The sequence below is a fragment of the Pongo pygmaeus genome, chromosome 16, assembly GCF_028885625.2.
Source record: "Pongo pygmaeus isolate AG05252 chromosome 16, NHGRI_mPonPyg2-v2.0_pri, whole genome shotgun sequence".
NCBI lineage: Eukaryota > Metazoa > Chordata > Mammalia > Primates > Hominidae > Pongo > Pongo pygmaeus.
This window is the reverse complement of record NC_072389.2, coordinates 106158166-106649852: the sequence shown is the minus strand read 5'-3', so window position 1 is coordinate 106649852 and position 491687 is coordinate 106158166. Positions and strand designations below refer to the sequence as shown.

Genomic DNA, 491687 nt, shown 5'->3' with positions numbered 1-491687 from the left:
CGCTAGCAGGACAGACGCCCGCTGCGCCCCACCCTGCCCGAGCGGGGACAGCGGCGGGCGCACCCCGGCCCGGCTGGCCTGGAATTTCCCCGCGGCCCTGGGGCTTCACGCGCAGGGGGGCAGAAGGCGAAAGCAAAGCGCCGGACCGTTCCAGCTCTACGCTGTGGAGCCCTGGCGCCGCTGGGCCTCTGACCTTCACAGGCGCACACCGCCTTCCATCCCAGAGCCCGGAGTGCAACTGATTTGATGTTTTAAATGCATAAATTATACTTCGATTAAAAAATGATAATTAAAAAAAAGCACATGAGATCTTTGCTGCTAATCGTTTTAAGAGTTGAAATTCTTGTCGCGCGTAACTTCCCAGGAGGGGGAGGTAAAACTAGCTCCTCTCCTTTTGCGATTTGGGAAATGTTCCATCAACTCCCAGGACTTGACCCAGGCCCCATCTGAGACACGGAAGCGGCTTCTGATGCGTGCCATTCCTCAGGTCGCTGGAACAAAGACGGGAGGCACGAACTCCTGACAAAAGCTGTGCTTTAATCCTCAGATAGGCTCAGCCCCTTCAGTCCCTCTCTTTCTGTAGGTAACCCCAAGTAATCAACAATGGGGAGGGGTCTGCTTATGTTCCTGAGGCTCCTCCTGTTTTGAGGCCTCCGTGTCCAACTCTGTCCCCTGGTGTCCTTCTGGATAGAGCTGGATAGAGGGGTAAGTTTTGAAGCTTTTGGAAACCCCACATCTGACCCTTACCCTGTGGTGGTGGAAAGGTCTTGTGCTGTTATGGCCTGGAGTGCACAGCTGAGGCCGGGGAAAGGGGATAATGGACCCTCGAGCGGGGCAGACTTGACCAATATCAGCTAGCTAACACTGGTGAGTCTGAGCAATGCCAGCTCTTTCCTCAGCTGCTTCTGCCAAATCCTGGGCTCCCTGCCCTCTTGGCTGGCCCCATCGCTCGCACTTGGGTCTCCTGAAAACATCTGGGCAGATGTGCTATGCCAGGGCCCCCGGCTGGGTGCTGAGCCCTAGCATTTGGGTGCCTGAGCCCAAGAGGACCGTCAGGGTGTATCGACAAACCCTTCCTGCATGGATAGAGGCCAGGGGCCCAAGGCCAGTGGGTGCAGCAGGCCCCAGGAAGCTGCAACTAGGGATGCTTTACAAACTGAACTCCCATTCTGAGACTTTATCTGGGATCCTTGATGGTTGACATTATGTCACTGCCAGGATTTAAAAAAAAAAAAAACTGAAGTAAAATTTATAGAGGAAACTGTGTTAATTAAATAATTGCTGGATTGATGGGGGAGGCAAATGGGGTTGAGCTTAGAACTCTGCTCCTTTAGGGAAGATAGTCCAGCCTGTTTGGTCAAAGATAGACAGCCACCACTTTATTGGCTATAAAGTCAGGAATGAAAGCCACCTCACCTCACACTCAGTCATCCTTGTGACCCGAGGCGTCTGGTCTCAGGAGCCAGTTGCACTGATGCCGACTGGCTCACCTGCAGCTCCTCCGTTTTGATACCCACGTGATCCTCGGAGCCTGAGATCAGACTGGAGCACTCAGCCATAGACTTTGTCACAGTAGGTGGCTCCCAGAGAGCAGGTCAGGAGGATGGGCCTAGCTCTGAGCTTGTCCAGACAAGCAGGCTCTACCTCTGCTCCCATCAGCGGGAGGGGTGGAGGCAAATGTGCTTCTCCCCATTTTACGGGTGAGTAAACAGGCGTGCAGATACTTGTCCCAGACATCACCATCGGTCGAGAAATTAAGGCCAGACTGTGTGAGAGTGGGTGGTGCAGCGCAGGGAGGAGGGGCTTCTCTGACATTCCTCTGTCCTATTCTTTCAGGCAGGTGAACACCTATGACCCAGGGTGGTCCCATGTCACTGGGGTTGCACAGGGCATAGTGAAGACACCAAGAGCTTTGAAGGTCAAAAATGGTGGGAGTATCCCTCTTCGTTGTGCCTTTCCTAGGAACCATATCTCCTAGCTGTGGCCTCAGAGGCAGGGACCACAGGGGCTGGAAAGGAGGAAGACTTGTTTTTGCTCACAGTGGGTTGCTGGGTGTTTGGTTCAGTGATGAGTTGCCTGAGCATTGGAGATGGCAGAGGCCCAGCCCCTTCTGATCACATCCCTGACCTGAGTTCCAGCTATGCACCCTTGGGTTGGATATTGATCTCTCTGAACTTCAGTTTTCTTTTCCATAATCTCCTTCCTACTTTACAGTGTTTGGGGAGGCTTAAGCAAGATAAGGCTCTCAAGAAGTGCTATCTACATACCAGCTCTTCATTTTCATATTCTTCCTGGAGACTGGTTCCTCTTTGCTGGCTTTTCTCCTTGGAAGTCAGCAAGTTCCCCCCACTGTCTCTGGCTTGCGGGAGTCCCCCAAGTCAACAGTCCCTCTGCTCATTTCATTGTGAAAAAGTATTTATTCATTTTGTTTTCAGCTCTGTGGTGCTGCCGTTGTCTGCTGTTTGTCTTGTTGGTGCATCAAATGAGCTGAGTCCAAGACATGTCATGTTGCAGGCTTGTTTGCAGATGAACACTCAGTAAAAAGAAGCATGAATAAAAGACTAAGATAAAACAGAAGTCAGGTGGTCACCCCCTAAGTTCAACCTCATTCCATTTTTAAACCCATAATCATTTGTGGGTGATGTTGAGGTCTGAAGCAATGTAGTGAATAGTGATGATGACGTTGATGAACCCCCTACTGTGTTTCATGTTATTTCCGATCTGGTACCTGAGCCTTGTGGAGAGACGCCCAGGTCTACTGAGCACCCCTTGTGTCCCCACAGCCTCTGGCCAGCTGCAGAGCTGCCTCTCCCACCCAGTCTACTCACCTCCCTCAGTGTTGTGGAGTTGAGGCAGGGGCCTGGGACTTGAGTGTGCATTCTGAACCCCTTCCTAGAGAGCCAGGCCCCTGGGCTGAGGGTAGTTCTTTGATGTAGGGAAGCCTGGTCACCCCACTGTGCAGCTCTCAGGCCAGCTCTTGGGTGACTCAGGGAGGCGACCTAATTTCAGGTTTTTTGACTATAAAATGGGGGTGGCGTGTGCCCCTGTGGTGAGGGAAGGCTGACTTCACTGTGAGCACCTCCCTGCTGGTATCAATGAAGTCAATTCCATGTTTCATGTGAGTCATTCGGTGTCGCCTCAACCTGACTAGAATAGGCAACTACTTACCTTTCAAGTTTACTATAAATTAAGACCCATCAAATATTACAATATTGTTCTGTCCTCAAGGAACACACAAACAAATCTTTTTCCCTGCGAGTTTCCATCAGTGATTGATTATATCGAGGCAGGAGTACCCCAGGTTGGAGAAAGAAGAGCTGATGACACCCAAACAAGGTGAAGAGAAAGGAGCTGCCAGCCCACCACACAGCTCCGCCAGCTGCTTTCTCTCCAGCCCTGCCAGTCCTTTCTGGCCCTGGGAAAGGCCTTCCCCACACAATGTTAGGCTGAAGCAAATCAGTCTTGGACCAGGCAGAAGCAATCGGAGAACTCATTACATAAAAGCAAGGAGACATCATGGTATTTGCAAGTCAGGCCTCAGTGAAGCCACACACACATGCACACACACATACACACATACACATGCATGCACACATGCACACACACATGCACACACACACAGCCTGCCAGTTCACAGCTGCCAGAGCTTTCCCCTTGGTCTGTCTTCCAGTGGAGGAGAGTTGTGGCCCAGCCAGGAGACAGCATGGAGAGTAAGGTCGAGAGAGTTGGTTGAGTACCCAATAGTTCTCTCCGTTCTTGCCAGTGGAATCCCATGTTGAGGGTGGCAATGGGCTTTGATAAACGTATTTCCAAGCTTCTCTTGCAGATGGGTGGTTAAAGAAGTATAAGCTGAAGTTTTTGGTTTGGGCTTCCAAAGAAGCTCTTAGGCATGGTGGCTCATGCCTGTAATCCTAGCACTTTGGGAGGTCAAAGTGGGAGGATCACTTGAGGCCAGGAGTTCAGGACCAAAGAAGCTCTTTATATGGGACTGAGTCAGCTTCTTCCTGTCTGCTGCCTGGAACACAGACGTGAAAGCTGGGTCTCCAGCAGCCCTCATGTAACCACAATGCAATTCTGAAATGCAAGTTCCATGGTAAGGAAATTGGAAGAGACACTTATGAAGAACCTGGGTCCCTGATGGCCATGGAACCAGTCTTTCATCCCTGGATATTTTTTCTTGGATTTTTTTTTCATGTGAGAAAAAGGAAAATCCCTGTATTATTAAAGCCTGCCATTTGGGTTTTCTGTTATATGTGGCCAACTTAATCCTAAGCAGCATAGCTGGCTGTTGGCCATCGCTATGACAAGAAAAGCAAACTTTTAAACTCAAGTGGAATAATGATCTCATTTTTGTATAAACGGAGCAGCACAGATATAAAAATCTGATCACTGTCTCTGTTATTTTTGACCTTAATCAAATAACTTTGATGTGCTGTGCTCAGGTTTATAGTATGTTAAAAAACAAAAACAAAAACTAGCTCTGGGATGGAATAAATGGAGCTAGCTCATTGATTCATTCACAGCTTTAAATGCCTAAATTGGATGATGAGGTCCTACTAGGGAAGAGAATCTCTTTGGTACAAAAGCCCCGTGGAGCTGCCATCCTCTGGTGCTCACAGTTATTAGTTGTGTCCTCACATCTACTGAGGAAGGCACCAACACTCAGAGAGATTGAGTGACTGTAAAAGTCCCTGGGCCACCCAGACCTGGAAGATACTTGGTCAGGCCAGCACTCAACTCAGGCAGCAAGAAGTCAGACTTTGTTTTAAAGTAAACAAAATGTCACTCCATATTATCACTGAATTTTGCTCATAATACTTCACACCCCTGAATACTACCACCGGCCATTCTCAGTGATGTAAGAAGTTGTTTGCAGACTTTCCAATCTCCTTCAAAATCCAAGAATTCTGAATTTTGAACCACACTTTTTGGGGTTTCAGTTCAATTTACTCCAGACAAAACATACTCCCTGGTTAAAAGGAAAATTGTTTAAGGGGTCTTACAAAAGAAAGGGTTCAGGAAGATTCTTGGACACGAAGTGATTCTTGCTAAATAATTGTGCTGAGATAAGCCTAAGAGAATCAGAAACATACATGTTGAATTTCCCTTGAAGTTCACGTGGGTATAACACTGTCGGGAAAGGGGGCTTAGCAACATGCATTTTGCCAAACCCAAAATGTTTGAAAAATAATTTGAGTATGTGCACATTTGGCAAATCACTCCTGGGTTCATCTATCCTAGCCCCACAGTGACAAGATTTTCCCCTGCCCTTCATCCGGGACCCCTTGTAAAAGAGCATTAGTTACCCAAGAATCTGCCCTTGGATTTTTGCCATGATGTGAGTCCTGGGGTGGAGACCAAAGTGGGGATGCAGGGGTTGTCAGAATCTGTGTTCTCATGGGAATGCCTGGGGATCCTCTTGCAGTTGTGTCTTTGTGTAATGAGAGTTGCTCAGGCAGCACTCTTGAGGTTCCCCTGTAATCAGAAAGCGTCTATAAAGCACATCATGTCTTATAACATGTTTAGGCAGACAGGAAGCCTGTTATGTATGTAGCAGGCAGGAAACCTATTTATGTATATTTTCATCTAGTTTCATATGGCATTATGGTGATTCTAAAACACTCCACTCCCAGGGGAATAGATTAATTAGTGACCTATAGTATTTTCATATTTATAATGTCTTTTATTATTGACCATGTCTGCAAGCATTGAGTTTGCATTACATTACACTGTATTATACATTACATTGTATTATATATTATATTATTTGCAAAGATAGTTCTTCAATTAAGAGACAATGAATTGGATATGGTGTATTTTCCACCAGTGATAGTAAATAAACTTGAATATTAGGAACAAAACATGGGATTATAGACTTTATAAGGTGCATGTAAATGTGCATTTTCGAAATTCCATGGATACTTCAGCTGTTATGAATTTCAGCGCATTTTTTTAAATCCCAGGAAGTACTAAGCTTTTGCACCTGCTTACAATGTCCAGCGATTTCACTGCACTTCTCCTGTTGGCCACTAGATGTCACAGGACCAAGTTGAGTAGGAAGTTGCCACTGAAGTTTGTTCTATGAGAGAAGCAGCTATTTCCCAACTTAGCAATAAATGGCACTGCAAGAGCTTGTTCACAGTACAGTGCCCAAAACTTCAATTGCACCACAGACATGATGCTAGAACTGGTGATTAGTGCCTAGGCTAGCCCACAAAAGCCTCCTCGCTTCTCCATAAGCCTAAAATGGGTTCCTAGCTTTGAGATCAAACAGATGTGGGTGCTGTTCTCAGCTCAGGGAGAACTTGGGCCTAATCTTTTTGAACCACTACTTCCTTTTCTGAAGATGGGAGTAATAATTCCTGCTCAGCAAGGGAGTCATGCGGGTAGGTGAGAGTGGAGGTGCGACAAGTACATTTGCAGGAAGATAGACAAGACCTCACTGCTGCCTGACCCTTGATGAAGCTCACAGAAAGCACTACCCAGAACCTTGTCCTACTGGCTGTGAGGCATCACCCCTGACCTGGCTGCTCTGTTGGGCCCTGGGTGCCCACCTCATCCCCATCCCTTCCTGTCCCTCTCACAGACAAGACAACCCAGACCCTCCAATAGAAATTTGCAAAGGAATTGCAAAAGGATAAATAACGGCAAAGGATAAGTGTGTATGAGCCTAGGAGTTTAGCCTTGCAGGCGGGTAGACTGGGAAGGATTCCCGCGGGGCATTTGCCAGCCTCATTGTTTAATCTCCCTTGGTCACAGATTCCTCGTCTGTAGAAGATGATGGTACCTCCTTCATGGGATGAGAAATGCAACTGAGATCACTGATGTGACAGGGCCAGCCCCTGCCTGGCGTACGGTGGGTGCTCGGTTTATGTCACTTGAGAGACTTTCTTGCTAGGGAGATGGACTTCAGTCTCTTCCTTCAGCTCTGGCCAAGAAACCTCCAGCTGGGTGGGCAGCTTCTCAACCCTTCTAGAATCTTCTTCCCGCTCTTCTCTCTGATCTATGCTACAGGCGGCTTTCAGCAGCTCCCGACTCTTCTCTGGCTCATGCCAGGCTCCATTCCCCCAACACCCATCCCTTCACTTGTATTCATGCTTCACCACAACACAGCAGACACTTTTGGGGCTTCTTCTAGGAATCTATCTGGCTTTGGGTTTCTGAACACCCAACTCTGCCCCGACTTGCTTCTCTCTCTCCGGTTTCATTAGCCATGAATCAGGGCTGATTCTTCTCAGTCTTTTTAGTTTCTTCCCCATGCTGCCTCTCAGACACTGGTGGGGCACTGGCAGCATTTACCGGGAGCTTGATAGAAATGCAGACTCCCAGGCCCTGCCCTAGACTTATTGAGCCAGAATCTGCAGGTCGACAAAAGCCCCACTCAGGAGCTTCAAATGCACATCACGGTATGAGAAGGGCCACCAGGCTCTGGTCTGGCTAATACCTGGCCTCTTAGGAAAAGCAATCCCTGCCCCACCAAGAGCCCATCTTGTCAGAATGGCTGAAACGAGCTCCTCTTTTTCTTGTTCTCTGTTTATTTTCAGGGTGGAGATGACATCATCTTCTACTGTGAGACCAAGGATAGCCCAATACTGGTCCCAGTCAAGATCCCAACTGCCCCCACTGTTTAGAGGCTCCTTACAGCTATACTCAAGGGAGTGTTTTTGAAGGATTTTAATCAACACACTTTTATAAGATGAGAGTCTAGAAGTACCAGGGCAACACTATTAACAAGAGGTTGTACCTTCATTATATTGCATGCAAATTGCTCTTTATATTGCTTTTGAATTCTGGGGCTTGAGGAAGGCAGGCTTACTGAGATGGGATGTATACACTGGAGAAGAAGGAGGGACCCTCTGTGTACAGTGGAAGTTAGGCCCTGTGCCCATCGGAGAGGCTGCAATGAATCTTACCAGGCTAAGAGCCCCACTTTGGGATGTGAGGCCCCAGGGGCAACAGGGCACGACAAGGTGTTTCCCCAGAATGGCTGAAGAAGGACATCAAAGGGACAAGTGTGGACAGTGGACAGTTGAAGCAGGCAATGGGAAGGCAGAACTGACAGACGGCCCCAAGCCTCAGGTTGTAGAGGTGAGGCAAGGGCAGGGTGGGGCCGTCCACGTGGGCTCAGAGCAGCCGCCCTGACTCAGGCTGAGTGGTTTGAGATGAAGGCTACAGGCAGGCTGTCTCAGGCACTCAGCCCCGCCCGGTAGTGGCCCAGGCTCCTCCGTGAGAGCATTGACTTTAGGAGTTGTGCATATTCCAACTCAGGAGGTGGCCACATTATTATATACATATGATTTTGTAGAGACAGAATTATAATGATGTATTTATTTGTGTAGTTCTTCTTTGCCATCGGTCTTCTTTACTAGACAGAGCTCCCATTTATGGTATGAACTGAGAGAGATTCAGTAGCTAGTTCCAGGCTCCCTGGCTCCAGCACTTGCATCTCTAACCCCTGGGGTACCTGGCAGAGGTCTCTAACCCTCAGCTTCCTTCTCTGCAGAAGTGGGTGGCTTGGCAGTGCACAGCTATGGGGACCGCATGGTGTCGCTGTGTTGGGATGTTAAGGAAATGGACTTCTTCAGGTGGGGGTGCTGGTGCTGGTGCTGGCTGGGTGTGTGGTCACTCTTCAGCTGCTCAAGGAGGGGTCTCCAAGGCTACGGCACATTTATTGGCCAAGATTAGGCTTGTGATTGGTCCCAATGGAATGGAATGGAAAATTGACTAAGGGAAGAGAAATTTTTCTGTGATACCCCAACAAAGGAATACCTTCTGAAGTGGAACTAACTGAAGCATGAGGAATGACCCGGAGAATGAAGGAATAAAGCCTAGTGCGACACCACTCTCCTGCCCAATTCCCAATCCCTTTCCACTCAGAATCAGCTGCCCCCCCACCCCAGCAAGGACTCCCATGATCACCCTCTGCGTTGCCTCGGTGCTGGCTGGCCAGGGTGCCCTCTGTTGCTAAAACAGAATCACTCACTTCAACTCAGGGCCTTTGGGATCACCACCCGCTCCTGCCTGGAGTGCTCTTTTCCTCAGATCTTTGCATGACTGATCTCTCTTCATGAAAGTCTCAGCTTAAATGCCGCCCCCTCAGAGAGGCTTCCCCTGACCAGTCTGTCTGAAACCCCACGACCTCACCCTTCCCTCTCGCATCCCTTTCTGTCATCTTTATGGCCCTGATTATACATTTCCTCTTTGTTTGCTGATGGACTCCTGATTCTAGAACTGAAGTGCAAAAATGCAGGGGACTCGCCCACCCCGATACCAGCCACCAGGTGGCGTCATTAACCCAGGACAGCTTGGTACCTACTATTGCAAGGGGCCCCCAAGTACTCAAAATTGGCACCTTCGCCAACTAGGAGTTGGATAGTTTATTAGCAGATTTGCAGTGAATGTATCAGGACTAATAGTCTTTCCAGAATAAATTAAAATGAGGCCTTAGGTTGGTGTCATAAAAAATAAGTTCTGCTTGTTTTCCCACCCATGCCTGGGACGTTTATAGATGAAGTAACCCTGTCAGTGCTTAGCATAGTGTTGTATCCCTGGTGGAGACCAGAGAGATCTCCAAAACCTAAGTCTTTAGAAACTCTGCACCCATGGCACAAGCCTGTGTCCATGGCCATGGAGTTAGCTGTTAGCTAGGGTGGAGGAGCCCAGGGCACCTGACTCCCAGCCTGGGATGCCTTCTTCCACGCCATGTGGAAACCCACGACCCCAGGCCTGTGCCAAGGCACCCTCTTGGTTTGTATCTTGTAAGAGGTAGAACGGTTAATCCTGAACAGAGTGAACTTCTGGTAAGCCAAAGGGTTTTTTGCTCAGTTACAAAGCATTTTAGGAGCTAGGCACCATAACTACAGAAAAATAAGACATCCCTCAAAGAGTCTGTAATGTAACGGAGAGAATAACTATGTCTGGTAGAATAATGAGTGATGAATTCAAGATGTTAATGACATCCTGGAGAGGAAAGAGTAGAGGTAAGGGATGGTCCTCTTGGGTATAGGGAAGGTTTTTAAAAAGAGGGAAATGTCTAAGATTGTGTTGTTGGGCTTCTGTGTTGTCACTCTATTTTGGCAAAATAAAAGCCGGCAGCATTGGTGTAACCATACTGAAAGTTCCAGGGAGTTCCAGCTTTGCATCTGGGCAAGAATATGCCGACTGTGCTGGGGCCCTGGGGCTGGGAGCCTGGTGGCCTGTCATCCTGCTGGCCTGCCATTTCTGCCCAGTCCTAGCATCTCCGGCAGAAGGTATTTTTAGGGTGTGCTTTAAAGACGGGCAACTCCTCAGAGAGTCACCAAATGGCTTCAAAGTCTGAAGATGCTGAAACTAGGCTTGACCTTGCTGTTTCTAGGTAGTATCCTGCCCCTATGTTGGGACACAAAATAAAGGCCGCCAATCTTTTAGAGGTAGTAGAATTCCTCCTGAGGTGGGTTGGAGAGCATTCACACCCCCACCTGTCTCCCTCCATCTTACACTGGTGCTCAGGAAGCTGCACTGTCAGGCTGTCTGGCACAACCACGTGGGCATGTTGTATTTGGGGTGTTGGTCTCAAGAAGGAAAATATTTTTGGTTATGCTTTTCTTTTTTCTTTCTTTCTTTTTTTTTTTTGAGGCACAGTCTTGCTCTGTTGCCCAGGCTGGAGTGCAGTGACACAATCTTGGCTCGCTGCAACCTCTGCCTCCTGGATTCAAGCGATTCTCCTGTCTCAGCCTCCCAGATAGCTGGGACTACAGGCACGTGCCACCACACCCAGCTAATTTTTGTATTTTTAGTAGAGACGGGGTTTCTCCATGTTGGTCAGACTGGTCTCAAACTCCTGACCTCAGGTGATCCGCCTGCCTTGGCCTCCCAAAGTGCTGGGATTATAGGCATGAGCTACCACGCCCGGCCTGGTTATGCTTTTCTTAAAATGTAGTTTGCAGCCATAAGCTAGTCCACAGAACAATCTCTATTTTACCTTGTATATAGGGACTCATAAGCAAACTTACATTTTAGCCTTAAGTTGTGTAGGATTTGATATCTATTACATGGATTAAATAGGAAAAAAGTTTGAGGTAGGTGGCCTGGCACACGTTGTCTGTAACAGATACTACCTACCTATAGGCCCCTCTCATCTAGCAACTTCCTAGCAATGTAGCAACAATCTAGCAACTTCCTTTCTGCTAACCTTTGTGATTAAAGAAACTTATTTTTGGTAACTTTCCCAACCCACAAAACCAATCCCATTTTAAGGTGGGAAAGTGTAGTGTAACAATGGGATCACTGTTTTTTTGTTGGTGAGATGAAAATGTTTCAGCTTGGCCCTAACACCAGTTGCTATTGAAAGGTACTGCCTTGTACAAAATAACAAATCAAATCCCAAACTGTCTGTTTATGGTTATTACGGTTCACTTCATTAAGCCATAACTCTGATTACATTCTTTCTCCTGCCCTACCCTGAAGGCTGAGCTCTGAGGCCAGGGGGCCGAGCCTGCTCTTATCTGGGAACTGCGTGTCCAAAAACATATTGGGCAAAATAGATGAGTTGTGGACAAAGGGAACTCTCAGGCTTTGAAGGGACCTTACCTGAGGGGCTCCTTCCGAGCCCTGAAGTCATGCTGCCCCCTCCTGAGCACCTGGGCTCTTGAGGCCCCAGGTTCCTGTTGCACCTGCAGAGATTCAAGTGAGAAATCTCTGGTTGGAGAAGGTAAGGTACAGGTGTGAGTTTGTTTTAATCTGAGATAATAATGCAGACTCTCAAAGAATGAGATGGAGTGAACAGAGAGAAGCCCACGGTTGTGGGTATGGAGTGTGGATGTCCCTGAGCCTCTGTGTGTCAGCCCATCTGTTAAGTCAGCTTTCATCTTCGTGACATTTTCCCAGGGCTTTCTCCTGCTATAAACGACGCATGAAACACATGAATTAGAGACCATCCTCAACCCCACGCAGGCAGCCCTTGACAGTGTGCTCTTGGGGCAGAGTTCTGGCCTCAAACGCACCTTCAGGAGCATTCCTTTGCTCAAGAGGCTGAGTATGGAGGAGGAGAGAAGGCAGGCAAGGGAGGTGGGTTGCTCTGCGTTCAATTCTCCCCCTCAGCGGTGTGGGAACCTCAAGCTCTTTTGCCTCTCAGCCTCCTCGCCTATAAAATTCAGTCACACCTACTCACGGGGCAGCAGCTAGTCCCTGGCGATGGGCTCCACGAATGGAGCCTCCTGGTGTTCATGTCGCTATGCGGTCCCCGGCTATGCTGACTCTGGGTTGGTCCTGCCACTGCGCCAACTACAGAGTGCTGAGTCATGGCAGGCCAGTTCCAGGCCTGATCCTTGGGAAACTGGGCAACTTCTGCCTCTGTACTTTTGGGGGCCTGAGCGTCCATGTAGGAAGTCCAGGTAGCCTTCAGGAGAGACCACATGGAAAATCCATGTGCAGAGGGAGAGGCCCTAGCACCCCAAGGAGAGACAGGCCTGGGTGTCCCAATGTCCTAGCCGAGCCCAGCCTCCCAGGCACTCCTGCCAAAGCTCCAGGGAGGTGAATGCGGTCACCTTGGAGGTCCAGCCACTGCTGCCACCTGACTGCAGCTGGATGAGACCCCAAACAAGACCAGCAGAGGGACCCTCTAGTTTAGCCCCAGTGAACCCTTAGAATCATGAGAAATTCAAAAAATGCCTGTTGTTTTAAGCTCTGAGCTCAGGGGCAGTTTGCTATGCAGGGATAGATCACAAGACATGGGCATACCCTAAAGTCAGGAATGCCCGCTGCCTGCATCACCCCCACGGTGAGGATCGGAAAGATTTTCCGTTAAGTCTCAATGCAGCTCCTGGCACATGGAGGGTGCTCAAAAATAGCCGGTTTTCTTATAAATAAATGCAAATAGGTGGTTTTCCCTCTCTTGTGCCCTAATTAGTCTAAACACTGACCTCTCATGGGCCCTGGCTCCTGATATCCTTAAATCTTTTTTTTTTTTTGAGATGGAGTCTAACTCTGTTGCCCAGGCTGGAGTGCAGTGGCCCAATCTTGGCTCACTGCAACCTCCACCTCCTGAGTCAAGAGATTCTCGTGCCTCAGCCTCCTGAGTAGCTGGGATTACAGGCACACGCCACCATGCCTGGCTAATTTTTGTAAAGACGGAGTTTCACCGTGTTGACCAGGCTGGTCTTGAACTCCTGACCTCAAGTGATCTGCCCGCCTTGGCCTCCCAAAGGGCTGGGATTACAGGCGTGAGCCACCACACCCAGCCCCCGATATCCTTAAATCTTGTTTAACGCCATGGAAGGAGGCGTCAGGTGTGCCAGCCCGTTGGCAGAGCCGTGTTGCAGGGGGATCTCGTTCAGCAAACATTTACAGGTCTGTTCTTATGTGCCAGATGCCACGCCAGGCACTGAGGCTCCTGCAGACGGCACTGCAGACAAACCACTGATCTCGTAGCTGGTACACAGCAGGGAGAAGACAGACATGGAATGAGAAGCTGCAAGTGTGAGTAGTGGTATGGAGAAGTGCAGAAAGGGGAGGGCTTACTTTGGTTTAGTTCAGCTGCAAGTGAAGAAGACTAGAAACAACATCAGTTAAAGAGGATACGGGTTTATTTTCACCTGAGAGAAATACAGCCTTGGGCAGTCTAGGACTGGCAAGGCAGCTCCACAGTCACTCATCAGAGTCTGATGTCTTCTTTCTTTCTGCTCAGCCCTCTTAGCTTGTAATGTCCATCCTCACATTGGTCCCAAGATGGCTGCTGGAGCTCCAACCATCATGACCACATTCCATGGGGGAAGGGCAAAGAAGAAAGTTCACCTCCTGGTTTAATTATCCCCCTTTTGAATAACTTTCTCTGAGGCATCCCCTACCCCTAAAGTCTTCTGCTTACACCCGCTTGGCCACAGATGTCTGTAAACTTGGGAAATGTAGTGCTTTAGCTGGACCTATTGCTGCCCCAATAATATAAGGGTCTGTCAGTCAAGAAGAACGGGGAATAGGTTTTGCTTGGCAACTGGCATCCTCTACCCCAGGGACCACTCCCAAGCACAGAAGTGACATTATTCAGCAGAAAGAAAGTGTGAGCCAATCAGACAAAGAGCATTACAGACGGAGAGACTCAACCCCCACAGAAAACCCAGAGGTGAGAAATCTCATGAATCCTTCAAGGAATTCACAGGAGTCCATTGTGAACCTCTTCCCCCTCAACGTAATTCCCTCATCTGTTTAGCAGGAGCTTACTTTAGCTTAGGGTCTGGGAAAACACGAGCCTCCCCTCCCACCCTGAGAAGAAGCTGAGGTTACCATTCATCTTCGGGACTGAGTGAGTTTCCGCTTTGCCCTGAGAACGGACTTGACAGATGAGGCACATGGAGGAGCTAAGGCTCTGAGGCATAAAGTGGGGAAAAGAGGAACTCTTAAGGAGAGATGGACCCTTGCCTTCCTCTTTTGGGTTGAGGGGTCCAGGGGACCCCCTGAAGCAGCAGCCAGGGAGGCTACAGCCATGAGACTTCTGGCAACTTCCAGGAGGACCTGGCACGCTGCTATCTGTTTGCTGATTTAGTCTAATAAGTGCATGAAACAGAATTTTAAAACTGCAATCTCCTTAGCTCTGACTCCTTGAAATTCCTTTTGTTCTGATCTCACACATCAATTCAGCACGTGAGGGGGTCTGAAGGGAACTCCATTAGAAATGCAGGCTAGATAAATGTAAAACATGTTGTTTTCTTTTTCTTTTTCTTTCTCTTTCTTTCTTTTTTTTCTTTTGCCTTTCAACACCTGGGGCCTGCCAAGCCCACTTCAAGGAAAGGGGCTGCATTTTAAGTTAGCCCTGTTTTCTGGAACTGGTGGGAACGTCTTCATTTTTCAGGTTTCCGCCTGTGGTTACCTTGCAAGGCTTCTCAGCCAGGCCCTGCGTGTCCCTTCTCCTGCTGCATCCCAGCTCCCCCTGGCTGGATTCCTCAGCGCATCTGCTGTGGGCTGGGTGCCCAATCATTTTCCATTAATGCCTCTGGACAGAGAGGCCTACACAGCTGCACAGCTTATGACCCAACGTACCCGACACATATACTCCCTGCTTGTCCCCGGCCAACCCTGGCCAGAGAGCCATCGGAAACTGGTGTTTACTGGGAAGTGATTTGACTTTGTAACACGGTGACCACAAGCCCCATTCCACTGGCCGACACGGTCCCAAATATTTCCTTCTGTCATGAGCTTCCCACCCCTCTGCCCCCACAGTTGCTGTTTAGAAAAGTGCGGCTCAGGAAGGGGAGGAGAAAGTGGCAGCCTCATAATCTAGGAACGAAAGAGTCTTTGCACACTGTCATTAGAGGTCTGTACATATTGGGCAAAATGTTTATAGTTGCTCTCTTGAAAAGTGAGTTATAACTCCTTAAATTTGCCCAAGTCATCACTTTCAGGATCTGACTCTCGTTTCTTAGAAGGCATTACATCGCTTTAATATGCAACAGTCTAACATAACATTAAATCATTTTTAAAAGTTTCATCTAGTTGAGCCTGAGCCAAGGTTCTTGGGTTGGGTTTGCACATCCACCCTTTTGTTTTTTGTATAGTTAAAAAGAAACACACGGCAAAATACCTATCAAGTGATCTCAGCCTTGCTGGTGTCCAAGAGTGATTTCTTGGCTATGTGGGTCTCTTTGATTTCTAGGGGCCCCAAAAGTTGGCTTCATTTTCAAGACCAGCAAGTATTCTACGTGTGCCCACCACACACACCAGACTGCAGTGTGCGGGGGTGGGAGGAGGTGCCTGGGCTGGGTGCAGAATGGAAAAATCCTGGTTTTCCAGGGATGCCAGGGACTTGAAGAGAGAGAAGCTGAGCCAGAGCTGGGAGGAGAGCAAGTGCTTTTGCCCCTTTTATAAGAGATGCTTCAGCAAAGCCTTCACCACACACATCCTCCATTTCCCTTCTGCAAAAGGCCCCCATTCATTCACTATGGCCCCAAATGAGGGCTGCTCTACCAGGAGTCTTTGTCCTAACTCCTGCACCAAATCTTCTCCTTTGTTTGTCCTCCAGGCCATCCTTGGAACCTTTCTTTATTTGTTCATTTTTGAGACGGAGTCTAACTCTGTTGCCCAGGCTGGAGTGCAGTGGCCCGATCTTGGCTCACTGCAACCTCCACCTCCTGAGTCAAGAGATTCTCCTGCCTCAGCCTCCTGAATAGCTGGGACTATAGGTGTGTACCACCATGCCTGGCTAATTTTTGTATTTTTAGTAGAGACGGGGTTTCACCATGTTGGCCAGGCTGGTCTCGAGCTCCTGACCTCAAGTGATCCACCTGCCTTGGCCTCCCAAAGTGCTGGGATTACAGGCGTGAGCCACTGGACCCAGCCTCTGTGGAATCTTTAAATGGCCCTCAGTCAACTCTGCTTGGGTTAGACTTGGCTGTTCACATGCCTGTCTCCCCACAGACAGTAAGAGGGGAGCCATGTCTTGGTCACCCAAAAATCCTGATGGCCTTCCAGTGTCCTTTGGTGACTCAGTGAATGCAGCAGAACCCCTCACGTAGACAGCCGGGGAAGATGGGGAGCTGTCGCTTCCATTGCCACCTCCCGCCTCCTGCCCAGTGCTCAGCACAGCCCAGCCCCACAGCCCGCCCACCCCCAAGATCCCCACTTCTCACTTCCTCACTCCATTCCTGCCCAGGCCTTGCCCTGCTGGCCTGGGGACTCCCCCAGCTCACCTTGGTTCTTCAGAATATGTAGTGGGGCTGGTAGAGATACACGTAGGGATATCTGGTAGGTGTGACAACATTCTTCCAGTCTCAGCCACTTCCAGAAGCTGCCCAGGTCCTTGAGACTAGGTGATGGTCGGGTGGAGGAGGAAGTGGTTAGGGAAGCAGAGACCCAGATGGCTGCCTGAGTCCTAGGCAGGATGAGGGCCTAGAGGTAGAATCTCCCAGGAGCACTCTGAGGACTCACTGGATAATCCATACTCTGTCCTCCTCCAGGGACCTGGGCCCTCTGGAGCCTCTTCCTGGAGCCTCATTGTGGATGTGAGCCACCCTGACCTCTGCCCCGACCCTGGACATGTCTAGCAGGGCTGGCACCTGGCACCAGCTGCCCCCCAGCAACCCATGAGCCGACCCCAGCCGCCGGGGGCCTGTGTTGCAAGCTGGGCCTCTTACTGCTCTCCCTGGGCCTGGCCTCTCCTCCCCAGTTGGCTCGGCTGGTCTGGAAACAATGACTGTGGACAGAAACGACTTCTCATGGGGCTTTTGGAAACCATGGCTGGGCATCAGCAAACAGCTTTTGCACAGGGCAGTGGCTCCCGAGGAGACGCAGAAATGCTGGGAGGCTGGAGGGGAAGTGACAGGGACAATAGGAGGCATTGTATCTTCTCCCAGGAAGCTCTGCTTTGCGTTGCTTCCAAGAAAATTGACTCTGGGGCAGCTCCATCTATTCCAAAGCAACAGCTTTATGTGATTATGTTAGTCCCAGGCTCGGACAAACGCGCCCTTCCTACCTCATTAACAATGCCAGCAGGGCCCAGCTGTGCCATGGGGGGCTCCGTGCCCTAATTCGTCAGACAAGGGCCGAGTGTAGGAAGTCATAGGAACAATGCATCTTAGAGCAGAAGCTGTCTGTGGAGGGAGTGCAGCTTTGATGTGGGGCATGGCCCTGATTAGGGTTGACGGCTAGGGACGGTCTGTGCTCGGGAAGGTGGCATAAGCCCGGATGGCATTTGGGATGTGGGGTTTTGCACCTGGGTCTGTTGAAGTTTGATGAGGTTTAACACGTGCAAACAGTGGCTTTTGTTCTGCAGGACAAAGGCCTTCCTCGACCTGGGCCCAGGCTGAGACCTTGGTGGTGGCACCGTTTCCTCCCCGTCGCCTCTTGTCACTCTCCTTGTGGAAGTTTAATTAGGACAACGAGTTTCACAGGCTCATTTCTCACTCCAGCAACTTTCTAACACTTCCTAACGAGGAGGCTGGAGCCTGAGGACTGTGGGGCGGAGAGGGGGCTGTGGGGCTGGCCAGAAGGACCGTTGAGGGGACTGGGAGGGGCTGGGGAAGTGGGGGTGCATGAAGAGGAGCAGAACAGGCACAGAGGAAGCACAAAACCACAATGGGTCCCTGGAGAACTGTGGATTGATCTGGGAAGAAGAGAAAATAAAAACAAATCCTAACTGGTCTTTGTTTTCTGGGTGGCCAGACAGTAATTTCCCCAAATTCTCTATGGTTCTGGAAAAGAAAGCAAAGGATCAATCACTGTTGACTTTGTGGCTTTCAGAACTGGATCACACGGGCCATTACTTAACACCTTAAACTCCTCTTACTGCCGTGTAAGCCTTTCCCATCCACTGGGTTCTAAACAGAGAGGTTGTGATGACCAGGCCAGGCCCCCAGCCCACTCCTGAACCAGGCTCCACACTTTTTATCCAGGTGTGGACACGGTGGTTCCCTGGGCAGGGGACAGGGAACCCACATCAAGGGCGTGATCCTGCTGACCTCGATGGAGATGCTGGCTTTCCTGGGCCCAAAGAGCATGAAGGGCTGGGGATGGAGGGGCAGAGGATCCCTGTGTATCCTCACCTGCATCAGTCAGTATAGTTCAGGTTGTGCTGTAGTAACACCCAAAATGTGGGTGCTTAAACACCACACGGCTTGTTTCTTCTGCTGCTACATATCCATGGTGGGTCAGCTCTGCTCTACATCACCGCAACCCCTGGCCCCAAGCTGATAGAGCATGGTCTCGTTATTTATAACACTGGAAACTGGTTTGATAGAGGGAGAGAAAGAGGCTGTGATGGCACACTGGCTCTTGAAGTGCCCTCATGGGGATGACACACCCCAGTCTTACTCAATTTCAAAGTTGCATGGATATATGTAACTTCCAAGCAGGGGAGAGAGGTCATCCTACTGTGATTCTGGAAGCTAGAACCAGAAATATTTGGTGAGTAGTACTGATAACCTCCTGCTTTAGTTATCTGTTGCTGTGTAACAAATGACTCCAAAACCTAGTGGTTTAAAATCATAACCATTTATTTTTCTCACCCAGCAACCTGGGAGCAGCTTAGCTGGGTGATTCTGGCTCAGAATCTCTCATAAAATTGTGGTTGAAATGTCAGTCAGGGCTGCAGGCATCTGAAGGCTTGACTGGGGCTGGAGGGTCTGGCTCCAAGATGCCCCCCACACGGCTACTGGCAGGAGGCTCATTGCTTTACCATGCAGATCTCTCCAGTGAGCTGCCTGAGTGTACTCAAGACATAGAAGCTGGTTTGTCCCAGAGCTAATGATATGAGAGAGAGAGAGAAGGAGAACAAGCAGGAAACTGCAGTGCTGTTTATGACCTCACACACGACCCCTGCTTTATTTTATGCATGAGAAGCAAGGCACTAAATCCAGCCTACATTTAAGCAGAGGGAAATTGAGCTCCACCTCTTGAAGAAAGGAGCATCAAAGAATCTGGGGTCATATCTTGAAACCACCACACCTACACAAGTTCCCCAGGTGACCGTCCGGGCCCTGGGACCAATATACAGGGCTGCAGGCCCATCTGGCTCTGGTTCAGCCCAGGGTCTTCGTTTGTATCTGGGGCCTCGGCATCTGTCCCTGTCCCTCTCCAACCGAGACAGGAGGAGAAGCCCAGGAGGGTAAGAGGAGGAGAGTGCACACCTTTCAAAACAGTCTCATGGTAAACAGAGACAAAGAGAGAGAAGGAAGGGAAGCACATGAGCCTTTGGCGTCTTTAAGCCTTAATAGTCTGTGGCCCCCTCTCCAAACTGAGGATACTCTCTGATAGCTGTGTGGGCTGTCAAGAAAGATTTGAAAATCTTCCTACCCATAAGAACTTCCTCCCTGGCTGAGCACACTTCACCACTGGTGGGTGTGGCCTGTTGGAGTCAGGGGTCTCTGCCCGGGGAGACAGAAATGCTCCTTGTGCAGAAAGTGAGTGAGTAGGTGGGCTCCTCACTACCTAAGTACACACTAAACACACGAGCTTCCCAGGAGATGGGAGTCGATTTTGTGCTACAACAAACTATACCTATCCCTTTGAGTTATGAGTGAAACTTCAGGACTAAGGCTCTGCTATCCATCCTGGTACATGTGAGACTCCCGGCAGCAATGTGAAACGATCACAGCCAGAGATGGAGAGAACAGAGTAAAGGCCCTAAGAGAAAGCCCAACAGGAAGTCAACAAATTGAGTGAGGGAGTCAGGAGATTGGCAAGGCTCACCTGGCCACGGGCTTGACCCAGAGGCTCTAGCCTGCGACGGCCCACACAGACGTCGGTGGGGCATCCTCAGTTTGGAGAGGGAGCCATGAGAATACCACATGTAGAAAATGACCCTGCCCTGGTTGTTTAGAAAAGCTGTCAGGAAGGACAGTGGTCTTCTGTTAACCTCCATCTCCTGTATTTCTAGAATAGCTGGGGTAGATAGGGGAGGTGTTTTGGGTTCTCACCTTTCCTAGTGAGAGCTCAGTGACTGAAGGCTCCCTTCTGGGACCCTCGGGGGGCTGCGTGTAAGTGGGGAGAGCCGGGGCAGTGCTGGCCCAGAGGACAGGCACACAGAGTGCAGTGGGGCCACTGTGGGCTGGGGAGGGTTGCTGGCCACAAGGCAGCAGATTTCCTGACATAGCCTTATGGTTTACTTTTTGGTCAATAATTAGAAAAAGTATTGGAAAGAGAGAACATATGGAATTTGGCCTAAAGAAAAGTTCAGGGGACTTACTGGAGCCAGTAGTCTCGTCCTACAAGTGATGCTCTATGTGGCTGAGAACTGGGCTGGAGGGTGCTGGAGGTGGCCTGACCCCAGGAAAGCCTCGTCTGTCCATGTGCATGAGGTGGAAAGCCCCGAGGGACTGAGCTTCCCCGCCAGAGCCACTGCCCCTCCTCCTGGGCAGCAAGGTTGGGAAACGGCTACCCCAGAGCCACTGCCCCTCATCCTGGGCAGCAAGGGTGGGAAACGGTTACCCCAGCAATGCCCCAGGGGCTACCAGAGCTTGTTCAGCCTGGGCCAGGTCCTTTCTTGGGGGTAGATTTTTCCCTTTTAATCATTTTTTTCTATCTCTCCTGCTACTAAGTCTTCGTGTCCCCCTTTTGTGAACAGTTGAGACTTTGCTTTCAGTGATGAGACTGAACCCTCGTTGCCCATCAAAAAGTGGTGAATGAACTCCTGGTGGGAGTGATGATTGGTACAACTCATGGGAAATGGTTTGGCAGAATCTAACAAAGCTGCACATCCTCTGTGGCCCGGGAAGTTCACTCCTAGGTTCATCAAGGAAGAAAGTGCTTTCATCCAGAGATGTAGACAAGAATGTTCATAGTAGCTTTATTCCTAAGAGCCATAACTGGGAAAGACCCCAATGTCCATAAAAGGTAGAACAGATACATAAATATTCACACACAGGAACACTAACTGCAGTGAAAATGTAAGAGCCCAACTCTATAGAGCAGCACAGATGGACCTCAGGCACGCACCCTTGAGAGAAAGAAGCCTGCCAGCCAGAGTGTTTATAACATTCATAGTTCCAGTTATGAAAAATCCAAGGACAGGGAAAACCATTCTGGGGGATAGAAATTAGCACGGTGGCTCCCTCAGGTGGGGTCTTGACAGGGAGGGGTCTGAGAGCCTTTGGGGGCAAGAAATGTTCTATTTCTTGATATTGGTGGTGGTTACACAGATATACACATAGGTGAAAAATTCATCAAGATATGCCTTTCAGATGTATGCACTTTACTGTACGTGTGTGATACTTAGAAAGTAAAAGAAAGGTAAAAGAAGGGGCAAACAGGTTTTCTATATGTTCTGGGCTTTTTGGAGTTTTTAAGCGATGCTTCCTTAACAATGAAGAATTGACCATTCCATAAAAAAAAAAACAAAAAAAAAAAAACAGTGCACATGTCACTTTGCCTCCTGGACTTTGGAGTCTTTGCAGGAAGAAATAATTTTAGGGGAAAGTGACACTCTAGCCGTAGAACTTTCTCCCACTGAGGAGGCGATCCTTACCCCCTCCCCTCCCTGTTGAGGTTTGAGCAGCAGCAAATAGTTTCAACTTTCAGATGTCATCTTCCAAGCAAAGAGTTCTCATTATGGTCTAATTACCTTGGCTATTAGAAACAGGAAACGAATAGCTAAGCTATTGAACTTGGGGAAAAGAAAAGAACAGCTTCCTACCAATACTTTTAAAGCTTCAGAGAGATCACTGCCCAGTCTCCTCAGGGCTATTAGGTATGTTCAAACTTTGCCTAATTATATATTTTACAAAGAAACTAAAGAAAGAACGAATTCAAGACAGTGTCGTTTAAATCTTTCAGATAAATAAAAATAAATGTGTGGTTGGAAGCTATAAATAAATACATTTTGTATTTTAAAATGCCTAATTACATATTTGCCTAAGGAATTTCTGCACCTTGTGGTAAAATTAATATACATAGTGTATTTTCCCCCTGAAAGATATAAATATAAAAACAAACATAAAATGCTCAATCTTTCTGATTGTGTAATGAGTTCCGGTCAATACAAGTTCTTTTTCTTCACTAATATTTACGGTTTTCGGGAACATTCTAGGGAAAGGAACTTTGTCAAAGAGACTGTAGTGGGAGAAAATCCCAAGAAATAGGGGGTGGCTTTTTTCCTGTCAAGTGCTTTATATAACAGTCATCTGCCCTCCACCCCCTCTTCCATCCCAGAGAGCATTTCTTCTAAGAGAATGGTGAAAAGTGGATCCTAAATGATTTCTCATTGTTCTTGTAAAATATATGTTACGCCTCCAAGCCCAGAGAATGGGCCCCCATGAGAAGCGTGTCCATGTTGTTCTGCTGCCAGCCTCTGTGATATCGGATACCACATGAAAACTAAGAAAGCAAAGAAGATAGACGTGGAAACACTGGGAAACAAAATCTGCATATTTTATTTCAAAGGGAAACTCTTCATTAATGTCTCTCCCTGCTTTTGTGAGACGTGCTGAGCATAGGCATACTTTTAATCAAGTAAATTAAACTTGCTTTAAAGCAGGACGAAACAGCCAGATTGCATCCTGCTAGAGATCAGCTTAGATGAGTAAAAACGCACCAGGTTCCTTGAAATAGGACACTGAACAGGAAATAATTTCTGTTGCCCCACTTTTAAGGAAAAATTCTACAAACAAATAGAGCTCTTTATCAACAGTTCAGAAGTAAAGGAAGGCATTTTAAAAGGGTCAATCAGACGTAGACTTTCAATCATGTTTGTGCCAAGGACAGAGCCTCAAGCGGGGCTTTAAATGGTTTTCTGTCACTCTCAAAGCACAACTGTGTATTTAGCAAAAGTTACTGGCTTTATTAAAATTTATTTTCAATTATTAAAATAACAATAGCTCAATAGGAATGTGCTTCCTCCTTTGAGTCAAAAGTGTGTACTTGGCTTTATTTTTCCAAATAACCATCTAAGATGCTACGCGAGCTACATGGCTGATGAGCTGCTTAGATTTGCAGGTAACATTCACATGTAAGTAAGGGTGGAAGGAATGGTACAAGAATTATCACACACACAACTGTATTTTGTTGTGATTTGGTGGGTTGGGGGGAAGCTATATTTTTATAACTGTCTTAGATACCCAGAGTCAAAAAAGGGCATTTTGGCCAGGCGTGGTGGCTCACGCCTGTAACCTCAGCACTTTGGGAGGTCAAGGTGGGTGGATCACCTGAGGTCAGGAGTTGGAGACCATCCTGGCCAACATGGTGAAACCCTGTCTCTACTAAAAATACGAAACGATTAGCTGGGCGTGGTGGCAGATACCTGTAATCTCAGTTACTCGGGAGACTGAGGCAGGAGAATCACTTGAACCTGGTAGGCAGAGGTCGCAGTGAGCCGAGATCGCGCCACTGCACTCCAGCCTGGGCGACAGAGCAAGACTCTGTCTCAAAGAAGAAGAAGAAGAAAAAAAAAGGCATTTTATTGGATGTTGGAAATTGCCTATTCTGTAGACAAATAACTGTCATTGGACCACCCCTTTTCAACTGAGCCTCGGTGCTACAGCCCTAGCATCTCCCTGGAGCTCCTGGGAAAGTGCTATCTTTGACCTTATCTCATGCCTAGCTTAGAATCTGCCTCTCCTAGGCCCCAGGGCACTGCCACACCCATGAGTGTTGGTGGAGAGGGTTGGAGGGTTGAAGACTACACATTACATTCAGGTGTCGAACAACGAGGGGCCCAGAGATGAGTGACAGCTGCTCCCTTCCAGCAAGGACCTTGTATTTCATTAAGACTGAGAGACGTGAGTAAAAATGGGAGTTATCTTCAAAAGGTTACACTGGTGTTTGGGTCTGCATTTGTCATAGATGCCCCCTGGTTCTCCACGCCTGGGAATGGTCCTATTCTCCTTTCATCAATGAGTGCTGACGTCACGGTCGGATGGACATCCTGAGCCCTACGGCAGCCGGCCTTGACTCCTGCCTCCAGCCTGGCCTGCGTTGGGTTCTTAGAGCCGTCCCTTTCTGTGACTGCTGTATTAGCCATGGCGTAAGGATGAAAGAGCAGCATTAGGTTTTCTTTTGGAAAGTCGGTGACCTGAAGGAAAGGTGGGATCACAGGGTTTCATTGGTTTCCAAGGGCAGCCATCCACAGACATGTCCCCTGACTGAGCCCATGCCACAACACCTGCTCTCCTGCACACACAGCCAGCATTCTTATCTGTGACAGCTTCAGGAGGGCACCCGTGTCTGGGGGCAGGGAGGGTAGATTTTGGGCCTCCCATCTCTCCGCATCCTTAGCCCTTCCTCTTCTCGTCTTGTCAAAGGTTGCCTGGGAGTTCTGTGGTCCTTGCCAATGTAGTCCTTCTATATCAATGCGGGGCGCCCTCTGCCATTTGCCTATGGCTGACTGCAAGAGCCAGGGTCTGCTGAAACCAGGCTAAACAGAGCCAGCGAGAGGCAGCTTTGGGCGAGCCAGTCCTCCACAGGCAGGGGCGTGATCAGGTCCTAGGAGCCCCCTCTCCACTGTGGGCCTGGGGAGGCTGCCCCGGATAACATGTTCCAGGTGTTCAGCCCCAAAACAAAGAGGCTTTTCTCTGTTGCCTGAGAATGAAGAGTCCTCGCTAGTTGCATAAGGTTTTTCCGAGATGGTAATATTTGGTTACAGTAAGATCTGTTATTTCACAGGAAACCCAACAGAGGTGCCCGTAATTTGATTCATGTAGTAACTGGGAGAGCTCATAGCAGGGAGCTGGGGGCAGGGACGGGGGAACCCTAGCTCTTTAACACAGTGTTCAGTGGGGTGAGTGTTCAGCTCTCTGAGCGGAGCCTTGCATGAGACCGCCAGGTCCCTGGCCACCTCCCGAGGTCAAGGTCAGCCATGGAAGCTCTGTGCATTCCTCTAAGTGTAACACCCCACACAGTTCCCAGGATCCACACAGTCCACCCGATTTAATCTTAACTCTAAAGCCCGAACAAGCAACACTACCCAACAGGACTGAATCCAACATTTCAGTGTCAAAAGCCACTTGCTACAGATTTGCTGGGGACACTATAGTATTTGGTACCTGAAGTACATAATTTTATAAAGTATCTGTGATGACTTGAAAGAATATAGGTTTTTCTACACAGCTTATATGAATTCACATCTTTCCAGGAATTTTTATGTATATATCACTACTACATCAGTTAAATAAATCTATAATTCACCATAAATTAATATTTATATCAATTAACATGAATGAAATTAATCTAACTGGATATTCAACTTATGATGTGTATCAATGGCTTAAAATCTAATGCACTAGGATATATTTTATCCAAGATCAAGTGCATTAGGAAACACATACATGTGAATGCGATGAAATAAGGTTTTGATCAGCTCCCAGATCTGATGATATATTTACTTAAGTACTCTCAAAGGGTTGGTTTTTGCTGTCCAGAGCCAGGCAGCAACATGCTAAGGGAGTGAGAACCTCTTCCAAGGAGCACAACAAGCCCCCAGAGTCACTCTTGCTTCCCCTTTCATGAGGTGCCCGTGGCCAGTTTCTCAGACAAACGATGGGGACAACATCGGAGAACTTTAATCCCAGTGACAGGAATTGTGGGAAACTAAGAGTTCTAATGACCAAGTCATTGTTTCTTGTTCTTGTGAGTCCATCTGTTGGGGAACCAGGGCTGTTGAGTGATGGGTCTAACTGGTGACAACATCGGAGAACTTTAATCCCAGTGACAGGAATTGTGGGAAACTAAGAGTTCTAATGACCAAGTCATTGTTTCTTGTTCTTGTGAGTCCATCTGTTGGGGAACCAGGGCTGTTGAGTGATGGGTCTAACTGGTGACTGGCAGTCATGGACTTGAAAGCTGGGGGAGAGGGTTGGGGATGGCATACATGGGGGCTCAGGGGGAGGGTGGAAACCATGAACGTGGGTACTTTGAGTTATTGCTAGCTCCCAGATCCCTGCTCCTGGCCTCCCACCTTTACTCTGGTCCTCCAGGTGGGCACACTCCCTGCTGAACTCTGATACACACTGCACTGGTCTAGCGAGGAGCACACTGCTTGGGTCACAAAGCTGTCATCTGGAGATGCCTGGTTTATAACTGCCAATATGGGCTTTGGCCCACTTGCACTGGACCTGGCTTCCCAGAGCTGTTTACCACAGCTTGGAGTAGTTGATATAAATAGAGTAGAAGTACTTGATAAAACCATCACATGCCATCCTCTCTCACCTGTTTTCCAAGGTTTTTTTGTTTTTGTTTTTTGTTTTTCTTTTGGTGGAGTCTCCCTCTGTCACCCAGGCTGGAGTGCAATGGCGTGATCTCGGCTCACTGCAACTTCTGCCTGCCAGGTTCAAGCGATTCTCCTGTCTCAGCCTACCGAGTAGCTGGGATTACAGGCATGTGCCACCACACCTGGCTAATTTTTGTATGTTTAGTAGAGGTGGGGTTTTGCCATGTTGGCCAGGCTGGTCAGGAACTCCTGACCTCAGGTGACTCGCCCGCCTCGGCCTCCCAAAGTGCTGGGATTACAGGTGTGAGCCACGTGCCCTGCCTATTTTCCTAGGTTTTGATATATATTGCCTTTCTGCCACTACAGACGTGTAGAACCAGGCCTCCGCAGGTGCCAAATGCTGCCTGTCCCAAGTCTCAGAATCTGCCTGTTCTTTACTTTCATTTGTAATATGGGTTGAACACTCAAATTATTTATATGTATTATGCATGATTGTCTTATATTTTTGACTCATTAAAATCACTCAACAATTAAAAAATAATTACAAATATTAAAATATTTAGATACTTTGTTTCAATTGTTTCAACTTTGTCAAAATTATGAAAATCACTAAAAGATAAACTTTCTCCTGTCTAACTGAACTTTCGTACCCTCTGACCAACATCACCCCAACCCCCTACACTCTAGCCCCTGGTAACCTCCATTCTACTCTGTGAGTTCAACATTTTAAGATTCCACCTATGGGTGAGATCATGCAGTATTTGTCTTTCTGTGCCTGGGATAAATAAACTGTTAGTTTATAACACTTATTTTAAATAGTTTGTTTTGTTTTGTTTTGTTTTTTTGCGACGGAGTCTCGCTCGGTCACCAGGCTGGAGGGCAGTGGTGTGATCTTAGCTCACTGCAACCTCCATCTCCCGGGTTCAAGCAATTCTCCTGCCTCAGCCTCCGGAGAAGCTGGGATTACAGGTATCTGCCACCATGCCCGGCTAATTGTTTCGTATTTTTATTAGAGAAGGGGTTTCGCCATGTTGGCCAGGCTGGTCTCAAACTCCTGACCTCAGTGATCCACCTGCCGCGGCCTTCCAAAGTGCTGGGATTACAGCTGTGAGCCACTGCGCATGGCCTAAATAGTTTTTAACTATTCAATATGGAGCTGGAGGCCATTATCCTTAGCAAACTAACACAGGAACAGAAAAACAAATACCACATGTTCTCACTTATAAGTGGGAGCTAAATGATGAGAACTTATGGACACAAAGGGGAACAACACACACTGGGGTCTATTGGAGGGTGAAGGTGGGATGAAGGAGAGGATCAGGAAAAACAACTATTGGGTACTAGGCTTAATACCCGGGTGACGAACTAATGTGTATAACAAACTCCTATGACACAAGTTTACCTGTGTAACAAACCTACACATGGACTGCTGAACTTAAAGTTAAACCAAAAACATTTAAAAAGTAATGAGAAAAAGAAAATAAGATAAAATCAATATGCTCACTTTCCTCATCTTTAAAATGAGAGTTGAGCTCTAGAAGGTCTCCGGTTCCTTCAGTCTCTAAAATTTTATGTTCTAAGTTAAGTTTTTATTTGTTAGTTCCCTTTTAGCCAGCACATTCCTAAATAAGTATAGCCAGATCAGCTTTTTTCCCCCAAATGACATTATGAAAGATTTTAAACATTTGGGAAAGGTGAAAAGACAATACAACAAATACCTGTGTACTCAGCACATAGATTCAGCAATTGATAACATCTGCCATATTTGCTTTGTCTCTATGTGTATGCCTGTCCTTGTCAAATCATTTTAAATTAAGTCCCAGACATCATGGCCCTTTACTCCCCGAGATCTCAGCATGCAATTCCTAGAAATAAGGGCATTTTTCTGCATGACACAACACAGTCATCACACCTGAGAAAACAGACAATACTGGACTCTCATCTAACTGTAGTGTCTGTGGTACTGTCATATCATCTAAGAAGACGCACAAGGTCTCTTTCATTTCTTTTAATCGAAAACAGTACCCCCCACTCCCTACCCCTTGCACTTTCCCAGATAACACTGGCTTTTTAAAAGAGGTGCGACCAGGCGCGGTGGCTCACGCCTGTAATCCCAGCACTTTAGGAGGCCGAGGCGGGCGGATCACGAGGCCAGGAGATCGAGACCATCCTGGCTAACACGGTGAAACCCCATCTCTACTAAAAATACTAAAAATTAGCCGGGCTTGGTGGCGTGCTCCCGCAGTCCCAGCTACTCCAGAGGCTGAGGCAGCAGAATCGATTGAACCCGGGAGGCGGAGCTTGCAGTGAGCCGAGATCGCGCCGCTGCACTCCAGCCGGGACGACAGAGCGAGACTCCATCTAAAAAAAGAAAAAAGAGAGAGAGATGCGCCCTAATACCTTGTCGAATGTTCCATTTCCTCACGGCGTTGTTCAATTGTACCTTGAAAGTTCAGTCTAAGGCTGGCTTGGGTTCAGGTTCAATGTTACTGGCAGGGCTCCCTCCCGAGTGAGGCTGTGCATCCCCTCGCTGTTTGGAGGGACGCTCGGAGCAGCCCGAGAGGCTAAAGCCACCACGCCCCGCACCCCGGGTCCTGGGGAAGAGGCAGCCCGAAGGCCTGGCTTCAGACCTCGGCTCTCCCGCAGGCTGCGGGTGGGTTACCTGGCGCTGGGGGACCAGGTTTCCTCATCTGGGGAGCGCCGCAGTCTCTCATAGCTGCTGTGAGAGGGTTCACGACATAATCCCCGTGAACGGCCGGAGAACCTTAATCATCAGAAAAGGTGGGCTACGTTCAAACAGCCACTGCGAGGAGACCCGGATACACTCACAGGGCGTGGCAGGGGCGTGGCATGGGCGTGGTGGGGCGTGGCAGGGGCGTGGCAGGGGCGTGGCAGGGGCGTGGCAGGGGCGTGGCAGGGGCGTGGTGGGGGCGTGGAAGAGGCCGTGGCAGGGGCGTGGCAGGGGGAAGGGGGCGTGGCAGGGCCGTTTGGAGGCTTTGTGTTGAGCGATGTCACCTACTGGTTCTGTATGTCCAGTGAGGCAGCCTGTCAACAGCTCTGGGACCCCGAGGTCCTTAGGGGGCACACTGCTCTGTCCAGCACACACAGACTCCACACACACACGCCTGCACCACAACGACACACACACTCCACACACACACGCCTGCATCACAACGACACACAGACTCCACACACACACACCTGCATCACAACGACACACAGACTCCACACACACGCCTGCATCACAACGACACACAGACTCCACACACACGCCTGCATCACAACGACACACAGACTCCACACACACGCCTGCATCACAACGACACACAGACTCCACACACACACGCCTGCACCACAACGACACACAGACTCCACACACACACGCCTGCACCACAACGACACACAGACTCCACACACACACGCCTGCACCACAACGACACACAGACTCCACACACACACCTGCATCACAACGACACACAGACTCCACACACACACCTGCATCACAACGACACACAGACTCCACACACAGACGCCTGCATCACGACACACAGACTCCACACACACACGCCTGCATCACAACGACACACAGACTCCACACACACACGCCTGCACCACAACGACACACAGACTCCACACACACTCCTGCATCACAACGACACACAGACTCCACACACACGCCTGCATCACAACCACACACAGACTCCACACACAGACGCCTGCATCACAACGACACACAGACTCCACACACACACGCCTGCATCACAACGACACACAGACTCCACACACACGCCTGCATCACAACGACACACAGACTCCACACACACACGCCTGCATCACAACGACACACAGACTCCACACACACGCCTGCATCACAACGGCAAATATGCATCATCCCCCAGTTACCCAGAGACACATGCAGGTAAATATGACCCCAGGAACTTGGTGAATACAGGTAACTATGTTTCATTACTCCTATCCGCCTGCTGTGGGTTTACTATAGTTTTTCTTAGATGGCAAATAAGAAAGCTTTTTATTTTAAATGACAGTCAGGGCAAGAATCAGGTTGCTAATTTCCCTGAGACGCATGAGGGTGTAATGACACATACAGGCTGGAAATCAAGAGTCATTTTCCTTAAAAGACTTAAACAACTTGAAAGTCAGTCTGTAAATGAGTTGGATCTGTACTAGTGAGTTCCAAGGTCCTAATTAAAAACAGAAAGCAGGCAGGGAAAGGAGGAAGGAGGAAAGTGAGAACTAAGTGGATGGCGTTCGGGATATGGCTCTCGTTGAAACGCACAGACTCTCTGCAGCTCTTTTTGAAATGCTCCTTGCTGGTTGGAGTCATGGCATCACCGGGATCACTGTATTCAGATGTCCTTTCAGGGGCAGTGGGTGGCAGCGGTGGGCTTACTCAGGGGCTTCTGCCTGAGAAGGAAAAAGGTTGCGCCGCCTCCCCATCGATTTGTCCACCCCGTTTTCTTTTTTTTCTTTTTATTTTTTTCTTGAGACGGAGTCTTGCTCTGTCACCCAGGCTAGAGTGCAGTGGCGTGATCTCGGCTCACTGCAAGCTTCGTCTCCCAGGTTCATGCCCTTCTCCTGCCTCAGCCTCCCAAGTAGCTGGGACTACAGGCACCTACCACCACGCACGGCTAATTTTTTGTATTTTTAGTAGAGACAGGGTTTCATCGTGTTAGCCAGGATGGTCTCAATCTCCTGACCTCGTGATCCACCTGCCTCGGCATCCCAAACTGCTGGGATTACAGACATGAGCCACCGCGCCCGGCCCACCCTGTTTTCTTAATGACCTGATTTGGGACTTCAGACAAATGAGTCTGTGATTTTTCATGTGTTTGCGTAAAGGCTGAGTTTGAAGTGATTCCTTGATTTTCCCTCCTCCTTAGGTCTTTTTTTTTTTTTTTTTTTTTCTTTTTTTTTGATACAGAGTTTCGTTCTTGTTGCCCAGGCTGGAGTGCAATGGCTCGATCTCGGCTCACTGCAACCTCCGCCTCCTGGGTTTAAGGGATTCTCCGGCCTCTGCCTCCTGAGTGGCTGGGATTACAGGCATCGGCCACCATGCCTGGCTAATTTTGTATTTTTAGTCGAGATGGAGTTTCTCCATGTTGGTCAGGCTGGTCTCGAACTCACGACCTCAGGTGATCTGCCTGCCTCGGCCTCCCAAAGTACTGGGATTACAGGTGTGAGCCACCACGCCCAGCCTCCCCCTCCTTAGGTCTTTACGAGCACTAAAATTCTACAACTAGAATCCCGTCTGAATTCAGTTTTCTATTTCTTCTGATGTTTTATTGTTTGCCACAGTAACCGTAAGGAAATACATAACCTATTGAATAGTTAATCATCAGGCAAATTAGTGTTGTTTGGAAGATTTGCCCACTTGGGCTGGCAAGGTTGCAGTAAAACTGGCACTGGTGGCCCTGCAAATTGGGTCTATCACTTTGGGAGAGTAATAACTTAGTGATATATATAAAAATATTCCATACTGTTTCACTGATATGGCCCCTTGGGAACTCATCCCAAGATAACTGAAGAAAGATACAGCATGTGTGAAAGTGTTCGTTACAGTGGATCATACAACAGGAAAGCTGGAAAGCATGTATGTGTCAATAGGTGAAATGTGTAGTATGACATCCAGCAATTAGTAATTATGTAAATGCTAGAAATGGCGGAGACATCCACGACACAACATTTTTGAAAGGTCAAACAACAAAATTATATCTACATTGTGATTATAATTATGTACGTATATGTCAGGGAGTATATGAAAACAGGGTGAAGTAGTGAAATTATGGGTACAATTGCTTTTATTTGTTGTTCTTTACACTTTTTTGCTTTAAAATATTTAAAAAATTGCTAGCTTTGTGTCAGGTTTGGTTCACAATTCTGTGCTGTTTAAGGCATGCATTAGAAGAGTTATTCTTTTTTTAAGATACCCAGCAACAAGGGACATAAAAACAAAAACAAGCAAAATAAGTCAGACTGTGTCACTGACTATAAACAAGTCAACCTGTTTTTCCAATACATGATTCACTGGAAGTGAACACGTCAAAGTGGCACATAGCGCAGCTTTGGGTCAGCTGGTGCTGAGCCCCAACCCAGCACGGACCTTCCTCAGCTGTGTGGCTATTTGACCCGAGCCTCAGTTTCCTCAACCGTGCAATGATAGCATTCACCTGTGTAGGGCAGAGGTGGGATTGGAGATCCTGGGCCTGGTGAGTGTGGACTCTTAAGAAGAATAGCCTTTCTCTAGAGGGATTGAAGATGTTTATTTTTCCCCCTTTATTATCTTTTGGAAAACATATTGATATGTGCACCAGATGGTATGAAACATGGCTTGCTATGAAGCTTCCTATCGGTGTCCCCTCAGGAAGCAGGACCAGCAGTTACTTGACCTATCCCTGTCCTGCTCGCCCCCAGGGACCAGCTCTCTCTTCAGTTTTAAAATAAGTTTAAAATCCCGAATGCCTGCATGTCTGAACCATATCAGAAGGCACAGCTAAGCAACTAAAATGTCAGTTCCTGAAACTGGAGTGATTTGGAGACAACGAGAACAAAGAAACTATTTCTAAATGAGGTGAATTCATGAAAGGAAAGGGAATGATTTATAAATGGAAAAAGATGGGTTTATGCATTGGATTCAAAGTTATCTTAATAGGTAGCCCAGTGGCCGGTTTTGTCGGGAGCGACAGCAAAACATCATCCTGATTTGATCTTTTGCTGCACGCAGGCTGGTGGTTGCCATCAGAAGACTGTGTCAAAAATAGAAATGGCTCCCCAAAGATTGTCAATTTGGGGAGCTCTAAGACAGACCTCTTCCATGAATGCAAAAAATACGGCTTCAAGAAGAGGTAATTGGGTGGGGCTGAGTGGCTCACGCCTGTAATCCCAGCGCTTTGGGAGGCCGAGGCGGGCGAATCACCTGAGATCAGGAGTTCCAGACCAGCCTGGCCAACATGGCGAAACCCCATCTCTGCTAAAAATGCAAAAATTAGCCGGGTGTGGTGGCACATGCCTATAATCTCAGCTACTCAAGAGGCTGAGGCAGGAGAATTGTTTGAACCTGGGAGGAAGAGGCTTCAATGAGCTGAGATTGTGCCACTGCACTCCAGCCCAAGTGGCAAAGCGAGATTCTGTCTCAAAAAAAAGATGATTGGTGGGTGTCCCCTTCCTCCTCCACATCAAGCTGCTGCAGCTGCCAGAAAATAAGCCTTCTACCACCAGCAGAAAGGGAGCGGAGCCCAGGGCATCACCAGGAGCGCCTGCTAATATACCAGCACCTTGCCACCCCTCCTCTCCCTTCACCCAGACACATGAGAGAAATGGAAAAGGATTCTTCACAGGGCACTTGGGCACACTGTATCAGAGAAAAACTGATAGATTCGTTCATGGTTTTTCTCGAATTCGAGAAGCAAAGCTCTGTTCTCCATATTGATATGTTCTCCCTAAACTAAGATCTTCTAAAAAGAAACAATATTTCAGTCTTCTGCTTGAGGAGTTGAAGCACTCAAGCAGGGTGAGTTGAAGTACTCAAGACGGGGTGAAACCCCGTCTCTACTAAAAATACAAAAATTAGCCGGGTGTGGTCTTGCACATCTGTAGTCCCAACTACTCGTGTGGCTGAGGCACGAGAATCGCTTGAACCTGGGAGGCAGAGGTTGCACTGAGCCAAGATCGCACCATTGCACTCCAGCCTGGGCAACAGAGCAAGATGCTGGCTCAAAACAGACAAAAAATGCTATTACATTAATAAAGTTGGTGTTTATTTTCTGTTTTTCTGTTTGTTTTTGTTTGTTTGTTTTAAAAAAAAGAGTTCTCTTAGGTAAATACACAACTATTCTGATTCAAGTCTCAAATGGGACCTAACCATGAGCCGAAAAGCAGAGTGGTCAGATGATTTCTGATGCGCCCCCTGCTGTCTTTCTGAAAGGCACAGTCACAGGGTGCCTGAGTGTCCGAGCCTCTGCTCCTGGAGGGGTCAAGAAGCAGCCCATGCTCACCTACTTTCTGGTCCCTCCCCAGGGCCGGCTGCTCGCCTCTCTCTCCAGTGACACAAAAGAACCTCCCTGAGAGGCCAGAATCGGACATCTGTGACCTGGGCCCTTCAGGGGTAAGTCTTGGTCAGCAGATGCAACCCTCTGAAGTGACTGACTTTATCTGACCTTGGGACAATGGGTCTAAATGACCCTGGGGTAACAGCTAAGGGTGGCTCTGCCTAGGCAAGGTGGTGTCCCCATGTATCTTTCCCAGATTCGGAGGCCTCTTGGGCCTTCACTTGATCAGGTGGCAGAGACCCCACACCAGGCAAACAAGCTGTTCACACTGTGGACCACATACCCTCCAGGTGTCACCTGAGGTCATGGGGGTCATGCTTAGAAAACATTGCTCTCACAGGAGCAACCGACGTTGTTGCGTTAGGAGTGGGCCCACATTTTACTCCAGCAATCCAGCCCTGTCTAAAACATACCCGGACAGCTCAGGGCTGGGGGAGCATGATTTTTATTTTCCTCATAAGTGACAAATCCTTGTTCTTTGAAGGTGGGCTTCATTTTGAAAACAGTTCTAAGTCACTCAGATCTGGTGTAGAAATAATGATAGTAGGTAACACCATCTTTTGTTTTCTTTAAAAAGAAATCTTTTGAACGTAAGCAAGGTAATGAGACCACTTTTTTTTTGATGAGACTTATTAACCTTTTTTGGTGAGGTTTATTGGCAAGGTGAGTCCACACTCTGCAATTCCAAGCATATTCCAAAGCTGCATTGTGGGAGTGGGTGTCCAGCCACTTGAAGGGGCTGCTTTGAAAGGCAGCACCCGGAAGAATGTGCGGATTTGGATCCAGCTGTTCAGGACTCAAGTCTATTCCATGGTTTTCCAACACAGCTGTGCTCTGAAAGAGGCACCCACTAACTGGGTCCGTCCTACTTCCTGCCACTCCCCCACACACTGACCTGCATGCTTGTTAGTTGCATCCAGGTTCAAGGAGCATTTATCTAAACAATACATTCTGTAACTTATTACATGTCATCAGTCAATCAGCCAGAGATGATAGTACAGAAACTATTTGAATTATTTTCTGCTTTCCTTCAAAATACTGTCCCAGGGCTGTTGTGGGTCACTGACATTTACAAATTATCCTCACACCAAGAATTAGAGAATACTTTGGACTCAACCAAAAACGAAACAAACAAGAACAACAACAACAACAAAAAACACCAAACAAATCCTCACTGCAAACTCTATTTCAGAGGGTCTCCATAGTACCAGGGTCTTCTGGTACTAGGTCTGTATCACTAACTTCTTTCTTGCTAGTTTCCCATTATCTACGTTAAAAAAAAAAAAAAAAAAAACCAAGAGCATGTCCCAATTAAGTGACTTGTGCTTATTTTTGTGAACATAACTCTTATTGCTAAAATAGGACAAAGTAAAGCTGATGGTCCAGCTGTCAAATATGAAAAGTTTCCAATTTCTTCTATTACCTGGTAAAATGTTTCCCTTCCAGAGAGACAGCTAGAACTTAGCTGTCCAGCAAGACGACTAAGCAACTTCTCGGCCAGAGGGTAGCTGAGCCCTCAAACTTGTGCTGCCGACTTCAGGTTGTACATGTATGTATTCTGGGGAATGTGTGCAAGATTCTGGTTTGGCTGTATTTCTGGACGTTATTTATGTCAGTTGAGTCAAATGGCAAGTTTTCTATAGCTGGTCTTCAAAAACGTGGACAAGACACTGGTTGCTCTGGAAAGTGCAATGATGATGAAAGGAAGGGAAATAGGCTCACACCATAAACAAAGCTAGAAACAAGGAATTTAGTGAAAACATAGAAAATATGTTGTGTATGTGAACTGACTCAGACCAAAATTAAACAAACCAGGCAGGAGGAGAAAGACTTTCCAGCTCACTGAGGGTTTAAGGCGGCCTTCTCTGATTGTTATCTGCTGCTGATTACCTGGTTTTGAAGGTAAAAGCAAAATGTGCTCACACCTCCGAGGATAACATTAATCCCCTCGGCAGAAACTCTAGCACCAAATCCAACGCTGGCGCTGTGGCCGGAGAATTTCACTTTTCACTTTATCTCTGCTGTCCATCTGGGCTGTCAGGCCTGTCACATACCTGCAGCCTACAGCCTGGAAACCAGGGACTTTGATGTTCTAAAGGATGCTTTATCTGGGGTAATTTTGGCCAATTCTTACGTTATTGTGTAGGATATTCGGAGATTCAGAGAATGAGCGATGGCTTTGTCTGCTAAGATCAGAGCAATTTGCAAGCTTTACTGAGGGACAAGGTCTCATAAAGGAACTTTTGAGCTGGAGTCTGTCAACACCACTGAGAACTGGCATGACATCAAGCTCTATGATTATGGATAGCTTCAGCATCAATGGGCAGAGAGAAAGGCTGTGAGCATGTGGAATTCCTCCTAGCCAGAGCAGGAAGCCTTGCAGCTTATGACTGGCTTCATATTAGATTAATTTTTTTAATTAAAAAGGTAATCATATACATGGGAACAAAGTCAAATTGTACAATGGAAAGCAAGTCTGTCTCCCATCCTAAATTCCTAGTTGAGTTCTCCTCTCAGGAGCAGTCATTGTTGCCCAATTTATGTGGGCGTAAATATTCTAGGAGTTCATCAAGCACGGTCCTCCTCCAGCTTCTCCACGGAAGGGAGTGGCACCACGAAACCCTCTGTCTCCTGCTCTGTTCACTTAGTATCTTGTAGGTCATTCTTTAACTGTGATAATGGCTAAGTCTTTTGTGTTCTCACTATGTCTGGAACACCAGGCTTGGTATTTGTACCTATATTTTTAATCCTCTCAACAGTTTATGAGGTGGGTACAATTCTTAAGCTCATTTTACAGATGCACAAATAAAGGCATGGAGGGATACATGACCTGCCCAAGGTCTCCAGTCTAGAGAGGCCAACCCAGGATTTTAACCCCAGAACCTGTTTAGGACAACTACCAATGTTATCATCCTAGAGGCACCTCATTCTTAAAAACCAATACTATTATATCATACTTGATAGATACAATAGAACTTATAAGGAGTATGTAGTTTTTTTTTTTGAGATGGAGTCTTGCTCTGTCACCCAGGCTGGAGTGAAATGGTGTGATCTCCGCACACTGCAACCTCTGCCTCCTAGGTTCAAGTGATTCTCCTGCCTCAGCCGCCCAAGTAGCTAGGATTATATGTGCCTGCCACCAAGCCCGGCTAATCTTTTTGTGTTTTTAGTAGAGATGGGGTTTCACCATGTTGGCCAGGCTGGTCTCAAACTCCTGACATTAGGTGACCTGCCCACCTCGACCTCCCAAAGTGCTGGGATTACAGCAGTGAGCCACCGCGCCCGGCCCAGGAGTATGTAGTATTAAGCACAGTAATAAAATAAAAAATTGCAGGGGTTCCATACACTCTCTTGCTGTATAAAAATCATTTTACTCTGCATGTAATAATATCTAAATAATATCTCATTTTGTTTTTCTTCTCTTCTTTTTGAAGTAAAAATTATGTCATAGTTCCTCGTTCATTTTCACCACTCTGTTGTATTCCTTTGGGTGGATGTATCATAACTTACTTAACCAGTCTAACTGATGGGCATTTAGAATGTTTGAATCATTTGGCTGTTATTGGCTGTTATTTGTAACAACCATGACCCTGCTTCTATATATGTCTTTGCATACCTCTGTGAGTATCTTCAAGGATAAAAGCCCAGATCAAAAGCCCCAGTCAACTGGGTCAAAGGCTAGATAGGGCTAAGTTTGCCATACAAGGAGTTACACCAATGATCTCTTTCACAGTTGTTGAATGAGAGTGCTGCTTCATCACAATAGTTTGTAAAGTTAATTTTTTTTTGTCCTGGCCAGTTTGAAAAGTAAAAGCTTTCTACTTTTAAATTAAATAACATTTATTTAATTATGATTGAGGTCAAGTAGCCATTTGTATTCCATTTGTACATGAAAATAGCCTTACTTATTTATCTGTTACTTGTCTTTTCTTATTGAATCTCAACAGATCATTACAAATTGTGGAAATCAGCACTTTCTCTATATTATCTGTGACAAATGCTTTCCTGCAGATTGTCATTTATTTTTTTAACTCTGTTTATGGTAATTTTTCCTAAACAGAATTATGTGGTCAGATTCATAACTTTTATCATGTTGGAATATTATGTTTTATGTAGAAAGCCCTTCCAAAAACACTCAAGGGTCTTTTTTTTTTAATGTTTTCAAGTTTTACTCTAATAATTTGGCAGTTTTATTTTCGTATGTGTTTAAATATTTCATCCATCTACTAGAAGTTTTTGGTTGAATGAAGTGAGATAAAAATTTTTATATTACTTTTTACAGATTGCTACCCTGGTACCCCAACTCCACTTTTGAATAATCTACCCTTTTACCCACTGATTTGAAATACGGTTTTTTAAAAAATAATTTCATTTTTTTTAAAGATAGGATCTCGCTCTGTCACCCAGGCTGGAGTGCAGTGACACGATCACAGCTCACTGCAGCCTTGACCTCCTGGGCTCAAGTGATCCTCCTATCTCAGCCTCCCAAGTAGCTGGGACCACAGGCACATGTGCCACTGCAGCCAGCTAATTTTTAAAAATTATTTATAGAGATGGTATCTACCTATGTTACCCAAGCTTGTCTCAAACTCCTAGGCTCAAGCAATCCTCCTGCCTCAGCTTCCCAAAGTGTTGAGATTACAGGCGTGAGCCACTGCGCCCAGCCTGAAATACAGTTGGATCATACATCAAATTGTTGTATGTATTTGGCCTGTTTCTTTACTCACTGCATGATTCCATTGATCTTTTTGCCTGTTCACACATGAAAACCAAACTACAGCTCTACAATATTTTTAAATTATTGCTCTCTTTAAATTATTGCTCTTTTGAGTTTTCACAGTTTTTCTGGAAATGATCAAATGTTTATTGTTTTCTGCGTGAATTTTTCTTTAGCTTGTGTAGTTAAAAAATGAGGAGATCCTATTGATATTTTTATTGAGATCACATTAGTTTAGGGAGAATTATTTTCAGCATTTACAACACTGATGTTTTCTACCAAATAATAAAGTAGTTCCCCATATTTTAGTCCTCTCTTGTCTTTTGGTATCATTTATAAAGTATATTTATATAGGACCTGTGTATTTCTTAAAAAGTATAGTCCCAGATATTCTTTTTTTTTAACTCTTTTTTTCCTTTTCATTTTCTAGTGAGTTGCTGCTTGCGCATGAGAAGCTACTAATTTTTGTTTAATTTTGTCACCAGGGATCTTACTAAGTCTCTTAATTGTTTACAACAGTTTTTCAGTTGATTCTCCTGTGTGAGTGTGTATTTGAGGCATACTATTGTATGATCTGCAAATAATAAAACATTTACTTCCTTCTCAATTTTTTTGCATTTTTTTCTCTTGTCTAATTATATTAATGAGTAATTCAAATACAATTTAGAATTGTTGTGGTAATTGTGAGCATCCTGATCTCTTTCTTGACTTCAGTAGAAATATTTTGTCATTAAACACAATGTTGGCACCTGCATATGTGTGTAAAATCATGATAAATGAGTATGTTCCTATTTTATTAAGACATTAAATGTGAATTGTGTTGAACTTAATGCTTTTTCTTTTCTTTTCTTTTTCTTTCTTTCTTTTTTCTTTTTTTTTTTTTTTTTTTGAGATGGTTCTCGCTCTGTCACCCAGGCTAGAGTGCAGTGGTAAGATCTCAGTTCACTGCAACCTCCACCTCCTGGGTTCAAGCGATTCTCCTGCCTTGGCCTCCCTAGTAGCTGGGATAACAGGCGCCCACCACCATGCCTGGCTAATTTTTTTGTATTATTAGTAGAGAGGGGTTTCACCATGTTTGCCAGGCTGGTCTCGAACTCCTGATCTCAGGTGATCTGCCTGCCTCTGCCTCCCACAGTGCTGGGATTACAGGCATGAGCTACCACATCTGGCCGAACTTAATGCCTTTTCTAAATCTATGGACAAACTAATTTAGTTTTTCTTCTTTGACCTACTCCATGTTACATTAGTAGATTTCCTACTTTGGGGCATTTTCACATCTTAGATTGAACTCCATGTTGGCTATGGTGCATTTTTCTTTTAAAGCATGGTTGGATTAGAATTTTTTTAAACTATGTTCATGGGTGAGATTGATTTATATTTTTCTTTTGGGAGGCATTCTCAAATGTTGTTATCTCTCTCTTTCTCTGTATATATATATATTATATATATATTATATATATATATACACACACACACACACACACATTTTTATTCATAAAAATAATTGGTTAAATGGAGCACGATATTTTGGATTGAATCTGGGAACAGAAAAGGATCATCAGTGGAAAAAGAATGGGTGAAATCCAAATAAAGTCTGTAGGTTAGTTAATAGTTCTGTACCATTAATAGTTTCTTAGTTTTGACAAATGTACTCTGGTTATAGAATACATTACCAGTACGGAAAGCTGGGAGAAGGCTGTATGGAAACTCCCTGTATTATCTTTGCAAGTCTTCTGTAAATCTAAAAGTATTCAAAAATAAAAGTTCTGAAATAAAACATACATTGTAAGATTTCCTTCTTTATCATTCATAGCAGTTTCAATAACATTGACGGTATCAGCATTTTGGATGGTCGATGAAATTCATTTACAAAATCAGCTGTGCTGAGTGCTTTCTTAAAGTCTCTACTATGTGAACTATTTTGTTTCTATTTCTCTCTTTTCATTTCTATATTTAGTAACATATCTTATTAGAAAATCATGAGGTTTTAATATTTATTTCTGCAAAATTGAGCAGGGTAATCATTTATTATTTTAAAATTTTCCTTGCAGCTAAGAATTTTCCAATTTCATACCTATTTTTTTTTCTTTTTGTGGTTTTCTGCCATTTTCCTTGATTTGGTTAATTTTTTCTCCTTTTATATTTATTATCTCTCCCTGCAATTTTCTCAAATTTATTTTATTTGTATCTCCTTAAATTTTTTTTTTTTTTTTTTTGAGCCCAGGTCTCACTCTGTTGCCCAGGTTGGAGTGCAGTGGCGCGATCTTGGCTCTCTGCAACTTCCGCCTCCCAGGTTCAAGAGAGTCTCCTGCCTCAGCCTCCCTAGTAGCTGGGATTACTAGCATGTGCCACGATGCCAAGCTAATTTTTGTATTTTTAGTAGAGATGGGGTTTCACCATGTTGGCCAGGCTGGTCTCAAATGCCTGACCTGAGGTAATCCAACCACCTCGGCCTCCCAAAGTGCTGGGATTATAGGCGTGAGCCACCACTCCCAGTAATTTTTTTTAGTTGAGTGTATATACTATTAATTTAAGTACTTAAAGCTATGAAATTCCCTCAACATATTGCTTTAGCTGTATCATATAGCTTCTGATAAATGTTTTTGTATTATTTTTATCTCATAATATTCTGCAGTTCTGTTTTCTATTTTATTTTGGACCTGAGGTCTGTATAGGAGAAAATTTAAAAGGTTTTAGGGATCTGTTGCTTTTAAAAGCAACACTTGCTAGATTGGTTATTTTTATTTTTGAACAAGTCCTTACAGTGAGTAACCACTGTCATTTTTTTCTCTATGAATATTTTTATTTGATCATGAATGCTTGCAAAACGAAAGCAGACATACAGTAAAATTCTTTGTCTTCATTTCTGCCATAACTTCCCACACTTTAAAAAGTTCAGATTCCTTTTCCTAGCTTATTTGATTTTACTTTCATAATTTATCAGAGGTTGCATTGGACTTTCAGTTAAGTGAAAGGAGCTATACAATTAGATCATGTCTCTTTGGGAGGTTGTGTAGTTAGAAGTTTAGGTTCAATGAAAATTTAGAATAAAGAAGTATAATGATAGAGGCATAGAGGACATAAAGGGGAGAAAGGAATGATGATGAAATATGCTCCTGAATCTGTGAATTTCACATCTTAGGAAGCCAAGAATCCCCAGTCCCTCCACTAACCTAAGATGCTGATGAAGTCCCCATCAGAAATAATAGGGATCCTTTAGTTCAATGCAGGAGGGCATCACTTACATGATTAAGGGAGGGGGTGTCAGCATTTGCAGCCCCATTTTTAGCTGATTGAAAATCTAGCCAATAACTTCTGGGCAGATAAGTTTGCCCCCCACCACTTCCTGAGTGGTATCACCTCTGCCAGACATGAAATATTTCCACATCCTTGGTCTTCGGAGTGGCCATGCTCCATTCCTTGTCTTTCTGTGTGGCAGGCCAAGATCCTCTCCAACAGTTCTGCAAGCTGGGATGCCACCCTGCTCTGCCAAGTGTCTCAAAGGTAAGGCGTTGCTTCAAATTATCCAGAAATAATAAAGCATACAAAACCCAATATGGATTTTATGAATATTCACACATAACCTATAAAACTGACTTTAGCCTTGAATGTTTCCTGAAGTAATGGATTTTGACTTGTTCCCCCAAATCTTCCCACATGACTCAATCTGACGAAAAAAATGATATAATTCTCAAGGGATTCGTTCGGTTCCATTGCCCATACCATTTGCCATTTTCCACCCTGTCCAATGTGGTGGGTCTTTTCTAGTTGTTTCGCTTGGCTGATAGCTGTCCGCATCTTCCGTGCCAGCCCTTGGGTGTGCATTCTTTCTTGAGACACATCTCCAAATCAGATTACTGTAGTGAGATTCCTCTTCCCCTGGGTATTTATTTATTTAGATATAAAGAAAGTTAACAAATGTGTTTTGTATTACATGCTATCAACTACAGCGGCTGCAGTTCCACAGGGCTGAGGGATGTTTTTCATCAAGGCCTCAGAGTTGCCCCTTGTGAGCCCAGCGTTCCTTCCATTTCTAGGTAGAGGGAATGGCCTGGGTCCCCTCAACTGGTCAGCAAAAAGTATAGGAGGGGGTACATCAGCTTCTATGTGCTTCTTCCTATTTCTTCTTTCATTGTCTTCTTGTTGCTCTTTCCACAGCTCGTTTTCTTTAGAGCACACACAGCTGTATATGGGTTTCAGGGCAGCATGCTCATGTTTATTATAAATTCCATCTTTACTTGACTTCAGTGTCATATAGTAATAATGATTATTCTTTTATAGTAATTACTCTTATTTTATTTTATAGTAATTTACTCTTATTTTATGAGCCAAAAAGAAATCAGGTGTTCTCATACTTCCTAGCTTATCATTAAATTCAGTTCGCTGTGTTGTATGTGTGCATTTGTGTGTGTGCATGAGACATAGGGAGGGAGAGAGAATGGGTTGGCACTGATTAGATGCCACAAAACAATAAAACATTGCCTAATTTGAATAGCTTCAAGGTATCACCAAATACTCATCATGGTAATAATAATAATACCTGAGAAATTGTGTTGAATCTTCACACTATCCAATGCCACTCTTTGTTAGGCACCTTGCTGTATTACATCTGTTAGTCCTCACGACGACTTTACAAGATAGGAATGCTATCCCAATTGGACACATGACGTGACTGAGGCTCAGAGAGTGACTAATTCGTCTACAGTGGGAATGGGATCAAAGCTCAGATTGTATAACCAACGATGGTCAGGATGCTCTGTGGAAGACGTAGCCTTCTTTACTAAAGGCTTTTCTACAGCCTCCTAAGAGTGTTTTCTCTCAAAAGGAATGCTTACACACTGTTGGTGGGACTATAAATTAGTTTAGCCATGTGGCAGACAGTGTGGCAATTCTTCGAAGACCTAAAGACAGAAATACCATCTGACCCAGCAATCCCATTACTGAGTATATACCTGAAGGAATATAAATCATTCTATTATAAAGACACATGCACATGAATGTCCATTGCAGCACCATTCACAATAACAAATACATGGAATCAACCTAAATGTCCATCAATGATAGACTAGATAAAGAAAATATGGTACATATAATGGGTATGGAATACTATGCAGCCATAAAAAAAAAACAAGATCATGTCCTTTGCAGGGACATGGATGGAGCTGGAGGCCTTTATCCTTAGCAAACTAACACAGGAACAGAAAACCAAATACTACATGTTCCGTCATAAGTGGGAGCTAAATGATTAGAACACATGAACACATAGAGGGAAACAACAGACACTAGGGCCTCCTTGAGGGTGGAGGTTGGGAGGAGGGAGAGGATCCAGAAAAACAACTAATGGGTACTAGGCTTAATACCTGGGGTGAGGAAATAATCAGCACAACAACCTCACCGCCATGTCACAGGTTTACCTATGTAACAAACCTGCGCTTGTACTCTGAACTTAACATAAAAGTTAAAAAAAGGATGTTTTCTCCCAGTGTTGCAAGGCACCTCTTTTTAGAGTTGGGTAAAGGTTTGAAGATTCAAAATGGAATTGAGTAATATCTGGAGCAGAAAATACAGCGCCGTTCCTGCCTGCTTTCCCTTCCTCTTTCTCAAGAGGCCTCTCCTTCCCACCTCACCTGCTTCTAGCAAATCAAATTGATATAATTATAAAATATTAAGCTGTTTTTAAATTGTTATGGATGCTAATTTTTGTAACCTGTCATTCCCTATTTGTCTCATTAAAACATTTTATTTCCCATATTTATAAAGCGGCATCTAAGTTTTAGAAAGTGACAGTATTTTTTAAAGTGAGATTTCATTTCTTAGATAATTTATGCTTTCAGTTGTTTAGTTTACTCTTAGGTCATTACTTATTGTGTAAATTAGTAGATCAAAGTGAGGAAATGGTTCTTAGAGTTTCAGCTGTAAGGCACCTGGCTGTCTTGGATGTAGGCCCTTGAATTTGGGTTCTAGGCACGAGTATTTTACCTTTTTACCTTACGATTAACCTTGTGATTAATGCCAGGGTTGTAAAAGTCTCTTAAACCCATTTGACAAATTTTTCTTATGCACTAAATATGCCTAGCGGCAGCTCCCTGGATTTACACAGCAAGTTTTGGGTTTAGGAGCAAGTTCAGGGTCTCCTGTTTGTGAAATCCTTACCATAACTACTTCCCTCCAAAGGGTCATTATGGAAACTAATCTTTCATAACAGAGGCATTGCAGAGCACACAATCAAGAAACACTGACTCTGCTTCTTGAGTAATATCAACAAGAAAGACATTTTTAGTCTTTACATGTGCAGTTATATGTTCAGAATAGTATTTCCTGTGGCTGAAAAATCTCAGGAGACTGTGATCTGGAGCAACAAGGTGGTGCAAACAGTTATTTTAACGAGAGCAGAGGCATGCAGCTCGCAGGAAGGGAGGAGAGTCCACCTCTGCTGCTTCCACTCGAGTATGGGAGGGCAGCTCTGGGGAGAGGTGCAGCCTGAAACCCTGCAGTGTTATTGTCTGGGTTGCCCTATAATTTAGGGTGCTGAGTGTGATACAAGAGGGCTATTAAATCAGGACATTAACCATGTCAGAAAGTAAATGAGCTCCTTTGTTGGATGGAGTTCTGTGGTCTTGAAGTCACCAGGGTAAATCATTCACATGAATACCGCTCCCATGAGGGGTCTGCATGGGCAGAGACCAGTAGATGTGGGTTTCATATACACCCCGAGTGTGCACACAGGTCCACACCCACTCGCACACAAGCTACACTCCACAAGGTAGGAGGACAGCATTCACCTTCAGCTGAGATCCAACAATTTTACCAGCAAGCTCATCCCACCACTAACTGGATAAGGGACTGGCCTTGTTTTCACAGAAAGGCAGAGAAATTTCTTCTTCAGCAGGCTGCCTGTGAGCCAGTGGCCTTAAGTGGTTTTAAGTTAGCATTGCAAACTTTACCTTGTGATTCCAGAATTTATTTCCGGGTGATGAATCTTCATCTTTGAATCTTCATTTTGCAATATTTTACTACGTGTGTGTGTGTGTGTGTGTTTTAAACTAATATTTATTTATCTACTTTTCTACAAGTCACTTGCAAAGCACTTTTCACATGTCTTCTCATTGTAAGTTTTTTTAAAAAGATCCTCAATTTACAGAGACAAAAGTTAATATAAAGAGGAGGGTGAAAAAGATTCATGTTAAAATTTGCCAACAGAACAACTGGACATCCATAAGCAAAAAAATTTTTTAAAGTCTCTGATCTAAGTCTCTTACCTTATAAAAGAACTAAGTCAAAATGTACCATGTAAAACTATAAAGCTTTTAGAAGAAAACAGGAAGACAGCTTCATGACCTTGGGTTAGGCAAGAAGTTCTTACACTTAACATCTAGTACATGACTGAGAAAAGAAAAAATTCATGAATTGGATTTCAGCAAATTAAAATATTTTGCTCCACAAAAGGCACTATTAAGTGGGTGAAAACACAAGTCATAAATGGGGAGGATATACTTGCAAATCACTTATGAGATTAAGGACTTATATCCAGAGTATATAAAGAACTCTCAAAACTCAACAGTAAGAAAATAAACTGAATTTTTTCAATGGGCAAAATATTTGAAGAGACACTTCACCAAAGAAGATATAAGCAAATGGGCACAACAAGAAGTCTTCAACATCATTAGCCTCTAGGAAAACGCAAATTAGAACAGCCATGAGAGTCCGTTTCCCACCTATTAGAATGGCTAAAATGAAAACACTGACAATACCAAGTGGCAGCAAAAATAAGACAACTGGCACTTTCACACAGGCTGGTGGGAATGCACAGTGACGTGGCCCCTCTGAAAAACAGTTTATCAGTTTAAGTTTAATCACACGCTTACCATACGACTCAAGAATCCCACGCCTAGATACTTGCTCTACAGAAATGAAAGCATGTTTACACAGAACTTGTGCATGACTGTTCATAGAAAGAGTATTTATCATCACTAAAACTGAAACACTCTTATTGATGGGTGAATTGATAAACACACTGTGGTATCTGAAATACTACCTCACAATAAAAAGGAATAAACTATTGAGACAGATGACAACATGGAGAAATTTCAAAGGCATTACACTGAGTGAAAAAAACTAGTTGCAAAAGGTTACCTACTGCGTGAGTTTATAAAGCAAAACTATAGGGATGGAAAACAGACCAGCAGTTGACAGGGGTTGGGGATGGAGAAGAGTTTGGCTATGAAGGGCAGCATGAGGCCAGAGTCTGGGGGACGGAAGTCTTCCATAACCTAATTGGGGAGGTGGTTACACAAATCTACCTGTCTCAAAACTCAGAACTGTACACTACATGGAAGTCCATTTCACTGTCTATAAATTTAAATATTAATAATAAAAGCAAATAAGCAAAAATAGTGGCTGGCATTGATCAAGTGCTTACCATGTGCTTGGCCTATTGTGGCGTTCTGTCCAAGGGCATTCATTCCCACTTTGGTCCCTCTGACTCCAGCTTCCCACCACACCTCAGCTACCTGCTTTTCAGCTAGACTGGCACCAAGCCAAAAGCCCAGAACAACTTCATGTTACTTCTGGTGATGCCTTTTTCACTTGGCTTCTTCTTTAGTTTAATAAGTTGGTGCATGGGATTTGGCTTCTACTGCAAGACCTGGCTTTTGTGTTTGGACAGGAGCTACGGGCTGGCTGGGATCTGTGACTAGCAGCGAGGTGGGACTCAGGCTTGTGACAGGAAGCTGAGCAGATGGCAGCCATCCCCAGGACTCAGTCCTCTAGGAGCACAGAAATTACTAAAATCCGATTGTTGGCACACGTGTGAGCAGGATGGAAAAGGGCCACCCTGGCTCACTAAAGCTTGTTCCTGGAACAGGATTGCCCCAGGGTGCCCTGGAACTAGTCATCCTGCAAGTCAGGGCTCAGCGAGTTGAGCATTGCTCTGACGTAGAGAAAAATTAAAAGCATTCTGCATAAAGCCTGTCATTCTTCCTGTACACAGTGCAGGAGAGGGTCTTAAACTGACCAGAGGCAGACACCGATTTCAGAGCCTTTGTGTCATTCAGGAAAGGTTCTGGAGTTGATTTGTGGCTGCAGGTGACTCTGTCCTGACTTGGATGAAGCCAGAGGAGGCATGCAGGGGCTGCCTGGATTCTCCAATCCTGAGGGCAGTCGGACGTCTGTGAGCTCATTCCGTCTTGCCGTCTCCCCTGGGGCATCGCTGCGGTGGCCTGACCTCATTGGCTGTAAATTAAGGCCTCTCCATTTTTTGCAAACCTCCTGATCACTGCCCAGGTAGTGGGGCTCTGACAAGGTATGTGAGAACTTTCCCAGGTTGGCCCCCCAGGAGACAGGCTGGGTGGAAATACCACTCTGCATGGACTGAATAGAGTGAGATCTGAGACAGGCAGGACATGTTTTCTACATCGAGTGGAATTTCAAAGAGATTCCAGAAATAATCATGGCAAGACAGATCCATGCTTGAAGAGTCTTGAGCTGTGAGGACTGTTTCCCAAACAAAGACTGTGAAGGCAGGACAATTAAGTAGAATGGGGACTCAGAGGGCCTTGCTTTAATTTATTTTTCTGGGGGAAAGCACAGGATGGATAGGATTACCAAGATCACAGGGAGCAGAAGATGATGTCACTGGGTGAACAGAGAGACTTCTGGTGGGGGATGGGCTCACCCAGTTCTCGGCCACCCCACAGCTTCCCGCTGGAGGTGAGGGGAGCCGATGACTTGGCAGGCACAAAGCAGGACTATGTCCTCAGAGAAGCCTCGCTGTGTGACTCGGGGCTAGAAACTGGGGCACAGTCTGTTAGCACACAGACAGCAGACACTTCTGTTCCTGCCCCAGCTTCCTTCTTGTGGTAGCTCTACAAGGCAGCTCACTTGTTCTGGGCCAACGTGCATCTCAGCTGGAGTTGGGGAGGGTGGGCACCTATCTACTCTTCTGCCTGTCCCTGTTAGATTCGCAGAGGAGCAGGGCTCTGCCCGGCTGCAGGGCCCTGACCACTGCTGTGGGTCCGAGCGCCTGGCTTAGATTTGGACTGGGTTTGGGGGCATCAACATCAGGGAGCATTGAGGCCTCTCTGGACCTCTATGAGCCTCTTACAGTTGATCTTGAGTGACAGCATGCAATCCCAAAGCTCTTGTGGCCTGAAGAGGAGAATGCATTCAGCAACGTTGTTGAGCTTTACTGATGTGATTTCTCAGGTTCCAGCCCACCCAGGAGGTAGCTGGGAGGAGTGAGAGTTGGGGATGATTTCCACTGATTTTCAGATGCCTGTTGAGAAGACGATACGGTTTTTCTCCTTTAATACATTAATGTGATGAAGTGTGTGCATTGACTTTCTAATAGTAAATCACTCTTGTATTCCAGGATTAAAAAAAGATAATACTTAACATGTAATGTTAACATTTTATGACTTAATCAAAACATTGAAAACAACTGGAACTATCAAGCTTAGCATGAAGACATTAATCTTTACCGTTCTGATTCCGAGTCAGGCACAACTCCTTCACATTTTAAAATGTCTGAAAATGGGACGCAACAATAGATGATATTTCATTCATCAGTAACAGTTTTTTTCCCTCTTGAGGTGCATTGTACAACCAATGTCATACAGTACTTATCGCTCAGATTTTGGTTAAATCAATATTCTTTATTTTGACTTTAAAAATTCAAAGCTGAGCCATATAGTAGACGGGATTACATCTCCTGTTTTGTGCAATCTTTGTTCCTTGTGTTAAGAATCATTCTGTCATATTATTTGCTTTGTTTTTTATATGCCTAAGCTAATTCCATTTTAAACATTCCGAAAAATCCATTTAACTCCATTCAGTGCAAATGTATTAGGTAAGGTGCTGTTTTCTTTATTTTTTCATCTGGACCAGTGGCAGGCTGGTATATGTTTAACAACTGCCTCTCCAAAAGAAAACACATGCATTTATATGCATATAAGTTTACTATAAGTGTCACTGACATAAAGGACAGGTAGCACACTACTTACAATTAACAATAAAAACTCTTTATTGTAACTTCTATATGATGAACGGTTTCTCACAGAATGCTTTCATTGATTATTGTCAAACTCTTATAACCATAGTGAATGAGTGTAGTTCTGTTTTAAATTTTTTATGTTATTTTTAATTTTTAGTGACAGGGTCTCCCTCTGTTGCCCAGGCTGGAGTGCAGTGATGTGATCTTATCGCCAGGAACTCCTGGGCTCAAGCAATCTTCCCGCCTCAGCTTACTGAGTAGGTGGGACTACAGGCATGCACCACCATGCCTGGCTAATTTTTGAATTTTTTCATAGAGACGGAGTCTCGCTTGCTGCCCAGGCTGGTTTCCATCTCCTGGCCTCAAGTGATTGATCCTCCTGCCTCAGCCTCCCAAGTGTAGCAATTATAGGTGTGAGCCGCCATGCCTGGCCTGGAGTGCAGTTCTTACATATTAGTTATTTAGTATTTTCACTTTTGTTAATGTATAAGACACAAGTGCAACAACAAGAACTTTTTTGAACTTCATTTTGTTCATCAATGATGTGAGTATAATTTCTTTGCTGCATCGCATGTTCGTTTTTGAGTACCGAAAGACTATTTTCATGTTTTTATTCCTGCTATTCACAACGTAATGACTTCAGACTTGACCCATGTAAAGTCTAATCTGCATTAACAATGTCTTCATTAGTTTCTTAAGTATAGACCATCAGAACAATAAATCAAGCCCTGATTTGAAGCTTTTGCTGGTTTCTGTGGCGTAAATACTTCTACCCAGGCCAGTATCAAGCTACTAATGTGACATTGCTGAACACAGAGTTGGCAAGGGGTGCGTTGTACTCTACCATGAAAACACAATAAATGCACTCCTGAACTTAAAATAAAAGTTGAAAAAAAGAAAAAACAAAAAGAAACCACAGGTGTTAAAATGCAAAAAAAATACAATAAATGTAAATTACAAGAACACAGATACCAGTAAAATGTAGTATAATGAGATATAGATGAATTTGGAATATTTATCATCTTTATTTCTAACATGATTAAACTTTTTATAATTTACTTTTTAAATAATGGCTGTGTTTAACAACTGGCTTACAAAATTCCCAAATATTTAACAATTGGCTCCAATGGGCTGACACCAGTACCACCACGTGATAGAGCCCTCCCACCTAGAGTCCCTCCTCCTCCTGTACCCGTCTTCACAGATCATTCTCTAGGCCTGCTGCACAGCTGTTGACCTCAGAGTTCTCTTGGTCGTGATTCTAAAAATCCCCTTTACCTTTTGCTGCATTGGATTCCATTTTCTAGAGCCCACATCTTCCTCTTTCTTGGCTTACTCCCTTATTTTTAGGGAGCACATCCTTTAGTAGATCCCTGAGAAAAGGGAAATGGAATTTTTCTTGTCAGATCATCTAGGCACATGTTGAATGAAATTCACTGGCCTGATGTGTTTACCACTTGGTTGAGATATGCTTCATTATCATAGTTAGAAACCATCGCTCACTCTTTTCTCATTTTTTTAATCATTTGTTCAGTATGCATTGTGAATCTACTATGCTTCATTATTATTATCCTGTTGATTATAACAATAAAAATTCTTTTGCTACTTAAAGTCTTTCATGTGGAACATTATGCTTTTCAAGTCTTTGGCTTTGATATTTTTACCTTACAGATTCCATCATCAAACAGCTGTCATTCAAAGCTTGTTCAGCTTCATGTTCTTTCCTGCCTGGTCTCAAATGCCACACTTCACTTGCCATTAGTGTGATAGCATCTTTAAAGACAATGCTAAAGTCTGACTTTGCATGTGGCTTGTGTGGTGACTTCTAAAATGCATTTAGGTGAGACAAAGCGTTATTTATTTTCCCAGTATTCCTGATTTGTGCCCTAATTTCTTCAACCCAAACAACGAAAGCATGAGATATGATGACAGTAGAGGGACTTCTCACTGTAAAATTATAGAATTCTGTTTTATGAATAATCTTTGAGTGACTTTATCCAGGGAAATCTGTAAAGATGAAGAATGGAGGAGGAGAGTGAAGGAGAAAAGAAAGAAAAAGGAAATAGTAGAGGGCAGTTGAAAAAATCAGCAGCAGCCACTTGCTTGACTGGAATCTGAAATAAAAAGAGTCCCTCAAACTAGCATGCTCTTAAAATGAGTTAAAGAAATTCTAATGGATTTTCAACAATTATAAAAAAAAAAATCTACATTTCAGAAAATCCAGCCTGGGCCTATGATCTGTTTATTTACTGATCTGGGATCCTTGAGAGGCCTTTAAAAATGTCAGCCTGGGCCAGGGGCAGTGGCTTATGCCTGTAATCCCAGCACTTTGGGTGGCCGAGGCGGATGGATCACGAGGTCAGGAGATCGAGACCATCCTGGCTAACATGGTGAAACCCCGTCTCTACTAAAAATACAAAAAAAAAAAATTAGGCAGGCGAGATGGCGGGTGCCTGTAGTCTCAGCTACTCGGCAGGCTGAGGCAGGAGAATGGCGTGAACCCGGGAGATGGAGATCACATCACTGCACTCCAGCCTGGGAGACAGAGCGAGACTCTGTCTCAAAAAAAAAAAAAAGTCAGCCTGTTGGAGAGCATCCTTAGGAGATATTCCAGAAGTGTTCAGACTGCCTGGGAATTTTGTACCAGTCACCTGTGCTTCTAGGGGTTGATACTACCCCTGAGAAAGAAGCCAGGTAGGAAGGACGAATTCCTTGAGGGCATTTGGCTCTGTGTCCCATGAGGCTGGCACTCTAGTGGGGGTGGTCCAAAGAGACCTGAAAATTGGCAGTTCCCCGAGCCCTGATCCCTTACTCCCCACCAATCCCTTCCTGTTGAACCAACCATCAGGGCATGCCTGTGTGCCATGGGGCTGATCCCTTTCTGACCCCTTATCCCATGGGTGCTCAGGGGTCCTCTATCCAACCCAGCATAGTGTCACCTGGGTTGTGCTTTTTCCTGCTCTCTTTCTTGACCATTGGGCTCTCCTAATTCTGCATCCATCATCCCTGCTTCCTGTACTGTTTTAAAGCACCCTGGATCTCAGACTAGCTCCCATGGACAAAAGCTGTGACTGGATCCGTCTGGAGCTTCACACTGGCTGGGCACGTGTTGAGGGTGGTTGCATTGCTCCTGGAGGAGAAGGCCCCACACTCATCCTCTCTCCTCTCTGTTGCTCTGACTGCACTCCCAAACGGTGAGGCTCAGCTGTGGGATGTGCTCCGTTTCTACTGCCGCTTCTGAAGTCAACCACAGGAACTAGAGGGTGTGGGCTGCCACAGGGGATGCGTGCCAGAGGGACATGGGGGTTGCCCAGGGTGTTCAGAAGTGGACAATGCCAGAAGGTGAGAGTAGAAGGCTCAAAGCTGAGAAACCAAGTTGTCCTTGGGCCTGCATGCTGGGCACAAACAAGGCTGGCACAGGAACAGGGAGAGGAGAAGAAGGTGGGAACACGTGCTACGCACATGCTGAGATGGTTGCAGTAGCCACAGTCTCTCCCAAATCCCTGGGGGAGCCACCTGGCTTTGCAGCCCAGGGTTGGGATGAACAGATTGGCCCCTGTCCTCCAAGAGCGCCTGTGATCAGGACACCAGGGCAAGGATTTTGGGGGTCCATTACCCCCGGCTAGGACCTGTTCCTGCTGTGATCCTTTCCCTCCTATAAACACACCTCCTCCACAGGAGAAAAGCCCACTCTTCCACTCCTGGGCTCCAGGGGCAGACCTTGGGCTGTAGAATTAATGTGGCAGTTTTCCTCACGCTGTGATGCTTACAGAGGCTTTGAGCCATGACGTGAACCTCTGATTTTTATCTAACTGTTCACATGTGGATGTTTTAGCTCCTCCCTCACTTCCCGCACATTGCAGCACCATGCCTCTTCCAGGGGCCTCTCAACAAGTGTTCTCCTTTAGGGCTGGCATGCATGTGCCCAACTTGCTCACTGAACAGACTACCTTGGCCTGCTCAGCTACTCACTCTTGACACCTTCATCAAGCACTGGTGCTCTGCTTAGCTACTCATTCTTGACACCTTCATCAAGCACTGGTGCTCTGCTCAGCCACTCACTCTTGATACCTTCATCAAGCACTGGTGCTCTGCTCAGCCCAGGGTCCCACAGCTCCTGTGTCCACACATGAGTATGCACATGTCCGTTCTCCCAGCATGTGCTGCCTGTCTGCCCAGGAGGTGGCTGACAGGGCAATCTTCCCACTAGGGTTCTGGCCAGGACAGACGAGGGGCTGCCCCACGATCCGGGTCCCTGGCAGTTAAGAGGCTCCTCGTCTTGCCTCGATGGCCCCAGGAGACAATCCCGAAAAGACCACAGTTAGAAATCAGGACATTTCCCAGGGTTTGGCTGCCAGGTTTATCCATGGCCATCTGATTACATATTTTAAATCATTACAACGGTAAATTATCCATGTTACCAGCCTGGTGCTGGAATTCACTTTTTTATTGATGGAAACGCTGCAGTTTTACATTAGTTATAAGGGGAATTCAAGGTTGCTTATGAGAGGTTTTGCCCACACGAAAAAGTTTAAGAGTTATTCATGTCCCAAAAATGAGGGACTTGGATGGGCTGGTTGTTTCCCAAAAATCAGTGATTTGGCTTGATTTGCTATTAATCAATTTTCCTCACTTCTTTTGAATTTGATCTTTATCTAATGAGAAGTAAGTAAGTGGACAAAGTTAGTGAGCAGAATCAAGAAGCAACTGGAAAATTCCCACCAAAATGAGGAGATTTTCTTTTTAAAGTCCCCCCACTTCTGCTTTCTTTCATATATAAGACGAAAATTCTAGTTATGAAAGAGAAGCTGAAGGATGGCTAGAGATTATCCAGATTTTAATGGTGATTTTTAAAAAAAGATTACTATCTTAATTTTATTCTGCACCAGAGAAGGACATATTTTCTACTGTTGTCTGCCTGTCATAACCTAACTTTTTTTTCTCTAATTGTTTAGATGGTGTGAGATCCTCTATAGTCTCATACAACCTAAGCCAGAAGCAGGAACCTTCTATATAACCACGAATCCTCAGGTGATTCCTTTTGAGAATTCTGGGGGATGGACAGAGGAAAAGAAAGCAAATTTCCACAACCAAAGAGGTGAGTGGATGAGGAAGGTGAGTGGGAGGAAGGGATCCCAGAGTGCCTACTCCTGAACTCACGTCATCAGAAGAGGTGTATCAGCCGGAAGGCTGTAGGCATTTCCTCAGTGGAAACAGGGAGGTTCCTGATAAATCAGCCTAGAGGTCAAGAAATCTGAGCTTTTTGAATAACAGGATTTAAATTCAGCAGACTTTTGGATGTCTGATATGAAACAATTGGGGAATTAACTTCTAAATTCAACAACTAAAACAAAAAGATGAGGTGATAAAAGATTACCTACAGCAACAGTTTCCTCTGTGAGAAAATATAATTATGAGAGTCTCAGATGATCTTTCCTTTGTAAAACAAATACTTTATTACCTAGGTGTGAGTTTTCAGCTCTGGGATGAAGGTACAGATGGAGAAAAACTGCAGGCACCTGCATTTGTAATGATTTGGGGAGTTTGTTTTATCAACTGCTCACAGGATTGAAATAGCACCTCTGGGACTGATTTGCTTTCCTAATTTCTGGCTTTGCAGTCTCCAGATATTGAAGGAAGAATGGCAAGACAGTTCTGTGGTACAGCTGTGCAGTTTAGAGGACAGAAGTCATAAGGTAAGGACACTGCTGTTGACTTTCCACCTTGACCCCTCCCCTTCCTGGGACAGTGTGAGGCAGAGGCAGAGTGCAGACAGGCTACAGCATAGAATACCACCCAAGTTTTCAGAATGGCCTCAAGGTAGCACACAAATGAAGCAGACTGGACCTGCATGCTAAGCCTGCTAAAAGGAAAATTTAAATAGGACCTGTCTCATAACACAATACTCATGATTATTTTTAAAATGATTTGTTATATAAAGGAGCAGGAAAATTACAACTTGAAAGAACAATCAACAGATGCTAACACTGAGATGAATTCAGATTTCATCTGATGATTCAGATGAAATTTTCTGACAAAGATTTTAAAGCAACCATCATAAAACTGCTCCAATAAGGAGTTAGGAACACTCTTGAAATATGTTAAAATCTTCATTTAAAAAGATACAAAATAACTAAATAGACATCACAGATAAAATGATATAACTACATGGAAGTAATAGAACCAAAATATGTAATAACCAAAATTAAAAACTTACTGAATGTGCTTAAGAGCAAAGAAGAGATAATAGAGGAAAGAACTTCTGAATTTGAAGGCAGATGTATAGAAATGATCCAGTTTGGACAACATACAAAAATACACTGAAAAAGGAAGAACAGAGCCTGAGGGAACTGTGAAATAATAACAAAAGAAATCTAGTATGTGCATCATCACAGTCCCAGTAAGGGAGGCGAAAGGGAGTGGGATTGAAAAATATTTGAAGAAATAATGCCTAAAATCCACCCAAATTTGGCAAAAGGCATAAACCTACAGATTCAAGAGCAGAGTGAACCCCAAATAGGATAACTCAAGAAACCCATGCCCAGACATATCATAATCAAACTTCTGAAAACTATGGACATAGAAAAAGCACCTAGAAAGAAATAACGTATTACCTAAAAAGAAACAATAATTCTAGTAACAGTGGACTTATCATCAGAAATCATGGAGTCCAGAAGGAAGTGGTACATGTTTCAAGTGCTGAAAGGAAAACAAACCATTAACTGTCAACTCAGGATTCTATATCCAGCAAAAATATCCTTCAGGAAGGAAGAGAGGATAAGAGCATTGTCAGATAAAGGAGAATTTGTTACCAGCAGACCTACCCTAGAAGAATGACTAAAGGAAGTTCTTCAAACAGAAATAAAATAACAGAAAAAAACTTTGAATGTGAGGAAGGAAGAAATAACAATGAAATGGGTAAAAATGGAGTTAAGTAAAATAGACTATCCCTTCACTCTTTAGTTTTTTGTTTGTTTGCTTGTTTTGTTTTGTTGTTCTTTTTAAGACAGAGTCTCACTCTGTCACCCAGGCTGGAGTCCAGTGGTGCCATCTCGGCTCACTGCAAGCTCCACCTCCCAGGTTCACACCATTCTCCTGCCTTAGCCTCCCAAGTAGCTGGGACTACAGGCGCCTGCCACCAGGCCTGGCTAATTTTTTTGTATTTTTTAGTAGAAATGGGGTTTCACTGTGTTAGCCAGGATGGTCTCGATCTCCTGACCTCGTGATCCACCTGCCTTGGCCTCCCAAAGTGCTGGGATTACAGGCGCAAGCCACCGTGACCGGCCTAGTTTTTTAAATAAAGTTTGATGGTTGAAGCAAAATGTTTGTAAAAACCCACATCATTTAATGTAGTGCTCAGTGTATGTAGGGGAAACATTTAAGGAAATTGTATTATAAAGGAGTGGGGGGATGGTTAAAGGCACATAAATGGAGATAAGATTTCTACATTTTATTTGAAGTGGTAAGATACTGACACCAGCAGACTGCAATAAGTTACATATGCATATTTTAATACCTACAGAAACCACGAAAAAACTATAAAAGACATATACTTACAATATTTAAGATAAATAAAATAGCAGTCTAGAAAATGTTTAAGTAACTCACAAGAAAACAAAACATTAAAAACAGAAACAAACAACACAGAGAACAAAAAAATAAAATGGCAGACAGAAGAATAAAATGGCTAACATATTAACAATTTCATTAAATGTAAATGATCTAAATATGCCAGATATTGGCAGAGTGGATTAAAGATCATGACCAGACTATTTTCTGTCTATGAAGAACTTACTTCAAATTTAATAATATAGGTAATTTGAAAGTAAAAGAAGAGGCAGTAAGATGCCCATGGCCTGGGTGGGCAGGGGACAAGCTGAAGTTGGATGCTAAGTTAACAAATCAGAGATGTCACCAAGTTCAGAATCAATGTCAGAGAAGCAATTCTGAGCTCCCACTGTGAAGTGAGTGTTTAACAAATATGATTAATGTGGTTACTGCTGCCCCTACAAATTCATGCTATTACCACATTTCACTGATGATAAAACTATCACTCTGAGTTTTAAACCAAAACTTGCCTGAAACCAAGCTAATGAGTAAGGGACCAGGGGCATCTGCCAAGCACATCCAAATTTTTTTTTTATATTTCAGACTTAAAGCAGAACTGGAAGGCTTTAAGGAAGGAGAAGGGACAAAGTAAGGGGGCTTGTAGGTTGGAACAGTGAGTTCCAGCAAGGTTGTAGATTTCTAGGATGGCCTCATCCTAAAACTCTGAGCCTGAGCCCTGACCCCTAACTCTCACCCCACAGTGCTCACATTCAGGACAAATCTTGAGTATTGATGATTTTAAGGGCTTTTTGTTTGAAAATTACATGTGGTAATGATATTGTGCATATAATTTTTAAAAAACAATTCTAACTTTTTGGATATATATATACTTCAGTATTTGCAGAAAAAATGGTATGATGTCTGTGATCTGCTTTGAAATAAGCCAATGTGTGTATCAATGTGCGTGTGTAGGTGGGGAGGACATCAGGGGTGTTATTGGAATAAAATTATAAATGATTTAATACTTGTTGAAGTTGGCAATTGGTACATGTGGGTCCATTTGGTCTCTCTGCTTTTGTGTATATTTGAAAATTTTCATGATAAAATTGTTTTTTTAAAAGCCACCAAAGATAACCTGGAAAGGAAAGAGAAGCCCTGTGCCTGAGGAAAGAAGGGAGGCCAGGCCAGGTTCCCTGGGTTAGGTGGGGGGATGGCGGAAGGATGTTGTTGATGAGCTGACTAGGCATGTGAATTTTGGGTGTGGCTGGACTTGAACCAGCAGTTTTCCCATTCTCTGGTGCAACATTTGTCCACTTAGTCCAGAATGCCTGGAATCCCAGGCTCAAGCACAGCTGTGCCTGCCAGAGGGAGGCCCAGTAAAAGGACATTCCCTTTGAGGAACTGGTGATCCAAAATGGGTACCCCAAACCAAGTGGACATCAATGGGACAAGTCTGATCAATGCTAAACTGTATCCTTTTGTCCTTCATCCCCCCATCTTGCCTGAATCCACCTGGCACCTATATTCAAGCTTTTTATCTTTTCACATTCTGTTCCTGTTCTACCATTTTCCCAAAGCCATGTCCACTCCCAGCGGCTTTAGTAAAAGCACTATGCTTCCATGTTCTTAAAATGATTTCTGAGATACCTACCCACTAAGAAATTCCTCCTAAATATTTAGATATGGGGTGTTGAGTTCTACCACAATTCCTTCTTCACATATTCTTCCACCAAATACCCATTTGCTTTTCATTACTGTAAAAATGTAAACTCCCAGTTTATTAATTGATATCTGTTTCTAATATTTCAATCTGGTGCAGTGTGGTCTGTGCTGATGTGTCAGCTGCAGGAAGCAGGCATGGTACTGGTTTTCTTAGCTTACTCTGTGTAGTTACTCAAGAAAAGGCTCACCGACAGGCACCTCTCAGATGCTTCAGGAGAGGAGGGCTGTCTTTGTGAAAGGAATAGTAAGAATGGTGAGGTGTCGTTTGTGCTCTCCCCTATCCCTGGCTGCCTCCACTTCCCACAGGCGTCTAGGACTGAGGCAGCCTTCGCTAGGACCTCTAAAATCCAACTGCTGTCTTTCCTGATGTCAAAACTTGTCAGTCCCATCTCCCCAGGATGCTCCTCCAGGTTAGAACAGCCAACCACTTGAACGGTGCTGGCTTAATGGGTTACTCAATTCTGACTAACATTTGCATTTTAATACTTTGGTCCAAAGGGTAAATATTATAGGCATTTGGAGCACCTTTGGAAGCTGCTGAAGGAGATACTCCAGAGTGTGGGTGGTTTCTAGCACCTTCATACCAGTCCATGTGGGCTGCTGCTAGAAGCTGGCACTGTGTTCAAATTATAAATCACCCAATAAACCATGACAAAGGAAAACACTGGCAAGTCACCTCCAGCTAGTTGATGAAGGCTTTATGAAGAGAAGATTCTTTCTTACCTGCGCATCAGGCATATGGGAGCCTCTTTGAGAAAGCTGGAGGGAACACCATCCCTGGACACAACTGGATTTGTCTACCATGTGCTGGCATGCATGGGGGCCTTTCACTTCGGGGTTCCATGATTTGGGACAGATTTCATGGTGGGCTCTGTTGAATAGGAAATATACTGTTGGAAATAAGACAGGACAGAAGCCTTCCAGCTCCATCATTCTGAGTTCTTCCTAGGTCCACACTGGGTTTTTTGAACTCCCAAATGCTGTATCACAGTGAACTCATTTGGAAAGGCAAAACTTCTTATCCTGAAATGTATGGGTCAAATACTTCCTTCAAGGCAGACTCAAATGCTGGGAGGATCCCTCCCTCTCTTCCTCTCCAATTTCGGCCTCCTGACGTTAGTGAAGCTTTTACTGGCCTAGACACTTTGGCCTTGGGCCCAGAAAGCATCATTGTGGACAGCCCAGTCCTGAGGCTGATGGTCCAGATAATTGGACAATCTGGGCCCAGATACCAGTTTCCAAAACCAAAGAGATTTCTGTGTTGCTTGACCTATCATTTAAGCCAGACAGAAAAGCTTTGACATTTCTTCCCCATTCCCTCTTTTTAAACAATGTAAAATGCTGTTCCACATCTAATTGTACTGGAGAAATGTGACAACTATAATTTTAGGCCTCAAATGCCCACAAAAAGTTTTGTAAATCTTACAGACTCTATTCATCAATAAATTATGTGCATGATTAACTATTCTAAAATGGCTTTTTTCTTTTTTTCTTCATTTAAAAAACTGTATAGCCCATTGACAATAGTTTTAAAATACTGAATTTATTTTAAAGATTTGAAACATATTTGGATAGATAAATATCTATATGTCTTAATATTTTAATTTACCTACAATAATTAACTTTTCTCATGAACAATTCTATGAATTTTTACATACGCATAGATTCTTGTAACCACCACCACATGTAGGATTCAAAACAAGTCCATTATCCCGAAGGATGTGTCCCTTGGGTTTTCCCTTTGTAGTCAAGCCCTCCTTCCACCCTTAACCCCTGACAATCACTTAATGTGTTCTCCATCACTAAGTTTTCTTTTCCAGAATGTCATATAAATGGAATCATACAACAGGAAACTTTAAGCATAACTTCTAACCACAATGCCTTTGCAATTCATCCAGGTCATTGTGTGTATCAAGAGTTTGTTCCGGCCGGACACGGTGGCTCACACCTATAATACCAGCACTTTGGGAGGCCGAGGCGGGTGGATCACCTGACGTCAGAAGTTAGAGACCAGCTGGCCAAAATGGTGAAACCCCATCTCCATAAAAAATACAAAAATCAGCCGGGTGTAATAGCACGTGCCTGTAATCCCAGCTACTCAGGAGGCTGAGGCAGGAGAACCTATTGAACCCAAGAGGCAGAGGTTGCAGTGAGCCAAGATCGCACCACTGCACTCCAGCCTGGGCAACAAGAGCAAGACTCTCTCAAAAAAAAAAAAAAAAAAAAAAAAGAATTAGTTCCTTTTCATTGCTGAGTAGTTTTCTGTTGTATGGATATACAAGTTTGTTTGCCTATTTACCCATTGAGATATATTGGGATCATTTCCACTTCTCTGGCAATTATAAATCATGTTGCCATAAACATTCATGAACAGATTATTGTGTGAATGTAAGTTTTCATTTCTCTATAGTAAATACCTAGGAGTGTGATTGTTGGGTCACATTGTAAGTTTATGGTTAACTTTACAACAACTGCTCAACTATTTTCCAGAGTGATTGTACCATTTTGTATTCCCATCAACAAACGTATGCATGAGAGCTCCAGTTGCTCCTCATTCTCACCAACACTTGGTATTGTTGAGTTCTTTTTTTAAAATTTTGCCATTTTAATAGGCATGTAATGGTGTGTCATTGTAGCTTTAATATGCATTTCCTTAATAGCTAATGGTATTGAGAATCTGTTCATGAGTTTATTTGCTATCCATATATCTTTTTTGGTGAAGTGTCTGTTAAAAAATGTTTTGCTCCTTAAAGGTTTTCTTTGTTTTGTTTTGTTTTGTTTTTAAATTGAGTAGAGTACATTCTGGATACAAGTCCTTTGTCTCAGCAGTCCCCAACATTTTTGGCACCAGGGACCAGTTTTGTCAAAGATAATGTTTTCCATGGACTGACAGAGGAGATGGTTTCAGGATGACACTGTTCCACCTCAGATCATCAGGCATTAGATTCTTACCAGGAGCGTGCAACCTAGATCCCTTGCATGTGCAGTGCACAATGGGTTCCAAGCTCCTATGAGAATCTAATGCCACCGGTGATCTGACAGGAGCAGAGCTCAGATGGTAATGCTTGCTGGCCCGCCGCCCACCTCCTGCTGTGCAGCCCAGTTCCTAACAGGCTAGTTTTATGTTTTACATGTAGGTCTACAATTCTATTTGAGCAAATTTTTAAATATTATGTGGGGTGTAGGTTAAGGTTTATTTATTTATTTTTTACATATGGTATTCAGTTGTTCTAGTACCATTTAGAGAAAAGTTTGTTCTTTCTTCACCTAACTGCCTTTGCACCTTTGTCAAAATTCAGTTGGCCATATTTTTGTGAACCTATTTATTGAGTTTCTGTTCTGTTCCATGGATGCACATATCTATTCATTTGCCGGTATTACACTGTATTGACTACTGGAGTTTTATCATATGTTTTAAAATTAGGTAATATGAGTCCTTGAACTTTGTTCTTCTTTTTTAAAGATTTTGGCTATTCTAGTTCCTTAACCCATCCATACACATTTTAGAATAAATTGTCTATATGTACAAAGGATCTTGCTGATATTTTAATTGGGAATGTGCTAAATCTATAAATCAATTTTGGGATTTATTGACATCTTAAGTAAGCCTTCCAATCTGTGAACATGGTATGTCACTCTATTTGGATCTTCTTTGATCTCTTTCATTGGTGTTCTGGATTTTTCAGCATATAAAAGCTGCACATATTTTGACAAATTTACTTATACTTAAGTACTTCATTTTGAAGGCCATTGTAAATGCTTTTAAAACATCAGTTTCCAACTGTCCAGTGTTATTATAAAGAAATGCAATTGATTTTATATATTGATATTATGTTCTGTGACAGGAAAATAAAATATTGGGACCCAAAACTCACTATGCCAAAGGGAAAAGTTAAGTTTGGAAGTGAGTTACCCAAATAAAACCTGTCTTTTCTTTTTTTACTAAAAATATAACTACAGATAGAAGGCCATATGTCTCCACAGGTGGCCTCTCTCATCCTGATGATGTAAATTAACAGCTTATTTTCACTAGTACAGGAAAATAGGAGACTAGAAATCATCCCCCAACCCACCCTAAGATGAATACATATTTGACTTTTGCCTCTACTCTGTGTTTATCTTATGGTAAGTGTAGGTTTCCCAAGTGCAAGATGAATACATAATTGACTGATCCTTTTACCCTCCTTCCTTCTCATGCACAACATGTGGATTCAGTGAGACTAATCAAAGCCTCACAAGAATGTGGCCATACCTCCCTCTTTTTTTTTCTTTCCTCTTTCCCCTGCTGCTCACCTTTTCCCTTTTAAATATTGAAGCCCTCAAAATCTTCTTTGGAAAAAGTTTGGGCCACAGATCCTACTGTGGCTTGCATCTCCTTTTCCCAGCAAAGTAAACCTCTAAATTGATTGAGGCTCACCTCAGTCATTTTCTTTGGTCTCACAGTGGTATGACCTTGTTCAACACACTAGTTCTAGAAACTTTTTTAAAGTGAATTTTCTATATAGAAAATCATATCATCTCTTAATAAAGGTAGTAACATTTTTCTTTCAAATCTGGATGCCTATTATTTCTTTTTCTTGCCTTATTGCATTTGCAAGCATTTTAATATGCTATCAAATAGGAGTAGTGAAGGCAGATATCCTTGCCTAGTTCCCAGACTTAGAAAGTATTCAGTCTTTGACTGTTAAGAATGATGTTAGCTGTAGGTTTTCTTGTATATGCCTTTTATCAGATTGAGGAACTTCATTACTATTCTTAGTTTGCCTAGGTTTAAAAAAATTATGCATAAATGTTGAATTCTATCCAGTGTTTTTTCTCCATCTATTGATATTATCATGGCATTTCGTTACTGTCAAGTCTGTGTAGTGGTTAATTTTATTTGTCCACTTGCAGGTTATTTTGGGATAAGTTTAACATTTAAATCAGTAAATTTTGGGTAAAGCAGATCACCCTCAATAATGTGAGTGGGCCTCATCCAGTCAGTTGAAAGTTTAAATAGAACAAAAAGATCAGCCTCCCTGAGCAAGAGAAAATTCTCTGGCGGATGGCCATCAGACTTCATCCACACCAGTGGCTCTTCTGAGTCTTGCCTGCTGGCCTTCAGACTGGAACTGCACCACTGGCTGTCCTGTATCTTGAGCCTGTTACAGAACTGAACTGGGGTCCACTCTCTCAGCACAGTAAGGGCAAACACCCACACTGAGATTTGCAGCAGGAGAAAGAAGAACATTTATTTAAAGGGCACCAGGCAAGGAGAATTGGGCAGCTCACGCTTAAGACACAACCTATCCAGTGGCTTGCAAGCAAGAATTTTTAAAGGTGGAGATAAATTTCAGGAAAGCAGAAGTTACAGGCAAAATTGTAAAGCAATATATGGAGGTTATACAATGGTTTGGCCTACAAAGTGGGGATATCTTGAAGTGGGGGCTTCTAGGTAATAGCTTCAAAATTTTTCTGATTTGCAATTGGTTAAGGAAGAGAAGCTTTGTTTAAAAATTTGAAGTGAGTAGAAAGACATGCTAAGTCTGACTTGTGTGACTTCCTCCCAGCACCTCAGGAAGAACTTTAGAACAAAGAACAGTGGTCAGAGTTTAATCCTCTGTTCCCCCTTATCTGAGAGGTCTATGTGCCAGTGGATTCATTTAGTGGAGGTCCAGATTTCCAAAAAAGCACTCAGGGACATATGTTAAGATGTTATCTTTAGTCAAATATCCTATGACTCTAACTTCCTTGACTATTGTTTTAAGCTACTATTACCTTCTTGTTTATCAAGTTACTCATTTACTTCTCAGGGCTGGGTTGGTGCCTGAAATTTCCCTTGAAGGAACTCAAGATTTCCCCTTATTTCTATGCCTGCAGGCCCCTAAGATGGACCCCTGCTCTATCTCAAGCCTGCCAGCCCACACTGCAGATTTTGGACTTGCCAGTCTCCGTAGTCTCATGAGCCAATTCTTTATAATAAATCTCTTTACACATGTGTGCATGTGTAAAGAGTGCACTGTTAGGTCATGGAGTGATCTGGTAACAGAGATAGGCAAAATATCATCCTTCAATACTCCTAACCAAACACTTATAAGAAGCAAGGATCTGAGTGTGTATATAATACTTTCCAACATTTTTGTCACACTAGAAGTGTAATGAGATTGGCTGGTTGGGGCTAATGTTGCTAGACAAAGAAGTGGGGAAATAAAAAGTTAAGCTCAGGGATATTAGTTTCCAGCACAAATGCTGAATTAATGACCTAAGAGCTTCTATGTCTGCCCTGAAAGAGACCATTATCTCCTGTAGCCTCAGAGCTGAGATTGCTGAAAACCAAACCCAGAATCTCATCCTGCAAGAGGCTGACTTACAATGTAAATTGAATTCCCAGCCTTGCAGAGTGTCCACTGCTAAATGAGGGCATTGATTGGAAAGGAACTAGATCCTAAATTTTAAATGGGATGTGTAGAAAGTTGAAATGGGACCCTCATGAAGCTGAGGACATTCAGACCCTAAATTCTATCAGACTTCTTTGTCAGTAGAAGGAGTCTTTCTGTCCCCAGTATGAGAAGCCTCTCCACCCCAGTGAGAGGAAATTAACCCTGCCTTTTTTGAGGAAGTTGCAATGGCTGCCCCGAGGCAGTTGCCCTGCAAGACAAGGCAGATTGTCCTCAGGGTACACCCCCAAGACACTTCTTTTTTTCTAAACGTGTAACTAGACTTAAGCCCCAATAGGATCCTAAAGGTAGGGTATGGAGTATGACTCATGAGATGTGCTACACTTTAAAGGAACTACTTGAGTTTTCTAATTTACACAAACAGGAATCTGGGGAATATGTAAGGAAACAGACATTAAGATTGTGCGATAATGCTGGAAGGAACATAAAGTCGGATGAGGACAAATTTATTGATATGGGCCCACTAAGAAGAGATTCTGCATTTAATATTTCAGCTCAGGGAGTTAGAAAGGGATTTAAAGTTTGGTTGGTTGGTTGGTTGGCTAAAATGAGGACTAAAAGGTGGCCCAGAGTGAGTGAGCTAGAGATACCAGAACTGTCTTGCTATACTACAGAGGAAGGTATCCACTCAAAGGCTTAGAGAGATTGGAACGTTAGAATAAATCTGTCATTTAAGGCCTGCTCACAGACCCAGAAAGGGTCCAAAAGACACACCTTTCACCATGACTGTGAGAAGTAAATTTATGAGGAAAGCCTTAGTGTCTTTGAAGAGCTCTGTGATCACTCTTCTTTGTAGGCCAGACCTTACAATGGGAACTGTGGTCACTGATTGGGAATCCTACATGAAATGGAGTAACTGCATCTCAGGATGGCAGGGGACAAGGTATATATTCCCCTGCCACAGGGAAGGAGGGTGTGGTTATCATGATGAACAGCAAAGTCACAACAGCAATCAGAATAGTCTATTTCACTTCTAGGAACACCATGGTCAGCTGCTAACCAATACCATAAGTAGATTTATGGTGTAAGTAGACTTATTTGTTGGTTAACAGTTGACCATGGTGTTCCCAGAAGTGAAATAGACAAGGAGCACACTAAATTCTTACTTCATCTGTATAAGCATAAAAGTTCTCGGTCAAGTAACCAAAAGTCTAAGCTGAATCACAAAAACAGAGAATCTTGGCCCCTCAATCAATTCCCAGACTTGAGCCAGTTTATAGACCCTTGAACTCCTTGAGCCAATTCCCCCAAATTTATACTATTAATCTTTCTCCCAACTTTCCAAAAGAGACCTATGGCCTTTTACCAGGGTTACTGTGCATTGGGAAAAGGAAAATAATCAGACCTCTAGGGGACTACTGGACACTGGTGCTGAGCTGATATCACCAATGCCAGGAGACCCAAAACATCATTGTGGCCCACCAGTCAAAGTAGGGACTTACGGAAGTCAGGTGATCAATGGAGTTTTAGCTCAGCTCTGTTTCACAGTGGATCCAGCAAGCCCCAGAACCCATCTTGGGCTATTTCTCCAGTTCCAGAATGCATAATTGGAGTAAATATACTCAGTCACAGGCAGAATCTTTACATTGCTCACCTGACCTATGATATGAGGGCTAATATAGTGGAAAAGGCCAATTGGAAGCCATTAGAGCTTCCTCTACATAGAAAAATAGTTAATCAAAAACAATACTGTGTCTACATCCCTGGAAGGATTGCACAGATTGGTGCCACTGTCAAGGACTTGGAAGATGCAGAGATGGTGATTCCCACCATATCCCATTCAACTTGCCTATTTGGCCTGCACAGAAGACAGATAGATCTTGGAGAATAATGGTGGATTATTATAAGCTTAATCAGGGGGTGACTCTAATTTTAGCTGCTATATAAGATGGGGTTTTACAGCTTGAGCAAATGAACACAACCCCTGGTACCTTGTACCAGCTATTTATCTGGCAAATGCTTTCCACCAGAAGCAGTTTGCTTTCAGCTAGCAAAGCCAGCAATACATCTTCACTGTCCTACCTCAGGGCTATATCAACTCTCAAGTCCTGTGTTATAATTTAGTTCACAGGATCTTGACTGTGTTTCCCTTCCACAAGGTATCATACTGGTGCATTACCTTGATGACATTACGCTGACTGGACCTAGTGAGCAAGAAGTGTAACTACTCTAGATTTATTGGTAAGACATTTACATGCTGGGAGGCAAGAAATAAATCCAATAAAAATTCAGGGACAGGCCAGGCGTGGTGGCTCACGCCTGTAATCCCAGCACTTTGGGAGGCCAAGGTGAGCGGATCATGAGGTCAGGAGATCAAGACCATCCTGGCTAACATGGTGAAACCCCGTCTCTACTAAAAATACAAAACATTAGCCAGGTGTGGTGGCGGGCACCTGTAGTCCCAGCTACTCGGGAGGCTGAGGCAGGAGAATGGCTCGGACCTAGGAGGCGGAGCTTACAATGAGCCAAGATTAGGCCACTGTACTCCAGCCTGGGCGACAGAGTGAGACTCCATCTCAAAAACAAAACAAAAAAAATTCAGGGGCCTTCTACCTCAGTGACATTTCTAGGGATCTGGTGGAGCGGGGCATTCCAATATATTAGTTCTAAAATGAAGGATAAGTTGTTGAATCTGGCCTCTCCTACAACAATATCAACAAAAAGGCACAATGCCTAGTGTGTCTCACTGGATTTTGGAGGCAATACATTCCTCATCTGGGTTTGCTAATCTGATCCATTCACTTAGTGACTGAGTAACTCCAAAAGCTGCTTGTTTTGAGTGGAGCCCAGAATAAGAGAATGCTCTGCAACAGGTTCAGGCTGTTGTGCAAGCTGCTCTGTCACTTAGACCATATGACCCAGTAGATCCAATGGTTCTTGAAGTATCAATGGCAGATGGAGATGCTGTTTGGAGCATTTGGCAGGCTCCTGTAGATGAATCACAGGAACAGATGGTTAGGATTTTGGGGCAAAGCCTTGCTATCCTCTGCAAATAACTACTCCTTTGAGAAACAGCTCTTGGCCTGCTACTGGGCCTCAGTAATGACTGAATGCCTAATTATGGACCATCAAATTCCCATACAATTTGAGCTGCCCATCATGAACTAGGTGGCGTCTGACCCCTAACCCATAAAGTTGGGCATACACAGCAGGACTTCATCATCAAATGAGGGTTCTACATACAAGATTGGGTTCATGCAGGCCCAGAAGGCACAAATAAGCTACACGAAGAAGTGGCCCAAATGCCCATGGTCCCCACTCCCGCCATACAGCCTTCTGTCTCCCAGTCTGTACCTATGACCTCATGGGGAGTTCGCTATGATCAATTGACAGAGGAAGAGAAAGCACTGGCCTTGTTTACATGATATGCAGGCACCACCTAAATGTGAGCACCTGCAGCACTACAGCCCCTTTCTGGGACATCCCTAAAGGACAGTGGTGAATGGAAATCCACCCGGTCAGCAGAAATTTGAACAATACACCTGGTTGTGCACTTTGCTTGAAAGGGGAAATGGCGAGACATGTGACTATATACTGATTCATGGGCTGTGGCCAGTAGTTTGGCTGGATAGTCAAGGACATGGAAGAAACATGACTGGAAAATTGGTCACAAGGAAGAGGTATGTGGATAGACCTCTCTGCATGGGCCAAAAAAAAAAAAAATGAAGATATTTGTATCCTATGTCAATGCCACCAAAGGGTGACCTCAGTAGAGGTGGACTTTAATAATTAAATGGATAGGATGACCTGTCCTGTGGATATCAATTAGCCCCTTTCCCCAGGGACTTCTGTTATTTCCCAGTGAACTCACAGAAAAAGTAGCCATGGTGGAGGTTATGCACGGGCTCAGTAACATGAACTTCTACTCATCAAAGATGATCTGACTACAGACACCACTGAGCTCCCAATCTGCTAACAGCAGAGACCAGCTCTGAATCTCCAACATGGCATCATTCCCTGGGGTGTTCAGTCAGCTACCAGGTGGCAGGTTGATTATATTGGACTGTTTCTCTCACGGAAGAAGCAGCATTTTATTCTTACCAGAATATATATTCTAGATACAGATTTGCCTATCATGCACACAATGTTTCTGCCAAGACTACCATTCACAGATTTATGGAATGCCTTATCCATTGTCATGGTATTCCACACAGCATCTGGTCAAGGAATTCACTTTGCAGCAAATAAAGTGTGACAATAGACCTATGCCCCTGGACATCATTGGTCTTTCCATGTTCCACACTATCCTGATGCACCTGGCTTGATAGAATGGTGGAATTGGCATTAGAAAACTCAGCAACAGCTTCATCTAGGTGACAATACCTTACAAGTCTGGGGAAAGTTCTTTAGAAGGCTGTATGTGCTCTGAAGTATCCAATATATGGTGTTGTTTCTCCCATAGCCAGGATGAACTTCTACTTATCAAAGATCCAGGAATCAAAGGTCCAGGAATCAAGAGGTAAAAATAGGGGTGACACCACTCACTACCATCCCTAGTGACTCACCAGCAAAATGTTTGCTTCCTGTTCCACAACCTCATATCCCCCTGGCCTAGAGGTCTTAGTACCAAAGGAAAGAATGCTTCTGCCAAGAGACACAACACTGATTCCACTGAATTGGAAGTTAGGACTGCTAACTGAGCATTTTGGACTCCTCATGCCTCTGGATCAAGAGGCAAAGGAGTTACTGTGCTGGCTGGGGTGATTGATTCTGACTACCACGGGAAACTGCATACTGCTCCACAATGAAGGTAAAGAAGAATGTGTCTGGAGCACAGGAGATCCCCTAGGGCATCTCAGTATTACCAAACCTTGAGATCAAAGGCAATAAAAAACTAGAACAACTCAATCCAGGCAGGGCTACTAACAGTCCAGACACCTCAGGAATGAAGGTTTGCATACCACACTCGATGAAGAACTCCTACCTGCTAGAGTACCTGCTGAAGGCAAAAGGAACATGAAGTGGGTAGTGGGGGTAGTTTTAATTGCCAGCTATGATCACATGACCAGTTATAGAAATGAGAACTATAATTGCGATGACTGTTTCATCCATATTTTTGATGAACATGTTTGTGTGTGTATATATGCATGTATGTACCAAATGTCTTTGTTTTCTTCCCTCTCTAATCTCATTATCATATACCATAAGATGTACTGATGTTATATCACAGTATTTAAGTTTGTTAATGTTACAAGATCCGTGGGGTGCTGCTTTTCTGGCTGGAAATCTCTGTGGCTGGTGGCACCTTTTTGCCTGAGTTTTGTTCAGGCCCACTGGGCTCATTCAGCCCACTCAGCCTGGCAGGCTGTGCTTGGCTCACACTACCAGCCTGGATCCCATAACTGCCAAGGGTGAGCCAGGTGTTGAGTGGTGAGGGGTGTATGAGCAAATAAGCATGGGATCCAGTCACTGCACACAGTCATGCCAGCTACTGCAGCAGGGCAGGCATCTCCAGGTGTCAGCACAGGCCCTTGCTCTCTGTGAGGCTGCAGTTGGACCAGGTGCACTGCAAACAGCTTACATGGCTGCCACTGGGGAATGTGGTGGCACCTGGTAGCTTGGAGACTCCAGGAGCTGCTAGGCCACAAAGAGGGAGTCACAGCCCTGGCCTGGGGGGCTTCTAAGTCTGGGCTCCCTGAAGAGCCACAGTTCTTCTCTCCTTCTCTTCACCCACAATGTGGCAAGCAAGGGGTGTGTTTCAGCCCTGTTTGTGTCACAGCTTTTTCAGTCCTGCCATGTGGCAAGTCCTGAGTTCTTGTCCTGTGTCCAGGAAGAATGAGGTATGCAGACAAGTGGAGGGTGAGCAAGGCAAAGAAGAGCTTTATTGAGTGACAAAATAGCTCAGAGGAGGCCCTGCAGTGTGTAGCTCCTCTCTGCAGCCGGTTGTCCTGATGTCTGCTCAGCTGTGGCTGAGCCCAGGGCTTTTATGGGCCTCAGAGGGGAGGAAGTGCACACCAATTGGTCCACAGGCAGCCATGGGCCGGCCTGGAAAACACACCACAAGTTTCCATTCTGGTCTGTGGGACTGGAAGCCCAGCCTGCAGCCTTCAGGCCCTCCCTGGACAGAAGGTGAGTCCTTACTGGGCACCTACCCCCTTCCACTCAGGAACCTGTGTATCTCCTGCTGCATTCATGGTGCCCATGCTGTAGGTGCCAATGGGCACCTGCAGGCCAGCATCAAGCTGCCCTCAGTGCCCCCTTGGCTTCCCTCCTATGCTCAACAGTGCCCAAAGTCTGGAGAGGGCCTAGGCAGCAGGGGGCTGGTGTGTCAGCACTGCCCTGAGTGTGTACACACCTGGCTGGGCTGTGATAGTGTCTGGGCTTGGCCCTGACTTTTCTCTGAGATCAGAGCAGGCACTGACAACAGGGAGAAGCCAGGCAGCAGGATAAGGTACTTCCAAGCCTGCAAGGGCAGGGGGAGCCTTCTGGGGTCCCCAAGAGTGCAGGGATGCCTGGGTCCACAGCTGTGGTTTGGGTTGCTGCAGCTCTGCCTGGTGGGGTGGGGATTCTGCCTGCTCCATGAAGCAGGAGGCCCTGGTCAGCAGCCACGACTTGGGTGGCTGCAGCTGCACCTGGGGAGCTCCCTCTCCATCAACTCAGAGGGGGAAGGGTTCCCATTTGTCCCTGGCTCCTGCCAGCTCCACGGAGTGTGCAGCCCTGGCCACGCCTCCCTGTTGCAGCCAGAGTGATGGCAGCAGCCACTCCAGATGGGCCTCTGCTGCCATTATTAACTTTATATCATAGCATTTAAATTACTGGATATCAGAGAAAGGAGTAAACATCCAATGACTTTGCTTTCTTTTCTGGGGAAGAAGTTAGTGCATTTTCAGTTGTGTGCAAGACAATTGTATCCTAAGAAGATGCATACAGATGCCAGGTTGACAAGAAGTAAACTTGTGATGGTTCATTTTATGTGCCAACTTTGAGGATGTTTTTGGATGAGATTATTTAAATCAATTTACTGTCGGTAAAGAAGACTGCCCTCCATAATATGGGTGGGTCTCATTCAATTAGTTGAAGGCCTGCATGAAAAAAAAAAAGACTGGTCTCCCCAGCAAGATAAAATTTTTCAGCAGTCTGCCTTTAAATCTCATCTGCCCCATTGGCTCTTCTAGGTCTCAAGCCTACTGGCCCACACTACAGATTTGAATTTCCCAGCCTCCATTCCATAATTTATGTAAATCAATTCCCCATAGGAAATCTCTTTCTCTCTCTCTCTCCCCCCTCCTCTCCCTCTCCCTCTCCTTCTTCCTCTCCCTTTTCCTCTCCCTCTGTCCGTTTCTGTTGGTTCTGCTTCTCTGGAGAACTCACTAATGCAGCCTATTAATGCAGTGAATTACATTCATTACCTTCAAATACTGAGACATTCTTATTTAGGATAAATTCCACTTCATTATGATGGATTTTTAAAAAATATTGCTGTATCCAATTTGCTAATATTTTATTGAGGACTTTTGGGTCTATAGTCATAGGAGTATTGGTCTGTGGTTTTCTTTTCTTGTACTTGTCTTAGTTCAGTTTTGGTATGACAGTAACATTGGCCTACTAAAGAAGTTAAGAAGTGTTCTCTCCTTTTCTATTTTCTGGATGAGTTTGTTAAGTATCGCTGTTATTTTTCATTTGAATGTGTGGCCAAATTCACAATGAAACCATCTGGCTTGGAGTTTGCCGTTTTAGGTTTTGTTTTTAATGGCGAGTTCAAATTTTAAAAAACATATAAGACTATTTACACAGTTTATTTCTTCTTGATTTAATTTTGGTAGTTTGTGGCTTTTAAGAAATTGGCTCATCATCTAAATTGTTAAATTTATGAGCATAGAATTGTTCATAGTATCCCTTTATTATCCTTCTGATGTATTTAAAAGGCATGAGATACTATGAACAGCAATCAGGGATACCTTCTTTTTTCCCCCTGATGTTGGCAATTTGTTTCTTTAATCTTTTTCTCTTGGTCAGTCTGGCTATATAGGTTTATCAATTTTATTGACTTTTTTGAAGAATCAAATTTGGTTTTATTGATTTTATCTATTGTTTTTACCTCTTAAATGTCATTGATTCCTGCTCTCATCTTTATTATTTCTGCCCTCCTTGCTTTAGGTTTATTTTACTCTTTTTTCTAGCTAATTGAAGTGGAAGCTTAAATTATTGATTTGAGACCTTTCTTCTTTTATAATATATATATTTAATATACCATAACTTTTCCTCTAAACACTGCTTTAGCTCCATCCCACAAATTTTTATATGTTATATTTTCATTTTATTTACTTCAAAAGATTTTTTAATTTCCCTTGAGACTTCTTTCTTGGCCTATGGATTATTTAGAAATATATTATTTAATTTGCAAATATTTGAAGATTTTCCATACATTATTCTAATATTGATTTCTAGTTTAATTCCTTTATGGCCATAGACCATACTTGAATAATTTTTAAAAAATTAAATTTAACTTAAAAAAATTAGAATATGATCTTATTTTGTAAATGTTCTATAGGTACTTGAAAAGAATGTGTATTCTGCTTTTGTTGGGTGAAGCATCTACACATATCAATTAGGTTGAGTTGGTTGATGGTGTTCTTCATGTCTTTTATATACTTGACGATTTTCCATCTATTTGTTTAATTACTGAGAGAAATGCTTAAATCCACAACTATAACTGTAGATTTGTCTATTTCTCCTTTCAGTTCTATTTGGTTTTACTTTATGTATTTTGAAGCCCTGTTGTTAGGAACATACACATTTAGGATTGTTATGTCTTCTTTAAACCCGTGATTTTTTTAGTATTTAAAAATAATCTATAGAATGAGGTGACATTCAATTGAAAAAAAAGCACAAAGGATTAACCTTTTTTAAAGAAAGACTTTATTTTTAATGTGTACTCTGAATTTCTTATTTTTTAAAGCAAAGAGCCTCTGGAAATCATATTACATTATAGGCTGCTGTGACTAAGTTTTGATGAAATGTTTTTTTCTTTCCTAAATATCTCCCTTTGTTACATTAGTTAAGTGTAGGTCCTCATTTTGGTTGGTGTAATTCCAAAAAATCAAGGGTAGGGTTTTTTCCCTTCAGGCCCCAAAGCCACAGTCAAAAGTAGTCAGTCGTCTCTCTCTCCCTATGTCCCTCCTTCTGCATGGGTTTCTGTGTGTGTTTACTTCTAAAAGATACCAACTCCCATGGAAAGACTATCAAATCTCAAAACTAAAATACAGAAGCTCCGCTTTTACCTGTAGCCTTGCTGCCAGTTATTTTCAGACAAGGGTTAGGATGTATGTTTTCCAGAGTTCTCCAAAGTGAGCCAGTGTACAGTGTTGGCCCTGACAAGCATGGGTGGGAATGAGGGAAAATAAAGAAACTTTTCACCCTTGCATCAGGCTCTGGAAAGCAAAATTCAGAAAACAGATTGAGAAAAGCTTTCTTCCGAAGAATCTTTCTAAGCATTGTTGGAATCTGGCTTGAAAACAATGCACAGCATTTGACATTTCTTCATATTATGCCAAAGGTAGTTAACTAAGGAAGGTGCCAGCTCAGGTAGGAGATTTGAAACCTCATGGGTTGGCCCTGGAGTGATTATCTACTGCACTGGTCTACTGGACCTTCTCCGTTCTTCCAGCTTCAACAGCAAGAGGCCCCAGAGCTGTCATCCACGTCTCCTTACACATTGGACATCTGCTTCAAGAACCCCTCCAATTAAAAGGGCAGGAAACTCCCCGGCGGCTGTTTACCACGTCCCCCGCAGACCATGAAGTGAACATCTGATAACTGGCCGGGGGAAGAATAAACACACTTTAGCTCATAGTTACGGTTTAACAGGTCCCTGTGTGTTTATTCATAGAGCCCTGGTTGGTTGGACTTGAGTTTAAACAGTTGACAGGAAGCAATACCTTCCTTCCTGATATCCCGAGCTCATCCAGAGCCAGAGGATGAACTTTCCAGGTTGGTTTACCGTCCCTATAAATAAACATAATGTCTGTATTCATAGAAGACCCACTGCCTCCAAATAAGTGGAGCTTGAATAATTGACGTCCTTCATAAACTCCCACTGTGGCGGAAGCAAGCCTCTTGGCCCTGGGGGCTCTTAGTGACATTTGGGTGTCTTCAGCTCCTGGTGACCCAGAGTGAACAAACAAGTCCCCTGGCCACACCACGAAGGCCAAGGAAGCTGCAAGCTCACAAGTCCTCCTGCGCAAGTGATTAGCCTAAGACCACAGCATGTATGTTTAAAGCTCTGCTCTAGGAATTGCTTAGGAGAAATGGCCCTAAATGGCTTAAACTCAAGGATGGGAACTGCCTACGGAAATCAATAGGCCTTTTTTGTGGTAGGCAAGGGAGTGAGAGTGGCCAGGTCCTTGAGAGCGCTGTCCTGCTTCAGTGCTTGTGCGGGTGACAGGGAGATTCTGGTCTCACTGTTCAGGGACAGCCACACTTGACAGGTGCTCCCCAGCAGGCCATACCCAGGATTGGTGCTAGGGCCATTGTGTTTACCTACGTGGCATCTGCAAGCCCAGCCTGAGCACAGCTGACGATGGCTTATTCTAACCCCAAGGCCAACCATCCTGTCCTGTTCTCTTGGGTTTGTTTCCAGATACAAGTGAGGATTCAGAGGATGTCCTGGACTGCTGAAATCCCTTTGATCTATCGCTTCCCACCCCAGGCAAAATGGCCTCTAGCCTTCACCATGATTAAATGACAGTGCCACAAGAGAAAGAGGCATGGCTCACTGCACCCGCGAGCTGTGCTGGCTACAAAAGAACCTTTCCATTCAGCTCAAAGCACACTGTTCAGAGACTGGCTTGTTGTAGCTGTATACATGGTGTTGGCTTCAAAGATAAGTTATTTCCTTGATGTTGTTTTGTTTTTTACTTGGTTGTTGTTCAATACATGACATTGCTTGCTCTGCCTTATTTGGGCGTCACGGGAAATGCTGGAACCTATTTGTGGGGATAAACACAAAAACAAACACTTGCAGAAGGGGGCATTTGAGGACACCTGAGACTGTTTAACTTGTGCCTGTGACTAAAGGGAAGTGGGTTCTAACCTGGCTGCCTTTGATGTGTGGTGGAAGGAGCCCAGGGCAGCAGGGCCAGTCATGCAACGACATTGCTCAAGGCCCAGACCACCCTCCCTAATTGAGCCCAGCAGACGGCGAAGCTGGGAAAGGCACCCAGATTCCAGCTCCACTGCTGGCATGGGCCTGGGCAGGCAGCTGAGCGGCCCATCGGGTGGGGACAGTGGCTAATTGTCTGGCTGAAAACAAGCCTGGGGGATTGTGTGTCGCGGGGAAGGGATCCCCGTCTGATCTTCATCCACAGGGACCCGGGGCACCTGGAGCCCTGTCAGAGCCCTGCTCCCAGGTTTCCAGCTGAATGGCCCAACAATGTTTACAGCCCTTACCCCCGGGGGGTGGGCGCCCCCAAGGTCCAGGCACCTGCAAGCAGAAAGGACTCACCCTTGTGTTATTATTCCCCAGGCTGCGGAGCCATGCTTGTTCCAGGCAGGCTGTGGACAGGTATGCACCAGCAGACACCCAACACCGAGCAAGGGGGTTGCAGGAGATACACGCACACCTGGGCCGTTCCCTACACAGGTACGAAGCTGCTTCCCTGGGGGAGGTTTTTATATCTGCCGACAGCGATCTTGACAAGATAAAACCCAAGGATCCCTGGGTTTCTTGTCAAAGAAAATGAAGTTTATTCCAGGGCACCAGTACCCCCCTACAGGTCTGAAGCAGTCCAGCTCTAAAGGCTAGGAACCTTTTGTTTGCTGAGAATATTCTGGAATTTTTCAGCAGTCATTACAGCCCAGATGTAACGTCTGAAATGCGTGAACAGAGCCTAAAGCACTCAGCCTCGCAGACAGCAGTTATGTCCCCTGTATATACCCAGGAGTCTTGGTTTGGGGGTGTCATCTGAGGATTCCAGCAACACTCACAGCCCACCCCACCCCACCTCAGCCCCCTAGGGACCACAGTTGATGCTGCCAAATTAACTCTGAATCCTAACAGATGCTTAGGTTTTATAGCTGTTGTTCCTGGACACTGTGCAGCCACTGGCGCTTTTTTATTTTGCTCCACGGGTCCCAGGTTTTCGTCTGCAGAATGATTTGTTTCTCGAGTTCTCAGTTCACTTGGCGTTGTGTGCACCCCTCCAGGCTGTGCCTCTCTCCTTGGCCCACCCAGACCTGTCCCAGCTCCCAGATGGACAGAAGGGAGCCCCGGGGCGGGGTGGAGGGGGCTCATCCACCGCAAAGCCCAAAGCCTCCTTGTGCTTCCCACCTGGTTCCCGACTCACTTCCCTGCCTTCCTTCTCTTCTCCAGCTTCAGATCCCATCACTGAAAAGGTCATTCTGATTTTGACCCTTGGGTGCGTTCTAGGACTTGGTTTTGCTTTTGCTCGCTCCTGGCTTCACTCTGTGGCTGCACTGGGTCACAGACCTTCCTCTGGTCTCCTTCCACTGGCAACCCCGTTCCATTTGGACCTGGCCCCCAGAACACCTGCCCAGTGTGGTTGGTTCTCCCTTTGGGCATGAAGGTAGGGTATGACTCAGTCCCTGTTCACTGTGTATTTGTCTGGTTTTAGCACACGGAGTAAACAAGCAGAGGCACAAGCAGGGCTAGTTAAGACCTTAGATCTTCCACGGAGTCACACTTTGCAGGTCTCACCTCACATTGTACCAAACCTACCAAGGCACCTTGCCTCCCTGGGTGCACCTCACCTGGACCTCCAGGCGAGCGGAGCTGCACTGCACACGCTGCCATGCATTCATTCTGGTGGACGTTTGATGGACCACACGGTGACTTCTGTTGGCGGCATTTTTGGCTTATTTTCCATCCAATGACTCCCCAGTGTCCTCATCCAGAGGCAGCTGCTCATAAGCTGCCCCAGTTTAACCTTCACAGACATGAAGGCTGTGGAGGTGGCCCTTGGTTTTCTCCTCTCTGCTGAAAACAGCAACAAACCTCAAAACACCGCCACTCGGCTTCTTTGATTCCTGCTTCCCTACCCTCCTATGGAGTCTCTGATTTCTAGCCATCCATCGTACCCTGCAGATGGTCGCAGTACACAAGGGAAATTTACATGGAACAGTGGTGAGCAAAAAGACAGAAATGCTCTCCTTTTCCTGGGCCAGGTATGCACACTCGCTCACCCTTTCCCACATCCCTCCACTTCTTCTCCTCTGCTTTGGAGTCCAAAGTTCTTCAGGAACTTACCCCAGAGACGACCCTTCTGCGCTTTCCCAGGGGCTTTTTTGCACTGCAGCCTCTCCTCATTAAAAATAACAACAGAAAAAATAAAAATATAAAACAAAAACTGATCTTGCTCCCACGTCTCCTTCCAGATCCAATCCCTCTGTCCCTTCTCTGCCAGCATTCACCTGGAATTTGTCTTTTTGTGCCTGAGCTCTTTTCCCCCAGGCATTCTGATGCTATGTGTATCAAACCCGACATTCTGATCAATGTCCTAGCCCGTCAAGTGGTTATTGTGTTCCATTGCTCTGTTTCTGTACCAGTACTGCACTATTTTAATAACTCTGGCTTTGCAAAATGGCCTAATGCCTGGTAGAGAGAGGTTGTTTTTGATGATGGTGTTTAAAATTCATTTAGCTGTTCAAATTCCTTCATTGTTTCATATAAATTTTAGAATCGATTTCCAAAGATGAATCAAAGAATCTTAATTGCATTTGCACTTAATGTATTAATTTGGAAGTAAAGTAACTAGATCTCTACAATGTTGAATTTTTCTATGCATAGACAGTAAATATCTATTTCTTTATTTTTTTTTTATGTCTTTCAGTGTTTTCTAATAATCTCCATAAAGTTTGCACATTCTTGTTAGGTGTATTTTATATGTGTGTATGTATATGTCTTGCAGTTGTGACATTTTAAATGTTACTAGTTTTTTATTGAATATTTAATGAAGAATTATTAGTTTTTATACCTTTATTTTGTATTCATATACCCTTCCTCACTGTCTTACTAATTCTATTATTTTATCCATTGAGTTGCTTGTCTTTTTTTATATAGATGATGATAAATTACTTACAATTTTGTCTACCTTTCTAATTCTTATTCTTCTCTTGTTGCATTGTTTAGAAACTCTAGTACTCTATTCAATAGTAGGGGTGATAATGGGCATTTTCTCACATTAAATATGTTGTTTTACTATTACATAAGCTGTCTGCAGTAGATTTTTGATAAGTGCCAATTATGATTTTCATGATATTTCCTTCTATGGTTATGATGTGCATATTTTCTTGTGAATGGGCTTTAAATTGTATTGAGTGCTTTTTCTGTTTCTTTTGAAAGGTACATAGATGTTTCTTCTTCTTCTTCTTTTTTTTTTTTTTTTTGAGATGGAGTCTCGCTCTGTTGCCCAGGCTGGAGTGCAGTGGCACGATCTCAGCTCACTGCAGCTCCGCTTTCCGGGTTCACGCCATTCTCCTGCCTCAGCCTCCCAAGCAGCTGGGATTACAGGCGCCTGCCACCATGCCAGGCTAATTTTTTGTATTTTTAGTAGAGACAGGGTTTCACTGTGTTAGCCAGGATGGTCTTGATCTCGTGACCTAATGATCCGCCCGCCTTGGCCTCCCAAAGTGTTGGGATTACAGGCGGGAGCCACCGCGCCCGGCCTTTTCTTCTTCAATATATTAATGAGATGAAATATGCATACATTATACCTAATGAAAAAACCATCTTTCCATTTCTGGTGTAAGCCTAACTTAGTCATGACAAATTATTATTTTAGGACACTACTAGATTAGAATCCCTAAAATTTCCTGTAGGACTTTTACATTTATATTTGTAAGAGACTTCTAAGTGACCTGTAATTTTTCTTATAGGAACCATTGGGTTTATTTTAATATAGATTATATTTACACAAAAAATAAATTAAAAGCTTATTTATTTTTATCTGCAAGATATACGTTATGTTAGTATTTTATCTTACTTAATTCTTATTATCTGTAAGAACTTATAAAAATAGGAATTATCTGTTCTTTGGCAATTTGATAAAAATATACCCAAAAAATCTGAGTAAGGTTGTAGTTTGCCACCTGATTTTCTTGATTGCAACTGGTTTACTCACATTTTTCATTACTTGTCAGTTTTGGCAGCTTATATTCTATATATTCTTTGGTTTTTCAAAAGTGTATGAAATAGTTGTTCATAATATCTTCTTTGATTTAAAACATTTTTTCAGTATCTATAGTTATTTCCCTTTTTAATTGCCAGATTTGGGGTTTTGTATCTTCTTTTTCAATTGATTCATTCTGTCAAAGGATTTATTTAAAATCTTAATAGTTCTTTCAAAGAACCTCAATTTTATGAATTATCTCTAGTACCTACTCTCCCCCAATCCATGTGTTTCATTAACTTTTGCCCCCTTTTTTATGCTAAGCCTAATTTTTTCAATCTTTCTTGCTTTCTGCTAAATATATTAAAACTATATGTCTCCCTCTAAGTATTGTTTTGGATATATTCCACAGTTTTTGATAAGTAGTAGTTTTATATTTATTTCATTGAAAAATGATAATTCCATTATGATTTCCTTTTAATCCACAAATTATTGAAAAGTAAAGTTTTTAGTTTTCAAACATGGAATGTTTTCAGTGAATTTTTTCTTTGTTGATTCCTGATTTTATTGTATCATGAAGAGAGAATGCAGTCTGTATGATGTTGGTTATTTGGAATTTGTTGAGACTTTCTTTGTGGCCAAATATGTGATCAATTTTCATAACTGTTCTGTGTGCTTTTTGTTTTTTATATACAAAGTTAATATCAAGTTTGTAATTAAATTATTCCATTACCTACATCCCTCCTTGTTTTTTGCCTGGTTGGTGTTTTCATTTTTGAGAAGTTTGCTAACATCTACTATAATATGGATTTATTTTCTCGATGGGTGTATTGTTTATTTTATCAGTATAAAATGTATTTCTTCGCCCCTTTTAATACTGTTGCTTTAAACTTTATTTGGTGTGACATTAGTATTTCTATTATAGCATTTCTTTTGTTCATATTTGCCCATTTTGTTAGCTTGTTTGTCTTTCTATTATTAAGTCGTAGCAGTACTTTAAGTACACTGGCTACCAGTTTTTTATTTTGTCAGATTTATGTTAAGTGCATGTGTTATCTTACTCTGTGGCTTGTCTATTCATTTTCCTCATTGGGCCTTTGGATCAGCAGAAGATTTAATTTTGATAAAGTCGAATTTATCAGGTTTTTTTTCTTTTATTGTTATTGCTTTCTGTTTTGTCTAAGAGACCATTGCCTATGCCCAAGTCCTGAAGACATTCTATTTTCCTTTCAAAGCTTCATGGTCCATTTCAAATTAAATTTTTTTTTTTTTTTTGAGACGGAGTATTGCTCTGTCGCCCAGGCTGGAGTGCAGTGGCGCGATCTCGGCTCACTGCAGCCTCTGCCTCCTGGATTCAAGTGATTCTCCTGACTCAGCCTCCTGAGTAGCTGGTACTATAGGCGTGTGCCACCACATCCGGCTAATTTTTTGTATTTGTAGTACAGATGGGGTTTCATCATGTTAGCCAGGATGGTTTCGATCTCCTGACCTTGTGATCCACCTGCCTCAGCCTCCCAAAGTGCTGGGATTACAGGTATGAGCCACCGCATCCAGCCATAGTATTCTTATTTTATATTGCTGGATGGTATTTGCCAATATTAGTAAGATTAGCAATTAGTAATAGTAATTACTATTACTTATTAGCAAATCAGTAATTAGTAATAGCACTTGCATTATTACTAAACTAATTAGTGATATTTGTCTATTACCTTATATACACATCCAATAGGCTATACAAGGATAAATATCAATAATATTAGCAAATATTAACAAATTAGTAATAGTAATTACTATTGCTTATTAGCAGATTACTAGTTAGTAATAATAACTGCATTGCGGGTATAAACTATTTGGTAGTGAAGTAGTATCCTTTTTATATATTGCTGGATGGCATTTACTAGTATTTTGTTAAGTTTTTTTGCACCTATGTTTATGAAAGACCTTGAGCCATAATTGTCTTTCTTCTTTCCTCCCTCCCTCCCTCCCTTTCTTTCCTTTATGTCAGGCTATTATTTGGTATTAGGAGTGTGCTGGCATCATTGAATGGGTTGGAATGTTTTTCGTCCTTCTCTGTTTTCTGAATAAGTTTACATAAGATTGGTATTATTTCTTAAATGTTTAATAGAATTAATCAGTGAAGCCATTTGGACCTGGAGTTTTCTTTATGGGAAGAATTTAATTTCTTTAATATAGGACTATTCCTAATTTTTGTTTCATCTTGTGTTAGTTTTGGTTAGTGGTGTTTCTCAAAGAATTTGTCTATTTCATCTAAGTTGTTAAATTTTTTGGCATAATAGTGTTCATTATATTTCTTCTTTTATCCCCCTGATATTGGTAATTTGTGTTCTGTCTCTGTCTCTCATCAGTTTAGCTAAGCATTTATTAATTTTCTTAATCTTTTCAAAAAACCAACTTTTGGTTTTTAATTTTTTTCTCTATTATTTTCCATTTTGTTGATTTCTGCCTGTATCTTTATTGTTTCTTTTATTCTACTCAACTTTGCTTTTTTTTCCTAACTTCTTAAGGTGAAATCATAGGTCATTGATTAAAGATTTTTTTATTTTACAATGTAAGTTTCTGAGCTGTAATGTTTTTATCTAAATTCTGCTTTACCCAAATTCCTAATTTTAATGCGTAGGGTTTTTGATTTTCTATCATTCAGTTTTAATATTTTTAAATTTTCATTGTGACTTTTTTTTTTACTCACAGATTACTTAGAAGTGTGTTATTTGTGCCAAATATTTGGGGTTTTCCTAGATATTTTATTCTTATAGATTTCTAAGTTAGTTCTGTAATTATCAGGGAACATAGTCTATGTGATTAAATCCTTGTAAATGTATTTAGTTTATTTAATAACCTATCATACGGTATATCTTGGTGAGGAAACTATGTGAACTTAGGAATACAGATGCAGCAATTTTAGATATATTGTCCTAGAACAGCAATTAGATTAGAGTGGCTGATAGCATTATTCAGTTCATCTATATCTTTAGCAATGTTTTGGACTAGGTTTTATGACTATTCCGGAGAGAGTGATGTTTACAATTTTAACTTTGTGGAATTGCGTGATTCTTTCTTTAATTCTGTCAATTTTTGCTTCAAGTATTTTGAAGCTCTGTTATTAGCCATATGTTTATCTATAATTTTTAGAGATGAATCTAATAAATTGACCCTTTTATCATCATTACTTACCCTTCTTCATCTCCAGTAAAACTATATGTCTTATGGTCAATTTTGTCTGATCTTAATATAGCCATTCCAGTCTTCTTCTGCTTCCTGGTAGCATGGTATAAATGTTTTCATCCATTTACTTTCAACCTATCTGTGTCTTATTACATATAAGTCATACCTCTTATAGATAGCATGTAGTTGGGTTTTGCTCTTTCATCCATAATGATGACATCGTTCTTTCAATTGTCATGTTTGTTCTATACTGTGATGGTTAATATTAAGTGTCAACTTGATTTGATTGAAGGTGCAAAGTATTGTTTCTGGGTGTGTCTGTAGGGATGTTGCCAGAGGAAGTTAACATTTGAGTCAGTGGACTGGGAAAGGAACACTCACTGTCAATGTGGGTGGGTACCCTTCCATCAGCTGCCAGTGCAACTAGAAAAAGCAGGCAGAAGAAGGTGAAATAAACTGGCTTGCTGAGTCTTCAGGCTTTCATCTTTCTCCCATGCTGGATGCCTCCTGCCCTTGAACATCAGACTCCGAGTTCTTTGGCCTCTTGGACTTACGCCAGTGGTTTGCCAGGGGCTCTCGGCCTTCAGCCACAGATTGAAGGTGGCACTGTCGGCTTCCCTACTTCTGAGGCTTTGGGACTCAGACTGAGCCGCTACTGGCTTCCTTGCTCCTCAGGTTGTAGACAGCAAGTGGGACTTCATCTTGTGATCATGTGAGTCAATTTTCCTTAATAAACTCCCTTTCATATATACATATATCCTATTAGTTCTGTCCCTCTGGAGATCCCTAATACAGATTTTGGTACCAGGAATGGGGTACTGCTATAAAGATCCCTGAAAATGTGGAAGTGACTTTGGAACTTGGTAATGGGCAGAGGTTGGAACAGTTTGGAAGGCTCAGAAGAAGACAGGAAGATGTGGGAAAGTTTGGGACAGACTTGTTGAATGGTTTTGACCAAAATGCTGATAGTGATATAGACAATAAATTCCAGGCTGAGGTGGTCTCAGATGGAGATGAGGAACTTATTGGGAACTGGAGCAAAGGTCACTCTTGATATGCTTTAGCAAAGAGACTGGAGGCATTTTGTCCCTGCCCTAGAGATCTGTGGAAATTTGAACTTGAGAGAGTTGATTTAGGGTATCTGGCAGAAGAAATTTCTAAGCAGCAAAGCATTCAAGAGGTGACTTGGGCTTTTCCTGGAAGTGTGCAGGTATATGAGCTCACAAAGAGATGGTTTGAAATTGGAACTTATGTTTAAAGGGGAAGCAAAGAATAAAAGTTTAGAAAATTTGCAGCCTGACCATGTGATAGAAAAGAAAAACCCGTTTTCTGGGGAGAAGTTCAAGTCAGCTGCAGAAATTTTCATGAATAATGAGGAACTGAATGTTAATTGCCAAGATAATAAGGAAAATGTCTCTAGGGCATTTCAGAGATCTTCAAGGCAGCCCCTCCCATCACAGATCCAGAGGCCTAGCAGGGAAAAATGGCTTCATGGGCCAGGCCCAGGGCCCAGCTGCTTTGTGCAACATAGGGACTTGGTGCTCTGTGTCCCAGCTGCTTCAGCTCCAGCTGTAGCTAAAAGGGGCCACGGTACAGGTCAGGCCATTGCTTCAGAGTGTGCGAGCCCCAGGCCTTTGAGCCTTCCACATGGTGTTGGGCCTGCAGGTGCACAGAAAACAAGAGTTGAGCTTTGGGTGCCTCTGCCTACATTTCAGAAGATGTATGGAAACACCTGATTGTCCAGGCCGAAGTCTGCTGCAGGGGCAGAGCCCTCATGGGGAACCTCTACTAGGGCAATGCAGAGGGGAAATGTGGGGTTGGAGTCCCAACACAGAGTCCCCACTGAGGCACTGCCTAGTGGAGCTGTGAGAAGAGGGCCACCGTCCTTCAAACCCCAGAATGGTAGATCCACTGACAGCTTGCACCATGCTTGGAAAAGCCTCAGGCACTCGGTGCCAGCCAGTGAAACCAGCCACAAGGGATGTACTCTGCAGAGTCACAGGGGCAGAGCTGCCCAAGGCCTTGGGAGCCCACCCCTCACATCAGTGCATCCTGGATGTAAGACATGGAATCAAAGGAGATTATTTTGGAGCTTTAAGATTTAATGAGTGCCCTGCTGGGTTTCAGATTTGCATGGGGCATGTGGGCCCTTTGTTTTAGCCAATTTCTCCCATTTGGAATGGGAACAGTTACCCAATGCCTGCACCCCCATTGTATCTTGGAAGTAACTAGCTTGTTTTTGATTTTACAAGCTCATAGGCAGAAGGGACTTGCCTTGTCTCAGATGAGAATTTAGACTTGGACTTTCGAGTTAATGCTGGAATGAGAATGAGTTAAGACTTTGGGAGACCATTGGGAAGGCATTATTGGTTTTGAAATGTTAGAAGGACGTGAGATTTCGGAGGGGCCAGGGGTGGAATAATACGGTTTGGCTTTGTGTTCCCACCCAAATCTCATCTCAAATTGTAATTTCTGTGTGTCAAGGGAGGGACCTGGTGGGAGGTGATTGGATTATGGGGACAGTTTCCCTCATGCTGTTCTTGTGATAGTGAGGGAGTTTTCCCAAGATCTGATGGTTTAAAAGTGATGGTTTCCCCTGTACTCTCTCTCTGTCTTCTGCCGCCTTGTGAAGAAGGTGCCTGCTTCCCCTTCATCTTTCGTCATGATTGCAAGTTTCCTGAGGCCTCCCCAGCCATGTGGAGCTGTGAGTCAATTTAACCTCTTTTGTTTATAAATTACCCAGTCTCTGGTAGTATCTTTATAGCAGTGTGAAGATGGGCTAATACATATTCACTTTTATTGTTATCGTTGAGTTTGGGACTCCCATTTTATTGCTTTGTGTTTGTCCCTCTGTTTTTGTTCATCCTTTCTTACTTTTTTAAGTTATTATTTTAGTAATTTTTAGAATTTCAAATTTTCTATGTATCTATTCGTTTTAACTATACCATTGCATTTTTAGATGTTTGTCTTGGGGATAACACTCCTAACCCTCCACAGTTTACTTCCTATTAATATTGTACCATTTACCTAAAGTGTAGAAACCTTACAGCCATATAGGACCATTTCCCATTCCTCTGTTTTTCATGCTATAGTAATCATATGTGTTACCTCTACATATATTACCTCACAAGGCATTGTTCTATTTTTCCTTTGACAGTTTTATATATTTTTAAAAATTAAAAGAGAAATAGTATATTTACCCAGAAATATACTATTTCTTATGTTATTCTTCCCTTCCTAAAGATTCAATTTTCTGTTTAGTATCATTTCCCTTCAGCCTGAGGAACCTCTTTAAGCATTTCTTATACTGAAGTTTGCTGGCTATAAATTCTCTTAATTTTCCTTTTTACCTAAGCATGTTTTTATTTCATCTTTATTCTTGAAAGATATTTTCACTGAATATAAACTTCTGAGTTAATGGGTTTTTCTTTCAAATCTTTTAAATAATTTCTGGTCTCCATTGTTTCTGATGAGAAGTCAGTGATAACTCAAATGTTTTTTCACCTGTATGTATTTTTTTTCTGGCTTCTTTTGAGATTCTTTCTATAAAAGACTTGTTTTCAGAAGTTTGACTCTGATGTGCCCTGGCTTGGTTTTCTTTGTATTTGTACTTCTCGGAGTTTACTGAGCTTCTTTAATCTTTAAAATTTAGAAATTTGGAGCTATTATTTCTTTTTTGTAGAAATTATTTGCATTTTAAAACTTGCGATAAAATATAGATAGCATATAACTTGCCATCTTTATGTATACGATTTGGTAGTTTTAAGAACATTCACATTGTTGTGCAACCAAACTCCAGAACTCATTTCAGTTTGCCAAACTAAAACTCTATACCCACCAAACAACTCTCTATTCTCTCCTCCCTTCAGGCCCTGGTAACCACCATTCTATTTTCTGTCTCTATAAATCTGACTATTCTAGGTACCTCATGTAAGTGGAACCATACAGTATTTGTCCTTTTCTGACTAGCTTATTTCACTTAGCACAATGTCCTCAAGGTGCATCCATGTTGTAGCATGTGCCCAAATTTCCTTCTTTCTAAGGCTGAATAATATCTTGCTGTATGTATACACTACATTTTGTTTATGTGCTCATGCATCGATGGACACTTGTGTTGCTTCCATCTTTTGGCTATTGTGGATAATGTGACTATGAAAATTGGTGTACAAATACCTGTTTGAATCCCTGCTCTCAATTCCTTTGAGTATATGCCCAAACATGGAGTTGCTGAATCATATGGTAAATCTCTTTTCAAATTTCTATTTTTTTGAGACAGCATTTCACTCTTGTTGCCAAGGCTGGAGTACAGTGGCACAATCTCGGCTCACTGCAGCCCCCACCTCCTGGGTTCAAGCAATTCTCCTGCCTCAGCCTCCCGAGTAGCTAGGATTACAGGCGCCTGCCACCACACCTGGCTAATTTTTTGTATTTTTAGTAGAGACAGGGTTTTGCCATGTTGGTCAAGCTGGTCTCAAACTCCTAACCTCAGGTGATCTGCCCGTCTTGGCCTCTCAAAGTGTTGAGATGACAGGTGTGATCAACTGCGCCTGGTCTATTTTCAATTTTTTGAGGAACGACCATACTCTTTTCCACAGCAGCTGAACCTTTTACACTCTTACAACAGTGCACTAGTGTTCCAATTTCATCATGTCCTTGTCAACTCTTGTTATTTATTTAAGGTAGCATACTACTAGGTATGAAGTGGTATCTTATTGTGATTTTAATTTGTATTTTTTTCAGTGATTAGTGATGTTGAACATCTCTTCATGTGCTTGTTAGCCATTTGTGTATTTTCTTAGGAGAAATGTCTATTCAATTCTTTACCCATTTTTTTAATTGAGTTTATTTATTTATTTATTGCTGTTGAGCTATTGGAATTCTTTCTATATTCTGAATATTAACCCTTTATCAGATATATAATTTGTAAATATTTTATCTCATTCTGTGGGCTGCTTTTTCATTTTGTTGATTGTATTCTTTGATGTACAGATTTTTTATAATAAATTTATCTATTTTTACTTTTGCTACCTGTGCTTTTAGTGTCATATCTGTTTTTTTTTTTTTTTTTTTTTTTTTGAGACGGTGTCTCGCTCTGTCACCCAGGCTGGAGTGCAGTGGCATGATCTCGGCTAACTGCAAGCTCTGCCTCCCGGGTCCACACCATCCTTCTGCCTCAGCCTCCCGAGTAGCTGGGACTACAGGTGCCCGCCACCACGCCCAGCTAATTCTTTGTATTTTTAGTAGAGACGGGGTTTCACCATATTAGCCAGGATGGTCTTGATCTCCTGACCTCGTGATCCACCCGCCTCAGCCTCCCAAAGTGCTGGGATTACAGGCGTGAGCCACCGCACCTGGCCAACCCTACACTATTCTTGTGCCCTTGCCCGCTGGAGCCTGAGAAGTGGGAGGGCAAGTCCATCCCCCTCCCATGTAGACTTGCCCCTCTCGGCGAGGAGCGAGGGTGCTGGGAGGTGAGGGGTCATGCCCTCCTGGCACAGGGGGAGGCTGAGAGCACTGGCTCCCGTGAGGAGGGCAGGAGGGCAGACACTGAGGGCACACGCTGAGGGCAGGTGTTCCTGGCCCACCTAAAACCCCACTGGGCGGGTAAGAGCTGGAGGAAACAGAACCAGAACACGGTGAGTGGCAGGGTAGGTGGCGGGTGGACAGAGAGTGAGGAGAGGTGTTGGGAAAGGCACAAGTTCTGGAATCAACCCGCCTGATTCCATTCCATCCACAAGGGCTGGTCCCCTGCTATTCTGGGCATGGACAGGCCGCGGCACAGGCCAATTGCAAAGATTCTCTTTGCTGAGCTCTGTGACCCTCCTGTTATAGGGCCTGGTGCACAGCAGCCGTTTGCCAAGTGGAGGCTGTATTTCTTTCAGAAAGCTGCCTTTCCTAAATTCCTTTCTGCCTCTATCAGTTGGGAAGGTGGCTCCCTCTCTAACTCCCCTTCCCCTATGGTGAGCTCCTCCAAGCATATATAGTAGGTGCTTGATGCTTGCTGGCAGAATCAATGAATGGGCAGGGCATCATAGCCAAGACAGTGGAGGTCAACAGGAAGAGAAGAGTTCAGATTTCAAGGGGAAGCTGGGAGTAAAACCCTGTGCTGTCCTGGGAGACACAGTCATAGGCATTTCATTCTGGAACTCTACCCGAGTCATCCAGGAGCCTGCCTGGGGGCCTCTGCCTCAATATTGCTGCATCCGCCCACACAGTCTTCTAGGTCCTGTGCGTCTGCTAAGGGATGCTAACTTGACTGTTCGCAGAGCGGAGAAAGGCATGATCACCCAGAAAGCTCACACAGTAAGGACAGAGCCACAATGTAAGCACTGGCTCAGCCTGTTGCTTCTGAGCCCCCATGCTGTGCAGGACCCCACTCTCTGTGTGGCAGAGAGGAAACCCAGGGACCGATCCCATGGCCATCACCTCCCTCCAGGAGCTCATGCTCCAGATGCAGGGCTTGGGAAGAGACACTGCAGAATCAGGCTTTGCAGTGAGCTGCTGTTTCCCTTGCTAGAAATGGTTTCTTTGGGTGATGATTGAATGGCGATGGTCTTCAGGGCTGTTCTGTTCAGTTGTGTAGTTGCGTTGGGCCAAATGTGCCCAGCTAGGAGGCAAATTGGACCTGAAATCCAGCTCATGCCACTTTTGCCACACCATGCCAGGGGTTGCTGCTGCCCAGGGGGGTGCCTTCTGTAATCCACACAAAGGCACAGCACGTGGGCAGTGCTAAGCTTGCTTCCTTCTGCTGCACCCGATGCCAGTGAGCAAGAAGGCAAGGTGAAGTTTGCAGCCCCTTGGTGGGATCCCAAACTGCTGCAGGGGAAATAGCGGGGGCAGAGAGATGGGCGGCCCACCCACCTGCACAAGACCCCTTACCTCCCCATTCCCTCTCATCCCAGCCCTGGGGCATACTTGGAGGTTGGCAGAGCCTTGCAGGAACTGACTCTGGAGATTCTCAGAAGGAAAAGCAGGAGAGGGAGTTTCCAGAGATTGGCAGGGAACTGAGGGGAGAGCCCTGTGATTGAAGCCTCCTTAGCAACATGGGAATCTCCTGCGATCACAGGATGCCAAAAGGGTGCGAGGCAAGACAGACAAAAGGTAAAGTAACAAAGGCACCTGATCAAAGCCAGGGACTGGGTGTCACTGGCTCCACTTTACACAGGAATCAACTGAGGCTCATTGGGTGAGGCTGCTTGACCCCCACCACTCCGCTAGTCAGTGGCTGGGCCACGCTTTAGACCCCGGCCTGCCTGGCTCCCCACAGCAGCTGCCACCTCTGCATGGGCACCACCCCAGCCTGGCATTGGGTGCAGTCGTGTGGGGGAGCCTGGAGCCTGGGCAGGTTGGGCTCTTGCGTTGCTCCCAGAGCAGCTGACCTCATCCCATCTGGGTGTGTGGGGAAGGCAGCAGGTGTGGTGCTGGGAGGGACCTGAGCCCGTGTTCAACATGTCTGGAGAAATCAGTGACAACAGAAATGGCACGCAATTTCCGTATGGAGAGCAAAGCCACAGAGGGGTTTCTCTGGAAAAGGCAGGTGGATGGCATCGATTGCTCAAGGAGGATTTAGCAATAGGATGGAAGGAAGCCTACACACTGGCGTCAGGAGCACACTCAACCAGCACAAGAAGCGCACCCAGGCGGCAGGAGCCACAGCCGCCTCCAGGAGTCCGTGATGCCCCTTCAGTGGGCGCCGCAGCTCTGGCTGCACATTAGGGTCCCCGGAGAAGTTACAAAGTGAGCGCATAGGCTTGGGCCCCATTCAATGGTTCTGCCTTAATTGCTCTGGGGAGACACCGGCAGGGGCATGTTTTTGAGTTTCAGGACTCTACTGTGTGGCTGTGATGGAGAATCTCTCTGTGGGCTCATGACGCCCACCCAGGTCTGCTCCCCACCCCGTCCCATGAAGCCTTCTGCCTCAAGGGTAGCAGCAGGTCGACCAGGGGCCATGTGAGCTCGAGCACGCCGATCCTCACCTGGGTCTAGAGAGGCGATCTGGCCAGGTGACTCGTGAGGCTCCTCCCTGGGGCAGAATCTTCGTGAAGGGTGAGCTGGGGAGGATGAGAAGGCAGGTGGGACGCGCCCACTTCCCAGCCCTGAGGGACTGGAGGCTGGTGTCTCAGCCAGCTCAGGCTGGTGTCTCAGCTCAGGCTGGTGTCTCAGCCAGCTCAGGCTGGTGTCTCAGCTCAGGCTGGTGTCTCAGCCAGCTCAGGCTGGTGTCTCAGCTCAGGCTGCCGTAGCAAAATACCATAGAATGGGAGGCTTAAACAACAGCTTGATTTTTCTCACAGCTCTGGAAGCTGGAAGCCCCAAATCAAGGCGTCGGCAGGGTTGGTTTCTCTGAGACCATCCTGGGCTTGCAGACGGCCGCCCTCTCTCCATATCCACATGTGATCCTTCCTCTGTGCCTGTCTGTGTCCTAATCTCTTTTTCTTGTAAGGACACGAGTCAGATCATGTTAGGGACCACCCTAACGACCCCAATTTAACCTAACTGCCTCTTTAAAGGCCCTGTCTCCAAATATAGTCACATTCTGAGGAATTGGGGGTTTAGGGCCTCAGTGCACGAATTTGGGAGAAACACAATTCAGCCCCTAACAGCTGTGCTGGAGGCTTGATGAGACGGCCCTGCCTAATCTAACTTCAGGACAGCAAGCACACACCTGCGTGCTCACACTCACACACACACCTGCTGCTCACACACACACACCTGCTGCTCACACTCACACACACCTGCTGCTCACACTCACATACACCTGCTGCTCACACTCACACACCTGCTGCTCACACACACACACCTGCTGCTCTCACACACACCCCTGCATGCTCACACTCACACCTGCTGCTCACACTCACACACCTGCATGCTCACACACACCTGCATGCTCACACTCACACACACCTGCATGCTCACACTCACACACCGCTGCTGCTCACACTTACACACACCTGCTGCTCACACTCACACACCTGCTGCTCACACTCACACACATTCCTGCTGCTCACACTCACACACATTCCTGCTGCTCACACTCACACACCTGCTGCGCACACACACCCTCCAGCTGCTCACACTCACACAAACCTGCTGCTCACACACACCTGCTGCTCACACTCACACACACCTGCTGCTCACACACACACCCCCCTGCATGCTCACACACACACACACCTGCATGCTCACACACACCTGCTGCTCACACACACACACCCCTGCATGCTCACACTCACACACACCTGCTGCTCACTCACACACCTGCTGCTCACACACACACTCCTGCTGCTCACACTCACACACCCCTGCATGCTCACACTCACACACACATCTGCATGCTCACACACACACCTGCTGCTCACACTCACACACACCTGCATGCTCACACTCACACACACCTGCTGCTCACACACACCTGCTGCTCACACTTACACACCCCTGCATGCTCACACTCACACACCTGCTGCTCACACTCACACCTGCTGCTCACACACTCACACACACATTCACACACATTCACACACACAGTCCCACACACATTGACACACACACTCACACACACATTCACACACACATACACACTCACACACACACTCTCACACACACTCTCACATCACATTGATCTAGGGATTTCCTCAGGTTGAAAAGGGCCTGACCATCTGCAAATTGGCAGGTAAGTCCAAATGCAGAACTGATCTTCACTTAGGGCTTCAAACAAAATCTCAATCGATGTAAAAGCCCATTAACCGCCCCCACCAAAGTAAAACAACAACAAAAGGTGTTTTGAATTAGTTTTTGAAACTAAAAGTATTTCAAGAAATTCACTCCATGGATGAGTCATGACATGGCATAGTGGGAAGAACAATTCCTGGGGCCAGGAAAACCTGAGCTGAAAGTCAGTAGTGCCTGTGAGCAGTCCCTGGACTGGGGCAACTCACGGACCTCTCTGAACTCAGCTTCTTAGGGGCTTGTGAGCATCGTCCCCTGCCAGGGCCTCTGCACACCGCCTGGTCTGGGACAGGGACGCCTTGGGTGCTCCTCCCTCCAAGGCTTCCCACCGCCCTGGTGCACAAGGCACTCACAGCTCTGGAGCTACCAGCTGAGGTGCTCTGGGCTCTCCTGCGGGGCTGAAGGGTTCGTGACGCTGGGCCTCTTCCTACAGTCACTCATATCCACGTGGAATGAGGTATCCAATATCCATAGGTAAATATGATCCACCCACCTGCCTGCCTACCTTCTGAAGTCACCATTTCCCTGACATAATTGCATCTTGCAGATCTTACAGTTGTTTCCTGTGGCACACTTAATGGTTGGTGACACCTTGACATGTCCACCAGGTAGCACCTCATGCTGAACATCACAGCTGGCCCCAAGCAGGCCCTTCCCTTCCTCCTCACTCTGCCTACATCACTGGATCAGGGAAGCTGGCTTCATTCAACCCTTTGTTCTGTAGGTCCTGAAAGGTGAGGTGATGGCTGCTTCTCCACTCCCCACCCCTCTTTGTTGTGTAAGTGTGATTGGTCACACATCACAGAAAACTCATAAAGCAGATATTTGCCACGTAACATAGAATTTGAAAGCAAACATCTATGCTATAGGAAACGGCTAATTGCCTTGAGTCAGGAGCGCCCCCAAGAGCCTGTCTCATTGGGAATCCTTCAGCTGTCCCAAGAGGAAACCATTGCGTTGACTTTTGTGACAGTATTTACTTGGTTTTAATGATGTTTATCACTTACTTACAAGTTCTTAAGCACCAGAGTTGAGTTAGGCTCTTTCTGCCCCTGGGATCACTAGGCATGTCCTCATCAGTGCCTGATTTCTTTTGCTCAATGTGTTTGGGGAATCCTTCTATTTCATTGCCTGGTCTTCGCTCATTTCCTATTGCAGTTCCATGCATGGCCCACTACATGAACACAACCATTGTTTTCTCTGTTCTGTTATTGATGGACTTGGGGTTGCTTCTGATCTTTGGCTCTTAGGAAGGTTGCCCCATAAACATCCTCTTACACCTGTGCACAGTGCCTGCCAGAAACGTACCTGGGGGTGGAACTGGGTTTCTTCACTTTGGTAGGTGCTGCAGATGGTCATCTCTTCTCACCAGCAGTGGGAGAGCCCCCTACACTCCAGCCCTCCCCAGAGCTGGGGATCATCAGACCTGAGAGCCACAGGTCCTCGTCCATGTGTAGCTGACCAAATGTGAGGATGCTCTGCCCATATTTGGGGACAGCTTCTTTTTCTCTCCCTGTCTGGCTCCCCGCTGCTCCGTGTGTGCCACCCCACCTTCCCCGGTGTTTGGCTGGCCTCCTCTTCCTGCTGAGCCAGTGCCTCTAAGGAGCTTCCAGCTGTGGGGATGCGCCAGGCCTCCTCCAGTTCTCCAGGGCACACGGTTTCTGCACCGACCATCCTGGGTCTCACCGAGCTCTGCACCCTGCACCTGCAGCAGCTGACCTCACGGAATCTGCCCCTCTGCTGCAGCTTGCCCTGGCCTCCTGCCTGCCTCTTTCTGATCCTGTCGTCTTTCGCCTCCTTGGACTCCTTCCTGGCCTTGCGGCTGTCTCCCTTCCTCAGCTTGTCTTTTGGGGAATCTCTAACCTTCCAGAACTCCCTCTGCCCGTACGGAGCCCTGATCTGGGCAGCACCACCCCTTTGCAAAACTCCCCTCCGTCCACACCTCCCTGGGGCTTGCAGGCGCCATCCAAGGAACAGCAGGACTCACCATCTCGGTGAGCCACAGCAGGGTAGCCCGGGTTCAAGGCAGCGTAGGACTGCATGGCGTGGGCTATGCAACCTGGGCCAGGCACCAAATGTCTCTAAGCTCTCCTGTTCTCATCCATAAAAGAAAATAATCATAAGGATTCAGTGAGAGAATATCCATGGCAGTGTTTGGGGGTGATGTGCTACCTGGCTCAGAAGTCACTGTGAACATCATTGTCCCTTTCTGTAATGTAGCTTTCTGTCTGATACATCTAACTAGTATGTAAGGAGAACCTGGTGCACACAGGCTGTTACTTCACCTTATCTTGTTGTGGAGTGCTCGTAACTGCCCCCTCCAGGAGGTAGGCACCGTGTTCCTCTCTGCTTTACAGAAGAGGAAACCGAGGCCTAGGAAGGGGGCTGGCCTTGGCTGAGATGTCACCCCTGATAACAGACAAAGCTGGGAATCTCATCTCTGTGGCCAGACTCCCAGCACCATCATGCACGGCTTTCTGGAGCAAAGGCAGAATGATGAGATCACAGGCACGGAGGCAGGAGTGTGAAAGCATCAGAATATGCCACCCCAAAGGATGCCGCTTTGGCTTAAGGATTATTTTGAGCTGAAGGCAATTGAGAAACAGCCAGATGCAGAAAAAGCTCTCTACTCCCCATGTTCCCATCTGCCTCAAGGGAGGGCAGAAATTTTTCTTTTTTTTTTTTTTTTTGAGACAGAATCTCACTCTGTCACCCAGGCTGGGTGCAGTGGAGCAATCTTGGCTCACTGCAATCTCAGCCTCCTGGGTTCAAGAGATCCTCATGCCTCAGACCCCCAAGTAGCTGGGATTACAAGCATGCACCACCGCACTCGGCTAATTTTTGTATTTTTAGTAGAGATGGGGTTTCACCGTGTTGGCCAGGCTGGTCTTGAACTCCTGACTTCCTCCTTCAACACCTGCCTTGGCCTCCCAAAGTGCTGGGATTACAGGCATGAGCCACGGTGCCTGGCCCAGAAATTCATTTTTGTGAAGGATTCTCCCACCCCTCTCCTGTACCAGAAAGAAGGCACAACTCATCACCGGAGATGGCACTAACCTGAATAGTCATAACCTTTAATAAAATAACCCTTATCTTCCATTATTTCCCCCATATGTATCCCTTTCCACATTTGCCATGCCTAGAAGCCCAAAACATTTTTCCTCTGTCTTGTCACATCTCCGCAATTTTTTTATTTTTTTTGAAACAGAGTCTTGCTCTGTCACCCAGGCTGGAGTGCAGTGACATGATCTCGACTCACTGCAACCTCCGCCTCCCAGGTTCAAGTGATTCTCCTGCCTCAGCCTTCTGAGTAGCTGGGATTACAGGCATGTGCCACCATGCCCGGCTAATTTTTGTATTTTTAGTAGAGATGGGGTTTCACCATGTTGGTCAGGCTGGTCTCAATCTCCTGACCTCCTGATCCGCCCGCCTTGGCCTCCCAAAGTGCTGGGATTACAGGCATGAGCCACCGCACCAGCCACATCTCCACAATTTATGGCTCTTTGTTAAGATGTTACACAGGCTCCAAATGCTAACCACCTCACAGAGTCACATTTCTTTGTGAATGCCCACGCATATGTATATAATTAAATCTGTTCTTTTCTCTTGTTAATTGCCTCTTGTCAGTTTAATTTGCAGGACCTCAGTCACTGAACATAAGAAGGTAGAAGACAATTTTTTTTTTCTCCCTCACAAAGCCAGGACCCCTGAGGAGGGTGCCAGGCCCTGCTCATAGCACACCATGCCTAAGAGGAGACCAGCTCCAGGGAACAGCAGGGTAAGCTCCCCCATGATATGGAATGCTGTGGGATGTGCCAGGGTGTGGCCCCCAGCCAGGGTGAGCAAGCGGGTCAGCTCCCTCTGGCCCTTGGAGGCCTCAGTATGCCTTGCAGCCCGAGTCCTGCCTGTCTCTCCTTGCAGCCCGAGTCCTGCCTGTCTCTCCTTGCAGCCCGAGTCCTGCCTGTCTCTCCTTGCAGCCCTGGCTGCAGAAGGGGTGAACCTGCCTTGAGGGCACTGCCTGTGCCTTCCCAGGGAGCTCCTCTGGCCTCCCCTCTCCATTTGCCCACTCCTCCTGGTTACATTTTGTGAAAACAGATGCTTTCCAGGAGAGTCAGAGTTCATTAGGGAGATGGAGAGCAGGGATCCCAGGCTGCCACTGTGACCAGAATGGAGAGGCCTGCCCAGCATGGCAACCCCCCGGGCTGCTGCAGTGCCTGGCCCATCAGAGGGGCTGAATGGGCAGGGGCAGGGCAGACAGAGATTGCCCTACAGAGGTGACCTTTTGTTACTAGCTTGAGAGTTGCTTTCCTCTATCTCTTTAGATAAGTTATTTGGTAGATGCTGTTACTGATGTGTGCACTGTGGGCTTCAGCAAAGACAGAAACAGATCCCTGAGAACCCCTAGGAACAGCTGCAGTGGTGAGTGGCCACTCCCAGCAGTCCTCTCTCAGAGGACAGAGGGGCTGCACAGAGGAGGAAAAGAGGGATGTGGGTGTTTCTCCCCAAGCCTTTTGCTTCCAGAGAGAGGCCTCTGGGATGCAGGATCTCCCCAGGTGTTGCTTCTTCAGCTGGGAGCTGTTGACACCCACTAGGGACTGGAAGATCCCTGGACAAAAGGAAGGTGAGAAAGAAGCCCAGGAAGGGCCCGGGAGAGAGGGATGTGCCAAGAGAGAAAGATGGGGTTTCCTGGGGGCACCTGGACCCGCCTCGTCCCTGTACTCTGGGCCCTGCCCTGGCCCGTCACTACTGACCTGCTCTCCCAAATGCCAATCACACCATCCACACAGAATCACTGGCTAAATGGGGTTCATGGTTCTGTGTGGACACTTCCACATCCACCTTTTCACTAAATTCAAACGGTGGCTCTTGCCTTTATTTTTTAAACAGCCTCACTGAGGTATAATTGACATAGAACAAGCCATGCCTATCTGAAGTGTACAATTTGGTAGTTTTGACATAGGTAGACCCCCAGGACACCATCACCACGGTCAAGATAGTGAGCGCATTCATCAGCCCAAGCATTATTTATGTTTTTAAACTAACATAAATTAAGTTTATCATTAAACGAACTGGTATGGACACAAATTGACAGGAACTAGAAACCAAAGGCATGAGCCTCTCTTCTGTGGAGGGGATGGTTGGGGACAGTCACCACTTCCACACATGCCTGTGGGGACTCCTGCAGGCCACCCACTCTGGTTTTCTGGAAAGCAGGAGAACATCCCAGAAATGCTACACAGAGTTCCTGAGGGAGAACCTGAATGTGGGCACGCCAGGCAGAGGGGATGGCCTGTCACCCTCTTCAGAAGGCGCTTCATGATAGGAAGGTAAAGGGCAGCTCTCGGGTGTGTATTTAAAATCCTAGTCAGACCTGAAGTAAAATTTGGGAAAGATTTCTGTCCTTCTGCCTATTCCCAAGGTAACTGCCTTCTCCTCAGCACCTACTAGCATAGGGCATCCCAAACTCGGTACCCACCGGGCACAAGCCAGAAACTCAAAAACTCAACTGAGTTGTCAGGATGGGGCCTTGGCTCGTGGGCAGGCCTTGATCATCTCTGGCTTCTCTTGCTGGGATTTATTTATTTACTTATTTATTGCCAAAAGCTGAATACCTGGATTCCTAAGTGCAATCTCCTAATTCTTACAGTTGGCAATGTAATGATTTTTTAAACATGTCAGGGGAGGGAGGTCTAAGGGACCCCAAACCACAGGTGTCCCCCTCGAGGCATTAGCCCTATCGGGTGGCTCCAGACTGGCTCCTTCTTCACCCCCCAACAGATTCTCCTTGCATTTCACTTCATGTCAACAAACTTTCGCTGAGCAAGTGTGGCTGTCACATCCAGGGCCCTGGGCTGGGGAGGCTGCAGAGGTGATTGGCCATCCCTGTCCGTGGGGAGACTTGCTAGCTGATGTGTGCCAACACAGAAATGCACTCTAGTCCATGGGCTTAGGGAAGAGAAGGCAATTACTCTACTGGGGTGCTTCCAGAAGGCTGCAGGAAGGAAGGAGCACTGGAGCTGAGAAAGCTGATGAAGATCCATGGGTCGGCAGCGAGGAAGAAGAGGAGAGCTGCAGAGGTGGAGAGTGCAAGCTGTGTCCTGGAAACGACAGGTGGCTTGCCTGTGGGGCCAGACTGGGGACCCCAGGGATGCTGGGGTGTTGGGAGAAGAATTATTTGGAAAAAGGAGATTCATCTTCTCCTGGTCTCCTTCTCTAAGGCCTCCTAAGGCACTGCCTCTGGGCCTCTTGGGGGTTCTGTGGAACTCGATTAGGGTCCTAGAAACCCAGAAATAAGAGTGGCCACAAACATTCTGTCGTTGAGACCCATCCAGTGCAGGACCCCCGTCTCCTATAGCACTAATTTCATCCACATCCCCTTCCCACCTCTCCATCAAATAGGCCAGACCCCCAGCGTCGCTTCTTATAGAAATGGGAGGTGGGGACTCTTGAGTCTTTCCCAGAGTAAGAATAAAAGAATGAGCTGCCAAAAGTTGCCTGGAATCAGAACTCGGGAGCGCACTGGAGCTAAGAGAGAAGAAATGGATACAGACAAGCTTTCTCTGGCCAGCTGTGCCTACACTCTATAAAAAAGTGTCAGATTCAATCACCTGAGTTTGGGGGTTTTTGGCGCCAAACATCTGGATTTTTGGACGGGCCCCTAAGACCCCAGGATGTTGTACTTCCCACCTGGAAGTCTGCCGTCATCTAAGTGTAGCCCTGACTCGGGAGAGGGCGAGCACCTGGCCAGGACTGGCCCACTTCCTCCGAGGGGCCTCGGCCCCGGCTCCCTGCAGACGGACAGGACACACGTGTTCGCGGGACCTCTGGGGTGGGGGTGGGGAGGAGGCAGGGCCTGTCTAGCCTGTTCTGGGTCTTTCCTGGCTCTGAAGCAGCCCTGTGCCCACAACCAGGAACTTAACGCGGGTGGCTGCACCCTGGGTTGACTCAGGCATGGCTGCAGTAACAAACAAATGGTCCACGGGCCTGGCCCCTGGGAAGTGGACGCAATGCTACATAGGCTTTGCTTATGAAGGAAGAAATCTACTTACATCCATCTGACTCTCTCCTCTCACCAAGAATAAGCCACATAGTTCATGCCAAGGGTCTGAATTCCCAGAGGTGCTCTGTGTGTGTGTGTGTAGGCTTACTACTTCAAAAAGAGGCAAAACAATGCCAGCCCTTCAAAATACTTTCCAGCAATACAGTGACCTGAATTAGAGCCTGTCATCCCCACTAATTTGCTAGTAAATAAAGATGTTTCTGACGATCTAAAGGAGGTGGCCAGGGAAAGCCAACCAATTTTTGTGCGATGTAGCGCCCCGCCCTCTCCTGGCTGGTGTCAAGGGCGCTGCCCAGGTGCAAGTGCAGTAGTTGGCAGGAAATGTCTTGAGAATATGAAGCTGCATCCTAGTTCCTCTGTCGGTTAAACGTGGAGTTACCATGTGCCCAGCAATCCCACTCCTGGGATATACCCGAGACAAATGAGAATAGACGCCCACCCAGAAACCTGTTTGTGAATGCTCACAGCAGCACTGTTCACAACAGCGAAAAGTGGAAGCAACCTAGACACCACCGGATGATGAATGAAGAAATGAAATAGGGTCCATCCTTATTATGCAATATTGTTTGGCAGTAAAAAGGAATGAAGTACCAATACATCCTGCAATGTGAATGAGCCTCGAAAGCATTATGGCAAGTGAAGGAAGCCAGAAACAAAATGATCAATATTGTATGATTCCAATTATGTAAAATGTCCAGAACAGGTAAATCCATATAAATAAAAAACGATTCATAGTTTCCTAAGGCTGGGGGCAGGGAGGAATGAGGAGTGACTGCTAATGGCTATGAGGTTTGTTTTTGTAGTGATGGAATGTTCTATAATTTGGTGATGGATGTACCATTCTGTGAATAGACTAAAAGCCATTGGATTGTGCACTTTCAATGGGTAAATTGAATATGTGAATTATACCACAATAAATTTTTTTTTTAAAAGGCAAAAAACCTGCACTCTCAACAAATTCCAGGATTCAGACTTTTTAAATTCCCAGATAGTTGCCCACCCAATCAGCCTACATAGTTGAGGGGATTTTGTTGTTGTTGTTGTTGTTGTTGTTGTTTTTGAGATGGAGTCTCACTCTGTCACCCAGACTGGAGTGCAGTGGCATGGTCTCAGCTGACTGCAACCTCCGCCTCCCGGGTTCAAGGGACTCTCCTGCCTCAGCCTCCCGAGTAGCCGGGATTACAGATGCGTGCCACCACTCCCAGCTAATTTTTTGTATTTTTAGTAGAGACGGGGTTTCACCATGTTGGCCAGGCTGGTCTCGAACTCCTGACCTTGTGATCCGCCCACCTTGGCCTCCCAAAGTGCTGGGATTACAGGTGTGAGCCACCGCGCCTGACCAAGGGGTTTTAATAGGGTTAAATAATGGACTTATGTTTTGTTGGTTGGCATCTAATATTTGGAATTGTGGCAAGATAGGATTGATCTCATCACCTGCTCCCAGGGAGATAACAGTGGGATATGATATTCCTTGACATAAAAGGCTGAGCTATGTTCTTATGATTTTAGAGGAAGGACTGAATGTTTATTACCCCAGAATCCAGTATTTGGACCCATGAAACAAAGAATGATAGCTCATTTTGTTTTTATAGAGTCGGGGTATCACTCTGTTGTTCTTGCTGGAGTACATGGGTGCAGTCATGGCTCCCTGCAACCTCGAACTCTGGGGCTGAAATGATATTCCTGTCTCAGCCTCCCGATTAGCTGGGGCTACAGTTGCATGCCACCATGCCTGACTAATTTAAAAAAAACTGTAGAAATGTGGTCTTGCTATGTTGCCCAGGATGCTCTCAAACTCCTGGCCTCAAGTGATCCTCCTGCCTCAGCCTCCCAGGTTGTTGGGACTACAGGCATAAGCCACTGCATGTGGTAGGATGTATGAAATTAAAAAAATGATAGCTTGTTGTTTTGCTCTGTGGTCTTGGGCAAATGACCTAGCCTCTCTGGTTTGTAGCTTCTTCCTTTATAAAATGGGGATTAAAATGGTACCATTTCTTAGGGCTCTATGAGGATTAAATAGGTAAAATATTTAAACCACTAGGCCGGGCATGGTGGCTCACTCCTGTAATCCAAGCACTTTGGGAGGCTGAGGTGGGCAGATCACCTGAGGTCAGGAGTTTGAGACCAGCCTGGCCAACATGGTAAAACCCCATTTCAACTGAAAAAAAAAAAAAAAAAATTAGCTGAGCATGGTGGCGGGCGCCTGTAATTCCAGCTACGTGGGAGGCTGAGGCAGGAGAATTGCTTGAACCAGGGAGGCAGAGGTTGCAGTGAGCCGAGACTGCGCCATTACACTCCAGCCCGGGCAACGAGAATGAAACGCTATCTCAAAAAAAAAAAAAAAAAAAAATTAAACCACTAAAAATAGTGTCCAGCGTATTGCACAATGCATTTACTATTATTTGCTTTCTGCTTCTGGGCCTAAGGACTTGGTCTCCACTGCCCGATGTCTTCCCCTTAAACTTTCAAATTGCTCACCACCTCACTCTGATAGGGTCCCTGGTCACCTATCACAAGGCACGATGCCTTGCCTGACCATACGAGCTAAGAGGGCCACTCCGTCCCACTACCGTTTTTCTTCACGGCACCTTTATGACCTGAAATCGCTATGTCTGTGTTTGCTTGTGTGTTTACTATTTTGCTTCTCCATGAGCATGCACACTGCCTTGTTCACGCATTGAACCTTGCCTGGGCCAGAGGCATTTGCTGAAGGAAAGAATGAATCAAAGAAGGGTCTCCCCTGTTCATGGAGCATGTCCCGGAGCTCTGTGCCCCCAACCTCAGAAGACTTAAGGAGGCCTAATCTGAGCAGTTAGAGGGACCTTCAGCAATTGTGTGTGTCCAGGGAGGCTCTCAGTCCTAGGAGCCCTGGAAATACAGAGTCCAGAAGTGAGAAGCCAGAAAGGCACTATCCTTTTGGCCAGAGGTAGAAGCTGAATTCATCTTGAGGGAAGACTCTTTCTTCTCGGGAAACACAACCACTAGTTGTGCCCTTGGATGAGGGCAGCTCCCGCTCTGCCATGGAGCAGCTGACAAGTGCAGAACTGGACACTTTTCAGGCAGGATGGAGGGGGGACAGTGGGCAAAGGGCTGCTCCAGCCGAGCTTATCACCTGGTCTCATCCCCGGATCTGGACCATGTGGCCAACGAGCTGCCAGAGAGGCGGGAAAAGTGAGTGTATTTTTGCTGAGCATATTAATACTCCAATCAAATTAGATCGGAATGAAGAAAAATCAGAATCGCAGAATAGCTGTTAGCAAAGGAGAAAAAAACGACAACAGCGATAGGCATGGTACCTGCAGCCCCTCTCACAGAGCAGGAGGGTATAAAAGGGCCAGGTGCCCCATAACTCCCTCACAATTGCTGTTCAAGCAATAAGCAGAGTCTAGGGGCTTACACGGAGCCAGTGGGTATGCTTGGGAAAACACCCAGTGACCCCAGCCCATGAGGCACTCAGAAAAGAGAGGACACCACAGTGGCCTCCCCTTAAAAATCAAGCAAGTAGGCCAGGCACGGTGGCTCCTGCTTGTAATCTCAGCACTTTGGGAGGCCAAAGCATCACTTGAGATCAGGAGTTCGAGACCAGCCTGGCCAACATGGTGAAACCCCATCTCTACTAAAAATGCAAAAATTAGCTGGGTGTGTTGGCAAACGCCTGTAATCCCAGCTGCTCGGGAGGCTGAGGCAGGAGAATCACTTGAACCGGGGAGGTGGAGGTTGCAGTGAGCCGAGATTGCACCACTGCACTCCAGCCTGGGCGACAGTGAGACCCTGTCTCAAAAAAAAAAAAAAAAAAAAAAAAATCAAGCAAGCGAACAGCATTTTCCCCTACCCTAACTATGAAAGAAATGCCAGATCTCTTCACCATACACCATCTGGAAAATTCAGGGAACTATACAGAAGAAAATGAAAGCCCCACAATCCTACCAGTGTGAGATGAACACGGTCACCATTCTGACAGGACTCCTTCCAAAGCCTCCCTTCCGTTCCCGATAGCATTTTAGGTTGTGCACTTTCCTTTGGAATGTATGACTTGCCTTTTGCCCTGAGTGCATAGATCAACCTTTTGTGTGTGGAAAGTATTTGGAATCTCAAGAAGCCAGCACAGGGGCTTAAACCCAGAGAAAAAACACCCCTCCACCCCCTGGCTTCCCTCTCAGGTGTATACCCACTGTGACTTCCAAAGCTGGGTGCGTGAGTTGTGTGTTTCTTAAATTACACTGACTGCAGAAGCCACGTGAGAAGCAAGCAATTCTCCAAAAGGGGCTTTTATATGCCTTGTGTGGCCAAATGTGCCTCCAGCCCAGGGGAGAGGAAGTACATGGAGTTTACTTCTTGGACAGACCAGGCCTCTTTAAGTACTTTTTTTTTTTTTAATTCAATTAGCTTGAGAGGGAAGGTGGGGAGGGTCACCAGCTGTGTGGTTTGTGAGTCAGTTGAATTTCAAGCTCTAAACTGCGTATTTCAGGCAATGGACATCTTAAGGTTGGGGATTTTATTATTATTTATTTTCAAGTCTGGCGCTGGAACAGACTGGTTCTGTCCCCCTCCAGGTTTTAGCATTAGATCTTGCTGTCTGTAAATAAGGAGGTAATTTGAGATATCTGTGACCTAAATTTGGGAGATTAATGAAATGAGGGTCTGGTGCTGTGAGGCTGGGGAGAAGAGATGGGTGAAAGTCTGTGCCTCAGGCACTCACTTCGAGGTGGCCTCCCTGTGGCTGACATTGGCTCTGAAACCTGACTGGGTCCCGCAGTTTGACCGCAGGCAGAATATTTAAATTGAAACTGTCCTGGAAAGTTTGGGGAGCATGATTGCCGTAAGTATTGCCTGTGCTTTATCTTGTTTATGTAACATACATTAGCAAATTTAAGCCCTCAGGGACCAGGAAGTCAGCAGTGCGGGAGTTGGCGGCGGGATGGGGGTTGAGGCCCCTGATTTATCGTATTTGTGAGTTTCTGTGGTATAAACAATCTCACCAACTTGACATCATTGGAAGTTGGGGAGAGGTGTGCAGTATTATATGGTACATATTATATGGTGTTTCCACCATATAAGCACCAGATAGATTGTAAATAAACATAAACTCAATAGTAAAATTGAGTAAAATAAGTAGGAAGCGATGGGTTTGATGAGTTTTGAGTTTTACCTTTGCTCTTAATACAATTGTTTTTAATATAACTTATCTCATTGTAAGCTTACTATTCATTTTTTTTTTATAAAAGCTGCATTTAACAAGCAGATCACAAGATTTCTGCAAATTTAACAGCATTCCCTCATGATCAGGAATGAGGCAGCCCCAGGACACAGATGTCTAATGGGGCAGGTTGGGAGGGAGTGAGCACACACTGTCCTGTGGCTGACAAGGTCTAGGAAGGTTTCCACTGTACTCACCCTGCCAACCCTGCCAGCTCTGCAGCCCAGCTGTCTGGCTCTCTGGCTAAGCACTGCCCAGGGATGCTTCCTGGTTCCCAGGTCTCCCTCAAGCAGCCTACTGGACTGGGGCCCATCTCCGAGTCTCAGATTGGTCTGGCTCCCTGCACTTCCGTCACGCTGATCTGTTTCCACGTGCCTCCCTCCCTCCCTTCCTCTCCGTCTCCATGTCTGTCTCACTGAGTCTGGGACAATAAGGCAAGTCATGTCACTCTGATCTGTTTCCACGTGCCTCCCTCCCTCCCTTCCTCTCCATCTCTGTGTCTGTCTCACTGAGTCCAGGACAATAAGGCAAGTCATCAGCCTATTGTGTGTCTTTTTTTTTCTTTTTGAGACAGAGTCTCACTCTTCTGCCCAGGCTGGAGTGCAGTGGCGTGATCTCGGCTCACTGCAACACCCACCTCCACAGTTCAAGTGATTCTCCTGCCTCAGCCTCCCAAGTAGCTAGGACCACAGGCACGCACCACCATGCCTGCTAATTTTTGTATTTTTAGTAGAGACGGTTTCGCTATGTTGTCCAGGCTGGTCTCTAACTCCAGACCTCATGTGATCCGCACACCTCAGCCTCCTAAAGTGCTGGGAATACAGGCATCAGCCACCGCACCCAGCCATGTGTGTCCTTCATAAATGTCATTTGCGGGGAGGGTCAGTTGGAGACATTTGAAAATCTCATAAGCTGTTGAAAAAAGGCCAGAGACAGAAAGCAGGCCCTCCAGCCTGTAGCTGTCACCTGGAGGCTGTGCACGTGGTTCCCCGGCCTGACTTCCTGGGGCCATTCCATACCTGGGAAGACGGAGGGAACTGCAGAAGCACCATTTATGGAGCATCTGCCAAGAGGGAAATGGGGCTGATTGATGCTGCCTAGAAGAAAGGCCACCTCTTGGCTGAGTTATCCTACATCTCTCCTTGCCTGGAGCTGCCTCAGACAACAAAGGCATGCTGGACCCATGCCACCCCGACCCAGAATGGGCAGAGATGCCCAGGCAGCAAGCCCCAGAGGGCAAGGATGAGGTGCCCACTCTTTACTCTTGAGCCAGCTCCTTGGCTTCGCACGGCATGCCCGGGGAGGGAAGGGAGCTCAGAATGGGAGGGGAAGGCCTGGCCAAGGCAAGACACACTCCCACATTTAGAGACAAAGACATGCTGATCCTGAAGATATCATTAACTTAATTTTATAGGACAGAATCCTGGGAAGCTGGTCAACCTGAGGGAAGGAAGAGACGGGGGAAACTGGAATTCTAGAATATTTTAAAGCAGTTGCAATGGATTACTTTTGATTACTTTCAAGAACATAAAGTAACTTGAAGGAAGCTGACTATGGGTTGCCAAGTAGTCTTACTTAAGGGATTTTTAAATTAAGAATAATGTGCTGTTTGCATATTAGGAGTTTGTAAGAAATCCTACAGGCTGAAGGGTCCAGAGGCACAGCAGGGTAGGAAGGAGTGAGGGAGATCCAGCAGGGAGACGGCGTTCAGGTATTGAACTCAGGACATCTTGAATCCACCATCTCCAGCCTGAGGGCTTTTGACTCTAATACGTTTATGAATATAAAAGCGTTAGCCCAAATTGTTTCAATATTGGCTGTTTTGGAGAAGAAAATATCTTCTAGAGCTAATTCCATCGTGGTCATTTCATGATCCTTTTTTTCATGAAGCAGCGTTGGAACAAAGTCCCTCTCTCCTATTGTCATTTTTACTTCACTGAAACTGCTTTTATCAGGATTCTTTCTTTTTTCCAGGACAACAACAGCGAGGCTCTCCAACCCCACTAGGACTCTCCTCTCTCCTCCTGCATGGCTGATTTTTCTCGGACAGTCTCCCTCCTCAGGGCTTGGCCCCAGCAGCTCTGGTCCCAGGTTAAAAATCCTGGGGAAGCCTCTGATAGGTCCAGCAGTGTTCCCTGTCCATTCCTGGCCCAGTCACCTTTGGGCAATGGGCAGAGATGCAATGTTGTCCCCACCCATCTTGGAGGCTGGGGCGGAGTCTGTAAGCAGGTGAAAACCCTGCTTCAACCCGGCCAGGTTTAGAATGGGGTTTCTGTCTTGGGCAGATGAAACACACCCACCCATGATTGCTTTGGTCATTTTTCCCAAATGCTAAATGATCACAGCTCAGTCAGAGGGACTGCTCCAAAACTCCAGCACTTCACAGATGTGTGTGCATCAGCACAGTAACTTTCCAGCAGAATGGAGCAGCACATGGGGCATCAGAGAAGCCCCACCCTGTGTATGCCAGGCTGGGCTGGCCAGGAGTCAGATGGCTGTGGGTCCTTTGTTCACAGGGCTGGACATGGTCAGAGCAGTGAGTGGTCCAGCACCTCTAGGCAGACAGAGGCTGTGGAGAAAAGAGGGGTTGGCGGAGTCACGAAGGCTCTCCAGAATGTGGGTTGCTTGTTCTGTTCTGTTTTGCTGCTCAGCCTATTCCAGCAGGCCCCGTCCAGCTCCTGTCCAGCTCTAGGTCAGCTGTGTAGGGGCCGCGACAATTGCTGTCTCCTGTTAGGGTCCCGTACCCTGCCAGGGCTTTCCACTCATGACAGCAGATCCTCAGGAAACCCACCCATGACACGCTTCTCACCTGTTGTGTGTCTCTGCTGCATCTTCAGTAACATGGAGCTGTCTTTAGTCTCCAGCTCCAGGACTGTATGAGAACCAATGAGGCCCGTAGAGCAAGGTCCCGGCACGGCCTGAGGGTGGCCCTTATGGATTTGCAATTGCAGCTGCTCTCAGGAGCTGGTCGGTGCTCAGGCCCACCTGCCTCCCCACGCAGGGATGGCCACCATCGCTCCCTGGGGCTCTGGGCAACCACAGAAGACCTGGGGATCTGGGGCGGAGTTGCCTCCTGCCCACAGTGGGGGGAGGTCGCTGCACCTGGGGCTAAACTCTGACAGACTGGGTGGGTCACTCTGGCAGCCCCTGGGAGGGCAAGACTTGTGGGGATGGCCACTTGTGGAGGGGCTGGGTGGCTGCTGCCATCCCAGGAGGGCAGTGCTGTAATGCACTTGGCTGGGAGGCCTAGGCTGAATGGCTGACCTAATGCCTCCATGCAGGACTTGTGTGGGGCGTAAACACCTAGGGCAGCAACAAAGTGAAGAGGAAGGAGCTGGATCCCCTTACAACCCTCATTTCCACCTCCCAGGGAAGGTGGTGGAGGGAGGAAGCCTGGCCACGTGGAGGGTGAGGCCTTGGGCAGGTCTCTGCATCCCACTCCTGGCACCTCTGGCTCCTGGACACACAGACACACAAACAGGGCCTCTCCCTGCATGGCCTTCTTTGGGTAGGGCCTTCCCTAAGCGAGGAGGGGCCATCAGGATGCAATGCTCGACATTCACAAAGACAGGAGGAGTTCCACGGGTCCCATTAACTCCCGGGCTAGAAGAGGAGCCCACTCACTCCTGTCTCGTGGACACTGCCGAGTGGCAGGTCCTGTCCCTGTGGCCCTGAGGACTCAGAGGATGTCCCTTATCTGCCTCTACCCTCAGGCTTCTGCAGCCTTTTGCCTGGTGCCCACAAGGTAACCAAGCCTCACCTCCCACCCCAGGCTGATGGGGAGGGAGGCTCAGAAACCGCATGACACACACGAGCCCGGCCTCCGCTGTCACTCACTCGCCTCCAAGGTCGCTCGAATTATCCTCATTTTATAGAAAACCAATGACCAGAGAAAGCCACAGAACTGGTCCACGTGCACCCAGGGTTCAAACACACGTCATCTGAACTCGAAGGCCTACATCAGAATTTCAGAAACCCCACCACCATGGGACCAAAACCACCACCCTGGGACCTGCCACTCTCTGAGCTTCAGCTTCAGATTTCAGAGAGAAATAGGAGGCGGGAGGATCTGACTGGTCCAGCCCAGGTCCTCGGGCCGGCCAGGGCCCTGGATGTCTCCACTGCATGCTGGCTGTGGCGTGCTTCAAGCCGTCACTGCTCCCAAGAGCCACTGATTCGTTCCATCAGCCAGTTGGGGCTGCTCTGATGTGGAACAGCAGAGACTTACTCAGGCCACCTTACTTTACTACCTTATTACTGGGGAGCCCTCAGCTGGAGTCGGTGCGGACTGGCCAGCCGACGCGGGGGCAGCCCAGGCCCTTCTCTTTCCTCCTTCTCTGTGTGTCCCTCTCCTCTCATCACTCAACAGATGAGTGTGGGGAAAACGATGAGTAAATGGGGGCAGATGGGAGGGGAGATGGAGAGAGGGAGGGAGAGAAGGAAGGAGAGAAAGATGGAGGGAAGAAGGGAGAGAAAGGAGAAAGGGAGGGAAGGAGAAAGGAGGAGGGAAGTGGGGGGAAAAGGATGAGGGAAGGGAGGGGGGACAGTGCATCTGGTTTCCAGTTTCTGGCCCTCCTCTCACCAGCTGAGAGACGCTGGCCGAGACCCTCATCCCCTCTGAGGCTTGTCTCCCTCATCTGTAAAATGGGGCTGCAAGGCCTCCCCTCAGGGACCTTCAGTGCAGCTGGGAGCAGGCCCCTCATTTCCCTCCTGATCCTGAGGGCAAGGCAGAACCAGGCTCTTTCCAGAACAGGGGCAGGGGGATTTTGGCTTCTGTGTCTCCTAATGACCTTCCAATGTCTCAGGTCTCTAGGAGGGAAGGACAGCACCCGCCCACCTGCCTGCAGGACCCTCCCCAGCCTGGCCCGTAGGCTGTGGCCATCGGCCAGGAGAGATGTGCTTCCCCCTGGGGGGTCTGGAAGCCATTCATTCTCTCTCCAACCTCACTCCCTCATCTGCAGGTTAAGCAGTGAAGCCTGGATGGAGTGCCCAGCCCTGGGCCTGCCTCAGAGAACATAGTACATGCGCCCAGGTTCCTCTGGGTGGTTTTGAGGTGGGGAGAGTAGAGGTGGGATCCAGGGCCAGTGCCCGGGGCCTGCCTGCCTGGAGCTGCTGCAGCTCCCAGGGAATGGGGTCTAGGCTGGCACCAGGCCAAGGTCTCCCAGACCACACACTCCCAGACCTTGACTTGATCGTCTTAATTTCCACAATCCGCTTAACTGGCCGATCACGAGGCCTCCTAAGTCAATCAGGTTCTCTCTTGGCCAGCCCCTGCCGTCCCTGTCTCATGCTGGGGCTCCCTCGCCATCTACCTCCCTTGCCTCTCTGTTCCTGTCTGTCTCTACACCGCCGTCTCCCCCTCCTCCCATATCTCTCTGGGCCTGTCCCTCCACTCCCTCCTTTGCTTCCGGCCTCACACTTTGGTCCCCACCCCTTCCAGTGGTCTCACAGGGACAGCTGTGAAGAATTAGGAGCTGGACGGTATCAGCCCGGAGCGGCAGGGGATGATTTATGTATCCGTGGGAGATCGGGCAGGTTTTCTTAATTATTTCACCCAACAGCACATGTCCTGGGGCTCTCAGGGATTTTCTTGGACTTTCCCTCCTCTCAAAGTCTTGATTCTCACCTGAGTTAGACAGTTTGTCTTCGTTTGTAGAGCAGCTTTCAGGCCCCCGGAAATGGTCCCAGCCCCCCACACCCCTAAGCTTCCAGAGAGCATCTGTGGTGAGCCCGGGAGCCCCGGGAACCAGCCTCCCCTGGCCCGCATCCCCACATGCCTCCTCTTCCCAGAATGGGGTGCCTCTCCTCCAAGAGTCCCCTTGCCCCGTGCTGCCCCAGACCCCGATGGAGGGGCTCAGAGCCACACCTCTGCAAAGGGATGCGGGACCAGTTCTTACCCTAGGGGCCACCAATAACAGGGGCCACCAATAACAGCTGCTCCCTGCCTGGCTTCAGAGGCTGCTTCCCACTGAAGCCAACTCCCTTGGGTGTCGCTGTCACAGGGACCAGAACCACTGCCATTCCCTCGGGCAAGCTGCCCACTGAGCTGCTGCCTTCTCCTCTGTGAAATGGGGCAATAAAGGTACCTGCCTCATGGGACAACTGCTACAGCTACCGCAACTCACTGAGCATCTGGTACTTGCCAGCGCCACGTCACACCCTCCTTTGCCAATCACCTCGTTCTTCCTCACAGTGGCCATGGCAGGAAGGGTTTGTGTGTCCATTTTATGGATTGAGAGACTGAGGTGTAGAGATGTGAAATTATTTTGCTAGGGCCTGAGAGCTCCAGAAGGTGGTGTCGTGGAACCCTAGCGCTTATCTGGGGTGTTTTTTCATTATTCGACCCACAGGAAGCCCCTGGTGCCTTCTGCTTCTCTGCCCCATGACATTCCCCACTGCTGTGGCTGTGTGCCCATACGGGCTCCTACCACACACAGGAGGAGGGAGCTGGCTGCCCTGGCAGCTCCGCTTGTGGTTAAAGGAGGGGGAGCTCACATTTCAGTTCTTCCTGGCTTGGAAAAGGCCATTGGAAAAAACAGCCCTCCCACCCCCCAGCGATGTGTGTTCACAGCTCTTCAGCCCTGGCAGGCCTGAGAGCTCCCCCAAGGCAGTGGAGAGATCTGGGGCCATGGGCGGCAGCCACACCGCACAGTGCGGGAGGTACACTCTGGGTACAAGTACCTCATCCTGCAGGGTTTAGAGGGCCTGGAGGTCTGAGACTGGCTGAGCGCAGGGCTCTGAGCACAGGGCAGTGTGTCTCACACACAGTGAGGCTGATACTGTTGGTGGAACTGCAGAGCTGTAGATCCAGAGGCTACAAAGGGGAATGAGGTTCTCTCAGCCAGCAGTCCCCTAATTACAGGCTGCAGGTGAGTGGAAGAGCTTCATGCAGTGAACAGGCTCGAGAAAGCTTCATTCTTTACACTGGCCAAGGGGAGGATGAGGAAAAGGAGGTCAGCCCAGGGATGCTAGATTAGACAAACCTGTGAGGTTCTACTAATATAAACACAAATCAAACTGTCTTAAGCAAAAAGAAACATTGATGAACGTAATTAAAATGTTTAAGGTGTAGCTTCAGGTATAGCTGGATCCAGATGCTCTAACATCACCAGGAAGCTGTCTGTCATCCTCTAGCTCAGCTTTCTTTGGTTTGGCTTCACTCTCAGGCAGCTCTTTCCAAGGGACAGCCCTTGAGCAGCTCCTGGGCTACATCAGGAGCTGCAAACAAGCCCAGAGGCTGCTGCTTACAGAGTGAACTGGGCCACGTGTTTGTCTCCGAACCAATCACATCAGTCGGGGTGGACTGTGCTGAGTATTTCAGCCTCACTCACATCCTTCTCCTGAGTGGAGGCATCCATGCAAGGCTGCAGAACCACGCGACAGAATACAATTGTGACGGGGTTGACACCCCCAGGAAATGCGGCAGCTGATACCGGGAAAGAGGAACGAACACAGGGCTGGGTCCACCTTGCCCAGGTCATGTCGACACCCCATCCCTCCATTTCCTCATTAGCAAGAAAAGAGGGGCCATAAGGCCCACCTCCCCAGGTGGGCTCCACGTCTAAGCCCCCATGGCCCCATGGGTCAAGTGTGAGTCGTAAGGAATTGGGGGTGCAGGGAAGGCCTGAGCCAGGCCTCCACACCGGCCACCTCTCACTTCAAGTTCAGTGAGTGAAATGAAAAACACCACAAAATAAAGACAAAGGCTCTATTGCCTGCCCCTGGCTTCTCCTCACACTTTGTGCTGCTTGGGCCCCACTGGCCTACTGTCAGCTCCTCTTCCTGCCCAGGGGACTTCAGCCAGACTTCTTCCTCCGCCAGGAGGCCTGTTCGCCCCTCTAGCACCCACTGCCTGCCTGGAAGCAACCTCTTGAAGGCATATGAGAGGTGGCCTTTTCACATCTGTCCCCTTGCCGGGGAAGCCGGGATGGTCATCTTTTCCTCAGGTCCCTTGGGAGGAAGGCATGAGGGAGCTGCTGCTGACTAAAGCTGGAGGAGCTGTTCCCCCACCCCACACGCTCCCTTGTCAGTCATTCCTCTTTTCCTATCGCTCTGCCTCCCTTCCAGCCAGACTCAAGGCTGGGTCTGACTGTCTCAGGGAAGGGAGACCCAGAAGAGGCCAGTGAGGCCTGCAGGGGAAGCCTCGACCCATGGAGTCCAAACCTGCTCTCAGAAGCACGCACAAGGATGATAGCTTTGAGAGGACAAAGGCATCTGGCACTTCCTGCAGAAAAGGAGGGAAGAGTGTGGGATAGGATGACAGGGGGGTTCCTGCTGACTGAGAGGCCCCAGGATCAGTCCCTGCACTGTGGGATGACTCACCCCACTTTCCAGGGGTCAGAGAGAGAGATACCTCATGGTAGGTTGAGGGATGCCAAGGCAGGGGAACTTGGACCCCATCTTTCCTCTGAGACTCTGTGGCCTGGCTGGTGGCCATCTAGAGAGACATACATGGTCTGAAGGAGACTGGGACAGAGGTGCGGTGGCACTTGTCCTCTGCAGAGCTGAAATGGTCTGGGGGGCACTTACAGTTTTCTGGGGCTCCTAGGAGCGAGGTGGAGATGGCTAAGAGTTGGCAGTAGAGGACATGGAGTGGGGGCCCGATTCAGTGAGGATGTGCAGAGGTTTGAAGGCTGGCCTGCCACCTACATGGCCCCTGTCCCTTGCCAGGGTGGCATGGAAGCTGCCTGTCAGCCCCGGACTTCCCCAGGGCTAAAGGGCAAGGAGAGGGGGAGAAGAGACTCCGGAACTCATCTGATGGGTCAACATTCACAGGTCAGGAAGTGTCAAGCGCTGGGCCTCCATTTGGTGCTGCTGATGTGAGTGTCTGCCCTCTGCCAGTACCACACTTGGTTTCTGTAGCTCTGTAGTAAGTCTCAGTACCGGGTGTGTGGTTCCTGCTACTTCGTTCTTCTCTGTCAGAGATTGTTATCTAGGGCCTTTCCTTTTTCGTATGTATCATAGAATAAGCTTGTCTGTATCTAGAAAAACCTTGCTGAGATTTTGATAGGAATGGTGTTAAAACTGTCATCAGTTTGGGTAGAAGAGACATCTGTCGTGCTGAGCCTTCGAATCCATGAACACTGATGTGTCTCCATGCATTTAGGTCTTCCTTGATTTCTTTCATCAGTGACTTGTAATTTTCATCACACAGACTCTTATTTTTTTAACTCATAAAAAGATTCACGTAGAGCTTTCCAGGTTCACTGTAGCATCCTCTTTGTCTTTGTTGTTGCCGTCTTGCTGAAGTCAGTACTCCATCCCACTAAAGACACCTCATTGAGCTCCAGGTCCACGTAATCCATGCCAAGTTGTGACTACGCACAAACTTAATCACCTCTGGGGGTGGGGAACACATCCTGCTGAGGCAGCCCCTCCTCTGACTCTGCCCGCCAGAAAGTTCTTGCATGGAGTACGATTCTGCACCCAGGGGCCCTGGCTCTACCCCAGGGCCACCCACCCACAGTTCGAATCCCTGACTGTTTCTCTGCTTCGCAAACCTTTTGTCTCTTCTCTAAGCCTCAACTCAGAGCACTCCGCTAGGTATTTCTCAAAATTCGCCTCCCTGCCCTGACTGGTCCTCATCTTCTTTCAGCTCCTGACACTGTCAATCTGTCTCTGAAACACACATGAAACACACACACTCTCTCTCTGTCTTCTCTTCTTCCTTCATCTCATCACCCCACATTCCTCTCTCTTTCTCTCCAAGCCAGTCCCATGTCCTGGCTGCCCTCACAGGTGACAGCTGAGATCTGACTTACACCTGGCCAGGGACAAGGCACCTTCCAACTGCTCCCAAATGTCCCAGATGAACCCAGAGAAGAATTGAGACAGACGCCAGTGGCTCTTCTCTTTCAGGATATTGTGCCACACGTAGGGATGAGCAGGCACACTTCCACACGAAGCCATCTAAACCTCAGTCTAACTTTGTTTTTGCAGGCTCTGGCAATGATGCCAGACTCTATGGGACAACAGGTCACCAAGGCAACCCTGCCCAGTGGATTTGGCCAACATTTTGGACCCTGTATATGACACCTCCATTCATGTCCAGCTGCTGGTGACCCGGAAGAGGCAGCAGAGGCTGTGGAGGCTTTGCCAGCCTCCCCGCCTGGATCGTGAGACCCTGAGCAGTACACTTGTCTTTCTGAGTCTCTGCTTCCTCCTCACAAGGCAGGGTGCTAAGATCTACCTCCCAAGGAGCTGGTGTGCATTATGGAAATCAGATACAGTGCCGAGCACCACGCCTGGAACTGTGGTCATGGCACTGTGACCATCATCGTCATTAGCGTTTTGGAGGGAGGCCACCCAGTTCTGTGGCTCCCTGTGTCTCTGAACTTGCTCACTCATGTGGCTCCTTAAAGAATGGTTTGTGGTGGTTTCTTCCTCAGATGAGAACAGCACCGGGTCCCGGGTTTCTATTTGCCTCGCATCTCACAAAAGTGCTGACTTACTCAACCAAGTGCACCCAGGCCCTGGGGCTGACCAGGAAAGTGATTCAGGGTGTGGCACAGGCGTGGGCAGGAGAACCCACCTGCTTGAGCCCCACAACACCATTGGGTGTGGCTGCCCAAGGACCCCCAACACTCATCCACACTTTTGGTCCTTTAGAGACCCAAGGCTTAGACTGCTCCAAGAAGGGAGGCTGCACCCTCAGCCAGAGAGAGGATTCAAATGGTAGCTAGCAAGACTCCAGAGATGTACAATCAGCCGGGGGCCACCAGATACAGCAGGCAACCGGGCCCTTTAAGTGTGGCTAGTCGAGATTGGCATGTCCTGAGAGTGTAAAATCCACACTGGATTTCAGAGACTTTGTACCAAAATTTATATATGTATTTTTATATATAATAATATATTAGATATTAGATATATATGAGATATATAGATAATATAATATATATTAGATATATGTATATCTAATATATCTAACATAATAGATGATATATACATTAGAGTCTGTTTCTTTTCACTTTAAAAATATGGCTACCAGAAGCTTTGAAATGACATGTGGCTGGTATTTACAGCTCACGTTGTATTTCTATAGGGTAGTGCCACTCTAAACAGACTGTCCAATATATATGGCTTGTTTTAGGGGCCTGGTCCTGGGAGGCCAGGGTCCTCCTCTTTCCTTGATCCCAGGAGATCCTGCAGGGTCCTCGCCGCCGAGGCCCCTTGGCCTTGGTGCACATACAACAAAATCCAGAACCCTGGAAGACTCCTGTGCCCCCCTGCATCTTTGGATCTGCACACCCAGCCCTGTGCACACAGTCCCTCAACCACATACAGCACTTCTATGAAACTTGGGAACAGGACTTCCTTATTCAAGGTACTTTCCTGGTGTCCTCCAGAAAATCAACACAATAAACATGCAAATCTATGATAGCTACCGTGGGAATAATGTCTCTTGGATACAGCACCCTTGTCCAGTATGCAACTTGCACAGCCGTATGTGGCAGCCCTGCCAGTATCTAGCTGATCAATAAATATTAGTTGGAGAGATAATTAAGGAAGAAATAATAGGGACCCCCACCCCCATGATGTTTCTGGGCTGAGGCTGCACCTCTTGTCCAATGAAAATGACAGTTTTTTTCAAGCAAGAGGCCACTTCTCAGGACTGTGGCCCCAGCCTCACTGCCCACACGTCCCACACGTGAAAACCATGTCAATGTAGCACCACAACTCCAACATTCAGAAAGTTCATATAGCTATGGGCAGAAGGTAAACACCTACTGATGCTTCAAGCCCAGCCTAGGAACCTCTGCGAAGAATCTCCCTCCCTGAGCTGCTGATGTCACAGAACAGCCTCAGGGAGGGGGCGCTGGGCTAGTCTAACCTGAGCTGTTACCACCTTTGTTGAGGGACCATTGCTTTGTTGAAGGATGGGTCCTGATACAGACTGGTGCAGTGTGCTGGCATGCTTTTATCAGAGAGTGCTGATACACATCTGCTTAGAATGATTAAAGTTTCTCATCTCGTCTGACTCATAGGGCAACATCCACAGAAAAGCAGAGGATGAGATAAGCCGAGAGGGCTGGGAGTGTCCGACTTTCACAGCTCTGTTTTCACCTCACAATGTCCTGTTTGCTCTCAGTGAGTTTGTTCGTTGGTTATATAAACATGTAGACATTTATTCATCTGTGGCGGGGTGAATTTAACCCTTTTCTTCCTTAGCTTCTCACATATAGCTTTTATTTGTGTTTCATTAATGTTTAGCATTGATGATTTCTCTCATTTGACACTTTTCCTTTACATGGAAATTTCAGTCCCCAGAAAAAATGTAGAAGAGGGTGTTTTGTTTGTTTGTGAATTCATCTTTCTTTTATTTTAAAAACATTTTCTGTTTTCCCACATCTGAGTTTGATTGCATCTAGAAAGCAATAGGAAGTGAGCGAGGGGCCAAGCTGAGAGCATCAAAACAATTCTCAGCCCAGTTTTCCAGAGCTCCTTGCAGTTCCTTTAACCAAATGGATGTTTTGTGGAGAGTTAGGTTATTTAGTACAGTAAACAATTTTTTCTTTTCCTTTCAGCCACTTAATGTGGTATCATGAAAGGAAGATCAACCTCTTAATGAAAAAAAGCTGTGATGGAAGAGGAGGCTATAGCACATCAGGAGCACTTCCAGGCTTACATAAGTAACATTCCTGCTGCATAAACATCTTGGCAAATCCGGAGACTAAATCCCATCCCACATCGCTGGCCTGAACCAAACACTGTATAATATTTAAAAAAAAAAAAAAAAAAAAGAATCCCGTTGATGGTAACAGTTTTCTTTCCAGAAACAAGTCATTAGTTTGGACAAAAAAATCCAATTGCATCTGCTGAGCTCCCCAAAGTTCTAGTGGAAATTATTATCTAGAGAAAAAGCAAGTGAGGAGTAACAGTGGAGGATTGTGATCTCTTAAGAGTAAAACAGAAACGGTACTTAAACCCCATGATGTTCCTTTCGGCACAAAATTGCAAACCCCAAGTTAAATTAAACCATCCTAATTTGGCAAATGCCAACAAGAGCGTCCAAAAATAATCATCATAATTTTAATGAATTATTAACTCTACTAGAGATTTTAAACAAAATTAAACATTGACTTATTTACTTAACTCCTGAAATGATATGAAGTTGAAGGATACAGGCCGGGTGTGGCGACTCATGGCCATAATCCTAGCATTTGGGAGGCCTTGGTGGGCAGACCACCTGAGGTCAAGAGTTTGAGACCAGCTTGGCCAACATGGAGAAACCCCATCTCTACTAAAAATAGAAAAAAAAAATTAGCCAGGTGTGGTGGCAGGTGCCTCTAATCCCAGCTACTCTGGAGGCTGAGGCAGGAGAATCGCTTGAACCCGGGGTGGGGGGAAAGGTTGCAGTGAGCTGAGATGGCACTGCTACACTCTACCCTGGGCGACAGAGTCAGATTCCGGGTCAAAAAAAAGAACATTCATTAAACATTTACTGTGGCCAGGGGCTGTGGCTCACTCCTGTAATCCTAGCACTTTGGGAGGCTGAAGCGGGCAGGTCACCTGAGGTCAGGAGTTCGAGACCAGCCTGGCCAACGTGGTAAAACCCTGTCTCTACTAAAAATACAAAAAAAAAAAAAAAAAAAAATTAGCTGGGTGTGGTGGCAGGCACCTGTAATCCCAGCTACTCGGGAGACTGAGGCAGGAGAATCACTTGAACCTGGGAGGCAGAGGTTACAGTGAGCCAAGACTGAGCCACTGCATTCCAGTCTGAGCAACAAAGCGAGACTCTGTCTCAAAAAAAAAAAAAGTATGTGCTTGGTGGTCTTGGGAGCCCCAGCTTTTCTGTAATACATACATATGAATTCATATTAATATTTGTTCCCAAGAAAAGATGGGACTTACAGAGCACTATCTGTTTCATAACATATTCTCCATGACATTTTAATTCCAAGAAGTACTAACACCAAGTTGTGAGGAAAAATATTCGTTCTTTCTAAGTGTTTGAGGCATAAAAGCAAAGTCATATTCCAATAAAACCAGTTTCCATGGTTCCTGAGCTACAAAGAATATTTGCATTTCTTTCTTCAATTCCCACAAGTAACAACTCTTCAGAAGTGGTTCCTCTAAAGTCTTTTCTTCCAAAAGTCTGAGCAGACCAATTATCATAGAAGTGATAGAGGAAATAGTTAGAGCTCCTGCTACACCCACCCCTCAAAGGGCATCAAGTCCAAATCATTTCTCAGTGTTTCTTAAATTACTCCACTCCATAGGAAAAGAGGAAAACTTCCAATTATTTACGAAGCCAAGAGTATTACTGGTTTGAAAACTTGACAAAGAGTTTAACTAAAGTAAAACTACAGACCAATCTCATTCATTAATATTGATAGGAAAATGTTAAAGAAAATCTAAGCAAATAGAATCAGGAAATCAGGACCAAGACAAAGATGTGCACCATCATCATTACTGTATAAAGTTGTATTGGAGGGATTAGCCAAAGAAATAAAAAGAGGAAATAATTACAAGCAGATCAATTTGAAAGGAAACAATAACAACAACAAAAAATCTGTGTAGACGATATGATGATATATTAGGAGAGTCCCCAAATAATCACTGGAAGAGCTAATGCAAACCATAAGACAATTCAGTAAAATAGCAGGCTATGAAATGAATAAACAAGAGCCAAAGCCTCCGTATCTATAAACAAAGGCCATCTAGGAGAAATAATAAAAGAGAAGATCTCATTTCTGATAGGGAGAAAAAAAGACCTTAGTGTAAACAATGAGAAATGTGCAAACCTATTCAAGGAAAATACGAAAATTTTGTGAAAGATGGAAAAGTGTGATTAAGGAAATTGAGAGATATACCATGTTCGTGGATAGGAAGACCGAACATCAAAAAGATATCAATTTATTTTAAAATAATTTATAAATTTGGCATGGTCTCAATAAATATTACGGCTTCTTTTCTGGAGCTAAGCAAGTTGATTCAAAGGTTTAATTGAAGCACAAACAAGCAGAAATAGCCAGGAAAATCTGAAAAAACAATGTGGAGAAACTAGCATTACCAAATATTAAAACATATTACAAAGTTTTTATCATTTAAAAGAACAGTATAGAACTGGTGCACAGATAGACTGGTGGGACAGAATAGAAAAATCCAGAAATAGGCTCAACTGCTCATGGAAATTTAATATACACCAAAGGAAGCATCTCAAATCAGTGGAGAAAAAATAGACTTTGAAAATAAGTGGCACTGGAATAATATCTGCATAGCTACAGAAAAAAAAAGAGAAAACTAATTTGTTTCTCACCCTGTATACAAAGATAACTTCTTATTAGTTCAGAGATTAAATATTTAATATTATGGAATAATAAGAAATCATATAAAATAAAAAATGAGTAAATTACTGATAATTCAGGGAGGGGGAAAAATGTTCCTAAACTATGACTCAAAATCCAGAAGCAATTAAGGAAAAGACTGACAAATTTGACAGCATACAAACAGAAGAAAACTTTTGCATGAAAAAGAAAAACAAACAAAAACACCATAAATAAATGAAAAAGGAAAAATAGATTGTGAAAGAGATTCTTAAAAGAGAGAAGAAAAAGACTAACAATCTCATAGAAAAATAAGCCAGAGCTGTGAGCAGATATATCAGAAAAAAATGCAAATGGTCCTCATCCACATGCACATTCATTTACCACCTTCACAATAAGAGAAATGTAAATGAAAACTATAATGAGAATTGTTCTTACATTTAAGGGACAAAAATCCAAAAGTTTGATGACAAATTTGGTGCTGGTGGGAGTAAGAAAAAATTCTTCAACACTATGAAAAGAAATTTTGAAATATTTAGCAAAATTACACAAGCATTTGATCCAGAATCTCCCTTTAGAAATCTATTACAAATACATATTCCCAAAATGTTTTTTAAATATGCATGGTTATATTAAGACAGGAAACAATTAAAATGTCCACAAATAGAATTATATAAAGTTAGTGTTCAAACTATAGTACTTCTATTCAATCAAGAATTATTCAGATGTTAAGAGAAATGAGGACTATCTCTAGGCATTGCTAAAGACAATCTCCAGAATATATCATTTTGTGAAGAAAAAACAGTTGAAGAATACATTTTTAAAGACAAACTTTTGTTTTTGTGCAATATAAATGTTTTACATAAATATAAAGTGAAATATGAGGAACATTTATAAAGTAATTTGTGAAAATTAAAAGTCAAATTTAATGAAATAAGTCTTTGTATTGACTTAATGTCCTAGCCATACAGAGGGGTATATTTTAAAACACAGTAATTCTATGGAACATTTCTAGTGGGGTATACCCCAATGACAAAAAAAGTAACTGCAAAGAAATCTTAATTGTTGCTAATCATGTTGCTAGAAATCATTTGGGAATTGATGTTCTAAAGCTTATGTATATGCTGACATGAAGTAAATAACCGTACAAATGTTAGGAATCAAGATTTTAAATAAAAGAGGTCCAATGTAAAATCTTTGTAATCCTAAATTTGAATCTGAAGATATCAGAATAAACTCATAATGTTTCCTTTAAGAAAAATGTATTTCCTTGTTCCATTTATTCACAAAGGCCTAGAAACAATGATCAGCCGAGGAGTGACAAACACCACAAATGCCTCGATTTTGGTCTCTAAATTCCATTTTTCACCAAAAGAAATCAGGCTCTTTGAAAAAATGTCTGGATCCAGGTCTGGAGCAGGAAATATACAAGATAAACCTGGATCATCTTGACAAATCTGAGAACATATACACAGTCATGGATGGCTACTATTGGGTCAAAGGGATTCAGGAACCAACCAGAGAAGGCTCCTACTGGCCAAAGGTAGTACAATATGAGCATGAAGAACAGCAGTTACAATGCTTTGAAGCATAAAAAACACATAAATATATTTAATCTGTGAGTTCATAATGATAAGCAAACAAACAAACATGAGACAAACGCCAAACTCATTTTTAACTTTTGAAGGCTAATAGAATGCCAGTTTATTATTCTGAAATCTATAAACAAAGGGGAAAAAATTTAACATTTATCCGGCCTTCCCTGAAGGAACTGTGCCTCAGGGTAACAAAGTTTTTGGTGAGAGGAAGTTTCTCTTTGTGGAAGTATTTACGTGGAAGTTAATATGTGGAGAAGGAATGATAAAGTTGGAAGATGACCATTTTGAAAGCTCTAATGGTCATCCATGTCTGCTAAAACCATTAGGCAAAAAGCTGATGGGGAATTTTAATAACTGATGGATCAGGCTAATAATATTTGAAACCACTGATCCATCTTAATAGCACAGAAGGGGAGAGAACCAGAGATTATGTGTCTCCTGATAGAAGTACACACCACCACCCATGAAGTATTTTTGCCAAAAAAATCCAACCTGTTTATTATAAAGTCACAGATCTACCATCTTATAAGAAACACTGCAGATGGAAGATCATGTTAGGTGACACCATAGGGATGCAATCAGCAAGGTCCAGAATCTGACCAACTCCACAGGATAAATGACCTGGATCTTCAACAGGAAAATTAAGGGGGAAGGGAAAGATGCTTAAAAGACTCATCAACCCATATGAAATGTGTGACCTTTATTTGAATCCTGATTCAAACAAACCAACTATAAAAATGAGTTATGAGATAGTTCAGGAAATAAGAATATATGACATCTTTATTGTTAAAATTTTTAGATTTGATAATAGTAATATGGTTTTTTTTAAGAGTCTTATCTTTTAGATATAAACGCTAAAGTACTTATAGACTAATATACTTGATGTCTGGGATTTGCTTCAAAAGAATCCAATCAGGGGAAGGAAAGAAAATGGGCAGGCTAGAGATGCTACGTATTAGCTATGAGCTGAGAATTGTTGAGATGCAATGATGGCTGTTTTTTATACCTTGTATATATACATTTGAATATGTTCAGGACTTTTCTAACAAAATGTTAACAAAAGAAAATAAAGTTGTTCTTGATGTCTCAGGAGCCCACAGATGTCTGATGAGAAGGTATAGCGTTTCCATCCGTGGATAGCACTTGTTAGGGTATACAGAAAGGACTCAAACCTCAGTCGCCTGTCCCCCATCCTTCATGCCAGACTCTCATGGTCAAGACTTCCAGAAATATAAGGACTATCTATGTAGTTTACATACAAGTGGGATGATATAGTTGGGGAGAGGAACTCAAATATCTAAAGCCCTGGATAAGATGGGGGTAAGGGGTGGAATTTTATTGTATATTGGGAAATAACCACCACAAAACTTCTTTGACTAACAGGAGAAGAATTTTTTTATTGAACTCTCAATATGAAAATTAATATGAATATTAATTTTCTACCAAAAGTCAGGGTACACATGAACACCTAAATTCATTACTCACATTCATAAAGTTCATTGCTGCATCCAAAGATAAATGCGAAATCATCCACAAGTTGTTATATGGGGCATCTTTTCAGACTACTAACTTGGGTTATGTCTACTGTTGAACAGATCTGTGCAGTGTTTTATATGTCAGGGAAGTTAAAGCTACAGAACTAAGGTTGATAAAGACCCAACTTACAGCATAAAATTTTATTTATTTATTTATTTATTTTTATTTCCATAGGTTATTGGGGAACAGGTGGTGTTTGGTTACATGAGTAAGTTCTTCAGTGGTGATTTGTGAGATTTTTGTGCACCCATCACCCAAGAAGTGTACACTGTACCCAGTTTGTAGTCTTTTATCCCTCAGCCCCCTCCCACCCTTTCCCTTCTAGTTCCCAAAGTCTACTGCATCATTTTTAAAGCATGACATTTTAAAAAGGCAAAGGTTGAAAGAGCTAGCAGACAGAGTGGGCTCAATAAGTATTTGCTTACATGTTAGAAAAGCAACACTGATATCTACCCTACTCTGCCATTTTCAGAAATACAGACAATACAAATCACAACAGTAGACACTCAATAAATGGTAATTATAAGGGAAAGACTAGCTGTGGGGCAGAGTAGATAATCATGATGAAGAACCATGAGCCAGAGAACTAAACATGCTCTTGGCTAAAGGCCTCATTGATGTTCTAATGAGGAGACCTAATGGAATGTCTAAATGGGAGCTGCATATGCTATTTAATTATAGGTTGCTGTGCATATCTATCAATTGTTTAGCTCATTTCATAGGGTGTAATGATTGTCTTTATTCAATCCCAAGCAAGAAAGCACATCAGAGATTGTTCCAGAGAGGGACTTGAACTGGAGGACCAACGGACCCTGGAAGTCAATATTCTGGCACCCAGAGTGACCAGCATGTGATGAGCTGTACCCTTACAAAGTGGCATGTAATATACTCCTGCTCCTATTTGTGTACATGCTTATATTAGATTAACCATAATGAAACTGCTGATATGCAACCATCATTGACCAAAAAAAACAGCAATGTCATAGGATTCAACTTAATACTGTGTAACTTGAACATGCGGAAGAGATGGAGAAGTAGGTGAGACTAAAGTTCCTCAAAGGTGGTGGTTCTCAATGCTCCAAATACTCTCTTTATAACTAATGCTTTATAATGTCCCTGTTTTTATCCTGAAATAAAAGTCAAGTAACATAACTCAACCATATTTAAAAATTTTTTTAATTCAGTACTATTCCCTAACTTTAATGTAATGCAGAAATGAGAAGAAATTACTTTTTAAAAAATAATATATGTGATGGTTATTTTTATGTGTCAACTTGGCTAGGCCAGAGTACCTGAATATTTCATCAAATACCAGTCTAGATGTGGCTGTAAAGGTATGTTTTGGATTAGATTAACATTTAAATCACCAGACTTGGGCCTGCGTAGTGGCTTACTCCTGCAATCCCAGCACTTTGGGAGGCTGAGGCAGGCAGATCACCTGAGGTCAGGAGTTCAAGACCAGCCTGGCCAACATAGTGAAACCCCATCTCTAATTAAAAAAAAAAAAAATTAGTTGGGCGTAGTGACAGACGCCTGTAATCCCAGCCACTTGGGAAGCTGAGGCAGGAGAATTGCTTGAACCTGGGAGGCGGAGGTTGCACTGAGCTGAGATCTTGCTACTACACTCCAGCCTAGGCAACAAGAATGAAACTTTGTCTCAAAAAAAAAAAAAAGTCAGCAGATTTTGAATAAACCAGATTAATCCTTCATAACGTGGATGGGCCTTGTCTAATCAGTTGAAGGTCTTAAGAGCAAAGACTGAGGTCCCCAAGGAAGAAAGAATTCTGTCTCCAGGATGCCATTGGACTTAAGCTGCAGCAACAACTCTTCCCTGGATCTCCAGCCTGTCAGCCTGCCCTGCAGATTCTGGACATGCCAGCCCTCACAGTTATGTGAGAGCCAATTCCTTAAAATAAGTCAGTCTGTCTCTCTCTCTCTCTCCCTATTTCCCCCTCTCTCTCCCACCTCTCTCTTCTCCATATATATATACGTGCACACACACACAACACACACACATATATATATATCTCTCTCTAATATGGTATATGTGTGTGCATGTATGTGAATATATCCAATAGTATGTATGTATATATGTATATACACGCATGCACATTCACATATGCACACTCACACACAATAGGTTGTACACATGTGTATACACATACACACTCATTCTACTGGTTCTATTTCTCTGGAAAACCATGACTAATATAAGATCATTTAAAAATAAATTTGTCAGCTAACCAGGGAGGTGAAAGATCTCTAATAATGAGAATTACAAAACACTACTCAAAGAAATCAGAGAAGACACAAACAAATGGAAAAAAATCCCATGCTCATGGATAGGAAGAATCAATATCATTAAAATAGACCTACTTTCCAAAGCAACTACAGATTCAATGCTATTCCTGTCAAACTACCAACAACATTCCTCACAGAACTAGAAAAAACTTTTAAAATTCACATGGAACCAAAAAAGAGCCTGAATAGCCAAGGCAACCCTAAGCAAAAAGAACAAGTCTGGAGGCATCACATTACCCAACTTCAAACTATACCACAGAGCTACAGTAACGAAAACAGCATGGTACTGGTACAAAAACAGGCACATACACCAATGTAACAGAATAGAGAGCCCAGAAGTAAGGCCACACACTTACAATCATCTGATCTTCAACAAAGCTGACAAAAACAAGCAATGGGGAAAAGACTCCCTATTCAATAAATGTGCTGGATAACTGGCTAGCAATATGCAGAATATTGAAACTGGACTCCTTCCATACACAATATACAAAAATTAATTTAAGATGGATTAAAGACATAAATATAAAACCCAAAACTATAAAAAACTCTGGAAAACAGGCAATACCATACTGGACATAGGAACTGGCAAAGAGTTTATGACAAAGACATCAAAAGCAATTGCAACAAAAGTAAAAACTGACAAATGGGATCTAATTAAACTTAAAAGCTTCTGCACAGCAAAAGAAACCATCAGCAGAATAAACAGACAATCTACAGAATGGGAGAAAACATTTGCAAACTATGCATCTGACAAAAGTCTAATACTCAGCATCTATAAGGAACTTAAACAAATTTACAAGAGGAAAACAACCCCATTAAAGAGGGGGCAAAGGACATGAACAGACACTTTTCAAAAGAAGACAAATATATGGCTAACAATTATATGAAAATAAGCTCAATATCACTGATCATTAGAGAAATGCAAATCAAAACCACAATGAGATACCATCTCACACCAGTTAGAATGTCTATTACTAAAAAGTCAAAAAATAATAGATGCTGGCAAGGTCGTGGGGAAAATGGAACACTTACACACTGTTGGTGGAAATGTAAACTGGTTCAACCATTGTGAAAAGCAGTATGGCGATTCCTCAAAGAGCTCAAGGCAGAACTACCATTCAACCCTGTCATCCCATTACTGGGTATATACCCAGAGGAATATAAATCATTCTAGCATAAAGACAAATGTTCACTGCAGCACTATTCACAATAGCAAAGACATGGAGTCAACCTAAATGCCCATCAATGACAGACTGAATAAAGAAAATGTGGTACATAAACACCATGGAATACTATGCAGCGATAAAAAAACAAGATCATGTCTTTTGCAGAAATGTGGATGGAGCTGGAGGCTATTATCCTTAGCAAACTAACGAAGAAACAGAAAACCAAGTACTGCATTCTCACTTATAAGTGGGAGCTAAATTATGAGAACTTGTGAACCCAAAGAAGGAAACAATAGACACTGGGTCTACTTGAATGTTGAGGGTGGGAGGAGGGAGAGGAGCAGAAAAGACAACTATTGGGTACTGGGTTTAATACCTGGGTGATAAAATAATCTGTACAATAAACCCCCGTGACATGAGTTTACCTACGTAACTAACCTTCACATGTACCCCAGAACTTAAAACAAAAGTTAAAAAAAAAAAAAAGAAAAAAAATCATTGCCAAAACCAATGTCAAAAAAAGGTTACTAGGGGTTAACATTACAATTGTGAAAGGAAAATAAATCTTGGGACCCCAAACTTACTAAGCCAGAGGGAAAAGCCAAGCTGGGAACGAGGTCATGCAAACCTGCCTCCCATTTTGATTCCTAAATAAGATGGTTACAAAGATGAAAAGCTACATACTTCCCTCACATTGTGCCCACATGGAAATTCCTTGTGGGCCCCAAGATCTTTACCCGAAAGTGGTTCTGTTAAAGTTCACCATAGCAATGTAAATTGATAGCTTATCTTCACAGGTACAGAGACAAAGGACAGAACTCAAAGTCATCCCTTTGTTCATCTGAGACAAATGCATACCTAACTGTTTCCTCTGCCCTGTTGTCTACGTTATCTTGTGTAAAAATGCAGATTCACTGAGTCAGACAAAGGCATGAATGACTATTTCCCCCTACCCCATTCACATGAAAATTGTGTATTTCTCAGTATCCTACCCTTTCCCTTTTGAATGTTGAAGCCCTCAAAATCATATTCAAAGAAAGGCATAGACCTGTCTCCGCGGTGCATGTCCTTAACTTTGGCAAATAAGCCTCCTAAAATGATTTTTTTAATTAAAATAAATAAATAAATTAGGAAAAATTCTGTTTCTGGGAAGATGGAGTAGACATGTCTTTCCCTAATTTCCCACTAAGCACAACTAAAACTCTGGACATTATATATAAAACAAACAAACATGATAAGTCTCTGAAAGGTGATGAGGAGAAGGTAGGCTGGCTAAGTGCCTTAAGGCTCAAGGAATGATGTGGTAGTGAGTTCTGTAGGGTTTCTTTTTGCCTCATATATCCTGAACTTGGAACTGAAAAAGCTGGCAAGCTGGAAATCCCGATGAACACAAACGACCACCACAATAACAAAAGCTTGCTCTCTCTAACAAAAGGGCCAAGAAAGGGGCAGCCTAGCAAGACGGAAAACTTGTACAGACTAACTGCTCTATTCCAATGAAAACCACAGAAAACATTACCTACATCAGCAAAGACCAAGTGGAGAGCCTAGACTTCTACCTTTATGAGACTCTTAACACACACCAAAGGGTGACATCAGAGAAGGCCAAGTAGACGCCTGAGATTTTCATCCCCACTGGTAAGTAATGAGATATGAACCCCCAGGGTCAGTGGAGACAAGTTAGGGAGCTAGATCACCCACCCACATCCAGCAACAACAAAGAACCCCGCAGCTCAGGTGTCCACAGAGTCTGAGTGAGGAACCTGGACTTCTATCCCTACCTGGCAGTAGTAAGGCAGCACTCCTTTTCCACCTCTGCAAAAACAAGGTCAGAGAAAGCTAGCTAAAACAGAAGATTTAAATATGGTCCAAATTTTCCTAACATAATACAAAAATGTCCAGATTAGAGTTAAAAATCACTCATCATGTCAAGAACTAGAAAGATCTCAAATGTAATGAAAAAGACAATGAATAGATTGCCAACATTAGGATGACAAAGATGTTAAAATTGTCTTAAAGATATTTTAAAGAAGCCATGATAAAAATGCTTTAACAAGCAATTATGATGACGAAATACATCTAAAAAAACTTAAGAAACAGAAATTTTCCACAAAGAAGATGTAAAGAAGAACCAAATGAAAATTTTAAAACTGAAAAATACAATAGCTGAAATAAACAGCTTAGTAGATGGGTTCAACAGCCGAATGAGGGGAAAGAGGAAAGAATCAGTAAACTTGAAGATAGAAAAATAGAAATAAGCCAATCTGAACAAGAGAGAAAATATTCTGAAAAAAAAAAAAAAAGAACAGAGGCTTGGGGACCGAGGGGACTATGACAAAAGATCTAATGTCTGGGTCATAAGAGTCCTGGAAGAAAAAAGGGCCAGGCTGAAAAAGCACTTGAAGAAATAATGGCTGAAAAACTTACCAAATTTAGCAAGAGACATAAATTTATAGATTCAAGAAGTAGAACAAATGCCAAATGGAATAAACCCCAAGAAAAACATGCCAAGACACATCAAAGTAATACTTTTGAAAACTAAAGACAAAAAAAAAAATTCTGAAAGTGGCCAGAGAAAACCATAACATCTTACCTATTGAGGAAAAACAATTTGAATGACAGCAGATTTCTCTTCAGAAAGCAAAGAGGCCAGAAGAAAGGGGCATAATATTTTTCAAGTGCTGAAAGAAAGGAATTGTCAACCTAGAATCAATACCTAGTAAAATAGCCTTATGATTGAAGTGAAAAATCAAGACAGTTTTGAGTGAAGGAAAACTAAGAAAATTGTCACCAGCAAATCTACCCTAAAATAATAAAGGAATTTCTCAAAATAGAGACGAAACAATAAAAGAAAGAATCTTAGAATATCTAAAAGGGGCTGGGGGCAATGGCTCGCACCTGTAATCCCAGCACTTCAGGATGCCAAGGCAGGCAGATCATGTGAGGCCAAGGGTTGGAGACCAGCCTGACCAACATGGCGAAACCCCATCTCTACTAAAAATACAAAAATTAGCCAGGCGTGGTGGTGGTGCGGGCCTGTGATCCCAGCTACTCAGGAGGCTGGGGCACAAGGATTGCTTGAACCTGGGAGGCGGAGGTTGCAGTGAGCCGAGATCATGCCATTTCACTCCAGCCTGGTGACACAGCGAGACTGTCTCAAAAAAAAAAAAAGATATCTAAAAGTAAGAAAGAACATGGAAAGAACAAAATTACTAACTAAAAGATTTTCCTTCTTCTCTTGAATTTTCTAAATTAAGTTTGATGGGAAAAGCAAAAATTGTAACACTGTGTGATATGGTTCTAAAGATATGCAGAGGAAAATTCAGTACAGTTATAACTGGAAGAAGGTAAAGGGATATAAAGAAAGGGAAGATATCTATTCTGAATTCATTGGTAAAATGACAATACTAGCAGACAGTGATAAATTATTTTATGTAATTTAATATTTAGAGCAATCACTAAAAAAAAATTTTAAGAAATACACTCAAAAACACTACAGATAAATCCATTAGAATTCTAAAAAATGTTCAAGTAACCCATAGGAAGCAGGAAAAGAAAACAAAGAACAAAAAAAAGGAATAAACAAAATTTTTAAATGGCAGACTTAAGCTTTAACATATTTATAATTCTATTAAATGTAAATGATCTAAGTGCACCATTTATAAGACAGAGATTGGAAGAGTCTGTTTTAAATGGACAAAGCAGACAACATGCGAGAACAGATGGGCAATATAAGCAGGGAGGTGGAAATCCTAAGAAAGAACCAAAAAGAAACGCTGAAAGACAAAAACACTGTAACAGAAACGAAGGATGCATTTGATGGGCTTATTAGTAACCCATCAAAAGAAAGATAAGAAAGAGAGAAAAAAACAGAAAAAAATACTGGAACAATATTTCTGCCAAATTAATGTCACACACCAAACCACAGACCCAGGAAGTTCAGAAAACACCAAGCAGGATAAATACCAAAAACACTGCACCTAGGCCTATCATCTTCAAACTACAGAAAATCAAAGAGGGGAAAAACATGTTACCTACAGAGATACGAAGATAAGAAATTATATCCAGCTTCTCTTCAGAAACCATGCGAGCAAGAAGAGAGTAGAGTGAAATAAAGTGTGGGGAAATAAAACCCACAACCCAGCAACCTACAATTCTGTACCCTGTAAAATTATGCTTCAAAAGTGGAGGAAAAATACTTTCTCAGACAAACAAATATTGAGGGAATTTGTTGCCAGTGAACCTGCCTTGCAAGAAATTTTAAAAGAAGTTCTTTAGGGAGAAGGAAAATAATGTAGTTCAGAAACTTGGACCTACATAAAGAAAGTATAAAGGTTGAAGAAAAAATACGTGAAGGTAAAATAAAAATGTGTATTTTTCTTATTCTTAATTGATTTAACAGATAAATTTGTTTAAAATAATAATAGCAACATTGTATTAGATATATATATGCACTTATATATAAATAAAATTAGTGACAGCAGTGATACAAGAAATGGAAAAGAGGAATTTGGATTACTTGTTATTATAAGGTATTCATACAACTTGTGAAGTGGGATATTGTTATTTAAAAGTACACTCAAATTAGTTGTCAATGTATGTTACAACTCTAGGGAAACCACTAAAAAATGAAAAAGAAGTACAACTGATATGCCAAGAAAGGAGAGAAAATGGAATGTAAAATGCTAATTAAGACCACAAAAGATAGGAAAACAGTAGAAGATAAAAGAAGAAAGAAAGATGAAAGGCAACAAATAGAAAAGTGTAACAAATATGGTAGATACGAATCCAATGATATCAATAATAATGTTGAATGTCAATGGTATAATATGAATCCAATTATACCAATAATAATCTTGAATGTCAATGATATAAATGCACCAACTAAAAGACAGTCATTGTCAGAGTGGATCAATAAACAAGACCCAACCATATGTTCTCTACCAAAAAAAACGAAAAACAAAAAACAAATCCACTTTAAATATGAAGATAAAAATAGGTTAAAAGAAAATGGACAAAATATTACAAAGTAAGGCTAATCAAAAGAAAGCAGAAGTAGCCATATTAATTTTAGAAAGAGCAGACCTAAAGGCAGGGAAAGTGACCATGGATAAAGAAAGGCATTATGTAGTGATAAATGGGTCAATTCTCCAAGAAGACATAACAATCCTTAACGTGTATGCACTTAACATCAGAGTGTCAAACTATGAGACACAAAAACTGATAGAATTGCAAGGAAAAATAGATGAATCCACTATCATAGTTGGAGATTTAAAAACTCTTGATCATAAATGGGCAGATCCAGCAAGCAGTAAATTAGTAAGGACATAGTTGAACTCCACAACACCATAAATCAACTGGATATAATTGATATCTCTAGACTATTTCATCCAACAACAGCAGAATACATATTCTTCTCAAGCTCACATGGGACATTCACCAAAATCGACCATATTCTGGGCTATAAAATACACGTAATTTAAAAAAAAAACAAAAAAACAAAAATCCAAAAACAGAAATCATTGAATATCTACTTTCAGACCCCAAAGTAATTAAACTAGAAATTAATGACAGAAAGATAATGGGATAATCCCCAACTACATAGAGATTAAACAACACCTTTCTAAATAATATATGGTCAAAGAAGAAAACTAAAGGGAAATTTTAAAATATTTTGGACTAAATGAAAATTAAAACATAACTAATAAAAATTTGTGGGATGCAGTGAAAGCAATACTTGGTGGGAAATTTATAGCACTGAATACACATATAAGAAAAGAAGATCTAAAAATAAACTAATTTCTACATTAGGAAGCTAGAAAAATAAGAGTAAATTAAATTCCAAGTATGCAAAAGAAAAGAAATAATAAGAATTAGAACAAAAATTAATTAAATCGAAAATAGGAAATTAACAGAAAAAAATCAATGAAATAAAAACGTGGTACTTTGAAAAAACCAGTAAAATTGATAAGCCTTTAGCCAGGCTAAGAAAAAAAGACAGGACACAAATTACTAACATCAGACGTGAGAGAAGTGACGTCTCTATAGATCCCATAAGACACTGAAAGGATGATAAATAAATATTATGTCAACCCTATGCCCACAGATTTGGTAACCTAGATAAAATGGCCCAATATCTTGAAAGGCACAAGCTGCCAAAACTCACATAAGAAGAAATAGACAATCTTAATAGATCTATATCTATTAAAGAGGTGGAATCAATTACCTCCAAAACAAAAAGCCTCAGGCCCATCCATATAGGTTCACTGGTGATTTCTACCAAACATTTAAGGAAGAAACTACACCAATTCTCCACAGCAATTTTCAGAAGATAGAAACAGAGGGAGGCTATGCATGTTTAGGGGCAGAGAGTATAAGGCAAAACTCTGCACCTTCCTCTCAATTTTGCTATGAACCTAAAACTGCTCTTAAAAATAAAGTCTTAAAAATTAAACAACAACAAACATTATTCAACCATATGTTATCCAAAAGAAATTTCTTCCAATATAATGATAAAGGCAGGTTGGCAGTAAAGGGATTTTTTAAAAATCATGCAAACATCAATCAGAGGAAAGCAGGAATGGCTATATAAACATAAGATGGAGTAGATATCAGAGCAAAGAAAATTACCAGAAACAGAAAGAGACATATAATAATATAATAATAAAAGGGTCAATCCATCAAGAAGATACAGTAATTCTAAATATGTATGCACCTAACAACAGAGCTACAAGATATATGAACACAAAACTGATAAAACTGAAAGGAGAAATAGACAAATCCATAATTAGAGTTGGAGATTTCAATGCACCTATCTGAACAATTTATGAAACAACTAGAAAGAAAATCAGCAAATATAGAGAGAAGAATTCAACATTACCATCAGTCAACAAATCTAAATGACATTCATAGAACACATCACTGAACAGCAGAATATATATTCTTTCCAAGTGTCCACAAAACATATACCAAGATAGGACATATTACCAGCCATTAAAAAAATTCACAAATTTAAAAGAATTAGACTCATACCGAGTTTATTCTCTAACCACAGTGGAATTCAACAGAAAAATAACGAGAAATTTCCAGACACTTAGATACTAAACAACACATATTTAAATAATCCATGAGTAAAAAATAAACTCTGTAGGAAAAAATGTTTTTAAATATATTAAAATGAATAAAAATTAAAGCACAATATATCCAAATTTTAGGGACACAGCTAACATAGTGCTGAGAGGGAAATTTGTAACATGAAATGCACACATTAGGAAACAGGAAAAGTCTCAAATCATTAACCCGGGTTCTTATCTTAATCTAGAGAAAGAAGTGCAAAATAAATCAATAGCAGTCAAAAAGAACAAAATAATATAGATAACAGGAAAAATTAATAAAATCGAAAACAAAATATAGAGAAAAATCGACAAAACAAAGAACTGGTTCTTTAAAAACACCAACAAAACTGACAAATCTTTAGAAAGACTAAAAAAAAAGAGAGATGCAAATTACCAATATCAGGGTTGAAACAAGGAACATGACTACAGTCTCTGCAGGATTATACAGACAGATAATACGGCAATAGGAGAAAGTATTCGACATACACAAATTTGACAATTTAGATAAAACTGATCACTTCCTTAAAAAATATAAATTACCACAACTCGCCCAATATAAAATAGATCATTTAAATAGCCCCATAGTTCTTAAGGAAATTTAATTTGTAATTTTAAAACTCCCAAAGAAGAAATCTCTAGGATAAGGTGGTTTTACTGGATAATTCTACCAAACTCTTTAAAAAGAATGAACACCAGTTCTATACAACCTCTTCCAGAAAATAGAAGAGGCAAGAATATTTTCCAATTCATTTTATGAGCCTAGTATTATCCTCATGCCACATTCAGATAAATGCCTTGTGGCGTTTATTCCAGGCATGCAAGATTGCTCCCATATTAGGAAACGAATCAATGTGGTCCAACATATTAACAGCCTAAAGAAGGAAAACCACGTATTCCTACCAATCAATGCAGAAAAAGCATTTGACAAGATTCAATACCCATTAATGTTTTAAAAATTCTCAAAAAATGGAAATAAAGGGGAAGTTGCTCAACTTGATAAAAGGACCTACAAAAAGCTACAACAAACATACTTAATTGTAAAAGATTGAATGTTTTCCTCCTAAGATTAGGAACAAAGGCAGGATGTCAGCTCTCATCACTCTTATTCAACATAGACTGGAAGTTCTGGTCAATACAATAGAAAAGAAAGGTAATGAAAGGAAGAAATAAAAGTCTCCCAATTTCTGGATGATGTAATTGTCCACATAGAAGATCCCAAGAGATATATTTAAAAAACTCTTAAGAATTTTTTTTTTTTTTACTGATGGAAAGCCATTTTATTTTTCCCTAAATTTTAAAATAGAAGACTTTAATGGAAAACATTTAGTACCATCATGTCACCCTGAATGCCAGCAATACCTCGACTTTTACACACGCAGGAAGCCTAGTAAAAGCCCCGTCAGTAGTACACATTTCTCTGTGGTCCTTCAACAGTTTTGCATATACAAAATTTTCTGCTATTTTGCTTTAGCAAACAGCAACAACTTTTGTGTTTCCTATATGACACCTAATATCCAGTCCTATATTAATATAGTTAGAAAAATAAAAGGCTTAAAAATTTCATAGTACGAGTTCATGGTGCTAATAACAGAATCTCTTTAAACATAAGATCATTTTAAGCCTCTTACATAACCACCTTCTGGTTTCATTTGAAATCCTTAAGAATTAAAATCGAGTAAGATTGCTAAATCAATGTACGTCAATCATTCATTTTTACTTGCCTTGGGAGAGTTAATTCCCACTGTCCACTGAATGAATATCTTTCAAATATTAACAAATATATTACAGTATTTACAAGCATTCTTATACACTCCGACACTGACAGGGAGGTAAGCCATGCAGAGGGAAGCACAGGTTTTCCAATAGTGTGACTTCATGACGTATGAGACAAAAGGAACCAGTGCTCAGGCCTGGAGGGAGCTGAGATGAGAGCAGGGATAGTTCAGATACACACACATGCTCTAAGACACATCAGACTCTAGCTGAGACCAGCCAGACATTTCTTTTGTTGTTGGATTAGAAGTAAAAGCTGAACAAGAAACCAGGACAAGGAAGGAAGAACTGGAAGCTATGCCTAAAGTCAGACTGGGTCTCAAACTGAAATTTATTTTTATAAATGAATTTTAAAAGAAAAAATATCTACTTCTTTTAAAGTTAGAAGAAAATTAACCTGTTGACAGGCAACATTTTTGGGGTGCTTTCTGCACTAGTTTTCCTTGTAAATGATTTCAGTGAGTAGGTTTGGTTTCTGACGAAAGTAGACTGGAGGGTAGCATTGTATGCCTCAAATGTCTCAGTGTGTTTGGCTCATACATGGGCTATACTATTTTGGTATGCTTACAAATGACCAACCAATCAAATTGTCATTAATGTTCGGAAAATGTGTTAATGCACACGCACAATAACTTCCTGAAAGCCATAGGACATGTCTGTAGTCAGCACCACGATAGCACCGTTTCATGAAAGGCATGGCGGCTGCATTTCATACCACATCAAAATACAGTAACATTTCTATACTAAATTAACAGTAATACCTCAAAACTGCTCCGGTAGTAGTTTTTAATGGATTGAAATTTACAGTTTAGTAAATGGCTTAAAATTACTTATACTTATGAAATAAACCAGTTGACTAAAATAATGCATGTTAACAGCTGGTCTGTATTTGCATGTAAAAGTGGGCCACCAGAGAACCCTTACTGATTACTTAAGTGTTTAAATTATTTTAAAGACTCCTGTTTAAGAGCTTTCAGAATTGTACTGGGTCAATCTCATTTATAAAACTTCCTAAGAGACTGTCTGAACTCTATACTCCAGACAGTTAGTTGGGAGTATAAATCTACCCTCTTCGAGGACCCCAGGCTTGAGCTTTTAAAATGACTACCCAGAAGGGCACAAGGGGGAGGAAATGGTACTTGTATATGTATATAAATATGCACCTAGGAGAATGTGCTTTTTAAAATAATGACTACTGTTTTTATTAAACATAAGAAACTACACCCCCCAAAATAAGACTTTCATTCACATTCACAAAGCAAACATCTAGTAAATGTCTTTCACTTCACTTTATGATAGTGTATTGGATGACTTGGGCATTACGATCACCTCATACCACAGCACAGAACATACATTCTTCAACAGCATTAATGGAGTTTGCCAAGTGCATTAAAAAGGTCACGTGGAGGGTACGTTCATATGAAACAATCTGCAGAAAGTGGTGTAACAAAGGGCACATGGCACAGTTAAAGTTGTAGAAATCAAATTACTATCACTTTTTGTTGCCAAAACAAAGTCTTACATTTAACCCCCCTTTGTACCACCCCCCTCCACACTTCACCTAAGCTAGATAATTTCCACAGGGTAGTTCACTAAGAGCTCGTGGAGTTTGGTTTTAAAAACTCTTAAGAATTTACAAGTGTGTTCAGCAAAGTTGAAGGATACAAGATAAACATACAAAAATAACACTTTTCTATATAGTACCAAAGAACACACGGAGATTGAAATTAAAAATACAATAGCATTTACAATTGTTCAAAGGAAAATAAAACATTTAGGTGTAAATCTAACAAATCATACACAGGAATTGTATGCTGAGAACTATATAATGCTGATAAAGGAAATAAAATATGATATAATAAATGGAAAGGCATATTATGTTCATGGACTGGAGTCTCAACGCAGTAAAGATGTCAATTCTTCATAAGTTAATATAGATAGTTAATGCAATTTTTGTCAAAATTCCAGGAATTTGCCATATAAATTCTCAAATTTTGTTTCAGTTATATTTATATGAAAAAGGAAAATCACTGGAATAACTAAAGCAAAACTTCAAAAAAGAATAAAGTGGGATAAATTAGTTTACTCAATTTCAAGACTTACTATTTATAGTCACAGTTATCAAGACTGTGTGGTATTGGCAGAAGGACAGACATACACAGATCAATAGAACAGAGCAGAGAACCTGGAAATAGACCCATACAAATATGCCCAACTGAGTTTTAACAAAGCACTAGAAGAAATTCAACAGAGTAAAGATGGCCTTCACAACAAATGGTACTAGTGCAATTGGACATCCAGAGGCAAAAAAAAAGAATCTTGCCCTATCTTATACAAAAATTACTCAAAATACACCATGGGCTCAAATGTAAACCGTAAAATTATAAAACTTGTAGAAAAAAGAACATAACATAAAATATTCAGGGCTAAGGATAGAAAAAAATTCTTGAACTTGACACCAAAAACATGATCCATACAAGGAGAAACTGACATTGAACGTCATCAAAAACACTTTTGTTCTGCAAGAGATCCTGTTAAGAGGATGAAAACAAGCTACAGAGTGAGCAAAAATATTTGCAAACTACCTATCTATATTTAAATAGCTCATGTAATTAATCAGTAAAAAGGCAAACAATCCTTAGAAATTGGGCCAAAGACATGAACAGACATTTTACCAGAAAGGATGTACTAATGGCAAATAAGCACATGAAAAAATATCTAATGAGCTTAGCCATTAGGGAAACGTAAATTAAAAGCACAATAAATTATCCTACATATCTAATAAGAATGGCTAAAATAAAAATTGGTAAGGACAACACCAAAGTTGGTGATGTGAGGAAATTCAGTTGCTCACAGATGGCTGGTGGAAAGTGAAATGATACAGTTAAAACCAGCTGGAAGTTTTATATAAATCTAAACATGCAACTAGCATTGCACTACTTGACATTTATCCAAGAGCCATGAAGACTTATATCCACCCAAATGCTTGAACATGAATGTTTATAGCAGCTTTGTTTGCAATTGCCCCAAATGGAAAACAGCCCAGATGTCCTTCAGTGGGTGAATAATGAAACCAGCTGCGGTACATCCATACCATGGGATAATGCTGAGAACAACAAGGAACAGACTATTGATCTATGCAACACCCTGCGCAGATCTGTGAGTCCATTTGTCATATACTATTCTTTTTTCTTTTCCTTTCTTTCTCTCTCTCTTTTTTTTTTTTTTTTTAGAGACAGTGTCTCACTGTCACCCAGCCTGGAGTGCAGTGGCATGATGATAACTCACCGCAGCCTCAACCTCCTGGTCTCAAGCTGGGACTACAGGCCTGTGTTATCATGCCTAGCTTATATAACACTCTTTAAATGACAAAATTATAGAAATAGAGGACATATTAATGTTCATCAAGGGTTAAGGAGGGGGCAGGGAGCTGGCGGGAATTAGGTGTAGCTATAAGGAAATGGAACTGTTCTGCATCTTGACTACATCAGTGTCAATGGATATCCTAGTTGTGATATTATGCTATAGTTTTGAAAGATGTTACCATTGGAGAAAATAGGTAAGGAGATTTCTTTGTGTTATTTCTTACAACTGCACGTGAGTCTACAATGTTCTCAAAATAAAAAACATAATTAGAAAAAATAAATGCAGAAGCCACATATATAATAGTGGACAAGACACCAGCAACTATGTAAAGGCCAGGGTGACAATAATAGATTTAAATGCAGGCTAATGTTGAAATTTGTTAATTCAAATACCATGAACAACATTGCTATTAGCAATGCTGGTAACAAAAGGTTTACAATTCTCAATAAAATTCTGAACCAAACAATAATCTTTTCTCTCAAATAACACAGTATTTGCATTCTTGGAAAATACTAAGTATATTAAAACTATGCAAAAATGACTTTGTGTTTATATGTAACATGGAGTTAAATTCTAGGCTCACTGAATAAAACCCCAAATGTGACAACCAAAAATGCCCCCAAGGGGAAGTACATTTTCCCTGCATTAATACCCATTGCTCTACCCCTCCAGCATTATCTGGAGAACACTGGTGAAGCAGGTATGTGAATCCATCTGTCTTTTATTAAACTAGGCATTAAAAAGACTTGTGAAGTATTTTCTACGTTTGCAAAATTACATAAAACAGTATCACTCTTCTCAATTATTTTTCTATTTTGGGAAATAGAGGTAGAGAGTAATGAAGTTCAGAAATCAGAAAGTTTGAAAATCGCTGCTCTCAGGCAAGTGCCCCATCTTCCCCCCTTGATATTGACAGCATCTAGTAACATGACTAAAACATGATAGGTGCTACATAAACACCTTTATTGAGCTGAACAAGGAGACCAGCTAAAAGACCAGAAAACCCCACTTCACCAGAACACTCCAAGTGTTCCCTTGAGTACCCAGGATTCAATGAGTAGAGCAAAGGCTCCCATGGCTGGGGATCTTCCTTGTGTAACTGTGCCTCCCCTGGCGCCCTGGACAGTGTCTTCCACAGAGCTCCCACTTCCCATTTCACTTGAGACACAGCCCAATTCCAGAGCCTGCCCAAGATCACAGCTGGGAGAGAAGGACCCAGGGCTTTTGCCTCCAAGCCTCCCACTTCCCCACCAGCCTTTGCTGCCTATAGCGGTGGCACTTTCACCCTCTCCTCTGATTGGCTGTGGAAATAGACAAGGCCTTGTCAAAGCTGTGGCTAGTGGGTTTCATGATTCTTTCTCATGTAGGACTCTGCACCGGGATGAGGGGAACTTTCTAGAGAAATGGCTGCAAAAGCTGGGCTCTTGCTTCTCAGTCAGGAGACAGCCCTTCCTGGGGAAAGGACTCGACACCAGCCAGAATGCAGAGGACAGCCCTCCGTCTCATTGGTCCTGTGTGGAGAACCCTGACTAATGCAATGTCCTCTGATAAAACTAGCTGGAATATGTCCTTTGAATGTGCTGCAGTGACTGTCTTCTTCTCAGGTCTGTATGGCACCTACATGTTTTCTGCAAGCCTCAAATCCTCCAATCGGCAGGGCCACCTGAAAGCACAAGCGCAGGAGTGCTGGCCCAAATTTCAAATGGTCGCATGACTTTTCCATGTTTAGGAACATGTTTTCCTGCTCCCCACAGACAATCCATTATAGTATCAGGATGAGAAAATTCTAGAATAAATCCGTTCTCAATTCCCTGCACCCCTTTGGATGGTGCTCACACTGGGAAAAGCTAATTGGGCAGGGTAACAGTGGGGCGAGGCACCCCATACCCCAGCTGCAGTTTACTCATTGAGTTAAGGATGGAAGCTTCCCTCTGTTTCTTCACCTGAACAAAAACCAATATTAAATCTTAATCTCCAGGCCTAGGAACATTTTACATTTGACCACTGTGACACTCCAAAAGGCTGGGAGCAGGACATCCTGAAAATCAAACGAGTTGAGGCTAAAAATAATGTAGAATTGAGGAGTCTTCAATTAAGCTGTTTTGTAAAATGAGCCTAATGATTGATTTCTGCACAGCTGATCAGACAGGACTTGAGATTTATTCAGTTCTAGCAATAAGATGTCTCAGTACCATGTTGGTGTGTGTGTAGTGGGGACAAGGAGGTGGCCTACTATCGTCATATCTGGTGTGTTTGCTTCCCTGGAGGTAATCGTCACTCAACAGAAAGTAAAGCTCAAAGACCCCAAAAGTCCTAGATATCCTCAGAGCTATTAATTGTTTTTGTTGTTGTTCTGCAGTAGAACCAGAAAAGTTGGTAAGGAAAGGTCTGGAAGAGGGAGTTCCAGCCTCCAGGCCCCACCTCCAATGCCAGACGTGCTGTAGAAAGGTGTAAACTGCTCCACAATCCCATGCATGGGGAGAGAGATCCTGTTACCCTGATTTGCCTTCAGATCACCTCATGTTTTCTGAAAGCTGAGCTGCCTGTCATTTTATTGGGACTATTGTGACTGCGGAGGCCTCTGAATTGCCCACTTGGGAGGACTCGCCAGGCTTCTTGCTAAGCCCAGCCCAAGGTTCCCCGCAGGGGTTCACTCCACCATTTAATTATATGTGGTTTGAGAAGTCTGCGATAATCCTCTTAAAATGGATGGCCTTTTTGTTCTCCTCTTATGGCAGAGGCTCCTAAAACAGGCCAACCGATCTTCATTTGTTCTGTAAGCAGTGAGAGGCAAGTATAACACAAAGGTTCTACCCAGGTTCCCAGCTCCCGGGGAACGTGTGGCAAGGGGCACAAATATCGTCAAGAGGTAAGGGGTCCCCGGCCATGGGCGCGCAACACACAGCTCACAAAGTGGAAGGCTGTGGTCCAATCCAGCCTACAGATACTTAGTCTCTAACAAATCTTGATTTTTTTTTCTCAATTTGCTTGGAAATTTTAAGAGTTAAAACATTTTACATTAAGATCTGTATTTCTGGCCTCTCTTGAAAAATTGGGAGATTTAGCAGTTCCAGGCTGCGTTCCCCAAGGCAACTGGGGGCTGGAGCTGAGGAATCATCGCCCCCTTCAGACAGGGCAGTGGATGTCAGAGCGTGGTCCTGATCAGCAGCAGCCACATCACCTGCACACTTGTTAGAAGTGTGGAGTCTGAAGGCCAGGCGGGGTGGCTCACGCCTGTAATCCCAGCACTTTGGGAGGCCGAGGTGGGCGGATCACAAGGTCAAGAGATGGAGACCATCCTGGCCAACATGGTGAAACCCTGTCTCTACTAAAAACACAAAAATTAGCTGGGCGTGGTAGTGCATGCCTGTAATCCCAGCTACTGGGGAGGCTGAGGCAGGAGAATCACTTGAACCCAGAAGGTGGAGGTTGCAGTGATCCGAGATTGTGCCACTGCACTCCAGCCTGGTGAAAGAGCAAGACTCCATCAAAAAAAAAAAAAAAAAGAAAAAGAAATGTGGAGTCTGAAAAAAATCAAACTTGCAGAAGTTGAGAGTAGAATGGTAACTACCAGAGACTGGGGACGGGGAATGGGGATGAGGAGATGTTGACCAAAGAGGTTCACAGTTTCAGCTAGACAGGAGGACTAGGTTTTTGAGATCTATTGTATGATATGGTAACCATGGTCATTAATAACGTAATATATTTAAAAATTACTAGAAGAATAGATTTCAAATGTTCTCACCACAAAGCAATGATAAATATGTGAAGTGATGGATGTGTTAATCTTTAGCTTGATATAATCATTCCACAATGTACACATGTATCAAAACATCATATTTTACCCCATAAGTATATGCAATTGTTATTTGTCAATTAAAAGTAAAAATTCAAATTAGCCATGCATGGTGGCATGCACCTGTACTCCCAGCTGCTTGGGAGCCTAAGCCCAGGAAGCGGAGGTTGCAGTGAGCCGAGATTGCGCTACTGCACTCCAACCTGGGTGTCAGAGTGAGACTCTGTCTCAAAAACAAAAACAAACAAACCAAAAAATCCAAATAAAGAAGAAAGAGAAATGCACGTTTTCAACCCCAGAACCACTGCCTCAGACACTCCGGCGTGGGGCCCAGCACTCTGTGTTCTGACAAGCCCTGCGGGGAGTCTGATGCTTGAATTTGAGGATGGCTGAGACTGTGCCCTGATGCCTACTCCCAGCCTGGATCTACATCAAGTGTTGATGCCACCAGCCTCTGTGTTTGGGACCCCTAGCTTCACTGCTTTTGCATTTTGTATTTTGGGGGTTCCCTGACAGACTGTCACCCCACTCAGCTGGAATAGTTGGCAGCAATGTGCCTTGTTCTCTGCATACAAGGGGTGATGGGAGAAGGCTCTGATGTGCCTCCAGGCCAGGCTACAAAGTCAAAAGTCAAGCAGCAAGCACTGAAGGCTCAATGCATGAAGACCCAAAAGAAGCTGAAAAGAGGAGAGGTGGCAGAAGATAACCCTGGATCAATGCCACCTGGATCTAGTCACTTTCATCCCCCGCCCTGGGGCGCCTTCTCACCCACATACATGTGGCTTGGTGCAGCTGTAAGTGGCTATGTGCATATTCATGTGTTTCTAATATTTGTCCTGGGTTGTGCATTTTTCTGCCTGCTCGTCTGTCTCTGCTTCAGAAGACACTGCCCTCTCTACAGCTCAGGGCAAGGGTTGGGCCCTTACCTCCTCTAAGCTCAGGGGTCTGCTGGGCAAACACTCACAGCGACCACAAAGATAGGGTGGAGCTGATTTGGCCAGGCTCTCAGCAAGAGGGCACAGAGGAAAATGTAGGCAAAAGCCAGGAGAGCTGTATGGACAGCTGTGGTGTCAACACTTGGCTACCTGGATCATGGCTGCCACTGATAAAATGGGCAAAAAAATGACAGCCCACTGGCTTGAAAAGGGGAGCAGAGCAGGCCTCAGCCGCCAAGCTCAAGGGCAGGTGGGATTTGCTGTAGTGCCGCAGCCTGGCCATGGTGCTTGGCACAAAGCAGACACAGCCTAAGTATTTGCTGGAAAGAAGAAAGAAAACAGTGCGGCACTGAAGTTGGGCTGAGGGGGCCCTGACATTTACTCACTTACTCATTCTTCCATCTGTTCACTCACTGCATGTGGCGCTTTTGTACCAGGCCCTGCTCCAAGCACAATCGGGAGCCAGGGGTTCAGTGACACACTCAGTTGAATGGAGAAAGCAAAGAATTCCCATTAACACCTGAATGACATGCAGGTGTAGGAAGGGCTGCCAGATGCCAGGAGCTCTCCTGTCATTTCATTTAAGTGGCTGCTCCTTCCTCAGCTGATCTAGGTTCCCGCAGCATCACACCAACCCCCTAGGTATGATCTGGGCCTCCTCTGCTTTAGGAAAGAAGGAAGAAGATAGGAGGACCTAATCTGTGCCCATGTGGCGCTAGGAGCCTTAGACTCTGACTGCCCTGAGAGCGGTGGGCAACATGTTCATTTATATTGGAAAGATAATAATTACAATGAATATTATTATGGTAGCAGCAGCAGGAGTAATAGTAATAGCTGCCTTTATTTCCTGATGTGTTAATCCATTCTCACACTACTATAAAGAAGTGCCTGAAACTGGGTAATTTATAAAGAAAAGAGGTTTAATTGACTAACAGTGCCACAGAGTGTACAGAAGGCATGGCTGGCAGGCCTCAGGAAATTGGTGGAGAGTGGTAGAAAGGCAAGGGAAAGCAAGCACGTCTTCACATGGCAGCAGGAGAGAGAGCAAAGGGGGAAGTGCTACAGACTTTCAAACAACCAGATCTTGAGAGAACTCATTCACTATCACAAGAACAGCAAGGGAGAAATCCTCCCCCATGATCCAATCACTTCCCACCAGGTCCCTCCCCCAACACTGGGGATTACAATTCAACATGAGATTTGGGTGGGGACACCGAGCCAAACCGTATCACCAGAGTTCTCACTAAGATGTAGGCCAATGGGTCAGGCATGTTTTCTGCATTTGGTCATTTTCTCATCACAACAGTCAAAAGGATTAGATATTTTGATCTTATTTTACAAATGAAGAAGCTCAGTATTAGGGAATTTGGGTGTCAGGCATCTTTTCAAATCCGGTGAGGTACATTAGAAGAGCCAACCCTATGTAAGAGATGGCAAAGAAAAGAAAACAAAATTAGGGTCCAAGAACCTAAGTCTAAACCTCACTTGGCTCTATTAATTATTAGCTACAGGCTACCACATACAGCTGCCCAGGTTGTCTACTGCATCACAACCCCAGGAGATGCTTTTCACTTAAACAGCAGTGTGAATGCTCTCTCAGGTTGTGCAACATGGCAGCCCTTGTTAGTTCTATGGCCACCTAACCTCCTCTCAGCGTATCGCGAGGGTTCAAGGAGATGTCTGCACCAAGTCTTTGTGAGCAAAGCCTGTGGCTCCAAGGATTCCATACCTGTCTTTCCACTGGATGTCTTCTTGATGGGGAATCTGCCACAGGTCACCAGGATTAGCCAAGCCCTGGCTGGCAGAGACAAACATTCTCAGAATGTCAGTTTCCTGCCTTCTGTGGAATGCAGCAGCCTGGAGACAAACAGGAACTGGAGCCAAGGACTCATGTCTCTGGCCCCAGCTCTTCATTGTGAAATGCCCTTTTTACGGCCATGGGCTAACAGAGACGCCACCAACAGATGGTTCTGCTTTGCAGCATGATGGAAACGTAGGCCCATCCCCTCCTCGTTTAGAGTGCGTGCCAGCACCAGCCATCCTTGTGACAAAAAGATACCCAAGAAAGAGCAGAGAGCCAAGACTCTAATCAATAGAGAACTGCAAACTTCCCCCCATGGAGCTGAGAATGGGGTAATGAACAGGGTCTGAACCCAGCACAAACTCTTCACGGGATTTGGTAGCACTGGGCTTCTAGAGGGCAAAAGAAGCTTCCAAACAGACAAAAATATAATGGCAGGTTTATGTTCCTCCTGGGAAACCTGATGACAAGTTCTCATGGAATGAAAGAATCGGCCTAAAATATGACTTGGCTCCAGGTACAAACGTCAGTGTTGCTCAGCCCAGGGATCCTAACTTAGCCAAGAACTGAGGAACCACGTATAAGAAGCCTCAAGGAGCACCGTCCCTCCTGCAGTGCTCTGTCCTGGAATTCATCCCCAAGCCACTGTGCCCCTTTCCCCTATATTACCTTGTTGCTATTCCCATGCACACAGTTCTCACTGACTTGTTTTTTTGCCCGAAGCTTTCAACAAGGCTCACCTGCTCTCAGAAAAGCACTGTGGATACTAGGCTTGCTTCTCATCTAAGGATACCGGTGTTGGGAGGGAGCCACGAACACAGCAGGCTGGGGCTGAGCCGAGACCCCCTCCTCGCAGCTGGTGGACTGGGGATGAAGACCCCCAAGCTGGGCCTGGGGATTTGGGGTTGGGACTTGGAAATGCCTGGCAGGATTTGTCACACACACTTGAATTGAAAACATGTCAGCAAGGAAGTTCAAGGTTGAACAGTCTCTTTAAGGTCTGACCTTTGGTCTGCCCAGAGAACCATGTGGAAATGACAATGAGAGAAGGGGGCCAGAAAGAAAGAGGGGAAAGGCTCCTTCCTGGATTCTCTCTGGATTTCCCATTCCTGGGTCCAGGTCTTCTTGAGCCGTCCATTCCTTTAGGCTCCCCGTGTCCTTAAAATAAATGCACCCTATTTGCACACCTTTCTGTTTTTTGCCTGTTTGAGAGGATCGCCGTTACTGGGAGGTGACAACTTGCCCTGACTTGAACCTCCAGCAGTCATAAAGCAGTGCAAGGATGTGGAAGCCCCAGTTTCAGACATCATCTGCCAATTTTATGCTTAAAACATAAGGCACATATGTGACAACTCCCATGACTGCTTAATGACAGTCAGGACATCCATGTTCCTCATCCTTGTTCATCTTCGCACTATCCCTTTGAGGCAATTATTGTTCCCAGTTTACAGGTAAAAACACTGAGGCTCAGAGAGGTTAAGCAACTTGCCTAAAGTCACACAGCTTCTGCTAATTCAGTGTATTCCTCAACTCATCCCCCAGTGCTAGAGGCCCCTGGTCAGAAGGGCTTACGGAATTAACAAACCTTAGCCAGAGCAGGACTCTGAGGAGTTTACTAGTCTCATTAAGGCCCTGACACATGTTTTAAATTCATTCATTTTCTCAAGCTCTGGGGAAGGCTTGCAAAAGCAGCCCAGTGGACGGCAGCTGTGGATACAGATCATGTCCTCCGGGCTTCATTCAATGACTCACTCTCCTTGTCAGATTGAGCCCCTCTACTGCTGTGGCCGTTGCCTGGAGAAGAGGAGACGGCTCTGCCTGCTGCCGCCCCTGCCGTGGGTGAGAACCACCAGGGCCACCTGCCATAAATGCAGCTCTCTGGGTCCCCCTCTAAGATGGATGGAATCAGAGCCTACCAATGTCCATCCTACAATGTGCTTGTTTAAAGAGTGATTGCACAATTAGCCGGGTGTGGTGGCAGGTGTCTGTAATCCCAGCTACTGGGGAGGCTGAGGCAGGAGAATCGCTTGAACCCAGGAGGTGGAGGTTGCAGTGAGCTGAGATCGTGCCACTGCACTCCAGCCTGGGTAGCAGAGCAGCATTTCATCTCAAAAAAAAAGTGGTTGCACAGAGCCTTATGCGCACTTGAACTTCAGACCTAAATCACCGTTTTGGAGACTTGAGGCCCCTGTATTCTCCGAGTGAACTGAAAGTCCTCCTCGTGGGCTTTCCCCAAGGGGTTCACTTACATTCCTTTCCTGTCCTTTTCTTTCCTTTCCTTAGTGCTTTTGGTTCCTTAGAGCCACTGTCTGAGTGGGCCTGAGAGCGTTCGGGAAGTCAGATGAGGATGCTGCCGTCACGCTGTCTTCCCAACCATGTGGGAGGTCAGCCTGGGTGGTTCTGGAAATTTGCTGCCCACTGACTGAGAGAGCAAAGACTGTCCCCAGGAAACAACTGGGTGACTCCCAGCACCTTCAGTGGGCCCTGGGCCCCAAAGGCCACTTTCCTGCTGGTGGTCGCTGAGGGTTAACAGTGCCCTGAGCAGCGTCACTTTAGAATCTTTCTAAAGGCTGTGCTGGGCAACAGTTAAGTTGGCCGGGGAGTGCATTGGTTGAGGTGGTCTTGACTGTCTGCAAGGCTGAGAAAACCTGAATCATCCATCTCAAACATGGGGGTAGGTGTGTACACAGAAAGGGGGTCGGAGGAGTCCTGTGACACGCACCCTGTTGGTCAGCGCTGAGCCCAGTCCCTAGCACAGACGGCAGCCACCGCTCAGCTCCCACTGATTGGGCCACATGGAGATGCATCCCGGAATTGAAAAGATCATCTGGATTTTCAAGAAATGGGAAATTCTGATTTTATGTGAAATTTCTCAACTTGTAATAAAATATTGGCACGTAATTTAATTTATAAACAACACCCTATACTGGCCAAACAAAATTATCTGCTGACTGGATGCGGCCCCCAGGCTGTCTGTTGTGGCTTCTGCTGTCAATGTTGTCTAAGAGGCAGTGGCTCTGCAAGGAGAGTGCATTGGCTTTGCTCAGACTTGAACTTTCTGGTAGACGGTCTCAGCCTGTGGCTACAGGCCAGCGGGGCAGAACCACCCAGGACACAGAGGCTGGGGTGGCAGGTACCGGAGGCTGAGCCATGGCTAGGCATGAGCTGGCCCGGAGAGCAGATGTGGATAGAGGCATGCATTTATTCTTTTTTTTTTTTTTTTGACACGGAGTTTCACTCTTGTAGCCCAGGCTGCAGTGCAATGGCGTGGTCTTGGCTCACTGCAACCTCTGCCTCCTGGGTTCAAGTGATTCTCTTGCCTCAGCCTCCTGAGTAGCTGGGATTACAGGTGCACGCCATCACGCCTGGCTAATTTCTGTACTGTTAGTAGAGATGGGGTTTCACCATGTTGGCCAGGCTGGTCTCGAACTCTTGACCTCAGGTGATCCACCCACCTTGGCCTCCCAAAGTGCTGGGATTACAGGTGTGAGTCACCGCACCCGGCCTATTCTTATAGCAAATATTTACTAGCTGCAGCATACGATTCACTGAGATACATGGCAGCTTGTTAATTTCCTGGGGCTGCTGTAACAAACCACAACAGACTCGGTGGCTTTAAACAACAAAAATGTATCCTCTCACAGTTCTGGGGGCCAGAAGTTAGAAACCAGTAGCACTTGGCCAAAATCAAGGTGTTGTTAGGGCCACCCTCTGGCGGAGGCACGAGGGGAGAAGCCCTCCCTCGCCTCTTCCAGCCTCTGGTGGCTGCCGGTGTTCCTTGACTTCTGGCTGCGTCACTCTAGTCTCTGCCTCAGTGGCCAGATGGCCTCCTTCCCTCCTGTGTGTGTCACATCTCTTTCTGCATCTCTTTTATAAGGATACCTGTTTGGTTTAGGAGCCACCTGGATAATCCAGGATAATCTGCCCATCTCAAAATCCTTTACATCCGCAAAGATCATTTTTCCTTAAAAGGTAACATTTACAGGTTCCAGAGGTGAAGACCTGGTATCTTTGGGGGCCAGTATTCAGCCATGATTCAGGAGGAACATAACTCACAGGTAGCAAAGAACAAAACAGATAAGGTCCTTCTCCTCCTAGATCTTACTTTCTAGTTGGGAGAGGGGGCAGAAGAAAGCCAACATGCCAATAAATACCTAATAAAATCTCATGTTATAGACGTGCTGGGGAGAATGACCAAGATCCTTTAGGCGCTGCTCCTCAGGCCTCAGGAATGTGCCCCACTGGGTTGTCCACCTCTGTCCGCCCCGCCAGGTGGAGACTGGGCTGTCCCTTACTGCATCCCTGAGCTCCTCAGCTCACACCTGTTGCACGTATTTGCTGCAGACCCCGAGACTTGGTGAATGAGAACATCATCTGGTGGGGATTGGGAGCCTGACAGGAGGGGAAGCCATCCAGGTGGTTCCCTTGAGACCTATCTGGCGCCCTGCTGGAGGATGCGGTCAGTCTGGCTGCAGCTGAGGAAGGGCAGTCTCCCTCGGGGCTCACCTAAAGGGCTTGGCTGGTGACGACAGACTTCTTGGAGCACACTTCCCTTCTCAGTTCCAAGCCCCACTGGGGAGATTTTCCTGGCCCACGTAGGGTGTGTGCTGGGGATTCCAAACTGCCTATCACAAAGCAAGCACCAGCAAGGCACAGTGGTGGCACCTTCCACAGAGGGAGGACTCCTCTCCTCATGGGAGGGCCTGGCAGTCACTGTGTGAAGCCCCCAAAAGGTAGGCTGGGTCGGAGGGCTCGCCTCCAGCTTTTGGTCTCCAATCTGGTTACAGGCATGTCACCGGGAGCCCAGCCTCAGAGCTCCATTCCAGCAAGGCTGGTGGGAAGAGTCTGGACTGGGGCAGGGGGCCTGAAAATGTCAAGGTCACATGATGCATTTGCAGGGGCTCAGGACACACCACCCCAACATATGACCATAGGAGACCAAAATTTGCCACCTCCAAATACACTTCTTGGCATATTTTGACCTAGTTATTCAAGAAAGTGCAGACACAGGAGTAGCTCTGAGAAAGCTGTCCTTTTGTAAAAGAAATTTTTCATCTATCAAGGAAATCTACATTAGCTTAGTGAAGTATCTGTATCAGGAAGAGGGTTGCTCCCAGATAACTTTTATGACCTGAGGGACTTTTTATCTGCATAACAAGACAACCTTTATTCACCATACATTTCCTTCCCTCACCTTACATCAACCTGTGTTGCCACCCCCATCCCCCGACCCTGGAAGTCCCAAGCCTCTGTTCCTTTCTGTAGCTCAGTATATAAGGTTTAATTCTCTGACCCTTACTGAATTCTTGTATTTTGTAGAATTCTCATGCATATATGTGTAATTAAAATGGTTTTCTCTTGTTTATCTGTGTTATGTCAACTTAATTTGTATTCCAACCAAAAATTTAGGAGGGTGGAAGGAAGTCATTTCCCCCACCTCTACACATGTCAATATTTAAGTGTGTTCCCGTCCTGTTGACCTCCCCTGCCAGGCACACCCTGTTGCTCCTACGTGTCAGATGTCATTCTCCCTTTATGAATGAAAGAGGAGACTGAGGTCCAGGGAGGAACGTAACTCATCCAAACGCCTTCAGATTCCGGCAGGCCGTGCCCACTGGCATATGATTTTAAATGCAATTTGTAAATAAAATCCTCCAAAGCCACCTGCATTCACCCCTCTCTGATATCCGGGAAGTTGAGAAACTCTGGAAGGACGCTGGTCTTCCCCGCACTGGGAGCAGCGGGGAGCTGAGATTCTCCTGCCTGCCCCGGAGGAGCAGAAGCGTGGGGGGGCGGGCAAGTCAAGCACTTGGTATCTCCATTGTGAAACACTGGGATAATCAGGCTCTCCTTCCGAGGGGAGAGCTGTCAGGGCAGGTCCACAGAAGCCACGCAAGTGCTTTGAACTCTGCAACAGGCAGGGCTGGAGGGAGACAAAGGAGCCCCGGGGTGGGTATAGTTTGCAGGGCAGCCCTGGCCCTGGTCCCCTGACACCCTTGGAAAACAGAGAATCAGGCTTGGCATATTTAGCACCTGGAATCAGCTAGGAACGGTGGCTACAGAGTGAGGACTGAGTTATCCCAGTCACACCATCTACAGTTGTGTGTCCTTGGCCACCAGTCCCCATTGAGAAAATGAGAACAATACCCCGTCACAGGGTTGTTTTGAAAATTAGATATAATTTTCTGTAATCCATAACACAATAGGCGCTACATTCCAGGTAGAATATTCTTGTTCTTGCTATCACAGCGTGACCTTCGGAGAGTCCATTCATCTCTCTGTGCTTGGCTTCTTTAAATGTCAAAAGAGGCATTCCCAGGTGCTTCGCTTTTCTTGTCTTTAAAATGGCAGCAGTCACAGTATGTTCCTTATTGGATGCTGGGAGGGTGCCACAAGTGAGCGTCAGTGGAACAGAGCCGGGTTCGTGCTGAGTGCTCTGTGTGTGTGCTGGTATCCGTGCTACTCTATGGCACCGGGACATATCATCATTCCAGGCCTTCCCAGGAGGAAGGGAATGCGATAAGGATGAAATCAGGGTAATGGGGATGGTAGAACGAAGCCCAGCAAAGCCCCGCTGCTCCACGCAGTGAGGAGGGAGCATAAGGACCCTCCTACTCTTCCCCAGGCTCAGAGGCCCCAGGAAGCCTGGGGAACCACAGCCCTCCTCCGCATTCCAGACTACAGCCCCAAGCCCAGGATCTCGAGTGTCCTGCAAGGCCCTGACCCTTGGCAGCCACCCGGCAGGCCCATGTGTACTAGGGCAGGCCTAGTGTGTGTTGGACTCAGGGTGGGCATATGTGGCCAGGGCACGTGCACAGTGCACAAGTGAGGCATTTCTGCCTGCATTTCACTGACAAGCAAACTGAGACTTAAGGAGTTTCAGCAAATTGTCTGAGCCCCATGGTGAGTCAGTGATGGCTGGAAACTGGAGCCCTGGTATCCCTAAGGCTCCTGTATTGCATGCAAGGAAGTTCTGGCATCGCCTAGAGAGAGAGTATTCTCTCACTGCCCGCCACCCACCCCCACCCCAACCCAGCCCCTGAAAACACTCATGGGGCCTGGTAAACCATGAATCTCTCCCAAGTGTACCACGAGCTGGGCCCCGTCTGTAGCAGGCATCCCTGGAGGGTTAGCCAGTGGGGCTGGCTGGTGGTCCACACCGTGAGGAGTGACCTCATAGACCACCCTGCCCTCTGCCTACTTCCCAAGCTTAGAGTCCCCAGGAGGCCTGGGAGCCCACAGTGCCCAAATGGAACCAGGTATAGGCTACTTTCCTCTGACTGCTTTCAAGAAATCTGTGACCTCTGATCCATTCTGGGCTGGCCTCATTTCAGAGGTCAAGTTTCATGTCCCTTTTAGGAACAACCATGAGTCCCAGGCTGCCTCTGGCCCCTCCTGGCTTCTCCTCCTTCTCCAAGCATCCCTTGACAGAAGCTGGTGGAAAGCAGCTTGTCTGTTCTTGTGGGGCAGCCTCCAGGCATGGCTGCTTCAGCAGGGGCTCCACTTGCCCCTGTTAGCAGCTCCCCACACCCCCAATCCCATTCCCCTTAACCCAAAGCTTCAGGAGCTCTGGGTTTACTCAGTCCAAAGGGGTCAGCCCTGTGCCACTGGAGTGTCTCCAGCCCACTTGTGGCCTTGGCCTCTGTGGCTACGTCCCCAAAGTGCAACAGAAGAGGCCGAAAAGTGCTACAGAGTTCACTGCATTGTATCACACACTGTAGTGATGACCTGAAGGATCCAGTCCCAAGAACAGGTGGAGGGGCACCCAGGGCTCAGGCCCATGTGATTCACTCAGGCTCAGCCATTGTTGCAAAGTCCCTCCAGGCCAGCTTAGCTTCCAGCCTGTACCTTTGTAGTCATGCTACAGCGTGGAAATACATGTGAACATGGCATGTTTTTTCGTCAGCGAACACACCGCTCCGGGGTCTCCCTGCGCACACTGCTACACTCTTTCCCATCTCTCGTTCAGTTCAGAGCGGCTGCATGTCTGACTTCCGACAATGGAATGTGTGGAAAATGACAGGAGCCACCTCCAAACCATCAATGAAAACCTCCCACACAAGACTCCGTGACCTCTCTCCATCTGCCTGCTGAATAGGGAAGCCCCTGAGGACTAGAGAGGGCAGGGCACAGGACAGAAGCACGGCGGGTCCCTTCCCTGGGTTGCCACTGAATAAGAGCCACCTGGGAGAGCCTTCCAGCCCAGCCAGGAACCCCCATGTGGGACCATTGCATCAGTGAAAAGAAAATTCCAATGCTTTAAGCCAGGGGTCAGCCAACTGCAGACTGCAGGCCAAATCCAGCCGCCTGCCTGTTTTTGTATGGCCTTTTGTATGTGAGCTCAAAATAGGTTTTATGTTTTTTGTTTGTTTGTTTTGGTTTTTTTTTGAGACAGAGTCTTGCTCTGTCACCCAGGCTGGAGTGCAGAGGCCCGATCTCAGCTCACTGCAACCTCCACCTCCCAGGTTCAAGCGATTCTCCTGCCTCAGCCTCCCAAGTAGCTGGGATTTCAGGCATGCACCACCATGCTTGGATAATTTTTGTATTTTTAGTAGAGACGGGGTTTCATCGTGTTCGTCAGGCTGGTCTTGAACTCCTGACCTCGTGATCCACCTGCTCAGCCTCCCAAAGTGCTGGGATTTTACAGGCGTGAGCCACCACGCCCGGCCAGGTCTTATGTTTTAAAAAAGGATTTAAAGAATAGGATTTTGTGACACATGAAAATTATATGAAATTCAAATTTCAGTGCCCTTACGTAAAGTTTGATTGGAGCACAGTCACACCAGTTCATTTACATCCCATCTGTGGCTGCTTTCGCAGGACAACAGCAGAGGTGAGAGTTGCAAGACCGTATGGACTGCAAAGCCTAAAAGTATTTCCCCCCAGTCCATACAGAGAGATTTCCAACCCCTGCTTTCTTCTGTCACTAGGATTTGAGGGTTGTTTATTACAGAAGTTAGCTTATCCTGGCTAACACAATTAAGTGACATGATAAAGACTTTTTTTTTTCTTTTTTTCTTTTTTGAGATGGAGTCTCACTCTATTGCCCAGGCTGGAGTGCAGTGGCACTATCTCGGCTCACTGCAACCTCCGCCTCCCAAACTCAAGCGATTCTCCTGCCTCAGTCTCCTGAGTAGCTGGGATTACAGGTGCCCGCCACCACACCCAGCTAATTTTTGTATTTTTCGTAGAGACGAAGTTTCACCACGTTGACCAGGCTGGTCTTAAACTCCTGACCTTAAGTGATCCAACTGCTTTGGCCTCCCAAAGTGCTGGGATTACAGGCATGAGCCACCATGCCCAGCCATGATGAAGATTTTTAAGACTATGAGATGTAGGACAAAATTGCCTTTTGGAGGATTATGTTAACTTATACACTCCCACCAAGACTTATGAGCAGGACAATTGCCCCACTCTTTTGCCAATCCTGGCCATGTGACATACCCTCACTAGAAAACAAGAATAATGATTCCACCTGCCTAGGGCTATGGGGGAGCCTAAATGAAATAGTCTGTGACATAGTAGGTGCCCAATAAATATCACTATTGAAATTTGGGTGCTGAAAGGTCCTTCTCACAAGAGTGAGATCATAATACATGGATGTTTTTGATGCCTAAGGCTGGCCCCACAAGGAAGATCTTCTGATGTGCCAGGCGCATTGCTTTGAGAACGTCTGTGGATGGTACTGTCTCCTTCTGATGCCCATGTCATTAAGTGGCCCTGTGAAGATATCCGAACTGCCTGTTCTTTTCTTTATTTCTTGGGTTTGCACAACTCATCCAGGCTGTTAGAAGTGGAATGCAATTAGATGAGGAAAAGAAAAAAAAAAAGCCCTGAGCACTTCTGCCAAGGAGAATTATACAGGTACTAGATCAGCACTCTACTCTGTTAGAATGAGGAAACCCAAAGGCAAATTGGCACAGCCCTGCAAAAAACAAAGAGCCCTCTGTCCCCTTTGAAAATTCCTGCTGGTGATATGGCCAAGAAGAATTCAGGAAGATGAGAGGCAGTGACCAGACCACGTGAATTCCAGCACACTCTCTGGTTAAGAACTAATGGAAGTAAGGAAACTATTTTTGGAAGCTGGTTAAATATAAAAAGCAGAGACATGGATGGAAATTATATCAGATGACATCCACCATGCTCTCAGGAAAGTAAAAAGGAGAAAGGGGAGAGGGGAGAGGCAGTGTGACATGCTGCAGCCAGTACCCATGGTCCACAAGGCCCAGCTGTTAAATATTTAAGAACTTTGTGAACCTGTTGTTTAACTGTTGGGAACTTAAAGTCAGCTATGGTGGAAGTATTTACACCACAGAAATTGGCAAAAGCCACAGATCAGGGCTTTGTGACTTTTTTCCCTAGCGTTCCAATTTGCCAATACACCCCTGGGTAGAGGGAGAAGAGGGGAATGAAGGCAATGTTCCATCAGGAAAGGAGCCTCAACTCAGAGGAGAAGCAGCAAAAAGGAAGAGCAATAACCTTAGTTTTTTTTTCCTTTAGGGAAAATTTTCAGATATGGCCCAGACGGGTTAAGTGACTTGCCCAAAGTCACACAGCTAAGATGTTTTAGAGCTAGAATTTGAACCCAAGTATTTCTGGTAATGAGGATTTCTTTCAGTTTCTTTTTTTTTTTTCACACTCTCAATAACTGATTAATGAATTAATGAAAGGGAATCACCTGTTTGAAAGTGTCTTTAGGGTCAGCTGCCTGAAAAATTCTGAATTCATGGGTTAGAATCACATGTTTGCTTTTGGCTTGGTTACCAATGGCTTTGTTTTCACAAACCAAATACACTCTCAAAGGACCCAAACTTGCTATCTTTAAGGATTTTCTGTATGACTAATCCTGCATGTATAATCCTGGAAGCCAGTTCCAAAGATTGGTTTTGAGAATGCTTTGGTGTTGTCTCCTGAGTAATGAGTAATCTCTCAAGAAGTCCAAGTGTAAAAAGAAACACTCACTTAGAGGCCAAATTCCGGGTATAGTCACTGGATCAAGGAACAAGATGGTGAGTTTGGAGGGGGTGCCTAAAATCTACTGGCTCTCTCACATTTCTTAAAGGACCCATTGGCTGGTGTCAGGGAGGTCAGAGGAAGGAAGTTAAGGAGAGCTGGAAACATCCCAGGCTTCTGTTTGCATTTCTTTGGCAAGGGGTTGCCACTTGTGTGGACAAGTATTATTAGGATGACCTACCTTGATTTAGCTAGTCAGGATAAATAAAAAACCTTCTTGGTTTTCATAAAAACTTTGGCATTTTACAGTCATGACTCAGTGCTTCATCTGCAATCAAGATTCAGACACCAATGACCAATGGTTGGAAGTGATGATTCATTCAAACAGCACATTGATTTTGCAATAGACCATGGAACTCTGTCCACATAAAACTCATTTTATTCCCCTGTCAGAATTCAGAGTCATCAAGGCAACCTAGTCCTGCATGCCAACTCATTCTGGTCCGTGCTCACGTTTTGTGCTCACGGTCCTGTTCCTGTCGGTTTGAGGAGTGGAAAGTTCCCTGACACGGGCACTGCTAGCTCGTCCTCTTCAGGGGCTGATGTTGCAGCTGGCTGACTCTTGACAGCAAGTGGTTCTCCCCATTTGGGCAGGGCTTATGTTCTGCAAGGTTTATTAGGGCCAATTAGCTCCTCAGAAGTGTATTGCAAAAATAAAGTAAATTCAGGAGCTACCTCCCTTCAAATGGACACTGCTCTACCAACAAGCTATGGCACATCCAGGGCAGCGGCGTTAAATTCTCAGCCTTCAAGACACAGCCTGCAGCCCGCCCTCCTTTCCCTAGCAGCTCCTGGGAGCATCCTGGCCACGTGGACATGGCAGGCTGGGAAGACCCAACGATGGGGCACTATGCCATGTGTAAAGGGGATAACTGGCTTGGAATTACCCACTTACCGTATCCAATCTAACTTGGATAACTGTGAGAAATCATATTCAACAATACTATTTACATATTGAAACTGTCTCAATAATTTGTAGATACTCATCTTTTCTGGAACGTTCATGAGTAATTTGTCTCAGTATCTCTATGTAACTGAGACAGAAAGCTTGGCTCTACCCATGAAAGAATTAGTCAGTTACATAAATAAGGATACAAACGGCTTGAGGAAATAGATTCTGTGAGACTCAAAACAGGATTACCAAGAACTGAAATGTACACTGATGAGGCACATCACGCCACACACACACACACACACACACGACCCGTCTGCCCACCTCCCCGCTGGCACCAGCATAGCAACAATGAACAATGGTGTGGAATGTGTACAGCGTGACAGCACTGACATTTCCTCTTCCCAGTTAACCAGCGTGGCACTGCTGCGGTTCATTCACTGGCAGCTCATTCATTCATTCCTTAATGTGACCTGACTCCCCATTCATTCCCTCCCCACCCCAAACCCGTCACCAGGCTCTCTGGAACTTTCCTATCTCCTCAACCTCTTCTCTAAATCTTCCTTGTGTGGGAACCTGGCTGCCCCCTCCCCTGAGGACCCCACTTCCCCTGCAGCCTCTCAAGGAGGGAAAAGGTTGCTGGTGTAAGAAAGTTGGGGGTGGGTTGGAAACTGGGAGTGTCCCACGGCTGCTTCTACACTTCTCTCTTCCTCCTGGCCACTGGCTTCCTCTCCCCGCTGCTGTGGTCCATCAACCTTCATTTCGGGGCAGACTTGAGCTGCTCACTGGCTTCGTCTCTTGTCACCACATGGCAGACTGTCTCTCTCAATGGCCAGCCAGGTCCTGACCTCCCCAGTGCCTGAGCTGTCCTCCTCCTCCCCACCACCAACACTCTCATGGTCTCACCCTGCTGTTGCCAGTAGCTGCCCTGCGTCCGAGGTCTCCATCTCCAGTATCCCTTCTGTGGCTGCCACACAGGGTCCTCCCAGCTCACCCACTCAATGTCCCACTCTCTCCCCAGTCCTCCCATCCCCAGCCTCCGCACCTCCCAATCCACTCTCTCCCCAGTCCTCCCATCCCCAGCCTCTGCACCTCCCAATCCACTCTCTCCCCGGTCCTCCCAACCCCAGCCTCTGCACCTTCCAATCCACTCTCTCCCCAGTCCTCCCATCCCCAGCCTCTGCACCTTCTCCCTCCCTTTCTTCACACCCTCCTCCATCATTGTAACCCTTACCTCCCTGCCCACCCTGGCATTGTGAGTACTATACCCCCATGACTGAACCCTAATCTTGAACGGACCCAGCCATTTGCCTTCTCCACATAGCTGTTGCTGCCAGAGAAAATCTCCCAACCAGGACGACTAGTTCTGCCTCCATCCATTAGAACATGACTCAGGGGCTCTCAGCATTGCTCAGGGTCCCGAATCCCTTCCTTGGAGTTGATTTTTCTGCTCTCTGAGGCCATCTCATGCTGTCTCCTCCCCTGGTCCACCCCCAGGGCTGCCCTCACCTCCTAGTTCCTGCGTGAAACACTAGAAGTGAAGGGACCTCCCTTCACTTCCTGCAACCCATGGAAGCACGTCTGAGTCCTGGGAACTGCGACCTGCTCTCCCACCCCAGCCTTCACCTCGTGGCATCCTGCATTTGCCCCTCTGGCCCTTCCCCTCTCTCACCGTAGCCTTCAGCCTGTACACTGGATCATCCTTGGACATGCAGATTCCAGCACCTTCTACCTGGAAAAACCACACCCTCCGCCCCATTTCTTCTGTCTCGTTCTCTGCCCTCCTTCACAACAGAGGGTCTCCAAACGGCTGTCTACACTTGCTGCCTCCATTTCCCCACCTCCATGATCCATACCTCTTCAACTCTCTCCAGCCTGACTACTGTCCCCTAGCTCCGTGGACGCTCCCTTATTAGGGCCACCAACGTTTCCTTGTTCACAAATCCAGCAGACGCTTTTTTCTCCCTATCAGCATTGGTCAAAGTCGTCCACTCCTCCTTTTTTAATACTTTCCCCTCCCGATTTCCTAGGCCTCTCACCCACTCAGCTTCCTGCAACTGCACTTTCCACCCATGCCTCGCCCCGTCTGACCAACGTTCAACACTGCAGCGCGCAGCCTTGGCCCTGGGTCCCTTCTCCTCCTCATCTCTCTTTTCAGAGGATCGCATTCAGCCTCATGGTCTTTACATACCTTCTGTACTCTGAGGATACCAACAGGATGTCTCCAGACCTTGCCTCACCCCCGTACTCTTATTCTAGCTGCCCCCTTGGTACTCTCCCTTGGTGGTCTGGGATGTGTCTCTCATGGAACAGGACCAAAATGGAGCTGTCAGTCCATTCCCTCTTCCCTCTGGGGAAAGCTCAATGAAACAAGTACACACATTTATTCTTGAGCCTTCTCCAGTCCCTCTTTCAGGCCTGCCACCAAGAAGACACCCCTGAGGCTCCACCCCTAAAACCTGGGTCAGTCTGATCTCAAGCCTTTCGGCCTTTTGCGAGATAACTTGACAGGAAAGTCCTTGTGGCTCAGTAAGGTGTCATCCCCAGCTCCAAGCTCATCCAAGCCTTCAGCACCTCTCCGGCCTTGTGGCCTCCAGCTGCGCACCCGTTGCAATGCAGAGCTGGCATCCATCCTTGCCCAGAACACCTCCTCCCCTGTCAATAGCTCCTGGTTTCCCCATGGACAACTCACCTTCCTCCACTCTCTACCTATCTTAGCCCAAGGGGACCCTACCCCCAGCTACTTGACAGCAGGAAGGCAACTCAAGTATAGCCAAACCATCTATTCCATTTCCTTGGGAACAGGACCCAAGCCAGGCCAAAAAGACCAAATTTTAGGACTTGGGAGTTACTGGAAATGTGACGCTCTCCAGCTGGGAGAGAGGGGGTCTCAATGACATTATTTGAGCCACTAAATCCACTTATTTCTGCACCTTTCAGTTATGGGGGCCAATAATCCCCCCACCTTTATTTTTACTTAAACCAGTTTGAGTAGGGATTATTTTACTCACAACTCAAAGAGCTCGGATGAATGCATCAGTTCATTCATTCATTCATTCACTCGCTCATTCACATACTACGTGCTAGGCATGAATCCACCCGCTAATGATTTGCCTAATCACCATTGTGCTCACATCACTGAAACCATATATGCCCTCCACCTGACCCCATTGCTTATGGGATCTAAAGTCCTGGAATTTATAATTCCATAGCTGGGCCTTATCTGATATTTTTCCAGGCTCCTTAATAGAAATACGCACACCAAAGAGATCAATTCTCTCTAGTCCCCTTCAAAAACCATATTTACTCCAGTTTCAATACTGTGTTGCACACTCCCAACTTGATCCATCTCCAAGGCCCATCTCCCTCTCTCGGCCCCTCTGAGGAGTCACAGAGAATAATGCTGGCTCACGAACCATGCATCCTTCTGCAGCACCTCCTTTGCTGGGTCCTGCCCCACAGCACTGTCCAATGCTTACATGTCCTGCTTCCCAAAGGGCAATGTGAGGGCCTGCGTCTCAAGTGCAGTTTGTGCCTCTGAGTGCCTGGGACAGAGCTGGACATGCTCCTGAATGAAAAGAACAGACACTGGTACAGAGCTTACTATTGTCCAGGCCTGGTTCTATGTTAATTCAATTAACTCCCATGATAGCCAGCAGTTGGGAAACCAAAGCACTCAGGAACTCTCTCAAGGTCACATGGCTAGCAGGTGATGGAGCTGGAATAAGAACCCGGAACCGCCTCAATATGCGCTCAGATTTCATGGGATTTCAGCAAGGAAGGGGCAGAAGAGACCTTCAGGGAAAATGCATTTCTGAGGCCTCCTCTTCTAATCCAGTGCCTACTCTGCCATCTGAGGTGAAGGTCCTTACTGAACTGATCTCTGCCCGAGGGGCTCAGGAAGTCAAGTCTATGGATCCCTGTTGGGCATCGTGTCAATGTCAAAGTGCTCAAATGTTTCTAGACTCTTACCCTCAGCATTGGTTCTTGTAGCTTCCCAGCCCAGTAACGAACAGTGGACAGGCAGGGATCCGTGGCCCATTCTTTGAGTATAGGATCCAGCCAGCTCTTCTCCTGGAGTGCATGGTACCTCTTTACCTCCAGTCAACCCTGTCTGAGGTGGGCAGCCACATCTGATCCTAGGGTCCAGAAGGCTGGAGGCGTGAGCTGAGAAGCAGGGAGCCAGCCAAGGAGACACCAGCCTGACCAGAAGGCCAGCGGGAGCAGCTGAGACAGCGATGGGAAAGCAACCCTGGCTGCTTGGCCTCCTGCTCCTAGGGCCAGTGGCCACAGGCCAGGCCAGCCCTATCATTGACAGTCAAGAAGCCAGGGATTCAGTGCCAAGGGCCACTGGGTCTCCAGAGAATGATTAACCAGGTCTCCACTCGAAGACAGAAGGTCAGATTGATGGGCCTCCAACCAGGGGTCAATGGCCTCTGTCTGGTAAACACTCAAGTTTCATTAATTCTTTCAACAAACATTTACTGATTGCTGGGCTCTGTGCCAGCATGTGAGCTCGAACCAGGCCTTTTGTCTCCTGGGCTGGTTGGGAGACGGGCGCCTCAACAAACTCTCACACTGACAGTCAAGGGAGGGGTGATGGGGAAGAAGAGGGGACACAGAGCCACCTGCTTGGCTGCAGCTTCATAGAGAAGCTCAGTGGCCTCTCGCCCATGCCTGTGGTATGCGAAGCTGTTTGGGGACCTGCCCCTGCCTTGCCCAGCCCATTTCTCAGCATCAGGGCAACTGATCCTTCCGGGAGCCTCTGAGTTAACAAGCACAGTAAAAGCTAGGGGTCTTGCCCTGGGCCAGGGGGCAGCACAAGAATAGGAGCCCCTTCCCCACTAAGTCCTGGCCCTCCTCCAGCCCCTTTCCACCTGCCATTCATTCTCACCCCCAAAACCTGACGTTCTGAGCTGGGACCTGTCACGTCTCTAGCAGAGGCTGGGAGGACAATAGAAAGACAACGTTCCGTGTTCCTGAGAGGCAGCATGACAGAACTGAAAACCTCAGAAAGATCTGGGTTCAAATCCTGACTCAGCCACTTGGCGAGAAAGCTACAAAGGGATGGAGAGTTTAGACGGAGCCAGATGGCCTGGGGCCGAATTCCAGCACTGCCACCTCCCCTGTGTCAGAGCGTGTCACCTAACGCTCCTGTAAAGTGAAGAGCACTGAAGAACCTGCCATGGGGTTGTTCAGAGGAGCGAGCAACTGATTTCATGCAGGGCTTAAAACAGGGCTTTGCTCACAGCAAGCACTTCATTCTTGCCAGTTGTTGTTGGCCGTGGTTATTATACCTGCTGGGAGGGACATTGAAAGATGTAAATGGGCCAATCACTTAAACACGTCGAGTAGGTGCCTGGCAAACATTAGTGTCCTTTCTTCCCGTTTTTCTGTTAAGATAAAGAACACAAGGAAGGCAGACCCTGCTGCCCCCAGCATCCCCATGGCGAGGGCCTGCTAGGAGGGGTCTGTCTCCCGGGGCTGCTCCTGTGGTTCCCAGGGTGGCAGCAACTAGATTTCATTTTTGCAACACCCCTCAAGTCCTCTCAAGGGGCATCGGAAGTTCTTGAGATAATATCAATTTAAATTCACCTGAATGTTTAAACATGATTCTTTAAAGAAGCAGGAAGACAGAGAGGTGGAAGAAGCTGAATGGCCGTGTCCGCGGGAGCACGGCTGGTCAGAGGCCGGCACTGAGGAGTACTGAGGTGGGCCCAGAGGACACTCTCCAGCCTCTGACCCTGGGGCAGGTGCCAGGGAACTCTCTCCCTGGGACAGGCCCTACATCTTGTGCAGGGAGGGAAGCTAAGTGTTGTACAGAACAGACAAGGCTTAAAATGCTGATTCCTCTGCATGCCTGCCACCTCCTTCCTACCAGGCAGCGGCTTTTCTTGCTGCCTTTTTCAGAGCATTTTGTGGGAGGAAAGAGGAAAACCACTGAGGGTCTCTGGGCTGAAGCCTCAAGGCTGGAAGGGATGGTGCAAAGGGAAGCAGGGGACACCAGACACAATCTCCCACCTGAAATGAGTGCCACACAGCCTGGCCAAGTGATGCTTAGCTAGCGGGATGGGCTGCCTGCAAGACCTCCACAGAGCCCTTCTCTCTGTAGCTGTCTCAGCACCCAGCCCTGCCCTCTGAAGAGAGGGGAGGCCTCACTGGGGGCCTTTCTCCATACAGCCTGCTAGGGACCTCACAGATTGTTGAAAGGGTAGCGCCATTGGGACCTCAGAGTCACCTGCACGTGCTCCCAGGAGGCCTGGGTAGACCTGGCCTTAAATCCCATTCCCGGACCACTGCCTGGTACCCTGTTGGCTGAAGGAACATCCCAGTGGATCTGCCGGCCAGGAAAGAGCCTTAGATGTCATTTCATTTCAAGTCATGCCAGCCCTTCTCTGAGCTGCCCACTGTGGTTTGGGCTGATATGTCCATCTAGATAGATAATTGCCAACCTTGGCCTCACATTGGGACTCGGTTTTTCCTAGCTCTCTTTGGCTTCTGTCTGCCTCTCCAGCTGGCAGAATCCTATCGTGCCTGGGCGGGCGGCACCGGCAGGCACCTGGGCAGGGCCGGCCAAGGTGAGAGCCAGGCCAAGATACCAGCAGGTGAGGCAGGTAGCGTGAGGATGAGGTCTCCTAGGGAGAGGAGCATGGTGGGTGAGTCACTGCTGAGGAATCCTCTGGGGTTATGAATAGGCCTGGCTGGTGAGATGGGAGGAAGAATGATAAAACACCATTGTAGGAGCAGCTTCCTGGTAGGCAGTTATGAAACCAGGAATAATCCTTCTGAGGGAATTTCAGGCTTCAGGCAGCTCTGAGCCCCTTCTGTGCCAAGGCCAGCGTTATAAAGTGCACGAGGTACCTGGGGCCTGCCGGAGCTGTACCTATACAATGGCATTTAATTTATCAGCACACCAGCCTCCCAGATAAGCATGCTCATCCCCAACTTAGAGATGGATAGACAGACTAGGCAAGGCTCCCTGCCCAGGCTCCACAGCTGAATCAGTACAGGAACCCAGGTCTGTGTGACAGAGAGGCTTCTGCTCCTTCAACCAGGCCATGAGGCTTGCTGGCCAGCCGTGGGGGACAGGCAGGACCCAGGAATCCCAAAATGATCACACCATAAACTCTAGCATCCAGAGATTCCTAGTATAATGCAGTCAACCAAATACTCCACTGAGATTCGTATACGACACCGGCTGTGGGAAACGCTGCCCAGTGAGGGAGTAGTTGGAAATCCATTTAAATAGAAGCAGGTCTGTTGAAACCACTTCATCTTCATTTCCCTTTTAAAAAATTAAATAGGCCAGGTGCGGTGGCTCGCGCCTGTAATCCCAGCACTTTGGGAGCCTGAGGTGGGTGGATCATGAGGCCAGGAGATCGAGACCATCCTGGCCAACATGGTGAAACCCTGTCTCTACCAAAAATACAAAAATTAGCTGGGCGTGGTGGCGGGCGCCTGTAGTCCCAGCTACTCGGGAGGCTGAGGCAGGAGAATCGCTTGAGCCCAGAAAGCAGAGGTTGCAGTGAGCCGAGATCGCACCACTGCTCTCCAGCCTGGCGACAGAGCCAGACTGTCTAAATAAATAAGTAAATGCCACAGCTGGAAGAGGCTTCCAATAGGAAGCAAGCAGAGGCCTGTTTTCTGCTACAAGGTCACCTTGCTTCCATTTGCTGGTGAGGATCGGGTCTCTGTCCATGCAGGAGTTCTGGAGGCCCTTCCAGAAATTCCCTGGCCCACACAGCCATGCCCACTCCAGCTTCTCCCACACAGCTCTCAGATGGAGCAAGGCTGGGCCTGGCCGGGTGGGCACCAGTGGCCTCAGAAGAGACCAGAATGTGGCCTGCTTGGGACCCCACCCCCTTCCCTGGGCTTCAGGCCCGACGTGCAGGCTTATGCACATTGTCAAGCTGCCTGGGAGCTGGACATCGGGGGCGAGTGACGTCAGAGCCTGGAGACAGCATCCTCTGGTCTGGCTGTGGCCTACGGGGTGTGGCGGGGATGGAGTCTGGCAAAGTTTCGCCTGCTCCTTCGAGCACTGCAGGCACAGAACCTCAGCAGGCCAAACCCCATTGGTACCAGCAAGGCCAGCAGGACACCACTCATGCAAACTAGAGGGTTTGGTTGGCCTGTTTTTGTTTTCTACATAAATACCAAACAACCATCTCTCCTTGCTTTGACAAATCAGCAGCTCCATTGTGAAAGCTGACAGTGGAGGATGCATTTCAGGGAGGAAGGGAAGGGGTCCAAGTCAGCCTGGGTATCTACTCATCTGGAACAGGGGGTTCTGAAAGGGGTGTCTGGGTAAGGTCTTTTCTCTAGTGGAGATCAAGAAGGAGCTGGCAGGAGCCTGGACAAAGCAGCTCCCCCCACCCCATAGGCACCACTTGAAGCTCTTGCCTTTTCCCTGTTACCATAAGATGATGTAAGTCCCAACCTGTGCCTCAGCTCTACCTTCCTACTAGGGATTTTCAAGATGTTTGGCTCTTCTAACGTCTGGACATTGTACACACAAGTTAGAGCCAAGCACAACTGCTTTAGCTTAAAACAAACTCTGCCTTCCGTAATTAAAGCCTCAATGCAATGGCTGTAATGTCTGTGTGCTTGCTGGCTTGTTTCCTGCTATCTCTCCAAGTGTATCACAAGCCACTCACAAGCCACATGCAAACCCAGATGCACAGAACCCCGCCCCCAACATCCCCAGCCTTCCCTCCTGATGGTGAGACATGGGCACTTAATTTAGCAACGTTCGAAGAGGCCAGATAGGTGCCAGGCATCCTGCAGCTTGTGGTCTTTGGCTCCATTCGAGTTGCTGGAACATTTATCTAACAACCCAAGGTGCCAGAGCCACTAACACTGTGCTGAGGGCAGTGCAGCCTGAAGGGCTTTGAGGAAGGGAAACCGTGTAACCTGAACCCAAGCCCAGTTAGCATGGAAGCAGCACAGCCATCTGCAGAGACAAGCCCAGCCCTCTTCACTGTCAACCTGAGATCAGTCAAGGGATCCAAGATGCAGGTTCTGCCGTTCCCAAATGGCACACACATCTTTCTCCACCAAGTGGCTGCTTCTGAGCAACTGGGACGAAAGCACGCACCTACTCCCTTAGGTCCGTGACAACAGGGCAGGTGGGGGTGGAGGTGGAGGTGGCGGGAATGGTGGAGATGGTAGAGCTTGTGGTGATGGTGGTTGTGGAGGAGGTGGTGATGCCCACAGCAAGGAATAGCAGTGGGCAGGCCGATCCTGGTTCAGATGGAATTGGGTTGGCACTCCTTCCCACAAGAGCATGACCAACTGCACCACTGGATCTTATACTCAGGAATTTTCTGATAGATCTAACACTTCAGAGGCACAACTGCCCCTTCCTACTAGAGCTTAAAGAGCACACTGTAACCTGGGCCTGACATCAACCTGTCTTTCCTTCTGCTCAATTTTCCAGGGGTTCCGTCCATTTCTGTGGCTGTTGACTCCCATGTCTGTGTTTCCAGCCCAGAGCCCTGTGTCTGTTCTGCGATCAAACTCAGCATGTCCAAATGAGCTATTTTTTTAACATCCATCCTGGTCTCAAACCTACCATCATTCTACATTCTCTATGATGATGAATCCATGCAGACATGAATCAGAAATTTCTACTACATCCCGCGCTCATCATCACCACCTCCCCTACCACCACTCTACCATCACCTCTACCAACACCTCCATGATCTCAACCTCCACTTTCACCCCTATTTCCACCCCCACCCCCACCACCACCACCTTCACCTCCACCACTATCACCACTTTTACCTCCTTTACCTCTGCCACCACCACCACCAATATAAACACCATCATCAACTCCACTTCCACTTCTACCTCCACCACCATCACAACTTCCACCACCGCCACCAGAAAATTCCTAAGCATAAGATCCAGTGGTATGTTGGGTCATGCTCTTGCAGGAAGGAGTGCTAACCCACCTCCACCTTCACCTCCATTTCTACCACCACCATCTCCACCTACACTACTTTTACCTCCACCTCTACCACTAACAACATAAACACTATTATCACCTCCACTGCCTCATCTTCACCTCTAGCTTCACTTCCACCACCATCACCATCATTGTCACCTCTAGCTTCCATCAGTACCACCACCAACACCACCTCCACCTCCATCACCTCCACAGTCTTCACCACCACCTCCACTTCCACCTCCAACACCACACACACATGCACAAACCTTTGTGTGCATACACACACACACACATGCACACACTCCTACTGGGTCAGGTCACCTACTTCTAGTGATTCTTTCTCCTAAATTCTCTAGAGTCTGCCCCTATGTCAATCTTGCCATATCCAGCTCCGCACTCTTCATCTCCCTCTCCTCCCATCTGGTGTAGACACAGCTGTTACAGTGACCTTTCCAGAGGGCTTAAAGCCTGCAATGACTTCTTACCACATGCCCCCAGACTTCCCCAAATGTGCCCTAAAAGAGAGAGTCTTGATCATATTTGGAAAATGCTGAGTTAAAAACTTAAATGCTTATGTTTATTGTAAGCTTTGTCACAGCCTTTAATATAAATGGGTATTGAGCCACATCTAGAGGAAGAATAGAGTTTCTCATAACTTGCTGGGGCTCCTCAGGGAAAGTGGATACTGAGCCACCTTTTTGGCTCTTGCTTCCCTTTCTCTGCCTTAAAACCCGTTATTCTGCTGATAAGAATAAAGGTTCCTTACACACCTTCCAAGGTGAATGTGGTCAGCCCCTCTCTACTCCTTCTCCAATACTGTAATCATCTGTCTCCATTTCTGATTTCCCCACTGGTCTGGAAGCTCCCTAAAGCAGGGAATAATAGTGGTCTCCTGGGCCAACGCAGCAATCGAGAAATGGTGTGTGTCTCATTCGTGTTTGTGGAGTAACTGTTGAATGTTTACTGATCTGGGCAAGAAAAGTTGAAGCAAAACCAGTGGTCTACTGGAGTGATGTGCCCACCCTCTGCATCTCAGGCCCTCTTCTCCTTCCAACACCTCAGCTCACTGCCCTGGACCCTGCCTCCACCCCTCCATCAATGTCGCTCTTACTCATGTCACCAGTGGCTGGAACCACTAACTCCCCCTGGCACATTTCTGCTTTCAGCCAACTCAACCTCTCAGCAGAATTCTACACAGTCCACCGTGGTCTCCCTGAGACCCTCTCCAGCCCGGCCCCTGCCTGGTTTTCCTCCCGTGCCTCTGGCTACCGCTGTCCTGGTCTCCTTTACTGGCCTGGGCCCCTCTATCCTTCTGGCCAATGCTGGCATCTTCTCAGGCTTGGACCTTGTTCTCCTCATCGCCTGCTCTGGGCTCTGTCCATTAGCAGTTTCCTGACCCTTCCCAGCTGCTCCATGGCTGTGACTCTCCCCGTCCTCTGATGACCCGTCATGATGTGTCTGCCCCAGACTTCTCCTTGGACCTTCCAGTCTGATCTCACTAACTGCCCAACGGACTAATGTCCTTTAATATCTCACTGGCACCTCAAACTCAGTGTAGCCAAAATCTTAACTCTCATCTTCCCCCTCCAACCTAATCTGCCTCCGGTATTTTCGCATCTCCATAAATGACTCGTCCATCTGGCTTACCTCCATGGCTTGGTCAAAGTTAGTTCCTCTACACAGATCTTCTTATAAATGTATTTTTTTGCAATAAGAATAATAAATATGTGACCTGCACTTTTAAAATACCACGTATAGGCCAGGTGATGTGGCTCACGTCTGTAATCCAAACAGTTTGGGAGGCCAAGGCAGCCAGATTGCTTGAGCTTGAGACCAGCCTGGGCAACATGGTGAAACCCCATCTCTGCCAAAAATACAAAAATTAGTCAGGCATGATGACGTGCACCTGTAGTCCCAGCTACTTGGGAAGCTGAGGCAGGAGAATCACTTGAGCCCAAGAGGCAGAGGTTGCAGTGAGCCAGGAACACGCCACTGTATTCCTGCCTGGGTGACAGAGCAAGACCCTGTCTTTAAAAACAAACAAACAAAAAAAAGTAATCATCTTGGTTTACTGAAACTCTTTGTTATTGATTAGCAAATCCTCATTTCCCCCTGCTCTGGCCCCTGGAAATCACCATTCTACTCTCTGCTTCTACGAGTTTCACTATTTTCAATACCTCAGATGTAAAATCATGAAATATTTGTCCTTCTGTGACTTGTTCATTTCACTTAGCATAATGTCTTCCAGGTTCATTTATGTTGTTGCAGACAGCAGTATTTTCAGCTTTTTCAAGGCTGAATAATATTCCCTCATGTGTCTATACCACATTTTCTTTATCTGTTTATTCTTTGAAGACACTTAGGTTGTTTCCACATCTTTGCTAGTGTGACTCATGCTGCAAAGGCACAGGAGTCCAGACATCTCTTCAAGATCCTGATTTCAGTTCTTTAGAACAAATACCCAATAGTGGGATTGTTGGATCATAATAGCTCCATTTTTACTTTTTTGAGGAATCTCCATACTGTTTTCCAGAGTGGCTGCACCATTTTGCATTCCTACCCAGTGTGTAAGGGTTCTAATTCTCCACACCCTTGTCAACACGTATCTTTCGGGCTTTGGTAATAGCTCTCTTGACAGGTGTGAGACGCTATCACTTTGAGGTTTTGGTTTGTGTTTCCTGGTGATTAGCGATGCTGAGCATTCTTCCCAGTCCACCCGTTTCTCTTGATCCTCATTGCCACCAGCCAATCCAAACACCAACCTCTCTATTGCTTGCATTCTTGTGGCAGCCTCCAAACAGGTCTCCTGGCATGTTCCTATCACAAAAGGCAGCAGCCTCACCCTTCTCAGCGGATCAACAAGAAACTCCCTTCTTGCCTCCTGGAGGCTCAGGGCTCTTAGACATTCTGCTTGTGTCACGCATAATGGAGCTTGCTTTAGTTTCCTGGGGCTGCCAGAACAAATACCATAGATGGGGTGGCTTAAACAATGGATGTTTATCATCTCACGGTTCTGGAAGCTGGAAGTCTGAGATCAGGGTGTCAGCAGGGCTGGTTCCTTCTAGGGGCCATAAGGGAGAATCTGTCCCAGGCCTGTCTCTTTCCTGGTGGGTTGCTGGCTATCTTTGGTGTTCCTCGTCTGGTAGACCCCCGCCTTCATCTTCACGTGGCATTCTTCCTGTGTGCATGTCTGTATCCAAGCTTCTCATCTTTATAAGTTACCAGTCATATTGGATTAGAGGCCCACTCTATCCAAGTATGGCCTTTTCCTAATTTAACTAATTGCATCTTCAATGACTCTATTTCCAAACAATTAGGGCAAGTTCTAAAGTACTAAGCATTATGACTTCAACTTCAGTTTTAGGGGCAGATCCTGTCCACAGGTCCAAAGAAGAGGTCACAGAGCCCTGGGTCAGCTGGCACAGGTGGGGGTCTCTCTGTGGTTGGTAGCATATGGACAGGGTGAGCACCCAGTGTGGAAGGCATATGGTGGAGTGGCCAGTGTTATGAGGCCCTCAGACCCTGCCTGGCCTGGGAAGGTCACTTTTGAATGAAAGGACCTTCACCCACCTCCAGAGAAGGCGGGGATCTCCACTACATCTCTGGTGAGGAGATTGAGTGGGGGCCTCCACAGGGCTCCCCAGACCTCTTGCCAGCTCAGCTCTGAGAGCCCCAGTCACCAACAAGCTCTGGGGATGAAGCTGGGTGGCCGCTCACCCTGGCAGGGCCATGGCTCTGGCACCTTACTTATCTGCTGCCCAGAAGGTGCCGGCCCTCCCCTTCCTCATTCACCCTGTCGCCAAGAACTGAGGGCCGGCCAGAGCCTTCCCAGCACTTGCAAGATAAATGGGAGTGAGCAGACATTTCCATAGCCCGACTCCCTTCCTGTGGCTGCCTGGTCCACTTCAAGGTCTGCAGACTCCACTCCAGAAGAGCAGCAGCGCGAAGAGAACTTCTCCTGACACGGGGGTGTGCAAAGGGTGCACCTACGACAGCTGCTCCAGGTCGCTGGGACTCCATGGTCTGTGTGAGCCTTAGCACCTGGAAGGCACGGAGGGCCCTTCACATTGACATTTTATCTCCATTAAAGATGGCAGAGGGATTCCTGCAGAGGCCATCCTTTGAGGTGAGCTCATCACAACCATGAGTCCCCCTATTCCCTCCCACACAGCTGGGCTCCCAAGATTTCAAGAGTGCCCATAGCCGGCGAGCCGCAGCCCGGGCACAAAGAGCTGCTCAATAAAGGCCTCCTGCCTGCTTCTTCATTCCCCATTGGCATGCCCAGCTTCCTTCTGGGACTCCCTCCCAAAGTAGGATTCTCTGATTATCTTTAACTGACCTCTCTCCCAAGTTCCCCGGTGCTGTCTCCGGCCAGGGTAACAGCATCACTGCTTTCAGTTGCCTCAGCCAGAGATGTTGACTCCTCATAGCCTGTCCTCTCTGAGGCCCCTGGCTTCTGTCTCCCTATTTCCCTTGAGCCCTGCCGCATCTTTCCACACAGAGAACCTCCCATCAGGCCTGCACTTGGCCTTGCCCTCAGCGTGAAGATGGCCTTTGCTCTTGGCTCCGCTCTGGTGGGTTCTTTCTGTCTCATCCAACCTCCTCTCTGCCTCCAGAGCCCCAGGACAGCTTGAGAGCCTGTACCACCCGATGGTACACTGTTTGGACATGCATAGTCTGGCTTCTGCCTATTTGGCTTGACTTCCCCCGGCCAGCCTGCACCATCCTCTAAACATCCATGCCCTTCACCTCCTGCCTCAACCACACCAAGCTACTTTCTATCCCACACCAGATCATGCTGTTTCCTACCATTGTGCCTTTCACCACTACGTCCCTCCCTTTTGGAACATTCTTCTTCTAGTTCTCTAGCCGGTGAACCCATATTCATCCTCTGAGGCCCAACTCCAACGTCGACTTCTGTGACATCAGCCTGAGTCACCCCACCCCTTCATGTCTTCTCCCAGAGCAGGTTGGAACCTCATCCACATTGGATTTGTCACTTCCTATTGTAATCCTTTGTCAACCAGCCAGTCTCTCCCACAAGAGTCCCAAAAGTTCTCAAACACCAGTGTGTACAAAATCACCTGCAGCAAGATAAACAGCAGGTCACTGGGCTCCACGCCTGAGATTCTAATTTGCAGCCCAGGAATGAACATCTTCATAAACATACCAGGTAATCTTCATGCAGGTGATCCCAGGGCCCCACACTAGATCGGCTGCTCTCGTGGGTTCCAGGCTTGGGGAATCTTGTCTTCTTCAGGGGTAGGCGTCCCCAGCTCCAGCTCAGCACCCATCACATGGAATAATAAATGAGAGACCTTGGCTCACAGCATGGCTTCCCCGCTTCTGCCAGCCAAGTGGCTATGGCAGGCCCCACCGCTCCTCTGAGGTTCAAGGAAGACTTCCACCAGGACCGGTTCACAGAGCTGTGAGGAGGATTCGGGAACATAAGAACCTCAGGCACAACATTTGGGCCCACTACGTGATCAGTGAATACGGTTGACTCTATAGCAACATATTCTTCTTATAGTTTTCAAAATGTGCTGAGGCCTTACTCTAGTCATGTAATGGGATATCTGCTTACAAACAGTCATAGGAGGAAAAAAGTCCCTCCGTCCCCTCCCTTCTTAGGAATCAACGGAGTTTACAATCTGTTCCGATTTCCCCCAGGTGTCAAAGGGAGGGGAGTGTTTCCAGCCTGCTGCGTGTCCCCTGTGGTGGGGACATGCCCTGGCGTGGGGACCGTGGGGAGCTGCGGTGGTCCTGGGTCTGTACACACTGGTCAGCAGAAATCACCTTTTTCCCACAGCCCCTCCCAGAAGGTTTGAGGAACAGCAACGAGACTGGGGCTGGAACAGAGACTACACGGGAAAAAAGGCGGGGGAGTTATGGGGGGCTCAGGCCAGGACAGCCGCTGGAGGGTGTGGACAGAAGAATGCACCATCTGACTTCCACTGTGGAACCATCACTGGCCGTTTTCTCGAGACTGGAATACGGGGAGAAATAGGGAGGCTGCCTGAGAGCTCGCATCATTCAGATGTGAACCGATGGTGCTTAGACAAAGGTGAGGGCAGCAAACCTGATGAGAAGCGGCAGTTCCAGAAAGATCAACAGGGTTTCCTGGCAATTGGATATAGGGTGTGAGAGAAGACAGAAGTCAATTTGAGTGGGTTTCTGTTGCTCGCAGCCAAAAGAGCTGAGTCCTGACACTGGGTTCCTTTGCTCTCCCCAGGAGCTGGAGGTGCTCTCTTCCAGCAGACTCCCCACTGGGCCCAAGGAAAGCCTGGTAAGATGCTCCCTCAGAAGCCACCCAGGGCCCCATGAGGAATTAGAAGTGATGACTAAGCCAAAGAATTGAGTGAGTGAGGCTGTTTACACAGAGAAGCCCAAAGTCAGAAAGAACAAAAGGTGTGAATGAGAAATCCAGGAAATCGGCCATGAACCCAAGAGCTTGTTTGGGTTCAGCACACTTTCCCACACATTGTCAGCAGCTGCAAGGCCTATCCTCTGTGGCTGAAACTCCTCGGTGAAAGCACCAGACCACACATATCGGCCTTTATGACTGTGCTGGTGTGGTGGAAGCAGTACTCACCTACCCTCTCCGCGAGCACTCCAGATTTCCCAGCCTCCCTTGTTATGAGGCCAGGTCATGTGACTAATCCTGACCAATGGACTGTGAGCACCAAAGATGGGTTTTACTTCCAGGACAACCAGTAGGAGGCAGTGTGTGTCCTCCATCCCTCTCTTTCTGTGTTACAGTGACCTGGGGCAAAATGGACGCCTTCTGGATCCTTGAGTCACCACGTGGAGAAGAACTATTGCCCACTCTTGCTGGGCCTTACAGGAGCAAGAAATAAACTTCTGTTTCTTACAAGGTTAATTTATTGCCAGAGCATGGTATGGCATAGCTGTGGCAAATACAACTGGGTAAGGACTTGGGCACCAATTTAAAACTAGAATACAAGGGTAGGTCACATTCATAAATTACTTTGCAGTTTAAAAGAGCTTTTGCTTATTCTCATTTGATACTCACCTGTTCTATGAACTAGGTAGGTCTATCTGAATATTTTCAAATGGACACCTTCTGACTGGCTTCAAAAACAATGATAGAGAAATCAATAGTCTTCCTTTGTAGAAAACAAAATGTAAAAGAAGACTTTTTAAATCATACTATTAAAAGTTAATATAGACATACAGACAAACTTACTAGGAGCAAGCAGGACCTACTGAGAAAGCTGTGAACTCAACTGAGGGAAATAAAATTTTAACAAATACTGAGTTCTTGATTAGGAAGATTCAGTATCATAAATATAAAAACTCTTCCAAATTAACGTATAAATGTAACATACTTTGAATCAAAACCCTCAGATGACTTTTTGAGAGGCTTGATAGTATGAATACGAAGTTTTACTTGGAAAACGAAGAGGTGATAGTAATTTAAACATTGTGTGTGGGAGAGGTCACAGTGCACTACTAGATATTAAAACAAAGCTAACCCTAAACCACAAGCATCAAGGTGGGCTCTAATGGAGAAATAAACATAACCACAAGATAGAATAAAAAGCCTGCAAACAGACTCCAGTACTTCTTATTCCAAAGGGATTCGAAGCCAAAGCTTAACAATTTTCAAGCCCCCAAACTCTGGGGTATTCCACACATTCCCAGGGTAACAGTGGCTTATTATGGCAAAGATTCTCACTAGAATGGCCTGAGATGGAAAGGAAGGTGTGTTGAAATGTGTGCGTGACTTTGAAAAACTGCCTCCACACATATACATATTCTTAAAATGCAAAAATATGATAAACAGTTCAAGATGTTGCTTATTTCTGCAAGAGAAGAAAAAGAATGAAATCAGAAAGACTTCAAATGTTCTTCAAAGACTTAATGATGTTCTATTTATTATGCCGAGTGGTGGGTAGATGAGGGTTCATTATATTATTCTTTTTTTTTTTTTTGAGATAGAATCTTACTCTGTCGTCCAATCTAGAGTACAGTGGTGCAATCTTGGCTCGCTGCAACCTCTGCCTCCCAGGTTCAAGCAATTCTCGTGCCTCAACCTCCAGAGTAGCTGGGACCACAGGCACATGCCACCACACTCAGCTAATTTTTTGTATTTTCAGGAGAGACAGGGTTTTACCATGTTGGCCAGGCTGGTCTCGAACTCCTGACCTCAGGTTATCTGCCCACCTCAGCCTCTCAAAGTTCTAGGGTTACATGCGTGAGACACTGTGCCTGGCCCATTATATTATTCTTTATTCCTTATGTAGACAATCTACACATTCTTTATATGTATGAAATATTTCCTAATATATTTTAAAAACCCTGAGATATATTGATATCCCTCCCAGGAAGATGTATCCACTCCATCTTCAGTTACAAATCAATGAATTAATAAATGAATAGTAAAATGATAAAAGATCTTGAAGAATTATAACGTGAAGCATTATCCATGATTCACCATATTTTGCAAAAAAAGAAAAAAATGATGATGAAGATGAAGTCCAGTGCTTTCATAAAAACAAGTCAGGAAATAACTTTTAGTGTCATCCTATTCTTCCCCTAGTACTTTAACCTCCCTACCATACTGTACAAAAAAGGCATAGACTTCCGATACAGCTGCAATCACCATTTAGAACTGTAATGGAAAAAAACAATTTTTTTTCCCTTTTTTTTGAGATGGAGTCTTACCCTGCCACCCAGGCTAGAGTGCAGTGGCGTAATCTCAGCTCAGTGCAGCCTCTGCCTCCCAGGTTCAAGCAATTCTTCTGCCTCAACCTCCCGAGCAGCTGGGACTACAGGTGTGTGCCACCACACCCAGCTAATTTTTGTATTTTTAGTAGACACAGGGTTTCACCATGTTGGCCAGGCTGGCCTCGAACTCCTGACCTGAAGTGATCCACCCACTTTGACTTCCCAAAGTGCTGGGATTACAGGCTTGAGCCACCATGCCTGGCCAAAAACAAAAACAAGTTTAAACAATTTTTAAACTCCCATAGAAATAATAGATTATAAATTCTATATGGAAAAATCAACAAAAATTTATTGAAGGACATTTTTTAAAAGACATGAATAACTCCACGTTCCTCAATGGAAATGCTCATTTTTATAAAAGGCTCATGTCTCCCCAAAATGGTATACAAATTGAATAAAATGCCAACCAATACCTTAAAGGATTCCTACAGAATTTGCCAAATGGGTTCTATTTTAATTATATCTGAAAGAAGAGCCAGAAGTGTCTGAAAAATAAGAAAATTGAAAGGTTCTTGAGATATTGGATATCAAACTATTCTGTAAAGTTTTAGTTATTAAAGCATTGTGGCATTATTGGCAATAGGATAGACAGATTGATGAAAAAAAAAAAAACCCCAGCAAGTCTTGAAATGGACTCAATATATGGTAGAGGTGTCATTTCAAACCAGCAGAGACAGACTCAAATGTTCAATAAATGAAGGCTGGACCTTTAACTAGTATTATGGATTATTTGCTTAGGGCCCAGCACAGTGGCTCACACCTGTAATCCCAGTAGTTTGGGAGGCTGAGGCAGGAGGATCAATTAAGCCCAGGAGTTCAAGACCAGCCCGAGCAACATAGTGAGATCCTGTCACTACCAAAAAAAAAAAAAAAAAAAAAAAAAAATAGCCAGGCATGGTGCCACATGCCTGTGGTTCAAGCTACTCAAGAGACTGAGGTGGGAGGATCCCTTGAGCCTGGGAAGTCGAGGCTGCAGTAAGTTGCGAGCATGCCACTGCACTTCAGCCCGGGTGACACAGTGAGACCCTGTCTTAAAAAAAAAAAAATTTAACTACTCAGATCCCTAACACAACACTATATACAAAAACAAAATTCAAATGAATCAAAGAATCAAGTGCAAAAAATAACTTTATAAAAGTATTAGAAAAATATATAGGAACATATCTTCATACTTAATATGCAGAAAGTTTTGCTAAGCAAGATATCGAATCCATTAGCCATAAAATAAAATAATGATATATTCAACTACCTACAAATTTGAGAAGTTCTGTACATTAATAACATCATTTTCTAAGTTTAATGGTGAGAGAGACTCAGGGAGAAATTATTTGTAATGTGTATGATAAATAATCCCAATTCACCAACTAGAAAAAACTTTTAAGAATTAATAAAAGAAAAAGAGCAACCTGGGCAGAATAACCAGGCAAAAGACACAAAAACACAATTCACAGAAGAAATACAAATGTTACACTTAAAAACACAAGTTCAAACAATGAGATGACATTTAAAAATGTACCAGATTGGCAAACATTTTTAAAGATTGATAATATAACATGTGGGTTAGGTTATGAAAGAAAGGAATCCATCACAAGGCTGCATCACAAGATCTTAGAGTATGGAATGGGCACCCTGTTTTGGAGGGCACTGAGCGATGCCCACTGACAAAACAGGCTGCCCTCTGATCCACTAATCTCACAGTTAGGAATGTACCTGACCCAAATCCTCACACCATGTGCAAGGCTACACATTCAGGAACATTTCCTGCAGTATTGCTAATAATAGCTAAAGTAGGAGAAACTTAAAGATCTCTTAGAATGGGACTGGCCAAATAAATGATGGTGTATTACTCCTATGAAATATCATGCAATCATTCATAAGAATTAGGTGGTTCTAAATGTACAGAAGCAAAAAGAGACCAAAGGCATATTCTTAAATGCAAGACAGAGCCTCAAAACAGTACATTTGTTATGACCCACTTTTGAAGTGCCTCTCTCTCTCTCTCTCTCTCTCTCTATATATATATATATATTTGTACAATATTTGTAGGGAGATATATATATAAATATATATATGTCATGAAACAAAGAACTAGAATGGTCCTCACCAACCTATTACTCTAGCAAGAGAAATCAGATTGGGAGTGAGGTGGGAAGATGGGATCTTCGATGAAGAACTTTTTATAATTCATGTTTCTGTTGCATGAGACATTTTAAAACGATATGTTAAAAAATAGTCAAAGAATAGTAAGTGCAGAATTATTTTAAATTTTTAAAAATTATTTCATTTAAGTTTTTAAATCCTTAAATATATTTGCAGCAATCTTTCCTTTGTAAAGTAGTATATAGGACCACAAAATGTCCATGCAATCTGAACCATGCAAAGCAATCTTAGTGATTAAGAGGGAGAACACACCCTAAATCTCCTCTGAGAAGGGAACAAGGACTGGGTGTTGAAGAGAAACCTACAAGTTTTTCTTAATATACTTCTGTGTTATTGGATAGTTGGCAATGAGCATTAGAATTTTTAAAAGAAGGAAAACACATGCAGAAAAAGAGAAAGTCATCTGACGATACCATTGTTTTTCTAAAGAAATACTTAAAATGCGTATACATGAAAATATTTCATTGGATTATTATTGAATTATCTTTATTAGATTTTTTAAATTATGAAATAATACATGTTTGCAATAATGAAACAAGCCAAAGATGATGAAGAAAATGTTACCATTTCTGGATTTGTTCCGTTTCACTGCTCTATGTGAATATTTGTGTGTCAATGCCATACTGTTTTGTTAAAGCAGTTTTAAAGCTGTAATATCCCCTGAGGCAAACTACTCCCCTCACACCATTCTTTCATAAGTTGTTCCAGGCTATTCTCAGACATTGTTCTTTTCAATTACCTTTAAGATATATTTATTTAAAGATATAGTACAGGGATTCCATTTAAAATCACATTTCATTTTCATTTTTATACAATTTTGACTTTCTATTTAGGTATATGATATGTCTCTCCAATGTTGTTTTAATTTCTTTAATAAAGTTGTATAATGTTCTTCAGTAGGTGTTAGATTCTTCTTGCTAGTTTTATTTTTATTCCTATGAATATTGCAGAATTTTAAATAACTAAGATGAGTAGGAGATTTCCATTTTCATTTCTAACTAAATTTTGATAATAGAGAAAGGCTATTTATTTTTGTATATTTACCTTGTATCCAGCAAACTTGCTACATGTTCTACTCAATACTAAGTTTTAATTAGTCTCTCAGGTTTTCAAGATATGCAATCAACCATGATTATTTTGTCTGTTTGCAATATTTATATTTTTAATTTAATTTTCATGTTTTATCTTAGTAATAATAGCACAGTTTTAAAAGTCAAATGATCCTAGAAGATTTATAATTTTGAAAAGTAGTTTCTTGCTACACTCACTTTTTTTTTTTGCCACACTTCCTTTTTATTCTGAATCTTCATATGCAGCCACCTCGACCTATTTTAGCTACTTCTTTCAACATTTTCACAGAGCCATATTTCTAAATGACATGTTCATATGAGCACATTTTTATTTTTTTAGGTTTAGATACTATCTATTGACTTCCTACAATGGGAAAATAAGAATTTAGCTCTCTTATACCACCCCGCACCCACATACATATTCCCCATTCTCCTAATATAGTTTTACCACAATAAACCAATTTTTATATTCACATAGTCATGGATATGTAAATATTATCCATAGCTGAGCCATACACATAGTGACCATCTTTCCTTTGCTTTACAGCTTTTCTTTTCCCTGAAGTTAATAAGGCTTTAGGTTTTTGTTTCTTCCTTCCTTTCTTTCTTTGCTTCTTTGTTTTCATGTGTGTGCATGTGTATTGTTGTTATTGTTTTGTTTTGCTTAGCTATTCATTAACATCTCCTCTGGATACATTCTCCTCTCAATATATTTAAGTACACCCCATAATCTATTCATTTTGTATTTTTTTTGGAGATCTCTTTTCTGTGGCCCCTTATCTTCCTGCTACAAATGGGATCAGCTGCTCTGATAGGCATCTATATGGCTGTAATTCTGGACTTCCATTCATATTAACCTTTCAAAACATCTTTTTGCCTTTCAGCCGTGTTTCCTGTTCACTTATTTTTCGTTTTTCATGGTCTTTCTCTGTATTAATTTACTCTTTGCAGTAGTTAGAAGAGAGATGATGAGAAAGAAGTCATTCCCACTTGTTGTAAAAGTTTTCCAGTAGAGAGAGAAACATGAACTACTAAGCCAAAATGGCAGAAGAGAAGGGGTTAACTGAGAGAGAAAAACTGTGGTCACCCAAGATAAGAAGGTACTATGTGGGAGAAAGTTCCCAGAGATCACACATGGGTAAGCTGGCTTTGGAGAGGGGAAAGTCTTCCCACAAGCATCTACCGGAAGAGCTGAAAGGCAGACTCTACTTCTGGGAATTTGGCAGACTGGATTATTTGGGTCAACCCTTCTGCAGAAAACAATGACAAATGTCAGATAAAATAGGAGAGACATACATTTTGAAGCACCCAAAAGCTCACTAAATATTAGATTTATTAAAGTTGCCTTTTCGACAGTCAAAAATGGTGTACTAATAATAATATCATATGTTGCAACCTAATAGTGAGGAATTATTAGGCCAAACATTTAAGAGAAAGAGGGAGCCCCAGAGAGGAAAGAACAATACTGGAGTTGCTTTTGCTTTGAGGGCATCTGCTGATCCAGCAAATTTGAACTTTGATTGGTTCCTGATGGTGACAGGGGAAAACAAAAGTGAAGAGTATAACAGGAGAATCTCCCCACATTAAATCATGAGCCCAAAGCTATACCCTCAGAATAAAAATGAGTCAGTGGTAATCATCTTCTCCCATCCAAGTGAGGGAATTAAATGAGGCACTAAGCAGAGCAGGAGAGGATGGTGATGTCCTCTCAATATTTGTAATCATAAGTAGGCCTTTAGGGAGACCTGCACCCCAAATTCACATTCCTGGGATGGTCCCAAACTAATCTTAAGTGCGTATTTAGTTTAAAGTACTCTTTGACTAGTAGTGACCTCAGGCAACTTCAGGAAAAAAAATGCAAATCCTGAAGGGAAGCACTTCATCCCACAAATAATTTTTCAAGGACAGTGAGCATTATACAATAAAACATAACCAAGCACATAAGGAAACAAGGCACCATGAGTGAGATCCAATAGAAAGAATGAACAGCAGAAACAAACCTGCAAAAAGTCAGATTGTAGAATCATATGACATGGATTATAAAATAACTACACTTCTTGATGTTAAAAGATTTTTGAAGCTTAAAATATCCTGCAGAGAATAGGAAACTATAAAAAGTGACATAGCAAATTTGAAATTGAACCAAATGGAACTTCTAGGAATAAAAATAAGGAATAATCATAATTTAAAACTCAGTCAACAGGTTCAACAAAAGCAGAAAAAGCTGAAGAAAGAATTTGGGAACTGGAAGCTAGGTCAATATAAATCATCTAGAATGGAGCACAGAGACAAAAAATGGAAAATATGAAAGAGAAGCTAAGAAATACGGACAATGGAATGAGAAGAACAACATGCATTTAATCAGAGTCAGAGAAGGAGAGGAAAAGAATGGAGAAAAGTCAGTATTTGAAGAGATATTGGCTAGACATTTTCAGAACTGGTGGAAGTTTGGAATATGATCCTGGGTAGTGTTCCTCACTAAATACATAATAAAATTTGTTCTGCTGTCATAGAGTTGTGGGTATTAGTAGGACTTGGGGAATTTTAAATTTTATTAAACCAAGATCACGCCACCCCACCCTCTGAGTTAAAATCCAGTATCAGTGTGATAACGCATTACAAAATCAGCCCCTACTCTGGATGGGAAATGAGGACTTACAGCCCAGCTGAAATGGAGTGGAGGAAGTTCTTTAGAAACACTGATATTAGGATAGAATTACTTTGAATCCTCCCAAAAGAGCCATGAAGTTGCATTTTTAAAAATCAGTATTTTGGTGAAAAAGCATAACTTCTTGGAGGATGAAAAAGAAAATCCCACAAGGTCCTACATCAACAACCTGGGCCAAGGCGCCAGAAAAACTTCATATACTGTCTTGTCATGAGTTACAATCATTGTTCTGGGAATTTTCTCAGGGGCTTGGCATTTTTCCTTATAAACAAAACTACATATCATTCTTGAAGCTGTCTGATAACTGGAATGCTAGCAGTTACAGCATCTTTTCCAGGCCAAAGAGCAATGCCCAGTGGTCCCAAAGGGCAACTAGGGGTCTAGGTTTCAGTTTTCATTCCCCAGCGGAGCTGCTCTCATTCAGGACACATGTGGAGACAGCCAGCTTACATGGACCTCAGAGGGCTTCTTCCTCTACTCCACAGCCCTGTACTTTTCTCTGCCTGGAGATATCAAAGGTCAAGGGCTAAGGCTTCTGAGGGTCTGTTAGTATGTACTAAGTTCCTTGAGACTCCTAGCTCAAGTACCCATGGCTGGTACAGCATGTTCCTTGTTTGCAAATTAATCCTGTGATGAAGTTTATGAGACAAAGTTTGATGACCTCTTGGATAAAGGGATGCAGGCTCAGAGACAGTTTAAATAAACTGAACTAAAAAGGCAAAGAAATAATCATTGGCAAGCTTCCCAGTCATCTTTCTTTTAGTTTCTCTCCCTCCTTTCCTTCCTTCCTTGCTTCCTTTCTGTTAGTAATATCAGGGTAGTTTATCTCTTTACTATCTAGCCTTGATTCCCCACCATGCCTTGAGCAGAGCCCCTGATTTAGAGATTGATCAGGGAGTCATGCACACTTCTGTGTCATTGTACCTCTATTGGTGGTGGTGCTGGGCTCTTTCATGTGAATATGAGACTGATCCCTGTAGGACTGGCAGAAGGTGGTTTACAGGCATTCTCAGCTACCTTGAGAGTCTGCTCTCATTAGAGTCTAGATTCTCTCCTTCTCCAGTGCCTCCCCCTGGCCGCCCCACACACTCTTCTTCATTCATAAACCTTCAGTCACTCCCCATCGTCTCCAGCCTCAAGGCTAACCTTGTTTGGCTTTCAAGGCCTTTCTCAGTCTCATCCCAATAACAGTCCCCAGCTGATTTCCAGCTCTCATTTCTCTAGTGGTTCTCAACCTGGGGTGCCCTAGAGGGTGTTTGGAAATGTGTAGAAGCATTTTCATTGTCATTAGGATGGGGGTGGCACTTACTGGGCAGGGTCCAGGCATGAGAATTACCCTCTAATGCCTGGAACAGTCCCACACACTGAACAATTGTCTCATCCCGATGCCAGTGGTGCCCTTGTTGAGAAACGCTGCTTGATTCTGGCCAAACTTGTTCACTCTCCAACCATCAAACCAGTTATGTGTGTTTGCACTACTGGCCCAACCCACCTGGAATTTCCCTCCTTTCCTCTCTGCTTCTCTGAGTTCTACCCACTTAGAAGGCACTCATTTTAAAGATATGGCTTGCTTGGACACCCAGCTGAAGCCATTCCCTCTAAACCTTCAAAGCCACTACTATCACTGAGAGGCTGACCAGCTCGTGGGAAGTATGTGGACAGTGGAGCTGCACAGCCCCAGGTTTAAGCCTCATTCTGCCACTTTACTCATGTGGCCTGAGGAGAGCCACTTCCTCTTGCTAAGCCTACTCTCCTCGTCTCTAAAGTAGAGATGAGAATAGCACCTACCTTTTCTCTATGAGGAATTTTCTATGAGGATTAAGTGCTGCACCATAGGGTAAAGTGCCCAGGGCCTCCTGGCCTGTGGCAGGAACTCCATTAATGCTATATATATATTTATATATATTCCTTACAAGACAATGTGCTTATTCACTAAATGCTTGTAGAGTTGATATCCACCCCTAAGGCTATCTACAGAGTTGAAGCATGTAGTTGCTGCAAAGTTGAAGCATCACGCTAGACAGACTGGGTAGGCAAAGATTCATTTTCCTGCAGCCACAGAATATGTCTTAGTACAGGAGCCACTTAGAAGCAGCAAATGAAGAGGGGCCCCCACGGGGGCAACACCCTCAGAATCCTATCTTTTCACTATGCTGAAACACATGCTTAATGATGCCCACTGCCTGAGGTCCATGCACATCCCAAAGAAGAGCTAAGAGGAGAACCTGGGCTCCATCAGTCTTACTGAGGGCAGTGACTGCCCATAAGAAATGGAAGCCAGAGGGTGGGAGTGAGATGCCGTCCCCTGAAATGGAACGCCACTTCCACACCACTTCCAGCATCTCTCAGCTGCTCGCTCCTCGCACTGGTTCTGTGCTCCTAAAACTCTGTTACCTTGGAGTCTTCCTAACTCGGCTTTGCTCTGTGGCCTGAGAAAAGGCATTGACCCTTAGAGGAGGAATGGCTTCACTGCGTTTATCCAGTGACATGGGACGTTACAGATATCCAGGAATTAGGGCAAAGGCCAGGCCAGCCCCAACTTGCTGGTCTGAGGCCAAAGCCCGAGACCCTGCTCTCTTTGAACTGGCTCATAGCAAACATGAAGGCCTTGCCGATGAAAGTTGAGGATGTGACTTGCTTGGTAACCCTTAAGAAATGAAAGTTGAGAAAATTCTTAGTGAGGAATGACTAAGAGTGATACTGTAAGCCAGGGACTTTCAAGTGCCTCCTCAACGATTTCCTACTTTTAAGGTTAACAACATTCCAGAAGTCTAAAAAGATGCACAGAGTATTCCAAACTCCCTAGAGGAAGAGTTCAGATGCAAGGCATTGAATTTGCTGGGCTTTGAAGACAAGGAAATGTCAAAACCAAACTCAGGACAATATGTTAAGGGAATGGATGGGACTGTCTGGTGGGAGTGAAGGAGCTGTGAACAGAGGGAGTAGGACTGAACCTGAGCTAAATGACAAGGCTCCTGGGCACCTCACACAGCTTCTCTGAGTGTCTGCCTCATTATTCCATGAGAACATTGGCCTATAAAGACTACAGATGCTCCCTGACTTACAATGGGGTTGCATCCCAATACACCCTTCATAAGTTGAAAATATCATAAATCAAAAATGCATTTAATACACCTAACCTACCAAGCATCATAGCTTAGCCTAGTTGACCTTAAACAGGCTCAGAACATTGACATTAGTCTACAGTTGGGCAAAATCATCTAACACAAAGCCTATTTTATAATAAAGTGTTGAATACCTCATGCAGTTTGTTGAACACTGTACTGAAGTATGGTTTCTAGTCAATGTGTATAACTTTTGCACCACTGTAAAGTTGAAAAACCCTAAGTCAAACCATCATAAAATCTGTATGTCTATGTGATGAGCCAGTTAAACACCCAATGGACTTTTACCCAAGGGATTGGTAAGTGGCCAAAATGATTGTGTTGGTTGATTCTTTGTCTGCTGGCTCTTTCCACAGAAGACTTCCCCCTCACATGACGAGCCACAAAGGCATCTGAGGATGTCCAGCTCTCTTGGGTCACCCCAGATCCACCTGATGCTACGTTCCTGGCCCTGGGCCCTGGCGCCAAGCTCTGCTCTTGACACTAGTCATCTGTTAGTTACCCCTCTGGACCTCCCCTTCTTCGTGTCTCCATGAGCTTGCTCCCAGACCCCAGGGCAGGGCTAATTCCATCAGGGCTCTGGACTGGGGGTCAGTTGCACCTGTGCCCAAAGGCAGAACCAAGAAGCTGCAATGTCCTTTGCTCACCACAGTGCACTGGGTAGCACCTGGTGTATAGTCAGAGCACCAGGGTGAGAATGGACAAGGGCCAACTTGGACTCCTGTTGTCTGAGGGGAACTTGGCTGTCACTGCCCTGAACAGGCAAGTCAGAGAGGAGCTGGAACAGAGGCCTGATTTGGTTCCTTGCACCTGTTGGCACACCTCTCAATACAGGGTCTCAACAGGAGCTCTGGAATGAGAGTCGCAATCATTTATACCCCTGGGTAAAAGTGTCCAAAAGAGAAAGGCTGGAGGGGACTCCCTGGCCAAAGACAAACACAGTGTCCCTCTTCAGGAGCTGGAGAAGTTTAGGCTTCAACATGGAGAAGCATGTGTCTGTCTCAAACCTACGTCTGGCCAATGTAGGCACATGTTTCCCTGCCAGGGGCCAGCTGGAAGCTTCCTGGAGCTCCTTATGCTTCGGCCTCTTCAACTCACAAACTGTTCAGCAGGGCAAAACCCTTAACAAGCTGGAACATAATCAAAACTCTAAATGCATTAGGTCATTTCTCCTGTAATGAGAAAGAAAAATCACAATAAAACAAATTCACATCAAGAACATACTGAAAGAACAATAACAATAGCCATATCCACAAAACAATTTTTGCCTTGTCACCAGCGAGGAGGCAACCTTAGGATGGTGGCTGTAAGGCCATCAAATCCCCAAGGAACCGTCCAACCATCCAACAAAAGAATCAATACTGGAGACGATCGCTGTTAGGCAGAGAGCAGACACATGCATCGCGCCTTGTCAGTGACGACGCAAATGGGAACGATTCTTTGGTCAATCTTCAGTGAATGCGATGATTTTATTAACTGATTCTTGAGTATCCAGGGCCCTCCTTAAACATTCTGGTGAAAGGACATTTGTAAGATACACAAAGGATTCACACACCCTACATCTTGACAAAATCAGACGCTTCATATCCTTTGTGGAAATGAGATTGAGAACAAAATAAAATATAAAAATCTTTTAAAATCCATGAAATAATGAGGAAAAGAGAAGGAGATGAGGGGACAAACAAAAAGAAAAGGGGCCACTTGCCTGGCCCTTTGGAGGCCTGGAAAGTTAAGCGTGTCCTAAAGTCATGGCACTGGCCGCCCTCCAAAATCTGAGAGGCACCTCAAGGCATTTGGAAGAAAGCACCACTTGGCTGGGAAAAGTGGTACCAAGGGAGGCTTTCAGGCCAGGAATTACAGGGAAAGTAACAATCATGTTAATCAAGTGCCTGGAATTGGCTTCACACCGACTTTCTCTGAAACTATTGGCAAAGTGTATCTTTCAGTTTATTTGCACAACTGACCAAAATTCCTTCTACCTTAGAATGTATTAACGTGATCTACTTGTTCTTAAGGTTCAGGAGATCACAGATTCCTTTGAGAATCCAACAAAGCTACGCACCCTTTCCACCAAAAGATTATTGTTGGCACACACTTCTCAATGAATTAAGAAGGACCCCGAAGCCAACTCATAAACCCTGGTTTGAAACCCCTGTGCTAAAGTGGGCTCCATTTGTGATCCAGGGACCAAGGATGGGCGCAGTTTCATTTCCCGAGTTCCAACATCAGGGGCCGATCATCTACGGGAGGTGACGGGATCATTCTAATCATAAGAGAAAGGCACCTTAGCGCCTCCCGAGTTTGCCCTGGGAATTTAGCATCCTCGCTGGTTATTGTGGAGGCATCCGTCCAGCCTGGCCAGGGCCCTTTCTCCCAGGGGCTTTCAGGCATTTACAAAACACCAGATGGCATGACTCTTCTAGGCAGGTATGAGACAGGAAAACCTATTAATACTCAAATCAGGGACTGTCTCCATTAGGGGTGTGTGTGTGTGTGTGTGTGTGTGTGCGTGCACACGTGCACCTGGGAATCTCAGGCCATCTCAGTGGGCTGGTTGGGTTCATCTAGACTCACCTGAGCCATTTCTTCACTTTGGAGCATTTCTCCAAAGGAATTATGGGTAAAACCAGCATCACAAATGATGTAATGATTTGGCCCAGAAGTGATCCTCATCACTTCCCCTCCCAGTCCTTTGGCTGGGAGCAGTGCTGTGGCCCTGGTTGAGAAGGGAGGAAAATAAAAACTCCCTGTGGTCCACCAGAGCAGAGCACTGGATCCAGGCAAGCTCAGGAGCTCTCCTCCACACACTCTTTACACAGGAATCAGAGACACCGATGGGAAAAAGGACACGCTCTAGGTCACTGTCTAGAAAGGGCACAGCCAAGACTCCAGCCTGGGTCTGTCGTACACAGTTCCTATGCCCCAAATCACAGTTGGAGCGCAGTGGGGGTAAACAAAGGGAAGGCAGAAGCAAAGAACTTCCTTGCTCTGTGTGATGTGCTTTCAGATCGCAAGGAGTGTTCTGCATGCTGGGGGACCACCGCCCTGGGAGAGTCTGGGGTCTGCAGGCCTCCCCACATTCCACCACTGGGGAGAGCACACTGATGACAGCCCTCGCCTTGTGTTACTGATGTCTTGGCATGTTGGTCATGCGGAAAGCAGATTTTCATCTCACCTCTGACTTGGCGACACATGATGAGCCTCCTGGTGGGCTTGAGGGTCGTGCTGCAACATTCCATTTCTATTGCATCAGTGTCACTGGGGCACACAGAGCACACCTTCCTGCAGCCCCAAACCTACTCTGGCTACAGGCTCCCCCAACATGGCCCCTCCCCACACAGGGACCAGGGTGGCAAAGGGTGCACAATGCCCTCTTCCTGTGGCCTATTGAGAAGGAGTGAGCAGGGCACGGAGGCAGTGGGGAGGCTGTGAAGGAAGGCTTGCCTTTGTTTTAAGGTTTGGTGCTTTTAGGCATAAACTCTGAGCTTCTATCCTAACACCATGCCCACAGCCAGGAGGCTGGGAAGTCAGGCTTGCTGGGGCTCAGACCTGAGTAGCTAGTCTTCATGCTCTGAGCCAAAGAGCACAGCAGGGTCTGTGCCTGGGGGCAGTGTCCTCACAGCAGTAGGGCAGCACCTGTGGCCCATAGCAATGACTGAACTATGGCCCTGGGGTCCTGGGTGGCATACCACCCCCCAGTATCAACTAGGAAGGGTCTGGAGTCAAGCTTCTGCCCCTACATTGTGTTGGTTGCCTCTTTCCTACACAAATTTAGGGGTTTGCTTGATTTATTTTGAAAGCAAATTACTATCACAATTCGAGAGCCCTAAGCCCCTCGCCTGCCCCAGGACTCTCCTCAATCCCCCCGTGCTTTCTCTCTTTCTCTCTCTCTCTGCCCTGTACACTCCCACCCATGCAGCTGATGTGACACAGCTCATCAGAGTGACTTAACACTGGGATCATTCCTGTCTGACACTCTGACTTGGGAGAAAACCTGGATGTTTTTGTGCATAATAGAGCTACTTTCCTCACTCAGCATCAGCATTTACAGGCTGTACAACTCACTCTTCCTGGAATTTGCTCTTCTTGTTCTTGTAATCCTGGGTTGAGTGATGCCATGCCTCCCTGTTCTCTGCTTCCTGCAAGGATTTTTTTTTTCTTTTTGGCTGGCCACATTAGATCCATTAGAAGGCTCCCCGTTTTTTCCCTTTCATTTCTCCCTTTCCATCCCCCCTTTCAGTCCACCCTGAGGGTTTCTGAATAAAGCCGGAGGAGTGCGTTCCCGCTTTGACTCACACTGCTCCAGTTGAAAGTTCAGTGAATTTCCTTATGCACCAAGAAGCTTCACATTGAGTACCTCTGAGAAACTCTTACTCACTTGATTACAACATTGCTAAACTTTTGGCAGAACACATGTTTACCCATTTAATTATCATTATTAAGTGTTTCTCCCACTCGGATTTCTGGTTTTACATATTATATCATTTTTGGCTGAGCAGACATGTGTGGGGAGTGGTATATAGAAGGGGGAAAAAGATACAGTTGATCGTGCTGTGCACTTAGACTTTAATTTTTTCTCCCAAGGACGACTATCTGCGAGCTATCCATGTCACTAAGCAAATATTCTTTTCTTTAAATCACTTTTCTTTTGTTTTCAGAAAAAGTCCCTTCCATTGGTCCTCCCCTCATTGGGTCTTACTCATGCCTCAATCACTTCCTACTGGGGTTATAGATGGTTTTTGTTTCACGACATCTAAAATGATGTCTTTTGAATGAATATCCAAGGAGCCAAACAGACACAGAAAGATTGATTCTGGAAAATAAAATGTTAGTCATTTGCTTTCCTCACTCGTGAAACACGCCGAAGGATTAAAATTCAAATCAGTCATCCGGATTTCCAAGGTTTTCGTCATCCCAATCAATCTCGTAATTCAAATCCAGAATCAACTTCATCTATTCACATATGCCTTTCTTTTTTTGGTGGATTTGTGGGTGACCACTGGCCGGGGAAGACGACAGAGGATGACCCCTCTATGTGAACCGCAGGTCACTAGCCCATGAGCCCAGCTGTCTCCAGGAGAGAACTGAGGAGCTTCTGCCAAGGACACATTGACCTCTGGGATGCCCTGGCCTGAAAGGATCCCCACATTTGACTCTGCTCTAACTATCTGTCTCGTCACTGTTTTGTTCCCCACTGCTCCCCACCGGGGCTCCTGGCTCTAAGTCCACTCGTGAGGACGAAGGCGCCAGCTGGGAAGGCATGGTCCGAGAACGTCTTGCCTGCAAGGGGCCACGCTCTGGCCCCAGCCTTGGCTCGTGTGGGCAGCTGATACATCTTCTCATGAGTGGGAACTGCGGGTTCACCCTCGTCTTTGTCCTCCAGCAGGTGGCCCTCAGGGAGCAGCCTTTCCTCACAGTCACCCGCTTCCCTCTGGGCCCTGACCCTGCTACTGCAGAGCAGGCTATGTGCTCACCGAAAATGCGTGCTCATCTCTGAGTGTGGGGGGGTGCCCGGGAGACAGCCCTGTCCAGCAACAGCCCTGCCGGGGACGACGTTTCCCCTTCCCTTGCTTCCAGGCAAGGACAAGGCCAAGTGACTAGTTCTTGCCAGAGGAATGTGTGCTGAGTGTCGTCTCTGAGGCACACATGACTGAGCCTTCCCTCCACTCTCCAGCTGGAGAAGGAGCAGGTCCAGGGGCCTGGGGGATGGCAAAGACACGAGAGGGAGAGATCCAGGTCTCTATGGACGGGTCGCCGTTGCCCAAGCACGTCTGCCTCGGACTGCCATTCCATAGAGTGGAACACAAAGGCCTACATGCCAAACCGCTGAGATGCAGGGGGTCATTTGTTCCAGCAGCCAGTGTCCCTTCGGCCTCCAACGGCCGTCTTCACCCCTCCCCCTCTGGAGCTGCTGAGTTCCTGGCAGAGCTCCCTGGGTGTGGCCGCCCATCCTGAGCCTGCCACCTCCCAAAGGGCTAATTTCCCCGCAACAGCTGAGACCAACACCCTGAGGGCCAGCAGCAGTGGCAGCTTCAAACCTCCAAGTCTTTTTTATTTTATTTTAATTATTTATTTATTTTTTGAGATGGAGTCTCACTCTGTTGCCCAGGCTGGAGTGCAGTGGCACAATCTTGGCTTACTGCAACCTCTGCCTGCCGGGTTCAAGTGATTCTCCTGTCTCAGCCTCCTGAGTAGCTGGGATTACAGGTGCACACCACCAAGCCCGGCTAATTTTTGTATTTTTATTAGAGACGGGGTTTCCCCATGTTGGTCAGGCTGGTCTCGAACTCCTGACCTCAGGTTATCCACCTGCCTCAGCCTCCCAAAGTGCTGAGATTACAGGTGTGAGCCACTGCACCCAGCCTCCAAGTCTTTTGTCAAGATGACTTCTGTCCCTTCAGGGCACATCCAGCAGGTGCTGCCCAGGCTGCTGTGAGGGGGACAAGGGCTCATTCCCCAGTAGGGGTGAGGGGAGGCTATACTTGGGGTCAGCTCCCCCAGGGTGCAAATCTGCACCCAGACTCCACAAGAAGCCTAGCTGGCCTCTCAGTTCTCAGCCTGCTAAACAGGAGAATGACGCTTCCTGCAGGGTGGCTAGAGGCTTTCAAAGGATAAGACACCTAACGTGGCTGGTGCAAAGGCTCAGGAAACATCAGCTCCCTTCCACCCTCCTTTCTGAGTAGGAAACTATGAGGCTGAAAGTCATCTAGAAAGGCAAAGAGGGAAACACCCCTAAAACCCCAAGACAGGTCAGGTGTGGTGGCTCACGCCTATAATCCCAGCATTTTGGGAGGCTGAGGCAAGCAGATCACCTGAGGGTGGGCGTTTGAGACCAGCCTGACCAACATGGAGAAAGCCCATCTCTCCTAATAATACAAAAATTAGCCGGACGTGGTGGTGCATGCCTGTAATCCCAGCTACTTGGGAGGCTGAGGCACAAGAATCACTTGAACCCGGGGGGCGGGGGTTGCAGTGAGCCGAGATCACACCATTGCACTCCAGCCTGGGCAACAAGAGTGAAACTCTGTCTCAAAAACAACAACAACAACAACAACAACAACAACAAAACCCAAGACAGGCAGGCAAACCAGACAGGGTGCAGTCACTTCTGGCCATGCCCTTACTAATTTGGGCTGAGCTCTGCCTGCCTTCCAGCATTCCAGGGAGGTGACATCTGGGCCAGGGGTCCCCAGTGGCCAGCCCAGGCCCACTGTGACCCGCGCCCCAGAACACACCACAGTGACGTGCAGAGTGCTGTTGGGACCCCCTTCCCACCACACCTAGGGTCAGCTGCTGGCAGGAAGGAAGCTGCTTTCAGAGCTCTTTGAAACAGCCCCTGATTATGACAAAGCCAAAAAATAACAGATGCTGATGAGGTTGCTGAGAAAAGGGAACACTTACACACTGTTGGTGGGAGTGTAAATTAGTTCAGCCATTGTGGAAGACAGTGTGGCGATTCCTCAAAGAGCTAAAAACAGAACTACCATTCAAGCCAGCAATCCCATTACTGTGTATCTACCATAAGGACACATGCGCGCGTATGTTCACTGCAGCTCTAGTCACAATAGCACGACATGGAATCAACCTCCATGCCCATCAGTGACAGACTGGATAAAGACAATGTGGTACAATACACCATAGAATACTATGCAGCCATAAAAAAGAACAAGATCATGTCCTTCGCAGGGACATGCATGGAGCTGGAGACCATCATCCTTAGCAAACTAACACAGGAACAGAAAACTAAATCCCACATGTTCTCACTTACAAGTGGGAGCTAAATGATGAGAACACATGGACACATAGAGAGGAACGACACACACTGGGGCCTCCTTGAGGGTGGAGGCTGGGAGGAGGGAGAGGATCAGAAAAAATAGCTATTGGGTACTAGGCTTAGTACCTGGGGACTAAATCCGTACAGCAAACCCCTGTGACACATGTTTACCTGCACGTGTACCCCTGAACAAACCTGGACATGTATTTCTGAACCTAAAATTTAAAAAAACCTGCACATGTACTCCTGAACCTAAAATAACAGTTTTTTAAAATCATCCCTAGCTATATGAACTTAAATGAATGAATGAATAAATCAATCAATCAGCCCCTGGGGTGTGCGGCCACCTCCCTCCATCTCAGATGGAGAATCAGTGCTCTCCCGTTGATCTTGTCCTGATGCAGATGCAGCCCAGGCTGCACTCTAGAAAGCCCACGGCTACTTTCCAGCCAGCTCCCTGACAAGGAGGGAACACAAGGGTTGTTCTCCTGGAGCAGCTCCAGCTCCACTGTCCTCGGGGGCCTGCCTCACCCTCCACATCTCTTTCAGCACCTGGGCAGCCCTATCCTGGTGTCCCAGGAAGTGCGCCTCATGTCCTGCGCTCCACCAGAGCATCTGCTGGAACCGCGGCATGGGAGCCTGCTTGTCATCGGACGTCTTTTTGAGGCTCTGGGCTTCGTCTCAATCCATCCATGAGCACACGGTGCCTGGACGTGGCTTGCCTTCACCCCACTTCTGCAGAATGTCTGCTCTCAAGGAAACTCAGCCAAGACACCAAATTCCACAGGATGTGTCTGGTGACCCTGAAGAGGAATTCAGAACCTCTCATTTCAAGTGGAATCAGATACTGAAGGACGATATTGGTCCTCTGTCCTTCCCTAAGGCCTGAGAGTGTCTAAATGTCAGCCAGGACAAACTCCGTTTGGGGAAAGTAGGGTAACTTGTTTAAAGCCCTGGAGATCATAAGTGGAATTACATTTTTTTTTTTATATGGAGGGGTTCTTGGGGAGCTCAGGATGGCCACCGCTCCTCCTTTCTCAGGAGGGCCCAGCAGTAAGGAGGAAATAGGGAAGTCACCTCCATCCTTGCCCTAAAGAGGTGCTTCATCGAGGCAACTCTTTCCTGCTCTGTGGCCAAGACCTGAGAGCCCTCCAAGGCCAGCTTCCAGAATAAAAAGGGAGATGACAACTTCAGAGCGTAGGGGCAAAACATCTCCTCTCTGGAATGATGAGCCCAGATTCTCTTCCAGACCCACAGGACAAAATCATGGGTATTTCTGGAGGATGGAGAGAGGAAACCCTTCCTTTCTTCTCCGCAGATGGAGCTACTGCCACTAGTGCCTCAGCACTTCCAAAAAGGCCCACATGCCAGCCAGGCCCCCAAAATTAAAGGAGTAGTTCATATTTTCAGCAAGAGGAAGGGAGAGGAAAACGTGTGTAGATGACAGTTCTGCATGGTAGGGGCAGGGACAAAAGGGGCCATTAAAAATAGAACCAGGAGACCCACCCCCCCAGGGACCCTTTCTGGCCTTGGGGCCCACTAGTAAAGCCTCAATCACAGCAGAGTCCACAGGAAACCACCCCTACCTGCTCAGACGGCCCTGAAGGAACTTTGAGGTTTAGAGAAGACTCTGTTAGAGTTCATGATAAAAGAGCCTGTGAAGAAATAAGATTTGGAGCTTTTGTCTATTGCAGTATTTGACCAGAAATACCAATTGCCTCTAGAGTTACAGACCCAACCCTGCATTAAAATACCCTTTCATGCCTGAAATGCTAGCGAGTGTTTAAAGCACCCTTCATTTATGAATGCTGCAAAACCATCAGACTTCAGAGTTTTTTGATAGAGGTAGTTCAACGACATTAAAACCACCTTTGCAAAAATTATAACAGTGAGAAAATGATGACAGTAGAAGTGATCTGACCTAACCAACTCCATCTTGCCTTTAACCTCCAAACTGCCCTTGGTCATTCCTGATTGTGGGCCAACCTAACTTTAGGAGAAATGTAGTCTATAGTTTAAGTGATAACAGCCCTCCCCACAAACTAAATCGCCTCTGTAAAACTAATGAAAGGCCAGTGGCTTAGGCAGCTTAGAGGAGCCTGAATTCATAGTTAAACTATTATCAGTCATGACTCCAGAGGTCATACGATTTGCAACTTCCCCAATTACTCCTGTAAATAACATCATGACTGTAGAGCCTGAGATTGGCCTTTTGAGATGTGTTTTCAGACTTTTGCATTTCTGACTGTTGGACGACTCCACCAGGACCAGCAACTTCTGTGGCCCCCACCCAGAAGCGGACTCAGTGCTTGAGGACCATTTTCCACACCCCCATGACCGTATCCCCAAGCAGTCAGCAACACCCATTCTCTAGCCCCCTGCCCGCCAAACTATATTTAAAAAACACTAGCCTCCAAATTTTCAGGGCGGCTTATTTGAGTAATAATAAAACTCCAGTCTCCTGTTTAGCCAGCTCTGTGTGTATTAACTCCCTCTCTATTACAATTCCCCTGTGTTGGGAAATGGGCAGGAAGAACCTGTTGTGTGGTTACAACATCAACCACTTCATTACCAAACATGAATGAAACAGAAAGGCCTCATTTTAGAGGGACTGACCCTTGAGTGAGCAGATCCATTTGCTGGAGATTTTCCAAGGCTCCTGGCCTGCTCCCCATGCCCAGTAGTCATCAAGTCAACTCTTGAAGGCAGGGTGGATGTCTGAATTCCTCCAATCAGGGGTAGGATTTGCACTCCACACAACGCTCTGTGTCTCCATATACAAGGTCTGGCCACGTGCCTCAAGTTTCTCAACTTTCGAAGACACACAGAGGACGTTCTGAAAGGATATGTCATGAGGTTTGTGAAAGAGGGTCCCTATGGGGCACAGCCATTGTCTGAGTTAGAAGAAAAGTGGGGCCCAGTCCCTTGTGTCCATGAAACCGTCCTCACCCCCACATGTTGGCCAGTCTCTTCTCCCCCCTAATCTGCTCAGGTGCATAAAGGCTTCTGGATAATGGATTGTTGTTACGAGTTGCCTTTGCAACACTTTTATCTTCATCTTTTCTCCAAATGTCATAACATGATGGTCCTAATGTTCATTTGTTTTCTTAAGAAATTTGTGCTAAGCACCAGGTGCTGGATGAAAAAGGAGCCCCATGTTCACAAAGCTCACAGTTTTGTGGGAAGGAGAGTTCCACAAGCAGGTGATACAGGGAATAACAAGAATCCCCACCTACTCTGGGGTGGTCAGAGAAGGCTTCCGGCAGGAAAGGATGTCTCAGCTGAGACCTTCGGAATGCCCAGGATTCAACCAGCAGAAGGGAGAAACTGAAATGGCATGGGAACCTAGCCAGACTCAGGCCTCAGAAGCAGCAGACGCAGAGACGGTGAGGTGAGAGAGAATGTCACACTTGGGGAAATGGCTGAGATGCCAAGGAGAGATGAGTGGGGCCCACAGGCCCACAAGAAGCTTTAATTTCACGGGGCAAGGTGGCTCATGCCTATAATCCCAGCACTTTGGGAGGCTGAGGTGGGTGAATCACTTGAGGTCAGGAGTTCGAGACTAGCCTAGCCAACATGGTGAAACCCCATCTCTACTGAAAATACAAAAATTAGCCAGGTGTGGTGGTGGCACGTCTGTAATCCCAGCTGCCGTGGAGGCTGATGCAGGAAAATTGCTTGAACCCAGGATGCGGAGGTTGCAGTGAGCCGAGATCATTGCGCCACTGCACTCCAGCCTGGGTGACAGAATAAGACTCCATCTCAAAAAAAAAAAAAAAAACCCACACACACAAACTTAAAAACTAAAAATAAAAAGAAGCTTTAATTTCACCCCAGGGGCAACATCAGGACACAAACCTGGCCTGAGAATGGCTGACAGGTGAGTCTGAGTCAGCTGCCATATGTTATAAACTATAAGATGCCATCAATTTTAAGCCACAACCTGTTTCAGAAATGTTAAAATGTGAAAAACTGTCAATATTAGAATATGAGAGATAGAAGGCCACTCCATTGAATGAAGAAAAAATAGTATCAGCTCAAAGCAACCCATGCACCAGAGGAGTGAGGCAGTCCCACCTGGGGAATGCAGAGTATGGGCTGGGGAGAGGAGGCTGCAAATAGCACCACTTTGCTGAGGACAACTGTATGCCCCTATATGGCCTACTCTCAACAATTTTTCCAGGCCAAACAGACAAAAGTAAACCTCGGCCAGGGGCATTGGCTTATGCCTATAACCTCAGCACTTTGGGAGGCTGAGGCAGGCGGATCATGAGGTCAGGAGTTCAAGACCAGTCTGACCAACATGGTGAAACCCCATCTCTACTAAAAATACAAAAATTAGCCAGGTGTGATGGTGCTTGCCTGTAATCCCAGCTATTCAGGAGGCTTAGGCAGGAGAATTGCTTGAACCTAGGAGGCGGAGGTTACAGTGAGCTGAGATCACGCCACTGCACTCTAGCCCTCCAGCCTGGCGACAGAGCAAGACTCCATCTAAAAAAAAAAAAAAAAAAGATTCCATTCCAAGATGGCCGAATAGGAACAGCTCCAGTCTGCAGCTCCCAGCGTGATAGATGCAGAAGATGGGTGATTTCTGCATTTCCAACTGAGGTACCTGGTTCATCTCACTGGGACTGGTTGGACAGTGGGTGCAGCCCACGGAGGGCAAGTCAAAGCAGGGCAGGGCATTGCCTCATCCAGGAAGCGCCAGGGGTCAGGGGATTTCCCTCTCCTAGCCAAGGGAAGCGTGACAGACTGTACCTGGAAAAATGGCACACTCCCACCCAAATACTGTGCTTTTCCAACGGTCTTAGCAAACGGCACACCAGGAGATTATATCCCACACCCACAGAACCTTGCTCACTGCTAGTCTGAGATCGAACTGCGAGGCGGCAAGCCTGGCAGGGGAAGAGGCGTCCACCATCGCTGAGGCTTGAGTAGGTAAACAAAGCAGCCAGGGAAGCTCGAACTGGGCGGAGCCCACCGCAGCTCACCAAGGCCTGCTGCCTCTGTAGTCTCCACCTCTGGGGGCAGGGCATAGCTGAACAAAAGGCAGCAGAAACTTCTGCAGACTTAAATGTCCCTGTCTGACAACTCTGAAGAGAGCAGTGGTTCTGCCAGCATAGGGTTTGAGCTCTGAGAATGGACAGACTGCCTCCTCAAGTCGGTCCCTGACCCCCGTGTAGCCTAACTGGGAGACACCTCCCAGTAGGGGTCGACTGACACCTCATATAGGCAGGTGCCCCTCTGGGACAAAGCTTCCAGAAGAAGGATCAGGCAGCAATATTTGCTGTTCTGCAATATTTACTGTTCTGCAGCCTCCGCTGGTGATACCCAGGCAAACAGCATCTAGAGTGGACCTCTAGCAAACTCCAACAGACCTGAAGCTGAGGGACCTGTTAGGAGTTTAACTAACAAACAGAAAGGACATCCACACCAAAATCCCATCTGTAGGTCACTAACATCAAAGACCAAAGGTAGAAAAAACCACAAAGATGGGGAGAAACCAGAGAAGAAAAGCTGAAAATTCTAAAAACCAGAGAGCCTCTTCTCCTCCAAAGGATCGCAGCTCCTCGCCAGCAACAGAACAAAGCTGGACAAAGAATGACTTTGACGAGCTGACAGAAGTAGACTTCAGAAGGTCGGTAATAACAAACTTCTCTGAGCCAAAGGAGGATGTTTGAACCCATCACAAGGAAGCTAAAAACCTTGAAAAAAGATTAGATGAATGGCTAACTAGAATAAAGAGTGTAGAGAAGTCCTTAAATGACCTGGTGGAGCTGAAAACCATGGCACGAGAACTACGTGACACATGCACAAGCTTCAATAGCCAATTCGATCAAGTGGAAGAAAGGGTATCAGTGATTCAAGATCAAATTAATGAAATAAAGCAGGAAGAGAAGTTTAGAGAAAAAAGAGTAAAGAGAAATGAACAAAGCCTCCAAGAAATATGGGACTATGTGAAAAGACCATATCTACGTCTGATTGGTGTACCTGAAAGTGACGGGGAGAATGGAAACAAGTTGGAAAACACTTTTCAGGATATTGTCCAGGAGAACTTCCCCAACCTAGCAAGGCAGGCCAACATTCAAAATCAGGAAATACAGAGAACACCACAAAGATACTCCTTGAGAAGAGCAACCCCAAGACACATAATTGTCAGATTCACCAAAGTTGAAATGAAGGAAAAAATGTTAAGGGCAGCCAGACAGAAAGGTCAGGTTACCCACAAAGGGAAGCCCATCAGACTAACAGCTGATCTCTCGGCAGAAACTCTATAAGCCAGAAGAGAGTGGGGACCAATATTCAACATTCTTAAAGAAAAGAATTTTCAACCCAGAATTTCATATCCAGCCAAACTAAGCTTCATAAGTGAAGGAGAAATAAAATCCTTTACAGACAAGCAAATGCTGAGAGATTTTTGTCACCACCGGGCCTGCCTTACAAGAGCTCCTGAAGGAAGCACTGAACATGGAAAGGAACAACCGGTACCAGCCACTGCAAAAACATACCAAATTGTAAAGACCATCGAGGCTGGGAAGAAACTGCATCAACTAATGAGCAAAATAACCAGCTAACATCATAATGACAGGATCAAATCCACACATACAATATTAACCTTAAATGTAAATGGGCTAAATGTCCCAATTAAAAGATACAGACTGGCAAATTGGATAAAGAGTCAAGACCCATCACTTGCACAAGACACTCCTGTGCTGTATTCAGGAGACCCATCTCACATGCAGAGACACACATAGGCTCAAAATAAAGGGATGGAGAAAGATCTACCAAGCAAATGGAAAACAAAAAAAGGCAGGGGTTGCAATCCTAATCTCTGATAAAACAGACTTTAAACCAACAAAGATCAAAAGAGACAAAGAAGGCCATTACATAATGGTAAAGGGATCAATTTGACAAGAAGAGCTAACTATCCTAAATATATATGCACCCAATATAGGAGCACCCAGATTCATAAAGCAAGTCCTCAGAGACCTACAAAGAGACTTAGACTCCCACACATTAATAATGGGAGACTCTAACACCCCACTGTCTATATTAGACAGATCAACGAGACAGAGGTTAACAAGGATATCCAGGACTTGAATTCAGCTCTGCATCAAGCAGACCTAATAGACATCTACAGAACTCTCCACCCCAAATCAACAGAATATATGTTCTTCTCAGCACCACACCACACCTATTCCAAAGTTGACCACATAGTTGGAAGTAAAGCACTCCTCAGCAATGTAAAAGAACAGAAATCACAACAAACTGTCTCTCAGACCACAGTGCAATCAAATTAGAACTCAGGATTAAGAAACTCACTCAAAACTGCACAAATACATGGGAAATGAACAACCTGCTCCTGAATTACTACTGGGTACATAATGAAATGAAGGCAGAAATAAAGATGTTCTTTGAAACCAATGAGAACAAAGACACAACATACCAGAATCTCTGGGACACATTCAAAGCAGTGTGTAGAGGGAAATTTATAGCATTAAATGCCCACAAGAGAAAGCAGGAAAGATCTAAAATTGACACCCTACCATCACAATTAAAAGAACTAGAGAAGCAAGAGCAAACACATTCAAAAGCTAGCAGAAGGCAAGAAAGATCAGAGTAGAACTGAAGGAGACAGAGACACAAAAAAACCCTTCAAAAAATCAATGAATCCAGGAGCTGGTTTTCTGAAAAGATCAACAAAATTGATAGACCGCTAGCAAGACTAATAAAGAAGAAAAGAGAGAAGAATCAAAAAGATGCAATAAAAAATGATAAAGGGGATATCACCACCGATCCCACAGAAATACAAACTACCATCACAGAATGCTATAAAAACCCCTATGCAAATAAACTAGAAAATCTAGAAGAAATGGATAAATTCCTGGACACATACACCCTCCCAAGACTAAATCAGGAAGAAGTTGAATCTCTAAATAGACCAATAACAGGCTCTGAAACTGAGGCAATAATTAATAGCCTACCAACCAAAAAAAGTCCAGGACCAGACGGATTCACAGCCAAATTCTACCAGAGGTACAAAGAGAAGCTGGTACCATTCCTTCTGAAACTATTCCAATCAATAGAAAAAGAGGGAATCCTTCCTAACTCATTTTATGAGGCCAACATCATCCTGATACCAAAGCCTGGCAGAGCACAACAAAAAAAGAGAATTTTAGACCAATAGCCCTGATGAACATTGATGTGAAAATCCTCAATAAAATACTGGCAAACTGAATCCAGCAGCACATCAAAAAGCTTATCCACCACAATAAAGTCGGCTTCATCCCTGGGATGCAAGGCTGGTTCAACATACGCAAATCAATAAATGTAATCCATCACATAAACAGAACCAATGACAAAAACCACATGATTATCTCAATAGATGCAGAAAAGGCCTTCGACAAAAGTCAACAGCCCTTCATGCTAAAAACTCTCAATAAATTAGGTATTGATGGAACATATCTCAAAATAATAAGAGCTATTTATGACAAACCCACAGCCAATATCATACTGAATGGGCAAAAACTGGAAGCATTCCCTTTGAAAACTGGCACAAGACAAGTATGCCCTCTCTCACCACTCCTGTTCAACATAGTATTGGCAGTTCTGGCCAGGGCAATCAGGCAAGAGAAATAAATAAAGGGTGTTCAATTAGGAAAAGAGGAAGTCAAATTGTCCCTGTTTGCAGATGATATGATTATATAGTTAGAAAACCCCATCATCTCAGCCTAAAATCTCCTTAAGCTGATAAGCAACTTCAGCAAAGTCTCAGGATACAAAATCAATGTGCAAAAATCACAAGCATTCCTATACACCAATAACAGACAGAGAGCCAAATCATGAGCGAACTCCCTTTCACAATTGCTACAAAGAGAATAAAATACCTAGGAATCCAACTTACAAGGGATGTGAAGGACCACTTCAAGGAGAACTACAAACTACTGCTCAATGAAATAAAAGAGGACACAAACAAATGGAAGAACATTCCATGCTTATGGATAGGAAGAATCAATATTGTGAAAATGGCCATACTGCCCAAGGTAATTTATAGATTCAATGCCATCCCCATCAAGCTACCAATGACTTTCTTCACAGAGTGAGAAAAAACTACTTTAAACTTTATATGGAACCAAAAAAGAGCCCACATTGCCAAGACAATCCTAAGCAAAAAGAACAAAGCTCGACGCATCACACTACTTGACTTCAAACTATATGACAAGGCTACAGTAACCAAAACAGCATGGTACTGGTACCAAAACAGAGATATAGACCAATGGAACAGAACAGAGGCCTCAGAAATAACACCATACATCTACAATCATCTGATCTTTGACAAACCTAAGAAAAACAAGCAATGGGGAAAGGATTCCCTATTTAATAAATGGTGCTGGGAAAACTGGCTAGCCATATGTAGAAAGCTGAAACTAGATCTCTTCCTTACACCTTATACAAAAATTAATTCAAGATGGATTAAAGACTTAAATGTTAGACCTAAAACCATAAAAACCCTAGAAGAAAACCTAGGCAATACCATTCAGGACATAGGCATGGGCAAGGACTTCATGACTAAAACATCAAAAGCAATGGCAACAAAAGCCAAAATAGACAAATGGGATCTAATTAAACTAAAGAGCTTCTGCACAGCAAAAGAAACTACCATCTGAGGGAACAGGCAACCTACAGAATGGGAGAAAATTTTTGCAATCTACCCATCTGACAAAGGGGTAATATCCAGAATCTACAAAGAACTTAAACAAATATACAAGAAAGAACAAACAACTTCATCAAAAAGTGAGCAAAGGATATGAACAGACACTTCTCAGAAGAAGACATTTATGCAGCCAAAAGACACATGAAAAAATGCTCATCATCACTGGCCATCAGAGAAATGCAAATCAAAACCACAATGAGATACCATCTCACACCAGTTAGAATGGCAATCATTAAAAAGTCAGGAAGCAACAGGTGCTGGAGAGGATGTGGAGAAACAGGAACACTTTTACACTGTTGGTGGGACTGTAAACTAGTTCAACCATTGTGGAAGATGGTGTGGCGATTCCTCAAGGATCTAGAACTAGAAATACCATTTGACCCAGTGACCCCATTATTGGGTATATACCCAAAGGATTATAAATCATGCTACTATAAAGACGCATGCACACGTATGTTTATTGTGGCACCATTCACAATAGCAAAGTCTTGGAACCAACCCAAATGTCCATCAACGATAGACTGGTTTAAGAAAATGTGGCAATATATACACCAAGGAATACCATGCAGCCATAAAAAAGGATGAGTTCATGTCTTTTGCAGAGACATGGATGAAGCTGGAAACTATCATTCTCAGCAAACTATCATAAGGACAGAAAACCAAACACCGCATGTTCTCACTCATAGGTGGGAATTGAACAATGAGAACACTTGGACACAGGGCAGGGAACATCACACACTGGGGCCTGTGGTGGGGGGAGGGATAGCATTAGGAGATATACCTAATGCAAATGACAAGTTAATAGGTGCAGGAAACCAACATGGCACATGTGTACCTATGTAACAAACCCGCACATTGTGCACATGTACTCTAGAACTTAAAGTGTATATAAAAAAACTTTCACATACCAAAAAATGGATTCAAAACCTCATCTCAGTCTGAAAAAAAAAAGTAAGCCTCAAGGCCTAATTAAAAATATATATATGAAGCAAAGGAAACGCTTGAACACAGTTGGTAAATTAGTACAGCCATTGTGGAAAACTCTATGGAGGTTCCTCAAAAAAATAAAAATAGAACTACCATAGATCCAGCAATCACCCTTCTGGTGATTTAGCCAAAAGATTTGAGATCAGTATGTGAAAGAGGTATCTGCACCCCCATGTTCACTGTGGCATTATTCACAATAGCCAAGATATGGAATCAACCTAAGCATCCATCAACAGATGAATGGATAAGGGAAATGTGGTACACATATACAATGGAGTACTATTAGCTTTAAAAAGAAGGAAATTCTGCCATTTGCAGCCACATGGATGGAATTGAAGAACATTATGCTAAGTGAAATAAGCCAGGCACAGGAAGACAAATACCACATGTTCTCACTTACATATGGAATCGAAAACAAGCAGGTGGCTGGGCATGGTGGCTGATGCCTGTAATCTCAGTATTTTGAGAGGCTGAGATGGGAGGATCGCTGAAGAGTTAGAGACCATCCCTGGCAACATAGTGATACCCCCACCTCTACAAAAGATAAAAAAGTTAGCCAGGTGTGGTGGCACAGGCCTGTGGGCCCAGCTACTCCAGAGGCTGAGTCGGGAGGATTGCTTGAGCCTGAAAGGTCAAAACTGCACTGAGCCAGGGTCACGCCACTGCACTCCAGCCTGGGTGACAGAGTGAGACCTTATCTCAAAAAAATAAAAAAAAGGGAAAGGGAGAGGGGAAGGAGGGAGGGAAGGGAGCAGAGGATAGAATGGCAGTTACCAGAGCCAGGGGTTAGGGAAAATCGGAAGGCAATGGTCAAAGGGTACAGGGCCTCAATTAAAAAGGAGGAGGAATTTTATTTTCCTTGGAGATATAGTGCACATCCTAATAAAATAGTAAATAATAATGTATTGTACATTTTAACATCGCTAAGAGAGTAAACTTCAAATGTTCTCACCACAAAAAAATGAAAAGTTTTGAGGTGATATGTTAATTAGCTTAATTTAATTTTTTCACATTGTATTCGTGAATGAAAACAACACTTTGTACTCCATAAACATATACAACTATAATTTATCAATCTACAATTAAAAACAAAAAAGTCCAAAAATGGGTTCCCTAAGTGGGAAGTGGAGATGAAAAGTACAACCTGTGCTTTTCTGAGGCAGCACATTTGGGCCGATCTCACGCATATGAGGCTCCCACCCACACAGAGTTGCCTTTCCAACCCCACACTCAACAGCAACCCCCAGACTGTCCCCCGCTCTGTCTCCCACCCTCTAATGAGGCTGTGGCTGTCCTGCCCTCTGCCGGATGGTCAGCATTCACACACCATATTTCCTGGTTGACATTTTAACCTCTTTTTAACATTTCTGAATTCATGATGCCTTTTACAATCGACGCGTATATTAAGATGGTGGCATTTTTCCCTTCTGAAAATCTGTTACTACTCTGATGGTGCGTCTTACAATAACGGTTCAATCTAGAGCCTTAGACTCTAGAATGTTCGGTAATCCCCGTGCCCAGCAGATCACACTGTAGCAAATGTGACTCATTAAAACACACACACACATGAAAACAGGACACGAGCTTTTTTTCTTTTCGTAAATACTGCGGTCTCCAACTGGTCTCCTCCTTTTGCAAATGTGCACAAATAACCACTAATAAACAAATTCCAAGCTCTATTGGGTAATTCCTCTTAAAAAGAAAAAAAATGGGGTAATCTTGGGTTAGAGTCACGAGTATTTTGGGTTAGAGTCGCAGGAATTAGAGTCATGAGTATTTTAGAGAGTGCTTTTTGCCTCCATTTGTAACAGTATGGATTCTGCAGTGGGGTTGGGTGGGGGAAATGACCCCAGCAAGGCAGAGGCTGGGCGATTTGGCTGGATGCAGCTTGCTTAACTTGCCGGCTGTCATTTGCCAGTGCCTGTTGACACCCATCATCTGGGTCCTCTTCACAGGAGCCTTGTACCCACTGTCCATGTGTGGGAACTGAGTCTCTGGGAGTGAGGTGGCTTACACATCACCACTCAGCAGAGAGGTGTGCAGTCAGGACTTGAACAGAGGTGCAACTAATTCCACACACCCACAGAGATTCCCAGAGAGAGGCACAGCGCCCAGGGTGCTTTAACCCAAGATGCAAATGAGCTTTCCTTAAGTTCTCCCCAGGAGACCCTAAGTGCAGAGTTCACCTCCCTGCTACACAGTGCTGCCATTTCCACGTTGAAGAGGAATCGCTGGGTGGAGGTTAGTTCATGAAATGTTTGTTTCTATCTGTCCCCCCAAAGCTGCGCTGGAAATGGCCCCTTTAACAACAGAGCCATCGGCAGGGCTCACCCCTTTCTGGTGACTTTCAGATATTAAAACAGTGTGGTCACCCCTTGCCATGCTCACCTGGCAGCTCTCAGGAAGTCTTGTGGGGGTGGGGGGACTTACTTTCCAATACCTCGGGCCTTTCTATTGTGGGTGTGGGCCTTAGTGCCAGAACCTAGCCTGGGGCTCTGGGGAAAGGGTCCTGAACAGCCAATGTATTAACAGGGCTGGGGTGAGGCAGCCCGGAAGCAGAGCCCATCACTTCCCAGGTAATAGTGTAAACATCCCAACTCTCCCCATCTCCTCTTCTCTCCCTGAAGCGACTTCCACATATACCCAGTGCTCCCAGCACTGGGTCCCTGGGATTCACAGCCTCCTGCCACTTCAATGAGCACGCTTTGAAAAGTGAGCCCTCATCCTTCCGGTCTTAATCAAGTGTCCTATGACCAGGTGGAGGATGACTGCACCAAGTAGGCCATGGCTGTGTGGAACCAAATATGGTGACTCTGATGGGTGGAATTGTGTTCCCAACTAAAATTCATGTGTTGGATCCTAACCCCGAGCGCTGCAGACTGTAATTTACTAGTAAATAAGGTCTGGATCCTAACCCCGAGCTCTGCAGACTGTAATTTACTAGTAAATAAGGTCTGGATCCTAACCCCGAGCGCTGCAGACTGTAATTTACTAGTAAATAAGGTCTTTGCAGGCTGCACCAAGTTAAGATGAGGTCATTAGGGTGGGGCCCTAATCTAATGAGACTGGTGTCCTTATAAAAAGGAGATGAGGGGCTGGGCGCGGTGGCTCACGCCTATAATCCCAGCACTTTGGGAGGCCGAGGTGGGCAGATCACAAGGTCAGGAGATCGAGACCATCCTGGCTAACTTGGTGAAACCCCGTCTCTATTAAAAATACAAAAAAATTAGCCGGGCGCAGTGGCAGGCGCCTCTGGTCCCAGCTACTCGGGAGGCTGAGGCAGGAGAATGGCGTGAACCCGGGAGGCGGAGGTTGCAGTGAGCCGAGATCGCGCCACTGCACTCCAGCCTGGGTGACAGAGCGAGACTGCGTCTCAGAAAAATAAATAAATAAATAAATAAATAAAACAAAATGAAATAAATAAAAAGGAGAGACATGGACAGCGAGAGACACACACAGGGAGACTGCCGCATGGACATGAAGGCACAGATCGGGATGAGTTTTCAACAAGCCAAGGGACGCCAAAGATTGCCAGAAATCCCCCGAAGCTAGAGAGAGGCCTGGAGTAGAGTTTCCCTCCCAGCCCTCAGTAGGACCCCACCTGCCAGCACCTTGATTTTTGACTTCCAGCCTCCAGAACTGAGACGATCCATTTCTGCTGTGTAAGTCCCCAGGCTGCGGCACTCTGACACAGCCCTCGCAAACTAATACAGCGACCAGACACCCTGGAATCTCCAGGAAAGTTACAATTCCAAGTGTCTAAACCTCAGTCCTCATAAGCTGTCAAAATGTCCCAGAAATTCACATTTCAGCTACAAAATACCCTCTCCCAAGCTGCCTCCTAAACCCCCAAACAGCATAAAAGCTCACTGAGAGATCTAAGTCTTGATTCAGGATTCAGAGAATGAGGCTGTCAAACGTATAGATCCATCTACAAAAGCCTGCCTCATTCAGGGCTCACTTTACCCAGGGGGAAGCAACCAGGTTTTCTCCCGCTCTCCAGACTCCTGTGATGGTGGTGGGGGCTGGACCCACCCTCGGAAGGCAGGCAAATTCCTGCCAGGAGTCAGCCGAGCCGAGCCATCTCTTGCAGAAAGCTCCAAGCCCTGCAGGAGTGAGCCGGACGCTGCTCACGCGCTGGGAGTGCTGTCTATCCTTTGGTGCCCTAGGAGCCGCCCCTGGGAGGACAGCCCTGTTTGAAGCCCACGTGCAGGTGAAACTCCTTCAGAGCTGGGCATGGACTTCCAGTCATCGCCACATCACTCTCTGTCTGAGCTTGAACATACCTCAAGCTTGCTGGCTGTTATTGGGTCGCAGTAACTAGATTTTCTTGGGGAGTTGGGGTGGGTGGGTGGAAAGAAACATCCAGAAAATGAAATGTAATGTTGCCTCTTGTTCACCAAGAAGTTTTTCAAGCCAGAAGACCATGGTGTTTTTTGTTGATTGGTATTGCTTGATTTAGATTCGGAAGCTGGGCTCTCCTACAGTTACCCAGCCCTTCACTGGACTGGCTGACAAGGAACCAAACAGCCCTGTCAACCTGTGCAATGCTCGAGGGTCAGCCAGAAGCCTTGGAGCCCCTGGTCTGAGTGGGGAAAGCAATTGACAGTGGAATGTGCAGAGGAGGCTTCCAGCAAAACCCAGCCCACAGTGGCTAGTGGCCCAAGACACGTCACCTGGGCGAACGGTTTAAAGATGTCACAGTAAAGACAGCCAAGGGATCAGCTGGACGACATACATGCAGCATTGTCTGTCTGAAGGGGAGCCCCCTGAGAGTTCCTAGAGACAGACACGTGGCTACCGTCTCACCTCCACCACTTCCTCACCATATGACTTCGGGCAACTCCCTTAGCCTCTCTGTGCCTCAGTTTCCTCATCTTCATCTTGCGGTGATGGAGTGCCTGCCTCATAGAGTCATTGAGAAGAGTTGCCTGGAAGAGAGAGCATCCCGCAAGCACACACACACACACACACACACGCATCCACGCACCCAGGTTGCTAAGTTGTCAGTAACCACAGCCTTTAGGCCATCACAGCCAGCAGGGCCTGAGGATCATGAGTCCAGAGGAGGAAGGGATGGCCCGAGGGCAGGCCACACAGGGCTCAGGGCCAGGCGGAAGCCCCCTCCCCTGAGGGGATCCCTGTGCCCTCACACAGAGCCGGGACACTCCACATCCTTACACTCACAATGTGTCTTTTTCAGACCCCAGAAACCCACATTTCAGGAAAGATGATTTTCTTTAGTACAAGAGGCTCTTATTACAGGAAGGAAACAATTTTAAAATGGCATCTAGAAATGGCCACTTAGGTTAGGTGGAACAGAGAGACATAATGACCCTCAGTCCTCCACTTCCCACCCACATTTCTGTGAGGGGTGTGTGTGTGTGTGTGTGTGCATGTGTGTGTTTAAACACAAGTCTGAGTCACAGAATTTAAAATCTAAGGAAGGGAATTTTCAAGCAAGTCTTGTCAGCTCCAGCTCTGTGGGGCCCACCAGCTTGTCCTATCTATTTACTTTATTGTTCGCTTGTTGTTCGCTTGTTGGCCGGACAGATGAAATATGGGATTAGAGAGGAGGTGAGGGACAAAACGATCCACCATGGTGTAAATACACGAAGAGCCAAATCCTCCATCCAAACAAAACCCAAGTGGCCTGGCCAGGCCTTCCTCTCCACGCGCTGCCCCGCGCCTCGCCTCCCCTCAACCGCAGGAACATGTGCAGTCGGAAAATGCACGTTGACAAAGCGCTGCACGTCGCCAGGCGCTGGCTAGTCCTGGAAAAGACACAAGCATTTCCCAGCCTCTGCTAAGGGGCCAGATGTTTTCCTCATTAGGTTTTCCTCGGGTAGAAATAATTCTTGCCTGTTTAATGTTCAAGTCAATTAGTAATCACTCTACAAGGCCTGGGAGCTGTCTACTTTCAGTTGCCCTTAGAGATGAAACTCCAAAAACATATCCTAGCACACAGCATCATCTATGAAACGTACCTGCCAAAAATGCTGACCCTGGACCCAGCCTGCTGCCAAACTTACTTCCAGTTTACCGGATATACCAAAAGTAGAGGAACAAGCTAAATGACACCAGGGATAAACAGGCATGCAAATCCAGAATATGGGATATTCTCTAAGACAAATTTTCTGGACTCTTTAGTCAACTCCTGAGATTTTTTTTTTTTTTTTTTTTTAGGTAGGGTGCACTACTCTGGAATGAAAGATCAAAGGGACACAACCAAATGCAACGTGTAAACCAAGATTCAATCCTGGTTTTAAAAAGTAAATCAAAACAGTTATAACAGATATTCTTGTGGCAGCTGGGGAAATTTGAATAAGAACTCTGTATTAGATTTTGAAATTACCATCGTTTTCTTATGAATGATATCAGTACTCTGGTTATATTGAAGAATGTATTTTTGGATGCAAGGGAAGTATCATAATGTCTACACCTACGTTTTATTTATTTATTTATTTATTTTCAGAGACGAGGTCTCAGCCTGTCATCCAGGCTAGAGTGCAGTGCACAGTCATGGCTCACTGCAACTTCAACCTCCGGGGCTCAAGTGATCCTCCCACCTCAGCCTCCCAAGTTGCTGGGACTACTGCTGTTATTTTAAATTTTTTGTAGAGGTAGAGTCTTGCTAGATTGTCCTGGTTGGTCTCTAACTCCTGGGCTCAAGTGACCCTCCCACCACAGCCTCCCAAAGTCCTGGGAGTACAGGTATAAACCACCATGCCCAACCAATAACTTAGTTTTAAATAGCACAGAAAAAAAGATATATAGGCGTCCATGTACACATAAAGATAACTCAGTGATGTTAACATCTTCACAAATGTTGAAACCACAAATGCTTTCATATTAAACAGCTGGGGAAAGAAAACAAAGAAAAAGAAAACAAAGAAAAATAAAACCAAAAGAACAAAAATAGTTTTAAAACTAAAAAAAAAATTAAGTTAGAGAAAAATCTACTCTAATTAAAAGCCATGCACTCCGCTGCTTTGTCTTCTGAAAAGCATAATGGAGAAAATACTGCCGGCCAACAAGTATGCATGATAAAACTACTAGGGCATGAAAAGAGGAAACAAGAGCATTGTAAAACCACAATGCAGGGTACGCCAGGTGCAGGGGCTCACACCTGTAATCCCAGCACTTTGGGAGGCCAAGGTGGGAGGATCACTTGAAAAATGGAAGAGAGCCATCCATATGCACGGATGATGATCGCTCAAAAATCAAGTAAAATCAAATACTGCCCAGTTCCTGTACTTGGTTATATGAATGATGAGAAAATGTTCTCACGTTGGTCTTCAGTCCTCTGGATGCTGAACTAAAAGAATTATACCGGGCCAGGCACGGTGGCTCACACCTGTAATCCTTTGGGAGGCTGAGGCGGGTGGATCACGAGGTCAAGAGATCGAGACCCTCCTAGCCAACATGGTGAAACCCTGTCTCTACTAAAAATACAAAAATTAGCTAGGTTTGGTGGTGTGCACCTGTAGTCCAAGCTACTCAGGAGGCTGAGGCAGGAGAATCACTTGAACCCGGGAGGCAGAGGTTGCAGTGAGCCGAGATCATGCCACTCCACTCTAGCCTGGCAACAGAGTAAGACTCTGTCTCAAAAAAAAAAAATTATACCCATTAGAGGATGTTTTAGTTCATTCAGTTATTCATTCCATAAATACTTGCTGAGGGCCTGCTGTAGCCCAGGCACATAGACATATATACGTATGTCATGCTATGATGAAATACATCAAGCATGGTAAGGGGCTTGGAAATAGGGAGTCTGACTTTTGGCCAAGGGGCCAGGGTTGAGCTCTTGGAGAAGGTGCCCTCTGGGCTGAGGCTGGAGTGAGTGAGCAAGCCGCCCTGTGTTCCAGAGGGAGGAGTACTTCTGGCAGAGGAACAGTCAGTGCACAGAAAGGCTGCAGGGCAGGGGTGTGCTCTGCACGTGGGGATTGCAGGACTGAGAGCGGCTCCAGCAAAGTGCTACAGGCCAGAGAGGGCTGGAAGCCATGGGAAGCACTTCAGATTTGGTGAGTTGGAAGCCATCAGTAGGTTTGAGAGGAGGAGTGACATATCTGATCTGTGTTTTTAAAGGTTAAAGCCAAATGACTCTCTTGAAAGAGTAAATCAGAATATTATCAAGTCTATGAAGGCAGGGGTGATATCAAAAACACTGAGCAACTTTCGAGACAAGGGCTCTGCCAGTCTCAGCTGACACTGGTCCTTGCATAGAAGCCAGGTGCCAGAGAGCCCACCTGCTGGGGCAAGGGCCAGTTCTGGAGTTCCTGGATCTGGGCGAGGTATTTAAGATCCAGGAGGTCTCAGGGAATGCCTGTTTGCCCATCTGTATGGAAGTAGTTAATATTTTAACAAAAGAATGGGTAAACACACATACATATAAAGATAAAATGAATATAAATAAGAGTCAGTCGTGTCTCCATTTAACTGTCTAAAGTAGGTAGGATTGAGCTGGAAGTTTAAGAAAACCCAATCAAGGTCATCAATGAGCAGTTCTACTTCTTCCCCAACTGCCTTTATCCATAGACAATTCATCCATTCATCCATCCATCCATCCATCCATCCATCCATCCATCCATCCATCCATGCCTAGAATCCATAGTTTTTAAGTTACTGGCACATGCCAAATACTGTTTTAGTGGAGAGGGTTTATCAGTAAAGACAGGCAACATCATCGGTCTAATGGAGTTTATATTTTTATGTAAATGGACAATAAACAAATACACATCAAGCAAGTTTCAGCCTGAAAAAATAAAAGCACTTGATGATAATAAGGTGATTGGGAAGTAGGTTAAATACTTTAGATTCCAGAAAAAAAAAATCAGCAGGAGAAACACAGTAGAATAGAACCTGTCCCTGTTGTATTTCTGGAGAAGCACCTGGCCGTGTGGAAGGCTCTTTATACTGGTTGGAAGAAAAATTGAATGTGGAATATTATTTAGCCAACAACAAGAATTCATTATATCTGCACATGGTAACATGAAAGGGTTTCTGCGAGTAGAAACATGTAAGCTGCAGAGAGATCATTTTTGTAGACTACATGCAGATAGATGCACAGAGAAAGAGCTGGAAGAACCCACACTGCATGGTTAGCACTGGGAAGGAAGAACAGGCTTTCACTTTTTACCTAAGGTATTTGTTCACTGTATTTTAAGGGTGTATGCTCATTTTGAAATAAAAAAGGACTTTTCAAAAGATGCACACAGTAATTATATGCATGGGGGGGTGACTTAGAGCAGGAATACTGCTGAATAATTTGATTCAAACATGAAACCTACAGAAGACAAAGTCACTGTACAGATGATGACTCTTCAGACGTTCAGGCAAACTCACGCACTCACTCACGCACGATGCGTCGGCCAGGCTCCCTGACGCCCCCAAGGCCTCTCCTATGTCCAAGGAAATACTTTTGCAGAGCACGATAGAGTTTCCCATGCATGTGTGTTATCTCAGAAACAAAGGGCAGAAGAGGGAAAAAACAGAAAATACAGTACTTAAGTCTCAAATTTCAGCATCCTGTTGTCATCATTGAAATAACTTGCCAGGAATTCTAGCGGTTAAATAGTCCAGATCTTTACTACAGAGGAAGATTAGAGACGCTGACTCGATGAACTCAGTCCAGGCGAATTCTGTTACTGGTTTGCAACAAAAACAGCTGGATGGGATGAGACTGTCCTTGTGTTTTCTCACCCTAGAAAGACCCGCTTCATGTTGGGTGTATTAAAAGCCTGGAGACAAAGGCATCCTGTGCTGATTTTTGGACAGTATTAGAAAACTAACAAGGCATGCCCTCCCTAAATTCTCCTGGGTAGTGTTGGTCCAAGGGCCTCACCATGGACAGCTGCACACAAAAAATCGGTGGGTGGGATGCTGGCAGGAGAGGATTCCAGGGTGAGGGCTCCCTGACCCCAGAAGCTCAGCCTGCGAATCAGGTGACTCAAACTCCTGAAAGACCCTGCAATTTTCAGTTAACTAAACGGGGGGAAAATCAAGATGCAAATCACCTTTCAAGTATTTAATTTAATTAGACAAGGAAAATGAGGCTTCTTGAAAATTCGTACTCGGTATTAACCTTCTGTCACAAAGCAGCCTCGAGTAATTGGTAAAAGTGAAAAAGTGATTACCGAGGCTTAAGCTTGTTTATCACAGCTGGTGCACTTTTACAAAGTGAGTTTTATGGTGCTAAACCCTCCACCAGAGCAAAACAGGCCCTGGAGCATGGATTCCAGCCTTTTCATAAGCTATGGTAAGACGGTGGGTGGAGAGGGGAGCGTGGTAACAGGCAACCGACGTGGGGCTCCTGGCTCCATCTGTTGCCCTGAGTTCCTGGTTTCTCCCCCTGCTGGCTTCTCTGTGATGTGAGGATCACAGTGTGTGGCAGCTGAAGGAGCCCTCAGCTCATGCCTCTAACCCCGGGCAAACAACTCAGCCAGAGTCGTACCACCAGTTACCAGCACAGCCAGCCTTCAATGTCAGCCTGCATGAGGCCAGGTGAGGCTCTCTTGTCTTTTCAGCAAGCTAATCAGGAAGAAAATGGAGCCAGGTCTCGCGAGTGCACTGCAGAAGCTGTTCATCTCTAATTCTTCGGCAGCCTCGCTGTAGTGTTACTGCATTAATAATTTTTGTTTATCTTCTTTATTCTCCAGGGGCCTAAACATTTGGAAGGTGGGTTCCTGATCCCATTCCTCCTCCAGGACGGACTACCGTGCACCAGATATAGGAAGCATTCGACATAACAGTTGAAAGAAAGAAAGACAGGAATCTCTCCATGTCAATAACCAACCCAACTGACGAACTTTAGGAGTCTGTTTTTTCCACCAAAACAGAATAAAACTTCTAAGTAAGGGGTCGACACTTGCAACGCACCAATCTTTGTGCTGAAATTCAAAAACTGAGGAAAAAATAGACTCAGCCCACAAAAAACAATTAAGTGGGTAAGAAGACAATTTTCCTTTTTCATTTTTGAAAAAAAAATATTAAAATGAAGGCTCAGAGAAGAATAACACAAACAGTCATGTACTTACTTCCAAAACATGTACATTTCATCAAACTCACTTTGTCCCTCCCAACCCGAAACAGTCAAATAAAATCAATATCATGGCAAGCCAGGACTTGTCTAGGGTCCTGAACCAGTAGGCCAGGGATCTAGCAGCATTTCCCTCTAGAAAAATATTGTTAGGCAAGTTAGTAGATACAGAGGCTGGAAAATATGACCATTGAAATCTTTGTGAGGATTCAAAGACCCTAAATATTTTATTAAGCACATTTGCCTGATGAAAGATTTCTGAACCCCCTCTCCCTTACATCTTGACAGGCAGTGTTCTCATTAAGAGGGGCTACAAAACTGGCCAGGCTTTGGAGCAGGGCAGGCTGGACCCATTCCTGGGCTGTGTGTAGTAGATGACTGTACTTTGAAGAGAAACTTTGGACGTGCTTTTTCCTTCAGAGTTGTCTGTTTTTCCACTTTTAAAGGGGAATCTATCAAATCCATCAAATTGTACACATTAAATGTGTGTGATTTTTTGTATAACACTTATATCTCAAAAAAGCTGTTAACCAAAAATGAGATGCAGTCTCACTCTTTACCCAGGCTGGCGTGCAGTGGTGCGATCTCAGCTCACTGCAACCTCCACCTCCCAGGTTCAAGTGATTCTCCTGCCTCAGCCTCCTGAGTAGCTGGGACTATTAGGTGCCTGCCACCACACCTGGATAACTTTTAAAAATTTGTTAGCAGAAACGGGATTTCACCATGTTGGCCAGGCGGGTCTCGAACTCCTGACCTCAAGCAATCCGCCTGCCTTGGCCTCCCAAAGTGCTGGGATTACAGGTGTGAGCCACCATGCCTGGCAGACCCATCTTTGTTTTAGCAGGCAGATTCCATGCAGAGATGACTCCATGTCGGTGGTCCCACCAGAGGCTCCAGGACCCACAGTAGCAGCAGCATCTAATGTGAGGCTATGCTCACCTCCTGGCTGATTTATTTTTCTTAATGCCCCCGCAAGAAGCTCAGGCTGCACTGAGTGGCTGGGAAAGGATTCATAGGTGCCATGGTTTCTTTTACTATTCAGGGGTTAGGGGGTGGGTTGGTCAGGCTGCAGCCAGCTGGAGCTGGCAAGGTGTTTTCTATCTGCTCTCGGCTTCTTAGAGACACTTCGTTGGCAGGCCGCCTCACGGGCAGTGCCAAGGCACATGCTGGCTGAGGCAGCTAGAGTCATCGTCTGTCCCACCCTGGAGCAGGCTAGGGCTGTCATTATCAATGTTTGGCACACATTATTATTTACGAGCCACTAAACGAGACTGAAGAACATTTAACAGCAAGATAACAGAACTACAGGCTACTGGTTTTGTCTGTGCCCAACTTATTAAGTAGTTGCAAAAGATAATTGGAGACATAAAGGTCTAGATGTCAAGTCAGCTTGTAGTGTAGCAGGAGAGATTTGTAGTCTTTGTTTACATAACACATGCAGAACTATTCAAGGCCGGCCCATAAAATAGAAAGACTCAGTTTTACATGTGGGTTCTGAAAAATCACTACATCTTTACTTACAACTCATGGATAAGCAGATAGGTGGCTTTTGTAACATCTCATAGTGACTGTAGGATTTCTTTCTTTTTCTTTTTTTTTACCTTGTTCTTTTTTTGCTACAAAGAGTCCAAATACCCTCACACAGTGGTTCTAAGTTGGGTCCACAGACCAACAGCACACACCTCACCTGGGTGCTTGTTAGACATGGAGATTATTATTTTTTATTTTTTGAGATGGAGCCTCACTTTGTCACCCAGCCTGGAGTGCAGTGGCACGATCTTGGTTCACTGCAACCTCCGCCTCCCGGGCTCAGGCAATTCTTGTGGCTCAGCCTCCTGAGTAACTGGGACTACAAGCACGTGCCACCATGCCTGGCTAATTTTTTTTTTCTTTTTTTTTTTTTGGCTTAGTAGAGATGGAGTTTCATCATGTTGGCCAAGTTGGTCTTGAACTCCTGACCTCAGGTGATCTGCCTGCCTCAGCCTCCCAAAGTGCTGGGATTACAGGCATGAGCCGCCATGCCCGGATAGACATGGAGATTCTTAAGCTCCCCCTGAGAACCACTGCATCTGAAATTCTAGGGGTAGGACCTGCACTATTTTAAAAAGCTCTCCAGTGGGTACAGAGGCTTGCTCACCTGCACTAACACAGAGAGTACCGTAATTCTACACCCCAGGGATTGCGTATGTTTTGAATCTGGAAAGTAGAAGTCCCTGGCTCTGCACAGCCCCAGCCCTGATCTCCACCCAGCCCAATCTTCCCGTGCCAGCCCTGCTTCTGTTCTCTTGCCCAGCATCTGGGCTCCCACGCGGGCTCCTTCCGAGTGCTGGCACAAATCTGGTCCTTCAGCACAGGTGCTCAAAAACTACGTGTTGAATGAGCTAGCAGCACTCACCAGGGTCATTTCTAAACACTCCCAGGATTTTGTGAACATGTGCAGTAAGGAACACCAGGGCAGAACCGAACGGGGGTTAGGCTTGAGTTAGAAGCATCCCGGGACTCCTCTCAGGGTCTGTTATCACTTCCAGGGGATAGACTCTGACCCGAAAAATCTCTCAAAGTGCATGTCATGCAAAGATGAGCTTCTACTAAGCAGGGTTTTTATTACTGCCCACTAAAACACAAGGTGATTAGAGTACTTTTTAATTAAATAATTGATAGATGGAGTAGGAAGTAATGGTATTGGTTAATCTCAGGGTAGGGCTTTTTTTTTTTGAACCCTCTAATAACTTCCTAAACATCAAGCATTTCCATGAAGCTAGCCAAAGTTACTTAATTATAGGCTTCATGAGTAAGTGTTTCTAAAGAATTCTCAAAGGGCTCATCAGGCTCCTCATATAACCCACAGTTTAGATGTTTCCGCGCAGAGCCTATATACATGCTTTTTTAAAATTTTTTTTTAGAGACGGAGTCTCGCTCTGGCGCCCAGGCTGCAGTACAGTGGCTCGATCTCGGCTCACTGCAACCTCTGCCTCGCGGGTTCTAGCAATTCTCCTGCCTCAGCCTCTGGAGTAGCTGGGACTATAGGCACACACCGCCACGCCCGGCTAATTTTTTGTATTTTAGTAGAGACAAGGTTTCACCGTGTTGCACAGGCTGGTCTCAAACTCCTGAGCTCAGGCAATCCACCTGCCTCGGCCTCCCAAAGTGCTAGGATTATAGGTGTGAGCCACAGCGCCCGGCCTGTGCTTTTTTATCTCAAGGCACAAAGCTGTCCAGAAGTGCATGCCACGAGGACTTCAACACCTGGGAGCCAGCCTGGCTCATGGATGAGGCAGCAACCGAACTCAGGTGCCGGCATCCCCACCCTGTCTGGCCACCAGTCACTGCAGGGCCTGGCGTCGGTTACATAGTGGATCTCCTGGGGGGGGGGGGGGGGTCCTTCCAGGCAGGTGAGCACACCCTGGTGACCAGAATGTCACAGCTCATCACCGAGACACTCGACATCGCTGTTGCATCCCCTCACAGCAGTGAGAGTCTCCCTTCAAAGGCCTTTCTGCAGAGGAAGCCAGGCTGGGTATTGCAACATAGGAGCCTGCAAGGCGTCGGGGCAAAGGAGGGCACAATGGACCCGCAGCAATGCAGCCCCGGAGCCGAGCCCAGCATCACCACCAGCGGGGAGCCCTCCGGGCTCTTTCAGTCTTGATGTTCGCTCCCCGCCTGGAGGCCCCCTCCTGAGTGCTGACAGACTCTCTCTGCGCATCTAAAACAGGACCCACGTGGAGTTAAGTGAAGAAGCATAAAGAGAGCTGGGGGAGAACTAGGGGAACACGGGGGCAGCCTCCGAACTCACCCAGCCTGAGGCCTCTGAACCCACATGGCCCAAGGTCTCTAAACCCACCCAGCCTGAGGCAGGGCCTCGGGGTGGGGACCCGAGGTCCAGAAGAAAGGAGGCGGCAGGCCCTGTGCGGTACACTCAAGTCACCTGACGTCGGCAAGCTCAGCAGAGCAGGCAGATTCTCGGGAACTATCACAGGGGCACCCATGTGCGGCACCTTAACACTGCTGAGATCACAGGCCCCTTGGACGTGGTGACAACGCCGCAGACCTGCTTCCTGGGAAAGGTCATGTGTCTCCCTTCCGAGGGGCTTCCCAGCCCTGAATTCGGAGCCCCGAGGAGCATGAACACACACACACACACACACACACACACACACACACACACACACACAGCAGGACAGCAGGACACATGTCACAAAACAGGCCCGTGGGGAGCCAGGAGGGTGAGCTACACCAGCTCAGGAGCCTGGGGAAGCCGTTCCAGTGAGAGGCCCTGAGGAAGTGGGCAGAGAAGGGAAGACGCCCCTCCACCTCTTCACCTGTGGAAAAGACCAGAATACCCACCGTGGGGCGGGGAGGGGGCGGTGGTAAGGACGCATGGGAAGGACTGTAGATTAGGAGTGCGTACATGAACAAATCACTGATTCCTTTCCAGTTCTCTCACCTGGCACCAGGGTTAGGACCAGGGGCCTGCCCTCACTCACCGAACATCTGCCAGCCAGGGACCACACACAGCGCCGTTCTCTTTGCTGGGCCGCAAGCCTAAGGCCAGATCCCTGCCTTCCAGGGGCTTCCGACGTGGCAGACAAACCAGTTTCCCCATTACAAAGAGGAATTGTGGGGCAACCCTTCCAACCAGGAGTTTCCCAAGGACACAGACAGACCCAAAGGCAAGGAAGGTGGAGGGAAAGGGCACCCTCCCAACTGGAACAGGAACGCCCAAAGAAGCTGGCCTTAGAGGCCACTGCTGTCCTGGGTACAGACTGGGTGTGCAGCAGGATGGAAACCAGTCCTTAGCTCTCCCCAGCCCGCAGACTAGCAGACCACACTCCTGCCTGGGCACCAACCTCTCTGCCACCTCCTCTGGTGGGATGAAAGGGATGGAAAGTCTAGAAAATTCGAGCATAGGTTACTCTAAATCCACAGGCCGCGAACAGTGAAGCCCCGCACAATTGCAGCTGACCTCCCTGAAGAGGAGCTATAGGCCCAGCCTTCCCTCCGTGGATGTGGATGAGGCAGAGCTATTGTTTCCTCCCCAGCATGCTTTTTTGTTTTTTTTTGAGACAGAGTCTCGCTCTGTTGCCCAGGCCGGAGTGCAGTGGCGCCATCTCGGCTCACTGCAACCTCCACCTTCCGGGTTCAAGCGATTCTTGTAGCCTCAGCCTCCCTAGCAGCTGGGATCACAGGCACCTGCCACCACACCTGGCTACTTTTTATATTTTTAGTAGAGACGGGGTTTCACCATGTTGGCCAGGCTGGTCTTAAACTCCTGACCTCAAGTGATCTGCCCACCTCAGCCTCCCAAAATGCTGGGATTACAGGTGTAAGCCACTGCACCCGGCACCAGCATGCCTTGTATCAGAACCTCATCCCCATTCATCTAAGGCTTTAATGTAAACGCACACACCCCTTGGGGTGGGTGGTAAACTTACGTCATTTACACATTATAGGACAAATGTATCCTGAGAACAGATTTAATAAGAAGCAGGACTAAAGATGAGTGTTCTGAACAGGTTGCAGCAAAGCAGCAGCTGCTTTCTAGGCCTCCAGTGCAGGCAGGGCACGGTGGCAGAGCTCTCCTGGCCCCAGACAAGATGTTGTGCCCTCGTCTTTGAGGGGCTCCTATGTAAGGATGCTACTGCTGTCACCGCTGCCTGTCTCCATCCTAGGCGGGCCCACCTTAGAATCTGTCGTTGGACAGCCGCTGTGTGTCCCGCTGCATTCCTCTCAGGGAAGGCTCTCCTGACAAGGACAGGTAGGAGGCAAAGGCCGTTCATCTCTACTCCACTGGTATTACCCCAGCAGGCGGAGGGCTGAGCCACTCCACCTCATGCCCTAGAAACACCTGCCAGGGATGGGGCTGGGAGGCTGGGGTGGTGGGGGTGGTGACTTTCAAATCTACCTGGTATTAGGTTTGACAGGAAGTTGCAAAAGAGACATGATCACCTTGTCATTAACATGTGCATTGTGATTTTAAACACAGAACCTGAAGATGCTCTACATATAGTATATTTGAGTCAACAGTTCTGGGATAAAGCATCACTATTTTAGTCTCAAAGGCTGATAAATTAGGATAAACTCTAATGACATGAGTCTTGAAATCAGCACACTGAAATTGGCAATCTTACTTTTTACTTGCCTAATGATTTAACAAACTGATAGATTAATTTATCAGCTTCTTATAGAAACGTCAGGAGAAGACTCCACATAAGTAAATGTCAACTGTAAAATGTACACAACCACTCAACAGGTGCTATCAGATACAAGGATATTTATTTCAACTTTATTTCTAAGACGAAATATCCAAGTTCTTCTCCCTACTCCTCCCCAGGTCTCTTTTTCTCTTTTCAGCGGAAGCATATGTTATAAATGTGAGGGGTCATAAAAAATGATGAAAGGATGGCAGTATTCCAATCTCTTCACTGCCTGTCATGAAAGCTAAAAGAAAAAGCAAGCCAAGTATGCATGCCACTGGCCTGTGTGTGCAGGCTCATGTGTTCAGTTATCCTGCCCATCTCATAAACAGTGGACAGGCAGAGCTGAGAGCAGTAGCATCCTTGCCTAGGAAGTAATTCTCACTGCCACACTCCTGAGGCCGGCAAAGGACACATGGAGTTCCTAAGGGAGTCCTAGAACCCAAGACGTTCCCTTTTAGTCAAGATTATCTGAAAGGTGGCTAGGTGTGGTGGCTCACGCCTGTAATCCCAGCACTTTGCGGGGGCTGAGGCAGGCAGATCACCTGAGGTCAGGAGTTCGAGACCAGCCTGGCCAACATGGCTAAACCCTGTCTCTACTAAAAATACAAAAATTTAGCCAGGCATGGTGGTGCGCACCTGCAGTCCCAGCTACTTGGGAGCCTGAGGCATAGGAATCACTCAAACCCGGGTGGCAGAGGTTGCAGTAAGTCGAGATCACACCACTGCACTCCAGCCTGGGCGACACAGCGAGACTCCATCTCAATTAAAAAAAGAAAAAAGATTATATGAAAGGCATGGTGGAGGCTAAAGCTGAACTCTTGGATCACATTTTATAGGAAATTACAGGCATCTTATAGATGTGTGGGCTTTAAATCCAGGAAGCATAACATGTGAAATCCTAAGCCTTGCCAACTTCTGCCAAAATGGGTCTCACTCTGTTATTGCTGTCGTCATTATGGGATGATTTCCGTTCCGTGGAAAACAACTGATCCAGCAGGAGAAGAGTGACACCAATTCAGGGATGGTGAGGACCAGCTAGGAGCATAAGAAGGCCTGGCTTTCCCACCTGCCTGAGGAAGGGTTTGGACAAGGATTCACTTGAAAATCTGTGGGAGTATCCACAGTGTGAAAGGCACTGTGCAGGGCAGGTACTAAAGAGGGCAGAAATGGTCAAACAAGGACCGAGTCGGCCAGGGCTTTCCTATGTAAGAATGATACCACCCATGACGTATATGAAACACTGGAGAAAAAGCAACATGGGGTAGAGATGGGGCGGGGGCTGCACATCAGTCCCCATCCAGCTTCACGGAGAGTGCTGTCCAAGCACAACTGGAGCCTGCATAGATACTCCAGCGAGCTGCAGGTGCCTGGGGGCAGCTCTGAGTCAGCCATTCAGAGTGTGGCTTGCCTTGCCTCCTTTGGGGGCTCGTAGCGCTGTGGGGGCTCAGGGAGGGAGAATCCTGACTGATAGAATTCCTGGCAACCAGAATCCAGTGGTCTTTGCTGAAGGTCTTAGTGCCCATACGAGACCAGTAGCTAGGTTCCACTGCCAGGTGACGCTGACAGCAGGGAGGCTGAAGGGAGGTGGCGGAGGGAAGAAGGAAGAGCCAAAGGCAATAGTGGCAGGAATTAGGAGGGACATACTTACCTGAGACTTAAAGCTATGAACGACCTGGCCCTCGTTTCCTTGGAGCCTTGAAGGAACAAAGTTAACACGCTAGGGACCAAATGCCACATGCCACCAAGGCCCTGCAAAATGGATTCTGTTGGCAAATACTGTTCAAGGGTCAGGCAAGTAAGACCCAGTGTCTGTCTTCAAGGAACTCTCTGCCCAGTGGACTCACAGCAAATGACTTAAGAGCACCAGTTAAACCAGGAAGAAATGTAATTTGTTCTCTGGCGCTACCCAAGATGGGAAATGGCTGTAGCCAACTAATGAGGCATTCTTCCAAAATGATAAGCTATATTTCTACCCAGGTAAGGCAAAGAAAATACGCCATTTGGGAACTCTAAAATTAGCACACTAAAACAACCTGATGAGGCTGAGCCTACACCTTGTACACAGGCATGTACCTCACTAAAGGGTTAAGTGACCAGAATGAAGAGAGGGAAAATCTAGAAGCTCTCTAGAGAAATCTAAAATGGTTATGTACAGTAAGTCCATGCCCCACAAGTGTTCTTTTTTCTGGTAAAGAAAAAGAAAACTAAGAAGTGACCTGACCTAAAACTATCAGAGGAAGAAAAGCAACATTAGCTCAAAACTGAGCAGCAAGAAAAATATGACGACATTTGCCAGATAAAATAGGAAATCTCTGCAGCTGGAGTACTTCTGTGTCAGTCACAAAGCGTCAGTCTACTCATCACATAACCAAATTTCTCAACTTAAACTGAATGTCATTGTCCAAATTCAGCCACCTCTGTTCTGATTCATAAACTACTGTTTCACAGAAAAGTGAATCACTTCATTACTTCTTAAACATAACATTACACTTTTAATTCAAAACAGTGCTCTAATAAAAAGAAAACATAAAGGTTCCGAGTGAGATTTTCAAGATACTGGAATCAAGATTTAAAATATATTTATAGGCCAGGTGTAGTGGCTCACGCCTGTAATGCCAACACTTTGGGAGGCTGAGGTGGATCACTTGAGGTCAGGAGTTCAAGACCAGCCTGGCCAACATGGCAAAACCCCATCTCTACTAAAAATACAAAAACTAGCCAGGCATAGTGGCACACACCTATAATCCCAGCTACTTGGGAGGCTGAGGCGGGAGAATCACTTGAACCTGGGAGGCAGAGGTTGCAGTGAGCCAAGACTGTGCCACTGCACTCCAGCCTGTGTGACAGAGTGAGACTCTGTCTCCAAAATAAAATAAAATAAATTTATAATAACTACAAATGATGACATGTTTTTAAAAGGTCACATCTGCAAAAGAAGAGAAATACTGTGCTTGAATGCGATCCTTTACTTCCAACGGTTTATGGGTCAGAATGAATTAACCCCTTGCCTTGCAGATACACAACTGAAAAGCAGCATGAGGTGCTCTAGGAACAGCTGGATGAATGAGACTTAAAGATCACATCTAATCATTTAGTGTAAGATACTCGCTCAGGACAGTGAGAGACCAAGCACTGCGGCAACAGGGCTAGTTCAGGGTTTTACTTCCACACTGATGATCTTGTATAGGCCATACACAAATCACTCAGTCTTTTCAAATGTAATTCAGAATGCTGACTGTCACTCAGGAATCAGAGTTCTTCTGGAAGATAAGGAAATATCCATCAAATGAGCCATGGTCTCCAGGAAATATATTACAAAGCGTGGAACACTATTTGTCAGGGCATACAAGAGAAGTCATGAGATCCAGCGGGTCATATGCTGGCTGACCCTTTGTTTCATTTAACAGGTAATAACAAAATAACTAAAGATAGAATAAAGAAAAATTATCTTTGTATCTTAGTATCTTGAGTTCTATCATCAAAACTTGTAAAACTTCCCTGTTATTCCTTCAGTTAAGCACACACAGTTACATTAAGTTATATAAATACAGGCAGAGGATACAAATCCATTTTCTTTCATCTTAGATATCCAAATAAGTGAGATGTGGAACTATTTTTTTATCAAGTAGATAATGTTTTATCAATAGCTGTAAACCATTTTTGTAAACTGTCTTTCAGCTGAGAAAACAATACACTGCTTCTATCATATTGGAAAAGGAATGATCTCAAGGTTTCCAAGCAACACAGCAATTTTTCAAAGCTGAACTCCCCTGCTGATCATTAGAAATAGTTTCAAATGTCCTATTCTTGGCCTTCATTCGTGCCAAACCCTGGACAAGGCTGCAACAAGATTATAATTCCAAAACATCCCATTTCTGCATGGGGTGCTAAGCAGTCCCTCTTCCCTTTCTTTTAGCACACCATCATTCACATTCACTTCGGGTCTCTCCTGAATCAAGCTGTGCTTATGTTTTATAGAGGAAATGTGAAATCAAAGTTGTTTTGCTTCATCTCCTGCAGGGTCACTCCATCAGATTCACTGCTTTGACTGCATGCTGTCCTACGTTTAGAAACGCTGTGGTCTAAATCCTGTCGTGAGTCAAGGTGTGGCATGCACGAGGCAGGTGGCGATTATGGCCCAAGAAGGCCCAGTGCTGGATCGATACACTCAACACTGTGATAATCTTTTGTTGGTGGGTATTTGCAGAATGCTTTAAACAAATTAAAGGAGGGTAAGAAATGGCTTATCTGGTAACAATGCAGAGTGGTATTGTCTTCCGCATCATCATATTCTTAAACAATTCCCAGCGATCTAAAATGCTGATGAAGGAAGGATAGAGTTTTATTTATTTTCACTAAATAGCTGGACATATTAAAAAGTTAAGGTAGACTGGAAATAAAATACAACTCCAACATGTTTTAAATCAGATTTGATTTTTTTAATTCAAATTGACCCAAAGCAAAACTTACATTAAAAAGGAAGAACAAAATACATTATGATATAACACACTAGGAGTTACATGAAAGCGAAATTTGTGGGCAAATGGCCTTATCCCAATCACATTCTGGGCTAATGAGCACTTCTGCAGGAAAGTTAGAATCTCAATTTCGTATGGTCCATGCTGGTCATTAAACTACACATTCTTGTCTCTTAGGGTGTGCATCTGACAAATCATGCCAGACTCCCTCATGCTCCAGATGTGTACTCTTGCTACTGCCAGAACACTGAATTCTCTAGTGGAAATGCTGTTCCAAGCATGACTGATAATGAATTAAAAAACGAAACAGTCAAGTCCTCCAAACTAACAGGCATGGATTACTGTGTAGTAAATAGTTTAGAAATATGGGAATTAAATAATCTAAAAAACACTCTTACTCTGCTGTACATTTATAAACACAAATATTTACCAAAAAAAACACAAAACCTTGTTTTCGAAAGATGAGGTTTGCAGTTCATTAATGATCATAATCTTTTGTAAGCTGGTTTCTTTGGTGTATTTGCCAAATATATTTTTATAAAGGTTTAGCAATAGGCTTAAATAATAAATTTCAAAGGAAACATAAAAGAATCTGACAAATTTGAAAATATTCTTAACATTTTCTGTTCTGTTTCTGGAAAAAACCATCAGTTGATTTTTCTGAAAATATCTGTTCTCCCTATTCATTATGTGACCACGGAATGCTTCTCTGTGAATCCAATTCAAATGCAGACCTGCAGGTGTCACCACTATCATCTACCAGTAACCCACCTGGAGACATTTAAGTTATTGTGAAATGTGATTGGGATTTTATTAACAACAAAAATAAAACATTCTTTTTAAGCTTCCAGATAAATCAAACCTCAAACAATAAATAATGGAATTATACACTTCTTCATTAAATAGAAATTTCAAAATTCCAGGAAGAGCTCTCATAATTTTTTTTTTCTGAAGTCACAGCAGCAATACAGAACAAAGAATTTACCTTAATCTGATCTTTTTACGTGGAATTCCCTGACTCAAACTCAGTGGCTTAGTTTGGAAGCCTCTGAATGACTGGGGAGAGAAAATCATTTGAAACTAAGTGAATAAATTAACACACACATACGTGGAAATAAGCCCTTGTGCAAGTGTAACATGAACATCACTGATGAGAGTGCAGAAACTCCAGGCACCCCTCTGCCTCCTCATATCTCTGGCCTGGGGTTGTAGGGAGAAGTCACACTCAATTCATTTCTAGCCACACCATGTCCCTAACACTGCTAGTGCGTCCTAGCCCTGACCTGGGTATTGGTTTAAAGAATGAGAATACAGCTTGGCAACTGTCTTCATAAGGGACTCTCTCTGGCGATAACTTTTTGGAACATTTTTATGGGGAAGAGGACAGACTACCTGTTCCTATCCATCAGGCTCCAGCTAGTTTGGGGATGGTTATAGAACTGGCCACACTCAGAGTGGCTGCCTGCGAAAGAGTCTATGCCAAAGAGTCTATGGGCCACACCAGCAATCTCCCGAATAATCCTCTTCTCTGAAGCTGCCGTCTTCGGAAACCTGTGCAATGCTTAGGCACAAGCAGATCAGAGCCTAAGACGCCAGAACTACTCTGCACCCAAGAGAACAAACGCTGTGCTTGAGAAAATAGCACTGCTGGCTCTGAAAAAGGTGAAGCCAGAGACAACTCCTAATTCTGCTTAGTTACACTTCTGGGTGAAACAGTTTTACACTTTATGACTTAAATCTAGAAATTCAGACGAGAGAAGCCCTTCGTCTTGTAAACTTCTGATAACAAATTTATTAACAGTGTGTAAATATTTTTTCCCAAAGCACTAAGAACGATACTGGGACATTTGAAAAGGTTCTTCTGAAGTTAATAACACAAATCAAGCACAGAATACATTTCTGAGGGCATCGTCTTAGATGCCTAATGCCTCTGGGACCTTTTCCATTGTTACTGACACTTTATCATATCCGTGTTTACACGGCAAACATATGCCCAATCAACTCAGAAAATAATTGTCCTGAAGAGCCTCACTGTATATAACCTTAAAATAGGAAATGTTTAATTAGCATATTAGAAATTAGCCAGACTTATAAATGTGTACCCCTTAAAGATTTTACCCTTAAAAAGTTTTTTTTTAAACTGGGAAGAAAAGAAACACCATGAAGACACCCTAAATTATTGAACCATTAAAGCCAAATGATTTAACAATTTTTAAGGGAAGACTCTACCACCAGGGTACAAAATTTTCTGCTTAAAGTGAAGTAAAAGACATAGCTTAAAATGGAAATTGCAACTGACATACTATGGTTCTGCAGTGAAAATTAAAGTGGCGGCTCCTGTTCTCAGCGGCATGTCAAAGCTGGCTGTGAAATGATGACCAGCAAGTAAAATAATGGATAAAATACACCAGAAAGAGTATTGCACTGCAGGCACAGTTTTAAAAACAGAATACACTGGCTTCACAAAGTTATTTTCTTTCCCATTAATTTTTTTAAAAGCACAACTCTAACTAGAGATAGAAATTGAGATACAATGTCTCAGGGTAGTGTACTGCAGTTGTTAAAAAAAAAAAAAAGTTAAAAACAAGAGCACACCAACAGAAAAGCAGAGGTACTGGATTTATGTCATCCGAAAGCTACATTAATTAGGAAAAAGAACAGTTTGAAACGGCCAATTTGTACTCATTAAAAATGAATGAGGTGACAGCATTACTTTAAACATTTCTTAGGGCATTTTCCAAAAGAACCCAGGGTCGCCCTGGGTGAAACTGTGCCTCCATACGTTAACAAGTGCTCTGCTGGTTTAGAATACCGTGCTTACCAAGGAAACCATAAATTTGGAAAGGGTAAATTCTCCACTCCAAACCTGCTTGTGTCATTTAAGAAAAGACAATTTTTCTAAATGCAGTATTGTATACAAAGCTTGGACCTCTTAAACTTGGACCAAGAAACCAAATTAAGACCTTCAAGCATGTGGTGTGTGTTTTTATATATATATAAAAAAGCCCTCCCCTACAATGAAAACCAACCAAACAAACAGAAAACCCAAAAGTGTATACCTGCTTTCTGATTTCACAGCAAATCAGAAATTGCATAGGATATACTTTGTGCAAGGCAAAAAGCCTTTTAAGTATCTGGAATATAACTCCTAATCTTGCTCACAGTTCTGGCATATCAGATATCATCAAATTTGTGTTTTAAGTAGTCTTTCATGACCTTAGCAATTGGTAGTTCATCAAGTAGCTTTAGGTTTTGAAGGCCTATACATTGTCGAATTTTAATTCGGCACAGGTCCTGCAAGTTTCTGGGCTGTCCTAAAAAGACAGAAAAAAGAAAATGTTACAAAGCCACAAAGCACAATATTTAAGGCACTTTTGAAAAGAACTGTTCATTTCCCTGAGAAATTCTCTCTATGGACTTGACATGCGAAGGACCGGAAAGATACCAACTCAAAGTGTCCTAGGACCTTCATGCGATGCCTTATTTGATCCTTTTCACAACCCTGGGATGGTGGATATTTTCAACTCCATTTTACAAATAAGAATACTGAGTATCAGATGTAAACAAGCTGCTTAATATCAGACAACCAATTAAGGCTTTAGACTGAGACTAAAAACAGTTTTGATTCTAAGCCTCATATCCTTTCTGTTATAAATCAGGAAAATTCTGGTTCTCGTCCTGACTAGGTCTCTCTCACGCTGGGTGAGCCACTGTGAGCCAATCATTCCTCTGAGCCTTGGCTTCTCAATCTGAAAAGTGTGGGGACTGAAAGAGATGTCCCCTATTGTGAGCCTCCCTTTCAGCTCTGGGTCTAGGACATTGGAGCCCCGACACCCACCGTGGTCTCTGTGAAACAAGCTTTCCAGATCTGCCCACCTGTCTTCCGTGATTCTGAACACAGCAGAACTTGGTTGTAAGGCTGACAGTTGAGGAGTGCAGCAGGAAGGGGGTGTGAAAAAGCACCTCAAGGTGTTCTGAATCTACATCGCTTCAAGCTTCCACACCCTGATCACTTGCCAATAAAAACTCCTGTTATATCTCAATTCAAAAGAAAAATCACAAAATCCTATTTCTTTCCCTTTGGAATATTTTGTTTTACAAAAACAGTACAGATGGCTCCAAAAACAAGGAAGAATTCTTCAACTGTGCTTCAGTAGTGTTTGGAGTCAAGGAAGTTTTGCTTTCTTATCAAACATGATAATAAAGCTAATATATATTGAATACTTACTCTGCGCCATGTATTGTTAAGAGCTCATGCCATGTATTAACTCCTTTCATCCTTTTATGAAGGAAGTACTTTGATCATCATCCCCATTTTATAGAGTCTCAGAGAGATTAAGTAACATGCTTAAAGTCAAGTTGAATGCCATATTTCAGTCATTCTCAAACTTTTTGGTTTCAAAACTCCTTTACACTTCAAAAAATTATTGCGAACTCCAAAAAACTTTTATGTGGGCTATCTGTATAGTAAATGCCATATTATAAGTTAAAACAGAAATTTTAGAAATACTTTTAAATTCATTCTAATAAACCCATTACATGTTAACGTATCATTATGAAAAATAACTATACTTTCCAAAACCAAAAAAAAATTTAACAAGAAGAATGTCATTCTTTCACATTTTTGCAAAGCTTTTAATTTCTGGCTTAACAGATGACAGCTGAATTTTCATATATCCTTCTGAATTCAATCTGTTGAGATAAACCACATCAATCACACCACCTAGTCTCTGGAAAAAACTGACACTCGTGATAAAAGGAATGAGAGAAAGGCAAATCATGTCTCAGTGTTATTATGAAAATCAGGAGGAGACCCACAGAGAGAAAGCAGAGTCCGGGATTAGACTGCAACTTCTCGCTTACTTGTGCAGTTTAATTTTGAGCTGTCTCTTTGTAGTCCTAAGAGACAGGAGCTCCTGTTCTCAGCCTACTAACCCATAACTGTGGGCAAGTCGTGTGCACTCCCTGACATGGCTCTGTTGCAAACAAGCTTCTACACCGATCACAAGAAATAGGCCATCGATGATGTTCCCTTCTCAATCCCTGCTGTCTCTGAAAGTGTTGACCTTAGTAACATCACCAATTAATTATTAAAGGGCAGAAATGAGTTCCACAAATATGTGGAGTTTGATTTCCTTATTAAGGGTCAGTTTCTGCGAATGCCCCTTGGTCAAACACATGGAACGGGAGAACACCTCATTAGAAGTTGTGGAAAGAGAATACACGAAGAAGTATACTGCACCCCAACCAGAATGATGTGTCCGTGATGACTGGACCAGTTCAATTTAAGGGACAGAGGTATGGATCTTGACTGGTTCTTATAAGACTTCTCGAATCCGGTCCTTGGAAGGAAAGTCAACATTGACAATTGTGGGACATATGGATGTTGTAAAAGATGTGGCCTGGGTGATAAAAGACAGTTTGCGTTATTATTGAGTGCCTCTATGGATCAGACTATTCTCTTATGGGAGTGGAATGTCGAGAGAAACAAAGTGAAAACCCTACACTGCTGCACAAGTGTAGATTCTACAGCTATTGATAGCTCAGGAACTAAATTTTGCAGTGGCTCCTGGGATAAGATGCTAAGGATCTGGTCTAGTGTCCCTACAGAAGAAGATGAAATGGAGGAATCCACAAATCGACCAAGAAAGAAACAGAAAACAGAGCAGTTGGGACTAACAAGGACTCCCATAGTGACCCTCTCTGGCCACAAGGAAGCAGTCTCCTCAGTGCTGTGGTCAGATGCTGAAGAAATCTGCAGTGTATCTTGGGACCATAAAATTAGTGTGTGGGATGTCATGTTTGGCAATCTTAAGTCAACTTTACAGGAAATAAAGTGTTTAATTGTATTTCCTATTCTCTACTTTGTAAATGTTTAGCATCTGGAAGCCCAGATAGGCATATCAGACTGTGGGATCCCCAAACTAAAGATGGTTCTTTCGTGTTGCCGTCCCTAACCTCACATACAGGTTGGGAGACATCAGTAAAATGGTCTCCTACCCATGAACCACAGCTGATTTCAGGATCCTTATATAACACTGTCAAGCTGTGGGATTCAAGAAGTTGTAAGGCTCCTCTCTATGCTGTGGCTGCTCATGAAGACAAAGTTCTGAGAGCAGACGAGACAGACACAGGGCTCCTTCCGAGTGGAGGAGCAGACAATAAACTGTATTCCTACAGATATTCCGGGGGGCATGAACTCGAATGATAATTTGATTATAGAGATTCTTTCTATAAATGAAAATTGGTAGAGAATCATGAAATTACGTTGATGCAGATGCAGAAAGCAGCGTTTTGAAGTTTATATAAAGTTTTCACCCTTCATAACACCTAACATACCACTGTCTTTTCTTATTTTGTATTTATAATACAAAAGTTTGTGTTTATAAAACAGTAACCGTGGCTTGCATTCTCTATTTAAAAAAGAAAAAAAGGAAAGAAATCATTTTGACCTCACAGACACCCTAAAAGGGACTTGGGGACTCCAGGGCCCACTAGACCATACTTGGAAAACTATTCTTGTACTTTATCCCTTATATCCATTGTACTTGCTTACAGTGATCACCGTTATTCAAATTGAAGTACTTCTTCATAAATGACAAAGGCTTACTTAGACCTCTGCTCTGTAAGGCCTGTATGAACATATGCTTTTCGAGAGGTTACTTGCTATGTGGTCTCTTAACAGAATGGCAGCAGAAGTGACAGCTTTCTTGGAAATGTCTGTAAACTAGGAGTATGTGTATCCACAGATGTCCGTACATGGATCTGTACAGGGATGTGACACACACACTCATGTGCCTCTTGGGAAGATTATGTCTCCTCCACCTTTCAGATCTCTGCCAAAATAGCACTTCATCACAGGAGACTATGTCAGGATTCACCATCAGATACTCCCAGAGTTCCTTTCCTTTATAACATTTAATAAGGTTGTGAGTTCACATTTATTTGGTGATTACATGTTAATTAATACCCATCTTCCTCACTATATGATGTGTTCCATGAGGGGAGGACCATGTCTGGCTCCATTTGCCAATGTAAATCCAACTGCTGACACAGTACTCAGCGAATATTAGTTGAATGAATGCTTAATAGGCTTGTCCTTAAAGTATAAAACAGTCAACGTGCTGCAAAACACACTCAGGTCAACAGCAAATCATTTCCAAGCCTGTTTTGAATTATTTTTCAACACTATTCATGGGCTACTTTAGGAAAAGAATAAATTATCATTGTCATTTTTCAGTAAATGCTTACAGTATTTGATCTGCAAATGCAAACTGGAATGTGAATTAGATGTGAATCTTCTTTCTTTAAAGAATTTGATTTTCCTAATAGATGACGGGCTCTTTTTAAGTATTATTTATTTATTTATTTATTTATTTATTGCAATGCAGTCTCACTCTATTGCCCAGGCTGGAGTGCAGTGGTGCAATCTCAATTCACTGCAACCTCCATCTCCCAAGTTCAAGCTATTCCATCTCCCAAGTTCAAGCTATTGGGAGATGCAACTTCCATCTCCCATGTTCAAGATCCCAAGAATGGGGGATCTGCTGATACGGATTTGTTTTGTGACAGACTGTTCTCTCCAAAGATGACCACATTACCTCCTGTCTCTCATGCCTTTCTACAATGAGGCTGGATACTCCTATCATTAAGAAATGAGATCTATGTTCCCTCTCCTTGAAACTGGGTGGGCCTATGATAATGGTGATAGTGTTGTTATGTAACTTCCAAGGCTAAGTCATAAAAGGTGATGCAGCTTTTGCCAGACTCTTGGGACATTCACTACTGCAACACAGCCACCATTCCACGAAGACCCCCTAGCAACCTATACAAAGGAACTGAGGTCACTGACAGACAATCCTGGCTGAGCTTCTGGCCAACTGCCAGCACCAACTTCCCGGCCATCTGAGCCAGCCTTTTTTGTTGTTGTTTTGTTTTGTTTTTTAGCCAGAGTCTCACTCCGTCCCCAAGCCTGGCGTGCAGTGGCACACAATCTCAGCTCACTGCAACCTCTACCTCCAGGGTTCAAGCAATTCTCCTGCCTCAGCCTCCAGGCAGCTGGGACTACAGGCATGCACCACCACGCCTGGCTAATTTTTGTATTTTTAATAGAGACAGGGTTTCACCATGTTGGTCAGGCTGGTCTCAAACTCCTCAGGTGATCTGCCTGCCTCGGCCTCCCAAGGTGCTGGGATTGCAGGCATGAGCCACCGTGCCCGGCCGCAAGAGTGAGCCATTTTCAAAGCAGAGAAACCCCAGTCAAATTGCTCCAGAAAATAACGTGGAGCAGGGAAGTAAAACAAATGACTCTTGTTGCTTTAAGCCACTAAAGTTCTGCAGCATTAGATAACTGAGTGAGACTCCGGGACCTGAAAGTGGGGCTTTGCCCTTGGCACCAGGCAGTGGGAGGGCTTTGAGGTGAGTGTTACAAGGAAGCCAGAAGGGCTTTAAGAAGCCTGTTGGTTGGGGCTGTATAAAAAAGTTTTTTGAATGTTACTAGAAGCTGGAAGACGGGGAAGCCTTGTATGTATGTAATAGTGCAAAGTCTGGCAACACTGCCACATGTGGTAATGTGGTAAATAGGAAATGTCCTAATGACCTAATGATCTACTTAAGTAGATTCCTCAGCTAGAATATCGTTAAGTATCACTAGCTTTTCTTCATTGTCTGTGATAAGATGCAAGAGGGCAAAAATGAGCCAACAACTTTAATTCAAGGGAAGCACGGACAGAAATGCTACCATCCTCACAAGTTATTTATCTCTGCGTAAGCCCTTCCCAGGGAAAAATGCACATTCTTAGGCCTAAATATGTTGAAATGCTCTAGTCAATATGTTGAAATGCTCTAGTCAATATGTTGAAATGCTCTAGTCAATATGTTGAAATGCTCTAGACTAATTTTTCTTTTCCATTAAATGCATGTCGTTGGGAGAATCTGACCTTTTAAAGGGTTCTTGACCACGTGTAACTCCTGTCTGCAGAATTTCCTTTAATGATGGAGGTATATCATAGTGGTTAAAAGCATCAACTCTGGAGCCAGGCTGCCTGGATTTGGCTTCTGGCCCCACCACCACTTGCAGTCTCTGTGATCTTGGGCTCCTTAGCTTCCTGCCTGTATTCTCATAATCATCACACTCACCTCAAAGGCTTTACAAGCATTAAAAAAGTTAATTTTGGAAAAGTGCTTACAATAGTGCCAAGCACATACTAAGTACCAGGTAAATACATTTTTAAATATTTGTAAGGATGTTTGCTTCTGGTTACCAAAAAAGTAGAGGGCCCCTCTTTGGAAGCTGGAGCCTCTTTGGAAGCTGGAGCCTCTTTGGAAGCTGGAGCCTCTGTGGAAGCTGGAGCCTCTTTGGAAGCTGGAGCCTCTTTGGAAGCTGGAGCCTCTGTGGAAGCTAGAGCCTCTGTGGAAGCTGGAGTCTCCATCTTCCTGATGTCAGGACAGTAAAAACCAGATGACAGTTTAACAGTGAAGAAGCAACTGGAAACCCATTAGTGGGAAACAGTCCTGAGCAAATTGGTAGAAATCACATTCTGGAAATCCCTGCCTGACTTGAATCAGGCAGAGATGTGAGGGCTTTTACCTGTATAAAAAGATGTGCAGAGATGAAGTGAGGGATATCACTACACTGTTTCTCCACGAGTGTACAGTATGAACTCCTCTTGCCATGTACCAGTATTGCTGAGTGAAAAGTGAGCTAAATTTTAGGCATAATAAGGACTGCTTATGGTAAGTACTGTCATTTCTAAGACAGTCTAAGGAGCTATTTTTTTCAGAAATGGCATTTTAGGAGTAGAAGATTATGACTGAAAGAGAAATACTTATTTTTTTGTCAACAGATTGCTTAAAAGTATTTACTGAAAATCTATTAATGCTGTATGTATTCAGCAATATGCTATCCCAGAGATTAAAGGGCCAAGGGAAGAGAAGGGCAGTGGCAGAAGAAGAGAAGGCAGAGAAAGAGAATAAAGAGAATGAAAGAAGAAAAATCAACACAAATGTGCACACCATTTACTAGGCATCTTAGAAAATTAATTCCTCCCCTGTTAGAGAACTACTTCCTTGTACACGGGATCATAACAGGGAAAACTGGAAGACATCTCACAAAAGAGCATAATTTAAAGAATTACAAACCCTTTAGGGGATGCAGAAAAAATTACCAGGTATTCATACTAATGAACTACAATGGAATTACATAATAGTTCAAAGGGTTATTAGTCTTTCCATTTTATAAAGAAGCCCATCATTAGTAATAATTGGGCTGGTATAAAATAGGAAATCATCTTTTGAAGGGTCTAGCGTAAATTACAAAACCAGGGCCAGCGGCATAATTTAGAAAATGAAATATCCTAAATCACCTCCCTGTGACATCGCCATTACCGTTTTTATGATAGGATCAACTTATTTATTTGTTTAAAAATATCTGGATTCATAAAGGTAGAGAGGAAAAACATTTTTAAATACCCAAAGTGAGCAAAATGAAGGCAAAACAAAGTTCCAAAGTTGTTCTTTGGGGTGGAGAGGAGTGGAAATTGGAGGTGGAGGGAGGCACAAAGGAAGAAGTGAAAGGTTTGCGTCCTCTGGATTGCTCTACACACCTGAACTTCCAGATTCTCTCCATCGTAGGTCAACATCTGGGATGGTTGCACAATACCTCTTTGTTTTATTTCAGCTTCCCATTTTAAAACCCTACCATAGGCTGGGCATGGTAGCTCGCGCCTGTAATCGCAGCACTTTGAGAGGCTAAGGCAGGCAGATCACTTGAGGTCAGGAGTTCGAGACCAGCCTGACCAACATGGCGAAACCCCATCTCTACTAAAAATACAAAAATTAGCTGGGTATGGTGGCACGTGCCTGTAGTCCCAACTGCTCAGGAGGCTGAGGCAGGAGAATTGCGTGAGCCTTGTAGGCAGAGGTTGCAGTGAGCTGAGATCACACCATCGCACTCCAGCATGGGCGACAAGCGAGACTCTGTCTCAAAAAAAAAAAAAAGAAAAGAAAAAAATCCTACCATAAACACATTTTATTCCTTTGCTCTTGCCTCTGAATTCCCTTCAGAGGGACCCTAGTATGAAATGTGCTAAACAAATCTTACTTTATAGGACAAAGGCAGTTTCCAGCTCTCCTTAAAGTAACAATTACGGTATTCTCTTAAGATAGAATCCCAATGTATACAACATCAGGCTTATGATATTTTTCTATTGGTAGCTTTTTTCCAAAGGTAAATGAGCTCTGAACTATATTTTCCATTTGCACTAAGTCAAATGACAAGAAATCTCTAGATGCCTATATTAAAAATAGAAAGTAATACAAATACTATAAAGGGCAGGATATTTTCTGTATCAAAGAACCTTAAAATGTGATGCAATTTGACTAAAAATTGTGTACTATTTATTTCTAAAAGTGATTCTTAACAACTGGGACTGAAAAACCTAGTAAGACTATGATATAATTATAAATCAATAATCAAAAATGCCCCTGGTTAAAATGTATTATATAAATTACTTCTCCAAAGAGTTGTAGTACACAACACTACTTTGAATAAACCATCCTACAAAAATATGAAAGTAGCCTGCAAAAGGAACACAGGAGGGGAAGGCACTTGTTTTAGAGGCATTTTGTGTGAACAGCTGCTCAGATACTTATTGCTATATGGGGTTTAACCTGAGAAAGCCCAAGCCCGCTTTAAAATTAAAAAAAAAAGGAGGAGTCATGATCTTTCTTAATCCTTATTTAAGTTATTTTAAAGTTTGAAATGCTGCCTTTAAAGTTTTACTTCTACAGCTAGAACACAGTACTTGACTATTGCTGAAATTTAAACAAAAATATTTCGGGTTACTGTGATATTTATAAAATAGTATCTTCAGATATCTGTGATTAATGTTCCAGAAAGCACCTACTTTAAGTACCTGACAGAATGTCTTCTGCAAAACCGTTTATACAACTCAATTCCCATCTACTTGATCTTTTTCTTTTAGAAATACATGTTAGTTAACTCCTTAAAACAAATCAAAATACAAATCAAAAATACGGCCCAGCCCTCCCTGTTACACACCTCCAAAGCATACTGGTGGTTGCTTCCAGTCTTTGAACAGTGTCTACTACAAACAGATCACTGCCTCAGCTCAGCCTCCTACAGAGAGTAAATACCAAACTAGCGTATTCTCTGACTTAAGAATCACCTAGACCAGAGCCTGCCACAGGAATAAAAGATGCTCTGTTCTCACTCATAGGTGAGAGTTTAACAATGAGAACACATGGACACAGGGAGGGGAACATCACACACCAGGGCCTGTCGGAGAGTTGGGGACAAGGGGAGGGAGGGCATTAGGACAAACACCTAATGCATGCGGGCCTTAAAGCCTAGATGACGGGTTGATGGGTGCAGCAAACCACCACGGCACATGTGTACTATGTAACAAACCTGCACGTTCAGCACATGGATCCCAGAACTTAACAATAATTAAAAAGATGCTCTGTCAAAGTAAGCCGTGAAAGTAAGTTGTTCACACTAGTAAACAAATAAATGATTTATTTATTCAAGGACTTCCTGGCCCCTTTGATATGTTACTGCGCACAGTGAACCCCTGAAACCTGGACCTAGGATCCAAGGTACTAGTCTTCCAAACTGATCTCAATCATGAATCCACTTGACTCCACAGTATCTGGTAGAACCACAATTTTTCTTTTTCTTTAAGACTAGTCAAGTGCAGTAGTGAGAAGGGAGGAAAGAGTAGAACGAGGGATCTGATCTGTAACTGACTGCGGACACTACCTTTGGACTAGCCAGACAGTTTTATAAACAAACTTCAGGAAATCACTGATCTCTGCAAAGCCTACATAGTAAATATGATAGTAAACGGCAAGCAATAATGTAATATATCTCGTATTATCCACAGATTTTAACTTTAAACAGAAATACATTAGAGATTCATCAAATTCTGAAACACTAGGCTAACAGGACACCCTTAAAAATCTGAGTTTAGGGAATGTATATCACTAGGTCTCAGCTTTTTAGTTTTAGGACCCCCTTGCACTTTTAAAATTGGAGAAGCTCAAAGAATCTTTATGTCAGTTATACTTATCTATATTTACTATTTTAGAAATTGAGAAATTTTTTAAATATCCAATTCACTTAAAAATAAGAAAAAATCCACAATCAATCGAAATAAATTTTTATGTAAAAAAAAAAGCTGCTTTCCAAAACAAAAAGGATTTTTGTGAGAAACAGCACCTCTTACAGTTTTCTGCAAATCTCTTTTAATGTCTGGCTTCACAGAAGGCAGCTGGAGTCAAGAGATGTGCTTCTGCATTTCATCTGTTACATGCTGTCTTGACTGGAGCACCTGAAGAAAATCCAGCCTTACTCAGATATGCAGTTGGAAAAGGAAGGAATTTTTAAGTAACTTTTTTCAAGTAACTCTGGATCTTCTCTGATACTCCATCAAAACTAGACAAGTGGGTGTTTCTTAATGGTTAGTTACAATATGAAATCTGGAACCAAACTGATGAACCTTCGTACTCTGTTACATTAAAATCCATTGGTTCACCTTGCACTTGAAATGTATCGTTTATCCATGTGTGATTGTTGTCACATTATGCACTAGTCATTTGGAAAACAAGGTTCATTGGGTTATATGGATCTTCCAAATGTTGACCTGTTCCATTATATGAGATCAAAAAATCACTTTTGTTAACATCTTCACTGATTGAAGAAGTCTCTAGATACTAGGACTCTCACAGCAGCAAATACAAGTTTTCTAAAATCCTCATTTGCAAAGCTCAAATTTTATGACTCGCCATAAGTCCTGTCAGTTGTTTTCCTTAAAGTGACAAGTGAATTTTACTCATTTTCAAGAAAATGTCTGCCAAATACCCAAGACTAAATGGCTAGAGTTTAGTTGTTGCTCTTTCAAGTAAAAATGGTGTTCCATGAAAAAGCTGCCGGTTCAGCTCAAACAAATTGAAGTTGCTTTTCCTCAATGAAATCACTGCACTTTGGTATGCAGTAAGAATACTTGCCATTTCCATCCCACAGAAAATTTAAAAAGTATTCGCAGAGACAAGATTTAATAAAATTAATTTTACCGCTTCATCACAGACATTCCTAAGTGGAATTGGAATGTTTTTTCCTGAGGGTGTCTGGCGGTGAACAATGACCAGTACCGGCTGGGGCCACTGTCTCGATTCACGCTAACATGCCAGCAGTTTCACCTACCACTGCTTGTACACCATCAACACAAATTTCATCACAGTGAAAAAGGCAAATCACATCTTAGTATTGTTAGGAAATTAGTTTTGATCTCATAGGCACCTAAAACAATCTTGAGGAGCCCCGGCTAAAGTCCACACTGAAAAACATCATTCTAACATAAATAAATAAATAAATAAATAAATAACCATTTTTGTTTTGTTTTAAATCACAAGAAGCAGAAAATCACAGCCGTTAAGAGTGGTTAGTGGCAAGGATTTTTAAAAGGGAGGGACTTGGGGACTATGTTCCAATTCCCCTGTTTTTCAGAGAAGGAAACTGATCCCAGTGGGGTGTGGGGAGTGTTAAACATCTTGTCCAAGTTTATAAGGCAAGTCAGACACTAGATCAGAAGCCCATTAGCTGCTCTATCATCCTATTCTACTGATTCAACAGCGCCTCTGACACAGGCACAGTACAGCGGGATGATATACAGGAGACACCTGATCCCAGTGGGCAAAACATTAATCAGCTCAAAGGACAACGGACAGATATGTTTTTCCTATTTTAAGTAAAAATGATAAACTAAATAGACTTCCAGTTTTAGTTCCAACATGTAAAGAGCCTGGAAATCATCACTTCCATCCTTACAAGACAAAAAACCTGAACAAACTCAAAGTCAATGACTGACTTTTCATGGATCCATCAGATAACTGAAGATGTGGGGCAAACCTCCACCACAAAATCTGGAGAGGAAACAAATTCAGAGCCATGGCTGAGATCTGTGTACCTGGAGCCGAAGTCACTGAAGCCATAAACTGGTAGGGACACTGAAATGGTAATTTCGACGACTGGCCAGACTGTGAACTGACTGGTCTGAGAGTGACAGCCAGTCTTAGGAAGCCTCCACTCGGCTTGAGTTTTACTCCCAGGAACCCCACCAAGTCCTCAAGGTAAAGAGCCAGTGAAGACCCTCTCAGGGCTCCAGCATGAGGAGGTGAGAGTAACCCTTGCGAAATGCACCCAGAACCTTCTCCATGACAAAGGCCCGTGCCCGGGGGGAAAGACTTTCTCAGAGCCTCATCTCAGAGCCACGAGGAAAGGGCATTCCTGAGTCCAGTCCCCTCTGGCCTCCTGTCTCGCTTATGGGGCTGGAAAAGCTACACAAGAAGATGCAGCCTAGGGACACAGGCCCACTGAAAGACTGAGAGTGAATCAGAAGACTGCAGACCGCTGGCCCTGCCCACACCTTACAACTGTACCAATGGGGCTCCACCGTGTAACAGAGGATGAAAGCCGAGACAGCTGCAGGATGTACCCTCTCTCCAACGAGGCTGCTTAGGGAAGCCCAACGCCAAGACACGGGACAGAAACAAGGGCACTGCAGGGACCGGAACCCTCTGGCACCCACAGCTGCAATAAACATGACACACAGCCCAATTCACAGCCAATTAATAAAAAGCCTCGCGTCAAAGAACTGTTTACCTCAGTTTCTGTTACCCACCATGTCTAGCTTCGGTAAAAAATATCACGAAACATACTAAGAGGCAAGAAAAAAACACAGTCTGGAGAGACAAAACAAGCATCAGAACCAGACTTAAATATGACACAGGTGTTGGAATTAGCGGCCAGGGAATTTAAAACAACCATTAATTATTAAGATTAATGAAATTATTAGATGGTAATTGTAAAATCCTGTCTTAATGCCTTAATAAGCAGCAGTTCTGAGGAGGTGAAATTCTCAACACAGTACAGATGTGGATGTCACTGACAAAAGGAAAAAGGAGTGACAAGGTAACCTCCAACAGTGCTGTACCTTGTCTGCTGAGGCAAACAAACCTTTGACTCCACTTTGCGTTTTGAACCTTTCCCCCTACATAAAGGGTAAAAAGCCTCACAGTGAAAGGAATTCCTAGGTAGAAAGCCTCTTTTCTGCAAATAATCTAGCCAATCAGACACCGCCTCCTTCCCAGTGGCATTCTCCAGGAGGGAGCCGTCCTATTTACTGCTATCTTACCTTTCACTGGACTGTGTTACTGAAAGTTTCCTCCAATTTCCATACCATTTGCACAAGGAACTGCAGCTACTATTTCTTTCTTTCTTCTTTTGAGATGGAGTCTCACTCTTGTCACCCAGGCTGGAGTGCAGTGGCGCGATCTCAGCTCACTGCAACTGCAGCCTCCCGGGTTCAAGAGATTCTCCTGCCTCAGCCTCATGAGTAGCTGGGACAATAGGTGCATGCCACCACACCCAGCTAATTTTTGTGTTTTTAGTAGACACGGGGTTTCACCATGTTGGACGGGCTGGTCTCTAACTCCCGGCCTCAAGTGATCCACCTGCTTTGGCCTCCCAAAGTGCTGGGATTACAGGTGTCAGCCACTGCACCTGGCCCTCTTTTCTTTCCAATGCTTTCCTTTCACCTACAGAAGTGGCTCAGTGAGAACACTACTTACCTTGCCAGGTCTATAATTTGTGCTTAAGCATTCTGAGGTGGGGTTTTCCCCAAAAACACACATTTTCTCCTACTTCTCTTTGAACAAAATTCCAGTTGTGCCGATCATTAAAGCCTCACTTTTATATGTGTGCATACGTGAATATGTATATGATTAAACATTCTCGCTAGTCACCGCCTGAGGCTCAGCTTTCTCATGGAATCTCTTTCTAAAAGGTTTCATATTCGGAATAACTCCTTGGTCCATACATTGACTATGGGAGTTTACATTGTGAGCAAGAAGAGAAGAAAAAAAAAATCACTAACTCACTATCTGATTCTTCAGGATGGGTGGTATTATTTACTCCTCAAGCTTTACTGAGGAAAAATCTTTTCACAAAGTTAGAGTACTGTACCTGCTAAACAACAACTGCTTGTGTCACCCTTTTCTTGTGCATAACCACTAAGTTTCTCTTTTGAATGGGGAAAACATTCGCACAACCTTCTGCTTTTCACCTGAGGCTGAAGAACTGTAACCAATGCCCACATGTCAGAGCCTCCGGGATCCTCTTAGTTCCGGAGTGGTGTGTGTGCAAACATTATTTACACATTATTCCACTTCGTGTGCACGAGCCTGAGAATGAGGGCCTCCTAAGTTTTGTGCCCTGGCCACCTCACTTGCTTCAACCTAGTCCTGGCCCAGGCACAAGGGGCTATTTACCTCCAGAATGTCCACTGCTGTCTGTCCTCACCACCATTTATTTCTCTTTCTTTTCTTCCTTCCTTCTTCTTTCCTTCCTCCTTCCTTCTTCCTTTCCTTCCTTTCTTCCTTTCCTTCCCTTTCCCCTTTCTTCCCCTTTCCCCTTTCCCCTCCTTTCCTCTCTTTCTTTCTCTTTTCTTTTTTCTCTTGAGAGAGTTTCACTCTTGTCACCCAGGCCGGAGTGCAGTAGCACAATCTTGGCTCACTGCAACCTCTGCCTCCTGGGTTCAAGCGATTCTCCTGCCTCAGCCTTCCGAGTAGCTGGGATTACAGGCATGTGCCACCATGCCTGGCTAATTTTTGTATTTTTAGTAGAGATGGGGTTTCACCATGTTGGCCAGGCTGGTCTCAAACTCCTGACCTCAGGTGCTCCGCCCGCCTCAGCCTCCCAAAGTGCTGGGATTACAAGCATGAGCCACTGCGCCCAGCCGTCACCAACATTTCTACTTGACATCGGTCACACCTTCACTGTTCTCTCTTTAATTTACTCATTCCATTTTTTTTTTTTTTTTTTTTTGGCTACAAGTAAAAAACCAAAAACTGGCTTCTTATAAACACTGCCAACTAAGCATGACGCAGCTTTCCTTCCACAGGTGACACTCATTATTCAGGCAGGTGCTCTGGCTCCTCTTAGCTGTGTTTATCATTCCTGGGCACAGAGAAGTGGCTCCTCCATGGATGGGCCCTGCTGCGCTCCTGCCATCCTGGAAGGGGGATGTTCTGAGGTCTGAATGCTGGACAGCGGGCTGGCTGGGCCCTGCTGCGCTCCTGCCATCCTGGAAGGGGGATGTTCTGAGGTCTGAATGCTGGACAGCAGGCTGGCTGTAGGGAACAGCAACAGCAGCTCTTCATGTTGGCCTCTCCCCCTACTCAGCACCAACAAGTCACAGGCAGATGCTACTTTATTACCAAGCCACGGGTGCGCTCTGCTTTTTTTTGTTTTTGCACTATATAGATCAGAGTTTTTATGGCAATTTTTCCAAAAGGCCAGAGTAGTTTTTAAATTCTGGTATTATAATTTTTTTGGTCTCTTCCAATTTAAATAATCTGTTTCTAGTCAAAACAGTGTGATGAAGAGTAAAACGTCCCTGAATGAAGACCACCATGTGGCCCCTCTGCTGTCCTTATACCTCAGCAGTCTGCGATCTCCAGTCATAAGCCAACAGCATGATGCCTGGGGCTGCAGTGCTCACAGCACGCAGGCTAGAAGCTCTCAGCTTTGATTTAGTGCTCCCTGAACTAACCAACGTTCTTTCAAGCTGCTTTTCATGAGAAAGCTCAGTCCAGAGCATCAGCCACAGCTGCTCCTTCTAGCCCATATTGTTCACCAGGAAAAGAAAACCTATTTAGAGCCAAAGAACACACAGGTGAAGAAGAAACACCAAATTTGCTTTTGGCAGGAAGCACCACTGGAGAGTCAAGAAATACTAAATTATGTTGAGGCACCCTAAGACAAAGGACAACTGGAGCCTTAACAGACAAGAGGGCCCTGCACTCAGGAAAGCAGTCCGTGCTTCCTCAGTCTCCACCCCTCGTTGTGCGCAGTCAACCAGACTGCCAGGACTTACTGAGGACCTCCTAGGCGCACAGCTCTGCTCCTAAGCCAGACAGAGGCAGTGCCCACTGACGTTTCTATCTGCTCAAATTTTAAAGTGCATGTGAGTCTTTAACTCAACATTCCTGCTGTCCAACAGCACTGCTAGGGGCAGCTCTGAGGGCTCAGGGACACACGGCAGCTGCCCACATGCTTGTCCTGCCCAGCGGCTCCTCTCGGCCACCTGGCTGCGTGCCTCCATGTACAGACTCTGAACAGTTGTATACAGGGTTGAAACTGGGAGGCTTGAGTTGAATATGAATCTAAATATTTGCTCTGTTAGTGGCAAGCCAGTCCTTGCTGTTAATCCACCCTCACTTTATTAGTTACACATTTTATCTTGAAAAACAATTACAAAGAACAAGAACATTTTAAGTGTTAAGTGCATTATAAATGTTAACTCATTTAATCCTCATAACAAGCGTATATTATCTTAATTTGAAGGTGAGGACACTAAGGCACAGAGAGATTAGGTGACCTGCCCAAGGTCACAACTAACATGTGATAGAGTTAGGGCTCAAACTCTTGCAGTCTAGCTCTAGTCTATGCCATTAACTGCTGAACAAAGTATTTTAAAAAAAGGGGCTGAGGCATTTAAATGAGTATATAACATGCCTTCCTGAGGGCGGCCACCCTCATCATAACTAAGTCTCTAATGTAGAAGTTGAGAGAACAGCAGCAAGGCAAGCAGAGCTGCAGCACCGCGGGAATCACACCTCCCATCTGTGGCTACTTCTGTGTGTCTCAGAAGCTTTCTGCAATGGAACACCCAGCAGTCAGCCCCAAATGCCTCTCCCAAGGCAGGCAGACCTGTGTGGACCAACAAAGGAACCACTAGGCCCTTGTGGCCATTTAAACTTAAATCGCAATTAAATAAAATTGAAATTTCAGTTCCTCAGTGGCAACGGTCACATTAACAGGTGCTCAACAGCCACAAGGGACCAGTGGCTACTATACTGGACAGCAAAGAGAGACCATTTCCAACATTACAGATACTGGTACTGGCCAGCACTAAGTAGACTAAGTAGTGTGATTTCTTCTTACGCTTTAGTCTGAAAACATTAATGATAATAATTGCATCTTTTCTTCCATGAATCTGCAAAATTCAAATTACATTTTGTTTCTTCATAAAGCAAATCTGTACTCCAAAGGTCAGCTCCAAGGGGTAGAGTGGGTTACTTACAAGCAGGTCAAGTAAAGCCCTTGTCCTCTAGCAGCTGGTACCCAGGATGTTAACATGTCTTCTTGTATAATAATGACCGAAGGTTCAAAACCAGTGAGGAAAAATGAACTCATTAAAAAGTTCAGCAGACAGCAAAATCAATTTCGTTTACAGATTTTAGCTTCATGTTGGACATTAAGCATGAGACACACATTCAACTGGTCACATGGAAGCTTGACAAGAGAGGATGGCTAAGTACACACAAGCTGATACCCCATCAGAGGAACAACTAGGACGCACGCGTTACTACAGAAAGTGGGCCAGACACTTCCAGGCTTTAAATAAAGCACCCACACAAAAACGTTCAAATACAATGAAAGCCATGTTGTCCAGGGACAGTGGTGTCAAACTTCCCACTGCTAGCAAATATTTTCTTACAACAATTTCTAGCATCCTTTACTTCCACTAGCAATATCCCTAAATAAACAGCACCACTGTTCCATTTCATGTGGGTTCTCATGAAGCAGAAAAGCCACAATTAAAACGTGAACAACTTAGCAATAAAGCACAAATTCTAGGATATTTTCACAGGTAAGGAAATCTAAAATCCAAAATTCTCCCTCTAACTCCTCAACTCGTAGTCAATGGAAGCCAGGTAAGATTCTCCTTATGACCAACAGGAATTGCCTTGTTCTAACAAAGATCTTTGTTCATTTAAAAAAAATTCTCCTCTCTGTCCTTCTCTCCATTCCTTCCCTCACTCTTATTGTCTACCCCTATTACATTTAGAAACACAATTGAATTTTTATGAAATCTTGTGATACAGTCAAAGTTATTTTTTTATTTCAGAAGAATGAGGCATCGCTTACCAAGCAGTGGTTATAGGAATGATTAATATCTAGTCATCTTAAGTTGCAAAAACACATTAAGCTCCTCAGAAGATGCAAATTTAAAAAAAATGCAATAAAGTAATAATTATATTACATACTTGTGACTTCTTGTAAGAAATCCAAACATGGTCGACTACTTCCAGAAATACTTATTGAAACAGCCAATGGGGTCTGTCCTTCATAGTTCCGTGTGTTCGTGTCTGCTCCATAATTATATAACATCCGTGCACAGAGCACATCATCCCTAAGGGCAGATAAGTGTAAAGGAGTCTGTCCGTCTTCTAAGCGACCCAAGTTTGTGTCTGCCCCTCTCTGAAGGAACATTCGGCAATAAGAGTGATTGCTTTTGATCACGGCGTATCGCAACAGGAAACCATTCTGAATGTCGATGTTGGCATTGTGGTCCAGGAGGATTTTCACACAGCTTGACCTCTCTCGGATAATGGCGAGCTGAAGCGGTGTGGTACCTTTATCACTGAGTGGGTCAACCTCAGCCTTGAACTCCAGGAGAAGCCGGACAAATGAGTCCCTGCCGTAGTGGGCAGCCACATGGAGGGGAGTCCAGCCGTCATTGCTTTTTGCATTAATGATGTCGCTCCTGTATTCAGATTCTAACATCAAGCGTGCAATGCGGGCCCGGCCATGCATGGCTGCATAATGAAGAGCCGTGAAGCCTCCGATTAAGTCTTTAACTGTAGGATCAGCTGGAGTTAAAACCAAAATGAAAGTATTAGCAGACTCCAAGACAAAACAACAAACATCACCATGGCACAGCAAACTGGCCAATTCTCATATAAAATGTGAAGCAACCAAACACTGTAATGAATATCAAGTACTTTTTTCCTCAGTTTAATTCAAGTCTGGTTTTAATGGAAAATAAATTTTGTAGAATGTTATCACGTCTGGGTTAATGAAAGGAGAAAGACAAAGTGTTTAAAAAGATATACACAAAAAACACGGAGTACAGATCACCACATCCCCTGTCTTTGCTAATTTAACCAACTGCCTTTGGCTACTCAACTCCTTCATCTCTGCACTGTTTCATGTTTCTCTTCTGTTTTGAACTTTTTGTTTTATTTTCTCTTGTGCTTCTTCTCGGTCTTAAAGAGAAGCATGTGTAGCAACATCTGCTGCTCTAAATTACAGATATACTATGGTCTGGCACACTGTGTTGTTTTAGGGTATATTAAGTAATAAGAAAAGTTTTTCTGTGGTCTGTAAAAATTCCAAAGCATCTCAGATATATGTCAAGTAATCTTGATAAATTGTTTTTTCACAAGATAGAAGTCTATTCTGAATTCTTAGTTTTACATGAACTTTGGAGTTTATAAGAATTAAGCAATACATTATGTGAATAACCTCAGCATTGTATAAATATTTTCTAAAACAGTTCCAAAAACCTCTCCTAATTGACCGATCTCTGGGGAAGAAAAAACAACTATAATAATTTATCTGCTATGTGACTCAAGTCACAGACTTTTGTCACTGGCCCCAGATCTTTCATTAAGCCAAAGGTTGGTTCTTGATGGCGTTCACCCCATGGCATCCCTGGCTGGGGGCAGAAGAGGCACGAGGACTGGTTATGCCGGGCACTTCCTGGAAGCCAGCAATTCCATGTAAAAGATAAATTGATCAGACCTAACTACCCAGGATGAAAATGCTCTCTTCTTGTAAAAGTCACCTTCATTTTTGGCTTGTTAATAAAAGAAAAAAACATTAATGTTTTACACACACACATACACACACACAGCCTCCACAGGTGAGTAAAAACTCACGTATTGTTTCATAAATGTTATTTAGGTCTAGAACATATTATGACAAATGGTTCTCTTAGAAAAATCTGAGGCAGAAAACTGTATGTAAAATAATAATACTGTGGAGAGTATTTCAGTGAAGGAGTTGCTAACAAAACCTATATACAAAGTAGATTTTTTTAGGTAAGCCACATCATGTAGATTTCTAAAAACATTTACTGTAAAGTGACAGTACACAATGGTAGTATTAGTTTTATCTATTTAGGGGAAATAAGGGCATCATATCTACCTTGGTCTTAACTAAAAGAAAAATACACAGTACCTGTTTACTATAGGACTTAAATTTAAGTAGGGCAAGAACATTTTAACACAGCATTTTGCTGCCATCTGCTGGTAAGGCATGAGCATGATACTAATGTTTCCACTGGGCAGATACTGCTGAGCCCTCAAGTCACTCAAGCCGGTTTCAGGTGCATCACTTACCAAAAGTTCGAAGTCAGGCGTGAAATCTACAAGATGCCCTCCCATTCAAATGAAACAAAAAATCTTGCCAAAGGTCATTTCTAATCTATACCTGGCCAGTCAACTGCTTGCAGACATTCCCTCTTAATCTGCAAGTGAAATTTAAGAATACTTTCTTTCACTTCTCCCACCCTTCAGCCACCATCCTTATTTGTATCCTATACTCATTCTATTTGACGGTAAAATTAAAATTATGTTACAAAACACTGCACTTGCATCTTTGGTTTCCATTTCAGGTCTCTTCCAGGTTTATGTACATTTTGATGCTACACCGAGCTAAGGAAAAACAGGATTAACACACACAACAATGATCTGCATAGTCTCTGTTAAAATCAAATGGGAGATTAGAAAGCAATGAAAATGCAAACAAAATGTAATTTAAAGATTATTAGCCCATGAAATAAGGTAAGAAAAATATCTCATTTGTAACAGCAACATAAACTACAAAAGGCCTAGACAGTAATTCAGTAAGAAATGTACAAGATGTGAAAAGAAAACATTAACTGAACTCATGTTACTCTGTATCCACTCAAATGTCCTTTAATCAAAAAAAGAAAAGCCTTCCCCAAACATTTCATCTAAAACAGCAACCCCACCAAACTTATTACTTTGTCCCCTTATCAAACATTTTCTCCCCAGGTGGAACTTATTTTAAATAAGCTGTAGCATAATCTCAACAAGTTCATTCAAATTTACCAGAAAAAAAAATTTAATGTATATAAACAGAAGCAAAGAAACATCACCTATGAATATGAGGGGATTTTTTTTTTCTAACAGCTTTATTGAGGTAAAATGCATTCACTTTAAGGGTACAGATGATGAGCTCTGATAATTGTATACAAGTATATAACCCACCACCCTATTTAAAATATACAACATTCCATCATCTCAAAAAGTTCCTTCATCTCTCTTTAGCCCTTCCTCTGGGTCCCAGACAAACCACTGGTCAAAAAAAAGTTTTGTCATTTCTGGAAATTCATATTAATAGAATCATATGTAGACTTCTGTATTTGACTTACTTCACTTTGCATGATGTTTCCGAAATACTTCCATGTTGTATCAACAGTTCATTCTTTCGTATTGCTGGATAGTACTGTATACTATATAGTTTTTTTAATCAATTCATGAGAAGATGGGCATTTGAGTTCTTACCAATTTGAGCCTATTTGAATAATGCTATCATGAATTAATATATGAGAGAGAGAGAGAGAGAGACAGAGAGAGAAGGAGACAGAAGGAGAGAGGGACAGAGTGTGTTTTCATTTCACTTGGGTTTAACACCTATGAGAGACTTGCTGGGTCATATGTTAAATGCACATTAAACTTTCATAAGTTCCTTTTTAAATGGCTACACCATTTTACATTCTCATCAGCAATGGATGAGTTCAAACTGTTCTACATCTTGGTATCATTAGTAATTTTAATTTCCCTCATTCTAGGGAGGTAAAATCGTGGCTTATTGTGCTTTTAATTTCTATTTCCCTAATAACTAGTTATACTGAACTTAATCATATACTGTTTCGTGAATTGTCTGTTCACCTCCTTTATCCATTTTTATTGGTTGTCTCCTCATGAATGAGTTGTACAAATTCTGTGTATATTCTGGATACAAGCCTTTTGTCAGATGTGTCTTGTAAATATTTTCTCCTCGTTTGTTGCTTGCCTTTTCATTTTCTGTATTATGTTTTGAAGAGCAAAACTCTTAATTTTGATGAAGCCCATTATTTATTTTACAGTTTGTAGTTTTGTATCCTATTTTAAAAATCTTTGCTCAATGCATCGCCACAAAGTTTTTTTCTTCTAGGAATTCTGCACTTTTAACTCTCACATTTAGATCAATGGCCCATAATTAATTTTGGTGTGTGGTATAACGTAAGTTCAAGGTTCACTACTCTCCACAAAGATATCTACTTGTTCCAGCACAATTTGTTAAAAGGACTCTTTTCTTAATGATTTACCCTAGTGTCACTGCTGAAAATCAATTTACCATAAAAGTGTAGCTCTATTTCTTAATTCTGTTTTGTTCCATTGACCTAAAAGTCTCTCCATACACCAATCCCACACTGTCTGACTACCGTAGCTTATAGTAAGTTTTAATAGCAGGTAGCTTAAGTTCTCTAGCCTTCTTTAAAATTATTAATATTTGGGAAAATAAATTTTAGAATCAGCTTGTCAATTCTTCAAACAAGCCTGCTGGAATTTTGATTAGAACTCCACTGACTCTAAGGATGGCAATCTCTCCAAAATGATCTAAACAATATTGATTCTTCCAAACCATAAACATGGGATAGTTCTCTATATAGGTCTTCTTTAATTCTCTTCAGCAATGTTTTATAGCTTATATACGTCATGCATACCTTTTGTTAAATTTATTCTTAAATATTTTAAACTTTGTTGCTATTATGAGCTAAAATTCCATTTTCCAAATGATGACTGCTGATAGAAATAAAATTGATTTTTGTACACTGACTTGTGTATTCTATAATCTACCCAAAGTCACTCTTAGTTCTAGAACACATTTGTAGTTTTCTTGCCAGGGTCTACATGCACAATTATGTTCTCTGCAAATAAAGACAGTTGGACTTCTTTCTTTCCAATTCATGACCCTTGATTACTGCTCTGCCCTCATTCCACTGGTTAGAACCTACAGTAGGACTGAATAAAGTGGCAAAAGCACAGACCCTTCCCTTGGTTCCTGATCTTAAAAGGAAAGAATTCAGTAGTTCATCACCCGGGAAGCTGTAGCTTTTCTTTGCTTTGGAAATCACCTTCTGCTTCTGGTTTCCCGTCTTTCTCATGAAGGTATTTAAGACTGTCCCATTTTCTGAATCTACTGAAATGATTGTTAGGTATTTATGTTTTACTTTAATGTGACAAATTACTCAGCCTATTGATTTTCAGATGTTAAACAAATATTGTACTCCTGGAATAAATACTACTTGGGTATAATATCTTTTTTTTATACACCAATAGACTGGATTTGCCAATATTTCGTGAAGAATTTTTGTACCTATTGTCATGAAAAATATTGGCTTATAGTTTTCTTCCTTTCTTCCAAGGTCTTTGTTTGGTCTGTATCAGGGCTACACAAGCCTCATACAACAAGCTTGGAAGTGTTCCCTCCTCTGTCAAAAAATTTGTGTAGAATTCTTATGTCCTTTAATATCTGAAATAATTCAATGAGAAGCCAGCTGGACCTAAAGTGTTCTCAGTGAAAAGTTTTAATTATGAGCTAGATTTCTTAAATTGATATAAGGCTATTAATCTATTTTTTCCTTGGTCAGTTTTAGCAATGTGCATCAGGAAATCTGTCCATTTTTCCTCACGGCACAAAGGTGCCCATTATACTCCTAATCTTTTTGATGTCTAGAGGATCTGTAGTGACATACCCCTTCCATTCTTTTTAAATTTTTTTACTCGTATGTGATATTTTACATGTTTACTGGGTACATGTGAGTATTTATTACATGCACAGATCAAGTCAGAGTATTTGCGTTATCCATCATCACCCTGAGCATTTATCATTTCTATGAGCTGGGAACATTTCAAGTCTTCTCTTGCAGCTACTCTGAGATACATAATACATTGTTGTTAACTACAGTCACCCTATTCTGCTATTGAACGTCAGAACTTATTTCTTCTAACAAATGGAACCCATTAACCAACCTCTCTTCATCTCCTCCTACCACCAGCATACCCTTCCCAGCCTCTGTTATCTATCTTCTATTCTCTACTATCGAGAGGCCAACTTGTTTAGCTTCTACACGAGTGAGAACATGATATTTGTCTTTCTGTGCTTGACCTATTTCACCTCACATGATGATCTCGTCATCTATGTGGCTGCAAATGATCTCATTTTTTATGGCCAAATTGTATTCTACTGTGTGTGTATACCACAATGGACAGTTAGGTCGATTCCAAATCTCTGCTATTGTGAATAGTGCTGTAAAAAACACACAAGTGCGTGTATTCCTTTGACATACTGATTTCATTTCCTTTGGATACTCAGTAGTGGGACTGCTGGATTATATAGTATTTCTATTTTTAGTTTATTTGAGAAATGTCCAGTTTTCCACAGAGGTTGTACTAATTTACAGTCCCACCAATGCCATATTAAGAGTTTTCTTTGACTGCTGGATTACATAGTATTTCTATTTTTAGTTTATTTGAGAAATGTCCAGTTCTCCACAGTGGTTATACTAATTGACAGTCCCACCAACGTTGTATTAAGAGTTTTCTTTTCTCTGCCTCTTCGCTGGCATCTGTTATTTTTTGTCTTTTTAACAGTAGCCATTACAACTGGGATAAGATATCTCATTGTGGTTTTGATTTGCATTTCCCTGATGATTAATGATGTTGAGCAATTTTTCACATACCTGCTGGACATCTACATGTCTTCTTTCGAGAAATGTCTATTTGTGTCCTTTGCTCACTTTTGTTTTTTTGAGATGGAATTTCACTCTTGTTGCCCAGGCTGCAGTGCAGTGGCACGATCTTGGCTTACTGAAACCTCTGCCTCCCAGGTTCAAGTGATTCTTCTGCCTCAGCCTCCCACGTAGCTGGGATTACAGGCATCCACCACCACGTGGGCCCAGCTAATTTTTGTATTTTTAGTAGAGATGGGGTTTTACCATGTTGGCCAGGCTGGTCTTGAACTCCTGGCCTCAGGTGATCCACCCACCTCAGCCTCCCAAAGTGCTGGGATTACAGGTGTGAGCCACCACGCCTGACCCGCCCACTTTTTAATGGGATTATTTGTTGTTTTTACTGTTGAGTTCCTTGTATATTCTGGATATTACAATGTCCCTTGTCAGATGCCAGTTTGCAAATATTTTCTCCCATTCAACAGGTTGTCTCTTCATTCTATTAATTGTTTCTTTTGCTGTATAAAGGTTTTTCAGTTTCTAAAATATAGTCCCATTTGCCTATGTTTTAGTTGTCTGTGTTTCTGAGGTCTTAGCCATAAAATCTCTGCCTAAACCAATGTCCTGAGGTGTTTTCCCTGTTTTCTTCCAGTAGATGTGAGGTTCCAGGTCTTATGTTTATGTTTTTAATCCATCTTATGTTGTTTTGCATATGGTGAGAGACAGGGTCTGGTTTTACTCTTCTACATATGGATATCCAGTTTTCCCAGCAACATTTCCCTGAGGAGGGTGTCCTTTCCTCAAAGTATGTTCTTGTTATCTTTGTCCAAAATCAGTTTGCTAAAAATACGTAATTTCTGGATTCTCTGTTCCATTGGTCTGTGTCTGTTTTTAGGTCAATACCATGCTGTTTTGGTTACTAGAGCCTTGTAGTATATTTTGAAGTCAGGTAGTGTGATGCCTCCAGCTTTGTCCCTTTTGCTCAGGATTGCTTCAGCTATTTGGGCTCTTTTTTGGTTCCATATGAATTTTAGGATTGTTTTTTCTAATTTTGAAAAACTGACGTTGGTGTTTTGATAGAAGTTGCATTGAATCTACCGATTGCCTTGGATAGAAGAGTCATTTTAACAATATTAATTCTTCCAATCCATGAGCATGGGATGTCTTTCCATTTGTTTGTGTCCTCTTCAATTTGTTTCATCAGTGCTTTGTAGTTTTCCTTGTAGAGATCTCTCATCTTCTTGGTTAAATTTATTCCTAGGTTGCTGGTTTTTTTTCTTTTTTCTTTTTTTTTTTTTTTTGTAGCTATTATAAGTGAGATATCTTCATGATTTCTTTTTTTGCCTGTTTCATTACTGGTATATAGAAATGCTACTGATTTTTGTATGTTGATTTTGTATCCTACAACTGTACTGATTTATCCGATCTAAGAGTTTTTTAGGTAAAGTCTTTAGGTTTTTCTAGATATAAGATCATATCATCAGCAAAGAGGAACAATTTGACTTTCTCTTTTCCAATTTGAATGCCTTTTATTCCTTTCTCTTGCTTGACTGCTCTGGCTAGGATTTCCAGTATTACAGGGAATCTCTCTTCCACTCTTGATACTGGTTATGTATCTTTTCTCCTGTTTTTTTTTTTTTTTTTTTCACCATTCTAGACAAAGATTCATCAATTTTATTGATCCTTTTCAAAGAATCCTTTTTTTTGTTTTTTAGTTCCATCTATCTTCTCTATCATTTGACCATTTTCAATTCCACTGATTTCAATTATTCTCTTTATTATTTCATTCTTTTTACTTTGGGATTGATTACTGGATTCTAGAAGTATACAGAAACTGTTTCAATATAGCTCCTTTCTTTGCGCAATTACTGTCATATATTTCATCTTTACGTTATAAGCCCAACAATTTAATTTCATAATTATTGTCTTATATTTTATTTTAAAAGATGAAATGATGATAAAAATATATTTATACTGTCTGTGGCAAAAGTACTCAAAGGTAAAAGAATAGCATTTCCTAATAACTGCTGTCAATGATAGACTTTCAGCTTTTCTTCTACACATTTTTAAGAAATTATACATAGCTGTAACCATACTCTAATTACTGAATTGCTTCTCTATATTTGGGCATTGAGAATGCCTACGTTTGAAAAATTATATACAATGAAAGGTAGGCTTTTTTTAAAAAATACATCATGACATTCAGAAAGGCAAAACTTTTGTATAGAAAATATTTCCTGCTTTTAAGACTGATTCCTCTAGCCATGTTAAAAGAATTATATTTAATCTAATCATTAATTAAACTTAATTTAAATAAAGAGTTAATATAAATTCTATATTGGCAAGATAAACTACTGTTTTTAAGACTTCAATACATACTACTAAACTGCTTTCCAAATGTACTCTCATAAATTCCATCAGTGTGCCAGTGTCACCACATTTGGAATTATCATTTGCAAAATCTTTCATTTTTGAAATGCTAAAAATATTTTTCACTGTTCTTCTGTGCATTTCTTTGATCACCCCCTTATCTCCTACTTTTTTTCATGTGTTTCACCAAAAGGATTTTACCTACTTTATCGAAAGGGTTTCTCAGGTTCCTCTGGGGATTTGCTTTATAGACTTAACTTCTAGAGCTTTAGCCAACTGCCCTTAGGCCAATTTGCATAAACACTGAATCTGAAGATGAATAAATGCACTAAGACATTGTCTCTTCAACGTTATTTTCTTGAAATGTCCAGCACGGTCTTGCAGTTTTTAGAAGACTCAAAATTGGAAAATGAAAATAATAACGAGTTTGTTACAATTTCCACCCTTATAATAGAGACTCTTCCAACACGATTCTAACAGTACACTAACCTGGTCAGAAAGAATACCAGGATTTGTACAGATGTGCTATTATATGCATCCCATTTGTGTTTAAAATCTCAAACATTTTTGGACGATTGTAAAACCCTAAGTTTTCATCATTTTGAAGCAGGATGCTTGAAAGTAAAGCAGCAAAATATCACTTGTATGCACAGGCCAATGTTCCACTGTCAGCCCTTCATATCCATGTGTTCCCTAGCAGAGAGTCAACAAACCACAGATGAAAAATAATTTGATTAAAAAATTAGAAATAATACAATAAAAATACATTTTTTAAAAACAATACAGTATAACAACTACTTACACAGCATTCACAGTGTGTTAGGTATTATAAGTAATTGAAAGATGATTTTAAAATACACAGGAAGATATGTGTAGGTTATATGCAAATACTATGCCATTTTCTACCACGAACTTGAGTATCTGTGGTTTTGTTATACTGAGGGGGTAGCTCTGGAACCAATCCCCTGTACATACCAAAGGACAACTGTGCTCTCCAACATGGCAGCCACTCGTCACACGCAAACATTTAAAACATGGCTAGTGCATCCCAGGAACTGAACTTTTTAATTAACTTGGCTGAAATTTAAATAACCACACCTGCTATGGACAGCACAGGCTTAGATTAAACTAGAAAGAGAGCCACACTGTTATCCTTTTGGAATACAGGTAGTATCAGTTACTCAACTCAAACTCGTTCATTTTCTCAATGGATTTCTCCAGAAGCGGCAGCAAGTGTGGCTTCACGTGGCCGCTCCCCACCAGGCTGCCTGTGGTCACAGCGCTCTCCCCAAACTATGGTCACAAGCAACCTCTTACTCTGATTTTTGCTAGCTCTGTGTGATCACTGATCAGTGGTTTTACCAGGCAGGTATATGAATTTAACATTAGTAAAATCTGACCCATCAATATATTTGAGTAATTTCTAGCTGGGTGAGTGACTGGTATTAGACACCTATGTCCCATTTATTAAACTGCATCTGGCTAGCTTCCCTCCTGCTCCTTTACTAATCTTCATTTCAATTAATGGCAACTCTTTTCTTCCTGATCCTCAGGCCAAAACCTCAGTTATTCTTGATTTATTTCACTCTCACCTCATATCACAGCTACTCTTCTTGCCTTAGGGCTTACGACCTTCTGATATGTTCACATACTATAACCAGCTAATTTACTAAAGCACAAATCTGTTCTTCCATTCCTCTGTCAAAGGTTTTGACACCTCACCGATGTCCCTACAATAAATTATTGGATATACTCCAATCTTACTGAACATTTTTCAGCTCCTAAAACCAAAAGCGCTCCTTCTTTCCTTCAACCCGTCACACGTAGTGTCCCCTGAGTTGGAGTAATTCCACACCTCCATCCTTCCAGCCTCCAACCTTGCCTCACCTTTCCAGATTTCTACTCCAACCCCACTTTATCTAGGAAGTCTTCCTTGCACTCGTCCACCCACCCCAGGAGACAGTGAGGACCTTATTACACATGGCACTTAAATTCACTCTTTTGGAACTGCCTTGTTTTCTTAGGGGCAATACAGAATTACAGGTAAGACAATGGTTTGAATCCCAGCTCCACTGCTTATGAAGTAATGACCTTGGGTGAATTACTTACTCTTCTGTAGCTTAGAATTTTTAATGTAAAAACTGATAATACTTATTATCCCAAAAGAGTTGTGAGGAATTTGGCATATACTAAGCCCTCAATAAATGTCGGCTGTAACTCCATCCCCCAGCAAATGACGAAGCACCACAAGGAGAGTCCCATATTTGCTCATTTCTGCATCTCGGGGCCCAACCCTGGGCCTGGCATCTATTAGGTGCTCAATAAATATTTGCTGAATACATAGTTTATAAAGGATCAGCTGGCCACCTTGTCTATCTATCTATATGAAGTCTTGTTCTTTCTTCCTCTCTGTCTCTACACACACACACACACACACACACACACACACACACACACACACACCACACACACAGCAGGGTGAGAAGGCGAGGGAGAGAAAAAGAGGGTGAAAAGTCAAGTCTTGTTTCTTATGAGTTAGTCCACTCACTGTTCCCTATTGGGATCTCTGACTTCATTTTGGTTTACTATCCACCACAAAATAAGCTACTAACAGGAGGAGCCAATCTGACTGGAGTTCACAAACTTTTAAAGAAACTACATTGTTTTAAGGCCGGACGCGGTGGCTCATGCCTGTAATTCCAGCACTTTGGGAGGCCGAGGTGGGCAGATCACTTGGGATCAGGAGTTCGGGACCAGCCTAGCCAACATGGTGAAACCCCATCTCCACTAAAAAAAAAAAAAAAAAAAAAAAAAAAAAATTAGCCGCGTGTGGTGGCATACACCTGTAGTCCCACCTACTCAGAAGGCTAAGACAGGAGAATTGCTTGAACCTGGGAGGTGGAGGTTGCAGTGAGATGAGATCACGCCACTGCACTCCAGCCTGGGTGACAGAGCAAGACTCCATCTCAATAAATAAATAAAAAAGAAAAGAAACTACATTGTTTTGAAAGTAACAGGTATGGCTGAGGTGGGAGGACTGCTTGAGCCTAGGAGGTAGACTAGGCTGCGATGAGCTATGATTGTGCCACTGCACTCTAGCCTGGGTGACACAGGGAGACCCCGTGGGGGGTGGGGGGAGGCATGATGCATTCAAGCAACTTTAAAATCCCACCATAAGGCGGCCCATTTCCAGTATTTTTTGATAAAAGAAAAGATTAGTCTTGTCTCTGTAAAACTGAGGAACAATTACTTTGATAATTGGTGTTAGTTTTCGCTCTTTCTTGATGAAAGCAAAACAGATATGGGTTCTACCCTCAAGAAGCTTTAGACAAATCAGAGATATAGACATTAAATAAAGAACTATAAAACAATTCATTATGCTTATGATAGCTGTAATAATAAAAAGGTACAGGGAACAATAATATCATATAACAGAGGGATAACGTCACACAGGGAACAATAGTATCACATACCAGGGATATATACAAGGATCCTAGGTGACCTGGTCTGGCTGGTAAGAGAAGGTTTCCCTGAGAAAATGATCAGTGAGAACTGAGAGAGAAGCAGGCAGAGCAAGGTGATGGGGCAAGGGTGGGGAGTGAGCAGAAGCATGACCCAAGAGGGTCCCAGGCCAAAACCTTTGCACTCAGTGACTCTGAAAGAATGCAGAGGGGCTGTGGCTCAAAGCTGCAGCTGGAAAGGTAAGAGGGGCCAGGCATTGCAGGGCCATGTGGATTACGTTATAAACTTTGAATACCATCCTAAGAGAAATGGGAAACCAATTATGGATTTTTAAAAGGAAATATTTTTATTTCCATTTTAACGGGTCACATTATTTGGAGACTGGTTGGGAGGGAGCAAGACTGGAGGCAGGGATGGAAGAGACCACTGTAGCAGTCCTGGTGAGGAATGTTTCCTGGCCCAAGAATGGGGTAGCATCTCCAGGGGAAGGAAGTGAAAAGATCTGACAACTTTTTAGGAGGCAGAATCAATAAGACTTAGCAATCAGTCATACTAGACGTAAGGAAGGTTTCTAGATTGCTGGCATGGCAATCAGAGGCTGTGGCGACGCTTGCAAGAATGAACACCGTGGTGAGAATGAACACAGCTTGTGTTGTGCTGGCGATGTCTATGAGCCATAAGAGTGCAGACGTTAAACACATAGTCGGCTACACTGATCTAGAGGTCATAAGCCAGGACTAGATTAAATACAGGGCACGCCTAAGCACCACAAGTGGCCATAAGCAAGTGGGGCAGTAGGTGTTTTCTTCCACTAATTTTTCTAAGTTGGTTCATAATATACTGGGTGAAACACTTTCTGAATCTCTTATTCTACTAGGGAAAGGGTATCAGGTAAAAGGTGCTATATAAAAACAAATACATGGCTTATCCAAAATATTTGTTGTTTTAAATAAAAACTCAGAAATGGAACCACACATATATGAAAACCTTATATCTGACCTAGTGCACGGTAATGAAGAAAGAAGACATGATTTAGGCTATCTTTATGGGAAAAAAGTGAAACTGTGCCAGGCTACCTCATATACACCAAAGCCAATTCTGAACAGATTAAAAAGCTAAATATCATAAACCATTTTAGTAGAAAATAGAGGCAAATAATGACCCTGCGGTATATTTCCTAAACAAGACACCAAGGGCACAAACGATAAGGCTAAAGAAAACCATAATTCACCTACATTGAAATGTAGACTTCTGCCCGACGACAAAAACAAGAATGTGAAAAAAACTACAAAAAGAGAGAAAACATTGCAACATCGAACAAAGGAGAATATATAAACAATTCCAACAAATCAGTAAGACAAAAAGCCCAGTCTTGCAATGTTTGTTACTCATATGTCATTTTTTCAAAGAAAAAAAAAAAGAGAGGCAGGCATATCACACCAGGAAAGAGAAAAACCATCTGGTAAGTACATCACTAGCAAAGGCAGGTGAACAGGCACTATCCTGCCCAGCCAGTAAGGACATAAAATGATGACAATCTCTTCGGAGGACAACTTGCCAATATCCATAAAAAATGTTGACTTGGCAAATGCACTTCTAGGAGTTTGTCAAGAAATAAACTCTGACATAATGTAACATGATCATTCAAGGACATTCTCTGTAATGTTTCTAGTAGCAGAAAAATGAAAACTTAAAAGGTCCAACAATAAAAAGTAAGTGTAAATAAATTACATCCATACGATGGAATCTGAGACAGAGTCCTATGCAGATAAGGAACTATCACTAAATTAACTGTTATGTGAAAAAATGAAGAGGAGGAACAGGACATTTTAAAAAGGGAGCTGGCTACAAGGTAGAAAATGGAAAAATATTTCTGCCTACATGCATAGACTATCTCTGGATGGTACAAAAGAAGCCGGTGAAAGAGACGGCCTCTAGAAGAAGAGTAAGGGACTGGGGCTAAAAGTTAGAGATTTGCCCCTCATTGATCAGTCTATAGTAGCTTTAATTTGCTTTTTAACCATGTATGTATGCACTACCTTTTCAAAAAACAAAATCTCCTGCTGTGAAAATTTCAGCCATTCTCAAAAAAAAAAGAGAATAAACAAATGACAGTGTATCCATACCTATCAATACTATATTCAGCAGCTGAAAAGAAGAGTGAATCAATATGTATTAATAGAACCAACAGAAGGTTTCTTTGGGGGTAATGAAAATGTTTTAAAATGGACTGTGGTGATGAATATCCAACTCCATGAATATGCCAAAAGCCATTAACTGTACACTTTAAATGAGTGAATTCCGTGGCATGTGAATTACATCTCAATAAAGCTATTAAAATATATATAGATGTACAGTCATACACTGCTTAACAACAGGGATACATTCTGAGGACTAGGTTGTTAGGTGATTTCGCTCTTGTGTGAACATCATAAAATGCACTCACACAAACCTAGATGGCACAGAGTACTACACACCCAGGTTATATCATACAGCCTACTGTTCCTAGGCCACAAGCCTGTACAGCATGTTACTGTACTGAATACTGCAGGCAACTGTAATACAATGGCATTTGTGTACCTAACCATAGAAAAGGTACAGTAAAACATGGTATTATAATTTTATGGGACCACCATTGTAAATGGGGTCCATGATTGAGCAAAATGTCCTTATGCTGCACGTAACTAGATACATATATACAGAGAGAAAGATTCAGAAACTATAGCCCAAGCTTGTCCAACCTGCAGCCACGGCGGGCACGCAGCCCAGGACAGCTTTGAATGCAGCCTAACACAAATTCATAAACTTTCTTAAAATATTATAAGACTTTTTTGCTTTTTCTTTGCTCATCAGCTATTGTTAGTGTTAGTGCATTTTATTCGTGGCCCGAGACACTTCTTCTTCCAACGTGGCCCAGGGAAGCCAAAAGATTGGACACTCCTGCTACAGCCCCTAAGCCCCTCACTGGTTTTTTCTTTTTTTCCCCCCACCATTGGTTTCGATAAAGTTTTATTGGAACACAGCCACACCCATTAGTTTACATACTATCTGTGGCTGCTTCCAGGCTACGACAGTAGAGCTGGGTAGTTACAAAAGCCAGTAGGGCACACAAAGCCTGTCATGTTTACTATCTGGCCTTTTACAGAACAAGTCTGCAGACTCCTGCTATTAAAAAGTCTTTAAGTCACATAGTTGTATAAAAAATAACAGTTGTAGAATTATACAGTCAGTGTTATCATTGATGTTCAAAACCACACACAACATAATACGACACAATTTTTCTTTCTTTCTTTCTTTTTTTTTTTTGAGCAGAGTTTCACAATTTCGCCCAGGCAGGAGTGCACTGGCATGATCTCGGCTCACTGCAACCTCCACCCACTGGGTTCAAGTGATTCTCCTGCCTCAGTCTTCCAAGTAGCTGGGATCATAGGCACCTGCCACCATGCCCAGCTAATTTTTTTACTCTTAGTAGAGATGGAGTTTCGCCACGTTGGCCAAGCTGGTCTCAAACTCCTGACCTCAGGCGATCCACTCACCTCGGCCTCCCAAAGTGCTAGGATTACAGGCCTGAGCTACCACGCTTGGCCATATGACTGAATTTCTATGAGTCCATGTAATAGTGTCAGGAAATACTCTAGAAGGATAAGCACTAAACCAAATGTATACCCAGTTACATCCACACAGAGGCAGACGGACAAGGATTAGGGGTTAGTCAAAGGGGACTGTGGCTTTATTTGTATAATTTAACTGAAGATTTGCTTTGTTTGAAAGAGACAATATTCATGTATTACTTGAATAACAGAACTTTTATTAACTTTTTTTAAAGTTAAGGCTGGCAGGAGTGAAAAGCAACAGGACTAGGTGGAATAAACATTGTGAGCCCTGATCTTGGTCTTCATATTATGAAGCCCTGCATAGAATTTCAACCGTTCTGACTTTACACCCACCTTTTAGTTTTTACAGATCTTTTTCCTGGCATTCCACTTCTATTTCCCTTTCTTCAACTTCAGAACTGAAGTTTTCGTGTTGTAAGGTGAAATGACATGGAAGACAAGCTACAAAGTGGGCACAGGCCAGAGAATTTCTGGGTTCTGACAATGGTCAACTATTTCAGGCATATAGTTCCCATTTCAGGGCCCCTGGGCCATGTGGCTCTGCCTAGTCTCAGTGTTAGCACGCCTTGCCATAGTCCATCCCGTTAGCCTTTGTATTCATCTATTCACATTATCCACATGGCCCTCATAAGAATATTCTAGAACTTCCAACACTTTTCTGCACCTCAAAATGCAAGTCAGTTTGGCTAGTTCTGTAACAAAGTGCACCTTAGGAAGGAAACTAAATCACTTCTAATGAGCAACTAAAGCCCTAGAATGGCACGTATGTAATTTGAGTCCCCAATCAAGCTGCTTTCAACCGTAACTTACAGAGATAATGTGGGTATACATGATCAAATATATAAAAAACCCGTCTCTAGGAAAATAAAGTAGGCTGAAATTCAACTGGAGAAAGTAGTTTTGGACAATCATTGGTTTAAAAACCATGGGAATGAACAGTTTTTCAAAGCAAAAACATTAATATGTCAAATATAGTTTCCAACTGCACATATTTATACAAAATTAGATCTCAGATAACCAATCTTCTTATAGTATACCTACAAACTATGTACAGTTTCTGGAAAAAACAAGTGCTCTAAAATAACAAAGGAAAGCATTTGAAACAAAAAGATAAGGATAGGGTATCATTAGGCCGTGATGTTTAAAGGACGGGTGCTCAGTCTATATGCTTGGGCAATAATCAACAGGGGAAACGTGTGCAATTCTCTAATTATGGGTATACCACAGCCACTTTTGCTTCCGAAACAAAAGCAACTGGACAACCTGAAGAAAGGTTGCTTAGCTGAAATAACCTGGGCAAACCTGGCTGTACAGAAACTACAGTTTCAGGGAAAAGAATCCATTCATAAAACTGATCTTTTAAACAATCTGGTTTTAAACAAAAAGATACACTTATAGCAAATCTTCACAAAGGAGAGAGAATAAGATGTTGAGTATTAACAGAAGAGAAGCATTAAAAATTACAAATAGACACATTTTAAACTAAACATAATTTATGTTTCTCCATGGAGAAAAAGATTTGCTTCCACAAAACTCACCTCCGTGTTCTAGAAAAACTCGAACACATCTTTCCTTTCCTCTTGCTGCAGAGAAATGAAGCAGAGTCCAGCCATTAGCATCTCGGCCATTTGGAGAATAGCCTTGTTCTAACATCTTTCGCACTGTGTGGACATCCCCAGCAGCCACCGCAGCCTGAATCTGCAACTCTTCCTGGAGTTCAGGGTTCCTTCGACAATGATGGTGTAACATCCTAGCTGAGTCCACTTTTTACAAAGGATTCATTAGGTTACGGGGATCAGCCTTTAAGAAGAGAAGGTAGAAAATGTAGAATTTAGAATAACTGGTTCCTGATAATGTGTCTATTAAATATCACAGAACATTCCATTTGCTAAATCAGTAAACCTTACTAATGACAGTGCATACTACTAGCCGGGTGCACGCCTATAGTCCCAGCAACTCAGGAGGCTGAGGTGGGAGGATCACCTGAGCCCAGGAGTTCAAAGCTGCAGTGAGCCATGATGGCAACACTGCAATCCAGCCTGGACCACAGAGCAAGATCCCATCTCAAAAAAAAAAAAAAAAAAGAAGTAGCGATATATTTTAAAACCTTAAGAATCTAAACAATCAGGCCAGGCACAGTGGCTCACGCCTATAATCCTAGCACTTTGGGAGGCCAAGGCAGGCGGATCACTTGAGGCCAGGAGCTCCAGACCAGCCTGGCCAACATGGTGAAACCCTGTCTCTACCAAAAATACAAAAATTAGCCGGGTGTGGTGGCACATGCCTGTAATCTTAGCTATTTGGGTGGCTGAGGCACAAGAATTGCTTGAACCCGGGAGGTGGAGGTTTCAGTGAGCTGAGATTGCGCCACTGCACACCAGCCCGGGCAACAGAGTGAAATTCTGTCTCAAATAAAAAAAAAAAAAAGAATCTAAACAATCTGGTGATTAACCACATGATCAAATTACTAAAAGGAAAAGTAGTACAGTGAATTCTCATACTCTCTAATAGGTCACAAAAGAGGACTGTACTAAAACCCAATATACAATGAAATATCTGGCCAGGCACAGTGGCTCACGTTTGTAATCCCAGCACTTTGGGAGGCCAAGGCAGAAGGGACCACTTGAGCCCAGGAGTTCAAGACCAACCTGGACAAAACAGTGAGACTCTGTCTCTACAAAAAAATACAAAATTAAAAAATTAGCCAAGCATGGTAGTGTGCACCTGTAGTCCCAGCTACTCGGCAGATAGAAGCAGGAGGATCACTTGAGCCTGGGAGGTCCAGGCTGCAGTGAGCTGTGATTGTGCCACTGCACTCCAGCCTGGGATACAGAGCAAGACCCTGTCTAAAAAATTAAAATAAGAAGTAAAATGAGACCTCCTTTATGGAAACAGGAACAGTCCCAAGTGAAATGGTAAAAAATTGCATCTTACATGTATGTATACAAAAACATTTTTAGTGTGTTTTTAAGCTTTTAACTACATACAGAAAACTAACAAGCTTCCGGAAAGCCACTCCAGGTGTGCTAACTGGAAGGAATAGATTAGACTCATCTCTTAACTAGTAGTCCCTTTGTTTCTAAACATTTTTTAAACTGTGATTAAGCCCTTTAAAGACATTTCTGTTCTCATATGTAGGTTAGACATATCAGGATTATCTTGCTACCAACAATCATTTATCTTGCAATACTTATTATAGACTGTACAAAGGTAAACTTAGGCCTAACTTAAGTCAAATCATTACAACTTAAGAATACAAATATCCTATGTTGTTTTATACACAGAAAATGGTGTCATTACTTACTCATAAGTATCACGACTAAGTGCTCAAATTTAAAAATATCAAGCTACTTCCACAAATAGCTATTTCCTCAGAGAAATATGGGAATAAACAAGATTGCCTCTTTTTTCTTTTTTCTTTTTTTTTTTTTTGTTGAGATGGAGTCTTGCTCTGTCACCCAGGCTGGAGCGCAGTGGCACGATCTCAGCTCACTGCAACCTCCACCTCCCGGGTTCACACCATTCTCCTGCCTCAGCCTCCCAAGTAGCTGGGATCACAGGCGCCTGCCACCACGCCTGGCTAATTTTTTTGTATTTTTAGTAGAGTCGGGGTTTCACCATGTTAGCCAGGATGGTCTCAATCTCCTGACCTTGTGATCCACCAGCCTCGGCCTCCCAAAGTGCTGGGATTACAGGCGCGAGCCACCGCGCCCGGCCACAAGATTACCTCTTATTTCTTCTCTCAATTCCTTAAAAAAATTGTCCTTTCTTAGAAATTTTAAAATGAGAATCCTTTCAGAATAGGTTTTTGCTTATTCTGTTATGAGAGAAAATGCTGAAGACCATCTGAAGGAATTAATGGAAACGTACTATGCTCACAATCATCCTTAACAGATTTTCTTTTTAATTAAGTGATTATGTTGGCACTTAAACGAGGTCTACCATGCAAGAAAAAGACTGAAACAATATCAAAACAAACCTCGGTTTTCTTTAGTGAGTGGTGCATTTAGTATACATTAACTGATTTAAGAGAAAAGTAAAAGTTAAATGAGTTTTCCCCCAGAACAACACAGATGACCGATGACCCTGAGGCACCTTACCTTATGGAAGAGTGTCCCTTCTCCTGATGTACGGATTGCCTAATAACCATTGTGCACACACAGCATCGTGGGGAGGGGCTTCAAAGTATGTCCAGGCTGCAAAGCAAAAAAGCCTTCTTAACCTAAAAACAAATAAAAATAACAATCATAGGAAAATTCCTTAAAATAATAATTATAGCTGTCTGCATAGTCTACCTTTTGATGAATGTAAACTTCAGTGCTTTACAATAAATCTATAGAGCAGAGAAAGAACTCAGATCAACTCTTACAGAAAATAATCTTGTTACATATGTTCATCTCCAATAAATACGATTTAGTTTCAGGCTTTTCCCCCCAAAATGCAGCTATTTGAGAAAGAGCAAATAAAAAAAATAATAAATCACATATTTGGAATTTGGATGCAAGCACAGATTCTTCATTGTCCTCTACTGAGAATACAATTTCAGACTTGCTTTATCTGAATTACTTTTTAACTGACACCATTAGTCACCTGCACTTTCTAAACAGCACTCAAATGAGAATACATGTGCATTAAATATAGTAGGTGGCCTGGGTTAAAATAAAATCTATGACAACTAAAAGGAGACTGTGTCTTTAAAAGCATTTTCTTCATGTGCCCTAAAGGCATCAAGTCAATCACTTTGAAATTGTTATTCCTTTATGCATATACCAAACTAGATAAAACATTAACAACAGCCTTGCCAGGTTCCCCATGTGAATTCTGAATAAACTCTCTCTACAACTAAAAGAAAGGGATCTTTCTTCGTGTCAATTAAATTCCAGCTCTGTTAATTCTAACAAGGTTAAGGACACAAAGTGACTTCCACACAAAACTCTAGGAATTACATATTGGGAGAACTACTAATTCATCCCCTGATGGTGGGTAAGCATCACTTAAACCTTCAGACAAGAAAAGGTCGGGCCACTTAGCAACCTGGCCCGCGGCAGTTGTATGTCCTGCTGGCTGCACACCAGAATTTTCAACCAATCCAAATTGGTATAGTCCACTTCTCTCTTTTCCTCTATTCTCATCTACTTTTCCTTGTCAAACGTCTTCAAGGAAGGTAAAGAGTTTGCCAACTTGCCCTTGGAAATAAAATTTGTTTTAAAATTCTATTATTATTTCTAAATAAATGAGGCCGACAAGATCAGAACAACTCCTACGAAACAAGCTGTGAAACGTGCAAAGCGATCCTCATACAAATGGCTGATTCTAAGACTGGAACATCACACCGTGCCAGAAAGTAAGGAGGTGCTCAAAGAAAGACACCACGGTGGGGGAGGTCAAAGTGACACAGGAGCCAACTGAAAGATCCCTCAATAGCCAAAGAGAGAACAACTGCAGCAATACTTAAAACAGTACCAGATGACAAAGTACAAAGCGGATATCAAGAGTTCACATTGATACAAATAACTCATTTGATAAATAAAGGGGGAGAAACACATCTGTTGTTCAGAATTCCAAATAATTTGTGTAGATAGTCCCTCCTCAAGGTGGTGACAAACATATATGTTAAGATGTTAATACGAGAAACTGAGTATCGAGCATGTAGGAACTCTGCACAGCCTCTGTAATTGTTCTGTAAATCCAAAGCTTTCCTATAATAAAGTTTATTTTAAAATGCAAATCAGTGTCTCCAATGATGAGCCTCACACATTGCCACAAATGAATATGCCACCACTTTTTACGAGCTACATCTACATTTCAAGAGTGAACATCACTGGACATCTCACTTCTAAGTGTGCCCTCAGCACCCCTTACTTCCCATAAGAAGTAAAAATGACCCAACATAGCTTCAAGCCTGAAGAATCCTTGTGGTTGCTGCTGGCTTCCAACTATCCACTGCCACTTCCACGGAGGCAGCTGGAAGTACAGGGAAGAGAGCATGAGAGCTGAGCAGAATAGGAAATGGTGTTAATTTATTAACAATATCAAGAAAAGGCCTGGTGGTAAAAGACGAAGTGGCGAAACTATTTCTCCCCACAAGAAAGATTCACAGGCGGTAGCAACTTGTGCTAATTCCATATGAGCTCCTTCAGTCAAACAAACAAATGTCTATGGAATGCTTGACACGTACTTGGCACAGTGATAGGGTCTGGCCGCAGGTAGCACCTCCAGGTGGTATTCCAATAGAGTTCTGCATACTTAAAATGAATTTCTTAAAATCCCAGACATTTTAAGATTATTTTTCTCTTTTCTGAAAATACCAAGTGCTATAAACAATAACCACAGGTTTAAACCAAAAAAGTACTCCCTGCATGTACTAGTGCATCCATGTTTACCAGAAAAAAACATACACACGTCATGCACACATGATCCCTGTCAGCTGCACTGCTTTGAATTATGACAGACAATAATTTATTACAAAAGACCACAAATAGTCAAAAGCATCAACAAGTAATTTCCTCTTGGTGTTACTTTATGAGAGCTGCGCCTGACAGAGTCGAGTCACATGTGTATAAATGAAGAAAAGACTATGGAGCTGAAAAGCAAACACAATATCCAGTGGTAAAGATGTCTATTAAAAAACAACAGAGGAAGTCCAGAGATGAGAATGGAAGAAAGCCTATTTTCCCTCAGGGAGTTTATTAAAAAACTGATAGCTCATGGAAGTCACCTATAAAATGAAAAGGAAAATAGCAAAGGAAGTAACTTTCTTTTTTCTTTTTTTTTTTTTTTTGAGACGGAGGCTCGCTCCATGCAGTGGTGTGATCTCAGCTCACTGCAACCTCTGCCTTCAGGGTTCAAGCGATTCTCCTGCCTCAGCCTCCTGAGTAGCTGGGACTACAGAAGCGTGCCACCACACCCGGCTAATTCATGTATTTTTAGTAGAGACGAGGTTTCACCATGTTAGTCAGGATGATCTCGATCTCTTGACCTTGTGATCCGCCCGCGTCGGCCTCCCAAAGTGCTAGGATTACAGGTGTGAGCAACCGCGCCCGGCCAGGAGGTAATTTTCTAAGTTATGTATGTTTAGTAATGTTTTTGTGGACTCAGGAGCTACTGATACTCTGAGGGTATGATCTTCGGAAATTTTATTCTAGGTTTCACAGTCAGAAGGAAAAAAAAAGCAAACAAACAAGGAAGACTTTCTTTTCCACTTGGGGTCAAAAGAAAACAATCTAGGCTTCCAAGCTTTAATACTATTGACCATATTAAAAACTACTAATTTAGAAATTCAAATACATTACCATCTAATTTCCATATAGATGCCAACTGAAGTTCATTTAGTTAAACCCAAAACTTCTTGCTTCACAGTTAAAAGTCTATATGATAGAACAGTGTGAAGAATAAAATAAACATAAAACAAAATATGCTTAAGACCTGTCCAAAGTTACAAAACCTTCACCAAATTTGACCATATTTCCCAAATTTCCTTTGGCATAAATGATTAGACATTAATGACTTTTTGCATATTATTATCATTAAAAGTCCACACATTTTTGATTAAGTGATGTAAATTGAACTGTGCTTTCTGATGTCACATAAACTTAGAAACAAGATATTGGCTTGCTACTCAAAGAAAGAAATAAGCATTTCCTTGCAAAGTAAACAAAAATACATGCTGCTAAGAAAATAAATGCAATCAGCAACTCCGATGACATTGGGTCTGAGAAAAAAAAAAAAAAAATCCTTCAGTGGTTCACATTCACAAGACCTAAGAGGGCAGATGGATGCAAAAACACTACACGGCCCTACCAAAACGGAGAACATGGCTGAGATGCCTGTTCACAAGCTCTACTGATATGATCAGGAGCCTGGAACCCAAAATAAAGTATAAGTGTTATTTTAGTGTCACTCAACAAAGTATAGCATAGTGGTTATGATCCAAAACAAATAAAGATATTAGTATTTCCTCCAAATTACTGGGCCTCCATATAACATAAGGATTTATTACCATGCACAACTTATCCATGACCCACATAAATCCCAGCAGAGAAACCAATAATTTTCAACAAAAGAAATTTTAGAATTCACTTATCCAGACCCAACTCAAAGCTTAAATCACAAGTATTATAACGATGAGGTCCTGTCAATATTATCTTATTAACCTAGGTCTGCCAACACCATCTTTGCAGCCTCATGTGTCAGTTCCTAGAAAGTTATCAAGAAAGGAGACAATCATCCTACGTAAGGAGTGCATTCAGTTGATTATGAAGTGGAAGGCTGAAAGTCAGGTAATAGATATGCCAATATAAATGATACCTGGCTTTAGACTTTTTAGGGATGGTGTGTATCTCTATGTCACCAAAGTTAAATGTGAACAAATTAAAGAGATACTGTATGTGTCATAGTATTAAATAATTGTAAATGACATCACTTTATGTGTAAAGAACATAAGTACTGGCCACAGTATACTAAAGATGCATCATTGCATATCTTTGATTAAAATCAATTATTCTCCCTATGTGATTATAAATCTATATTTGGTGATGAAATAAATTGGATTTTTTTTAAGCCACATGACTGGCAATAGAATTAATACAAAGCTAACTGCCAGGTTAAAAAATGGAAGCTACCTAACTAGCCATGTTGGTAAATAAATACTCAAATTAAATATTCTAAATGCCTGGTATAATCTAGACCAAATACTCTCAATCATTCTGATATTAGAAACGTGACAGATGTTGACAATTTACATATATTCCCTAATCTTAGAAAAACTATTAAAAAATGAGATGATCCATGAAATACTATTTGAGCAATGAGAATGAACTGGCTGAGAGCTACAGTAAAGCCTTGTCCTCTCTTACCTTATATGCTGGACTAGCCAGACTCCCTCCCTTTACCATCTCAGGTGAAACTACTCCTTAGAAATGAAAGCATCCTAGAGTTACATCTAAAGCTGAAAAAATATTTAACTGAGAGGTTTGAATACAAACACAGTACTTCATTTTGATCTTTAAAACATACTTTAAATATTTTAGCATTTTTTAAAAGTTCTGAAGTAATCATTAGGCCATCTCCCTGGCAACTTCCATACTTACATAATAAAAATTAGCCTTTAAAGATTTCCGCTTAGCTTTTACTGAAATGATGTAGTCAAGTACTCCTGATTCCCTACATATACATACAAAAGCTGCCCTAAATTTTCACCAGGGAACAGTCATTGGTAGATACTGATTCTAAATCCTATTCCCTAGAATCTCTTCTTTTGGCATGCAGTTCCATGTCTCAAGAATATGTATACCTCAGATCCCCTTAAAAGCTATGTCTTTATCTCTTTAGCTATGTCTTAAGAATTAACAGAATCAGTAAAGATACTAATTTCTTTTTGTGGAGAGCAGAAAGTCCAGTGGAACATAGGAAACCAAAAATATTAACTTCTGCTATTTTAAGCACTTCCTTATAACAAAAATTCCCTAAACAATCTGGGATATTAAAATAACTCACATTAACAAGTCACTTTATACTTTTGCTACTGGATGTTAGAAAAGTCATCCATTTGGCTAATTTTGGAATTAAACCTTGTATAATTTCCATGCTTATAACCCCTCTTTAGGAATTACACTAAAGTCCTAAGTTTATTTTCAGAGCATTTTCAGAAGCAGCAACAAAATATGGCAGCAGAAATGTGATCACATGAATTAGATGCTTAAATTTCAATCCAGCAAACTCTACGTAAAGGTTTTAAAATGAGAAATCTTTTTTATAGAGTGCTAAAATTAACACCCAGACATGTAAACACACCAAAAGGTTCCTTTGTTTTTAAATTCCTGAGTCAAATAATTAATAAGATATTGTGTAAATTTTTAAGAGTTCTTCTGGAAAATCTGAGGTGTAAGAAACATTGTATCTTTGTAAGTTTCAAAGCCCATCCACATTTGTCACACACAAACACACAGAGAGCCCAAAGAGTTAATTACGCCTAAGTGCTTCAGGATAATAATGTTGCCTTCATACCATTCACACTCTTAAGGTACACAGGTTGGCTTTCTAGTAGGAAATAAAATCAAACTATTTTCTGAAACTCATAAATCTCAGGTCAATAATTTACCTTTCTCTAACAAATCGTTGTCAGTTAGATAACTCAAAAGATTTTTCTGATGCAGGTAGAAGAAAGGTGATAGGAAACAGTAAGGGGGAAAACAGTAAATTGTGGTTTAATTAAAAAGGAAAGTTATTCAGAATTAACAAGCAATTAACAAGGAATTGAGGAATTCCTATGAGAGTAAGGAAGGGAGAGTAGCTACAAAAAGGTCTCAAAGCCTCAGAGCAGAGTAAATGGCACGCTGTACCAAAAGATAATGAAAAACACAGAAACACACTGTACAGAGAGAAAGTGGGAAAATACGTTCCTGGGTAGAGAAGTTATAAAATGTTAAGTATCAGGCACGGGTAATGTTTTTGTTTTTCCTGGGAAACTGGGGGTGGGGGTGGGGGGGTTAGGAAAGGTTGCATTCCCGGGCAACCACCCTGAAAATAAACCACTGCTTAATGAGCTAGGGGCCAGGAATAAACAATGGGGGAGGGGAGGGCTGGCTCATTACCTTTATAGACGATGCTAGTCAGAGGCACTGTGCCTTCTGCTTCTCTGATAGGTGGGCAGACCCCTTCCTGCTTTCGCGTCTTCTTCAGCCAGCTCAAACCTAGAAAAACAGAAACTAGTGAGTGGTGTAGTGCCTCAGGGGTGGGGGGGGGGGTGCTGTGAAGAAGGGGGAGCTCAGGAAAGCGGCTGGAGAGTGGCAAGGGCAGGCAAGAAAAAGCAGAGATTTTCCTCCCTCCTACCCTCCCAGCCAGCACTCTTCCCCTCGGGGGAAGTAAAGGACTTTACCTGTCTCCTCAGCTGCTGCTTCTCTTCCTCCTTTCAGCCTCCTCTGCACTCACCAACTTCTCCATTGAAGAAATACCCCAGGCAGGGCCGGACCCTGGTGTTCCTGATCCTCCTCGGTGCCTCACGGCCCCAGCCCGGCGAATATCCGAACAGCCGAGAAGGCAGGAGGTGGCGATCCCGGCCGCCGGGCAGCCTTGGGGCAGGGGTGCAGGGAGGCAGGGAGGAAGTCCTGGCTCGGGTGTGGGGGGGCAGTCCCGGTCCAGGGCTCGGAGCAGGGGGCTGCCGCGCTCCGGGCCGGAGGCTTCCAGCTACGGAGGGACCCAGGAGGTCTCGGGACGGCGAGGTCCCAGGTCATACGGGGCCCGAAGTGCCAGCCGTGGGGTCTCCGGACAGGGGGCTTTCGGGATGCACTTTGCACTGGGCCACCCCCGCCCCCTCCCTCCAGCACTTTGGGGTCACTGGGATGGGACCAAGCCTTCAACAACCAATCAGCGGCCGCAGTGGAGCCTGAGCCTGGAGCCGTAAACCAGCTCCGGGATGGGTGGGGGTGGGGGGAGTGGGGACGACTTGGTTGGTTGGTTGCTTCCTTCTCTCCTCCGTACCCCCGGCAGCCCCCACCCTCTGCCTGCCGTAAAGTTGCCTTTGCATTCGCGACAGTTAAGGGAGGCGTGCCGAACGGGGCAGAGATTCGTCTCCGATTGGTCTCACTCACTTCCCCCTACAGCTTCCCCGTGGTGGCTTCCGAGGCTCCGCCCCTAGCGGAGGGACTCAAAGTCGTTGCTAAGAGACACCATACGCCGAAGGCAGTCTCTGCGCATGCGGGAGGAGGTGCCAGCTTGTACTTTCTGTGAACTACGGTGGCCCAGAACGGGCATTTGTGTTCCCTCAAATGGCGGTGTGAAGAGAGTTCGCCTGAGCCAGAACCCAGGCAGGTAACTGGGACCGGTCGCCGTGCTGGCAGCAGGGGAGGCACGAGTGCGGCCAAATGAGAGCCTGGTTCAGGGCTTAAGGTTGGGAGGGCGGCAGGCTCCAGGAAACGAGTAGAGGGGTGCCTTGTTTCTTCGCCCCTGTTCAGCGCTTCTCAGACGCAAGTGCGCGGTCTTGGCGCGGCTGTCGGTCCTTGAGACCCCGTTAGCTTCCAGGCTGGCAGTGCCTCGCCTGAAGTGGGAGAAGGGACCCTCTTTGAGATAGGGATGCCGATCCAAAGACTTTACTGAAAGGATAGCAACGTTGGCGGGTTCCTGTGAATGAATGGAGAGGGGTCGTGGGGAAAATGCGAGATAGACTGATCAAGACATGTTTATTAAGCACTTTATTCATCTAGCAAATGTTTACTGGCCACTGTTCTAGTCCTTGGGGAGACAACAGTGAACAAGATAGTGATTTCGGGGAGACAAACACAAAATTATCAGATAGGGATGGATTATATGAGGAAAATCAAGCAGAATGGTGGAATCGATTTTGACCAGGACGTGATGGGCTGAATTAGATAGGTAGTGCTATGGTGTGAATATCTGTCCCCTTCAAAACTCATGTTGAAATTTAATCCCCAATGTGGCAGTACTGAGAGGTAGAGTCTTTAAGAGGTGGTTGGATCATGAGGGTTCTGTCTTCACGAGTGGATTAATCTATTCATGGATTAATGGGTTATCATGGAGGTAGAACTGGTGGCTTTTTAATGAGAGACTTGACAACACGTGAGCCTGCTCAGCCCCCTGGCCACGTGATACTTTGCAGTGCTGTCTCCTGACACCAGATGTGGTCCGTCAGTCTTAGACTTCTCCCAGCCTCCAAAACTAGATAATAAATTACTTTTCTTTATAAATTACCGAGTTTTGGGAATTATTTTATAAGCAACAGGAAACGGACTAAGACAGATAGGAAAGGTCTCTGAGGAAGTGACATTTGAGCAGCGATCTGAATGACAAAGAGCCAGCCATACCAAGATCTAGGGAGAGAATTTTGCCAGCAGAGAGAATTAGAAATGCAAAGCCTCTGATGCTAGAATATGCTTTGCTGTTTACAGGAACTGCCAGAAAGAAGGCTAGGGTAGCTGAAGCAGAGTGGTGGGAAAATGACTGGTAATGAGACTGGGGGGTGGGGCATAGAGGTAAGAAGACGCGGAGAGTCAGATCTTGAAGGGCCTTGGTAAGCCTTGTTTAGGAGTTTGGACTGTATCCTAAGGAAAGTGGATTGGTTTCTCAGAAGGAAGTGGGTGTAGAGTGGGCCAGGATACAACCACTTTGGAAGGGATCAGTTGCAGTTGTCCAGAGTAGAAGTGCAGTAGTGGCAGTGAAGATAGATTCAGCTTTTTTATTTTTGTCCCATTATACTTCCCAGCAATCATATTTCATAATTTCAACTTTCTAAATTTCCATTTCTCCTTGAAATTGGTAGCTGAATTATAATTAGAAACAACTTATTCAGGACTATTAAATGCTATCAATTTTTAGTAGCTTTCGGTCTTTCAATTCTACCATGAGTTCTCCTTGTTTTTTCTTTTTTTTTCTTAACAGCAGGACTCCAATGTAAACAAATAAAATAAAAGCGGTATTTTATTAGTATTGTTAAATCAAATGTATAGGAAGCCATTGTTTTAGATTAAACCCCTGTACTAGGCCCAGCAGACCAGGCCAAATCAGAATGGAGTTGCTGGTGCTAGCTGCCACATAATCAAACAACTTAGAAATGGGCCAGTTGTCAAAAAATCCAGAAGATACACAGCAAGGAGTCAAGGAGGCCTGATTTACCTGAGCCAGCATAATAAAGAAGTCTCTCCTCCATTTTGTCTCTATAAGGAAAGTAGCTTTGAAATGACTGATCTGTCTTTTATTCTGTTTTTGCTTCTTCAACCCTTTTCAGCCCACCTCTGCTCAGCTAATCAGAACACCTTTTCTAAATTTTTAGTTGAGATGCTGCCAGATTCATGAATTGCTAATAAAAGCCGTTTACATCTTTAAATTTGTTCAAATTTTGTTTCTTTTTGTTTTTGAGACGGAGTCTCCCTCTGTCGCCCAGGCTGGAGTACAGTGGTGCGATCTTGGCTCACTGCAACCTCCGCCTCCCAAGTTCAAGCAGTTCTCCTGTCCTAGCCTCCCGAGTACCTGGGACTACAGGCACGCTCCACCACACCCAGCTAATTTTTGTATTTTTAGTGGAGATGGGGTTTTACCACGTTGGCCAGGCTGGTCTCGAACCTCTGACCTCAGGTGATCCACCTGCCTCAGCCTCCCAGAGTGCTGGGATTACAGGTGTGAGCCACTGCACCCAGCCTCAAATTTTGTTTTTTAACAGTTCAAATATAATGTGCAAGTTCAGTTTTATAACATTTACTAATTATAGAGTCAAGAAGTTTCGAACTCCCAAAAAGAAGGAAAAAGAGGGAGAGAGAAATGTATAAATATGCAAATTGTTGTGGAGAACATATTCATTCTTATAGCAGACTCGGCACCCATGCAATTCATATGGTGTATTTGCTAAATGATAGTTAAGTAGAGAGATGGGGGCCTAAGAACTTGTTGGTGAAGAGCCTAGAAACAGAGTTGTCTCCTAATTCCTAGTTCTTTGTATTTCTGACCATTTGTTTTTCATTTAAAATCCTGCCTTTGAGTTAAACAACCATTTTCAAATGATTGGAGTACATGATTATATCATAGCCAAGTAACATCATATTGTCAAAGTTTCACAGAATGTGCTACTAGATAATTTTAAATTGCTTTATTGAATTGGTGCTATCAGATTTGCTAATTTTTATAACTTTTCATTGATGTAAAAGCAGTTTAGATTGCGGAATATTTTTAACAAGTTGATTAGGTTTTAACAGATACACTTCATTTCTCATTAAATTAGTTAATAATATAAAACTTACAAAAATGGGAACATCTTACAACATATAAGTGAAATAATTTGGGATAAGTATTTATGAAGCTTGATTCATGAAACCCTGACTCAATCAGAATTAAGTTTATTTCTTGAGTAGAGAAAGACTTTATCACTGGAAAAATGCCCCAGCCCCACTGCAGCAATTCTGATTTAGCTGGTCTCCAGGGAGTCCAAGGCTCATGGATTTTTCCTAATGTTCCAGCGATGTCAGTGTCAAGGTCAGATTCCAAGGTCAAGGACCACTGCCCAGGAGGCTGTGTCCTGGCCCATAAAGCACTTGGTGGTGGAGAGAATGAGCAGGTTATGCTCTAGCTGGCAGTAGGCACTGTTCTGGGCCTGCAGGTTGTGTCTGGGGATATTGGTGTAATAAAGAGGGGCACCAGAAAGACAGATGCAGCACAGTTTGGAGCCCATCATCTGCCTTGTTAGCCCAACTTAGTTCAGCTGTACCTGGCAGAAAAGGAGATGGGGCTGGGTAGAGAAATTGTATTTCAGACTTCGTCATCACAGCAAAAAGAATGCCGAAAGAAAGGAAGCTAACTGGAGGCTTTTGAGTTCCTTATAGTTCTTGCCCTGGTAATTTAAGGGATTTTGGTCTTCTATGGTACTCTACCACAGCCATTTGAAGATGGTGCTTCAATGTGTGTTGCTTCTGTCAGGTACGTTGTCAGATGTGTTATACGGTAAAGACTGAATGAGCTCAGAACTTAATCCCTGCTACGGATACTACTGTTTATAATTCTTCGATACTACATTTTTATTATAATTTAAAATTCACAACTTAAAATATTACATGCTGTTTTTAAAGTTTTTTGAGATCAAAACGGTACTAAAATATACTTTGGGACTGATTTTAGGATTGATACATATACACTACTAAATTAATCTTCAGCCAGGAATGTATTCCACAAATATAAGTACCTACTGTGTATCAAATGCTGTGCTAGGAGCTAGGGAAGAACCAAGCAGACAACTCTAAATCATACAAATCATTGCACAAATCGTTAAAGTATAATTGTGACACATTCTGTAAGACAGGGCACCAGAGCTGGAAGACAGAGTATCACCGGAGGACCTACCCCTGCCAAAGAAAGTCATATTTAAGCCTAAAACAAAAGGGAAAGTGGGTGGAAGGAGAAGCATTGTATCAAGGCCCAGAGGCTGGAAGGAACCTATCAAGGTTAATAAATAAAGACATTGACATCTTCCTACTTGAGTTGTACAGGTGTTTTCACATATAAGCCATTTAATTTTTGCAAATCTTTGAGTATGCTACTTGTTTGAGGTAGATAATCTCGTTTTATCAATTGAAAAATCAGATCTTGTCTGTGTACAGAATTTAGGAGTTCAGTAAAATCTAGACAGTATCACATCTATAGACAGTTCCTAAACACTGCCCTGCCACTGGTGGCGGGTTTGTGGGGGCAGATGGAAAAGGGACAAGGCATAGACTGGAAAAGGGGAAGACTAAGGAAAACCTTTCAGTGAAATATTTCATTCTGAAGTACCACTTAAAACATACAGTTATAATTTATCAACTAAGTGTAGAAAAGTATCATTCACATTGATACATTGGAGAGTTTCCATTCATTTAAAAAATGCTTAGCATTAGCATATAAAAACCTAAGGAGCTCAGATTCCTCATCAATAAATCAAGTAGGTTGCGCAGTGGTTCTCAAAGTGTAGTCCCTGGTTCAATTCTTGGGCTCTCCCAGACCCACTAAATCAGAATCTCCGAAGTGGGCCCAGCCGTTTGTGTTCTAATAAGCCTTCCAGGTAATTCTGATGCTACAGTTTGAGAATTCTCTCTAAATTCTCTCTGAGATTTTTTCTAGTATGAACACGTTATGATTCTAATGTCCAGCATTGATCTGTGCTATGTTTAAAAAAAAAAAGATTTGCCTTTGGAGTGGCCACATAATAGAGCTGCTTGAGAAAGATACTGTTGCCAGTAGGCCAGGTCAGGTTCTTCGCTTCTCTGCACAAAAGAGTTTCAAAGGGAGACCACAGTGAAAATGTAGAAGGTTTGTTGCAGAGTGAAAGCAAGTCCACACTCAAAAGAGGAGCGTGGATGTGCTCAAAAGAGGCGTGTAATGTGGTCAGGGCTTGCTACGCAGATAGGCATGATGAAGGCACAAATATTCTATGATAAAAGGAGAGGGTTTCCACAAAATGGGCGGGCAGTTCCCGGAATCAGGGCGCCACCCTTTTCTTGACTAAATGTGGTTAATGTGGAACTGTCATGGCTTCAGGTACGTGGCAGGGAGTGGGCGGTCTCCCCAGGGAAGTTGTATGGTAATAGGGGTATAATGCAGCCAAGAGTATGCATTCAGTCAAGTTTTTGGCCATCTTGGATTTAACCAGTTGCAGCAGGCTTCCTCTGTTACATTCTTATCTGTGCCCGGTCCCCAGGTAGCCCTTTCCCATTGGCACAGCTGCCGGCATTCACCTATGCAAGCTTTTACTTGTGTATCTATGCTTGTAGCTTGATTTTCAGGCCGCTTTTTGTTAGAAAATAAATGATTTGGGGGCTGCTTTTTATTAAAAGGGAAACCTTGCCGAGGACTCTCTTACCCTCACTATCTGTCTAAATAATTTCTAGCTCCTGTATCATCAGTATATCACTTTGACAGAAAAATGCATTTAAGCATGAAGTCTTTTATCTAGAACTTGATTGCCAGGCTTTTCCTTCATGCCAAAAAAAATCTGGCCTGTTTCAGAGTCCTAAGACAAGAGTTTCATAGGAAGACAATGTACAAACAGATGACAGAGTTCGTATTCTCACTATCTCAGAAGTAACCTGGAAACTTGCTGGAAATACAAATTACTGAGCGGCCCCACCCCAGAACTATCTTATGGGAAACTCCTAGGGTAGGGCCCTGCAGTCTGCTTTCGTAAACCTGTCAAGTGCATGACACAGTTTGAGTACCATTGTTTTGAGGAAAAGGAAGGATGGTGTAGCACTCGAAGGCCAGTAGCCGCCAGCACCCCCTTTAGCCCTGAAGGTAAAGAGAGCTGGCAATTCCTGGAGCTTGAAAGTCCAGCCTGCCTTCCGCCCCTCCCACTCCAAATCTCCTGGAGCCTGTTGCCGCACAGAGGAGAGTGAAGAATGGAACTAAAGAGAAGATACTGGCACATGGCATGCTGTTGGAAGATATCTGCCCCACTTCTTTTAATAGGGGTGGGAGGTGCTCTTGTCTAACCAGACCCATTTTATTTTTTCTGTCAAAAATGCAGTTTTGATTGGTAGAGGGAACCAGAATCTTGGAAGACAGCCTCGGTTTGGAGTGCCTCAACTTCTGTGACAAGTGTCACTGCATCTTCATTAATGGAGCAAAATAGATTAAGTAGCCTCTTGGGCTGTGGTCAGATTTGAACGAACTATTGTTGAATTAGGGGAAGGCCTACTATTGACTTTCCCAGTCTATTAGTCCATGTAGTAGCCACATCATATAAAGAAAACTAGTAATTTTTTTTACTTTTAATATTGACCGTGAAAATAGATTATTTTTGTATTCAGAATTCAAACATAGACATATCTTTTTAAAGATAACCACAAATTGTTTTCCAAAGAGGATGTGCCGTTTTTCATTCTTACCAGCAGTGTAGGAGAGATCTAGTTTCTCAGCATCCTCCCCAGCATTTGGAGTCATTTTTAGCTCTTCTAGTAGTGGTAGTTCACTGTAGTGTTAATTCATATTTCTGTAATGGCTAATATGGTTAAGCATCTTCCTGTGTGATTATTTGCCATCTTTATATCCTCTTTGGTGAAATGTCTGTGCATGTCTGATCCATTTTGTAATTGAATTTTTTTTTTTTAATATTGAGTTTTGGGAGTTCTTTATATATTCTAGGTACTAGTCATGTGCTTTGCAGATATTTTTCTTTTAAGTCTGTAGCTTGTCTTCTCATCTTCTTAGGGTTTTTTGCAGACCAAGTTTTAAATTTTGCTGAGTTCCAGTTTATCAGTTTTTACATTTGTGGATCATGCTTTTATGGTCAAGTCTGAGAACCGTTTGACTAGCCTCAGATGCCTAAGATTTTTCCTACATTTTTTTTCTAAAAGTTTAAAGTTTACAGCCATGACCCATTTGGGGTTAATTTTTGTAAAAGGTTGGAATTATTTTAAAGAAAGTAAAATCAAGGTCATAGTAACCCTTATTCACAGTGCCTTTAATGTGGATGAACTGTTGATGCCCGAGGAGGAACAGTGGATTGTTGATTTTTCATGAGGAGCTTGCCGGGTTTGGTATAGCTACTGAAAGTACAGTCAGCCCTCCATATCCACGGATTCCATTCCAGTAGGTTCTGCTCCCCTGGATTCAACCAACCCCAGATCAAAAATATTTAGGGAATTGGGGAAAAATTTTGGCTACAGGATGGGGTGCTGGCTGCCAGGGGAACGAGCCCTGTGCTCAGAGTTGGCACTGAACATGTATGGACTTTTTCTTCTTGTCATTATTTTCTAAACCATACAGTGTAACAAATATTTACATAGCATTTACAATGTACCGTGTCAAATATTTTAAGTAATCTTGAGATCATTTAAAATACCTAGGAGGATGTGTGTAGATTATATGCAAATACTACACCATTTTATATATGAGACTTGAGCATCTGTAGATTTTGGTATCCTTAGAGAGTCCTGGAACAAATATCCCACGGATCCTGAGGGATAACTGCTCTTTGTTTTGTTCAGAAACTCACAATTCCGGAAAACCATGTCACTGACAGCAGCACTACCAACAACATTTGAACCCACAAGATTCGTGATCATTAACCAAAATCAGAGACCCCTGAAGGTCTGATTACCATGCTGGCCTGTTGATTCTGGGGCTTAAATGGAACTATAGTCGGCCCTCTGGATCCATGGGTTCCACATCCACAGATTCAACCAACCTCAGATAAAAAAAATTCAGAAAAAATAAAAAATAACAATACAATAATAAAAATAATACAAATCAAAACAATACAGTGTAACAACTATTTACACATCGCTTACATTGTGTTAGGTATTATAAGTAATCTAGAGATGATTTAAACTATATGGCAGGGTATGCACAGTTTATATGCAAATATGTTGTTTTTTGCCAGGGAGTTGAGCATCCATGGATTTTGGTATCCTTGGTGGGTTTTGGAACCAGTCCCCCACAGATACCGAGGGGTGACTATACAATTTTAAAAATTCAGTCAAATCGCTATCCTGATTAACATTTCAACCTGTAGTTGCTGAGTATCTTTTGAAAAAATTAATCTTAGTTTATATCAGGAAATTGCATAGTAATTGACCTTGATTTTAGATCTTGCGTAGCATGTGAAAATGATTCTGAGCACTATTGTTTTACAGTGTGAACAGTTAAGCTGTAGGAGTTACTATTTAATTTGAAGTCCAATGTTGAACTCTTATCCTGGGCTTTTGGAGCACCAATGGAAGTTTGAAGAGTGCTTTGGTGGAGTGGTGAAGGGCACAGGCTCTGATATTAGATTTTCTGGCTTCACATCCTGACTCTGCCCCTGAAGCTCTGTGACATAACATCTCTCTGTCTTAGTTTCCTTATCTGTAAAATGGGTATGATAATTAAGCACCTCCCCCCCCATAAAGTTGTAACACTCACCTAGAGTAGTATCTGGTACATAGTAGGTACTCAATAAAGTTTAACGATTCATATTCCTAACAGCAATTTTATGTGAAGATGGGTGGGAAGTATGTTATTTTATATTAATAAACACATGGTTTTGTTAGGCATATAATGCAAAATTCATATAGTTTACAGAACTTAAAAAATAAATAGAGGCTTCAGACAAATTTTATACTTAATATGGGTAACCCTTAGGCCACTTGGTGTGGGATTTCAGCTCCTCTGCCAAGAGAAAACACTAAGAGAATCACTGCTCCTTCACTTACCTAGTAAGACTGCTCCAATTGTTTGTTTCCAGGCTAGAGAAATCGTTCATTTATCATATAGATGGCCTCAGAGCCTGTCAGCAACCTGTGCCCCCTCCGTCAGACACTTGGGTTTGTTGGTGTCTCTTAAAAGCTTGTTGTCTGAAGAGTACACATTCCCCCAGGCCAGCATGATAATGCAGAATGAGATGTGCAAACCTCAGAGCATCCACTTCAGAAAAAACTGTGGTCAGTTAAATCCCCTAGTTTGTTTTCTTAAGGATTTGTCCTTTCCTTTAATACCACAATTGCTTTAAAAAACACACACAAACTACAGTTTTCAATTCCAATGGGCTACTCACAGACATTTATTTTAAAGACAGTGTAATTAAGAGGAGTTTATACTTGATCACAATAGAAACAGCCTAGCACCTATTGTCATCATTCATTCATTAGCTGCCTGGCCCCTTGGCATTTGTGACCTGTATTACTAAGATGAATATTTTTTGATTTCCATCTAAGATTACAGGCCCATCTCCTCTAAGCCTATTACTTCCTATGGGACTAGAACAATAAGTTGATCTTTTGTTAAAGTATATATATGGCCTTTTGTCCTGGGTTCCTGAAGCAGCTCAAGACAGCTTCAGAGCACTAAAGGTAAAAGGCAGTGTTTTGTTATTTATAATAAACACTTTTCACACACCCCAGCTTATGTTAATGAGGTGATTTTTTTGGACCATCTAGATGGCTACAGGATGGAGTGCTCGCTGCGGGGAGGGAACCAGCCCTGTGCTCAGAGTTGGAACTTTCAGCCCTACCCCCAGTCTCAGGAAGGGGAGAGGGACTCAAGGTTGAGTCTATCACCAAGGGCCAGTGATTTAATCAACCACGCCTAAGTAAGGAAGCCTCCGTAAAAATCCAAAAGTTTTTATCAGTTGATGGGTGTCCAGGTTCTTGGCATCTTGAACAAAGAAAACACAAACAAAGCAAGGAAAGACACACAAAACATACAAACAAAGCAAAGAAAGAATGAAGCAACAAAAGCAGAGATTTATTGAAAATGAAAGTGCACCCCACAGGGTGGGAGTGGTCCAAGCATAGGGGCTCAGAGCCCCGTTACAGAATTTTCTGAGGTTTACATACCCTCTAGAGGTTTCCATTGATTACTTGGTGTACACCCTATTAAATAAAGAGGGTGAAGTAAAGTCATTTACTTAGTGAACGCCCTATGTAAATGGAGAGGATATTTCATAGATGAAGTGTTTCCATTTGATTTAGTTCTAGGAAGTCAGCGTGAATTAGCCTTATGTCCCTGCCTCCAGACCCTATTCTGCCTCATTTCCCCCAAGAAAGACGTGATCCCCATAAATCTTTATGGAGGCAGAGGGACCAATGGTCTATCTTCTGTAACTGCTTCATGCTGGCTTGGGGCATAGTCCCTACCTATTGGGAATCACGGAACTCTCGCCCCTCTCTGTCTAGTGGAGGCAGGGTAGCTCCTTGATGGCCAGGAGTGGTGTCTGGAAGTGGCTGGAACCTTTGTTGCATGATCATCTGAAGCTTGATGGTTTCTAGGCGAGAAGAAATGAATTTGGTTAAAAGATTTAATGGGAACTTCAGGGAGTGGATACCTATGCTTCCAGGAATGTTTTCTAGAGATTTGCAGAAGAAAAACAAAACCTAGTCTGTTCTAGGATCTATGTGTTTCCTTAACGTCTTAATGCAAGCAGCTCCATTTTGATTTGGTTTGGTTTGGTCTGTTGGGGCCTAGTGCATGAGTTCAGTCCGAAACAATGGCCTCCCATAATTTTGTTTTAAAAAATTCTCCCTTTTTGGTCAGGTTCTCACTTAGGTGAGAGTGTGACAAAAAATAGGGCCTTAGCACAACTCTCAATTACCTTCATTTTGGGTTTCTGGTCTCAGTGCGTCATTCATAGGTTATGGTGTCCTCATGTTCACACATTTCTTTCAGCTCTTGTCATTCCAGTTGAAGACAGACCATTTGACATTCTAGAGATGGCTGCGTGCAACCATTTAAAACCTTTGAGAGAATACAGCGTGCAAGGGAAACTATTATTATTTTATTTTTATTTATTTATTTTTTGAGACGGAGTTTTGCTCCTTCTGCCCAGGCTGGAGTGCAATGGCGTGATCTTGGCTCACTGCAACCTCCGCCTCCCGGGTTCAAGTGATTCTCCCACCTCAGCCTCCTGAGCAGCTGGGATTACAGGCATGTGCCACCATGCCAGGCTAATTTTGTATTTTTAGTAGAGATAGAGTTTATCGTGTTGGCCAGGCTGGTCTCAAACTCCTGACCTCAGGTGATCTGCCCGCCTCGGCCTCCCAAAATGCTGGGATTAAAGGTATGAGCTACCACGCCTGGCCAAGACTATTGTTATGACTATCGGGAGGATAATACCAAGAGTTTGGAGTATGCTTCTTCCCTGGGGTTCCCATAAACCAAACCACCTAAAATCAAATAGATCAAAGAATGAGCTAGATAAAGAGCCTACTCATTTAACCAAGCAATCTCTTTGTTAATCCCCTATGATGAATCTCTATACTTTTCATTTGATGTGTTTCTCCATAGGCCACAAGCACCAGCAGCTGCACAGATACTTCTCTGTTCAGCCAATTCTATCATAACTTTAACAAGAGAATTTAAAGTCTGTTAACGTAACTGTAGCCTTTAGAGAAGAATCTGTTATACAGCCTATCATGAGGGAAACATTTCTAATCATTGCTTCTTTTGCAATGGAAAAGGGCCATAGAAAAAGGACCTAACAAATGATGCCCTTCTAGAAGATTGAAGGCCTCCTAGCAATGTTCTCTTTAACTCGTGATATGGGTTAAAAGGAGTGAACCAATGTTCTGCTTCTGACTGATTATGAGGCAATGTGTGTACCATTAAAGTTTCTCACCTGCATTGGACCTTCATCTTTTATCTGTCAAAGTATAAGGTTATTCATATATCAGGCTGGCTGCAAAATCCTTCACAAATAAAAGTGTACCCCATAAGTACATACAACAGACCCCCTTTTCATTTCTATTGTTCTTGGAGGCATAAACAAAAAATATTCAAAGATAAGAGTCTCATAATAGTAGAAGTCTTGATCTGTGATCTTGGGAAAAGCTGTTCACATCAAGGATGCCATGTTCTTCTGGGGAGCAACTTCTTTGGTTAGCTTTACCTTAAGCGTTCCTATGGGTGTACAGTTCCAAGAGTGTGGAGGGACCCTACTCAGTTGTGAGATTATGAACCCAAAGTTCAGGGTTCCAAAGTTTTGCTGCAATGCGGATGGCAAGGACAATCTTTCTCCAATGTTCTCAGAAGATCTAATCTTTAGGCTCTAGATTTGTGAAGGGGTTGATTGTCCTCAGCAAACCATAAAAAGCTTTCTGTACCTGGTGAAAATACACTGTGGCATAATGACTTAGTTTTATAACATGAGCCCTCTTGCATGGGAGAGCTTTTATATAACCAGAAAACATGCATTGAAAATAATAATTGAATAAAATCCCTTTATAAAATGTTTAAATGGCCCATCAGGTGACCAAATGTACCTGAAGCTTTGATTGTTTTCCCAGGAATATGGGCCCAAACATTGGCTATAAACTATTTCAGTAATTTATAAGCCACCACACCAATGTATTCAATTTGGATCATTTTATCTTTTCTATGATGGGTCATGGAATGCAGAACTTTTAATAATAAAAGCTTTAAGGACTCAGAAAGGACAAGGTGACCATCCTGGTTCTCCATGAGTCCATGCTTAATTAACATTAGACTTATATCCTCTTGAATACCAGTTGTTTCTCCATATTAGGTGCATAGCACTGGTAACTGATGGGTTATCATAGGTAAATTGACTTAGATTGTGGAGTTCATTCAAAATGTGTATCTAAAACAATTTCAGTATCAGCTGATTTAACATGAAAATCTGACAAAAAGTATTTTCTTGGTACTTAATTCTTGTTCTACTTGGGTTAGCAGCTTTATACAAGGAAATTTGGTTATTTCTGTGGTTTAACCCTTTAAACTAGGCAAAAATGTACATTCCCATGCTTTCTTATAGTCTTTTACCAACAACACCTTTGACTTTTCTTACACATCTTGCATGTAAAACTGTTTCTTCAGTAGTCTCAGTTACATGTTACAATGTTAACTCTTAGCAACTTTTACTTTTGCTGAAAACCTTGATAAGTTTGGGGATTTAATTAAGTACTAGATGTGGAGGAGCCTAGAACCCAGAAAGAAATGCAGATAAAGTCTGACTCTTTCTAGCATCTAACTCCATGTGTCACAGGCCCTACGTAGCTATAAAACAGGCAAACTGTACAGTTAAGAGTCACAGTGGCATTTACAAAGCATTTAGGAGGCCTAATCACCTTTAAATTGTACAACATTTCTTGCATAAATTCTTTTTCATAAGTTATTTCATGACTTACACAGACCATCTATCACATGCTTGGACTTTCTGACTTGTCCTAAACACCCCTCTTTTAAACAAGCAGTTATTTTACTTTAGGACAAGAATTTATCATACAAGATCCTTTCTTATATAAAACCTTCTTTGCATAGCTAGAGGGCATGGCTAATTTCACATGTCCCCAAGACTTAACTAGAATCTAATGCTCCAGAATAAATTAAGCAATTTTTAAAAGTCAAAGAAGCAGTTTGTGACCTTAAAGCATTTAGCAAACCTAATATCTGACCTGCATAATTTAGACCAAATGTTTACATTTGTGAAGATATTTTTATTTTACCAATAATCTTTAAAAACTGTCTTTATTTCTCAGAGATTACTTAAGTCACATGAACTAAATGAAAGGCATTACACTTTTTACTTTTCTGACAAAATATTTGATTTAAGCTCTTATTATTAACCAGTTAATTAAAGCTCTTTTATATTATACACACAACACATATGAATACACAGAAGATAAAGGATTCATTCCCTGAGCCAGGAATTGAACCCTAAACCAGGGCCACCATTGTGAAAAGAGAAAGTACAGCCACATAGTTACAAGGTCCAGCTCCCAAGGACATGACTGACCAATTGGCTGGGCCATCTTGAATAGTGGGCTTTTAGGGCCCTACACATGCTTTTTATCGTAAGGTACCCATCTTTATGACAGAAAAATACAGGAAGACACACAGAGCACACCAGATTCACTACAGCTTAAGACCAGCCTCAGAATTCCTTTTGTATTAATTAAAACTTTATAGAGGAGATAAACAGTAACATTTACCTTTCATTTAACCAGTTTGCACAAATTGAGAGAGGCCAGTGTCTGACTACTAAGAAATTCTTGCCCTTTTGCCGGCATGCCAGATATCTGGGCTCTTTCTCCCTGACCAGCCCTAGTGACCCTAGTCAACTGTAATGCGAACAAACACATTCCCATTAATTAAGAATATTCACAAATAGCTTCAAATTTTGGAGATATTAGGCAGAGTGAGAAATACTACTCAAATTCTATTTACAAAAGTATAATCAAGACACTTAAAGTATCAGGAAGCCTAAACTCCAAAGAAGTTAGTTTAAGATTAAAAAGCTGGTGTGCTCCATTAATTCCTGCTGGCCCAACAAAGGTAGCCTAGGATTTCCGGATAAATGGGACAAATGATGACTTTCTAGAAACACATAGGAAACAGAATATCCACAGAACCAAATAAAAGCCTTCCACTTAGGAACTTAAAAAAATCACGGTTTTATGTTTATGCATACATGAGCAAAGCCCAGAGGAGAATAAACAGCAAATGAATGAAAACTAGAAGCACAAACAAATAGAAAACCAACCCTAAATTTTCCCACTGAGTCTATCCTGGAGGCTACAGTGTTACCCAGGGCCCCAAAAAACCCACATAATGAATATTTTATTACTATTACACAATTCAGTTTCCTTAAGTTCACCAATATCATTATACATCCTGTGCAATCAAGAAATTCACTCTAGGCACATGACCTATATAAGTACTTCAAGTGCCAGCACTATCCATGCAAAACAGTAAACATAGTGTGAAGCAATGTGAGCATGTATGTGAAATTTGGCTCCACACTAAATCCAGCTTCAGGCTTAACTATATTAAAGAATTGCCAAACTGCTAATGCTTTTTTTTTTTTTTTTTTTTTGAGACAGAGTCTCCCTCTATTGCCAGGCTGGAGTGCAGTGGTGTGATCTTGGCTCACTGCAACCTCTGCCTCCTGGGCTCAAGCGATTCTCCTGCCTCAGCCTCCCAAGTAGCTGGGAGTACAGGCACAGGCCACCACGCCCAGCTAATTTTTGTATTTTTAGTAGAGACAGGGTTTTACCATTTTGGCCAGGATGGTCTCGATCTCCTGACCTCGTGATCTGCCCACCTTGGCCTCCTAAGGTGCTGGGATTACAGGCATGAGCCACCACACCTGGCCACATTTCTTTACAGTACTTACTTTATTTTAATCAAGACTAAGAGCTTTAACTGAAAACATTGATTAGCCAAATGTCTCCAATTCTCTATCAGGTTTTAAATAATATTTTATTATGTAAACTTTTTTCCACATGTTTATCCACTGCTTACTGGTTTCTTACTATGGTATTTCATAAATAACCTTTTCAAATCTGTAATCTGAACTAACTTTTAGATAACTTCTGAATTAGACAAAATTATTATTTTTCTCACTAGTAATATAAACTTTTTGGCACATTTTGTTTACAGAATTATGTGTTAACTAGAATTCTTAGTAACCTAAAACTTGTGTGAAACCCCAAAAAGCAAGAAATCCTGAACCATCAGATGTGGGCATTTATAGATAAGAACAGTTCCACAATTTAGAAACATACTTCCCCATATCACAATCCTTTCTTTATTGGAAATGACCCAGATATTAAATGAGCATCAAAAATAACTCAAAGCATTTAATTTGCACAAAAAGTTTACCTAAAACATTTATCTCATTCACTGTGCTCAGTTCTTTCAGTTTTAACAAGGGAGACATGAGACATCAATCAAGATATGTAAAGTGAACATTGGTTCAGTCCAGAAAGGTGGGACAACTCTTAAGTGGGGAGGGGGCTTCCAGGTCACAGGTAGGTGAGAGACAAACAGTTGCATTCTTTTGAGTTTCTGATTAGCCTTTCTAAAGGAGGCAGTCAGATATGCATTTATGTTAATGAGCAGAAGGATGACTTTGAATAAAATGGGACGCAGATTTCCCCTAAGCAGTTCCCAGCTTGAATTTTTCCTTTAGCTTAGTGATTTTGGGGGCCCAAGATATTTTCCTTTCACAGATTTCTCTGATTTGTCAAAAAAAAAGGCACACAAACCAAGATCATTTTGTTTTGGCTGGGTTTATAGTTTTATAATCTTCTATGCCAAACACTGACATCCCAAAATATCTAGCAAAGACAAACATAAAACCAGACAAAAAATGTATGCTGACGGTTCTGAAGGCATTTCTGTTTTTACTTTACCAATAATTTTAAAGCCAGCTTATTTAGTAAAGTTATACTTAAGTCACGTGAACTTAAAAATTGCTTAGACTTAGTTAATGTATGAGCACTCTTGTAAGTCAGTTGGGTAAACACAACATATAACAATAAGCGTACATACAAATAAACACATCTAGACATGTATACACATACACGAACGAAGATCCAATAGCTTGGAAGCCTAGCCATGAGATAGCAATACAAGCTCGCCGGTTTTACTTTGTTTGCCGCAATAGATAATCCAGTGAAGGCTGTGAACCAAAATTTCGAGTAAAGCATTTTCCAGTTTGATTTTTAAAGCCCAAACCTCCCCAGACTCCAAAGGACACTGGGTCCAAACAGTTCCAAACGAGAGCATCACATGTTAACCAGGCCCCCTGCTCAGAACAGCAGCACAAAAGCCTGGATACATGCAACACCATCCCACTTTCCCATTCAGCAGCAAACTCCAGATTCCAAACAATATTGAGGCCAAACAGCATTGCAACTGGGAGAGAAAGTTCTAAGGAGAGTGTAGTACTAGACCTCAGAACCTCTGCCAAGGGCATCCCCTTTGTAGAGATTGAGGTCCAGAGGATCCCCCTGGGGTGTTCCCCTTTGGAGTCCAATCTTAGAGTGTCAGATGTCTCTGACCTTAGGTGGGCACTGGTGCTGTTTTGCATACTTTTCTTCCAGAGGTGATGGCTTACTGTGAGCTTTCCTTTGGTACTGGGTGTAATCCCCAACTTTTAGCATCCATATAATTTGATAAGGCCACGCTTTCCCATGCTTCTCGTTCCACTAGAGTGACAGCCATGAGCTGTAATGATAGGATTTGGAGCCTGGGTGGGCTTCTTTTGTCCTTAGCCAGTCGAGTAGGGGAAAGGAAGAATTTATGCTTATGTTTTCCTGATTTCTGTGAGCTGCTGTAACATATTAATCAAACCCAAAGGGGAAGTCGGGGCAACTCCAGTTTAGAGCCAGTTGATCAGAAGCACAGGTGGAACATCCTGGGGCTTGCAATTGGCATTAGAATTGTGGCTCAGTCTTCAATCTGTGTGATCTGATGGTATCCCCAGGTAGATAATGTAGAATTGAATTGGAGGACGCCCAGGTAGTGGTCTGTGCAGAGTTGCTTTGCTTGCTGGCTGGCTAGTGGGGAGAAATCTTCACACATCTATGGTCAGAAGCATGTTGTAAGAGGATAGTGGAAGAAACAGTTTATTTCTTCCTCTCATAACCCCAGTGTTTTTTTTTTTCCCTCTGTCTCTAAAGGCTCATTTTGAATCTGTATTTCTTAAAGTTTAAAACGTTTCAGTCTAATTTCTCACAATCATTCTTACCAAAGAACCTGGTTCCCACCATGAGAGAAAACAGCCCATCTACCCCCTGGAATATTTATTTACTGGCATTCACTTTGGTTGGTGTGCTAAAATGATTGAGCCATGTGAAATTGCCCTTTTTGTGGGTTGAAACTAGGTCAGATAGCAATTGCATTCTCATTTTGGTAAAATTTAAGGACTTAGTGACCCATAGGAATATTATTGGAAGTATTTTTATTGCTATAGCATTTAAATAAAAATAATTCCATTTGTTGCTGAAATTTTTACTAAAAGAGTTGAGCATGTGATAGTAATTAAAACAAAATATTCTGTTTTATAATGACAGTAGTTTGAAAAGAAATGTTATAACTAAAATATAAAGTAAGTGCAATGGAATTAGACTGAGGTGGAACATGAAGTCTAATTTCTGATGTGTGACAGACGATATATCAGGCAATTAAGGAGATTTTGTTCAGGCAGTTGCAATAGGGAGAATAAATAAAAATAATTCCATTTGTTGCTGAAATTTTTACTAAAAGAGTTGAGCATGTGATAGTAATTAAAACAAAATATTCTGTCTTATAGTGTCAGTAGTTTGAAAAGAAATGTTATTATAACTAAAATATAAAGTAAGTGCAATGGAATTAGACTTTGAGGTAGAACATGAAGACTAATTTCTGATGTGTGCCAGACGATATATCAGGCAATTAAGGAGATTATTTTGTTCAGGCAGTTGCTGTAGAGAGAATGTTCATAATGGGAAGCCTTGAAGAGGAAGGAGAAAAGGTGGGATTAACAAAACAAGGGAGTCACTGAGGAAGGGCAGAAGTAGGTCCTATTTGGGAATTGTAGACAGTGAGTTGGTCCTTTCTGGTTAACCCTTTCTTGGAATAAAAAAGGGTATGGTGCTTATCCATTCTGGCCTTCTGAGAGCACACAGGGCTGAGATAAAGTATAACACTGCTAGATGGAACAACATTACCAACATTTGTATTAATAAATCATATGGGATGCATACCACAGGTTGAAAGTGTGATTCAGAGAAAACTTATCAAAAGTTTCATTCATAACTTTAAAATCTATAAGTTTCTTAATATTTATTTCTCCATGAAAGGACTAAAACAGGGCAGCTTTGTGTTGTAGAGTAATCAACAATTGAAATTCAGGCTAAATCAGGGGAAGAAGCCAGCCATTAAAGACCAAGACTAGGCTAGTGGGCCATAGTGTAGACAGAAGACCCAGTATAAGACCAAGACTAGGCTGGTGGCCATATTATAGACGGAAGACCCAGTATAAGACCAAGACTAGGCTGGTGGGCCATAGTGTAGACGGAAGACCCAGTATAAGACCAAGACTAGGCTGGTGGCCATAGTGTAGACGGAAGACCCAGTATAAGACCAAGACTAGGCTGGTGGCCATATTATAGACGGAAGACCCAGTATAAGACCAAGACTAGGCTGGTGGGCCATAGTATAGACGGAAGACCCAGTATAAGACCAAGACTAGGCTGGTGGCCATAGTGTAGATGGAAGACCCAGTATAAGACCAAGACTAGGCTGGTGGCCATATTATAGACGGAAGACCCAGTATAAGACCAAGACTAGGCTGGTGGGCCATAGTGTAGACGGAAGACCCAGTATAAGACCAAGACTAGGCTGGTGGGCCATAGTGTAGATGGAAATCCCAGTATAAGACCAAGACTAGGCTAGTGGGCCATAGTGTAGACGGAAGACCCAGTATAAGACCAAGACTAGGCTGGTGGCCATATTGTAGACGGAAGACCCAGTGTAAGTGGTAGACTTCCGAAGTCTTTTGGAAGTTGAAGATGGGAAGTGTGTCTATAAACGGGTCAGGGCAGAGAAGTCTGTAATTTTGTTAAAGGGTAAATTTCAAGAGTGCAAAATCACAACCCATATAAAATGACCACGTATCAGAGATTTTATTTACCTTATTACTAAGGGAACCAGGCACAACCTGTTTAAAGGAGCAGTAAGAAAACCATGAACTATGTAGGGTAAAGGAATGTTAAAATGAGTTTACAGATGGAAGCAAAACTGATTTTTCCCACTGGGGAGAGGGTTGCCTCTTTATCAGACAGTTATTCACAGATCTGTGGACAAGAATTATTTGAAGTGTGAAATATCTCAAAGGCAATGAAAGGAGCAAAACCCCCCTCCTTCCCAGTGTCAGATTGTTCCCAGAGGCTCCAGCATTCCATTGTCATGATATTCAGTAATCTCTTTTGCCTATGCCAAAGTCCTAAGTTTTTCCTTGCCATACTCCCTCTGTAGTAACTACTTGCTGCTTCTGATGTTGATCCATTTTAAGTTGGAATTTCATCGGCACTAGCCATAATCTAGTTTGACCATATAGCAGTCTAACTTTAAATTTTTATCTATAAATTGGAGGTGAAGGTTAATGAATTTCAGTTAGCTCAGTGATTCTCAACTGGAGTGATTTTGTCCCCCGGGGAACATTTGACAATGTCTGCAGACATTTTCTGGTTGTCAGAATCTGGCAGGTCAGGTGGGAAGTGCTTTGCTCATGTAGAAGGTAGAGGTCAGGAATGCTGCCAAACATCTTGCAATACACAAAACAGCTCCCCACTACAAAGTTATCTGGCTCCAAATATTAATAGTGCCAAAGTTAAGAAACCCTGATAGCCATTGAAAACTGTTAGAGGAAAGCTCAAGTTTCTGCTGTGTTAAAATTAAACCTAATTTTATGCTCCCAAATGTGTGTGGAAAGCATACATTTCATTGTTACGGTCTTGAAATAATGTTCCTGTTACAATTTTCCATTTTAGAAATTAAGCAGTCAGCATCCCCCTTAACTTGAGAGACTTAGTGATTAAGTGGAAACAGTTACTTTCTCTTGTAATAAGCATATAGCGCTTAGAATTTTTAAATTACTTTTCCTATTTTAGGTTTCACTGAAGAAACGTCTTACAGATTCATTGCACTTCTGAGATTTAATGTTTACAACTTGGAGTTGTCGACTTTCTTATAAGATACATTTTGGAAGTCAAAATGAAAGTTTTCTGTGAAGTTTTAGAACAGTTATACAAGAAGGTGCTTCTTGGAGCCACACTTGAAAATGACAGCCATGATTACACCTTTTATCTCAACCCAGCAGTTTCAGATCAAGATTGCTCTACAGCTTCCTCCTTAGAATGGGCAAACACCTGTGGTATCCAGGACAGGCATCAGCCCATCTCTGTTGGTGTGGCTCCCATTGCTGTAGCACCTGCGTGTTTGAAGACCAACTCTCAGATGAGCAGTTCCAGAGAAGTAATGCTCCTTCAGTTAACAGTGATCAAAGTGATGACAACCCGGATATTGTCTGTCAAAACCGAGTTCCATGCAAAAGAGCAATACAGAGATGTAATTAAAATTCTCTTAGAATCAGCCAAAGTCGATTCTAAATTAGTAAGCCATTTGTTTTTTTAAAGATCTAGATATTTAAAATAAAATTTTAAGAACATTGAGCAATAGTGGTTAATTATATTTGTTTTCCTGTAGATCTGTATGTTCCAAAATTCAGATAAATTGTTATCTCACATGGCCGCACAGTGCCTTGCATTGCTTCTATATTTCCAATTGAGAGAAAAGGTAAGATAAGTAATCAAAGTATGTTATTATTTCTCTTTCTTAATTTTTTTTTAATTTAAATGTTTTGTGGAGACAAGATCTCACTGTGTTGCCCAATCTGGTCTCAAACTTCTGGGCTCAAGCAATCCTCAGCCTCCCAAAGTGCTGGGATTAAAGACGAGAGCCGTGGCACCTAACCTGTTTCTCTTATAGTTTCTTTAAAATTGCTCTTTGACATTTGATTTTTACCCTTCAGATATTTGTATTAATAAGACATTTGCTCACATAATAACATATGTAAAGCCATAAAAATTTAAGAATAGAATATGATGATTTGTGTCAAGGATTAGAGTCTTAGATATGTTGTCAATCATAATCAGTTTCTTAACCTGAGAGGTGAGTTTCATATCAGAGTCCATAACTTTCTGCAGATTCTCAAACTAGTAGGTGGACCCCTTCCCCCTAAAAAGATTTAGGAACCACCAGTTGAGAACAAGCGTATTTTCACAGGTTTAATGTAAATTCTAACAACAGTCCTCAGCATAATATAAAACAGTATAAACAAATTCAGAGTTGAGTTTTTCTCTTATCTCTGAATTAGTTAATAAACAAATGAAATATCTACTGACTTTTCAACTATAATCTCTTGCTTCTTTCAATAACTTTTCTGAATATAAAAAGTGATGTTACAGTAGAAAATTTGGAAAATAGACAAAGTATAAAGAGCAAATTAAAATTAAAAATTCACCACTTAGAGATAACACTGCTAACATTTTCATCTTTCATTTTTATTTTATTTCTTTTTTTTTCTTTACTGTCATAATTTTTATTCAGCATTATTGTGGAAGTTCTGGCTAGTGCAGTAATTCAAAAAAAAAAAGTTAAAGGTATGAAGATAAAATGTTGAAGTAAATGGGCCACAGTCTTTGCTTTCTTGAAACTTAGAATCCAGTAGTAATCTGAATTGTTATAGTCTACTTAAAAGATTTTGAAGTGAACATCAATTATGTAAAATATCTTTTTACCAAGACATGATAATTTGGCTTCCAGAATTTTTTTTTTGTGGTTATCACTGGCTCATTTTTATTTTTATTTTTTTATTTATATATATATATATTTTTATTATACTTTAAGTTCTAGGGTACATGTGCACAATGTGCAGGTTTGTTACATATGTATACATGTGCCATGTTTGTGTGCTGCACCCATTAACTCGTCATTTACATTACGTATATCTCCTAATGCTATCCCTCCCCACTCCCCCTACCCCACAACAGGCCCTGGTGTGTGATGTTCCCCTTCCTGTGTCCAAGTGTTCTCATTGTTCAATTCCCACCTATGAGTGAGAACATGCGGTGTTTGGTTTTTTGTCCTTGTGATAGTTTGCTGAGAATGATGGTTTCCAGCTTCATCCATGTCCCTACAAAGGACATGAACTCATCATTTTTTATGGCTGCATAGTATTCCATGGTGTATATGTGCCACATTTTCTTAATCCAGTCTATCATTGTTGGACATTTGGGTTGGTTCCAGATCTTTGCTATTGTGAGTAGTGCTGCAATAAACATATGTGTGCATGTGTCTTTATAGCAGCATGATTTATAATCCTTTGGGTATATACCCAGTAATGGGATGACTGGGTCAAATGGTATTTCTAGTTCTAGATCCCTGAGGAATCGCCACACAGACTTCCACAATGGTTGAACTAGTTTACAGTCCCACCAACAGTGTAAAAGTGTTCCTATTTCTCCACATCCTCTCCAGCACCTGTTGTTTCCTGACTTTTTAATGATGGCCATTCTAACTGGTGTGAGATGGTAATCTCATTGTGGTTTTGATTTGCATTTCTCTGATGGCCAGTGATGAGCATTTTTTCATGTGTTTTTTGGCTGCATAAATGTCTTCTTTTGAGAAGTGTCTGTTCATATCCTTCACCCACTTTTTGATGGGGTTGTTTTTTTCTTGTAAATTTGTTGGAGTTCATTGTAGATTCTGGATATTAGCCCTTTGTCAGATGAGTAGGTTGCAAAAATTTTCTCCCATTCTGTAGGTTGCCTGTTCACTCTGATGGTGGTTTCTTTTGCTGTGCAGAAGCTCTTTAGTTTAATTAGATCCCATTTGTCAATTTTGGCTTTTGTTGCCATTGCTTTTGGTGTTTTAGACATGAAGTCCTTGCCCATGCCTATGTCCTGAATGGTATTGCCTAGGTTTTCTTCTAGAGTTTTTATGGTTTTAGGTCTAACATGTAAGTCTTTAATCCATCTTGAATAAATTTTTGTATAAGGTGTAAAGAAGGGATCCAGTTTCAGCTTTCTACATATGGCTAGCTAGTTTTCCCAGCACCATTTATTAAATAGGGAATCCTTTCCCCATTGCTTGTTTTTCTCAGGTTTGTCAAAGATCAGATAGTTGTAGATATGTGGCATTATTTCTGAGGGCTCTGTTTTGTTCCATTGGTCTATATCTCTGTTTTGGTACCAGTAGCATGCTGTTTTGGTTACTGTAGCCTTGTAGTATAGTTTGAAGTCAAGTAGCGTGATGCCTCTAGCTTTGTTCTTTTGGCTTAGGATTGACTTGGTAATGCGGGCTCTTTTTTGGTTCCATATGAACTTTAAAGTAGTTTTTTCCAATTCTGTGAAGAAAGTCATTGGTAGCTTGATGGGGATGGCATTGAATCTGTAAACTACCTTGGGCAGTATGGCCATTTTCACGATATTGATTCTTCCTACCCATGAGCATGGAATGTTCTTCCATTTGTTTGTATCCTCTTTTATTTCATTGAGCAGTGGTTTGTAGTTCTCCTTGAAGAGGTCCTTCACATCCCTTGTAAGTTGGATTCCTAGGTATTTTATTCTCTTTGAAGCAATTGTGAATGGGAGTTCACTCATTGATTTGACTCTGTTTGTCTGTTATTGGTGTATAAGAATGCTTGTGATTTTTGCACATTGATTTTGTATCCTGAGACTTTGCTGAAGTTGCTTATCAGCTTAAGGAGATTTTGGGCTGAGACGATGGGGTTTTTTAGATACAATCATGTCATCTGCAAACAGGGACAATTTGACTTCCTCTTTTCCTAATTGAATACCCTTTGTTTCTTTCTCCTGCCTGATTGCCCTGGCCAGAACTTCCAACACTATGTTGAATAGGAGTGGTGAGAGAGGGCATTCCTATCTTGTGCCAGTTTTCAAAGGGAATGCTTCCAGTTTTTGCCCATTCAGTATGATATTGGCTGTGGGTTTGTCATAAATAACTCTTATTATTTTTAGATACGTCCCATCAGTACCTAATTTATTGAGAGTTTTTTAGCATGAAGGGCTGTTGAATTTTGTCAAAGGCCTTTTCTACATCTATTGAGATAATCATGTGTTTTTTGTCTTTTGCTCTGTTTATATGCTGGATTACGTTTATTGATTTGTGTATGTTGAACCAGCCTTGCATCCCAGGGATGAAGCCCACTTGATCGTGGTGGATAAACTTTTTGATGTGCTGCCGGATTTGGTTTGCCAGTATTTTATTGAGGATTTTCGCATCAATGTTCATCAGGGATATTGGTCTAAAATTCTCTTTTTTGTTGTGTCTCTGCCAGGCTTTGGTATCAGGATGATGCTGGCCTCATAAAATGAGTTAGGGAGGATTCCCTCTTTTTCTGTTGTTTGGAATAGTTTCAGAAGGAATGGTACCAGCTCCTCCTTGTACGTCTGGTAGAATTCGGCTGTGAATCCATCTGGTCCTGGACTTTTTTTGGTTGGCAAGCTATTATTATTGCCTCAATTTCAGAGCCTGTTATTGGTCTATTAAGAGATTCAACTTCTTCCTGGTTTAGTCTTGGGAGGGTGTATGTGTCCAGGAATTTATCCATTTCTTCTAGATTTTCTAGTTTATTTGCTTAGAGGTGTTTGTAGTATTCTCTGATGGTAGTTTGTATTTCTGTGGAATCGGTGGTGATATTCCCTTTATCATTTTTTATTGTGTCTATTTGATTCTTCTCTCTTTTCTTCTTTATTAGTCTTGCTAACGGTCTATCAATTTTGTTGGTCTTTTCAAAAAACCAGCTCCTGGATTCATTGATTTTTTGAAGGGTTTTTTGTGTCTCTATCTCCTTCAGTTCTGCTCTGATCTTAGTTATTTCTTGCCTTCTGCTAGCTTACGAATGTGTTTGCTCTTGCTTCTCTAGTTCTTTTAATTGTGATGGTAGGGTGTCAATTTTAGATCTTTCCTGCTTTCTCTTGTGGGCATTTAGTGCTATAAATTTCCCTCTACACACTGCTTTGAATGTGTCCCAGAGATTCTGGTATGTTGTGTCTTTGTTCTCGTTGGTTTCAAAGAACATCTTTATTTCTGCCTTCATTTCGTTATGTACCCAGTAGTCATTCCGGAGCAGGTTGTTCAGTTTCCATGTAGTTGAGCAGTTTTGAGTGAGTTTCTTAATCCTGAGTTCTAGTTTGATTGCACTGTGGTCTGAGAGACAGTGTGTTATAATTTCTGTCCTTTTACATTTGCTGAGGAGTGCTTTACTTTCAACTATGTGGTCAGTTTTGGAATAGGTGTGTTGTGGTGCTGAGAAGAATGTATATTCTGTTGATTTGGGGTGGGGAATTCTGTAGATGTCTATTAGGTCCGCTTTGTGCAGAGCTGAGTTCAATTCCTGGATATCCTTGTTAACTTTCTGTCTCATTGATCTGCCTAATGTTGACAGTGGGGTGTTAAAGTCTCCCATTATTATTGTGTGGGAGTCTAAGTCTCTTTGTAGGTCTCTAAGGACTTGCTTTATGAATCTGGGTGCTCCTGTATTGGGTGCATATATATTTAGGATAGTTAGCTCTTCTTGTTGAATTGATCCCTTTACCATTATGTATGGCCTTCTTTGTCTCTTTTGATCTTTATTGGTTTAAAGTCTTTTTTATCAGAGACTAGGATTGCAACCCCTGCCTTTTTTTGTTTTCCATTTGCTTGGTAGATCTTCCTCCATCCGTTTATTTTGAGCCTATGTGTGTCTCTGCACATGAGATGGGTTTCCTGAATACAGCACACTGATGGGTCTTCATTCTTTACCCAATTTGCTAGTCTGTGTCTTTTAATTGGAGCATTTAGTCCATTTCCATTTAATCATTTTTATTTTATTTCTATGGCATATTCGATTTTTTTTACTTAAATAACATTAGGATATTTCTGCTCCTTCTCGGTTTATCACATATTATCATACTTCTTTTGGCCAAATGTGTAAACAATGTGGTATACAGTTGTATTATGTAAAGAAAATATTGTATTTTAGCTGCTTTCTTTATTTTCTCATTTGTAGATAACCTTAAGTAATTCCTGGATTACTTTTTGCCAGAAAAATCTTTCTGAATACTCTGAGAGTAATAAAGCAATATACTGCCTCTGGACTCTTACAGCAATAATAAAAGAAATCTTTAAAGATTCATGTTCACAAAAAACAGGTATGGATTGCATGGCCCCATAAACAATCGTCATCTTGCTCCTGGGAGCGTTGTATTTATAATGAGAAACAAAACTTAATTGGAACATCTGATCTGTCTTAAAGTAATGAAAAACTCAGTCTCTTCCAATATATTTTGATTGAGGATAACCTGTTTTAAAAGAAAAAAAGTATAAGGAAAAAAGTAAAGCTTTTCATGATCACAAATCCCTTGCATTGTTTGATGCTACTGATATTCGTAAAATGAATTTTTTTTTGTTTTGTTTTGTTTTGTTTTGAGACAAGTCTTGCTTTGTTGCCCAGGCTGGAGTGCAATGGCATGATCTTGGCTCACTGCAACCCCGGCCTTGCGAGTTCAAGTGATTCTTCTGCCTCAGCCTCCCGAGTAGCTGGGATTACAGGCGCTCACCACCACACCCAGCTGATTTCTGTATTTTTAGTAGACACAGGGTTTTACCATGTTGGCCAGGCAGGTCTCAAACTCCTGACCTTAAGTGATCCACCCGCATCGGCCTCCCGAAGTGCTGGGATTACAGTTGTGAGCCACCACACCCGGCCATAAAATGAATTCTAACCGTGGTTCTTACCCATTAATCTGTGTAACCTCATTTGTTAATATTAGAAGTAAACATTCCAAATCTGTTTTTTCATCTTATAAAGTGATATTTATAAAAACTGAATTGTAAAATTGTTTGAAGAAGACTGTGTTTTTCCTGTTTATAATGCCTATTTTTATAATTGCAGAAATTCTAAAGCAGTTCCTGACTCATTTCGACACTATTTTTGAAGTGTTTTACAATTCCTTATTTTCTCAGCATTTTGAAAACTGCCTGGATACTTCTAAAATAGTAAACATCCTGATGTGTTTCCTGGAGTTGCTTGAGCTTCTTATAGCCTCCAGAATCTACCTGAAGTTACATTTCACTTGCCAGAGGATTTTATTTTTGAAACCATCTTGCATGCTAGAAGTTATTACCTGGCCTATTCAGGCTTTTGTCAAAAGGAAGGTCATCATATTCCTCAAAAAGTGCCTTCTCTGTAAAGTGGGTGAAGACCTCTGTCGTGGATCTGTGCCTGCCTTAATGCCGCCAGACCATCATGGAGCGGTGGACATGCTGGCTTTAGCTAATGCTGTTTTGCAAGCTGTGAATTCGGGGTTGTTGAAGACACTGTCTGTTTATGAAAAGCATTCCTTTTTTGGAGGTGATGAAGTTCAACCTGGATGTGAACATATCACTAGTCCAGATCATGTGATCCTTAGAGCAGCAAGCTTAGTTATAATGAAATCCTTAGAAATCAAGTTTCAAAATTGTTCTTCAGCAAGTGAAATGAAAGGTAATTCTCCAAACTCCTTTTGTATGCAGTGTGTAATTGTTTACTTAAGTACAGTAATTCATAATTATCAAATCTCAGGACTAGTATAAATTCCAGTAATTTAAGCTGTATGTTATCCTATTTATAACTTACTACATTTTCCAAAAAAGAAAAAGAGAGAACTGGATTTACCTTTAAGAAAAATGTCAGCTTTTTGTGGCTACAATGAATTTGTAAAGCATTAGGAATGATTTAGGTTTAAAAAAGTTGCTGTTGAGTCATCTCAAAGTAAGTGATGGAAATCAATTCATATTCAAGTATTTACAGCATTTTATTTATATTAATTCTTCTTCTTTTTTTAATCTAAACTGCAGGTGCGTGACCATGGCCCACTGCAGCCCTGACCCCCCTCGGCCCATGCTATTCCTCCTGTCCCAACCTGGGAGGTCCCAGCCTGGGAGATCAAGGCTACAGTGAGCCACGATCCATCGCACACCTGCACTCCAGTCCTGGTGCAACAGATGGAGATCCTTTCAGGGAGGGAGAGAGAGAGAGGAGAAGACAGAGATTAAAGAAAAATATGTTCACTCCCACTTGGTGTGTTTATTGTTATTATTGTTTGTTATTGTTTCTTTGTTATTGTTATGTTTACTGTTTATTTATTTTGAGGCAGGGTCTTGCTCTGTCGCCCAGGCTCACTGCAGCCTCAACCTTTTGAGCTCAAGTGATCCTCTCGCCTCTGTTTCCCCACCCCATTTATATTAATCCTTCATACAATTAGTATTTCTATTAATGTAGGTTATTAAAAGTTAGATATTGAATTAAAGCTAATATATGAGAAGTTATATTGACAAAGAAATTGTTACATATATAATTTCCAGAATAGTAACTCAGGAGTTCAAAGTCTGCCATTTTACTTGAGAAAAATGAATAGTAAATGTCTCTAAACAAGCAGCATACAGATTCAGTGAAAAGTTTGAATTGTGAGCAATGATATCACTGAATTGCTTTGGATATAATTTAGCTTTTAATAACTACACATTAGTTATAATTCTGTGCAGTTTTAATTTATAACACTAGATGGCACCTGTTATATAATTCAGTTGTAAATTGTAGTTCAAACTACCTAAAACGTTTTTTATTTTTGTGCTTAATAGTAGTACTTCTATGCTTTAAACAAACAAAAAATATATTTTTCTGTTATTTTGAAGACAAAATTATTTTTGCTTGGTTGCATTCTTGCCTCTAGTGACATCTAGCTCTGGCATCTGATGAGGTGATCTTTGTTGTCTGCTCATTTATTTATCTACTTTTAGCAAGAAATCACATAACTTTTATTTCTAAGAGACAGTTATTTGGCAGTTGTTGCAAATAGATGATCTAGCTGTACATCTTAAATGTATGCTCTGGAATGAGTCACTTTTTTTCCCTGAGCCTCAAGTGCCCTCATTTGCCAAATAAAGATGATTTCTAACTGATTCCTGATGACTTTTTGAAAGTGAATTAGGATAATTGCATCTTAAGGTACTTTAGACACTATGAGTTTATATATAGGCAAGATATTAATTCATTCATAAACTATTGCGTACACTTTGAAATTTGCATTTTTTGAAGTTGACTTACAGAGGTTCATGTCTGAGTTACTGACCTTCTTAAAGCCTCACCTTCAGCCCTCTCTGCAATTACACAATCCGTGCAAATGGCTGTCTAGGGTTTTCATAGAACAAGACGATGACATGCTGGAGGCTGCCAAGGCATCACTGGGCATCTACTTAACACTGACCAGGTTAGTGTATTTTAAAGTAATTATTGAACGGCCTACACATCAGGAAGGCAGAAAACATTTCTGAGAATGTGCTGGGCATGTTGCTTACTTTGCATCATTTGGGGGGAAACATCCTGTGGTTTCCTCATAAGTTGCAGTTCCTTTCTTTAACCCTGACTTACACGAAAAGGAGATTGCATTTGCATCACTATGAAAACTTGGCTGGCTGGGCGCGTCTCAGGTAGTATAACTAGATTGGTATCTGAAAACATGGCTTCTGATTTAGTCTCCAGTAAGTCAGCACACTTCTCTGAATCTTAATTGTTGTTCATTTAAGACCTCTTTTCACCCCTAAGACTTACTTTTTTGTATTAAACTTCAGTAAGATGATCTTTGCCTTTGTAAAGGTGAATACAAACTTAGAAAAATCAAAGGAGCTGTTCTGAATTTTCGTTTCAATATTCAGTCGAATTTGGGCTGATACCTTCTTGAGGCAAATGTCTGAAATTGGTTATGTTACTGATGATTTATACTGATTGTCTCTGCTTTATTAAAATAGCTGTACTTGGGTTAATATCTTCTTGTGGCAAATATCTATAATTGGTTATGAAGCTAATAACCGATGACCTTTTCCACTGTTTCTGCTTCTGCTTTATTAAAACCCTCACATATTTGCTTTATTTCCATTTCTTTCTTGGCCTGGGAGGAAGGGATTTCTTGCTAATGATCTGTGGTGCAGCGTTGTGCTGCCAGTACTCACTCGTATTATGGCACTGCTGGCAATGGCCGCTCTTAGACTCTGAAGTGTTTGGGGCCAATTTTCAAAAGGTTCTAATCAAGAACACAAAATTCCTGCATGTGATGTGAATTAGGTTCAAAATGGTCAAATACAAATTCAGTCTGAAAATGCACACGCCTGTAAGAGTGTATCTTAATTGTACTCAAAGTTAGCTCCTTACTCCTCAGGAAGTGGAAACCCCTGAATGAAACTCACTTTGTGTGTGAATTTCTCACTTTCTGAATCCGGTTCAGTGTGTCCAGAGAGGCATGTGCTTACAACATAGTTTTTTTCAGATGTAGTTGTATTTGTTAAGATTTTTTTGGTTGTAAATGATAGAAACCAACTCTAATTTGAGCAAAAACCAGCGTTTATTGGCTCATAACTGGGAATTCTAAAGGATCAAGTTGGAGTCAGGTATAACTATATGTACAGGGACTATAATCATGTCATCAATCCCTTCTCAATTTTTCTCTGTCTCACAGTTTTGAATTCATTCTCAAGGCATGGCCACCAGCAGTTCAAGGCGTACCTCAGCCTTACAGTTATAATCTTCCATAGCTCCAGCAAAAGTCCCGGGGAAGATCTGATTAACCCACTTGGGTCACAGAGCCTTGTCAGAACCAGTCACTGTGGCCAGGAGCGTGGAGCACTCTGATTGGTCAGTCTGGGTCACATGCCCACCCTTGCTGAGGAGGGTAAGGAAGGAGGTTTAGGAATTATCTTACCACATGGAATTGGTCACCTATAAGAATGAGGAATTCTGATGTCAAGAGAAAGAACGACAGAGAACTTTTATTGGGCAGACAAAAACTAGAACTGCCAAAGTCAGTGGATTTTGCTTTACTGAGTCAGATTTATTTAGAGCTTACAGGGAAAGGAATGGGTTTTGAAACTTTTTCTTTTAAGAAGTGATGCATAGATTTAAAAGTAATCTAATAGGTTAATTTATGGTATGTGAATTATATCTGTTAAAACTGTTTATTTTTTTAAGGTCGTTAATCTGCATTCTCCATTATCTTTATTTTCAGAGGATGTGAAGCCACTGAAAGCTTGACTCAGGGAAAAGAAATGTGGGACCATCACACACATGAAAATGGCTATAATCCTCACTGTATTTTCTTGTTCTTCTTAAGAAACATAGGATTTGATTCTACAGTTCTTCTTGACTTTTTGATTTCATCAGAAACCTGTTTTCTTGAATATTTTGTTAGATATTTAAAATTACTGCAAAAGGACTGGGATAATTTTTTCACCATTTGCAATAACTTCGATGCAACTGAATCTAAATATGACATAAGTATTTGTGGCTGTGTCCCCTCACTTGTCCAAGACCAAAGCACCAACCAAACAATACCCCATCATTTGACTGCTCCTCATAGTCACAGAGATGTGTGTGCTCGGCACTCCTGGGCTTCCGATGCTCCCTCTGAACCACTGAAAGCTGTGATGTCCAAGGGGACTCACGCCATGTGTGCTTCTAGTCTGTCTTCCCCCCAGGCCTCTCAAAGTCTAGTCGATTACGACAGCTCTGATGATTCTGAAGTGGAATCCACAGACCAGTGTTTAGCTAACAGTAAACAGACATCTTTACACCAGCAAGCAACTAAGGAGATTCAGGACGCAGCTGGGACAAGCAGGGATAAAAAAGAATTTAGCCTTGAGCCTCCTCCATCAAGGCCTCTGGTTCTGAAAGAATTTGATACTGCCTTCTCTTTTGATTGTGAAGTAGCCCTAAATGATGTCGTCTCTGAAATGGGAATATTTTACAGAACAGTAAAATGCTTCCAGGAACTAAAAGATGCCATCTGCCGTTTGCAAAAGAAAAATCTTTTCCCATATAATCCAACTGCACTTTTGAAGTTGTTAAAATACATAGAGGTGATAAGTAATAAAACTATGAACACATTGTAAAACATTGACATTTTATTTTCCAGGTATTGTTTTTCTGTAATATAAATTATGTTTCAATGAGGTAATAGCGTAAAATCATCACCATAAGAGGGTTTTCTTTTTTTTTTTTCTGAGACAGAGTCTCATTCTGTCGCCCAGGCTAGAGTGCAGTGGCATGACTCAGCTCACCGCAACCTCCACCTCCTAGGTTCAAGCAATTCTCCTGCCTCAGTCTCCCGAGTAGCTGGAATTACAGGTGCCCGCCACCACGCCCAGCTAATTTTTGTATTTTTAGTAGAGACGGGGGTTTCACCATGTTGCCAGGCTGGTCTTGAACTTCTGACCTCAAGTGATCCGCCTGTCCGCCCTCCCGAAGTGCTGGGATTACAGGCATGAGCCACTGTGCCCGGCTGGGTTTTCTAAACAAGTTCTTACTTTTTGCCTTATTGGAAGCAACCTAGTGACTGAAAAAGAGACATCAAATGACAAGTCACTCGATATAGCTATATACCACTGGAGGTTTATGGCAGTTCTAAGTGACACAAAATTGGGGCTGGTGATTGCGTTCCTTAACTAGGGCTGCTGTAACAACTTGCTACATGTGCCGCAGCTTCAGACACCTGAAATTATTTTCATAGTTTTGGAGGCCAGGATCCAAACTCAGGGTTCAGCAGGGCAATACCCTCAGGGTCTGGAGAAGAATCCCACCCTGCCCCTTTCTGGCTTCTGGTGGCAGCCAGCCATCTGTGGTGTCCCTTGTCTTGTAGTGGCGTCACTCCAGTTCCTGCCTCACATAGCATTTTCCGGTGTCTGTGTCCAGTTTCCCTCCTACAAGGACATCGGTCATTGGATTAGGACCCACCCTCATCCAGTATGATCTCAACTTGATGACAGCTGCAAAGACCCTCATCCCAGATATGGCCACTTTCACATGTTCTTGACGGACTTGAATCCAGGAGGGCCACTAACCCAATACAGTTACTATTTCCTTCTGGGGTATTTACACAGAAAGCGATATATTAAAAATGTAAAATCTTAGCCGTTTCTTTCAGAAGTGATTATACCTGGCCTGCTGTATGAACATGATTCTTTCTAAAAGAAAAACTTAATCACTACATAATTTTCCTATTTAAAATTGTGACATGAATAATTATGTTCCATATTCTTGAGGGGAAGCAGTAAATTCAATTTTAATATGTTTGTGTAACAGGAGCAATAGCTATATTTTGCTGCTAAGTCTGGCATTAAGGCAGTCTAAAATATTGCCTGTAAATTTTTTTTTAAATGATCTCTTTGCAGAGAAACAGAACACAGACTAAACCTACCAGACATTAAAATATATATTAAGGCTATGGTATTCGATACAGTTTAGTACTTAATTCAAGTAGACATGGAAAAATCAGTGGAGCTAAATAGAAGGTTGTTGATTAAAATAACAGCGAAGTACCAGTGTTAGTACCAGTGTTAGCCAAATAGCAATGCAAAGGTCAAAAGGTTTGTGTTTAACATGCTGTTGGTGAGGCTATGCATTAAGGCAGTTTCTACCATAATTGAAAAAGCACGTCAAAGAATGTGTATGCAAGGATGCCACATTGTTTGTAAAAAATTTTAAGGTTTTAGAGTTTTACTAGAAATACCTGGTAAAGTAAGTCAGAATTTGTATAGTCAGTGGAATAGTATATGCATTTTATGCATGTTTGTGGATGTGAAACATCTCTAGTAAGAAACAAGTAAATACATGGGGCTTGCAATTATTTAGGGAAAGAAGCAGGGCAGGAGTAATACACATTCATATATATGCTTTTGTGCATGTATAAAATATGTATGTAAGACTATATAAGAAAGTCATAATAGTGGTTGCCTTGGGAAACGGGTCTGATGTGGAAGACAAATTCTCATCTTTTTGTACTATTTTTAGCTGGATACATGCAGCACTGCATTAGGATATTTCAATAACAGACCACATAGTACAGTGGTCCCATAAGACTATCAAGCCATTATTTTTACTGTGACTGTCCTATGCTTAGGCATGTTTAGATACACACATACTTACTATTGTGTTACAGTTGCCTGCAGTGTTCAATACAGTAACATGCTGTGTACAGGTTTGTAGCCTAGGAGCAATGGGCTATACCATACAGCGTAGGTGTGTAGTAGGCTATGCCATCTAGGTTTGTTGAGTATACTCTGACCTACATGACATGACAACAAAATTGCCTTACAACTCATTTCTCAGAACATGTCCCTGTCAAGTGACACATGGCTAACTGTTTTTTGATGGAAATAACTGGGAAAATTAAAAAAAAAATCGACTCTTGTTCCTAAGGGTACATAAATGTTGAATGCATTATAACTCATGCTTATGCAGATGTGGTTTTGACTTGTGTTTCTCTATAAGGTTAGCAAGGAACTGTCAGCCCCTCATTACATGTAAAATGAGGGAAAAGCAATCTTACAGGTATGCGAAGTTGGTGTTTCAGAATCTCTACATTTATAACTAACTCAAGTGTAAGTCAATTCATCACACACTCACTAAGCCCTGCTCTTGCTAAAGGTGACCCTTGGCTGGTGTGATCACTATCCTTGGCCTTTCTGAGCATCTAAGCGCTATTCCCAGAGTTACGTCTTAAAGGAACACAAAACTATTGATAACATGTCTGCACAGTGAATTCCCAGAGTACAACACAAGAGCAGTCTGTAACCTCACCCCTTCCAGTAAAAGCGTATGGAAATACAAGTGAGCACATGGTGCCTTGCACCTGACTGACTTGTTTTAAAGCAGAAGAGATACAGAAAAGTGCACTATAAGTATACAGCTTGTTGAATTTTCAGAAACAGCACACCTGTGGAGCCAGTCCCCAGATCAAGAAATAGCATGAGGCACCCAGAAGTCCCTCTTGAATCCTCTCCCTGTCACTGTCCACCCCTGAAGGTAACTGTGTCATGAACTGAGACAACAGACACAATCTTTGCCTGGTTTTCTCTTTCTTTTATAAATGGAGTCATAGATTATGTATTCTTTTGTTCAACATCATTTGGGAGTGTGTCCTGATTTATTTTTAAAATGTCAAGTAGTTGGCCAGGCATGGTGGCTCACGCCTGTAATCCCCCACTTTGGGAGGCTGAGGCGGGTGGATCACCTGAGGTCAGGAGTTCGAGACCAGCCTGGCCAACATAGTGAAACCCCGTCTCTACTAAAAATACAAAAAACCAGCCAGGAGTGGTGGCACACACCCATAATCCCAGCTACACGGGAGGCTGAGGCAGGAGAATCGCTTGAACCCCAGAGGCAGAGGCTGCAGTGAGCCGAGATCACTCCATTGCACTCCAGCTTGAGCAACAAGAGAAAAACTCCGTCTCAAAAAAAAAAAGTTAAGTACCCACATGTCAGCTATTATTAGTAACAAAATACTTTGACTCCTCATAATTCTCTGACATGCCCGATATGCTAGAACAGTGAGATTAACAAACACTGGTCAAACAATAAAGTGTATGATAAACAGGTTATGCAGGGCCTTGTGCAACTGGCCCCAACCTGCTTCTCCAGCCTGTCTGTGGTTTTCTCCCCATCCACTGTTCCTTGCACAACTCTTGGCTCTTACATATTCCTTCATCAAGCCCCACCCAGTGTTAGATTGTGAAGCCTTCCCCCGTCTGTTCTTCACCATTCAGTTTTGCTCTATTCTCTGCACTTCGCTCTTTCCTGTGTTGTATCATTTGTCACATTATATTTGAACCATAAGTCAACAGTCTTTCCATTTGCTAAGCTCTTTTTACGTCATTACATCATAGGCACAGCACAAATGTTGAATAAATGAGAAGTGATCCTTCTCCAGGGACTTGATAATCTACTGGAGGAGACAGATGTGCAGAGAATTATAATCATTATCCTTGCCTTGCACTTCCTACTTGCTAGCCACTGTTAAGTGCTCTTCTAATCCTTGTAACAATGTTAGAAAGTAGGTCCTATTATTATTTATTATTATTCTTGTTTTGCAGACATGGAGATTAAGTAGCTTGCCCAAGATCACCCAGCCAGTAAAGTGGCAGAGCTGAAGTAATGGATTCAGGTAGTTGGGTTCCAACCTCTTCTCAGACTCCCTACATAATTTATTCCCTGCCTTCAAGACAGAAGATGAGGGATGTACGCTATTAAAACTAAAATTGTTGCAGATTTGGATATGTGCGGTAGGTGGTATAAGTCACACTATAAACTTATATTGGAGTCAGGTCATCCAAGACCTAGGGTGATGTGCTAAGGAGTATTGACTTTTCTATACACAGTGGACAGCTGATGAGGTTTTTGAGTAAATGACTGGTTTTGTATTTGAAGAAAGTGACTTTAGTGGCAATATTGTGGCTAGATTGACAAGCACAAAGATTGGGAAGAGTTTATTGCAGAAATCCCACTGAAGGCAAGGGCAATGGGAATGGGATCCAGGCTTGGCTGAATGCTCACATCAGCTTCTCTGCCTTCAGACACCCACTAACAACAATAAAGAGGCCAAATCACAAGCAACAAGACACATGAAGACAAAATGGAAAAGGAGAAAACAATTTTGGAAGCTCAAAGGTAGGTAGGTTGAAAACTCGTAACCGCCCAGTGGGTTCGTCTTGCCCACTCCCTAAACAAAGCCGATTTATCAAGACAGGAATTTCAATAAAGAAAGAGTAAATTCACGCAGAGCCGGCTGTAGGGGAGACTGGAGTTTTATTATAACTCAAATCGGTCTTTCCGAGCGTTCAGGGGTCAGAGTTTTTAAGGATAATTTGGTGGGCGGGGAATGTGGGTCCAGAGTGCTGGGGTCAGAGTTTTTAAGGATAATTCGGTGGGCGGGGAATGTGGGTCCAGAGTGCTGGGGTCAGAGTTTTTAAGGATAATTCGGTGGGCGGGGAATGTGGGTCCAGAGTGCTGGGGTCAGAGTTTTTAAGGATAATTCGGTGGGCGGGGAATGTGGGTCCAGAGTGCTGATTGGTTGGATATTTAAGGATAATTCGGTGGGCGGGGAATGTGGGTCCAGAGTGCTGATTGGTTGGATATTTAAGGATAATTCGGTGGGTGGGGAATGTGGGTCGAGAGTGCTGATTGGTTGGATATTTAAGGATAATTCGGTGGGCGGGGAATGGGGGTCCAGAGTGCTGATTGGTTGGATATTTAAGGATAATTTGGTGGGCGGGGAATGTGGGTCCAGAGTGCTGGGGTCAGAGTTTTTAAGGATAACTCAGTGGGTGGGGAATGTGAGTCAGGAGTGCTGGGGTCAGAGTTTTTAAGGATAATTCGGTGGGTGGGGAATGTGGGTCAAGAGTGCTGATTGGCTGGAGAAGACATCAGGGAATTAAAGCTGTCTTCTTGTGCTGAGTCAGTTCCTGGGTGGGGGCCACAAGAGCCAAGATCAGATGAGCCAGTTTATCGATCTGGGCGGTGCCAGCTGATCCATCAAGTGCAGGGTCTGCAAAATAGTTACTGACTTAGTTGCACTTTAGGGAGGGTCAGAATCTTGCAGCCTCCAGCTGCATGACTCCTAAACCATAATTTCTAATCTTGTGACTAATTTGTTAATCCTACAAAGGCAGTCTAGTCCCCAGGCAAGAAGGGGATTTGCCTCTTATCTTTGTTTTAAACTATAAACTAAATTCCTCCCAAAATTAGTTCAGCCTATGCCCAGGGATGAACAAGGACAGCTTGGAGGTTAGAAGCAAGATGGAGTTGGTTAGGTCCGATCTCTTTCACTGTCTCAGTTAAAATTTTGCAGTGGCAGGTTCAAACTAACTTAGTCGACCCAGGAACATTACATTCCTATCTGGAATGGGGAAAACTGAAAAACCTGACTTATGAGCTGGATTCCTCCGAAGGCTCAGGAGCTTGTAGTCCTGAGTACCATGCTGTACCATGGGGTGGTGGGTGGAAAAGCAATTCAGGAAACAATTACTTCTAGATCCTCTGCCCCATTCCATGTAGTTAGCCATTGCTCCCTCTACCACCTAGCAGATTAGAGGTTTATTCCCGGAGAGTGTGAAACAACAGGTCTTTGGACTGGGGAACACCAGACACAGCTGGAGATAGGAATAACATACTGAAAACAGGATTAATTAAACATTTACATACTAAATATAGCCACCATCCTCCCCAGCCTTCTCCCCAGCTCTACTGCCAGAACACTTCTAACTCTAAGTAGAGGCTAGAAGAGACTTTTCTGGGGAATTTAACAAACCCAAGAAAAAAGATCTAAAGACACTGATATTGGGGTTCCCGAAATAAATTACCCAGCCAAATCACCCTGCTATGAAGCCCACAGTGGTAAATATCACCACATACATAGAACTAACTGGCATTTAAGTGGCTCACTGTTACATATAATGTGAGTGAATAGCCAAGGATCATCAGGCATTACGGGAAGCCTCTAACCCAAAAGGCAGAGATCAAAACAAACATGAAACAGATTAAACAAATAGGAAGTTAATTTATCAATACCCTCAAATAAATTACAAAGGATACTACATAAAAAATAGTCAGTGAGGGGCTTGGCATGGTGGCTTACACCTGTAATTCCAGCACTTTGGGAGGCCAAGGCAAAAGAATCACTTAAGCCCAGGAGTTTAAGACCAGCCTGGGCAACATCATGAGACTCTGTCTCTCCAAAAAAAAACCTAAATAGCTGAGTGTAGTAGCCCCAGCTACTTGAGAGGCTTGGCAGAAGGATGGTTTGAACCCAGGAGTTTGAGGTTACAGTGAACTACAATCGTATAATTGCACCACTGCACTCCAGCCTGGGTGACAGAGCAGAGCAAGACCCTGTCTCAAAAAAGAAAAAAAAATTCAGTGGGGAAACACATACCTTTTATAAATTAACAATGTGATAGCAAAAATGAAAAAGTAGAAATGTAGTAAAAATAAGTTGAGGAAATCTAGATTTTACAGCAACAGGACAAAGAAATTAGAAAATAGGAGAGAGAGAGATGATATAATGTGAGAACTGGTCACCAAGGTCCAATAATTGAATAATAGAAGTACCAGAAAGAGAAAAAAGGACTGGAAAAGAGAAAGTACAAAAGAAATTCAAGGAAAGTTTTTAGAACTGAAAGACTTAGTCTTTAAATAATGTGTGCAAGTACAACTGGAAAAAAGAATTTAAAAAGGAGGAACAGGATCAACCTGAAATAAAGAGCCATCATTTCACCGGCATGCTGAGATGCTGCTCTGTTTACTCAAATAAGAAAGTAGGAAGCCTTAGGAGGAAGAAAAGTTCAGTTCTCACCTGAGTGACTTCTGACTGTTAGCAGCACAGCGTGGCATCCAGCAGAGAGTTAGAAATGCTCTGTTGGAAATTAGAAGGACAGAGCCAAATATGAGTCATTTGTGTACAAGTATTATGAAAATCATGGAAGAAAGTGTGATTGCCCTGAGAGTGGAGAGAGAAAAGGTGAGGGTGGGTGGGGGGAGTACTGGATAGAAGAAGGAAGGTGAGGGAAATTTGAGGCAGGAGAACAGAAAATTCTATGAGGAAACTAAGAAAGGTTTTATAGAGCTTTGAGATGGAAAATTTATGTGGGGTTTAGTATCTCTGAGAGCAACAGTGGGATGAGATCCTAGAAACCACCAGATGATTTGACCATTAGGAAGTAGTTGATGATGTTTAAGAGAGAAATTTTAGGTGGACCCAAGTGTGCACAGGAGGGGAAGAGGTAGAAACCAAGGACAGTGGTTTTCAATTTATTTGTATTCTCTGCACACAAATAATACTGGCATTTTGGGTTGCACCTTTGAAATGACAGGCTGAAAACAATACCATTCAAGTCAGAAATAGTTTTAACACAATCACCAAAGGTGATGTTCCAGAAATCCAAAATATCTCCCTGGGCACCAGCTGGACTTGCTGCTGTACCTCCCACCTCTTCCTTAACACAACTCACTAGGGCTGCACTTGGCAGACATGGACTGCCCAGATGTTTGGACACTTGACCTAAATATTAAACTTTAATTGGTCTTGATTGTCACTTATGACAGCATAAAAATTGTCTTGCTTTATCAAAATGCACATTTGAAAATTATGGTTGATAAAATGCCTTTTCTAACAGTAGGATCATAGATCAGACTAGCAAACCATTTCTGAGTTTTTCTGGTTATTTTAAAGAGGGTAGAACTGAACTCACATCAAAGCCTTTACACTAAACACCATGTATCCCCTCTTAATTGCAAAGCTGGCCTATATATTTTTTTAAGATAAAGGAAAAGCAAACAGTGATCCCTTTCTAAGTATGCAGTTCACAATGAACCTTACCAAGTAGTTGGAATGAACTGTAGTCCAGTTACTTACTGCATTTGGTACAATACATGCTTGTACACACCCTGGATTGCTTGTGTTTTTCCTTTTCAGGATTTTTGCTTTGTTTTCAAAGTACACTTCTCTGATATTTATTTTAAATTTACTTCACATACTGTTTTTTTGCAATGGAATCTTACTGTGTTGCCCAGACTAGTCTCAAACTCCTGGGCTCAAAGGATCCTCCTGCCTCAGCCTCCCAAGTAGCTGAGATTACAGGCACACACCACTGTGCCAGCAGTTCTCTAATATTTAGAAGCATTGAGATATGGAATGTGATCTGCCTGTGATTTTCTTTCCAGTGAGAATGGCTCAGGTGTTTGCTGTTTGGTAGAGCCTACCTAATCATTGAAGGCAGTAGGGTTGAAGCATGGTTTTACCTGAAAAATGTACAATGGCACTATCCTGGCTCACCACAACCTCCACCTCCCGGGTTCAAGCAATTCTCCTGCCTCTGCCTCCCAAGTAGCTGGTATTACAGGCATGCACCACCACACCTAGCTAATTTTGTATTTTTAGTAGAGACAGGGTTTCTCAGTGTTGGTTAGGCTGGTCTCTAACTCCTGACCTCAGGTGATCTGCCCACCTAGGCCTCCCAAAGTGCTGGGATTACAGGCATGAGCCACTGTGCCCGGCCATCTGAAAAGCACTTTCTATGCTTATATTGGCAGCACATATAGTAAAATTGGAATGATACAGAGAAGATTAGCATGGCCCCTGCTCAAGGATGACATGTAAGTTTATGAAGCATTTCATATTTTTTAACTTTAAAAAAAAAAAGCACTTTCTAGGGGTGGCAATCAGAATGTCTGTGTGTTTTTTAAGTGCCTCAAGCCTCCTGTCAGACTCATTTCTCTCTTTGAGGCCTGTGAAGTAAGCACCCCAGAAGCACATTTATAATTGCTGATGACATCTTTTTAAGCTATTCAATAAATTATGAGGAAGGGCAGATTTCCCCACAGCTAAATTTTTTTATTTGCTGAGGACCATACATTGTCCATCTCCAAATCAACGGATATTTGTTTTTCTGCAAAACACAAAAGACTACTTGTGTAAAACAGAATTGGATTTTTAACTGTCAGTTTTCCTGAAAATTATCTTTTAATTTTTTTTCTGATTGTGCTATTTTTCTCCACAATAAAGAGAAAGGGTTCCCCGACTCACTGGACTATTGACAAGTACATCATTTTTGTATCACATAGCATTTTTTTTTTTTTTTGAGATGGCATCTCATTCTGTTACCCAGACTGGAGTGCAGTGGTGCAATCTTGGCTCACTGCAACCTCAACCTCCTGGGTTCAAGCAATTCTCCTGCCTCAGCCTCCCAAGTGGCTAGGATTACAAGCGTGCGCCACCATGCCTGGCTTTTTTTTTTGTATTTTTAGTAGAAATGGGGTTTCACCGTGTTGGCCAGGCTGGTCTCAAACCCCTGACCTCAATTGATCCACCCCCTTTGGCCTCCCAAAGTGCCGGGATTACAGGCGTGAGCCACCACGCCTGGCTCACATAGCATTCTTTGTTTGAATATGGCATATGCCCTCTTGATTGTGTGTCATTTTTAATATGTACAATAAACAATTTGACGATTACATGGAAGGGAAGATGGGTGACAAATGAAAATAAAATTAATTGGCAACAGCCCTTCCACCATACAAGTGAGTTTTATTACAAATTGGTAATAGAATCAGGGTAACATTTGGGGGTGATCACGAATAGCTGAGTCTTGGAAAGGGCTGTATGGACAGAAGGCCTGTCAGCGCAGCTTCACCTGGGGATTTGGAAACAGGGCTCAACAGCTCTCTACACTTCCTGGATTGGTAAGAACAGAGAAGCAGCCACCAGGATTTCATCAGAGGCTTTTTTTTTAAACAGCATAATAAGAAGAAAAGAAATAGTACTGCTTATTTTGTTACTTAATAGTCTGCTGTGGAGGATGGCCAAGGCCTGCCTCTAGTGAAGATGTGTCATTCCAATTGTTATAGGTCAATGGTGACATACCCACTGTGGGAGGCTGGATTCACAAACACAGCAGCATGCCACTGGGAACAGTGATATGTAGAACAGGCGATGCTGGGATGCTTAGGCAGTCCCAATTGTCCACCCTCACTGTGCTACTTGAGTTGTGAATCAGCTGGTAAAACACAAACAAAAACACTAGAGCGCGCTGGCGGCTACCGAGCTGGAGGAGGCGGCGGGCGCGAGACCGGGAATGCGCGAGGCCCCTTCCCTGCCCCCGCAGCCCGGGCCGCGGTCCCCGTCTTCCCCGCCGCCGCGCGGCACTCGGTGCCCGCCCCACCCTCCAGGAGGCCGGCGGCTGCTCCCACCCGGCGGCGTTGTCAGCCGCGCCGGGCCGCGCGCCGAGAGGCGAGGGCGCGCATGGGGAGCCTCCGTTGATGCCGCCGCCGCGCCGCCCTCCGAGGCTGCGTCCCGGGAAGCCCAGCTCCCCGAGCGCTCTGGCCTGGCCCGGTGCCCCGAACCTGAGTGCGTCCCCATGGAGGAGCCCCGACTGGCCCGGGCGGCCGTGGCGGAGAGCGACCCCCGAGAGGTGGCCGAGGAGACCCCCGGCTGGGCGCCCGCGCTCTGCCCCAGCCCCGAGGCGCGGTCGCCGGGACCGCCTGCCCACCGCCTGCGGGACTTCCACACGCTGGCCACCGTGGGCACGGGGACGTTCGGGCGGGTGTACCCGGTGAAGGAGAAGACGGACAAGCATTTCTTCGCGCTCAAGTCGATGAGCATTCCCGACGTCATCGGCCCGAAGCAGGAGCAGCACGTGCACATTGAGAGGTGCGCCCCGAAGGATTCATCCGCCGGCTCTTCCTCTGCGCCCCGAAGGATTCATCCGCCGGCTCTTCCTCTGCGCCCCGAAGGATTCATCCGCCGGCTCTTCCTCTGCGCCCCGAAGGATTCATCCGCCGGCTCCTCCTCTGCGCTCCGAAGGATTCATCCGCCGACTCCCCCCTCTGTGCCCCGAAGGATTCACCGCCGGTTCCCTCCGCGCCCGGGACGATTCATCCGCCGGTTCCTTCTCTGCGCCCCGAAGGAATCATCCGCCAGTTCCTCATCTACGTCCCGAAGGATTCATCCGCCGGCTCCTCCTCTGCGCCCCGAAGGATTCATCCGCCGGTTCCTTCTTTGCGCCCCGAAGGAATCATCCGCCAGTTCCTCATCAACGTCCCGAAGGATTCATCCGCCGGCTCCTCCTCTGCGCCCCGAAGGATTCATCCGCCGGTTCCTTCTTTGCGCCCCGAAGGAATCATCCGCCAGTTCCTCATCAACGTCCCGAAGGATTCATCCGCCGGTTCCTCCTCTGCGTCCCGAAGGAATCATCCGCCGGTTCCTCAGGCTGTGCTGGACGGGGCGTGACTAGCGCTGCCTCTGCTCATGGAGTACGTGCCGGGTGGCGAGCTCTTCAGCTACCTGCGCAACCGGGGGCGCGTCTACTCTGCGGAGATCCTCTGTGCCATCCTGCACTCCAAGGAGATCATCTACAGGGACTTGAAGCCGGAGAACATCCTGCTGGATCGGGACGGACACATCAAGCTCAGGGACTTTGGGTTCGCCAAGAAGCTGGTAGACAGGCCTCGGACCCTCTGCGAAACAGCCGAGTACCTGGCCCCGAAGTCACTCAGAGCGAGGGTCACGGAAGGGCCGTGGACTGGTGGGCCCTCGGCATCCTGATATTCGAGATACTCCCAGGGTTTCCTCCGTGTGTGTGTGTGTGTGTGTCAACACGTTTGGCATTTATCAGAAAATTATTGCAGGCAAAATAGATTTCCCCAGACATTTGGATTTCCATGTGAAAGACCTCATTAAGAAACTGCTCGCGGTTGACAGAACAAGGCGGTTAGGGAACATGAAGAATGGGGCGAATGACGTGAAACGCCATCGGTGGTTCCGCTCCGTGGACTGGGAAGCTGTTCCGCAGAGAAAACTGAAGCCTCCCATCGTGCCCAAGATAGCCCGCGACGGCGACACCTCCAACTTCGGAACTTACCCCGAGAATGACTGGGACACAGCCGCCACCGTGCCGCAGAAGGGTTTAGAAGTCTTCAAGAGTTTCTGAGGACAGGAGCTCACATCTGGAAGAAACAGGAAGACCGGAATCTGCCTGGAACAAAGAGCTGCTCCTGAGCAGACCAGAAGCAATGTCTTCTTCACGTGATAAAGACATTTCCACTTTTCTGTCTGTGTGCCTGTATGCGTAGAGACAGATCAGAGCACAGTTGAAATTAATGTAACTGGCATTATTTAAGCAACTGGAATTCCACACTGTAGGAAGGTTTTGAAAATTGTTCAGTTGTAGATTTTATCTTATCCTTTAGTGTTGTGTTCCTACTGTGATGTCTTGGTTTTTCTCGTAGACTTAAGTTTATAAGTTTGAACTGGACTTGTTCAATTATAACCACAAACTGTGTGTGTGTGTGTGTGTGCGCGCACGCGCACCTGTGTGTATATATAGAAGTCATTATGGCAGATCCACAGAAATTGTGCAATGATGTAAATGTTCATACTTCACAGAGCCTATAATTTTTATTTTTCAATTTGTTTTTTCAAAAATCTCTTGGGGACAACATCTGAAGGGTATGTCGCATGGATTTTAAAAAATCATCTCACATGCATTTTTTAGTGTGGGTGAAGAAAATATCATGGGGAGGTCCACCTTCGGTATCTTTAATGCCTCCTACCTGGTGACTTGAGACTTTAAAAGAAGAAACAAAGAGAAGAAGATATGGGAGCAAATTTATTCCAAGAATCTACAATGACATTGAAGTTGTTGGAGGAATGTGCTGTATTTAAAAAACCTTCTGTGTCACATTCAAAAATTTCATCTAAGCTGGGTGCAGTGGCTTGTTCCTGTAGTCCCAGCACTTCGGGAGGCTGAGGTGGGCAGATTGCTTGAGCCCAGGAGTTGGAGACCAGTCTGGGAAACATAGTGAGACGTCATCTCTCTACAAAATACAAAAAAATTAGCCGGGCATGGTGGTGCGTGCCTATAGTCTCAGCTACTTGGGAGGCTGAAATGAGAGGATCACTTGAGCCCGGGGAGGTCCAGGCTGCAGTTATCCGAGATCACACCACTGCACTCCAGCGTGGGTGAGGGAGTGAGACCCTGTCTAAAAAAAAAAAAAAAAAAAAGGCAATGGCTTTGTGCTTTTGAAGGTGGAATGAAGAGACGTCCACCTTAAGGCTTTAAAAGACCGTGAAGCTGGGTGCGGTGGCTCACTCCTGTAATCCTAGGATTTGGGGAAGCCGAGGCAGGAGGATTCCTTGAGCCTAGGAGTTTGAGACCAGCCTGCGCAGCATAGCGAGACCCCATCTCTATAAAAAGAAAAAAAAAGTTAAGACACAGTGAAACTGCAGAAACAGAACGTAGCCACCCTTTTTCATCAACGACCTTTTCTTCACGTGGAGGTCAATTCAGTAAGTGAGAATAATTAGTAGGTTCAGTAGAATAAAGTCTTTACAATTAATAACTAAGTGGAAAATGATGTTCAGATGATGAAATGTGGAAATGTTTTAGACAACTGTATTTTCAGCCCGTGCGTCTCAGTCACCATCCTGTTGGGATTAACAGTTGAGGGCCATCATTGTCTAAACATTTCACATGCAGTTTCCCATCACTTTTACCGGGAATGTGAAAAGGTGAAACTGGTGCTGACTTCAGCAGCAAGTATACTAAAATTAGAATGACACAGAGGAGCTCAGCATGGCCCCCTGTGCAAGAAGATCCTCAGATTCATGCCGCATTCCATATTTTTTTTAAAAAAAGGTTACACTGTGCAATGAGATGTGGAGCTAGAAGGAAAAGCATTAAGTCTCGTGTTTGCTGTCTATAAAAATAAATCATATTCATAATATTGAAAATTCTGCTTTAAAAATTATTAATAAAACCATAAATGAAACACTTTTCTTGAGCACACTTTAAAAAGTACATAGACCCATGAGTCCATGTACTAAAAAATGCCTGTTTTTAGGTTGCCTGTTTTGTTATTCAGGATTTCATACTGAGATGAAAATTAGCATCAGGAAAGCCTGAAACGTCTTGCCTTAATTGTGAACAGATATGCAGGAAAATGAAATATGCAAGCACGTTGATGACCTTGTTCTTTACAGACATTGTAATCAGCCTCCAGCCAGACAGAACAAATGAGAAATTAGAAGCGATTCCAAGAACGTAAGATGGTCTGAAACCCACTTTTGATCGTCATGCACATTTCAACGTTTGAGGTGACACAGGCTACCTGGTAAACTGCTCCATGGCGGGGTCATAGTTTAAATGGCCTAATGTCCTGTAGAGGTTAATTTAATCAAAATGAGCTACAAACATGGAACAATCACTATGTGTAATTTTAAAATAGTTTACTCGGCCAGGCATGATGGCTCACACCTGTGATCCCAGCACTTTGGGAGGCCGAGGCGGGCAGATCACCCGAGGTTGGGAATTCGGACCAGCCTGGCCAGCATGGCAAAACCCCCATCTCTACTAAAACTACAAAAATTAGGCACGCTGGCAGGCGCCTGTCGTCCCAGCTGCTCAGGAGGCTGAGGCAGGAGAATTGCTTGGACCCAGGAGGTGGAGGCTGCAGTGAGCCAGGATTGTGCCACTGCACTCTAGCCTGGGTGACAGGGCGAGACTCCATCTCAAAAAATAAAAATAAAAATAAAATAAAAATAGTTTATCTGGGTGGGCATTCCAAAATTTTCGCTTAGATGATCATGTGAAACAATCACTGTGCTAAATGTGAAGGAAAATTCATTACAATAATCACAAAATTTGTATCAGAAAAAAATTACAAATGTACTTCGCTTCATGTAATTTTATAAGTTGGAAGTATTTTCTTAAATTGGAACACTATAAGATAATATCTTTAGGAAATGGATATGCCACAACAGGAAGTATAGTGGGGCAAGTCTTGTTTTTCTCAAGGGAAATGCCACCAGCCTGCTTTCATAGGCATTGATAAAACCAGGAAGAAAATAAAGTCACAACCGAATAGTATACACTGTCTCTACTGAATTCTTCTAATTCCTTCCCAGCAGAAGTCTAAATCCTGCTTAGCCTAAACATATCTATAGCCAGCGATGGGCAAATTATATATGCTGTCAGCCTGATAGAATAAGAATCAGAAACCCCCCAGCAGTGGGGTAAGATTGCGCGCTTCATCCCCTCAAAATGCTGTTCAGCCCCACTCCGTCTCCATGCCCTCAAACAACTGCACAATCACTTGTTAGTGAATTTCTCGTTCAGTGTTTTGTTTTTTTCTGTCCATACTTAAAGACCAAATCATTTGTTTGCTCTGAAGAAAAAGAAAAAAAAAAAACATCCATCAAACCATTTGAAATCACTACCCGTTAAAAGAAATCACCAGTGGAACTAAACAGTTAAGTGGTTTGGGATGTGTTCGCCATTTCTGTGTTTGACGTATGCGGCCTCTAGTTCTTTGGACCATTGTGACTGTGAAACTGTGGCTTCATACTGTTAAAGACCCCAAGGCTCAACTCTGTAGCCAGGGTGCACCTCAGGCTGCACAAATATCACACCAGAATGTCACAATCATTCATTGCTCCAGCTACTGAGTGAACAGGGTGCAAGACAGCACTGGCTTAGGTTTTATTTTTGGAGCCGGTTAACTTTGCATCAGGTCTACACAGTCCTTGCAGCCTTTGATTTCTCCAGTTGTAGAGATCTGAAATGGGGTGCTGGGGTTCCTCTCATTTTTCCTTCAATCTACCTAGCATGAATTTTATACACATTGGAGGAGTTGTATGAACTGTTTTTCTCTGTTGCTGATGGAGGCAAGAAGGCCTTCTAATTAGTCTAACTTAAACGGATGGGATTCACCTAACAAAAGCAAGAAGAAAAGCACAAGAACAGGTGTCTTAATGCATTTGGATAATTTATTTGGGGTGTGTGCGTGTGTGTGTGTGTGTGTCTTGGTGAAGGTAGGGGCTGTATTTTCACCAAGCCTTTTCATAATCAAGTTTGCTTTGCAAACTTTATGTATGGCCTTGCACCCAGCAGAACAGTCCTTCCTAATAAAAGGAGGATGCCCTGTCACAGTTCTCTGTAAATTATCATGTGTTGGGAAGTTCTGTTGAGGCTTAGTTTGATCTTCCATGGTGGACACGTCTGTTCTGTATGTAAAAGGCATTACATGTGTGTTTTAGCAGATGGGAATTGAAGCCTTTCCACAGTCCTTGTGCTCTGAGATGGCTGTTGAGCTCTGCTCAGCTGTCGTAGCCGAATTCTTTTTCTGTGCTGAACACTGGGCAGCCTCACCATGTTGTCAGTGTGCTTCTGGGGCCCCTGTGACTGCTGCCAGATGCCATGCACACAAGCAGAGTGCCTTTGCAGGTTTGTGCACCCCTTGGCGAGCTGAAACTGGGAGCCCTGTGGGGTGATCTCGCCTCATGGGGGGTCGGGGAGGGGAGTGCCTATTTTTAATCTTGTCTGTTTTGTTGCACCATGGAAATCACTGTGATTTGTATATATGCCCTAGGAAATTTTTACTGCTGTCTAATTTATGTAATAATGTTGATTCCAGGTTTGTTTAATAAAACTTTGTATCTTTTAAGGAAAAAAAAACTGTAGCATGTAGAGGAAAGTGCACTGGGATAATCCAAGGCCAGGCTTTCAGGTTCCACCGCCACATTATGTGACTTTTAGTCTAAACCTTTTGGTGTAATTTCTTTGGCCTGATTATTTATAAGTAGCAGATAATAAATGAATTTTATACTACAAACAAAAGTGACAAGCTTTTGCCTCTTTTTCCTTTTTATTAAAGTAAAACATACATAGGTGTAACCTCTTAAATAATTTTTCTTGTCATAAATTACATATTTGTCATTTTATTGTAGTGTTTCCTTTGTTTTCTTTTGAGTTGCATATGGATTGTTAGTGATTTGTATTTCTCTCTTATAGTTATTTGGAAAATATATCTGCTTTAAGTCATTGCCTTTCTTTTTTTTGAGACCAAGTCTCACTCTGTCGTCCAGGCTGGAGTGCAGTGGCACAATCTCAGCTCACTGCAGCCTCCGCCTCCTGGGTTCAAACAATTCTGTCTCAGCCACCTGAGTAGCTGGGATTACAGACGTGCACCACTACACCCAGCTAACTTTTGTATCTTTAGTAGAGACAGGGTTTCACCATGTTGGCCAGGCTGGTCTCCAACTCCTGACCTCAAGAGATCTGCCCACCTCAGCCTCCCAAAGTACTGGGATTATAGGTGTGAGCCACCATGCCCAGCCAAATCATTGCCTTTCTATGGTTTTATTTTTTAGTTTCTTGGAGACAGGGTCTACCTCTGTCACCCAGGCTGGAGTGCAGTGACACAATCATGGTGGCCCACTGCAGCCTTGAAACTCCTGCGTGCAAGTGACCCTCCCCTATCAGCCCCCCGAGTGGCTGAGACTGTGGGTGTGTGCCACCATGCCCAGCCTTTTAAATTTGTTTGTAGAGATAGGGTCTCACTGTGTTGCCTAAGTTGGTTTCAAACTCAGCCTCAAGTGATCCTCCCACATCAGCCTCCCAAAGCACTAGGATTACAGGCATGAGCCTCTGCGCCCAAGCACCTTTCTCCTTTTTTCAAAAAATATGCTTGAAAATTCCTTTTTTTAGTCACCAAAGCCAAGATTGAAGTAAATTATGCATGTAATGGGCTTCCTGCCCCCTCCAGCTTTCTGGCCGTTGTTAATTTCACTTGAATTTAAAAACCACATTGCTATTCCCAATGATGTTTTACATTATATATCTTCTCCTCAAATTTTATTCTTGACTTTTACACTACAATTTGTTATCACCATTATATTTATTATTTAGTCTTTACCCTATTTCATGATGTGTCTAATGATAAAATCTTAATTTGTGTTCCTTTCTTTGGTAATGTTTCCAGGAAAAATGGCTGGGTTATGTATGCATCCCAACAATTTCCTAAGAAGAAAGATATATTTTCTGAGACTTTGTATATCAGAGTATGTCTTTTGGTTGCCATTCTTTTTGTTAATGGCAATATGATGTGTTTTATAAACCCATCCTACATTTTTTTGTTTTTTGAGACAGAGTTGCTCTTGTTACCCAGGCTGGAATGCAACGGCAGAATCTCGGCTCACTGCAAACTCTGCCTCCCAGATCTCAGCCTCCCAGGTAGCTGGGATTACAGGCATGCACCACCATGCCCGAGTAATTTTGTATTTTTATTAGAGATGGGGTTTCACCATGTTAGTCAGACTGGTCTCGAACCCCTGACCTCAGGTGATCCACCTGCCTCGGCCTCCCAAAGTGCTGGGATTATAGGCGTGAGCCACCACGCCTGGTCCTCTTTACTTCTTCATACCCGCTTTGATCTTCTTCCGTGTCAATTCAATTCATTACATCCAAAGCAGGTTTTACTCATGAGGGAATTAGTGTGTCAAAAGGCTATTAAAAAGCACGAACAAGCCTGGGTGTGGAGGCTCACATCTGTAATCCTAGCACTTTGGGAGGCAAGGTGGGCAGATTGCTTGAGCCCAGGAGTTGGAGATCAGCCTGGGCAACATGGTGAAACCCCATCTCTACAAAAAAATACAAAAATTAGTCGGGTATAGTGGTTCACACCTGTCGTTGGTTACTCAGGAGGCTGGGGCGAGAGGATCAACTGACCTCAGCAAGTTAAGACTGCGGTAAGCTGTGATTGTGCCACCGCACTCTAGCCTGGGTGGGAGTGAGACTCTGTCTCCAACAAGAAAAAAAAAAAGAGGCTGGGCGCAGTGGCCACTCCTGTAATCCCAGCACTTTGTGAGGCCAAGGCAGGCGGATCATGAGGTCAAGAGATTGAGACCATCCTGGCCAACATGGTGAAACCCTGTCTCTACTAAAAATACAAAAATTAGCTGGGCGTGGTGGCGCGTGGCTATAGTCCCAGCTATTCGGGAGGCTGGGGCAGGAGAATCGCTTGAACCCAGGAGGCAGAGGTTGCAGTGAGTCACAGCACCCCAGCCTGGTGACAGTGTGAGACTCCATCTTAAAAAATAATAATAATAAATAAAATAAAATAGAAAGAAAAAGAAAAAAGCACTAAAAAGCCTGAAGTCACACATCCCAAAGTTAGTGAATGAGTCAAGTTTAAACCCAGGGCTGTATGGCTACCATGCCTGTTTTCCCCTACTCTGCTATACTGTCTCCTCTGTAAATGTTTTGTTTTGTCTTTTGGAGACAGGGTCTCAGTCTGTCACCCATGCTGAAGTGCAGTGGTGCCATCACAGCTCACTGCATGTAAATGGTTTTCCTAGATTTGTATTTTAATCAAATATTCAGAGAAACAATGCTCTCTGTTCTCTTTTGCTGGGGATGTTTTCATTACCTTTTATCTATTTTCTATTTTTCCGTCTCTGTTAATTCAACCTTATAATGGGAAACAGCTGCAGACCTGGGCTTGCCGGCTGAGACAATCCATGGGTGCTTATGGACTTATTCTAGAACGGCTTCCCCTTCCTATCAACAGCCTGTAGACCATTCGTGTTTTCACCTTCTGAAGAGGTTGTGTAAGGCGCTGGGTTGGGAATCACGAAAGGCCCAGGTGCAAACCTCAGCAGTGCCGCCCAGGTGAGCTGCTTGGCCCCTCTCACCCGGTCACGAGTGATGCGTGTCTCGCGAGGCCAGTGTAGGACGAGTGCGGTCCACCCAGGCACCCCTCGCCCCCGGCTTGAGGGGCAGCGTCCCGGGATGCACCGCTGCGGGGACCCCTCGCCCGGCCTCGCGGACCCGCCTCGGCCCAGGACAGAGGAGGAGGCAGGTGCGGGGCCCGGGGCGGTGCGGGGACGGGAGGTGGAGGGAGGACGGCCTCAGGCCCTGCTCCCCGCGGTGTGTGGGGCGGCCCGACCGCGCCCCCAGCAGGTGCCGCCCAGACCCCGGCCGAGGGTCCTTGTCCCCTTGTAGGCCCAGGCGGAGACAGCGTCCTCGTCCCCACGGAGGCCCAGGTCAGGCCGAGAGAGGATCCGTGTCCCCGCCCAGGTCAGGCCGAGAGAGGACCCGTGTCCCCGCCCAGGTCAGGCCGAGAGAGGAGCCGTGTCCCCGCCCAGGTCAGGCCGAGAGAGCCCGTGTCCCCGCCCAGGTCAGGCCGAGAGGGCCCGTGTCCCCGCCCAGGTCAGGCCGAGAGGGCCCGTGTCCCCGCCCAGGTCAGGCCGAGAGGGCCCGTGTCCCCGCCCAGGTCAGGCCGAGAGAGCCCGTGTCCCCGCCCAGGTCAGGCCGAGAGAGGACCCGTGTCCCCGCCCAGGTCAGGCCGAGAGAGGACCCGTGTCCCCGCCCAGGTCAGGCCGAGAGAGGACCCGTGTCCCCGCCCAGGTCAGGCCGAGAGAGCCCGTGTCCCCGCCCAGGTCAGGCCGAGAGAGCCCGTGTCCCCGCCTAGGCCTAAAGTCCTTGTCCCTGTCCAGGCTCGGGCCGAGGCGGAAAGGGGGCCCGTGTCCCCGCGGAGGTCAAGGCCGAGAGGCGGCCCCTGTTCCCTCCTAGGCCGAGGCCCAGAGTCCCCGTCCTCGCACAGGCGGTGTCCTGGGGCCCAGTCGCCGCCCCCTCGCTGCAGCCCCTGTGTACTGGGCCTTGCAAAGTCCGTTAGGAGCGCTCCAGGGCTCCAGGGCCCAGCGGTTAACAAGTTTGTAATTACTTTGGTGGGTTTCTACGTTGCAAACTGAGAAGACGGTTGCTGGGTTGGGCCCCCCTCCTCTGGACACTAACCCCACCCAGGTAAACAGGGATCCGGCCCAGGTTCCTGCTGGGTGCCGAGGTGGGGGATTCAGTGGGGAGCCCTGGAATGTGCTGGAGGCCTGGACGTGATTCCACTGCCACCATCCCCTTTACCCCGGCTACAAAGCCTCCTGGAGTGTGCTTTGTTTTTCCCAGGTATAAGTTATTAGCCCTGTATCATGACTAAACGAACACTAAAGATACCCTTTTACTTTTCTCAAATTCAAAACATGTATCAAGGGGCCAGAATTATAGATGCTAGGACCTCAAAGGTAAGAAAGGCACCCACCCACAGCCATGCGCGGTGGCACACGCCTATAATCCCAGCACTTTGAGAGGCCAAGGCGGGCGAATCACCAGAGGTCAAGAGTTTGAAACTAACCTGGCCAACATGGTGAAACCCCGTCTCTACTCAAAATACAAAAATAAGCCGAGCGTGGTGGCGGGCACCTGTGATCCCAGCTACTGGGGAGGCTGAGGCAGGAGAATCGTTTGAACCCAGGAGGCAGAGGTGACAGTGAGCCGAGATCGCGCCATTGCACTCCAGCCTGGGCAACAAGAGCAAAACTTCCAATAAAAAAAAAAAAAAAAAGAAGGGAAAGAAAGGAAGGAGGGAGAGGGAGGGAGGGAGGGAGGGAAGGAAGGAAGGAAGCCTTCGCTTGTGGTCATAGTTCAGAGGACTGAATCACTCTGATATTTGAGCTTACCCCCGATTTCAAAACTCTTATTAGAAAATGTTTTTGAATCACCTGAAATGAGAACAAAATCTAAGTAGTATGTGGAGTGTAGAGATGGTAAAGCAGTCCAGTTAGGTTGGTTTAGGCAGTGTAAGTGTGCATCGTCATGCATTAACCGTCAGAAAACCAGTGCCAGGGTCCACACCAACAGTTTTCAAAATAAACAGTCTCAGTTAGACCTGAATATGACAGGCGTGGTGGCTCATGCATGTAATCCTAGCACTTTGGGAGGCCGAGGCAGGTGGATCACCTGAAGTCAGGAGTTTGAGACCAGCCTAGCCAACATAGTGAAACCCTGCCTCTACTAAAAATACAAAAACTAGCCGGGTGTGGTGGTGGGCAACTATAATCCCAGCTACTCAGGAGGCTGAGGCAGGAGAATCACTTTAACTCAGGAGGTGGAGGTTGCAGTGAGCTGAGATCCTACTACTGCACTCCGGCCTGGGTAACAGAGCAAGACTCCATCTCAAAAAAAAAAAAAAAAAAAAAAAAAAAATTTGACCTGAATAGGCAATAGAGTTTATCACAAATAGATAGCATAGATAAGTATTATTTTGTGAAAATGTGGTTTCAGTTATATACATGTGTATATATATGTATATGTTCATACATATACATATATATTTGTAGGGGTATTTGTATTAGATCATGATATAACATGTATTTATTGTGAATTACATTCTTAAAATTGTTACTGAGTTTGAACCAGGATAAATTCGTTACATATACAGAAAGTGCCCTATGGTAGTAATAATTATTGCATACTAATTATTTCCACCATTGGAACTATAGAAGAGTTCAATGGTATTTTATGCACTAATTAGCTCCATGTTTTACATTTACTTTACATAGTATTAGCATGGCATGCGTTTGGGTGTCTGATCTATCACACTAAGAATAGATCGTTCCTGACTTGTAAGGAATGCAATGGCAGAATTGCTCCCATATGTGGGAACAGTCACTGTGGCGGCTGCCGATGATGGAAGCCATGAGCCATTATTGTTACCATGAAAATACGCAGGATTTCTACATGACTTCTACTGTTGCCATGTGTGACCAAATAAGGATCTTTTGCTTTACATTGTTTCTACTGAAACAAAGTAAAGAAGTTCAACAGTCCAAGAGTTTTCTTTTCTATTCCAGTTATTATGTTACTTTTTCAGAAAGCTTAGGATCTTGATAATAGTTCATTCCTAAGGCTGAAGGGGTTTCATTATTAACAAGTCAGATAATTTTCATTTCAGCTTTCATAAAAGACTTTTATTTTAATTTTGAGCAAAGGTTGAAGCACTTAATGCTTATTGTAATAATTAGTTTTATATTTTCTATTTTGATTGATTCATTGGTTGATTTTGATTTTAAGGATTTAAATAGCTGAAAGTATGGATGATATTTCTAGGAAATAATTTCCTGGTGTACCATTTATCCTCTAATGGTTAGTCCAGACATTTAATTGTAAATGACTAGTATGCCATTTTGTAAATAGGCCTTGCAGAGAGTTTAACAGGATCAAGCAAATTATTTTTATTTTTACCATACTTACTGGTGTCATAACTGCTTTGATGAGAGCTCCGTAAATGAATGAATGAATGTTATAATTTATTTATATAAATATTGTGACATGTTGCTACTTTTTAGTAAATTTAATTTTTACTCCTTTTTTTTAATGAGAGACTAATTTTTGGCAAGTTTATTTAGGGAAGCTATGAGTCATCTGTCTGAACAGAGATAAGTGAATAGAAATCATCCTGTCTTACAGAACACGTTCAAACAGCACCCAACAAAGAAACGGGCTAGCTCACATCTAAATTTCTAATTCAAAACTGGTCCAGTATAACAGAGGTTAAAAAAACAAAGATTCCAGTTTCTTTCCAGTTTCTTTTTCCTTATTAAGGTCTTAGTAAAAGCCAGTGAGGAACACCTTTTTTTTTTTTAAGACGGAGTCTCGCTCTGTCACCCAGGCTGGAGTGCAGTGGCACGATCTCGGCTCACTGCAACCTCCACTTCCCGGGTTCGAGGAATTCTCTTGTCTCAGCCTCAGGAGTAGCTGGAATTACAGGCATGCACCATCACACCCGGCTAATTTTTGTATCTTTAGTAGAGACAGGGTTTTGCCATGTTGGTCAGGCTGGTCTCAAACTCCCAACCTCAGGTGATCCGCCCGCCTGAGGGACACTTTTTAACCAACTTAGTATGTTATGGTTTTCTTCATATCTCTTAAGTGCCTTCCAAAATACTGGACCCCAGCACTTGCTTGCCACGTAGCTCAGCTGATCTGTTGATAGACCCCCACAGACGGAGAGTGAATGTCTGCTGGCATTCAGGGATGTCCTAGCTTTTTCTAACCAAAGCTACAGACTCTCAGTAGCTGGAAAGCAGGGACGGTATCTGCCTTGTTCACTGTGATTTCTCTATTTTTAGACTCATAGAAAGTGCATAATAAATCATTGTTGAATATATGAAAACACCAAAGAAAGAAGGAAGAACAGCAGGAGAAAGTATACATAGCTTGAAACAAAGTGGGAGAGATTTATAATCTGCTAAGAGTTTGATATCACCCTCAGATAAGGGTGTGTTATCCACTCTTAACTAATACATTTGAGGGTCTCTTGTCAACCCAACAGTGTTCCTGGGGTGAGATCTGGTTTCATAGGATGAAGAGCTTACTGGAGACAGAGCACATACCTATACGCACACACATATACACATGTGCTACACGCACACTCTGATCAAGTTGTATTGCAGAAGCAGTTTGTGCTATACTATTAAAGAATAAGGCTGCATGTAAAATGGGGCTAATCGTGTAATTTGGATAATTAGCATAAAGAGTTTAGGAAGAGAAAGGTTAATTTTTTTTTTATTTGAGAGAGAGCCTTGCTCTGCCACCCAGGCTGGAGTGCAATGGTGCGATCTCAGCTCACTGCAACCTCTGCCTCCCGGGTTCAAGCAATTCTCCTGCCTCAGCCTCCCAAGTAGCTGGGATTATAGGCACCTGCCACCACGCCTGGCTAATTTTTTGTATTTTTAGTAGAGATGGGGTTTTGCCATGTTGGCCAGGCTGGTCTCAAACTCCTGACCTCAGGTGATTCACCCACCTTAGCTTCCCAAAGTGCTGGGATTACAGGCATGAGCCACTGCACCTGGACAAGAAAGGTTAATCTGAGAAGCAGTTTCCCAGAGGAAAGGGATGGGACTTGGATAACGAGGGATCACAGATGGGGCCTGAGCCAAGGTCAGAGTGATCATAGCCAGTGGGCTCAACCAAAGGGGAGAATAGTATTGGGTTTGGTGGACAGTAAGGTGGGACAGGTGGGGTGGGGATTGAACTTCAGAGGGTGGTTTAGGAAATAGATAATCCTAGAAGTTTAGATTTAATGTAATCAGCATAAAGAAGCCATAGTTCTGGAGCAACAAAGTAATTTGATGGGGGCTGTGTTTTGAGATTACTTGGTAATAGCAAGCAGGAGGACAGCTCCCCCCTCAGGACCAGAAAGGGAAGGGAAACAGCCACCTAGGACTGGAATCTCAGCACCACTTTCAGTCTCACTGATGGCCAGCTCTCCTGGGATGCTTTGATGGCACAGAAGCAACTGATAAGGGGAAATGCATTCGGTTTTGATCTTCCCCTTGAGAGGGTCTGGAAATGATCAAAGAGTGACCAAGCCTACCTGATATGGTTAATCTTTGTGTCCCCACCCAAATCTCATCTTAAATTGTAATCCCCATAATCCACATGTGTTGAGGGAAAGACCAGGTAGAAGTAACTGAATCATGGGGGCAGTTTCCCCCATGCTCTTCTCATGATAGTGAGCAGGTTCTCCTGAGATCTGATGGTTTTATAAGGGGCTCTTCTCCACTTCACTCAGCACTTTTCTTCCCTGCTGCCTTGTGAAGAAGGTACCTTGCTTCCTCTTCACCTTCTGCCATGATTGTAAGTTTCCTGAGGCCTCCCCAGACATGCCAAACTGTGAGTCAGTTAAACCACTTTCCTTTATAAATTACCCAGTCTTGAGCAGTTCTTTATAACAGTATGAAAATGGACTAATACAGTACATTAGTACTGCAGAGAGCGGGGTGCTGCTATAAAGATACCCGAAAACGTGGAAGCAACTTTGGAACTAGGTAGCAGGCAGGGGTTGGAACACTTTGGAGGGCTCAGAAGACAGGAGGATGTGGGAAAGTTTGGAACATTTTAGAGACTTATTGAATGGCTTTAATAGAAATGCTAATAGTGATGTGGAAAATAAAGTCCAGGCTGCGATGGTCTCAGATGGAAATAAGGAACTTCTTGGGAACTGGAATAAAGTTGACTCTTGCTATGCTTTGGCAAAGAGGCTGGTGGCATTTTTCCCCTGCCCTAGAGATCTGTGGAACTTTGAACTTGAGAGAGATGATTTAGGGTATCTAGTGGAAGAAATTTCTCAAAAGTAAAGTGTTCAAGAGGTGACTTGGGTGCTCTTAAAAGCATTCAGTTTTATGCATTCACAAAGAGATGATTTGGAATTGGAACTTATGTTTAAAAGAATTGCAGAGCATACAGGTTCAGAAAATTTGCAGCTTGATGATTCAATGGAAAAGAAAAACCTATTTTCTGAGGCGATATTCAAGCTGGCTGCAGAAATTTGCATAAGTAACAAGGAACCAAATGTTCATCACCAAGACAATGGGGAAAATGTCTCCAGGGCATGTCAGGGGTCTTAACAGCAGCTCCTCCAATTACAAGCCCAGAGGCCTAGGAGGAAAAAATGGTTTTGTGGGCTCAGCCCAGGGCCTGGCTGCTTCGTGCAGTCTCAGGACTTTGTGCCCTGCATGCCAGCCATGGTTAAAAGGGACCAATATAGAGCCCAGGCCATTGCTTCAGAGGGTGCAAGCCCAAAGCCTTGTCAGTTTACATGTGGTGTTGGGGCTGCAGGTGCACAGAAGTCAAGAATCAAGGTTTGGGAACCTCTGTCTAGATTTCAGAGGATGTATAGAAATGCCTGGATGTCTAGGCAGAAATTTGCTGCAGGAGTAGAGCCCTCATGGAGTACCTCTGCTAGGGCAGTGCAGAAGAGAAATGTGGGGTCAGAGTCCCCACACAGAATTCCTGCTGGGGCATTGCCTAGTGGAGCTGTGAGAAGAGGGCCACCATCCTCCAGACCCCATAATGGTAGATCCATTGGCAGCTTGCACTGTGCTCCTGGAAAAGCCACAAACACTCAACGCCAGCCTGTGAAAGCAGCTGGGAGCAGGGCTGTACCCTGCAAAGCCACAGGGACAGAGCTGGCCAAAATGACAGGAAACCACCTCTTGCATCAGTGTGACCTGGATGTGAGACATGGAGTCAAAGGAGGTCATTTTGGAACTTTAAGATTTAACTGCCCTGCTGGATGTCCGACTTGCATAGGGCCTGTAGTCCCTTTGTTTTGGCCAATTTCACCCATTTTGAATGGGTGTGTTTACCCAATGCCTGTACCACCATTGTATCTAGGAAGTAACTAACTTGCTTTTGATTTTACAGGCTCATAGATGGAAGGGACTTACCTTGTCTCAGATGAAACTTTGGACTTGGACTTTTGGGTTAATGCTGGAATGAATTAAGACTTTGGGGAACTATTGAGAAGACATGATTGGTTTTGAAATGTGAAAGGGACCTGAGATTTGGGAGGGGCCACGGGCAGATGATATGGTTTGGTTGTCCCACTCAAATCTCATCTTGAATTGTAATTTCCATAATCCTCACATGTCAATGGAGAGACCAGATGGAAGTAATTGAATCATGAGGGCAGTTTCCCCCACGTTGTTCTTGTGATAGTGAAGGAGTTCTCATGAGATCTGATGGTTTCATAAGGGGCTCTTCCCCTCTTCACTTGGCACTTCTCCTTTCTGCTGCCTTGCTTCCTCTTCACCTTTTGCCATGACTGTAAGTTTCCTGAGGCCTCCCCAGTCATGCTAAACTGTGAGTCAGTTAAACCTCTTTGCTTTATAAATTACCCAGTCTCAAGCAGTTCTTTATAGTAGTATGAAAATGGACTAATACACTGCCAAACAGCCACAATGCTACACATGCTCACTTCAACCTCAAGCTTGGTCTACATTTCTCTAACGCCCTCTGGAACAACCAAATCTTTTGTTAATGAGAAGGCAGAGAGTGTGAGTGTCTTTTTCTTGGGAATGGGTCATAGTTGGCTGACATTACAAACCTTAGCCTAGCTTATGTTTTTCATAGGGCACCTCCTTGTGCTTTTTAAAAAATCCCACTAGAGAATTCACAGGCTGAAGAAAAGGTACCCCTTCTTGAGTGTCCTAGGTTTCCCAAGTAGTTCTCCCAGTTCTGTGTTAGCAAGTGGCAGGGTAGGATATGGGATAGGTGGTAGAACAGGAGGAAGAGGGAAAAGCTAGGTCATAATCTCCTTAAGACCAGGGACATTGCCTTCGTCTTTGTATTTCAAGCACCTTGTGCAATACATGTGTTGGATGAATGATGGCTAGGTGAATAAGAAGCATTTTGTTTCCTCATTGTCCTGTTCAGATATGACATGGTATGAACAGCCCAGATATTATTCAGATACTCATCACCCTTTTACCTCCTTATTCCTCCTACCTGTTTAGTGGTGGTGCAACTCGTATAAATATATTCAAAGCACATGGAACATTGACTGAGATGCCCAGCCCAGTGTTCAGTAAAGGAATTGTGGATATTGAAGCTACTAAGTTCTATCTTCCAGACTAAGACAGTCATGGGATTGGTTATTTGGGGAGGTGGAAACTTTATCTGCCTACCTCTGTCTATTTCCTAATTTCATATTATGTAGTCTTAGCTCCTCATTTAAAATCCACAACTTAGGCCAGGCATGGTGGCTCATGCCTGTAATCTCAGCACTTTGGGATGCCAAGGTGAGCAGTTCATTTGAGCTCAGGAATTCAAGACCAGCCTGGGAAACATGGTGAAACCTTGTCTCTACAAAAAATACAAAAAGTAGCCAGGCATGGTGGCATGTGCCTGTGGTCCCAGCCACTTGAGAGGCTAAAGTAGGAGGATCCCTTGAGCCCAGGAGGTTGAGGTTGCAGTGAGCCATGATCACACTGATGCACTCCAGCCTGAGCAACAGAGCAAAACCCTGTCTCAAAAACAAGCATAAAAAACAAAATGTACAACTTATTCTTTCATGGACGTGGGATATGAAATAGTAAATCTTGAGAGTTAATCTTCTCTGTAGTCTTAATTCGTACTGACATATGATCATATGAATATACCCACATCACATGCACATATGGATACTTCTTTCTGCACTTGTGTATAATAGGTCTGTGAACACTTTTGGTCATTTTTGTGAGTGTGTGCTTGTGTCTGTTTTGGCAGTCATGCTATATTTTTATTCTTGACATCCTTAGCTCCTTCAAAAGCTGTGATGTGCCTGGCGCATAGCATGAACCCAATAAATACTGGCTGAATGAGTTAATGGCTGAATGCTATGTTCAGAGAACAGTAATGCCTGCAACTTGGAAACTTTACACAATCCTTGTACTCAAAATTTAAGTGGAGAAACTAAGTCTATATGCATTAAATAAAGTCTGTTACAAAGTAACATAAGAATAAAATAAAATTAATTAAATATACTATGGACGCCAAAATCTGAGATAGGTCTCAGTTAATTTAGAAAGTCTATTTTGCCAAAGTTGAGGACACACATGCATGACACAGCCTCAGGAGGTCCTGAAGACATGTGCCCAAGGTGGTAGGTGCACAGCTTGGTTTTATACAATTTAGGGAGACATGAGACATCAATCAACACGTGTAAGATGTACATTGGTTCAGTCTGGAAAGGTGGAACAACTTGAGGTGTAGGTGGGACAATTTGAAGTGGAGAGGGGACTTCCAAGTGATAAGTCGATAAGAGACAAATTTCAGAGTTGTAAAAACATTGAATGAGTTAGTATATTGAAAAGCACCTACAACAATACCTGGCTCATAGCAAGCACAGAGTGAATGTTAGCTATGATTATGATTATGATTATGATGACTATCATAATCATAAATAAAGGAAAATAAATCTTGGGGCCCCAAAATCACTAAGCTAAAGGGAAAAAGAAACTACAAATTGCTTAGGGTTTGCCCTAAGCAATTTGAGTTGCATTCTTTTGAGTTTCTGATTAGCCTCTCCAAATGAGGCCATCAGATGTGCATTTATCTCAGTGAGCAGAGGAGGTGACTTTGAATAGAATGGGAGGCAGGTTTGCCCTAAGAAATTTCCAGTTTCTTTTCCCTTTAGCTTAGTGATTTTGGGGCCCCAAGATTTATTTTCCTTTTATAATACTAATAATAATTATAGTCATCATAACCATAATCATAGCTAACATTCACACTGTGCTTGCTATGAGCCAGGTATTGTTCTAAGTGCTTTTCAATATATTAACTCATTCAATGTTTTTACAACTCTTTAAGTATCACTATTATTTTCCTCATTTTGCAGTTGAGAAACCTGAGGACTGAGAGGTTAAGTGACTTGTCTGGAGTCACACAGCTAAAAAGAATAAGGTCACATAGTGAGCACAAAATGGTATTGAGGGTTAGCAATGAACATTTTCTGGAGGAGGCAAGTTGAGTCATGTCCTGTCCCATCACTGACAGCCACACCTGTAGCCAGAGGCTGTATGCACAAGTGGCCATTACCCATCTGACCAGCCCTCAGAGGGGGTGGTGAGCTGAGAGAGACAGTCGTGTTGAGAGCCTGCTCACATAGTGAAATGGTCTGGCCTGCATACAGCACTGCAGCCTTCCCAGAGTACATGCTAATTAATTCTAAGACTCCTTTGCATGAAGTTCTCAGTATTGACTAAACTCTTCAAGGGAAAAATCTCCCTATTTCCCAGCAAACTCAGAGTAGAGCTGACCTCCTTCATGACACAGCATACTGACTTCAAGTTTTGAAAGAACCCAATGGGCCGGGCATGGTGGCTCACGCCTGTAATCTCAGCACTTTGGGAGGCCAAGGCAGGTGAATCACGAGGTCAGGAGATTGAGACCATTCTGGCTAACACAGTGAAACCCTGTCTCTACTAAAAATACAAAAAAATTAGCTGGGGGTGGTGACACGTGCCTGTAATCCCAGCTACTCAGGGGGCTGAGGCAGGAGAATCGCTTGAACCCAGGAGGTAGAGGTTGCAGTGAGCTGAGATTGTGCCACTGCACTCCAGCCTGGGTGTCAGAGCGAGACTCAATTAAAAAAAAAAAAAGAAAGAGAGAGAGAGAGAAGGAAGGAAGGAAGGAAAGAAAGGAAAGAAAGAAAGAAAGAAAGAAAGAACCCAATGAATTGGCCTTCAAAAAGTAACTACCTACTGTGGTAGAGAGGAAGAGACACAATGGCAAATATATAGATACATAAATGTACTCTGTCAGCATCAAGTGTCAACTCTGCGCCAGGAACTGTTCTAACCCCTGGGGATTTAGCACTGAACACGGCAGATGAAAATTCCAGTCCTCCTGAAGCTTACATGGGGGAGAGGCAGATAAGAGATACAGTAAGTTAGAAGGTGACAGGTGATGTGGAGGAAAATGAAGCAGGAGAGGGGCTGGAGTTTGTAGGGAGGGAGGCCCCCAGGTGAGTCTGGATGCAGGAAAGCAGTTGTTCTCCCTACTAATTTGACAGCAGAGGGTCTTCTCCTTAGTTTTCTCACTTTCTCACCAAGTGGCCTCTCAGGTTATCCGTCAAAGAGACTTTCAACCTGGGCCAGGGTGAGTGTGGAAGCAGAGTGGAGGGGCGAAGGGAAGATGAAATTCAGGTCCTCTCATCCTATAATCCATGTAGGGATCGAGAGGAATCATTGTGGCAGGGAGGAGAGATGATTTTATGATAATAAGACATAGGCTTCACATTTGAGCGGGGTAGGTATTGATCCAGGGATACAAAGATGGCTAAGTCATGTCCCTTGAGAATTCCCAGTGTAGTGGGGAGCCACTTGTGAAGACATTTGCTTGTTTCATTTTATCCCACAGGAGTTTTTCCACACACTTTTTTAAAGAATGCAGTTTGGTCTTACTCTGTTGCCCAGTCTGGAGCGTATTGGGCCGATTACGGCTCACGGCAACCTTGATTTCCCAGGCTCAGGTGATGCTCCCACCTCAGCCTTCCGAGTAGCTGGGATCACAGCTACCATACCCAGATTTTTTTTTTTTTTCTTGTAGAGACGGGATTTTGCCATGTTGCCCAGTCTGGTCTCGAACTCTTGGACGCAAGCAATCCTCCTGCGTTGGCCTCCCAAAGTGCTGGGATTACAGGCATGAGCCATCGCACCTGGCAGTTTGGTAGCATTTTGACTTAAATTTCTGTCTGTGGACAAACAGCATTTGAAAGGTCTATGAAAATGATAAGATAAAACATGAGAAGAAAACAATTTGTTGATGGTAAAAGCTCAAAAATTTTGCTGGTTAGGTTAAGAACAATAGGGCCAAAACTGTATTTGTTAAGTTTCTTGGAAGAGATTCCTTCCTTTGAGGGAAAAGCCAGTTGATTCTTACATTTTCTTCTCTATGAAATTAGGTTAAGGATAGGCTGAAAGCATAAAATGCAGCTTAGAAGTTGCCCGCTTCCACTTCTTCCTCATCTATACCCATGCAGCTGTGGGACCTCTGCCCTTGGCTAGGAGAGCTTTTGGCACAGTGTCTTGCTGCTGGCGCCCAGACTCAATTTTCCTGCATCCGGCTTACTGTGTTTTCCTCTTCTAGTTCCTAAGTGGCCCTCCAGAACCTTGACTGGGTTTGTCTCTGGTCTACACTGCTCCTATCCTTCTCCTTCCCAATTTACTAGGTGAAAGGCACCAGGTACCCGCTTTGTAATGCACCCCTACTGCATCCCGACAACACCTCTCCACTGTCATGCTTAATTGTCTGCCTTTCATTTGTCGGAGGTCCGATGCTCACTTTTTAAAATGCAGTGAATCATTAACATGCTAATAAGTGATTTAATATCTATTAATGAGGATTCACAATATAAAACTGATTTAATGTCTCAACTCACTGCTTCAGTTTTCTTATAAAAGGAAACAGCTAAGTACTACCTAGGAGAAATGATGCCCACGTGCATCTTGCTCTTTCCTGTAATGTTTCCTGGGGTTCTATCTTTTCTCTTAGCAATGCACTGATACATTTATGGTGAGGCACAAGTAAGAAAGAAGAAAAAAGGAATCACCTTAGAAATCCTTGAGATAACCATATTTGCTTTTGTTTTCAACTCCACACACGGCCTATTCCCTGCCCTGGGTTATTTTCCTCAGAGGAGCTGTGGAGGAGATGACTAGACTTACACATAGATCCACAGCTCCCACAAAGTCTTCACCAGCAAACCCTCAGAATTCCTCACTCTCATTCCTCTAGCACAAGTTGCGCAATAGCCTCATTTTTACATCTTGCCCGTGAAGAAGAGGGAAGAATTACATCTTGACAGTGACAAAAAAGACAGCAGATGCTGACGGGGTTCTTTTGATTAAACAGGAGTTATAGAACTATGTCTAAATAGTTCCGATTTGATTTGAACATTATATTTTATCAGCAAATAACATGTGTTTCATTACAGAAGTAACTAAAACAAAGCATGAAAACATGCGGTTCTACAATGTTGTTTTTTTTTTGTTTTTTGTTTTTTGTTTTTGAGACAGGACTCTCGCTCTGTCACCCAGGCTGGAGTGCAGTGGCGTGATCTTGGCTCACTGTAACCTCTGCCTCCTAGGTTCAAGGAATTCTCTGCTGCAGCCTCCTGAGTAGCTGGGATTACAGGCGCCCACCACCACGCCCAGCTCATTTTTTTGTATTTTTAATAGAGATAGGGTTTCACCATGTTGGCCAGGCTGGTCTCAAACTCCTGACCTCAAGGGATCCTCCCACCTCGGCCTCCCAAAATGCTGGGATTACAGGTGTGAGCCACTGTCCCCAGCCTTGTTCCCCAATATTCTTTCGGCTTGTTTAATTCTGAGAAAGAGAGTCCAAAATAGGGTTCAGGAGCATTCTTTTCCCGAGATATCCCTGGAGTGAAAATGAGTGTTGGATGATCACTATTTTGGGTACTAATTGTTTGACCAGTATTGAACAGCTGAGCTCCGGGGATAGAAAGATATCTAAGGCTTGTCCAGTGAGGATTCCCAAAGCAGTGGGGAAGCAGATACAAAAATCAGTTAAGTTGTGATAGTGTAGTAAGTGTTGCCATGAAGGTATACCCACAGAACAGAGAGGGCCGGGGCTAGGGAAGCTTGAGCTGCATTCAGACTTTCATTAGGCACAGAGGCGAGAGAGCAGCTCATGGCAAGGTCCCAGAAGCTGCCCACTCTTCTGTCTGGAATCTAGTGGGAAAGGGCAAAAGGAAGTCCTGGAGCAGCAGGTTGAGACCAGGCCATTGTGCCAAGGAGCCTGGTCTTGATCCTATAGGTGGAAGGGGGCTGGTAGAGTTTAATCAGCAGCAGAAAAAGAAATGAGAATGGGAACATGAGTTAGGTGACAATTGGATGAAGATGGACCAGACATAGAAAGCCTCATGTCAGGAAACCAGTTCTGCAGTGGTCTCCTGGCAGGAGATGAGGCAGACCTGAACTGAGCCTACCTCAGGTGGTGACCAATCTGCTTTAAATTCAACCCTTCTGCCAGATGGTTTTAAAAATGTATGAGCCCATTACTGAAAAACAGAAAGTCTTCGAAGAGAAAGGCAGACCAGGAAGCACTGAGTGAGAAGTAACCAGTGACAGGAAGGGCGTTTATCAATCCTCTCTCTTTGAACTAAATTCATTACTGAAATCTGAGAAACTTTGGAGCTTCAATGAATTTGAAACTGGCATTTCCCTTTATCTGCATCTAGTCCACTTTTAATTTGTGGTCATCTATTAGCTGATGAAAAAAGAAAAATGTCTTTCAGCAGTTGAAGACAGCTAATGAGAATCAGGCTCTCAGAGTGGGCGGTACTGCTGATGTTTGGTTTATGAATGATACAGGAATCAACTTGTTGAAGCTCTCTACTTGTCAAAGCACCTTTAAATAATCCAAGCCCAGAGCTGTTTCATCTTCAGGCAAGAGAAAGTGAAAATGGCTTCAAAGGTACAGCATCTCAAATAAACACTATAAAATGCATCCACACTTGCCTTTGAAATTGTAGTGGTTCAAGCACACGGAGACAAGCAACAATGTTTGTTTCCTGATACTAATGAGCTTGTCTGTCTTTGTCTATGATGATTGTTCTTAGAGACAAACAAATAAAAATGCGAATTATATCTGACTGTTCTAAGAAGAAAAGATTGCCAGACTATTGTATTTTTTGGCAGTTATATGCTTCAAAAAACTGATTGTTTTCTCAATTCCTAGGAAGCGGGCAGGGAAATCACATTCCTGTGGACCAGTGCTCCTTAGCGGATGAGTTTTGTGGCATGGTGGTGACTTAGTTAGCAAGAAGCCCTGCCTGTTTTCTGGAGAGTACTATACTTGTCAAACCAGCTCCTAGGACAGTACAGGGTTGTGACTGGTGTTTTGGGGTTCTCTTTGCGCATAAGCCCTTTCCTTTTAATACAAACAGCAAGATCATCCTGTTCAGCAGTTGACAGATGACTGTGTGCACCAAAAGGCAACAACGATGAGGCAACTGAAGCATTTGTAACTCAATGTCTCACTGAATTCCAGCTTTCTTTTCTCAAGGTGGTGAAACAGGAAGCAACACCCCATCAGGAAGAACCTGAGGGTGCCATCCAGTAGCTTCGCCTCACGTCACTGACTGCCCTCAGTCAGAAATCTTGACTCGCAACTTTGGAGGGTGGGTCTCTGAAGGAATTTCAGGGCTTACGCAGAGATGAGGTGTGCTGCTCTTTGAGGAGAACGAAGCTGGTTGGAACGTTGGAAGCTGCTCTCTGACTACACTTCACAAGCAAGGGGCACCTTTTGTGGACTGACATTTCAGAAAGGTAGGCGCCATCTCATTGATGTGGTTAGTATTTAAGGACTTTCAAAACCAAGGTGGCTGTGATTCCGTGTGTGAGCTTGTGTGTGTATGCGTGCCTGGGTGCGTGACAGAGAGAGGGAGAGGAGACAGAGATTGGGGGAGAGGCGGCCAAATGAAGAAACGTTCATTTTTGGTCTGATGTTTGGGAGAAATACGGAAAAGACAGACTTGGGGCCCTTTACTTTGTAGAGTTTTGCTTGGAAGTGTTTAGTAGTAGAGGATAAATGTGGAGTCCAAACTTCCACTCCTGACCTGCATTGCTCTCAGGGGAGTTTAAATTGATTCATTGAGGGTTAGGAAGAAAGTTTTGGGCAGTGAAATCACACACGGCTGAATGCTCTGCATAGCTTGGTTTATTAGGAAAGCCCTGACTCCAGGTGGAATGAAAGGGGTCAGCACAGATCTTTGCCAGGTGGCAAAGGCCATTTCAGATCATCTCAGAGTGCCTTAAGCTGAGAACAAGGTGGGACTTGCTCACCCCACAGTGGCAAGCCTTCCTAAGCTGCTTCTGTCTTGAGAGATGTAGTGCTCCATGTCATGCCAGGAGAAATTAGCTGTTCAGTTCTAAGGCTGCCAGTCTCATGCAGAAAAATGAAACAAAATCAAATTACCTTTTCTGATCCAAGCAAATGTTTAGCAAGAATGTTCTGTTAAGCATTTTTATTTTTTTGAAATGTTTACACAAAGCAAGGGAAATAAAGCTTTAGGGCTGACCAGATAATGAATTTTAATTTATTCATTAACCCACAATGTTCAAGTGCCTTCTCTACCATAAGTGTTTGACTTTAAACTTCACATTTTCATTGCCTTCCCCCCTACAAGCCTTTTGTTTTTCTTAAAAGGGGTTTCCATTTATAATTTCATCAGTAGAATTTCTGGATAAAGAAACAAGTTCTTTAAAGAGAAAATATGTATATGTTCAAAAAGGTAATAATTATGTGGCCCTCTCATTAACAGTATTTCTGCCTTTTTCTAAAATATCAATCAAATTGATTTACATAAGTTTGAAGATCATCCTGGGCTAATAATAATCTATATTTACTAAGTCCTTGCTGTGTGTACATGCATTTTCCCATTTAGGGCTCATGATATGCCACTTTCAGATGAGGAATTGAGGCTTAGTGAGATTTACAGTGGTACAGTAGGGATGTGAGAAAGCCACAACTTTATTGCCTTTCTGCATAGTAAGATATATGATTTCAGCTCATTCTGTATTCCCATTCTATTCCATTAACCCCCCACAGGGTCCCTGTTGTGTGGAGGGATTCCTGAAGCCATAATAATATTCAAATACTCGAACTTGGTATCTTATAACAAAAGGCCAAAATCAATCAATCAATTGCCTGCTTCTGCTGTTGGGGGAAGGCTTGGTGTGGTAGACAGAACATTGACTAGAAAGACAGATCAAAGTTCGAATTCCTGCATCCTGCTTACTAACTGTGACCCTGGCAAGTCACTGAAATTCCTTTTTTATTTTTTTGAGATGGAGTCTCGCTCTGTCACTGAGGCTGGAGTGCAGTGGCATGATCTTAGCTCTCTGAAACCTCTGCCTCCTGGATTCAAGCGATTCTCGTGCCTCAGCCTCCCAAGTAGCTGGGAGTATAGGCATGTGACACCACACCTAGCTAATTTTTTTGTAGTTTTAGTAGAGATGGGGGTTTCGCCATGTTGGTCAGTCTAGTCTCGAACTCCTGGCCTCAAGTGATCTGCCCACCTCAGCCTCCCAAAGTGCTAGGATTCCAGGCATGACCCACCACACCTGGCCTCAGTGCAATTCTTCAAATCTCAGTTTCCTTATTTGTAAGATAATTATTATAACATCCATCAAACTAGGTTGTTTATTAGAAGACATAAAAAGGCAGGGTATGTCAAATGCCTTCCATAGGACCTGACAGAGGGTAGGCCCTTGGTAAACAGTATTCATTTCTCCATTTTGCAGTGATTTCTTCATGCTCTTGACATGTTGGATCCTGTTCTAGGATTGGGGGTATCACCAGTGAACAAAGTAGACAAGTCCCTGCCCTCAGGGAGTTGCCTTTCCACTGGTACTTGTTCCTTATATCCTAGTGTACTTTCTTGGGAAATCACTTTGTGATTATCTTTCCTTGTGGAAATGATCCAGCTTTCAAACAGCCTTTTAAAGTAATGAATGTCCTATGCCAAAAGTCCCCCAAAGCACAGTAAAATCAAGCAAAAAGCAAGAACGTCAGATACTTCTTTTTCAAAAGTCAGTTTGTTGTGGTAGGCCAGGAAAGTTATGTTTTTACACACACACACACACACACACACACACACACACACACACACAGTTTATGTAGGTTTTCCCTGGCCTCCACACCACAGCAGAAGCACTGCCAGCAGCTGGCGGAGGCTCATGGGAGGAGGGTGCTGGGCTGGCTCCAAGGGAGCTCCCTCCGCTCACAGAGCACGGAGTGTATCGTGGCAACTGTTCATTTATCTTGGGCCCCAAGCCATCCACACAAGAAGCTTGGACTTTCCAAGCCCTCCCCAACACGAATTTAGGGATGCGATGCAAAGATTGACCTGCAGATGTACACCTTTATAAGGATGGATTTGGGACAAAAGCGATTGACTTATGTTTTGGCAAAAAGCCTGCAGTCAAGTTCATCAGGTACGCCAGCTGGCATCAAGAATGGTGTTTTGGCAAATCTGTCTCGATGTTTGAATCCGGAGAAACTGCAGATCATAGCAGAGAGATAGCAGAGAGGAACACAGGGAAGCTCTCTCTGGAATCAGATGCAGGTAGATTCTTCTTTCTCCTGGAAACACCTCAACACACAATACAACGATCTAATTGATCTTATATAGCCCAAGTTTGTGGTTTTATTTACTGGGTGGACCCAGGATGATTGAAGAAATCCTTGTGCCAAAGCTAGACAGACCAGACAGTTGGCAGTATGAAAGAAGGCATTCTAAAGTAGCGGGACTTACTTTCCTAAGTCCTGTGCAACAATCAAGCCCATCATTTTACAGCCATACTGTATGTGCTGCCTTAAGATTTGTCCTTGTAGCTGGAATTTACAATGATGAAAACATAAATGAAGCTAAAAGTCTAATTAAAATAAATAAATTAGGGCTTATGTATAAAAACCCCAACTGGCAAGTGAACGGAGAGATTAAGAATCTTTGACCTTGTAACAAAACTGTAACAGCCACAATTCTCCGTAGGGCTTTCTGTTGATGGTGGACAGATGTTCAATTGTAAATGGGCTTCAGTTAGATCACTTCCAAAGGTTGTTATTATCATAATTTCGAGGCTGAGAAGTTCCATTAATAAATAGAAAATAGCTCTGATGAGAAGGAGATTTGGCTTGGATGTCCATGAAACAAATTTTACCTTTTCCAAATATGAGAATTTTAAATTTCTTCGTCTGTGAGTATCTTCCTGCTACTCAAATATAAAATTAAAGTGTTCTGGTTATTTATTTTTTTGGCCTACCTGGCCACTGGAAAATCTGTGGAGACGATTTGTGCTGGTGGTGGATTATATGTTTCAATCTAATGGAAAGTTTCCTTTTTATTGTTTTCTGAGTTAAATCTTTAGGAAATACCAGGAAACTAAGATTTTTAACCAAAATTCCCAAATCTGTCTGCTCAGGATTGGTAAACACACACTCACATTCATACACACACGTGTGTATGTGCATAATATGAAAATACAACCAAAAGATGCATACATTTCTCATTAATGGAAAAAGTGTAAAATTCACAGGTAAGGCATATATTTAGGTTATTTGAAGAAGTAAAATATTACATTAAGGAGCTTGAAACCATTTTTACTTACTATATTCAGGTTCTAAGATGAAGTACTTAGTGAAGAAAAATCATATGTGGTAATCCATTTAATTCTCTGCTGGGATAAGGCCTATTTGTTTTATTTTGATTTCTTTGCCAGACATATTTTACTGGATAGTCAATAAATACTTGTTGATTAGATTGACCCTGACACAGGCTGAACAATAAACTAATCATTTCAAAATTCAAGCAAAAAATTCTGAAAATATTTTCTTCAATAATGAAGATTACTTGACATCATTTAATAACTAACTTGGCTTTAATTTCTTCCCCTCAAAGTTTTTTTTTCTTGTTTGAAATATGATTAAAAACTTTAAAAACATACAATATGCTGATACTGAACAAATGTCAAATTCTGCAGATTAGCAATTTTCATTTGTAGTGTTCACATCAGAGGATCATTACTATATTCCACTTTGGGTCAAAGTTACAGGGTTTCATAATGAGCTATTCCTATCCCATTAGCTGTAACTTGCTTTACCTGGCTTGATTCCAACAGAGATCCACTTTATGTGGAATTCTGGACTATAACTAATTGTGTAAGAGTAAAACTTCAGAGCTTTTCTAGATGATGACTATAAAATCGTATGCAACTTGAATTTTCCTAAGTGATTGTTGTGTAGATTACACTATTGCAGTGATTTTCAAATGTTTTTAACCATTACTGTTAGTAAGAAATACTTTTCAGATCTCAATTTAGGACATATACACACACACAATTCCGAAATAATAGTTTCATAAAACAATACTTATAGGTATTGATGTTTTCTATTTCATTTCATTACACTCTACAACATTTCTGGTCATAACCGACTAATTTTGTGACCTACTGGTAGTGGTTCTCAATACTGTCTGAAAATTAAAATCAACTAGGGAACAATAGACCAATGGAATGGACTAAGATGCTAGAAAAAAACCTCCACAAATTTGGACCTTTGATTTACGACAACATTAGCACTACAGGAAAGGACAGCCATTTGAATGTCCATGTACAAATAAGTGAGTCTTGATTCTCATCTTAAAATTAATACAGCTCTAAGTATTAATCTAGATGTGACAGGTAAAACAATATAGCTTCTAGATCTTCACTGTCCAATATGGCAGCTGCTAGCCACATGTGGCTATTGAGTACCTGAAATACTAGAAAATTTAAAATTACATATGTTACTCCCATTTTTTTCCTACTGAACAGCATTGTTCTAGATGACAAAACAGAATATATGTATGACCTTGGGTAGACAGTGATTTCTTTTTTTTTTTTTTTTTTTTTTGAGATGGAGTCTTGCTCTGTCGCCCAGGCTGGAGTTCAGTGGCACAATCTCCACTCACTGCAAGCTCCGCCTCCTAGGTTCACGCGATTCTCCTGCCTCAGCCTCCCGAGGAGCTGGGACTACAGGCGCCCGCCACCACGCCCGGCTAATTTTTTGTATTTTTAGTAGAGACGAGGTTTCACCGTGTTAGCCAGGATGGTCTCAATCCCCTGACCTTGTGATCTGCTCACCTCGGCCTCCCAAAGTGCTGGGATTACAGAGCCACTACACTTGGCGATTTCTTAAACAAGATACAATAAGTACTAACATGATGAAAAAGATCTACAAATTGGTTATGTTCAAAATAAGAACTTCTGTTTCTCAAAGCACACCACTACAAGAGTAAAAGAGAAACTGCAGGAGAGGAGACATTTGCCATTCAAATAACATGTAAGGAGTCATGCATATAACATGACTTGTTATGCCTGTAACAAACAAGGAGTCCAAAACAGAAACAAGGCAATTTTGAAAGATAGACCACCACAACAGAAAAATGGGCAAGAGGTTTGAACAGGTACTTCACAGAAAAACATATTCAGACAGCCAAGAAACATGAAACATACTCAACCTTGTTAGCTTTCTGGGGAATGCAGATTAAAACTGCAATGAAGTACCACTACACACCCACCAGAAAGGTGAAAATTTAAAAGACAGACAATAGAAATTTTGGCAAGGATATTAAACCACTGGAACTCTCATACGTCACTGGGAGGAGTGTAAATAGTCACAACAGCTTTGAAAAACTGTTCAGCAATATCTGTTAAACTGAATATACATATGCCTTACGACCTGGCATTTCCAGTCCCAGGTATATGTTCTACAGAAATGCATTCACGTATTTACCTAAAGCATGTTCAAGAATGTTCAAGAATATTCATAAATGGCACCTTTAAGTGTTATAATCCCAAAGTCAAAACAACCCATATTTCCATCAACAACAGAATGGGAAAACAGATCGTGATATAGTGATATAGTCATGGGATGGAATATTAAAAGTCAATGAAAATGAGTTCGCTACTGTTACATGCAACAACACAGATGTGTCTCAGTCCTAAAAGTTGAGTGAAAGAATCCAGATGCCAAGGAATGTGCTCAAAACAATTGTATTTACATAAAGTTCAAGAACAGGCAACATGAATCCATGGTGGTGACAGGGAGAGGCATGAGGAAGAGTCTTGGGGTGCTGGTCATATTCTTCTGTGCTTTGTTTCTTTACCATCTGTATGTTATACTTCAATAATTATATTACAGTAACAATACAGCAGTGACAATACTGATACCAGGACTGCACCTTCAGAGATCTTGGTTTAGTTGATCTGGTTAGGTAGAAAGCATGGTCTAAACATCTCTCCCAAGGAATTCACATGGAGAACCAGGGTTGCGAACCGGTGCACTAATGGTTCACAACTGGTCCTTTGAAAACCCATGTGCTATGACAAACTGCAATTGTTACACCAGGCTGTGCTAGGCCCTTATTGTCTCTGCTCAAGTTACACTGACTTGAAGACATACTTCATATCGAGAAATGTTAGCAACATAAGGAGTCCCAAAGTTAACTGCCCTAGAACGCCGGTCAGGTGCCTTACACTGACTTGAAGACATACTTCATGTCGAGAAATGTTAGCAGCGTAAGGAGTCCCAAAGTTAACTGCCCTAGAAAGCCGGTCAGGTGCCTGAAAACAGTTGGCCAGGCTAGTAAGCATGTGTTCCATTCACGGCCTGTGGTTCCAGTGATTCTTGCCAGTCTTCTGAGTTTCTGAGTGAAGCTGCAAATCTGGATTTCTATGTGCAAATTCCTGAATTTTCAATGTTGGCTCAAATTGTTTCAAAGCCCCATGCACCAGTCCATACTGATTGGTAGGCCCAACTTTGCCAGCACCAAGCTCTCCCATTGGTTTGAAACTCTGACTTAAGTTTTAGACCTATTATAGAAGGACGCTTATGGGCACAGTTGTATAATATATTAATTGTGTTTCTCTTTTTCTGCTTCTTCAGGGATGTTGTGAAACAAAAGCTGACATTTATACATATATACATATATACAGTATTTGAGTTCCTCAGTAGAAAGCTATCATATATACTCAGGTAATTATCTTTATTTTATTTTATTTTACCTCTATTGTGTTTTCTTAACTATAATCTTGGGAAATTAACATCTGTGACTCAGAAGTTGATTATCTGGCATTGTTTCGCATATTCTGGGGACAAGTGGAGTTTGGGCAAAGCCAGTACCATGCTGTTCTCTATGAAATACTATAGATTTGTATTCTTTCCTTTTGAAAGGGGAGATGCAGGAGAAAGCTTCATGAGATAGCAGCAGGTAGCAAAGAGCCATCATTGGGTGGCATTTGCTGTCTGTGGTCTGGTCTTCCCACCCCCATAACACCTGCTGTTCTGATGGGAAGGAAGGAAGAGCTGGCTGTGCTGGACAGGCCTCTAGCTTCCAGCATCTTACCTGTAAGGAGGAACTTTCAAAACCACATTCCCTCAAAATCATAAAATATGACCCCAAATGATAAAAAATGATCATTTGTATGAGGAAGAGTCATTCATGAAGCATGTTCACAAATATTGACTTGATGAAGGGCAAAGTCAGGTAACGTGGAGGGGAGGAGTTGCACTTTTACCGTTAATGCCTAAATTTGAGTCTGGCTCTGTATCACCTTGAGCAGTTGCTTTATCTCTCTAAACTTCATTGTTCACCTGCAAATTGGAAGCATGAATAATTATTATTGTTGTAAGGATTCAATGAGTGTGGGTGCAACATTGTAAGCTGTGGTATATACAGTTGTTCGTTATAATTTTAATCATCTCATTTACTTTTTGTAATGGTCTGTGAAAAGCTGGTGTTATTATTCCCAGTTTTGAGCTGCAAGAACCAGATATTCATGCTGCTGGATGCCTGAACCCAGGTCTGTGCTCTCCCTGCACCAGCCGTGCCCCCTTCTAGTGGGACAGTGGAGGGCTCAGGCAGAAGGGGCTCCCATCCAAGGCAACGCTTTGCCTTGGGCCTATCATTTTCTACACCTTACCAAAAGTTTTGCTAAACAGCACAGGCAGTTCATCACACATGTATTTTCCCAGCCTGCTTTTTAGTGAAGGTGACAGTGGTGAAGAGGTGGCCTACTGGGAGGAAGAGAAGGAGGAAGCGTTGTAAGCTGCAGAGTGAAGAAATACTTCCTGCTCACAAAGAAAGTGCTCGCTGTGAGAAGGAGCAGTTCAGCGGGGCCTTCAGGAGTCACATGAGGACTTCTGTCTTGGTCATGCTATCAGCCCCTCTGGTGGCTACACAGCCCGAACAGATCTTTGGCTTCCAGAATTCACAGGACTTCTGGAGGTTCCGACCTATCCCAAGGCCCTGTGGACAGGCCTACCCCTAACATTTGTAGGACACAGGGCAAGAATACAAATGCAGGCACCAGCCCTCAGCTGGGCCCGGTGTTTCCTCCCAGCCTCACTTATGTCCTGCTCTGCTAGGAACCTGACGTGCATGTGTGTGGCCACTGCATGCTATGTCCCCTGCCTTCCCCTCCCCAAGTCTTCTTTGGGCCTTCTCCAGGCCTAGCATTTTACTGTGCTGTCACTTTTAAGAGGACAGACCTAGAAAGGGGCCCATGCAGGTCCTGGAAGTGGGCTCAGAGCTGCTCAGGCAGGGAATTCTAGGATCCTTGATCACCTAGCAAGTCTGGAAAGGGGGCATGGATGTGGGTGTGCATGTCTCCTTGAACCTATGGACTCCTCACCCAAGGGAGAAGTGAGGCTAGAGGAGGGCCAAAGGGGGGTCTTTTAAATTAAAGCCAGATGTAAGGGTGGGGCTGCTCCTGAGGATCAAGCGCAGTGTCCTGGTACACAGTTGGCACTTAATCATACCTTTGACTGATGTGTGACAGAGTGACAAAGGCTGAGCAATTTCAGAATTACTGTGGAATATCTAAGTATTGCTCTTCTTCCACCTCCATGCTCCATAAACATGGCAAAGGTTGGAGTGGCTCAGATTTCATAAGATGGCAGATGAGTGACATTCCCAACCTTGTGTACTAGCAGGAAGAGCAGTTTACTGAGAAACAGCTTCACCGGGCAGGGAAGAGAAACAATCCAAAGCTCTCCCTCTCCCCAAACAAGAGGACATCACTGAGGCTCAGATGGGTGTCTCTTGGTATATTTTTAGAATCCATGTAGGTTTAGTGTCTTTCATATGTATATTCCAGGGAGTAGTTGGTATATTTGAAGCTGAATATCATATGACCCTTCCGTTCACTTTTTTCCAGAGCATTTCTTTCCTTTAGAGCAACCTAAAGACATCTGTATTTAAATTTCATGAACATGAACAGCATCGAGGAATTCTGAATCCCCTCACATAGCACCCGGAGCTGCCGCTGGAAGGTGGGATGGGAGGGAAGGGGTCAGAGTGGTCAGTTCAACTCCAAGTCCACTTCCTTCACTGTCTCATCTCCAGGGTTCTCCTCCACAAAATGTGCACTTGTGATTCACAGTAGCACTTTGGCCAAGTATATTTTTTGGCAGATTTTTTTTTTTTTTTTTTTTTGAGATGGAGTCTCTCTCTGTCGCCCAGGCTGGAGTACAGTGACGAGATCTCGGCTCACTGCAACCTCCGCCTCCCGGATTCAAGCGATTCTCCTGCCTCAGCATCCTGAGTAGCTGGGATCACAGATGCGCACCACCACGCCCGGCTAATTTTGTATTTTTAGTAGAGATGGTTTCACCATGTTAGTCAGGCTGGTATTGTACTCCTGACCTGGTGATCCGCCTGCCTCGGCCTCCCAAAGTGCTGGGATTACAGGCATGAGCCACCGCGCCCAGCCAGGCGGAATTTTTTAAAATAAAATATCCAATAAGTCTTACAGAAAGCATTTTAAAAAGAAGGCTTAGGAACCCATTGACCCCAAATGAAGATCAATAGAGCAGAATCAGAAGATCACATTGGCACATGTTTGATCCCCCAGGGAAAAGGAGCTGATAATGTCCTGGTGTGGTGTCGAGCTAGGAAATCCTGTGTATGTTAGTACAGTATCATCTCACATTCATACCAGCTGATTTTCACTAATAGGCAGAGAGATGATGTGAAAATTGTGTAAATGCATATTGACAGAAATTTAAGGATACTCCTTTGAAAGAATGTATATTTGAAAAGTCTGGAAATTTTTATTTTTAAATAATATGTTACATTTTCAAACAATATGCCCAAGACTGTTTCTGCCAGACATCTTTGCAAGTGAAGTATCTCTAAATCCAAAGTCATAGATTTAATCATTAATCAAAAAAATTGAATAAATGAAATTTATTCTCTAATGTTCCAGGCACTGCAGATATCCTGTATGAGCCATGCTCTCTCTCTCTCTCTCTGTCCTTCTCTCTCTCTGTGTCCCTGTCTCTCTCTGTCACTCTGTGTGTGTCTCTCTCTGTCTCTTTCTCTTTGTCCCTCTCTCTGTCTCTCAGTCATTCTGTGTTTGTCTTTGTCTATCTCTCTGTCTCTGTCACCCCTATCTATTTAAAATCAGGGTGTTATACATTTTTTTCTTTAAGAGGATTCTTGCATTAGACATGGCTAGACAGAAAAGACTAGACTTTTTCCAGTATGAGGTCTTATGATTTATTTTCTCTTGGTGAGTAGTTAGCAAGGGCTGGTGATCACTGACAGAGGGAGCAGCTGCCCTGGCCAGAGAGGTGAATGACCCATCCCCATTTGCTCAAGGTAGAAAACAGTAACTATTCCAACGGGTGCCTAATCCCCCAGCTCAATGACATTGGCCCTTGGCCAGAGATATTGCTCTAACTTTTCTTGTGATTTCGGAGTCTGAGAAGAAAGTAGTCGAGACTATATTTGGGGATGTTTTTCTGCACTCCTTCACCATTTCCCTGCCTCTCCTGTAAGCGCTCACACCCACTGCACCCCACCCTCCTCCAAGAACTACTAGGATCTTTGCCATCTTGTTCTTTTCCGAGGGGTGCTTTATCTTGCGGGGGCTGTAGGCTGTACAACAGGAAACTCTGCCTGCAAACATTACATAACAAAAACATATTTTAAAATATTAACATTTGGAGCTTGCTTCATCAGTGTACCTTAGTAACCCCAAATCCTTTCCTAAAAGTGACCCAGCTTCCTCTTTATCTGTGGGCAAGAGACACATGTTCCAAATTCCTTCTTGATCAAGGTCCTACTCTTTTTAATAAAATGATTCCTTTGGTGGCACTGCCCAAGCAAGTTTCATGAGGTAAGAAATCCTGCTGTCACTGAGGAAATGAGTCACCCTGCAGATGACACTATCCCTCAGAAAAGCCACTCCCTGACTAACACTTGGTCAGGGTGACCTAAACCCTGATCAGGGTGTTGTAGGAAATGAGGGACTGCTGGCTGGCCATCGTGCCACTTGGAGGCACAGTGCCATCCATGAGGAACGTAAATAGTGACTGCAGTGCCAGTGCCAACAGTATATAGGGCACTTGCCACGTGCCAGGCATTACATTAGGTAATTGAGACACATGATGTACTTTATTTAATCCTGATCTAGAACTTACAAAATAAACATAAAATGTTGTGTCTATTTTTACAGACTGACTTGTCCTAGATCCCTTAGCTATTCAGCGACAGGACTGACCTTCAAACTGCGCTTCCTGACTGCAGAGCCACAGTTCTAAGTTTTCAGGCTCTGTGAGGAATTCAGGGCTTAGAAAACATCGCTTACCCTAAGCCATGTAGTTGGAAAGGGGTGAAAATGGCATTCAGATTCCCAAACTCCTTTTATTAGCAAGCCACTAGGTCCTGAGTTCTCACATGTCTTGTCCTGGAAATCCTACTCTTGTTTGCTGGAGTCGGGAGGGAGAGCTGGGCATTCTCCCAGGTGAGGCCCATCTTTGGAAAGCTTGGAACCACCTGACACTGCAACACAGCCTCTCCAGGACCTGTCCCTAGGTATTTTACTCAGCACAGTTGGTACCCATTATGTGGGCTTTCCTTACTGAAAGACAGCTGTGAAACCAGTTATCTTTATCCAGTAGTGACAGAGACGAGAACACAATGGGGGAGGAGGCTATGAAGCCACAGGAGGTTCTCCCATTTCTCTCTCTGGGGAATATTTTAAAACTTAGTATTTAATTTTACTGTTTAAACCAGCCTGACATCTGATTCTTTCCTGTACCCAGTAGGCGACGATAATAAGTTGAGGTTACTATATAACGCTTACCCAGCACATTACTGTGTTCAGGTATGTCTGTATACCTAATCTCCCTTAGTCCCACGACAGGTCTTTGTGGTAGGTGGAATTAACCCCATTTAACAGGCCAGTAAACAAAGATTCAGAGAGATTGAGTTGCCTGAGATGACTCAGCTATTAAGTGACAGGACTGGCCCTTAAACTGGGTTTTCTGACTGCAGAGCCACCGTTCTCTCGAAAGTTCTTAGGGTCTATGCAAGACTTACAGCTGCTTGTGGTATATGAAGGGCTGCATTCACTCATTTTTGTTATTTTTATTGTGTTCATCAATTGCCAGCTTGCAATCTGTATAATGGCCTTACCCACCCCTTTCTAACCGGATGAGGTGATGGGAAGCCGGTGCAGCACCCATGAGTGGCACACAGGAGGTCTTTGCAGACACTAAGGCAATCCTTTAGTCTCTCAAATGGGAAAACTGAGACAGAACCAGGTGACTAACCTTGGGCCCTTTGTGACTTACTGGCAGCAGGTTCCCAACTCCTTTGCTCTGCCCTGGACCAGTCACTTGTGCCCGACACTAATAACAGGGTAATTTGTGAGAGATGTTGTGTGACTCACCAGGCAAGGGAGGAGAGTTTGCAAAGATGGCCTGTGGAGAGGAGCAAGATGTTTCCCAGCAATTGGAAAGGAAATGCTGACAGGATGCTCCTTGGATTAACATTTCTTAGTGTTGCAACACCATTGCCTACTTACCCAGCCACCAACTTACATTTTACATTCCTAAAGTGAACAACCAAAAGGTGGGGAGGGGAGTTCTACCTTTGAAAACAGAACTACCAATCTCACAGTGTTTCTCCCCATCACCTTGGACCCCTTTTTTTGAACCCTAAGATTTGTATTCTTCTAAGACATATCTGTTCTGTGACTTTGCTTTACACCCCTCTGACTTCAGTCATACCTGTTTTTCTGCAAATTTCTATCCACATTACCAGTCTAAGTCAACTTCCTGGCTCACTTACCTCCCTGGGTCCTGAGTGGGCCTTTGGCAATCTCTGTCGAGGTAACGATCAGGCCAAGATGAGCCCAAGCGGATTAAGGTGAAGGGGCCTTGGGAGAATTCCATTTTGGTGAGCACTGCCTCCTGGAAAGCCATGTGCTATTGTGTCTTTATTACCTCCACACTGTAAAGTCATTTTACAGGTAGATTTCAAGAGCCTGTCTTCCTACTGACTAAGGGAATACACTTTGTATTTTCTCTGAAATTGTTAAAATCCAAAAGATTCCAATAGTTAGCTGTTTGTGTGAGTAAAATGGCTGTGATAAGTTTTTATGTAGGTAACAAACTTGCCTTACTTCAAATCAGTTTAATCCACATATTATCTGTGTCAAGCCATTGGCTTTTGTATATGAAACATTTACTATAAAAATTAGCCTCTTAAAAATATTAATGTGAAACAAATTACCATTTAGACAGGGGGAACTAGGTGTGTATTGGAAAAACATTGGCTTTCCTGGGTTTACTCAGATACTGCAATTTTATTCCCCTGGGACTCAGTTTCTTCATATCTATAGGGCTGGGCTAGATGTTGCATGATTTTTAGAATAAAATTTGCTTTCACTGATTTGAATAATCAAATAAGAAAAGAGTGATAAATTTTCCTAATGTTGAATCAGCGATGACAATATTTTAAAAGTTTAAGCCACCCAGAATTTATCATGTTAGTATATAAATCATTTTTTATGTTTCTTTCTAGTTTTTTTATACCCACACACATACATATGATATGTATAAATTAGTATCATATAATGAGATCATATTCTCACATAATCATAGTATGATGTAACTTTGAATTTGGATTTTACTTTTCAATATGTCATTAGGATTTCTCATGTTGATAAATTTTATAATTTTTAACATTAGCTGGATATTATTATCTGGAGTTAATATTTCAAATGTGCTTAAACATTCTGGTTTTTAAAAAACTAATATTACTAACATTGAAGTGTTATTTATTAACTGTAGCTTTCAAAAATTGTGTCCAGTTTTATGTTTTATGTACATTCCCAGGTACACTTGCACATTTTAGTGACTCCTAAAATTTATTTTCTAGTTTCCAAAAGGGTAGTATCATTTGTGTTGCCACCAGTTACAGATGCGTGTAGTAGTTTTACTATATCGTAGTTAGCACTGAATATTATTTTTAAATAACTTCTTCTAACTTAATAAGTGTCAATTAAAGAATTTTAGGACCTGGAAGTTTATTTAGTTCCCTTCCTTAGAAGGGCAATTTCATGGTATTTAATAGTTTGACTCCAGTTTATCATTTGACAGACATGAAATAAAGCGATTTACAAGCATTTACCCACTTACTCATTCTAACAACCCTGCAGGGAGGTATAGTGATCAACTCCATCTTGTAGATGGGGAAACCGAGGTCATGCTAGTTAGCCATGGGCACATGGCTAGTTCAGTGTGAAAACTCGGCTCAGACCTGAGGAGCCTGGCCCCGAGTCCATGTGCTTGGCCGCTGTGGTCTGTGTATTGAGCACTTCCTGTATGCCAGCTTACGGAGCCCTGGGGGATCTGGGGCTCGCACTTACTGTTTGTGCACTTGCTGTATGCCAGGTTACGGAACCCTGGGGGATCTGGGGCTCGCACTTACTATTTGTGCACTTACTGTATGCCAGGTTATGGAACCCTGGGGGATCTGGGGCTCTGGAAAGCCTAGATGAGGATCTTATAGATGCTTAAATGGAGTCTTGAGGATTAAGGAGGAGAGGGTGAGGTGAAGGGGTGAGCAGAGCACTCTAGGCAGAAGGAATGGCCTATGCACATGCCGCAAGGCTAAAGAAAGAACTTTGCCAGTAATTCCAGCACTTTGGAAAGCTGAGGGGGAAGGATTGCTTGAGCCCAGGAGGTTGAGACCAGTCTGGGCAATATAGTAAGACCTCGTCACTACTAAAAATGAAAAACTAGCTGGGTGTGGTGGTGCACGCCTGTGGTCCCAGCTACATAGGAGGCTGAGGTGGGAGGATTGCTTGAGCCCAGAAAGTCAAGGCTTCGGTGAGCCATGATCATGCCACTAAACTCCAGCCTGGGTGACAGAGATCTTATCTCAAAAAAAAGAAAAGAAAACAAGAACTTTGCCTTTTGCTTTCAAATATTAGAGAGCAGACCCCTCACAGTTGCGGTATCACAGACTGAGGGGAGGCGGGACACAGAAGGACTGGAAAAGTAGGCAGGCGTCCAACCGCCCAGGGCCCTCCTGCAAGCATCTCAGTTACAGGAGAGTGCACGGAGAGGGAAGATAGGGAGCTGCCTCCAGACAGAGGTGGACTCACTTTGGAGAAAAAGCCTCTGACAGAACCTTCCCCAAGTGGAGTTTCTTCCGCACACAACAGGAGACAGCAGTAGCTGCCTGGAGCATCTCTAAGAATTAATTCATTGGCTCAAGATTTAGGTTAGGAAGGGGCTGATAGATGGCACCCTAGATCACAGTATATTGTGGAGTTTTATTACAGAGCCAAGAGAAACACATCTTGAAGGGAAGAGCATGAGGGGAGAGCTCTGGCCCGAAAGGGAACTTGACCCTTTCGGATGCCAAATGTCTAATTGGCATTTTTGAGGTTTATTAGTTTTGCTAGGAAAATATCCCAATTATGTTTAGTAACAATGAGAAAGTATTGCCCTAGTGGAAAGTGACAGCTGGCTCATGGAGACATTAAATTTTGGAATCAGTGGGAGCAAAAGGGCAGAATCACATCTTCCTGAAACCTCAAGTCATCACCTAATTTATAAGCACAATAAAGTAAAGCAAACTCTACCAACAGTGTTAGGAGGGAAAATGAGGGGGCTCTCCCTTCTCATTTGGACTTCAGAGGCCTTTTTTGACTTGCTCAGAATACCCTCAGCCTTTGATATCTAGTATTAGAGTAAAGCACATAAAGATGGTTGGACTTTTCCATCAACGCACACTGCGTCCAGTCAGGATTAGAGTAATGGGAGATTGGCTAGTAACAACTCTGACGAATATAGGACTAGCAGGTATAAGAAGCAGTCACACCTCTGGGATATCGAGCACCCAAGGAAGAGGCTCCCCACAGGCTGATATGCAGACCCTCTTGAAAGGAGTCTTTATGGTGCCAGCGGAACTTGCTGGAAACCAGCCCTCTGGAACTTTCCATAAATCTGCCCTATAGGGTTCTGGGAGAGCTGCTCATTAGCAGGTATCTCCCTGGCAGCACGCTGCCACAACACCCCCAAGGGAGGTACTGAAATCTGCTGGCGGCTGGGGGTTGCTGGAGCCCATCACTGTGTGCCCCAGATCTCAAAAAAAAAACCCTTTCCTCCCACCGTCTTGCTACATGACCCTCTTCTGACAAAGCTTCCTGACCAGCTGGCAAAGGGAAAATATGTAAAGGGATTGGATCCATTTTCCCAGAGCAGGCAAAAAGGATGAATTTGGAGTTGAGAGGCATTAACTTGACAACTGGCCCAAGCTTCAAGAAAGAAGCCCTGTAAGAAGAGCAAAGACTTATGATGCTCCTCTCCAGGGCACGTAACAGAGCATTAATGGAAACCCAGGCTCCCAGTGGACTTATGATGCTCCTCTCTAGGGCATGTAGCAGAACATTAATGGAAACCCAGGCTCCCAATGGACTTACGATGCTCGTCTCTAGGGCATGTAACAGAGTCTTAATGGAAACCCAGGCTCCCAGTGGACTTATGATGCTCCTCTCTAGGGCATGTAACAGAGCATTGATGGAAACCCAGGCTCCCAATGGACTTACGATGCTCCTCTCCAGGGCATGTAACAGAGTGTTAATGGAAACCCAGGCTCCCAATGGACTTACGATGCTCCTCTCCAGGGCATGTAACAGAACATTAATGGAAACCCAGGCTCCCAATGGACTTACCATGCTCCTCTCCAGGGCATGTAACAGAACATTAATGGAAACCCAGGCTCCCAATGGACTTACGATGCTCCTCTCCAGGGCATGTAACAGAACATTAATGGAAACCCAGGCTCCCAGTGGACTTATGATGCTCCTCTCTAGGGCATGTAACAGAGTGTTAATGGAAACCCAGGCTCCCAATGGACTTATGATGGAAAAAGTCCCTGGATTATTTTTTTAAATTGAGTTATAGAATTTCTTTATATATTCTAGATAAAAGTTCTTTGTGTTGCAGATATTTTCTCCCAGTCTGTAGTGTGGCTTTTTTATTCTCTTACTGTTTCTTTTTTTTTTCTTTGAGATGGAGTCTTGCTCTGTCACCCAGGCTGGAGTGCATTGGTGTAATCTTGGCTCACTACAACCTCTGCCTCCAGGGTTCAAGAAATTCTCCTGCCTCAGCCTCCCAAGTAGCTGGGATTACAGGCACCTTCCACCACGCCTGGGTAATTTTTGTATTTTTAGTAGAGATGGGGTTTCACCATGTTGGTCAGGCTGGTCCTCGAACTTCTGACCTCAGGTGATCCACTCACCTCAGCCTCCCAAAGTGCTGAGATTACAGGTGTAAGTCACTGTGCCTGACCTTAATGGTATTTTTTGATGAGCAGAAGTCTCCATGTTTTACAGTCTACCTGGAAACAATACAAAGGATAGCTCTTGTTTACTTATCTTTTCTTTTATTTTCTCTGTATTATTAGAGTCACAGTCTCACCTGTTGTAACAAATAGAACTCAAAATTCAATGACTAAGATAGAAATTCATTTCTCTTGCATGTAACAGTACAGACATGAGTGGCACAGGGCTAATGAGTTAATCGGCTTTAAAAATCGCTCCTGTCCTATCAGCCACATCTCCAGCTATCAGGATGGCAGAGAAAAACCAGGACATGCAGTTTGGTCTTTAGGGAGATTACGCAAATTAATTCCACCCTTATGTCATCGACGCAGGCATAGTGACACGTGCCACGTCTGGGGAGGCTGGAGAATGCTGCCTCATGGAGCGGGCAGCCACACGCCAGGTGCAACTGGAGTGGGGGCTGGGGATGTGTAACTAAAAAGAATAAATGGATGCTTGGGAGCATCCTGATACCACTTAATGACATCTCTGAGGTGATACCATATTTTTGTTACAAATATTCTTAATTTTTCTTTTTTTTTTGAATCTCTAAGTCTATTATGAATTTCTTCCAGGCTTTAAATTAATATAATTGTTAAATTTTGTGTAGGAGAATTCCTTAAAATTATTTTTTGTCTTGTAGTAAGTTAATTGCTCCTCTACATTACAGTATAGGATATTTTTCTTTTTTTTTCTCTCTTCAGTTTTTTTACAGTTATAGCCTAAGGCATTCATAGATTTTTTAATGCACTAACTTAGAAACAGTAAATATCCTTCAAGGTGAAGTTGTTCTGTCATTTGCATTGTCTTCTTCATGTGAAATGGTACAATTTTAAATGCATTTAGAATTGGAATTTACTGTGGGCTTGGTCTTAACACTGTGCACTGGAGGTGCGTAGCTGCTAATGTTTTCCTTTGTGTTTTATCTTAAATGCATACTAATTTTTTTTTGGCTGGGTTTGTAGAGCTGGTTCCAAAGAAAGCACAAACAGACTAATGTAGATAAACATGTTTACCCGACCCTTTAACCAAATTTTAAGAATTGTTTTACAACTAATAAAAATGAAGTTGTTTTTAGATAATTAAATCAGATTTTATTATTGGCTGAAGCATCACTCTTTGATTGTTAAAAAATGCATTCTAGCCCCAGTAAGCTTTACATCCATTCATTCAATAAATATTCATTTGGTGTCTACTGTGTGGCCAGCTCTGAGTAGGCAATAGCGAGCAAGACAGAGAAGGTCCTTCTGTTACGGAGCTGATGTTCCCTTCACCAGAGAATGCCAGTCACCTATAACCTAGCTGGTCACCTGACCTTCAAAAGCTCTTGCCAACTCATATTCTCCAACCATAATAATATTCAGAGATTGCGAATGTTAACTCAAGCACATCCTTTCACTTTGTCAGTCAGAAAAATACCTCTACTTCAGTTTGACTTGTTTGCCCACCTTGCCATTTCTTGTTCTTGCTGTCTGTCTGAGAGAAACCTTCTGTTCTGTAGAGATAGTTTCTTGTTGCTCTCCTCTATCTGAGAGATATGTTCTGTAGCAATATCTTCTAAACTGGTATGGAATTTACAGTATGAATTGGATGAATAATTACCAGATGTTGTCCAAAGCCTCAGCTTGGATTGGAGTTCTTACATCAGCAAAAGTTAGACTCTCATATTTTTTAATACTTTACAAAAATGTTGCTTCGAATAGTGATAAACTTGTGGCCCAGCTGGTTTCATTCCTTCCATCCTAAGGTCGAATGGAATGGCGTCCATCTGAGGAAGTAGCTCAACAGGCTTCATTTACACATTGGGTTCTATACCCACGAGGTTAGAAAAGAATGACCATGAACCCCCTACATTAGCTACATTGTCTTCTTGGAAACTTTTGGCAGCTGAAGTCAAAAATAGGGTTTAAGAATTCCATAGTATTAGCAAAAAACACAGCTGGGGCCGAGATGCCTCATCCGTTACTATTGCTTCCCCCAAAGTATGAAGAAATAACCGCAGGCAGTTTTCTTGCAAATATTTCATATTTAAAAAAATAGCCTCAGTTTTTTTATGTAAATAAAATCACAATTTCTTCTGGTATTTTTATATGAGTAAAAATTGCAGAACTTAGAGAATGCACAAGGGATGAGAAAAAGGGGCCTTGAGTAGCTAAGAGAGAAAAAGGAACTGGGAATGACCCAGGGGTAAATAAGTACATTTGCTTCCAAGAGAATTCCAAGCAGAGATACTGAAGAGTTGTTAACAGCGTTTATTTTTAAATTGCCAGAAATTGCTAGAATTGGATCAAATGACTAAAGATGGGAGATGGGCTAAGAACTTAACGTGGGCATCAGTGGGCTCCTGAGACTGACCGAAAAGTGAGTGAGTCACAATCAAGGTCCTTAAAGGACAGAATCATTGCTGTGAAGGCTCAAGAATTTTTCACAGCAGTGACATGTGGGGTTTTAAAAACACAGATATCTCTCCATCTCAATATTTTGTAACTGTCCTTTCCATCTGAGTATTGTTGAAGTATTGCAATGCTTACATAGTTAACCCAGCACAAAAGTATTGTTCTACTCATGGTATAGGTGATATGTTTTTTTTCATCTACCAAGCATCTTTTTAAGGCTATTGAGGGAAGCCAGCAGCCTCCTTTACACAGAAAAAAACCACCTTAAGCAGTAACTAAGAGTGTCATTGTCAAATTTCCAACAGGAAGAACAGGGGCAAAAATGGGAGAGAAAGAGGAAAAAGAGACAAACGAGCAAATGAGTGCCCACTGTCAGCAAGATGAGGTCAGAGGCTAAACAGAGGGAGAAACTGACAAATGCTGCAGGCTGTGCACTTTTCAGTTATAAATCCTAAAAACAGGTACCTCTGCTGCACTTAAGGTTCAGACAACCAAACTGGAGTCATCCGTTTCTCTAAAGGAGGGTGTGGAAGATGCTGGATGTATAAGTCGGGGTTCTTGGCTGCAGGCAATAGAATCTACCTCTTTCTTAGTACCTTAAATAAAATACTTCATTGGAGGCGACTCACATCATTGAAGGAAGGCTGGTGGACTAGACTTGGATGACAGTGGAAACCAAGGCAATCAGGAAAGCCAAGAAGCTGAGAGACCGCGACTATCTTTTCATCAGCAGCAGTCACGGCCGCCGCTGCCTCGACAGGATGACATCTGCTGCTGCTGCTGCTGGAGAGCATTGTCTGCTCCAGATTCAATCCCAAGAAAAGGATCTGAATGACCAGCTCTAAGGTCAGGCCAATGCCAGCAGATGGAGAATGACCCCCTTTGGCAGTCACGATGGGAAAGACACCATACCAACTTCACACATGGTGGCAATTTTCCCTGACTACTATGTGGGCTGGATGCTGAGCTGGTGACAGGTCCAAAATGACACATCCAGTACACTAGGATCAGGTAAGTGTGACTCTGAAGGATCCCAGAGGTTCTGGCTGTGGGTTTTCACAGGCTGTGGCCTCAGAGCTGCCATGGAGAGGCCATGAGTATGTGACTTGTTTCTTGCTAATAGTCTGAAGTGGCAGAGATGATTAGAGAAGAGTGACTGTCACAGTCTTCACTTCCTTTGTCTGTTTAGCCTCTGATCTCATCCTGAGGGAAGATGAGGCTGGCTGGAGGGGTAGCCTGGACCATTGAAGCCCATGCCTAGAGCTGAAATATTGGCTTATGGAGTCTATGACCACCCTTAGCTTCAAGGGGCCATCATCTGGGAGAGACACTTCTTCAGGAGAGTTCAGTTTTGCTTTTTAAAGCATACTGTTTTTTTCTTCCATAAAGTCATGAAATTTAAAGTCATACTGAAGTCTGAACCTGGTTATAGTCTTTTTTATTTATTTTTCGGGGTTCGTGGGTGCAAGCTTGACTCAGGAGAATTTGGGAGGTAAAACTTAAGCACCATAAGTGAAGAACAGGCAGCTGCAGCATGAAATTCAGGATAAGCCATAGATTAAAATGTGTAAAGGTTAAAAGTTGTTGAAGCTGAGAAGGAGGCTTCCTAACTTTTTTATTTTTTTGGAGGTATAATTTACATACCATGCAATTCACCCATTTAACGTGTGCAATTCAATATCTTTTTGTGTATTTACAGAATTGTGCAACCAACACCACATTCAAATGTTAAGCATTTTCACTACCTTAAAAATAAACCATGTACCCATCAGAAGCCATTTCTCATTTTCCCCCATCTGTCCCCACTTCTGCTTTACCTCACTAAGGAGCTACTAACCTACTTTATATCTCTTCTGGACATTTCACGTAAATGGAATCATACAATATGTGGCCGTCTGTGTCTGGCCACTTAGCATCATCTTTTCAAGGGTCATCCATACTGAGCATGAATCTTTTCTATTTTCTTCAGTATATGCCTAGGAGTAGAATTACAAAGTCTTCCAGGAACTGTATATTTAACCATTTGAGAAACCAACAGCCTGTTTTCCACGGCAGTGGCACCTTGTCACATTCCCACCAGCAATGCCTGGTATGTGTGTGGGGGGGGGTCCCAATTTCTTCACACCCCGTCAGCACTTGTGACCTGTTGGATGGCAGCTGTGGGTGTGAAGGGCATCTCTGGGTATGGTTGTGACTTCCATTTCTCCCGGGACTGAGGCAGAGCATCTTTTCATGTGCTTATTGGCCATTTCTATATTGTCCTTGATAAAATGTCTATTCAGATCCTTTGATCATTTTTAAATTGGATTATTCATCATTTTTTTTCATTGAGTTGTCAGTGTCCTTTACATATTCTAACTACAAGTCCCTTCTCAGATATATGACCTTCAAATATTTTTTTCCATTCTGTGGGTCATCATTGATGGTATCCATTTGTCTATTCTTTCTTTTGTTGCTTGTGCTTTTTGGTTGTTGTTTGTTTGTTTGTTTGTTTGTTTTGAAACAGGGTCTCTCAGACCCGATGGCTCACAAAGACAGCCCATAGGCTCACAGAGGAGCTGGCCACCAAATTCTGTCACTCAGGCTGGAGTGCAGTGGCCCCATTTTGGCTCACTGAAACCTCTGCCTCTGGGCTCAAGCAATCCTCCCACCTCAGCATCCTGAGTAACTGAGATTACAGGCGCAGGGCACCATGCCCCATGCCTAGCTAATTTTTGTATTTTTTGTAGAGATGGGATCTCACTATGTTGTCCAAGCTGGTCTTGAATTCCTGGGCTCAAGAGACCCACCCACCCCAGCCTCCCAGGGTTCTGGATGTATAGGTGTGAGCCATCACACCCAGCCTGCTTGTGCTTTTGATATATAAGAAGGCTTTGCCTAACTCGAGGTCACAAAGATTTACTCCTATATTTTCTTCTAAGAGTTTTACAGTTTTAGCCATTATATTTAGATCTGTGCTTTGTTTTAATTTTTGAGTATGATGTGACGAATGGGTTCTTAACACTTCTGAAGCTGTAGTAATTGATGTTTGGTGGCAGCACATGAAGAAAGAATGAAGAATGTAGATTTATTATCTTTCTCAGTTTGGACTACATTTTCCAAGAGGCCATCCTCTTGAGTTCTTTCCATCTTCCCTAAATATTTTTGGCTGTTGAGTATTAAAGTTGCTATGGCTTTCAACAGATCTTAATCCATTGCTTACATGTAATGCACAAGGAATTGTTTAGAGTGGTAACCCCTACATAACCATGATAAACTATTTGATTAGTTATATTTCACATTATACAAAATAATCTGTACTGCCTTGAGTTGTGTTTTACAGGTGAGCAAGCTATTTTGTATAACAGTGATTATAATAATATTGGGGGGAAAACCTAACTCAGTGTCATTGCTATGTGTTCCCTGAGTCTTTATCTATTAAATTTGGAGCCAGTAAAGTAAGGAACATGCTGAGGCAAACTTCTAGGAAAAAAAATATCTTTGCCTTTGCAGGAGTATCTAGTTTTGATGCAGTTGAGGAACACAGACCTGGCACAAGCTTTGTCCATTACAGAGAGCCTCTGTGGCCTCAACTGGTTTCTCAAGTCTGTAGGAAGTTTGAACTTTAGCTGGAGTTTGACTCAAAGGCTCGTGGATGCTCTTGTTCTGAGATGTTCTGGGCGAGTACTTCAAAATAGATTTCTCTAAATTCCCCTTTTGGTCAGTTATGTCAGATGGTTCAGGCAACCAAGCTTGAGTCCTCACTTATTTTACCAAACCAACCATGAAAGTTGATCAATTCTTCCTTCCTAACAGCTCTGTCACCAGTTCTCACTGCACCTTCGTACCCAGATCAAGTCTGCAGTCTGTGGTCACCTCTTCACCCCTGTCCTTTCTGTGGCCCCGAAACCTAATCGAGAGGAAGTATCACTAAAGTCTTTGTTGATTATCTTTGTTCCACCATATTTACACAACTTTGCAATGGTGTAAATAGGATTCACTCCTCCCTCTCAGGGTAGAAATTCTAATAAAAGAATAGTCCATGGAGGCTGGGTGTGGTGCTTATGCCTGTAATCCCAGCACTTTGGGAGGCTGAGGCGGGTGGATCACCTGAGGTCGGGAGTTCGAGACCAGCCTGACCAACATGGAGAAACCCTGTCTCTACTAAAAATACAAAATTAGCTGGCCATGGTGGCATACGTCTGCAATCCCAGCTACTCGGGAGGCTGAGGCAGGAGAATTGCTTGAACCCAGAAGGCAGAGGTTGCAGTGAGCCGAGATCAGGCCATTGCACTCCAGCCTGGGCAACAGGAGCGAAACTTCGTCTCAAAAAAAAAAAAAAAGAATAGTCCTTGGAAAAGAAGGCAGCCTTTCTCCAGGGGCACAGCCTTGCAGGTGTGGAGGTGACTGGGTTAGCACTTCTCCGAATGGTGGGTAAGAGGTGAGATGAGGTATGGAATTATCTCACAAGGGTTCAATTCTTGGTTTTGGTGTGGATCTTTCTGAAGGACATTGGGGTCCACATTGGGGTCCACACTGTGGAATTCTTTCTCATCTGAAGTCAGAAATCTGTCACTTCAGTATTCCCCTCTTGTATCCTATCCTCTGATCTAGTCTTCCCATTACCCTCGGGCCTCACTCCTAACACACATGTCTTTGACCTTCACTCCCTTGAGTTTTCTTTCTTCCCCATCAATCTCACTTCTCTCTGGGGCTCCCTTTATCCTCTACCCGATTTGCATCCCACAGATGGCATTATTCCCTCTGGTCACCACTGCTCTGGCCAAACCTTCTTTCTGCTGACTGCATCTATTGCTGTGAGCTGATTGTTCTCCATCTCCTGAGGCATGCTTCACACCACTGCCAGAAGAGCTGCCAGGCATGTGCCTGGGTGAGGCGAAGTGGGGAGGGGGCTTGAAATCCAGCCCTCATTCCACTGATCATTTTGGGCTTGGTAGAGCTGTGTCTGCCTAGAGAAAATACCTTCCTCTAATCGGCACAAAGACACCCTACGGCTCACAGAGGAACTGGCTACCAAATTGACCTTTCTAAAATAGCTGACCATCTAATTCCTCTGCATAATACCCTTCAGTGGGTCCTATCAGCTAAATGCCAAATCCTTAGCATGGAATGCAAGCAAACCCTCTAAGACCTAGCCTGCTTGTCCCACCAGCATTCTAATGAGGGTGATCATATGATTTATTGTCCAAAGTATTCCTTTCAGAATACTTCTGAAAGGAAGCAAGAGCTGTTACTGATTATGCCAGGGCAATCCACTGCAGTGCCTGGGCACTTATTTGTAACCTACCATATTCCACACCTTGGATTCATTCACTGTGGTAGTGCCAACCCGCTGGTAGTTTTCTATGTACACCTTGTTATTTCCCGATTAAGAGGTTTTGACAGAGTTATTTTGACAACCTTGTTGTGAATCTGAGGACATTTTGATTCCTTTTTATGATTAAACAATAAAAGATGAAATCCATACATCCTCAAGTCAAAATCCCAAGTCCAAAATGATCACAGCCTAAACAATGATATTAAAACATCTAATTTACATTATTCTATGCTCTGGTTACTTGATTGTAGTATGAATACTTTATCTGCTTAGAACTTGTATTCCCTCTTCCCCATTTTCCTGCCTTTCCTGGCTTATATCCACTTATTGTTCGAGATATCTCAAGGACTTTTTCTTCCAGTTACCTTTCCCTGATATTTCCTGGTTGGGCTCAGTGCCCATCATCTTGTTCCCACAGCAACCTGTATACGTTTTTTATCATACCTAAAAAAAAAAAAAAAATGTGTTGAAGTCATGAGTTCAGGCCTGCCTTGCTTACGAGACTATTATGTCCTCAAGGCAGGAACCCTGTCTTATTAATTGTTTTATCCTCAGTGCTCAGCACGGCTCTTCACAAATAATAGAATCTTAATAAATATTCCTTTACGTAGACTAATTTGATCTCCTTGTAATATGAAGTGAAACGTGCCTGCCCCTTATTTCCTGGGGAATTTTTTAGGGTACTAGTGATGATTTATACCTACTTGGAGCCTTCAGGACATTGACTTTTGGCATGTTAAAGTTGTAAAGCCTATTGTTATTTTTTATACCATAGAACCATATACAAAGAAAATACACATGCATAATATTCACATATGTTTTGCCAAAAGTGTGAATAGTGATGTGTTAAACTTCAGTTTTTCCATGCCATAAACAAAATTGTTCTGAGGGTATGGAAGAGTAATTCTTGTTTAATGCAATGAAGGATCATATAATCCATTAAATAATAGTATTCCATTCTTGCCTTATTTTCTTTCTTTTTTTGGGGTGGAGTCTTGCTCTGTTGCCAGGCTGGAGTACAGTGGCGTGATCTTGGCTCACTGCAAACTCCGCCTCCTGGGATCAAGCGATTCTCCTGCCTCAGCCTCCCAAGTTGCTGGGACTACGGGTGTGTACCACCACACTTGACTAATTTTTGTATTTTTAGTAGAGATGGGGCTTCATCATGTTGGCCAGGATGGACTTGATCTCTTGACCTCATGATCCGCCTGCCTTGGTCTCCCAAAGTGCTGATATTGCAGGTGTGAGCCACTGCGCTAGGCCTCTTGCCTCATTTTCTAAGCTCTCTGGATCTGGCATTTTGAGCCAAGGTGATCAATGTTATCCTAAAGTTACGTGTTTGTTTTACAAGCCTAATGTCTGTTTCCATTTCTCTAGAATGTTTTGGACGCTTAAAGAATGGTTCTGGTTGGAAAGATTCTGGCTTCCTCCAACAATAAAGTGGTCAGATCTTGAGGATCACGATGGACTCATCTTTGTAAAACCTTCTCATTTATACATGACAATTCCATATGCTTTTCTCTTGCTGATTATCAGACGTGTATTTGAAAAGTAAGTAGTACTTGTGTCTTTCCTTCCCATTCCCCCTCTTTGCTCTAACACTAGAATAATACAGTCTTAGGCTTACTGAGATCCTTAAAGAATCTGTTGTTCAGAGGTTGCCACTAACGGGGCACAGATTCTTGGGATGAGTTAATGTAATCAGATGCGCTCCAATGTTATTTAAAGGCTGAACAAGAAAAAATTAGAAACATGGATCCCACTGAGTGCTTTAGTTTTATAACGAAGAAAATCAAGATCAAGAGAGGTTGTGGACCACAGAGCTTATTAGTGTCAATGACAATACAGGAACCCAGTTCATCTGCTCTTCCATGGTGTCTGACAATGCATATACATTCCCGGAAAGGTTGTGCTAGAAGAGTCTATGACTCCGGAAGCATTATCATCCTCAAATGCCTATAAAATAACAAAAATGGCTCATTAAAGACCAAACCAAATATTGCTATATAGTATAGCTTATTTTAAAGATTTATTTAAAGGTTTAATAGCTGCCCTTCATTCTAAAGTGCAAGGAAATCAAAGAGAAAAACTATCAGTTTGCTTTCTCAGAAAAAGTAAACTTATTTTTTTCTTGATTTAACTTAAATGGATATTATTTCCAGCCTTTTTATTAAAATTGTACTAGTGTTATGATAACAGTAGATAAATGTTCATCTATAATCTCTGTAGTTGACTCTATTTCAAAAAACTGTTATTAGCACATTAATTTATTTGGAGCAAAGAGACTATTGAAATGTCAAGAGTTGGAAAAACTTGAGACAAAATCTGATAGAGATCATTTTGTCCAAGACTAACTGTAATGCAGATCATATGTTTATAAACATTTGCAGGGTCCTTATCTTGAGAGCTAGTTTGACCAACTCTGTTTCATGAACTCTTGAAAAAGTTTTTGTACAAACAACAACTTCACTGGGGCCAACAGTGGGCTATTCCTATTGGGAGGAAAAGAAAGCCCCTGGATACCACTAAACCCTGGCTGAGAACATTTGAGAATGTATTTCTTTTCCGACAGTTAATTCTACTTTTTATTCACATATTTGGATGTGTCAAGAATGCATAAATAAAGTAGAATAATTACTATCCTGAAATACTAGCTGTTCTTGCATTGTATCCGGTGATCTTTGAATTTGGCATCCAGGTCCATTACTTATTTCCATTGCAGATTTCCTACTTTTTGGTGGACAGCTCCATTTTTCACAGTTTGGCCAGGACTATGAGCCAGAAACATCTTTAGGTTGCCAAAGCAGCACAGCTGTGGAGGACCAGCTTGTTATGTCCCCGTCTTGGCCTCTCCAACAACAATCAGGAAGGAATCCAACCCTCTCTTAATTCCTAGGACCATTGTTGCTTCTTCTCAAGGGATTAAATATAGTGTATATTCTCTATTCTATCTCCTTATAACTCCAACTCCCAATAACTCACTCTCAGCTTTTTCCATTGTGACGCTACAGAAAACTACGTGTTGCTTCGCTAATGCCATATCTCTTTTAATGCCATAGAAGGGAGGAAAATTTAACAGGCAGAGAGGTCATACTTTTTGAAGTATAAGTTTATATTTTTTTCCAGAGCTTCTATATCATTAGTGGGAGATTGAATCACTTATATCATAAATAAAATATCCCTTGTACCTTACATTTGAATAGGAGTTTGTAGTTTAAGAGATACATAAAATCACAAATGGTGTGGTCTCAGTCTGCAGGTGTGGAAATGAGAGGTAAATAACCTGGCCATGGTCACGCAGTTAACATGTACGGGGATGGATCTGGGACTCGAACCCATGAGCTCAGGTTTAGGGTTGTTGGTTTTTTATTTTCTGACTGTTTCAGTAATTCTTAGACTTTCACAGCAAAAGACTCCTGATGGCAGAAGAGAGTACACAGATGTCTCTTGGGAATACAGAAAGCAAGCTTAAAGAGATAATAGCAAACATAAAAACGTCTGAACTATTTTAAAGATTCATGTGAATATAACCCTATGTTTCAGCATATCCTGATATATTTAACACAAGAAAGCTTCCTTCTTTTGTTCTAGACTGTATTTATGCTACATCTTCTCATTCTATGAAGTGACCAAGGGTTGTGATTTGGCTGGTTCATTATTGTCCTTTAGTACTAGCCAAGAACTATTTAAGATCAGAAATTAGTGTTTCTTCCTAGAAAATCAAGAAGAGAGAGACAGACAGATGAGAAACAAAGAAGCAGATAATTTGAAAGTAACTGACATTTACTTTGTATTTAAGATTTTCTTTCCTTAAAAGTTAGTTTGTGGCTTATGTTTTGTTTTTTGTTTTTGTGTGTGTGTGTGGCTAATGTTTTGATTTTTATTTTGTCCAGACTACTAGTTTCTAATTAGTTTATCTTCTATGCATTCTTTTATGTGTCTGAAGTGTGATTTAAAGGAAACCTAACCTGCTCAAATAACAACACTCGTGGAATAAACACATTATCTGAGAGTAAATCATGGTCCCAGAAGAGTCCAAGGCAGGGGTGCAGGTGGTAAAATCAGAAGGACACATTTTTATTATTGTTGTTACTTAATTATACACAAACAGATTCCCCACCCCAGTAACATAAGGTCATGATGGGGCAGTACGTCCATCGTTCTTTAAAGGAGGGTAGGGTAGCTGGAGTAACCTATCTGTAGCGACTTACGTAAATTGAAGAAGTATTGTTACTAACTGTCCCAAATGGAAATAGTCTCAAAATATGCACATTAGACTTTTTCAACTGAGATCTACTTTGCTCCCAATATTTTGTTCACACATAAAAACAAAAAACAAAACAAAACAAAACCTCTGAAAAACTCTGCTCACAGAGCCTCTGAATCCTTAGGAACTGGGAATCAATCTTATGCCAATAGGCTAGTGTATCTGTTTAGGAGAAGTATTTAAATGTAACATGCCTAATATCTGCCTAGGGATACATTCCTTTTATTCTATTAAAAATATTAAAAATAAAGGGAGACCTGGGATGTCTAGGCTTTTGGCTCCAGGTAACTGATGGGGTGCTAGACAAAGGGGGTCATCTGGGTGTCTGAATGGTTTTGTCTGAAGGCTCAGTTCTGCAATAGTAGCAAACCTAAGGGACTCATTCCCTGGTAATTAACCTAACTTTGAACCATTTACATGGGAGCAGATGTTCATTCTTTTTTCTTCCTCTCAGACTTTTTTTTTTTCTATTCCGTATCAATAAAATGAAAATTTAGGCAAGCTAGCTGGCAAACTAATCTCTAAATTTCTTTCTAGGGCTAAGACTTACAATTTCCCTTATCTCTTCAGTTCAATTTATCAAATATTTATTGTGCTTCTTTCTTCTCTCCTTTTTCAAAATAGATTTTTAATTAAGTGACTATTGATATTCATCTACACTTTATTAGGTGATTGATTTCCTAGATTTATTTGAAAAGGAAGGATAGCACTCAATTAGACAACTACATTTATATCTATACTCTGTTCTGTTAACAATATTATTTTTTGGCCGGGTGCAGTGGCTTGTGCCTGTAATCCCAGCACTTTGGGAGGCTGAGGCAGGCAGATCACAAGATCAGGAGATGGAGACCATCCTGGCCAACATAGTGAAACCCCGTCTGTACTAAAAATACAAAAAAATTAGCTGGGTGTGTTGGCACATGCCTGTAGTCCTAGTTCTTCGCAAGGCTGAGGCAGGAGAATCGCTTGAACCCAGGAGGCAGAGGTTGCAGTGAGCCGAGATCACGCCACTGCACTCTAGCCTGGCGACAGAGTGAGACTCCATCTCAAAAAAAAAAAAAAAAGTTTTGTGTGTGTGTGTGTGTGTGTGTGTGTGTGTGTGTGTAAGAGGTAGGTATCCAGTAAAACAAAAATCATTATGTCTGTCCTTGAAATTAACAAAGAGGACTGTAGTTCTCTTTCTTGTTTAAATTAATGATTTTAACAGGTATTTATTCCTCATATCAGCAAGGATGCTATGAATGTGTATATTTATCTATGTGTATACTTACCCATATGCAATTTCTCACATGACCCTCTGGAGAAGAATGTTATGCTTCATTTGGCTTTGAGATTAGTTTTGTTTCCTTACTGTACAAATCTTTGGTTTAATTCTATTTTGCTTTCCCCTCCTAATTTCTTCATTTCTAGCACTTGAGGAGATAGCACTGAGTGAATATATTAAAAACACTACCCTATGAAACTATTTCCAGTTTGTGTTGTTCTAATAGAGAAAAAAAATGGACGTTTTCTCCATTAAAATTTTCCAGCTACTAGGTTGGATAAATGAACTAATTCAATTATTTATCCAAAACCCTGTCATATATATATATATTTTTTCTCTCTCTCTATATATATACAGACACACATACACACACACACACATATATATGCTCTCTCTCTCTCTCTCTGTGTCTCTCTCTGTCTCTCTCTCTATATATATATGTCTATATAAGAGGAATCTTAAGTGATTGATGACTTTTTCATTAATTCATTTTTTTCCCCATGCACTACTCCCATTCCCCTCTCTGCCGTGTTCTGTGTATTTGGTGATCCTTTATTTGTATGACCCAGTAAAACATGTGCTTCATGTACCGGTATCACTTATTGACATAAATGGTATTGCGCTAAGACCTTTTCCTTCTTCTTTTTTAAAATTTAGCACTATGTTTTATGATCTGTCCACATTGCTCTGTGTACATCTGGTGCATAACTCACTTATTTTTATATGTCTCTGAAATTTAGGGGCCATTTTCAAGAGAACTTAATTCATCTGGAAGTTGGACTGACATACATTTAATCAGATTATCTTAGGAGAGTTTTTATTCAACTTCCATCAATATAAAAATGAATTTAAGAACTAAATGATCATTCATAACTAAAATTTTCAGCATTTAATTCAACACAAAAATTCTTCTTAAGTAAGTCCTAGAATTGACTGACCTGGCAGAAGATAGTACCTTTGTCAGAACTGAAGGAAGAATAGGGAAATCTCATTATTTTAAAAATATCTGCTTTATTGAGATTTGATTTACATACAATAAAGTTCATCTAAAATTTGATGCATTTTGACAAATGTATACAGTCTTGCAACCATTACCATGATTATGATACAGATATCTGTCAGCTAAAAAATTCTCTTGTAATGCTTTCAGTTAATACCCTCGCTACCCACTAGCCACCAGCAATCACTAATCTATTTTCTGTCACTATAATTTTGTGTTTTCTAAGATTTCCTTTAAATGAAATCATATAGATTGTGGTCTTTTGTGTTCGACTTCTTTCATTAAGCTTAATGCTTTTAAGATTTTTTTCATGTTATGTGTATCAGTGGTTCCTTTCTATTGCTGAATAGTCTTTCAACGTACATATATACTATAACTTATTTATCCTTTAGTCGATGGGAAGAAATTTGTGTTGCATACAGTTTTACGCTGTTATGAATGAAGTTACTATGAACATTTGAGTACAAGAATTTGTGCAGATATATGCTTTTATTTCTCTTGGTAAAGAGCTAAAACATTTGCTCTTCAAGACACTGTTAGTGTATATCCCTACAATGGAATATTGTTCTGCAATAAAGAGGAATGCACTACAAATACATGCTATGACATGAGTGAACCTCAAAAACATTAAGCTCTGTGAAAGAAGCCAGACACAAGTGACCACAAATTGTATAATTTCATGTATATTAAATATTCAAAAAGGCAAAGCTGTAAAAATGGAAAATAGATGAGTGGTTGCCTGGGGCAGGTGCAAGAAGAAACAGAGATTAGCAATAGACATGAATGATGGAAATGTTCTAAGGCTGATTCATAGTAATGGTTGCACAACTTAGTACAACTTGGTAAATTTACTAAGAAGTGATTTTATATATTAAAAAATTGTATACTTGAAAATATTGAATTATATGATATGCAAAATACCTTACTAGTTATCTTTTTAGGAAATATTACTGTAAATAAAATAAAAAGGCAAGCCACAGACTGGGAGAAATTATATGTAAAACATATATCTGATAAAGGACTTAAATTCAGAATATATAAATAACTCAGAACTCAATATAAAAAGAAATAACTTGGTTTTAAAAATAGGCAAAAGATTTGAGGAAATACTTCATCAAATAAGATATACAAATAGAAAATAAGCACATGGAAAGATGCTCAACATGATTAGTCATTAGGAAAATATAAATTAAAACCACAATGTACTGGATTAGCAAAAATGTCAGAGTAAGAACCTCTGAAAATTCTTTCTTCCATAAAAGCAACCAGAAAACTAGCAAAAATTGTCACAGTCAGTTTTTTTCAGAATTGAGAATCAGCCAAAGGCTTACAGTGATCTAGGGGTTGTTATTTAAGAAAAACAGCAGAATCTTGGAAGGAATGGCAAGCTGTGTGACATTTTTAACTTGCCCTGTTCCCATCTTGCCCTCTCCATCTCTGGATAGCCTTGAAGAACCAATGGCCCACGATTACAGTGGAAACTAGCAGCCTGGCTGCCACTGAATGGAGCAGAACAGAGTAGAAGCTCCTTCAAAGCTCATTATCAGAGGATTGTCATTATCTGACCTGTCTGATGGTTCTCTGGAAGACACTACTCAAAATGCTGTCTTTATCTGACCTGACTCAGAGCTCACCCAGTGAAAAAGCCTTTTCCCTGAGGGTGTTTGTCTAAAATAATTAGAGGCAATTGATTAACTTCATAACTAAGATAGTGGATAACAATTAGGGAAAACAATAAAATGACCAAAAAGCTTAAAAGGAAAACCTAGAACATGAGATGTGCATTGAAGGCTTTGAAAAACTCCAACATGTTCTTGGAAATCTAGAAGACCTGTGTAAGGGTTAATGCACGTTCATGGCTATCTGCATGCTTGGGAAAGACCTGGGAAGGCCATGAGCTCTCACCTCTGAATGACCTTTAGGCTCTGTGCAAACGTTAAGTGAAGGCTAAGGCAGAGTTGCTTAGTGCCTAGCTAAATGTTGAAGGTGTGCCCCAACATATGCACAGAGCTCCTCAGGAAAGACTGAGAGACTTATTGGTTCTAAGCATTTAAGGAAATCTCTGTCTAATCATTAGCTGACCACTAAGCTAACCTAATAAAGCCTTCAGTGCTCACACATCACAAAGAAGACTTTACAGATTAATTCAAAAAAGGTGACTTAAGCCTCACGTCTGTAATCCCAGCACTTTGGGAGGCCAAGGCAGGCAGATCATGAGGTCAGGAGATCGAGACCATCCTGGCTAACAAGGTGAAACCCCATCTCTACTAAAAATAAAAAAAATTAGCTGGGCGTGGTGGCAGGCACCTGTAGTCCCAGCTACGCAGGAGGCTGAGGCAGGAGAATGGCATGAACCTGGGAGGTGGAGCTTGCAGTGAGCTGAGATCATGCCACTGCACTCCAGCCTGGGCAACAGTGCAAGACTCCATCTCAAAAAAAAAAATAAATAAATAAATAAAAGAAAAGAAAAAAGGTGACTAAGCAAACAAATGGACAATGACAAATAGCAAAAATAACAAACTTTGAGGAGGAGAAATAATCTGATTTTTATAGTTGCCACCTTATAGTATTTAACAGGTCCAATTTTCAACAAAAACTTATGAGACATGCAAAGAAACAAAAAATTATGGACTATACACAGGATATATAGCAATTATTGCAAGTGTTTCTAAGAAAGCCTAGATAGTGGACTTATTAGACAGAGGCTTTAAGTCAACTATTTTAAATATGTTCAAAGAACTGGAGAAAAACATGCTTAAGATCTAAAGGAAAGCATGAAAACAATGTCTCACCAAATCAAGAACATCAATAAAGTAATTGAAACTATAAATTATAACAAAGAACCAAATAGAAGTTCTAAGGTTGAAAACTACAATGACTGAAATCAAAATTTCATGAGAGAGGCTAAATAGCATATTTGAGCAGGCATAAGAAAGAGTCAGCAGTGTGAGGAACAGCAAAATAAAAGAGAATGAAGAAAAATAGTCTTAGAGACTTGAATTACCAACATACACATAATGGGAATTCCAGAAGGAGAGAAGAGAATAAATAGGACCCCAAAAATGTGAAGAAATAAATGGCCAAAAATTTCCCTGAATTCTGAATCTGTATATCCAAAAAGCTAAACAAACTCCCAGTATGATAAATTTAAAGAGAGCTACATCTACGTATGTCATAATCAACTTGTCAAAAGCCAAAAAGAAAGAATTTTGAAGGCAGCAAGAGTGGAGCCACTCATCACATACAAAGAATTCTCATTATGATTAGGAATTGATTTCTCATCAGCATCTATGTAGGCCAAAGGTGGTGGAATGACACATAAAAAGTGCTGAACGAAAAACACTGTGAATCAAACAAAACTCTCCTTCAAAATGGAAGAGAAATTAAGACATTCTCAAATGAACAAAAACCAAGAGAATTCATTACTAGCAGGCCTAGCATACAAAAAGTGTGAAAGGAAGTCCTTCAGACTGAAATGAGAGTACACAAGACAGTAACTCAAATCCACGTGAAGAAATAGCACCAGTAAAAGTAACTAAATAAAAATAAATAAAAACTAAATAAAAATAAATAAATAAATAAATAAAATAAATAAAAACTAAATAAAAATAAGAAGTAACTAAATAAATTTATAAAAATAAATTAAAATAAATAAAATAAATATAAATAAAAAAATAAATAAAAACTAAATAAAAATAAAGTAACTAAAGTTATTAAAAAATAAAAAATAAAAATAAAAAATAAAAGTAACTAAATAAAAATAAAAAATAAAATGATAGTATAAGCATATTTTTTGTTTGTAACACTTTCAGGAGAAAGTGATTTAAAAGGCAATTGTATAAAACAATAATCTAAATCTGTGTTGATCAGAACACAATTTATAAATATGTAATTTGTGAGACAAGAGCACAAAGAAGGGGAAGGGGAAGGGGAATGGAGTTTTTTAACCCTATTGAAATTAATTTGATATTAATCTGAAGTAAGATGTTATAAATTAGTATGTCAGTTATAATCCCCAAGTGAATCACTAAGCAAATAACTTTTAAAATAGTAAAAAACCAAAAAGACATGAAAATTAAAATGGTACATGAGAAAATATATATTTAACACAAAGTAAGTTAGTGATGGACAAATAAACAAAAGGGCATAAGATATATAGAAAACAAATAGCAAAATGGCAGACATAAATTCTATTTTATCAGGAATTACTTTAAATGTAAATGGATTAAATAATTAAAGGCATAGATAAAATAGTTAGGAAAACATGATCCAACTATATGTTGTCCACAAAAGACACCTGTTTGTTTAAAGACACAAATAGGTTGAATGTAAAAGGATGGAAAAAGATATACCATGCAAACAGTAACTAAAAGAGGACTGGAGTAGCTGTGCTAATATCAGACAAAATGTAATTTAATAGATTTCAGAATAGTTACTACAGACAAAGGACATTTTATAATAATAAAAGGGTAAATCTGTCCAGATGATATAACAATTATAAACATATACACACTTAGCAACAGAGTTCCAAAATACGTGAACTAAAAACTGACAGAATTAAAGGGCAATCAGGCAAGTCAACAATAATAGTTGTAAACTTCAGTACTCACTTTCAATAATTGATAGAACAGCTAGGCAGAAGATTATCAACAGGGAAATAGAAGACTTGAACAATATTGTAAACCAACTAGACCTAACAAACCTCTATAGAACACTCTACTCAACAACACCAGAATACACATTCTTCTCACATGCACAGAGAACATTCTCCAGCATGATTACATATTAGGCTATAAAACAAGTCTCAATAAATGTGAAAGGATTTAGATAGAAAGTATGTTTTCCAAACACAATGAAATAAAATTAGAAATCAATAACAGCCAGACACAGTGGCTCATGCCTGTAATCCCAACACTTCAGGTGGCTGAGACAGGAGGATCACTTAAGGCTAGGAGTTGGAGACCAGCCTGGGCAACATAGCAAAACCCTCATCTCTTAAAAGAAATCAATAACAGAAAGAAATCAAGAAATTAACAAATACATGTAAATTAGTTAACATATTTCTAAATAACCAACCAGTCAGGGAAGAAATCACAAGGTAAATTTGCAACTACTTGAGATGAATGAAAAAGAAAATGCCATACTAAAACTTAATAGAATGCAGCAATAGCAGTGTTTGAAGGGAAACTTATAGCTGCAAACACCTATATTCAAAAAGAAGAAAGACCTCAAATCAATAATGTAAAGTTCCACCTGAACAGACTAGAAAAACAAAATCAATCTAAATTTAAAGCAGGTAGAAGATAGGAAATAATAAAGATTGTAGTGGAAAATCAACAAAAACCACTACACACCCAGTAGAGTTGCTAAGGTTGACAGTACCATGTGTTGGCAGGTGTATGGGCTAACTGGAACTCTGACAAATTATTGGCGGGAATGCAATATAGTACAGTTACTTTGAAAAACAACTTGCCAGTTTTTTATAAAGTTAAATGAATAATTGCCATACCACCCATCAATCCTATTGTTATGTATTTGCCCTAGAGTTGTGCCATTTTTTCATATGTTAGAACTTGAAATGGGAATGTAGTAATTTCTTTAAGATAATAACGCCAAATAAAACATTTGCTAACAAAATTCCTATTTATTTTAATCCCTGGGAGTCTTTAAAATTCTAAGTAGAACAGCTTATTCTAATTCCTAAATCTTATCTATAAATATATTTGGATTAACATAAAATGCATTTTAGAATTGTGCAAGTGTTTTTTTTTTTTTTAATTATTGCTTTTTTTTAATGGACTGAAACTTTTCTGTTTTGAGAGACAGATTTTGGCTGTACAGAGCCCCAGTGTCAACACAAACAAATGATTGATTTCATTAGAAACCTAAAGTTACAGCTTTAATTTTCTGGTGTCATTGTGGATTTATTCTTAGATTTTGAACTTTTTTTCTTTTCATATTTTTGTAGATTTGTTGCTTCACCTCTAGCAAAATCATTTGGCATTAAAGAGACAGTTCGAAAGGTTACACCAAATACTGTCTTAGAGAATTTTTTCAAACATTCCACAAGGCAACCATTGCAAGTAAGTACAAATTCTTTGCTTTTCGATTTAAAAATCTTCTTTCTTAATGGTTCAGTTATCTATAGCTTACCTTGTGTGTGCAAGAAATCTATTCTAGTTGACCAGGAAATGATTTGGATTCACTTGGACTTATTATTTCTTTGTTCTGTTGACAGGTTTAGAACATCCCAAGTATGATACATATGATAATATAAAATAACAAATGTTAACAGTTGAACTATTGCATTTAACTATAGTGTAGAGCACTAATGATCAGTGCCATAATTTGGGCATAAAGGTCAACATTTAATTTTTAATGGTCGAATATATACAAAGTATACAGATGAAGAAATATAATTGTTAGGGCAGAGAAGCCCATATCTGACAATTTTGATGATGGTGGCATCATCAAAATACATTACACACATTATGAAAATGTTCACTGGGGTCGCTTTCATGAGTAGGACTGTTATTTTATTGAAAGCCTCAACATACTCAGAAATATGCTGTGCCGCTGACTACTCTCGAGAGAGAATTTCTAAGAGTCACAGTTCTCTTCACAATAGAAAGTTTCCTTCATTTATGTTGTAGTACGCTGCACACTTAAATACATTCAGAAAAAGAAAAAGTTTTTAATCTAATAGTTAAAGAAATAATGTCTAAGTAATTCTGGTGTTCACTCCAGTTTTGTTATATTTCCACAGTTAAAATGACAGATGAAACAAAACTTCTCCAAAAGTGATACAACCTCTATGATGAATACAAACAGCTATCCCCAGTAATTTAAAAAATCAAGTACATATGCTAACACAGTTCTAGGATAAATAGATTTTTGAGGGTCCTGAACTTTATTTCCTGAATTAAGTTGCCTCTACTATGACAATTGCTCTAATTTGTTCCTCGTGGTTTCTCTGCACATGAAAGCACATTGAGGTTTGACCACCTCGCGTGAGATATGGTGTCCAGAATTGCTCGTAGCAAGTGAGAGCTGGCTCTAACTTGTTTTGCCCTCAGCTCCTGTATTTGACTGCTTTTGTAACCTAGGGATAGTCTGACAAGCCATCTTTATATGTTTTTTATTCCCATGTGCTTTAAATGACTGCCATCTTTCATCTAAATCCTTTTGTTACCACTGGTGATAATAATACCTAAGCATCCCTTTATATGTTTCAAATGGGAAATTATTTAGCTGTGTTTAAAAAAAAATAGGGCTCTTTCTGGGTCCTTTATTATCCTTCTTTGTTTGGGAACAACTAACTTTAGTAATATTTTGTATAAAATGGGAAGAACAGTGCTATAATACCAATTCGTTGCTATCCTTGCTATTGCTAAGAGCTTCTAGTCAGCTTTTCAGGATATTTTAAATTATCTAGAAAATTTGGTCCTTACCAAGCTTCTCTGCTATGGAGAAAAAATGGCCATGTGACAAAGGAAAACTAAGGATAGCTGAAAAGGTTTATAGGGTGGTAGTCTTTCTTTTTCATGATTAAGATGAGGAAACTTAAGGCCCAGCCAAAGGGAAATGAGTGGTAGTGCTGCTAATCTGTGGCTGAATCAAAAGCTAGAACCCGGCCCATACTTCCACTCAGTAACCTTTCCACCATGCTGCAGTGAGTTCTTTATCTGTAAATGGAATGTTAAAAATATATTTTAAAGACTGGTGCTGTGTTTATAGTAATTGTTCTAACTCGACTGACATTACGGTATGGTTTAATAGAGACAGAATTTTGACATTTGCATCCAGTAAGAAGGAAAAGAAAGTGGCCGGGTGCAGTGGCTTATGCCTGTAATCCCAGCACTTTGGGAGGCCGAGGTGGGCGGATCACGAGGTCTGGAGATCGAGACCATCCTGGCCAACATGGTGAAACCCTGTCTCTACTAAAAATACAAAAATTAGCTGGGTGTGGTGATGAGTGCCTGTAATCCCAGCTACTTGGGAGGCTGAGGCAGGAGGATTGCTTGAACCAGGGAGTTGGAGGTTGCAGTGAGCCGAGATTGCGCCACCGCACTCCAGCCTGGTGACAGAGTGAGACTCCATCTAAAAAAAAAAAAAAAAAAAAAAGTTATATATCACCCCCAAAGTGTTAGCTTCATCTATTGAACCAAAAAGGTGAAGGAATATAAGATTCCTAAATTATATTGCTCTGAGATTAAAAAACTGAGGCAATATTTGTGTAGTATATCAAGATAACAATAATTTGGCCAGTAAAATGTCCATAGCTTAAAAGCACTAGGACTTAGGAAGATAGAATGTAATACAGGAGGACAGAGTTCATGACTTAATAGCAGTTGCAGATACAGAAACAAACTCGTCTCACCATACCTACCACATTAACCTGGCCAGTGTCATACAGATAGCACTTTGCTTAATTATGGCTGAGGTAATAAGACAAGTTGCTGGGTGGATGAAAAACAGTTTTGTACTGATTCAAGATTAGGGTATTACCACTAAAAAAAAGTATTCAAAACCTAAACAGTAGAATATTGCATTGGTAATATTTGTAGATAACACCTGACTTGATTGAAACAATTGAGTACACAGACCCAAGGGTGCTTCTTCAGCAGCTATAGACTGCACCAGGAAAACAAAACACTTCCATGCATATGACATCGACTGTGGGCTAGTTAGCACAGAAGGGCATAACATGGTATTGATGAGGCCTAAAACACTATACACATGAGCCTCCAGTGAGAGTTTTGCTCTGTGATATTGCACAGTTCTCTTATGATTGTATCTACGCAGGTGTGTGTGATACATGTGTATGTGTGCGTATCAAGAACAACTTCCAGATGTTTGTGGTAAGACCAACAACTCTGACCAACAGATCAATTATAGTGCTATAGGTAACATGTAGTAACAGTGGAACTTATTATCTAGCCCTTTCCCTTAGCAAAATAAAAAATAATTATATATATATGAACTGATGCAGAACAAGTAAGTTCTGGAAGAGATCTGAAGAAAACGTGGCACTGTGAGACTGAACTCAAGCCAGTTACTACACTCAATAAAGGTATTCCAGTGTGCTAGCTTGAGTCATTCATAGATTCAAACATTTTTAGAGCAAAAACCTCTTCTAGTGCTATTTATTGTACAGGGGAGACATGTGAGAGCCAAAGAGGTAGGGTGACTCCTCCACTGGCACAGAGGGTTCCCTTTTCAGTCCAGAGGCCAGGTCTCTTGGCCCCATTCAGCACTCCTCCTTTAGGCCATTCGACCTCTCCTTGAGGCTGTGCCTGAGAGAGACCTTTCCTGCATGTTCCAACCCACTTCTGAATGTTCACAGCAATAGGTAGTGTAGAGGCTAAAATACAAATTGTGAGGACAGACCATGTGGGTTTAGAGCCTGGCTCTGTCACAGACTTTCTGTGTGGAGATGGACAGATTAAACTTCCCATGCCTCAGTTTCCTCTTCTGTGAATTGAGCATAATTATATTGCTTATCTCACAGGGCTCTTGTGAGGATCAAATTGAGTTAATACATATAAAGTGCTTAGAATAGTGCCTGGCACATAGTAAAGGTCAGCTGTTATTATTTGTACCATTAACTTTGCGCCCGTCATGCACTGACTTCCACAGGAGCGTGTTTAAGCATGTCTTCCTGACTCAAGGGAATTGTCGTTTCTTAGTCATGCTTGTTTTTGTTCCCATGACATCTTGCACTATTTTCTGATCATTACAGATGGTCAATAAATGCTTCATGTTTCACACATTAATTCAAGAAAACACTTTTAGACACTTTTGTTTGCAAGGAGTTTTCTCCCTCAATAATATAGTGCATGAGGCCAGTATTGACAAGATTGATTTCCAACTAGATTCTTCTGCACTCCAAAATAGAAAAAAAAAAGCTTCGAATCATAAACAGTTACTGTCTTCTATATGTTTATTAATAACTCATTGGGCAATTATTTGTAGAAGTCATGGGATAATAAAATTGAGTTGGTCTAAGATCTGAGAACATTCCAGAATAAAGACAAGGACTTTAGTTTGTTTTGCTCACTACTGAATATCCCACACCTAGATGGTGCCTGGCACCAGTGCTTAGAGACTCTTTAAATCCTTTCAAATGAATGAATGACTAAAACACTTGAAATAGGAAAGCTAGGCCCAGAGCCCCTTCAGTCTGAGCACACAGAGTATAGTGCAGCAGCATGTCAGAATATGTCCTTCTGTGCACCAACCAACAGAATTTGAATTGTATTCTCCATGTTGGGGGTCTGTTCATGTTTACAAATTATGTTAAAAGTAAAGGAATACTTTTTTCTTAAATGATTTGTAGTCCATGGTTTCCTTTCTGTGTTTGGTCATAAAAATCTCTAGCACTGACACAGCACTTAATAGTTTCATTAGCACATTCCAATCCCTTGGTCCTCAAATCATCCCTTGGAGATGGGTAGCAAACATTCTCTTAATATCCCATTTTCCATGGGGGTCAAAGTGCGGTGCTTACGCCTACATAGCTAGGAGGTAGCAGAACTGGATCTTCTGTTTTCAGCTTCCTGCCCTTCCTACCATATCCGATTGCTTTGACACTGCAGTGTTCTTTCCTTCCTGCAAGAGAACATATAAGATAATCTAGCAGAAGCTATCTGGCTGGTCACAGACTTTTGGGTATTCAGCCATCTGGCCCACAGGCAGGCTTTATTTGGCCCTCACAATATTCATCCACAATTGATTTAAATTTACTTTGAGGGGTTGGTCAACATTTTTAAAAACCTAGTGATTTCTCAACAAAATCCTGGGTCTGCACATTTTCTCTGGAAGCGTCAGCCAGATCTTGGTCATACCTGGCCTTTTGGGACATGATATGTGCTTCTCTGCCTGCTGTATCCATACAGCTCCCACTTCTTTCCTCAGCACTGAAGCTGAGGGTCAGTTTTATGCCATTTTATTTTTCACAAAATAGAATTAAGAGGAAATGGAAATTTTATTTATTTATTTATTTATTTATTTATTTATTTATTTATTTATTTATTTAGAGATGGAGTCCTGCTCTGTTGCCCAGGCTGGAGTACAGTGTCACAATCTTGGTTCACTGCAACCTCCGCCCCCAGGGTTCCAGCAAGTCTCCTGCCTCAGCCTCCTGAGTAGCTGGGATTACAGGAGCCCACCACCACGCCCAGCTAATTTTTGTATTTTTAGTAGAGATGGGGTTTCACCATATTGGCCAGGCAGATCTCTAACTCCTGACCGCCTTCTCGGCCTCCCGAAGTGCTGGGATTACAGGCGTGAGCCACCACACCCAGCCAGAAATATTTCTTATTCTTACTTGGGAAATAAAAAATCAAGAGGGCTGGCATTTTTTATGAGCATATTTCTTTGTGGACGTGGAGAAGGTTACCATAGGTTTAAAGTACAAAACTTGCCGTCTTAAAATCCCACTGTGAAACAGACCTGGTTCATTTGGTCATTTATGTTTCTTGTCTGGCTTGGGTAGACCTTTGAATTGGTAACATTTGAGCAGATCTATCATTCATATTGTTTCCAATTTTAAATCACAGCCTACAACTTCTGCTTCCCAAAAGAGAAGCAATCATCATCATCATTTTTGCAATTGTTATTTTTGTTATTGAAATTATTTTGGATTAGTTTGAAATAAGCTCTCTATATAATTAAACGTAAAAGTGGATGGCTAACACTGGTTTGAGTTTTTCCTGCATTATCTTCTGGAGCTGTCAGAAACATTATGTGAAATAACAAAATGCACTAGCCTAAGTTCTCGTCCACACTTTGCTACTAATTTTAGGTTTTGGACAAGTCACTAAACTTCTTGGGGCTTCAGTTCCCCATAGGAAAAATGAGGAGACTGGATTTTATTGGATTTGATTTAAACTATGCTACTCTACCTGGCGCCTAGGAAGTCCTAAGCACATTTTAGCTGAACAAGTGAGCTCACACATGCAACTTGAATGCTGGGTTGCTGCCAACTTATGGAGAATTGATCTTTCTCAGTAACTTAGAGAGCTGGGATAGTAACATTTTGTTTTTTGGTATGTGTGCATATGTGTGATTCCATAAGCAAAAGAGGTAAATTCCCTGGCTCCAGGTCTCATGACAGAATTTCTCTCATCCCCAGTACCGAAGCTCTTGTAACTCAATCTCCGTCTCTTGTCTGCCTGCCAGTCTGACTCTGTTCTTTATCACTCATTTATTCGTTTCATCCCTTTTCAGACTGATATTTATGGACTGGCAAAGAAGTGTAACTTGACGGAGCGCCAGGTGGAAAGATGGTTTAGGAGTCGGCGGAATCAAGAGAGGCCTTCCAGGCTGAAGAAATTCCAAGAAGCTTGGTAAGGAGGATGGGCTGAGCTTTAGGAATGCTGCCGTCCTATCTGGAGCAGAGTGGTCCTTGCAGAGAGAATACTGCCGGGGCAGCAGAGGGAGGATTCAGACCCAGCTCTGTCACCCACCGATGTGGTGTTTTAGGCTCCTCACATATTTGCCTTCTCTGCTTCCTCTACTCCTTTATAAATCAAGTAAGCTCTGAACTCTATTTATCGGGCCTCCCGAACCAGAATAGGTTCAAACAGACTCCCACACTATGAACTCTGTAAGATGAACAGGAGACGTTATGTACTCAGCCTGAAACCCAGAAAAATCATAAAAATGTCTTAACTGGTGTTTCTCTTTTCTTAGGGTCAGGGTTGGCCCTAGGTCACCAGACTTTATCACCTGTGTCCAACCACCATAATTGTAAGAGCAGAGAACGTCTGCAAGGACGTGTGTTCCCTCTCAGAACACTGAGAAGGCCTCTCTGTGTGGCATGGCTCATGACCCCAGCCCTCCTGTAGGGTGCACAGCCCATCCTCTTGGTTTCCCAGGAGGCTTGGGATCAGGGTGGGCTGGGACATCAAGTGGGGTTTTACCAGAGCTGGCTACTTTGACTCCATTCTGAGGGCAGGGAGATTGCATTGGATTTATTTTTAGTTTCATTTGAGTTCTGCTTCTTTTTTCCCCTCCTATAGGATATCGTAGTACTTTAGGTCACTCTTTTGTGGCAGAAACTGACACTTGTGCAAAAAATGGTGAGCCAGGTCATTGCTCTCACTTTGTTTCCCCTTCTTTGTATCCAGACGAATGTGTCTGAGTTGGGTTGTGTTCAATGCCACATTGTATGCACCAGCAGTGCTCCCTCTTCCTGCCTGATTCTTAAGGCCCTCCCTCACATTGCCTAGTGACTTCCACCAGATATTTTTGTTTTGAAGGTGAAATGAATAAGGGAGCTGATGTAAGACTCTCAAATAAGCAAACAGAGGCTGCAGAAGGCTAAACTTTAATAACTTCCTTTAATCCATCTATATGTTCCCTGTCTTATAATCTAGCTGTGAAACTGGGTGATGTTTAGAGAGATAGACCCATTCTTCAGGATGTCTCTAAACACTCACTTCTCACCACAGGCTTCCGTTGCCTTTCTCACAGCAGCTTGAGGGTATGACCTTGTTTGTTTTCTAACCAGCATCTGTCTGGTTTTTAGGTCTTGAAAGTTTGGTAAATGTAATATAGAGTTGCTGCTGAGGTCAGCTTGGCACAAGTATACCTCTCTAACCATCAGCACAAAACAGTCCAAAATGGAGCTGATCTTACCTTCTATCCTCCTTTTTCTTGCTCTCATTCATTCATTCTTGCTAACAGATGATTCTTAAATAAAGACCCCAAGCAGGGACTAATTCTCCACCTCTGAACTGAATCATATTTTAATAAAATTCTCTGGCATTTTTTTAATACATTATAGTGCCTTACGGGTTATAATTGTTTGATCCGTCTGGGTGCGGTGGCTCACGCCTGGAATCCCAGCACTTTGGGAGGCCGAGGCGGGTGGATCACGAGGTCAGGAGATCAAGACCATGGTGAGACCCCGTCTCTACTAAAAATACAAAAAATTAGCCGGGCGTGGTGGCAGGCGCCTGTAGTCCCAGCTATTCGGGAGGCTGAGGCAGGAGAATGGTGTGAACCCAGGAGGCGGAGCTTGCAATGAGCCGAGATGGCACCACTGCACTCCAGCCTGGGCGACAGAGCGAGACTCTGTCTCAAAAAAAAAAAAAAATAATAATAATAATAATAATAATTGATCCTTCTGCCAATGATGTGAAACAGTCAGGGAAGTTGGGGCTATCCTGTTTCAATGAGAAACTGCACATCCAACTAGTTTAAGGGTCTCTTAGGTGTTTGAATGGCTGTTGCATTCAGATCTTCTGACTCCTATTCTGATACTATTTCTTATTCTATCATACTGCCCTTGGCACCTAATGCTTACCTCCCAGCAAGCAGAGAATCCTTAAATTGAGTAGTATTTGGGCATCTGGCCATGTCAGTAAGCCTACTAAAATTCTTCCAGAGTTCAGGCTGGAGAAGGGAATTTTGAGTTACCCTTATCAATCAGTCAGGCAATGCAGAGGTACAGGTTAGTATCTTTTCTGTGCATAGCACTGTCCTAGAATTTGTGGTGTTCTAGATTTTAAAAGGGGAGTAACGTGAGTCATGGTTACCGGCCTTAAACAGCGAATTAGGGAGGCCAGATTATCACACATAAAACCATCACATCTATTGTCATGCCACCCCAGTGGCACGTGGGAGTGTACACCAGCAGATACAACATCATGTTTAGATGTGTTGTGGGAATTTAGACGTGATGGCATCAGCATGGCTGGAGAAGTTAAAGAAAGGCTTTCTAGAGAAGGGAAGACATAGGTTGGACCTTGAAGAATGGGTCAGATTGCCAAAAGAAAAGAAAGCAGGTGTGAGGCAGTATTTTCAAGTAAAGCAAAGACACAAAGCAGGAAATTATGCAATATAGTCAGGACACAGTAAGTGGGCCCATGAATAAAATTTAAGCCTTATCTTATTCTTTAGCAATGTCACATGTTTATTCTAATTTAAAAGTTATTATGGACTAGATAAACAGACTAAACCTAGTGCCATGCTGTTTAATTGTACAGGGACTCTGCTTTTTAAAAATCAGCTGTGGGATGTGCTACAGAAATCATAGCATGAATTACCTAACCTCAAGCCGTTTGAAAATCTCTGGGCACTTATTTCTTAACACCAGCTCCTAAAATTACTTTCCGACAGGCAAAAATTCCTTTGTAACATCCAGATTGATGAGCCCCCAGGCACGTTGAGTTCAGTGTATTTGTTCCTTGGTTACTTTCTTTCATGGTGAACCTTGTGTCCTATTCCACAGCATATTCGGGATTTTAATACATAATGGGTCCTTTTTAAAAAAAAATCAAATTCCACATTAGCTGACCACTTTTTCATTTTAAAATACAGATTTCCACCTAGCAATAAGAAGGAACACCAAGTCCTTAGGTATCCAGGTAGGAGAACTCCTCAGTGTGGGAGAAAGGGCTCTCCCCGGCTGGGCGGATGTGGCCTTACCCTCATCTGATCCGTGCAGTCCACAGCCCACTCTATGCAGCGTCCCCACCACAGGCCTCTCATCTGGCCCTGGCAGTGTCTCTCACCACTCTGTCCATGCAGGGTGTCCTGGCTGCACCCTGCAGTCCTTCCTTTCACCATCACCGTCGTTACCCAACCAATTCGTTTCTGAATGGTTTTTCAGTGGGTTTTCTCTCCTCCCACGTTTATGTTTATCTCATTCTTTCCTGGAAAAACATAAAAGAAGTTTTACTCTTAGGTGAAACTAGTGAAATGACATTGACAAGGACATTATCATTCATCTTTTCAGTGAAGTGCAGCAATTCTCAAACTTTTCGGTGTCAAGACCCCTTGGTCTCTTAAAAACTCTTGAAAATCCCAAAGAACATTTGTGTGTGTTATACCTATTGGTATTTACTGTATTCGAAGTGAAAACTGAGATATTTATAAAACAGGAGACTACACAAGTGCGCGTTTCATCAGTGCAATTTCATTCAGAGCAGTACTGTGATCACATGTCACATGACCTCGCTTGTGAGAGAATGAGAGGAAAAAAAGCAAATAATGTGTTAGTATTATTATGAAAATATTCTGACCTCAGGGTTCTCTGGCACACACTTTGAGAATCCCTGGTTTAGGGCTTCTCTGAGTAGGATTTGTCCAGAAACATGTGAGACTTGGCTGTACTCTTGGACCTGAGTATTACTCCTCAAACTTCGGTAAGTTTTGTGATCTTTCTTAGCTTCGATTTCCTTTAGGATATTGGCTGTTAGCAACAGTCTGTAAGAAGGGACTAATTATAGCATGGGCTTCATAATCTTGTGAAAACAAAAATGTGATAGCGCATGTATGCTTAGCACCGTGCCTGATGGAGTTGAGAAATCAATAAATGCTTGGGAAATAAACACAAGGAGAGCACCCACACTTTTGGCTTCATTTGTGGGTTGGCTGGCCTTATCGTCTCCTATATTTTGTGGGTTTTGTTTGGACAAGATAATCCAGGGAGCCAAGGAAATGCTCTCAGCCAATAAAATGAGTGCAGTAAAGTTTCAACTTTCATTTTGTAAAATGTCTTTTGGATATTTTTATGGTTCAACTTTTTGAGTATTGAACCCTACTTTTTTCTCCTACCAAAACAAGCCATGAAGAAAGACTGTTGTCTAGCTTAGAGGAAAGGATAATGTTCAGGAAACTCTCCTCGAAGCAGAGTCCAAAGACCTGCACTTCAGGTTGCAGCTTTCCTCCTTCTTAGCTGCATGAGCTGGGGAGATGGCTTCATTTTTCTGAGTCTGATTTTACATTTACAAAATGGGTATTTATCTACGTTCCTATGTCCTACCTATCTTACAGGTGTGTCAAGGAAAGCACTGTAAGGCCTTACACAAAGATAAGAAAACATCTTATTTTAATATTATTATTTCTCCAGCAATCACTAGATAAAATAGACATAGTTTAAAAGAACTTTTTATTTGAGACATTGCAAGCATATATTTAAAGTAGAAAGACTGCATAATGAATTAACTGTGTTATTACCCATCACCAGCTTTAGTTGATCAACTCAAGGCCAATACTATGTCCTCTCTATCCCCACTACACCTCCCCACTACCACATATAGGTTTGGAAGCAAATATCAGACACTGTTATTTCATCTGTAAGTATTTTAGCATGTATCTCCAAAAGATAAGAACTCTTTGTTTTCAGCATAATTGCAACATCAGTATCTTATGATTTTTTATTTAATAAAAGATTTTTACTTAATAATAGCAAATATTCAGTGTTTAGATTTCCCTGATTGTCTCATAATTTTCTTTACAGTTTCTTGATTTGAATCAGGATCTAAATAATATCCATTCGTTACAATTTTTTGATGTGTCTTTCCAGTCTCTTAGTGTACAGGTCTTTCTCCATACATGAGGAAAATCTTGTCTTTCAAAACCTGCTTTTAGGAGAAAAAAGTAAAGTCTGGCCACATAAAAACCTTTTAACTGGGAATTAAATGGGGATAAGAGAAATAATTAGACTTATTAGGTTCCTTCCTGATAATACTAATATCAATCTACTGTTTATTGTGTGCCTGGTACTGGGCAAGCCATTATAATCAGAATAATGGCTGCCATTTATTGTTGCTTACTTTATGCTAGACCTGTTATCACAGGTTTTCAGTTCTTTTCACATTTTGAGGTAGTGTTCTTGTTCTCATTTTACAGGTAAGAAAGTCAGGCCTTCTGAGGTTAGATGATTTACCTAAGGTTGTAGCCATCTAATAAGTGGGGCAGAGCCAGGATAGAAACTTTGATTTGTCTGACTCCAGAATGTGTGTTCTTTGTAAACTCTGCCATACCTAATCATTTTCTCCTCAAATCTCAGTTACCTTTACAAGGGAGTAAAGATTTTTCTTTCTTTTTGCAGCTGGAGATTTGCATTTTATTTAATGATCACTGTTGCTGGAATTGCATTTCTTTATGATGTAAGTTATCTTTTTATATCTTTGATTGGAATTTATCTTTAATTTTTGAAATTCTTGTCTGTGAATTCCTTTAGGGTATAGTACTTTCAATAAGATAACCAGTTTTAGAGATTTCTCTCAAGATTCAAGATTTGTCTCAAATATTGCTACAGATATTTTTTATTGCTACAGAAGCAACAATATAATTGGTTTAGAAATAATTTGGTTCATACAGTTACTTGTTTGAAACCATTTCCTCTATGACACAGCACTATTTACTTATCTTAGATTCACTAGTAGTGAATTTCACAGAGATGTTATATAGGAATATGTAAGAAATACTCTACAGAGGGAGAAATATGTGCAATAGAAGCAAAAGAATATGGTAAAGGGCAATTTCCTGTGCATCTTTGCCTGCTGTAAATGACATAAGGAAAAGCTTAGATTTTCTGCCAAAATTGACCTTTGACACCGACAAATTTATTTCTCATCTGTTGGCTCTTTTTTTTTTTCTTCTTTCAGAAACCTTGGTTATATGACCTATGGGAGGTTTGGAATGGCTATCCCAAACAGGTAAGTCCCCTCTAACATATTCCTCCCCTTACTTCAACACTAAGATCCCTCAAATTATCTCCTTAGTTAGGTCTTGGTCCCCTGCTACTCTTTGTTCACTATGTCATCCCTGGTACTTTTTCTACTTGAGCTTCCTCATCCTTATTGACCCTCATTTGTCTCATTCCTTTAGTTTGTTTACAGTTAATGTAATTACATATTTGGGTTTAAATCTACCATCTTACTATTTATTTTTTACTTATACCACCTGATGCATTTTCTTTTGTACTCCCTTCTTGCTTTTCTATGGTCAAGTAATTTAAAAAAATACTATTCTTTTTCATCCCTTATATTGACTTTTCAGTTACACATACTTTTGTTCTTCTAGTAATTATCTTGGACATTACTGTATATGTCCTTGACTTATTACAGTCTGATACAAATCGGTGTTCTTACCTCTTTCCACTCACTGAAAGGTAATTAGAATACACCATGCACCCTCCTCCTTCAAATATTTAAAACCTTAGAAGTCATTGCTATTATTGTTTTGTAAATCTGTCATGTTACCCTTTTTGTGCTATTCCTTGCTTCCTATATTTCCATGTTTCCATCTGGGATTATTATCCTCCTAGCTGAAGGAGTACCTTTGCTATTTTTTTTAATGGTGGGTATGCCAGATTTTGTTTGTCAGAAAAATGTTATATTGCCTTTGACTTTTAAAGGATATTTTTGCTGGGTATAGAATTCTAGATTAGCAGTAATTTTCCTTCACTTTAAATGATGTTATTTCATTGTCTTCTAGATCTCATCAGTTCTAAAAGAATTCAGCTGTCACTTTTAGTTTTGCGTCTTTGAACACAATACCTTTTTTCTCTTTTTGGCTGATTTTAATATTTTGTCTTGTCTTTCAGTTTTATTATGATATACATAAATGTGCTTATCTTTGAAATTATCCTGCTTAATGTCTGTAGAACATCTTGAATCTGTGACTTGATGTCTTTAGTCAGTTTTGGAAAATTCTTAGCCATTGCTTCTGTTCCATTCTCTTTCCAGACTCCTCTGAAATTCCAGTTATAAATGTGCTAATATACTAGACCTTTACACTAGGCCCCATATGTCTCTTTTGCTTTAAAGAATATTTTCCATTCTCTTGCCTCTCTGTGCTTCAGTCTGTTGAGAGACAATTCTACACAAGTCTCTTGCATGCTGAGAATTCAAGCATGACTGCTTTTTGTTTTAGATGATCTTTTCAAGGATGTTTGTATAGCAAACAGCCATAGGAGATAGAGATAATGTCTCCCTCTAGAGGTGAGAGTAGGCAAGTTATTGTCTATTATAAAAGGTCAGGTTCTCTAGCTCAGGGTTCTTCTCATAACACAACCCACGATGTGTGCAGTTATCATCTGACCTTTAGCCTTGTGGGGATTAGGGATGGAAGGATTGGCCCAAATACTGATACTCTGGATACTGCTATTACTGTGAGTCATAAACTATCTGCTGTCTACAAAGGTGTCTACTATCTTCTACCAGCATTCATGGAACTTGTGGCAAACTAACTTGTTAACTTGCAACTAGGGTAAAATGTCAGACACTTCACTATTCTGGATATTTTCTACTTTCCTATTGTCCAGTTCACTGGTACTTTTCTTAAGCCATGTCTAATCTACTATTAAACACATCTTTTGAGTTCTTAATTTCAGTTATTATATTTTTTGATTCTCAAATTTTTATTTTATTTTTTAATGGATCCCAGTTCTCTACTGAAATTTAAGCTATTTTTTAAGCTATTTTTGAAGTTATTTTAAAGTCAAAGTCTGATAAGTCTCATCTCTTGACCACCTGTGGATCTGTTTTCTCTCTTGCTCCTGTCTCCTTATGCTTGATAGCTTTTGATTAAATGACAGACATTGTATACAAAAAAGTATAGATGGTCAGGATGATATTATCTTCCTTCACAGAGGACTTACTTTCACTTCTGTTAGGTGTTAGAATGGGGGCAGATCACCTTTAATCCTTGATTGAGCTGATTCAAGGTAGACTTCCGTCTTTGTGAAGGCAAGTCTATTCACAACTTACCCTTATTCTAGGGTATTCTTCTTCAATGATTTCAAATAAAATATTACAGCGCTTACCATGACTCCTTTTCCATAGTCAACCTGAACACCAGTTTGCTTCCTAGCACTCTGATATTACAGCCACTACTGCTCAACTTCTGCTGTTTCTTAGTCTCTGGGCTCCATCCTGTTTATAAACTGGCATATGCAGAATGTATGATATGTATAGGATGGTCTTCTTTGAATTTATTCTTAGGGCCTACAGTACTTCTTGAGAAATAGGGTTCACTTGAAATAAAGGGTTCCCTCTAGTGCATTTTTCTCCTCTTTAGGAACTTGACTCCACAGGTTCTGGAAGTCCTACTTGCTCTCTGATGTCTTCAAACAGACATTCTTTCTTGTCCTTTATCCAGATTTTTAAGCTGTTCTTAATAGGAGGATTAGTCTCATACAGTCCTGTCATAGAAGAAAGCAGAAACTCTGTCTCATTCTTTTATGGCCTTATCAAGGATGAAGAGTTGACCAAAAAAATTAGTTATACGTTAGCCTCAGCATTAAAGAATTAAATAAAATTAGACAATAAGGGACCTAAGAATTAGCTAGACCAAACCCCAGGCCTATCATCTTCTGTCTCCAACTTACTCATATCTTCTCAGGTGTATCAGTTATCTGTTGGTACATAACAAACCATCCCCAAAACTTAGTGCCTTCAAACAACAACCATTTATTTTCTCTTGATTTGATTGTCAATTTAGGCTAGGCTCAGCTAGGCAGTGTTTCTGCTCCATGTGGTGTCAACTGAGTTCATTCATGCATTTTCAGACAATTGGGAGGCTGGCTAGGGAATGGCTCAAGTCTATGGTGACGTCATTCATAGCGTTGGCAATCAGCACCTTGATTCTCTTCTTTGTGGCCTCTTCAGCAGGATGGCTCAGGTTTCTTACATGGTACTTATAAAGTCTCTGCTGCATCACATTTACTTATGTCTCCTTGACCAAAGACCAGGATCAAGTCCATAGTCAGTGTTGGAGGAGACTGCACAAGGGCTTGGATATCAGAAGGCAACATTCATTGGGTACACCAAGTAATAGAATGTCTCAACTTAGCTCAAATAAACACCACCTCTCCCACTATAAAATTGTTAAGAAAATTCTAGCTATCAAAATTTTATTATTTTATTCAGAAGATATTTTTAGAGTTCTTAAACAATTATGCATATTTTATTACTGTCGCATTTTAGAATGGGCTAATTCTGACCACCAGCCTGTCACCAGAAAAGAGATTAAGACATCAGATTTTGAGTAATATTCAAGAAACATTAATCAAAGTAAATTGTAGGACCAGCAGAAAAGACTTGCCATTGTTCCTAAGTAAAGATTTTTAATTTTTTAAAAAATTTAAACTTGACTCTGAATAAACTGAAGGCACTTACACCTGTGGCAGTCGTATTTAGTTTTTTAAACAAAACATTCAACTTGGGTTTGGAATCCTTGTCTACCCTTTTAGAAATAAAATGCCTTGAAATATTATCTTTAATTCCTTCGTTGAAATATAAATTAAAATATAAATCAATGTTATTTTATGGAATCTGGTGGGATATAAATAGGTATAAAAGTAGGTTTTAGTGCATTAAAATGAGTTGCTTCTATGATGGCATTTAAAGTAATGAATACTCTTCTTTTCCTCAGCCCCTGCTGCCATCCCAGTACTGGTACTACATTTTAGAAATGAGTTTTTATTGGTCTCTGTTATTTAGACTTGGCTTTGATGTCAAGAGAAAGGTAAGTGTCTTATTTACAAAGCTCCTTTATCAGTTTCTTCAAAAATTCCCATCTCCTTGCCCCAAATTCTAATCTTTAAGTTGTATTTTTCTGTGTATTTGGGTCCAGTTCATTGCTTTTGTGTGCTTTATAGTACATAGAATATTGCTAATTATACTCATTCTTTGGTGCCTTGGTAAACATTTGTAGTGAAACATTATAAAAACTTTAACTTTGAAGCTCCACCTCTGTTCAATAAGAAAAAAATATCTCCTTTATGTGTCTGTTTCTTGGGAATTTAATGTCCATCAGTGCAAAGAAGAAATATGTTCGTAGTATCAATTCTGCAGCCACATCTTTTAGTTGATTGCAAAACCACTTCATATACAACTCTTTGATATTTTCAAAGACATTGAAAACATTTTCCCATTAATTCATCAAATATATTTATGAGGAAACCTTGCTTCGGGCATTATTAGCTTTGCTTTATTTGCAGGGAAACTCAGTCACAGGCATGCTAAATGCCACTTCTGAAGTCACAAAGTGAGGTATTTTAGGAATGGTTTGGTTGTTACTGATTCCTAATTACTAATCCGGCAAACCATGTTAAATCCTGAATGCAATCGTAAGATTTTGTCGTATATATAAGCAATTCAGATCAAATGATAAATTCTCTTGGCATATGCTTCATAAACTACACCGTAAGTAAAAGGCTGGTTTGTAGCAAAATTTGTATGGTAAATACAATGACATTTAATATTAGATAAACCAGTTTAGCTTGATTAAATGTTTGTGTTGAGTGATGGTGGCCATTATAAGAGACACATTGCAGTCAACTGGACATCTTAAGACTTGAGAAATCTAAGTATAAGAATGTACTGTGAAAATATCTGATAGAAATAATTTCCATTTCCATATAACTCAATAATAGCTGTAGATTAACTATACTAACTTTAGGCTAGGAATACATCAAAATTTAATTGGCTGAGTCATTTTTTCAAGGGATAGAATTGAAAATAATCATTTTTTAGAAAGTGTTTATATACAGGTAGGTTGATCATGTATTTCACCCACCTTTGATTTTGCTGTAGTTGACTTCCCTTTTATTTACAGGTGCATTGAACACCTTCTTAAAAATTAACTATAAATATATGTTAAATGTCTTATAAAGATGTATCTTCAGAAACATAAAGCTATTGGGAGGTGGCTAAAGCACAGGCCCTGGAGTCAGGTCTCCTGGGTTTGAATTCCTGGCTTCACCACACACTAACATCTTGAGCTAGTTGGTTAAACTCTGTAAGCTTGATTTCCTCATCTATAAAATGAAGCTAAAAATAGTTCCTATCTCCTCTGTTTGTTGTGAGAATTAAACAGGTTAATCTGTATAAAATACTTCCTGGGCTGGGCACAGAGTCTCACACCTGTGATCCCAGCACTTTGGGAGGCTGAGGCAGGTGGATTATGAGGTCAAGAGATCGAGGCCATCCTGGCCAACATGGTGAAATCCTGTCTCTTCTAAAAATACAAAAATTAGCCGGGTATGGTGGCACATGCTTGTAGTCCTAGCTACTCGGGAGGCTGAGGCAGGAGAATCGCTTGAACCTGAGAGGTGGAGGTTGCAGTGAGCCAAGATCGCACCACTGCACTCCAGCCTGGTGACAGAGCAAGACTCTGTCTCAAAAAAAAGAAAAAAAAGAAACTTCCTGATATACAGCAAGTGCTCAATAAATTGAGCTATTATTGGTATCGTATTTACTTTGGCTATGAGGAAGCTGAAATCTTTAAGTTTTTTAAACATCTTTATTGAGATATCCACATATAATACAGTTAAACCATTTAAAGTATACATTCAGTAGTTTTTAACATATATTCAGAGTTGTGCAATCATCATCACTGTCAATTTTAGAACATTTGTGTCATCCCAAGAAGAAACTCTATACCATTTAGCAGTCACTCCCCGTTTCTCTGAACCTCCCCAGCCCCTGGCAACCATAAATCTCCTTTGTCTCTATAGATGTGCCTCTTCTGGATATTTTATATAAATGGAATTATACAATATGTGGTCTTTTATGTTTGCCTTGTTTCACTTACTGTAATGTTTCCAGGTTCATCCATGTTATGGCATGTATCAGTACATCATTACTTTTTATTGCTAAGTAATAGTCCATTGTACAGATGGATGCATTTTATTCATCCTCTTATCAGTTGATGGACATTTGGGTTGTTTCCTCCATTTGGCTATTATGAGTAATGCTGTGGATTCATACACAAGTTTTTGCATGAACATATGTTTTCATTCCACCTAAGAGTGGAATTACTGGGCCATATGGTAATTCTATGTCTAATCTTTTGAGAAACTGTCAGACTGTTTAACAAAGCAGCTACACCATTTTGCATTCCTACCAGCACTGTATTAGAGTTCCAGTTTCTCCACATCCTTGCCAACACTTGTTATTGTTCATCTTTTTTATTATAGCCATCCTAGTGGGTGTGAAGTACATTTCATTGTGATTTTGGTTTGTATTCTCCTAATGGCTAATGATTGAGCATGCTTTCATGTGTGAATTGGCCATTTGTGTATTTTCTTTGCAGAAAACCTTTAAGTCTTTATTATACTCAGTGACAGTAGCTTTCCTTAGGCTAGATTGTCTTATTTCGTATGCACTAACTTATTTAATGGTTGTGTAGATTTATTATATCAATCTTTTTTTTCTTTTTGGGGAATAGGCAGGGGATAAACAATAACTGTAGGTGTACACAGGAATATGCTTGTGTGTGTATGCATTTATTGTGTGTTGGGGAGCAGCGTGTGTGTATACATATATCCAGTGCGGGATGGTATCTGAAAGTTAAATGACTTCATCAACAAGAATAATACTTGTCTTAGCTCCCTCACAAGGATTGTATTTAGGAATTAAAGTAAAAGCATTTTATAAATTTCAAAACATGCAGATGTAAGTTATTGGTCTCATTATTATTATTGTTATGTCTTCCAGTGATTGGGAAATAAATGCATTTGCTTAATGGCTTCCATTTTCCCTCATCTTATAGGATTTTCTAGCTCATATCATCCACCACCTGGCTGCTATTAGTCTGATGAGCTTCTCTTGGTGTGCTAATTATATTCGCAGTGGGACCCTCGTGATGATTGTACACGATGTGGCTGACGTTTGGCTGGAGGTAAATGTTTGCCATTAAAAAACTAATGACAATACCATGTCCTGGGTTTCCGTAACTGCTCACAGAAGTAATTGTGAGCAATTTAGCAGGGCTCTCTGTCCTGAAAACACCCAAATTCTGAGAATATGTCTAGATTCCCAGATCCTCCAAGATTACAGAAATGAAACCTCTTAGTTTTAACTTTCAATCCTTCTCCATGGTACTAGAGATATGTTAATTTGTGGGATTCCACTCCTGAAAGTTGCATGTACATGCTCACTCAGGAAGTAAGATGGGATATTTGAAGAAGGAATGGACTCTAATCTTCTAAAAGGAAAACTTGGATTTATGACATTGAGGATTCCCAAATTTGGATGGCACCGTCTATTCACTTAGGCCAATGCTTGAATACCCATTGAATGTTCACGCTCCCCCACCCTCCCCTCCCCCAGCCCAATCCCTTGCTTTAAGGAGTGTAAGATGATTTTTTTAAGACCCTCATTTTCTAAGGGAGGAAGAGGGATTAGAATGTTTTCTGAAGGCGTCAACATTAAAACAAGAGTCTTCCTAATCTCACCCCACACAAAATAGAAGAAACAAAGCCACATTGGGATTGTTTTCTGGACCTGTTTCTGTTCTGTTTTGATTCCTGTTGACCCCAGGCAGTGATGGAATTGTCCCCTTCTCTGCCAGATCTCTTGATGTATTTAGAGCAACAATTCCCAGAACTGCTGAGTTATTTATTTAAATATTCTCATTCATAATGAATCCAGGGGAAATGATGCTAACCCATTTCATATTTGGGATTACTTCTTGAAGGGCTAACAATTGAATATAGGTCGATATGGAAGAAATTAAATTTAATAGAATCTTATTCTTCTAGGTTGGGGTTTAGCAAACTTCTTGGCAAAGGGCCAGATAGTAAATTTAGTTTTGTGGGCTGCATATGATCGCTGTCACATATTCTTCTTTGTTTTTTGTTTTCTGCTTTTTAAAATACCCTCTTAAAAATGTGAAAATCATTCTTAAGGGCTGATCAGCTTTAGCCCATGGGCTGGACTGTAATTTACCAAAGCCTGTGTAGAAGTCACCAGAAGTCATTTGCAGCCATTTCAAAGCAACTGGCCACTGTTAAAATATCCCCTGTGTACAGAATTTTGTTTTTACCCTGTATGTAATCATAATTAGACATGTAAATCCCATTCTAAAGGTCAAGATTATTATATGTGCTTCAGGGCAACAAATGACTTAGCAGGAGAGGGATTGTGCCGTTTTTTTCTGTATGGTGCTCTCTGGATGCAGCCCTCGCTGGTGTGATTACCTCCTTCTCTGGTCGTGTCTCAGTAATCCTGACAGAAGACTAACACCACATGGGCCCTGACTTAAGAATTTTATACTACTCTGTCGCTTCTAAGCCCTCATATTCAATTGCCTTTGGTGTGTGTCCAATGTAAAAACAGCTTCATTGTGTTATTAAAGGGGAGTTAGGTGTTCACCCTGGGAATAAACACGGGGTTGCCCTGCCACCCTCCCCACCCTTTCATTGATGTGACATGATTCCCTAAGTGACTTGGACAAATCACTTATTGTTTTGTTTTCTAGCCCCAGCTGTAACATGAGAAGTCATATCTGTCCGTTGGGGTATGTGATGAAGTTTAGCTCATTATTACCTGAAAACGTTCTGAGGTCCTTAGGTTAAAAAAGAAGAAGAAGAAGAAGAAAAATGAACTGTCCAATCTTAGAGGTTCCCTCATGGGCAAACTTTAAGAACAGCTTCATGTTGCTAATGATTGAGAATCATTCTCGATCCACAAGTCATGATCTGATGTGAGGTTCAATGAGCAAGGCTGGTACCTCCCATCAGCTAGTGGTAGACAAAATATTAAGTGGTGGCAGGGGCCTATTTGTGATGTTCTCCCAGGGTGCACAGCCCGTGGCTTACTTGAATAGTGTGTTTTAGGGTTTGTTTTCACAATCAAGTTCTAATTGAACCCAGACATGGCACAACTTTTGCCCCTGGCTTCCTTGAGATGGTGCCTATTCATCTTTCATATTTCTCAAGACACTGGGGTCATTTCTTAGCTCTTTCTTTTGGAGAAAAAACAGCCTTCACATCTACCATTCTCACTCGTGAGTGACCTTTTTTGCCTTCTTCATGCATCTTCCTGATCCTCTAAGTTTCCACATGGTCACGTTTGGATCCAGGACCCAATATCCTGACTGATACTTAGCAAGCAGAGGGGCTGCTGTCTACCGTTTCATCATTACACAATCCAGAATATGTTCTGTGTATGTTTTGCCCAAAAGTGTGCTACTTCACCCTCACAAATGGACTCACAGGGATCCTCTCACATGCCTGTGCACATCCCTCGCTTCCCACCCAGCTAGCCCCTGATCCTTCCACCAGCTTCCCACTCTGTTACAGTCACTCTGAATTTGGGCCTTTCTCTCCACACCCGTCTCCCACCCACCGGGCACACCAACCTCTCTATGTCAGCAACTGAAGCTGTTCCCTGGGGGCCCTCTGCCAACCCCACAGTCAGGCCATATTCTCACCCCTTGGTAGTATGGCAAAATATGAAAGATGCCATGTGAACCCTTCCTGGAATGTAAATGTGTTGCCTCTCTTGCTCTGGAAGGGCCCTGAGCCTCTGGGATGAAGTTGGTTCTGAAACTGCCCAAGTCTAAGCCACATTCCCTAGAAGAGTAATCTGTGCCCCAGCAACTCCTCCTACCTCCTGCTCCCAGACTCCCACTTTCTATTCCCACCAGAAACTTCCCTCTTCAGCCCTGGACACTGCTAGATAATGCACCAGAGAGTGCTTATCAATTAACTGTGTTCTACCACACTCAGCAACCCTTTCTACAGTTCTTTCTATTCAACACAGATAATATGAGCAGTATAGACTAGCATAAAAGAATTAGGAAAGATCAAATGCTTGAAACTTTATTTCAACCAGTTCAGGACCCCGAGAGCTGCCTCCCAACTTTGCCTCTTCCCTCATCTTCCTTGAAGTAGCCTCCTTGACTGCAGCATTCCCAGCCCAGCTCAGGATTTCCCACTTGTCCCAGCCTTTCTTCAGTCCAGTTCTCCTCCCAGTTAAATGGAGATATGAAATAAATGCCCACATGAAGTGCATGCTAAAATTGATTATGCTAACTTAAAGTATTTTCAAAAGACATGAGTGGTATTACAGGCATTTAAATATATTTTTAAAAAACATTACATTATTCAAAATGTCAAACATATGGCAAGATAAAGGAAATCACATAATGGACTCATCAGCTTTAGCAGTTATCAATATGGCCAGTCTTGTTTTATCTATTGCCCCACCTGTACCCCCTACCTTCCACCCAGATTGTTTTGAAGCAAATTCCAGACCTCATATCATTTCATTTATAAATTTAACTTTAAAAATATAGGCTATTGTCACTTTATCTGCAGTTTCTTTCTTTCTTTGCAGTCTGCTAAGATGTTTTCTTATGCTGGATGGACGCAGACCTGTAACACCCTGTTTTTCATCTTCTCCACCATATTTTTCATCAGCCGCCTCATTGTTTTTCCTTTCTGGTGAGTAGACCGGTGATGTGCCCTGCCTTTGGTCAGTGTGCAGAGGTGGCCTCAGCACATGGCTACCCTCAGGGCATTGCCCTTTCCATAGGTGGGTCTCCAGTTATTTGTGTCAAGTGCAGTTGGAGAAAAGAATGTGATGGAGCCATTTTTATAAATAATTAAAACAACACTCTATGGTGTGGAAAAGGCTTATTACAATGGGAGATGGAAAATGTGTGACCCGACGGGCAAGCAGCAGCTCTTACTCTGTCTTGTTTCATGAATGTAGACCTTTCTTTGTGATTAACAGCTTTTCCAGTCACTGAATGAAAAGTCACTGTCCAATCATCAGTTCTCTAAAAGAGAGGCATGTTCTGTGTTACAATAATTATAGCCATTACTTGAATGCCAGACACTGGATTAGGTCCTTCCCATATCTTGGCTCTAGTCTACACAATAACTCATAAGGATGGGTATTATCACTTCCACTTCCCAGATAAGGAAAACTGATACTTGTTTATTTCATTCTCTATGACCACTGGTTCTAATAATGGTTTGAGTATCCTTTCGATATGATTGGCTCTCGATCAGTCTGTTGATTTAGTTTAGCCACAGACTGGCAATGAAAAGCATATATTGCATCTCCCATGACAATCATTTCCTTGGGAAGCATAATGTTCCATGTGTTGATTGACAGAAACCAGAGTAACATGCGGGGAAGACTTAGATGGTTTGGAAGGAACAGCTTTTAACCAACCATAATTTGGGGCTAGTCTGGGAACTTGGGATCCTCCAAACAGAAGACTTAGTGCTGTTGAAGAGCCTAGATCCAGGGGAAATGGATGGAGACTCAAGTTCCAGGCCTCATTCTTAAGTGTATAGACAGCACCCTTGGCTAGCATCCAGAGAAATCCAGCCAGAGAGGTCAATGCCCTCTCCTGGAAGCCAGCTGCATTCTTTAGACCATGTGTATTAGGCATTTTCTGGAGAGGAACAACAGAGTGTAGTGGTTAAGTTGCTACATGCAGGAGTCCATCCTGGATTTAAATCCTGACTCCACACTTATGACCTTTGTGATCTTGAACAGGTTAGACCACCTCTCTGTGCCTCAGTTTTCTCATATGTAAAATGGAAATAAGGGTTGGCATGAGGTTTAACTAGTTTATATAGTTTAGAACAATGTCTGGTACTCAGTAAAGAATCAGTAAATGCTACCTACTATAATTAAACATATTAATGAGTATCTCAGAATTTGAAGTTCAACTCAGTCAAATCTAAGATAAATGTCTCAGATATTTTCCTTCGTTGATAAATCATTACCATCACTTTTACTTTGACTGAGCAAGTGTGTTTGTGAAATTTTAGTAATGGCTGGGCATGGTGGTGCATGCCTATAGTCCCAGCTACTCAGGAGCCTGAGGTTGGGGGGGGTCACTTAAGCCCAGGAGTTCTAGATCAGCCTGGGCAACATAGTGAGACCCTGTCTTTAAATATATATATATATATATATATATATATATATAGAGAGAGAGAGAGAGAGAGAGAGAGAGTATGATAGCAATTATTGATAGAATAATATTGACTTGCTGATGACAGTTGGGCATAGCTTTTCAGTGTGACTTTCATGACACTATCAATCCAGCATTTGCCCCTCAGTTCTCCATGTCCCAAAGGCACTACACGTTCCAATTGCCTGTTGCTGTATAACAAAGCATCTGAAAGTCTAGTGGCTTAAGACAGCAGTGGGCAAACTTTTTCTTTAAAAGGCCAGAGAATATATAGTTTAGGCTTTGAGGGCCACATATGATCTTTTCTGCAAGTTTTTCTTCATTTTGTTTTGTTTTATAATCCTTTAAAAATGTACCAAGCCATACTTACTTAGCTCATGGGCTATACGACAACATACACCCAGGTTGCAGGCCGGATTTTACCCACAGGCCATAGTTTGCAGACCTCTGTCTTAAGACAACAACATTTATTGATTATTATTATTATTTCTCATGGTTCTAGGAGTTGATTGGCCTTGGCTGGGTGATTTTCACTTAGGGTCTCTTGTGTGGTTACAGTTATATGGCAGCTGGGCAGTCACATAGTGTCTAGAGTCCTCAACACATGGTTGAAGTCATATATAGAAAATCAGGCTAGGTGTGGTGGCTCACGCCTATATCCCGGTACTTTGGGAGGCCGAGGCGGGTGGATCACCTGAGGTCAGGAGTTCGAGACCAACCTGCCCAACATGGTGAAACCCCATCTCTACTAAAAATACAAAAAAATTAGCCGGGTGTGGTGGCACATGCCTATAATCCCAGCCACTCGGGAGCCTGAGGCAGGAAAAGTGCTTGAACCTGGAAGACGGAGGTTGCCGTGAGCCGAGATTGTGCCACTGCACTCCAGCCTGGGCAACAGAGCAAGACTCCATCTAGAAAGAAAGAAAGAAAGAAAGAAAGAGAGAGAGAGAGAGAGAGAGAGAGAGAGAGGGAGGGAGGAAGGAAGGAAGGAAGGAAGGAAGGAGAAGGAAGGAAGGGAGGGAGGGAGGGAGGGAGGGAGGGAGGGAGGGAGGGAAGGAGAGAGATAAGAAAATCAGCTGGCTGATGCTGCTTGTGCTTATTGGCGGGGCCTTCAGCTGGGGCTGTCGGCTGGAACACCCACAGCCCCTCTACTTGGCCGTGGCCTCCTCATCACATGGCACCTGCATTTCAAGATAGTGCTAGAGAGATGCTGCATCTTTTTTCATAAACAGCCTCAGTAGTCACATCATGTCATTTCCAACCTTGTATTTTTCATTGGAACCAGGTCACTAAATCTGACTCATATTCAAGGGAAGGAAAACTAGACTCCATTTCTTGATGGGAGCAGTTTCAAAGAATTTGCAGATGTTTTTAAAAAGCACACACCATGGAAGCTCTCGGTCCAGGGAACTCTCTGAGAAGTTTCTGCAATATTGCTGCCATGGTTGGCTTTTGATTTAGCAATGGAGAACATTCACCTCAGACTATCCCATGATGTCTCAAAATAAACAAGCAAGCTTACTTACCCATAAACAATTGAGCAACACAGTGGTGCTCAGTGATTGTCGGGGTAGTGCGCTATTTTCCCACACTGTTGTCTTTAAAAACCCTAGATTTAAGAACTCATTCTCATGCCAGCATTTCTGGTTTTCAAGGAGAATTAAGTTACATGTGTTTGGCATTTTCTTGATCTTTATACTGAATTCACTTGCCCATTGGAGAGGGCAGCCAGTACTCCTATTTGCTGTCTTCAAGGAGTTGAGTTGCAAATAAACCAATATGAACAGACTTGACTGTAAAATAAAACGAAACAGGCCAGGCATGGTAGCTCATGCCTGTAATCCCAGCACTTTGGGAGGCCAAGGCAGGAGGATCACCTGAGGTCAGGAGTTCGAGACCAGCCTGGTCAACATGGTGAAACCCCATCTCTACTAAAAATACAAAAATTAGCCAGGTGTGATGGCGAGTGCCAGTAATCCCAGGTACTCGGGAGGCTGAGACAGGAGAATCACCTGAAACTGGGAGGTGGAGGTTGCAGCGAGCCAAGATTGTGCTATTGCACTCCAGCCTGGGTGACAAGAGTGAAACTCCATCTCAAAAAAAAAAAAAAGTTAAAAAACAAAACAACGACAAAAACTTTGTCGTGGTAAAAATATTTCTGTACTGATGTTGACTGATTCTCATTGTTTGGAAAGTTGAGAAAAACCTCACCAAGCCATTGGAAGTTTGGCACATCAATTTTCAATGGTCTCTGAAGGAAATATGTCAATCAGAGAGGGAGCTTCTTTTAGGTACAGTGTACTGCTCTAGTTTAAATGGTCTGCCCACCAGCATGAACTTGCCACCAGCACAATCATCTTCATGGAGTCAAAGGGGAAAATTTAGTTCCTTGTTGTTAGCTTGGCCCCAACCCTCTGTCTAAAACTTATAACTCTGTAGATTCATTTTTCAAGGATGCTTTATTCTATCCAAATGTACTAGGATTTTACTATGGAGCAAGCAATGAGCAGATCATAGGTATCATTGGAGGGTGGCTTAACTAACCTATCTCACCATTCAGACATTTTAGAGGCACTCTGGGAGGCAGTTTGCAATCTAGTTGCTCTGTTCTTCTTTCCAGCTGCTTTTGTTGCACATCCTGTGGTGATATACACGGTAGGGCGGGGCGAAAGCTAACTGGGGTTGTGCTCATCTGAGATTTGTCTGGAAGCCTTGAGAAGAAGAGCTGGAGTGTGTACATTTCCCTTGCCCTTTCTTTGACTTTTCTCTGATTTTCTCCAGCCTCAAGCACATTTGCATATTCTCCTGGCGAGTCTCCCTTTCATGTCCAGCCACTGTGCTCTTCTATTTCTGAGGATCTTATCCCATTCTCAGTCAGCATCTGCAAGAGTTAGTTACGTTGGTTTTCTAAGCATTGTTTCATTAACATTAGGCAGAAATTCGAAAGCACACTGATCAAATTGTTCTAATTTAATTGCCTGGTAACTCCATCTGTTTGCATTGGTGTTCAAAACCATTTAAATCGCAGGCGGATGTTTTTCACACTGTATTCTCAACTATTGTTCTTAAAAATGATTTCTCTAGTTTGGAATTATTGGATGTATCTATCTTCTTGAGCATTATCCAAATACCCACAGAGAGTTATTAGGCTAGAAAGACCTTTCTAAGGCCAGGCAAACCACTTCCTCTGACTACTAACAGTTTTCCTCCACAAATAACAAGAGCAGATCGTGGTTCCACGCAGGTAGGTCCACCTGAAAGGAAGGCGTGTGTGCCCTGCTTTGCTGGTTTTGCAACCTGTGAGTTCAGTGTCTGTCACAGCTGAGTGTGCAGGGGGCAGGGTGGCTTGTTGCTTCATTTCTTGAACTCATCACAGCTGGGTGTTACAAACAGTACAAGGGGAGTGAGACCCAGCTTATGCCTTTCAGGAGTGCATCATGGCAGTAGAGAGATCTTTGTGTCTACCCCTGTTTCACATGTTTGAAGACTATTCACATTGACCTGTGTTTCTCAGATGTCTCAAAAAGAAAAATACAAAACATTTTCAACTGCAAATAATACTGAAATACCTAGCTCCCTTACTTCCAAGGATACATATGCCTGTAAGGTTTCTCCCTCACCACTGGTTCACTGGACTTCAGATTTCAGTGTTTGACGATCCAGCTATTAGAAGTGTAGAAAAATGGTACCCTGGGAAGTCTACATGTGAAAGGGAATATTATCGACAATGAGACCATGTAAATACTTGGAATGGCTAATAGAGAAAGGAGACTTTTAAAAAACAGAGAAAGACAAAGCTGAAAGCACCCAACAGTGCTCTTAGCTGATGTTCATCAGTGGGGACCCGGGATGAGGGAATGATGGACCCTTCTTTTCCTCTGAAGGCCTGAAGCCTTGGTCCTAAATGAGAAGCAGAGGGCAGAGCATCAGTTCTGATGGCACCATGGTCAGCTTACTGCCGTTTGCGCAGCCAGCAAAGAAAAGGAAGGCACAAGGCAAGAAAGACTCTGTTGAAGCTGGGCCACTCCCTTGAGCCACCACTGCAGATATGTATCTCAGAACTAGACTTTCCAGTTACACACCTGATGAAGGAGACTACCTGTTCTACCACATGTGTTCACTGTCTCACTCCACAGGGGCCCTTAGAAGAGCTCTCCTATACTGCCCATGTGCTTGGTACCTTCTTTATGCTATTTTTGAGTTCATGAAGAACAGCTACAACAATCACCCCTCTTCAAACCATAGAATCCTAGAATAAGGAACTTTATTTATAATGTAGTCCAATCCTTTTATTCATGTATTCATTTATGTAGAATTTTTTTTTTTTTTTTTTTCTGAGACAAAGTCTCACTCTGTTGCCAGGCTGGAGTACAGTGGCCTGATCTTAGCTCACTGCAACCTCTGCCTCCCGGGTTCAAGCAATTCTCCTGCCTCAGCCTCCCGAGTTGCTGGGACTACAAGTGCATGCCACCACACCCAGCTAATTTTTGTATTTTTAGTAGAAACGGGGTTTCACCATGTTGGCCAGGATGGTCTCGATCTCTTGACCTTGTGGTCTGCCTGCCTCAGCCTCCCAATTTTAGAAATAATTTTAAGCTTACAAATAAATTTCTAGTATACTACAGAGAACCACTAGATATACTGTTTACCGGTTAGCATTTTGCCCCATTTACTTTGTCATTCCTTCTCTCTCTACTTCCCCACCACACATATGTATGAATATACATATTTGTTTCTGAACCATTTGCAAGTTGTAAACATCAACTAAATAATTCCTTGTGCCCTAAATAATTCAGTGTGTATTGCCTAAGAAGAAGGACATTTTCTTACATAATCACAATACAGTTATCAATTGCAGGAAATGTAGCAATCTACCTTCCATGTTCTAATTTGGTCAATCAATCCAATCATGTCTTTTATTGCTTTTCCCCCTGACTGTGTGGGGATCCAGCTCCAGATCATGTATTGCATTTAGCTGTCATTCATCTGGAACAATTCCTTACCTCTTCTTTGTCTTTCATGTCGCTGACATTGTTGAAACATTTAGACACCATATTTATTTTTCAAATAAAGAGTTAAGGTACTTCCAGGATCACATAGCTGGTTATGGAAGAATCAAGACTAGAAACAGGATATTTGAAACACAGAACAGATAGGCTTCAAATTAAATTTGAAACTAGGGTTAAGAGTGTATCATTTGCCTTCACTAAATATTTATTAAGTTTTCTTCAACTACCCAGTCATTTAGAAACTTAAGAGATCACTGAGGTAGACAATTGTTCACCTGTAGAACAAGTATTTGCTATCCTAAAAGGGCTTAATGCTCATACCCACAATTAGCAAGAAAATAAGACCCTTACCTTGCAATTTTCACTAGACAAATACAACTTTTTGGTGGTTGCCTTAGCTAGTCCAGCAAAACCAGCTAATATTTATACCAACACTGCAATTTATTCAAACCATGCCAACTCCAGTGATTGGAAGAGCTAAAATTGGAAACAAAACTAAAAACAGAAAAAGCTGAGCTTTGCAATCCAAGGGCACGGTAATAGCTTATCCATTTGGAAAGATTAAATCCAGTGGACAGGGACAAAGTGGTTCTAAGAATTTAGGAATACAGCAGTCTTTTGGCATTCTTTATGAAAAGGAAAATTCCATTCAGTTGCTGTAAGGTGGTGACTAGCGATAATGTGCAAGTTTTGTGTGTTCTATGCATGTGCCTGCACACATGTATGCACGTGTGTTAGGAAGAGAGCTGGGAAGGGCAGATGGAATTTTTTTTCTTTTTCCCAGTCTTCTTTTAGCATAGAAGGAGAGGAAACTTGAGAGACTAGACCATCCTTTATTGAAGTCTTGAAATTTTAACCGTGGCATCATAGCTGGTTGTTACCCGTGCCACAATGGCTACTCCCCTCTGACTCCTGTTCCACTTCTTTGGCCTCCAGTCCCCTCTGTCCTCTTGCAGAGAATGTTCAGGCAGCAGAGTCCCCATTCCTCGGAGCCTGCTTACCCTCTCCAAAGTGGACTCCTCCTCTTCCCCTTGGCAGGAAATCCAGCCATTTCAGGAGCACTCTCTTGGGGGGCGTTGCTCTAACTGTGTTACTGGTGTAAGTTCTCTGCAATAGGAGAGGGCTAGTTGTGGGAAAGTAGTAGTGGCCATAGCAGTAGTAATAGTTGTAACTATCATTTTTGAGTACTTACTATGTAATAGGCCCTTTCCATTTGTCAACTCATTGAATCCCATACTCATTTTACAAAAGAAACTGAAGCCCAGAGAGATTATGGAACTTGCTAAGATCCTGGGAGCCCTGATTGAAATCTTGAAGACTCCAGCACCAATTCCATTGGCCTCTCCTCTCTGCCCAGAGGCTCAGCTCTCTTAGAAGATATTTGCATCTTAATGGCAGCTTCTTTCATTCTGAGGGCTATACAGTTTTTAAAGCTGGCTGTGTGTCTCCTGGGAGCCTCTAGTCAAAGGAGGTGGTGGAGGGGCAGTTAGTTCTACCCAGTGACTAAAGAACTAAGGCTCAGTGACTTATGCAGGTTTCGAGCCAAGAAATTAGTGGCGTTGAGCCTTGAACCCAGCTCTGATATTCTGTTCCACATGTGTCACTCCTCTTTCTAAAACCAGCCAAGCTTCCTGTTGCTCTCACAATGAAGGCCACACCTCCACCCTGACTTGCAAGGCCTACCTGAGATGGCTTCTTCACCTCTCCCACCTCATCTTACACCACCCTTCACTGCCACTCCTCTCCCTTAAGCCACACTGGTCTTCTTTTAGCTCCTCGAATTTTCCATGATGCTTCCCACTTGACAGCCTTTGTACATGTAGAACCCTGCCATATGCCCTGTCATTTTCTTTCTTTCTTTACATGGATCACAATGGGCAATTATATGTTTAGCTAATTATTCACATTCTCTGGTAGACTGTGTAACGAAGGTATTTTTGAGTAGGTCCCTTTGTCAATAATAACACTGACAAATTCCCAATAGGGGACCTAGTAAGGGACAAGGCCCTGAGCCAGACAAGGGAAGGACCCAGAGGTGAAGGTGTCCTGGCCACTGCCTTTGGAAAGCTTGCCTGCTAGTGAGGAGGGGAGAGCCAGGAGGAAAGGAATAAATTCAGGGGTGACCAGAATTACATGGAAACTTTTGTTGTGGAGAGACCCATGCTTTAATGGATGGAAAGGGGTTCAGTTGAAAAGAGAAAGTACATTCTAGGCAGAGAGAGTACAGAATAAGACCCAAGGATCCAGCAAAGCAGAATGGCAAATAGGTTTTTACATGTATCATTTCCTCTAATAAGTCTATAAATAAATGTGGGTACCAGAAGGTAAACCCTACTAGTTTAGGGGTTTTGGCCCCTCTCTTTCATTGCTATATTCCTGGCTACTACCAAGTGTCAGGTAGCACTTTAGTAGGTGCTCAGTAATGGTTTATTGAATAAATAAGGTAGGTACTCTCTGCTTGCATTTTACAGAAGAGGAAATGCACAAATAAGTGACATGGTATATAAGTAGTAAAGCCAGAACTTTAAGAAAATATGGGAAACTATGTTTTATATTGATGGGGCTGAAAAAGGACCTTTAAAGCATAACATGTATGCAAAGTATAAAATAAGCAATTGACAGATTTGATTTCAAAATTTTTTAAATTACTTTGCCAAAAAAATCAGTATTGAAAGAAAGTACTGGACTGTATAAAGCTAATTAACATAATTTAAAAATGGTGTTGATATCTTTAATATATAAAGAGCATTTAAGAATCAACAGGAAAAATAAATGCTCCAATAGAAAAATGGATAGATGCCACAAAAGCAGTTCATAAAGAATAAATAAAAGTAGCCGAGTAAAATAACCAATAAAAGATATAAATAGATGTATAAATATATATAGTCACTATACATTAAATAAAAATATGAATATAAACAGTACTCTGTTATTTTAGGTGGAGACTGATAAATTCAATATTGGTCAATATCTGAGGAAGCAGATACTCTTATATATTGGGTGCAAGAATATAAATTGGTATAGTCTTTCTGGAAAGCAGTGTAACATTATATTCCAAATTGTAAAATGAGTCTACTCTTTGATTCAGGATTTTAGCTATTCTGAGTGGATAATCAAACAATTACATCAAAATGTTTTTATAGAACCACACGTGGTGGTTCATGCCTGTAATCCCAGAACTTTGGAAGGCTTAACTCCCTTAAGCCTAAAAGTTCAAGATCAGCCTGGGCAACAAGGCAAAACCCTGTCTCTACAAAAAACAAAATACAGAAATTGGCCAGGTGTTGTGCCGTATACCGGGAGTCCCAGCTACTCAGGTGGCTGAGGTTGGAGGATTGCTTGAGCCTGGGAGGTAGAGGCTATAGTAAGCTGTGATCATGCCTCTGCACTCCTGCCTGGCAGACAGAGTGAGACCGTGTCTCAAAAAAAAAATGTTTTTACAAGTAATTCTCACAGCATTCTTTCCAATATAATGAACATTTGGGAAGAATTTAAATGTCTATTAATAAGGGATTAGTTAAATTATGATATATCTATAAAATGGATTTCTGTGAAGCCATTATATATGGTGATACATAGTAGGGGTTGGCAGGCTATGACTCAAAGGCCAAATTCAGCCTATTGCCTGGTTTTGTTGATAAAGTTCTATTGGAACACAGACACACACACTAATGTATGTACTTTCTATACATGAATTAGTTTATGTAATGTTAGCTGTCATGGCTGCTTTTGTACTGTAATGGCTGAATTGAGTAGTTGCAACAGAGACCAAATGGTCCAGAGGCCTGAAATATTTATTATCTGTTCCTTTACAAACAAGTTTGCTAACTCTTGATATGTAGCTTTGTTTATTGATGTGGAAAGCTCTCTGTTACATGTTATTGCATGAAAAAAGCAGGATACAAAAATCACACATAGGTAGTGATCAGTGGTGATAGGAGGGGCAAAATAGAAGCACTTTAAAGAATATAGTTTTGAGAGAGATATCCTAAATCATGTTTAACAAAATATTCTGGGTTACCTGTAAGTGGTGAGACTTCAGGTGATTTTTCATTCCTTAACCTCTATATATTTTTCTGTAATTCCTAAATTTTTAAAAGCAATCAAGTTATTACATCTTTTTTTTTTTTTTTGAGATGGAGTCTTGCTCTCTCGCCCAGGCTAGAGTGCAGTGGCGTGATGTCGGCTCACTGCACACTCTGCCTCCCGGGTTCAAGCAATTCTGTTGCCTCAGCATCCCAAGTAGCCAGGATTACAGATACCTGCCACCACACCTGGCTAATTTTTATAATTTTTAGTAGATACGGGATTTCACCATGTTGGTCAGGCTGGTCTTGAACTCCTGACCTCAGGTGATCCACCTGCCTTGACCTCCCAAAGTGCTGGGATTGCAGGCATGAGCCACTGCACCTGGCCCCTGTTTTTCAAACAAAGAACTTGAACTGATAACTTACAAAAGAAGAAATAGAGCTACTAAGCAGACATAGGGGAAATGTTAAGGCCTTGCAAATAATGTAAACTGAAAGTATTTTATCTTTTAAATTAACAAATTTTGAAACTATTTCATACTGGTTCTGAGTTCAGTGAAACTCTTCTTTCATAAATTGCTGGTGGCCTTATAAATAGTTACAATTTAGGAAAATAATTTGGCAACATTTTAGTACCTTTTAATATACAAACTTGAATTTTAGTATCTTTAATGTACACCTTAAAACAGTAATCTCACATTTAGAAATATATAGTTTCTTAGAAATAATTTCAGTTTATGAAAGACTATATACATCAAGTTGTCTAAATAGCATAAAATGTCTTTGATTTAAAGCTAAATGTAATTGAACATAAAATCTCACAAATGCTATGTTTACTGCAGTGGCAAAAATATAGAACAATATGAAGTACAAACAAAGGTACAGAACAACTGACATTCTCATGCTTTGCTGGTGGGAATGTAAAGCAAACACTCTGGAAAATCGTTTTTCAGTTTATTATAAAGTTAAGCATATATTTACCAGATGGCACACAATTCTACCCCTATATACTTACCCTTGAAAAATCAAAACTTCTGTTCACATATAAATATCTACATGAATATTTATAGCAGTTCTATTCATAAATGTCAAAAGCTGGAAACAACCCAAATGTTCCTCAGTAGGTAAAAAAAACAAACTGTGATGCAGCCATAAAGTGGAGTGCCACTCAGTAATAAGAAGGAGCATGCTATTGATAACCATGACAACCGAATGAATCTTAAAAGCATTATGCTGTGTGAAAGAAGGTGGCCTTAAAAGCTCACACAACGTATGATTCCATTTATGTCCTTGGAAGACAGACCAAAGGATACAGAGCAAAGTGTTTGCCAAGTTATGTGTGGAGGAAGGTGTGGCAATAAAGGGATAGCATCATGGAATTTTTTCGGCAAGATAGGCTGTTCTGTCTCCTAACTGTAGTGGTGTTTAAACAAACCTATAGACATATTAAATTCATTGAACAATACACCAAAAAACAGTAAATTTTACTGCATGTTAATAAAAAAATTAAAAAATTGTATAGAAAAATACTGGAAGAGAATGCATGCAAATTACAATATTGTTTGTTTAAGGTGATGGTGTTATGGACAATTTTCTTGTTTCCCCAATGTTACATTAAAAAAATTATTTCTATAACTAATATACTTACAAACAAACCTATTGAAAGACTCTAAATTCATAGTACTATATAAGTTTGAGAAATACACAAATAGCCCTTCATATGGCAATAATATCTTTTTTTTTTTTTTTTTTCACAGAATCTTGCTCTGTCACCCAGGCTGGAGTGCAGTGGCACAATCTCGGCTCACTGCAACCTCCGCCTCCCAGGTTCAAGCAATTCTTTTGCCTCAGCCTCCCTAGTAGCTGGGATTACAGGTGCATGCCACCACACCCAGCTAATTTTTGTATTTTTAGTACAAATGGGGTTTGGCCATGTTGGCCAGGCAGATCTCAAACTCCTGACCTCAGGTGATCTGTCTACCTTGGCCTCCCAAAGTGCTGGTATTACAGGCATGAGCCACCATGCCCGGCCCATATGGCAATAATATCTGAAGGCACTGTGCATCTTAGGTCATCACGAGCAGTTCAAATTGTGTCCAGGAGCCTGTTTATGAAACTAATAAAGCATGCAATTTACTTTAGGAAGCAGAAGTGTTAAGTATTCATGGAATTTTTGCTTTGTTAAAGCTTCTTTATGAAACTAATAAAGCATGCAATTTACTTTAGGAAGCAGAAGTGTTAAGTATTCATGGAATTTTTGCTTTGTTAAAGCTTCTTTTATTTGGAAAATGTACTTTTGTAGAATTCTCTATTCATCTTTGATGCCAAATAAATGAGATTGTGTTTTAAGGCAATAATAACCGCATGTAAACATGCATTATCTTATTGTTCTTCAGAATCCTCTAGCCCCATCACCAGAAGGTAAAAGTGGTTAGTGTATACTTTCGTTTGAAAAGAGGAAACCAAGGTACAGAAACATTCTAGTTTAAACACTGGGTAATAAAAATGCTGTTTCTTTAACTTTTCTTCAGGAAGACAGATTGTACTTTTTTTGTTGCTTGCCAGTAATGATATTTAAGATAATATTATTGTATCTTTCCTTTTGATAATTTCCTGGGCTTTATTAGAAACAAAATAAATGTATGGCTTAGGAGAAAAACTATTTGTTTTATTATTGAAAATTCATAAGTGCTTTGGTTGTAATGAAATTCTCTCATCTGTTTGGTGTTTCAGGATTTTATATTGCACACTGATCTTGCCTATGTATTACCTCGAGCCTTTCTTTTCATACATCTTCCTCAACCTACAGCTCATGATCTTGCAGGTCCTTCACCTTTACTGGGGTTATTACATCTTGAAGATGCTCAACAGATGTATATTCATGAAGGTAAGGGCTGTCCAAATATTATTGCTCTTAATGTCATTGCCAGGTTAATGGTGAGGCCCAGACTATTGAATGTTCAAGTTAATTCATAGTTTTAACCAGAATTCTTTTTTTCTTGATTGTATTATTTTTGATTAAAATTTTGGAAGAATAGAGCTAGATTTTTCATAAGTAGGTCTTTAAGGTGCTTTTAAGAAATTGTTTTTATTAGAAGATATGTTATTTTTGACATTTTAAAAATGTCAAAAATTCAAGAATTCTAAAAATTGCTGCTTGTTTTTATGCTTGAAGAAAATTTTTAAACTTTTGTTTATTGATATGTAATATTTGTGCATATTTATGTGATATTTTGTACATGCATAGAATGTGTATTCAGGACATTTGGGGTATCCATCATCTTGAGTATTTATCATCTCTAAGTGTTGGGAACATTTCAAGTCCTGTCTTCCAGCTATTCTGAAATATACAGTGTATTGTTGTTAACTACAGTCACCTGCTACTGAACATTGGAATTTATTCCTTTTATCTAACTGTAAGTTTTTACCTGTTACCCAGCCTTTCTTCATCTTCCCCCAGCCCCACCAACACACCCTTCCCAATCTGGTGTCTCATTCTACTCTTTGATGTATTGTTTTTTTTTTTCCTTGGGATAAATATCCAGTAGTGAGATTTCTGGGTCATATGGTAGTTCTACATTTAGTTTTTGAGAAATCTGCATTCCATTTTCCATAGAGATTATACTAATTTACATTCCCACAAACAGTGTATAAGAGTTCCCTCTTCTTTACATTCTCACCGGTGTCTATCAATCATTTTTTGCCTTTTTAATAACAGTTTTAACTGGGGTGAGATGATACCTCATTGTAGTTTTGACTTGCACATTTCCCTGATGATTAGTGATGTTGAGCATTTTTTCATATGTCTGTTGGCCACTGTATGTTTTTTCTTCAGAAATAGTTATTCATATCCTTTGCCCCTTTTTAATGGAATTATCTTTATTATTATTTGTTGTTGTTTTACTGTCGAGCTGTTTGAGTTCCCTGTATATTCTGGATATTAGTCCATTATCAGATGAATGATTTGCAAATATTTTCTCCCATTCAACAGGTTGTCTCTTCACTATGTTGATTGTTTCCTTTGCTGCACAGAAGCTTCTTAGTTTAATATAGTCCCATGTGTCTATTTCTGTTTTTGTTGCCTGTGCTTTTGAGGTCTTAGCCATTGAATCTTTGCCTAGACCAATGTCCTGAAGTATTTCCCTGAAGTACTTCCCTTATGTATTCTTCAAGTAGTTTTATATTTTGGGGTCTTATATTTAAGTCTGTAATCTATGTTGAGTTGATTTTTGTATATGATGAGAGACAGAGATCTAGTTTCAATCTTCTGCATGTGGATATCCAATTTTCCCCACACCATTTATTGAAGAGGATGTCCTTTCCCCCAATGTATGTATTTTTTTATTTCTGTGAAAAATGGCATTGGTATCTTCCTTTTTTTTTTTTTTTTTTGACAATGCCTTGCTCTGTCTTCAAGGCTAGAGTGCAGAGGCATGATTATGACTCACTGCTGCCTCAATCTCCCTGGCTCAAACAATCCTCCCACTTCAGCCACTCAAGTAGCTGGGACTACAGGCACATGCTACCACACTTTGCTAATTTTTAAAATTTTTTGTAGAGATGGGGTCTCTATGTTTTCCAGGATGGTCTCAAACTCTTGGGGTCAAGTGATTCTCTTGCCTTGGCCTTCCAAAGTACTGGAATTACAGGTGTGAGGCACTATGCCTGGCCAACATTGCTATCTTGGTAGAGATTGAATTGAATCTGTAGATAGCTTTGAGCAGTCTGGTCACTTTAATGATATTAACTTTTCTAATCCATGAGCATGAGCTGTCTTTCCATTTGTTTATGTCCTCTTCAATTTTTAAAAATCAGTGTTTTGTAGTTTTCCTTGTAGAGGTCTTTTACCTCCTTGGTTAAATTTATTCCTAGGTATTTTTGTAGTTATTGTAAATGGGATTCCCTTATTGAGTTCTTTTTCAGCTAGTGTGTTGTTCATATATAGACACACTATTTTTTATGTTGAATTTGTATCCTGTAACTTTACTGAATTTATTTATCAGATCTAAGGCTTTTTTGGTGAAGTCTTTAGGTTTTTCTGGATATAAGATCGTGCCATCTGCAAAGAGGGACAATTTGACATCCTCTTTTCTAATTTGGATGCCTTTTATTTGTCTCTTGCCTGATTGCTCTGACTTTAATGTCCAGTACTACATCAAACAGGAGTAGTAAAGTGAGCATTTTTGTCTTGTTCTAGTTTTTAAAGGAAAGGCTTTCAGCCTTTCACCATTTAGTATGATGTTAGCTATGACTCTGTCACATATGCCCTTCATTATGTTCAGGTATGTTCCCTCTATGACTAGTTTGTTGAGAGTTTTTATCATAAAAGGATGCTGAATTTTATTAAATGCTTTTTCTGAGTCTATTGAGATGATCATATAGATTTTATTCTACATTCTGTCGATGTAATGTATCACATTTATTGATTTGTTTATATTGAACCAACCTTGCATCCCTGGGTTGAATCCCACTTGGCCGTGGTATGGTATCTTTTTGATGTAATGTTGGATTTGGCTTGCTAGTATTTTGTTGAGAATTTTTGTATCCATGTTAATCAGGGATATTGACCTGTAGTATTTTTTTGTTGTTGGGTCCTTGTCTGGTTTTGATATCAAGGTAATGCTGGCCTTGTAGAATGAGTTAGGGAGAATTTCCTCGACTTAATTTTTTTTTTTTGAATAGTTTAAGGAGAATTGCTGTAAATTCTTCTCTGTAAATTTGGTGGAATTTAGCAATACAGCTATCTGGACCTGGACTTTTCTTTGTTGAAAGACTTTTTATTACTGATCCAATCTCTTTACTTTTTATTGGTCTGTTCAGGTTTTCTGTTTCTTCCTCAATCAGTCTTGGGACATTGTGTGTGTTTATGAATTTAACCATTTCCTCTAGGTTTTCCAGTTTGTTAGTGTATAGTTATTCACTATAGTTTCTGATAATCTTTGTATTTCTGTGGTATCAATTGTAATGTGTCTTTTTTGTTTCTGATTTTCTTTATTTTGGTCTTTTCTCCTTTTTTCTTGGTCTAGCAATCTATTTTGTTTATCTTTTCAAAAAACTAACTTCTAATTTTGTTGATTCTTTGTAATTATTTTCAGTCTCTTTCATTTAGATTTGCTCTGATCTTTATTATTTCTTTCCATCTACTAATTTTGCATTTGGTTTGTTCTTGCTTTCCTAGTTCATTGAAGTGCATCACTAGATTTTTTATATGACATCTTTCTACTTTTTTAATGTAGAAGTTTATTGCTATAAACTTCCCTCTTAGCACTGCTTTTGTTGTATCTCATAGGTTTTGATATGTTGTGTTTTGATTTTCACTTGTTTCAAGGAATGTTTTGATTTCCCTCTTAATTTCTTTCTGGACCTAGTGGTCATTTGGGAGCATTGTTGTTTAATTTCCATGTATTCATACAGTTTTCAAAGTTTCTCTTATTATTGATTTATAGTTCTAATCCATTGTGGTCTAAAAAGATACTACATATAATTTCAGTTTTTTTAAATTTGTTGAGACATGTTTTATGTCCTAACATATGGTCTATCCTGGAGAATGTCCCATGTGCTGATGAGAAGAATGTGTATTCTATAGCCATTGGGTGAAATGTTCTGTAAAAGTCTGTTAGGTCCATTTGGCATAAAGTGCAGTTTAAATCCAATGTTTCTTTATAAATATTCTGTCCAGATGATCCATCTAATGGTGATAGTAGGGTGTTGAAGTCTCCAACTATTATTGTATTGGACTTCATCTCTCTCTTTAGTAATATTTGCTTTATATATCTGAGTGCTCTATTGCTGGCTACACATATATTTAGAATTGTATCTCTTGCTGAGTTGATCTCTTTATCATTATATAACTGCCTTTTTTGTCTATTTTTACTGTTTTTTGAATTAAAGTCTGTTTTATCTGATATAAGTATAGGTGTTTCTGCTTGCTTTTGGTTTCCATTTGCAGGATTATCTTTTTACATTCCTTTACTTTTAGTCTATATGTTTTGCTTTGTTTTGTTTTTTTGTTTTGTTTTGTTTTTTTGAGACAGAGTCTTGCTCTGTCACCAGGCTAGAGTGCAGTGGCACAATCTTGGCTCACTGCAAGCTCCGCCTCCCAGGTTCACACCATTCTCCCACCTCAGCCTTCCTAGTAGCTGGAACTACAGGTGCCCACCACCACACCCGGCTAATTTTGTTTTTGTATTTTTAGTAGAGACGGGGTTTCACCATGTTAGCCAGGATGGTCTCGATCTCCTGACCTTGTGATCTTCCCACCTTGGCCTCCCAAAGTGCTGGGATTCCAGGCATGAGCCACAACGCCTGGCCTAGTCTATATGTGTTTTTACAGGTGAAATGAGCTTCTTGTAGGCAGCATATAGTGAGTCATTTTTAAATCCATTCAGCTAGTCTATATCTTTTAAGTGGAAAGTTTAATCTGTTTACATTCAAGGTTAGTATTAATATGTGAGGGGTTATTTCTGTCATTTTATTAATTAATTTCTAGTTGTTCTGTATATCCTTTGTTTCTTTCTTTCTCTCTTATTGTTTACCATTGTGGTTTGGTGGTTTTCTGCAGTGGTAACATTTGAGTCCTTTCTCTTCTTCATTTATGTGTTTGTTCTACCAGTATGTTTTATACTTTTCTGTTTTCATGCTGGTAGATATGATTTTTTCACTTCTGGATGTAGAACTGCCTGAAGTATTTCTTGTAGGGCCAGTGTAGTTGTGATGAATTCCCTTAGTTTTTGCATATCTGGAAAATACTTTATTTCTCCTACATTTATAAAAGATAAGTTTTCTGAGTATAGAATTCTTGGTTAACAGGTTCCCCCCACCCCCCTTTCAGGACTATGACCATATCATCCCATTTTCCCCTGGCCTGTAAGGTTTCTGTTGTTACTCCAATGGTGGTTCCCTTACAAGTGACTAGACACATTTCTGTTGCTGTTCTTAGAATGCTATCTTTGTTTTTGACTTCCAACAGTTTGACTATAATATGCAGTGAAGACTTTTAAGAATCATGTCTATTTGTGAATCTCTGAACTTCCTGTATCTGGATGTCTAAATCTCTTGCAAACTTGGGAACACTTCAGCTATTATTTTGTTAAATAGGTTTCTATCTTTTTTATTTTATTTTCACCTCTGGAACACCAAAAGTTCAATAAGTTGTTTCCCTTACAGTGTCCCATATGTCATGTAGGCTATGTTCATTCTTTTTTCATTTTTTTCTTTGTTTTTATCTAATGGAGTTATTTCAAAAGACCTTTCTTCAGGTTCTGAAATTCTTTCTTCTGCTTGATCTAGTCTATTTTTTTTTTTTTTTTTTTTTTTTGAGAGAGTCTTGCTGTGTTGCCAGGCTGGAGTGCAGTGGCACGATCTTGGCTCACTGCAACTTCCACCTGCCAAGTTCAAGCGATTCCCCTGCCTCAACCTCCTGAGTAGCTGGGACTACAGGTGCATGCCACCATGCCCAGCTAATTTTTTGTATTTTAGTAAAGACGGGGTTTCACCATGTTGGCCAGAATGGTTTTGGTCTCCTGACCTTGTGATCCGCCCACCTCGGCCTCCCAAAGTGCTGGGATTACAGGAGTGAGCCACCGCACCTGGCCAATCTAGTCTATTTTTAAAGCATTTGAAAGTATTTTATATTTCATTCAATGAATTCTTTACTTCCAGAATTTCTGTTTGGTTCTTTTTTTAATGATATCTATCTCTTTGGTAAACCTCTCATTCACATTATGAATTGTTTTCTGATTTCCTTGTATTCTTTATCTGTGTTCTCTTATATCTCACTGAGGTTCTTTAATATAATTATATTGAGTTCTTTTTTGGGGATATCTTAAGTTTGTTTTTATTGGAACCTGTTGCTGGAGAATTATTGTGTTTTTTTGAAGGTATTATATTTCCTTGCTTTTTTATGTTTCTGTGTCCTTAAATTGATATCTACACATCTGGTATAACAGTTGCTTCTTACATTTTTTTGAATTTGCTTTCATAGGGGAGGATATTTTCCTAAAGATGTACTTACAGTGCTTGTTGGTAGGGCACTTTGGTTCTGATTCTGGGTGCATGCAATATTGTAGTCATTATGTGATTTTTTTTGGCTATAAACAACCTCAGTGGTGTCTGTGAATTTTTCATTGGCTTAGGGTGCAGTTATTGGAGACTGTGGTGAGGTTTTGCTGGGGATGGGAATGCCAAGTGGGCTAGTCCTTGGGCCCCAGCGGTGGCAGCAGTGGGCCAAATGGTCCTGTGCTTGGACACTAGTGTTAGCAACTCCAGGTGGGCTGATTCTTGGGCCTTCAGATAGCTTTCCCAAGTGCCAACAGTGGCAGTGATGGGGCAGGAGGTAGGTTGGCCTTTGGGCCCCTAGGCAGAAGCTGTGGCATGGGCAATGGTGGTAGCAGTCACTTAACAATCCTCTGGCTCCCAAGTGGTCTGCATTGGTGTTGGCAGTGGCTGCAATGGGCTAGAATGGCCAGTCCCCAGGCCTGCAGGTTGCATGTGCAGGTGAGTACTAGCTGTGGTGATAGCAGCAGGTTAGGTCGGCACAACCTGGGAGGAGTGCTCAGATACCAATCATTGTGAACACAGCCAGTTAATTTCTGGGCCTTCCAATGGTATACTTGGGCAGTAGGGGGAGGGAGTGTGGAACCAGGCAAGGCAGACCTATCCTCAGGCCCCGCTGTGGTGCACACATGTGCTGGTTGTGGTAGGCAGGGGCAGGGTGCCCTGCTACTGGGAAGAGTGGGGTTGCTTTCATTGGCAGCACCTGCAGGTGGTTGGCTAGGGAGTACATGCTCCATCCCCAGGTAGCAGCTGTGGAGAGGGTAACCTGTCCTTAGGACACTTGTAAATGCATGCTGACTCTACTACTAAGGCAGTGGGGTCACTGCCAGTGGCTTGCACTTTGGCCCTGGTAGTGGCATCCAGCAGTGGGACACATAAAAATGTGTGATGGCACACTACTGGGGATATCAGGGCCACTGTCAATAGTTACTGCTTCAGCCCTGGTAGCAACAGCCAGCCACAGCAGTGCCCCCACATGGGGAATGTCAGTGGGGCTCCAGGAATGTGTAGATGCAGGGGCTGTTGTGCTTCAGCACAGGCTGCAGTTTGGTGGAGGCTAGGCTCTCAAAATGGCACTGTGCTGTAGCTGCTTAGGACTCAGGGGGTATGTGGGACCTCATATGAGCTCCTTCTATGGAGCAATGCTTTTGTGTCAACTCTAGGCAGCTCTCTATGTTAGTCTTATGGCCCATGAGAGTTGAGGGCCTCTCCTGTGGCTAGGATTGCAGGAGTCCATGATGGGAATGTGGACTACTGAGATCTTTTACTTACCCTTTCCCCACACTGGGGAGTATCTCCAGGTTCTTAGCTGAGCAGACGGTCTTGGCTTCCCTTTCCTTTTTTGCCTTGTTTCCTGTCACTTCTCTGTTGAATTCTACTCTTCTCTTAGAGGATCTGTTCAAAGTGTGATTATCTACTTGCTATTTGGTTCCTCTGTGGAGGAGGCATGTACCAGATGCCTCTAGTTGTTTTCGATTGCTGCTTTTTAAAGAATCCCCTAATGAGTCAAAATTTGCTCCAGTTTTGGACAACCTTTATGATGATAATTGAATAATACTTCAGAGCCTTATGTTTATTTTGATTGAATATCCAAATTGCACATAATGCTCTCCCCCTGAGCTTGCTCCCCACTAGTCTCTGAAATACTGTCCATCATTTTACTATACTTTGTTTCTGAAAACATCTTCTCTAAATAATAACAAATTAATTAGACTATTGATTCAACCTTTTAGACTATTGAAGGTTTTTTGTTTGTGTTGTTTTGAATTAGGTTCTATGCTTTAATTCCAGAACACAGTGAGGGAAAGGCAACAGAGATGAATAAGATAATCCCTGACTTTAGGGAAATAGCCCATCATCTAGTGGGGGAATGTTCATCTACTGGCAACTAACTATAGCATACAGAATGTCCTGTGGTACATACAGGCCCTAGAAACTTGCTATGGAAGAAAAGATAAAAAGAGAAATTAACTCAATGGACCAGGAAATGTTTCACTGAGTGTTGGAGTTTGAGTTGAGCCTTTAAAGCAAGTGAAAAAGATCGCATTTCTGCTTTGTCTTAAAATCATAACCTACTACTAAGTGTTGATGAAAAGAGTCAAACTCTGTAAAATATTTGAGCAGATTTATCCTGAACAAAATATGAATGACCAGTGGCCCATGACACAGCCCCAGGAGATCCTGAGAACATGTGCCCAAGGTGGTTGGACTACAACTTGGGTTTAGACATTTTAGGGAGATATAAGTCATGAGTCAATGCATGTAAGATGTACAAATTGCTTTGGTCTGGAAAGGCAAGACACCTGGAAGTAGGGGGCTTCCAGGTCATAGGTAGATTCAGAGATTTTTCTGATTGGCAATTGGTTGAAAGAGTTATTAGATAACTCATTAGATAAGAACTGAAATCAATAGAAAGGAGTGTCTGTATTAAGATAAGGGGTTGTGGAGACCAAGGTTTTATTATGCAGATGAAGCCTCCAGGTAGCTGACTTCAGTGCTGTTATCAGACCTTAAAAGGTGCCAGACTGTTAATTCATTCTCTCCTGGATCAGAGGAAAGATCCAGAAAGGAAAGGCAATTCTCTGCAAAATGTAGGTTTGCTCCACAAGAGACAGTTTGGTAGGGCCATTTCAAACTATATCAAAGGAATATATTTTGGAGTAAAATATTTCAATTTCTTTCAGGGGCTGCTGTCTATCATGTGATATTATACTAGAGTCAGGCTGGAACTTGGTGTGTTATTGCTACAAAAGTCAGTCTTAAGATCTCTGTTTTAATGTTACTGATGGTCAGCTGTGCCTGGATTCCAAAGGAAGGAGGGTGTATAATGAGGTGTGTCTGACTCTCACTTCCCATCATGGCCTCAACTAGATTTTCAGGTTTACATTGGAATGTCCTTGGCTGAGAGGGGGTCCATCAGGCAGTTGGGGGTTTAGAATTTTATTTTTGGTTTACATAAGGGAGTTTTCATTAAGGATCTTTCAAGTTGAAAGTTATAGCTGGCTCACATTTAGGTGTTACTATCCATGTATAATACGTGTATAATATATACAGCACTATATTGTCAGATTGAGTGACTTGTGTGTACCAAGGATGCTGGCAGTTAGTCTGATAAGCTCATTTTTTTAATCAACTCTTTGATTAATTAGTTTTCCAACTTTAGAAAATGTGCCTCAAAGATCATTGAAGAGTTGGCAAAGGAAATGGAAATTGCCGTAATTGACCTCTGAGTTTTCTACCATCTCTTAGCTTCTAGATCTTCACAGAGGTATGGGAAATTAGCCCACATCTCGATTAATCTAAAAAAAAAAAAAAAAAAACCTGAGAAGTTTCTTCTTTAACTAAATTACTGATGACCTTGTTTTCTTGAGAGCCAACTTTTCCTGTTAAAGTTGTGGTGCCAAGAAAAATAACTTTCATTGAATGGTTCTAGTTTATTGAAGTTCTAAATAGCTTTTCTGTGATCTCTGAAAAAGTTGTTTTCATGCACGTCCGTGTGAAGAGACCACCAAACAGGCTTTGTGTGAGCAACAAGGCTGTTTATTTCACCTGGGTGCAGGCGGGCTGAGTCCAAAAAGAGAGTCAGTGAAGGGAGATGGGGTGGGGCCATTTTATAGGATTTGGGTAGGTAAAGGAAAAAGGGGGATTGTTCTCTGGCGGTCAGAGTGCGGGTCACAAGGTGCTCAGTGGGGGAGCTTTTGAGCCAGGATGAGCCAGGAGAAGGAATTTCACAAGACAATGTCATTAGTTAAGGCAGGAATAGGCCATTTTCACTTCTTTTGTGGTGGAATGTCATCAGTTAAGGCAGGAACTGGCCATCTGGATGTGTACGTGCAGGTCACAGGGGATATGATGGCTTAGCTTGGGCTCAGAGGCCTGACATTCCTGTCTTCTTATATTAATAAGAAAAATAAAATGATATAGTAGTAAAGTGTTGGGACGGCGAAAATTTTGGGGGATGGTATGGAGAGATAATGGGTGATGTTGCTCAGGGCTGCTTCGAGCGGGATTAGGGGTGGTGTGGGAACCTAGAGTGGGAGAGATTAAGCTGAAGGAAGATTTTGCGGTAAGGGCTGATATTGTGGGGTTGTTAGAAGAAACATTTGTCATTTGGAATTATTGGTGATGGCCTGGATATGGTTTTGTATGAATTGAAAAACTAAATGGAATAAGAGAATGAGAAAAACAGGTATTAAAGGATGAAGAATTGGGAGGACCTAGGACGTCTAATTAGAGAGTGCCTAAGGAGGTTCAGCATAGCCTTGCCAGCAAAGATTATTTACTTTAAGAGTTAAGAGTGGTGGTTTGGGGATAGCACCAGGAGATATCAGCGTGATGGCTTGGAGAAACAGTGTAAACTGGCAGTGTAAACAAGAGCAGGGCATGTATGAGTAGTTGAGAATGGTGAATAGGAGTATGACTAGACAGAAGACAGTAGGGATGACAAGTTTTTTGGGGCACAGTCCAAGTTGGTCTGGTGTCTGGAATGAGACTGGGGCCTAATAAAAAGGAGCGTCTATACAGGAGCTCAAATGGGCTGTACCTTCTAGCATTCCGAGGATAAGCCTGAATTCTGAGAAGGGAAAGTGGTAAAAGTATTGTCCAGTCCTTTTTAAGTTGGTGGCTGAGCTTGGTGAGGTGTGTTTTTAAAAGACCATTAGTCTGTTCTACCTTCCTGAAGACTGAGGACTGTAAGGGATATAAAGGTTTCACTGAATACTAAGAACCTGAAAAAATGCTTGGCTGATTTGACTAATAAAGGCTGGTCTGTTATCAGACTGTATAGAGGTGGGAAGGCCAAACCCAGGAATTATGTCTGACAGAAGGGAAGAAATGACCGTGGTGGCCTTGTTAGACCCTGTGGGAAAGGCCTCTACCTATCCAGTGAAAGTGTCTACCTAGACTAAGAGGTATTTTAGTTATCTGACTCGGGGCATGTGAGTAAAGTCAATTTGCCAGTCCTGGGTGGGGGCAAATCCCTGAGCTTGATGTGTAGGGAAGGGAGGGGGCCTGAATAATCCCTGAGGAGTAGTAGAATAGCAGATGGAACACTGAGAAGTTATTTCCTTGAGGATAGATTTCCACGATGGAAAGGAAATGAGAGGTTCTAAGAGGTGGGCTAGTGGCTTGTACTATAGCATAGCCTGCCTTTGCTGGTGTGTGGCCATTAGGCCTGGTGGAACTGCCATCAATAAACCAAGTGTGATCAGGGTGAGAAACAGGGAAGAAGGAAATGGGGTGAACGTCAGGTGGATCAGAGAGATGCGGTCATGGGGGTCAGGTGTGGTATCAGGAATAACAAGGGAGGCCAGATTGAAGTCCAGGCCAGGAACAATGGTAATTGTGGGAGACTCAACAAAGAGTGCGTACAGCTGAAGGAGCCGGGGAGCAGAAAGTATATGTGTCAGGTGTGAGGAAGATAATAGATTTTGGAAGTTATGAGAACTGTAGACAGTGAGTTGAGCATAGTTTGTGATTTTAAGGGCCTCTAAAAGTATTAGGGCAGCAGCAGCCGCTGCACGGAGACGTGATGGCCAGCCTAAAACAGTAAGGTCAAGTTGTTTGGACAGAAAGGCTACAGGGTGCGATCCTGGTCCCTGTGTAAGAATTCCGACTGCACAGCCCTGCACTTTGGCTGTGTGTAATGAAAAGGGTTGGGATGAGTCAGGGAGAGCTAGGGTGGGGGCAGTCTCTAAACCTGTCTTCAAGGAATGGAAAGAGGAGTGAGGAAAGGATTTAGGATCTTTGGGGTCAGCTAGGTTTCCTTTTGTGAGTTTATATAATGGTTTTGTTAGGATGGCAAAACCAGGCATCTAAAGGTGAAAGTATCTAACCATGCCTAGGAAGGAAAGGAGTTATTGTTTTGTAGAAGAGGTGGGGGTTTGGGAGATTAGTCAGACATGATTGGCAGGGAGAGCACGTGTGTTTTTATGAGAATTATGCTGAGATAGGTAACAGATAAGGAAGAAATTTGGACTTGACTGAAGTAATGGGGGCTGTCTGTGAAGCTTTGTGGCAGTACAGCCCAGGTAATTTGCTGAGCCTGATGGGTATCAGGGTCAGTCCAAGTGAAAGCAAAGAGAGGCTGGGATGAAGTGTGCAAAGGAATAGTAAAGAAAGCATGTTTGAGATCCAGAACAGAATAATGGGTTGTAGAGGGAGGTATTGAGGATAGGAGAGTATATGGGTTTGACACCATGGGTTGGATAGGCAAAACAATTTGGTTGATAAGGCATAGATCCTGAACTAACTTGTAAGGCTTGTCTGGTTTTAGGACAAGTGAAATGGGGGAATTGTAAGGAGAGTTTGTAGGCTTTAAAAGGCCATGCTGTAGCAGGCGAGTGATAACAGGCTTTAATCTTTTCAAAGCATGCTGTGGGATGGGATATTGGCATTGAGCGGCGTAAGGGTGATTAGGTTTTAATGAGATGGTAAGGGATGCATGATCAGTCACCAAGGAGGGAGTAGAGGTATCTTATACTTGTGGGTTAAGGTGGGGGGATACAAGAGGAGGATGCAAAGGAGGCTTTGGATTGGGAAGGAAGGCAGCAATGAGATGTAGCTGTAATCCAGGAATAGTCAGGGAAGCAGATAATTTAGTTAAAGTGTCTCAGCCTAATAACGGAACTGGGCAGGTGGGGATAACTAAAAAGGAGTGCTTAAAATAGTATTGTCTAAGTTGGCACCAGAGTTGGGGAGTTTTAAGAGGTTTAGAAGCCTGGCCCTCAATACCCACAACAGTTATGGAGGCAAGGGAAACAGGCCTTTGAAAAGAAGGTAATGTGGAGTGGGTATCCTCTGTATTGATTAAGAAGGGGACGGACTTACCTTCCACTGTGAGAGTTACTTGAAGCTCAGCATCTATGATGGTCTAGGGGGTTTCTGAGGTGATCGGGCAGTGTCAGTCTTCAGCCGCTAAGCTGAGAAGATCTGGGAAGGAGTCAGTCAGAGAGCCTTGGGCCAGAGCTCCAGGGGCTCTGGGAGTGGCTGCCAGGTGAGTTGAACAGTCTGATTTTCAGTGGGGTCCTGCACAGATGGGACACGGCTTAGGAGGAATCCTGGGCTGTGGGCATTCCTTGGCCTGGTGGCCAGATTTCTGGCACTTGTAGCAAGCCCCTGGGGGAGGCAGTTCTGGAGGAATGCCTGGCCGCTGCGGTTCAGGTGTTTGGAAGTTCTTGTGTGCTGGAGATGTGGCTGGGGTTTGTCTCACAGTGGAGGCAAGCAATTGCAACTCAGAAATACATTGTTACTTGGCTGCCTCTACTCTATTGTTGTACATCTTGAAGGCAAGGTTAATTAAGTCCTGTTGTGTGGTTTGAGGGTGGGAATTTAATTTTTGGAGTTTTATTTAATGTCGGGAGCAGATTGGGTAATAAAATGTATATTGAGAATAAGACAGCCTTTTGACCTTTTAGGGTCTAGGGCTGTAAAGCGTCTCAGGGTTGCTGCCAAATGAGCCATGAACTGGGCTGGATTTTTATATTTGATGAAAAAGAGCCTAAACGCTATCTGATTTGGGATAAAGAAAAAGGAGCATTAACCTTGACTATGCCTTTAGCTCCAGCCACCTTTTTAAGAGTAAATTGCTGGGCAGGTGGGGGAGGGCTAGTCATGGAACGAAACTGTAAGCCGGACCAGGTATGAGGAGGGAAGGTGATAAAAGGATTATAGGGTGGAGGAGCAGAGGCTGAGGAAGAATTGGGACTTAGCTCGGCTTGGAGAGGAGGGGAGAGGTCAGATGGGTCTGTGGAAAAGGAAGATTAGAAAGACTCAGCGACTTTTGGGGTTGGGACTGAGGGGACAGGCGGGAGGGAAAGAAGGAAGATTTGGGATGAGTTGCATTGGGAACAGAGACTAGGGAGGGACTGATGTGTAAAAGAATGCCTGGATGTCAGGCACCTCAGACTGTTTGCCTATTTTATGACAAGAATTATTTAGATCTTGTAGGATGGAAAAATTGAAAGTGCCATTTTCTGGCTATTTGGAACCACTGTCAAGTTTGTATTGGGGTCAAGCGGCATTGCAGAAGAAAATAAGGCATTTAGGTTTTAGGTCAGGTGTGAGTTAAAGAGGTTTTAGGTTTTTAAGGACACAGGCTAAGGGAGAAGAAGGGGGAATGGAGGGTGGAAGCTTGCCCATAGTAAAGGAGGCAAGTTTAAAGAGAAGGGTAGAGACACGGAGGGAAGGGGTTTGGGAGTTCTTACCCTCCAGAAAAGCGAGAAAGGGGTCGGGGTGTGGAAATAAGGGGTTGGGGTACAGATAAGTGGTCAGAGTGTGGAAATAAGGGATCAGGGCACAGAGATAAGAGGTTGGGGTTCCTGCCCCTCCCCCAGAAAAGCGGGACTTGCCACTAAGGGTGAAGGAGAAGGGGTTGAGGGGTTCTTGCCCCTCTCCCAGAAAAGCAGAGAAGGGGTAGAGACATGGAGAGAAGGGGTTGGGGTTCTTGCCCCTCCCCCCAAAAAGTGGGACTTGCCGCTAAGGGTGAAGGACAAAGGCAGGCATCCCTGCATGGTCTGACACCTCTGAAACCCGGGTGAATAATCAGAGAGGCGTCCCTGCAATGATTAAACACTAAGGGAAGGCTGCCTTCCCTAGTCCATGACCAGTGCCGGAGTTTTGGGTCCACAGATAAAACGTGTCTCCTTTGTCTCTACCAGAAAATGAAAGGAATTGAAATTAAGAGAAGGGAGAGATTGAAGTGTGGTGCCAAGATTGAGAGGAGAAAGAGGTTGAGGGATAGTGAGGGAGGTTGGAGAAGAGAGTAAAAAGAGGCCGCTTACCGGATTTGAAATTGGTGAGATGTTTCTTGGGCTGGTCGGTCTGAGGACCTGAGGTCGTAGGTGGATCTTTCTCACAGAGCAAAGAGCAGGAGGACAGGGGATTGATCTCCCAAGGGAGGTTCCCCCTCCAGTCATGGCACCAGATTTCATGCGTGTCCGTGTGAAGAGACCACCAAACAGGCTTTGTGTGAGCAACAAGGCTGTTTATTTCACCTGGGTGCAGGTGGGCTGGGTCCGAAAAATGAGTCAGTGAAGGGAGATAGGGGTGGGGCCGTTTTATAGGATTTGGGCAGGTAAAGGAAAAGGAGGGTTGTTCTCTGGCAGGCAGGAGCAGGGGTCACAAGGTGCCCAGTAGGGGAGCTTTTGAGCTAGGATGAGCCAGAAGAAGAAATTTCACAAGATAATGTCATCAGTTAAGGCAGGAACAGGCCATTTTCACTTCCTTTGTGGTGGAATGTCATCAGTTAAGGCAGGAACTGGCCATCTGGATGTGTACGTGCAGGTCACAGGGGTTATGATGGCTTAGCTTAGGCTCAGAGGCCTGACAGTTGTCTTATCTCTAAGTGAGTGATAAAGTTGAAGTAACTGAGACAAGTTAAATAAGAACTCGATCAGTTAGACAATTTGCACCTGCAGTAGTTGGTGTGAAGGAAAGGCCCTGGACTGAGCCGGTAATGATTGGGTCCAGCCTTCCAGAAGCTCCTGTCCCCATGGAGAAACAGTTCCCTTATTAACTGGTGAGAGACAATAATTACAGGCTTGAAAAGGATCCGGGGGAGTGAAGCTTGGAAAACAGAAGATACCCTAGTTTCATTGTGATTTTCCTATGTCTGATCTCTAATGTGTCATGCCAGGCCTGATTAGAAACCCAGAAGGTTGGGGAGCCATGGACAAGAATTCCTGATTTCTCGTGTTGTCCTTTGGAGAAGCTGTTTCCAATTGCAGTTTGACAGGAGTTGTGGAGGCCCCCACAGCCATAATCCTTGCAGTTTGTATGACTTCAGCAGGTTTGCATGTGTACTCTGTTTTCCACAGCAGTGGCAAAACTGGCTGTGAAATCAGCATATTCCTCCAAAGCCATAAAGCCTCCTTTTAAAGAACACTATTTGAAGGCATAGTTGCATTGCAAAGGGGAGGAGAGGGCTAGAGGCTGGAGTTAAAATTCTTAGAGGGACAACTAACAAATCCATTTTCAACTCTATTTAATAAGCATTTAGCATTTAATGCATTTAATTGTTACTAAGGTGACAAATTCTTGGATACTTTACAAATGAAATTGCAGATGTTCATATGCCTCCAAAAGTTTATTTTAAATCTTGTAACAGAGATTGTGAGTTTGTTCCTTCAATTCCTTACACACGGAAAATTCTCAGTAAGTAACTTTAAATATGCAAAGGATACAAAATTTGGAAAACAAACTACCCTGTTTTGGGTAGCAAGTTATAAAATAATGTATTAATCATGTTTGGTCTCCATGAATTTTCATGGCACACTGAAAAGAAGGTGATTATACTTCTAAAAGTAGCATTTTTGGTAATAGTCACATCTTATTTTTTCTAAACAATAAGGTCATTGCATTTGATGAATGAGAACCTTCCACTATTTGCTTTTGCTCTTGAATGCCTTAAAATAAAAATATCACTATAATTTCAAAACTCTAGCTTATATGGACCCTGCTTAGCAGGCATCCTGCTGCTTGAGAACAAGGCTTGGCACTGAAACTTATCTAGTTCCTATAAAATGGTTGTTTTTGTGATGAGCTACTAGCCCATACATTACATCAGAAAATATGACAGGCTGACACTCATCTTGTCATTTTCTTTGCTAACATGAGAAGTGCCTTGAGAGGAAATTAGAAGGAAAATAGTATGCTTTTGTTTAATATTACTTAAGAGAACTTGATCATCCTTAAGCTTTTATTCTCTTCTTTCTAAATATCATCCTGGATCCCAGCCAGCTCAAGCATGTCTGTGTGACATCTTGTGCTGGTGAGTAGTCAAGACGTGTGGGGGGAACTGTAGCATGCAGCCATGAAAGCCAGGATGGAGAAACCAGCCCCTTGGCAACCTGCCCAGCCATCTGCAACTCAACTGGCAGGATCTCTTCAGTTCATAGAATGACACTTTATATACACTGAACTGTTTTAGCTAAAGAAAGGAACACGCTAATAAACATGAGGAAACCGAAGCCTAGACCAAATTCACACAGTAATTTTATGGCAAAGCCAAGACTAGAACTTGAGTCTCTTAACTTGTAACACTTCACCTTTTAAATTATTCTTTATTTGAATTAAGGTAAAAAAATTAATACCTAGAAAAACCAGAAAATTAGTTTAAAATACTAATTTTAAACTAATTTTATACATAGTTTTAATTTTTTTATACATAGTTTTAATTTTAATTTTAATATAACTTATGGAGTTATAAAATAGTGAATATTCAAAAATTTTCAACAGTTAAAATATATATATGTATACACTTACTGGGTACCCACAAAAATTTCAAAAAATAAAAATAAATAGTGAATACAGACCTGGCACAGTGGCTTATGACTGGAATCCTAGCACTTTGGGAGGCTGAGGCGGGAGGATCGCCTGAGGTGAGGAGTTTGAAACCAGCCTAACCAACATGGCAAAACCCTGTCTGTACTGAAAATACAAAAATTAGCTGGGTGTGGTGGCGTGCGCCTGTAATCCCAGCCACTTGGGAGGCTGAGGTGAGAGAATTGCTTGAACCAGAGAGGTGGAGGTTGCAGTGAGCCGAGTTCACTCCACCGCACCCCACTCCAGCCTGGGAGACAGAGTGAGACTCCATCTCAAAAAAAAAAAAAAAAGTGGGTACATAATCCAATTGATGAGTAATCAAGATCATAGATTAAAATCAGCATAAATCTTTTAACTTACTTTTGAACTTCTTTAAAGCATAAGGAGATATTTTTTCTTCTTTTTTTAATCTCACATCACTGCCAAGTAAAGCAGTTAGATAGCTAAGAGTACAGGTTCTGTGTAGATTCAAACCTCAGCTCTCCCATTCACTGGCAATGTGATGTTGGGTATGTGACTTCATTCATTGCCTCGGTTCCCTCATCTGTGAAAGGGGGATGATGATATTAGTGCCTGCATTGAAGGATAAAGCCCTTAGAACAGTGGGTGGCACATAGTAAGCACATGATAAATGTTAGCTGCCATTGTCATGATCAATATGATCAATATTACTACGTTAGCAGCTTCTTTCTCCCAAACTACAGAGAGCCTGTGAATGAGTCTTTGCCAGGCAGTTGGCTCTCAGCAAGCCCCTTCATTTTGCTCAGGCAGACAGTGCTGCAGCTGACATTGTGAGTCCTTGACTTGCAACCAAAGGCTCCAGTGACTAAGTTTTCTAAGTTTTCTAAGCTGTCTTTTGCCAGTTGACTTTCATGACTCACATTCCAGGTGGTCATTTTTGACACATTCTCACAGATGTCAACATGTTAGGGAAGAAATACAAAGTCTGTAACATCCAAGAAGCCTCTAAGTCTATTCTGCTAGTAGGTAAGAGTGAATGTAAAACTGCACTTTGCTGAACAATAATTTGTAAAAATATCACAAAGACTGATTGTTGAAATAAAGTATGTTAGAAATGCTGTCAACATAGGCCAGGCGTGGTGGCTCATACCTGTAATCCCAGCACTTTGGGAGGCCAAGGCGGGCAGATCACGATGTCAGGAGATCAAGACCATCCTGGCTAACACGGTGAAACCCCGTCTCTACTAAAAATACAAAAAAATTAGCCGGGCGTGGTGGAGGGCACCTGTAGTCCCAGCTTCTCAGGAGGCCGAGGCAGGAGAATGGCGTGAACCCGGGAGGCGGAGCTTGCAGTGAGCAGAGATCGCACCACTGCACTCCAACCTGGATGACAGAGTGAGACTCCATCTCAAAAAAAATAAATAAATAAAATAAAGTCAGGAAAGAACAGATGCTGCTTCCTATAGGATCATCATGATTACCACATTTAGATGTTGCAGTGTCTCTCTCTGTTGCTGATGACAACAGCGTGTCTTTTTAGCTCTTAATTTTAGGCGAACTGACCTCCGATGGAAAAGAGTATACTAGGACTCTTTTTTAAATAAGTTTAAATAAGTAAACAAGTACTTGTTTAAATAAGTAAAACAATCTCTTTTTTTGTACTTTTAGAATCCCCTATAGCTGGTGTCCTATCACTATGATTATGCAAAACTGGTCTGTTAGCATTATTAAAAACTTTTTTCTTATTAGCATCTTATTTTATTTATTTATTTATTTTACTTTAAGCTCTGGGATCACGTGCAGAACATGCAGGTTTGTTACATATGTATACATGTGCCATGGTGGTTTGCTGCACCTATCAACCCATCATCTAGTTTTTAAGCCTTGTGTGCATTAGGTATTTGTCCTAATGCTCTTCCTCCCCTTCCCCCCCAGCCCGGACAGGCCCCTGTGTGTGATGTTCCCCTCCCTGTGTCCACGTGTTCTCGTTGTTCAACTTCCACTTATGAGTGAGAACATGCAGTGTTTGGTTTTCTGTTCTTGTGATAGTTTGCTGAGAATGATGGTTTCCAGCATCATCCATGTCCCTGCAAAGGACATGAACTCATTCTTTTTTATGGCTGCATAGTATTCCATGGTGTATATGTGCCACATTTTCTTTATCCAGTCTGTCATTGATGGACATTTGGGTTGGTTCCAAGTCTTTGCTATTGTAAATAGTGCTACAATAAACATATGTATGCCTATGTCTTTATAGTAGAATTATTTATAATCCTTTGGGTATATACCCAGTAATGGGATTGCTGGGTCAAATGGTATTTCTGGTTCTAGATCCTTGAGAAATTCACCACACTGTCTTCCACCATGGTTGAACTAATTTACACTCCCACCAACAGTGTAAAAGCATTCCTATTTCTCCACAGCCTCACCAGCATCTGTTGTTTCCTAACTTTTTAATGATCACCATTCTAACTGGCGTGAGATGCTATCTCATTGTGGTTTTTATTTGCATTTCTCTCATGACCAGTGATGATGAGCTCTTTTTCAAATGTTTATTGGCCGCATAAATGTCTTCTTTTGAGAAGTGTCTGTTCATACCCTTGACCCACTTTTTGATGGGGTTGTTTGTTTTTTTCTTGTAAATTTGTTTCATTGTAGATTCTGGATATTAGACCTTTGTCAGATGGATAGATTGCAAAAATTTTCTCCCATTCTATAGGTTGCCTGTTCACTCTGATGGTAGTTTCTTTTACTGTGCAGAAGCTCTTTAGTTTAATTAGATTCCATTTGTCAATTTTGGCTTTTGCTGCCATCGCTTTTGGTGTTTTAGTCATGAAGTCTTTGCCCATGCCTGTGTCCTGAATGGTATTGCCTGGGTTTTCTTCTAGGGCTTTTATGGTTTTAGGTTTTACATTTAAGTCTTCAATCCATCTTGAGTTAATTTTTGTATAAGATGTAAGGAAGGGGTCCAGTTTCTGTTTTTTGCATATGGCTAGCCAGTGTAAAACAAGCTTTTATTCCAGTTTTCTTCGGTAGTCCCTGTTTCCTCAAAGAGGTTCTGGCTGCTGGCATCTGTTTCCAACAGCAGACCTCTCTTCCCTGCAATCACTCAGGACTGACTTACTTACACAAGGGATCTTCCATACTCCAGTTTATCGCATATTAGCTCCAGTGTGCTAAATTTCTTGCTTTATATGTTTTCTGGCAATGGTTTTCAAAATACTAGTTCTTTGGAGGTGCTAGGCTACCCAAGTCATTTGGCCAGCAGGAAGTCAAAGGAGGCAGTTGCAAATGAAAGGGCTTAAGATGAGAGCTGCTTCCTGAGAGCACAGCATTGATATCTGTGGGATTTCAATCCTGCCTCTCTTTCCTCTGTCCCAAATGTGGACTGTGATGTCCCCAGAACCACAGACCGTGTCTTGCTGAAGTTGGAAAGGAGGGTGAGGGAGGGGGAAGAACCAAGTACAAGAAGCTCTGACATCCCTTGTTCCCATTATTTTTAAACATCATTTCCCAAAACGAAATGAATTTTTATATAATCCTGAAAGGAAGAGATAGTCTCCTTTTTATTAGTAGAGAAACAGACGCACACACACAGATGTCGTATATGGAATCTGAACTTTAGACCGGGGCACAGGCACAGTTTTTGGCCTGTTAATAAATCTGCACATTCACAGCAGGATATGAGAGTTTTATTAATGTGTTCTTGGGCCAGAGAGCTTGGTAAAAACAGGTATAGGGAGGCCCCGTGCTGGCCAGCACTGTCCCTGCTAATCTCCCACTGTTCTCTGTGGCCACACCCTCCCTGTAGCCGTCTCCCCACCCCACTACCTAAGTCTCAGAAGAGAGCTTTGTGTGACACAGAAGAAACCTTATTCCTGAACACTCATTCAGTGTGTAGATGTGGGTAAAAGAAATTAGTTTTTCAAACATTTTCCTTTTGATTTATCATGTGGGCTTTAGCGCCTGAGTGATTTATGATGCAGATGGCTTGATCTGTGCTCTGATTTGGGAACAGCACGCATGCCGTCTGTGGAACTCTGGATGCTCAAAGGGGCTGTGTTCTTCAAAGGGTGTCTCCTTGCCACATGTGACAGGCCCAGGAAGTCCTGAGCAGCACAGTCCTGGGCACGCACTCTTTGCGTGGATCCATGGCCAATGTCCTGGATGCCTGAGCTAAGACATCATGGAATGCCTGTCCTTTCCAACGGGCCTTGGCCTCAAGATTCCTCCAAGCAACTGGCATACTTCTGGGACATCTTCAGTCTGAGCCTGGAAACATTGTCATGTCTTTCAAAGGAATGGAACTGGCTCTGCCGAGTCACCTAGCTGGGTTGGAAACCCAGATCCGCTCCTCAAAGCTCTCCACAGAGGCCTGACTGCAGGCGCTAAGGCCAGAACAGGCCCTACATGGGCAGCTACCTGTTGAATGTTTGGATGGTAGCCCCTAAATCTACCTGCGTGCAAGACAGCATGAAGAACGTGGAGAAAGCCCAGGCCTCAAGAGGGCCCCAGGATCATGGCTGTCCAGAGGAAAAGAGTAATGGGGGGAGATATAAGTCAGCAAGGCTGTGGCGAAAGCCTGAGGCAAGCTTTGCCCACTTTGAAGCTTTCTGTTGCTGTTTGTTCCTGCCATGTCAGTTGAGAGTGTTTGTGTGTGTGTGTAGGTGTGTGTGTGTAGGTGTGTGCGTGTAGGCGTGTGTGTGTAGGCATGTGCGTGTAGGCGTGTGTGTAGGCGTGTGTGTGTGTGCGTGTAGGTGTGTGCGTGTAGGTGTGTGTGTAGGCATGTGCATGTAGGCGTGTGCGTGTAGGCGTGTGTGTGTAGGCATGTGTGTGTAGGCGTGCGTGTGTAGGTGTGAGCGTGTATGTGTGCGTGTGTAGGTGTGTGCGTGTAGGTGTGCACGTGTAGGTGTGTGTAGGAGTGTGCGTGTAGGTGTGTGCATGTAGGTGTGTGTAGGTGTGTGCGTGTAGGTGTGCGTGTGTAGGTGTGTGCGTGTAGGTGTGTGTGTAGGTGTGTGTAGGTGTGTGTAGGTGTGCATGTGTAGGTGTGTGTGTAGGTGTGCGTGTAGTTGTGTGTGTAGGTGTGCGTGTAGTTGTGTGTGTAGGTGTGTATGTGTGTGTAGGTGTGTATAGGTGTGTGTGTATGTGTGCGTGTGTAGGTGTGCGCGTGTAGGTGTGAGCATGTAGGTGTGCGTGTAGGTGTGCATGTAGGTGTGTGCGTGTAGGTGTGTGTGTGTAGGTGTGTGTGTAGGTGTGTGTGTGTGTGCACATGCATGGGCATGAATACACAGGAGGATCTGGGGATACCCTGGGCTTCCACACCTGTGAAGGAGTGAAGGGAGCTGGGCTGGGCAAAGGGAGAAGTTGAACTCTGATGTGGGTGCAACCAAGGCCTCCACCAACCCTACAGAGAGCTCTAGAGCTGGGTGGCCCTTCAGAGATGACCGAATTGAGCCAACGAGGCTGGGCCTCTGTATTTGGACATTAACCTGTTACTGGATATGGACTGCCGTCTAGAGAGAGGGATTTGTATATATTTTTTCTTCTCCTTATAGATAAGCTGAACAGTGTTCTGTTTCCTAGGAAACCTGAAGCTATATGTTCATGTTGATTCTATAGCTGTTTGGGGAGAATGGTGGGGCAGCAGGCGGAATTTGTAATCAGGCTACCACCATTGTTCTTCAGCCCCGGAAGTCCTCAAGTCATTTGCAATCTTAGGTACTTGAATTTTTTTTTTTTTTTTGAGACAGAGTCTCACTCTATTGCCCAGGCCAGAGTGCAGCGGTGCAATCTCAGCTCACTGCAACCTCAGGCTCCCGGGTTCAAGCGATTCTCCTGCCTCAGCCTCCTGAGCAGCTGGGACTACAGGTACCCGCCACCACACCTGGCTGATTCTTTGTATTTTTAGTAGAGATGGGGTTTCACCATGTAAGCCAGGATGGTCTCGATCTCCTGACCTCGTGATCCGCACACCTCAGCCTCCCAAAGTCCTGGGATTACAGGTGTGAGCCACTGTGCCTGGCCTGAACTATTTTTAATACCAAATTTCATATCACATACCTTGCAAGTGACCTTGACAATATCTCAGTTATGGAGAGCTCCGCAGAGCATCACAGAACCAGACGGTAGCCCCTCAGATACCAATCATCACGCCCTACCACCTCTTCAGTGGTTCCTGTTTCTGCTAAATACGTACAACTCTTTCGAACGTACCTCCTGAGACATGCGGTGGAGTCTTTTCACCTACCTGGTCACTCTCCTGTTCTGTTTTATCCAGATTATTTAAATGTTATACCTAGAAGTCAGCACAGTTTTCTAGGTATGGTCTGACTCATACAAAATCAAGCAGTCCTGTTTTCTCTGTTTTTCTGAAAATTCTATTTCTATTGATGTAGCTTAGTTTTGTATTCCATTGCTGTTAGTCACATTATGCTGTTAATTCATACTGAGCTTGAAATTGATTAAGCCTCCTTGTCTTTTCCACATGAGCTATTGTTAAGCAACATTTCCTCCACTGGGGAATTGTCTGGTGCTGAGAGTGATTTTTCGTTTTTGTTGGAAGTTATATTCCTTTTTGTTAAACTTCATTTTGCTTGATCAGGTTATCATTCCAGCCTTTTGTTTAAGAATGGGAAAGCCTGACATTTGGTGACAGGTGCTTAAATGTTTCTGATGACCTGTTGTTTAAAAGGCCTATTAAAGCCAGGAGTGGTGGTACATATTTGTAGTCCTAGCTATTTGGGAGGCTGAGGCAGGAGGTTTGCTTGAGGTCAGGAAGTCGAGACTTCAGTGAACCATGATTGCAGCACTGCACAATCTAGCCTGGAAATGGAACAAGACCCTGTCTCTTAAAAAAAAAAAACAAAAGAGTACTTATTAAAGGAACTCAGGAGTATGCTATACAAGCCAGCTCATGAAAACGTCCTAATTATTTTGTTTGAATCAGAGGAGGATTGCAATTATACTTAAGACTAATACACAAGAAGATATACTACTCACACCCTAAAGAAGGTCTCCCAGGATTCCAGATTCTTTTGCTTCAGATCAACTTGTTACTGCTGTGTTGCTAGCTTGTTACATGCTAGCTATGTTGACTACAGCTAACTAGAGTAGCTTGGGCGTTAACAGAAAAATACAGCCAGGTCCCAACACAGACCAGTTAAATCTACGGAGGTGAGATCGAGACACTGGAATTTTTGACAGTCCTCTTCTTCCACTAAATGATTCTAATTTGCATCCTAGGCTGAGATCTACGAGATTAAGCAGAGAAAACTAGCTGCATGTGTCTTCTCCCCACTGGAAAAATGTCCATGGTGCCACTCCATTTACTGGGTGTATTTTTTAAAAAGTGGCGATCACTATACTCTTCCCTACATTTGTAAAGTCAATTGGCATGACCTCAACAAACATTCCCATCTTGAAAATATTACAAAATTAGTGGACTTTTGTGTTACATTGATGTTCTGTGCTAAAAGAAAAAAAACCTGATAAAAATTCAGACTTGAAAATAAGCACATTGGGATTCTTTCTTTTGTAGTAAAACAGAATTCTTTAAATAGCACATTTTTCTGGATAATTTAAAAACATGATTTATTTTATAAAATGATTATTTTTAAAGAATCATTTATTATATAAAGTGAGACATACTTTCAATTTTATGTTGCCTTTCTGGACTGAAAAGTTATTTGTGAAATATAGAGACTAAGGAAGTCAAAGTTATTTGAAAGCATGGAATTTTAGAAGTTGAAAGACCCTTAGGTGACCCTCTGCTGCAACTTTTTCTTTTCACAAAGAGTAGCAATCCAGAGAGGGTTTGTGGTCTAACAGACAACTATGCTCTCTGAAGTGCGGTCTGACCATCAGACCAGGTACAGTCCAGGGACTGCTAGAAATACAATATCTCAGGCCCCACCAGTGACCTCCAGCATCAGAATCTGTAGTTTACCAAGAACTCTAGGTGATTTGCATGCATGTTACAGTTTGGGAAGCACTGGTCTAGAAAATTCATATTCCAGACAACTGAAAGGAAAACGGCCGTGTGTAGCCAGAGTTCACAGAACTCAATTTAAATTTAATGCAACTGCCTTGAGGAGGGAAAAAAGGGGAAAAAACTCAATTTGTTTTTTTCTGTGACCTTGTCAACTTGGATAATTAGAACCAATATAACAAAAAGGAATGTACTTTGCTAGTAGTTCAGAAAATTGAACTCTGACTGAATGTATTTTTTCATACAGTGAAAGCTAAAAATTTGCTTTCAAAACAGCATAAAATGCTTATTATATAGCTCTTTGTTTCATTGCCAGCTGCGGATTTAGACATAGAGTCGTTCAAAGAGCAGTGGGACATTATGAGTAATTCACAATCTTCTGGGCTTTTGACATTTCTGCAAAGCCACAGATTCCCAAGCACAGCATTTAGTTACAGCACTTCAAAAACACAGCACTATGATTTTATGGAAGCTGTAGTACAGATGTCATTCCCAGAGGTATAAGGAAATGCTGTGGGCAAAGATTATTCATTTAGTTCAAATGAGCATTTTATCCTATTAGCATTAGAATGTATTTTTTTTCTCATTGTCAAGTTTTTTGTTTTTGTTTTTGTTTCCTTTTGGTCATTCTTTTTTTTTTGAGATGGAGTCTCTCACTGTCGCCCAGGCTGGAGTGCAGTGGCGTGATCTTGGCTCACTGCAAGCTCCACCTCCCAGGTTCAAGCCATTCTCCTGCCTCAGCCTCCGGAGTAGCTGGGACTACAGGCGCCCGCCACCACGCCTGGCTAACTTTTTGTATTTTTAGTAGAGACGGGGTTTCACCGTGTTAGCCAGGATGGTCTCGATCTCCTGACCTCGTGATCCGCCCGCCTCGGCCTCCCAAAGTGCTGGGACTACAGGCGTGAGCCACTGCGCCTGGCTTTTTGGGTCATTCTTGCAATCATGTTTGAGGGATACAGATAAAGGCCAAGTGACTTATGTATAAGCATATATATATATGTAAATATAGTTTTAAAAATTACCCCAAAAATAAAGCCAAAAGTGTAGACATCCGGATTTGACTTTAAATTTATTGTGCTCACCTTTTTTTTTGGTGGAGATTAAAGTGGTGGGAAGTTGTGTATTAATTGAGTGATGCTGATTGTGTTACACATATTGTACAATACGGGGTGATGGCTGTGGATAAGAATATGTTTATTTAAGAAACACAGGATGGTGAAGCTTTTCCATGCTGTGTCATATAAGGATCAACTGAAGGATGGGGGAATGTTTAGCTGGAAGAGGAGTTCATCATCTTTAAATGTTTGGAAAATTAACCAACGTTTGAAGGGAGTACACAGACTTCTTTTGCCTGGTACAAAGGGGTAGAACTTGGAGGAATGCGTGGGCACTCCAAGGAGGCAGAGATCAGCCCCAAACATGAAAGGACGCAGGTAGTGAATTACTGCAGAGACACAGGCAGGGGTGTGCATCTTCTGCTAGGGTTGTTGTAAAGAGCCTATCAGCATCAAATAGAAACTGGATTAGAAGATGCTTAAAGGTCCCTTTCAAACCTGTAGGTCTACAGATACTGCTGTTTCTTACATAATACCCCTTCCACATCTCAGAGCTATTCCGATGACCCGAGCCTCCAGAGTTTCCCTCCTGGACCGTGACCTCGGCCTCCCAAGTATGCCAACTGGGCCCCTTCCAGCCACTGCCACACAGTGGCAGACAGCACTGCTATAGAAACCAGCTCCCCCGGTGCAGAAGCTCACTGAGGACAGACACCTTGTCTGTTTTCTCACTGATACACTGCGAACACCCAAAACAGTGCTACAAAGTGGCTTCTAGTTGGGTTTAGAAATTAATTTGAATTTCTGACCATGGCCGGTGAAATTCATTATCTGATCTGTGCTCACTCCAGGCCTCACCTGGGGTCAGGCCTTGCCTTTCTCAGCATTCATTAGCTGTGCTGTCCTTGCTAATCCCCGAGCGTGCAACGTTCTCACGTCGCAGGGCCTCTGCCCACGTTGTTTCTTCCTGAAATGTTTATTCCACTCTTCTCCGGCTGCTCCTATTAAACTATAGGTTACAACTTGAGTTCATTTCCTTAAGGCCTTCCTGGCATCAGCCTCATCTAAGTGAGATTCCCCTATTTAAATATCACGGTATTCTCTACTTCCTAACACTCATCAAATCTGTAACGATGTATTTCTTATTGTGTGTTTGATTCTGTAGCATTCAATTCTTTCAATAGATTGTAAGTTATTTGAGAACAGACCATTATATCTCCAATGTCTTCCCCAGGGCACAGGGTATCAAGAAGGATTTTTTGAACTGGTGGTTCTCAACAGGAGCAGTTTTGGCCTTCAAGGATATTTGACAATCTGTGGAGACATTTTTGTCTGTCACAAGTGGGAGGTGCCACTAGTATGATACGGATAACTGGAGGTGCTTACTGCTAGACGTCCCACAACGGGCAGCAAGGTCCCTGAATCACCTGGCCCAAAATATCCACAGTGCGGAGGTTGTGAACCTTGGGGTGAATGAATGAACTGTCTGTCTTTTGGTTGATTGTCCTTTGTGGCAAGGTGTTTTTTCCCAAATTATTCATTGCTTTCCCACTGCCAGTGTCTTCTCCTCCAGAGGAAAGTTTGATTTATGCAGGAACAGCCAAACACATGATTCCTTGAGAAACCAAGCTCTCCAAAATTAGCTGGTTAGTATTTCTTTACTTGGAAATACTGGTATTTAAAATTATTCAAATGATAATGGTTTTGAAAGAAAACAGTTGCCAGCCATTTCCTTTTGAGATAAGGCAACTGCATTGGAAAGTTTTGATGGATGGAGAGAATGAGATTGTAGAAAATGTGTCAGTTGTAATCCCAATTTGAGAAAACATTACTTTGATAGCACTCTCTGCACGATAACCTTCAGTTCCTTCACAGTTATGTACCGTGAGGGCTGGGAAGGACACACCGGGGAGGCCGTCTTGACTCTGCCGAACAGTGGTTCCTCATTCATTCTAATTCACTTAGTGACGTGGCTCTCTCATTGCTTTTTTCACCACCTGACCTCTTTACCTTCTGAGTCTAACTCGGTAAAACTGTTCCCACCCTGGGGGTGGCCACCTTCACCTGTCTCTCTGCAGGAAGCACAGAATCTGAGTTTGAGCTACACAAATTTTTGTCTCTAGCTCAAGCCATCATATTTATGAGGAAGACTTGTTAGAAGAAAATGAATCACAGTTTCTACCTATTGAAAAATTTCATTCGGCTTTGTAGTCAGAGTCTGGGACAGTACTTCCCAATCTTCATCGCTTCATGGCACCTGAGAGATTGATGTTTGTGCAGCACACAAGGGTAAACTGAGGTGGGCCTCAAAGCAGGAGAAGGCAGTACAAGGAATCCAGGCACCTGGGGCTCTGGTAGCTTCAGGCTCTGCCTTGCTACCCCAAGGCCTGAGAGGATTAATGTCTCAGCATAACTTTTAACCCTTTCCTGGCACAACCGTGGGGAATTTCTGGTATAGAATAGCCTCACGCAATGGCCACTCATCTGTGGGCCAATAGATGATAATGTTATTCATTTCCACTTAAAATGGGCTGATAGATTGGCATTGCCTGAGAACAAGTCATATTTTGTCTGTCCCTAGAGAAGCACAGACGAGATACTTTTAAAATTTTCCTTATTCAGAATTCTTGCCAACAATAGCAGTTTTGCTCCTCCGAGACAGGGATGCAGCGCTGTCCAGCAGGAACTATCTGAAGTGGCTGACACAAGGCCTGCTGCAGAGGACTGTATGTCAGGAGAGGTCTCTCAGGACCAAAACATATGCAGCTGTGTCATAGAGGGCCAGCCGATGTGGCACACACGCCTCGGCTGACTACTGTGTTCCCTTACCCTGGGGTCACGGGTGTGGGCTTGCCAACCCGTGTCAGCTCAGAATCTGGAGCCTGGCCACAGAGATCTGATACAGCTTAGACATGGCTGAAGACAGCATTTGGAGAGCTGAAGAGTGCAGGGACCCATATCAAAGGACCCAGTTGAGTGTAACAGGCTGGAAATGAAGTACCTCATAAAAGGCAGGGATTGGGGAAAATTTTTAGGATTTTGTTTTCAGCAACTGAGTGAGTGGGAGTACCATTTGCTAAACTATGGAAGGCCAGAGAAAAACGTGGTGTAAGAGGAGGAGACTAGAGTTGAAAGACTGTTAGACAGCTGAGGGGTTTTCTAGCTATTGAGTATTTGAGTTTGAAGCCCGAAAGAGGCCCACACTGGGGATATAAACTTGGGAGTCATCTACAGTTAGACAGTATTCAATTAATGCTATGGTATTAGATTAACTCATTCACTCTCTCAACACATATATCCAGAGTGCCTACTATGTACTAAATGAAATCACCTACGAGAATCCAGAGAAGACAGATGGTACATTCCTGTGCATTCCTACTCATTTTATTCTCTCTCCCTCTCTTTCCCTGCAGAGATGGCCACTGTCTTGAAGCTGGTATCCTTCCTCTCATGCCTCTCTATATTTATTATGTCTGGATATAGTCACGGGCATTAGAGTAATATTTTCTGTATTTTAAAACTTTATGTAAGTGATATGAGCTGATATATAACTGTGCAGCTTTTTTCACTCATTATAAGACTATTCATATTGATGTATGTCTCCTTGTGAACATGTGTGTGAATTTCTCCATAAATGGAATTGTTAGGTCAAATTTATTTTATTTTTTCTTTTTTACTATCTCAAAGGAACTCACTTTAATTTTTTTATTGTGCAACATTTAGTTTATTAATTGAATATGAAATTTTTGATGTGTATATAGCTGATGAGCTTTTTTTTTTTTTCAACTTTTTTTAAAATAAAGAAAACAGGTTTAATTGACTCACAGTTCTGCAGGCTGTACAGGTAACATGGCTGGGGAGGCCTCAGGAAACTCTCAATCATGACAGAAGGCAAAGGGAAAGCAGGCACTTCTTACATGGCTGGAGTAGGAGGAAGAGAGAGAAGTGGGAGGTGCTACACACTTTTAAACAACCAGATCTCGTAAGAACTCACTCACTATGACGAGAATAGCAAGGGGTAAATCCACCCGCTTGATCCAGTCACCTCCCACCAGGCGCCTCCTCCAACATTGGGAATTACATGTCAACATGAGATTTGGATGGGGACACAAATCCCAAACCATATCATTCTGCCCCTGGCCGCTCCCAAATCTCATGTCCTTCTCACATTGCAAAATACAATTATCCCATCTCAAAAGTCCCTCAAAGTCTTAACACATTTTAGCATTAACTCAAAAGTCCAAAGTCCAAAGTCTCATCAGAAACAAGCTAGTCTCTTCTGCCTATGAGCCTGTAAAATAAAACAGCAATTAATTAGTTCCAAGATACAATGGGGGTATAAGTATTGGGTAAATACTCCCTTTCCAAAAGGGAGAAATCAGCCAAAACAAAGGGGGCTACAGGCCCCATGGAAGTCTGAAGCCCAGCAGGGGAGTCATTAAATCTTATAGCTAAAAAATAATCTGGTTTGACTCCATGTCTCACATTCAAGCAACACTGATACAAGGGGTGGGCTCCTAAGGCCCTGGGCAGCTCTGGCCCTGTGGCTCTGCAGTGTATATCACCAGCGGCTGCTCTCAAGGGCTGGTGTTGCCTGCCTGTGGCTTTTCCAGGTGCATAGTGCAAGCTGTCAATAAATCTACCATTCTGGGGTCTGGGGGACTGTGGCCCTCTTCTTGCAGCTCCACTCAGCAGTGCCCCAGTAGGAACTCTGTGTGGGGGCTCCAGCCCTACATTTCCCCTCTGCACTGCCTTAGTGGAGGTTCTTCATGAGTGCTCCACCCCTGCAACAGATTTCTGCCTGGATGTCTAGGCATTTCCGTGCATCCTCTGAAATCTAGGTGGAGGCTCCCAAGCCTCACTCTTGCCCTCTGTGCACCCACAGGCTTAACACTATGTGGAAGCCGCCAAGGCTTTTGGTTTGCACCCTCTGGAACAGTGGCCTGAGACATATCTGGGGCCCTTTTAGCCATGGCTGGAGCTAAAACAGCTGGGAAAATGCCTTGGAGGCATTTTTCCCCATTGTCTCGGCTATTAACATTCAGCTCCTCTTTATGCAAATTTCTGCAGCCCGCTTGAATTCCTCCCCAGAAAGTGGGTTTTTCTTTTCTACCACATGGTCAGGCTGCAAATTTTCCAAACTTTTGTGCTCTGCTCCCCTTGTAAATATAAATTCCAGTTTCAGAACATCTCTTTGTTCATGCAGATGAGCATATGCTGTTACAAGCAGCCAGTCACATCTTGAACACATTGCTGCTTAAAAATTTCTTCTACTAGATACCCTAAATCATCTTACTCAAGTTCAAAATTCCACAGATCCCTAGAGCAGGGGCATAATGCCGGTCAGTCTCTTTGCTAAAGCAAGGAAAGCGTGACCTTTACTCCAGCTTCCAGAAAGTTCCTCATCTCCATCTGAGACCTCCTCAGCTTGGACTTCACTGTCCCTATCATTATGGGCATTTTGGTCACAACCATTCAACAAGTCTCTAGGAAATTCCAAACTTTCCCTCACTTTCCTGTCATCTTCTGAGCCCTTTAAACTGTTCCAACCTCTTCCCATTACCCAGTTTCAAAGCGGCTTTCACATTCTCAGGTATCTTTATAGCAAGGCCCCACTGTATTAGGTACCAAGTTTCTGTATTAGTCAGTTCTGGCACTGCTACAAAGAAATATCTGGCCAGGCATGGTGGCTCACACCTGTAATCCCAGCACTTTGGGAGGCCAAGGCAGACAAATCACCTGAGGTCAGGAGTTCAAGACCAGCCTGACCAACGTGGAGAAACCCCGTCCCCATTAAAAATACAAAATTAGCTGAGCATGGTGGTGCATACCTGTAATCCAAGCTACTTGAGAGGCTGAGGCAGGAGGATCACTTAAACTCGGGAGGCGGAGGTTGTGGTGAGCCAAGATTGTGCCATTGCACTCCAGCCTGGGCAACAAGAGCAAAACTCCGCCTCAAAAAAAAAAAAAAAAAAAAAAGAAATATCTGAGACTGTGTAATTTATGGAGAAAAAAATTTAATTAACTCATGGTTCTGCAGGCTGTACAGGTAACATGGTGGGGGAGGCCTCAGGAAACTTTCAATCATGGTGGAAGGTGAAGAGGAAGCAGGCACATCTTACATGGCTGGAATAGGGGGAAGAGGAGCTCTTTTTCAACTTTTGTTTTAGGTTCAGGGGGTACATGTACAGGTTTGTAACTTGGGTAAATTGCATGTTGCTGGGGTTTGGTGTACAGATGATTTTGTCACCCAGGTAGTGAGCATAGTACCTGATAGGTAGTTTTTTGATCCTCACCTTTCCCCTACCCTCCACCCTCAAGTAGGCCCTGGTATCTGTTGTACCCCTCTTTGTGTCCATGTGTACTCAGTGTTTAGCTCCCACTTGTAAGTGAGAACATGCAGTACTTGGTTTTCTGCTCCTGCATGAATTTACTTAGGATAATGGCCTCCAGCTGCATCCATGTTGTTCCAAAGGACATGATTTTGTTCTTTTTTATGGCTGTATAGCATTTCACAGTGTATATGTACCACATTTCCCTTATCCAGTCCACTACTGATGGGCACCTAGGTTGATTCCATGTTTTTGCTATTGTGAATAGTGCTATGATGAATATATGAGTGCATATGTCTTTTTGGTAGAACAATTTATATTTCTTTGGGTATATACCAGTAATAGGATTGCTGGGTTGAATGGAAGTTCTGTTTTAAGTTCTTTGAGAAATCTCCAAAATGCTTTCCACAGTGGCCAAACTAATTCACATTCCCACCAGCAGTTTGTAAGCATTCCTTTTTCTCCATAACGTTGCCAAAATCTGTTATTTTCTTTTTATTAACAGCCGTTCTGACTGGTGTGAGATGGTATCTCTTGAAAGTTTTGATTTGCATTTCTCTAATTATTAGTGATGTTGAATATTTTTTCATATGCTTGTTGGCTGTTTGTATGTTTTCTTTTGAGAAATATCTGTTCTTGTCTTTTGCCCATTTTTTAATGTGGTTGTTTGTTTTTTGCTTGTTGATTTGTAGAATCCTTATAGATTTTGGATATTAGACCCTTTTCAGATTCATCTTGGCTCTGTGTCCTCACTCAAATCTCATCTCAAATTGTAATGCCCATAATCCCCACATGTTAAGGGAGGGACCAGGTGGGAAGTGATTGGACCACGGGAGCGGTTTCCCCTATGCTGTTCTCGTGATAGTGAGTTCTCGTGAGATATGATGATTTTATAAGGGGCTCTTCCTCCTTCATTGCTCACTCTTCTCTCTCCTGCTGCCATGTGAAGAAGGTCCTTGCTTCTCCTTATGCCTCGATTGTAAGTTTCCTGAGGCCTCCCTAGCCATGTGGAACTGTGAGTCAATTAAACTTCTTTCCTTTACAAATTACCCAGTCTTGGGTAGTATCATTACAGCAGTGTGAAAACGGACTAATACACAGTTTGCAAATATTTTCTCCCATTCTGTAGATTGCCAGCTGTCCTAGCACTATTTACTGAATAGGGAGTCTGTTCCCCATCACTTGTTTTTGTCAACTTTGTTAAAGATCAGATGGTTGTGAGTGTGCCCCTTTATTTCTGGTTCTTTAATCATATTCCATTGGTCTCTGTGTCTGTTTTTGTACCAGGACCATTCTGTTAGGGTTCTGTAGCCTTATAGTGTAGTTTGAACTGAGGAAGTGTGACGTCTCTGGCTTTGTTCATTTTGCTTAGGATTACTTTGGCTATTTGGGCTCTTTTTTGGTTCTGTATGAATTTTATAATACTTTTTTCTAATTCTGTGAAAAATTACATTGGTAGTTTGATAAGAATGGTATTGAATCTGTAAGTTGCTTTGGGTAGTATGGCCATTTTAACAATATCAACTTTTCCTATCCATGAGTATGGAACGTTTTTCCATTTGTTTTTGTCATCTCTGATTTTTTTCCAGTGGTGTTTTTGTTTGTTTGTTTTACTTTAAGTTGCAGGATACAAATGCAGAACATGTAGGTTTGCTACATAGGTATATGTGTGTCATGGTGGTTTGCTGCATCTATCAACCCATTATCTCAGTTTTAAGCCCCACATACATTAGGTATTTGTCCTAATGCTCCCTCCCCTCACTCCCCACCCCCCGACAGGCCCTGATGTGTGTTTTTCACTTCCGTATGTCCATGTGTTCTCATTGTTCAACTCTCACTTACAAGTGAGAACATGCAGTGTTTGGTTTTCTGTTCCTGTGTTAGTTTGCTGAGGATGATGGCTTCCAGCTTCATCCAGTCCCTGCAAAGGACATGGTCTCATTCCTTTTTATAACTGCATAGTATTCCATGGTGTATATGTACCACATTTTCTTTATCTAGTCTATCATTGATGGGCATTTGGGTGGTTCCAAGTCTTTGCTATTGTGAAGAGTGCTACAATAAACATACATGTGCACGTGTACGTGTCTTTATAGTAGAATGATTTATATCTCTTTGGGTATATACCCAGTAATGAGATTGGTGGGTCAAATGATATTTCTGGTTCTAGATCCTTGAGGAATTGCCACACTGTTTCCCACAATGGTTGAACCAATTTGCATTCCCAATAACAGTATAAAAGCATTCCTGTTTCTCCACAGCCTCACCAGCATTTGTTGCTTCTTGACTTTTTAATAATCACCATTCTGACTGGTGTGAGATGGTATCTCGTTGTGGTTTTGATTTGCAGTTCTCTAATGATCAGTGATGTTGAGCTTTTTCTCATATGTTAGTTGGATATATAAATGTCTTCTTTTGAGAAGTGTCTGTTCATATCCTTCACCCACTTTTTGTTTTTTTCTTGTAAATTTGTTTAAGTTCATTGTAGATTCTGGATATTAGCCCTTTGCCAGATGGGTAGATTGCAAAAATTTTCTCCCATTCTGTAGGTTGCCTGTTCACTCTCATTATAGTTTCTTTTGCTGTGCAGAAGCTCTTTAGTTTAATTAGATCCCATTTGTCAATTGTGGCTTTTGTTGCAATTGCTTTTGGTGTTTTAGTCACAAAGTCTTTGCCCATGCCTATGTCCTGAATGGTATTGCCCAGGTTTTCTTCCAGCGTTCTTTTTTTTAAATCATTTTGGGTTTTACATTTAAGGCTTCAGTCCATCTTGAGTTAATTTTTGTATAAGGTGTAAAGAAGGGGTCCAGTTTCAGTAGTTTGCATATGGCTGGCCAGTTTTCCCAGCACCATTTATTAAATAGGGAATCCTTTCCCCACTGCTTGTTTTTGTCTGGTTTGTCGAAGATCAGATGGTTGTAGATGTGTGGTATGATTTCCGAGGTCTCTGTTCTGTTCTGTTGGTCTATATGTCTGTTTTGGTACCAGTACTGTGCTGTTTTGGTTACTGTAGCCTTGTAGTATAACTTGAACTCAGGTAGCATGATGCCTCCAGCTTTGTTCTTTTTGCTTAGGATTGTCTTGGCTATATAGGCTCTTTTATGGTTCCACATGAAATTTAAATTTCATGTAGAAAAATTAGATTTTTCTAATTTTCTAATTCTGTGAAGAATGTCAATGGTAGTTTAATGGGAATAGCATTGAATCTGTAAATTACTTTGGGCAGTATGGCCATTTTCATGATCTTGATTCTTCCTGTCATGAACATGGAATGTTTTTCATTTGTTTGTGTTTTCTCTTATTTCCTTGAGGAGTGGTTTGTAGTTCTCCTTGAAGAGGGCCTTCACATCCTTTGTTAGCTATATTCCTAGGTATTTTATTCTCTTTGTAGCAATTGTGAATGACAGTTCATTCATGAGTTGGCTCTCTGATTCTCTGGTGTCTCTGTCAGGTTTTGGTATCAGAATGATGCTGGCATCATAGAATGAATTTGGGAGAAGTCCCTCCTCCTTGATTTTTTGGAATAGTTTCAGTAGGATTGGTACCAGCTCTTCTTCATACATCTGGTAGAATTTGGCTGTGAATCCATCTGTTCCAGGGATTTTCCTGGTTGGCAGGTGTTTTATTACTATTACTATTTCAATTTCAGAACTCGCTATTGGTCTATTTATGATTTCAGTTTCTTCCTGATTCAGTTTTGGGAGGTTATGTGTTTCCAGGAATGTGTCCATTTCTTCTAGGTTTTCTAGCTCATGTGCATAGAGGCGTTTATAATAGTCTCTGAGGCTTTGTTTTTCTTGTATTTCTATGGGGTTGGTGTTTAGGTTAAATTTACTAGATGCTGCCAACCTATTTTTCTAATCAAATGTGTGAGTGTTTCTTTTTCCCCACGTGCTCACCAACTTTTGTTACAATATTATCAGACTATTCAATATTTACTAGTTTAATGGACATGAGATTTTATCTTATTATTTGAATTTGCATTTTACTGATTACTAAGATTGAGCGTATAGTATAGTATAGTATAGTATAGTTGTCAGTTGTGTTGACTTTTTTGTAAATTGCCTGTTCATGTCCTTTGCCTGCTTTTCTATCACATTCGGTTTCTTCCTTCTTAATGGTGCATATGAGTTATTTGAGCTCTTTGTGTATCTTGAATATTAAGATTTGAAACAAACTTCAACATTTCAATTTTAATACAAATTTTGTGGGCTTAATCCTCTGTCTTGCTATGATTATTTCTTGAATGTTGCTTTACCTAAAATCCCAGTGAATTTTTATTTTCAAAATGTTTTTGCAAATCTTTGCCTGGTTAGAGTTGTGGAACTTTCAAGCTGTGAACCTAAAGCTGTTTTTAAAGGATGTAAAATGTGGCAATTTGTAGAATATGTTAAACAACAGTTTTAATCCCCAATGCAAATTATGTTGATATAATCAAATCATTTTCTGCATCCATCACAATTTGTTGATCACCACACAGTCTGGCACATTTTTAATTTACTTTGGGTTATATGGAGAGTATGAAAAAAATCCATGCATTTTGATCAAAATCACATGGTATAATCTGGGCTCTGCTGCCACTAAGCTGTATCACTCTACTGGGTGGGACTGAGCCCTGTAGCTTTCATCTCATCTGGAAAATGAATGTCAGACCAGATACTCTCCGGAGTCTGTCTAACATGAAAACTTAATTTTTCTCTTAAAAGCTAATTTTAAAAGCCACATTTTAAATGAAATCATTTCTTAAGGAATTAGATCCATTGATAGTAGCAAGAAATGATTAATGAAAAATAGAACATATTCTATTTTACACTGGTTAGTTGAGAGAGTATAAAAAGCAACTTTTGTGTCTGGCTCTGAAATTCAAGAAGAGGTATTCTGTATATGTGGAACAGTCACAAAAATTGGCTCTATTATTCTTCTATAAATCAGGGAACCATGACTTAACTGATCTTAAGGTCATGTTTTAAGCAACTTGGATTCAAACTTCACAGGACTTAAAAGACTTTAGGGCACCTCTTATAAATTTGAAAAAGAACAAAGCTGGAGTACTCAAACTTCCTGATTTCCAAACTTACTACAGATCTTCAGTAATCGAGACAGTGTGGTACCGGCATAAAGACAAACATAAAGACCATGGTATAGAATAGAGAAATAAACCCTCACATATGTATGGTCAAATAATTTTTGATAAGTGTGCCAAGACCATTGAATGGGGAGTCTTTTTGACAAATGGTGCTGGGAAAACTGAATATCCACATACAAAAGAATGAAGTTGGACCCTTACCTAACACCATACACAAAAATTAACTTGAATTCAAGTAAAGACCTAAAACTATAGAAGAAAACATAGGGCAAATAATGTATTGGACGTGACACTAAATGCATAGACAATAAAAGAAAAAATGGGCAAATTTGACTTCATGAAAATTTAAAACTTTGGGGCATCAAAAGACACCATCAACAGAGTTAAAGGTAACCCACAAAATGAGAGAAAATATTTGCAAATCATATATCTGATAAGGGATTCATAAACTGAATGTATTGAGAACTTCTAAAACTCAGCAGCAACAAAACTCCAAATGATCTGGGTTCAAAACTGGGCAAAGGACTTGAATAGACCTTTCTCTGAAGAAGATATATGAATGGCCAATAAGCACATGAAAAGATACTCATCATAACTAATCATTAGGGAAACGCAAATCAAAACTACAATGAGATACTTCTCACAGCCATTAGGAGGGCTGCTATTAAAAAAACAAAGTAACAAGTGTTGATGCAACTGTTGAACGGTACAGTCACTGTGGAAAACAGTATGGTGGTTCCACAAAAAGTTAAACATAGGCTTAACCACATGATCCAGCAATTCTACTTCTGGATATATATCTAAAAGAATTGAAAGCAGGGACACAGATATTTATGCATCCCCATGTTCGTGGCAGCATTATTTACAATCACTAAAATATAGAAGCAATCCAGTGACCATTGAGAGACGATTGGATAAACAATATGTGATACATGCACACCATGGAATATTATTCAGCCTTTCAAAGGGAGGAAATTTGGCCTGGCACGGTGGCTCACGTCTGTAATCCCAACACTTTGGGAGCCTGAGGCGGGTGGATCACCTGAGGTCAGGAGTTCGAGACCAGCCTGGCCAACATGGCGAAACCCCGTCTCTACTAAAAATACAAAAATTAGCCGGGCTTGGTGGTGGGCGCCTGTAACGCCAGCTACTTGGGAGGCTGAGACAGGAGAATCGCTTGAACCAGGGAGGCAAGGTTGCAGTGAGCCAAGATCGTGCCACTGCACTCCAGCCTGGGCAACAAGAATAAAACTCCATCTCAAAAGAAAAAAAAACAAAAAACAAAAACAAAAAACAAAACGAAGGAAATTTGGACACTTGCTACAACATGAGTGAAACTTGAGGACATTATGCAAAGTGAAATTAGTCAATTACAAAAAGACATACACTGTATGATTCCACTTATATGAGGTACTTAGAATTGACAAAGTCATAGTGACAGAAAGTGGAATGGTGGTTGCCAGAGGCTGAGGAAAGGGGAGAAGTGGGGGAGTTATTGTTAATGGGTACAGAGTTTCTGTTTCACAAGATGAAAAGAGTTCTGGGAGTGGATGGTGGTGATGATTACACAGAATTATGAATGTATTTAATCCCACTGAACACACTTAAAGATGGTTAACATAGTAAATCTTATGTGTATTTTGCCACAAAAATTTAAAAAGGACTTTAGACAATGCTTTGGCACTTCTAGACTGTGGGAAGTCAGGGCTGTTGTCTTGGTAATGGTATTCTGTGTCTAAAAAATTTGATACCAGACAAAGTTAATTACCATATGATATGACAGGTTCAATCAGTTTTCCTGAGCCCCTCAAAAGAAAAGGATAAGCAGAAGTTGGAAGTGCGTCTATCGCTTTAGGGACACTTAGGGACACTCCAGTGCTCTGAACGAGCAACTCATGGAATGTGAGGCAGTTCGTCTCCATCCTCTCCTCCTAGAACACACCCTTCAAAGGAAAACTTTGACTTTGATCCAACTTTAATCAGGGGAAGGTCATTTTGGTCCTAATTTCAGGGTTCTCAGTTTCTCCTAGTGTATTGTATGTTCTCAAACTAAACGAGGTCTCCCTTTGTAGTGACTGTGATTTCAACCACAGCCAGCGAATGCAGACCTCCTGTGCCTGCTGGAGTGCCAAGCTGATAATATTTGTCAGTTCTGGTCCTGTTGAGTGATGTGAGGGCTCCAAAGCCCCTGTTAGGACAAGTAACAGGGTCTCTATTAAGCTAGGAACTTGTCTTTCATTCTTTTCACTGTCTCTCATTCTTTTCACTGTCGTTTTGTGTAACCAAAGGGAGTTGTTGGGGGCAGAAACTTCTGAAAGACCTTGCAAAAATCATGACCATCCACTTCCAAGGTGGAATGAATAATATTGCTAATAACTTATTCTAGACCACCCAGGTCGTTTTTGGAGAAAGTTCAGTGGAATACTAGATACCTTTGCTAGGTTATCAGAATAGTAATATGCTCTGTAATTGTGGCTACTGTAGTAAAACCTTCCCAAGGGGAAGTCACTCTGGCAGATGACAAGTGTGTGTGCCGCAGTATGCTCCGGCCAGGGCGAGAACTGCGCACAAAATCATTACAGTCCTGTGGCTGCTGACACCCAGGTCCACCCCTCCACTCTTCAAAGAGAGTTTTGGATCCTTCTTGAAGCATGTGTTTTCTTGGACCTTTAAAGATTTGTAGAGGGGTCAGGGCCAACAATTTGCCTAAGAACAGTTCCAATAGCCCAGTAACAAAACCAACAGGGTGTTGGTGTGTGGAGAGCAAATGGGAAGCGCAACACAGTAAGAGGCCAGTAGATTCAAAGAAATGGACTCACGCTGATTTTGCAAGCAAAGTCTTGGCACTCAGTCAAAGCAGAGAGGTAGAGTTTCAGAAAACACCAAGGCTCGACCTCTAGTGAGTACGTAGATCCCTTGTTCCCCCTAGAGCATACTTGATTTTGTTTCTAATTTCTATGAAGTGTTTTAATTACTGGAAAAAATCTGCAGTTGTGATATGGTTTTTCTCAGAATATGGGTGGTGGGCTACACCTTTTTTTAAGCTTTTTTGATTTCAGCTGATTAGAAAAACCTCATTTTTCTAGCATACCTTAGCCAGTGTTTTTCAAACTGTGAGTTGCAAATCATTAATAGGTTGCCAAATCCATCTCATAGCTCTAGATCGTCATTTTTTAAAATGAGATAGAATATAGAACATGTCAGTGTTTGTCTCACCTAGGAAACAATCATTTATTAGGATTAATTTGTATTATTTCAAATTTATACCTAAAGGCCAGAACTGATGGCACCTGAGGCAAGGTCAGAATAGGGAAGGAAGGTGTAGCGAGGCAGGGGGCACTTGGCTCAGAAGGAGGGGAGAACGCACTTTCTTATACAAAGAGCCAACCTCAAATAGAACTGGGTTGCCAGTCTCCTGGGTGTCCTGCCTCATCAAGTATTTGTGCAGCCTACTCCAGCAAGGGTCCGTAGAGCATTGCTGTTCAAGGTGTGTAAGCTTAGAGTCTGGCTTTTCATCCTGTGTACCTTTCATAGCTGTGTGGTGTTGTAAAAGTTACTTAACCCCCCCGAGCCTCAGTTTCTTCTCTTTTAAAATAAAGAGAAGAGCTGCTATGTCCTGTGGCTGTGAGGAGGAAATGTTGTTCATGTAACTGTTTAGTCCTGAGCCTGCCACATGGTAAGCCTTTTAAGTGTCATTGCTATTACTGTTATATGAAAGATGGACTGTACAAGGTAAAATTGAATATAAAGTGAGATTTTATTGATTTCCAATTTATATCATTCAAGCTTGCATGACATGCACCCATCCTATTCATTCATCTAATAAACTCTTACCACAGGGAAATCCAGAGGGATCCTTTCTGAGCTTGATTCATCATCTAAGGTAGTAGCTGTCAATCCTATCAGAGCCACACTCCTTCACTGGCCTGAAATTAAATTCCTAGGTTATATAATTTACGTGTAAGTATAATTTCAAAAACAACATAATTCCACAACTATTTTTAAAAGGGATAAGAAGAAAGATATTTCTGATAAAATATGCATTCCATGTGTGAAATGTGTGCATAACTGTGCTAGAAAATGTCATGAAGTTGGCCAGTGCTGTGCTTGCGTGTACGTAGAGCCACCAAGAATGGATGGCTACAAGTGCAGACTGATACAGCTGTATTAAGCAGGTAACTCAAATGTCATCAATAGCATTGCTGTCAGTGACATGGTTTTCTGGAATTATGAGTTTCCAAACAAAGAAAAGTACATATTTCCCTCGGTATCCATGGGGGACTGTTTCCAGGACTACCCACACATACCAAAATCTGAGGATGCTCAAGTGCCTCATATAAAATTGGCTGAGTTTGGTGGCTTACACCTGTAATCCCAGCACTTTGGGAGGCCAAGGTGGGTGGATCACTTGAGGTCAAGAGTTCAAGACCAGCCTGGCCAACATAATGAAACCCCGTCTCTACTAAAAATACAAACATTAGCCGGGCACAGTGGTGGCCGCCTACACACTGCTGCCTGTATACTTTAAATTATCTCTAGATTACTTACAATACCTAATACCATGTAAATGCTGTGTAAATAGTTGTACTACATTTTTTAGAGAATGACAAAAATCTATAAATGTCCAGTACTGAGACAACCATTCTTTTTTTTTTTCCTGAATATTTTTGACAAATGTGGAGCCCACGGGTATGGAAGGCAAACTGTATAGTCTTACTTTGACTTATATACACAGTTGCAATCCTGGAAAATTCAGAATATATTAAAACCATGCAAAAAATTATTATGCTTGAATGCACAAATGAGTCAGATTCTAGGCTTGGATAGTTACGGACAGGGTTTTCACCTATGTGCATGCCTGACGGGACATGTGAATGTCAGCACATTGCAGGACTGCAGCATCCCTAGCCTTTGCTCCCTAAACGTCAGTAGTATTCTCTAACCTTTGTGACCGCCAAGATGCTATAAAGTTCCAACAGGCCCTATACAGTTGGGATCTCTTGTTAAAGGCAAACAGCTGGAGGGTGTGTGGTTGGGAGCAGATGGGGTGGCACCCTTGAGGACTGGTTTCTTTCTTAGCTAACACAGCTCTTTAAGTCTTGCAGAGATGGGTGGGTAGATGCTGGTATGCCTTTCTGGAGAGAAATTAGGTTCTTTGTTCTGATTTGAGTTTCCCCTCTGATATGGTTTGGCTGCGTCCCCACTCAAAACTCATCTTGAATTGTAACTCCCACAATTCCCTCCCATGGGAGGGACCCAGTGGGAGGTAACTGAATCATGGGAGTGGGTCTTTCCCATGCTGTTCTTGCAATAGTGAATAAGTCTCACAAGATCTGATGGTGTTAAAAAGAGGAGTTCCCCTGCACAAGCGCTCTCTCTCTCTCTTTGCCCACTGCCATCCATGTAAGATGTGACTTGCTCCTCCTTGCCTTCTGCCATGATTGTGAGGCCTCCCAGCCAGTGTGGAACTGTAAGTTCATTAAACCTTTTTTTCTTCCCAGTCTCGGGTATGTCTTTATCAGCAGTGTGGAAACAGATTAATATACCCTTGTTCTCTACAGAAATCTTTTGAGAAAGGAAGAGGCACTGACTATGCAAGCAAGCATCAACCAGGCATGGCCCTTTCCTGAAAGGCTTCATCTGTAGGAGGGAGTGCTTTTGATCCCAGCTCCCAGCATATCAGAGAAAGGTTGCCTTTCTCTGATGCATCTTAACTGAGGAGATGCCAAGTTTATTCCTCAGTGTTTACAGGGAGGCTTGTTTGTTTTGACACCCTTTCTGTGGTGTTGTGGAAAAGCACCGAACATACAGAGAAGAGCCCCATGAAGTTGAATTTCTGTGATTCAGCCAGCATAATGTGTGCACGTTGGTTTTTCAAAAGCCATGTTCCGATTACACACAGAGGAGGTATTTGGTTACATATATGCTGAGACTCTTGGGAGGTGGTCAGTTTTAGTCTGCAGCTCACAAAAGGAAAAAAATAAGTTGTACGGTTATGGATGTCATCTTGAAAAGTGATGTGAGAAGAAACAGTCTTCATCTTCCATATTTTTTTTTCTTTTCTAAGCTGGGTTTAACAGAGACATTTGTGAACTGGCCTAGAGGGTGATTCCGGGGTCATGTCTATCACTGGACATGCACAGAGCTTGAGTTATCTTATTTGTTTTAATAATTCATATCATCCTTTATCTTCCACAATGAGGGCAGATCTATAGCACCTCCATCTCCTTTCCTCGGGGCAATGTTATTTTTCTAGATTTCTCTGCAAAATTACTTTGAGACACCATGAGAGAAGAAGAGGAAACATATAACTCATAGTGAGTAACTGTCCTTGAAGGAGTTCTTGCATGAAGAAAATAGAAAACATTCTATTTACAAGTAATAAAAATATCCTGACAACCAAAATGCCCACATGAGTAGTACTTTACTTTGCAAATGTTAGTGGGAAAACCCACAGTATTTTCTTTCTAAAAAGAAATGCTTATAAGTTTTATTTTTAAAATTATTATCAGGAAAATGGACATTTTTCTGTTGATGTAGAGTTTTGTGAATTTTAACATGTGTGTATATTTGTGCAGCCATCCCCATAATCAGGATACAGAGCATCACTTCATCAACCCAAATAACTCTTCCCTCTAACCCAGTTCCTGGCAACCACTTATCTGTTATCCATCCCTATAGTTTTATCTTTTTGAGAATGTCATGAAAAGGATATTCATGTGTCATGTAATAGATCATACTTTGAAACTAACATTTTTTTACTCAGCATAGTATCTTTAAGATTCATCCAACTTCTTATAAATGTCAATAGTTTGTTCCTTTTTGTTGTTAGTGGTTTTTCATTGTGTAGGTGTTCCAACTGTTTTGCATCCTTGTCAGTGCTTGGTATTGCCAGTCATTTTAACTTTTGCTATTCTAATGGGTTTGTAGTCGTACATCATCATGGTTTCCATTTGCATTTTCCTAATGACTAATGGTGTTGAACATCCTTCCATATGCTTGTCATCCTGTGTCCTCTTTGATAAAGTGTCTCTTTGTATGTCTTTTGCCCATTTTTTAAATTAGGGTTTTGTTTTTTTTTTAACCATTGAGTTTTGAGAGTTCTTTATTATGCATACAAATTGGATATGTGATTTGCAAATATTTTCTCCCAGTTTGCAGCTTATCTTTTCATTCTCTGAATAGTGTCTGTCTTAGAGCAAAAGTTTTTAATTTTGATGAAGTCCAGTTTGCCAGTTTTCTCTTTCATGTTTTTTGTGCCATGTTTAAGAACTTGTTGCCCAGATCAAGGTCATGGGTTTTCTTCTGAAAGTTTTATAGTTTTATATTTTACATTTAGATCCATGACTCATTTTAAGCTGGCTTTTGTACAATGTATGACATTTTAGTCAAAGTTTACTTATTTGCTTACAGATGTCCAGTTGCTCTGACCATTTGTTGAAAAAACTGTTCTTTCTCCACTGAATTGCTTTGAACCTTTGTAAAAATTCAATCAGCCATAGTTGTGTGGATCTATTTCTAGAGCCTCCATTCTGTTCCACTGATCTGCATATTTATTCCTGTGTGAATAACACCCTGTCTGGATTACTGTAACTTTATATAAGTCTTAAAATTTGGTAGTGTAAGTCCTCCCATTTTATTATGTTTTTCAGAATTGCTTTGGCTATTCGAGTTCCTTTGCCTCTCCATATAAATTTTAGAATTACATTGTCTGCATCTACAGAAAATTCTGCTGGGACATTGATTAGTATTGCGTGGAATCTATAGGATAATTTGGGGATAATTAATACTTTCATTATGTTCAGTCTTCCAATTCATGAACATAGTACGTCTCTCCAACTATTTAGGTCTTCTTTGATTTCTTTCAAAGAATTTCAGATTTCCCTCTGAATTCTGTAGGTTTTACATACAGATCCTATACATGGTTTGTTAGATGTATACCTAGGTATTTGATTTTTGAAACTATTATAAATGGCACAGATTTTTAAATTTCAGTTTTTAATTGGCTGCTGCTAGTTGTATTAATTTCTATGGTGACTGTAACAAATTTCTACAAATTTGATGCTCAAAATAACACAAATGTATTCTCTCACAGTTCAAGAGGTCAGAAGTCCATAATTAGTTTTGAGCCAAAATCAAGGTGTCAGTTAGCAGGGTCGTGTTCTTTTCAGAGGCACTAGAGGAGCATCTGTTCTTTGCTGCTTCTAGCTTCTGGTGGCTGCCAGCATTTCTTGGCTTGTAACTGCATCATTCTAGTCTCTTCTCTGTTGCGTCTCTTCTGTGTGTTGGCCCTTCCTCTGCCTCTGTTTTTATAAGGACCACTTGTGATGCCATAGAGGGCCCACTTACATAATCTAGGATACTATTCTCATCTCAAGGATCTTAATGACATCTGCAAAAACTTTACACAGGGTAATTCTGGCCTCATAAAATAAAATGAGACCTGTTCCCTCCTCTTCTATTTTCTGGAAGTGATTGTGAATATTTTGTGTTATTTCTTCTTTGTGTGTTTCATAGAGTTCACCAATGTAAACATTTGGACCTAGTGTTGCCATTTTTCAGTTTTTTGATTACAAATTAAATGTCCTGCATAGTTATATGACTATCCAGGTTACCTATTTCACCTGGGCAAGTTTTAGTAGTTTGTAGTTTTTGAGAAATTGGTCCATTTTATCTAAGTTGTCAAATGTATATGCATAGAGTTGTTCACAGCATTCTGTTGTTATTCTTATGTTGTCTGCAGTATCTATAGTCATGTCTTCTTTTTCTTTACTGCTAATTTGTGCTTTCCCTCTTTTTTTCTTTATCAATCTTGCTAGTGAGTTATTAATGCTACAGATCTTCCCTCTTTTTTTCTGTATCAGTCTTGCTAGTGAGTTATTAGATCTTTTCAAAGAATTGGCTTTTGGGTTTATTGGTTTTCCTTATGGTTTTTTTCTGTTTTCAGTTTCATTAATTGTTTTATCCTAATTATTTCCTTCCTTTTGCTTGCCTTGGTTTTATTTGGCTCTTCTTTTTTTCCAGATTCTTAAAGTTGAAGCTCAAATTGTTTGAGACTTTTTTTTCTTATTGAATATAAACATGTAATGCTATGCATTTCCTTTTAAGCATATTTTATCTGCATTGAACAAATTTTGATATGTTGTATTTTCATTTTCATTTAGTTTAAAATATTTTCTAATATTCTTTGAATCTTACTCTTTGACCCAGCGATTGTTTAGAAGGATCTTATTTACTTTCTAAGTGTTTTGAAATTTCCCTATTTTTGATATTGGTTTCTAGCTTAATTCCCTTATGGTCTAGAAATATGCTTTGTGTAATGTCAATTATTTAGGTTTGTTAAGGTTTGCTTTATGATCCATGAAATAGTCAATCTTGGTGAATGTTTAGTTATTTGGATATTGGGTTTTCCTTAAAGGGAGCCATACTTGAAACTGGCTGTTCGCAGATTTACTCAAGACTCTTCCTGGAAGATTGTCACTCACAGCCAATTCTTTCCTTTGTCAGAGCATCCAGGATGTGAGGAGCGATGACGAGGATTATGAAGAGGAAGAGGAGGAGGAAGAGGCTACCAAAGGCAAAGAGATGGATTGTTTAAAGAACGGCCTCGGGGCTGAGAGGCACCTCATTCCCAATGGTCAGCATGGCTATTAGCTGGAAGCCCACAGGACTCCCACGGCACAGCATGCTGCAAGTACTGTTGGCAGCCTGGCTTCCAGGCCCCACACAGACCCCAGATTCTGCCCTTCCCTCTTTCTTACCACCGTCTTCCCTCCCACCTAAGATGTGTTTACCAAAATGTTGTTAACTTGTGTTAAAATGTTAAGTATAAGCATGCCCATGGATTTTTACTGCAGTTAGGACTCAGACTGGTCAAAGATTTCAAAGATTTCTCCACAGAACCGTCTCAGTTCTAATTGCACGCCTTCGTGCATGTCACTTTCTCAGGGGCTCACTTTGTTATAGGCCCTTTCGCCTTGCCACCTCGCCTGTCCTCAGGACGCTGTCACAGGTGCTGAGTAATCCCACCTTGCCACCTCGCCTGTCCCCAGGATGCTGTCACAGGTGCTGAGTAATCCCACCTTGCCACCTCGCCTGTCCCCAGGATGCTGTCACAGGTGCTGAGTAATCCCACCTTGCCACCTCGCCTGTCCCCAGGATGCTGTCACAGGTGCTGAGTAATCCCACCTTGCCACCTCGCCTGTCCTCAGGATGCTGTCACAGGTGCTGAGTAATCCCACCTTGCCACCTCGCCTGTCCTCAGGATGCTGTCACAGGTGCTGAGTAATCCCACCTTGCCACCTCGCCTGTCCCCAGGATGCTGTCACAGGTGCTGAGTAATCCCACCTTGCCACCTCGCCTGTCCTCAGGATGCTGTCACAGGTGCTGAGTAATCCCACCTTGCCACCTCGCCTGTCCTCAGGATGCTGTCACAGGTGCTGAGTAATCCCACCTTGCCACCTCGCCTGTCCTCAGGATGCTGTCACAGGTGCTGAGTAATCCCACCTTGCCACCTCGCCTGTCCTCAGGATGCTGTCACAGGTGCTGAGTAATCCCACCTTGCCACCTCGCCTGTCCTCAGGATGCTGTCACAGGTGCTGAGTAATCCCACCTTGCCACCTCGCCTGTCCTCAGGATGCTGTCACAGGTGCTGAGTAATCCCACCTTGCCACCTCGCCTGTCCTCAGGATGCTGTCACAGGTGCTGAGTAATCCCACCTTGCCACCTCGCCTGTCCCCAGGATGCTGTCACAGGTGCTGAGTAATCCCACCTTGCCACCTCGCCTGTCCCCAGGATGCTGTCACAGGTGCTGAGTAATCCCACCTTGCCACCTCGCCTGTCCCCAGGATGCTGTCACAGGTGCTGAGTAATCCCACCTTGCCACCTCGCCTGTCCTCAGGATGCTGTCACAGGTGCTGAGTAATCCCACCTTGCCACCTCGCCTGTCCTCAGGATGCTGTCACAGGTGCTGAGTAATCCCACCTTGCCACCTCGCCTGTCCCCAGGATGCTGTCACAGGTGCTGAGTAATCCCACCTTGCCACCTCGCCTGTCCCCAGGATGCTGTCACAGGTGCTGAGTAATCCCACCTTGCCACCTCGCCTGTCCCCAGGATGCTGTCACAGGTGCTGAGTAATCCCACCTTGCCACCTCGCCTGTCCCCAGGATGCTGTCACAGGTGCTGAGTAATCCCACCTTGCCACCTCGCCTGTCCTCAGGACGCTGTCACAGGTGCTGAATAATCCCACCTTGCCACCTCGCCTGTCCCCAGGATGCTGTCACAGGTGCTGAGTAATCCCACCTTGCCACCTCGCCTGTCCCCAGGATGCTGTCACAGGTGCTGAGTAATCCCACCTTGCCACCTCGCCTGTCCCCAGGATGCTGTCACAGGTGCTGAGTAATCCCACCTTGCCACCTCGCCTGTCCCCAGGATGCTGTCACAGGTGCTGAGTAATCCCACCTTGCCACCTCGCCTGTCCTCACGACACTGTCACAGGTGCTGAGTAATCCCATTTTTCCCAGGTGTGTTTGGCCACAAAGAGCAGCTTGTTTCTCAAAATGAGTTAGAAGTGGCAGTGGGACAGGAGCAGAAGGACCACACCAGCAGACACTTCCATGCTGAAGCTTAGGTGCCTCATCTCCACAGGGCGGTGGCAGTCCCTGCCTGCCAACCCACCGGGTTGCAGTAAGGATTAAGTGAGATCACAGAAGTTTAAGTACACACTGTCAACCGTGGGGTCATCGTGAACCAACCCACTTTGCACTGTTTGGGAGACAGAAACCTGGCTAAACTTGGCACTGCGATGGGCCTGAACAAAAGGCAGAATCTTTAAAAATTCCTGTTAAAGGGCTCTGAAGATACCTGGAAATGAAAGTGCCAAGAAAGGTGTTCCATTTTATTTGCTAACTATTTAGGCATTAGCTCCCCAAGGGTCATTCTCGGATTCTCCTGGAATTCTTCTCCTTCAGGACCCATGGTTCAAGGAAGGAAGTTTAGGCCCTGTTCCTTCCTGTCCTTTGCTGGTCTTTCCCTTGTTTCCTTTCTAGGAGGGAAGCTTCTGTGCTGCTGCCCTGAGCCCTTCCTTCAGGCCAGCACAGTACCTGGGGACCTCCACGGGGGAATGGGATCCAGGCCAGGCTGCTTGCTGAGCCGCATCACCCAGGAGGCCTGAGCCTCTGGGGAGGGCACGCACGTACACTGCCAGCCCCAGGGGAGATCTTGGGAACAGAGGATGCTACGTGATTTCCTCTGGCTTCCAACCCAATCAGCCTGCATCACAGTGAAACACAACACAAAAGGCCATAAAAGGTATACCCCTGAGAAATGTTTAAGGGCAGGTGCTAGAGTCAGTGCCAGCTCCCTGGGAGGAGGGATAGGGACGGGAAGATCAGTAGCCAGCTTGTCCTCACCCTCAGGAAGGGAGCACCGGAGAAGACTTGCCCATGTCCCTGCCTCCCGTGTGGCCTTGTCACCAGAGGGACACATCTCCTGGGCACAATGTGCAGGGCTGACCTGGGAGACTTCTCCGGTGGCTGCTGACTGAGGAGAGGCCAGGCCTTCCCGAGGAAGACCCTGAGTAAAATCTGCATCTGTCCTCACCCCCGCCACAGTCTCTCATAACGGTCAGATTTTGTATGTTCATCCTATTTATTCGGGGGCCCGTATTATAAAGCCACAGGAGAGGTCGGCTTGTAGGGACTGGAAAATCAGCCCCAAGCAGGGCAGCTGCAGGGCTCCTGGAGCCGGAAGGACACTCTGCACAGAACAAACTGCGTTATTATTATTTTTAAATAAAAATATACATTTGAAACCTTAAGGCTAAACAAAAATAGACAAAAAATCCTTTAGAATTCTTTCTGCAACAAAATCTCTTTTTGAGAAATTGTTAAAAATAAGGTCAGATTTTCTCTGTATAACATTTGCTTTTATGAGGACAATATCATATGCATTATATGCATAATACGATATTATAAATCAAAATGCCTGCACCCACTTTAGGGCATAGCTATTGACTTATTATTAATATTATATTATTATTATTTTGGCAGAAGAAGGTCACACTAAGATATAATTTTTTATGTTTTCAGTTAACGGTATGTTTCCTTCTTTGCTTATTTGGTTTTTGTCTCTGTACCAAGTATCTTCTTGCTTAAGGTAGAAAAGTGTTTGTTTAGCTCTGTCTCCAGTTTTTTTTCTTATTTGAATGTTGAAGGTAAAATTGATATACCAATTTTAACTATTTCTAATACAGCTGAAAGCACTAAACCACTTCATAAGAAGTAGATACTCATTTTTGTAACACTATTTAGGGCTTTTGTGGTTAATTTTAAAGGAAACCACTCTTTCTACAGGAAACAAGGGCTCAGGATTCTTCAGATGACCTTATAAAAATGCAGTCCACGGTGCCATCAATGTTGTAACAGTAATGACTTACAATAAAGCAAAAAGTCCAGTGTACGTGGTGATTGAGTAGATTCAGCATACACATTGCTTGGCTTCTTAGGGATAATAACAGGTCTCCCTGTGTAGTGGAAATAAAGATTTGCCATTCCTCTAGAAGGGCCATGCCAGGAATCAGGGAAGCAGTGAGGAGACGGAAGGCAGGTTGGGATATTCGGGCTGCTGCGTTTGCAGTGTCAGACACCAGATAAGAGGAGCCTGGCTGACAGGGGGAGCCCCTTGCCTGATTGGGGTGAGCCTTTGGGCTATGCATGGTGGAACCAGCCAGCCAGCCTGGGGGCTGGAGTCTAACCAGAGCACGGCATCTGCACCCTGTGCAGGAACCACTGAAGTGCTGAGAAAGGGGACTGATTCTAAAGGTGTTTTCTCAGCCTCATTTTCTGTATTTACCTTTCAAAGGTGTAGGAGGAAACAAAGTCTAGATTGTCCGTCAGAATGACCTACGGAGCTTTAAAAACAAATGCACCTTGCCTGTTTCCTGCTCCATATTTTGATTCAATACTTCTGGAGTGAGAAGCAAAAATCTTCATTTTAACGGAGTGCCATGTATTTCTGAAGAGCAGTCAAGATTCTGTGTGCCCTCCTCTGGTTTTAGTCCTATCTGCAGTTTCATATGCTAAGAGATGGGAAAATGCAACGGTACAGAATATTTAATCCAAAATAAAAGAAGAAAAGGAAACACAGAACAAGCAAGATGAATCGCAAACTCATGTTAAGATGGTGAGTAGGTAGATTTCAGTCCCCATTTACCAGTAATTACACCAAGTGTAAAAACAAAGAGTGCCAGGCTGGATTTTTAAAAATCTCAATTATACAGTGCTTACAAGAGATATACTATAAAAAAGTGTTGAAAGTAAAAAAATGGACAAATATATATCATGCAAACTCAACTCCTCCCCAAAAAAATGCTGGCATAGTTATATCAATATCAGACAAAGGAAAGGAGAACTAGTGGACAGTAAGAGGAATGTTTAATACTAATGAAAGGGGCTAGGTGCGGTGGCTCATGCCTGTAATCCCAGCACTTTGTGAGGCCGAGGTGGGCGGATCATGAGGTCAGGAGATCGAGACCATCCTGGCTAACACAGTGAAACCCCGTCTCTACTAAAAATATAAAAAATTAGCCGGGCGTTGTGGTGGGCGCCTGTAGTCCCAGCTACTCGGGAGGCTGAGGCAGGAGAATGGCATGAACCCGGGAGGCAGAGCTTGCAGTGAGCCGAGATTGCGCCACTACACTCCAGCCTGGGCGACAGAGCAAGACTCTGTCTCAAAAAAAAAAAAAAAAAAAAAAAAAAATTAATCTGTATACACCTAATAATATAGCTTCAAAATATATAAAGAAAAATTTCACAGACTTAAAGGGAGTAACAAATTCATAATCCTGTTTGGGCGGTTTTTAATATATCTCTCAGTATCTGATAGAACAAGAAGAAAAAAAAAACCAATAGGAATATAGAAGATTTGAACAATGCCGTTAACACAATCCACCTAGTTGATATATATATAGAGCCCTGCCCCCAACAACTGCAGAATTTACATTTGTTTCGAGTGCATATAGAACATTTACCCAAATAGGCCATATACTGGCCTTTAAGGCAATTTCCAAAACATTTCAAAGGTTTAAAATCACATGGAATATGATTACAGATAACAGTGAAATTAAACTAGAAATCTATAACAAAAAGATAAATGGAAAAATCTCCACGTATTTTTAAATTAAGCAATGCACTTCTAAATAACCTGTAGATCAAAGAAGAAATGGAAATAAAACATTTTAAACAGAATTATAGTAAAAAATGTGTGGGATGCAACTAATAAGAAATTTAGAGAAAAAATTATATTAAAAGCTTTTATAAGTAAAGATAAAGGCTGACAAAATCAGTTGTCTAAATATATCAAAATATAAAAAGGAAAATTAATAACATGAAAACATAATAGCTCAGAGTATCAAATTAAAAAACTGGTTTCTTAAAATAAAAAATTTATAAAATTCTAGCAAGATGGATGAAGAAAGACAAACAGCAATGTTAGGAATGAAAAGGATCCGTCACTGTAGACCAGGCAGAAACCAAACAGGTAATGAGAGAATATTGTGAACAACTTCATGTCAATGCAGTTGAAGGTGTAATAAAATGTATAAATTCCTAGGAAAACAAAACTTGTCAAAATGGACACAAGAAGAAATAGGTATTTAAACAGTGCTCCATCTGAAACGAAACAGAATCTGAAATTTTAACCCTACCTGCTCACCCCGCCACAAAAAAAAAAGTCCACGAAAATACTTTAGGTCCAGATCAATGAATTCTTCCAACATTTAAGAAAAAATAATACAAGTATTATGCAACCTTTTCCAGGGACAAAAGGAACAGACATTTCCAAACTTGCTTTATAAGGCCAGCATAGTCTTGCCAAAATCTGACAATAATATTAGAAGAAGAAAGAAACAAAACTATAGGCTAAGTCAATCACTAACATAGGTACAAAATTCCTAAAAGAAAGTTGAATTCAGCAATATATGAAGAGATAATGTGTGAAAACCAGGTTGGGTTTATTTTAGGAACTTGAGGTTGATTTAATACTTGAAAATTAGTGTTATTCACCATTTTTATAAAATAAAGGAAAAAGCCATATGTTTAAAAACCTTTATAAAATTCAACACACATTTGTTACAACAAAAACAAAAATCCCTTTTATCAAAGTAGGATGGAACTACCTTAATCTGATAAATAGTATCTTTAAAAAGCGAAAAAGCGTTGTAATGCTATAATGATGGAATATTGAAACTACTGAAAACTTTTCCCTCTCAGATTGTTATTAAGACAAGGATGCTCATGATCTTCAAGGATACCCATCATTCTAAATATAGTTAATATTGTTTCTCTTCCCTCTCCTCTCCTCTCCTTTTTCTCTTTCGCTTTCTTTTTTTTGAGACAGAGTCTCGCTCTGCCACCCAGGCTGGAGTGCAGTGGTGCGATCTTGGCTCACTGCAAATTCCACCTCACGGGTTCAAGCAATTCTCCCACCTCAGCCTCCCAAGTAGCTGGGATTACAGGCGCCTGCCACCAGGCCCAGCTAATTTTTGTATTTTTATTATAGACAGTTTCACTATGTTGGCCAGGCTGGTCTTGAACTCCTGGCCTCAAGTGATCTGCCTGCCTTGGCTTCCCAAAGTGTTGGGATTTCAGGTGTGAGCCACCACACCCAGCCAACACTGTATTTTTCATTCTAACCAATGTAATATTTCAAGAAATAAACAGTACAAGGTTTGAAAGGGAGAAATAAAAGCTGTCATTGGAGATGCATACATATAAAATAAATTTGTATGTGTGTGTGTGTGTGTGTGTGTGTGTGTATAATTTATACAGAAATGCCAAGAAATAAGTCTGGTCAAGACAACCTTTGAAAGAACAAAGTGAGAGAACTTATTCTGCCAAATACTAAGACATATTATAAAAATATTTAAGGCAGTTCAAAATTAGTACAAGCATAGGCAAATAGAAGAATAACATTGTTATTAAAGTCCAGGAACAAGCTCATGCATATACAGACAGTTGGCTATCACTAATGATAAAAATTGAACAGAGCTGGGCATGGTGGCTCAGGTGTATAATCCCAGCACTTTGGGAGGCCAAGGTGGGAGGGTTGCTTGAGGCCAGGAGTTTGAGACCAGCCTGAGCAACATAGCGAGACCCGCCCCCCACCGTTTCTACAAAGAATAACGAATTAGCTGAGTGCGCTAGCTAGTGTGTTCCTATAGTCGCAGCTACTCAGGATGCTGAGGCTGGAGGATCACTTGAGCCCAGGAGTTGGAGGCTGCAGTGAACCATGATCATGCCATTGAACTCCAGCCTGGGAGACAGAATGAGACCTTGTCTCTAAAAAAAGAAAATTTAAACTTGGCCCCTACTTAACAATGCCATACACAAAATAAATTCCAAGATTTTTGTATATTTAAGTGCAAAAGGTAAAATAATAAAGATTCTAGAAGGAAACATAAGAGAATATCTTAAGCAAAGATTTCTTGAACAAAACATCAAGTATTATTTATAAAGGAAAATATTAATATCATATTAAATCAAAATAAAGAACAATTGTTTGTCAAATGTGCTATTAAGACAGTGAAAAGCCAAGCCATAGAGTGAGAGAAAATGTTTGCAACATATAGAACTAATGAAAGGTTAACATCCAGAATATTTGAAAAACTCCTACAAAAAATAATAATGAAAACATACTGGTCAGGCGTAGTGGCTCATGCTTGTAATCGCAGCACTTTGGGAGGCCGAGGCGGCGGATCACCTGAGGTCAGGAGTTCAAGACCAGCCTGGCCAACATGGTGAAACCCCGTCTTTACTAAAAATACAAAAATATTAGCCAAATGTGGCAGTGGGCGCCTGGTAATCCCAGCTACTTGGGAGGCTGAGGCATGAGAATTGCTTGAAGTCGGGAGGCGGAGGTTGCAGTGAGCTGAGATGGCACCACTATACTCTGGCCTGGACAACGAGAATGGAACTCTGTCTCAAAAAAAAGGAAATCATACTGACAGCCCAATGAAAAAAGCGAGCAAGGCATTTAACCAGACGCTTTAGAAATGACCACATCCAAACGTCCAACACACACGAAAAGGTGCTCGATTTCATTAATCACGAGAGAAACACAAAGTACAACCACCATAAAATACCACTAAATACCTACCAGAATATTGATAATTAGATAGTACCAAACGGCAATCACGAGGAGCCAGCAGAGCTCACACACTGCTGGAGGAGTGCAGACAGGTGCAGCTGAGGCAGGAGAGGTAGTCCGGGAAGTAAACACCAAGTCCTTGGGACAGCAACCGTGGCAACCGCACCATCAACACGATAAGCCCCAGCACTCGTGTTGTAGTCAAGCTCATTCAAGCAAAGCTATATCCAGTAGAGAATAACCCCCATAGAGAGCATATGCTTTTTTATTTTACCTGATCTCAGACTGACACTTTGTTCATAATAATTGTAAAAAACACACTCCTGGGTGGAGATTTAAGATGCTAATAAGACATGCAATATATGAATGTATGAACAAGCATGTACAGCTACTGCGTGTGTGCACCCAGAGGACCACTCAGAACATACTTACTAGTAACACCTCTTCCCACCCTCTTGTGAATAACCATGTAAGACTCCCATAAAAGGCGTTTCCCCAGTAACAGGCAACACTATCTCATCCTTATGAGCAGCCCGCTCTGAGTCCTCTCTCAGGGTGTGGTCTATTCTGCACCTAACTTTGAGAGTATTATTTGTGATACATTGCTCTATGCTGCATCTTCTTTGCTGTGTCTCGTTTAAATATTTTTGAACTAAGAAGACAAGAACTGAGGCTTCATAACAGTCATCAGCACAGCAACTTTGAAAAACAGTTTGTCATTTTCTGTAATTGAATATATGTATATATTACGACCCAGCAGTTTCACTTCTCGTTATACAGATGACCAATGAACAATGCAGAGGTTAGAGGTACTGAGTGCCCAGGCAGCTGAAAAATCCATGTATGACTTAACTCCCTAAAAACATATCTACTAATACCCTACTGTTGACCAGAAGCCTTACCAAGGACATAAACAGGCAATTAACATACATTTTGTATGTTTGATGTATTATGTTAACATACTGTATTCTTACAATAAAGTAAGCTAGAGAAAAAGACATTATTAAGAAAATCAAAAGGAAGAAAAATGTATCTGCTATTCATTACATGGACATGCGTCATCATAAAGGACTTCATCCTTGTCATCTTCACATTGAGTAGGCAGAGGAGGAAAAGGAAGAGGAGAGGTTGGTTTTGCTGTCTTCCAGGTAGCAGAAGCAGAAGCAAATCCATGTAAAAGTGGACCCATGTGATTCAAACCTGTATTACTCAAGGGTCAACTGTAGAAACGAAAGGCATGTGTGTGAATAATCCTATCAGCAATGTTCATAATTGCCTAATGGACACTTTCCAAATGTCCATCAAGAGTAGGATGGATAAGTAAACTGTGGTATATTTATACTGTGAGATACTAGATAACAATGGAAACAAACTAGTATTTGCAACAATGTGGCTTCATCACACAATTTTAATGTTTTGCAAAAGAATCTACTCCAAAATGAATATACAGTTTATGTTTGTGTTTTTTATAAAATTCAGAATCAGTCAAAACCAATCTATGGTGCTAAAGTCAGGGTAGTGGCTCTCTCTGAGGTGAAGGGAGGGGCTGTGTCTTTATGGGGGCCCTACAGGCTTTCGCGATGCTGGTGATGTTCTACTTCTTGACCTGGGTGGTGGTTACATGGGTATGTTCAATTTGTGATCAATCATCAAACTGTGCACTTGGTTTGTGTACTTTTCCATATGTATTATAATTTTTAAGTTATTAAAATGAAAAAGGAAAAACTAGCTACTTTTCCCTGAGACAGCTGACGTTATTGACCATAATCTCTTTTATAAGAACTTTCAATGCAAAAAAAATTTTTTTAAGTAGATATAAAAGCCTATAATCTTACCACCAGGTAATCGCCATTGGCACAGAAAATAACAGTAATAAAAGTGATACATGTGCATCAAGCATTCAAATAAAGCAAAAATGGAAAGTAAAAAAGCTCTCTGCACAGTCTCTCTCCCAAAGAGAAGCACATTGACATAAATTGTGATTCCATCCACAGGCACCCTTATGCCTATTTTAGGAGGTATCCACTGCTCCCTGCCAGCTCCCCAAATAACCTCAACACAACTTGCTGCTAAGACAGCTCCAAGCTTCTTGCTCATGGCAGTAAGGGAGAACACCTCCTTGACAGAGTTGCGGCACTGCTCAGTGGGGAAGGACCAGGCCCTACTGCATTGAGCTTTCTAGGATTGGCTGAGGATGGCGATGTCACAGCTTAGAGCTGGTGAAAGCAGCAATGCCAAGGTCCTGAGGTGTTCAAAGAGTCTCAGGGCTTTTAAGGAGTAAGCTGTCTACCAAGGCCTATCAATGTCTTGTGAGAAGGTCCTCAAATGAACAATATAGTTATTTGCCTGACAAAAGTCTTCTGGAATAGTAAATTATACTAATGAAAATAAGGAATACTCAAATTATACTAATAAGGACAATGAGCTTGGGGGGGGTCTGTGGTTTAGGCGCTGTTCTGCATACTTATGTCATCTCTGTGTATACAGTTGGCCCTCCCTGTCCATGGTTCTGAATTCATGGATGGATTTGACCAACTATGGATGGAATTTGAATATATTGGGGGTAGGGGGAGGAACTGGGTCTGTACTGAACACGTACAGACATTTTTTCCTGTCATTAATCCCTAAACAGTACCTTACAACAACTAGTTACATCGCATTAACACTGTATGATTTCAAATATACAGAAGGAAAGTGCGCAGTTGTATGCAAATACTCTGCTATTTTATATCACGGACTTGAGCATCTGGGGATTTTGGTATCCACAGGTTGGGTGGGGGCGGTCCTGGAACCGATCTCAACCAGACATTGAGAGAAAATTATGTTTCTATTATCCTTATTCATATAAACTCTGCACCAATGTGCCCAGGTGAAGTGGAAATGAAGGCATAGGGCCACCTCTTCTACATGCCCCCAGGACTGTGAACACCCAGAGGCATTGCCGTTACCTAATTTGCACTAAGATTCCATATAGGCTATTAGCACTCACATGCAGTCTATTTTTAAAACACAAAAAGACCTGTACTCTGAGTGGAACACGCTGGTCTGTATCTTGCTTTTTTCTCACTGCTGGGTGGTAGAGAGCTTTCCACATCAGCACAGACGGACTTCATTTCTGTAGGGGCTGCCCCTAATCCTTAGAAATGTATAATCCTTAGAAATGTATCACAAAATATTTAACCAGTCTCATATTGTTGCAAGCTTGAGCTGTTTCTAGTTTGTAGCTCTTACAATATTACAATTAACATCCTTGGGAGCAAGTATTTAACCAAGACTGCCTGAGTTAAAATCCCTGCTCCATGGTATACTGTGTAATCTTGGGCAAGTCCCTTAATTTCCACTTTTTTTTTTTTCTTTTTGAGACAGAATCTCGCTCTGTTGGCCAGGATGGAGTGCAGTGGCACAGTCTCGGCTCACTGCAACCTCCACCTCCTGGGTTCAAGCGATTCTCATGCCTCAGCCTCCCGAGTAGCTGGGGTTACAGGCTCGGGCCACTATACCAGGCTAATTTTTGTATTTTTAGTAATGATGGAGTTGCACCATGTTGGCCAGGCTGGTCTTGAATTCCTGATCTCAAGTGATCCTCCTGCCTTGGCCTCCCACAGTGCTGGGATTACAGGTGTGAGCCACTGTGCCTGACAAGTCCTTAATTTCTTCACCCTTAGTTTAGTCATCTATAAAAAGGGCATAAGATCTTCCTCATGGTGTCATTTTGAGGATTCAATGAGATGATCCATTTGGGAATTTTTTACCCTGATTTCTTATAGCAAGCACTCAGTACATGTTAACTCTTCTTACTATTCATAATTACCACAGGGTAAATTTCTACAAGTGGGATTTCTGGGTCAAAAGGCACATACCTTTTTTTCACTAGATACAAATTGCCTTGCTCTACAACATTTAAACTCTACTGCCATTTCTCTGAAATGGGAATCAACTTCTGACCTTTTTGTCTGCCTGAGAGACTTAATCTTACCACGTTTGACTTGCAGATGGAACATTTGTGGTTCTTTTGTTGTCTGTTTTTCTATTGGAATAGTGCTCTTTTCCTTGTAAATTTCTATGAGCTCATTATAAATTAAGGGGTTTGCTTTCTTTTCCATCATATGTAATATAAAAATTTCCTAGTTTGCTTTTGGTCTTATGACTTTATACATAAAATTGGGGGGGGAATTTTTTTTCCTTTGGTAATAAAATATATTAATCATGTCTTTAACAGTCTTCGGAGTCTATATCTTGCTTGGAAAGTCTGCACTAAACAGAATTATACTCAAAAACATTCATGCTTCTTTTTATAACTTACATGGGTTAATGAACCCTTTGCTCCATCTTGTATTTATTTTGGTGTAAGAAGTGAGGTAAATAGGGATTTTTAAAAATGGTTTGCTGGTTGTCCCCAAGGCATTTGCTGAGCATTTTTTTCTTTTCCTTTGTGCTTTGCAATGCCACCCTTAAATTATTTTGTGTCTCTTGTCTCTTTCTGGACTTCCCATTCTGTTTCACCAAAGTACTGCCAATACCAAATTGTTTTAATTAGTACAGCCTTATAATAGGTTTTCATATGGTTAGATCAATAATCCATTTTTCCTCTTGTCTTTCCCAATATTACTGGCCCATTCAACATCTTTATTTTATTTGATTTCCAATATTTATTTTATTCCAAGCTAGAAACTGGATGAATTCTAGTTTTTGTTTTTTGTTAGGCTCCCCTCAAAATCCCAATGGTGTGCTATTTTAAGATTGCTTTAAATTTATACACTTAGAAGAATTGACAATTTATCATATTGAGTAGTCCCATCCAAGAGCTAGTTGTCTTGCTATTCAGTTAAATTCTTTTATATCTCTTAGTAAAATAGGGAATTTTATTTGTATATACCCTGAACATTTCCTTTAACATTTCACTGAGGTAATTTTCTCTTTGATTATTATTGTGAATAAGATCTTTACTTCCTTTTTTTTTTTAATACTTAGAAAAGCTATGGATTTTTGTATGATAGTTGTGATATATGCCCCTCTACTCAAGTTTCTGATAGGTTTTCAGCAATTTTGGGGTTTTCTATGTATGGAAAGTCATCATTTACAGATTATTTGTTACTATATATGATAGTAATAAATCAAAATACTTTATTACTATGTATGATAGTAATAAATTATCTGTAAATTATAATTTTCCATTTTTCCTCCAATGTTTTTCTTTTCTTTTTGTGTAAATGCATTGGCTTTTATCTCTAGATTAGTGTTGATACAGACTAGACTTGTCTTGCTTCTGCCTTTAAAGATTATGTTTCTAGTTACTCACCATTAAGCATGATGATGGTTTTAGTTTGACACATATATTCTTTCTCTTTTTAGTTTTAAAAATCAGAAATGGGTGTTGAATTGCATATCTTGGGGGTGTTGATTTAGCCCTTTGTCATTTGGCCTGTTAGTCTGATGGTAATAGCTTTTTATTACTGGACTAGCCTAGCATTCCTGAGGTCAGCCCATCTTGGTCACAGTGTGTTATTTTTTCATTTACAGATGGATTTTATTTATCCACATTCAGCATTTTTGCATAGATTTTAATTTTGTGTTTAAAATTAACTTTATATTTCAGCACAATTTTGAGCCCACAGCAAAACTGAGTGGAAGGTATAGCGGTTGTCCATAAACCCTTTCCTCACACCTGCATAGCCTAATGATCAACATCTCTCATCAGAGCAAAATGCTTGTTACAGTTGATGAACCTATATGGACACATCATTGTCACCCTGAGTCCATAGTTTACACTAGGGTTCACTTCTGGTGCTGTGCATTCTATGGGTTTGGGCAAATGTATCATGACATGTAGTCATCACTATAGTACCATACAGATAGTTTCAGTGCCCTAAAAATCCTTTGTGCTCCCCCAATCATCCCTCCCTTCCCCCACCCCCCCCAGGAACCACAGATCCTTTTACTGTCTCAATAGTTTTGCCTTTTCTAGAATGTCATATGGTTGGAATCATATAGTCTGTAGCATTTTCAGATTGACTTATTTCACTTAGTAAAGTTAAGTTTCCTCCATGTCTTTTCATTGTTTGATAGTTTATTTCATTTTAGCACAAAATAATATCCCATTGTCTGGATGAAGCACAGTTTATTTATCCATTCACCTACTGAAGGATATCTTGGTTGCTTCCAAAGTTGGGCAATTATGAAAAAAGGCTTTTATAAACATTCATGTGCAGGTTTCTGTGTGGACATAAGTTTCATTTGGGTAAATATCAGGGTGCACAATTGCTGGACTGTCTGATAAGAGTGTGTTCATTTTGTAACACTGCCAACTTGTCTTTTAAAGCATCTGCACCATTTTGTATTCCCACCAGCAATGAATGAGAGTTCCTGTTGCTCCACATCCTCACCAGCATTTGGTTTTTCAGTGTTCTGGATTTTGCCCATTTTAATGAATGTGTAGTGGTTTAGCAAAAATTTTTCACTAAAAATTTTTTTCTACAGATTTTTGTTTTGCATTCTTCTTAATTATTTTGTATAAATATTATGCCAGTTTATAAAGAGAAATTGGAATGATTCTCTCTTTTCTCATTCTGAAATACTTTAAATAGTATCAGGCTTATACATTCCTGGAGAGTTTGAAAGAATTTACTTTGAAACCATTTAAACTTAACAGATTTTGGGGGTGGGGCTGGGGGGTAATTATTTTTTAAGCTTTCTTACCATCTTCAATTGTTATCAGTCTGTTGGGTAGTCTTCTATCTCAAGGCCAATTTTGGTCATCTATATTTTCTTGAAAACCAATTTCCTCTATTCAGCTTTTCAAATGTATTTGTATAGATAATTGCAAAATCCTCTGGAATAATTTCTCTGTATTCAGGCTTATTTTGCCCTTTTCATTTATAATGTGTGATTGCTTCCTTTACTTCTTGATTAGGCATACAGTAGCTCATCTCCATGACCCACCCCCCAAAATGATCAGTTCTTATGCTTATTAATTTCTAACTTTATATTCTGTTGTTCTGCTTTCCTTGGGTTTATTGCTCCTTTTCTAATTTCTTGAGCTGGATACTTTCTTTTCTTGTTTAGATATGTAGGTGTTTAAGGCTATGAATTTTCCTCCAAACACAGTTTTAGCCCATTTTATACTGTTTTCATAGGTATTGATGTCATATAATTATTTTAAAGATAGTCTATGATTTTAGTTTTTATTTCTTTGTTGATCCAAGATTATTTATGATAATGTAAAAAATGATAGTTGGTTAAATTATCCCCCATCTATTTTTTTATTTTCTAGATTATTTTTGCATTATAGACAAACCGTGTACTCTCTAATATATTTTGCAATATATCTAGCATATTTTGTTGCCTAATGTATGTTCTAGGACAGCGGTCCTCAATCTTTCTGACATCAAGGACCAGTTTCATGCGGGTGGGGGGTGTTTGGCTGGTTTCAGGATGAAACTGTTCCACCTCAGATCATCAGGCATTAGATTCTCATAAGGATAGATGTGCAATGTAGATCCTCGACATGTGCAGTTCACAATAGCGTCCGTGCTCACAACGGAATCTAAAGCAGCCACTGATCTGACAGGAGGTGGAGCTCAGGCCGTAATGCTTGCTCTCCTGCAGCTCACCTCCTACTGTGCCCAGTGATACCAGTTTGTGGCCCAAGGTTGGGGACCTCTATTCTATGGGAACTTGCAAATGTATATGCAATTTTGTCAGGATATTGTTCAACTTTATCAATTATTTTATTTAGATTCATATTTATTTGGGGTACATCATGCTTTGACAGAGGTGAGTTAAAATCTTCCCTAGTCATAGTTATGATTTCCAATTTCTGCTATTTTTTCATAGTTAAGTTTTTTTATTGCTATATTTTTGGTGCATACCTTATTTTTGATACTTGCAGCTTCAGTGTGGATTTTACTTTTATTAATATGTGTGTCTGCCTCAACTAGTTTGGCTTTTTCTATCTTGAGTGTCACATTGTGAGTTGTATGACTAATGTTAATAACTTGATTCCTGATTTCTTTTGAACTGAATTTGTTTGAAATAGTTTTGACTTTTATTTTTATTCTTTATGATTTGATTTGTTTTAATTTCATATCATGTATCATAGGTTCTGAAATGTTTTTACCACAACATTTCTGACACCGTATGTATGGGTTTTTCCCATGCCAACAACGAACTCTTCAATTCTTAGGACACAAGCTGTGTGTCCTATAATTCAATTCCATTCTGGCCCTAAGTACTCGGAGTCAGTGTCAACTCCGAAGGTTTAAGGGCTCTGATCCACAAGACTGCCCTCACTTCAGCTGCGAGTCCTAGATTGTGACGTGTATTTCTGACCAACTGGCTACACACTGGCGGTTCCCTCTCATCAGGTTCAATAACTCCCTTGAACAGCTCATAGAACTCAGGAAGGCACTTCACTTATGTTAGTCAGTTTATTATGAAGGATGCAACTTAGGAACGGCCACATGGAAGAGATACACGGGGTGAGGTACAGGGATAGGGGCATTTCCATGTCTCTTCAGGCACTTCACCCTCCCAGCACCTTGGGTTCACAGCCATAGAATCTCTCCAAAGCCCGTCATTTAAGAGTTTTATCAAAGTTTTTTTACATAGACATGATTAAGTCAGGAGCCACTGGTGTTTAACTCAGTATCCAGCCCCTCTCCCTTCCTCAGAGGCCAGGATAAGTCTGAAGGTTCCAACCTCTAAATATGCCTTGGTCTTTCTGGTGACTAGCCCCACTTTACAGGTGTGGTTATAATGGTGTGGCCAAAGGAACAGCTTTGGCTGTCGACTGTGGTGGTAGGTATCCAGAGCTATGCGTGTGATACAATTGCATAGAACTATGCATACACACACACAGACACACATGCACAAATGGGTTCATGTATAATTGGTGAAGTCCAAATAAACTGTGGGTTGTACAAATGTTAATTTTTTGGTTCTGATATTACACTGCAGTTGTGCAAAATGCTATCACTAGGGATATGAGAGTGCAGGGTTGCAGGCTGCACAGGACCTCATCATATATCTTTTTTCTAACTTCCTATGAATCCATAATTATTTTAAAATAAAAAGTTAAAAAAAGTCAAATAATTCCAACATCTGTGTCATTTTGATATTGGCATCATTAATTGTCTTTTCTCATTCAAGTTAATATTTTCCTGGTTCTGGCTGGGTGCGGTGGCTCACGCCTGTAATCCCAGCACTTTGGGAGGCTGAAGCAGGAGGATCACTTGAGGTCAGGAGTTCGAGAACAGCCTGGCCAACATAGTGAAACCCCATCTCTACTAAAAATACAAAAAGTTCGCCAGGCATGGTAGTGTACGTCTGTAATCCCAGCTACTCAGAAGGCTGAGACAGGAGAATCGCTTGAACTTGGGAGATGGAGGTTGCAGTGAGCCGAGATCATGCCACTGCACTCCAGCCTGGGTGACAGAGTGAGACTCTGTCTCCAAAAAATATAAAAATATAAGATTTTTCTGGTTCTTGATATGAAAACTAACTTTGTATTGTATCCTAAACATTTTGGTTATTGTGAGACTCTGGATTTATCTAAGTCTTCTATTTTATCACACCATTTTTGACACTATAATGGTGAGGAATAGGAGAGGAGGAGCCACCTCATTAGTACCTGGTGAAGGTGGAAATCCAGTTTCCTCACTTTGCCAGGGTTGACACCCAGGTGCAGAAGGGTGTGTCATTACTGCTAGGTGAAGATGGGAGCTCAGCCTCCCTGAGACCTCTGCTGACATACTGACACCACCCTGGCTAGTAGGAGCACTTCATTGCCCTTCCCCACATTGCTTCCACTGACACTGCAGAGTGGGATGAGCGCTCAGTATTGCTTGAAGGTGGTGAAATTCTCAGTTCCCCATCCAGCTTCCTCTGAAAGCATCCCAGTGAGGAGAGGAAAAGACATGCAACTGATGGAAATCTAGGTTCCCCACTCATTCTTTGCTGTGAGGAGCGGGAATGAGGGCACAGTTTTTTTTTTTCATGGCATTTGGCTGGAGCAGGGAAGTTACACACCACCATGTGGTTCCTTGGGTACTGAGGTCCCTAGCCAGTCTGCCTTCTTTTCTCCACCTTTCAGTGTCTTCTTTTGCTTGTTTTTTATATAACGTCCAAGGTTTTTAAGTGTACTTAGCAAGAAGAATAGCAAAAAGTGCATTTACTCCATCTTGTCCAGCAGTCTTTTCTTTTCATAACTAAGTTTATTCCATTTACATTTATTGGAATAATACTCCTAAATAATACTCATATGTTTCTTATTTCAGTTTGTTTCCCCTTTCTATCTTTTCTATTGGGATTATTTTGTAGTGCATGTGGGTATGTGTTTTCCTTTTGCTAATTTGAAAGGTTTATAGCTGTGCTGGTGTTTCTAATGATTATATATAGGTTATATGAGAGATTGTAATTTCAGATATTCACTAGATTCTCCTAGTTTCCCCTCTTGCTAAAGTTCTGCTCAGACCAGGGAGCTGGGGGAAGCCTGCTCTGGGTGGCCCAGACCAGGGACTACAAAGTGACATTTGGCTCTGGCAAGGCCCTAAAAATTAGCCTTTCCTTCTGTGTGAGTGGCTGAGAAAGGAAAGGGGAATGTGAATCAAGTTTCTAATATGGAACCCTTTGTGTCCACCTAACTGGGGAGGCACTCCTTTGGAAAGAGAGGGGATAACTGGGTCAACTGATATATTTTTACATTAATAAAAGTTGGGTATGTTATATTTTACATTTTACTCAATCTGCAGTCCCTTTGGAATACTTCTAGGCTACTAGGTTTAAATTTCTATTGGAAACCCCTGTATTTTCTTGAGTTATAGGGAAGGAGTAAACTAAAGCCCTGAGGACGGCCTGGGGATTCCTGTGAACTCTCTGTGGGAGCCTCCACCCACCATCTGTGACTTTGGGGAAGCCAGTGCTTTATCCTTCTGTCTTCCACTATCCCTGACAACAGGTGATTTTGTTGAGCTTTGCTTCCTGGGACTGGCATTAGGAAAACAACAGGCCATCACTGAGGATTGCTGGATGGGTGGAATTTTAAATGAGAAAACCTAATCCCAGCTAGGAGAAGGGTCTTGCCCAAGGTGGTAGTACTACTTGGCCACACCCGTCCCATCTGGGTACCCTATTTTACCTTTTGGTAAAAGACTTTGGCCCCTTGCTGTCACAGTTGGGGCCTGGCTTCAATACAGGATTGGTGGAGTCTCTGCAAAGTGGCTGAAGATTTCTCACTTGACACTTGAATGGAAGCCCTGACACCCACCCCTCGGGGCTTGGCTCTGAAAGCAGGCTGCTTGCTTCAGCAGTTTTCTTGGCTCCCTGCTCCCACAGTGACAGCCATGTCCCCTTCAGAGCCTCAACCACTGGCCTCCGTGGATCTCTACCAGCCACCACTCAGCCCTCATGTGCGGCAAGTAAGTGACCCGGCCTGTCTCTCACAGTGAGCAAAGGCTTCTGGTCCAGATACTGTTCCGCAGCTGATATGTCAACCTGCCCTGTGCTCCAGGGAAGCACGGATCTCCTCTCTCGGGGCTGTTGTCTCAGCTGCTTCTCCACAACCTGTAGCTTTGCCAAGCTGCCAAACTCTCCCTCATCCTCATTGCTAATAAAACCTTCCACCAGGTGGCTCTCATGTTCCTGTGTAGGACAAAAATGAGAAAAGACAAAATGCCTAGGTTTTTAAAGAGAGAGAGGGGCAGGTGACAGAGAGAAATAAACGAGGGCCTTGTCCAGAGCTCCTCTGAAAGGACATCTGTCCCTTGGCAGCTGCCTCAGGTGCCCTGCATTTACTCTGGGATTTGGGACAAGCCAAGGTACCCAGCTGTTGTGCCAGGCTTGGCATCACCTTGTGTGTCCTATTCCCACTGGTCACTGTGAGCTGTAGAAAGGTCCCCTGGAGCTCACTGCAAATGAGTCTGCCTTACCTATTGGGATCATTGACAGGTCCCCAGTTCCTGTGGGGGACCTTTCATGGGGATTTTTTCTCCTTAAAACAACAGCATCAGTAAAGGAATTCAGTGATAAGCAGGACCCCCTGGGCTCCTTCTGCACCAGCCTAGCTGGGTTGGAACAGATGTGGAGGCAACAAACACGGAGCCACGTGGAGCGATGTGGAACAGGCATGCCTCATGGCCTGAGCTGCTGGGTTTGGACTCATTCTCTTTTTCCATTCTAGGCTTTCCATGCTGCTGTTCTGAGGCAGGGGAAATGGGAGGGACTTTGCAACATTTACATTGGGGCCCTAAAATATAAACTGGATCTTGGAAGGCAGAGTTCAGCAGGCTGCCACGAATACTACTGAAGGACCCAGTCACCATCAGACTCGCATCCTACATGTGCTTGAGCAGGAGTCCATAACCTGGACCTCACAGGGCTGTCCTTTGCAGAAGAATCTGACCTCTTGGCCGTGCAAAATCAGACACACTGGGGTCAGGTCAGGGATGAGAGGGTGACAAGTCAGATGGCCAGGCAGCCATGGCAACTTAGCAGACGGTGGGCAGCATGGCCAGCAAGAAAATGTATGGGGACTGGGCGCGATGGCTCATGCCTGTAATCCCAGCACTTTGGGAGGCCGAGGTGCACGGATCACTTGAGGTCAGGAGTTCGAGACCAGCCTGGCCAACATGGTGAAACCCTGTCTCTAATAAAAATACAAAAATTAGCCGGACATGGTAGTACATCCCTGTAATCCCAGCTACACGGGAGGCTGAGGCAGGAGAATCGTTTGAACCTGGGAGGCAGAGCTTGCAGTGAGCCAAGATGGCCCCACTGCAGTCCAGTCTGGGTGACAGAGTGAGACTCCATCTCAGAAAAAAAAAAAAAGCAAGAAAAGAAAATGCATGGGAAGGGCCAGCCCCGTGAGTAGGAGTGTTGCTTGGAATTTGTTAGTAAGAATAAAGTACTGAACTGCAGATAATTTATTCTAAAAAAGAATGCATTTGGAATTATTTATCTAATTTCATCCAAATGATACATTTTATTTAATCAGTCTGCAGATGAGGAAAGGAAGGCAATTGAGGTGGAGCTACATGAAATGCACAGAAAATGGTTTCTGGAGTCAGGCAGCCCCTGACTCCAGGCAGCTCCTGACTCCAGGCAGCCTCTGACTCCAGAAACTCCAGTGGTGTGGGAATCACAGCCCACCATTTACAAGATAGACAGCCTGGGTCAACCACTTCATCTCTCTAAGCCTCTATTTCCTTACTTGTAAAAATGATGTCTTCCTCTGAGGTATGTTGTGAGGATTAAACGAGATACATTTGGAAGCACCTGGCACAGAAAAAGTGCTCGGAAAATATGAACTTCATTTCCAAAAAAGAAGCAGAGGTCACCCAAACTGTGAATGGCAGAGCTTAGATTTAAACTTGGACTTTTGGCTGACTTCTGACAACCACACTTCTTGCATTGATGGATTAAAAATATTTATTGAGGCTCTCTGTGTGTCCATCTAAGGAGTTAAATTTATAACAAAATACCACACCATTCCTGACACTACTGAGTCTAGTGGATGAGGGACACTGGAAACACAGCGTATCAGTTAGGGCTCAGGAGGGAATGACACTGTATTCAAACAGTGGAAATTTCATGCAGATTTACATAGGTGTTGAAGGGCTAAGAAAAATCCAAAAGGGAGCACTGAGTTACCCAGGTATCATGACTGTAGAAAATCGAGGTGAAGGCTTTTCCAGAATGTAGGCGCTTGGAGGAGAGGCCCCCTGGGATTAATGCATGGGTTCTCAGGGGATTGGCTCTCTATAGCTGATCCCCAAGCTCTGGATATGTGGCAGGGCCTTGGAAGCTGCTGGTTGTACCACCGAGAAGAGGAGTCCTGTGGCTGGTGCTGGGACCTCTGAGAAGAGGACACAGACCAGTGGGTGTTGGGATCTCCACAGAGGAAGCCCAGATTGGCAGGTGAAGGAGGTGAAGGGGTAGTACTCTATTTCTCAAAGGGGTGCCACCTGGCTCAGGTGAAGACTGAGAGCTGGCAGCAGGGGCCATGGCATCAGCTACTGCTAACAGAAGCTAGCAATTAGGAAGGAATCCTCTTCTTATTCCCTTCCATATTCCAGTTGTTGGGGTGATCGGACCCAACACCAGGCCGTGGGGGTGACAAAGTCTGGTGGAGACAAAGGAATGAGAAAAGACAAGTTAAGAGAGAAAGTGGGACCAGGGGGCCAACGCTAGTATGGAGGCTGTGAAGGCCCCAAGCTCTGGGAGCTCACACTATTTATTGGTGATCAAACAAAGAAACAGGTGGTGAGGATGTGGGGTTTGAAAGGAAGCAGTGTATCAAGTGAATGAGCTACAGATGTGATGAATTAGCATGTTCTTTGAAACATATGGCTACTTGAGATAATGGGAGTGCTAGAAGCAAGGAGCCAGCAAGTCCAGACACATTCCAAAGGCCAAGAGGGGTTTTAGACCTTGGGCCCCGGACATGTTCCAAGCCCTGCTTCAACTTCTCTCCCAACGCTCAGCTTTTCTCCCAACATCAGTCCCTTATTAACAGTTCTTATTGGCAGATGTAACAGAAAGCCACTGGCAAGGGAGTCTAGAACACAGAGTTTGTAGAGCCTCAGCCCCAGCAGCACAGAGAAGGATTTAGAAGGAAGGTTTAGAGTTGAGAAACATAGGTAAATAACTAGCCCTGTCTATCCCTTTGACAAATCAGCATGTATACGCACCTTTAAATGCATGTTTAAAGTTCAACAAATGGTGCTGGAACAATTGAATATCCACATGCAAAATAAATAAATAAATAAACTTGGATCCATACCTCATATGTGGTGATAAAACTGGGGGTTTGAAAGGCTTCAGACAACCAGCTTGAGCCTTGAGAACTTTGCCAAATTCTGAAACTCTACAGGAAGTAAAAAAGCTGAGTTTAAAACTAATGAAAAACAGATGGGTCATCCTCTAGTCTCCTTGAGTTGAGACAAAAATCTCCCAAGCTCTCAAAAGAAAGCCCAGCTTTCTACGGTTTACATTCAAGGAAGAAGGGGAAAACAGATGCAGGCTGGGTCTCCAAAAATATAAATGAATACATACGTAAATAAATGAGGCCCCAGGAAGACCTTACCCCTTCCACCATGAAGACACAGCAAGAAAGCACCATTTATGAACCATTTATGAAGCATTTCCTCACTAGACATTGAATCTATCAGAGCCTTGATATGGAACTTCTCAGCCTCCAGAATTATGAGAAATAAATTTCTGTTGTTTCCATATTAATTGTAGGATGCTATTTATTTTTATTGTACACAAATGTTCAGAGCTGCATTATTGTTAATAGCAAGAAAGTGAAAACCACCCAAATGTCTCTCAGCTGAGGAATGAATACATAAAATATTGGTACAGCCACACAATGGACTGTTATTTGGCAATAAAAAGATATGACATATCCATACATTCGATAACATGGATGAACCTTGAAGCATTATGCTGTTAAAGAAGCTAGTCACAAAAGACTCATTACATTTACATAAAGTGTCCAGAAGAGGTAAATCTATGGAGACAAAAAGTAGGTCTTTAGGGTGGGGACAGAATGTGGGGAGTATGAAGAGGCAGCGAATGGGTATGGGGGGGTTCTTTGACAGAGGACAAAAATACTCTAAAATTAAATTATAGTGATGGCTGCAAAATCTTGTGAATATACTAAAAAATCAAAATGTACACTTAAAAATTCAATAATTGGCAAAATTAAACCACAGTGTTTAAGTAATGATAGCAGTGATAGCAGATACTGTTTGGGGCTTTTGGTGTGTTGGCAATGTATTTGTTTTTTTTGAGATGGAGTTTCGCTCTTGTTTCCCAGGCTGGAGTGCAATGGCGCCATCTCGGCTCACCGCAACCTCCACCTCCCGGGTTCAAGCGATTCTCCTGCCTCAGCTTCCTGAGTAGCTGGGATTACAGGCATGCGCCACCATGCCAGCTAATTTTGTATTTTTAGTAGAGATAGGGTTTCTCCATGTTGGGCAGGCTGGTCTCAAACTTCCGACCTTAGGTGATCCACCTGCCTCGGCCTCCCAAAGTGCTGGTATTACAGATGTGAGCCACCATGCCTGGCCACAATGTTTTATTTTTTAAAATATGTACATTGACTATATAGGTTTTCACTTTGTAGTTGTTCATGGAGTTATACATTTATGTTTTGCCCATTTTTCTACGTTAAGATTTTTTTAACAGGATATAACAAGCAAGTGTTGCTGAGAAAATGGCCCCATCTCTAGTAGACTGGAGAGTCTACTATTTCACACCCCTGGGAATGTGATGGGAATACAGCAACACGACAGCTACTTTAAGGAAGAGCGTCTTGTTTACTTAGAGAAGTATGTCCAGATAGAGCAACCTGTGTCCTGATTCCAGAGTCCTAGCTTCGGGAGAGCCATTGTGTCCCTGGGATGGAGTCTTTCTTTGAGGTCTGTCTGTAGGACACAGCTAACTGGCATTCCACGGAAGAGACCCCTAGCCTGTCTACTTATCTAGAATGGCTTACACCACAAAGTTCTTTCTGCTACTGAAACACTGGGTTTTCCATCAAGTATAGCTGGATAAAATAATTTCTCAAGCAAAGGCAGACTCCAGGGATTTTTGAGAAATAAAAGGCAGAGTCTTGCTCTGTCGCCCAGGCTGGAGCACGGTGGCACAGTCTTGGCTCACTGTAACCTCTGCCTCCCAAGTTCAAGCAATTCTCCTACCTCAGCCTCCCGAGTAGCTGGGACTACAGGTACCTGCCACTATGCCCAGCTAATTTTTGTATTTTTAGTAGAGACAGGGTTTCACTGTGTTGGCCAGGCTGGTCTTGAACTCCCGACCTCATGATCCACCCGCCTCAGCCTCCCCAGAGGTTTTGTATTTGTGAACATACGTCCTCAAAACATAACTAATATGTATTAATATTTCCTGCGTGTGCATTTAGTTTGGCTTATGCTCAGCTCTCACAAATTTCTTTTTTCTTTTTCTTTTCTCAGCTCACTGCGACCTCTGCCTATTGGGTTCAAGCGATTCTCCTGTCTCAGCCTCCCAAGTAGCTGAGATTACAGGCTCATGCCACCATGCCCAGCTAATTTTTTGTATTTTTAGTAGAGACGGGGTCTCACCCTGTTGGCCAGCCTGGTCTCAAACTCCTGACCTCAGGTGATCTGCCTGCCTCGGCCTCCCGAAGTGCTTGGATTACAGGTGTGAGCCACTGTGCCCAGCCATGTTTTAAACTTTTAAGAGCTGTTTTCATTCTTTGAATTTCTTTATGGTATATTATTCTTGTTTAATGAATGTAATATCTTCTCATATCTCTAAGACTAATAGCATTTT

The 491687-nt window shown here is 42.8% G+C and overlaps 3 protein-coding genes, 1 long non-coding RNA gene, 2 other non-coding genes and 2 pseudogenes across 11 annotated transcripts; 6 read left to right on the top strand and 2 right to left on the bottom strand.

Moving 5' to 3' along the window:
• Positions 1–226716: 226716 nt before the first annotated feature.
• On the bottom strand, positions 226717–275360 carry ASB7 (ankyrin repeat and SOCS box containing 7). 2 transcript variants are annotated; one of them, XM_054451024.2, is made up of 6 exons: positions 274774–275360; positions 274490–274588; positions 267998–268119; positions 265436–265697; positions 247910–248515; positions 226717–230091 (listed from the first exon to the last, which is right to left on the bottom strand). In XM_054451024.2, exons 4-6 carry the CDS (start codon positions 265644–265646, stop codon positions 229952–229954), a joined length of 957 nt encoding a protein of 318 aa, XP_054306999.1. In that variant the 5' UTR covers positions 265647–265697; positions 267998–268119; positions 274490–274588; positions 274774–275360; the 3' UTR covers positions 226717–229951. The 2 variants fall into 2 exon arrangements, with proteins under 2 accessions (XP_054306999.1, XP_054307000.1); XM_054451025.2 differs by having other exon boundaries at positions 267998–268093; positions 274774–275282.
• On the top strand, positions 231748–232985 carry LOC129014513 (ribosome biogenesis protein WDR12-like; annotated as a pseudogene).
• LINS1 (lines homolog 1) lies at positions 275337–308119 on the top strand. 4 transcript variants are annotated; one of them, XR_010124037.1, is made up of 8 exons: positions 275459–275701; positions 296243–296744; positions 296838–296927; positions 302206–302347; positions 303091–303681; positions 305275–305446; positions 306689–306901; positions 307235–307351. XR_010124037.1 is itself a non-coding variant. In XM_054451020.2 (7 exons), exons 2-7 carry the CDS (start codon positions 296346–296348, stop codon positions 308115–308117), a joined length of 2277 nt encoding a protein of 758 aa, XP_054306995.1. In that variant the 5' UTR covers positions 275337–275705; positions 296243–296345; the 3' UTR covers positions 308118–308119. The 4 variants fall into 4 exon arrangements, 3 of the variants coding, with proteins under 3 accessions (XP_054306995.1, XP_063509146.1, XP_054306997.1); XM_054451020.2 differs by lacking the exon at positions 306689–306901 and having other exon boundaries at positions 275337–275705; positions 307235–308119; XM_054451022.2 differs by lacking the exon at positions 306689–306901 and having other exon boundaries at positions 275489–275701; positions 307235–308119.
• Positions 308120–317072: 8953 nt separating this feature from the next.
• LOC129014954 (U6 spliceosomal RNA) lies at positions 317073–317179 on the top strand. Its single transcript, XR_008494467.1, has one exon. It is a non-coding gene; the product is annotated as a U6 spliceosomal RNA (small nuclear RNA).
• Positions 317180–318059: 880 nt separating this feature from the next.
• LOC129014658 (uncharacterized) lies at positions 318060–319218 on the bottom strand. The gene is made up of 3 exons (XR_008494253.2): positions 319101–319218; positions 318416–318548; positions 318060–318226 (listed from the first exon to the last, which is right to left on the bottom strand). It is a non-coding gene; the product is annotated as an uncharacterized LOC129014658 (long non-coding RNA).
• Positions 318485–324246, top strand: LOC129014659 (cAMP-dependent protein kinase catalytic subunit PRKX-like; annotated as a pseudogene).
• Positions 322071–322176, top strand: LOC129014766 (U6 spliceosomal RNA). Its single transcript, XR_008494304.1, has one exon. It is a non-coding gene; the product is annotated as a U6 spliceosomal RNA (small nuclear RNA).
• A 3879-nt stretch (positions 324247–328125) lies between the features above and the next one.
• CERS3 (ceramide synthase 3) lies at positions 328126–471398 on the top strand. 2 transcript variants are annotated; one of them, XM_054450793.2, is made up of 14 exons: positions 328126–328188; positions 343518–343780; positions 350940–351029; positions 370775–370948; positions 381897–382011; positions 388160–388278; positions 393777–393834; positions 394336–394386; positions 398108–398200; positions 401231–401359; positions 404803–404909; positions 418170–418323; positions 465741–466351; positions 467730–471398. In XM_054450793.2, exons 4-13 carry the CDS (start codon positions 370776–370778, stop codon positions 465885–465887), a joined length of 1146 nt encoding a protein of 381 aa, XP_054306768.1. In that variant the 5' UTR covers positions 328126–328188; positions 343518–343780; positions 350940–351029; position 370775; the 3' UTR covers positions 465888–466351; positions 467730–471398. The 2 variants fall into 2 exon arrangements, with proteins under 2 accessions (XP_054306768.1, XP_054306769.1); XM_054450794.2 differs by lacking the exon at positions 328126–328188 and adding an exon at positions 328367–329132.
• Positions 471399–491687: the final 20289 nt, after the last annotated feature.

What these genes read in the sequence shown, in the direction of transcription:
- ASB7 (XM_054451024.2), bottom strand. Translation starts at nt 265,646, where the DNA reads ATGTTACACCATCATTGTCGAAGGAACCCTGAACTCCAGGAAGAGTTG. An exon ending in AGTTTTTCTAGAACACGGAG is followed by an intron (nt 248,516 to 265,435) that starts GTGAGTTTTGTG and finishes TTTTAACTCCAG; the next exon opens with CTGATCCTACAGTTAAAGAC. An exon ending in TTTCTTACAAGAAGTCACAA is followed by an intron (nt 230,092 to 247,909) that starts GTATGTAATATA and finishes CTGTCTTTTTAG; the next exon opens with GACAGCCCAGAAACTTGCAG.
- LINS1 (XM_054451020.2), top strand. Translation starts at nt 296,346, where the DNA reads ATGAAAGTTTTCTGTGAAGTTTTAGAACAGTTATACAAGAAGGTGCTT. An exon ending in TTCAGCAAGTGAAATGAAAG is followed by an intron (nt 303,682 to 305,274) that starts GTAATTCTCCAA and finishes CATTTTTTGAAG; the next exon opens with TTGACTTACAGAGGTTCATG. An exon ending in ATCTACTTAACACTGACCAG is followed by an intron (nt 305,447 to 307,234) that starts GTTAGTGTATTT and finishes CTTTATTTTCAG; the next exon opens with AGGATGTGAAGCCACTGAAA.
- CERS3 (XM_054450793.2), top strand. Translation starts at nt 370,776, where the DNA reads ATGTTTTGGACGCTTAAAGAATGGTTCTGGTTGGAAAGATTCTGGCTT. An exon ending in AAGAAATTCCAAGAAGCTTG is followed by an intron (nt 388,279 to 393,776) that starts GTAAGGAGGATG and finishes TTCTTTTTGCAG; the next exon opens with CTGGAGATTTGCATTTTATT. An exon ending in ACAGATGTATATTCATGAAG is followed by an intron (nt 418,324 to 465,740) that starts GTAAGGGCTGTC and finishes TTCCTTTGTCAG; the next exon opens with AGCATCCAGGATGTGAGGAG.